At 46.5% G+C, this 444,153-nt stretch overlaps 5 protein-coding genes and 3 long non-coding RNA genes across 21 annotated transcripts; 3 read left to right on the top strand and 5 right to left on the bottom strand.

Moving 5' to 3' along the window:
• Nucleotides 1–879: 879 nt before the first annotated feature.
• LOC126539327 (metal cation symporter ZIP14) lies at nt 880–180,680 on the bottom strand. 6 transcript variants are annotated; one of them, XR_008614318.2, is made up of 11 exons: nt 180,056–180,680; nt 162,909–163,034; nt 153,361–153,532; nt 148,306–148,475; nt 121,486–121,611; nt 104,528–104,659; nt 93,200–93,389; nt 54,801–54,988; nt 44,089–44,145; nt 7,607–10,697; nt 880–6,745 (listed from the first exon to the last, which is right to left on the bottom strand). XR_008614318.2 is itself a non-coding variant. In XM_055075577.2 (10 exons), the coding sequence occupies exons 1-10, from the start codon at nt 180,515–180,517 to the stop codon at nt 10,506–10,508; spliced, it is 1,815 nt and encodes a 604-aa protein (XP_054931552.1). In that variant the 5' UTR covers nt 180,518–180,680; the 3' UTR covers nt 880–10,505. The 6 variants fall into 6 exon arrangements, 3 of the variants coding, with proteins under 3 accessions (XP_054931552.1, XP_050042084.1, XP_072141746.1); XR_008614317.2 differs by having other exon boundaries at nt 880–8,130; nt 10,317–10,697; XR_008614319.2 differs by having other exon boundaries at nt 880–7,692; nt 10,317–10,697.
• Nucleotides 180,681–181,111: 431 nt separating this feature from the next.
• On the top strand, nt 181,112–198,033 carry LOC129386969 (uncharacterized). Its single transcript, XR_008614315.1, has 3 exons — nt 181,112–182,652; nt 194,807–194,909; nt 197,876–198,033. It is a non-coding gene; the product is annotated as an uncharacterized lncRNA (long non-coding RNA).
• Nucleotides 182,654–187,259, bottom strand: LOC129386970 (uncharacterized). Its single transcript, XR_011891131.1, has 2 exons — nt 186,721–187,259; nt 182,654–185,937 (listed from the first exon to the last, which is right to left on the bottom strand). It is a non-coding gene; the product is annotated as an uncharacterized lncRNA (long non-coding RNA).
• An 8,287-nt stretch (nt 198,034–206,320) lies between the features above and the next one.
• Nucleotides 206,321–210,097, top strand: LOC126539642 (uncharacterized). Its single transcript, XM_050186527.2, has 2 exons — nt 206,321–206,337; nt 208,724–210,097. The coding sequence occupies exons 1-2, from the start codon at nt 206,321–206,323 to the stop codon at nt 209,670–209,672; spliced, it is 966 nt and encodes a 321-aa protein (XP_050042484.2). The 3' UTR covers nt 209,673–210,097.
• Nucleotides 210,098–210,753: 656 nt separating this feature from the next.
• LOC126539344 (guanine nucleotide-binding protein G(q) subunit alpha-like) lies at nt 210,754–219,138 on the bottom strand. The gene is made up of 2 exons (XM_050186165.3): nt 213,083–219,138; nt 210,754–212,318 (listed from the first exon to the last, which is right to left on the bottom strand). The coding sequence occupies exon 1, from the start codon at nt 219,012–219,014 to the stop codon at nt 217,917–217,919; it is 1,098 nt and encodes a 365-aa protein (XP_050042122.1). The 5' UTR covers nt 219,015–219,138; the 3' UTR covers nt 210,754–212,318; nt 213,083–217,916.
• Nucleotides 219,139–221,591: 2,453 nt separating this feature from the next.
• Nucleotides 221,592–252,273, top strand: LOC126539364 (NADH dehydrogenase [ubiquinone] 1 alpha subcomplex assembly factor 2). 4 transcript variants are annotated; one of them, XM_050186199.3, is made up of 6 exons: nt 221,611–221,904; nt 221,979–222,068; nt 222,140–222,180; nt 232,074–232,148; nt 239,477–239,522; nt 251,917–252,273. In XM_050186199.3, the coding sequence occupies exons 1-6, from the start codon at nt 221,772–221,774 to the stop codon at nt 252,006–252,008; spliced, it is 477 nt and encodes a 158-aa protein (XP_050042156.1). In that variant the 5' UTR covers nt 221,611–221,771; the 3' UTR covers nt 252,009–252,273. The 4 variants fall into 4 exon arrangements, with proteins under 4 accessions (XP_054931543.1, XP_072141672.1, XP_054931542.1 ...); XM_055075568.2 differs by lacking the exons at nt 232,074–232,148; nt 239,477–239,522; nt 251,917–252,273 and adding exons at nt 227,119–227,279; nt 229,389–229,462 and having other exon boundaries at nt 221,592–221,904; XM_072285571.1 differs by lacking the exons at nt 232,074–232,148; nt 239,477–239,522; nt 251,917–252,273 and adding exons at nt 227,119–227,279; nt 229,369–229,385 and having other exon boundaries at nt 221,592–221,904.
• LOC140214208 (uncharacterized) lies at nt 240,491–264,270 on the bottom strand. The gene is made up of 2 exons (XR_011891130.1): nt 260,322–264,270; nt 240,491–242,713 (listed from the first exon to the last, which is right to left on the bottom strand). It is a non-coding gene; the product is annotated as an uncharacterized lncRNA (long non-coding RNA).
• Nucleotides 264,271–267,892: 3,622 nt separating this feature from the next.
• On the bottom strand, nt 267,893–434,368 carry Snp (Snipper). Of its 6 annotated transcripts, none has more exons than XM_055075564.1 (7): nt 434,092–434,266; nt 433,869–434,019; nt 423,180–423,296; nt 414,860–415,005; nt 404,156–404,228; nt 398,896–398,992; nt 267,893–268,746 (listed from the first exon to the last, which is right to left on the bottom strand). In XM_055075564.1, the coding sequence occupies exons 1-7, from the start codon at nt 434,175–434,177 to the stop codon at nt 268,520–268,522; spliced, it is 897 nt and encodes a 298-aa protein (XP_054931539.1). In that variant the 5' UTR covers nt 434,178–434,266; the 3' UTR covers nt 267,893–268,519. The 6 variants fall into 6 exon arrangements, with proteins under 6 accessions (XP_054931539.1, XP_054931540.1, XP_054931541.1 ...); XM_050186185.2 differs by lacking the exon at nt 267,893–268,746 and adding an exon at nt 353,742–353,892; XM_055075565.1 differs by lacking the exon at nt 404,156–404,228.
• Between the last annotated feature and the right edge of the window lie 9,785 nt (nt 434,369–444,153).

Below are 444,153 nucleotides of genomic sequence, written 5' to 3'. Positions count from 1 at the left end.
CGGTTTCGTGCTGACTGTGTGCAACGTGGTACTTCGGAAAAGAATGTTTTGGTTGCATAAAAAGACAATATTTCATTGGTGCACCCCCTCTTCAGGAAGCGATCAGGTAGTGGGGGAAAGGTGTTTGCCGCATACCACCACCGAGCCGAATGAGGAGACGCTACAAGGTTGTAAGTCCTATACCTGCAGACGCCATCCATGCATCACGACCATAACCTAATATAAGATATCCAAGGTTGCATAACTACACCAGGTTAACCATTGCCACCCAGAAATTCAGAACTGAGAAGAAGCAAAAAGAAGACAGGAAACAGATTGACGAGGCGGACAGCAAAAGGTGACTGCCAATTTCCTCCAGGTGGTCAGTCCGGAGGCACCGTCTATGTGAAGCAGAGGCCAAAGAGGTATGTTGCCCCCGCCGGGGGCAACAGACCTCTTAGATTAAATTGAGCGGGAAAACCTGTAGTAGGAGGTAGCATGTTCCAGAAGGAAATGGACGAAGAATAGACACTCCGCTTACCATAACTGGTGTGTCTCTTAGGAAAAATGAATTTATTGTTTAACGAAGTCGCATAAGATTAGTATTCGTTAGACAAGATCTAGGTATCAGACTGTAGCGGTAACAGTTATCTAGTTGTCAATATAAAAATGTGCGAAGATTCTTGAAGGCTAAGCACTGTCAAGACAAGTAAAATATGTATTTTTTTCATAAAAGAATATACTCGTATGCTCCAAAAGTTGTGCCCGAAATAACTGATATCAATGTTTTCTGTCTATTTATTAAGTAAAGAAAATATCACACAAACTTTAGAACTATATCAGTTTCAAACCAGCAAAGCAGCGCATGCCACTGGCATTAAAAATGTAAAGGCCATGAAATGAACAAGTTGAGGACAAATACTTTAATGAAACTTTGTCATTTAGGAGATAGCATGTTCCAGAAGGAAATGGACGAAGAATAGACACTCTGCTTACCATAATTGGCATGTAACTTGAGAAAAATGAATTTATTGTTTAACGAACTTGCATAAGATTAGTATTCGTTAGACAAGATCTACGTATCAGACTGTTGCGGTAACAGTTCGTAGCTACGTAGTGCGCTACATGTGCAATTTTTTGCAGGACTGTACACACGTGGTAGGCAGTTGGTGTGGCATGCAGTTTGAACATAAATCAGCCCTAAGTCTCAAGAAACTAAAGTTATGCAACTGTTCACACACTTGACAAGCCACACATCCTCACACTGCACAAGTACAGGCTAGTCGTTAGCACTGGCACAATCTAGTTGCCCAAGTTCAAAGTGCACATTACGTCCTTATACAACTGGCAAGGGACAAGGTTGACTGGTGTAACCATTTTATTGCCGAGTGGCCACAAGCATTTACTTTGTGGCTAATGTATGATATGTCCTCGTCCCTATAAAATCCTGTCACGTGTGCAGGAGAAGCTGGAAACACCTACAGGCGCAGTGAAAACAGCACCATAGCCACACAGTTGCAAAGGAACGAAAAAAAAATAACTGGAATACGAGCGCTAACTCCGATTCCCTGAACTACTGCAAACAGCAGTTCTGAGGGGTCCCTCTCACAGCTTACCCGTCTTGCTCCCACCAAGGGTGTATGCACCCATTGTGCAGAAGTCCCTTTTTTTTCTTTCCTATTATGCATTGGTCAGCACAGCTCACTCACTAATTTGACATGTTGAGCGTTTTTCCAGACCTAAGGCTGATTACACTAGAAGGCAAACATGGAGCAGTAGTTAGAGTGCTCAGTTTGAAGATTAAGTGCAGGTTCAATTCCCAACACTGCCACGCAATATTTTTATGTGGATCAGTAAAACTTTGTCAATTTCTGCAAGTTTCCTAGCTCATAACTGCTGTTCACAGTAAAAACTTGCAAACGCCTAACAGAAACTAAGGCAGCTTGCTACACCACTATTTTTGATAACACTAAATGTAACATGTCTTAGGAGCTACAAGCAATGCAGGTAGTATTTGTGAGCAGAAGTATCTTAAGTTCAACAACATGACTCCCCCACAAATATTGCAAACATTGTGCAAGCACATCTACAGTCGAGATGTATGCGAAAACAAACTGCAGTCGGCTTCCATATAACAGCTATGAGCACAAACAGGCTGACTGAAACCAACACCCTAGATGACAGGTAGTGAAAACAGTTTTCAAACAGGTGCTGGCTACTTCACCTTCAAAAGTCAATAGTAGACAACTGCACTTTTTGCCACCACTTGAATACTCACATACACAGTTTGGTAGTGATGCAAAAAAATATCTAACAAAATCTTCAGCAGGGCATTTCAACATATTAGAATTTAATTGACATAAAAATACATTGCAGAGAAGAAAAAAAGACACTCAAGACCGTTTGGTGAGTTTAGACCACCAGCTGCTCATATTAAACTATCAAATGCAGGCTGTTCGACAGACCTAGGCACAGAGCTGTGTAAGGCACATCCTCAAGTGCTACCACGGGGAACAGCACAATTATGCACAACAGTGGTCATGGAATTGTTTACGTTTCACAGCCTAACACAGTTAGAAGAAAATGCAACTACCATATATGTGTCATTTTAAAGCTACCCAGTTACAAAATCTCTAGGTAACTGCTAAAGCTGCTTCTGGACACATATAGGAAAGAAAACAGAGTAGACTTGTTCTTGTGTCTCCACTGCTCCTAAGAGCTGTCATAGCTGTTCTCATGCCCATTAATGAGGAATGGTAAAGACAGGAGAATTCAAAGACATCCTACAACCATTCATAAAGACAAAAAGACATGAGGTAACAAAGGTGGCACCCCTCTAGGTAGTCACAAACCTGTGTAAAGAGCACAAGATCGGTGACGCCCGACGTTTCATGAACAACCCATGGCTTCACAATATGCAACATGGCAGAGAAGTATCAAATGCGCTGGCCACATCTGCTCTTCCAATTATGCTTTCAGTTCATCAATACCCAGTGCACTATGCCACCTCCATATGGCAGTTCTTCAGCCATGCTCGCTGCAGCAAAGCCAGGTTTAGCAGTTAACTAATGCAGTTTTTAAAACACTGTGTTTACAGCCAAAAAAAAAAATACATGAAATCAACTTCTGGCCAGTATAACCACTGGCACATCTGGATGCACCACATAACACGATGCCACAGAGGAAGAATACACAGACCTGCTTTAACGAAGCGTTGAAACACGGCACTCTATTGGCCATAGTCTCCACTCCTCTCAATAAATGGCGCCATGAGTTAGGAGCCATCAGTTCCAAAATTCAAAATGCAACTCTATGGCACCAGCTCCGAGCTTGTTGAGAAATCAAAAAATGTCAAACTGTGACAATTATGTTTAAACAGACAAGGCCTCAATATGTAAGCACAAATAAAATTTTCCCCTGAATTAAGTTATTATTAGGAACCACAATTACTAACTGCCACCTAAGCTACACGTATACGCCCGCCTTTAGCACTAGCATGAATGTAACATCATGGCAGCGATGTCTGATGTGTAGACTGACATCGCCTGGATTTCAGCATGCCTATTTTCCTCATGAATTATTAGACAAGCAGAAAGCAACTTTGTGGAACAATCGGCATCACAAAATACCAAGATAAATGTAGCCTAGCTGATTTTATGCAGCGCTAAACCAATGATTTTTCACAATTCTGAGACAGTACTCACCACAATCAGGCTAGCAAGCACTCATGCTTGAGCTAAGCTGTGTGCTTGCAAGACACTTGGAGAGTTTTGCGTGGATTTCCATACAACAATGCATCATACTTTTACTTTGCAAATTTCAAATATTCATGACAGCACTAGAAAATGAATGAGAAAAATACTTTCACAGATTTATGCCGATCTTAACTGATACATTAATTTAATTTCCTTTTACTCCCCATGTGCCTTGTCGCAAATCCTCCCTGAAGTAAAAAGCTTGCACATTAAGGAGAGTGAAGCCTTAGGAAGTCTTAAGGGTCTGTTTTGCCATTGACCAACATCTAACCAAGACTTTGCAAATGCTTCAATATACCCGCTGCGATTAAGGCATCTTCCACCTACAAGATGCTGTGACTTTCATTTATTCTGCTAGAGTTGCCGATGCTAGTAGCTAGGGCTTTGAAGAAAATGAAACTGCCTTTGAAATGACCAAGAAATGCTTGTCTGAGTGTTAAATGCCACTCTCTGCCCAGTCCAAAGACCAAGCTTGAGAACGCTCGTGCTGCCATGTCCGAGCACAACCCTAACCTTGTGATAAGCGTTTAGAAGAGTTACGGTATTGCAAGTCTGAATCGTGTCCTTCCAATTTGGTTCCTTCATTCCCGAGGCTGTGTGTTCCAGCACTGCTGTCAGCAGTGCCAGAACATACCCAAGCCTCTTCAGATGCTTCACTGCATGTGAGCTTCATAACCGGCGCCTGCATGCTGCTCTACTGGTGGCGGCCTGCGTGTCCCAACGACCTGGTAGGAGGGCTGCATTGCTGGCTGTTCTTATAATTATGTCTCATCACTGACATCGGCTTGAAGCTGCGTGTTCTCACCTCAGCCATATGGCCATTTCAGACACAGGCTATGTTGCTGGCTGTGTCACTTGTCAACCTTGTCACTGTTTACAATTAAGCGGACACAGCAGTCAGCTGACACAGCATCACAAATTCCCCCGACATAAGCAAATATCCTCAGGACATTCTCACATTGTCCAAACATTCTCATCTTTCTAAGGACCTTTTTAATATGTCCTGGGTACATCCCAAATAAAATATTCACAAGTACACCCTGTAGTATACAGCCTTTAGGATTAAAATTATAGACATACATTTGTGAAATTACCTACAAATGACCACTCGAGAATCTCAGTGTTGCAGCCACGTTTTGTTACAGCTACATTGTGTACATTTATGTAAAGTCCTATAAGCTCAGTGTCTGTTGAAGAGATTTGGGCAGCTGCAACTGGCAGATTAAGATGAAATTGCGTGAAGCATTATAGAATAGAATATATAATACACAGAATTATGGAATATATATATATATATATATATATGTACTAGTCCAATATGTCTGCCTGCCAGAAAATATGGAACCAGCCAAAATTTAAACTTGGTATGTCACAGATGTGCATATAGCAGTCTCGATGCCTTTCATCATTTACACAGCTTTAAAATAATTGTCCATAAATAATTTACAAGGAGTTGACTGGGATTTCAATGTGGTTAATAAGCTATAAAACTCAAATTTTCATACAATTCATAATACATATTTACCATCTGGCTTTGAATAGGATGAATGCCTCATAAGAAACATATTTTTCTAGTTTTTCCAGGTAAGTTGCCGCACTATTAATCTCTAGCATCAGTGTTAAACAAGGAATACCAGATTCAATGTACATCTAATTTTATCCGTAAAAGGTATTGGAACAACATGCAAATAACATTCCCCATACCTGCTCTCAATGGACAATCCTCTCTGGAGACTATTTGGACAAGCTTGGGACATCCTTGGGTATCCGGACAGCCTCGTGCAGACATCTTGGCGACTTCTCTGGATGCATTTGTGCTATCTGAGACACTACATGTTACTTCATGAGGGCTGCGGAGCTAATCATATCCATCGTCTTTTCCTGTGCTTTTGTTAACTATTGGCCTCCTTTCAGCTGTGGTGTTAAGGCCACCTTCTAGCCCTACACCACAGTTCTTATCACATTTTATTAAAAGGAAAAGAGATGCTGGCACAATGATATGTCCAATTCCAGCATGCGATAATGCGTGAGAATGAGGGGCTATACACAGGTGCCAAGCCACATTATCAGGGAAACGAAAGGAAGCGCACCATCACGAGTGCTGCAAGCGTAGCTTGCAAGACAACCTAAGTATGTTGGTTGATACCTTGTCAGCCAATTCTGCTTCGCTTATAACCTCTCAGCATGCCTGCCATTTTGCAGGCAGCTCAAGGTCATTCTGAGAGCTATCCACTTTATCGCTTCTGTGACATTGCCCCTGGTTTTCAAAAACCACTTCAAAACCTGCGAATTTTGTGTACATTTTAGCTAGTGGCAGTTTTGAACTAAACAAAACATTTCAGAGACGCAACAGTATTCTTCTGCTACTGCTTTACACAATAGCAGCGCCTAAAATAGCTTTCAACAAACTGAAACACTCCCAACGAAGGTAGATACACATTTTAAAGCTTTCTTTGCCTACTTCCCCAACTTTAGAAGGATCGTGTGTCTAACTGCAAAAAGAACAAAGGAAAAAGAGACATTCCAGGAGCAGAGGAGCTCCCAGATCGGTTGGCACTGATGTCACCAGCTGGGTCGAACTAAACCAGCACCAGTGTGGAGGGAGGCGACAAGCCGAAGATGGGATGGGACAGGCAAGATATCAACGTTCCAGCTTGTCAGCAGCTTATGCCAAAAAGCTATAGCTCGACATGGACAATCGTCCTCAATGATTTCTGTCTATTTTCAGAGATTCAACTCTTGGGTAAGGCAGAAAAGAAAGTGAGTCAAGTTTCACTACCCAATGACATCATAACTTGATGCACCAAGCTGCAGCTTGTATCACCATGGCCTATGAGATCGGGCTGCACATGACTGCGCGCATCACTCAATCTCGGAGGCCATGATATTAGTATCCTGCCAACTTTGTCACTCACTACCAGATCGTGCCAGTCTGTTCAAAACTTACGCATACAATAGCTCCAGCGATACCTAAACCACAGACAGTGGAGATCCCAACATCTTGTCGTCATCTAGAAGGGGGCAGAGAAAACAAGACTGTTTATGGCACCATCGCAAGATAGTTACATGGCGTCGTTGCCTGAGTGTTCTTCATCTGCGTCTGACACACAGTATCATAATATTCGCAGCAATTTTGTGGACATGCTATAATAACTTCAAAGCAAAATTATTATCCCTGCAAGCACAGCTCCTTTAAAGCACAAATGACAAAGATCTCCTGGAAAAAAGCTAAACTCTGCGAACCAGTAGTTGCACCACACAGCAAAGGCCTTGGAAAAATGATTTTCAGCACTACAAGACATAGCATGGGGCAAACAGCCAAAAAGTAAGGCCAATGAAGAAATACACAATGCTCAGAGTAATGCACATGCATTAGATGTGACATAATGGTCAGTGTAAAGCTAACTTTAGCACTGAGTTGAAAACAAAACAAGAATGTACGCACATGACTACACTGTTACAAAAACAGGCATTATCATAGAACATCAATAGCAATAAGTCTTAATATCAAACAGCATGCTGACAAGTCATGCTTCTTCAGTAACAAGCACATGAACCAATTAACGTGTCTCAAAATAACCACTGCCACCTATGATGTGCAAAAAAGCTGTAATGGAAGAAAGCAAAATTTGCAGCACATGCTGATTGGTTACAGCAGCAGATAAGAAAAAAAAATCATTTTCCTTTTCAGTCAAAATTTCTAAATTCAGACATTTTACATTACTTAACTGTCTCATGCCCTTAGACAGGCAACAGTTGAGCCTCAAGAGAAGCCTGAGCATATTACCAAGCGCAACACATGCAAGCAGCACAAGTTGGCCTTTCCACGAAGAATGGCACAAACTGCACATTTCTGAGAATGGTGGACTCACAGTGTATTGAAGAGCTGCTACACTGGGCATTCGGAGACATTTCTCTAACCTCCTTGAGAACAGCAAATCATCACACCAGGTCCGAACTTGACCAAGTAAAAAACAGCACAATAAACGCATGCCACCTGTTGCTACCTTAACTGTTAAGTACAACCAATAAACAGATAAATACTGGTATAAATTAGTAATATCTGGACCCAGGGTAGGGTTGTCAGTGATCGCATTACACTAAGAATGATGAAGAGAAGTGAAAATGGCAAGGCTGTTTCTTGACTAGCTAAGTTTACTGTCTCTTCACATCTTCAGTTTATAGACAGACATTTTCACAGCTTATAAACTTTCTGAAATTTCTGTACAGTGAAAAAAAAAAGTATATGTGTGTCTGTTTACAATGCAATAATAAAAGCAGTGAGTAATACTGAAAGTGACACGATTGTGTCAAAGCATTCAGTCAGCATTCCAAGTGAGGCACCACATGCAGATGGCCGAAGAGGTGCAGAAAGCTCCGCAAGGCCAGAGATGCCCTGAAATCAGGAGCATCCTGATGTAGGCTGGTTGGTTTGACATGCTTTAAGAAGGTAACAGGCCCCCACAATAGCACAGCCACTACCTCAAAGTACACAAATTGGTCTGTTACTTTCTGCCAAAAAGCAGGAGTTTTCAGTCGTGGCTGCAGTTTTTTTTCGGGAGGGGACATTAGCAGTATGGGACAGCCTCCATGGGGCCATGCTGTGGAACATGTTCTGGTGCTCAAGATAACACTGTTTACACATGATTTTACAAAAGCAATCGGGAAACTAAAACTATAGGAAGCATTGTACAAGTGGTGAGCAGGGCACAATCAACTTACTATGCACATCATCAACCACAAAAGTTTGAACATTATCGTGCGACACAAAGCTTTTGGGAAGTGTTGCACAGTCAACCACACATACGGTTTGGTTTTGGCTCCATGACAAATTTCAAGGGGCGGTCACAGTGAATATGACACCTCAGAAGCACTCTGTGTTCTTCCAATACAGTGCGAGTCTAATTTACATAAAGCATGGATGCACAAAATTATCACAGAATAAACAGCAAAGATTTTAAGTACTAGAAAATAATGATTCAGCTACATAAATTTCCATGAGACAAACATTCCTGTCCTGCCTACAGATAGTCACACATGTCAATATTCCCAATATGTTTAGAAAAAGCGGGGTCACCTAAGTCGGCTATAATGAAGGCAAGAAAATATGTATTATGTGGTACAAGCAAGCTGCAGCTTGTTAGTGTCACTCCTCTTTCCTAACCAGATATGACAGTGTGCACACCCAAAGGTTCTTCCACATAACACTTGCATAAAAAGAGGGGTGCACATTGTCTCACAAGACCCCAAAGCATTTTAGACGATGGAAGCATGCAAAGATTGCTTTCACATAATTTTCACCTACTGGAATCTTGAGCAGCACCCATTTCATGTCACAGGATGCTGCCGGTGACAGTACTAGTGGCATTTGGTTACTGTTCTTGCACATGAAATGTACCTTATAAAACTGAATGAAGTGGCTTTGATGCTGACAACCAAAAGGAGATAAAACCTGGACAGCAGGTTTGCATTTAGTAGGCATGTACTCTTGACAGGTTTTATTTGTATTTTTGTAGACAGTTCAATTTTGCCCTTAATGCATGGTTACAGCAACATCTAAGAAGCAGTTTTTCTTTTTGCTTGAAGCCAAGAATTGCAACTTATTTGCACTAGCACTAAGTAATTACACACTAATGTGCTGGTGAAGGAAAAAACTTGCTTGTTTTTATCAATATGAAGCACTATCATCTAAAATGCAACATAATCTCACTTGCCAGTCCCTTTGATAAGTGCCTTATTGTTCACACAACAGGCACATAGACGAAAAACAGTAGCACAGTAATGCAGCCATCCCCAGCTGATGCCCTGGCACGGTCAACACTCAGTGGCTGTGCAGGTAAGACCAGCCGAGTGTGAGCCCTTATGGTGCGCTTTAGCAAAATTATGCAATCAGCAGTGTAAGCAGCAGCTGATGTACTCCACAGTACAACTATGTCACAAGATGTTTTTAAAAGCACATATCGGCATACACTTCCAAGGTAGGTAAACTTTCCATGCAGTTATTCCATGTTCACTAATGCCAGTTTTAATGGTAGTATAATATGGCCATGAAAATCACAAATCTATGTGAAATTGAACTCGTATGTAGTGAAAATGTCAGTAAACAGACTCGTATAAGTAAAGGTGGTTATTTGTATTAACTTTTCACGACATTCAAAAATGCAAATGTAGAAGCATATTCTGTGCTTCCATGTAATTTTGCAGTGTAGAATCTCAAGAATTGAACATGCCATGCCCATGTTTCAAGTGCGAGCACTTGTGATATAGAAAAACTCAGCCTGTCAGAAAATTCAGAGAAAAGGCGTCATGTAAAAGCACAAAGCAAATGCACAAATGCAACAGCACAGCTGGTTCGTGGATGCTTACTGCAGTACTGCTTGACCTGCCACAGATCAGGTAAACACCACGCGGCCATATTCAAACATTTTGAAGCCTCTTCCATGTTGCCTGCAGTTATGGAACTTTCTTATTTTAAGCTTACTGGCGAGCTTTTCTCATTATTAAGCCTTAAATCAGCAAGAACTTCAACAATGCAAAAGTGCCAACATGCAAAAGGTGACACTGTAGGTCATGTCAACTTACCTAATTAATGTCCAAGTAGGAAGTGGGCTCCCCAAATAAGCTAACCGCACTCGAAGAAAATTGTTGCCGAGCTGGTTTGTACATTGTGAGCCATGCAGGAAATTTACACATCTTTGTCACCTCTCTATTTCCCTTTTTGCCCAGCTGGACGGTGTTGTGTCGAGGCACAGTCCAAGTGGTGCCTGCGGCTCACATGCCTAGGCCCCCAAAGACAGCCCTGGCATCATCGTGTGCTCCCCCAAACGAGGCTGCAGCCACACTCACTCCGGGTGGCAGACTCGAGAAGTATTCAAAGTTGATCTTCTCGCTATACTTGGCCATCAGGAAGAGCAGTGCCACCCCCATGCCAATCCCCACATTCTGGAGCAGGAACAGCTTCACCTGAAACACAGGGAGAAAGCAGGCACCTCGTTTCCACTGTGTCCATCAACATTTCAACACCTGAGTTGATGCACCTCTCACTTGAAATGATAAAACTCATACTGCATAATGCAATGGAGTCAAGAACCTGTGTCTAAACATATCTAGGCAACAGCAAGTCTGCCTAATATATAATTGTTGCGAGGCAAAAACAAGCACAAGTGCTGTTTATGAATGCAGGCACGAACACAGATGGCTGAAGCCGACATCTTACAACATGGCAACCAAAGTACTTGTAGCAATAACACACACTTCAGCCTCATTGTCGTTGGTTTGCCCGTCCTAGTCCTCTTTCTCGTGGCACTAATTATATGTGAAGGTGACATATGGCAGAACAATGTCCCAGTTCCAATGGTCTGCAGAAATGTGCATGACCAACATATCAGTAAGCGATCAATTAAGTCGTTCTGTAAGTCGTTCTGTTCTGTCATTCTGTTTGTGGATGATGAGCTGTGGCTACTTGATGCTCAGTAGAGCATGAGCAGAGGATGTCATCATGGGCCTTAGACCAGAAACAATGTCTGCAATACACGATGAGCTGTCATAGAGCGTCATGGTGTAAGAGGACGTTGTGCAGGAGAAATGTTCACTATGTCTGTGGCATGACTGGCCTGCAGGGCTCGAGTAATGGCATAGCATATGGTGTGGCAACAGCAATCCATTTGTAGTCAGTTGTTCACATCTGGAAAGGGCCAAACAGGTCGAGGCCCATGCAAAATAAAGGTTCTGTAAGAATATCAAGGGGATAAAGAAGCCCTGCCGAAGACAGCAAGTTGTATCTATTGTCACGAAAAAGACATTTGAAGATGTACCCGGCGTCGGCGAGACAGACAGTTGTCCAAGATGGCGTACACAAAACTCAAGCTGGCGTCCTCAGTCTCTGCTTCTTCTTCTTCAGCGCCCACCTCTTGCCGAGCGTGCATTCAAGTCACTTCTTTTTCAGCGCTGGCGCGTGACACCTCGCGGCATTATCCCCCCGCCAAAAGAAAAGCATCGACCCGATGCTTACAAAGCTACAAGCTACAAACTAAAAGAAAGTGGAAGTGTGGAAGTCGTATGAGATAAGGTTGGCGCCGCCTTAACGCGCGAAATACGGTTTGAGGCGAACAACATGCACTATCTCTGAGTGGTGCTGTCGACGCCGAGGCGACGCGGCACCGTCGGGAATGACCTCATAGTTCACTTCACTAACGCGGCGTATCACTTTGTAGGGTCCAAAGTATTTACTCAGCAGCTTCTCAGACGACCCCTGGCGACGAATTGGAGTCCACACCCAGACTTGGTCACCTGGCTGGTACTCGACTTGCCGATGTCGAAGGTTGTAGCGTCGCGCGTCTGCACTCTGCTGCGTCGTGATGTGTATGCGCACGAGTTGACGAGCTTCCTCTGCGTGTTGAGTAAGTTGCTCGGCGTCGGAAGTAAGTGATGCGTCGGTGTCGTGCGGGAGCATTGCGTCTAGCGTGGTCTGGACCTCGCGCCCGTAGACAAGACGGAACGGTGTGAAGCGTGTTGTTTCCTGAATGGCGGTGTTGTACGCGAATGTAACGTACGGCAGGACTTGATCCCATGTTTTATGGTGGACGTCTACATACATAGACAGCATGTCAGCAATGGTTTTGTTTAGCCGTTCCGTCAGTCCGTTGGTCTGCGGATGATAGGCAGTGGCCTTGCGATGCTGCGTGCAGCTCAGCTCGAATATGTCCTCTATCAGTTGGACCGTAAAGGCAGTTCCTCTGTCGGTGATGACATGTGATGGGGCACCATGTCTTAGGACTATATGATCGATGAAGAACTGGGCAACTTCGTAGGCGGTGGCACGTTGTACAGCTTTCGTCTCGGCGTAGCGTGTTAGATAGTCTGTGGCGACTATAATCCACTTGTTTCCACTGGCTGACAAGGGAAAGTGTCCCAGAAGATCCATACCGATTTGATCAAACGGTGCGCTGGGTGGTGCGATGGGTTGCAGTAACCCCCCGGGCTTCAAAGACGGCGATTTCCTGCGTTGACACTCATGGCAGCTTTGCACGTAACGCTTCACTGTGGTAGAAAGTCTGGGCCAGTAGTACGTCTGGCGTACTCTTGCAAGAGTGCGTGAAAATCCCAAGTGTCCAGACGTGGGCTCATCATGGCAGGTTAGGAGAAAGTCATCACGGAGGGTGGCAGGTACGACCAATAGATACTCTTTGTCGCTGGCACTCGAGTTTTTATAGTAGAGGATACCCTTTCGGAGGCAGAAGGTCGAGAGACTGCGAGAAATGTGTCGTGGAATTGTAACATTCTTGCCTTCTAGGTGATAGATGAGAGGGCGTATTTCGGCGTCCTCGCGCTGTCGTGTGATCAGGTCAGATGCGGTGAGGGCCCCAAGGAATGCGCCGTCTTCGTCCATGTCCTTATCGCAAGTTTTGACGGGAGCACGCTACAACGTGTCCGCATCTTCGTGTTTGCGGCCTGATTTGTAGACGATGGTAACATCGAACTCCTGCAGACGGAGACTCCATCGAGCAAGTCGCCCGGATGGGTCTCGTAGGTTGGCTAGCCAACACAAAGAATGGTGGTCTGTCACCACCTTGAAAGGGCGACCGTAGAGATAAGGCCGAAATTTCATGATGGCCCACACAACCGCTAGACACTCTTTCTCGGAAGTGGAGTAGTTAATTTTGGCACGTGATAGGGTGCGACTGGCGTAAGCGATCACTCACTCGACGCCTTCCTGGTGTTGAACGAGAACAGCGCCAAGACCGATGTTGCTTGCGTCGGTATGCACCTCGGTGTCAGCGTCCTCGTCAAAGTGAGCGAGAACGGGTGATTCCTGCAGGCGCTGCCGTAACTCGGTGAAAGCTGCATCCTGCTCGTCCGTCCAAACGAAGGGTGTGTCTTCTCGCGTGAGGCGTACGAGTGGTTCGGCGATCCGGGAGAAATATGCGATGAAGCGACGATAGTACGCACACAGACCGAGAAAGCGGCGTACTGCTTTCTTGTAACGAGGAGTCAGAAAAACAGCAACAGCAGATGTTTTGTCTGGGTCAGGCTGGACACCGTCGGCGTTCACGACATGACCGAGAAACTTCAACTCTTCGTAACCGAAGTGACACTTTTCTGGCTTTAGTGTGAGATTAGTGGAGCGGAGCGCCTCAAGTACCGCCTCTAAACGCTTCAGATGTTCTTCAAAGGTCGCCGCAAACACGACGACGTCATCTAAGTATACTAAACAACTGTGCCACTTCAGACCCGTAAGAACAGTGTCCATCATTCTCTGGAATGTGGCCGGTGCAGAACACAGGCCGAATGGAAGTACTTTAAATTCATACAGCCCATCCGGGGTACCAAAGGCAGTTTTTTCGCGATCTCGTTCGTCAACTTCGATTTGCCAATATCCACTCTTCAAATCTATTGATGAAAAATACTTGGTTCGCCGCAGCCGATCTAACGAATCATCGATCAGCGGAAGCGGATAAAAGTCTTTTTTTGTGACGTTATTCAACTTTTTATAGTCAACACAGAACCTAAGTGTTCCGTCTTTCTTTTTGACAAGGACCATCGGCTACTACCAAGGGCTTTGGGTGGTTGTATGACGTCATCGTCAAGCATTTCTTTCACTTGTGCATTAATCACGTTGCGCTCTTTCGCCGATACGCGATAAGGCAGTTGTCGTTTGGGACGAGAATCGTCATACGTGATTATTCGGTGTCTCGTGATGGGTGTCTGGCGTACCTTACAAGTAGATGCGAAGCATTCCTTGAACCGAAGTAGCAACTCGCGCAGCGCTTTTTGCTTTTCCTCCGAAAGGTCTGAATTGATGTCGATGTTGCTGAGTGTCTGAGCTAGGTTGTCCTTTGTCATACACGCAAAGCATTCAGCAACGTCTGCTATGGGCTCAGCAAAAGCGATAGTAGTACAACGAAACAGGTGCCGATGTTCCTGGCTGAAGTTCGTCACGAGGAGCGCAGAATGTCCACCTCGAAGCATAATGAGACTGCGGGCTGCACATACACCGTGAGTCAGCATAAGGGAGGAATTGCCCTCTGCAACAGCTTCGCCGTCACGCAGATCGTCGCATACGACCGCTACCAGGACACTTGCGCGTGGTGGTAAAGTTACACTGTCGGCGTAAACCCGAAGCACGTTACGTCGGCAATTGTCGCGGCTGTTCGCTGCTCTTTCTGTCGAAAAAGTCACTGTGCGTGCCCGGAGGTCTATAACGGCACCATACTCTCGCAGAAAGTCGACGCCCAAGATGAGGTCCTGAGAACAATCGCGGAGTATAAGGCAGCTGGCTGGAAACGTGGACCCACGAATTTGTACTCTGACCGTGCACATGCCCAACGGTGTTACGGTATGCCCGCCAGTAGTACGAATTTGCGTTCCAGACCAAGGCGTGATAACTTTTCTAAGTTCCGTCGCTAGTTTTCTGCACAAGATCGAGTAGTCGGCATCCGTATCCAATAACGCACTAACGTGGCGGCCGTCGAGCACAACAGGTATGTCTAGCGAGAGTCTGTCGCTGAGTTCGGCTGCTGTCGTCGCTGAATCGTGCTGAATAGACCGTGCTTGCGTCGATGGGAGGTCTTCGGAAGGGCAATTATCAGCGGCCTCGCCCCCGAAGGTCGCTGTTCTTAGTTTTCCCGGCGAGGGCTTGGCGATCGTCCCTGCGCTGCCATTGGAGGGCTTCTAGGAGCTGGGGAAGATCGCCTGGGGGACGGCGAGCGCGACTGCCGCTGCGGGAACAGTGGCATACCCTGCTTGTTCAAGTACTCTTCAATCGCCCTAGGCCTTTCGCCATATCTGGGCCTTGGTGAATCCGCGGCGAAACCTTGCAGTCCAAGGCGGCGGTGGTATGGGCATTCGCGGTATACGTGACCGGCTTCTCCACAGTGATAGCACAGAGGCCTTCTGTCCGGGGTACGCCAGACGTCAGATTTCCTTTCGAGCGGGCGCCGATCCTCCATACGTTGGATCGGTTGCACTGATGGGAGCGGCGGGACGTATGACGCGGCGTAAGACGTGGCGGGGATGAAATGGGTCGGAGCGCGGACAGGGACTCGCCCCAAAACTTCCACATACGACGGCCGCTGCAACTGTGCTGTCACAGGCGGCGCATTGTTGCTTGCGACGGGACCTTGGATCGCTTGCTGCACTTCACTTCTCACGAGGGCAGAAATGGAACCCAGCGTGGGCTGAGGCGGGCAGCTGAGCCGTTGAAGCTCCTCACGAACCACAGAGCGGATAAGGTCTCGGAGAACGTCCGGGTTTCCAAAGGCAACCGCGTCAGTCAGTGAAGCAGCATTCGCGTGTCTGTCATACGTAGTTGAGCGCTGGTCCGAAGGTGAAGTAGCGTTCATTTGCCTTTCATAGAAAGCTGAGCGATGGTGCAGCATCTTTTCCATCGTGGTGGCTTCGGTTAAGAATTCACCCACGGTCTTCGGCGGGCTTCGAACCAGGCCAGCAAATAGCTGTTCTTTAACTCCCCGCATTAGATGGCGCAGCTTCTTTTCCTCTGACATGGTAGGGTCCACCCGACGGAAGAGGCGCGTCATATCCTCTACGTACGACGTCACGCTCTCATTCGGCAGATGAATGCGGGATTGGAGCGCCCGTTCGGCTCGTTCGCGGCGATCAGCATTGGTGTATGTCTCCAGCAAGGCACGGCAGAACTCGAGCCACGATTTCAGGAGCCCTTCTCGGTTCTCGTACCAAGTGCGAGCACCGTCCTCCAAGCTGAAGTACACGTTTCTCAGCTTCGCTGCATCGCTCCATTCATTTATCTCAGCAACGCGCTCAAATTGGGCTAACCAGTCTTCAACATCCTCGAAGACATCCCCGTGGAACACTTTCGACACTCTGAGATTCTGGAGCAGGTACTGAGTTGCCGTTGTGGCCATACCTTGCATAATGGTCGATGGAGACGTCGATGTTCCTTCCATACTGGTCTGTGGGGGCGTCGATGTTGTTGCGGAGATGTGATCAAGCTCCGGAGGTAATCCTCGGATTCTCCTGCTGGCCCGGTGAACAGGGGTGTCCACTAGTACAGGGCTGGTACTCCTGCTACCAGGAGGAGTTTGTGGCATCGGATGAACCGTACCCCGCACCTCCACCAGTTTTGTCACGAAAAAGACAATTGAAGATGTACCCGGCGTCGGCGAGACAGACAGTTGTCCAAGATGGCGTACACAAAACTCAAGCTGGTGTCCTCAGCCTCTGCTTCTTCTTCTTCAGCGCCCACCTCTTGCCGAGCGCGCGTTCAAGTCACTTCTTTTTCAGCGCTGGCGCGTGACACCTCGCGGCACTATAAAAGGCTCCATCAAGAATACAGAATAGGCAAAGGGAAGGATCAGGAGTAACCGTTCCTAAACAATCAATTAGAGTGCGCAGAACAGGATCACAGCACTGTTTGTCGGCAATGTGAAGGAACTTGGAGATACCTTTGCAATTTTTTAATAATCATGCAACTGTTGAGCGCACAGCATGCCAGCAGCCTTATAGAAGGGAGGGGCACTCTTGAAGTGAATGTCGCAGCCAAATACATGCGAACTAGAAGATGCTTTGCGTGGCTGTGCATACTGTCATTGACTCCGCCGACCCTCACCGCTACAAGGCCGTGGACAGACACACCATGCAGTCGACGCTCATGTGATGTCATAAAAAAATTGCATGGGTGGACATGATGCAGAGGTCAGAGTCAATGGCTGCGGTGTCCGGAGGGTTCACAGGATGGCGGGACATGCAGTCAGCTTCCTGATGCAGAGATGGAAGTGGCCAAGGAAGTTTTGGAGCAGCTCGGGGAGCAGCAAATTTGGCACTTTGGAGCATGTACATAGCATGAATTATCTGCTTTGAAGCAGTAAATATGAGTTTTGGAGTATCTTGGCAAAGGTGAACATGAGTGAAATACAGGCAGATGAAGGAACGGTGTTCTTTGACTTTGCAGAACACTGTAAGGTTACGACAGATCAGTTCCGCAAAAGCCTGCAAGGCGAGCAAAATTCATGACAGGAAAAAATTGTCATCCACCAGACTGTAGCATGAAGCTACAAAGGGAACCAATACGAGTTTCTTAGGAACCCCTATTAAGTTACGTACTGGATGTGGCAACTAAATGTGGCCAAGAAATAAGTAGCCAAGGGCTATCTGCAAACAGTGCCCTTTCTATGTTAGTGACCTTTTGTTAATGCTAGTAGAGTTTCTTTTTCCCTTATTAACAAGCTTAATTAACAAGTTTAATGAGCTAACATTTATTACCTTACTTGATCAATAAGGTGCCAATGCAAAGGTTGAGGAATACGCTGAGAAATCACTGATAGCAGCATATATAGAAACCTGGGACTTGTGTGGTCCTTTTTTACGATAAGAACAAAAGCAAGCAACAAACAAGAAAAAGCTTTAGAAATTTTGTAAACATCCATGTGACAACACATCCCCACACCAGTAATATAGGCGGTCTCAGACGTAAACGTCATCGCCTAGGACATTAGGTTGTCGGGCCTCGGGTGCTCGCGGTGGTGCGATGCCGTTCCATTGCGTCGCATTCCTGAGGGCTCCATGTCCCTCTCCTCCCTGCCTGGACAGGATGGCAGCGGGTCATAAAACACTTAGATTCCTCTGATGCGGAGCAGAATCAAACCCACGTCACAAGGGTTTCTCAAGCACAGAGCAACCCGATGCATTTGCAGGCTGTGCCATGAATACACTGGGTATGTTCCACCCTTCAATGAACGTCCCGCAAAATTGGGTCACTAAGTATGTACCAGTGAGTGTGCGGCAGGCAAGGAAACAATTCCCATCATTCGCAGGCACCGGCATGCCACGCTGCTTGTCCTGGAGGCCACTCGTGGACTTCTTGACAGTGCCACCAAATGGCAATGCGTGTCCAGAAAGAAAGTGTTCTGTTTATCAGAAATTTCATTTAAGTGAACGGCAAAAAAAAATATCAAAAGCAATCATTTATTTGAAAAGCTTCAAGTGTTTTGATTCTGTTGCAATGAACAAACCGACATTCTTATGCTGTGCTTCGAATATCATTTCTGAGCATGGTCATGAATCGGCCTTAACGGTTCGTTACTTACCCCACGCAGCATGCATACTCCCCTGATGTTTGCTTTTAGCCGAGAATTGCTGTGCCAGACTATCTACATAATGTGTTACAGGCCATCTCGGTAGCCTCTTGCTGATCATGGCAGGGGACGTTGAGCTGAACCATGGACCCAATAGCACCCAAGATGAACCCACTACGTAGGATACCATTTTAAACACATTATCCCATCTGGAATTCTTTTACACTCTAACTTTGCAAGTGGAATTACTGGAAAAAGTTGTATAACAGCAACAAATCACGAGACCCACCCTTAGTTTCATCTGCTAAAACCTAGATTGCAAAGCTGTCTGCGAGCTCAAAGCACTCACCGAAAAATGCGTTAATACAGAAAACCACATGTGCTGATCAAACCTTTTTTTTTTTTTTTGCATAACCAATGATCTGCACAACCAAAGATCTGCACAGTGAGACATAAGCTCAATTTGAAGCACGAATAGCTTCCTTTTGCTCACAGCATCTTGGAATTACAATTGAGTATGTGAACATACAACGAGAGCACAGGTTCGGTGGATACAAAGTCACTAAGAAACTGCCTGTTATTGTAAAGCTCGCATTATTTAAAGACGAAAAACAGAGATGGAAGCGGCCAAGGGAGTTTTGGAGCAGCTCTGAGAGAAGCAAATTTGGCACATCGGAGCAGGATTGCAGCAGGAATTGTTAGTTTTGGAGCATACTAGTTAAGGCACAATATGAGTGAAATACAGAAAAATAAAGAAAAGTTATTTACATATATTCTATTGTTATATGTCTTTATGTGACTTTGCAGAACACTATTAGGTTACGGTAAATAAGTTCTGCGGAAGCCCGCAAGATGGAGGAAAGCTCACTAAAGGAAAAAAAAAATGTCATACACCCGAAAAAGGAAACCAATTTGCATTCCTTGGAAACCACTATTAGGTTACATACCGGACGTGCCAACTAAATGTGGCCAAGAAAAGAAAAATAGCCAAGAGATTTACGCGAACAGCACCTATCATATAAGTTGATAGGCTTTTGTTAACGCTAGTCAATAGTTCTTTTTTCTTCATTGCGCACAGTCAACTATTATTTAAGTTTAATTAGCTAACATTAATTACCTCTGTAATGACGAAGATAGCACAAGCGTTACTGCGGCCACATGGTTCCTGAAGTGAGGAAGACAAATACCAAAGGGTCGGTGTCACTGCTTTTGCTTGTGCTGGTGCTTGGCTGGGACTGCTCGGCAGCTCTCTGCACTGGACCAGACATGACTGGGATTCCCGCTAACCGTCAATAAACCTCACAGCATTTGGTGGAAGTGCGGTCCTATAATGTCTCACCCTGGAACTCCGGAGCTGTACTCTGCCCACTGCTACTGCCAAGACCATGCCAGACGATGCCAGTGAGCAATCCACTTCGTTTACTGGACCAGTCACTTGCGGTGCCATTCGTCAACGAGACCCAGCTGTGTTCAGTGGCACTGCTGCTACTGATATCAATGACTGGCTTACGTCGTACGAATGGGTGAGCAACCCCAACAAATGGAACGATCCGGGAAAGCTCACCAATGTTATTTTTTATCATGTTTTTTTATGTTGCGGATGTTGCCAACCTCTGGTTCCAAAACCATGAGGCCACTATCACGACACGGAATTACTTTAAGACTGCTTTCATGGAGGTATTTGGCCATCCGGCCATGCGAAGGATTCACGCTGAACAACACCTCCACCAACGAGCACAATGGCCAGGCGAGAATTTCACTAGTTATATCAAGGACGTCATTGATCTCCGCAACCGAATAAGCCAAACGATGACTGAGGAAGAGAAGATTAAACAAATTCTCAAGGGCATTGAAGACGACACTTTTCAAATGCTCCTGGCTAAGAATCCGACTACATGTACCGCTGCAGCCGTAGTCACCTACTGCCAAAGCTTCGCCGAATTACGCCGGCAACGAGCGCTTGCCTGCCAAACTGTTCCTCACACATCCTCCCTTTCCACTTTGGCAACAGCTCCCAGACAGACTGGTAACAGGTGTCTGCTGCCTCAAATCAAAGCCTTCGTTCGTGAAGAAGTAGCCCGCCAGCTCTTGCTGCTCCCTCTCACCCAAGAGCCTGTCCAACCTTTGTCCTTGGCCATGCAGCAGGCCATCCGCGAGCAGGTTGCAGAAGTTTTTCCGCCAGCCCACCAGCACGCTCTGATTGCTGCACCACTGACGTACGCTGAAGTTGTGCCGCATCCTAGATGAATGACGCTGCCCTATCTGATGACGCCACTGCTCCCAACACTTCTCCCTGTGCCTCAAATGCCCCCTCAGTAATTCCAGCCACAAGATCCACGTGCACACGTGACAATTAGCCAATATGCTTCTTCTGCAGTCTCGCAGGACATGTGGCCCGCTTTTGTTTCCGCCACCTGCCGCATCCGGATGTCGTCGTTGATCGACGTGCACTTGCAGCCCACTAAGATGCTGATTCAAACACGTCACCGAACTTCTGGACCAGTCGTCAGAACTTCAGCAGCCGTTGTTCACCATCACCACGTCGCCGTTTGATATCGCCGATGCATCGTCGCCCACCTTCCAAGGAGGGAAACTACGTGCTGCAGCTTCGGAGGCAACAGCTGCACACTTGTCGAAATGCCCAAGACCTCTGCTATTGCCACAAAACATTATAGTAGAAACAAAAGTTGAAGGAGTCGCTACATTCGCACTTGTTGACATGGGCGCTGCCTTTTCCGTCATACATGAGACGCTTTGCCGTAAGATCAGGAAGTTCACCACATCCCTTTCTGGCCTTCTACTTCATACTGCCACCACGGAGCCCATCGAACCTTCAGCCGCATGCACTGCTAGGATCGTTATTCAGGACATACTTTACACGATTGAATTCCTTGTGCTACTTTCCTGCTCTCATGATGTAATCCTGGGATGGGACTTTCTCTCACGCCAATGCCGTCGTTGACTGCACCTGTGTCAAAGTTGCTATGTCTGTACTTAACACTTTGCCGACCAACTCTTCTGCCCCCTTAAAGGTTATTGTTGCCGTCAATAATGAGCGGCTGCCAAGCACTTCAACACCGGTCCCTTTGTTTTGTCCATCAGCGCTCAATGCCCAGGTGCTGTTCCCGCCCTCATCTACTTTTCTTCACTGCAAACCTCTACAATTCCATTTGCCGTTCTTGACATAGCCGCTGGTACAACAGTTATGCTAGAGCACAACCTGTTCGCATACCTGCTCACTCTCCTTCGTGACGAGTCCCTAGGCTGTGTCGAACCCACTGACACATCTGAGTGTTTGGACCCCCCCCCCATGCCAGGCTCCTCTTCTGGACTTTCGCTCGACGCCATGTCACCATTTCCGAAGAGCTCCTAATTGGCTACCGAGGTCTTTGATTCATGCGTTGACATCAACCTTTCCCTCGAACACTGCGAACAACTTCTGTCTCTCCTAGATAGTTTCTGCTCTTCCTTTGACTGCACGAAACACGCCTTGGGTCGTACGGACAGTGTTCCCACTACATCAACACTGGGTCCCAGCCTGCCCTCAGACAATGCCCTTATCATGTCTCAGCAGCAGAGCGTCGTGTAATCAACGACCAAATGAATGACATGCTCGAGCATGGCGTCATTCAACCATACCAAAGTCCATGGTCTTCTCCAGAGGTGCTAGTGGGTAAAAAGGATGGTTCCGTTCGATTTTGTGTCGATTACCACCGTCTCAACAAAGTAACACTAAAGGACGTCGACCCCTTGCCCCGAATTGATAATGCACTAGATTGTTTACAAGGTGCCGAGTACTTCTCGTCATTGGACCTGCGATATGGTTACTGGCAAGTTCCCATGGTCGCATGCGATCATCCTAAGACCGCATTTGTCACCCCTGATGGGCTACATGAATTTAACATCATGCCATTCGGACTCTGCAATGCGCCCACAACTTTCGAGCACATGATGGATAACACACTTTGTGGTCTCAAATGAAACCTCTGTCTGTGCTACCTTGATGACATTTTCGTGTTTTCTTCAGATTTCTCGAGGCACCTCTTTCATCTCCACCAAGTTTTGAAATGTCTTACAAACCCTGGTCTCCAGTTGAATATCAAAAGGTTTTGCTTTGCAGCACGCACCTTGACAATCTTGGGTCACGTTGTATCAAAAGATGGCGTCCTCCCTGATCCTGCGAAACTTCGAGCTGTCACCGAATTTCCTAAACCGACGTCACTGAAGACCTTCCGGAGCTTAATCGGCCTTTGCTCTTATTTTCGTTGCTTTGTGCACAATTTCACGACCATTATTGCTCCTTTGACATGCCTTCTCACCGTTGGCACCAACATGTCTAACTGGTCTCCTGAATGTGATGACGCATTCCAGACACTACGCCAGCTGCTCACATCTCCTCCGAAACTCCGGCACTATGATCCCTGGGCACCTACGGAGGTACACACGAACACAAGTGGTGTGGGCCTTGGTGCAGTGCTCGCGCAACGCAAGCCTGGCTAAAACAAGTATGTTGTTGCCTATGCGAGCCTAACGCTTACCAAGGCCGAGACCAACTATTCAACCACTGAGAAAGAGTGCCTGGCTATAGTCTGGGCTCTTGGGAAGTTTCGACCCTACCTTTATGGACAACCCTTTTACGTCGTCACGGACCACCACACTCTTTGCTGGTTGTTGACTTTGAAAGACCCCGCAGGTTCCCTCGGTCGCTGGGTCCTGAGACTGCAAGAGTATGATATCCAAGTAGTGTACAGGTCTGGCCGCAAGCACTCTATCATGGACGCCCTTTCTCGCCTCTATTGGGAACTTCGTTCTTTTACGCCTCCGTTGTTTGTTGTCTCATATTCTTCTTCCACCAATCTTCTAGTCGCCTCTTGCAAATCTTTATTGCGGACATGTTTACTTTTCCCCTGCTCTCGCTGAACCCAAAGGCTTCAAGGAGGCCAGTGGTGCCTAAATCAACCGCTGGGCAGATGTCTTCACATTCTAATAAAGCATGCTCCATAGTTTCCCTAGCTTTACCGCAGCAAGTACATGCTTCTTCTTCCTTCTCATATCTCGCTTTATAGGTATGTGTTCTAAGGCATCCCGATCTCGCTTTGAAAATTAATGAACTTCCCTTTGAGTTATCATAAATTGTTTCTTTCCTGATTTCGTTTTTTCCTCCCAAGTAGTTACTCATGGCAGGTTTCTTTTCCACTGCCGCCACCCATGAGATTGTTTCGGCCTCTCTGACTTTCCGCTTGACGTTCTTTGTTGCTGTCTTGCCCACCCTACAGGCCGCACATACTTACTGGTAAGCTTCCTAGTCCTTTTCCTCCACTGTGAATCAATGTTTTTCCTGTACAGATACCTGAACACTCTCCCAGCCCATTTACTTTCTTCCATATTCCTCCCTCGTTCTTCATAATCAATTTTACTCTGAACTTCCCTGACTTCAAAACAAGTCCAGCCAATATCACCCTGCACAGCTTCGTTTGTAGTCTTCCCGTGAGCGCCCAATGCGAGGCGTCCCACTGACCTTTGGTTCCCATCGAGTCCTGATCGTGCTTCTGATTTCAAGCAAACAACCGCATTTCCAAAAGTAAGTCCTGGAACCATTACACCTTTCCACATGCCTCGAAGCACCTCATACCCATTGTATCCCCATAGCACTCAGTGCTTCCTTATGGCTGCATTTCTCTTCCCCTTCACTCTTATTGTTTTTTCCTGTGTTTCCATATATCTATTGCCTTCATTTATCCATATACCAAGGTATTTATATTCTTTTACCCGAGGTATTTCCTGGCCCTGTATCGCCACTGTGTGTTCCCTGTTTTCATTGAATACCATAACACCTGATTTTCTAATGCTAAATTTCAAACCTAAATTGTTGCCTTCCTGTCCACAGATATTAGCCAGACGTTGCAAATCACTTTGCTTGTTAGCTAGCAACACAATATCGTCCGCATAAAATAAACCTGGAAGCTGCTGCTCTACTACTGTACCCACCTTTTTGTATGAGAGATTAAAACCGATATTACTTCCTTCTAGCGCCCTCTCCATCCTCACCATGTACATCATAAACAGCAGCGGGGATAAAGGGAACCCCTGCCTCAGTCCCTTGTTGATATGAACTTTCTCCTCGCTCCTCATCCATTCCCATTCAACGCAAACGGTATTTTCTAGATAAATCTCTCTCAAAATCTGTAGACAATCTTCACGTAAGCCTTCCCCTTCCAGAATATCCAACAAAATGTTGCGTTCGACGTTGTCATAGGCTCCTGTAATGTCTAAAAAGGCCACATATAACGGTCTGCTTTCTACTTTTGATATTTCAATACACTGAGTAAGAACAAATAAGTTATCATCTAAACGCCTACCTATTCTGAAGCCATTCTGAAGTTCTCCCAAGATTGGCCGGATGTGACGCCCGCCGCGCTCGCTGCAGGAACTAGAACGCTCTAAAATGCACTCTCGAAACGCATCACAACCTGCTATGACGTTGGTCTCCATTGTACTTTCGTAGATGCACCGGCTGCATGCTGTCGAGTTTCACTATACGCATAGGCGACATCCAAACACGTATCCAAGCAATGCTTTGCTTTGAGTAACAGCCGCGAATCTCAAAGGCTATGCTTTTTGGTACTGCAAGTGCCGATAAACGTCACGGTTGCTGTGCTATAGTCATTACTTGGTGCCGCTTCTCGGCGGAACACCTCGTAAATAAAGAGCGTAGCCTCCAAGATGTGACATTAAAAAAGAAAGGAAAGAAATAAAGACGCAGTTTTGCCCGAAAGGCGAAGCATCGATTGCGATAACAAATTAGCAGACAGCGGTACGAAGCAACGATGGAACTTTTATCGGCCATATCAACTTGTAAATATTTGCTTGCTAACTAAAATACTAAGCATGGCGTCAGCGCGCACAGCAAGCATGAACACATGACACCCGATTACTACGGACACTCGCTGTCAAAACGCCGGCGTGAGGAAATGCGGCAACAGCAGCGAGCGAAGTGACATTCGTGCTGTCTATCGCTTCAACGCAAAGTAAGCGGCCAGAACACACAGAACGCATAAAGCTACGAGCCGCCGACGCAACTGGATTCTGCCCCATGGTGGCTGGTACTGTGCCCCAATGCAGTTCACTCTCAAGATACGGCCGCGCGACTATGCGCAACTGCGCGCAGCCGCCACATGAGCAGCCATTAGAGAACGACCCCCCAGCCCTTCCTCTCCCTGGCGCCTCGCAACGCTGGGCGCGTCACGTGCGAGAGAAGACAGCGTGCTTCCTCTTCGCATTCGTCCCTTTCGCCCAGGCAAGATTGAGCCGCGATCGTCGGCTCCCTCGGCTTTCCTCACATGCTTTTACTCGCACATACAGCGTAGGACGCGTGGCAATGGTGACGCCGACGGCAGAAATGCGCTTGGAGTGTCCACATAATTGCTATCGCAATTAAAAAATAAATAAATAAATAAAAAATGCAGTGCCGTGTTCGCGTTTTTACTTTGAAGGTCTTGAGACAGGGAGAGAGCCAGCCTGCAACAGACGGTTGCAGATGGAAAGAGCAAAGCTGCCCGGCGACAATCGTCGCCAACGTGCTGCCGCACACCAGCATTCTCCCCATTTACGATGGCGCGGAGTTCGAATTATTGGTGACGGTGTTGATTTCAGTATGAGTTAGCGGGATGTGTTACATATTGCTTTCAATACATAGTTGAACAGACGGCGGCGACTACTTCAAATTATCCAAAATGTTTAATTAATGAGTTGTGAATTAACAAGCTTTTACTGTACCATTCATTATAATTACAAGTGAAGGACTTGTCAAGGTAATAGAAAACCTCAAGACATCACGTGCACCCGGTCCAGATAACATACCTACTAAGATTCTAAAACACACAAAGAAGTATCCAGTCAATTCCTGCAGTTCATTTTTGATCAGTCCATAGAAACGTCTTAATTCCAAATGACTGTAAATAGGTAATGTCATCTCAGTGCACAAATCAGGTAATCGGTCAGATAGACCAAACTACCGCCCAATATCCCTAAAGGGTGTAACCTGTGAACAACCAGAGCACATACTTTACTTACAGGTAGCTTAGTATCTTGACAACATCTTTTTTTCATAAAGAACATGGCTTCTAGAGTTCCATTTCATGTGAGACACAATTGTATGAATTTACTACTGAGCTTAACTTAGAGCTGGATTCCTTTTTTCAAACCAATATCATATATATGGACTTTGCAAACGCATTTGACCGCATTTAGCATCAGCACCTAATGGCTAAAGTTTCATGCCTTTCCCTTGACCTATACATATGTTCCTGAATTGTTTTCTAACCAATCGCCTTCAGTCTACGGCTATTAGAAACCCCCATTCGACAACCAGCAAGGTAATTTCAGGAGTTGCACAGGGCTTCATTCTTGCCCCTATAATATTATATGTTGCAGAAAGGAAGCAAGCCCATGAGTGTAAAATAATGTAGTATAGTTACAACTGAGGTATATGACGTTCAGGCAACTGCCAGACTTCGTCTTCCTCTAGTCTAATTCAACTTCTTCCTTCCCTTCACTGTAACATCACCCTCCCGGCAAAGTAGCTCCATCCCAGTGCAAGTTATAGAGCCTCACTTAATGGGGGGGGGGGGGGCATAGGGCTTGAGCCTGGCGACGTGAACAACATCTCTGGTGACGTTGGGAGGCACTGAAGGCCGACCAACTGGGGCGATCTTGTTTGTCACGTTAGACAGCTGACGTAAGATCTGGTACGGACCAGAATAACTGGAAAATAGTTTCTCCGACAAGCCTACGAGACGTGACGGCGTCCAGAGAAGGACAAGGGAACCAGGTGAAAAACGGTGGTCTCGGTGCTGAAGGGTGTAGCATCACTTTTTAGAAGCTTGAGAGACTGTGAGACGATGACGGGCGAAGTCTCGGGCCTGGGCGGCTAAGGCAATAGCATCGCGAGTGTAACCAGTGCTGGGTGATTGTACTGCGGAAGGCAGCAACGTGTCGAAGGGCAAGGTGGGGTCGCGGCCATACAAAAGTTAAAATGGTGAAAATCCTGCAGTGTCGTGACGCGACGGGTTGTATGCGAAAGTGATGTATGGTAAAGCGACGTCTCAGTCACGATGAGCGTCGGCAACGTGCATGGCCAGCATTTCAATTAGGGTGCGGTTGAGTCGCTCGGTGAGGCCGTTCGTTTGAGGGTGGTACGCGGCAGCAAGCTGGTGTTCTGTAGAAGATGTGGGGATGCGCAACTCTCACACGTCCCCTGATATGTTGTTTTTTCGCATAGCTCTTGTTTCCTGTAATGCAGCTTTGCCACGTGGCCTGGTGCCCGCGACAGTCGGTATGGTTGAAGCGCAGTACGAGAAATGGCGCAAGTGTTGCGCTGCTAACGCCACCTAATGGCGGGGTTGCTTGACCACAAAAAGAAGGCTCTTTCTGTTTGGCTCTGCGTCGGCAAGCGGCGCGGATGTACCACGCGTGTGCCGATCTATGCTTTTGCGAGACCGTCTCGCGAGGCCTCGTTCGGACGCGCCAGCGTTCGCGTGACCGTACACACGAACGACCAGGCATTGGTGTCTAGCATGGGGCAAAAATATTTGCTCATTATCCGGTCGCAGTGAGTCGGTCTTCCGCGATTTGTCACGTGCCCATCGGCATGTTTTGTGGATAGCAACTCGGCTAGCAGGCATTAGTCTATGAAAGGTGCAATAAATGCCCTTGTGATTGTTTGCACTATTGTGTTGTCGTTTCTTTGTCCCAAGAGCACGGGTGAGAATCCCACAAACAGGAGCGGAGCAGATCATCGACGACCTTCGATAGGAAGTAGGGGCCGCGATCCATGAGTAACTGGCGAGGGGCGCCATGCTGCAGGATGACGTCGTATAGTAAGAAGTCGGCGACATCTGTAGCACACCTGGTTGGCATCGCTCGTGTGATGGCATAGCTCATGGCATAATCTGTTGCTACAGCAATCCATTTGTTTCCTTTAATGGAAATAGATAGGAAAGGGGCCATGGAGGTCGAGGCCCACATGGAAGAAGGGCTCAGTAGGGATATCAATTGGTTGCAGCAAACCAGCAGTAGGCATAGCAGGCGTCCTCTGGCACTGACACAGGTCGCAAGAAGCGACATTACGGCACACAGAGTGATAAATGCGGGGCCAGAAGCGGTGCCGCAGGTGGTCATAAAAACGAGTGATGCCGAGATGTCCAGCAGTAGGTGCTTGGGAACAACTAGGAGGAGCTCCGGGCCATCAGGACGAACGCTACGACAGTATAAAATTCCATCACGCAAAGTGAACATCGGGAGGGACGGGTCATTGGGCGAGGAGCTTAGACGTTCCATAAGTGTTCGAAGAACAGGATCTTGGCGTTGCTCGTCGCCAATATAGAGGAAGCCAGAGAGGGACAGAATACTGATGTGAGAGTCTGCATCGGTATCGTCCGGTTGATCCACAGGATTGCGGGACAGGCAGGCAGCGTCCTTATGCAGGCCACCCTGACTTATACATAATGGAAAATATATATTCTTGTAGACGCAATGCCCAGGGTTCAAGTCCTCCAGTTGGGTCCTTCAAAGAAGAGAGCCAGCAGAATGCATGACGATCAGTTACAACGCAGAAGCTCCGACCGAAAAAGTACGGTCAAAATTTAGCGATCGCCCATACGAGCGCGAGACATTGCCTCTCATTAATGGAGTAATGGCGGACAAGCCACCATTGGAATATGAACTTGGCAACGTTTAACGCTAGAACGTTATCTGGTGAGGCGAGTCTAGCTGTGCTATTGGAGGAATTAGAGGGCAGTAAATGGGATATAATAGGGCTAGGTGAAGTTAGGAGGCCAAAAGAAGCATATACAGTTCTAAAAAGCGGGCACGTCCTGTGCTACTGGGGCTTAGCGGAGAGACGAGAACTAGGAGTCGGATCCCTGATTAATAAGAATATAGCTGGTAACATACAGGAATTCTATAGCATTAACGAGACGGTGGCAGGTCTTTTTGTGGAACTTAATAAGAGGTACAAAATGAAGGTTGTACAGGTCTATGCCCCTACATCCAGTCATGATGACCAGGAAGTCGAAAGCTTGTATGAAGACGTGGAATCTGCGATTGGTAGAGTGAAAACAAAATACACTATACTGATGGGTGACTTCAATGACAAGGTAGGCAAGAAGCAGGCTGGAGACAAGGCAGTGGGGGAATATGGCATAGGTACTAGGAATAGCAGGGGAGAGTTATTAGTAGAGTTTGCGGAACAGAATAATATGCGGATAATGAATACCTTCTTCCGCAAGCAGGATAGCTGGAAGTGGACGTGGAGGAGCCCGAACGGCAAGACTAGAAATGAAATAGATTTCATACTCTGCGCTAACCCTGGCATCATACAAGATGTGGACGTGCTCAGCAAAGTGCGCTGCAGTGACCATAAGATGGTAAGAACTCGAATTAGCCTAGACCTGAGGAGGGAATGGAAGAAACTGGTACATAAGAAGCTGATCAATGAGTTAGCGGCAAGAGGGAAAATAGAGGAATTCCAGATCAAGCTACAGACCAGGTATTCGGCTTTAACTCAGGAAGAGGACCTTAGTGTTGAAGCAATGAACGACAATCTTATGGGCATCATCAAGGAGTGTGCAATAGAAGTCGGTGGTAACTCCGTTAGACAGGATACCAGTAAGCTATCGCGGGAGACGAAAGATCTGATGAAGAAACGCCAATGTATGAAAGCCTCTAACCCTACAGCTAGAATAGAACTGGCAGAACTTTCCAAGTTAATGAACAAGCGTAAGACAGCCGACATAAGGAAGTATAATATGGATAGAATTGAACATGCTCTCAGGAACGGAGGAAGCCTAAAACCAGTGAAGAAACTAGGAATTGGCAAGAATCAGATGTATGCGTTAAGAGACAAAGCTGGCAATATCATTACTAATATGGATGAGGTAGTTCAAGTAGCTGAGGAGTTCTATAGAGATTTATACAGTACCAGTGGCACCCACGACTATAATGGAAGAGAGAATAGTCTAGAAGAATTCGAAATCCCACAGGTAATGCCGGAAGAAGTAAAGAAAGCCTTAGGAGCTATGCAAAGGGGGAAGGCAGCTGGGGAGGATCAGGTAACAGCAGATTTGTTGAAGGATGGTGGTCAGATTGTTCTAGAGAAACTGGCCACCCTGTATACGCAATGCTTCAAGACCTCGAGCGTACCGGAATCTTGGAAGAACGCTAACATAATCCTAATCCATAAGAAAGGGGATGCCAAAGACTTGAAAAATTATAGACCGATCAGCTTACTGTCAGTTGCCTACAAAGTATTTACTAAGGTAATCGCAAATAGAATCAGGAACACCTTAGACTTCTGTCAAGCAAAGGACCAGGCAGGATTCCGTAAAGGCTACTCAACAATAGACCATATTCACATGATCAATTAGGTGATAGAGAAATGTGCGGAATATAACCAACCCTTATATATAGCTTTCATTGATTACGAGAAAGCGTTTGATTCTGTCGAAACCTCAGCAGTCATGGAGGCATTACGGAATCAGGGTGTAGACGAGCCGTATGTAAAGATACTTAAAGATATCTATAGCGACTCCACAGCCACCTTAGTCCTCCATAAAGAAAGCAACAAAATCCCAATAAAGAAAGGCGTCAGGCAGGGAGATACGATCTCTCCAATGCTATTCACAGCGTGTGTACAGGAGGTATTCAGAGACCTGGATTGGCAAGATATTGGGGATAAAAGTTAATGGAGAATACCTTAGTAACTTGCAATTCGCTGATGATATTGCCTTGCTTAGTAACTCAGGGGACCAATTGCAATGCATGCTCACTGACCTGGAGAGGCAAAGCAGAAGAGTGGGTCTAAAAATTAATCTGCAGAAAACTAAAGTAATGTTTAACAGTCTCGGAAGAGAACAGCAATTTACAATAGGTAGCGAGGCACTGGAAGTGGTAAGGGAATACATCTACTTAGGGCAGGTAGTGACGGCGGATCCGGATCATGAGACGGAAATAATCAGAACAATAAGAATGGGCTCGGGTGCGTTTGGCAGGCATTCTCAGATCATGAACAGCAGGTTGCCATTATCCCTCAAGAGAAAAGTGTATAATAGCTGTGTCTTACCAGTACTCACCTACGGGGCAGAAACCTGGAGGCTTACGAAAAGGGTTCTACTTAAATTGAGGACGACGCAACGAGCTATGGAAAGAAGAATGATGGGTGTAACGTTAAGGGATAAGAAAAGAGCAGATTGGGTGAGGGAACAAACGCGAGTTAATGACATCTTAGTTGAAATGAAGAAAAAGAAATGGACATGGGCAGGACATGTAATGAGGAGGGAAGATAACCGATGGTCATTAAGGGTTACGGACTGGATTCCAAGGGAAGGGAAGCGTAGCAGGGGGCGGCAGAAAGTTAGGTGGGCGGATTAGATTAAGAAGTTTGCAGGGACGACATAACCACAATTAGTACATGACCGGGGTTGTTGGAGAAGTATGGGAGAGGCCTTTGCCCTGCAGTGGGCGTAACCAGGCTGATGATGATGATGATGAATGGAGTAATTTCATTCGGGCATGGAAAGAAGGCAGCTGGCATAAGCGATGACATGGTCTTGGCCCTGTTGACGCTAAGCGAGGACAGCACTGATGCCATGACCACTTGCATCAGTTTATACTTCAGTGGGCGCAGAAGGGTCAAAGTGTGACAGAATCGGGGAAGTTGTAAGCCGGTCAATCAGGGTAGAGAAGGCTTTCTCCCGGAGTGGTTTTTCAAAGTTTTTCACAAATCGCCGGAAATAAGAGCATAAGCCCAGAAAACTGTGGACATCATTTGTTGAACAAGGTACAGAAAAATTTCACACGGCGTGAACTTTCTGTGGATCAGGTTCGATTCCGCCGGTGTTTACGAGATGGCCGAGCATTTTAATTTCACGGCGACCGAAATGGCACTTGGAGGTGTTTAGCTGAAAGCCAGCCCTGTGAAACACGGAGAGTATGGTCGTGAGGCACCGCAAGTGGTTCTCAAAGTTTGGCGAATGTAGCTGGCGCATTGCATAATCCAAAGGACATAACTTTACATTGGTACAGACCGTCCGGTTTGACAAAGGCGGTTTTCTGGCGGTCCATCTCATCGATGCTAATCTGCCAATAGCCAGAGAAGAGGTCAACTGATGAAAAGTATTGGAATCCGTGAAGGCAGTCAAGAGAGTCATCAATGCGAGGTAGAGGATAAACATCTTCCTTTGTTCTTTGTTTCTTCCTGTTGAGGTGACAGTAGTCAACACAGAAGCGCCACGAGTTGTCTTTTTTCTTTACTAAAACAAACGGTGATGCCCACGGGCTACTGGAAGGTTCAATGATGTCCTTGTCCATCATTCTGTCTACCTCATTCTGTATGATACCCCTTTCTGTTGAGGTGACACAATATGGCCGCCTATGAATGGGGCTGGCGTCACCGGTGTTGATGCGATGCGTGACAACAGATGTGTGGCCCAGTGGGCGGCCGTCCAAATCAGATATCCCGATAAGAAGACAGGAGGCGACGAAGAGCTGTTGTTTGCTTGGAAGGAAGGTCAGGGGCGATGATCTTACAAACATCGTCTGCAGGCATTGGGCACGAAGGAGTGGAGCGAGGAGAAGGAGGGTTTGTTGTCATCGAGAAGGGCATCTTTAACGAGAAAGCGTTGCAGGCTGTGCTAAAAAACTTTGTTCCTATTAAGAAATGTGCAGTTAGGATAAAAACAAAGTTTGTTGACTTTTGTAAAAAACTGGAATTGATGCCGCTTGCAAAAAGCATAGAGAACAGTAGAGGCAGGTGCCTATCAGTATTTTTTAAGGCTATGACCCACAAGCCGGATTCACCATTTAGGACCATTATTAGTGAATCTGGTTGTTGGCAGAAGAATGTTAGCCAATCCCTGCAAAAGAACTTAAAGTTATTAGCAGTGAACGACCCTTTCCGAACAAAGAATTCGAATGACGTGGTGCAGTTCTTGCTTGGGAATAAGGATGTAGGTTATGGTTTTTCTGTTGATGTTGAAGATTTATTTTATTCAGTTCCACAGCGTGAACTCCTGTCTTCGGTACATAAATGTATTGAGTATAGTGGTACGATCCCGTTCCAGAATCATGCCGAACTTTCAGTGGGTAATTTTTTAAGTCTTTTAGAATATTACCTTCGAGCTACTTTTATTGTTTTTAATGACCAACCGTATTTACAACAAAATGGTATCTGTATTGGATCATGTGTTGCTCCCGTCCTTGTGGATATTTTTTTGTCTAGTGTGGATCATTCTTTAGAGCATGCTTTTATTGAGCGGAAAGTTTTAAATGTTTTTAGGTATGTCTATGATTTTTTTTTATTTTTAACGCTTGACTCGTCCTACCAGGATACGATCAATAAGGTTTTAGAGGATTTTAAGGTACGTGGACAAGGTCTTGTGTTTACCCATGAGAGTCCACAAAACAATGTATTGCAGTTCTTGGAACTGAAGCTTGAATTCTGTGAACGCCATGTGTGTTGGGCGTATCAACCCCTTGCCAAAAAGGAACTGTTGTCCTTCAGGTCTGTGCACTCGAAGATTGTGAAAAGAGGTATTGCGTCGTCATGTATAGAATTGGCTCTTAAGAGTTCGTGTGTGCACAAGATGCAAGAAAGTTTTGATAATCAGATCAGCCGACTTTTAGCAGCTGGGTTCCCTGTGTCGCTTTTGACTGCCATGGTTGAAGCTCTGATCCAGAGAAGAAGAACCACAAAAGGGCCGGCTGCCGAACGTGAAACGCGAAGGCCTGCGGTGGTCCCTTATATGCATAAGGTGACCCATCAACTCAAGAAAGTTGCTTGCAGGCATGGTGTTCCTTTGGCAATTTCTGCGCCAAACAAGCTTTCAAAGCTATATTCCCGCACCTGCGGAGAGAGCAGAGGAGGATGCCAAATTCGGCATGGTGCTTCATACGTGTCGTGCGCTGTCGGCGTGGTTTATGGCATTCCACTCTCATGTGATAAGACATACGTTGGCCAGACAGGGCGTTGAGTCAATGAGCGACTCAGGGAACATGCGCGAAAAGTAAACAAAAATGTAGATAAAGGAGCGCACCTTGTTACGCATATAAATTCTTGCAGCAATTGTGAGGTGCGACTTGATCGGACGTTAATTCTTGGGAAAAGCAAGAACGAACATGCGCGGCTTGCCTTAGATGCCTACCACATAAAAAGACAAGGCAATAATTGCATTAGTGACACATCTTTGTCCCTGCACCCATCAGAATTTGAATTCCTACGTTTGCGTATACGATAAATTGGCAGATGTCAGTAATGTATTCTCTGCGCTTGTGCGGTTATGTGGCCTAGGTATATACATGCATCGACGAAGAAAGGAAAAAAAGTTGTTAGTCAGCGCCAGTGTGTGTCGTGTCTTTCTTTTTGTGCATCATCTTAGATGTTTGCACTGTAACGTTAAGTTCAGAATTATGTACCAACTAGGCCCAAATGAAGTGTTACAAAGGAGTGGGTGACAAAGGTCCGTTGGTACTGAGGAAGGATTCAGAGGTCAAAGAAGAGATCTCAAATTCTTCCAAAGGAGTGATATGCACTGTGGCAATAACGTGACAGCACATGCGCCGAAAATACAAAATTGAGGATGGGCACGTGAGTGCAGTTTTCGCAGATCCGGATTAAAGTGCTCGGTAGGGCAATATTGCACGGCAAAACCATGTCAGTAAGCGGCGACATGACGTACTCGCCATCAGATAATCAGGTACGGGAGGACAGAGTGTCAGGAGGACATTTGTAGCAGCCTGTGGAGACAGCCTTGCAAACTCAGCAGAACATAAGCGGTGTGAAGCACAAGCTGTTGCGTCAGCAGGAAGCGGCAGATCTAACTGTACAACACCTGCGGAGCAGTCAATTTGGGCAGAGTGTTTCGAAAGGAAGTCGAGGCCGAGAATCAGGTCGTGCGGACAGTGCTCAAGGACGATAAATAAAACAACGGTATAATGGCCCACAATGATCACATGTGCTATGCACATTCCAAGAACAGGTGAAGTACTCTCATCGGCGACTTGCACAGTGCACGGTACGGTGGGCGTCAGAACCTTTTTGAGCCTTCAACGGAGAGCAGCGCTCATAACTGAAAGCTGCGCTCCTGTGTTAACGAGCGATATAACAGGAAACCATCAACTTCAATGTCCAGTAGGTTTCCACGTGTAGGCAGGGTCAACAGAGGATTCGTGGGCCGGGTCGGAGTTACAGCTTCACCTCCAGGAACTGCACCACCTAGTTTCTTAAAGTGAAGCGACCAATTGCAGAAGGGGACGAAGAGCGGTGAACGAGAGGTGAACGGGACCTATGACCTTGCGGAGACGGGAAGCGGCTGGATCTGGAAGCGGCGATTAGGAACATCAGCACTGTCGGCGTTGATGTTCCTAATTGGCGTATAGGGCGAGAAAGTACGATTGTCTGGCACTTGGTGGTAGTGACTCGGAGACGACCAGTGGTTGCGGCAATGACGGGCGATGTGTCCAATACCGGAACAATTAAAACAGATCGGTCTATCATCCGCTGTGCACCAGTCAGCTGGGTTGCAACGTAGTGGCGGAAAGCTTTGCATCTGGGAGCGAGCAGCTGGAGAAATCTGGTAGGTGTTTGTATGGCGGACCGAGCAGAGAGACAGAATGCCCAAACTTGCTACTTCCTCCCGAACGACCACTTGTATAAGAGAAATAGCAGGCACGCTTCCCTGACAGACGGAATGAACTGGAGCCGGGGCCATGGCCTCAAGCTCACGGCAAATGATACACGTTGTATCTTCCAGCCCTGTCGGTTGAACGAACCGTAGCGGGTCTTCGCAAGAAGATGTTGCGACGGTATTGGGCAACCTGTCAAAAGTGTGAGCAACGCGGCGGCCCTTCGCATGGTTGAAACGCCCGAACTTCTTTATAATTGCATCCACAGTGGCACAATCCTTACACATCAAGAGATTGAAGGCATCATCTGCAATACCTCTTAGTATGTAACCAATCTTGTCCGGTCATGCTGTTATCAGCCTTGTGACAGAGGGCCAGCACATCCTGTATGTACACGACGTAGCATTCTGTGGACGTCAGAATGCTGCATGCAAGTTCTGTTTTTTTGCTGCCCGTTGACGACTGACAGGCCTGCCAAACTGGTCTCGCATTTTGTCTTTGCAGACATCCCAGCTCGTTAGGTCAGCTTCATTTGTATCGTACCATTGCTTCACAGTTCCTCTCAGATAAAATATCAGGTTTGCTACCATCATTGTTGGATCCTACCTGTTGTCGCACACTCGTACATCGTAAGCCAGCCCTCGATGTCGGCATTGTCCTTAGTGATGTGTGTAGTGTGCGACACAGTGCGGTGGTTGGAAAGGACAAGAAGCAGACGACAAGTAGTGCGCGCGACGAGGCAAATTCCATGCTGGATGGAAAATGACAACGCCAAAGAGCGTCCGGCACGTGAACATGTGGCGCAAGAAAAGAAACTAAAAGAAAAAAGCCAACCCAATCAGGAGAAACCACGGAGCGTCAAACAACCAAAGAGAAAATAACGAATCGGCCAGAGCGGGAGAAAAAGCGAAGCGCGCTGGCAGAAGCGTGGAGATGCAGGGAGAGTTCCAGGAAGCGACGCCACGAGAAGGTCGGCCACCAGGTCTTCACCCGACCGGGGCCTCCTGCCAACCCGTTCCTGTGCGGCGCCACTCTACCCGATCGTGAACTGCTGCCCAAGGCCGGCGAGCTTCTGCACCCATGGGCGGGACAAGAGCAGTCGGGCTGCGGGCCCGAGTTCCATGTCCAGCTGCCTGGCCAGAAAGCTGCCGTCATCTGCTCGTGCCACCAAGCCGCCTGCCTTCCCTCACCAAGACAGAGCTGCCGCGCTCTGTGCGTCGCCACTCTACTCAATCGTGCCGTCTGTTGCCCAAGGCCGGCGATCTAGCTTCTGTGCCCGTGGGCAGAATGAGAGCAGTCGGGCTATGGGCCCAAGTTCTGCGCCCAGCTGCCTGGCCAGAAAGCCACCACCATCTACTCGTGCCGCCAGGCCTTCCCTCTCCAAGCCAGAGCTGCCGCGCTCTGGTCGCCCGGTCAACGGTCCAACACCCTGACCTTTGGTGAGACCGGCACAACTTCTCTCATCATTTTGTCACAGCTTCTCCACGTCTAGACTTTTATGCGCCCTTGCAGTCGCGGTCAGCCCGGACTCGCATACGGTTAATGCCATCTTAGCCCTAAGTGTGTTTCTTGCCGTGATGTCTGTTTGAGTGTTTATTTTATGTTTTATCCTCCTTCTAGTTTCATTAAAAGTTTGTGTGTGTGTTTTTGAAACAAACGGCTTTGTCCTCAATTGGGTTCTCGGAGGCTCCGCCTCAGAGAACCGTCAGAATCTTTGAACACAAGAACCTGCATCACACCGTACCACAAAATGTCCCCGGGTCCCACGGATGAGTGAGGATGACCGTTGGCACAGGCTGCTGAGGCGTTATCGCTTGATTTGCCATTGTGGCAGCAGGTAGATGACATCTGCTGCGAAGTTCCGTGATTGTACCCCGCACCTCCACCAAAATGTTGCAGGAAGAAAGCAGGCCCACGAGTGTAAAATAATGTATATTTACAACTGGTGTATATGGCGTTCAGGCATCAGCCAGTCTTCGTCTTCCTCTAGTTCAAGTCACCTTCTTCTTTCCCTTCACCGTAACATCATTAAAAAAAGAAGAGGCTCAAGCAGTGAACCTTGCGGAACACCAGATTTTACAGCGCTAAGTCCTGAATTAGTATTGTTAGCTGAAACAAACTGAGAATGATTATATAAAAAACACTCAATCTAGGTTAGGAGTTTAGGATCAATATTAAATAGACTATACTTATAGCTTATATGTATAGCCTATATATATAGCTTATAAATAGCCTATAAATAGCCTATATAAAGCTTATACAAAAGTAGTTCATGTAAAAGTTTATCGAAGGCTTTCAAGTAGTAAAGGAGGATGCAGTCGGCTAAAAGAGAGTTATCTGGAATAACAATTTATGTAAAAAGAGACTAGTTGTGTTTCACAGGAGCAGGTTTCATTAAAGCCATGTTGCAATGATTAAAAAAATTTGAATTATGGTGTTTTACGTGTCAAAACCATTTTCTGATTATGAGGCATGCCGTAGTGGGGGACTCCGGAAATTTGGACCACCTGGGATTCCTTAACGTGCACCTAAATTTAAGTACACAGGGTGTTTTCGCATTTCGCCCCCATCGAAATGCGGAGGCCCCGGCCAGGATTCAATCCCGTGACCTCGTGCTGAGCAACTCAACACCATAGCCACTGAGCAACTACGGCGGGCGAATTGTTGCGATGATGCAAAAAAAAAAATGTGTTAGACTGAAGGAAGTTCATAATATGCGAGAACAGGATATGTTCAAGAATTTTGCACGGTATGCTAGTAAGGGAGATGGGCCAGTAGCAAGGGGGGGAATGCCTGTTACCAGATTTATAGAGTGTAATTACCTTCCCAATTTTCCAGTTAGATGGAAGAGAACCAGTATCAAGAGTCTGTTTAAAGATCATAGTTAATAAGACAAATGAATAGGCGGTTGTACCTTTTTTTAAATTTTGGTTCGATTTGATCAGATCCTGGCGTGGAAAATGACTTTAGTGACCTAATTAGTTTTGTAACACCATTGAAGTTGATTACTACAGGAAACATGGCTGTGTAGCTGTAAGTATGCAAGGGTGGTACTGATGGATTTGTGTTTGAGGAAAAATTACTCGAGAAGACCTCATTAAGAACTTGACAGCACGCGTTTTCGAGAATAGTGGAGCCTGAACTATCAATAAGGGTGGTGCAATGATCTTTGCTTGGCTTTATCGTGCCCCATAATTTCCTTGGTTTGCTTGCGAGCATAGATGGCAGAATTATGTTTGAAAAGTTATCCCTAGCTTCTTTTACTGCTTTCATGTATTGGTTAATTGCTGTCAAATAATCTGTCCAGCAATCATTCACAGACAAGTTCTTAGCAGACCTAAAAGGACGTTTCTTCTTGTTCGATAGACGCTTTAGGTGATTGTTGTACCATGGAGCATTCGAATCCATGCTTATGGTAACAACTGGAACGTATTTATTTGTTAATTCATTCATTTTTATGACAAACATACTCCAATTTGTCTCAATGTTACAACTGTCAAAATCGATCATTAAATGATAAAGAAAGGCAGCAAGCTCTTTGTTTATTGCATCGAAGTTAGCATTTTTGTAATCTTTAATGTTTTTCTTTTGTTTAGAAAGCCTGGGTCGGACTTTGTTCATTTCAAACAAAAGTAGAGAATGACTGCTAAGACCGGGCAAGTATATAATGTCAGAAACAAGGTCGGCAGGAGATGTAAGAACGAGGTCCAGGGTGTTCGCAACTGACTGTGTTATTCAAGTTGGTTGCTTAACAAGCTGGGTTAATGAGAAAAGCGAACATAAATCTTGGAAATCTTTAGCCAGAAAACAAAATGGATGAATGCTGGGAAGATAGCAGGACCATTTTATGTTAGGTATGTTAAAATCATGGAGTAATAGGATAGGAAGATTGTAGTGGTTTGAAGTGACAAAATTTAATACATGCATTTCACTGATGAAACACTGTGTTAGATTAGGAGGACCCTTGCATACACCTAGAATTATTTTCTGATACGCTATTTGGGTTACCACCCAGACAGTATCTAAACTACTTGCTACTTGTATAACGTGAGAAGTTAGGTCGTTGCATATGCCTAATAAACACCGCCACCCTGACGTTTATTACAATCATGAGGAAATATTAAAAAATGACGTGCTGTGGAAAAGATTTCACAGTCTAAAATTTCGGGATGAAGCCATGTTTCAGTTAGTCAGCATTAGATGTGTCAATTGCAGATGATAAAAGTTCTCTCTTGTTAAGGATGATACAAATGTTACAAAAGAAAAAAGTCACATTTCGCTGCGCAGGCCTGCTTCCCCTCACTGGTTCCTATGTCACATCTTGTGATGCAGAGGAAGACTGATCCTTATTCTCTGAGCTTGACACCCTTACCATTAATCCAATCATACCGATGCCTTCGCACATAAAATGGCCAGCTGGGCTCATTGGACTAGGGCAATTTCCTGGCGCATGCTAGTGATGAGTAGTCAAAAGATTTTATGGCTGCGATACTGCGAAATGGGTCGTAAATTGACATGCTAAACTAGGCAGTGTGATTCTGAATTGATTCAAGGGAGTTAAGCATTTTTGACGCGGGTTTGAAATAGATGATGGCTATTCTGGCATAGTGTGGATTGAAGTCTCGTCAAATAGTTTCCTGACAGATATACAGGACAGAAAGAAAGGGATCGCTTGATGCAACCAAGTGAGCTGTTAGTGTCAGCACCGAGCTGTCAAATATGATCAGCCTGCGACAGATCACTCATAAATACAAAACATCCCTGCACTCTAAATCTTTTACATCATCTACTTTGGTACCTAGCATGAGCGCTTTGTGCTCTCGCTTATTGACTGGCACCATGACGAGGCACGGAACATAAGAACTCTAAAATGTGACCGCAGCCATTGTTGCCACAGCAACAGCTGATGGATTGGACACTCTTGACTGCCTAAGAGGAAGGTTTAGCTTGGGCCTAACTCCGATGTGGCCTTTTCAAATACATTTAAAAAGCAAAACGCCTTTCTGCAATAAACCCTGGACTGATTTTAATGAAATTTGTTGCATTTGAGAGAGGAAGTTAAATTCTAGTGACTGTTGGAAGCGGAATTTCGATTTATGGCCTGAATATTGTGAAAAGGATCAACAATTAGAATGTTAAAAAAGGTAGACACACAAAGTTTATAAATTAATAGCTCTGCATTAAAAAACAGATATTGCGGTTCTGTAAACGGCATCCATTAGATCATTCAAAGCAGAAAAATTTAATATGTCAATTTATATCTTACGTGAATTCGGTACGTTGTGTACAAGGGTTCTGCAAAAGCTGCATTTTCATATTACTGAATTTTTTTAGATTCATGTGTAACATATCAACTTTGTCCGCTTTAGATGTACTATCAGAAGCAATTCACAGAATTGTGATATTATTTTTCCTTGCTAAGTTAGAGAATTCTAAAGTTGATAGTTTTTCTTTCATAAATTATTTTATATTTGTCAATTTTTAATTAAAAAATTGACGATCTATATCAAAAATTGGAAACCAACAGTCACTGGATATTAAATTTTTCTTTTATATGCAACAAGCTTCGTCAAATTTGGTGCAGTGGTTGCTGAGAAAAATGATTTCTCCTTTGACATGTATTTAGATAGGAGCACCCGAGCTAAAGCTTCCTGTTAGTGTCACCATTTTACATCGTTGTCGGATTGGTTATATTTTGTATGCGGTGTAATGGCCCATGAAGTACGTGGTAGCTTCAGTTCCAGTTCTATTGACAGGGAGTTCACAAAAAAAGGCATTCTGTTTCAGTCACGTTTGTTAACATTGCACCTATGGGCAACCAACCAAAGTTAGTATCCTTGTTCCGTTAGTCAGAGATTTCCGTTTAAGCGAGTTTCCATTTACCATATTTATCCGATTCTAACGTGCTCCGGAATCTATCTCACACCCAATTTACGAGGGTCTAAAGTAAGAAAGTAAAAGTACACCTGAAAGTGACAGGCTGCTGATTCATAAAAGAAAAATATAGCATGCACCCAACATTTGCGATCAGACATAACGACACGTTACCAGAACTTATCTTCGTAGACTACGAGATAACGAGAAAGCATTTGATTGAGTTGAACCTCAGCAATCATGGATGCATTACGGAATCAGGGTGTAGACAAGCCGTATGTAAAAATACTGAAAGATACCTATAGCGGCTCCACAGCCACCGTAGTCCTCCATAAAGAAAGCAACAAAATCCCAATAAAGAAAGGCATCAGGCAGGGAGATACCTCTCCAATGCTATTCACAGCGTGTTTACAGGAGGTGTTCAGAGACCTGGATTGGGAAGAATTGGGGATAAGAGTTAATGGAGAATACCTTAGTAACTTGCGATTCGCTGATGATATTGCCTTGCTTAGTAACTCAGGGGACCAATTGCAATGAATGCTCACTGACCTGGAGAGGCAAAGCAGAAGGGTGGGTCTAAAAATTAACCTGCAGAAAACTAAAGTAATGTTTAACAGTCTTGGAAGAGAACAGCAGTTTACGATAGGTAGCGAGGCACTGGAAGTGGTAAGAGATTAGAGAATACATCTACTTAGGGCAGGTATTGACCATGGATCCGGATCGTGAGACTGAAATAATCAGAAGAATTAAAAATGGGCTGGGGTGCATTTGGCAGGCATTCTCAGATCATGAACTGCAGGTTGTCATTATCCCTCAAGAGAAAAGTGTATAACAGCTGTGTCTTACCAGTACTCACGTACGGGGCAGAAACCTGGAGGCTTACGAAAAGGGTTCTACTTAAATTGAGGACGACGCAACGACCTATGGAAGGAAGAATGATGGGCGTAACGTTAAGGGATAAGAAAAGAGCAGATTGGATGAGGAAACAAACCATCGGCCGGCTTCGGGTGCGACACTACAGAATGGCGATGCACTTCAGTGGTCGCAAATATTAAGCGCACAGGGGCGGTATGCTCGAGTGATCACATTCGTGAAACTCTGCATTGAAATAGTCAAAGTATGCAGCTGACAGCGCACCTGGAACTGTGCGTAGATAGCAAGCTTGACATGGCATCATAAATGCTGGCGGCCGATCACACCAACGCATTTGGTGTCAAGTCGAGCAGAACCTCATGAAAGTGATGCTATCTCCGCAAGTTATATGCCAAGAATACCGTTCTAGATCATAGTCCAGCACAAAATGAATCAGCAGCAACATTTCCAAAACATGCTCTGTCGCCATTTTCCGATGGCAATAATGCTGCATCTGACAGCACTGACAGTATGCTGTTGCCAACACTGGGAAAGCAGTTTTGGTTTTATATCCGATTGTAACGTGCTGCCAATTTTCTTACCCATTTTCTTTAAAAAAAGGTGCACTTTAGATTTGGGTAAATGCAGTATGTGAAGTCCACTGTATTTCAGAGAATGAGAGACGGCATATCAATGAGATTACTCAGTCACCCGAGTGATGTCACTCATTGTACATAGCCTTTTGTCAAGAATAACGTTCACAGAGTCTCATTAGGATTGCCAGAGAGCAACATGCAGAAAGAGAAGTTAATCAGTCCATTAGCCCAAAACACACACACAGCCGCAACCACACAGCTTAAGCGGCTGCACTAAACTGGAGATATTGCATAGGAACTTACAGAGGCCACAAGGCCCTCCTTGCTGGCTGCATCCAGAGCTTCGTTGAGCTCACCCATCTGCGAAAAAGGAGAAGGAAGAGAGTTAACTTTCATTCAGCTTAAGCTCACAACAACAACTGTCCCAAGGAAAGTATTATAGATGCACGCCTCTTTTGTAAAGTGAAAGGCACCAGTGGAAAACAAACCCGGAACTTGCTGCTTTTTCCCGATTACAAACAAATGCACATGAATAGAGTTTCAGCTTGTCCGGTACTCTGGTCGACGCCAATGCACTGGGCGTTTCTCTGGAGTAGCGCAGGCAATAACGTGAGCAGCCCAAGGGCTGGTGCCAGCTGCCTGGTGGCGCAGAGCTCAACCAGACAAACAAAGAGCTAATATATTGCAGTAACCAAGTGTATTCTTTTTCTTTGCTGGTCTAAATTTTCGCAGGCACAATTGTGTGAATATTTGCCTCTGCCGAAAATTTACATCAGCAGTGAAGTAGAATATAGTTGGTTGATGCAATGTTAGCTCTGTGTTTGTGGGGTTCAGCTCTCTCCACAAGCTGACAGCACCTGTCAAGCTGTGCACGTTTACGACTCCCGCCCATCTGGTAAAATGCCCAGTCCACCTGTGTTTACCGTAAAGACAGACAAGCTAAAGCGCTCTAATAATCTCCCTCTGTAAATAAATATCTTTACTTTGAATCCCTGAACTCTGACAGCAAGACTACTGAAGTGAAACAGCCTGTACCTAAACAATGCTGTTACCCGCCATGGTTGCTCTAATAGAGGCCATGGTGTCGGATTGCTAAGTTGGAGTAGTAGCTGAAAAGCAAATGACTACAACAAAATTATGCAGAACCCATCTGTGTTGTCTATCCATGTAAGGTAAGTTTTCTTAGATTTGGAGAATTGTGCATTGAAACACAACACATGGTATGCACAATGTGCAAGTCTCTTTATTTGCTCTCTCTCGGTTTTCGTTGCATGGTTTGTTTTAGAGCTAGTTTGCTCCCACGCGTCTATATACTACCGCTCACGCATTGGTGCGCGCGCGGGCGGGCGGCGGTTTCGGCTTCTTGCATTTGCAAAACTGATGGCTATCTCGTTACTAATCGCGCAATGGGCGAGCGCTTGTTTCTCGCTCATTTAGTGCTCACAGGAGTAAGCATAGGAAGGATGCCGCTGTGCATGGTTTCTGTTTCTTTTTTTTTTCTTTTTTTAGACTTGCGAAAACTAAATGCCTCTGGTTGGTGATAAGATGAAGATTAACAGAAGTTTGTCGCACGTTTTAATTTTTTGGCAGGCACACAACCACACAGTTTTCGTGAGTGAGTGCACCTCTGCAGTTCCATTACGCTATGGATGTACATATTAGTGTAAGAGCAGGAGCATTTGAGTCTTGCGAAATATTCTCATATGCGCATTTTCAAAGCCTTGAACTATGTGTATAACAATGCATCAAATTTTTAATTCTTATAAGTTTATTTCCTTTTTTATTGTTGTTATTCATGAAAGAAGAGTACGTATGTACCAACGCAAAATATTTTTTTCTCACTTTACGGTCACCCTAGAAAAATTAGGGTAAATTTTGTTCGAAATAAGTCCCTAAGAATAATTGGAATCTGCAATTAAAAAAATCAACCCTTGGCGGTCGCATATGGCAAAAAAATATCGATTTTCAAAGGGTTAAAAAGGCTGCCGACGTCTTGGTACATGTCAGTGACGAAGGCTGCCCCCTCACCCAATATGTTTGACAGTAAAAAAGAATGTGTTTTCATGTGTGTCCTGTTTATTCTTTTGCGCTATACCAACGGAGCTAGTGTGCTTTTCTCGCCACCACAACTATACATATATACAGTGTAAGATCTTGTTAACTTGAAGCTGTAAAAACCAAAAAAGAAATTCGAGATAAGCGGAGTTTCGAGAGCAAAATCAGAAAAATATATGCCCGCGGACCACGCATGTACCACATGGAGACTTAACAAAATGTCGCCAATAATATTCTCGGTCACTCTCACATGTATCAGCAATGGAAACGTAGGCATCAACCTGCAACGGCGTCACTAGCATTGTGCCAACACACTGTGCTGGGCACAGAGTCAAGAGGATTGATCCTAGTATTCAAAGCCAGTCATCCGGGCAGAACCAGCTCCAGACATACAAAAAAGCTGGCGCTGCTACTTTCTGCATTGAAATAAATTCCGGATGATTTCACTTTGAAAGCTGAAACTGAACCACGGAAGAGCACAACTGCCATTGGCAGATGCCCACGTGTGACACTGTATTTATGCCTCACTAACACGCGAGCATGAATCAGGCATTGATAAGAATGCCTGCTTCTTGCTGAATGCCACAATCTCCCAGAAAGACTATGGCCTTACTCACATGGTGGCTTCTTTTTGGGTGCAGCGTGGGGGCTAATGACACCTTCTCAAAAGTGCCAATCACCGTGCTCAAGGTCACGATTAATATGCTGCGACTACATTGACGCGTCACTGAGTGTGTTCGAAATGAAGGGGGTGGGGGAACTTCAACTCCCAGCTACCCGCTTCTACGTGAGGCCACAACAAAGTGGCAGCAAAGGAAGTGCGTGCGAGTGGTGATATACAGAAAGAAGGGGGAAAGAAGCAGCCAGCACAGACAATGTGATGCAAGAAACTTTTCAAGAGGTGAAAAACACATGGGCTGACACCGCGACTGGAAAAAAAACTCATCCGATATTTTTAGATACCTGATTTCGAGCTAATTCGGTCGGTCGGTCGGTCTCTGTGCGTGCATGTGTGTGTTTGTCTTGTGGAACTATTTCCATGAGTTGCGTGGGCATGGCATTTTGATGTCTGTGCATGCCTGTGCCAGTCGATAGCAGTTAGGTACTTCCAAACTATAGGAAGACACTAAAAAAAAGCTTCCCTTAAAAAAAAAGAAACAGGCAAGCAGCAGGCTCACAAAACAACCTCACAGTGATACTTGTCAAAATGGTGAACTAAAGTTATGCTAGGGCAGCTTGCTTGTAATTTCTTTATAGGGCCCCTTACCAGGCCCCATAGCAAATTTTGGTTATATGCTGGAAGTTGTTACGTGTCCTCTAGGGAGCGTTCTGCTGAAAAAATTTTCAAATCGGCTCATTAATAGCCAAGATAGAAATATTTCGGTGCCATGAATCCATGATTTCAGCAGGCGGGCTCCACTGCCAAGCAAGACGCTCTCTCCACTTGCCCCGTCTAGCCTACGCAAGTGAAATTCCTTCCCTGCACTCTCCCATACCGGACCTCGCAGATCGCGTGATGCATACGTCGCAGGCCCCGCCTTCTTTTTTTCTCTCTCTCTCTCTCTTTTTTTTTACCGTTGTTATGCACTTTCGCCGACGGCGTCGTGCACGAGCTGTTGTCTTGTTCGCACAGCGCATGATTTTGCGTGCTGTGCAAAAGGAACATGACTAGCGGTATAATTCAGCGCTACACGAATACTGAGGCAGAACAAGCGGATCGCAGAGCATGATCGCGCGCTGGACTACGGGAGAAAATGGCACAGTTTCGTTACCTGTGCATGTGACCACACGACTGTAGGAACAAGCAGACAAAGCGGAAGTACATCTCTCTTGGTTCGGTGTGAAGTAAAACAAAAAACATGCAGACATTTCGTTTGTGTGTTTTATTATTTCTCTAAACTTCAATTCGTCAATTCAAGTAACAGATCGCATAGATAACAGATGTTGTCTTGAATAATTCTCGAAGTCACGTGCCACCATGAGCAACGTCACACTGCGGACATGACTACGTAGGCACAGGGGCACGACTACGTCACCATCCGGTTTGCAGCGCGGTGGCCGTGAGAAGAATGGCATTCGGTTTGAAATTTCAGACCTTTCTGCGGCACGTAGCGATGTAATACTTTGCAGGCAAGATCGTTATCGCAAAATGTATGCTCTGCACTTGTCAGCTCAAAATGGCCAGACCTGGTGAGGGGCCCTTTAAAAGGCCCCTCACCATGCCACATAGCGAATTTTGGCTGTACGCTGAAAGTTGTTACGTGTCCTCTGTGCTGCCGCAAGAATTTTTCAAATCAGTTCATTAATAGCCGAGATAGAAAAATTTCAGTGCCGCGAACCCATGTCTTCCGGAGGCGAGCTTCACTGCAAACAAAGACGATCTCTCCACTCGCCCCGTCTAGCGTTTGCAAGTGAAATTCCTTCCGTGCATTCTCTCATACCAGACCTCGAAGATTGTGTGACCCATACGCCACGGGCGCCGTCTTCATTTTCTTTCTCCTCGCTTTTTGCTGCGTGGTGCACTTCTGCCGATGGTATTGCGCGCAAGCTGTTGCGTTTGTCTCGTTTTGTTCAGCACACGATTTTGCATGCTGCGCACGAGAACGCCTGACTAGCGGTATAAGCCAGTGCTACGTGAATACTGAGGAAGACAAAGAAAGGCTAAAAAGGTAAGACAAGAAAGAGTGACACTGTGGCGTCACTTTGTTATCCTGCCTTTTTTGCATTATCCCCCTTCAAAAAACTTTATATGTTATTGTGAAGTAAACAAGGAAGATCTGCAATGTTTTCAGCACTAGACTGCATCACAAATGCTATCTATGAACAAAACAGAGCAGTTAGGGGGTGTTAGAGAGTCTTGATATATAGGGTAATCTCGCTATCATGCACCAAGTTTTAAAAAAAAGCAAAGCCTTCTCATATGAAATCAACTGCATGTTGTTAGCAGCAACGTGAAGTGCCCACAATTTTTGTACTCCTCACAATTAATTTGTTTTTAATGATTCATTAACTTTTTCATTATTGGACTTACAATTTATATATGTACGTCAACACTATTGGGGGCAAGCGCCACCACTATAAAAGCTGGCACCACTGTCGGCATGACGTGGCAGGAGGGATCACGTGGACACAGCGGCCGCGTCGGCTGCTTCGGAAGCGCCGAAGCGAGCTGGAAACGAATGTTTAAAGTCCTACCTTCGCTGCGGTTCTGATTAAGCGGTGAGGCTTTCCCGCCTTGGGTGTCTGCTCGACAACATTTGAAAACACTATAATAGGTAGTGGCTGCCTTTGCAGGCGTCCAGCATGGTAGGCTACTGTTCGGTGCCGCAGTGCCGGACGTATGCAACAGAGCCTGGTGTCAGCCTTATTCCCACGTAGCCGCAGGATAAAAAGCTGCGTGAAGCTTGGCTCGTGAAACTTAGAACCGGCAAACAGCCATCGGCTACAACTCGGGTATGCAGCAAACAGACGCGAGGAAGGTTTCGGTTATGGCGTCGAGACTGTGATGTTCAGTGAGTAGCAGAAAACGTGCACTGAGATGTTCGCTCACGCCCGCTGGCCGGCTAATGTCATGACGCTTTATTTCGACTATGGACTTGTTGATGCTAGATACTGGCAAGTTCCCTGGAGTGGAAAGGGTGGGGTAAGAAGCACATTAAAGAAAGGCATGGCATATGGTCATGTTTGTGTTATGAATTAACGCATTGGATTGAGAAAAGGAAACAGCGGGAAATCGCATGCTGAGAATACCGATAAACATACAGTGCGACGCAACTTCAGAAATTATATTGAAGCATCCAAGAATTTAGAAAAAAAGATTGAATCGTCGCGACGACACATCACAGTCGCCGTAGCCATCAAAGTGTCTATAAAGAAATTATTTTCGAACAGCTCCGATAGCGTCCACGCAACAATGGTTGCTTGTGTACTGTCAAATGCTTATATTCTGTGGCCTAAAGCTCATGGCACAGTGCGAAAATGCGCTCGCAGCGAAAGCAAAACATTGTGCGCAGACATGCATGCAGACACGCAGTCGGTCGCTGCGGACCCGTGCGATCGCTGCATTGAGGCTTCATTATATTATGCTCCATTCGGTTATACAGACAGCCCACTATAAGAAGATATTTCACATAGTTTGCTGTCAGCGTTTGCCTACCTTTCACGCAAGAAGCCGGTTCGGGAGACTCCATCGTGGCGACCGTGCGCAGTGGCGTTCACTGTACGTATTCGGTAAACACATAAAATCTTTAAACGATTCTGTGCTTTCAGTTTGCCCAAGATTATTATTTCAACAGTAAGAAACTTCCCTCGTTTTGAGAGTACTTACAGAAATGAGACTACTTACAGAAACTTACTCCGTAAGTCCTCGCCCCCAATATTACGCATGGCACTGTTGTAGAAATGACCACTTTTACAGCCATACAGTGACTCAACAAAAGCTACAAAGGTTTCGAGGAGGTTCTACAAGAGTAGGCGCCATCTCTCCAACTCTCCACTCCAACTTCAACTTTTATTTTGATGTGTGCATTATTGATTATTTGTTCCCCTCCCCACCTTCCTGGTCTTCAGTGACAACAGTATTTCCTAAATAAATAAAATAGACTGATTACTCTGAGCAACCTGAGAGAGCATAGAATTGAAAGGATTTCTGGAAAACAGACAAACGAAGCTAAATCTCGTCGCCACAGTGAAGCAAAGAAAGCCCGCTTGGAGAAGAATGCCTACTGAGGGTAGACAACATAAAAGACAGTCATGGAACATCTCAAAGAAATGCAAAGATGACATTTGGAACTCATACAGATTCCTTGCTCACATTGTCCAGAAACACTACGGCAGTAATCGTTGTCAAGCGTTGGACGGCAATACGTCTCTCGTCAGGAAATATGCTAGACAGAATAATCAACCATGTCAAAAAATGTAAAGATGTGTACAAGGAAACCGTAGGGATTCCGAAATGTCATATTTGCATTTTTTAATGTGGTCAGTGACTGCATTTTATTTTGTCTAACATGTTTCCTGCCCAGACGGATTTCCGTTTAATGCTTGACTACAGTTATTGCCAGTACTGCCTACGCAGCATAAGAATTTTTAAGTTTTACACTTCTTCTAGAAAGACTCGATTGCATTCTGGTCAAATTTTATGCAAATTGATCAACTGCAACAGTAATAAGCCTGTTTACAAACTTTCAATTTCTTTCTTCTCTGTTTTCAATTTTGTGCATTTTCACTGCTTGTGGACAAAAATAATTGTGCTTAATCTGATTCAATCTCAGCTGAATTTTGCATGCACATGCATATGCACAAGGGCATGTAGAATGCAAATATTTTGAATGTAAAATAATTTGCAGCAATTCTTGTCATGTGCATGTTAGAAAACAAATAATGATATTACTCAATAATGATACTTATCCGTAATGATAGTTGAGATTAAACATTTTGTCTTTAAATAACAAGGTAGGAAAATTATTTTAGAGCTTATTTTCAATTTGTTGTCAATGTAAGCTATTTCACAACACTTTCCTAGTTCTGGTACGAAGCCCAAACATTGCCCAACAGACCATATTTCACATGTGTCACACCATTGCATGGAAATGTTCAAAGCATGTTAATGTGTTGTCAAGCAAGGAAATATCCCATGCTGTCAGACTGCTAAATAATTTCACAAGGTCAGCCAACACCACATTCTTGATTTCTCACACAGATACTTGCAGGTCAGTGCTCGAACGAATGCTCTGAGCATCTCCAAAGAGTACCTCAGCTCCGTACAGCCAGCATTCGTAAACCACCAACACAATCTGTCAGAGTGCCTCTTTAATTGCCTATCCTACACAATCGTGCCTGGTCACAAGCAACAGCTAATTGAATACATAACTGTGTGCTACAGCATAGACTGCTTATAATGTAAGTCACCGGAGTCATGAATATTCACACTATAATCGGTACCGCACGATATAACCAAAACAATATTTTTCAAAGGCTGCATACGTGCAAAATATATAGACCAAGCAGCCGTGCTTATTTGAATATCAAGGCATGTGATGGGGATGTTTGCATCCATTTAAATTTACAAACGTTGAAAGGTTAACGTGTGATAACCCGTGGTCTTCACATGAAGCAGACAAATGAGCACAGAAAAATTACACGGAAACCATCGACAATAATTTTCAAGTAAACGAATAGCCAGAACGAACGACCGAGCGACAGTCCCCAACTCCTCCTCCTTCTGGTCTCTCTTCGCAACTTGCTTGCCAGAGAGTAGGCACTCTTTCCTTGACCTTTCCACGAAAGAATGAGCAACTGAGCTAATGAGTGACAGTGCCCCCTCCCATCTTTCCCATTTCCCTATCAACTAAGTGAGACCTCACGCACAACGGTCTCCCTCTCCTCTTTTGCACCCCTCTTCATAATTTGGCTGCCCATGAGCAGGCGTCTTTTCCTTCAGTGCATTTCCTTGCCCTCCCTCACCCAAGTCTGACCACTGTCCACAAACTACCATTGTGCCTACCACAAAAATGGATGAAATGACCAAAAGCAATCCCCCTTTTGCGATGCATTGTGGCGCTATCGCGGGGTGGCCATGAGGAACAATTTGGCAGGTGCCGTTGTGCGCCGCAACAGCCACCCCACGCAAGACTAGTGATCAAACAAGCAGTGTGTGAGACAAGACCGAAACGATGTGCATGCGCAGTCATATTTTGTCATCATCAGCTAACCATGGAGCCCGCTGGTGGAAGCTTTGTACCCGGAGGTTTCTTCGGCGTGACGAACTGCTGGAAGAAGCACTTCGGCAGCGCTTTACAAGCTCCTCCTTAACCTGAAACCACTGCACCGGTGGTGTAAAGTGAATAAGTAATAAAACAGTATAAGAAAGCACGAAAATGCACGACTCGAATAGGGTATGAGGTGTAGTTCTTAGGGCAAATATCACGTTTCACCACTGCATATCTTGCTTTATGGTGTGTCATAGTGCTAGACGTACATACATACACAGGCAGTGGGCAGGCCAACAGAATTCCAATTTGCATACGTTATTTACCCACATAAAGTGTGTGTACATTTACAACAATGCCAAAAAATGGTCAGAATGCCCATTATCGGTGATACCTCCTGTTTGTAGGGCAACTGTCTTCCTCTTAGAATGCGCCACGGTACGAACATAACAGTCAACCTCGTCCTTTTTTTTTTTTTTTAGCTGGTCCGTGTACACAAACAGTATCGGTATGAATCCAGATATGTCTGGGCAACAGCGAAGGCGCCCCAGAAATGTGTCAGTTACACAATAAGACGAGCCACTCGACTCCAGAAGACACCGCACTGAAAAATTAGCCTTAGTACATAAGGTACTGCATCACAATTCGCTAAACGAACATAAGCCTTCTGCAAGTAAATGTTACTTAGTGCTGACAAGAATGACTAAACGACAACTAGCAACGATTGCTAACTAGCACCATCAGCTACTTCCACAGTGCACGCAGTTTCCCACATCAGGCCGGCATTGCAGGCGTGCTTGGCTCCAACAGATAACTAGTACATCGACATCACAAGCGATCGCCGAGAGATTATAAAGCCCAAGTCGTTGTGAAGTTGCGAAATGATGGCGTTCTAGCGGTAGCCGCACAGAGACGATAGCAAAATAAGAAGACCACACACACACACACACTTCACGTTTCACTCAGCCAGCTCACGCGAGCTCAGAGATTGTTTGTTTCGCTAGCTCAAACATACATTTGCATCTTTGTTGAGATTATTCATATGAGTCAGTAACGACAAAAACTGAGGGGTAAACTACATATGTGTATACATACCTGTCATAAAGTGCTTCCCGCACAGTCGAGATGCTGCTGACCCTTGCGCATCTTGCCGCTTCACGGCACTGCCGATCACGTTTTATCAACAGAAATCGTAAAAACCGTACTGTCCTGCTGGGACAATCACAGGAGGTGGAGCCATAAGCGAAACAGGAGATTGGCATCGCACCAACTTTTGATGGCAATAATGTTCGAAAGGCGTTCCGCGAGCGCGGCAGCGAGAATGGCAAGGCTTACAAGCAAGTGAAAGAACTTTATTGGAGGTCCGGTGAGGATGCGAACTCGTAGTGCACCCGGCGAGTCCCACGTCGGGACCAGCAGGTCTAGCCCACCGGCTCAGTGCTGGGCATGCCGGACAGTCAGGATTTGTTTGTCTAGAGTGGGGCCACGCAGAAACAGGTCCCACTCTTCCTTGCTAAACTTCAGGTATCTCGACCGCCATTCCCAGAGCATGTGTGCTAGAGTGGAGGTTTGCCCGCAGGACGGGCAGGCATTGTCGCTATACACATCGAGATAAACTTGTGTAGAACGGCCAGACACAGACACGTGCCAGTCTGTAAGAGTCTAAGAGAAACAGCTGCTTGTGCCCTATTCAACTGAGAAGTGCAGATCTGCCATGGCCAGACTTTACTCACTCGGAGAAGAGAGTCCGGCTGTGCGCCTGCCAAATCGCCTCAGTCCTCAGCCACTAGGGCGCTGCGCATGCGCAGTTCGGCATCGCAAAAGATGGATTCGCATCAAAATCTGCATTTGCTTACTGCACACAAACTGAACAGCCAGAGAGCATCGGATGCATTTGGTGAGGAGCTGACAGTTGGCTAGAGCAAAGGCTTCTCGGTCCCCTAGGCAAGATGCACCTTGTTGAGAAGCGCACTTGCTGCCTCAAGATATCTATGGGATTTTCCAGCAGCCACATTATAACTGGTATTTCATCTCGCACGGCTACACTATAAGCAGTAAGCATATACATGGAGTTCTGTGGAAGGGTATACCAAAGTCAGATAAGAGTGCGTAATAGCTGGCCCTGCAGCACTATAAGCAGTTAAATTATAAGTGGTCCGAGCTGCAGATGAAATTTTGTGGATGGTACATTGCAGAAAGTTTTTTGTTCTATATTTAAGAAACTTTTTTTTAACAAAGTTTGGCCCTTACCATGGCAACGAGGGAAATGTAGAGGAACATGCCAGCAGCCAGGGCAAAGATGTGGGGAGCCCCCTCAGTGAGGTCGCCCACCAGGATGCCAACGCCTAGGCCTAAGAAGCAGGTCAGCGCCGACAAGAAGTTGTACACCACAGCCTGGCGGGTGCTCATGCCCGCACTCAGCAACACTGCAAAGTCCCCTGTATTCAGAGTGACCATAGTGCAACTCAGTGACATTGATGGCCTATTCTCTGGACATGAAAACAACCTATGGGAATACCACAGCCAAAACTTCATTTTAAGATGCTTTACTAGCAGCTAAAAACTTCCTTCAATCCATTTTATCATAGCTACTGTTATTTAGCCACACATGCCCAATATAATAGTTGTTTCATTGGTTAACATGTCAAGAATCAGCACTTCCTCAATTTTCAGTGACAATGTAATAATAACTCTGCTGACTATGATGGAATTTAAAAGTTTGGGTTACGATATGAGCAGTCGTGAGAATCCCAGTTTTCACACGAAACATGCAGAAACTCTGCAGCAACTGAGTTTGTCACCACTAATGAAAAGGGGGCACCTATCCCAGAAGGCTACATAACAGTCCCAACTCTACAGTGCCTCGCACCATTTTGCACAAGGCAAAGAGCTCCTTGGGGATCCAACAAATTTAGCCCAGTGGCGTCATGTAAGTAGCACAAGGCTACATCACGGAGGCACATTTGAGGCACAATGGCTGCATGTTTGGGATCTGTTTATCTGGTAATGATCCGAAGCAATATTTCCAGCAGTCACATATTGTTCATACTATTCACTTGCTGTTTTAAGGCCAAACCACACATACGCTTGCCTTCACGTGCAAGCTTGCGCCAGCGCGCTTACACATGCGCAGATGGTGCGGGACAGATAGTATGCGCCCAAGTACAGTACAAGCACGAATATCTGTTCCAGAAAAATATCGGTGCTCTGGCTGCCCCATGTTTCTGGAATGCGAGAATGTTCTCTTTTCTTACTTAATAGTTACTGACAAGCTAGTTGGTTATTCATGACTTGGAAAAAAGATGTTCACACAAACACGAATTATGAGAACAAACACAGGCACCACTCAGCACCTGTGTATTATGAGGTCTTAGGGTCTCACAGGAGTACCAACCACTGCGGGCTCGAGCTTAGCGAGCCACAGGGCTGCATCAGCAGTCGCCTCTAGTGCACCTCTGCCTAAGTGCTCAGACCTCCAGGGGCTACCTAGCGCTAAGCACGCAAGAGAATACAGTAATGCCCCGAGATGGCGGAAACCGTTTATTGTCTCCAGTGGCACCCAACACTCCACTAACGACCGGTCCCGAGGGTTCGCGGGAACCAAAGGGCTCCCACGCCAAGGGCACCTATAGCATGTCATTGTTAGAGCAAAGGCTCCTACTGGGACATTACGCTAGGAAAAGTCCTGGAGGCTACGCTATTTGCTCTCGCAATAACCAAGGGGCAAACTCGTGACAGCTCAGGCAATCTCCTTTGGCTTGGGCCTCCGATAAGTGCGGCTCAGCGTGGTACAACCTCGTGCGAGCACTAGGCACCACTCTTCGGCTAAGTGTGCGGAAAGGATCAACACAAAGCATGTGCTCACTGCATAGGCAAAGCCACCGTGCGTGAGCTCAAATCCTAGACACAAAGGTGTCAGCGGACAAGAAGAAAGCATGTACCTACTCGGTGCTGCCCTAGAGGTGAAGACCCCCACTCCCGCCGTGCACAGCCGACAGTGGCTAGCCTACGACATGAGCACCCCCACCGCAAACCATTGTAAGTAGAACGCCACCGCCAACAACCGTTGCAAGTGGAAAGGGGGAGAGATGTAGGGTTGGCAGAACAAGTGAATGCCCGCGCTATGGCGCTGGCGCATTCCTCAATCCCCACATGATCCAAGTGCACTGCTTCACCTATTTCTTTACTTTCCCCCCCAATATAACGACTAAAAATAAAACAATCGCATTTATCTATATTTCAGCATTTTGAAGCACTGTCAGTAACAAAGTAAGAAACAATGTCTGCAAAAAGTCTATGTGTGAGCCAAGTGGGCGCAGATCTCTTGTGGATGCAAATCACCATTCCTTGCACGGTGCGGCAAACACAAGGCACGCGTCGGCAAGTGTAAATGCGGCCTGGGCTTTATGCCACTATTTTATTTGTTTGATATAATGTCATACAATTTATGCAGATCAATGCCTATGTGAAGCGGTTAATTCAACACAGATCCAATGCCTAAGTAAAGTTGTTAATTAAATGCCTTACAACTAATGGTGACGCATACATTTTTGTTTACTTTCATCCTATGTAACAAGCGATATCATGGAATGTTTTTGTTTATCCGCCTTAAAGGTCCCAACTGTATTGTCAATCAATATGTTTATGCACTACATCGTTCACAAGCTATACCAAAATGCTAAATGACTCCAATTCACATGAATGCACAGTGTGAAACGTACAAAGGGAGACCCAAAAATAACCAAACTATTTCAAGATGAAAATTTTTATTCACTGTTAAAGAAAAAACAAATTAGTCCCCTTCAACGTAACCTCCTTGAGCTGCAATGCACTTGTCAATTCATCTTTCCCACTGTTCGATGCATTCTAGGAACTCTTCACTTGTGATGCTGTTAAGGGGCGGGGCACCTGCAAAGTTGTGTTTACGACCAGTACATCATCGAAATGCTGTCCCTTCAAATTTTTTTTGTCTCACTTGCAATTCCTCAGACGGAACTCATCATACACTCTAACTAATGCCTGTGTTGTCTAATAACTAATCAATTGTAATTTGGTGATCTTGGTTGATTGTTTCACAAGTCAAATCAGCATTTTTGTCTTTCCGACTGGTTGAAGAGCAATCTGGACGAGGTCCATCTTGAATGCTCATTCTGCCATCCTTGTATTGACGATACCAGTCGTAGACTTGCGTACAGTTCAAGGCTTGTTTTTTGTAGGCTTCTTGAAGCATTCCACAAGTTTTCGTGAACATGCTTTCCAAAATAAAACAAAATTTGATCCAACCACACTGCTCCTTACGATCGCACGTGATGGTTTCGCAGATGAGTAGTGCTTAACTTTAAAAAAAATTGACATGCAGAACGCCTCTACAATTGGTTCTGTCAAGGCACTGATATCGGAGGACTATAGCTAGCTACCCCTAGTGGCGGTACATGGGAGCACACCTATGGGAGCACACCCATGAGAGGCATGAAAACGAAAGTTGGGTTTTTTTTTAGGTCCCCCCTTGTACATGCAGCAATGTCACAAGGGTTGTCACAAGTCACCATTCTTCCCTTACTGAGGGAAGAAAGGTGATCAGAGGTGTACGCACAGGAAAAGCAACATTCAGAGATTCTGTACCTGTCCTGTCACAGTGGAACATGACGACTCTGGAGGATTGGCCAAGAATGGGCACATTCCCAATGACACACAGCAAATGGCTAAATAAAATGAAATATAATTCATCATTCTATTAACAGATCGGTGTGCTTTAACGATGCCTGGGAGCCAACATGAAATGTTTATGTAGGAATCAAAGTGGCACATGCCCATTCAGGAGGATTGGTGAAGAACAGGCATATGAACATCCAGAGTGGCTAAATTAAAGGAAATGATGTAAATCCAAGCATCCTTTAAGTATAATTCACCATTACATTAACAGATCGGAGTACTTTAGAGGTGCCTGCGAGCCGACATTATATGTTCCAAGTGTTATGCAGGAAGTTAATATTATAATAAATATAATTATTCTCCGCATACTTGGTCAGCGTACAAAGGTCATATAAGTCACTTCGTTGGTAGTTTCACATAACCTTTGCATATACATCCACAAATATACCTACCAACATAGCGACCGACCCAACAGCACACAGCAGCCAGACAGCCACACAAAACCCAGTAAAGTAGGCAAAGAAAGGCTTTAATATTCCTTTATACTTATGTGGCACCATGGTTTGTTTATTCCAAACATCCTTCATTAGGTCACAGAGAAGTGTGTTCATGGCAATGAAACTCACTTGTCATTGATGCTGTTTTGAATGCAGAGTTGTGGTAGCATACAATTTTCTTTTACACATTTTACTGGCGTTCATAGTCAATATCTTGCACCTAATCTTTCGTACCCCACAACAATATGATTAACATAAACGTTAATTACCGCATTTCAGTTTTTCTAGGATGTTCTAAATGAGATAAACACCAACTGATCTACTACATTTTTTTTTTTTTTCATTAAAGAACTTTTCGCACATATTTGTGTACATCTGGAACGTCGAATTCCTCCACCTGGACACTCAACACTATTTTACAGTGCATCCTCTACAGTGCCAAAATAAATATAAATGCTCTTTACTTAAATATGAAGAGTACAGAGATGCACTCTGTCGAGCGAGTGAATGACACAGCAGCCAACTCTCTAGGCGGGCAAGTTCCCAACAGGGTTAATTCTGCCCTTATCTAGTCGTGGATGCTGTGCTGCCATCCAGTGGTACTGCCGTACACTACATCCTCCCTTCGGTAAAACCAAACAACAAAACAGAGGAACTCTTACTCCGAAAGAAAACATTCACAGGTCGAGCCTTCTCGGCCTGCAGATCCTTCTGCAAAACCTTGAGACGCGTGGCGTAGAACTGCGGGTTGCTTCTTCAGTAGAGGTGCTCTCCCAAGGCGATGCGGTTCTGTGGTTTTGGGCTGCTCGAGCAGCTCCAGGCATTGTTGTGGACATGGTGCTCTGTGCCGCCGCGGGAGTTCCAGGTGGGCTGGTAGTGCATTCCGCAGGATGTCCCGTCGTTGGAATCAGGTGCATCTGGTTATGCTGGAGTACACCCATTGGAGTCTCCACCTCATAGGAGCGGGGGTGTTGAGCTGGCCCCATCACAGTCGCGAGGGAGTTGACGTCCCATACCCTGACCCACACCCCAGTCTGAAGAGACTGCAGTGTGCAAGCTGCATGTCTTCTGTTCATTAAAACTTCTTTCTGGGCGAGTTGGTGCATACTTGACATAAAAATTGTAACAGCGCAAACACATGCAACTACAAAGTAGCAAGGACGAGACACAAGTGCTGACTGTCAACTAAAGTTTATTGACGAAATACGGATATCTTACATAAGGGGAAAGGCAGAAGTGAAGGGGGGAGGGAGTGATACAATCGGAGAAAATGACATTGCGCATCGATGAACAAACGTGCCGGCAGACAATGGAATCAGGCGCAGGAAAACAAGAAAACTAGAAAAAAGTAAAAAGTTGAAAAAAAAGCGATGGATACTAACATACAATCAAATGAGTAAGCGGTCGCTTCCAAAAACTGAAGCTCTGCAGCAAAAAGCGATACAGAGGGGGTGCTTACGCACTTGCTGCCATATTTCTGTATGTGAAATGCTTCCAAACTGACCCGCGCCGTCGGGTCTGCACTCTTATCGAGAATCTTAGTCTCTCCCAATCGAGCCTCGCAACCTGTGCGTGCAATTACGTGCGCAACCAAATGTGCGTACTTGTCTAAGTTACTTAAATTTCAGGCATGTTCCCCCAAGCGTTCATATTAGCGACTGGTTTGGCCGACATAAGCCTTTCCACACTTCAAGGAAATGGCGTATACCACTCCTGCGGAACACTTGATGAATGGCTTCTCATGTTTTAGCTGACAACCTCCTTCTTTCGAGTTGCAGATGCGTGGGCATAACTGTGCCAGCTTGTTGGGTGCCGAAAAAACAATGGACACCCCATGCCTGTTGGCTACCTTCTTGAGACTGTGTGAAGTCTTGTGCAGGTACGGCACAACCAAAGGCTTGTCGGTCTTCCGACGGTCATCTTTTCTTCGTATTCCTAGTTTTAGCTTCTGAAGGAGGGTCTCAGACACAGCAATCAAGACCAAATAGGGGAACCCCGCCGCCAAAAGTCGGCTGGCCTGATTCTCAAAACTTTTCTGCATTAGGTGCGGGCACGACTTCTGAAGAGACTATTCCAAACAGTGCGACGCTATAGCTCTCTTTACAGTTTTGGAATGCACTGAATCATGTGGTAACAGATCTTTTTTTGCGTGAGGGAAATAGCCCCAGCAAACGTGCTTTTCATGAAAGGTTAGTCTACGGTCTAAAAACTGTAAAACATCTGCGTCAGGTAGTTCATGGGTAAAATTGAGCCCAAGTCCATGCTTGTCAAATGCATTTAAAACTTCACCTACTGTAGAGAGGTAGGTGAAGGCCGTCTGCTTTTTTAAAAGCACTAAAAAATCATCGACGTACCTAAAAACCTTTAAAACAACCCCCCCCCCCCCCCCCCCCGAAAAAGACATATCTAAAAGTTTATCTACTTTTGCTAAAAATTGTGGGAGATATGGGGTTCTCCTCCCGTGCTCTTGGGACAAAGGAACGACAACACAGTAGTGCAAACAATCACAAGGGCATTTATTGCACCTTTTATAGATCAATGCCTGCTAGCCGAGTTGCTATCCACAAAACATGCCGATGGACGCGCGACAAATCTAGAAGTCCGACTTACCGCGCCCTGATAGCGAGCGAATATGTTCGCCCCATGCTGGATCTCAACGCCTGGTCGTTCGCGTGTACGGTCACGCGGACGGTGGCGCGTTCCAAGGTGGCCACGCGAGGCGGTCTCGCAGTAGCATGGGTCGGCGGTGCGCGGGACGTCCACGCTGTTCCCCGACCCGCCGGGAAAGAGGAAGCGCCTTGTCTCCCGGCGCCCAAGTAACCCCGCCGCAGCGCGACACTCTCGCCATCTCTCGCACCGCGCTTGTACCACTCCGACCGCCGCGGGCGCCAGGCCACGCGGCGAAGCCGCACTACAGGAGGCGCGCTATGCGGGAAAATCATCAGGGGACGTGCGAGAGTCGCGCATCCCCACAAAATATATCACAAAGAATTGGGGCCACGCAGGACCCAATGCAGATACCGTTGCGCTGCAAAAAAGGCAGGTTGTCATAAACAATAAAAGTAGATCTCAGGTAAAACTGCAATAACGATATAAAATTATCTACTGACAAGCCTGTTGAATTCCGAAATGACACTTCGCCGTTTGCTTCTATGCATTCACTAACAGCCAACAAAAGCTGATCTTGAGGCACAGAATAAAACAAGTCTTGTACATCTACGGAGAAACCAAAGTCAATGTTATCTGTGCTCTCAAGAAACAGCGCGACATCCGTAGATTTCTTTGTTAGGAACGGATCATGCGAAGCAAGCGCTTTGAGATGCTTTTGCAAAAACTGACTAACATTTATTTGCCACGAACCTTCTTCACTAACGATAGTCCGGAAAGGAATATCTGGTTTGTGGGTCCTGGCAGTAAAAAATGCGTTTAGGCTGCTATCTCTGCTATTACCAATATCCCTCGCAAGTTTGTCAAGATTTAATTCCTTACAGAAGTTAATAAACTTGGTCTTGACCCTAACGGCACTTTTCTTAACAGGCTCAAAATTCTTATTGATGGCCAGTTGCGCTTTTTCATTGTACATTCCCTTTGGTAGAACAACAAACCCAGTCTCTTTGTCTGCTTGAACAAGCATAAGGTTGTTTCTTTTAAACAAAGAAACCACGCCACTTAACAGTCTTCTTTGATCCAGCGTGTCAAGAACGTTTGGTGAGCACTTGCGTAGACAGTCTACACCCTCAAGAAGGCAGCGGTCCCGGTCCTCTTCATTTCTTGCTTTCATGGCCAATTTCCTGTGCGTTGCAATCAGCTCATGGGCTGAGACACCAGGCTCCAATCCATATTTTGGGCCCTTCTGCAGGAGACAGAAGGGCCCCTGCCTGAGAATGTAATATGTCTCCTACGGCAAGTAGCGCGGCATTTCCACGCTGCTTGCCGTCCCCGAACCAAAGAGGAAGATTATAAAATATGAAGACGCCAAATAAACCGACACACACAAGAGAAAAGAACGGGACAGGGCGCCACTCGCAACTGTTTTTGCGAGTGGCACCCTGTCCCGTTCTCTTCTATTGTGTGTGTAGGTTTATTTGGCGTCTTCATATTTTATAATGAACAGCCACCAACTAGCCCAACAAGAAGTGCTTCAAAGAAGAAGAGCTTTCCCCTCTTAGCGCCCAAGTAACCCCCCGCCTGTAGGCGGCGTTAGCAGCGCAACACTCGTGCCATCTCTCGTACTGCGCTTCAATCACGCCGACCGCCGCGGGCCCCAGGCCACGTGGCGAAGCCACATTGCAGGAGACGGGAGCTATGCGGGAAAACAAGATATCAGGGGACGCGTGAGAGTCACGCATCCCCACAAGTTGCAGGACACTCTGAGAGCCGGACAGTCGGCGCGAGGGTGTGATGCGTGACGTCAGAATGGGCACAGCTGCTGGGTTGTCTTATCAGCTGGCACTAGCTTTCCCTTGCAAAGGCGAGCGGCGTCGATGGCGAGCGACGATGAATCAGCTGAGTCACAAGCCTTGCGCTCATTATCAGCGTCTTTGTGTTGGCGAATGTGCGTGAGCAATTCGTGCAACATCATTCTTGAGTTCCGACAAAGCTGGTCCGAGAGCTTGTGGTCAAGCAAGCCCACGAGAAAACGGTCTCCAACGAGCCACTCTTTGATGTCAGGCAAGGAGTAGTTGTAGCGCTTGGCCATCGTCCGGAGCGCAGTGAAAAACGCGTCGGCAGTCTCACCCGGTTGCTGCATATAGCAATGAAAGCGCGCCGACTTGTACAGCCCATTCGGTGGGTGGATGAAGTAGTCAGTGAACGCCTTCTTCATGGCGGCAACGTCCTTCGGGTCCGCCTCTCACTCTTGGGAGCCGCTGGACTTCCGCTCACACAAGCAGGGTGTTTTCACCGTAGGCCTTGCCTCGAAAAGCAGGGCCTTAGAGGCCACCAACCCAGACGTCGATGGGCCCTCCTTCAGGAACAGCGCAGCAGCGCTGGCTGCTGACGCCAAGGGGGCTGGTGGCATGGCCGCGACCACACCCTTTGTGGGCCGGGCCGGTACTGGAGTCTGCTGCGACGTCGCCCCCTGGCGCGCCACATCGGCATACCCCGAGGTATGGAAAAAGGAAACATGTTTCCGCGGTTCTTGAAATGAGATGTTCTCCTTGATTTTCGTTGTGATTATATCTTTTTCTTTTTTCCATATGGGGCAAGTTCGAGCGTATGCTGTGTGTCCACCGTCACAGTTGGGACAGTGGAGTGTGCCACTACAGTTGTTGGGTTCGTGTTTGTGTTCGCCACATTTTGCACAGGTCAGTCGGCCAGGGCAGCTTTGTGAACCATGGCCATATGTCTGACACTTGAAGCATCTTCAGGGATTTGAGATGTAAGGCCTGACTCAAATATTGGTATATCCCGTCTCTAGGGTTTCTGGTAGCATGCTCGATGCAAAGGTGAGGATGAGATGCTTAGTTGGAATATCTTGGTTGTCTCACTTGATCTTTATTCTTTGCACTTGAATCATGTTGTGTTCTTTCCAGCCCTCCAGGAGCTCTCCTTCGCTCAGGCTCAAGAGATCTTCATCAGAGATGACTCCTTTACACATGTTCAGTGATCGATAGGGGGTAACAGTGATTGCCACATTATGGAATGCTAAGAGATTGGAGAGTTTGCCATGCTGTTGAGTGTCGCAAACCTCAAGAAGAAGGTTGCCACTGCTCATTTTCGTCACTTTGTAGCCAGCACCCAGTGTGTCGGTAAGACATTTAGCTAAGATGAAAGGTGAAATAGTTCTGACTGTCTTTTCGGGATCTTGACTGTGTATCACATGGAAGCGGGGAAAAGTTTCTTTGTGCTGGCTGAATGGCTGGAAAGTTTCTTCAGTGCGCCCTCTTTTTGAAAGAGGACGATCGGAAAGAGGGGGGATTGAGGTCCTAGCCATGCAGAATTAATTTAATTTTGATAGCTACGCCAGCCACCTACCACCGAGCCCAACAAGGGGACACCATGAGTCCGGGAGGAAACCCAGATGCCAGCTGTACGTAGCTACTATAACCTATTATGCAAAAAAGAGGTGAGGCATGCAGACAGGACACAAGAGTAGAGAAGTGGACAACACGAACTCCGACTATCAACTGAAGGGAGCACAGGGGCGAAAAAAGAAAGAAGACACAAAACTCATCTGCGTAAGCTCAGAAATGGTAACACCACATGTCAGTCGGGTACACGTGCCAGTCTACGCGAGAGATAACTGTTAAGGCACTTACTCTCTTCCTTATGTAAAGTAATCGAAGGCTGACTCATGCATGCACTTCCACCATTATAGATATGCCATGCCTCTACCATAAGACGCGTATCTTCATTCTTATGCCTGTACAATATCGCGCATTGATCTAACTCTGGCGTGCAGTTACAATCTTGGCAATGTAGGGAAAGATTAGAAGGCGATCCACCGGTTAACAACCTTTTATGTTCCATTAGCCTCTGATTGATACACCGTCCCGTTTGCCCTATGTAGAACTGGCCACAGCTAAGGGGAATTTTATAAACCACACCCATACGACAGTTATGCTTCACTGGACAAATATCTGTTCGTTTTTTGCCTTTTACCTGCTCCTTTTTCCTCTGTACGGCAGCGAATATCTTACCTAGCTTATTGGGAGCAGTGAAAGCAACATTAACATCATATCTACTTGCAACTTTTTAAGCCTGTGCGACACTGAATGAATATACGGAATAGCCACTACTCTTTTTTTGCTATTACTGCTTTCTGTAATCACGTCCGTCCCCCACGAAACCGACTTTTTTAGGCGCTCAGCCACAGTGGCCACTGCTATACTAGGATAACCTGCTTCTAATAGGTGCCGGACCTGCGCATTAAAACTAGCGCTCATTTAATGCATGCAGGATCTGGTGAGAGAAGACTTAAGAGGAAGCTTTAGCTCGGGCCCAACTCCGACGCGGCCTATTCAAATACATGTAAAACGCAAAAACGCTTTTCTGAGATAACCCCTGGGCCGATTTTAATGAAATTTGTTGCATTAGAAAGAGCAAGTTCAATTCTAGTGACTGTTGGAAGCGGAATTTCGATTTAGGGCTTAACTTTTCTGTAAAAAATTTTCAAATATTTGACCGTTTGAAAAAAATAGAAGCACGAAGTTTACAAATTCATAGCTCTGCATAAAGAACTGATATCACGGTTCTGTAAACGGCATCCATTAGATCATTCAAAGCGGACAAATTCGATATGTAATTTTACATCTTACGTGAATTTGTTACGTTGGTTACAAGGGTTCTGCAAAAGTTGTATTTCCCTATTACTAAATTTTTTATATACCTGTGTAACACATCAATTTTGTCCGCTTTATATGTACTATTAGATACAATTTACATAATTGTATTATCGTTTTTCGTTGTTGAGTGACAGAGTTGTAAACTTGATAGTTTCGTCTTTTGAAAATTTTCGATTTCTGCCAATTTTTAATAAAAGATTGACGACCTAACTCGAAAATTGGAAACCAACAATCACTAGATTTTAAGTTTTTCTTTTAAATGCAACAAACCTCGTCAAATTTGGTGCAGTGGTTGCCGAGAAAAACGAATTCTCCTTTTACATGTATTTAGATAGGAGCACCCGAGCTAAAGCTTCCTCTTAAGGCACGACATGGCAATTCCGTTTTTTACTACTTTGGAATGCTTGGATTGAAAGTTTAGCAATGGCTTCGAAGATCTTGGGGAGTACTGCCAACAAACATGATTTTGTTCGAAGACCAAAGAAATGTCAAGAAACTGAATTACACGTACGTCACTGAGGAAATTCTTTGGCAAACTTTAATCCTCCTCCATAAAGTTTAAATTGCTCAGCTACTGAGGTAGCAGCGGAGTCGAATTCTTCCCTATTGCAGAAAATCAGGTAATCATCAACGTAACGAGTAATCATCAACGTAACGTAGCGTTTTTCTGCAGAAATCAGGCATTTGTATTGGCTCGAAGGTTGCCCCTATTCTTAGCAATATCTACCTGAGTAAGGTTGACAACTGCTCAGAGAAAGCCTTAGGTGATAGTGTTATCAAGATATTTCGTTACGTTGATGATTACCTGATTTTCTGCAATAGGGAATCGTCAGCCTTCGATTACTTTACATAAGGAAGAGATGAAGTGCCTTAACAGTTATCTCTCACGTAGACTGGCACGTGTACCCGATTGACACATGGTGTTACCATTCCTGAGCTTGCGCAGATGAGTTTTGTGTCTTCTTTCTTTTTTCGCCCCTGTGCTCCTTTCAGTTGATAGTCGGCGTTCGTGTTGTCCACTTCTCTACTCTTGTGTCCTGTCTGCACGCCTCACCACTTTTTTGCATAATGAATCCTTACCAACTAGCTCAGCTTTCTGTCATACTATAACCTAATGTAATATACCCAAGGTTGGATACATACACCAGGTTAATCCTTGCCGCCTAGAAATTCGGAAGTGAGAAGAAGTGATGAGAAGACAGGAAAGAAGAAACAGCGAGGGAGAAAGCAAAAGATTGAATAGAGGGATAGGAAAAGGCAACTGCCATTCCTCCAGGTGGGTCAGTCTGGAGGTGCTGTCTATGCGAAGCAGAAGCCGAAGAGGTGTGTTGCCTCCGCCGGGGGGCCTTGAAGGTCCAAACTGCCAGCATCGGCTCAACCCCTAGGATCCCCCTTTCCCCAGACACAGCTAAGCCGCGCACGGCTACACGTGGGAGGGTCCACCCTCGTGTGCTCGGGTACGTGGTATCACAACACACCAAACGCCTGCTGACGCAGACGCCCCTGCGGAGGACACCAAGAGGGACAAGCTCTGCTTACGCAGAAAATTAGCTCTGGCACACTAGTCACATCCACCATGTTGCCACTGCAGCGGCGGTTCCCGGAGATTGGGCTAAGCAACACGAACAAGCTGGGAGATGAGGGGTGGGAAGGCCCCTCAATCCCCACAAGTTACATCGGATACAAGATGGCCCTCTTCAAGCCATTGCTGTAAAAAAAAACAGAGTTGGCCTACTTGGACTACCCTATCTACCCTGTTGTAGACCATGACTAAACATGTCTAGGCTCATGGATGAACTTTCTTTCTTCAGTCATAGTGACTACACTTTCAGACTGTTCTGCAATATCTGTGTTGGACCCTATCCAAATGTTTGTATTGTCATACCATAAGTGTACGACTATGGCAGTGTCATTTTTCCATTGATAGATAGAAGATCGCTGCCATTTCAATTTCTGGCATTTGTTGTTCTTAATTTATTTTTATTTTGCACAACAAGACATGCTGTATCACAATTGTGAGTTCTGGGATATAAAAGGGTTGACATCCAGGCCAGTTGGTACATAGTTGAAGGAAAAAACCAATCACACAAGACAAAGGACAAGAAGAGATGTTCACACTACAACGACTGGAGTATCAACTGAGCTTTATTAGAAGCGGCATAGTCCCAGCAAGGCCAGCAGAGCATGTGCAACAGCAGCATCGCTAATCACAGAGCACTGAAAAGACCAGATATCACATCTATCGTATGGGCATCTATCGGTAGAGGCATGGGCAAAGAAAAGCGAGAAATCCTGGAAGTGTACTACATCAGGTTATTAGGTGACAACTGCATTAGGACAACTTCAGTGCGCTTACTTGAAAAAGAATTAGCTATTTTAGGACGGTCACGATAGACGTGATATATTGTCTTTTCAATGCTCTGTGATTTGCGATGCTGCTGTTGCGCATGCTCTGCTGGCCTTGCTGGGACTAGGCCATTTCTAATAAAGCTCGGTTGATAGTCCAGTCATTGTGGTGTGAACATCTCTTCTTGTCCTTTGTCTTGTGCGACTGGTTTTTCCCTTCAATTCTGCGATACGCTGAGCTTCCTAGCGGCATCATATCTTTGCCCTCCTTGGTTCAGTAAGCTACAAAAAAAACTGCTGCCACACATTTATCTTGCAGTGCAAAAGCATCCTTGAAAGCTACTTTCTTGGAGAAATGGGCACAGTAGACAAACATTTGTTGAATGAGTGAAAAGTAAGAAGAAAAAAATTTCATCAGGCTGGGATATGAGTTTCATGGCAGATTCCCCCCACCCCGGGATTCACGACACGTCTCTAGGCTCTCCCATGTATATGAGCTTTATCAAAGCGCCAATGTAGCAAGAGCTGTGGTACAGCACTTGGTTATGCCAACATATGTTGTTCATGGGATACAAAGGATTTACTATGACAGGAATATTATTCCCATAATGTGATGACAGAACAGTACTTCTAACAAGAGTTTTGCAATGACAACACATGCAGGCAGCCAGCAGGTCAGATTGGGCAAGCAAAATGAGCAGGCAAGCTTAGTTGCCCCCCACTCGAAGGAGCAGTGGGAGGTGCCGCTAGCCAGCTCCCACCTCTCATATCAGATCATGTTGATTGCAAGGACAGTTGTAAACAAGGCTGTTTCCCATGAACAACTCCGGCAAAACCACCCTTTTGCTTTCTTTCAGCTGCCAAGTGGAGAAGGTAGTATTGCCTGTACCTAAAGCCCCTTAAACTTCATAAGGTAGCGCCACGCTTTGAAGAATTCCGCCCCCTCCTCGCGCACTCTGGTCGAGGCCGAAGCCGCATCGCCATTGGACTAATGGCATCACGTGGGCCTTCGGGTTTGCTTCGTTTGTTTAGTCGTGCTTCAGCGCCATTTTCGCTTGACAAGTGTCTACGGATTGGCGAGGAGCACATGTTGGTGCCGTTGCTCTGCTGTGTTGTTTTGGTTTGTGATTGCCTTAAACTTTTGTGGCAAGTGCAACGTCACTTCATGGCATTTTCTATCATCATAACCTGCTGCGTCTTCATATGCCAAAATAGTTTCAGCAAAGACAAGAAGCTCTTCTCGATACCATCCGGTAAGCGCTACGGGTTAGGAAGAAAGACATGGATTCATCGAATTGGGAGAGAGAATTTCAGACCAACATTCTCCACACGACTATATGAGGTGGTTACCAGCCTCTCATAGTATAGTCCCACGCGACATGTACTTTGTTTATATTATTACGATATCATTGAGCGATGCTCAAGGGACGAGCCGCCGCGAGGATGACGACGAAGTGGGTCTGTGCCCTTGGCGCGAGCGAGTGTCGGCCTGGCGATCTGTCTCCAGTGTAAATAGCCTGTATATAGCCTCTTTAATCTGTGTCTTTCCACACGTAACATTCTGGTGGAGGTCGGCAATCCCCGTCCTCACCCCGGAACTCCGGAGTGGTCGGTACATCGAGCTTGTCACCATGCCTCCCGATGACGAGACCGCCTTCGACTTCGGCTTGTCCGACTGCTCCAATCATCACGGTTGCCCAACATCACGACCCTGGTGCGTTCTCTGGCCTGGAGGGAGAGGACGTTGACGAATGGATCAAGCTCTATGAACACGCCAGTGCTAATAACAGGTGGGACCGAACGATCACGCTCGCCAATGCCATCTTTTATCTCGGCGGCACCCCACGCGTGTGGCACCAAACGCATGACGACGAGATAAACAGTTGGGACAGTTTCAAAGAAAAGCTCAGGGAACTGTTCGGCGACCCCATTTGGCGCAAGGCTGCCGCGAGAAAGGCTCTTGCATCTCGTGTTCAGACATCTACAGAGCCATACGTTTCATACATCCTCGACGTCTTGGCGCTCTGCCGCAAAGCTGACGATACTATGTCTGAAGCAGATAAAGTGTCGCATGTGCTAAAAGGCATCGCCGACGATGCTTTCAATTTCCTTGTTTTCGGCCACGTCTCGACTATCGACACCATCATCAAAGAATGCCGTCGCCTTGAACAAGCTAAGAGCCGCCGTATCACACATCACATCACGCGGCTGCCCAACACTGCTGCTATACATGTGAGGGTCGACCGCGTCAGACCACCCCCTGTGACGACGTAACTCGTATTGTTCGCCGCGAGCTCGAGGCTGCCTGTTTGCCAGCTTTCTCCGCGATGCCTCCCGATCCACCAGCAACCACGATTGCGCTGATTCAGGCCGTCGTCAGACAGGAATTTGAGAACATGGGTCTCAACTCCGTGTGTTCATCGTCTACACCCACGGTTCCCCAGTTCTCTAGCAGCCCGCCTCGTCCCCTGCACTCCTTTTCTCACACATCTCGCCACAACCCAGCCGAATGGCGTACCCCTGATGACAGGCCGATCTGTTTTCACTGCTGTCGCATCGGCCACGTCGCTCGTCACTGCCGCAACCGATGGCCACCACCTCCTCGGACATACACCACCGCTCATTCCCGCCCCTTTGAACCTTCTGTTCCCTATGCCACCCGCCATGAACCCATTGCCGCTGATGCTCCTGCCCCGAACCTTCGCTACAGCCGCTCGCCCTCACCTCAACGCCATCAGTCTCGTTCGCCCCAACCCCGTCGCTTCTCTCCGTCGCCTATCGCCTCCCGGATCCAGCCGGAAAACTAGGCACTGCAGCTTCTGGAGGTGAAGCTGCGTTGTCCACCCTGCCCTCAAATCCTCTGCTCACGTTACACACGAACCAAAACCTTCTTTATGTTGACGTTGATGGCTATCCTGTCACGGCACTCATTGATACAGGTGCACATCTTTCTATTATGAGTGCTGCCTTCCGACGACGACTGAACAAGCTCCTCACCCCAGCGTCGGCACGCGTCGTCCGCGTTGCGGATGGTGGTACTGTGCCTATCATCGGCATGTGTACGGCACGTGTTAGCATCGCCGGCTGAAACACTCCTGTCCTCTTCACCGTGATTGCTCATTGCCCCCACGACCTTATTCTCGGCCTCGATTTTCTCTCCACGCATTCTGCTCTTATTGACTGCTCTGCTAGTACCCTTCGCCTTGAGTTGCCGATTCTCGCAGAACCTTCTGACGCACCCCAGTGCCGCCTACGCCCCACCGGCTTTATTCGCCTGCCACCAAAATCAATAGCCTATATTGAACTCTTGTCTTCCCCACCAGTCCCTGATGGCAAGTACCTCGTCACTCCTCTGCCCGACATTCCACTACAGTATGACGTTACCGTGCCTCACAGTATACTTACTATTAATGCGAACCGCACTTTCATGCCTATCTTTAACTTTGGATTAGCAAAGCAAATTCTACCGCAAGGTATTTGCCTTGCCACCGTTGATTGTCTCGGCGACCAGCACGTGGCAACTTTATCGACCGATGCTTCTTGCGAGCTTAGCAGGCCCATCGTGCCAGCCTCGGCCGCCGACCCCAGGATACAGAAAATGGTTGCGACGGACCTGTCCTCTGTGCAGGCTGAAGACCTTTACCAAGTATTATCGTCCTACAGAGATATTTTCGACTTCGACGATCGCCCTTTAGGCCAGACGCTCGCGTTCAAGCATCGGATTCTTACTGGCGATGCTACTCCTATTCACCGACGACCGTATAGAGTTTCTGCGTCAGAACGCCAAGTAATTCAAAGTGAAGTCAACAAAATGCTGGACAAAAACATCATTGAGCCGTCTTCGAGTCCCTGGGCGTCACCTGTAGTGTTGGTTAAGAAGGATGGCTCGTGGCACTTCTGTGTAGACTACTGCCATATGAACAACATTACTAAGAAGGACGTCTACCCGCTCCCACGTATAGACGACGCCCTTGACTGCCTCCACGGTTCCAGCTATTTCTCTTCCATTGATCTTCGTTCTGGATACTGGCAGATTGCTGTTGACGAAATGGACAGAGAAAAAACCGCATTCATCACACCTGATGGCCCATACCAATTTAAAGTAATGCCGTTTGGATTATGCAACGCCCCTACCACCTTTGAGTGTATGATGGACTCCTTGCTCCGTCGTTTCAAATGGTCCACATGTCTCTGCTACCTCGACGACGTCATCGTCTTCTCGCCCACGTTCGACACTCACCTTGAGCGTCTAACAGCTATACTTGATGTATTTCGAAAGGCGAAGCTGCAACTTAACTCGTCCAAATGTCGTTTCGGCCGCCACCAAATTACTGTTCTGGGCCACCTTATTGTCGCTTCCGGAGTACAGCCTGATCCCGACAAAACTCGCGCTGTCCGAGACTTTCCGGTTCCGAAGACAGCCGCAGAAGTTCGAAGTTTTGTCGGGCTATGCTCGTACTTTCGTCATTTTGTTCAAGATCTTGCGGCAATTGCTAGACTACTCACAGATCTTTTGAAGAAAGGCGTACAATCCTCGTGGGGTACTGCGGAAGCCGCCGTCTTCTCTCGTCTCGTCACTCTTCTCTCCTCACCACCCATTCTCGCCCACTTCGACCCTGATGCCCCTACAGAATTGCGTACAGATGCCAGCGGTCATGGCGTAGGTGCATCTTAGCCCAGCGTCAGCGTGGCCAGGATCACGTTATCGCTTATGCGAGCCGCCTCCTCACACCATTGGAGCGCAACTATTCCATTACGGAACGAGAATGCCTTGCTGTAGTCTGGGCGGTTGCGAAGTTCCGTCCTTACCTTTACGGTCGCCCTTTTTCCGTAGTCACTGACCATCATGCTCTCTGCTGGCTCTCGTCGCTAAAGGATCCTACAGGCCGGCTTGGTCGATGGGCTTTGAGGCTACAAGAATTTTCATATTCCGTGGTCTACAAGTCTGGCCGCCTGCACCAAGACGCTGACAGCTTGTCGCGTTACCCTGTTGACGACCCTGATTCCTCCAATATTACCAGTGCTGCCTGTGTATTCTCTGTGTCGCAGCTGCTTCATTTCGCCGACGAGCAATGTCGTGATGCCTACATCAGAGCATTCATCGACCGTTTTGAACTCTCCGGCTGACGCCACTCTACGCCTCTTCGTCCTCCGCGACGGTACTCTGTACCGTCGTAACCTTCATCCGGACGGCTCCGAGTTCCTACTTGTCATACCTAAACACTTCCGCTCAACCGTTCTACAAGAGCTTCATGACGCACCAACAGCGGGACACCTCGGCGTATCTCGAACCTGTGACCGTGTACATCGCCGTTTTTTCTGGCCGGGCCTTGCCCGTTCCGTACGACGTTACGTCGCCGCTTGCGAACTTTGCCAACGACGCAAGAAGCCTTCCCAGCTCCCCGCTGGTTACTTACAGCCGCTTGACATCCCTGCCGAGCCCTTCCATCGTGTCGGCTTAGACCTTCTCGGCCGATTTGCGAAATCTACATCAGGAAACAAGTGGGTTGCAGTCCCGGTGGACTATGCGACCCGCTATGCCGTAACCCGCGCTCTTCCGACCAGTTGCGCAACTGATGTTGCGGACTTCCTCCTGCATGATATTGTTTTGATTCATGGTGCTCCGCGTCAATTGCTAACAGACCGTGGCCGTACATTCTTAGCCAAAGTCATTGACGACATCATGCGTGCCTGCTCAATACAGCATAAGTTTACCACCTCCTACCACCCTCAAACGAACGGCCTCACTGAGCGTTTGAACCGCACCCTTACAGGCATGCTATCCAAATACGTTTCAGACGACCACCGTGACTGGGACCAGGCTCTACCTTACATTACATTTGCGTATAACTCTTCCCGTCTCAAAACTGCTGGCTTTTCGCCTTTTTACTTCTTGTATGACCGTGAACCGACGCTACCACTGGACACTGTGCTTCCGTCCACCACAACTTCAACTAGCGCTTATGCCCGTTACGCTATTGCCCATGCTGACCATGCTCGCCAACTTGCGCGCACTCGTCTACAAGTCTCTCAAGGCACACAAAAGCAACGCTACGACCTCCGTCACCGTGATGTCCATTTTGTGCCCGGCACCCTCGTGTTGCTTTGGTCACCATCGCGTAAAGGTGGCCTTTGTGAAAAACTGCTTTCCTGCTACACAGGCCCATATCGCGTGCTTCGCCAAGTAACCGATGTCACCTACGAAATCGCTCTAGCCACGCCCACTACGTTCTCCGCTGTGACAACCAGTGACATTGTCCACGTCGCCCGACTCAAACCCTACAACTGTCCACGTGCCTTGGATATTTAACAGCACCATGACGGCGCTTTTGCCGCCGGGGGGTAGTATTACGATATCATCGAGCGATGCTCAAGGAACGAGCCGCCGCAAGGACGACGACGAAGTGGGTCTGTGCCCTTGGCGCGAGCGAGTGTCGGCCTGGCGATCTGTCTCCAGTGTAAATAGCCTGTATATAGCCGATTTAATCTGTGTCTTTCCACACGTAACAATATAAATAGTATGGTCATATTTGGTGCGCTTAATCATATTGTATGCCAACAGGCTTGAATTCGCGGGCACACTAGGCTGCGCGCAAGAACAATATTACGAACTTTTAGGATTCTGCGCATTCCTTTTGACAAAATTTGAGGCTCAAGCGTGAAAACTCATCTTAGGAAAGCAACTCTATGCATTTTGTGGTTACTAACTAGCCTTCTTTAGAGCGAATAGTTTTGTTTGCCTCTTTTGTTCGTGTTCATTCGCGATCGCCTGGTGGATTTGCGATACAAAGGAAAAGTGTGTGTGCTCTCCCGAAACCACGTTCGTCACCAAACGACAGCATCGCAAGTCTTTGAGACGTACATATTGTTACGCCCACAAAAGGCGTTGCTTTGAAGCCGGGTAGAGTTAGAAGCGATGGCCTTGGTCAACTGAGCGCCTGTCAAGATTCAGCCAGCCAGCCACACGTCGTCGTCCTCGTTCACTACCCCCCGGTGCCCCCGCATAGTGTTTGTTGAGGCGTGAACCCACTATGCACCTAAGCGCGTCACATTCGTGAACCCACTATGCACCTAAGAGCGTCACATTTCCCTCCGCACAGACGAAGCCCGCCGGGCAAGTCAAACAGGCTGTCGAGAATTAAAGGGATTTAAACGGGCGACATGCGAAAGTTCAGTCTTTGCTGACCGTCGGCCATTTGATGTGAGACGTGCATGCTATGCGGTAGGTTAATTCGCTGATGCGCTCCGTAATAACATAGGGTCCAACATAGTGGGCCAGCAGTTTTTCACATAGTCCACGTTTCCTGGTTGGTTTCCAGAGCAACACTAAATCACCAGGGTCATATATCACGTGTCGGCGTCGGCGGTCGCAGCGTGCCTTCGAGCGGTCTTGTGAAACAAGAGTGCGTAACGAAGCAAGTCGTCGGGCTTCTTCAGCAAGACAGACTGTCTCTGATATACAAAGATTATCGTGGCTGGAAAACGGGAAGATAGTGTCTAGTGTATAACGAGGCGGACGAGCGTAGAGAAGAAAGAAGGGACTGTAGCCCGTAACTTCATGCTTTGAGGTGTTAAATGCGTACGTAATGAAAGGTAGCACGCTGTCCCAGTTATGATCTGACTCGACATACATGGACAGCATGTTAGTAAGAGTTCTGTTCGTGCGTTCCGTAAGGCCATTTGTTTGGGGATGATACGGGGTGGAATGTCGAAACCTTGAAGCACATAGACGAAGCATCTCTTCGACCACGTCTGCAGTGAACTGCCGCCCACGATCGCTGATGATGACTCTGGGAGGTCCATGTCGGAGAATGACAAAACGCAGCAGAAAAATACACACTTCGGTTGCAGTAGCCGATGGTATTGCAGCTGTCTCACAGTAGCGTGTCAAGTGATCGGCACACACGATAATCCAGCGATTCCCATCGGATGAACGCGGGAAAGGACCGAGGAGGTCGATGCCAACTTGCTCAAAGGGAGAGCTGGGGGGTGGCACTCGCTGCAGCTGGACACATACTGGGCGGTCGTCTGGCGCATTTTAGGCCAGTAGAACCTTTCTTGGAGGCGGTAGAGAGTTCGCGCAGAACCCAAATGTCCAGATGTTGGATCGTCATGCATAGCGCGCAAGACGGAGACACGGAGACTCTCCGGGACCACCAGAAGATATCGTGGGCCTGTAGTAGAATAGTTCTTTTTGTAAATAACCCCATCACGAACATAGAAACGAGTGGATGGTGCTGATTGCCTTGCAGTAATGAGCAGTGGTTCTAAAGTTCTGTCTTTTTGTTTCTCGACCTTGAAGGTATTTATATCAGGAAATCCCGGCTCCAGTGATGCGATATAGCAGTCAAAGTTGTCCGCGTCGCAGTCCGTCGTTGGAAGCGGCATGCACGAGAGGCAGTCAGCGTCGGCATGTCGGCGGCCGCTTTTATAAGAAACGGTAAAGTTATATTCCTGTAAACGGAGCGTCCAACGCGCAAGCCGGCCCGACGGATAACGGAGATTAACCAGCCAGCAGAGAGAATGATGGTCTGTCACCACAGTGAAGGGGCGCCCGTACAGGTACAACCAGAAGCGCTGTACTGCGAAAATAACTGCAAGACATTCTTGCTCTGTAACGGTGTAGTTACGCTCGGACTTACTTAAAGAACGACTCGCATAGGCGACGACGTGTTCTTTGGTGTCGACGCGTTGAATAAGGACGGCGCCGATGCCAATACCGCTAGCGTCCGTATGAACTTCTGTGGGAGCCGCATGGTCGAAGTGTCGGAGAATGGGATGAGACGTCAGACGAGACTTCAGCTCACGAAAACTAGCTTCACATTCAGGAGTCCATTCAAAGGGAACGCCCTTCTGGAGGAGGCATGTCAGCGGATACGCGATGTTGGCAAATCCACGAATAAACCGGCGGAAGTACGAGCAAAGCCCTAGGAAACTGCGTAGCTCTTTTACATGGCGAGGTTGCTTGAAGGCTTCCACCGTAGCAGTCTTCGCTGGATCAGGCCGTATACCGTCCTTATCCACTAGGTGTCCCAGAACGAGTGTTTGGCGCTCTCCAAAATGACACTTCTTCGAGTTGAGCACCAAACCCGCTTTGTCCAAGCACTCTAGCACAAGATCGAGACGTGCGTTGTGCTCACTGAACGTGCGCCCGAAAATCACTACATCATCTAGATAGCACATGCATACTTCCCACTTCAAACCACGCAGGATGTTGTCCATGAAGCGCTCGAAAATTGCAGGCGCATTACAGAGCCCGAACGGCATCACATTAAATTCAAAAAGTCCATCTGGTGTTACAAATGCCGTTTTCTCCTTGTCTGCCTCGTGCATAGGAATCTGCCAGTACCCCGACCTCAAGTCAACAGACGAAAAGTAAGACGCTGATGAGAGGCAGTCGATAGCATCATCAATACGCGGAAGAGGATATACGTCCTTTTTAGTGATGGTGTTGAGGCGGCGGTAGTCAACACAAAATCGCCATGTACCATCTTTCTTTCTAACCAGGATCACTGGCGCTGCCCACGGACTACAGGATTCTTGGATTACATTCTTATTTAGCATTTCGTGGACTTGGTCATTGATCACCTTGCGTTCCGACGGTGAGACTCTGTATGGTTTCTGTCGCAGCGGTTGGGCAGATCCCGTATCCATGCGATGATGTATACGAGAAGGAGGAAACAATGGTGGTCCCTCTTGCTGGAAGAAGTCAAACAGTCGGGCATGTTTTAGCAGAATATTCGCCACTTCGTGACGCTGCTTAGTGCTGAGCAACTTGTTTACCATAGTCAGAAATGAGGAGTGCGCCGCAGGGCAGACATTAGCGAAATGGCGCTCATCCGCAGAATCAAGGGCCTCTGTAAGAATGGCGAGCGATAGCACGTGATCTTCATGGTAGGCGGCAAGTTTCAGACCCTGTGGTAGTATTGCAGGTTCACTCGAACAGTTTACGGCCCATAAGTTGGTGCGTCCCTGAACAACTGACAGCGTGCAATACGGTATCAGTACATTCCTCTTGATGCAACTCAGGTGAACGGGCTCCACGGTAGCGTCAAACGTTCCGTCGGTGGTGGGGAAACAGGCAACTGAAACACACGTTGCGGATAACGGAGGCACAACTGTATCCCGGGATACACAAAGCACACTTTCACGATACGGTGGGGCTTCCATAAACGCCGCAGCAAAGCTCGTACCTACACTGATTTCACCCGTTTTGTAGTCGACGGTGGCACCACACAGTTTCAAAAAATCAAGACCCAGGATTACGTCATGCGTAGAATGAGGTAGAACAGCGAACTCCGCGTTAAATATTTGACCACCCAAGGTAACGTCTACATTACACACGCCCACAGGATACAACAACTCCCCACTCACTCCGCGAAACGTATCGGCACGGTCCCAGCGAAACATCACCTTTCGTCCTAGGAGGCTTTTAAACGCAAGAGTCATCACTGAAACGGTTGCTCCTGTGTCCACTAAGGCCATGGATGAAACCCCGTCAATTAATACAAACACCTTATTCTTAAACATACAAATGGTTGGAGGTATCTCTGTCAATATCGAAGATTGTCCAGCGACCTCACCTCCAACGGCCGCGCTGGCTAGTTTTCCGGAAGTGGCAACGGGTATCGACGCCGCGGCGAGGGCGAATGGCTTACACGAGGAGTGGGTGGTGGTGTCAAGCTGCGATCGGATGCTGGAGAACGGTTCCGTAGCGGCTCCGGGTGCTGGTGAGGCAAGCTTTCTAAATATGTGTGCGAGGGCGAATATGTTTCGGCCAGAGGAGCGCGGTACCGCCTAGACATCATCGATCGGTCGAACCTCGGTGGTTGGCGGCGATTGCAGTACCTGGCAATGTGACCCAAGTCGCCACAGCTATAGCACACAGGTAAACGACGATCGATGAACTGCCCTTCAAAGCGCTCAGCCGTGGGGGGTCGTGTAGCAGAGCGGAGCGGCTGAGCCTGCTGCACAGGAGGAACGGTCGGTCTGCGTGCAAACCTGCTGGGGCGAGGGTGTTCTGCTGGTCGGTGTTCGGGCGTAAATGTGTCCTCACGTGGCCATGGAGCACCTCTGTGGTTGACGTCTGTGACACATACCGCCGGTTGCCAGGAAGCGCAGGGTGTGGCAGGCGCCATGTGTTGCGGGTAATAAGCATCAGGTTGTCGTATGACGTCGCGCGCAAGTTCCTGGTGCCGCAGCAGTTCTTCACGCACGATCTGCCGTATAGTAGACGAAAGATCGGCAGACGGGCTCTCATCGACGCTGGCAATGGTTGTCACATTCGCCAGGCGTCCAAACTTTGGCACAATGCGACGTGTTTTCAACGTCTCAAACGTACGGCAATGACGCACGACATCTGAGACAGAATCAACGTGTTCCCGACTTATGAGGAAATTGTATACATCTTCTGCAATTCCTTTGAGGAGATGTCCGACTCGGTCTTCCTTGGACATCTGCGGATTTACGATTTTGCACAGCTTGAGGATTTCCTCTATGTATATAGTGCATGTTTCTCCAGGAGCTTGAGCTCTATGAGCAAGTGTTCTCTCGGCGCGTTTCTGTTTGGCGTGGGTGTCGCCAAAACACTTCTTAATTTCCTCGACAAAGTGCTCCCACGTTGTTAGGGAGTCTTCGTGGTTTTCATACCACAGCAGCGCTGTCTCACTCAGAAAGAGTGCAACATATTCAAGCTGAGTGACAGAATCCCAACGGTTGTAGCGGCTCACCCTTGCGTAGTGCATCAGCCACTCGTCGACGTCTTCGCCCACTTTTCCCGCAAACGAGCGTGGTTCCATGTAGTGCCGCAAAGGTCCAACTGGCGCTGACCTTTGAGAAGGTGAAACTATAGCTGGCATTTGTCCACCTCCGTCCTGAGCCATAGGGAAGGTCGTTGGCAAGAGACCGACAAGACGACGGCTCCGGCGAAGTTCTAGATGTTGCGACTCCGTGGTACGTTCTGTCATACCCCGCACCTCCACCACTCTGTTACGCCCACAAAAGGCGTTGCTTTGAAGCCGGGTAGAGTTAGAAGCGATGGCCTTGGTCAACTGAGCGCCTGTCGAGATTCAGCCAGCCAGCCACACGTCGTCGTCCTCGTTCACTACCCCCCGGTGCCCCCGCATACTGTTTGTTGAGGCGTGAACCCACTATGCACCTAAGCGCGTCACATTCGTGAACCCACTATGCACCTAAGAGCGTCTATGCACCTATGCACCACCTATGCACCTAATTCGTGTGAGCTTTAAAGCGTGTGTAGGCTAAGATGCAGAGGTGGAGCACTCGCAAACAAAACGTGCGGTCGCCCGCTCGTTCACTGGCTGGTTTAGTCGTAGTTTGCTCAATCGTTTGCTCAATCGTTTAGTCCTTCGCTTACTCGTTTGTTCAACTATTAGCTCGTTCTACCACTATGTCTCAGAGACACACGTAATGAGACAACAAATGGTGCCTCAATTGAACGACTGCATAATTGCACTTACCACAATTTCGGCCGCGTCATAGCGCGGCAATTCTTTGCACGAGCATCACTTCACTAAAGTCGTATCTCGCAAATGCAATTTCGGAATGAGTGCAACCGTCCTCAATGCATGCACCTTAGTGCAACTCAGTTTGCAACAAGTAAGTCATTTTGTGAACGGACGAGCTGACGCACGATGAAATGTAATTCGTGATGATTCACTAACCTGAAAAAAATAATGCACTTGTTTAAGCCTGAATGAAGCACTGTTATTGCATTACCGCTTCGCGAATGAATACTCAAAAACGGATTTCATTTTCCATATACGCAGAATCCCGACTCGATGATCAACTGCGCACATTTCTGTCGACTTTGAGGCACGAGAAACATAATAGCACCATCGCCCACCTCTGAGCCTTTGCGCTTGCTTAGAAGATTGGCAAGCACACGCGTTGGTGGCGCTGTAGTTTGTAATACTCTTTCAAACCTTCAGAGCAGCGATCGTTCATGCCCTTTGTCGGCCTTTGTACGTCATAGCTCGTATGTACCGTGAATTCACATGGTAAGAATGTCACGGATTATTTAGGCTACTGAGGGCTTGCTGGAGATCAGGATGTTGGCATTCGATCGTAAATGTGCTATTTAGAACCATTTGAAACAGCATCTTGCGACACTCACTAGACAAATATTGCGTACCTAATTGCAGCGCATGCGATACATTCGGAGTCGTCATGGCACAGCATTAGCACTCATTCAGACACTTTTCAAAAATTAATTATCACAACAGGGAAAAAAAGCTGCCGTCACTGAATTTGTATAACCGTCCGTATAGAAATTATATGCTGTACACGAAGTTACTTGGAGCTAGAAAGCCAACGCGAATGCTAAAAGAGCACTACCTTGCTATGCGTGCATTCACTCTGCAAAAGGTTGTCCGCTATGCTTGAGCTTGAGGCGGTGACACGGTCGGGGAGGGAGCGTGAAAGAGAGGAGAAACGAGAATGAGTGAAGGCGGAAGAGGAGAGTGTCGCTACTTTACAAAGTTTAAGGGGCTTTACCTGTACCACATCAGTAAGCTGACAGTGCTGTGTAAAATTAAGCTGTCAAATAAAAAATAATAAGGCCAGTGCAATTGACTCATGGTTCACTGCACCAACTGCACTGTACTAACCAATAACACCTGAACCGAATGCTCAGCTAGATCAAGGTTGGTCACATCAAGTGCAGCTGAAATCAAAGTGCATAGTGAGCCTTCCTCATGTTCTTGTTTATCTTTGCTCGCGACACTGCGTAGGAAAGCAAAACAACATAAATAATCAGCAGGTTGCAGCGATTCAGCTAGTTCTGAACTCATTTACTGTGAACACAGCAGGCTCTCACAGTTGTGGCCTCAGAACATAGTCGTACTCATCATGAGTAACCACCCAGAAAGAGGTATAACACACTCGCATAGAAAGAAAGAAGGAAGTAAACGCTAGGAGACACAAAGTGCATAGAATGTGCAGCACGAAAAGAGCACACCACAATCGGCACCCCTAACAGCAGAACCTTTGCATGAATGTGAACTTGTGGGGTGCTGACAGAATGCACTGACAACCAACTGAAACGCAACAAACAACAAGGTGCTGACATGATAAATGTTGGAGGCATATTACATAAGAAGAAAGAAAGATATCTGTATTAGCATTACGTCTGTGGTGTCGCACATGGCCAAGTTTGAATTTTTTAGATGCTTTCTAAACTAGCACGTCTTGGAATTGACCGATCTACGGTGGTATTATGCACAGAACCTTGTCACATACGTGTGGCTGGCTATATATTAGGCTGTTTTCTGAGAATAAAGAATAGTTACCCCTTCCTTTTTCCTGTTCTTTCCTTGGTATTTCGCGTCTTTTTGGTGTATAAAGCATGCGCCAACTAGCCCAACAACAAGTTTTATTAAAACAACAAGAGGTTGGAGGTCAATAAAGTAAAGCCTAGTTGTGATGGAAAATTGATTTTGCAACGGAAGAAGCGGCAGCAGGAGAGCGAGTAATCATCAACTCTAGCTAAGAACAACCTCTTTTCAATGCACACATTGTCTTCGTTCAGTGCAGTATCGTCCCCGTGGCCTCCAAAATACACATGCACAGACACCATCACTCTCAGAGAACCCAACACAAATTTGCGTGGGGTCTTGTGCCAAAATTGTGCGATGTGGCTCCCAAGAGCATACTGCTACAAGGCCATGATTTTTTCACTACACAGTGACAATGGTTCCCACCGCTGCTGTGGAGATGCTGCACAGTGGGCTTCTGAGAGAGGCCACAGTGGAGGGTTCCCACTGTACGCTGCACAAGGTTCTTTAATGCACAAAAAGAAAAACATGGCATTCCCACCCCATTGAAAGCGGCCACCAAAAGTTGACGCTGACAACAGAGAAGATGGACAGACCTACATGGCAGCTTGTAGCTTCAACTGTTGCCACGGTAAAAGAAACTTGGCAATAATCAGTGAATAAGAACAAAGCAATTGCTCATTTAAACGCGCCATAAATTCAGTGAAGCATAGAAAAGTCAACTAAACAAATGCCATCATGAAGGAAGGAAGGAACACAGACAGAAAAAAAGACAAGGTATAATAAAGAAGTGCATGAAATCCTGTACAGGAAAAAAGATAACACAAGGCAAATTATACACATATGCAAAACTGCAATATTCAATACCTTCCACAAAGCTGCTGCATCCCTACTTTTTTATTCGTGTTGCATTAAAGAAAATTTGCAAACCTATTGTCGCATGTAATTTATGTCATATGTTTGGTAAGGTCACTCAGTTCATAGATAAACTGGAAATTGAAGAAACAAAAAGCCGTAATAGGTTAAGTGAATGCTAAGTGAGCTTAGTTATTGTAATTAATATTATACATAAATGCTTGGCAGGTGTGATAAGTGCTTCTGTGTATACCTTGAAAGGTTTTGGTTTATCATATCAAAAATATTCATCATCATCATCATCATCATCATCATCATCATCATCATCATCATCATCATCATCATATTTTATGTCCACTGCATGACGAAGAGCTCTCCCTGCGATCTCCAATTACCCCTGTCCTGCGCCAACCGATTCCAACTACCACTCGCAGATTTCCTAATTTCGTCGCACCAACTAGTCTTCTGCCGTCCTCTACTGCGCTTCCCTTCTTTTGGTACCCAATCTGTCATCCTACTGGTCCAACGATTATCTAATCTGTGCATTACATGACTTGCCCAACACCATTTCTTTCTCTTAATGTCAATTAGAACATTGTCTATACTTGTTTGCTCTCTGATCCAAACCGCCCTCTTTCTGTCTCTTAACGTTATGCCTAGCAATCTTCGTTGCATCGCTTTTTGCGTGGTCCTTAACTTGTTCTCAAGCTTCTTTGTCAGTCTCCAAGTTTCTGCCCCATATGTCAGCACTGGTAAAATGCACTGATTGTACAGCTTCCTTTTCAATGATAATGGTGTAATGGATGTGCTGAACAGTTCCGAGAGTAATGTCTGTTCGTAGCCGAGAAGGCAGGTGACGCAGAGCAGCAACAGCTGGTTGCCCGAACGGCTCACACTCGTGCTAGGCACTGGCGATCCGGCTGGCCCACTGGTTGCACAGCAGGCATGAAAGAGACGATCTGGCTGGCCTTGTTCTTGTGCTCTTCTTCTTCATTACAATTACCCCCGGTGCAAAAGCGAAGCCATCCTGGCGACTTACAATGTGGAAACGAGCGGGTCATAAAATTGTTTCAGGCTGCGAACATGAACAACATCCCGTCCATGGCGGTGCTTGTCGGATGTTGATGTAAGCGGCTCTATGACATAGTTGACCAGAGAGGTGCGTTCGACGATGCGGTATGGTCCATCATACTGCGAGAGAAGTTTTGTCAAAAGTCCAGGCGTGGTAGAAGGCACGGACAACAAGACAAGTGTGCCGGGAGCGAAGTTCGGATTCATAGCGTCGCCATCACGATTGGCTTTTTGTCGTTGTTGGTCGGGGGAGGTGAACTTTCGGGCTAATTGACAGCATTCCTCGGCATATTGGGTGACGGCTGAAACGGGAGCACACTCTGACGTGTCTGGTGTATAAGGCAAAACCGCATCGATGGTATGGGAAGGATCGCGACCGTAAAGAATAAAGTATGGAGAAAATCCTGTAGTAATTTGTGTAGCCGTATTATATGCGTACGTGACAAATGGGAGGATGATGTCCCAGTTTGTATGCTCCGATGAAACGTACATGGCGAGCATATCACCAAGGGTGCGATTGAAACGCTCTATAAGCCCGTTAGTTTGAGGATGGTACACTGTGGTGGTCGGGTGCACTATGCGGCATTGAGCAAGCAGAGCTTCAATCACCTGCGACAAAAACACACGGCCTCTATCACTCAGCAGCTCCCGAGGTGGGCCATGACGAAGAATGAAACGATGGAGCAGAAAGGATGCAACGTCACTGGCGGTTGCTGCAGGCAGAGCAGCGGTTTCAGCATAGCGTGTAAGGTGATCAACTGCGACAATAATCCATCATTTTCCAGCGGGTGTTAGCGGTAGCAGCCCGTACAGGTCAATTCCCACACGGTTGAAGGCACGAGCAGGGCACAGAAGCAGCTGTAATAAACCATGGGCCGGATGAGGCAGAGATTTGCGGCGTTGGCACTGCGGGCACGAGCGGACAAACTTTTGGACAAAAGCAAACATTCCTCGCCAGTAGTAACGTTGCCGCAGGCGCTCATACGTCTTCAAAACGCCTGCGTGTGCACATTGTGGGTCAGTATGGAAAGACGCGCACATGTCGGAACACAAAGTCCTAGGGATAACCAGGAGCCACTTGCGACCATCGGGCTGGTAGTTGCGTCGATACAAGAGGTTTTCCCAGACAGCAAAATGGACAGCCTGGCGACGCAGGGAGCGCGAGATGGGAGATGCAGGTGAGCCAGAAAAGAGATACAAAAGTTAGGCCACCCAAGGACCCTTGCGCTGTTCTGATGCGAAGGTGTCGATGTCGACCGAGGATACCGCCTTAATGGTGGAGAGGGAGGCCGTGTCAGCTGGTAGCGGAGAGCAGGACAGAGCGTCAGCGTCAGTGTGCTTGCAACCTGAGCGGTATATGACGTGTATGTCATATTCTTTAATGTGCAGAGCCCAGCGGGCAAGGCGTCCAGACGGGTCTTTTAAAGAGGATAACCAACAAAGGGCGTGATGGTAAGTAACCACATTGAAAGGCCTACCGTATAAATAAGGGCGAAACTTCCCGAGTGCCCAAACAGTGGCCAGGCATTCTTTTTCTGTGATGCTGTAATTACGCTCCGCTTTCGTCAGCGCACGACTGGCGTAAGCAACGACATACTCGGAGTAGCCAGACTTACGCTGCGCAAGGACAGCACCAAGGCCAATACCACTGGCATCGGTATGCACTTCAGTTGGGGCGGTGGGGTCGTAGTGTCGCAGTATAGGCGGACACGTCAGGAGACGGCGTAAAATCACGAATGCGGTGTCGCATGCAGGAGACCAGGAGGATAGGTCGTTGGCGCCACTCAAGAGTTATGTCAGAGGTGATATTATCGAGGCGAAATTGCGAACAAAGCGTCTGAAGTAAGAACAGAGGCCGATGAAGGCGCGGAGTTCTTTGGGTGTCTTAGGTTTCGGAAACTCTGCCACAGTGCGAAGTTTTTATGGGTCGGGGCGAATGCCGTCTTGCGATACGATGTGACCTAGAATCATGAGCTTGTGCGCGCCAAACTGGCACTTTTTCAGGTTCAGTTGCAGGCCTGCGTTGGTCAAGGACGTCAACACTTGCCTAAGGCAAAGATGCATGCTGAAATCAGGGGCGAACACAACGATGTCGTCAAGGTAGCACAAACACGTGCTCCATTTTAGGCCGCGCAAGATATTGTCCATCATTCGTTCAAATGTAGCAGGCACATTGCATAGGCCAAATGGCATCGCATTAAACTGCAGCGCTTAGTTTTCCTCTTGCGTGGGTGAAGGGTGCCAACGCATGGAGGACAACGCACGGCGACGTGGGGAAGGTGAACGACGTGTAAGAACTGGGCGCTCGGCTGGTGGCCTGTTTGACTGCCGACTAAAATAAATGTCGTGGAAAGGCTGCACGTCGGCGTAGGGAGGCGACTGCACAAACTCATCAGAGTGCAGCATGCGGCGGCGGCAGAGTCGTGCAACATGGCCGGGAATACCGCAGGCATAACATATGGACCTGTTGTCTTGCGTGCGCCAAGGATTAGTAAAGGCAGGAACAGGTCGATGAACGGGTGGTAGCGGCCGAGGATGTAGCGCAACGAGTGGTTGACGAGGAGGCTGCGCGGCAACGGATGCGTAAGTAAGTGGCGCGGCGACAGGGTACTGCTGATGCTGCATTGGTAGAGCCTCAGCAACTTGGTCTTCAATAACCCACCGGAGCGTAGGAGCGAGCTGTGTAGGAGGCTGTTGCGGCAGTGGCTGCTGTTGGGGTAGCTCAGCGAAGGGTAGCAGAGAAAGCTGACGTGCAACTTCCTCCCGCACGAAAGCTTGAATTTGTGTGAGCAAGGGGGAACGATCAGAGAAGGCTGTCATGGAAGAGAGGGCCTCATCAGCCACTGAGGGGCGCCTGATCAACTTGCGCTGCCTCCTCAACTCGTCGTAGCTTTGGCACAAGTTTATGAGCTCTGCTATGGTGCGCAGACTCTTGGCGATGCCCTTCAAAATGTGCTTCAATTTGTCATTTTCGGGCATAGAGGCATCCATACGTTTGCATAGGTCTTAGAACCTCTTCGATATAACAGATGAATGCTTCACCGGGTTGTTGCGCTCGCTCTCGTAACCGCTGCTCGGCGCGCAACTTGTGGATGGCAGGGCGACCGAAAACTGCAGCGAAACTCAGTCTTGAACACGGACCAGGACTGAAAGTCAGTTTCGTGATTTTTAAGCCACAGGTGAGCCACTCCCGCAAGGTAGAATATGACGCATTTAACTTGGCGGCATCATCCCATCGATTGTGCAAGCTCCCCCGTTCGTACGTAGGCGACCAGTCATTGACGTCCTGTTCATCCGTACCGCTGAAAACCGCTGGATGGCGTTGCGGGACAGCACCAGAGCAGGCAACGGGGGGTGGCGGCGACGTCGGCTGGGGAGAGTCAGGCATGACGGGAGGCAGAGTCCGAGACCGGAGTTCCAGGGTGTAAATGTTCTTGAATACCCCGCACCTCCACCAATTGTAATGGGTGTACTGAACAGTTCCGAGAGTAATGTCTGTTCGTAGCCGAGAAGGCAGGTGACGCAGAGAAGGAACAGCTGGTTGCCCGAACGGCTCACACTCGTGCTAGGCACTGGCGATCCGGCTGGCCCACTGGTTGCACAGCACAACGTTACTAGACTAGCTCCAGTTGTAAAACTCCCCGCCCGCGCACTTACAGCCGCTGTCGCCACTTCTGTGACAGCCGCCAGGTGGCAACGCTGTTCCATCGGGCTCCACTGCAGACGCCTCGGCACAGCCTTGAGCTCGTGCGGACGGGCAGTTTGTGCGTGTTTCACGCTCGCTGGCGTTCTCCCTTGTCCGAATTAGTGATACCACGAGAAAGCGGTATCCACCTACAGCAATAAGATTTATCGCGCCAGTTCGTTAATACTGAAAGAAGGGTAAACTGTACGAAAGGAAGAAACGCATACAGCGAAGCGCAGAAGCTGCGTTTCTAAATGTCATGTGTTTCTTCCTGTCGTCTTAACATTTGGCGCAGTTTAGGCTCACGAGCCTGAATATCTGGCCAAAGTGCGTGATTGTAGGATGATCTTCATCCCCACCGAAGCTTCTCACCACGCCAAAGAAGCGCTACAAAAAGAAAGATGAGGTCGGCCTTTGTGCACACAAGCCACAACAAATAAAAAAAATAAAGAAGTCGGATTTTTCATTCCGGGAAGATGCTTAATCAGCGAAGCTGAAACGTGCGGCCCCTGTGTTTATCACTAGGTTAATCCCGAGGGTTCATTAAAGTATTTCTCAGTTATGAGGTTGCACACACACAATTGGCTGCGACGGAGAGAATGCCGTCACTGACGGTATGCCTACAGTCCGCAGTTGTCGTTTGCGTTCGATGTCTCGAGTTTGCTCGGCGGCGTGGTTAGCAGCCTCCTGCGATTTGCCGCTTGTGATTCTTCGAAATTAAATTTCTTCAAAAGGAAATCTTTCCGTTCCGTAAGACCATGAGTGGCTCATACTCCCTTAAGCAATGGCTCATACCCCCGTAAACGCGGCCTCCCCATTACGACGACCGAAGTGAAGTGAAATTTGGCGCGGGCGGGTGGCGGTTCCACGCAACGGCGCCGAGTTTTAAAACTGAAGCTAGTCTAGTAACGTTGGCACAGCAGGCATGGAAGAGACAATCTGGCTGGCCTTGTTCTTGTGCTCTTCTTCTTCATTACAATGGTAAGCTTCCAGTCAGGAGCTCACAATGTCTGCCGTGTGCAATCCAACACATTTTTATTCTTCTATGAATTTCCTTCTCATGGTAAGTGTTGAGGTAAACGTATTCCTTCACAGATTCTACAGGCTGACTGGCGATCCTGAACTCTTGTTCCCTTGCCCGGCTTTCATCATTATCTTTGTCTTCTGCATATTAATCTTCAACCCCACTCTTACACTCTGTTAAGGTCCTCAATAATTTTTTGTAACTGTTCTGCATTGTTGCTATATAGAACAATGTCATCGGCAAACCGAAGGTTGCTGAGATATTCGCCGTCGATCCTTACTAAGTCTTCCCAGTTTAATAGCTTGAATACTTCTTCTAAGCACACAGTGAATAGCATTGGAGAGATTGTGTCTCCCTGTCTGACTCAGAAGGGTTTGGGTGCGAGCTAGTTGCTACGGAGCTAGTTGGTGTCTCCCTGTCTGACCCCTTTCTTTATAGGTATCTTCCTACTTTTCTAGTGTAGAATTAAGGTGGCTGTGGAATCTCGGTAGATATTTTCCAGGGTATTTACATAAGCGGTCTGTACTCCTTCATTACGCAATGCCTCTATGACTGCTGGTATTTCTACTGAATCAAATGCTTTTTCGTAATTTATGAAAGCCATATAGAGAGGCTTATTGTACTATGCGGATTTCTCGATAATCTGATTAATGGCATGGATGTGATCCATTGTAGAGTATCCTTCCTGAAACCAGCCTGCCCCCTTGGTTGACTAAAGTCCAATGTTGCCCTTAATCTATTGGAGATTATTTTGGTAAATATTTTATATAATACTGGGAGTAAACTAATGGGCCTATAATTTTTCAGTTCTTTAACGTCTCCCTTTTCTTGGAATAGTATAATGTTTGCATTCTTCCAGTATTCTGGGACCTTTGTAGTCGATAGACACTTTGTATAGAGAGCAGCCAGTTTTTCTAGCATTATGTCTCCTCCATCCTTGATTAAATGGACTGTTTTTCCATCTTCTCCTGTCGCTTTTCCCCGTTTCATGTTTTGCAAGGCCCTTCTGACCTCATCTCTAGTTATAGGAGGAGTTTCTGTATACTGTTCATTACTGTTTCGAATGGAGTATTCCCGAGTCTTCTGGGTACTGTACAGGTCAGTATAGAATTATTCCGCTACTTTTATAATACCTTCGAGATTGCTGATGATATTACTCTGCTTATCTTTCAGTGCATACATCTTAGTTTGTCCTATGCCAAGTTTCCTTTTCACTGTTTTCAGGCTGCATCCATTTTTACGGCTTCTTCAGTCTTTCTCACATTATAGTTTCAAATATCACTTATTTTCGCCTTGTTTATCAGTTTTGACAATTCCGCAAATTCTATCTTATGTTTAGTAGACTAGTTTGCTGGGCCAGCTGGTGCATGGTGATTGTATAATGGTTTCCAGCAAGTACGGACGCGAGCACAAGAAGTAGAAATAGACAGGACAACGCTGGACTTACAACTGAAGTTTATTGTGAAAGCATTCCACAAATCTCCGTCACGCATGTGCATACAACCAAGAACAATAACAAGGTTTGTAGTCAATTATCAGCAAAAGCTCTACACGTACACAAAAGCGTAGTCACACCCCTTCTCGACAAAGGCAACAACACGTAGATTAACATGATAAATTTAGAAATTGCAGTTCTTTATCAATGATATGAACCGATGGTTCCCTCACACATGTATGCGCGCCCAACTTTTTCATGTGGAACGCTTCGCTAATTTCTCTTTCCAGTTTGCTGCGCTCTCTCCCCACTATCGATACACTATCAAAAACTGGTCGGCATTCGTGCTTTTTGCAATGCAATGGCAAGTTCCCTCCTGTACCTGTAGGTAGCAAATAGAGATGCTCACGCATGCGGTCATTAATGCAACAACTTGTCTGGCCGATATAGGACAGTCCGCATGAGAGAGGTATGCGATACACAACTGAAGATGCACAGTTTTTGTGAAAAAAAGTGGTGTGCTTTTTTCCACAGCCACTAGTCGCACCTTTCTTCTCTCCTGTGATGCTTTTGCACAGCCTAACCAGTTTGCTCGGCGCCGAAAACACGAGTGTGACGCCATTCCTAGTGGCCACCCTCTTAAGATTATGAGACAAGCCATGCAAATACGGCCTCACTACGACCTTTTTTTTCTTTTGAAGAATCACTGTCGTCCACGGTTTCCACGGTTTTCCTTTTTGTGTACTTTTTAAACAAGGATTCTGACACAGCCATCAAAAGTGAGACCGGGTACCCTGCCGACATTAATCTCGCCTTCTGGGCTTCAAAACTCTGCTGCATTGAGTGGGTGAAACTCTTGTTTAGAGCATTTGTCAAGCACAAGTAGACTATGCCACGTTTTATTAATTTGGAGTGGGACGACTTGGGAGATTTGTGGAATGTTTTCACAATAAACTTCAGTTGTAAGTCCAGCATTATCCTGTTTGTTTCTACTTCTTGTGCTCGCGTCCGTACTTGCTGGAAACCATTATACATTCTATCTTATTTTCTGAGTTGGACACTTTCACTCTTTGTCATTTCTTTACTAGATCCTTTGATACTTGGGAGAGCTTGCCTACTGGTTGCCTTGGTGCCTTGCCTCCCACTTCAATTGCTGCCTCTGAAGCCAGCCTCGTTACGGTTTCATTCATTAGCTCTATGTCATCATCATCATCTATTTGTTTTAAGGCTGCATATTTGTTTGTGAGTACCAGACTAAATTTGTCTGCTTTTACCCTTACTGCCTATAAGCTGACCTGTTTCTTCTTGACCAATTTTACTCTTTCTCTGTTCAAATTGAGGTGAATCCTAGCTCTCACTAACCTATGATCACTGCACTTTACCCTACCTATCACTTCTACATCCTGCACTATGCAGGGATCGGCAGAAAGTATGAAATCAATTTCATTTCTTGTTTCACCATTAGGGCTTTTCCAGGTCCACTTTCTGTTGCTACATTTCCTGAAAACGGTGTTCATTATTCTCAGCTTATTCCTTTCTGCGAATTCTACCAGCATCTTTCCTCTAGCGTTTCAAGAATAAATGCCGTAGTTGCCAATTGCCTGTTCACCCACCTGCTTTTTCCTCACTTTTGCACTGAAGTCACTTGTTGCTACTGTATATCGAGTTTGCACTTTTCTCATCGCTAATTCAATGTCTTCATAAAACTTATCTACTTCCTCATCATCGTGACTGGATGTTGGAGCGTAGGCTTGCACTACCTTTAATCTATACCTCTTATTAATTTTCATTGCGACTACAGCTACCCTCTCATTAATGCTGTAGAATTCGTCAATGTTGCCCGCTATGTCCTTATGAAGTAGGAACCCTATCCCATATTGCTTCTTATCAGGGAGACCTCTATAGCAGAGGGCATGGCTGTTATTCTAATATTCTAATCTCACTAAGGCCAATAATATACCAAACAACGTCTGATAGTTCCTCAAAGAATTCCTCAAAATTTTATGTGGCACTTTTTATCTTGTCCACAATGGTATATGACAAATGTCACTCATATCTGTAATATATGCTTAAGTACCACGAATAATTTTCTACAATACATTGGGCCCTCTTGTTTTGCAAGGAATGCAATTTGCTAATAAGGTGAAAAGGACAAGTTTAAAGCATAATATGGAACCCAATAAGATATAGCAGTGGGTGCAGTAGGCAGCGATAATATCAGCAGTGGCCACAGGGTCTTACAACTACAGCCATGAAGACACGCTGAACATGGCTGCACGGATACAGAGGAGGCAAATAGAACAATGGAATGCCCAGCTGTTTAACTGCTCGCTATAAACAGAATGGCCTGCATTCTGCAAGCCATCTGAACAGTAATAATGGCACGTAGTGCCATGATGTGCCACGTTGATATGCAACAGTTCAGCTTAGCTGTGCAACAGTGGCACAGCTAAGCTTAACTCGGCTGTGCCAGAGTTGTCAGTGGCATAAGTACCAGCACATACCCAGTTCATGTGGAAACTCCTCGCACACCACGGCAACTGAAATACTGGCTCCAGCCAGAAGGCTCTCGGAGAATGCTGCCCCGATGGAAAGGCCGTCGATGAAGTTGTGCATGCCGTCGCCAAAGATGATCATCCAGGCAACAGCTGCAATGCCGTCGCCTGCCTTGATTCCATGTTCATGGTTGTGGGCCTGTGACGCAGAAAATGGTAATTAAATTCTGGGGTTTTACATGCCAAAACCACAATTTGATTATGAGGCACAGTGCAGTGAGACTCCCAATTAATTTAGACCACTTCAACATGCACCCTGTGCACGGTACACGGGCATCTTTGCATTCAACCCCCAACGAAATGCGGCCACAGTGGCCAGGATTCGATCCTGCACCCCCGGGCTTAGTAGCACAATGCCATAGCCACTACGCCACCATGGCAGGTGGCATACTTTTCAATGACACATTCAAACATATGCAATTGGGTGGATAGTAATATACCATCTACTGAAGGAGGGAGAAGTAGCTTGCGACTGGTCCCATTTTGACTATGGACCTTGTTTAGCTCTGCAATTCATAATAATCTACTTATGCAAATTTGTTGTTGGAAGAGAGAACCAAAAATACTTAAGCAGTTATACCATTTTCTAGATTTATATTTAGAAGGAAGCTTTGCAGCATTACAAACGATGCTGCCAATGGACAAGGGTCTAATATAAAGTATTATTTCAAAAAACTATTTTCATCCATTTGGTAGAAAGGGGATATTTATTAGTGGGGAAAATAAAGGCCAAACAAGACATTCTTGAATTTTGGGCAAATATCTTTATGCTGGTACATAAGTGAGGCATCATACATTTCAAAGCACTCAAAGCCATTAGGGTGCCAGGAGATTTTTACATTATATTCTGCAAACTAGCCAATACCTTTGTTCCTTTAAATTTAAGGGTGTGCGAATATCAAAATTTTCAAATACAAATCGAATACGAATACTTAAGAGTTGAATATCGAAGTGAATATCGGATAATGATATGCACGTGGATTTATAAGCAAGTTGGTTTATTCTAACTTGTTGTGATAGTGCAATTACATTGTCATTCGTAAAGAAAATTGAAGTAGTAAGCCGTTATACTAAAATATTGTGCATTTGGTTCATGTTAGCTTTGGAAAACTTAATCATTTCTGCTATTGTAGGATACAACTTAAAAAAACAGCAGTTGGCAACCAAGGCCCACAAACCATGCAGGGTTGTGTTAGTCCACCAGCCAATCACAGAAGCAAACAAAGTCATTGCCATGCAACAGCGTCTGCTTTTCAGTCTTTTCATCGGCGGAAGCGATGAGGTGTGCAGCAGACATGGACAAAATGTATGGAGTCTGAGCATTTCACTCTTCAAAAGTCCGTGGTACAGTCCATTTTATTGCTGAGCCCATTTTACTCATGAAACTTTACTGCCAACTGAAGTGAAACGTGATAATAAATCATTGCAGCGAAGCAAGCGTGTTATTCCAGTTCAATAAAAAATTAGACTTTCACCATTCCTCTATAATATACAAGTGAAAACGTATAAAATTACGTGCTAATAATTTTATTTTTGTGGTTAATGCGTTATTTAGGTAACAGGGCAAGTTTGAAGTACGAACTATTTGCAGCCTCGCAGAGGTACACTGGCTGGTGGTTATGAGGGCATGGGCGGGGCTTCACTACATACTTAAGTTGTATCCGACTATAGTTGTCTGTTTTAGCCAACCTGTGCTTTATTATACCACATTATGGACATTTCCCATAAATGCAAGAAGCATTTGACCCTGTACCAGTCATCACCCATCGCATTTGCTGTCAAGCAATAAGCTCAGGAGTGGGGGGCAGAACCTGCAAAAGCATTTCACAAATCCGTGCCCCTTGCTGCACAGCTTACACATCCAGTGTCTAAGCCTGCTTTTTAGGCAAAATTTTGCCAGCAGCATGAAATTATCATGAAATTCAGCACAATATCAGACACTTTCTTAGATTGGGTAGAACTAAATGCTAAGAACCATGTTTGCTCCCGCACAGCCAGCAATATATTCAATTTGTTTCAAATATTCATATCTAATTTGCTCCCGCACAGCCAGCAATATATTCTATTTGTTTCAAATATTCATATCCAATTGAATATTTGAAAGTTCTCGAATACCTGTTTTTCGAATCGAAAATATTAAAAACATAATATTCAATAATATTCGAAATGTTCTAATATTCGCACACCCCTATTTAAATTTAGTTAATTCGGGTTTAATGGCGCAATAGTGATTAAGGCCATGCTGCACCAGCCACAAGATATTAAGAAATCTGATGTTAAAGCAGCGAAAGCTATATTACTTTGTAGTCTTTGCAAAAAACCAGTTTCTTCTAAAATGTTCAGCAAGTCAGTGAAAGGCACTAGCAGATCATCTCCCAGTATTGAGGCAGGATGCAAAGGTATGTGTAAGTAATAGAGATTCTGTAAAAGCTTCCGCCTCTATGTTTCAGCATGTGGACATGTCATAATAATGTGCATTATTGTAAGTGGTTCATGGCACTTCTCACAAGTTGGCGGGTTTTCGTTTTGAAGTAGAAAACTGTGTGTCAGGTGTGTATGCCCTATTCGAAGTCGACATAGGATCACCACATAGAAGCGTGGCTGGTGATGCACGATTTCCACTCGCCAAGAAGGGGTTTTGTTGAGTGTAACTTGTTATTTATACAAGAGTCCCATTCTAGTTGCCACTTTGATGCCAAGGCCTTATGAATCGCTCGGGTACTGTCTTTGGATGGAAGTGTTGTGTGCGTTATGCCTTTGTGCACTGCCATGAACGCGCATCTATCTGCTACTTCATTTCCTGGTATCCCAACATGGCTTGAGACCCAGCAGAATCGTATGGTTCTTCCATATTTATTATAGGCCAACAAGCTTAGGATATCGCCAAGCAGAGGTTCACACGTGGAGTTTTTAAGTTTAGAGCTCTAAGCGCACTTAACGAGTCAGTATAAATGATAGCATTCTTCTGTTTGTCGGTGGTAACTTTTTTACTGCCATCCATATCGCATAAACTTCAGCAGTAAAGACTGAAGAAAAAAAATTATCCGAATGCTATTTCCCAATTTTTCGTTATGATTCCGATACCCACGTATTCTTGTGTTTTAGAGCTGTCAGTGTAAAAATTGCGTGTATCTTTATATTTTTCTTGAATAGTTCGAAACTCTTGTATTATGCGTTCTTGTGGAATGTCTTTTTTCTTTAGGTGTGTTAGTGTCCAGTCATATAGCTGTTTAAAATTACACCATGGGGGCAACCTTGGTGGCCTTTCAGCAGCTTGCAGGACCTCATGAGGAATATCATAAGTCTGACAGTATTCCTCGTGTCGTAAGATAAGTGGCCAAATCATGTTAGGTTTATTTGTGTAGTGTACCCGTGATTTGCCTTGCGTTACAATGTTGTAGCATATATGTTGTGGTGATGACCGAATTCTCAGTACATAGGAAAGTGTATATAGTGCTCAGCAGTGCTGTAAAGAAGGCTCATTGCAGTAAACGTATAAACTTTGGACAGGCGATGTTCTGTAGGCACCGCTTGCCAGTTGTAGGGCGAGATCGTGAATTGGATCAAGTCGTTTAATGTAAGATTGCCTAGCTGCACCCATTTTTGTCAGCCATTTTGCGAGATTTATTTATCGTTATTTGTAGTTGTCTTTCGCAGGTGGGTGGATTTGAGGCACGGCAGTCCACTTGCAAATCGTCAACGTTGGGTGCATAACAGAGGATGGAATGATTTATTAAGAGACTTCATTTTGACAATGAATATTGTCGTGTTCAGAATGCAACCTTGTGGAACGCCATTTTCTTGTGTAAATGTGCGTGAAAGTATTGTGCCGAGACGTACTTGAAATTTTCTATTTGACATGAAATCAGATAGACAGCGTAGCATTCTGCCATGAATTCCCCGGTCAGCCAGGTCTCTCAAAATTCCATAACGCCACGTGGCATTGTCACGTTCGCCTACAATTCCTTGCGCCACAACACAGCTGGCTATTCACCCTTCTATCTCCTCTTCGGCCGTGAGCCGACTTTGCCTTTCGAGACTCTTCTTTCGACCACACTCTACTAGCCAACAGAGTGCACTCGGGATGTTATAGCCACAGCGACCCAAGCACGCCAGATTGCCCGCATTCATCTTTCTACTTCACGGACAGGCCAGAAGTGCCATTACAACCAGCGCCATCACGACGTGGACTACAAACCAGGTACACCTTTTCACCTTTTCTAAATACGCCTTTTCTAAATCGAAGATAACCGCGAGACAGTGTTTGTGAAGAAACATGTCACATATTTCATGTTCTAGTCGCACGAGATGGTCAGTGATGGAGCAGCCCTTTCTGTAACCACACTGGTACATGTCTATTATGCTTCTTGATTCAAGGATGAATGTGAGTGTTTTGTTTATGATGCTCCCATAAGATTTGGCTCAACAGTGTAGTGGGTCTGTAGCTGCTTGGGGATGTTACGGGTTTACAGAAAAGGCACTACTACTGCATTTTTCCAAGACTCCCATATCTTGTTGAAAAATTTAAGAAGTGCCTCTACCGATGCTTGAGATAGATGTGCCAGCATTGTGTAGTGGACACAGTCAAGACATGTTGCCGTTTTTTTACCAACAGAAAGAACTATGTTCAATTCTTGTATTGCGAGGACGTTATTATAAAGTTCATTTGAAGCCCTACTGGTGGGCAGTCTGTTTCTCCACCGACTCTTTATATTTTAAGAATGTATTTGAGTAGATTGCTGAGCTGGAGATACTGTAAAAGTGTTCACTTAATAAGTTGGCCTGGTTCTGCAGTGTTGTTGTTGTGCGTAATAGTTGGAATGCTAGTTAATTCGTTTCTATAAAAGAGAAAGTAACAAAAAGTGCATGCACAAGGATATTTTACCACTGCACTCAAGACTTCCTGCACACAGCAAGTGCCGTATGCTTGTGTTACAACGTGCTCAGTGTTGACAAGAGCTCCACGGTCAGTGTTGGTCTCAATCTTTCTTTTCGAGAACACTAAGGTTTGCCCAGGTCACATTGTGGGCTGCAAACTAGCAATATATCAAGCTGGGACATTGTGCCCCTCTGCAAGGCAGCAGACCAGCAGAGTGGCTGCAGCGCATCGGACTGTCAGTACCCAATGGGTGCCAGGATTTGTGCATTTGCGGCCGTCACTTTACACCGGAGGATTACTACCACATTAGTGTTTTGTCCAGTATTCACATGAGTGAATACTGGACAGTATTCAGGTCAACATAATCACAAGCGGACTGGGCCTGGTCGTATTGTGTATGATGAGTACTCTCCTTTAAATTTTTTCACCTCGTCCCACATTCGTTTTGATGTGGATATTGAAGATTGATTGAGGATATGTATTTTTGCCATGATGATTTCTCCGCCTTTATTCGAATAAATCATGCTTTGACTTTCGCCTGTTTGAAATTTAAGAGAGGTTGCTATTAGTGGGATACTTCCGTAGGGTTCCCCAGGCCTTATTTTGTTTTTTGGCTTCAGTACACTCGTTTGTCCACCAGAGATTTACCTTTTTGCACACCATACTGGATGACTGGGGTATTGCCTTTCTGCCGCTGTGATTATGACCTCAGCGATTTTTTTGTTAAGTTCATCAACGCTCAGTTCTGGCAAAAAGACAGCTTCCAGTTTAGCATTCTCCATAAAAACCGGCCAGTCAGCAAACTGTAATTTCCACCGGCGTGGCCTCGTGACTAAGGTTGGTGGTGATAAGAGTTTGATAACTGCGGCCAAGTGACCACTACCATATGACGTGTCGAGGGCTTCCCATTTAAGATCATTAAAAAGAGATGGTGAGCGAAAAGCTAAATCTAAACAACTAAAAGTGCGCGAAGTCAGTGAAAAGTAGCTCGGTGCACTTGAATTTAAAAGGCAGATATCATTGGACAGAATAAAATCTTCAACCAGCTGCCCTCTTTGGTCAGTTGTGACACTGCCCCAAAGAGCGCAATGAGCATTAAAATCCCCCACTAAAACAAATGGCTCCAGTAAGTGATCTGTTACATTTTTCTAAGTGTTTAGTAGTAAAATGGGTGTGGGGTGGAATATACAGTGAGCAAATGGTGATGGTTTTGCGAGACAGAATGGTGATGGCTACGGCCTCAAAAGATGCACTCAATTGGACATTTCGTGTACGAGTGCCGCCCTGCACAAGCATAGCAACTCCTCCTGACAAGCAGCTGGAACATTCACGGTCTTTTCAGACAACGGTGAAACCTTCGAGAATTTGACTATTTTTCGGACCGAGATTCAGTTCCTGAAGGAAGACACACTGCAACTGGCAAAAGGATGTTGATGATGTCACCTACATTTGTGTGAGACCTCTGCAATTCCAGTGTACAACGAAAGCCATGTTTGTGAGATGGAAAATGTACTGATGTCTGTGAACTTAAAAATTAAAGGTGACATGCAATAGGGGACAATATACGTTTGATCAACGGTAACCATTCAGGTTACCTGTCCCTTTTTTGGCGCAATTAGAAGGAGCTTGTCCTTCTTAGACCATATTCACACAACAGCCACAACAGACCATATTAACGCTATCAATCAGGTGATAAAAGAAATGTGCGGAATATAACCAACCCTTACATATAGCTTTCAATGATTACGAGAAAGCGTTTGATTCAGTCGAAACCTCAGCAGTCATGCAGACATTACAGAATCAGGGTGTAGACGAGCCGTATGTAAAAATACTGACAGATATCTATAGCAGCTCCACAGCCACCGTAGTCCCCCATAAAGAAAGCAACAAAATCCCAATAAAGAAAGGCGTCAGGCAAGGAGATATGATCTCTCCAATGCTATGCACAGCGTGTTTACAGGAGGTGTTCAGAGAGCTGGATTGGGAAGAATTGGGGATAAGAGTTAATGGAGAATACTTTGGTAACTTGCGATTCGCTGATGATATTGCCTTGCTTAGTAACTCAGCGGACCAATTGCAATGCATGCTCACTGACCTGGAGAGGCAAAGCAGAAGGGTGGGTCTAAAAATTAACCTGCAGAAAACTAAAGTAATGTTTAACAGTCTTGGAAGAGAACAGCAGTTTACGATAGGTAGCGAGGCACTGGAAGTGGTAAGGGAATACATCTACTTAGGGCAGGTATTGACCATGGATCCGGATCGTGAGACTGAAATAATCAGAAGAATAAGAATGGGCTGGGGTGCGCTTGGCAGGCATTCTCAGATCATGAACTGCAGGTTGCCATTATCCCTCAAGAGAAAAGTGTATAACAGCTGTGTCTTACCAGTACTCACGTACGGGGCAGGAACCCGGAGGCTTACGAAAAGGGTTCTACTCAAATTAAGGATGTCGCAACGAGCTATGGAAAGACGAATGATGGGTGTATAATTAAGGGATAAGAAAAGAGCAGATTGGGTGAGGAAACAAACGGGAGTTAATGACATCCTAGTTGAAATCAAGAAAAAGAAATGGGTATGGGCAGGACAATCTAATGAGGAGGGAAGATAACCGATGGTCATTAAGGGTTACAGACTGGATTTCAAGGGAAGGGAAGCGTAGCAGGGGGCGGCAGAAAGTTAGGTGGGCAGATGAGATTTAAGAAGTTTGCAGGGACAAGATGGCCACAATTAGTACATGACTGGGGTAGTTGGAGAAGTATGGGAGAGGCCTTTGCCCTGCAGTGGGCGTAACCAGGCTGATTACGATGATTATGTGATGCTGTCCTTCTTAGAGCACTCAGAAGAATGCTGTTCCTCTGGCGTCGATGACGCCGGGGTTTCGGCATCGACCTCCATCGCCTCCTCTGAGGCGCTGGATGATCGTGAGCCAGGCGCCGAGACACACGTCTCGGGTCTTGGCATTCGCTTTAGTCGTGGAACCTGTGGAACAGCTGCCTGCAGGGCCGTCTTGTATGACGGTGGAGCAGCACTAGCTGCTTCCACCAAGGGGGCGGATGGAGTTGCTACGGGACCACTGACTGTGATCCCCATAGACTCCTGAGACTGATGTGGTGCTGTCCCCTGCCGCGCCACATTGGCATAACTTGTTTGAGGTAAGAATGAAAGCCTCTTCCTCGCTTCGAAAAATTAAATCTTCTCTTTTACTGTTAGGGCAATCAGCTCCTTCTCCATCCTCCAACAGGGACATGATTGTGAATAGGCTGGATGATCCTCTTTGCAGTTTACACAGCGTGGGGGAGCGTTATAGTTTTCAGACAGATGGTTGTTGGCACTGCACTTCACATATGTTTCTTTGCCTCTACATGACTGTGATGCATTGCCAAACCTCTGGCACTTGAAGCACCACCTCAGGTTCGGTATGTATGGTCTCACGTTGATTTTCAGATATCCTGCATCAAGTGAACTAGGCACAGTACTCGTACCAAACGTGAGTATCATGTGTTTCGTAGGGATCTGTTGGTCATTTTGCCAGAGTGTTATTCTTTGTACCTTAATGACGTTTTGTTCTTGCAACCCTTCAAGGAGCTCTTCATCACTAAGGTTCAGGAAATCTTCTTGAGATTACTCTCCTGCTTGTGTTGAGCGAGCGACGTGCAGAGATTGTCATGTTAATGTCATCGATGCTGGTGAGTTCAGCGAGCTTTTCAAGTTGATCTTTCTTTGTCGTTTCGAGGAGGAGGTCTCCGCTTGCCATCTTTGAGGCTTTGTAGTTAGGTCCACTCGTGTTTACTAGGCCTTTGGATACTTGGAAAGGCGACAATTTTCTAACAGTTGTGTTGCCTTCACTGTGAAGACGTGGTACTTTGGGAAGATCTCATCGTTTTGCTTCAAAAAGAACTGGAATGTTTGGTGCGCCTTCTTTTCAGAGGGTGATCTTGAAGGAAGGGAAAAGCGTTTGCCATCTAATCAATGGAAAGTTCAGCGGCAATGGTGGCCACCCACGACCGAGCCCAACAAGGGGAAGCTACAAGGTTGAAAAAATACCTGCAGATGCCAGCCATGCATCGCTGCTGTAACATAATATATATATGTACCCAAGACTGGATATATTCCAATCGGTTAACCCTTGGCGCCAGAAAATTCGGAAGTAATGAGAAGTGAAAACAAGACAGGCAAGATGTAAAGTGAGATGAAGACGAAGGTTGGAGGGAGACAGAGAAACAGGTAAAGGCAACTACCGATTTCCCCCGGGTGGGTCAGTCCGGGGGGTGCTATCTACGTGAAGCCGAGGCCAAAGGTTTGTGCTGACGCTGCCGAGGGGCCATAAAGGTCCCCGAACACCCGGCACTGGCTCAACCCCCAGGAACACCTTTTCCCCAGACATGGCTAAGCCACTCACAGTTAGAAGCGGGAGGGTCCAACCCTCGTGTGCTCAGGCACGTGGTGTCGCAACACACCAAACACCTGCTGACACAGATGCCCTGGCAGGGCACCCCTATTTAAAGTACAACGCAATTCCTCTTTACCAATAAATAAATGTCTGAAAATATTCTTGAGACTGAATAAATTGAATTAAAATTCAAACTGCAAACAAACAAATTCTGTCAATAGGCTATGTGCGAAAATCAAGGCAGCATCGCTGACCAGATGTTTGCATTTTTCCTGGCTCCCCAAGTATCCTCTCACGGCAAGAGTTGTTTTGCTATTGCACAAGCATAATGTACTAATATATTACACAATTTCAGATTCTTCGTTAGTGTCGCTTAAAAGGGACCCTGAAATGATTTTGACGATTTTGTACAAACATACCGAGTCATTAGGGTAGGTCCTTCTGATCATCAATTCACACATCTAAATGATCTGCTTAAAGCATTTAATTTATTATAAGGTTTTAAAACTGTACATCACTACCGATTGCAGCACGCTACTCGGCTGAGTTTTCAGCCGCCCCTGATCAGGTTACGCAAGGTGACCATATGACGCCTGTATGGCGAGCAATCCGATTCACTGCCCAGGACACGTCATTAATAATTTTGCCAACTTTATGGCGAACAAATGTTGTTCGTAGTAGTTGAAATGCTAGTTAATTTGTTTCCACAAAAAAGAAAGTAACAAAAAGAGCATGCACGAGGTTATTTTATCCCTGCACTCGAGACTTCCAGCACACAGCAAGTGCCATATGCTTGTTACCAAGTGCTCAGTGTTGACGAGGGCTCCGCGGTCAGCGTTGGTCTCAATTTTTCTATTCGAGAGCACTGTGGTTCACCCATGTCACATTGTATGCTGCAAACATAGCAACTGGCAATATGTCTGCTGTCTGTCCCTCTGAAAGACAGCAGACGAGTGGAGTGGCTGCTGAGCATCGGATTGTCAGTATCCAATGGGTGCCAGGACTTGCGCATTTACGTCCGTCAATTTACGCCGGAGGGTTACTACCACACAAGTGTTTCGCGTGTTCAGTACTCGGGTAAACACAAGCACAAGTGGACTGCGCCTGGTCGTTTTATCGTACCGTTTTATGGGATGAGCAGAGGCGCAAACATTAATGGTCTGCATGGTGCAGCCCCCTGGTGGCACAGAGCTCAACCAAACACAGAACTAATACAGCAGTAACGAAGTGTATTCTACTTTACTGCTAATGTAAATTTTTGGCAGGAGTGCAATCATGAACATGTAGTTTTTCTAAATGTTTAAAATGTTTTACACTTGGTTAGAGCAATATTAGCTGTACGTATGGCTGGTTAAGCTCTGCGCCACCAGGTGGCTAGACTGTGCAGACCGATCAAGCCACTCACATATGTCTACGCTAAAGCTCCTTCATCAAAGCAATAGTAGTATAGAGGGGCTTTATTTTACGCCTCCACCCATCCGTCGAAGTGCCCAGCTCGCCTGCGGTTACAGAATACCGGACACGCTCGGCGCTGCGACAGAATGCTCGCAACGCACACTGCTTCGACAGCTCTCGCTTAGGATCGACTGACAGGCAGCTGGCGGAGAAGTTTGAGAGGCTTTGCGCACTGGCTCCAAGACAACCGGAAGTAGATGACAGGACGTCCCATCGTGACGCAGAGCCAGTGAAGGCAGAGCTTAGCCCCAATTGCTAGGCGAACGAGTTCAGGAGAAAATGCATGGCTATGAAGGAGGGTAACTTGTAATCGTCCGAAGCACTCTTAATATGAGACAGTTCACACGAATTGTGGTGCGAATGATTTGCTGTAGCTGTACGCTACACGTCTACAAAATTAGTTGATACTGTTTCAGTGACCCTTTAAGGATATGCCAAGGTGTCACGTTCAAGCAAACAAAACTGCCACCACCAAGTTCACTGGAATGCTTTTTTTTTTCTAAGCACAACACTTTCAAGATATAAGGCTGCGCACTGCGCAGAGCAGCCCTACCTGCAGAGGCTGCGGCTCAGCTGTGGCAAGGGTGTTCTTTCGAACGGGCGAGTCTCCTGAAGACAGCTCAAGGACACCGCCATTGGCCAGCGCACACCCGAATGATGTCTCCAATTTCTCATCACTCCTTCTCTGTTGAAGGAAAACATAATAGCACATACTCTGAGCTGTTGAAACAGAGATCATTTTAAGCCTCAACGATCAGCATGGAGTAAAATTTGCAAGTGAAATGAGCAAGTGAAAAAGGTCCTGACTGGAAATGTTTCGTTTTACTTACTATGCACTGACAGAACTTTACTGCAGTGCTGCCGCTGGTGACTAATTTGTTGAATTTGGTGACTAATTGTTTGGTGCCTAAAATTTGAGGTTGGCTGCCTCAGCCTCCCTGGTTACTTTTTGCCTAATTTTGACTAACATATTGGTTCATTTTATTGCTAATTCTTCATCTGCGTATGAAATCATGCATGGATTTAGAAGGAAGCTTTGCAGAATTACAAAACTATAGTGCCAGTGGACTAGTATTCTTTCAAAACTCTATCTTCGTTTGTCTGGTAGAAAGGGGATAACTATCAGAGAGGAAAATAAAGGCCAAGAAACATTCTTGAACTTAGTTTACCAACACTGTCTTCCTGATCTTTCACCTACTGTCACCTCCACTCTGCTATTGTCACATGCTAGACTTTTTGCTTTTATTTACTATCGTACTGAAAGCATGCGGCTTGTTCATAATTTTGTGCTGCATTTGCAGGTTAAGGAACAGGACTGATTGGCTGAAGCACACCCAGCCTGGTTGCGTACAGCGTGTCATCAGTCAAAAATAAAACTACCGTTAACTGCAACTACTGGAACTGCAAGATTTGTCCACATTTTGGGAACTTGCTCAAGCACGCCGAAACTAAGAAGACCACAAATTCATAATTATTCCACCTTTGCAACAGGAACTGCGACAGCTTTGTCTGCCACACCACCGAACTATGGTGGTTTGCCAGGGTTCGCCAATTAAGAATCACCCTGTGTGTTGCCATCCTCATCATCATCAGCCTATTTATGTCCACTGCAGGACGAAGGCCTCTCCCTGTGATCTCCAATTACCCCTGTCCTGCGCCAACCAATTCCAACTAGCACCCGCAAATTTCCTAATTTCATCGCACCACCTAATCTTCTGCCGTCCTCTACTGTGCTTCCCTTCTGTTGGTACCCATTCTGTCACCATAATAATCCATACATCTATAAAACCCGTTGAGACCCGCCTCGGTTGCTTACTGGCTATGGTGTTGGGCTGCTAAGCACGAGGTCACAGGATCGAATCCCGCCCACAGCGGCCGCATTTCGATGGGGGCGAAATGCGAAAACATGTTTGCACTTAGAATTAGGTGCACATTATAGAACCCCAGGTGGTCAAAATTTCCGGAGCCCCCACTACGGTGTGCCTCATAATCAGATCATGGTTTTGGCATGTAAAACCCCATAATTTCTAATAAAACCCATTGACGAACTTGGTGGATTCTGCAAGCTGAACAGGTGGATTTCCAGCTGCACAGAATGAGATGCAAAGCTATTGTCAACAACATTCTCTCTCCGTATTTCCCGAAGAGGACAGATAAAGAACTCAAGGCCTGCGCTTATTCTCTTACAGTTGACAAATCCACTGATTTAAGACACGGACAAAACTGCAACTTTTCTTGATATTGTGTCCAACGGTTAAAGCGAAACATGCTGCTATTACTGAAGAAACTGTACGAACATGACCCCTCAATTAAAAAGCTGGCGGATTTTGCAGACGGGGCCATGGGCAGACATTATTCTCTTTTCAGTCAACTTTTTGGATACAACAAAAATTTTTCATATGTTAAATGTTTGCACCACAGCCTCTAACATGTAGCATCTAAGTCGATGGATGCAATTCCCCCTTCATTCAATAGTTGGTTCAAGAGACCTATAACTGCTTTGGCCACACAAGCTCATGATAGGAGGCCTACGCAAAAAGCTGAAGATGTCTTCAGGGAGCGAGAGCATAGCATTGCCACCAAAAATCTTGTCACATTCACAAACTATACATGGCTTTCAATTGTAGACTACAATAGGAAACATTGGCACAGTTTCAGGCTTTGATACAGTTATTTGACAAAGCAGAAGTCTGCAACTACAACACCTGCATCATGCATAAGATGTACCATAAAAGATGCCGTAAGGTACGTAAAAAAAATGTTCGAGAGCAATATTACTGATATTTTGTCACTACTTCAAGAGGTAGAAAATTTATACTTGGAAAACTTTAGACAAATTTTGAACCCATAGTCTGAGGGCGCAACACATTGACAAGCTTGATGCCATTGGATTTGTTCAATATGGTGCCGATCCTCTTGAGCTCAGAAGCAAAAGACCTAGGAGATGTCTACAGCACTAAAGTAATCAGCCTGTTGCTGAAATAGTTGCCAATTACTCATGATATGACAGCATTTATGTCTTTGTATATACCCATGATTTTAGACTATTTATCTCTTTTATTTTACGATGGCGACAAATCTGGCATGAAAATAAAGAAGCTTGGACACTTTTGGCTACATTTGACTTCAGTTTTGGCCCCTTTCCAGTATACCCAACGGCAACACTACTTTATTGTCTTGTTACATTGCACAAACAAGTGACAGTGGTGAGAATGCCCTTGACAGTTTGGATCATTTACCACAGTGTTTGGAGCAGGTGAAAGGTTTTCAAGAAAGTGCACACAGAAAAACAAAAGGTAGTTCAGTGTTCTTTTTAGCTTACATAATCATTTCGTCAGGAGAACTAGGAGCAAAATAAGTGATTCATCACAGCACACCATGATGGCAGCGGCAAGCCACCACTAACAATGAACACACATGCTACCAGCAACACTGCGCAAAGTCGCACAAGCAACATTAATGGGACAATATAAAGAGAAACACTAAACCAGGAGTCTGAAACATTCTTTCAAACCAATTTTCTTTAATCTTGCGGTAATAAGTACATTAGAAGTGAAAATGAAGGTAGCAGTTCCTCTTATTAAATTTTGCGCCAATACACCACCGTGATGTCAAGGATCTTAAAATACTTTTTTTTGTATTTGGGCCATTGAGGGCAGGTAGAAGTTTATGAAATTTGCTCAGTACAGTCTTCCATTCTTCTGCAAATGGAATCTAGTACAAATTGATCTATGTACAGTTAACTAGGCCCGAGAAGTTGCAGTAAAAAAATATGACGTCACGGCAAGCTGGTGCAGAAACTCCAAGCGGCGTCGCCACCAGTCTTTCGTTTTTGCATCTTTTCCCAGTAAGTGGGCCTCTTTTGTTGCTGAGATAGGTAATTTACTAGTGCAGCTGAAATTATTCTCGCATGAAATTATTCATGCACTAGCATTTTTAGGGGCACTTCATGCACTTTCGAAGGGCTAGCTAGCTAGACACTAGACGCTAGTGTGTGTGTGTCTCTGTGTCTCTCTCTGTGTGTGTGTGTGTCTCCGGCCGGCCGGCCGTCTGTCTGTCTGTCACTAACCACTTTCCCACCTACCTGGGTCACTGGGTAGTCAGTGGTCAAATGGGTAGTGCATCAAGATGCTGTGCTGAACCAACCATTGGACCAACTTTGGTAACAGAGTTTGTGGCAAAGTGCACATACGTGCCGCGCTTGAATGAACCTTTTTCACGTGAACATGAGTCACTGTAGACATGCGATCGGGTAGGTACCGCTGTCCGAAGAAACTCTTTGACACCGACTCATGGTATTGCGTATGTGCCACACGGTCTGTCCTGGTCCCCAATAAACCCCTTTGATGTGAAATTTGGTCACTGGGTATTTGCCAGTAGGGGTGTGCTGCTCTTCAATGAACGTCTTTGACACCCACTTGGGTAACTAAGTATGTGCCACTGAGAATGTGCCACTCTACAATGACGGAAAAGATCCCTTAAATTTCTCCACTGCTAAGCAGAATTGAAAATGCCTCCCAAGGGTTCCTCGAGGACAGCAACCTAACAATTAGCAGCCTGTGCCACAAATGCACTGGGTATGTTCCACTTTTCAATGAACGCCTTTTACACCAACAATTTAGCGAGCTGTCCCATGAATGCATTGGGTGTGTGCCACTCTTCCAAAGAACCTCTCGCCTACTTGGGTCACTGAATATGTGCCAGAGGGTGCGGCCAAGCGAGGGAACAATTCTCAGCATTCATAGGCACCGGCGCACAACACTTGTTGCCTTAGAGGCCACATGCAGACTTCTCGGCAAGTGCCACTGGATGGCACATCATGTTCAGAAAGAAGCGTGAGAGAGTAACTCAGTTGCTCCATGACGTCTTTCTGAGCGTTCACACGCACTGGCATGCCATGCATTTCAGAGGCCACATGCAGGCTTTGTGGCAGAGGTGCCAGATGGAGTCGAGTTTTCTTAGGGAAGTGAAATAGAGAAGTCCTGCTTCAGTACACACCACACATCATAACTCGTTTCAACAGTGGCAATACGCTCTGTCACCATATTGATTCATTGCTAATGCATTACCGTCAACAGCAATCAGGAGATGGGTTCTGCCACAATCATTTTTTTTCCTTTTAGTGTGCCTTTATTGAAGGACCACTTCACAAACTTGATATTCTGCACTTTACAATTTTGTTTCATGAACCTTAGTCAGGGGTGCCAGCTCACAATGTTCTTTATTCCACCACTGATTTGCACTCACAGAACAAGGCGTATATTGTTAGGCCACTTGCTTGTTTGCGTTCAACTTTTTTACCCTGAGCTTTACCAAAGGCACGTGCATTACCGAAGACATAGTTGATATCAGGACGTGGTTGTCAATGAACAGGAACTGCAATGTAGAATGTAGTATACGATCGCCGTGCATGTGGTTATAATGCCCGATGATAAATTCAACGACCTATAGTTCTCCTGAAAGAAAGGAATATGGTGCAACAAATTGCGTTGCAAGTCGGCAAAATGAATACGAACGGTTGACACTGATTACCTTCTTGTCTACAGAGAGTCACCACGCATCAGCCATCAATGCATAAAACTAGTCCGTTAATCATGCAGTCACAAAGCCAGCATGGCCACCCAAGTCATTGCAGCCTCATGCATGCCTCACAGTTGACGCATAAAAACAGGAATAAATTCGATTCTGCTGGCTGTCAAAACAGCAGTCTCGCTACCATAACGCCCTGAACAAATGCAGCCGATGAATGCAGCAGCGCCATGCTTTGTATTGTATGTGTCGTATAGCTTCCCAATTTTCACACCACCAAAACTACATCGTGACACAGCAGTGGCGCAAGTTAGGCAAAAAAGACCCTTCTGGAGCTGTGTGGAGCAACAAATTTCAGTCAGAGCAAATTGGCACAATTGGCCCAGCATTCCCACCAGTCAAGGAAACTGACTTGTTTAGTTTACTCGCTCCTTCCAAGGGCACAAGTGGGTTCAAAAGAGCAAGGTGATGGTTCGAATGGAGTGAGGAGTACTACAGGAGTGACAAAAATAATTCTGCACAGATCCCTGTCAATGAAAGAACCAATGTTTATGCAAAGTGTTGGCTAATGATGACACGGCGCATTGTTTTTGTGTCACTGCACTACCTGTTGACACCAAATTTCACATCTTTGTGCCAAATGGAGTGGGCAACGCAGCAGCGAAATGGGCAACATGCTCAGGGGCACTTTTTTCTACGTATTCCAGGTTGCAGCTCTCCTGGCAAAGTTCGAGCTTTTGTTGGGCTGCCGCTCTGCAACTGCCTCGTGGAATCACGATATAGGACGGCTTCGCATCCCGTTATCGAATCCTGGTGACATGTGCCACGTCAACAAGATATCGAGCCCTGGCATCACATCGTACACACGGGATCAGCCATGGATGACATCGACTCACGTGGCCCTGCAGGAGGACTTAAAAGTGAAGTGCTACTCCAGTGGGCAACGCAGCAGCGAAATGGGCAACATGCTCAGGAGCACTTTTTTCTACGTATTCCAGGTCAGTAAATATTTGCCGACGGCCTGCTATCGTAGCGATAATAGGTTTTTACTGCTGCTGCCTTGCCCACTGTGTCTTGAATGCCTTCTTGCTCGACTTAAAAATATTCCGGTAAATATTTTGCTTTGTGGCGACGTTGAGGCCAACCCTGGCCCTACCGAGAAGGAAATATTGATGGAACTTCATGCCGGTCAAAATTCATTGAAAACAGCTATACATGATGTACAGGCATCTCAGAAAGAGATTGGCAAGCAAGTCAGTTCATTAACTGATCATGCTGATGGTTTAGAGCGCCAACTGAGGAACCTAAGTGTAGTTACTAAGCGGGTCGAGGATATGGAGACTGCGATGTCTACGGTTAGAACAGATCTAGCCTCCACTGTATCGTAGTAGAAAATCGTAGTCGCAGAAACAACTTAGTCATTTACGGTCTTGACGAACCAAGCAAAGAATCTTCTCGGGATCTTGAAGAGAGAGTAAAAGATTTGTTTCACAGCAAACTTGGTATCTCTGTGGCGAATATAGAAAAATGCCATAGGATTGGAAACAGAAATGCTGGCCATACACGACCGGTCATGCTTGGGTTTCTGGACCATCGGGAAAAAATGTCAATTTTGAAGGCTGCATACAAATTGAAGGGTACAGCTGTTTCAATATCGCAAGATTTCTCACGCAGAGTTCGAGAAATTAGAAAGAAACTCTGGAACAGTTCTACTCTAGAAAGAAATAATGGCTCGAAAGTCAAACTTGTACACAATAAACTGAGCATAGACGGCATAATCTTTGGCTGGGACGAAAAGAAAGGTACACATGTTCAACAAAAGAAAAATCAAAATTGACGTTTTGTACAAAAGCCTCAGGAGCTTAATATACTTAACGTGAACTGCCGGAGTGTGGTTAACAAAGTCACAGTACTTGAGGGAATCTTGGTGGCCCATAACCCTGAAATAATTATTCTCACAGAAACATGGTTAAATGATTCTATAAAAGATAACGAATTTGTTCCTCGTGGGTACAATGTGCACAGGAAAGATCGAGGGAGCAAAGGTGGGGGTGTGGCTTTGCTGTTCAAGGAGCATTTAGTATTTTGAGAATGCCAGATATACCGAACATTGAGAGAATATTCTGTAAAGCCTATCATGGCGCAATTAGATATGTATTGGGAGCACTTTACCGACCACCTAATTCCTCTCCTGATTTCTTTGCTCATTTGCAAAGTTACCTGATTGCTCATGTGAAGCCTGGTGATCGATTAATTCTGGGCAGAGACTTCAATATGCCAAACGTGGATTGGTCAACCTTCACACTAAACGTTTCTAATGAGAGGCTACAAGAAGGGTTGTTTGATATGATTTTTTCTTTTGATCTACGGCAAGTAGTTGACAGTTACACTAGAATACAAGGTAACTGCTGCTCCATCCTTGATCTGTCTTTCTTAAGTGGATCTATTACGGGGCAAGCAAAGTGCGAAGTACTGCCTGGAATTTCCAATCACTCTGCTGTGTTGTTGACCCTTTCGGGCGTCTCTGTGAAGAAATCTGTTGATGTCACTTCCATGCTCAACTTCTCGCACGCAGATGATGTCGCCATATTGGATATGCTTTCGTTTAGTTTTGACTCATTTCAAGGCAGCAGCGCAGACATTCATACACTGTGGAATCAATTTAAAGATCTTTTAAATGATTGCATCAAACGCTTTGTCCCTTGCATGCTAAAGAAAAGGAAAGGCAAATCTCCTTGGATTTCACGAGACACATTGCAATTAAGAAGACGATTAAAGCGCCTGAAGACAAAAAGACGTACCGCAAGAGACTTGGACGCTTTGCTTACTAAAATTTCCGAACTCTCCTCCGAGCTAAAAATGAAAGTTTCTTCAGATAAGCAACGGTACTTTGGGGAGAAACTTCCTAAATTTATTTCAACATCTCCTGAAAAGTTCTGGAGGCTAATTTCTCCCAGTAAGCAAATTAACCCTTTGAAGGTTTTTGCCGTACATGTACGGCGGCGGTTTTCTGTCCCGCAAGGTCTTTGCCGTACGGGTACGGTTCCGACCCTCCGTTTGAAATTTCGCGCCATAATGACGATGAGCGCTCATCGGGAGGTGCTGCCACCTCTTAGCACTCACAAGATGCGTTTGAAATTGGTGCTACCTTCTTGGGGAGATAAACAGAGCTGATTGCTAGCTTCAGCGCGTCGCTCAGACTGCGGCAACGCCCCTTTGGCGGTTTCGGTTTCGCCGGGTGATCGCAACGGAGGCGCGCGAAACGTCATTTTTTTCTTTGTCGGCACTCTCTTGCAGGGCGATGGAAGTTGATTTCTATCTTGATTGGCGCTGCTCTTAGCTTGCTTATAGCGGCGTTCGCGAGGTATTCCCGCTCTCAGTGGCAACGCGCTTTCGCGGTTTCGGTTCCGCCGCGTGATCGCAACGGAGGCGCGCGAAACGTTGTTTTTCTCTTTGTCGGCACGCTCTCGCAGGGGCGGCGGAAGTTGATTTCTATCTTGATTGGCACTTCTCTTAGCTTAGTTATCACCACTTGCTTATCAGCGCCGTTCGCGAGGTATTCTCGCTCTCCGCGGCAACGCGCTTACGCGAGAGGGTGCCTCAGACCTCTGCCCAAGGCAGCCGCACGCAGAGATTGCATGTGTGCGCCAACACAACTCCTCGCTTCAAGAGAACAGACACGCATTTTAGGTGTGCAGACTGCGATAAGGCGCTGTGCGTAGACCCGTGTTACAAGGAGTACCACGCTCGGAAATACAATTGAACATTCTGCAGTTCTGAGTGATGCCGACACCAAAATACTGTTCCTAATTATTTTTGACTATTTATTCCCGACTTAATACATTTTGGACATTCAAGATCCGCAAAAAAATAATTTGACCACCTGGGAAAGTTTTTTTCAAAATAATTCGACCCTCAAAGGGTTAATGGTGCTTTCGTCGTAAATGGTGTTTTGAGTAATGATAGTGCAAATATAGCAGATGCATTTAACTTACATTTTAGATCTGTGTTTACGCAAGACAATGGTTCATTGCCATACTTTCATGCTTCATACCCCCCTATGTCTGACGTTACTATTAATGAGAATGGAATACTTAACATGCTCCTTAACCTTGATATTAAGAAATCACCCGGTCCTGATGGTTTGCCAAATGAATTCTTAAAGCGTTATGCGCCATGGGTCTCTAAATATCTGAGTGTGCTCTTTCCTAAATCACTAAATGAAGGCGAGATTCCAATCGACTGGAGAACGGCAGCAGTGAAACCTATCTTCAAAAATGGTAATAAGCAGCACGTCTTGAACTATCGTCCTATTTCTTTGATTTCAACATCATGTAAACTTCTGGAGCATATAATACATAAACATCTTAATGAGTTCCTTTCAAAGAATAAAATATTATCATGCCATCAGCATGGCTTCAGAAAGTGTTTCTCTACATGCACACAATTAGTAACTACTGTACACGATTTCGCTAAGGCAATAAATTTAGGTAAGCAGGTCAATGCAATCTCCATGGACTTTGCGAAAGCCTTTGACAAGGTTTCCCACAAAAAACTCCTCCACAAACTTGATGTTACTCTGGGTAATGCCAAAATTGCTACTTGGCTTTCTGCATATCTTTCAAACCGATATCAATATGTTTCATTCAAAAACCATGCCTCTCGGAGGCTTCCCGTTGAGTTTGGTGTTCCACAGGGTTCGGTGCTCGGACCACTGTTGTTTCTAGTTTTTAATGGTATCGTTAATGACATTTCCGTAAACATTAGATTATATGCAGATGATTGTGTAATGTATTCAGAAATAGATAGCGTCAGTGACCAACTACGACTAAATAAAGCCTGTGAAAAAGTTGTAAAATGGTGTAGTGACTGGCAAATGGCTATCAATTTTGACAAAACTGTATTTATGGAAATTTTGCGCAAACTTAGAAATCTGCACTTCCAGTACTCGGCGTGTAATGTCTTGCTATCTGAGGTTGAGCACATAAAATATCTTGGTATTTGGATTTCTAAAGATCTTAGATGGAGCAAACATATCAACACTGTATGCGATTCCGCCAATCAAAGGCTTTTCTTTCTCAGGAGGGCCTTGAGACTGACAACACCTGAAGTTTGCCTTCTTGCATTTAACACAATTGTGCTGCCACTTTTAGATTACCGATCCATAATATGGTATCCTTTCACTAAAAAAGATAATAAAGTAGAAGGTATCCAAAAGCGGGCCGTTCGTTATATATATAACAGCTTTGGGCGCACGTCGATGACAGCCTTGCTAAGCAGAGCCAATCTGCCAACTCTAACCCAAAGGAATCGTGCTCTCAGATTAAAATTTTTGTTTCAGCTCATTAAGGGATACTACAGCATAGATATTTCTGAGATTATTTCCTTTTCAACAGGTTATGCTACAAGGCAACGGCATGCACTAACAATTACCCCCCTCACTAGCCGCAAAAATTACTTTAAAATACTCATTTTTTCGTAAGGTCGTAACTGAATGGAATCAGCTGTCCAACGATGTGGTGTTGCAGCCATCCCTGAATTTGTTTATGTCCCATATTGTGTAATTTTCTTATTTTCGCTCTGTTACATTTGCACTTGCAGTAGATGCATTGATTCAGTTGTACTCGAAGCGTATCTTTTATTTCATATCTGTATTGTCTTTTTACTAGTCCATGTAATTTTTCTTTTGTTTGCCCTGCTAATCATGTCATAATGATGTATCCCCATCCTGCAAAAATCCCGTAACGGGATTGCAGTATTTGTAAATAAATGAATAAATAAATCAGTGTCACCCTCTAGCACTGCTTTCTTAAGCCGGTCTTCAAAACATCATTTTGTGTGGTTGTCGCACATCTGCATCTTGCTGTCCAGTTCAGCATGAAAGCCAAGACGTGTGAATTTGCAAGTATGTGTATCACTTCTGTCATGTAGTAATTACACAACATCGCCAGGCCACAGAGAAAATTTTGATTATACACTGGAAGTTGTTCCATGCCTCCTAGGGAACATTCTACTGCAAGAATTTTTCAAATATGTTATTTATTAGCAGAGATAGAATACCGAAATATTTGATGTGTCGCCAACCAACAATTTCAGGAGGCAACCTTCCCTGCCGCTCTCGCTACTTGCCCCGGCTAACCTCTGCAAGCAGAATTCCTTCCCTACATCCTCCCATATCAGAGCCGGAGTATCGCGTCACATACATGTCAATATTCCCACGAAGGACAACAAGGACGAGCACTGAACATCAACACCTTCCAAGGCACAGCGCGTCTCGAAAGGTGTTAACAGTCATTATCTAATATTTGACTTTGCACAACACTATTAATTTACGAAAAATCAGTCCTGCGGAAGCCCACAAGGTGGAGGAAGGCTCATAAAAAGGAAAAAAATTCTTATTCACCCGACTGTAGCATGGAGCTACAAAAGAAACCCACAAGGCTTTCTCAGAAACACCTATTAGGTTACACATCAGATGTACTCAGCTAAATATGGCCAAGAAAAAAAAATTACTGAGGGCTTTACTTGAACACCATCCATTGTTTGTTGATAGGCTTTTGTTAATGCTGGCCGAGATATTTTTTTCCATTGTGCAAGAACAATTAATGCTATGTTTAATTAGCTAACACTTATTAACATACTATTCAATAAGGTGCCAATACAAAGGTTGTGGAGGACGTCGAGAAATGACTGATAAGAGCATATAAAGCAACTTATAGGTCTTGTGTCATCCTTCTTCCCGAAAAAAAAAAGTTCCACAATTTTTAAATATTATATGTGACAATGCATCCCTGTGCCAGCAACATCAATGTTCTCAGACGTAAAGGCTGTCGTCTAGTATGTTGTGTACACTATGCATGTGTGAACCAAATGTGCAGTCTTATACAGGTTTGGAAAGTGAACCGTTACACAAGATTGTACTACTTCGCATTAGACGTTCACTCACGGCAAAAGCTGCTGATGCATCAAGAGCACAGCCACTCACTCACAGTGCCCATATTTGTTGAGGTTTCCATAAAAGACATCAGCGATCTGAGGTGCACCGAAGCATTGTCACATTCACAGCTTATATATCTTTTTAAAATATTGCAGGTATTCTTCTTTGTTAGAAAAAGGTATGCACAAGTTCTAGGTCACTTTAACTTGCCACAAAGCCCAAACGCCTTTTGACATCAAAGAAAATTAAAATAACATGTTCACATTCATTTCAGGTATGGACAGTATATTTGTACAAAAAGACAATGTGAAATGGTAATTAATTAGCACTAATTAGTTTGCTAGTCAATTAACCCTTTCGCTGTCGGACCTTTCTGGTCGTGACGCACCCCCAGTGTCGGCTTGGTTTCAGGGAACGAGCATAACAGGGAATGAACATAGCAATTCATTTTTGATTATGATTGGTATACAAATAACGTAGTCAATGCTATATGCACATTTCAGTGTTCTGCAGCTGCTGTTAGTAAACATCATCATCATCATCAGCCTGACTATAAAATCCGTTCAACATCCGAATCTGACGATGCGGAACCCTCTTCCTCGCATGCGACTCTGTCCGAGTCCGAATCCGAGCTCGGCTCGTATTCTAAATCGGAATTGAGCCACCGCACCAATGAGCAGACGAAGCTTTCTCGCGCGCTCAGCCATCCGAAAGTAACCACGCGCTGGGAGGATGCGCTTTCAGTCGCCCGCACAACGGAGAGAAATGGGACCTTGCGTGATCAAGAAGACAGAGGGAGATGGAAAAAGGCTAAACAAAGTTCGAAGGGCTTTACGTTTACTGCTGCAAGTCGGAAGCGAGGGTTCAGCGAGAGAGCGAAAGCAGCAATCGAGTCACTCTTTTCGGAGAGGCAACGGCACGTGCGCCAGAACTTGATGCGGCGTAGCAGACACACCAACAGAAGAAAAATAAAAACCTTCAAACCAGCGGAGATGGCAGAACAACCCTTGAACCCATAACCACACACGCGTGACGCATGATCCAGCGAACGCCGAGCCACCGCGCCACTTGGCAAAGAGAAAGTAGGGAGTGGCAGTCGCACCGTACTCTTCAATACATGGGTTAACACAGGTCGGGGAGAATATACGAACTTGTAGAAAGAGTCAACAGATGGCGTGGCCAATTCAGGAGCACCAGCTTTGCGCTCAGGCGCGAAATTTTGAACGCACGATAGAGAACGTACCGGTACGTCAGTGACACCGTGGGGGGGAAGCGCGATGACGTACCGGTATGTCCGTGACAGCGAAAGGGTTAAATAGTAAATATTTTCATGACGTATCCACAACTGAAAACCCCCTACAGCATATAAAAAAGCACTAATATGGGCTCTACATTGGTTATCCACACTTAAATCAAGAGTTTTTAGTCATCAAATTAAGCCAATCAAAAATGATATGTTGGGCTTTGTGCTGTTAGATATTGTTATCAGCCATTTTTCAATATCCTCCACAACTTTTTCATTGACATCTCAAAGATCAGATAAGTTTATGAAGTTAGCTAATTAGAAGTATTTGTGCATAATGAACAAGAAATACTGACAGTGACCACCATGAACAACCCCAATCAACATATCGTGAATGCTGTTAGCGATGCCCTCTGTGAATTTTTCATTCTTGGCGACATTCAGTTGAGATACCATTGAAGAAAAGTGAGGTTACCACCCTGGTCATGTTCGCCAATATTTCACATCACCGGCCAAGAAAAAAGAAAACTGATATTTTTGAAACTAATAAGGAGATAAAAATGTTCACTGACTTTCCAATCTGCATCATTGACCAATATTTTACACAAGCTCAATTATTCAGTCTTCTTCGCAGCTCCACCACAGGCCCCACAAAGCCAATGTAACACTGTGACCGATATTTTGGACACTGAACGATGGTGTATTAAAATTTTCACTCACTCTGCACAAATCGCATCATGAACATTGATGCTGTAAACACAACTTTGCATTTTCGCTGAACTTTGATGGCTGCCATTTGGCCACAATTTGTCAACTTCATTTGAAATTAGTGTTTTGGCACAGGCTGGTGCAGCACTTCCATCCCTGTGGGATGTAGAAGTATCAGTGATTGACTGTAGCATGACTTGATAACCACACTACTATTTTCCATTGCACAGTTCAGATACAATGTGTCCCACATACCGTATTTATTCCAATCTAGGCCAATAGTTTTCTTTTTTTTCAAATAATCATTTACCAAACTCTAGGGTTAGCTTAGATTCAAGGATTTTAAAAATAGGCCAGTTTGTAATTGAAAATTATAACTGTGGTGCATAGCCTGCGCCATTTAGAAAAGTCAGTATCGCAGCCGCTACTAGGCGCGCCAGTATCCAACTGATGTACACGAGTGACGCCGCCATTTTGACCCGTGTCGTATAAGTGTGCGGCACGGCGTTATCGTAGTGGCACCAAGCAGGCAATGCCACTGCAGTGCTACTTTCAATCGAAAAGTTGTGCTAGTCGCACAGGCATCATCAAACGTTTGAGCTGGGCGGGACTTCAGCATTGATGAGAAAAACATCCGTCGTTGGAGAAGGCAATGGGAGATGCCTTTTGCATTTGCCGCAACGAGGAGATGACAGCGATAAGGAAGACAAGAGCACAATAACAGAGAAGAGTTGTTCACCAAGATCGCACCGCATTTCGATGCGTAAGAGCCGTGCAACACTGTCTACGCATGCGTGGGCATGCAGACACGAGTTATCACACGTCCACAAGCGTACGAGGCTAGCAGCGACGATGACGCAGAGTAAGCTTGGCACATTTATATTAAATACATGCTGTTTTCATTTTGTGAACGCTGCCCTCACTTTTCTGTTCGGCCTATATTTGAGGCAAGTTTTTTTTTATTTTTTCCAGCTTTGGACATTCAGAGGTCGGCTTAGAATCGGGGTCAGCCTAGGTTAGATTCAAGTAAATACAGTGACTTGTGCCAAAATTTTAAAATATGCAAATGCCACATAGATAAGACAGCTACGATCTGCATAGCGGGCTCCTACACAGATCACATATTCCAAGACCAAGGTGTTGTTTCCTGCCGTCACTTGGAGCAAGTCAGACAATTTCTTTTTTGTATTTTGCCTAATTACATATTTATTATTTATTAACTTCTCAAATACAGCTAAACCTCAATATAATGAACTGCAATGTAACACAATTTTCAAGATAACAAAGCCTGTTTATACACAATTTCAATATAACAAAATTTTCACTGGCGCAGCGAAGGAATACCGAGAAAATAAATGGAAACTTTCGAAGATCCAGGTGGTCAAATGGTTGAACTGCAAGAGCCTGGTTGGAAACGCACCTATGAAATCTCATGACCAAGAGTAACCGTCAAAGCGCAGCAGCGTCATAATCCGTATAAAGTCCAGGTGCAATAAGATCCTATCACACCCCACACACTGTATTCTTTGGGCGCGAGAGTCAGCCAAGAAGGATGGCGGCTTGATGAGTGCTCAAGCAAGGGGAAAGGGAGGAGGAGTGTCAGCGTGCAGTAACGTGATCAAGTGCACCTGATGGGGGAGGGAAGGGGGGGCAGTTGTTCTCTTTCTTCTAGTGGGGGCCACGGCAATGCATGGCTGTCGGCCCAGATGCGCACATATGGAGCCCGCAGGCCAGGCATTAGATGTAAGTTGCTGCATGTGCATGCCAAGATGCATGCCAAGATGGCTTGGCATCATGTGCGCTGTCTTCAGTGCACTGGAGGTTGCGTAACATCAACTTTCGTAGATGCGTTGAAGGGAGAGGTGGACAAAGCACTCGCTACCCACTGCCAGCACTTTTCATGATAGCGTCGTCCCACTGCGGACAACACTGTTAGCTGCAGGGGCGGAGTGGACGCGAAAGCATGAATGGGTTCACTTTGTATTGGCAATGTGAAGATATCGCCAACATGACATGAAAACGTATCTTTCTCTCGCCAACTCTCAGGTTCAACAAAATGATTTTAAATGTGTCAGCATTTCTATGCTTACCCAACAAGAAAACCATCCTCCGTTCGTCCCGCAAGACGGCCGCTTTTCAGATAGTGCCCGCAGCAGTGAGCAGATTCGCCTTCGTGTAGCCCCTCGCTTTAACGCCAATGAAGCAGCAGGAACACAGCGCTTACAGAGCTCTCAGCACGTGCCTCACTCTGCCACTTTCACAGATCGCTTTCAACATATCGGCCTGCACGTCTCTCTTCAACACCAAGCAAGCAACGAGAAAACAGCATGAGGAGTTATCAGCAATCGGCACTCTTTGCAGCATCGCAGACTGCTTTCAAGGTGCGACCTGTGCGGCAGTGCCATATGAAACCACCACCCAAGTACGTTTGGTCAACACTTCAACACGGATGAATAAGGTGCTAAAGAGCAATATTTATTTCTCGTTTAAATTTGCTTTTTCCAATTTCCCAATAATTAGGAATATTGTGGCCCCTTCCTAGCAGGAAAGAATTCATCAGTCACTGCACTTATTTGCATAAATGATCGAATTTCAATATAACGAAAATTTGAGGGTAATGAAGCAAATTGCTAATTTTACTGACTTCATTATATTGAAGTTTAAGTGTATTATATTAAGAGCAAAAATGTCAACGAGAAAATTGTAGACCATACTGAAATACGTTCGGTCCAGCTTTTTGTTGTTCAATACGTGCTACATAAAACCTTTTTCCAAGCCTGGAAGAAAACCCACCAGACATGAAAAAGTGCTGCTTGGCTAGTCACGTGGGTTCTCTTTACAGTTAGTGATAACCAATTTACTAGACCCGAGTTCCACGACATCACAGTGAGCTGGTGCAAGAACCCTGGCGCAACATCAGCCCTATTCACCTCTTTTCTGGCCTCATATTATGGTAAAGGCGGCCACTTAGCAATGCATCTTAATATTCCTATACTCCTTGAGGAATTGTTATGGTCAATAATGCAAAGCATGTCTGCAAGTTCAAGAACAGACTAGGCCAACAACTGCGCAAACACAACTGAGGACTGCTCACCTGGCGATAGTCAGCAATGAATCGCATCACTTTGTCACTGAGGTAGAACAGGTACACGCCCAAGAACACTATGAGGGATTTCCACAAGTAGTCGTGCTCTTGGTCTTGGCCAAGCAGATTGAACGCCTGTAATGTGGCCAAGGCTCTCATTAAGGGTCCCATAAGAAACAAACCAAATCAGAGTGAAGAGGAGAGCATGGCGAGTGCAAAAATAGTTCTTAAATTTAAGGACCAAACAACACAGTGTGCAAAGAGAAACTTCAACTTTGTTGACACGAAATTCCATATCTGCTCAAATATTACGTTAGACATTTTAATAAAGTTACCATTATGAAAAAGCAACTCATGTGACATTCAGAGCTATAACATCAATTCAGGCTATGATGAGAGATTTTGATTTCCTTTTCACCCTTAAACCACCAGAAAAGCAAGTTTTGCAGAAAGGTTATGCAACTTCTGACTGCTCTGCACAGTCGAAAACTTTGACTTTCCCAGTCACTCCCGCATCCTTGCAGGAACACCTGTCGCACACACGCATGCTAGTGTCTCATTATGCTATTGAGAGGCTGGCTTTCCTGCATAGCCTGGTCATTTAGGGATTTAGCTCACAGAGTTTTGGAGATTTAAAGAAAGAAGCAGAAAAGAAAAATAATTATGAAATGCAATTTGCTAATTTTCAGTGCATGGTCCTGAACATATCGCAATGTGCCTCCTGAGCTGGAAATTATGAAGATTATTGTTATATTCGTGGAAAAATGAAATGTTTTTGCCATTACGGGGATGCAAATTTGACACATCGATGGTCATGAATGACCAAGACAGATGTTTCAAACTTGCATTCTGCATCACGCCTGCTAATTGAAGCCATCTGCGTTTTCAAGGTGGCATCGCAAAATGGTCAAAAGTGGCCTACATGCCCTGTTCATCTGTTACAGGTTGTGCAAGTCCTGAGCACCTGCAACAGAATGCATGTAGTAATGATGCATCTCTAATTTTAACCAGGCTGCAAAGCACAGTTCTACTAGATCTTGCAAACAAAAAGCTATCACAGCACGTATGTATACTTAGAAGAAAAACAAGCCTTCTAGTGCAGAACCTGTTTGCTTGAAGGCGCACCTATAAAGGTTTGTTCAGATAAGAACAGTCGCAGGGAATGTTCCAGCTGTTCTTTGATTTCAACAAAGTGTTTAAGTAACACAGTACTACCGCTCCATACATTGGAAAACAAACCTTATCTGCCAGTGCATGCCTTGTTTCAGCTTTAAAAAATCTTAACTGACACAAGGTGCAAAATGTGGCTTATGCAATTACACAACATTCCCACTATGAAAGAATGCAAAAAATATTAAACATTTCCTGCAAAGCCACCATACTTTTTATACTGTAAGTGGAGACTTGTAATTCAACATAAAACGAATTCAGCTTATTGCACAGACCGACAGCACAAACAAGAAATGACATATTTGGCTTTTCAGAAAGACACCCGGAATGGGCCGTTTTTAAGGATTATAATATTACTCCTCAGAGTAATAACATTCCCTAGGAATATTGCATGTGCACACTTGATTGCATTCTGAATGCAAAGCAATATACCATATTTCATCTCACTTATGCACTGCTGTTATAAAGCCTGGCGACAGAACTTGAAGATGAAAAAAACTAAACATTAGAAATGATAGTTTTTTTTTGCAGAAATTAAAAACAATCTCTAATTTCAATGCAATGTTCCCAGGTTCATTTGTAATTGGCTGCTTGTTTTCTTCAAAAGAATGTTGCATAGATTTGTTTAGACCAGGAGAGAAACTGAATATGTTTTACTTTGTGTTCAGAAAGCCACAAAGTATGCCATTGCAGAATCTGAAGTGAAAAAATCATTGATATTGTGAGGAAGAACATCGGCACGCTGAAAAGCCCCATTGCCCCACCATGTAGCTCTTACCCAGTTCGCTCTCTGGCTGCGCCCTACCTGCTGGCGCTGTGTTTGTTGCTGCTACTCTATGACCTGAATAAGCCCCCTTTGCAATAAGCGGAGCTGCAGGGTATAACAGGAAATCAGGAATTTCGCAATTGGACACAACAGCCAGCCTTCATTATGCCGGAAGAAGGGCCACGACAATGGCAACCCGCTGTCCAAGTGGTCACCATGGTTTTCCCTGGCCCCTTGCGTCAACGCAACCCACTCATCGTCAGCAATAGAGAAGACCATGACGTATAAGACTGGGTCGCTGACGACCGGTTGAGCATCTACAACCTCTGGGACGACACCAAAAAACCGAATTACGTGTCCTTTTATTTGAGCGGTGTCGCCAATGTGTGGAGCCGAAACCACAAACGTGATCTTATGAGGTGGGTGGCCTTCAAAACTAACATGACGGAAGTATTTGGGCGTCCTATCGTTTGCAAGCTTCATGCCAAGCAACATTTGTGTAGTCGTGTGCAACATTCTTGTTGCACCTTGCACCGATGCATCTTGTCTTGTTTCTTTGATTTCTTTGACGTGATCCACTTGATTCTGTTGCTTGGTCGTGACGTTGAGGAAAACGCAGGCCCAAGCACGATCGAAGAAATATTAGAACATGCTAAGAAAATTAAAAGTTCACAGAAAACTTCATATTGTTTAATCTCAGCCAGTGGAAATTGAAACCTCTTTCACATCTTTCAAACAACAGTGAAAAGTTGATGAAGTGTCAAGAAAAAGTGAATGTTGAGTGTGAACAAATGGAACATCTGAATAACAAACTCGACAGGCTATAAAATAGAAGCCACCATAATAATATTGTCATTTATGGGGTGACGGAACAAGTTGATGAAATCACTACTCATTGAGGCAGGTAGTCGTTAACGACATTCTAAAAGGTAAGATTGGTGCAGACATTCGATCAATTGAGCGTGTTCACCGTACACATAAGATAACGAAACCCCGAGTTCGACCTGTCGCTGTGCGCTTTTATAGCTTCACTGAGAAAATTTCCATGCTTCAAAACTGTTTCAAACTGAAAGGCAGTGCTTTATCTATTGTCACGTGGTCGTGACGCTGAATAACACAGTGGCAGTACTGTGAACGACAAAACTAACTTTTATTGGGCGAACCTGTGCCCACAAAACAGGCTACACTTATAGCACAACGATAGCGGCGAACACGCTCGGCGATCGTCGAAAATCTGATCAGCGGGTCAAGCGCGTCGGCTTTTATAGATCAGTCGTCGAATGTTCCAGATTAACTGATGGGACCCGCGTGTCTTCCACAAAGTTCGACACCATTCGTGTCACGCGATGAAATCTGATAACACAAGGTTCGGCGACAACAGACACGCGGATAGAAGCGTCGATAACTTTCCAGAAACGTCGGATACATGCAGGCGCGTCCCTCGCTGTGTGATTACAGTTAAGCGGCGAAACGTAGTTGCCCGATAAAGATAAGTACACGTGTCATTACCCCCCTCTTAAAAAGCATCGACCCGATGCTGCTAACAAACGAAAGTAACAAAGAAAAGCACTCGTAGCAAAGAAAACAACAAACTAAGGAAGTTCATCAGCGTCCGTAAAATGGCTTAAGGCGCACCACGTGGACCACTTCAGATCGTGCGCGGCGCCGCTGCGAGTGCGAAATGCCGTCTGGCACGACCTCGTAGTCTAGTGCGCCAATACGTCGGATGACCTTGTAGGGTCCGAAATAGCGTCGCAGCAGCTTCTCACTGAGTCCTCGCCGGCGTATCGGGGTCCATACCCAAACACGGTCGCCGGGCTGGTACTCGACGAAGCGTCGTCGGAGGTTGTAGTGTCGGCTGTGGGTACGCTGCTGGGTCTTGATTCGTAGGCGGGCGAGCTGTCGGGCTTCTTCGGCGCGCTGGAGATAGGTAGCGACGTCAAGATTCTCCTCGTCAGTGACGTGCGGCAGCATGGCGTCGAGCGTCGTCGTCGGGTTCCTGCCGTAAACCAACTTGAATGGCGTGATCTGTGTTGTTTCTTGCACCGCCGTGTTGTAGGCGAAGGTGACATACGGCAGGACCGCGTCCCACGTCTTGTGCTCGACGTCGACGTACATCGCTAGCATGTCGGCGAGGGTCTTATTCAGCCGCTCCGTAAGACCATTCGTCTGCGGATGGTAGGCCGTTGTCCTCCTGTGCCTTGTCTGACTGTAGTTCAGAATGGCTTGAGTGAGCTCCGCTGTAAAGGCCGTTCCTCTGTCGGTGATGAGGACTTCTGGAGCACCATGTCGCAACAGGATGTTCTCGACGAAAAATTTAGCCACTTCGGCTGCGCTGCCTTTCGGTAGAGCTTTAGTTTCAGCGAAGCGGGTGAGATAGTCCGTCGCCACGACAATCCACCTATTTCCGGAAGCTGATGTCGGAAACGGTCCCAACAAGTCCATCCCAATCTGCTGAAAAGGTCGGTAAGGAGGCTGGATCGGCTGTAGTAATCCCGCTGGTCTTGTCGGTGGTGTCTTGCGTCGCTGACAGTCGCGGCATGTCTTGACGTAACGGGCGACATCGGTGGTTAGGCGCGGCCAGTAATACCTTTCTTGTATCCTCGATAGCGTCCGGGAGAAACCGAGGTGCCCAGCGGTCGGATCGTCATGTAGGGCGTGCAGTACTTCTGGACGTAGCGCCGACGGAACAACAAGAAGGTAGTTGGCGCGGACTGGTGAGAAGTTCTTCTTCACGAGTAGGTTGTTTTGAAGCGTGAACGAAGATAATCCACGCTTAAATGCCCTTGGGACAACGTCGGTGTGCCCTTCCAAATACTCGATTAGGGCTTTTAGCTCCGAGTCTCCTCGTTGCTGTTCGGCGAAGTCTTCCGCGCTTATTATTCCAAGGAAGGCGTCGTCATCCTCGTCATCTTGCGGCGGCGGGTCAATGGGGGCGCGGGATAGGCAATCGGCATCTGAGTGTTTTCGTCCGGACTTGTAGGTTACAGTGATGTCGTATTCTTGTAGCCTGAGGCTCCACCGTGCCAGCCGTCCTGAGGGGTCTTTTAGGTTAGCTAGCCAACACAACGCGTGATGATCGCTGACCACCTTGAATGGCCTGCCATATAGGTAAGGGCGAAATTTCGCTGTGGCCCAAACGATGGCGAGGCATTCCTTTTCGGTTGTAGAATAATTACCTTCTGCTTTTGACAATGATCGGCTAGCGTAAGCTATCACGTGTTCATGTCCATCTTTTCTCTGGACTAGGACGGCACCGAGGCCTAGGCTACTGGCGTCAGTGTGTATTTCGGTATCGGCGTGCTCGTCGAAGTGCGCAAGTACGGGCGGCGACTGCATGCGTCGTTTGAGTTCTTGAAATGCGTCGCCCTGTGGCGTTTCCCACTTGAACTCGACGTCACATTTAGTTAGCTGTGTCAGCGGCTCAGCGATGCGTGAAAAGTTCTTGACAAATCGCCTGTAGTAGGCACACATGCCAAGAAATCTACGCACTGCCTTCTTGTCGGTGGGCTGCGGGAACTTTGCGATGGCAGCTGTTTTCTGCGGGTCGGGGCGTACTCCGGATTTGCTGATGACGTGGCCTAGGAATAGAAGCTCATCGTAAGCGAAGCGGCACTTTTCTGGCTTCAGAGTGAGCCCTGATGACTTGATGGCCTCTAGTACTGTGGCAAGCCGCCTAAGGTGATCGTCAAAATTTTTGGCGAATACAACGACGTCATCCAAGTAAACGAGACAGGTCTGCCACTTCAATCCTGCTAAAACCGTGTCCATCACGCGCTGGAACGTTGCAGGCGCCGAGCACAGTCCAAATGGCATAACCTTGAACTCGTAGAGGCCATCTGGGGTGATGAAGGCGGTCTTTTCACGATCTCTTTCGTCGACTTCTATTTGCCAATAGCCAGACTTGAGGTCCATCGAGGAGAAGTATTTAGCGTTGCAGAGCCGATCCAATGCGTCGTCTATCCGTGGGAGAGGGTATACGTCCTTCTTCGTGATCTTGTTCAGACGACGATAATCGACGCAGAAACGAAGGGTTCCGTCCTTTTTCTTCACCAGCACAACAGGAGATGCCCACGGGCTTTTCGACGGCTGGATGATGTCGTCGCGCAGCATTTCGTCGACTTGTTCTCTTATAGCTTCACGTTCTCGCGGCGAAACTCGGTAAGGGCTCTGGCGAAGTGGTCGAGCGTACTCCTCGGTGATTATGCGATGCTTGGCGACTGGTGTTTGTCGAATCCTCGATGACGTCGAAAAGCAGCCTTTGTATCGCCGGAGCAGACTTCTGAGCTGCTGTTGCTTAATCACGGGGAGACTTGGATTAATGTCGTAGTCTGGTTCGGCAACCATGGTCGTCGGGGTAGATGCGGCGGAATCCGAGAGGACAAACGCATTGCTGTTTTCCAGAATTTCCTCGATGTATGCGATCGTCGTGCCCTTGTTGATGTGCTTGTACTCCTGGCTGAAGTTTGTCAGCAACACTTTCGTGTTTCCTCCGTGCAGTCGAGCGATCCCTCTTGCGACGCAAATTTCACGGTCTAGCAGTAGACGTTGGTCGCCTTCGATGACACCTTCTAAGTCAGCGGGTGTTTCGGTGCCGACCGAAATAACAATGCTGGAGCGAGGCGGGATGCTCACCTGATCTTCGAGCACAATCATGGCGTGGTGACTACGAGGGTTCTCCGACGGTATCGCATGGTCTTCCGACAGAGTTATTGACTTCGACTTCAGGTCGATGACTGCGCCGTGTTGGTTGAGGAAGTCCATGCCGAGAATGACGTCTCGTGAACACTGTTGGAGGATAACGAAGGTGACAGGGTAAGTCCGGTCGTGAATGGTAATTCTTGCCGTGCACATTCCAGTCGGCGTTATGAGGTGTCCTCCGGCGGTACGAATTTGAGGGCCTTCCCACGTAGTCTTAACTTTCTTCAACTGGGCGGCGATGTGTCCACTCATGACGGAGTAATCAGCCCCTGTGTCGACTAAGGCGGTGACTGCGTGGCCGTCGAGAAGCACGTCGAGGTCGGTGGCTCTTTGTCTTGCATTACAGTTCGGTCTTGGCGTCGGATCACGACTGCGTCGCGTTGACTTGTGGCTGGTATGTGACGTCGTCAGGTCGTCTTTCGTCGTCGCATTCTTTCCTTCCAGACTTCGTCGGGACGGCGGCGTGTCGTTATGTCGTCGAGGTAGTTTCTTCGGCGTCTTCGTCGGCGGCGGAGGATCTTCGACAGTGCGACGGACAGCAACCGCACCTCCATCGGTTGCTGCTTTTAGTTTTCCGGATATGGGCTCGCTGACCGGCCCCGAGCTGGGCCAGTGTATGGTCGGCGCTGCGGCGACAGGTAGCGGCCTGGTGATGGTGAACGCGACGGTCGTCGAGAACTCCACTGAGTAGCCGCGAGGTAGTCAGCGATATCGCGAGGGCGTTCACCTTGCTGCGGGCGCGGAGCGTTGACGGCGAAACCTCGCAGTCCCATTTCCCGGTATGGACATCGTCGGTAGACGTGACCCGCTTCCCCGCAGTGGTAGCAGAGCGGGCGGTGGTCAGGAGCGCGCCAAACGTCGGTCTTCCTCGGGTAGCTCCGCTGGGCGACGGGTGGGCGCGCTGTCGGCGGCGGCGGCGCTGGTCGACGGAATTGCGGCGTTACAGGGCCCTGGCGCGGTCGCTGAGGAGGGCCTTGACGGCGTACGACGGCGGCGTAGGTCATCGCTTCGGGTTGGGGTTGCGGTAATTGAGGTTGCACCTCCGGAACTCCAAGCGACCGCTGAACCTCATCTTTGACGATGTCAGCGATCGAGGCCACTTGAGGCTGCGACGACGGGAAGATCTTCTGGAGCTCCTCTCGTACGACTGCCCTGATAGCCTCGCGCAGGTCTTCGGAGGCCAGTGATTGAACTCCGGCGTAGTTTGTAGCGTTGGTGCGGCGGTCGAATTGCCGGTTTCGCATCTCGAGTGTCTTCTCGATGCTAGTGGCCTCGCGAAGAAACTCGTCGACAGTCTTCGGTGGGTTTCGTACCATACCGGCGAAAAGTTCCTCCTTAACACCACGCATTAGTAGCCGGACTTTCTTTTCCTCGGACATTTCCGGGTCGGCGTGGCGGAATAGGCGGCTCATTTCTTCTGTAAAAATCGCGGTGGTCTCGTTGGGCAGCTGCACTCGGGTTTCCAGTAGTGCTTGGGCTCGTTCTCGGCGTACGACGCTTGTGAATGTCTGCAGGAAGCCACTTCGGAAAAGGTCCCAGGTCGTTAACGTGGCTTCTCTGTTCTCGAACCACGTCCTGGCAGCGTCTTCCAATGCGAAGAAGACATGTCGCAGTTTGTCGTCGCTGTTCCAGCTGTTAAATGCAGCGACCCTCTCGTACGTCTCGAGCCAGGTTTCCGGGTCCTCGAATGTTGAACCGCGGAACGTGGGGGGCTCCCTGGGCTGCTGCAGCACGACGGGGGATGCTGGGGCTGCCATTGGGGAGGACTTGGTGGCAATCTTCCTGCACGTCTCAGGTAGGAGTCCGTGCTCTGGGGGCAGTCCTTGCAGCCGGCGGCTAGCTCGCTGGTCTTGGGCGACGTTGGTTTTGTCCTCGGGCTTCGGGCTTGGATCGCGGCTTTGCGGGGGCGTTCGGTACATGAACGCACAAGCACCTCCACCAGATGTCACGTGGTCGTGACGCTGAATAACACAGTGGCAGTACTGTGAACGACAAAACTAACTTTTATTGGGCGAACCTGTGCCCACAAAACAGGCTACACTTATAGCACAACGATAGCGGCGAACACGCTCGGCGATCGTCGAAAATCTGATCAGCGGGTCAAGCGCGTCGGCTTTTATAGATCAGTCGTCGAATGTTCCAGATTAACTGATGGGACCCGCGTGTCTTCCACAAAGTTCGACACCATTCGTGTCACGCGATGAAATCTGATAACACAAGGTTCGGCGACAACAGACACGCGGATAGAAGCGTCGATAACTTTCCAGAAACGTCGGATACATGCAGGCGCGTCCCTCGCTGTGTGATTACAGTTAAGCGGCGAAACGTAGTTGCCCGATAAAGATAAGTACACGTGTCACTATTTTGGAGGAGGATTTCTCCTGTTCGCGCTATATGCAGTAAGCTTTGGCAGTCATGCAAAGCCAAAAAGGAAATGGAGATAAGGTTACCCTTGTCTACAACAAACTTAAAGTAAACAACAAGTTGTACGACAAGTTGTATATTTGGGATGAGACAAAAAATTTAAGAGTACTGCTCAAAGAAATCTATCAAGCAGATGCCGGGAAACCTAAAGCTTGACGAACGTGACAATGTAAAGGTGCCCATTCACTGTCCTTGATATATTTTAATGTGTGCAGCATAGTCAGCAAAACTGAAAAAATTTAACCAACTAATGCTCTTGTACTCTCCTGAATTTATCGTCATTACTGAAGTGTCGCTACATTTCAGTACTCACGATTTTGAACAAATCCCTCCAAGTTACTCGATATTACAATATGATTGCAATAGTTGCGGGGGTGGCATGGCAATTGCAAACCACGAAAGTGTTTGGTGTATTATAACAGAACAAGACAACAATACAGTGAAACCTCGTTACAACGAACACCACATTAATGAACTTTTCAGATTAACAAAGTTTTCAGAAACCCTCTGCTGACTTCTCATAGTTTCAATGTAAAAATATTTCAGTACTACGAACTTCAGAATACCGAACTTTTCAGAATAATGATTGTTATTCAGTTTCCCTGTAATGTTAACCCTTTGAGGGTCGATTTTTCTCATCATATGCAACTGCCCAGGGTTGATTTTCTTTTATTGCAAATTCCAATTCTTCTTAGGGAATTATTTCGAAAAAAATTTACCGTAATTTTTCTAGGGTGACCGTAAAGTGAGAAAAGAAATATGTTGCGTTGGTATATATGTACTTTTCATTCATGAATAACAACAATAGAAAAGGAAATAAACTTTAAAAATTTGGTGCATTGTTATACAAATAGTTCAAGGCTTTGAAAATGCGCACACGAGAATATTTCGCAAGACTCAAATGTTTCATTTATTTTTATGTATTTATACTGCAGCCCCTTTATGGGGCTATTGCAGGAGTGGGTTAGACAAAAAGAAGTCATACAAGAAACAAGTAAACAATAACATATTAAAAATTCAAAAGAAATAAGGCAGATGACACAATGAAACTCAAAATAACAGCAACACTGAGAGTCAGTACAAAACAAGAATGAGTCAATACACTGTAACAACAAGAAAATACATAAAATCCGGTGTAGTTAACTTTTAACATGAAATCGTTTAGTGGCAGTGACCTAAGTGTTCCGGGAATTAAGTTCCGCAATTCAATAGTACGTGGCTGTTCCTGCTCTTACAATAATATGTACATCCATAGCGTAATCGAACTGCGTAGGTGCACTCACCCAAGAAAACTGTGTGGTTGTGTGCCCGTCAAAGAAAGCAAAATGTGTGACAAACTTCCGCTAATCATCTTATTGCCAATCAGAGGCAATTAGTTTTCATGAGTCTCTGCCCCCCCCTCAAAGAAAGCAACAGAAAGCATGCACGGTGGCATCCTTCCAATGCGCACCCCTGTGAGCACTGAACGAGTGAGAAACAAGCGGTCGCCCTTTGAGCGATTAGTAATGAGATAGTCATCAGTTTTGCAAGTGCAAGAAGCCGAAACCACCTGCGGAGCAAAGCCCAAACTGCCGCCCGCCCGCCCGCCCGCCCGCCCGCCCGCCCGCGCACCAATGCGGAAGCGGTAGTATATAGACACGCAGGAGCAAACTAGCTCTAAAACAAACCATGCAACTAAAACCTAGAGAGGAAGGCGTGCAAAAAAAATTCCCTGTATTCCCACATAGTGGCAGCACATCACAGAAAAGTTAGGAAATTGGCGCGCTTTTTAAACGTACACAGGGTGCCATAAATATACAGCATCGGCCATTTTGAACTTTTTGAACACTTAATGGGTTAAGGGTTAATGATTTCATACAGGACACGATCGCAGCCTGGCACCGAGTTGTTGCAGCAAATGAGAGAAGCTATAAGTTCAGCTAGGCTGAATCGGCGCTTCATTTCGTGTTCATTTCGTGCACATTTTCAATTAAGGGGCTGTTGCTTTACGTGTTCTTTGAACATCAGGAATGTTTGTGTGTAATGGGACACAATGAAGATATATTGAACCTGCTCGATCAGACAATCTGCCTGATCTTCCAGGCTCTCACCTTGAGTACTTACTAAGAGTAATGGGTGTACCTCCAGGCCTTTTAATTTATTTACTCTATTCCACACTTTCGCCTTATTCGTGTGAAAATTTATACCAGAGATGTACTTCTCCCAACTCTCTCCCTTAGCACGTCGACGGGTTCCCCTCTGTTCTCTCTTCTGTCCCCTCTGATGTCCTTTCGCTGTTAATCAAACTTTAAATCATGTTTTACCAAAAAGCCCAATTTTGCACCTTTATACTTTAGGCCTTTACTTGTTTAAAATTAATCAAGTTTTCGGCAGTTGGAGAGTTGCAAATTCGCCCCCAAGCTTTGCTAAGATTTTTCCACGCTTTTTGACATTCTTCTTACCACCACGTGATAAGACGTTTATTCACCAGTCTGTAAGTTTGACAGATGCATTTTGTGGCAGCCTCAATCATAAAGCCTGCTGTATGTGCCCCAGCATTGTCTATATTAAAAGAGGCAATATCATCACGGCTTAAATATGTTTGTTCTCGAAGAAAGTTCCCAGTTAACTGAGTCAACTTTCCATTGGGGAAGGTGTGGGGAGCATTCATCCTGTTTTGTTTGTCTCAAGATTATCAGGAAATGGTCACTTCTGTAGGGATCATCAATGATACTCCACTCTTGGTATGGCATGAGTTGCTAGACACTTTGCTGAGGTCTATGGAAGAGTATGTTTTGTGTGCAGCACTATAGAATGTAGGCTGCTTCTTATTAAGAAGGCATGTACAGGAGGAAAATAGATAATTTTCTATTGGGCGACCTCTCATATCGCTGCGAGAGTCTCCCCACAGAGTGCTATGTGCATTGAGATCTCCAATAACTATATAGGGTTGGGGAGAAAGGGGGTTAACCGAGGGGCCCGATTTTTATTAGTCATATCATAAGAAGCCAACCAGCACCGACACCAAGGTCAACATAGGGGAAGTTACTTGTGCTTAATAAATGAAATAAAGAAACGATAAATTAATGGAAAATGAAAGTGGATGAAAAAACTACCTGCCCCAGCTGGGCAACGATCCAACAACCCACAATAAAAATCGGGCCCCTCGGTTAACCCTCTTTCTTGTCGCCTATTACATAACGAGGGTCTCGAATCAGGCAACATTGATGCCTTCAGGTAGCATGTGTGGATTTATTGACCGGTTGCCTTCACCCAAAAAGATCACGTTCTCGTGACGTCTGAGGCAGAAAGGATGTTCCACATCCCCCGCCAAGGTCTGTGATTGGTGGCGCTGGCTAACACTCCCAGGGTTTTACTAGGAAATATAAATACCCAAGAAAGTGGATGGGAAAATGGCACCACGGTAGCTCAATTGGTAAAGCATCGCACGCGAAATGCGAAGGTTGTGGGACCGTTCCCCACCTGCGGCAAGTAGTGTTTTAATCCACTTTCATTTTCCATTAATTTATTGTTTCTTTATTAATTTATCAAGCACAAGTAATTTCCCCTATGTTGTCCTTGGTGTCAGTGTTTGTTGGCTTCTTGTGATGTTCCAGGAGAATAAAATATATGTATTTACAATATTTCCAGTTACGAGGTTGTAGCTCAGTAGTCAGGGTACCAGCATCTACAGATTGTCAAGTGTCACTGATCTCGGGGCCGTGCGGATGTTGGGAGAGATGGAGTCTGGAGACACAGGCGAGCACAGCAAACAGATTTTAATTTACCCAAACTCGAAATAGAAAAGTCAAAACTCAATTGGCAAAAAATAAAACTCCACACTTGCATAGCCAAAATAATGTCCTTATCCTCGCCTACGTGCGTCCTTAGCACGTTTCGCGCAAGAGTCCGGCAACCCTGACCTATGGCTGCACGCTACCAAAAAGGAACGCTCTTACAAAGTTCCGTTGTCGCACGTAACTCTAAGTCTGAGGTGCATCCAGAGCCTCGCCAGGGAGCCAGGTCCAGGTCCAGGGAGCCTCGCTCGAACGTCGCCAAGGTCGACAGCCACACCCTGGGTCGCCAGCGTCACGGGCCAGTCCGAATATCCATGGCTCCCGTCGCCAGTGCGAAGCTGACGCTCCAACCTTCTTGGCCCAGAGCCACGTCGATAATCCCAGCTTGGCACCGCTTCTCCTCCGATCGCACCTCGGGTCACGCGCCTCGAGGGCTCGTGCAGTTCGGACCAATTGGCGCACATCGGCCTCTTCTTTTCTTTTTGTGTCCCATGCCTCTTACATATGACATTGAGACACTTCAACTTCCTCTTCACCTCACGTCCTTTCGTCCACAGCGGCACAAACTCGTACGTGACATTAACCCCAGTGGCAGAAGCATCGTCTCGATGCTTCCTAGGGTGTCGAATCAGTGTGCGGAGTATAGGGCTTTAGTCGCGAAACGTGCACGATATCAGTTATCGGCGGGGGAGGGGTAGAAGACGTCAAAGTCACAGGTGATACCTCATATGTGAGGCTGGTGACTTGACGAAGAACTCGGTATGGCCCGACGTATCGCGGTAGCAGTTTTTCGCAAAAGCCGACGCTACGGGAGGACAAAGCAGGACAAGTGACCTAGGGCTGAAATGAACGTCCCAATGATGACTGTCGTAACGGTGCTTTTGGCTAGTCCGAGACGCCAGAAGACGGTTACAGGCAATGCGATATGCTGTGGCCGCGCAAACAATGGCGTTGTGAGCATAGAATGTGGTAGTGGTAGTATCGGAAGAGAGCAGCTAGTCAAGAGGCAGGAGTGGGTCACGGCCATATACTAGATAGAACGGAGAGCAACCTGTAATATCGTGACACGATGAATCGTACGCAAACGTCACAAAGGGTAAGGTGCAGTCCCAATCCCGGAGATCATCCGACACGTACATGGAAAGTATGTCTGTGACTGTACGGTTGAGACGCTCGGTAAGTTCGTTTGTCTGTGGGTGGTAGGCCGTCGTGAACTTGTGGGACGTGGAGCAAGAGCCAAGAAGGTCGTCGACAACCTTAGAAAGAAAACAGCGGCTCCTATCAGTGAGTAGCTGACGTGGGGCACCATGGAGTAGGATCACCTCATGATGGAGAAAATCAGCCACATCAGTTGTGGAGCTCGTAGGGAGGGCCCGGGTTGTGGCATAATGCATGGTATAGTCCCTCGCAACGGCCACCCACTTGTTCCCCGAGGATGAAGTTGGAAATGGGCCAAGGAGGTCCAGGCCGCCGCGGTAAAATGGCTCACTGGAGATATCTATAGGCTGAAGGTGCCCAGCGGGAGACAATGGAGGCTTCTTGCGGCGTTGGCAAAGTTCGCAGGCTGCGAAGTAACTTCGAACAGAGCGATATAGCCCAGGCCAGAAAAATCGCCTGCGAACACGGTCGTACGTATGGGAGACACCCAAATGACCGGCAGTGGGCACATCATGCAACTGCGAGAGAATCGTTGATCGCAAGTGCTCGGGAACGACGAGAAGCAGTTCAGCACCATGTGAACTCATATTGCGTCGGTATAAGGTCCCGTCCTGGAGAACAAACATACGGAGGGAAACATCCTGTTGCTCCGAGGTAATGCGTTCGATGATGGATCGCGAATATGGGTCACGACGCTGCTCGTCGGCGATGCGTGAGAAGTTGGAGATCGACAAAACGGAGGTATGTGTATCGGTTTCGGTGCCATCGGGAGGGTCGACAGGGTAGCAGGAGAGGCAGTCGGCGTCCTTATGTAGCCGCCCAGATTTGTAGGACACGGAAAAGGTGTACTCTTGCAGGCTTAAAGCCCAGCAGCCAAGACAACCTGTCGGATCCCTGAGTGACGATAGCCAACATAAGGCACGATGATCTGTCACGACGATCTGTCACGACGATGACATGCCGACCAAACAAGTAAGGGCAGAACTTAGCAATGGACCAAACAAGGGCCAAGCATTCACGTTCTGTCATGGAGTAGTTGCGCTCTGGTGCTGACAGAAGACGGCTAGCATACGCGATCACACGATTGGTGTCCCACTGTCGTTGGGACAAGATAGCGCCAATGCCATGGGCGCTTGCATCAGTGCGAACTTCTGTGTAGGCATGCGGATCAAAATGACCCAGCCTGGTCGGATCCCCAACAAAAAGTGATGTCCTTTTTGAGGAGGTCTGTGAGAGGACGAGTGATTTCGGTGAAGTTCTGGATAAATCGCCGAAAGTAGGAACACAGCCCTAGGAAACTTTGGACATCGGTAGAAGAACGTGGAAGTGGAAACTCACCAACAGCACGGACTTTATCAGGATCAGGATGGACGCCAGCAGTGTCAACCAAGTGACCAAGTACTCGTATTTGGTGGTGACCGAAATGGCACTTTGCAGAATTGATTTGTAGGCCAGCTCGTCGACAAAAAGCAAGGATAGCTGAGAGTCGGTGGAGGTGGCTCTCAAACGTCGGTGAAAAAACAATGATGTCATCAAGGTAGCAGAGGCATGTAGGCCATTTGAATCCGTGCTGAAGAGAGTCAATCATGCGCTCGAAGGTAGCAGGGGCATTGCAGAGTCCGAAAGGCGTCACTTTAAATTGGTAGAGACCATCTGGGGTGACGAAGGTGGTCTTTTCGCAATCTCGTTCATCCACTGCGATTTGGCAGTAGCCAGAGCGCAAATAAATCAACGAAAAATAACTGGCACCGTGTAAGCAGTCCAACGCGTCATCAATACGCGAAAGCGGATACACATCCTTTTTGGTAATCTTATTAAGGTGATGGTAATCAATACAATATCTCCAGGTGTTGCCCTTCTTTTTAACCAGAACGACAGGTGAGGCCCACGGACTGCAGGAAGGCTCGATAATATCTTTGGAGAGCATTTCGTCCACCTCCATTTGGATCACCTGGCATTCAGGCGCAGACACACGGTAGCGCCGCCGGTGTATAGGAGGAACGTTACCAGTGTGGATTGGATGGGTGACGACACGGGTTCGACCTAGCGGGCGATTGCCAAAATCAAAGATGTCTTCATAGGGCATCAGAATGTGGAGAAGAGCGTCAGCATAAGCAGGTCGTAAGTCAATAGCTATCATTGGTGTAAACTTGTCATTGCGTGAAGTAGGAGGGGCAGAAGCTGCAGCAGTGTCGAATAGTGGTTCGGGCATAAGAGCAGCTACTCCACAGTCTTCCAAAGGGGACAGCACAGTGAGAGATACACCTTCAGGAAGCACTTGCAGAAACGAGCCAAAGTTCAGAAGAGGCAGCCATGCTTGATTATTGACGAGAGTTACAATTGAGCTTGGTAGCGCTATTTGACGGGCCAGGAGAACATCGCAAAGCGGGGACACCACGTAAGGACCATCTCAAAGTGGTGGAGAAGGCGACATGAGGACGTAAGTCGCAGCAGCAGGTCGCAGTCAAACAAATTCAGTAGAACGAAGTCAGGACTTGTGGTCGTCCGTCAGGTCAGGAGAGTAATGGGGCAGTTCAAGGCGAAGGGTGCCGGTTGCACAGTCAATAAGTGCTGAATGGGCACTCGGAAAGTCAATTCTAAGAATCACTTTGTGGGGACACTCGGCCAATACGGTGAACAGGACTAACACTGGACGGCCGGCAATGGTAACACAGGCGGTGCACATTCTCATCACGGCTGTTGTACTTCCATTAGCTACTCGGATGGCAGGCAATTCGGCAGGTATCAGGACTTTACAGAGACGGCCACGAAGGTCTGATCGCATAGCCGACACCTGAGCACCAGTATCGATAAGGGCTTGAACGGGTACATCATCAACAAAAATTTCAACAAGGTTTGGTCGATCAGTAGGGGTCAGCAGAGGTTTTGCAGTCCGAGTCATCAATGCAGCCACACCTTCGGGGGCTGCATTGCTTAGTTTCCCGAGAAGCGGCCCATGTAGGACGGGGACGATGGACGACGAGGTGTGGGCGAACAGGACTTACGGCGTTTCGGCAAGGGTGAGCGACTAGTGGTGTTTCCCCGAGGTGATATGGTTCAGAGAGGGGCGACAGATGCCAAGGGTCTCGGTCGAAGCGGTGATCAGCTTATGGTCGAGGCGAGGAGTACCAGCGGCTACTAGGGCAGTGGCCGGAGATGTGACCGACCCGAGAGCAAGTAAAGAAAATTGGCCTGTCATCCAGCGTTAGCCACTCAGAAAGGGTTCCAATAGTGATTGGGGAACGACTGTCGAGGTGCAGCAGAGGCAATGACAGGAGCGGTAGGGGTGGGACGTGGGCGGATGGCAGACTGGATGTCCATGTTTGCAATTTCTTGGCGGACAACAGCTTGAATAAGCGAGATGGTCATGATGTCATGCTTATGGGGGCAGTGAGAACTTGGAGCCATAGCCTCAAGTTCGCAGTGGATGACCTGCGTCAAGCTTGGCGTTGTAGGCTAATGTGACGCCGGAGGGTCATTGCAGGAGAAAGTGGCAGCCATATTCGAAAGTCAGTCGAAGCGTTGTACGATGCGTTTGCTCTTCGCTTGCTCGAAATTCCGGCATTCCTTAATGATGGACTCAACCGTTGAGCAGTTTCTGCAAAGCAGGAGGTTGAACGCATCTTCCGCGATGCCCTTCAAGATATGTCAGACCTTATCGGCCTCCAGCATGTCCGTGTCCACTTTACGGCAGAGAGCCAGAACGTCTTGAATATACGCGATGTACGATTCGGTTGATGTCTGGGCACGAGACGCCAGCTCTTGCTTGGCCTCCATTTGACGTCCCACAGGTCTTCCGAAAAAATTGCGTAGCTTTTCCTTGCAGGAGTCCCAGCTTTTAATGTCGGCTTCATGCGTCTCGAACCATACCTTCGTGGTTCCTCCCAAGTAAAAGGTCACGTTGGCCAGCAAAAGTGTGGCATCCCACTTGTGCTTACCGATGCGTGCATACGACGTCAGCCAGCCTTCGACGTCGACCTTGCCAGTGCCAATGAATATTCCCGGGTGACGTAGCTGGGTTAGCACCACTTCCGCTGGTGTCTGAGCGGCGGAGGCAGCGTCAACAGCGGAGGCAGCGTCAGTAGCCATAACAGCGGAACCGATGTGATGCCCACTGCGAAGAACCAGGGCCGGCTTGTGGCGAGAGTACCCAGCACCTCCACCAAAATGTTACAGGAGAATAAAATATATGTATTTACAATATATACAGTTAGGAGGTTGTAGCTCAGTACTCAGGGTACCACCATCTACAGATCGTTGAGACACTTCAACTTCCTCTTCACCTCACAACGTCCTTTCGTCCACAGCGGCACAAACTCCTACGTGACAATATGACTAATAAATATCGAGCCCCTCGGTTAACCCCCTTTCTTCTCGTTTATTACATAATGAGGGTCTTGAATTCGGCAACATCCGGAGTGGCTGCAGCGCATCGGCATGTCACTATCCGATCGGCACCAGGATTTGCGCAATTGCGGCCATCACTTTACACCAGAGGACTACTGCCACAATAGCGTTTCGCAAATCCGGTATTCAGGTAAACGCAAGCGCAAGGGGACCGAGCCTGGCCATTTTGATCGTGCCATTTCACGGGATGAGCAGAAGCGCAAACGTGAATGGTCTGCACGGTGCTGCGACCTGGTGGCACAGAGCTCAACCAAACACAGTACCAGTAACGAAGTCTATTCTTCTTTGCTGCTGGTGTAAATTTTTCGCAGGACTGTAATTGTTAACACATTGTTTTTGTAAATGTTTAACATGTTTTACACTTGGTTAGAGCAATATTAGCTCTTTGTTTGGCTGGTTAAGCTCTGTGCCACCAGGTGGCTGGACCTTGCAGATTGATCAGGCCGCTCACGTACATCAACACTAAAGTTCCTTCACCAGCTTGAGTTTATGTCTCCACCCATCCGTCGAAACACCCAGGTCGCCTATGGTTACCAGGAATACCAGGCACGTCCAGTGTTGCAACAGAATGCTCGCAACACACGCTGCTTCGATAGCTTCTCACTTGGGGTCAACTGCCGGGCAGCTCGTGGAGAGGTTGGAGACAACCGGAAGTGGACGACACGACACGCCATCATGACACAGAGCCAGTGAAGGCGGAGTTTAGCCTCAATCAGTCGGCAAACGAGTTGAGGAGAAAATGCATGGCTATGAAGGAGGGTAATTTGTAATCGTCCCTAACTCTCTTAATATGAGACGCTTCACACAAATTGTGGTGCAAATGATTAGCCGTAGCTGTACCTTATGCGTCTACAAAATTAGTCCGAACCGTTTCAGGGGCCCTTTAAGGAAATGAAATTTAGGTCACAGAGCTCTTGTTCGGCTCTGTGATGTGAGATATTTCTTTTTTGAAGAGACAGCGAGAATCTCGCTGCTCCTTAGGCACTGGTGGCACCGTTTGGCTGGCAGTCCATCACCTCCTGCAGGGCGCAGGACACCTGCTCTTGTGAGCAGTTTGTTTGACGAGAGGGCCTCTTCTCAAGGGACAAGACCCTTGAGGCCACCAACTCGGAGGTCAATGGCCCCTTCTTCTGGGATGGCAGAGCAGCACTAGCCGCAGCCACCAAGGCGACAAATGGCATCAGCGCCGGCTCACAGTGTGTGAGCCGGACAGCAGCTGGGGGCCATTGTGGCTCTGGCCCTTGACGCGTCACTTCAGCAAAGCTTTTATTCTGCAGTTTAGACACCCTCCTTCATCCTTCCTTGTATGAAACTGTTACGATGGGGCGCATTTATTTACAGATGAATTGATGAAAAGGGGCTGCGCCGACACCGAGCCGCTGCAAGGACAAGCGCACCTTGTTCTCCTCTTCCTCCGTTCTTCCTGTAGCTTTAGCGTAACACAGATGAAGCTTCCCAGATTTAGCTTCACAGATGAAGCCCGCTGGGCGAGTAACTGTTACGTCCACTCGGAGTCACATGGATGACAGTGTTTCCAGCGGGTGACGTGAACAAGCTGCGTTTTCTTAGACTTCTTAGACGAGCAGTCAAATAGGTCATCATTTAGGCAATTGTTGATGACGAAAGGCCTGGTGTAATGAGAAACTTCTGGCACAGGCCGTGCTAGTGGAGTGGTGTCCAAAGCCCTACTACGTCCCCTTTATCGTATGACACATTCTTATGGCGTGAATCGCAGCTGATCTTGGAGCGGTCCTGAGATGCCAACGCACGGAGCTGAGCTATGTGGTGTACTTCCTCAGCTCGGCAGAGTCTGGGTAATAGAAGAGTCCGCATGAGGAGTAAAAGATAGAATGGTGTCAAGGAAGCTGTGGGGTGGTCTGACACAAAGAAGATAGAAAGGACTGTAGCCAGTAGTTTCATGCTTTGCAGTGTTGTAGACGTATGTGATAAAAGGCAAGATATCATCCCACTTTTTGTGCCTGGAATCAACGTACATCAAAAGCATGTTGGTCAAAGTTCTGTTAGTGCGCTCGACGAGACCATTTGTCTGCGGGTGAAAGGGGGTCGCGTGGCGAAACTGGCAAGCGCAGAGACGCAACAGCTCTTCGACTGCATCGGCCATGAACTGGCGACCACGATCGCTCACAATAACATGAGGGGGTCCATGACGCAGTATAATGGAAGACAGGAGGAAGCTCGAAACATCAAGAGCCGTGGCCATTGGCATCGCTGCGGTTTCAGCATAACGCGTCAGATGGTCGACGCAGACTATAATCCAACAGTTGTCTCTTGTTGAGCACGGGAATGGACCGAGAAGGTCCACTCCAACCACTTCGAAAGGAGATGATGGTGGTGCCACACGGTGAAGAAGCCCGATCGGAGCAGTATTAAGGTGCTTGAATTGCTGGCACTTGTTAGAACTGGCCACATACTTTTCTATATCCCGTCACATACTAGCCCAGCAGAATCGGCCCTGAATGCAGTGGTATATCTGGTGAAACCTAGGTGCCCAGCGGTCGAGTCGTTGTGCATAGAACGGAGCACGTGGGTTCTCAAATTCTTAGGGACAACTAAGAATATGTTCCCTTTAACTTTAACTGTTATGATCTCTTGCTCCTTCTTCCATGATGTGCAGGACTGCGAGTACACGGCTCGCTCCCCATCACAATTCACACAGTGTGGAGCATTCTTGTAAGGTTTGGACGGATAGTCATAGGCATATTTGGCACAGGTTAGTCAGGCTCGGCAGTTATAAGAACTGCGGCCAAACCTCTGGCATTTGAGACAGCAAAGGGGATTCAGGATATAAGGCTTGACTCGGATCTTTACATAGCCTGTCTCAATAATATTGTTACGTAGGAAGACGCAGACGAAGAGCTATGTACAAGTATATTTATAAGAAAATACGCTGCGCTTGGCCAAGAGGCAACAGCCCGCGCTAGCATCTCATCGTCGTCGTCATCTTCGCACTGCTCGCCTTTTCGTGATCGCACATATTGTTGCGTAGCACTACCCCCAGCTGCAAAAGCGCCGTTCCGGAACGACTAAAGATCGGACTCGGAAGCAGTGTAGTAGGCCTTGAGCCTACTGACATGCACGACATCACTTGATGCCAGAAGAGAGGACGAGGTTGAACCCACAGGAGCAATTTCGTAAGTCACAGGCGTCACCTGGCGTAGCACGCGGTAGGGCCCTGTGTATCGCGAAAGGAGCTTCTCTGAAAGTCCGACGTGATGGGAGGGCAACCACAGGAGCACGAGCGCACCAGGCGAAAACTGTACGTCACGATGGCGGGCATTGTAATGACACTGCTGAGTGGCTTGTGAGGCCGTCAGTCGAGCACGGGCAAGCTGGCGTGCATGGTCGGCGAGGGCGATGGCGTCGCGCGCATACTCGCTTGTTGAGATCGCAGCAGGAGGAAGTGCCGTGTCTAGGGGCAAGGTAGGTTCGCGACCGTACAGTAGATAAAATGGAGAAAATCCGGCGGTGTCGTGCCGGGAAGAATTGTACGCAAATGTTACGTAAGGAAGGGCAATGTCCCAGTTGTGGTGGTCTTTGGAAACGTACTTAGACAGCATATCGGTAAGAGTACGGTTTAACCGCTCTGTCAGGCCATTGGTTTGAGGATGGTATGAGGTAGTCAGTTTGTGTTGAATGGAGCAGGAACGCACAATGTCAGCGATAACTTTCGAGAGGAAGTTTCGACCACGGTCAGTAAGCAGCCTTCGCGGGGCGCCATGAAGCAAGATAATGTCACGCAAGAGAAAGTCCGCGACGTCAGTGGCGCAACTGGTAGGGAGAGCCCGAGTGATAGCGTATCGGGTGGCGTAATCAGTCGCGATGGCTACCCATTTGTTCCCAGAGGATGACGTGGGAAAGGGGCCGAGCAGGTCTAATCCAACACGAAAGAACGGTTCTACAGGGACGGTGATCGGCTGGAGATGACCGGCAGGTAGCACCTGAGGTGTTTTCCGACGCTGGCAGGGATCACAGGCAGCAACATAGCGTCGAATGGAGCGAGCGAGACCAGGCCAATAGAAGCGGCGGTGGACACGGTCGTACGTGCGGGTTACCTCAAGATGTATTGCAGTGGGTGCGTCATGCATCTCAAAGAGCACAGTCTGTCGTAGCTGTTTTGGCACGACAAGAAGATCAGAGCCGTCAGGGAGGAAGTTCCTTCGATACAGAATGCCACCCTGGAGGACATATCAGCGAACGGATGCGTCGGTAGGTGTACAGCGCAGACGCTCGATAAGTGCTCGCAGCGATAGGTCTCGGTACTGCTCATTGGCGATGTTAGCGAAGGCAGACACAGAGAAAATGTCAATGGCGCTACTACTGTCCGCGTCGTCAGGCTCGTCGACCGGGTAGCGAGACAGGCAGTCAGCATCCTTGTGTAGACGGCCAGATTTATAGGTGACAGTATACGAATATTCTTAGAGGCGTAAGGCCCAGCGACAAAGTCTTCCTGTAGGATCTTTCAGTGAGCATAACCAGAAAAGCGCGTGATGGTCTGCGACAACGGAAAAGGGTCAGCCATATAAGTATGGGCGGAATTTCGCAACCGCCCAAACTAGGGCCAGACACTCACGCTCAGTGATGGAATAGTTGCGCTCCGCGGGTGAGAGGAGCCTGCTGGGGTAAGCGATAACATGGCCGTGGCCATGCTGGCGTTGTGCCGGTACTGCGCCAATTCCGTGACCGCTGGCATCAGTACGGACTTCGGTAGGCGCAGAAGGATCGAAATGGGCCAGAACGAGAGGCGTTGTGAGAATGTCGATTAGATGTGAGAATGCAGAGGCCTCGTTATCGCCCCACTGGAAAGGGGCGTCTTTTTTCAAAAGCTCGGTCAGTGGTCGTGCTATGGCGGCGAAATTTCTCACGAAACGGCGGAAGTACGAACAAAGGCCGACGAAGCTGCGCACATCCTTGACACACTTCAGAACAGGGAAGTGCGCAACAGCATGGATCTTGCCTGGGTCCGGTTGCACTCCGTTCGCGTCAACGAGATGTCCAAGGACGGTAATCTGGCGACGGCCGAATTGACACTTAGATGCGTTGAGTTGCAGACCGGCTCGACGAAAAACGTCCAGGACTGCTGAGAGGCGCTCGAGGTGCGTAGCGAACGTTGGGGAGAATATGATAACGTCATCCAAGTAGCACAGGCACGTGGACCATTTGAAACCGTGAAGAAGGGAGTCCATCATGCATTCAAAAGTGGCAGGGGCGTTACATAGACCGAACGGCATCACTTTGAATTGATAAAGACCGTCCGGAGTTACAAAAGCAGTCTTCTCGCGGTCGAGATCGTCCACAGCAATCTGCCAGTAGCCGGAGCGAAGGTCAATAGAGAAGAAATAGCGAGCACCGTGGAGGCAATCAAGGGCGTCATCAATCCGAGGTAGGGGATACACGTCCTTTTTGGTAACCCTGTTAAGGTGCCGATAGTCCACGCAACAGCGCCATGAGCCATCCTTCTTTTTGATCAGTACAACAGGTGACGCCCATGGACTATATGATGGTTCAATAATGTTCTTGGCAAGCATGTTGCGAACTTCTGCGTGAATAACTTGACGCTCAGCTGGTGACACTCGATACGGGCGGCGATGAATAGGACGGGCATCACCGATATTAATGCGATGTTTGACAGCTGTAGTTTGGGCCAAAGGATGATCGTTAAAGTCAAAAATATCGTGGTAGGAAAACAGAACGCGGTAGAGTTTACGAGCGTGCTCGGACGGCAAGTCAGGCGCAATCATTTTCTGTAAGTCAGCGATGGTACTATTTGCCGACTGCGATGGTAGAGGAGCATCGGATGAAGTGTCGTCTACTGCAATGGATGCTACTGAGTGATCCGCGAATGAGCAAAGCTGGGCCAGAGACATCCCGCGTGGCAGCACTTGTGTCGTCAAGCCAAAGTTGACCACTGGCAGGCAGACGCAATTCGCCGTAATAGATAAAACTGTATGAGGTACTGTGATCCCGCGTGTAAGGAGGACGTCTTGCATAGGAGCCGCGATGTAGTGACCGTCGGGGACTGGTGGGGAAGACACTAGGTCAACGTAGGTCAGTGCCGAAGGTGGCAAACGAACGAAGTTGACGGAACTGAGGCGACTGGGGTGTGGTTCAGCAGGATCCAGAACAGGCAGGTCAAGGCGGAGAGTACTGGCGGAACAATCGATGAGAGCAGAATGTGCGGAGAGGAAGTCTAAGCCGAGGATGATGTCATGGGGACAGTGGGCGATGACTGTGAATAGCACGATTGTTGAGCAATCGGTGAAGGAGACGCGGACGGTACACATACCAATTACGGGGGCTGTTCCGCCATCGGCGACACGGACAACAGGCGTCGTGGCGGGCGTGATAATTTTCTTGAGCCAGTTACGAAGGTCAGCGCTCATTACGGACAAATGCGCCCCAGTGTCTATGAGTGCAGACAAAGAACCACCGTCGACTTGCACGTCAAGAAGGTTCAGATGAGTGGGCAACGTCAGTAGAGGGTTTGGCGGCGTAGGGAGCAATGCAGCGTCACCTCGAGGCGCTGTGCCTCCACCAGATATGTTACGTAGGAAGACGCAGACGAAGAGCTATGTACAAGTATATTTACAAGTAAATACGCTGCGCTTGGCCAAGAGGCAACAGCCCGCGCTAGCTTCTCATCGTCGTCGTCGTCTTCGCACTGCTCACCTTTTCGTGATCGCACATATTGTTCCGTAGCAATATCGTGCAGCACACTTGAGCCGAATGTTAGAATTAGGTGCTTGGTATGAATCTCTTTTCCATCATGCCTCATTTTTATTCTTTTGACATTGACAACATTTTGGTCCCTCCAGCCTTCTAATAGTTCAGTCTCACTTAGCTCCACCAAATCATCATTCGAAATTACACCACAGCTGCTGGTCATATTGGGGTGTAAGTCACTGTGACAGGAAAGTCTCCAACTGACACTAGGGTCTGCAGTTTCTCATGTTGCTTCACATCTCGGAGTTCATGAAGAAGGTCATTGCTAGCCAACTTCGTAGCTTTATAGCCAGCTCCTATTGTCTCTGTCAAACACTTTGCAACATGAAAGGGAGAGGTGGCTCTCACTACCTTTGCTGGTTTTACACCGTGAATGACTTGGTAGCGGGGAAACACTTTTTTGCAGCGACCAAAAAATTGAAAAACTTCTTCGGTGTGCCCCCTTTTCTGGGGGCGATCGGGTAACGCAGGGAAAAAACACGCCATCAAAATAACATTGTTTAGGCAGGAGTGCCAGCCACCCACCATGGAGCCCAACAAGGGGACACTCTAGTACCTGTAAACACAAGCCCTACAAACGCCAGCTGTATATTCCCACTATAACCAAATATATATAACCAAGGCTGGTTATGACACACAAGGTTAACCACACAAGGAAAATTGGAAATAAATAAAAAAGAAAACAGGAAAGATTAAAAGTGAGGGTGAAAAATGAAGATTGAAGAGAAGGATAGGAAAAGGCAACTGCCAATTTCTCTCAGGTGAGTCAGTCTGAAGGAGCTGTTTATGTTTGTCTGGAGGCACTGTCACAATTGCATCCCGTGACACGACACAACTCATCTGTGAAATAACTGAAGCGCAGGTGATTGCAAAATTGGGTGATAAGTGTGTTAGCTTCCCTTCACTGGCTCTCACAGAAAAAGAACTAAGTTTCTTGGAGGCGGCATCACATGACTCATAACTATGTTACATGAATGTGCAGTTTTCTTCATGTAAGCGCATGCGCAGTCTATACTGCTTCACATATATAAACCGATTCAGTGGCACAATAAATTTAGTTTAAAGTTTGCGCTTAGTGTGTGTTTGTCTTCTCTTACGTCCATGTATTTTTTTTGTTGCGCAATAATACTTTAGCACCAATCAAGCGCCAGCATGGCTATGCAGCAATCGGGCTTAGCTTCCCAGTGGGCCAGATTGCAGTTTGTATTATATCACTGCGCCTATTGCCAACCAATCAGCCAAATATACATTGCTGCCCAATGAGATGATGCAAGCACACAAGTCTTGAATAGCGCGCTATGCCTCCAACCATAAACACTAACGTGACTAAAGTTTATTTGGGTTATCTGCAGCAAGAGCGAATGCAATGACAGCAGCCAAGTGCCTTCTCAAGAAAATGCTGCAATGTGCGTGTTTAGGGTTCATGCCTACAGTGGCCATGGAGTTAAACCATAGACCTCCAAAGGCACAGCTGGCAGGTGAAATGTCACATGGACCCATTCTGGAACAACGCCCAAAATGCATACATCAATGCTTATTGGCTTAAAGTAGCAACTTGGACAGTCCAAGATGACAAACCCAAGAAACCTTTCATTTGCTTGAGCGGCAAGTGATGCCATATCACAGGTCAATCTGACAAAAGTGCCCAGCTTGTATGAAAACTGAGTCACAAGGAGTGCAGCTCACCTGAGGGATGAGGTGGAAGACGGCACTGCCCAGCAGGGAGCCCACAGCCAGGCCCTCAAACACCATGAGCAGCCGGTGGTAGAGGACATGGCTCAGGAAAGGCACAATCACTAGGCCCGCCAGTGAGCAGCAGCTGATGACAAACACGGCCAGCATGCCAAAGCCCCACACTGCACAGCGAGGGCAGTGCAATCCAGCTTCAGAGGCCCATTCAATGAGGTACAACAATATGGTCCTGGCTTTACAAGGGAGTGCTTGGTCTGTTGTGTACAGCCACATGCTCTCCCACCGATACCACACCTCATTTTACTCCACAAAAGAGTAAGAGAGAGAAGGACGGGGGCAAGAGGCCACTGTTATTGTAATCCTACTCACAAGACCACAAAAATGAAATTTACTCAATTCAAGGACACAATAACAGTGGTAGTGCCACAAAAACAACACGTTTGATCACACTGCAAACATGTGATAATCAACCAAGCAATTATTATATTTAAAAAAATTCAGAACTAAACACATGAGCAAGGTACTTCATGAGCAGTTTAAATTCAGATAAAAATATATAGAAAGGGTGTTATACCAGCAATCATCAAGGCCCGCTCTAAAATCACTATTATTTGCGGTCATGATCATCTCTTCAATGCATGCAACTTACACAGCCTTATTCCAGAAAGCTCATTCATGCTAAACAACAAGTTCAGTAGCAACACAACAGCCCTCTTAGGCTGCTGCAGTCAGTTAATCTGCGCAAGACAGCAGCAAAGGAGCAGCATGCTATACTGTTGGCAGTTTTCCTTCATTGGCAGCTGAAAAGCATGGCTCAATAAAACAGCACAGTCACAAAAGAGGGCACAATGACATATCAAAATAAGCCTATGTTGCTGTGAGCCTGTTCCTTTAACGGTCACAACCTTGAACCATGTCACAGTAGTATTGACAAATTCTTGGGGTCTGTAACATATCCCAGTCACACCACAAGGCGACAAGAAATGGCAGTGGGCTTGGCAACGCAACTGCGATGGGCTTCGCTCTAACTCATCGCCTTTTTGCCGTGCAGGTAGTCAACCTTGCCCTGGCCTGTTTTTCGTCTACCTACGCCTTAACCGGACCCGAAGTACCAAGAATTCACCGTTCATTTCCCTTGGACTTACCCCCTCTCCCGTCTGATCCGTCACCAGCAGAACAATTGCCCGCGCCCTTGTACAGCAGTCCTGTAGTGTGTTCTTCAGAGCATCCAGTCTGCGCACCGGACGGGCCTCTTGGATCACAAGCCAACAGATCGCCAACAGCACCAAGCGAAGATGATAAAAGGCGCAACGCAACTATGATGGGCTTCGCTCTAACTCATCGCCTTTTTGCCGTGCAGGTGACGAATTGCTACTCTTTATACGCCCCCCGTACTCGCTAACCTGCGCTCTTAGCGTCGCCGAGCCCACGCTTTTGTTTATCCATTGCATATGACTGCGCCGAGGTTGTTCTATCGCTGTTAGTTCTGTCGGGCGATGTCGAACTGAACCCAGGACCTACTCTTCATTCCGCATCCAGTCAAACAATTGGTAATGAAGCAGTTGGCGAAATATTGACCGCGCTTGAAGAACTGAAGTCAGGACAGTCATCGTTACTTAATGAAATAAAACATATCCACGCCAAGTTGTCGCAAAATGACAAAGCGTTTGAAGAAATTCGGAACCACCTCCTAAAAATTGAGCAGGATTGTTCATCCGTTCCCGCACTGAAAGAAAAGTTAGATGACGTTGAAGCTGTCGCAAATGAAAACGCAGATAAGCTTTCCCAATTTTCGTCAAAAATGGATGCCTACGAAGATAATGCCCGCAGATCAAACCTTCTATTTTATGGCATAACCGACAACCCGGATGAAACTTGGAACAAAGCCGAGGGTTTGGTGATTGAACTCTGCAAAACGAAGCTCAGCGTTGATTTGCAGCCAGTTGACATTGAGCACGCTCACAGGATTGGCTCTTTCGATGTAAACAAAACAAGACCTATAATTGCCAAGTTCGCGCACTTCAAAGTTAAAGAGAGCATTCTGGCAAACTCGGGTAAACTGAAAGATACTGATTTCAGTGTATCACCAGACTATTCACCAAACACGCGGCTCGCACGCAAAAAACTTGTTGCATTTGCAAAACCTCAAGGCAAACATTATAAGCTTCGTAACAACAGGTTAATGATGGACAGCTCCACCTATGTATATGATCATTCTACGGACAAAGTAATCAAACTACCATCATAGCTAAAAAATGATCCTGGTGAACAACAAAGAAAATGCCTTCTTTCGATTTTATATACCAACATTAGAAGCTTTCTGCCAAAGCTCAACTCTGTTTCTAACCTTATTTCCACCACAGATAGCAACGTTCTTATTCTAACTGAAACTTGGCTAAACACAACCATTGACAACACCGAAATTCAGATTGCCTTAACCGACTTCGATATATTCCGTTGCGATCGTGATGTGAGGCGAGGAGGAGGAGTGTTAATAGCCACTAACCGCAACCTTCATTGTTTCAAAATTGATATCTCCTCTCCATTGGAAATACTGTTTGTGTGCACTAAAAATTCTCACCCACCCTTAATATTCGGATCTTGCTACCATCCTCCTGATGCCGATTCAAGCTTTGTTGCATGCTTCCATGAGGCACTTTGCACTCTGGCACATTCTTTTCCTAACGCGCCAATCATTCTGTTCGACGATTTCAACTTTCCAGCAATAGTATGGTCTGACATAGCCCAAACATTATCGAAGCGCAATGCAGAAAGTGAATTTCTTGACACGTGTCTTACTTGGCTTATCTCAGCTCATCTTCAATCCAACAAGGCATATAAATCAATCGTCCAGCTTGCTCGACCTCTTGTTTGCCATGCATCCTGACAACTTTTCTGAGATAACATTTTTGCCCGGGCTTAGTGATCATGCTGTAATTCACGCTACTTATCAATTTCATATAGCATATCCCCCCAAAATAAGAAAGATCATAACGCTCTACGACAGAGGGGATTATGTCGCGTTCAATGAAAAGTTAACTCAGTTCAGTTACTCCTTTCTTGAAACGTTCACTCGTCGTTCCGTTGAAGATAACTGGTTAATGTTTAAATCCAAAATGCAAGAACTAACGAAAGCCCATATTCTTACCATCACTGTAACTGAACGGCCCTCATTCTCTTGGTTTAATAACACATTAAAACGCCTGAACAATAAAAAGAAAAGGCTTTATCGTATCGTCAAGCAATCTAACATGTCACGCACATGGGAAAAGTACCGCTGCATTGACAAAATGTTTCAGACACAAGCTAACAAAACTAAGCGATCATTCTTTTCAACCTCACTTCCTGATATGCTACGTAATAACCCTCGTCAATTCTGGAAGGTTGTCAATCCATGCCCAAAGAAATCGATAAATATACTTGACCAAAATGGCGTCCCTATCCCTGATACTGAACTTGCAACAACACTTAATTCAACATTCTGTTCAGTTTTTACAAAAGAATCTGAAGGCAATCTTCCTTATTTCCCTAACCCTCAATATCCTGTCATGCCAGCCATCACATTTGAACTTCATGGCATTTGCAGACTAATAGAATCTTTGAAGCTAACTTCATCGGCTGGCATTGACGAAATTTACGTAAAAGTACTTAAGAATACAAAAGATGTCACTAGTCTCATCTTATCACACATTTTTCAACAGTCACTCTCGTGAGTGGTGCCGCAGGACTGGAAGACAGGTAAGATCATTCCAGTCCCCAAAAAAGTTTCTTCAATGTCATGTCTTGACTACCGGCCAATTTCCATTACCAGCATTCGTTCCAAACTGATGGAGCATGTAACCTTTTCCCACATCATGAGATTTCTAATTTCTAACTACTTTTTTCATCAAAGTCAGCACAGATTTCTTAAGAATTTATCTTGCGATACTCAACTTGCACTCTTTATAAATGACATCAGTTCCCAATTAGACCTTAATGTACCCGTAGACTCATTGTTTTTAGACTTCGAGAAAGCTTTTGATAAGGTACCCCACAACCGTCTTTTCTTGAAACTTTCAGTCCTGAATCTCAATCCCCTAATTTATAATTGGCTGCGCAGCTTTCTGACCGGCCGGCAACAGTTCGTTTTTGTAAATAACTTTTCATCCCCTCTGTCTCCTGTACTTTCTGGGGTTCCTCAAGGTTCTGTTCTTGGCCCCCTCCTCTTTTTAATCTACATTAATGACCTTCCTAATGACATATCTTCTAACATACGCCTATTTGCGGACTGTGTTATTTACCGACCCATTAACAATAGCTCAGATATCCCTGTCCTACAGCGTGACTTACAAACAGTTGAAAAATGGTGTAAGACATGGTTAATGTCATTAAATGTAAATAAAACCTCATTAATCTCTTTCAATCGTAGGCATTCTTATGTAGCACCCTCATATCTCTTAGGTAATTCAATAATATCATCTGTGACCTGTTATAAATACTTGGGGCTTATCTTAACTCAAGATCTTTCATGGTCCTCTCACATCGCTACAATAACTAACGAGGCTAACCGCACCTTAGGCTTTCTCCGGCGACATCTGAAATTTGCCCCTCCTCCAGTAAAAACTCTTGCCTACAAATCTGTGGTAAGGCCCAAACTTGAATACGCATGCTCAATTTGGGACCCTCATCATACTAATCTTTCTAACATGCTTGAATTTGTCCAAAACCGCGCAGCCCGATTTATCTTCCATGACTATTCTTCATATACAAGTGTCACAGCACTAAAATCTAATGCGAATCTTCCTAGACTAGAAGCGAGACGTCAAGTGTCCAGGCTCATTCTATGTACCCCCCGCATGCGCGCACATCATCCCATCTTCATTCGTTTTTTCCACGTACAGCGAGAGACTGGAATGATCTGCCTGAAGAAGCAGCGGACCACTCCAGTGCGACTGCATTCAGGACTGCCATCGAACGCATTTTCCTTTGAAGCAGCCCACCCCTCATGTAAAACCCCTCTCCAGGGGCATTTGAGGAATAAATAAATAAATAAATAAATAAATGTCTCACCCTGAGCTGGGGTGGGTCGTGTTTTGCCTCGCGATGCGATTGATGGGGTAAAATCACATGATCGGTGCTGCATCTGGAAAATCAGTACGGGACAGAGACGGACCAGCGCCTCGCCCACGCTCCTCTCAGCTGCTTCTGGGAACAGCTGCAGCAGATCGCCCACCGAAAGACACTGCGCACAGTGGTGAGAGAGGCACCTGACTGACATGACTTGCACTGCAGTACCCAACAAACACACATACAAAAGAAAACATATGCTGCACCCTCATGACAATGCCTGTCAAGAACATGCTCTCCACTCCTGCGCCAGAGTGAACACTGCATGCATATATAGGTGGCGATCTCGGCACACATTGTTTTGGATACCAGGAAATGGACGCACGAATATAGAATTGCTGCACTAGAAGTCAATGTTAGATAGGTTCATAAAACAGCATATGTTTGGCCAAACAAGATAGCACATGCACAAGAAGCTTGCCTAACATCTAGCGCACTAATCCAATTTGTCGTTATGAGCATATGTCATGCTTACATTGCATGTACAGCAAATTGCAAACACCCATCACACATTTGTTTTTGAATACAGGTCCGAACAGGTCAACATGCACAGGCAACAATGCAGTCCAGAAGAAAAGATGCTGAACTGCAAATAAAGCACCAAATCCCTTTCAAAGCACTGAGTGAGTCAAGCAATCAATTCACCAAAGACCCGCTGTCGTATTGAGAAGGTTGCATGAAGAATACAATACAAAACGCCCTCGAAAAGAAGAAATAACAACTGCCTCTCCAGCCATGAGGCACTAGCATACCAAGGAAAAGGCACACACTTGCCTTACTTACACTTGCTGCACGAAAGAAGCCACTGCATTAGATGCCAGCAAGTGACTTTGATGCATCTGTGTAAAGCTCCAGGCAAGAATATTTCGACTGACACTATAGAAAGTGCATTCGAATATGCATCTCAGGAGCATGCTTAATGACTTCAACGAACAATGTGTCATTTTCCACAAGCTGCCACTGCCACAGTGGCAGCATCACTGGAACCATTTCATTCCATTCGAGTAGTGGGTAACTCATTTCTTCACCACGTTTACTCACCCGCAGTGAGAAGGGTTCTAGTGCTGAAAGTTGGTTTTGAAAGAGTACAGCATGTGAGGTATTGTTTATGATAGAATATGAAGGATGTGAACAATTCAAATTTACTTTCAGAAAGTATGTAAAACTCTGCATAGAGGCTCACTATAGGAGTTGTCCTAAAGGCACCTGTGGCTAGCCAGGTACCTATGTGGTGAACAGGATCAAGCACCTTTAAGTCACTTCGTGTAGCAAACTGATACTCTATAACGCCATAGTCAAAATGTGTGCATATGAGGCTCTTGTCCAAGTTCATTAAGCATTTCCTATCACTGCCCCATGTTGTGTAATAAAATTTTGAGAACGTTCATTATTTTTAAACATTTATGTTTGAGATGTGTTATAAGCGGAGTAAAGGTTAGTTTCGAGTCTATGACGCCTAAAAATTTTAGTTGTGTAGTCAGAGATAACTGTTGTCCATAAAGCTTTGCACTGGGATCCCGGAGCAGGCCTTTTTATCGTGTAAACAGAACACAGAAGCTTTTACTTGGATTCAGCTTAAATCCATCCTCCTTAGCCTACTTTGACACATGGTTCAGACCAAGCTGAACCTGTCTCTCGCAGATGGCGAGGTTGCACGACTGAAAAACTGTACATCATCTACTTAGGCACAGTAAAACACCGTAGGTGGGAAGGAGATGCGCAGAGAATCCATTTTAACCACAAGGAGGGTGCAGCACTGTACACTTCCTTGTGGCACACCAGTCTCCTGAATAATGTCCAGGAGAGAGTATTGCCAATTGTTAAAGAAATGTTCGATTTGACAGGTAGCTCTCAATTGCGTTTAACATGTTTCCCCGGATCCCCATGGCTGACAAATCTTGCAGCATTGCATAGCACCATGTCGTATCACAGGCCTTTTCCAAGTCTAAAAGCACCAAAGGGAAAAATTGTTTGTTTACAAATGCGTCTCTAATCTTGACTCAATAGGCACAAGATGGTCTGTTAAGCACCTAACTTCCCTATAACCACACTGGTAAGGATCTAATAAGTTATTTATTTCTAAGAAATGAATTGAGCGTCTGTTTATCATCTTTTCAAAGACCTTACAGGGACGGCTGAGCAGTGGTGTTGGTATGTAGCTGCTCAACAAGGATGAGACCTTTCCCTCCTTAAGAATGGGAATTATAATCACTTCCCTCCATGAGGGGGGAAATTATGCAGATGCCCAAATAACATTGTTACGGGGAGTATTCACTCAACAGTAAACGGCTAGCACTTGGCTAGTCAAGACTGCACAGAGCACACAGGTTTTAGCAGCTCTTTCAGTCCGACAGGAGAGACTCTGACCCAGCCCCACTACGATGACTTTGTCTTTACCACTGTTCGTGGCATTATTCTCGACTAGTGAAGCACCGTCCCAGTGCTGGTTGTGTTCAAAATGGGTTGTCACAGTTGTAACGCTTGAAGCGGGAAACATGTACGATGCCACTTCATGATGTGGCCATCGATGAAGTGGATGCCATGGGAGTTATCTCATAAGTGACAAGAGTCACCTGGCGCAGCACACGGTATGGCCCAACGTACCACGACATTAACTTTTCACAGCGGCCGACATAACGAGATGGGAGCCAGAGAAGGACGAGAGAGCCCGGTGGAAAAGCAGTATCCCGGTGCCAATGATTATAAATGGACTTTTGTGTGCTCTGCAATGACGAGAGCCAAGTGCGGGCTACTGTGCATGCGGCAAGCGCAAGCGTGATGGCATCTTGTGCATAGGAAGTCGTGGACGTGGACGCCGGATCAGAAGGGAGCAAGTTATCAAAGGATAATAAGGGATAACCAATATATTATTAAAACCGGTATTGTTGTAAGTGGGTTCAACTGTATACTGATTTACGACAATTGCTATGATGCCAGGCACCATGATAGCATCATCGCAGTCTTTACGGAAAATAACATATTGTCGGAGAAAATTTCTATGCCTACATTTCAAGTGTGTTTTTTGTACACACAACGACTTTGGATTGAATTCACGAAGTTCTTGAACATCATCAAGGTTATGAGTAGATCTCTGATGTTCCACTGAATTATCAGTGTATCCACTCTAAGATAAATCTTGTGCTGCGTTTATCAAACTGAAGAAAGTCGGTTTAGCTTGCGGGCTCGTTTAGGACCCTGTGATTTGGGGTTTGCCTTTCTTTTGGAGCAGTTGATGCAATCGCACTGTGCCTTAGGCACCAGCTGCGCCGTCTGACTGTGTGTTGTGTCCATCGCCTCCAGCGAGGCACTGGACACACGCTCTTGCGAGTGATGTGCATGCAATGGACATGCGTGCTTGCAAGCCCAGGAAGATAAAGAAAGTGGCAAAAAGAGGAGTAGACAGGAGACATTGTAGAAAGAAGATAGGAATGTGAAATGTAGGAGAAAAGATAAGAAAAGGCGACCGACTGATTTCCTACAGGTGGGTCAGTTCGGGGGTGCCGCCTACATGAAGCCGAGGGCAAAGAGGTGTGTTACCTACGCCAAAGGGTCTCAAAGGTTCGAACACTTGGCATAGGCTCAACCCCCTGGATCCCCCTTTCCCCAGACATGGCTAAGCCATGCATAGTGAAGTGCGGGAGGGTCCGACGCCCATGTGTTCGGGTCCATGGTGTCGCAACATACCAAATGCATGCTGACGCAGACGCCCCTACAGAGAAAACGATGCCCAATGCTGTAGGATTTCATTTTGCTCCTTCAGCATCTGCTGACGTGCTGTTCCTGCATGTAATTAGATATTGTCACGACACACGTTTTAGTTTCTCATTACCAAGCTCCTCAGTTGACTCCTCAAGCTCCTCGGTTGAGTCCAGCTGTGGATGGCATAACATATATAAAGTCATGTAAATAAGTTATCGCCTTTCTTCTTTTTTTACTAAAGTAAACAGTATGCACGGAAACATTTACTTTGTTTAGAAATGTGAAAATATTTGTTAACTGACTCAATATTTGGAGATGGTTTATTTCGAATATTCATATGCGATTGGAAAATGTCACTATCTGAACACCTCTAATTTTAATGCATCTACTTTGAAGTGTAGTGAGGCTTCAGACTTGAAACAGAGCTCCTTATTGCATCATGACAGTAATTGTGCTGTAGACTAAGCTGGTCATGTTTGCTGTCACAGACTGGCCATTCTTTTCTTCCTCCACATTAACACAAGATAGGCCTGGTCCACTACTGTCACTTGTCTAGAAGTGCAGAGCACATCTCTCCTCTAGTGTCCCATCATATCCTGTGCTTAATCATAATCCATGCACATTTTTCCTAAAGAAGGGACTTTAAGACTTGATGTGGCCTACAACCTCTGCACTAACATGTCAGCGGTTTAAAATACCATGTAATCGTACCCTCCCAGTTTTCATGACGTAACAAGGGGTCCTGCTTCAAGTCTGTGTACTTTTTGAACTTACTGCATTCAAACATGGCGGAATAGAGGCCCTACGCCATAAATATGGAGTCAGCAGCTACTCAACAAAGAAAAAAAATGTGTTTGACTTTTGTGTTAGTACTCCTTTAGCTTGTATAGTGTTCACAAAAGTACTTTGCAGAAGTGACTCTATATCTTAAAAAATTTAATCACGGGGTTTTACGTGCCAAAACCACTTTCTGATTATGAGACACGCGGTAGTGGAGGACTCCGGAAATTTTGACCACCTGGGGTTCTTTAACGTGCACCTATATCTAAGTACACGGGTTCTTTCACATTTCGCCTCCATCGAAATGTGGCCGCCGAAGCCGGGATTCGATCCCGCGACCTCGTGCTCAGCAGCCCAACACCATAGCCACTGAGCAACCACAGCGGGTGAAGTGACTCTATATATATATAGAGAGAGAGCGTCAGTATGCCTTTTCCCCAACTTGAAGATGACCGTCATGTCGAACTCTTGCAGCCTGATGCTCCAGCACGCTAGCCGCCCGGAAAGATCTTCCAGGTTTGTCAGCCAGCATAGTGAATGATGATCACTGATAACTTTAAAAGTGCGATGGTACATATATGTGCCAAAATTCATAACCGCTGATACCACATCAGGGCATTCCTTCTCAGTTGGTGAGTAATTGGCTTCTGGGCGGAAGAGGATCCTGCTTGCATAGGCAATCACCCTTTCAGCGTCGACCTGCAACTGCACGAGCACTGGTCCCAGACCAACATTGCCGGCATTAGTGTAAAGCATCATAGGGGCTGCTTCTTCAGAGTAGGCAAGCACTGGAAGGGTTTGTAGGCGCTGCCTCAGCCCATTAAATGCAGTTTTCTGTGCTTCGCCCTACACAAATGCCATGTCATCTCTCGCGAGGCGAGTTAATGGTGACACAATGCGTGCAAAATCTGCGATAAACCAACAATATTATGCACAGAGGCCCAGAAAGCGCCTGACCACTTTTTTATAAGACGGTATGGCGAACTGTGCGGTGGCGCAATTTTTTCATTATCAGGATGAACAATAGAGTAACTGACGACTGGATGGCTTGCAGAACCATTCTGAGTCATTGCAAGTGCTTGTCAGATGTTGCAGAAAACACAATGGCCTTGTCGAGACAGACCAAGCAGGCTTTCCACTTCAGCCCCGATAGCCCAGTACCCATGAGTGTTTGAAAAGTTAGAGGCGCAGAGCACGAACCGAAAAGCAAAACTTTAATTTCACACAGTCCATCTGGCGTCACAAAAGCAGTTTTCTTACGGTCTCTCAGGTCTACCTCGATTTGCCAATATCCACTTTTCAAGATGCTTCTTCAATATAATAAGGGCAACACTGGAATTTAGTCAACCAAGGGAACAGGCAGGTTTCAGGAAGGGATACTCCATAATGGATCACATTCTTGTCATCAAGCAGGTAATTGAGAAATCCGCAGAGTACAATCAGCCTCTCTATAGGGCTTTCATAGATTACGAAAAGGCATTTGATTCAGTAGAGATACCAGCAGTTATAGAGGCATTACTTAAACAAGGAGTACCGGCCGCTTACGTAAATATCTTGGAAAATATCTACAGAGATTCCACAGCCACCTTAATTCTACGCAGGAAAAGTAGGAAGATACCTATAACGAAAGGGGTCAGATAAGGAGACACACTCTCTCCAATACTATCCACTGCGTGCTTGGAAGAAGTATTCAAGCTCTTAAACTGGGAAGGCTTAAGAGTAAGGATCGACCGCGAATATCTGAGCAGCTTTCGGTTTGCCGATGACATTGTTCTGTTCAGAAACACTGGAGATGAGTCACAACAAATTATTGAGGACCTTAACAGAGAGAGTGCAAGAGTGGGGTTGAAGATTAATATGCAGAAAACAAAGATAATGATGAACAACCGGGCAAGGGAACAAGAGTTCAGGATCGCAAGTCAGCCTCTAGAGTGTGCGAAGGAGTATGTTTACCTAGGTCAATTATTAACAGGGAACCCTGATCATGAAAAGGGAATTCACAGAAGACTAAAAATGGGTTGGAGCTCATACGGCAGACATTGTGAGCTCCTGACTGGAAGCTTACCATTATCATTCAAAAGGAAGGTGTACAATTAGTGCATTTTACCAGTGCTGACATATGGGGCAGAATCTTGGAGATTGACAAAGAAGCTTGAGAACAAGTTAAGGACCGCGTAGAGAGCGATGGAACGAAGAATGCTAGGCATAACATTAAAAGACAGAAAAAGAGTGGTTTGGATCAGAGAGCAAACGGGTATAGCCGATATTCTAATTGACATTAATTAAGAGAAAGAAATGGAGCTGGGCAGGTCATGTAATGCGCAGGGTTAGATAACCGTTCGACCATTAGGGTTACCGAATGGGTACCAAGAGAAGGGAAGCCCAGTTAAGGATGGCAGAAGACTAGGTGGGGTGATGAAATTAGGAAATTCGCGGGTGCTAGTTGGAATCGGTTGCCGCAGGCCAGGGGTTAATGGAAATCGCAGGTAGAGGCCTTCGTCCTGCAGTGGACATAAAACGGGCTGATAATGGTGGTGGTAGTGGTGTTGGTGGTTGTGGTGATGATGAGACGACTTTTCAAGTCTATTGAGGAGAAGTAACAAGAGTGTTGAAGCCGGTCAAGGGTGTCATCTATACATGGGAGTGGGTAGACAGCTTTCTTTGTAACCTGATTTAGCTTGTGGTAGCCGACACAAAAATGCAAGCTACCATGCTTCTTCTTGACTAAAACTACAGGCAATGCCCAGGGGCTCTTTGACAGTTGAGTTATGTAGTCTTCGAGCATACTAGTTACTTGGTCCTGTATCGCCTCACATTCATTTAAAGCCGCACAATAAGGGTTCTGGTGAATTGGTCTGGCCATATCTTCAGTGATTATTCGGTGCTTGGTTAAGGGCGTACGACCGACTCCTGATGTCGACACAAAGCAATCCTGGAACTCTGCTAGTAATGCGAGTTTTTGTCATTCTTCCTCCGGCAAGGTAGTGCTGACGTCAGGGACGGGAACCAGATCTTGTGCAGATGCTTCTTCAAGCATTGAAAAGCAGCCTTGAACATCTGCAACACCGTTGAAATAGGCCGAAGCCGTGCCCCCTTGGAAGGTGCCGATGCTCCATGCTAAAATTTGTCAGAAACAAATCCTTATGCCCATTAATGACACAGACTCATGCAACCGAAGTATTGTGAGTAAATAACAGTGGGGTTATTTGGTCTGCAACTCCTTCCCCGTCGAATGGCAAGTCGCATGCCACAGGAACAAGGGTGCGTGACCGAGGTGGAATGACATCGTCATCACCACTAAGGTGTAATGAGTTGCCTGGTGGTTCTAAGCACTCAACTGGCTCAGGGTTATGGTAAAATGTTACTAAACGGTCAGGGATATTGATGACCGCACCATACTCCCTCAGTCCATTCTGATAATCAAATCTTTACAGCATGAGGTGAGAATGACGAAAGTGGCGATGAAAGATGCACCTCCTATGTTGACTCTCACCGTACATCGTCCGGCAGGCATTAGTAACTGGCCTACTGCAGTCGTTATATGGGGCCCTGTCCACGGCGTCCTTACTTTCTTGAGATGAACTGTGGGGTCTCAACTTATTATGGAGAAGTCAGCACCAATGTCGACCAAAGCTGTCACTTGCTGCCCGTCAACAAAAATAATAAGGTTTGCGCTTACAACTGTGTCACTGTTATGGCTCATTGGCTTCATAGCATCCTGAAGTGGAAGCAACGGGGGCTTTTCATCGTCATGACAGCTCACAACCTTACCGTCGGAGGTCGCCGCCTTTAGTTTCCCCAGCGTGGGTAACATGACCTCCTGCCCCTGAGGTCAGTAAGAGTAACGAGTATTGGTGCAGGTGAATGCGTAGGAGATGGACAGCACGACCGGTAGCCAATGTTGGCCTGGTGATTCGGAAGCAACTGCTTGTCATTGGCTCGGCAATCATCAAAATGACAGCAGGTGGCTGGAGGCCCTTGAAAAGGAGCTTGGTGGTGTAGCGACTAGTCGTCACTGGCATGTCCACCGTCAAATTATGGGTGGAGAGGGCGAAATGGTACGTCGTGATGCCAGCAATGGAAGGGAAATGTGGCCGACATCACTGCAGCTGAAACAGAGTGAGCGCTGATCTGCAGTCCGCCATACGTTTGTTTTCCGAAACTGCAGACGTCGCGGAGGCTCTTCCTGAGGTGACCAAGGTGCAGCAGTCGACGGCTGGTGGTACGGCGGTATCGACATAACAGTTGGTGAGCAGGTGTACGACATCGGGTAGCGGCGTCATAGTTCATGGGATGCGGTTCAGGACTAAGGTTCGGAGACAAGAACACTTGGCTGATTTCGTTACGTACAACTTTCGCGACACATGCCACTGCTTATTCCTGTTGCCCGACTCGCAAGCTTCTGAATTTCTTTGTGAACGATCTCCCTAATCAGATCGCACAGAGCTCTGAGGGTCAAAAGTTATCGTGGCAGCGTTCACCTCATTGCTGCTGGACAAGCGATTGTACTGCCTGCACCATTGATAAAGTGCTCGCTCAATAGCAGTAGCTTCCTTGATAAAATCAGCCATGGTACTTGGTGGATTGCACAACAGTCTGGCAAACAACTGCTCTTTCATGCCACGCATGAGGTAGCATAAGTTCTTATCTGTCATGTTTGGGTCGGCTCTGTGACACAGATGAGTCATGTCATCGGCGAACATTGCGATGGTTTTGTTGGGTTTCTGAACCCACAACTCAATTAGCTGCTGGGCACGGTCCCGTCGGTCGACACCCGCAAAAGTGTCAAGGAGCTGCTGGCAGAAGTCACTCCATGTTTACAGACTGCCTTCTCAGTTTTCCTACCACGTACGGGCGCTACTGCCAAGAGAAAAATAGACATTGGTGAGCTTTTGTTTAGAACTCCACTCATGGATCTTGGCAAAGCCCTCAAACTGGTCAAGCCAGGCTTTGACGTCTTTAAAGGCACCACTGTGAAAGCGATCCAGAATCCGTGGTTGAAGAAGGGTTACCTGTGGTGGGCTGGATGAATGGACGCTTTCAGGATCACGTGGCGGGTTGGCATTGGCCATGGGCAGCGCGTGGACGAAGGTTCCTACAGGGGGATGAGCTCCAGAGCAAGGCCTTGCAACCAACGACTGAAACAATGCAGAAGCGTTGCAATGGGCAACAGTGTGTCCTGGCTGGATGAACAGTTCCCAGGAGGGGTCCGAAGCATCGTGTTGTCATATCCCGCACCTCCACCAATGTCACGGTGCAACAAAGACAGGAGACAAGGACACATATAACAAAACAGCTTGTTTTAGTAGTCAAGCGTAGAGACGACTTCTTCGTCTTCTAATCTCCAGTAGGCCGAGAGACGAGATTAAGCCTACTAAAGCTCCCACCGCTGTCTTTATCATTGACATAGAAGAGAAGTGGCATATATAATTTTTTTTTTTCCAAATACTGCCACCCTATTTAGAGCTGTAGTAGGCGAGGGTACAAGTGAAATACAAGTACAAAAGAAAAGAGATGCAGAAGAAATAGCCTTAAAATTGGTTAGGTATGTTATAGTGGGATACACAATATCACTGACGTGCCTCTAAAAACACAAAGCGCTCACACACAGAGCTCCCACCATGGCCATCCCAGATGCCATGCCAACAACGAAACTTGTAGCAGCTATGTGACCAGAAGTCAGTCAAGTCTTGGACGCACTTCTAAGATGAAAGTGACAACACCTCCAAGTGCCCTGACCTGGATGGAGTGCAGTGCCCTGAATGGACTAGGAGAATTTGTTCCAAGAACTCAATTTTGACCAGCCAAATGCAAGAATGCACCATAAGAGCACTCTATAGTGCTAGAAAGCGACCAGACGAATGTACAGAAAAAAACATATACCAATGGTATATTCAGCAAAACATATATTACTTTGATGGCCTTTCCTCCCTATTCCTTTCTATAATTTTCTGTGTCCTATTCATGCATTGACTCTCACGCTGAAAGGCCCCACAAGCTAACAGCTGTCAAGCAATATAAAAAGTAAGAATAATAATTGTTCAAATGTACCTGTCCCCTCTTTTACACATGCTCAACTGTCTTGAGTAACATGGAGTGCTTGCTTTTTTCAGAAGCAAATAAAGCATTCAGGAATGTGTCCTTGTCTATCTACAGTAAATGTACACATTCATATGCTGCTGAACAGTCTATGGTAGGAACATATACCAGAATTCACTGTGCACTTCACAGAGGTGACATGCAAAAAAGAAATATTCTGCTGTCCTTCACTACACAAGCTTGACGTGAGCGGATGCCTATTCTGACACGTCACAGCAATGGCATTTTCTTCTTTTGCATGCAAGCTCACTCTAGCATTGTTAGTTCAGCTCTTTTCAACCAACAGGAAACCTGAACTGATGCTTGGAGCACAAAGCAAGTGTCAAATAACTGCACCAAGACAGGCTGGCACAAAGCATCACTTAAAGGGGCCCCGGACCACCCCTCGGGCATGGTGAAAAAACACAGTCTGCGGATAGCACACGCTGCTGTGAACATCACAGCCAAATTTTGCAGTTGTGCGTGGCGTGTAAATCTCGCAAGTGAAGCGCAAAGTCACCTTTCTCTCAAACACTCTCTTTTCAATAGAAGCCTGCTCCCCACTCTTTTCCGGATGCTTTGTTTCGTAATGTAGCAGATTCCAATACGCAGCTGGTATTGGCTAATAGCAGACACCAATCAAGAAGGATGTTTGGATCAGTGCACTTCTTCCTACTGTTAGTGTGCATATTTATTGACAGAGTTTATAAACAGGCTGAAGTAAGCAAATATTTGCTTCCGAATTAGTATAATAATTATGTGCTTCCGAAAGAAGCAGACTGTCGTCTGCTCACGTTCGGCCACGGCCACCCATGTAGGAATTAAAACTTTGGCACCCTGTTTATCGGTTTTCATACGTTTTTCATACGGTTTTCATAATGTTTCATACAATGAAAGTTATGTGAACCAATGCTCGAAGCTTCATGCCGAAAAAAGAAACACTGGAAACGATCATCACGGATGGTGACACTGACATTGTTGTTATCACAGTCTTGGCTAAACTCTGATATCGAGGACCACGAACTTCTGAACAACCCATCATATACCGTTTATAGGCAAGATAGGATCGGTCGTCGGGGGGGGAGGGGGTATTGGTATTTGTCAAACAATGGCTGGTCTCTTCTCGCTTATCTACTGAAAGTCACCACGAGACCCTTTGTCTCAAGATAGTACTGCCGACAAGCACGACCATACTGATTTCTTGTTACCGTCCCCCTGATTCTGACATTACATTTACAAACGAGCTTAATTCCATCATATCCAATCTAATCTCCCGTTTTCCTCGTGCTAATCTCGTGCTATGCGGCGACTTCAACTTTCTGGATATTGACTGGGAAAACTGCATCGCTTCAACCCCCGCGTCCAAAGGTTTCCTAGAAGCAGTTCTTATGTACAATCTTAGCCAAGTAGTTACCAGACCTACTCACAGTAATAACATTCTTGATTTAGTACTTACTACCAATAATGAACTAATAAATTCATTACAATATGTTAGAGGTGTTAGCAATCACAACATTTTGTTTTTTAACATAGCTATAGAACTTCCTACCCGCCAGCCGTCTACTAAATACATCCGAGATTACAATAAATCAAATTTTGCAGAAATTAACAATCAGCTAGAATCGTTTTTTGTAGACTTCCATCAATCAGCCCCTTCCAGAACAGTTGAGCAAAACTGGTTACTATATAAACATAAACTTTTGTCTCTTCTTGATGCTCACGTTCCTCTTGTACGAATTCGCAGGGATGCCAGCAGACTCAGGTATTCGAACAACCTTAAAAAACTATCTAGGAAAAAAAAGCACATTTTCTGCGAACTCAAACGACGCAACAATCCGCAAAAATGGGGAAAATACTTTACAGTATTGCGGAAATACACACATTTGCTGAGACAATCTAAACGCAAATATTTCCACCAGGACCTGCTGAGCATTCTGCGTGTCAACCCTCGCAAATTCTGGAACTCATTATCACTTAAACGTACTTCATGTCATAGTATCGCATTAATCAACTCGGATGGGTCTCCTGTTTCAGTGAATCAGCGTCCCGATGTCATGATCTCTTATTTTTGCTCGGTTTTCACTAATGAACCTCCCACTGATATTCCTACGTTGCCATCTACTCACTTTTCGGAAATGCCGGCTGTTACTATAAATACTCAAGGAATCTCCAATTTAATCGATAACCTTAAACTTTCCAGTGTGCCAGGCCCAGACGGCATAACGGCCAAAGCTTTAAAGGGCACCAAATCTCACTCTAGCCGCTTCTTGAAATTGATTTTCACTCAATCTATTGCCTCTTCCGCTATTCCGAATGATTGGAAAATTAGCAGTATTGTACCTGTGCACAAATCCAGTAGTCGTTCCAGTCCATGTAATTACCACCCTATATCCCTAACTTACATACCTTGTAAAATACTAGAGCATATATTGTACTCCAGCATTGCATCTCATTTAGACAAGCACTCTTTTTTTTTTCCCAATCAACATGGATTTAGACGAGGCCACTCATGTGAAACGCAGCTGTTCGAATTCACCACAGACCTTCACCTCCACCTTGACTCCCGTTTCCAAACCGATGTTATCTATCCTGACTTTGCAAAGGCGTTTGATCGTGTCGCCCATTTACGTCTTAACGCAAAACTTGCTTGTCTTAATCTCGACCCACTTGTATTGTCCTGGATAGAATGTTTTCTCACAAATCGCTCACAACACACTGTCATCGATAACCTAAAGTCGTCAAGTAGTCCAGTCTTGTCAGGTGTACCACAGGGCTCTGTGCTCGCACCTCTTTTGTTTCTAATTTTTATAAATGACCTCCCTAATAGCATTCTTTCATCAATTCGGTTATTCGCTGATGACTGCGTCTTGTATCGATGCATATCCTCCCATAATGACCACCTAATACGCCAGGAAGACCTAAGCAAAATAGCAAATTGGTGCTCTGCTTGGCTCATGTCCCTCAACGTTTCCAAGTGCAAGTACATGTGTAACTCGCAAGCGGGACATCATTAACCATCAGTACTTTCTTAATTCCACAGCCCTGACTAAAGTTGACTCTTACCGTTATCTAGGCGTTACTATCACTAATCAGCTTACGTGGTCTGCACACATAACAACTTATTAACGACTGTTTTAAATCACTTGGCCTACTCAAACGATCTATTTTTCTGTCTCCTGTTCCCGTATGCAAGCTCGCCTATGAAACATTCATTCGGACTAAACTTGAGTATGCCTCAGCAATTTGGAACCCTCACCAGTCTTATCTTATTAACTCGCCCGAAGCAATGCAGAATCGCGCAGCTTGTTTTATCGCTTCAAACTATGACTGGCATACAAGTATTTATGCAAATTTCTCGGAAGTGCTCTAATTTAACTTATCCTTACTCTTTATTTTCTAAGGACCCATTGTAGGTTGTATCTTATCGTTACCTTGGCATCAAAATCAATAGCAAATTAACTTGGGTTGATCATATCACTAAAATCACGGCCGACGCTTCACATACACTTGGTTTTATCAGAAGATCACTTCCCACTTCCCCTGCTAACATACGAAAACTGGCATATGAAACTTTTGTCCGCAGTAGGCTTGAATATGCATCCGCGATTTGGAGTCATCAGTCCTACCTAATTAACATGCTTGAATCCGTCCAGAACCGTGCAGCATGCTTCATATCGTCGACATACGACTTTCATTCCAGCGTAAGCTTCATTAAACTATCACTTGGTCTCTCTTCCTTAGCTCTCAGACGAAAAGTTGTGCGCCTGTGTTTATTCCATAGGTTATATTTCAATTTTCCCTATTTGCGTGGTTCCCTTATATCTCCTCCCGTTCGTACATCGCGCCGCCTATTCAATTCAAATAGCGTCCAACGACTTCATGGCTCCACTAATGCTTTTAACAAGTCCTTCTTCCCGACCGCAATTGAAGACTGGAACCTGTTGCCCGATTCACTAACTAATGAGTACAGGTTTAAGGCGATGTTGTTAAATCATCTGGGTTGACATGTTTCTTTTTGCTCCAATTTGGGCTCATATGTAATTTTATCCCTTTTTCTGTATTGAGATTTTTCCCCCTGTAACCATTGTGTACTCGCCCTGCTGCCCTAACCATTCACCGACGTGTGTGGCGCTTGTGGCATAAAGCCAACATTGACAAGGACTATTTTAACTATCGCGTTCTTTGCCTTATTTTATGTCCCTGTGTTGCAGTGTTATATTTTTATGATGTTTGTTTTTATTATCTACCCTGTATACGCTCCCACCTTATGTAATACCCCAACAGGGGCCTTTAAGGGACAATAAATGATGATGATGATGATGCTATTGAATTGTGGAACGCTCTACCCAACAGCATAGTGAATGAAAGTAATCCAGATAAATTTAGACACCTATTGTCATGTTTTTAAACCCTTAACCTACCACTTCTACCATTTCTACTGCCGGTTCGTACCTTACTTTCTTTTTTCATTTTTCTTGCCCATCGTCTCCTAGCATGTACACTAAGTTTTGTTTACCGTTGTACAAATGAGTTAACCATTGCATAATAATGACCACAGTGTTTCTTGATGCTTTTGCCCCCCCCCTTATGTAATACCCTGAAAGGAGTCCTTAAGGGACAATAAATGATGATGATGATGATGTGTCATATTCAGCAGGGGACTCACGACTCACAAATTTTGACTAGTTTTGAATTGTTCACATGTTGACTGGTGACATGTTGCCCGCTCCTGGAACATGCGGCAAACCCTCACAAAAATGCTGCTTTCTGCACCTGCCAGCAAGAGACGACATAAGTTTATGCCTGCAACACTGCGGCAGCAGCTCAAATCTCCATATGCAAATTTGCACTTTTTCCTAAAAACCAGGCAATTAACTGTGGCCACTGCTGCACTGAACGATGTAGACTCCAAAATTCCATCTTTCTGCAAAATTTAAGAGCAAAATCGTTTTTGCACTTAATCATTAGGCAATATCGTTAAGCAAAATATGCAGGACCCTATATTTGAATATTTTTTCTTGTAGTATTCAATTCAAATTTGCTTTGTTTCTTTTTTTGCATTTTCACAAAACACAAATTTTGGGCTTCGTGCAATCTTTCAGGAGTGACGTTATGGCCATCAGGACACCTATAATCAAATATTTACAGCATGTAGCTAAATGCATAATGCACACGGGGGTAGGGGCAGATTCTCCCTTTTCTTTTTCTTGGCTGTACATGAGTAATGAGCTTGTTACACTTTCAACACGAGGCTTTGTAGTACTGTATAAGCGTTAATGCTTTGTTACACCAAAAAAGTATTCCTACCATAATGAACCTTTTGCTTCCTGGTATCGAGCTGTGTGCCTATAGGAATATTTCAGTGTGTAGTCATCGCTACACTGCTCCTGGAAACAATAATAATTTACTTCGAATTAGCTTTAGAACTAGTTAGCCTATTATAGAAATGATTGCATATGTGTAATCAGCACCAAAAAACCAACAATATAGTGCAGTTTTATTAAATTTGCTAAAGGAGGCTTTAAAGAATGCTTTAAAACCAACTTCCCTTCTTAAGCCCTTTTTTAGCATAAAAGTGACAGTTTAAAATAAGGTGGGAGGTGAAGTTTACTGTTACAATGCCTCTCCAATCAAACCATCAATCAAACTTCTACTCTGGTAGTAACTGCGTAGTTTGCACAACGGATCGCCGTATCTTGAAAGCAATCTGCAGACACAATGACTTCGGAGTAGGTCGACTCGTGGTCAGCCTGCTACCGCTTGTGTTGCTGCTCTGTCCTTCTTGCATGGCGCTCGGCAACTAGGTCACGAGAAGAACCCAGTACCTCCATAGTGCACACATAACCGTTAGCAACTGCCAGAGGTCAACCCAATGCGCTTCGCGTGACCATAGCATCCAATCAGATTTTGACAGCAGTTCTTTTTGGGAAAAAAAACGTATATAAGTCGCACCATTCTATAAGATGCACCAACGAAAAATTCAGAAGAAGATTGACTTATACACAAGAAAATATGATATATGGCACACGAAAAGAGCTAAGAAAAAAGGAAAAGAACAGATTGCCGAGCTGGTGGGGGCGAGCTAACCTTGAAAGGGTGAAGACTTTTTTTTCGGATGGTCACTGAGGGTATCTTCAAGAAGGCATAATGACTTGCACCAATGTGAGGCTCTACTGGATGTGCACTGTGATGTATGCCTTCCACCCGCTAACCTGCCGTTCAGGTGTTGCAGCGCACCACGATCATCAGCAGCTGCAGAGGCCGATGACCTAACTCAACACCTCCAACTTTGTCATGCACTATCAAGGTTTACCAGGAAGCCTACAGTCCACAAATACTCTGCCGGCGACATCATTTGTTATGTTGACCACCATTGCCCGTCTGCAATACACCATGTGATGGCCAGATTTTTTCTACTTTGACATCCTAGGTTTAGCATGACCTTCATGTGTAGTTGTAAACTCATGGTTCTTGTAATTTGCCATTCTTGCTAACTACTTTCGTATTTCCTATAAACTCTTGTTCATTACTGCTGATCTGTCCCCACATCCCTCCACGGAACACTGCAAAATGTGACACCATGTAAAGTGGTTGCTCAAAGATGCTATGTTAACAGCGAGAAAATATTGAGCTTGGATGAGACAGAATCTGCCCGTGTAGTATTCAAGACTTTGCTGCCAGCAAGACTGCAGTGATGAGCTAAATGGCAGAAACAGCTGCCCAGAATGTGTCCTCAAACATGTGTTGTCAAAGAAATACGCGGGCCCTACCTCCAAGCTGGAGAAACTATTCCCCAAGTTTGGACACACACAGATAAGCACAAAAGATCAGAACTGAGTTGGGGCAGGTTTCATTTGGCATGCAGATGACGTAGGCAATATTTCATACAGCTGCATGCGTGCCCATGCACGGGCTGCTCATTCAGGCTGCACTGATCGTCGACCACCCAGCGTATCAACGGTCTTGTAGTGGCTAGGGACGGAGGGATCGGTAACAGTATGAGCATGTGCGCAAGGTAATTTCCAGTTTGACTTAATTCTGCAGCGCTGTTCACTTCAGGAGTGCTTCTTGCTGCTACAAGGCCGCTGACACAGTGTGCAGTCAACACTCGCAATATTACTAAATAATTGCAAAGGTGTACATACTATATCATTATTAATATATACCAACAAATCCTGGCTCACCATGTAGTGCTAGAAACCACTCAATAACAAACTGAGCACCATAACTTCTCACGTATGTTCAAATGGGACACACAATGACCAATATCTTCAATGTACGCCTGTCAAGCTATTGAATCTAGTAGCTTCTATTGGCTGCTCCTTCCTTTCCTGTAAAAAAAAAACACTGTGAATACGATTGCTTTACTCTTATGAAGCCTACAAATTTGTCGCCATTTAAACAATTCAATTGATTAGTTGAGCAGTGTGACCATGCTTGTATTCCATTGAAACAATGTACAGCTCTGTAGCACCACTTATCTCCTAAAATGAGCACACCAAACTATGTTCATCTGGCAACGAACAGGGCTGCTACTTTGCAGCGATGCCTTTTTCTATGCTTATGCCTAAGGCTTTTGCACTTTTTGCATTCATGAGCGGTCAGAGCGATGCTTGGCGTCGAATGTGGGAACTCAGGTGCACAAAAAGGCATCGCTATAAAATAGCAGCCATGCCCCCTTGTTCCATTACTGTCATTGTCACGGTGCATAGGTAACTGAAAGTGATCGCTTCTTTTTTTGCAAACTCCACAAAGGGACCGGATGTCCAGTAGTAAACAGCACTGTACGCATATATCAAATAATTTAGGCTAGCCTTTTTTTACTAAATGGGCTCCACGCAAGCTTAATACCTCACCTTGTATAAAAATTGAAGAATATGCAATGCTTTATTCAATGTTAGAAGATCATATTTCTAAAATATTTGTATTCAATTAACAAATATCACTATTCTAACACCCTCACTTTTTTGCAATGGCCCATGTCTTCGTCTGCTACAGTACTACCTGCTGTAGTGTCCAAAACACCTGCACAGACGCTACTACCCTCGAAGTCTGCGTGGTACACAAGGCACCACACAAATTAGCACGTGCAAGTGATGCACGATAGCCCAGTGGTGAGCAGATCCAGCTCACCACTGCATATTGCCACCTAGGCAGGAGTTTGATCTCCAGAGACAGTGGCAGGCAAAGTTTTGTTTTTCTTTGTCGCACAGTCGGGGGGAGGCCTGAAGATAAGGAACTGATGACACTGTGATGACAGTGTAACAGAAAGGACACAAACAAGCAGACTCTGTTTCGAGCTGTCAACTACCATCACAGCAGCAATGGTGCCTGGACTTATGGCACACAAGATATAAAAGCTGGCAAGTTCTATTAGAAATAAAAATTTTCAGTTTACGCAAATGCAAGGCCACACAACGAGCGATGGAATGAAAAATGATAGCTCTAACATTATGAGGAAGAAAGACAGCAGTGTGGCTTAGTGAGCAAACATGGGATAGTCTAGCTCAAATCTAAGAGAAAGAAATGGAGTTGGGCAAATCATGTAAAACAAGTGGCCTATCAAACTGAGAGCTTAGTGAAGGGAAACACAGAGACAACAGTGGATTAGCATTGAGATTAGGAAATCTGTAGGCAGATACAGTAAGATGGAATGCACTGACTCATATATGGGTAATTGGAGGTAGCTAGCAGAAGCATCTGTACTGCAGACGATGAAGGTTTGGTCATATGATGCTGAGACAGGGTTGTGCATGAAAGAAAAAAAGAGGTACTTTAGAAATATTTACGAAATGCTGCAATGAGAAGAATTGCTTAGTTTCTAGAAATGCAACATTCAGTATAAATGATGTGCCCATGGATTTTACAGGGGTACTAGTTGAAGAAATAGATATGACTGGATAATTGTTGACAGAAATTACAGAGCATAATTCAAGTCCACTATGGGACAAGCTCTCTGCTACAAGTACAAAAGTCAAGAACTGTGTCGCTGGCACAATGTCACTTATCAGGAGCCATGGACACAGGGGTGTGCCTTCCCTGCCCATAGCTGATAGCAGCGTCTGCGTAAACTCAACACATCATCTATACTAGTGCCACCTGAAAACAAAGATAAGGGCCTCTCGTGATTTTGCAAACAGAATGGAGATTAGGAAACCACTTAGCCAGCCATAATCAATGTGGAAACACTGCTGCAGATGCCTACAAAGGGGCAGACAAACTAAAAACTAATGACATTTTACGGTCCCTACATTTTGAGGAATTCGGAATCAATTATCAGCAATACTCAGTTATAAAGTGCATAAAATGTCAATGTGTTACACTTTTGCATTGAAATAATATTTTGCAAAACATGAGGTGCCAGCTAGCATAAATTAAGTTTATTCAAAGATACAAAATTGCTTTTTTAGTGACTTAAATTTACAAAATGCAGGCTGCACAAGTACGTAATACACGATGTGCAATTTTACACCAAAGGCATAACCAAAAAAATATTTCATTTACATGTCTTACACGTTCTGCTTTTTTTTTTTTTTCAGGAATGTACGTCCTTTAGCAGTAAAATTCCAGGGACATTCCAGGATTATTACTGGTCAACCATCACTACTTGCTAGCACACGCCGAACAAGTGCGATATTCATGAGGAACATGAAAGCAACATCGCTCAGTAAAGCCAGCTCTAAAAATAAGCCCCCAGAGAAAGCCGAGCCTGCGCGGTCTCGTCGCCGCGGCTCAGAAACAGGAAACAAACAACGCAACATGAAGCAGCACGAAACCATTTCCTTTGTCACGGGAGCAAGCTACACGTCAATGATGATGATATGATGATATGTGGTGTTTAATGGCGCAAGGGCCAGGTGTGGCCAAAGAGCGCCATGACAAGTGGTGATGTTGACGATGTATTATGGAGATGTGACTTGGCTGTAAACTGGCCTAAAAATTGTCGCTGTAAAGTGCGTAAAATCTACGTGCTATAAAATTATGGCGATGACTCATGACGAATACTTTGAACATTAAAATCCATCGTAAAAGAATGATGCAGAATAAAAGATATATGAGATAGTAAAATTACCTGGAGCACTGCTGCCTCACCGGAGCCCTTGAAACACAAGGGCCTAGAGGCGCGTGCTATACGAAAGAGCTATCACAGCGGCATCCTCTGAAGAGAGGACCCGCTACGAACACGTGGGGCTAAAAACATGCAAGACAACATCTTTCAGAAAACTTAGGACTGTGTTGGTGTCAAATAAAGGTTCTGGACCGAGTAGCATTACGGGATGTAGGGGGATGTGCTGCCGGTATGCTAGGGAAAAATGTTTTCTTCTTTCAGATTCGGCTGCCCGACACTCCAGGAGGACGTGGAGGACGGTCAGCCTCTCCCCGCATCTACCGCAGGTTGGAGGATCATTTTCAGTGAGTAGAAAGTTATGCGTGCCAAATGTGTGTCCTATTCTCAGGCGACAGAATAGGACATCTGTTCGCCGTGATTTTGTTACGGGGGGCCAAGAACCTAACTGTGGTTTTATCACGTGCAGTTTGTTATTTACTTCTGCGTCCCACATACGTTGCCAGTGGTTTCGCAGTTTTCTTCTTAAGAAAGGTTTCAGATCTGTGACAGGGACCGAAGCAGTAGGACTAACTGCATGCAATGAAATGGATGTGGCCATCTGGTCCGCTAGAACGTTACCCTCAATGCCCCTATGTCCGGGCACCCAGCATATAATGACATGCTGGTTAGACATATACGCTCTACAGAGAATGGAATAGAGCTCAGTTATTACGGGGTTTCTGTGTTTACAGTGTGACTTCAAGGCTTTTACGACACTTAGGGAGTCTGTAAATAAAATTGTCTTTTGAATATTTGATTTTCTGATATGTTTCACAGCCAACAATAGTGCATGCGCCTCAGCCGTAAATATACTTGTTTCAGGGTGCAGTACACCGGATTCCGAGAAGGATGGACCAATGGCTGCGTAGGACACCCCGGCATGCGACTTAGAAGCGTCTGTGTAAAACTCTGCGCACGAGTACTTGTGCTGGAGCTCCAAGAAATGCATTTTGATATGTGGCTCTGGCGCATGTTTAGTAACCTCTATAAAGGATGTGTCACACTCTATCAGCTGCCACTCCCAGGGTGGTACTAGCTTAGCTGGAGGCATTAAGCGTTGCTCGAGAACTGGGACATCCATTTCCGTGCAAAGTTCTCTTGCACGCAGTGAGAAAGGAAGTCTCATAGAGGGTCTGTTATGAAAAAGTGTTTCACACGTCAAGTCGTTAGCGGTTGTGAAGCACGGATGTTCCTTATTAGAGCGAACCTTGAGAAAATATGTTAAGCTGATGTTTGTTCTTTGAAGATGGAGTGGCCACTCATCTGACTCTACATATAGGCTTTCAACAGGGCTTGTCCTAAATGCGCCAGTGGCCAAACGGATACCCAGATGGTGAACGGGGTCTAACATCTTAAGTGCGCTCGGTGCGGCAGAGTGATATGCTACGGCACCATAATCTAACCGTGATCGAACAAGGCTCTTGTAAATATTCAACAAACACTGTCTGTCGCTACCCCACGTTGTGTGGGATAGGATTTTAAGTAAGTTCATTGTTCTAAGACATTTTTCTTTCAGATGTTTTATGTGCGGAATGAAAGTAAGCCTGGAGTCAAGTATAACACCAAGAAATTTGTGATCTTTGTTTACAGGAATTTGTTGTCCGCCCAGTTCTACACAAGGATCTGGGACCAGGCCTCTCTTTCTTGTGAAGAGAACACAAGAACTTTTGTGGGGGTTGACTTTGAATCCGTTTTGGTCTGCCCACTTAGAAACCTTGTTCAAGCCTTGCTGTACCTGTCTTTCGCATACTGTGAGGTTGCAGGATTTGAAGCCTATTTGTATATCGTCTACGTATACGGAATAAAAAATGGCAGGTGGTAGTGAAGCACGTAGGGTGTTCATCTTAACGATAAAGAGAGTGCAGCTGAGCACGCCTCCCTGGGGTACACCAGTTTCCTGGGTAAAGGGACGTGACAGTGCATTGCCAACTTTTACACGGAAGGTACGATTGGACAAATAGCTTTCAATTATTTTCAACATATTTCCACAGATGCCCATTCCCGACAAATCTCGCAGGATCCCGTAACGCCATGTTGTATCATATGCCTTCTCCATATCAAGGAATATGGAGAGGAAGTACTGTTTGTGTACAAAGGCATCGCGAATATATCCTTCAATGCGCACAAGATGATCTGTTGTTGACCGCCCTTGCCTGAAGCCACACTGATAGGGATCGAGTATATTGTTGAATTCAAGGAAGTGTATGAGTCTGTGATTAATCATTTTTTCGAAGAGCTTACACAAACAATTCGTAAGAGCTATTGGACGATAACTTGCTGTCAAGGAGGGGTCTTTTCCTTGCCCCAGGACAGGAACGACAATCGCCTCTTTCCATGTAGATGGGAGGTATCCCGTAGCTAAAATAGTGTTGTAAAGTGTGAGTAGTGTAACTTGTGTGTCAGCATGTAAGCTTCTGATCATATCATACATGACTCCGTCAGGTCCCGGTGCAGTGCTTTTGCATGTGTTCAACGCAGCTCTCAACTCGGCAATACTGAAAGGCCGGTTATAGGGTTCATTCTGCCTGGAGTTTCTAATTATTGGCTTACATTCTTCTATCTGTTTATATTTGAGAAAGGACTGAGAATAATGGGTTGAGCTCGAGACGCCCTCAAAGTGCTCCCCAAGTGAGTCTGCCTGAGCTTGCAGGGTATCGCCTCGTGTGTTTACCAGAGGGAGTGATTGTGCTTGTCGCCCTATTATCCTAATAACCCTGCTCCAGACTTTGGCCTCATCTGTGTACGAGTTGATGCCCGATAAAAACTTCCGCCAGCTTTCTCTTCTGGCCTGTCGGCGGGTTCGCCTGCCTTCGGATTTCACTTTCTTAAAGTTGATAAGATTTTCTGCAGTGGGAGAAGCGCGTAGCAAACCCCACGCTTTGTTCTGTTTTCTACGTGCGATCCTACAATCGTCGGTCCACCACGGGACGCGCCGTTTGCACGAGAGGCCATTTGCTTGTGATATGCATTTAGATGCGGCATCTATTATAAAGGCTGTAAAATACTCCACAGCTGCATCAATTTCTAACGAGGAGATGTCATGCCATGAGATACCAGTAAGAGTTCGAAATTTGTCCCAATCAGCTGTCTCAATCTTCCACCGAGGTGTCTGTGGTGGATATTCGTTTTCTTGAGGTGTTCGTAGTAGTATGGGGAAGTGATCGCTTCCGTAAGGGTTCTTTGTAACTTCCCATTCGAGTTCGGGCAGAATAGAAGGAGAGACTATGCTGAGATCGATTGAAGAAAAGGTTCTGTTTGCTAGAGAGTAATATGTGGGTTCCTTCTTATTCAGAAGGCACGCACCACAAGAAAAAAGGAACTGTTCAACAAGACGACCTCGCGCATCTATACGAGAGTCGCCCCACAGGGAGCTGTGCGCATTGAAATCCCCAAGTACAACGTAAGGTTCTGGCAACTCGTTTATGAAGGACTGAAATTCATGTTTGCTTAGTTTGTAGTGTGGGGGTATATAAATGGAACATATGGTGACGAGTTTATTTAAAAGAACAGCTCGAACCGCCACTGCCTCAAGGGGCGTTTGTAGCTGTAAACGCTGACAGGAAATATTTTTATGAACCAAAATGGCAACACCGCCTGATGATACGACAGCATCATCGCGATCTTTGCGGAACGTGACATACGGTCGGAGAAAGTTTGTGTGTTGTGGTTTTAAGTGTGTTTCCTGTAGACACAGCACTTTTGGATTGTGTTTTTGGATAAGCTCTTGCACGTCATCAAGGTTCCTGAGAAGTCCTCTGACGTTCCATTGAATTATTGGTGTATCCATATTGGTAGTAAATAAGTGCTGTGTATACGGAAACAGAAGTATTAATTACAGAGATTTCAGAGCTTAGGTTCCAGAGCTCTTTCGAGGCCCTGTAACCGGGGTTTTACTCTTTTTGAAGCGTTCGAGGGAACCTCGACGCTCCTTAGGCGCTTGGTGCGCCTTGAGGATGGGTGTAGTGTCCATTGCCTCTTGTGAGGCGCCGGACACGTGCTCTTGCGAGCGAGATGTTTCCCGAGAGAGTCCCGCCTTGGAGGGCAAGACCCCTGCGCCCACCAGCCCGGAGGTCGATGGGGCTCCCTGAGGGATCTGGCTGCGCCGGCTGTTGCCAGCGCTGGAAGGGGCCGGGGATGTTGGGACAGCCTCGGCGGCGGCCACCTTCGGGGTCGGTGGTGCCTCATTCTGGGTCGACGGAGCAGCGCTAGCTGCAACCGCCGCGGGGGCAGATGGCGTAACTGCCGACTCACTGCCTGTGGGTCGGACAGCCGCCGGAGGCCGTTGTGACGCTGCCCCCTGACGCGCCACATCGGCAAAGGTTTTCTTGGGCAGGTACGATACCCGCCTGCGTGCCTCCTTGAAACTTATATTTTCCTTTACTTTAACTGTTACAATTTCCTTTTCTTTTTTCCAGGATGGGCACGCCCGCGAGTACGCGGCGTGCTCCCCATCACAGTTTACACAGTGGAGAGCATTCTCACAAGCTTCAGATGTGTGTTCGTGGGCACTGCATTTTGCACATGTTTGGCGGCCTCGGCAGCTCTGCGAGCTGTGGCCGAAGCGCTGGCATTTGAAACATCGGAGTGGGTTTGGCACGTACGGCCTGACACGGAGCTTGATGTACCCGGCCTCGATTGATTCGGGCAAGATACTTGATCCAAATGTAATTATTAGGTGCTTTGTCTGAATCTCTTTACCATCCCGCCTCATCTTAATTCTTCTGACATTGATCACATTTTGTTCGCTGAAGCCCTCCAGTAGTTCCGCTTCAGTCAGCTCAAGCAAATCATCATCTGACACAACACCACGGGTGGTGTTCATTGTGCGGTGCGGGGTTACTGTTATGGGGGTCACTCCAAATGACACTAGTTGCGGTAGTTTCTCATACTGTTTTGCATCGCGGAGCTCCAAGAGGAGGTCGCCGCTTGCCATCCTCGACACTTTGTAACCTGGACCAAAAATATCAGTTAGGGACTTTGAAACAAGGAATGGTGAGATGTTTCGCACTGCTTTGTTTGGCTTTTCGGAATGAATAACATGGAAGCGGGGAAAGTTCTGGGTTTGGCGTCCAAAAAACTTGAAGACATCTTCGGTGCGCCCTCGTTTCTGAGGGCGATCAGTAAGGGAGGGGAAAGAAGTTTCCATGAAAAATGTATGCATTCGGCAACAGCGCCGACCGCCCACCACGGAGCCCAACGAGGGGACGCGGCAGAGCTTGCGTACAAGTCTGCACGACGCCAGTCGTACGCCGTCACTATAACCGAATATGGTGTACCCAAGGTTGGATAGCCACACAGGGTTAACCCTTGCCGCCAGGAGAAAGGAAGTAAAAAGAAGAGAGAAGGAGACAGGAAAGGTCAAAAAGTGAGAGATAAAGACGAAGATTCGAGGAGGGAGAGACAGGAAAAGGCGACTGCCGATGTCCTCCAGGTGGGTCAGCCTGGAGGTGCCGTCTATGTGAAGCCGAGGCCGAAGAGGTGTGTTGCCTCCGCCGGGGGGCCTTAAAGGTCCAAGCACCCAGCTTCGGCTCAACCCCCAGGATCCCCTTTTCCTCAGACACGGCTAAGCCGCGCACGGCTACACGCGGGAGGGTCCAACCCTCGTGTGCTCGGGTCCGTGGTGTCGCAACACACCAAACGCCTGCTTGCGCAGACGCCCCTGCGGGGAAGCTACACGTCAATGTTCATTCAGTGCATTGGCTTGCATTCAGGCAGCTTGCTGCGCTAGCTACGGGAACCGAAACAGGTCGCAGTTATGTTGCTCAAGCAAAAGGAAGTCAAGCTTCTGTCACTTGTATTCCACTTTGCAAACAACGAACACTGTGACACAAAGCATCCACGGCATCATAGCGCGCACACCCACAGAGCACACTTATTGTAGGCAGTCAGCCCGTCACTTATAGGCACATCAGCGATTGAAGGGTATACTCATGCGAGCGGCAAGACCAGCCGCGGGTCATCAGACAAACTCACCTCGGCACCCTCTTTGCAAAGAGCACTACCGTTGAAAGGAGGCGAGCAGTTTACCGCTTCCAAGCGGTGCGACAGTCTCGACGATCGCAGACTGCTCAGCAACGACACCAGCGTCTCGCTAACATTTCCAGTGAGCTTAAAAGACGGTTCGTACCGCCGTAAGGCGAGCTCGGCAAGTTTTGCGATATCCTTGAGTTCGGAGGCAGCACGGGCAGGCTGAAGGCTGCACAACACCAGCAGCAGCGCAAATGGCACACACTGTAGGCGTCCTCGATTGCTCGTGGCGCGGTGACAATCGGCTGAAAGAAGCAGGCGCAAATCCCTACGGCGGGGTCGTAGTAGAAAACACGGCGAGGCCGCCGATGTCCAAGACGCACCGTCACGCAGGAGCATCGAGCTTCGAGTCTGTCTGCGCGCACATAAATCCGCAATCAACGGCGACCACGACGGGGACGAATGCATACCGACCTTTGAAAGCCGCCTGCGCCTCCGTGCCGACGCGCGCTCATGAACGGAAACCACCCGCGCCGCCGCACGTCACCACCGCCACACGCATTCGCGTGGCAACGGAATACACACCACTCTACGCATATTAACCCTACGCCCTGCCACCGCTTTAGGGAAACTGTACCTTCCGCCGTGGTTCGAAAATAAGCAGCGGCAGCGCATGGAACTTACTTTGGGAGACGCCAGATGACGCTGCTCAAACCAGAAGCGGAAGTGCACATTTTTTTTTTTAGAGCGAAATTCAATATGGCCGTTTTTTGCCGGTCGCGTTAGAGAAGGGAAACTGTACCTTCCACAGTGCTACGGAAATAAGCATAGCGGTGGCGTCGTAAACTAAAAGTATGCGACCACAGGTGGCGCTGTACAACAGGAAACGGAAACGGGGTTTTGCACACGCTTTACCAGGTGTTCTGTGGCTTTACTGGGTTTCTGGCTGCTGCGCCTCGATCGTGCCCCCGCCAGTTTGGTTGCTGTGCGGCAAACATAGCGCCTATGTAGGCGCTACGTTTGCCACACAGCAACCAAACTGGCGGGAGCACGATCGAGGCGCAGCAGAATACATGTAGCGCTGAGTCATATCGTGTTAAGGCACACTCTAAACTGACTTTTAAGGGCATCCCGAGCGGTTTTTCGTTTATTACGCCGCCGTTACCCTAAGTTAAATTGTGCCGCCGCGCTCCAGCTGTTGCATTTCGTGTAGGGCTACTGACAGAATGCGGTTTCCAGGTGGCACGATGGCCTCTACTGAAATAAACGCACACGACACCAAAGATATGAGTAAGCCTGAAAATATTTTATTTGCATTTTACAAGTACAACAAAAAGCACACGTCTACGCATCCACACAAACGCGGTTACATGGTCAAGAACATAGTCAAGAAATGGCTCATTAATAAGGGTAGCACAAACGCACAAGAAAGAAGACCTAAGCTACAAAACGTACGGTCGGCTGCTAAGTATAATAATTTCCCTGTCACCGCGTGTCACTTTCATACAGCATCTTTACAGCACTACCAGGCCGGGTAGTTTGGCGGAAAGAACGCAACAGCTTATACGGCCGTCAGCTGCCTCTTCCTTACGGGTGTCATAATTATCCTAATCTCCGCATCAACGTCGTGCAAGTTCGCATACAGGTATCTGTATCTGAACCATATGTGCCAGCTTAATACACGTGTAGTGAAATTATGATAACCACTGCGTCTTATCAAACGTATTGGTTTTGCAAATGCGCATTACAGCTGACGGAACGACATACTGTAAGTGAAGCACAAGAGAGCAAGGACAAAAGGAGGATACAACACTTGAAGAAATGAAGAATTAGTAGGCATACAGCAAACAAGCGATGACGGAGAACACACAATGATGCATCGGGTGTTCTGTGACATCGGTTTGCGTACTTGCGGTGTTATGGAGATCAACGGCATAAAAACGTACCTTCAAGCGTGCTCCCTCAACCTCCGCCGCATTCATTATGATAATCAACGCCTAAACAAAATGAGGCACTATTCTTTGCCAAGAGTAGACCTTTTTACAGCAAGTCTATGTAATGACTCGCAGACGAAACCAGCATGCTTTCGGAAATGTTTTACCGCCGTAGTATTCGAACGCCAACGGCCAGGAAACACATCGATACCAATAGGCTGTCGGCTGTCGGTGGTTAATCGAGCACAAAAACCTTGACGCTATGACTAAAAAGCAGCTTCAACAATCAAATTTTAAAGAAATCAACTGCCTATTTGCCTGAGGTAAAAAAGCATCCTTAGACACCTCGATTGTTCATGTCAATGGTTTGTGTAAATTAAAAAATTCAGCATGTTTAGCGCCCCTAGCAGAGAAAGCACGAATTAAAGTATTCGACCAAATTACAGTAGCTCCACTTGCGCGCTTACGCTGAAACGCGCCTCGATTGATTTTTCGCCCTCTGTGGCCATTTGTTGAACTTGAGAGTGTGCGGGGCCTGGTCGCGTACGCTGGTACGCGCCGTGCTTGCCCTGCAGGCTATGCGGCATGCCTCAATGCCTTCGCTGCCGCGTAGGTGGTGCGTTCTAATTGCCAAGAGCCTCTACTGACGCCCATACAAACAAGCCACAAGTGAGTGAACAGAACGCGCGACTTTATTGGCAGAAGACAAGCAGTGTACATTCTCGTGCAATAGCAGAAATAAAGTTTGCATGTCGAGATACGCTGGAATCATTGACGCGAGCTCGTAAACGGCTCACCGTCGTCGTCGCACGTGGTGGTCAGGTTAACGAGCAACAACCAGCAGCGGAAACATATTGGACAGAGTGTGCCACTTGTTTGCAGCGACAGTCGCCGTTAAAAATGCCCAAATTGCATTGCGAAGCAATCGGGAGACGCAGGCATCTGCTACCGCAGCCTACACGGCGACATGGGCTACCCCAGATTTTAGCCATTCACTCCTTTCCAACCTGCACGTTTCTTTTCTTTCGGGGGCCGCTAATGTGTGGCTCACACTTGCTGTCTCACATTGTCTCACTATGGACAAGTCGCTTTCGTGGGCATCGCCTCCATCAGCTACTTTTGCGGGCCTTTCCAACCATCTGGCTATCAACTTCATACGCATCAGACTATGTAAGCACGTATGCTGGTCTCCGTTCATGCCTAATCGCGGCCGAGAAAGGCCAGAGGCACAATATGCCCATTGCTGCAGCAGGAAAGCGCGAACGGGGAGCACGAATCACGGTGCATGAAAATTGGGAGTCTATGTCGCTGTGCAGGCTGCAGGAGCGAATGCTTACTTCGAGAGACTGCTTCCCAGTGCAACCGACCAGGCCGCAATATTCTAAAAACATAACACTGCGACCATAACCAAGTGACATAACAGCAAAATTAAACAGCAATCAGTCACCGCATGAGGTTCAGACAATACATTATACATTGGCGACGAACTATATGGCAACAGTGAGCATTCACATACACGGGTCTCTTAGGGTACATTGAGCTGCCCACCTACAGGCGTAGTGCCTGCCTTCGTCGCACGTGGTGGTCTACTAACGAGCAACAACCAGCAGCAGAAACAGATTGGACAGAGTGTCCCACCTGTTTGCGGCGACAGTCGCTGTTAAAGATGAGCAACTTGCAGTGCAAAGCAATCAAGTGACGCAGGCATCTGCTGCCGCAGCCTACACAGCGACATGGACTACCCATCATTTTAGCATTGACTCCTTTCCAGCCTGCATGTTTCTTTTCTTTTGGAGGCCGCTAATGTGTGGCTCACACTTGGTGTCCCACATTGTCTCAATATGGACAAGTCGCTTTCGTGGGCATCACCTTCATCAGCCACTTTTACGGGCCTTTCCACCCAACTTCATACACGTCCGACCATGTAAGCACTTATGCTGGTCTCCGTTCATGCCTAATCGCGGCCGAGAAAGGCCAGAGACACAATTTGCCCATGGCTGCAGCAGGAAAGGGTGAACGGGGAGCACGAATCACGGTGTGCGCAAATTGGGAGTCTATGTCGCTGTGCAGACTGCAGGATCAAATGCTTACTACGAGAGGCTGCTTCCCAGTGCAACCGACCAGGCCGCAATATTCGAAAAACATAAAACTGCGACCGTAACCAAGTGGCATAACACCAAGACTAAACAGCAATCAGTCACCGCATGAGGTTCAGACAATACATTATACATTGGCTACGAACCATCTTACGGCATAATGCTTGCCTTTGTCACATGTGGTGGTCTGGTAACGAGCGACAACCTGCGGTACAAACAGATTGGACAGAGTCTCGCACCTGTTTGAACCAACAGTTGCCGTTGAAGATGAGCAACTTCCATTGCGAAGCAATCAGGTGACGCAGGCATCTGCTGCCGCAACCAACACAGCGACATGGACTACCCGGCATTTTAGCGTTAACTCCTTTCCAACGTGCACATTTATTTTCTTTCGGGGGCTGCTATGTGTGGCTCACACTTTGTCGCAATGTGGACAAGTCGCTTTTGTGGGCATCACCTTCGGCAGCCATTCTTGCGGGCCTTTCCACCCATACGGCTATCAACTTCATACACTTCGAACCATGTGAGCACATATGCTGGTCTCCGTTTTGAGCAAATCATGGCCGAGGTAAGCCACAAGCACAATTTGCCTATTACTGCAGCAGGCCAGAACGAACGGGGCGCACCAGTTACGGTGTGTGTATACTGGGAGTCTATGTCGCTTTGCGGACTGCAGGAGCAAATGCTTACCTCGAGGGACTGCTTACCAATGCAACTGACCAGGCCCCCACATCTGAGAAACGTAACACAGTTACCACAGCCAAGTGTGGCAGCAAAACCAGATTCTGCAATCAATCACTTCACTGTAGCTTGCACAAAGACCCAGGTTATCAAGGAAGAGGAGCAATCATCAACGAGACTAGGAATATGGAAAATGAGAAAGCTTGCATTCAAGAGAGAAGCCACTCTGCTCTGCAAGCATTGAAGGCTAAAAACATCAAGAAAAGTAAAATGGTGCATAGCACATGTGCATAGGTTAATGCAAGACGCATGCCGATGCTGCATCAGCTATTTCAGGAGAGGAATTGCGCATGACAACATACACTAGAAGATACTGCTACAGATATGTTAGGCTGCTAGACAGTGACTGGTATTAAGTATCAGCGAAGAATCGGTTGACCTTTATATTTGGATGAGGATGAATGACCTCTAACAAAAATGGGCAATGAGAAAGCTTGCATTTATAGAAGAAAAATTACACTTGGCACAAACGGAATTAACATGGCTAGGAAGCGGATTAAGGGCAAACTGATGGAACTCAATCTTTTGGCCAGCGTCGTCCGTGCTTGGTCAGATGTTGCAGGTGCACCTGAAGACGAAGAATTTCTAGAAAGTCCTTTTTGAGTTACCTGGATGACTCAACCAAATGTCCGTGCTGGTGGAATGGTGGCTGAAGCTCTTTTCAGCCTTGACACAGTCCTCTGCAGACTTGATATCTCATTCATATTCTTCTGCATGTGCTTCTTTGTTCTTGGTGTAAAAGCCTTGCAAATTCGGCTCCAGCCCCTTCCTGTTGGCGCAGATAGGAGCTCCTGTGATGACCAAGATGCGCTTGGCATAGACTCTGTTGAGGCAAAACGGTGACACATGAGATACAGCACAGATTAGCCAAATTTATGTGTGTTTTATATGTTCGAACCAATTATACTGAACCATAAATATGAACAAACATTCATATCTACTGCAAACAGCAAGCCAATACAGCATATATCAAACATATTTATTTCTGAACCATGTGTTGTTTACCTTGTAGTAGTAGCCAATGTCCACACAATGACCTTGTTGTAGCAGGCAGCAGCTTCTGTTTAGTGCGTGGAGTGTGTTGCTTTATACTGGTGCCGTCTTCATTACTGCATGTCTGGAACAGAAATTTTGACTGAATCAGAAATTGAAAAAGCAAAGCTTTAAAATGCAAAAAGGTGTGACCTATATGTTGTAATGATTTGCGACTACAAATGTACACTGTCTGTTCTAGGGTGCTTAAGCAGCATGTTAAATAAATATTGCTATTGTCCATAAAATTGATGTCTGCCTAACTACAATGCATGTCAACAGCGCAAGTACTATTAAGATCACAAATGAGAACATTTGTGGGTTCATTTATACACTAGAAGTGATCACACTGCTAGTTCCACAAGCAAATGCATGAAAGTCATGAAGCTATTAGAACTGATGCATTATTTTTCTGCACGAACGTGATGCACCGCTTCACTACTGCAAAAATAAATGCCCTACGGTAAACCAATCTGAACAGCAAGAACAGTTGGAACCAACAAGTACGAAATATGGGTGAATTATCATGCTTGCAACTGTTTAATACATTAAATTCTGCACTTTCACTTTATTTTACCAAAGGATTATTCGGTTTTGTGGACGAAAGACGTTGCCGGCCGACTCGAAAAAGATGTTTAATATGTATATTGATAAGGCTACTCAGTCACCTACAACCACGGCTACAATAACATGAAAAATGAGACGCGCGTTCCGATATCGCTCTTTCTTTCCTGGTTGTGTGTGTAAACCAAACGACAGCCTCGCAAGTAAAGGTTTATTTAGGAAACAGCAACTGAGATCCTCACTGCCCATATGTAATGACACGGATATTATATAACGATTCAAGCAGCGGTGTTAAACGACTCACCGTTATTGCCGTTGTCAGCCGCAGCAAAATCCAGCTCCCGTTTCGATGCAGACCTGTTCCGAATGGCTCACGACCGAAACCCAACTGCCGGGCTTACATGTCCGCTTGCAAACACGTAACTTCACCCCAAGTTAAATAACGCGAGACATCGAAGCGCAAGAAACTAGTTTTAGAAACAAAGCAGTCTTGAGTGTACGAACGAATGAATCCGTGCCGCCGTGCACTCGGAAATACCGGTAAAAATTTTAAATCCAGGCCAGAGGTCACGTGAAAGATCGATGATGCTGAACGCTATTTGCGTTTATAATGGCGAAGAAACAATAAACTTACTAACAAAGAGCACAATATCTAATTAGCAATGATAATTTTGCGCTGTTTTTATGTAAAAGAAAATGCTTCGGTAATTGTAAGAGAAAGTTTGTAAAATAAAATTGCGCTTATTACGACGCCTCTACCGGGAAATGTTGGAACTAACGAACGAATCCCGAAAGTGATGCTACTACGTCGGCTTTGTTAGCAGCGGCGCGCGGTCGATTTTTTCGCCCTCTGTGGCCATTTCTTGAACTTGAGAGTGTGCGGGCCGGACCGCCGGACTGCCGGACTAGACTCTCTCCACCGCGCTCCCTTACGGCCATAGAGTTTCTAAATAAATACCCTAGAGGGAAATGTGGCGCTAGTGTCTGCAGGGCATAGAGCACAGAGTTTTTTTAGGGAAATCTGGCGCTGCGATCGTTCAACCATCATGGGAATGATAGAAAGTACAGGCTTCGGATTGACTTTCTATTGACTGGCGAACAAGTTTACAAGTATTTTTTTGGTAGTTTGGGTTTCGCTCCAAGCGCAATTGCTATAACCTGCAGTGAGATAGTGCAACGCAAAGCTCTCTGCCTTTGTTATGTTGCTCGAAGTGGTGATAGCGCGCTGGGCCATCGACAGGGAAGATGTTTGTGTCGCGGTGTGGCGTCGAAGCCCTGACGAGAAAGCGACAGCATTGTAAACGTTGAAAGCACATGTTTTGAGCGTTTGGACCTTGGTTTGTTAAGTGTGTTAGGTTGGCACTGTAGCGTTACGTGCTTTATGAAACTTCAGAATAAGACAAAGAAGGCACTACTGATACAAGACATATACAGTTGTACTTCTAGTGGCTTGACAATCAAATTTTATTGAGGGCTTCATTATGCATTGCTCGTTTATGTGCTCATTGAAATGCGCGTTTTAGGACTTTGAGAGCACAAATTTGTGGTAGGAAAGGTTGCTGCTTCCTGGCTGTAGTCTAGTGTCGCAATATGGGCAAGTGCAAAGCCACACCATAACGCTTCGGAAGCGGTACGTAAATATTGTGAGTATTATATTACCCCTTCATCTTCTTCATCTGTATATATATTCATCATCATGGCCAGCGTCAGTCTTCAGCGCGTGACCTGCGCAATAAACCGTTGCAAGGCTTAACAGCTGTCTCGCAAGTGGTGGAGGCTGCTTTCGATTCCTTGGTCCTCTACGCCTTCCAGTTTCCCTGGAGCTTCGTTTAGGCCACCGCTCGCTCCACGAGGAGGATCTTCTTGGGCCACGATGCCCCAAGAAGATCCTCCAGGAGCCTCCGGCGTCACCGTCTCTGCCCCACCGGTCGTTCCTGCATGGACCGTCAGCACGCGGCAGCGCGATCCGACCATGTTCGCTGGCCTTCGTAGTGACGACGTTGATGACTGGCTGGACAATTATGACCGCGTGAGTGAGTCTAACCGGTGGGATGACATGCACAAGCTTCGCAACGTCGCATTCTACCTCACTGACGTTGCCAGAACTTGGTTTCTCAACCACGATAGCACCTTGCCTGACCGGGCGGCATTCAAACACCAGCTTCGGCAGATTTTTGGCGCTCCCAACGTACGCTCTGAGGTCGCCAAAAAAAAGCTTGACGGACGCACGCAAGATATGATGACGAAATACTCGTAGGAGGCCACTAGCGTCCTAGCTAGCACTGCATCAGATGTGCTTAAAAGTACTTGAAGACGTTCAGCAATCGTGACAGCAGACGCAGCCTTTCGAAAGAGTGAGAGAGTTCGCAAGTGCCTGTCGTCTGCGAGAAAAGTCTCGCGTTTGCAGCGAGCAGGCGTCGTAGCAGACGACACTTGTAGCATTGCGCTGAAGGGCGCAACGCTTTGTCACAACATTTTTATTTACAGAAATACTTGATGAGTATTTTTATATAAGTACATGCACGGTTCTTCTGCTGTTGCAAAAATGAATAAATAATTATTCTTTGGCGTTAAATCGGGAACAGAATCGCACAAGTATGCATACCCTGGTTTGTCCTGGTGACAAACCATAGTAACTCATACTTCCATCTCAAAGTCATACAAAGTTTATGTAGCATGTTGTACATTATATAACATACTGCAGAAATAGCATTAGATTTTACGCGATAATATTTGAGTATAGCTTTGTTTACTGCGCAAGAAGCAAACGCCACTAGTCTAAAGACCGAAGTCAATCCGAAGCCTGTACTTCCCATCATTCCCATGTAGGTTGAGGCAACGCTCATGAGAACCCCCGTAGACACTAGCGCCACATTTCCCTCTAGGGTATTTATTTAGAAACTCTATGACAGGGAAGAAACCTCCCCAATCAGGTGACACACTAGGTATTCAGTGGCCCCATAGGGACAGTTGGAAACCAACTTAGGGAACCAACATCCGGGAACGCAGGGTCACGTGGATGCTGCCTTCTATTGTTCACCGGCCTCAGCCGGCCTGCGGGGAGACGCATGTGATTTTCTCGGTGCGAGACGGGGCAACGGAAAACCGCTCCAACACGGTGCGCTTCCGGTGATCGAGGATGGTCGGTGCGCACCGGTGCGGTTAATCGAGAATGATGGATGGATGGATGGATGTTATGAGCGTCCCCTTTGGAACGGGGCGGTGGCTTGCGCCACCAAGCTCTTGCTACTATGCTGCTTAATATCCTACCTAGGTTAACCAATGAAAAAACAAAAAAACCCCACTATGAACTACCACGTCCAAATTTTCTGATACCCTATTGCGAACTGTGCTTTTGTACGTCTCCGTCTTTTGTCGTTTCCCTACTTTTCTTCCACCAATCCTCCAATCGCCTCTTACTGATGTCTATTGCGGACCTGTTTGCTTTACCACTGCTCCCGCTGAACCCAAGGGCTTCAAGGAGGCCAGTGCCTAAATCGACCGCTGGATAGACGTCTTCACATTCTAATAAAATATGCTCCGTCGTTTCCCTAGCTTTACCGCAGCAAGCACATGCTTCTTCTTCCTTCTTATATCTCGCTTTATAGGTGCGTGTTCTAAGGCATCCCGATCTCGCTTCGAAAAGTAATGAGCTTCCCTTTGAGTTATCATAAATGGTTTCTTTCCTAATTTCGTTTTTTCCCCTTAAGTAGTTACTCAGGGCAGGTTTCTTTTCCATTGCCGCCACCCATGAGATTAATTCAGCCTCTCTGACTTTCCGCTTGACCTTTGTTGCTGTGTTGCCCACCCCACAGGCCACATACTTGCTGGTAAGCTTCCTAGTTCTTTTCCTCCACTGTGAATCAATGTTTTGCCTGTACAGATACCTGAACACTCTCCCAGCCCATTTACTTTCCTCCATATTCCTCAGCCGTTCTTCATACTCAATTTTACTGCGAGCTTCCCTCACTTCAAAACTAGTCCAGCCCATATCCCCCTGCACAGCTTCATTTGTAGTCTTCCCGTGCGCGCCCAATGCGAGGCGACCCACTGACCTTTGGTTCCCGTCGAGTCCTGATTGTACCCCTGATTTAAAGCAAACAACCGCATTTCCAAAAGTAAGTCCTGGAACCATTACCCCTTTCCACATACCTCGGAGGACCTCGTACCTATTGTATCCCCATAGCGCTCTGTGCTTCATTATGGCTGCATTTCTCTTCCCCTTGACTGTTATGGTTTTTTCCTGTGTTTCCATATATCCGTTGCCTTCGTTTATCCATATACCAAGGTATTTATATTCTGTTACTCGAGGCATTTCTTGGCCCTGTATCTCCACTGTCTGTTCACTGTTTTCATTGAATACAATAACACCTGATTTTCTAACACTAAATTTCAAACCTAAATTGTTGCCTTCCTGTCCACAGATATTAGCCAGACGTTGCAAATCACTTTGCTTGTTTGCGAGCAGCACAATGTCGTCCGCATAAAATAAACCTGGGAGTTGCTGCTCTATTACTGTACCTGCCTGTTTGTATGAGAGATTAAACCCGATATTACTTCCTTCTAGCGCCCTCTCCATCCTCACCATGTACATCATAAACAGCAGCGGGGATAAAGGGCACCCCTGCCTCAGTCCCTTGTTGATATGAACTTTCTCCGCGCTCCTCATCCCTTCCCATTCAACGCAAACAGTATTTTCTAGGTAAATCTCTCTCAAAAGCTGTATACAATCGTTACCTAAGCCTTCCCCTTCCAGAATATCCCACAAAATGCTGCGGTCTACGTTGTCGTATGCTCCTGTAATGTCCAAAAAGGCCACATACAACGGTCTGCTTTCTGCTTTTGATATTTCAATACACAAAGAGCGCACCAAGGCGCCCCGGTGCGGGTGTTCGAGGATGCCACGGAGGATGCTATGCTCCGTAGACGATCCGACGATCCCACACAGAATCGACTTCTGCAACGCACGAAAGTGACGTCGCAAAAGACAACGTCGCATGCATGTGTATTTCCGGTTTTTTGAGGGCGCGTGGTTTGATACCTTGTTCGTACGTGATATTCAGTACGCATCCCGTCAGCCGCGCTTGCGGGTCATGTTTTTCTGCTGCATGCGCGAAAGCTGCTTTGCAGAGTTATTTTATATTTGCTAGCGTTATTTGTATCTATTCTAATAAGTATTTTGATTGTTTGTCGCGTATTTGCCGATCTTGCTGTCTTTGTTCGCGACCGCTTGCTTTGTTCAACACTAGCGCGGACTTCTCGGATTCAAAGGTAGCCTCCTTTCATTTGTGAAAAAGCTCAGATTTATTTTCTCGCAGTCTTGTTTTTTTTTTTTTCCTTCTTCTGCTAGGTGTCATTTTAGATTGCACTGTTTGCAACATGACACGTATTTTGGTTGCCGGCGACTCGGTGGTGAAATACACGGACCAGTATTTCCCATCGCGTCGTAGTTCGTCAGTCATTGTTGCCGCGCATAGAGGAGTAGGGATTGAGCATTTGCTGTCAATGATTGCTGACAAGCTAGCTGGTTTTTATGTCATTGTGCACGTTGGCACTAACAACACTGTTGACAGTGTCAGCGTGTGCATGGACAAGTATCGCCAGCTCGCTCAGGGGATCATTGAAAGAAATCACATGGTGCATGTAGCTTTTTCTGCCATTCTTCCTCGGGGGCAGAATCAGTGCAGCTCATGGGAAGCTCAGTCCTCTTGGTTGCATGACCTGAATTATAACTACATAAAGGCATCATCATCATCATCAGTACTACATCAGGGCAGTACTGCCCTGATGCAGTAATGCCACGAGTGCGGCTTCACATTCCTGGGTGGTCTCGTGGACAACTGGCCCAGTTGCCCGAGCAGAGATGGTGTCCACCCGAGCCGCTTTGGTAACAATGTGCTGGCAGACTTCCTGTACCAGGGGGCCTGCACCCTGTCCATCCATCTGGAGAGAAGCCGCATCCAGCAATCCTACAAGGAGACCCAGACACCTTCTTCATGGACTGGTTGGACTCGACAGGACAGCATCCCTGCCATCTCCGAGGCTGACTTTTGCTGACTTTTCCCCGATTGGTTTGCATATTTTCATTTCTTCTCAAGCAGCAAGTGCACCTTCCACAGCACCAGCTCCTGTCTGGAAGTCAGCACTGCTCCCTTGCAGAGGCACGGCACCAACCAACCCACCAGAACCCTTCAAGGTGCTGGATTTTCACTTTTTGGAGGTGTCCGTGTCCGTTACAAGAGAAGCAAGGCTTGGTTCACCTGGGACAGCCTGCCTTCCCCCATTTTCCATGGCACAAGTGTACCAAATAGGGGAAAACTGAGGGGAGGTCTGCTGAGCCAATGATCCCTGGTCGAGGTGCAAGCATCACTTCTGTCAGGAGAACTAGGAAAGCCACACAAAAGCATGAGAGTGCTCCTGTTGTGTGCTCACCTGTGGGGGAAGGAGAGGCCAGTGCTCGAGAAGCAGCTGTGCCAGAGGCTGTCTCCTACCGTGGCGACAGGGAGTGGAAACTGGTAGTATCAAAGAGGCAGCGGAAGGCTGCAGCACTGCACAAGCAAGAATGGAGCTGTGACCGGGCTGCAGACAGAGAAGACAAACTTCATGCTGTGACAGCTGCCAAGTTCTTGAATACTTTGTTTAGCGCAAAACGACAGAGACAAGAAAAACGACAGGACAAGGCGCTTGTCCTGTCGTCTTTCTTGTCTCTGTCGTTTTGCGCTAAACAAAGTATTCATGGATTCGCACCAACTAGCCCGCCAACGCATTGTGCTGAAGTTCTTGAAGTTCGCTTCACCTTTCAGAGCAGTTGTAAGCCAGAAACAGACATGCATTGACAGTGGAAAGCCTGAGTCTGCTCCTTCTGGTGTCTCTGGTAGCAAGCTTGAAGGACAAGGCAATGTCTCTCATGACACCAATTGTGATAGTTTGGCAAGGTGCAGCATGTGGCTAGCAGGCAGAATAAAAACTGCTTGGTAGTTGCTATGGCCGAGTGCAGGCCTGTCATAAATGGTGTTCCAAATGAGGTCACTGTCTGCAAATGCTGTAGGCCAGAAACAATACAAGATGGAGGGCAGATGACGAGCAATCCTGGCAGAGAGGCTGGTGACTTTAACAAAGCTGCGTGCATTGCTCCCATGCGACGTAGGTGTTGTGAGGCTGCTTTGACATCCAGCTGCAGGCCTGCCAGCTCTGATGCCCAGGCTGTTTGTGAAAGAGCTGGTGCTAACACAACCAGAGTTCCTAACACTGTCACTTTAATGCATGGTGGAGGCAGCAAAGTTTATTTAGATGCAACATTTGATAATTTTATTTCTTTTAGGCAAAGCTTTGATGAATGGTGCAGGGAAGGCAAGCACATAGTCACAATAAATAGGTCTCACAGAAGTCCATTTGCAACAGAATCTAGAGTTTGAGTATATTAAGATTTCATATAGCTGTGTTCACGGTTGTGCTATAATACCAAGAGGCACAGGAAAGCGACCCAAGCAAGCATACAATGGTACCGGTTGTAGAATGGCAGTTTCAGTAAGCCTTTGCCTACTATTCACTACAAAATAACCAAGCTGCTAACTAAGCATAATCACGTCACGAAGTATTATGACTTGTATCCTCAAAGCAGACTTCTGAACGATGCAGAGAAGGTAGAATCCTTTGATTTTGCCAAATGTAATATTGGCCCAAAGTATTTTAAAAATTTGGTCGAACAGAAAACGGGCAAGAAATTAACTACGAAAGACGTTAACAATTACAAGCAAAGGTTTTCTATTCCTATTTGCAACGAGCACGCTCACGGAGAAATGGTTTTAGGAAAAATAGACACCTTGTTAGCAAATAATCCAAACTGGGTCATTCACTATGAAAAGAATCAAAGTAATAACCTGCAATTTGTGCTACTTCAGACAATGCACATGCGTGAGATTTTGGAAAAGTATCCAGGGATTTTATTTATTGACGGAACATATAAAGTAAACATAGAAGGCTATATCTTGTACTCTATATTGGTTGAAGATGGTGGAAGTCGTTGGAGACCTGTGTGTTATGCCTTTTTGCGAAATGAAACGACTGAAATTGTGCAGGCTATGTTCACCAAGTTTGCAGAGTTTAACCCGTTCATTGTGTCTGCTTGCAGAGTAGTCATGATAGATAAAGACATGAACGAGCTACGCATTTCGACCAAGATTCTTCCTTATTCTGAAATTTTGTTGTGTACATGGCATGTGCTGCAGTGCTTTCAGCAAAAAGTCAATGAGAAAGCTAGACTGCAGCGTGATCAGTTACTCCCTCTCTTAAAAAAATTTTTTTATTCCTTCACTGTGCAGGACTACTTAGACAGGCTTGCTGAGCTCGAAGCTATGGCTTCTAAAGATTTTATTTCTTATTACATGCAGAACTGGCACTCCTGTAAAGAAATGTGGTCCAGTGAATACATTGTTGCGCCAAAAAAATCCAACCCAACCAACTCGCCCAGCAACAAGTTCTACTCAAAGAAATGTGGGTACATGCATATCGGCAAAAACTTCCTACATTTGGTAATAACACGAATAATCGCATTGAGTGTCACAATCAAATGATTAAAAGTTATCTCACTTCAAGCATGCATTTGGTTCAAGCCATAGAAGCATTAGTAAGTTATATTGAGAAGGATTTCTTATCTCTAAAATTTTCCAAGTTTAAGGAAATGAAGCTGAACCTAAATGTAAATGATGTCCGTGAGCCATTTCAACTAGACTTGGCCCGTAATTGCACTTCTGAGGCCACAAGTAAAGTACTTGAGCAGTATGAACGGTTTAAAGAAGTAGGTTATCTGGTTACTTCCACTGCTAGTTCTTATGTAGTGGCTTCAGCAAGTTCTGAGCACAGTGTTTCATTATGCCTGACGCGTTGCATGTGTGCTTTTTATAATCAGTACAGTTTGCCTTGTGCACACTACACACATTACAGCAGCTCGACCTTTTTGACATAGCATGCATACCGAACAGGTGGTGTAAGGATCATTTCCTGAGTGACAGCTGCATGGCCTCAAGTGCCACACCAGTGGTGACAAGCAGCATTCAGCTGCTGCCATCTGTGAAGCTCGACACTGCTCAAGAAAAGTATTCTTACACCTACAAGAGGCTTTGTGACATGTCCAAGACTGTGGCTAATGTATTATCTAATTGTGGTGAGAAGGGGCTAATGGAAAAACTTGCATCATGCGAGGCATTCTTCAGAAACTTAACCACCTTTCCTAGTAATCAAATTACAGTTAGCTTACAAGGTACACCAGCTCCATTACCCCAAATGACTATTACAAGCAGTTGCAGGCATTCGAATAGTACAAAACTTGTACCTTTGGTAAAAGCAAGAAGAGGATGGCCAAAGAAAGTCAGAGCTGTTAAGCGCAAGTTTTTGCAATCGCAAAAGGAAATGGTAAGCCTTGCAATGGTGACAGCAGACATGTTAAATGTCTGCAAACACTACTCTTTTTCAGATGCCGATTTAAATGCTTTAGTACAGAGCACCTCAATATCAGACAGCGTGATTAACGTAGCACAATACTTGATTCATGAAAAGTTTCCTCACTGGGATGGCTTTCAAGATGTGCTACTTGGCCATTGTTTACTATATGCTAAAGTAAAAAGCCCTTTTATTCAAATCTTGCATGTCCGAAACCCCAATCACTGGCTTACGGTAACCAATGTTGATGCTGATGAAAACAGTCTTTGTATATGACTCAATTGACCAAGGTACTCCTTCTGATGCCATCAGGCAAATCTGTCGCATGCTAAAATTGCAGTCAACAACGCTGACCATTTGCACTAAAGGGGCACAAAACCAGTGCAACACACTTGACTTTGGCTTGTTTGCAATTGCAAATATGACTAAATACATCAGATAGGAGACCAGAAAATTTAAACCTTAATCAGAGTATGCTGCGCAGACATTTGCTGAAATATACAAAAAGGCAGCATGGAATATTTTCCACTCACAAGCTTCCCCACTATTCATGTGCGGCCAAAAGATTGTATTTACAAGTTGCATTGTGTATGCAGGCAACCGCTGTACGGCAGAAAAGTACTGGACATTTCTTGTGCATATTGTTCAAAAACCTTTCACAGGGCATGCCTTCACCTTTTACCAGATAATATGGATAAAAAAGTAATTTGTGCTCTAAGTCATGTTTGGCTACTGCCAAGGAAAAAATCCACACTTGTACATAGCATTTTTTCTATTTGTACAGCTTTAGACAAACCTGACTATAACAAACCAGCATAAAGTGAATTATCCTGTATATTGCACATACAAAAATTCCTGGCTGATACTCATGTAAAACACTCGCTTATAACAGAGGCATTTTTCTTTCATACTTTTTTTTTAAATTGTGCCTAAATGTGAGAATACTCGGAAACATACCAGTAGTGTACTTCAAGCAAGCTCCTATCGAGAGTCTATTTTTAGTGACTGGCAAGCTGAAGCTGGCTAAAGTAAAGATTGCCGTCTACTATCCATGGTTTTCTTTACAAAAATTCAGGTAACTCTGACTTAATTTTTCCGCTGAGGACAACAAATTCGTGTAGAACAAACACAATACAAAAGTTTGTTTCCTTTCATTATAGGTGCGTTTGGATTCAAAGAATTACCTGATATAATGAACCTATTTTTAGTCCATAGGCCAGTTTGTTTAATCAGGTTTCAGTGTATCTACAAGCTACCAGTAAACACTGACACAAACCGGTAATGTAAAACTTTTATTGTTCCAGAGCCCCATTAGCAATATGCCTGTACACTTCAATGCTGTTAAGAGGTTTATTTGTTCATTATCGATGCATTAACTTAGATCCATTGGCAGCTGTGCAACTGCTTCATGGTTGCCTGCGGCATCAGGATTGCTAAGGCCCAACCACAAGGGACAAGTTTCCAACATATTTTTGGCTGACTATTTGATTTCACGTGGGCTTAATTCAGCATCTAGAGCATCAACCCTAGCATGTCATCGTTCTTGACGACACCAGCTGGCGTCGACAATCCATCAGGAACATGTTTCTTGTGGTTGAAGCTTTAATGTGGGCAGGTACACTTTGTATTATTTAATTTGAAAACCTGATCAATCTGCTTCTAAGTAGTAGCAAGTATTTCGGATATTCAACTGTGTTACAAAATTTGCTTGCCATCGGTCTGGTACGGCTTTAGCAACCAAAATCTGTACTGACATTGCCCCATTACCTTCCCGTTGCCGCAAGTCTCTCGGCAGAGCCTGACCGCTACAGAGCGCGTTCTCGGATGGCGGATAGAGAAAACTCTTGTCATGAACCTGTGCTTCATGCGAGACAGGCACTTGTGCCCGCAGACCAACAGGCTAAGAAAATGCTAAACAGCAGCACTCAGGTTGTCACAGTGACATGTTCATCTCAGAGTGCAAGTTGCAGATTCTTTTTAATCCTTTGTACGTCACCTGCGTTTTTTTCCCCCTTGTACAGGTCCACTAGATGTACCAGCTGCATGCATTCACACTACCATCAAGTCATCAGGAGCCTCTGTACCTCTATCTAAATACATTATTGTCTAAGATGGAAAATCAGACTTGTATATTTTGCTGTAATGGTTCTGCCAATAAAAGACTGATTATACATATTTATTTTCTTGCAAAGCTGGCATTGTATATGTAACAGGCTAGTGCAGCATATAAACTGTAACTTTTCTTACTTTTTTTTTTTTTTTGCAGGTGCATAACACTCACCTGCTATGAAACCAACTTGCACTGCATAGTTCATACAAAACACAGAAGATGATTATGCACCATCTTGAGTGCCTTGGCATTTTTATTTAGGAGTATTTTGTATCAGCTTGGCTTCCATGTTCAAGAACAAACTAGCCTACACACAAGTTTCTTTTTGCATTAACTATGTTACGTATGTGCCAATTAAGTCCTAGGCAAGTCTTTTTAAATGTTCCTCTTTGATCAGGTGCTTGTCACTGTCAAAATTGAGGCAAGGTATAGCTACGTCTACAATTTTTATTGGCCATGAACACAAATGAACAGAGACGACAGCATTAAAAAATTCATGCTAAAGGGCAGCACTCTATAACAACCCAACACTCAAGTCCAGATTACACTGTTTTGCAATGAACTCGCTTGAAAAGCAAAACACACATTTACTGTTTGATTGTCTTTCACTGTTGCATGGGTGATCAAGTGTTGGGCCCCTGTACCTAATCTGAGCATACTTTAAAGAATTGTAACACAATTCAGTCATCCAGATCACATTTTTGCATGCACTATACATCCATTGCTTTTTTTTTTTTTCTAGAACATTTTCTGGGTATCCGATAGACATTACGCTGCAAGACTTGTGCATATTACATGGATGTTCAGTGAACGTCTAGAAAAGGGCATTTGAATGTTACCTGAAAACGGCCTCAATATTAATTCAAAGTTATTCCTATTTTGTTTGACTAAAAGAATACAGCATATTTTTATGGTGTACTACAGTGTAGCCCATATATATTGACACGTGTGCTTATCTTTATCGGCCGACCACGTTTCGCCGCTTAACAACTGTAATCGCACAGCGAGGGACGCGCCTGCATGTATCCGACGTTTCTGGAAAGTTATCGATGCTTCTACCCGGCTGTCTGTTGTCGCCGAACCTTGTGTTATCTGATTTCATCGCGTGACTCGAATGTTGTAGAACTTTGTGGAAGGCATGCGGGTCCCAGCGATTAGTCTGGAACATTCGATGGCTGCTGTATAAAAACCGACGCGCTTGACCCGCTGATCAGATTTTCGACGATCGCCGACAGTGTTCGCCGCTATCGTTGTGCTATAAGTGTAGCCTGTTTTTGTGGGCATAGGTTCGCCCAATAAAAGTTAGGTTTGTCTTTCACAGTATTGCTACTGTGTTCTTCAACGTCACCACCACGTGACATCTGGTGGAGGTGCTTTTCGTTCATGTACCGGACGCCCCCGACAAGCCGTGATCCAAGCCCGGACCGCAAAGAGAACACCAACGTAGTTCCGGAGCATCGAGCAAGCCGCCGTCTTCAACAGCTGCCCCCGGAGCACGGACTTCTACCTGAGAAGACCAAGAAGATTGTGGACAAGGCAACCCCAATGGCAGCCCCAGCGTCCCCCATCGTGCTGCAGCAGCCCAGGGAACCTCCGACGTTCCGCGGATCAACATTCGAGGACCCGGAAACCTGGCTCGAAACGTATGAGAGGGTCGCTAAGTTTAACAGTTGGGACAGCGACGACAAGCTGCGGCATGTCTATTTCGCATTGGAAGACGCCGCCAGGACGTGGTTCGAGAATCGGGAAGCCACCTTAACGACGTGGGACCTTTTCCGAAGCGGCTTCTTGCACACGTTTACAAGCGTCGTGCGAAAAGAGCGAGCCCAAGCACTACTAGAAACCAGAGTGCAGCTGCCAAACGAGACGATCGCGATCTTCACGGAAGAGATGGCCCGTCTTTCCCGGCACGCCGACCCGGAAATGTCAGAAGAGAAAAAAGTCCGCTTCCTGATGCGGGGCGTCAAGCAAGAACTTTTCGCGGGACTTATTCGTAACCCGCCGAAGACCGTAGCTGAGTTTTCGGCAGAGGCATCGACGATCGAGAAAACTCTGGAGATGCGCACTCGGCAATATAACCGCCAGGGGCTCACGCCGCAGTACGCCATCCAAGGACTGGATTCCGGCGATCTTCAGGAGACCATCAGGGCCATTGTGCGCGAAGAACTGCGCAAGGTCCTGCCTTCGTCGCAGCCCCAAGTGGCTTCGATCGCCGACATCGTCAAAGAGGTGCACCGATCGCTTGGAGTTCCCGAGCTGCAACCACAATTACCGCAGCCCCAGCCAGAAGCGATGACATACGCCGCCGTCGCACGCCGTCAAGGTCCCCCTCCGCGACCACGCCAGGGCCCTGCAACGACGCAATTCCGTCGTCCGCCGCCGCCGCCGCCAGCACGCGCACCCGTCGCCCAGCGTACCTACGCGAGGAAGACGGACATTTGGCGCGCCCCCGACCACCGCCCGCTCTGCTATCACTGCGGAGAAGCCGGCCATGTGTATCGCCGATGCCCATACCGGGAGATGGGACTGCGAGGCTTCGCCGTCAACGCACAGCGCCCGAGGGAAGGTGAACGCCCTCGTGACATCGCCGACTACCTCGCCGCTACTAAGTGGAGCCCTCGACGACCGTCCCGTTCGCCGTCACCAGGCCGCTACCTGTCGCCGCAGCGCCGACCACACACTGGCCCAGCCCGGGGCCGGTCAGCGAGCCCGTATCCGGAAAACTAAAGGCAGCAACCGATGGAGGTGCGGTTGCTGTTCGTCGAACTGACGAAGATCCTCCGCCGCCGACGAAGACGACGAAGAAACCATCTCGACGACCTAATGACGACACGCCGCCGTCCCGACGAAGTCAGGAAGCCAAGACTACACCGACGAAAGACGACTTGACGACGCGACGTTCCAGCTTCAGTTCAACACGACGCAGCCGTGATCCGACGCCGAGACCTAACTGTAACGCAAGACAAAGAACCACCGACCTCGACGGGCTTCTCGACGGCCACGCAGTCACCGCCTTAGTAGACACAGGAGCCGATTACTCCGTCATGAGTGGACCCATCGCCGCCCAGTTGCGGAAAGTTAAGACTGCATGGGAAGGCCCTCAAATACGCACCGCTGGAGGACACCTGATTACGCCGACTGGGATCTGCACGGCAAGAATTACCGTTCATGACCGGACTTACCCTGCCACCTTCGTTGTCCTCCAACAGTGTTCACGAGACGTCATTCTCGGCATGGACTTCCTGAATCAACATGGCGCAGTCATCGACCTGAAGTCGAAATCGATAACGCTGTCACAAGATCAAGCGATACCGCCGGAGAGCTGTCGTAGTCACCACGCCTTGAGTGTGCTCGAAGATCAAGTGAGCATCCCGCCGCGCGCCAGCATTATTATTTCCGTCGGCACTGAAACACCCGCTGACGTAGAAGGCGTCATCGAGGGCGACCAACATCTACTGCTCGACCGTGAAATTTGCGTCGCAAGAGGAATCGCTCGACTTCACGGAGGACAAGTGGAAGTTATGCTAACCAACTTCAGCCAAGAGTTCAAGCACATCAACAAGGGCACGACAATCGCATACATCGAGGAAATTGTGGAAACCAGCAATGCCTTTGTCCTCTCGGATTCAGCCGCATCTACACCGATGAGCATTGTCCCCGAACCAGACTTCGACGTGAATCCAAGTCTTCCTGTGAGAAGCAGCAACAGATCAGAAGTCTTCTCCGACGATACAAAGACTGCTTTTCGACGTCATCGAGGATTCGACAAACACCAGTTGCAAAGCATCGCATAATAACCGAAAACAGCGCTCGACCACTCCGCCAGAGCCCTTACAGAGTTTCGACGCGAGAACGTGAAGCTATTAGGCAACAAGTCGACGAAATGCTGCGCGACGACATCATCCAGCCGTCGAAAAGCCCGTGGGCCTCTCCTGTAGTCCTGGTAAAGAAAAAGGACGGAACCCTACGCTTCTGCGTCGACTATCGTCGACTGAACAAGATCACGAAGAAGGATGTGTACCCCCTTCCACGGATAGACGACGCATTGGATCGGCTCTGCAACGCTAAATACTTCTCGTCGATGGACCTCAAGTCTGGCTACTGGCAAATAGAAGTCGACGAGAGAGATCGCGAAAAGACTGCCTTCATCACGCCGGACGGCCTCTACCAGTTCAAGGTCATGCCATTCGGACTGTGCTCGGCGCCTACAACGTTTCAGCGCGTCATGGACACGGTGTTAGCCGGACTGAAGTGGCAGACGTGCCTTGTTTACCTGGATGACGTCGTTGTCTTCGCCGGAAATTTCGACGATCACCTTAGGCGGCTTGCGAGTGTTAGAAGTCATCAGGGCTCACTCTGAAGCCGGAAAAGTGCCGCTTCGCTTACGATGAGCTTTTGTTCCTAGGCCACGTGATCAGCAAATCAGGAGTACGCCCCGACCCACAGAAGACAGCTGCCATCGCAAAGTTCCCGCAGCCAACCGACAAGAAGGCAGTGCGCAGATTCCTTGGCATGTGTGCCTACTATAGGCGCTTTGTCAAGGACTTCTCACGCATCGCGGAGCCGCTAACACATCTAACCAAATGTGATGTCGCGTTCAAGTGGGACACGCCGCAGGCCAAGGCATTTCAAGAACTCAAACAACGCATGCAGTCGCCGCCGGTACTTGCACACTTCGACGAGGACGCCGATACCGAAATCCACACTGACGCCAGTAGCCTAGGCCTCGGTCCCGTCCTAGTCCAGAGGAAAGAAGGACTTGAAAGGGTGATATCGTATGCTAGCCGGTCGCTGTCAAAAGCGGAAAGCAACTATTCTACGACTGAAAAGGAATGCCTCGCCATCATTTGGGCTATAGCTAAATTCCGCCCTTACCTCTATGGCAGGCCATTCAAAGTCGTCAGTGACCATCATGCATTGTGTTGGCTAGCTAACTTAAAGGACCCTTCAGGACGGCTGGCGCGGTGGAGCCTCAGACTACAAGAATATGACGTCACGGTAATATACAAGTCCGGAAGAAAACACTCCGACGCCGACTGCTTATCGCGCGCCCCCATCGATCCCCCGCCGCAAGACGACGAGGACGACGACGCCTTCCTTGGGATAATAAGCGCGGAAGACTTCACTAAACAGCAACGAGCTGACCCGGAGCTAAAAGGCCTCGTCGAGTATTTGGAAGGAAACACCGACGTTGCCCCTAGGGCATTTAAGCGCGGGTTGTCGTCGTTCACGCTACAAAACAACCTGCTCGTGAAGAACTTCTCACCAGTCCGCGCCAGCTACCTTCTTGTTGTACCGTCAGCGCTGCGTCCAGAAATACTGCATGCCCTACACGACGATCCAACCGCTGGGCACCTCGGATTCTCCCGGACGCTGTCGAGAATACAGGAAAGGTATTACTGGCCGCGTCTGACCGCCGACGTCGCCCGTTACGTCAAGACATGCCGAGACTGCCAACGACGCAAGACACCACCGACAAGGCCAGCAGGATTACTACAGCCGATCGAACCTCCTCGCCGACCATTCCAGCAGATTGGGATGGATTTGTTGGGGCCATTTCCGATGTCAACATCCGGGAATAAGTGGATCGTCGTGGCGACGGACTATCTCACCCGCTTTGCTGAAACTAAAGCTCTACCAAAAGGCAGCGCAGCCGAAGTGGCGAAATTTTTCGTCGAGAACATCCTGCTGCGACATGGTGCCCCAGAAGTCCTCATCACCGACAGAGGAACGGCTTTTACAGCAGAGCTCACCCAAGCCATTCTGCAGTACAGCCAGACAAGCCACAGGAGGACAACTGCCTACCATCCGCAGACGAATGGTCTCACGGAGCGCCTGAACAAGACCCTCGCCGACATGCTAGCAATGTACGTCGACGTCGAACACAAGACGTGGGACGCGATCCTGCCGTACGTAACCTTTGCGTACAACACGGCGGTGCAAGAAACAACACAGATCACGCCGTTTAAGCTGGTTTACGGCAGGAACCCGACAACGACGCTCGACGCCATGCTGCCCCACGTCACTGACGAAGAGAATGTTGACGTCGCTAGCTATCTCCAGCGCGCCGAAGAAGCCCGACAGCTCGCCCGCCTGCGAATCAAGAGCCAGCAGAGGACCGACAGCCGACACTACAACCTCCGACGACGCTTCGTCGAGTACCAGCCTGGCGACCGTGTTTGGGTCTGGACCCCGATACGCCGACGAGGACTCAGTGAGAAACTACTCCGACGCTATTTCGGACCCTACAAGGTCATCCGACGTATTGGCGCTCTGGACTATGAGGTCGTGCCAGACGGCATTTCGCATTCACAGCGGCGCCGCGCACGATCTGAAGTGGTCCACGTCGTGCGCCTTAAACCCTTTTACGGACGCTGACGAACTTTGTTATTTTATTTGTTCTTTTCTTTGCTACGAGTGCTTTTGTTTATTAACTTCGTTTGTTTGCAGCATCGGCGGCATCGGGTCGATGCTTTTTAAGAGGGGGGTATTGACACGTGTGCTTATCTTTATCGGCCGACCACGTTTCGCCGCTTAACAACTGTAATCGCACAGCGAGGGACGCGCCTGCATGTATCCGACGTTTCTGGAAAGTTATCGATGCTTCTACCCGGCTGTCTGTTGTCGCCGAACCTTGTGTTATCTGATTTCATCGCGTGACTCGAATGTTGTAGAACTTTGTGGAAGGCATGCGGGTCCCAACGATTAGTCTGGAACATTCGATGACTGCTCTATAAAAGCCGACGCGCTTGACCCGCTGATCAGATTTTCGACGATCGCCGACAGTGTTCGCCGCTATCGTTGTGCTATAAGTGTAGCCTGTTTTTGTGGGCACAGGTTCGCCCAATAAAAGTTAGGTTTGTTCTTCACAGTATTGCTACTGTGTTCTTGAACGTCACCACCACGTGACAATATGTTACTTTAATGTAGCAGAGAAATATGTATGCTCATTAAAAGAGCTATATAAAGGTAGCCTGCTTCACTACATGAAATGGGTATGAAAAGGTGACATATCTGGGGGATAAAAATAATTCCAAGTTCACAATAATTGGTAAAACTTGGTGTAGAGCATTCACCTAAAGCACCTAAATAAACCTTTTCATGCCTTGTTCACATACTGACTTCCACTACACTATAACACTGTTGAGCATGCAACAATTTTCAATTAAATAAGTAGTAACGTGAAAGCTCATTTGTATCATTAAACATCTAGAGGAAAAGCTACAAATTAAATGTGGTGTGGAGAAAACACGTAAACGTGCACAACTTCAACATTTCATGATTAAGCTACTAGGAATTTATGGCTTTTTATTATTTCGCTGCAGGCCGAGCTAACCAATAAAAACTACGACTTACACAGCATGCTTTGCCACATTGAAATTCATATCACCCTGTTGTTTGGATACTTCAGGTCACGAGTAGCTGTTCTAGGTACTTTAATGCTTCCACCATAAAGTGAACCCGTATCACTTGAAGTGCCTTTTCTCTGCACCAAGAAAGAAATGTAAATAATCATAAGAAAGTTACTACACATTTCTTTCTTTGGCATTTCAGAGTTGGTAGAGCACACTAAACATACATGTAGCGCAAAAATTTATTCGTTGACTGCACCACTAAACATCCTACCATGCTACGGTGAAGCTATCTACTTGACCCACCCCCTTTTCCCCGTGCCTAACCGCATAGGTCATGTGCAGAGTGTCGCAGAATTCTGTTTCGAGGATTCTTTGCATGTGTGAATGTTTCTCCAGCCATTGAGCGTAAGTAAATTAAGAAAACTAGACTAAAACATAGCACTGCTAACTGTCTAAGTATGCAATACGTTGTGATGATTGTGACACCTATATGCATGTGCAATCTTGCACATACTCATTTATCAAAGTGACGTTCCTATAACTTGTACCTCTCACAAACTTGTGATTTCATGCACACTGTGACACAATCGTACACACTGATCAACCCACCTCCAATGTGGGTGAAGTACACCAATAAGGCTATAAAGCAGTGTGTTACTGTTGGTGAGATTGAATCTGTCTTCCAGCAAAGCAGCCCAATGTTCTAACCATTAAAGCATAATTGCACATATACTTCTCTTGTGACAGAGTCACTCTTTGAAACATCTGGTGCGTGCAAAACGTGCCAGTTTCTTGCATTCTTCCCTCTTGACAGCTAGTACTTTGAGATGCTGTGTTAGACTGCACTGCCTTTGGGATCAGGCTACATCTTCTGCTAGATCATTCAAAGTGGTTGAAGTTCACCTATAATGCTATCACATTCAAAGTAATAAACTAACAGTGTCCCAATAAAATCCCATTAGTGGGTCCTTGCAGCTGTTAATATTATGTGTTAATGTGTCATGCTACTGTTCCACCTGTAAGTATGTCATGCTATCTCTTAATGTGTCAAGCACCTAGAAGCGACACCACTATGTTCTTTAAGTCCAACCTTTCACCTGTCAACCAATCATGTATGTCGGCATTATGAGCAGAGAAGAAATCAAGCCCACTCTACTGGCGCACCAAGCTTAGCCTGCTCAAGCTTGATGGAGCAAGGTCTTGTTAATTCATCAATGTATTAAAAACTCCTTCAACAAAATGTGTTCACACTAAATCAGGTGTCAACTTTCAGAATGGATGGCAGGGTGCGAAGTGGAAGATTGGTAGTAGACAGTCACGATACCACTTTGCTTGAGCAAAGTTTCAGTAGAGCTAAAACCGAGTTCAAGCATGTCTAGTACATCAATTAATGCAGCTTTCATTGGGAAAGACATGACAGGGTGCTGAGTGCAAGCAGAACAGAGAAATGAGTTGCTGCATCATGTTATATGAAATGGTGCCACTGTGGGCAGGAGGAAGTGGCTTGATACAGAAGAAAACGGTTCAACGAAGGATTACTCGGTTGCATGGTGATGGTGCAAAAACAGCGGCCGAGTGCACCCGCGTCTAAGGCAAGCTGCCTCGGTGTTCTCCGGTTACGCATACAAAGAGCTGAACACGTTGCACCATCTGGGGGGTATGCCCCATACTATGAAAGAACTCAGCCATCAGCAAGAGCATGGAGTTTCCTACTAAACTGAGTACAGGGACTTCCCTTACACCACACATCGGCACAAATTTCAATGCGAACACCCAACGCGTGTAAATTCGATGTTAGTTTGTGGTGGCGGCGCTGTGCACTCATTGCTTGGGAGCAGCAATAACTATTCGTTAATACATAATAAGCGCAAATTTTCTCGGACGCAGTACCAAATCACGCACAAGAAATACTGTTAGCAAAACGCGCTACTTGTCCATCCAGACGTGGAACAGTTATAGCAAGCCGAAAGCAGACGCACTTGTTTAGATACAAACATTGTAAAACTCGTCGTAACCGCATCATAAAACTCACCGTCAGACTCATCATTGTTGAAAAGCATTAAGAAGCGATTCTCACGCTTGAAATTCAAACAACGCGCATAAGAGACGCGAATTCACGAACACTACCACACACTACGATTCGCTAGCACATAAGAGGATTGGATTGACTTGCAATGCTTGCCTGCATCTCTTTCGTACCTTAACAATGTGGGTGTTACCTCTGGTTTCAGCATTTCATTTGTTTATTACTATGCGCCCGTTCTACTAGAAGCTGTGTCAAGCGAAAGTTCTGCGAAATCGCTACCCGATTTGCATATCCAATGCTCGGTCAGCTACGTACGATGCACCGCGCCAACATCATACATTACGTTCCCTTTAGGTCAGTCATTGTTCACGGCTCTTCAACTCACATGTCTGCTAAACGCTTTTCCTGTTAGAGAATCACACTCAAGTATTATGTGAAGCGTAAACGCGAACGTACAGGCTCAATTCGCAGAAACATAATAACACATTCGAAAAAGCGCCGGCAATGGCTGATGACTGCCGCTGCAAGCTTCACAGCATGACTACCATTCATGCTGTAAAGAGCACTCATTCATTCATTAAAAAAATAAAAAACCTGCATATCATTATCATTGATCAAAAATAAAAATAGCCTATGCCTGTGAAGCTGCGAGCTCAGTATGAAGTTTCATTGCCTCTCCACACATAATTAAACGCTTTAGTGCATGAAATTCTATCAGGCCATGCGATGTTATTAGAATTTATGAAGCTTCACAGCCCTACACAAGCGTTGAGGTAAAGCCCTCGACAGACGCAAACACATCGTGGAATCGAACGAATGACTCCACAGTGCGCTTGTGCTTAACGTGAATGTAACCATTTGCTGCCGCTCCGCTCAAGATTCAGGCTCAAAAAAAAAATTAAATTATGGGGCTTTACGTGCCAAAACCACTTTCTGATTATGAGGCACGCCGTAGTGGGGGACTCCGGAAATTTCGACCAGACCACCTGGGGTTCTTTAAACGTGCACGTAAATCTAAGTACACGGGTATTTTCGCATTTCGCCCCCCATCGAAAAGCGGCCGCCGTGGCCGGGATTCGATCCCGCGACCTCGTGCTCAGCAGCCTAACACCATAGCCACTGAGCAACCACGGCGGGTGGATTCAGGCTCGAGGCGTGAAATTCGGTGATATCGTGCGACACAATTACAAACTTGTCGAACTTCACCGCAGTGCCAAGCGTTGCGGTAAAACCCACGGCAGAAGTAGGGTTGCATGAACGCACAGGTGGCGCTTTGCGCGTGATGTGAAGATAGTCGATAAAGAGATAGTCGGTAACATAGAGTTTCTCACTGCATTATGTGTTATAGTGAGAAACTCTATGGTCTGTAATTAAATAGAGATCTGGAGATATTCGATAAATACAAGTACCTTGGGGTGTGGATAAATAATGGCATTGAGTATCGGACAGAGTATGAAAAATATCTAACGACTAAAGGTAACAGAAGTGCAGCGATTATGAAGTGTAGGGCACTGTGGAACTACAATAGGTACGAGGTAGTACGAGGGATATGGAAGGGGGTAATGGTTCCAGGCCTGACTTTTGACAATGCAGTGCTATGTATGAGAGCAGAGACCCGGCAACAGTTGGAAACTAGGCAACATGGTGTGGGTAGGCTCACTCTGGGAGCACATGGCAAGACACCAAATCTTGGGGTGCAGGGGCATCTGCAATGGTCTTCTTTCGATGGCAGAGAGGCTAGTAGCAAGGTAGCATTTGAAGAGCGAATGAGAAAAATGGGAGAATTGTGGTGGGCTAGGAAGGTTTTCACTTACTTATACACGAGGAATGTTGACACGAGGTGGAGGAAGCGAACTAGAAAATTGACAAGCAAATACTTGGGCAGTAGCGGGAGGACAAGTAAGCAATCATCTGTCAAGAAAAAGGTTAAGGAGACAGAGAGGGGTATGTGGAGTACAGAGATGCAAACCAAATCGGCATTGGAGACATACAGGACGTTTAAGCAAGAAATAGCCAAAGAAAATATTTACGATAACTCTAAGGGAAGCTCATTGTTGTTTGAAGCCAGGACAGGTGTACTGCGGACTAAAACGTACCGAGCCAGATACCAGGAGATAGATTTGGTGTGCGAGGCGTGTGGAGAGGAGGAGGAAACGGCTGAACACCTGATACTTGCTTGTAAACAACTTCACCCTGCAGTTGAATTTAACGGGGAACTATTCAAAGCTTTGGGTTTTAAAGACAGTGAAAGTAGAATAGACTTTGAACAGGTAGAAATAACTAAACGGAGACTATCTGATTGGTGGATAATATCAACGCAAAAGTAAAGGACTAAATACATAGGTATGCATGCATATAGAACCATTAAAGGCTAGGTGGCGCGCACCGCCGCAGCCCGATTCAAAGGGTTGAGCCTCAATCATCCATCCATCCGAAGTGAAAACATTTTGTGCCACTCTGCACAAGTTTGCATCTCAATGTGTCTTTTTTAGGCAGACGAGGTGATGTCGTTACAACTCCGTCAAGCTTAACAAGACTACACAAGCGTTGCCATAAATCTTGCAGTAGAGGTAGCTGAGGTATTAGTAAATTTAATTAATACATGGGCAACGCTAAGCGCCGACGGTGAATGCAAACATTCATTCTCTCATTGCAGAAATGTCTGTGCATAGCTGCTTGAAATGAAGGAAGTGCTGTGCAGTGCAATATTAGTTACATCAACATTTACACACGTCACTGCAAAACTTAAGGATTCTACGGCTTGTGTGCTTAGTAAAAATACAAAAATAGTGAATCAATAAAAAGTGTTTTTATTCATGAGATGAACTGTGCCATCATCCCATCGATTACCCTGAGCAGAAGAGAAACGGCCTAGCTGGAAAATGCTGGATTGCGCATGCAATGATTTCTACTTGTTTTGTTAGTATAAGTACCATGCTCTTCCGAAATAAAATTGGTTGATAGTTAGCACATCTCCTGTCTTTCTCATCCGTGTGAACAGAAATGCGACCTCAATTAATTCCCAACGCTGATCCACTTTGATCAGAGTATTTTTCATTGTTGCGGCACAGAGAAAATCAACGGCCGTGGAGGCCATAGGGGCCAAGTGGTTATTGTGTAGCCCACATATAGTGATTGTACGCAACGATTTGGCCATAAGCTGTGCACTGACATAAAACAATGCAGGATATGAGCCACAGAGACAATTTTTTTATCTGTTTGTGCCAATAATTTCTTTTTTTTGCCTGTTAAGGTGCAACCGGGAAAACATTGCACAATATGAATGATGAGGAGCAAAACTATCGATCGATACTCCTTGTTCAGAACAAATATGACTGAACTAGCCCTTAAAATATATACTTGTTTCTGTCCACATGCAATGCAAGATAAATGAGTGGGGAAACCATCCACAATTAAACTTGTTTTATTATACATGAGAAACAGTTAGACTCGTGAGTGCGACAGACAGACAACATTGTGGTGGTTTGGTATAGTTCAATACAGCACTCGAGTAACGCTGTCGATTTGCCTGCTTGGCATAACAGGCACAATATATATAGACATCCACCAATCTCTGCTACTACATTTCGTTCAGGGATGCACCGACCAGTGTGACCACCATCCCTTGTTATTCGGAAATGGTGACGTACCAGTCGATGGAAACGCTTCTCCCATCAGCTTGTGCGCGTCATACGATGAGGTGGATTCATATGGTTACGGCCAAAACTAAACCACAGAAGCAGTTTCATTCATTCGAATTGCTTAACATTCAGTTCCAGTGGCACACGTAGCCAGAAACATCTTCCAAGCGGGGGGGGGGGGGGGGGGGGGGGGCAGGCATGTGGCCATTGCCTGGTGTGCCGCCCACTGGCTATGCCACTGTTCAGTTCAAGCCAGCTAGCAGCTAGCAGGCGTACGAACTACTCGGCCGGCTCAAGCGAATACAAGTAGGGTCGTCGAGTGGCGATGTTTTTGCTCAGCAACCAATCGCAAAACCAAGGTTTGTTGGTGATGGCGGCATGAAAGCCTGTCACGCAGGCTGTGATGACTCGTGGGTCACGTCGTCATGCAGCAACATAAGAGAGTTATAGCGTGTCTGGTACCCGGGTAAAAACAAGTGGACTGGGCATTTTACTCGTTTTACCAGGTGAGTGGAGATGCAAACATGAATGGCCTACATGGTGCCGCGACCTGGTGGTGCAGAGCCACTGCCGAAAACATATGTACACCACAGTGAAAATTGATAAACGCTCCCTCAACACATTTGTTACACACATACCTACCAGCTCAGAACAACAAGCATGGAATCACTATATATATAACAAACCTACAAGAACAGGCCAGTCCTTATAGGTTATTTCAACTGCCACATAACTGAGCTAGATGGCTACGAAAAGAATTCAACTTGCCTCTGCAAGCTAGTTATAAACAGTGCAACCTACACATAGTCAATCTGCACCCCACTTGCAACGGAACATACACATGGTCATGTAGTTAAGCAAGTCCAATATTAACTATGTTCTGTACAATGACAAGGCAACACAACAACACATGCAAACACATAGATGAAGAAAAATAACTGTGGAAGTGACCGTAATAGAATTATAACACACTTAAAGGGGAATCAACCTCATAAGGACACTGTGACTATGCCCACCAAAACACAATGAAAAGTGAAGATGATGAGCAAAACGAGAACAAGGTGAAAGCAGGAGCCAATGTTTCGACAAGTGGACTTGTCTTCTTCAAGGTGACATATGGTTTCCTCGCCACTGTATATATAGGTGGGGTTCTTCTAAAGGGGAGAGGGCGTAAGGCGGGCTGGTGCGGCGACGAGCGAAGGTGTGTTAGCGGCGAGGGTGTCAAATTGAGAATTGAGGGCTGTGCACAAGGCCAGGGACACGGCCATCTGTCAATCATGTGTCAACGGCCATGTCAGCCGGCATGTCTGGTGGTCATGGGTTATCACGTCTCTGGAAAAAAAAAAAAAAAAGAAAATATTGAAATGGAATTATTAAATAAAAGAAAAGAAAGGAGAAGAAACACCGAAAAAAAAAAGGAAAGAAACAATATACCAGTGAAACAGGAGAATCAACAAATGCCAGATTAAACGGACATTGCGCGGACACAGCTAAAAAGCTTGACAAAGCCATCGCCGAGCATTGCAACCAAGCAGGTCATAACTTTGATGAACTTAAACTCTACATGTTACAGACAAATTTCCATTTTGAACGAGAAAGAAAATACAGAGAATCGTACCTTATCCATAAGTTCAAGACATTGCAACCAATAGGCATAAATGTTTCAAAGGGAGCTTTAGAATCTATTCGCTATGCTAAATTTCAAGCTATAAGCAACAACACTTAGTTTGGTTGCTTAGTGCTTTTTACTTTTGTTTTTTTCATTTATCTATTTATTCTATTTCAATATTTTCTTTTAAATTTCTTCTTTTCCGTTTTTTTTTCTTTTTACGAGCACCGGTTTCCGCCACTCCTTCTATTATCTCTTTTAGAGACACGATAGACACGATAGAGACACGGCAGCTGACACACGGCCATTGACACATGATTGACAGACGGCCGTGTCCCTGGTCTTGTGCCCAGCACTCCTTTATTCTCAATTCGTCACCCTCGCCGCTAATACACCTTCGCTCGTTGCCGCACCTACCCGCTTTATGCCCTCTCCCCTTCAGAAGAACCCCACCTATATATACTGTGGCGAGGAAAGCATATGTCACCTTGAAGAAGACAAGTCCACTTGTCGAAATGGCTCCTGCTTTCACCTTATTCTCGTTTTGCTAATGGTGCTGAATTTCCATCTCCCACCTTCCCCTGTTTTCAATGGAAAGTGAAAGAAGACCAACACCTTGAAGCATTTGCTAGATATTTGGAGCTACCAATAGAAGCATCACTGACTTATAAAGAATTCACAGAAATGTGTGCATCAATAGCTCATGAAATCATTAGAAGAATGACTGGAAGGAAATGATCTAGGACGTCACCGCGGTTCGACAAGGAGCTGAAAACTGTGATATAAAACTAAAAGGCACTCTCCAGACAACATTGCCAAACACCCAAAAGAGCACGACCTTAAAAGATGGCATCTGGGAACAATATCAGACACAAAAAGAACGAGTCAAAATATTGGCTACAAAAAGCATGGACAAAGTATTTAAGCAGCAAGAACATGTAACAAAGGGGTGACAACACTACAGCCAGTAGTTCTGGGCCTATATACAGATCCTGTAACCATGGGATGACCTACACAAGGCTGTTACATTCATGACAAGTGAGGGATGTACTTTCCACATAAAAGAAGATATATAACAATACATAACGCACCACTCTGAAACCATACAAGCCAACTACATGACATCACTGCACCAGCCCGCAAACAACACAATGAAACACGCCACCACTAAGTGAGATTATATGCTGGGAGAATTCAATGGCAGAATTAAAACAACGCATCGGAGACTTATAGAACCAGAAAGCATCAGCACCCCCCCCCCCCCCCCCCCCGTGATATTCCATTTCAATTTCTCAAAGCTTTACAAGCAAAAGTAAGAGAAATGCTACTCAACTGTTTGAATGACATCCTTGCAATACGTGATATACCAGAAGCATGGAAAGATACCCAAATACAACTAATTCACAAAGGCAAAGCAGAAAATGATATCAATGCTTATCACCCAATAGGTGTGCTCAGCAACATCTTAAAGCTCTTCAATACAATTAAACCACAGATGACAAAACTATTGTGAAAAAAAATATTATACAGCGAATCATAAAGTGGTTTCTGCCCACAAAGAAGGAGAAGTGATCACATTTTTACTCTCACCCAAACAATCGAGAAGAAGTACAAAGAAAAATCGCAACTCAATCTGGCCTTCCTAGATCTAGAAAAAGCCTACGACTCTATACCATATCCCAAGCTATGGGAAGAGCTTCAAAACATGAAATTGCACCAGGAATTTCTTCGATTACTGAAAGCACTTTATAAAGAATGCACAGCAGTATATGAAGTCCGCGGACTTAAATCTCGAAAAGTGAACCTAGAAGCTGGATTGAAACAGGGATGTCCTTTATCATTGACCTTATCTGATATCTATCTATCTAACTAAACGACAAAGGGCCTGGATTGAGACTCGCCACCATAACAACAGACCATCAAGAGGTGTACACAAAAATCTCGTGCTTCGCATTCGCAGACAATGCTGTGCTTTTGGCTGAATCGGCAGCAGACTTATAGGACCTTGTAGATATCTGTTCCCTGAGTTGTGGCTGAGGACTATGTGGTATCCGTAACTTCTGGTTTCGGCTTTTTACATCAGGGCGCCACTCAGCGCCAAACGCTGTAAGTTGCCTCCTCAGAAATAAAGATTCATTCTTTGTTTGGTCCCCGAGTGAAGCAGTCCGGCTCTTTCTTGCGGCACTGCGCGCCCCGGCCGTTTAGGCCTCAGGCCGTAACCCTTTCGTCCGGCCGCCCCGTCGAAGCTACAACAAACTGGCGACGAGGATGGGATTCGAACCCACGCGGGCAGGGCATTTTACACTATGGAGTGTAAAGTGCTTTTATGCACAATGCCAATCCACGACAGCCACAAAGACTGTCTCGAGTCAGGCTCAGGGCAAATGAGCCACCCATCTGTGCTGTCCCAGGGGGCACACAGATGTTTGTTACTGTATACTTCTGTACTTTATGAATTTTCTATGTGTTATCTGTGTGTGCAAGGCTGCATCTCATCGTCCTCCCAAGACGGGTACTGGAACTGCAGAACTGGAGTGCAATAACTCATATTCAGTGTTCATGTGCGTTTTCTTTAAATGGGGAAGCCAGAGGTATCATTTTCTATTGTGTAAAGATGTATCACTAATCATGTGTGTTACAGTGCTAACATGTGTTCTTTGACTCGTGACTTACTTTTGTTGCGAGGAGAGCGAGTAGGGCATTTTTCCTTTCAAGGGAGAGGTGATGTGGTATCCGCAACTTCTGGTTTCGGTTTTGGGTTTTTACATCAGGGCGCTACTCAGCGCCAAACGCTGTAAGTTGCCTCCTCAGGAATAAAGATTCATTCTTTGTCTGGTCCCCGACTGAAGCAGTCCGGCTCTTTCTTGCGGCACTGCGCGCCCCGGCCGTTTAGGCCTCATGCCGTAACCCTTTCGTCCGGCCGCCTTGTCGAAGCTACAACAGACTACCTAAGTTCAACACAGAAAAAAAAAAACATAATGGTTGAGCCTAAACACAAAATGTGACACTAGATAATTCTATAACAAAGACAGCAAATTATAAATACCTTGTGATTGAAATATCACACAGAAAAGACCATTTTCATAAACAAACCGAATCGATGACCAAAAAATATTGAACCATCTAAAACGTTGAGTATGGCACCTATATCCTGATGTTCGTACAACCCTTATTCAATGAGTCGCACACTGTGGGAAACACTCGCAGAGACCAAAGCTTGCTCGCAGGATACGAGATGCGAAGATAATGCAATAATGCTGCTCAGTTTATAGACATTCATACAACAATTATGTTATTTAGTATATTGTATATCATATAATAAGAAGCCAACAAACAAAGACACCAAGGACAACATAGGGGAAATTACTTGTACTTACTAATTGAATTAAAGAAATGATAAATTAATGGCAATGAAAGTGGATGAATAAACAACTTGCCGCAGGTGGGGAACGATCCCATGTCTTCGCATTACGCATGCGAACATCGCACGCATAATGATATATCAAAAATAATGATATGATTAACAAAAATCAGGCCCCTTGGTTAACCCCCTTTCTTCTTGTTTATGAAACTCTATGGCTCAGTTAGTGACACCAAACTTGGCTTGGCTAGTCCTGGCACAGCGTTTCTTGCATAACTACGGTGTACAGTCTAGTGGAACCGGGTGCTCTTTTTGCGTAACTGTGGTGAAACTCGACGGTGCATGAACAGAAAGCCAACATGAACTGTGTGAGACAGCAAAAAACTATATGCATTTGACTGTGGCGTTGAAACACCTGCCCTGTGTTAAAAGAGACTAGGAACTTCACACTTACTAACCAGACAAACACAGCTAATAATACAGTATTTAGGAGGAAGCTTTAGCTCGGGTGCTCCTTAGTACATGTAAAAGGAGAATTCGTTTTCTCGGCAACCACTGCACCAAATCTGACGAGGTTTGGTGCATTTAAAAGAACAACTTAATATCTAGTGACTGTTGGTTTCGAATATTTTATTTAGGTCGTCAATGTTTTGCTATAAATTGGCAAAAATCGAAAATTTTTAGAAAATGACACTATCAAGTTTATAAATCCATAATTCATGAAAAATGATATCGCAATTATGTGAATTGCATTGATAGTACACTAAAGCGGACAAAATGGATATGTTACACATGAGTCTGAAAAAATTTAGTGATATGGAAATACAGCTTTTGCAAAAAAACCCTTGTAAACAACATAACGAATTCACGTAAGGTATCAATTGACATATCGAATTTGTCCGCTTTGAATAATCTAATGGGTGCCGTTTACATAACCGCGATCTGTTCTTGATGCAGAGCTGTTCTTGATACGTGCTTCTATTTTGTTTGAACTTTCATATATTTGAAAGTTATTTTCAGGCCCTAAATTAAAATTCTGCAACCAACAGTCACTAGAATTTAACTTTCTCTCTCAAATGCAATACATTTCATTAAAATTGCTCCAGGGGTTATCTCTGAAAGGCATTTCTGTGTTTTACATGTATTTGAATAGGCCGCATCGGAGTTGGGCTTGAGATATGCTACTGGAATAAACTTTCAATGGCACTCGCCCGTCCTTTTGGACAGCAACACAAGGTGCTGGCAACACACACACAGTGGCCATGCCAGTGGCACAGCAGGGCACACATTCTACAGTAGGATCACAAGCCAAATAAATAAATTAAACATGCAAAAACTGTCTCAAGATAAATCGTAGCACACAAAAAATTTTACATCGGTAGTGTCTATGCCAGAAATATGGTACGTCAAAAGTGATATCAGTTGAAGGGCACGTGCATTCTGGTGTTTAGGCGTTGGAGAAGACAACATAAACACGCCGGACAAGTTAAAGAACACATTTAGGTTGATCACTCAAGACATTGACATATCCTACATCAAAACAATGCGGCAGATGACAGACGGCCTTTACTAATCAACGTGGCAGATGAAACTGAGAGATGAGAAAGATTTCACAGCTGGCGTTCTCAGCTTCCCTCAAAAAGCGCCACAACCTAATCAAGTGTTGAAAATCATGGAGATGGGCGCGGAACGCACTAAACATTCACTGCGTCTTTATGACGCAGTGAATGTCTAGTGCACACTGTTGGTTGTAACGAGAAACAGGAAAACATAAATCACAAGGTTGTCGTCGTTTTTCTAAGCACAGTGCACTCTCAGGAAGACCGCCGACGCGGCCGCGTGTCGAAACACGCCGTGACGCCCTCGATTATGAGCGCCGTGAACGAGCGCATTCCTGAACGGTCGATCCTTCCACTGGCGCGCTGAATCAAGCCGGTGATGACTCCAGGGAGGGCTCTTGTCAGGCGGGCAACTGGAAAGCGGCGGTTGCCGCCGCGTTGCTGGCCGTGGACGCGTCCGATGGCTGCCGGCCCCTCGTGGGGCATGAGCGAAGGCAGGCGATCTCGCGCAGCGTGGGCAACACGTACTTGACGTCGTCCGTGTCGATCGCGCACGTGAAAAAGTAGTAGACCGGCCGCTCGGGCTTGAGCTCGGCGAACGAGCGGCGCAGGAACTCGCGCGCCGCCTTGGCGTCGCCCGGTGGGCCCCGGTAAGCCGAGAAATAGGCGCCCAGCGGCGAGCGCCTGATCTTCTGCTCGAGTAAGTCCTTCTTATTCAGCAGCAGCAGAAGATGCGACTCGGCGAACCACGGGCTGGACGCGATCGTGCTGAAGAGAGCGCGCGCGCGGTTCATCTTGTCCGGGTCATCGTAGTCAGACAGTGGGGCCACGAATATCACGGCACTCACATCCTCGAAGCAGTGGATCCACTTCTTGGGCTCTGAGCGCTGCTCTCCCACATCGACCAGCCGCACGGGGTGATCGTCCAGCTGGAACGCGTACTCGAGCACCCCGCGCGACGGTGCGCGCACGCGCAGGTAGTCTTCGAGCGACGGCACGTAACCAGGTCGCGTGACGCGCTGCACGTCTGGCAGGAACGGAGGCAGGCCACCGTACTCGGCACGGCGCGCGTAACACTCGCGCACACCTGCATCCTCCCAGAGGCGCCTCAGCGCCTCCGACACGGGCTCCGTGAGCGGCGGCTCGAGCGTCTCGCAGCGCACGCTGGCCAACATCATGGCGCTCTCGGCGTTCGACGGGTTACTGTACGCGATTCCCAGCGCGTCCATGGCGCGCACGATGCGCTGCATGGCGCCTAGCAGAGCCTGGTAGACGCTACGCACGTGCTCGGCGCGGTCCTCTCGCGCATCTCCCTCCTGTATGAGGCGGATCTGCTTGAGAAACGTCGTCTTTCCCGCCTCTTCGGGCCCTAGCAGTAGGAATTTGGATTCGCGGCCGGCCTCGAAGCGTTCGCGGCTCAGCTGCCGCTCGATCTCTTCGTTCACCCGCCGCTGGAGCTTGGCCTCCTCGCTGAGACAGCAGGACACAGGAGGAGCCATGGCTGCGATCAACAAGTGCTCCGAGGCCCATGGGTCGATCACCCGACTTCCCCAAAATATCCCTATGGTTGTGTAAACACACCCGGGGGCTAGCGGTGGGAGCCTTTCGAAAAAGAGATTTTGCGCTTACCGCTGCACTGTTCTTGCTGAAGTTTTGCAGAAGGATCGCATTTTGGAGTCTTCGCCGTTCAGTGTAACAGTGATCATAGTTAATTGCCTGGTTTTTTTTAAGAAAGAAAGTGTTAATTTGCCTTCACTTATGGGGATGCGAGCTGTTTCCGCGACCATAGAATTTCTCACTCTATGGCTATAACACCTAGAGGCATATGCCTAGAGGGAAATCTGGCGCCACCGTCTATAGATGGATGCATAGAGTTTCTCACTACATTTATGGTGAGAAACTTCCAACTTTAGCGGCCCGCTGATACTTTTTACGTAACATGTAGTCGTACACAATAACAAGTTCTCATAGTTAAACAAAACATGTTTTCGCGTAATAATAAAGCTAAGACAGCTTTTCACGTGCTTTAATGAATGGATGGACGGGCGAGAGCGGAGAGGTGCACAAATTTGCGATGAAAGATGGCGGTCCCAGTAGATGGCGCTGGCTGCGCGACAGGTGCCAGCGGCGCTGGGCGGTTTCGCGTTGGGGCTCATGTTTCTACTCTCCACCATGTTTCCAATCCCGTCCGTGTTAACAGGACATGAACTAGTCATTTTGTTAGTTAGACTGTTAAACGTGCAATTGCCACTATGTGCCTCGAATCCGCCCTGAAAAAAGCGTGCTGTCATAAGGCACAAGCAAGCTTTGATGACCAGATTTTGAAGTTGAGGAATGCTGGCTTTCCTTGCTTAGTTTTAAGCGCAGTTTCGGAGGCGTTACTGAAAAAGGTGAAAAAAGAAAGAAAAAAAAAGTGGAGAAGGTCAAAGAGTCGAAACAAAAGCTAAACCAGTGGTGATACTATATTCTCATAAATTAAGTGGCGCATAATCTTAAACACGTCGCCGTGAAATACAAAATTCCTGTGGTTTTTCTACGCCCCGAAAACTTGCTACTTTGTGCCGCCTGATTGGTTCGGATGACTCTTAAAAAAGTAGGGTGTTATATTAAACATACGAACCCTTTTGTTAAGTGTGAAGAAGGCCGTTGAAGTGTGGGAAAGAGTATATCGGCCAAATTGGCCGATGTATTAATGAACGCCTGCGGGAACGTAACCTTTCATTGAAAAATGGCTATGGTTCAAACTTGCCGCTTCATTGCAAGACCTGCGGAAATGAGAATTAACAAGTGTGTGAAGCAAGGCTTCATGATACAACAATCATGTTTAAAAGTAAAGATTCTGTGGCGTGTGAATTGTGTGACATGGCAGGGGACACCTGTGTCAGCATAGAGTCTCTGAATATTTACACGAAGGAAAGCATGTTTTTTAGATAAGTTTTAGATTCAGATTAAACGTGATTCCCTTCGTATATATCTTCAGTGTTCTCGCACGTGCGCATTCACATAGTCAGCGTTCCTCTTTTTTCGTTCCCTTCTTCTCATGGCTATATATAATCAGCCACCTTTAATTGACTTCAATAAACAGTTGCAAGTAGAGCCTTGTCCTGTCTGTATTCCTTCCTGTGTGCCGTCACTACTGGCGCTTCATCTATTGAAAGCGATAGATTGCAATTTTTACAAGCACTGGTTCAAGAGGGCAAATGTAATCGGCAAACGGATGCCTCAGGAGAGCACTTGAGGTTATAATAAAGCAGGCGGCGCGGGATATTCAGCTAGGGCACCCAAGGGGTAGCGGGCCGGCGTATCAAAGCTGGAAGCAGGGCGGCGGAGGCCGAAGCGTGCCAGGGGATGTTCGGATAAAATATTGGCTGTCCGCGACAGTGGACAGCCGATATTATAAGCCCCTGGCACGCGCAGGCCTCTGCGAGCCCCAACCCACGGACCACTCCGGGTTCTAGCTTTGGTGTCCCCGTTGCCCGCTTTGGTGTCCTGGAGGCGCCGCCAATAATGTGAAATGACACGTTGTTACAATTAGTAAAAGGCACGATTCAGTAAATATAATTAGGTCCAGCCGCCAACTTGTGACGCTAAGTTCAACACTAACACGCCCCACAACTTCTGCAACACCAGTAAGAACTTTGCCTCTGAAGGTACGTCGGACAGAACTTCTCGCGTCTGCGACTGTACTGGGTCAGTCATAGTCACCGGCGGCCTTTCAGCAACTTGCGTTCAACCACGGTTGCTAAGGCGCTCTGCCTTCTAGATTTTCAATATATGCTGCCCGGGCTCCACTACGGTCGTTACTGCTCCCACAGAAACATCTGTGATGTTATTTACAAGGTACATCGCCGTAACGCGCGAGAAAGCTACGATCCGCCACGACCCGCTGCTTCACCTACTTTATCGCGCCGGCAGCCAGCGTCAGAGGGTAAACAAACTTGACTCCACTCCGCAATGCCGGCACGCCTAGGGACACACGCACTTCCTTCGTAGTACCATAGTTAGTACCTAGGCAGGGTCATATTCAAGAAGCAAAAGCCCCCAGATTTTCCCTCTCGCGCCCGCTCTTACTCGCGCCTGCGCACTAACGACTGGTGATCCCTCAAATGAACGTCTCGTTAAATAGTGACGTTGCTCGTCATGGCGTTCTCATTTCAATTTCGCTTTCTCTAGAATTCACGTTCACCGACTGCGGTGCCGCAGCTGATACGCGATTTGTTTCCTTTGAGCCCGTGTACTCTTGAGTTGCGCACACCATGTCCAGCGGAGGCAGAGGTATCATCGTGCGGATCTGGAATAATTTCCTGTCATCCATTACAACCAAACAGAGTCCGCACCGAGAAGTCGGTCGTGATCATTTCGGCAACAAATACTTTGAAATTGCGGCCGGTAAGCTAGTTTTCTGTTATGCTTCAGTAAATAGTTGCACGAGCCACGGCTATAGGCGCGCATTGACGTTTCAGATCCCAGCAGAGGCAAGCGAAAGCCAAGGCGGTGGTTTGAGCCGCGCATTAAGGACAACTTCAGCGCGGATATGCCCCCCGAGTGGGAAGGTGAGCCGAGCTAGCGTAGAGTACCAGTCGGCGTCTCCTGGTTTCTTTATGGCTGGTTCGTTTCTTTCTAGCTTGGCTGCGGGCTCGGCGTGCCTTCCCTCCAACTCAAGAGGTGCGTATAACTTGTAGTTGATGGACATTTATCGGTATTCATTTACACCTGAAAATTACGCTTTTTATTTTTACCTTACCGTTTTTTCCCTCCCGTGTCGGATATCTAGTTCATTGATAGTTGCATGCACGGGGCACTTTCGATCGCGACTGGGTCCTTTGCGCAAGCTGAGGGTGGGACCCTCAGCTTGCGCAAGGGAGCCAATCGCGATCGAAAATGCCCCGGTTATGCCGGTAAGAATTGAAAAAATGTGTGCTCCTTGAATCCCTTAAAAACTGTGCTTGGGGGCAACTTTTGAACATTCAAAGTAACAAACAAAGGGCTATGCCACGAACGCTGTCTACTGGCAAACAATCCTTGATATTTTCTTTTGAGAATGCCGCTAAATGATAGCAATGTGGCGTGTCCACACGACCAACGACACGCTTGTGTTACCGTTGCCACCATGGAGCTAAGCAAAGTCAGATGAAGCAACCATCTGTGCCGCTATATTTTGTTTTGCTGGTTGGTCCACACTGCAGGCATCATGGCTCCATTTTTGAGCTCTAGGCTTTGGAAGTGCTGGGCAGAAAGTAAGTTTCCTTCATTTGGCTTTAACATGGCCAGTCTCTCTGGCTGAAGTTGAACACTACTCACAATCATTCCAGAAAGCGATTGGCATAAATACAGTGGGAAAGTTAACTTAAAAAAGTGGCTTGAAGGGCTTGAAGCGTGTGTCCAACTCGGCAGATGCTTAGCTGCAAGAAAAAGGAGATCTTACTACTATTCAGTGTATGTGTGCGAACAAAGTTTGTTATTGACTCCTTAAATTTTGGCCTTCAGTATCCTGGAATTTTCCTCAAATTTGGGTCAGATGTTCTGTACAAACCTTGATAATGTATCTTTGGTATGGAACTATCTCGTGGTTGTAGCCTGAGCTGTATCCACAATGTCGCCAGTAACTGAAATATCAGCCAGGCAACTGCAGCAAGTCATTCAAATCACTGCCACGGTAGAAAGCAAGACACTCGTGTGTAGCTTTGGGTGCTGTAGGTGCTGGGCGTCGTGGCCTCGGACTCTGGCGTCACACAGAGAATTGCTCTCTAGCCTACGCCGCCGGTGCGTCTTAAAACGGCTAGCTGGCCTACGCTACCAGGGTGTCGCATGGAGGCTAGGTGGGCCCATGACATCATCCAAGTTTCCTTGATGAAGGTTGCTTCATTCATGAAGATTGCGAGGTCTAGAGGATGAGGAACGGAGCAGAGGGTTTATTTACACTGGAATTGCAAACTTATTTACGTAGAACAAGGGGTATTGTACTGGCCAGAGCACGGTGCGCAGTTGTTCATTCTTGTAGCATGAGCTACGGGTCAGAAGGCTACACCTTTCTGGCGAGCACACATCGGAGCACACCCGCACACACTTCAGCAGTCCGCTTAAATCCCTTTGGTCCTCCATAGATCCCTAGGTCAGGGAAATCTGCAGTCACACCTTCCTCCAACTAGAGCGTCCAGAGTCGCCAATGGCTCCACCTTGAGACCGAGGGTGCGCATAAGAACTATGGCACTTTTGTTCTCTGAACACGAAGAAAGGAGGGGAGCTTCGTAAACAGGGATTTTCATGGTTGACCCACACTGGCGCATCTTGGTTGACCGTGACAGCTACAGGAGTCCATGAGGGAATGGCATAGAACACCCTTTTTCAGGAGTTTCTTGCTCCCATCATCGGTGACGGTGACCAGTGAACCATCAATCAACACTCGATCCGCCAAACATGTCTCTCCTTGTCGCCGTAGGTCTGTCCGAAAGGACGCATTGGTAGCTTCACAAAGTGATTCGTTGCAGCAATGCAGGAGAGGCTAGAAGGTCACTGCCCCCGCTGGCCACTCATACCAGTTCCTCCACGGCCCGGAAAATCTCGAGTGGCCAGTGCTGACAACCGCTGGTCAGGATGAGAATGGCTGAGGAGCAAGAAAATGGCTTGGCTCTCTGCAACAACTGCAAACTTTGGATGCCTCCAACCATCTCACAACAAACGGCACGGAAGAGTCGATCCTGGCAACATACCACCCAGCCTGCGAATGTCCGGGTCAGCTGTCAACCCACCAGGCTTTACATCAAAATTTTAATATAAGCTGCTCAACTGGGAATCGCAAATTTCGATCCCGAAATTTTGTACGGCCAAAGCGAGTGTTCACGTTCCTTTTGAGTTCAACCAAACCCGAACTGTCACGCTGCGTGAGAGCCAAGGTATACGTACAACTAAACCGAAGGCTCTAAATAACCAATGCTTCAAAACACATTATGCAGCCTCACTTCACGAACAGCCTGTTGATGCTCTATCACAGTGGACTACATATCGCCCGTACTGTGCCACTGAAGAGCCTCGTCAACTATAGGGGTACGTAATCAGAATCGCACTAGCTTTGTGGTCACAACTCAACGCATACTTGCGTCTCATGCACACGTTTCCTAATGCTTACTGATGTTTCTTCCTCTAGTCGTCCCCGCGGGACACGTACCTTAAAAGAACTAAACTTGTGTAACTTACACACTCACAAGAACTAAAAAAAAAGTGTCTTCTATTAACTAGTTCCATGCACGCTTGCTAGAAAAGTCAAAACACTGCCGCCCTCAACATACACAAGCAACCCATTCAGAAACATTCTGTTTCCTTTCGTTCACACAGGACACACTCTAATGGAGCTAACAACGCTTCTCAGTGCAAATTATGCACTTACTGAAAACCTGCATGCTTAACCTTAAAATAAAAACTTCAATAACCCTTTAAAAAGTTAAATAATACACACGTGCGTTACCATAGGCCTGTAACAAATAAGCTTGATGCTTCAGGTGACTCACGAAAAAAAAAGAAACCCCAACCACTCATTAACAGCCACTTCGCAAAACTAAAATTTTACGTAAAACAAGTCTTTCATACCTCGGAGCTTCTCAAACTAAAACCTAAACAAAGCTCATACCTCACTTACTGAAAGAAACTAGTCTATAAATGTGAAAATTCTGAAATGCTCAAAAATAAACACACAAAGCTGATGCCTCAACAGAGCCAGTCTTTTTGCCATTTGTTCCGAGAATGCCACAAAAAGACTATTCTTGAGCCGTACTTGGGGTGGTCATGGTTCGAAAGCTATTCTGACTATCCAGGAACAATAAAAAGCCCGACATTCTGTCAGCTCTTTCAAGATGTTACAATCTCTTGCCAGTTTGCGTCCTGGTGACAGGCTTTCATCATAACCTCATCTGACTGCATTGCAAATGCCTACCACCTCGTCTCATCCTGCCACCTTTCACACTGCATGATGCACCTCGAGAAGGATGATGGAATGACAAGGAACATAATTGCCCCGTGCCCTTTGTCCGCATTCACACAGAACATGCTTGTCGGTCCCTTATCGACTGGCGACTCGAATGTGCTTGATACGCAAACATCGTAAACGACGACTGCACCTTTTCTTTCTTTGCGCCCTGCCTTTTTGCGTCTGCCACCATCTTTGGCTGCTCTACATTATTCACCGCATGCCGACCTTTGCAACGCTTCTTCCAGCGCTTCTTCCTAGTGTTCACTTTTGAACCATGTGCTCGCACCTCGTGCTTACCGTTACACATCGTGGTCTGGATCATGGTGAACAGACATCAGAGCACACCCACACACACTTCAACAGTCCGCTGAAATCCTTTTGGTCCTACCTAGATCCTTGGGTCAGGGAAATCTGCCGTCACACCTTCCTCCAACTGGAGTGTCCAGAGTCACCGATGGCTCTGCCTTGAGACCAAGGGTGCGCATAAACACTCCTGCACATTTTTTTCCCTGAACACGAAGAAAGGAGGGGAGCTTCGTAGACAGGGATTGTCACGCTTGACTCAAACTGGCGCGTTCTGGTTGACCGTAGCGGCTACCGGAGTCCATGAGGGAATGGCGTAGAACACCCTTTTCCAGGAGTTTCTTGCTCCTATTGTCGGTGATGGCGACAGTGAACCATCAATGAAAACTCGATCTACAAGATGTGTCGTACCTTGTTGTCAATGCAGGTCTATCCAAGGGGACACATAGTTAGCTTCAAGAAGTGATTCATCATCGTGGTGCAGGAGAGGCTAGAAGGTCACTGCCCCTGCTGGCTGAACATAACAATTATTCCACTTGTTCAAAAATAATCCCATCTGTCTCTCTCATTTCATTTATTTACTTCCAGGGATGTATATGTACACGCATTTTTTGCTTTGGGACAATAGATTCCATCAATTAAATCGGTGTACAACAGCACAAAAAATACATATTGACCTAAGGCTGGAAAGCTTTGCTGACTGCTTCCATTTAAGAGATTATGTACCCATATTTCATACTTATTACTTCCATCCATATTATAATTAAGTTGTAATCATCATTTTGGGAAAAGCACATTGTTGAAGTAGACACCAAAGTGAATAAACATCATTTAGATGTAATAGACGCAAATGGCCACCTGACAATATGTTTTGCCTTTTGTACTGCATTGCTACTGCACTCTGATATTGAATTCCTTGGCTTTTCTAAACTTGGCCTTACTGCGCTTTTTGAGTCATGGCAGCGGCGTGCTTGGTTGGTGTGTGGAGTTGTGTGTGCTGTGAGCTGCTGTCTTTGGCACCTGTCGATCTTGACTGGTGCCTGCATAAAAGATGTGCGGAAAGAAGGTGCAGCATGTTTTTCGTGGTACAGCCTCCTGCATTCTTGAAGCTGGGATGGTGGGATGGTCACATCTGTCTCCACTCTAGCACTGATGGATACCATGACATCCTCGCCTAATTCTCTGTGTGGACATGGCCACCCTGCCATGATGATGACGCCTCATATACCTTCGTATGTGTGGGTCTACGCAAAGATCCTGCTTCTTGTGTCGGGCACACCATTGGCTATGGAAAATGACGGACGCTATGTTTCCCATCCGAAATCGGCACACTGCAGTGGCAGCATCCTGGATTAACTATCAACGCCACCAAATACGCCCCTTACCTGACATATCAGCACCTCGTGCACAACATCTTCTACAGCCAACATCGTCGAGCTTCAGTAGACACGGCAACCCTGCCGTGATGATGATGCCTCATATACCTTAGTACGTGCAGGTTAGTGATAAAAGACACAGATTTTATGGTGACTACCTATGTATTGTAGTGTTGCTGTGTCCACATATACTGCTGAAGTGTTTTCAATGGCATGCCTGTTGCTTTCGGGAGATGTTGAGGAAAATCCAGGACCCCTAACGGAAACAGTGCTAAACGAAATTCTTCAAACCCAGAAAGATATCTTGGAAAAAATTACTCTAATACTACAAAAAAATAACAGACATCGTCTGAGGCGGGTATGTTGCAAATGCAGACCAGGTTGGCAGCCATTGAAAAGAAGCTTGAGGTCTTAGATGAAGCTCAGATAAGGCTTTCAAAGACTGAAACTTCTGTGAATGACTACGAGTCAGAAATTGTTACGCTGTCTAAACAACTCGATAATTTGGAAAATCAGTCCCAGCGTAACAATCTGATCGTACGAGGAATACAGGAAGAATAAAGTGGAAATAATAGAATTTCTTCAAGAAAGGTCAACAATGATATTTTTAGGGCAGTGCTGGGACAGAAAATAATGATAGGAAGAATACACCGCCTAGGTAAGAAGTCTCACGATAAAGATTGCCCACTTACCATTAAGATTGGAGGCTTCAGGGAGAAAATGAGTATCTTGGAAAATTGCTTCAAATTGAAAGGACAGGAAATCAGTATTTCAGAGGATTACTCTAAAGGAGTGCTTCAAATATGGAAACACCTCTGAAATTCAACAGAACAGACGAAAGACAAGGGGCAGTGAAGGTGAAGCTTGTGCTTGATAAGCTGAAGATGAATAATGTCATGTATGCCTGGAATGGAACTACTAATGCAAGTTACAGGTGCCATGCCTATTCTGAGAAAATCTAATTACTTGAAAAACCCTCTTCTCAACAATTTAAGATTATAAACGTGAATGTCAGAAGTATACTAAATAAATTGGTTGAGTTAGAAAGCATAGTCTTAGAATACGAACCTGACATATTGGTATTCACTGAAACGTGGCTTCATAAGGATATTTTATATACCGAAATTACTCCTCCCAACTATAAAATAGTCAGAAAAGATCGAGAAGATAAAGGTGGAGGACTTTGTGATTATAATAAAATATAACCTAGTATTGTCTACTTTGCCAGGCGTATATGGCACTAAAGTACTGTGGATTAAGACAAAGTTATATAACCACTAAGTTTTTATTGGGGCTGCCTACAGAGCCCCAAAATCACCGGTGGACATACTGGCAAAGTTGCGATGTTTTATAGATGCGCATCTACCTCATGACAGTAAGATTATCCTGCTTGGGGATTTTAATCTGCCTGGGATTGACTGGCCTTCAAAATTGCCTGGCACACGAGAGGTGCCTAGTTGCGAACAGTTGCTAGATCTTGCCTTTCATCAGAAGTTATGTCACATTGTAACCGACTACACAAGGATATGTCCTACGACATCATCCATTCTCGATTTGATCTTTGTATCTGAGTGCCTAAAGTCATCCATCCGCGTGTGCGAAATTAGACGGATTGTAGGATCACATAATGGTTTTGTTGTCATTGGACGCATCACCAGAAATAAAGAATAATACTCGTTCCCTCACAACTTTCCCTAATTTTAGAGCTGCTGATGATGTTGTGGTAATAGACTGTCTTAAGTACTCGCTCTCTGGTTTTATGCAGCTTTACGACTCTGGTGCAAGTACAGACCAATTATGGAACTTTTTTTCTGAACTGACAGCACAGTGCATTAACCAGTTTATTCCAAAAAAACTAAACATATTAATAAATGAAGTCCTTGGATCACTGGAGATATACTTCATGTTAAACGGAGACTAAAACGTAAAAGGAAGGTGCCTTCACTAAACCCTGATCCTGAAAAGAAAATTTGCATTGCCCGTATGAGCACGGAATTGAAGCTACAGGAATCCAAGGGAAAGGTTTTCTAACGTAACACTAACAAAGTTCCTTCGTGAGTCCCCTGCTAAATATTGGTGTTACATTAATCCGTCAACTGTTATGCACTTTGCTGGAGAAGAATAACCTGCTGAAAATGTTATCTCTTATTTTTCATCTGTGTTCACACATGACAATGGTGTATTACCACCTTTTGTTGATTAAAATCCAAGACTGCCTATCCCCGATTTAGAAATTGATGAACAAGGTGTTCTGAACCTATGTTGACATCAAAAAGAGCCCAGGACTGGACGGCATCCCAAACAAGTTTTTGTACAGGTACGCTGAATGGGTTTCTAAATATCTGATAAAAATATTTCAGTCATCTATTAGTAGTGGATGTTTTGCTGGTGCTTGGAAGCAAGCAAAAGTCATACCTGTTCACAAAAGTAGGAAAAAATCTGTTAACAATTACAGACCAATTTCCCTCACCAGTCAAACTTCTAAGTTAATTACTACAACACATCATATCAAAACATCTGCACTACCTGGATCAACATAACCTTCTTTACTGTCATCAACATGGATTTCGAAAGGGGCTTTCTGCAGTTACCCAACCTTTAGAAATAGTTTACGATCTTTCTGAAACAATAACTTCACGTGGTCAAACCGACATTATATACCTGGATCTCGCAAAAGCATTTGATAAGGTGTCGCACCCGAAACTGGTACATAAGTTTAATACTGTCTTCAAAAAATCAAAATCTTACAAAATGGTTCTCCTCGTACATTTCTTTTCGTGAACAATATGTAGATTTCGGGGGTTACCAGTTTAGCACTCTACCCGTCGTCTCTGGGGTACCACAAGGTAGTGTTCTAGGTCCGCTTTTATTTTTGATCTTTATTAATGATACACAAAAAACTATTTCTGTGACATTAAGACTCTTCACGGATGACTGCGTGATCTACAATAAAATAAATTCAATCCAAGATCAGATTGAATTAAATACTAACCTCCAAAAATAATGAAATGGTGTGAGGAATGGAAAAAGTCGGTGTTCATGACCATAATAGGAAGACAAATATTCTTAATTATAATTATCAAATTAATGGGCATACACTTGAACGAGTGAATCAATATAAATATCTGAGTAATATTTACATCAGACCTATGATGGAATAACCATATAGATACGGTAGTCTCCAAAGCTTCCAAATCACTGTGGTGCTTGAGACGCACCATGCACAGTGCTACTCCCGATGTAAAGAGGCTCGCATACAAATCTCTTGTAAGGCCAGTAATAGAATATGCAAAAATAGTATGGGACCCTTACACAGCTATTAACTGCCTCAAGCTTGAAAAGATTCAACGCCTTGCCTCAAGATTTATATTCAATAAATATCGCCACATCTATTCCCCAACCCAGCTGTGCGAACAAGCTCAACTACCAGCTCTTGAAGCAAGAAGCAGGTGTGAAAGATTGAAATTTCTTTATCCTATTATCTACAACTACATCAAGATAGACAAATCGGAGTATTTCGAAATCAAAACTAACGAAACATCCAGACATCGCCACAGTAAATTTATTCCATTACTGGTTTTAAGAACTGACTACTTTAAGTTCAGTTATTTTCCCTGCAACCTTGGAAAGATTAGAACACTCTCCCAGACTCCACTGTTTCATCTTCCACCCGCCGTGGTTGCTCAGTGGCTATGGTGTTAGGCTGCTGAGCACGATGTCGCGGGATCGAATCCCGGCCACGGCGGCCGCATTTCGATGGGGGCGAAATGCGAAAGCACCCGTGTACTTAGATTTAGGTGCACGTTAAAGAACCACAGGTGGTCGAAATTTCCGGAGTCCCCCACTACGGCGTGCCTCATAATCGGAAAGTGGTTTTGGCACGTAAAACCCTATAATTTAATTTAATTTTAATTTTTGTTTCATCTTCCACATTGACCAAATACCTTCGTAATATTGAGAATATTGTGTTTGCTACTGAGACTGAGCATTAGGACTGTATTGCCTGTATGAACTGACATTTTTTAGCCTTTATGATGTTCTTTTGTTTTGTGCCTAGATATTGTACTTTCCAACGTCTGTACGTACATTTATTTTCAGTTGAATATCTGCCTATCTTTGCATTTTGTACTTTGTATTATGTTCAAATTTGTCCTCTCCCACTCCTGTTGTAATCCCTCTGGGACTGACAGTATCAATGAATGAAATGAAATGAAATAAATGCGTTAGACCCTCAACCATGTTTGTGCATTCTTTGATGGAACTACCGTATACAAGGTACTGTATACAAGGTGTCCAGCTATCACATACCAAAATGTAAAAATATGCAAATGCTTATGTAGCAGGAAAGAACCAATGTAATGTCTGCCGTCACTTGGAGATACACAGATAATTTTTGCATTCCACGTAATTACATAATTAGTCTTAAATAATTAGCATGCATGTCACATTTTAAGCTTATGCCTTAGCATTTCTTTCAACATGCAGATTCGTTTATCTGTATCGATTCGTTCAGTGTGCTTGTGAGCTTGAAAAAAACAGTGAAAAAATTTTTCTGAAGTAGTCACTTTGCCTTTAGATCTTCCTCGTGTATAAGTAGTGGAGAATGCTTTTGTTCTTCATATGTTCTGCCTTTAAATTGAGACTAGAGAGTTTAAAGAAGTTATGCCTAGCTGTGTAGGTACAATTTTAACCAGCCTCTGCTGTAGCCAGTGTTCATCTATACGAGATGCAGTTGCATGGAAAACACTAAAGCATGGAAGCTCATTATCACTTCGGATACTCGTGCGAGTGGATCAAGACTAGCATAGTGAGTGATGGTCGTCGTTTCCTCTATTTCTAAGGGTACCCCTTGCTGGCTTTAAGTAAGACCAACATCTTCACTAATGTGTACTGACCAGAACCATTTTTTTTTTCAGGAAATTGCCCACAACGAAGCCATTAAGAAATCAAAGCAACGAAAAGGTGAACTTCTTGAAAGGACAGCCAGAGAGGTGAAGTCTGCAATACCTCTTTTACTTACGAAACTTACGACATTTAGATAATACTTTTATTAAGCATAAACAGCTGCTGTCATTAATCTTACTTAAGCGTGAAGGCTGTCAAATAATACCAGGCAAGTCGAGCATGCATACTTGGAAGCATTGGCATGCTATGGTGTACTCCCCAACATATTGCCTGGGATAGCTGGAGAAGACTTTATTTTAAAGGGCCCCATGTTGATTCAACTACAACACAGAACATGTATGAAATGGGAATGCTTGGTATATGGACTTCGATAAGGCTGCCAGCCAATGACACCACCTAGGTACCACGCAGTGGTGTGTGACAGTTGGGATCCATCAGTGAGGATGGTGTATTGCCTCATTGTTTTCCTTGTACATGCAAGGGCAGCACATTTTGCCATTAACATGTTGCAGGCCTTGTTGCTGCAAGTATTTTGATGTTAAAGTATGAGCACACTGTAGTCTTACATGTATTTGCAGACACATTACCTCAAATGGCCGATATGGTGTACATGCTCAAAAGGCCATCACTAAGCATTCTTTTGAAGGAAGTGAAAAGAACAAACTTCACACAATTTTGCATTCTGTATCACAAGTGAAGGATATGTAGAGGTTGTAAGTGGCTCTAACATCATATAGTGTAGCGAAGAGTGTAAGTAGCGTTGTCAGCTCACCCTGTGAAGCTGGAGCTGGAGGCATACTCAGAGCCATGGAACGGAGGCTGATGCTGCTTCCTTCCACACTGAGCCGCATTCCTCCTGAAAGAAGGTAGTCGGCTCCTAAAATTATGTCTGCGGGCAGGTCTTTGAAGACAGGCACCGAGTCTAAGAACTTGGTGCTGGCTTCAGTTTGGAGCTGGAGGTTCAGGGCACCGACCGGTAGTACGTCACCACTGAAGCCCCTTAGGGGAGCCTCAGTCCAAGGCTGGAGAGTTTCTGGGGTGTGGCGTCGAAGCAGCGCCGTACGCTGTGCTCCAGTATCGACAAGCGTCGTCAGTTCTCCGATGCCGTGGACGTGGACCATGAGTGTTGGAAGCGGGCGTGTTTGATATTGCATGGATGGATGTTGGTGTTGGGGGCAGTTATATTGTGGGAATTTATATGCTATTCTTTGTCATCTGTACATGATCATCATCATGTGGGGTTCATATGGGGTTCTTCTTCATCATCGCTTGTGGGGCTGGCTCTCGAGTGTGATCCGTGCTGTGGGCGTGGTCGGTTCGCCAAATTTTTGACGCGGAATAAACGTCGTGAGAACTGCTGCGTCACAAGTGGTGGAGTGTGCTCTTTGGTCCTTCGTCCTCTGACTCCCCGCTCAACCTCCTGGAGCTTCGATCGGGTCGCCGATTGTGCCAGCTGTCCGCCAGCATGTCGCAAGACGAGCCAACAGGCACTTCTACTTCCACCATCTCGGCCTCGGCTACCCCAGCCTCTCCGTATTGGGTTGTCAGTGGGCACCAGCGTGATCCCCATCTGTTTGCTGGACTTCACAGTGAAGACGTCGAGGATTGGCTGGACGACTATGACCGTGTGAGTTCGGCTAAACGTTGGGACGATGCGTCCAAGCTACGTCACGTCGCCTTTTATCTGACAGGAGTAGCGAAGACTTGGTTTTTCAACCATGAGGTTGATTTCACGAACTGGGGCGCTTTCAAACAGCAGCTACGCCAAATCTTCGGCACACCGGCTGTTCGTTCTGCCCTCGCAAAAAAGAAGCTCGACACTCGCAAGCAACAACCCGGTGAATCTTATACGTCGTACATCGAGGATGTGCATGCTCTTTGTCGACGCGTGAACACGGCCATGACCGAATCAGACAGGGTTCGCCACATCCTCAAAGGCATCGGAGCTATTGCTTTCAATGCTTTAGCCATCCAGAACCCCGTTACCGTCGCTGATATCGTCGCTACTTGCCAGCGCCTTGACGAACTCGAATCAGTACGGTTGCAGCCAGACACCACTGCAAACACTACCGCCGCCGACCCTACATTACGAGCAATGATACGCGCAATAATTCGAGAAGAGCTCCAGTATCTTGGCTTAGCCGCAGGGCCCACGCCTTCTCATGCCTCCGATACCAATCTGCGAGACGTCATCAAGGAGGAATTGGTGTCCATGGTTGGTGCAGCGTACACGGACCCTCTAACCCCTAGGGCCCCATCAACGTACGCACAAGTAGCCGCAGCTACTCCAGTCATCGTTCCACTGATGCCTCCAAAACCAACACCGGCCCACATCGCTTCCATGACTACCAGCGCACCTACCCAAACCAGCTATCCGCAGTGGCGTCCTCCTCGTCCCATCTGCTACTACTGCGGCTATCGTGGCCACATAGCACGTTTTTGCAGCAAGCGCCAGCAAGACGAGCGTCACGGATATGACGTATACGAACGGGATGACTTTTCACCCAGAGCTACTTTCCAACGTCTAGGGAGCTTCCATGACCAACGCCGTCCTTATGGCCCACCGCGCGGATGCTCTCCATCGCCTACTGTAGCATCTGAGACGGCTCAGACGTACCGTCCTGCGAGACGCCGCTCTACGTCCCCACTGAGACCTGCTTCTCAGTTTGCCGAGCGTCGTCCGGAAAACTGAATTATGTAGCTTTTGGAGGAAAAGCTGCATCGAACGACAGGACAGAAATTCCTCCATCGCGTCCGTGCAATGTGATATTGGTTGTAGTAGAAGGTGTACAAGTCGAAGCTTTAATAGACACTGGTGCTAGTGTTTCAGTCATTCATCGTGAATTGTGTTCGCGACTTCGGAAAGTTACGACCCCCTATGATGGACCTACGCTACTCGCTGCTCAAGGGGCTGCCATTCAACCTATCGCCATGTGCACAGTTCATATTTCCATCGATGGACTTCTCCATTATGTACAATTTGCAGTGCTAAGTTCGTGTGCCCAGCAGCTCATATTGGGATGGGATTTTCTTTCTACGGCCTCCGCCTCCATCTGCTGTGGGCAACTCGTTCTCCATATGATCGACACAACCTATTCACTTCATGCAGATGACGCACGCCTTCACTTGCTTGCTGCAGAAGATACCGCACTACCTCCTCGCCATCAAAGCATCGTTACCATCACGTCTGACGTCATTGACTGCGGCGACGTGCTCGTATTACCATCTGCACGCTGTCTCGCAAGAGGGATAGCCTTTGCATCAGGGCTCGTTCGGTTTGATCATGGCTCTGCACTTCTCTACGCTACAAACCCTACATCCGAAAAGATTCTCGTCCCTAAAGGCACTACATTGGCTTGCGCCACTGAATCGGAGTCTATATCTGTTGTTTCCTTTAAACCAGCTTCCTCTGAAGTTCCTTGTACCGGACGGGCCGCATCTCCTTCAGCTCTTGCAGCTGCCATCAGTTCCGATCTGACACCTTCGCAGTCACAACAATTGCTTGCTTTGCTCCAAAAACATGAAGCTTCCTTTGACGCGCATTCAGCTTTGTTGGGAAGGACTTCGATCACGACGCATCGGATAGAGTCAGATGGCACATCCATCGTGCGCCGTAGACCGTATCGCGTATCGCTAGCCGAGAGGAAAGTCATTGACGAGAGCGTCACCGACATGCTCCAACGAAACATAATACGCCCCTCTGCTAGCCCTTGGTCTTCCCCCGTTGTTTTGGTTCGGAAAAAAGACTGCTCTGTTCGATTTTGTGTCGACTACCGAGCACTTAACAAGATCACATGCAAGGATGTATACCCTATGCCGCGAATAGACGATGCCTTGGATTCCCTGCAGGGTGCCGAGTACTTCTCCAGCATCGATCTGCGTTCCGGCTACTGGCAGATACCTATGCATGAGGATGATAAGGAGAAAACTGAGTTTTCAATACCAGATGGGCTCTACGAGTTTAATGTCATGCCATTCGACCTCTGCAATGCGCCCGCAACGTTCGAGCGCATGATTGACACTGTTCTTCGTGGCCTGAAGTGGAAGACTTGCCTGTGCTATCTGGACGATATTGTTGTTTTCTCGTCAACCTTCTCTCAGCACCTGCAACGTCTGGATGAAGTTCTCACGTGCCTTGCCAATGCTGGACTTCAGCTAAACACCAAGAAATGCCATTTTGCGAGCAAGACGATCAAAGTACTAGGTCACATCGTGAGCAAAGATGGCATTCGTCCTGATCCTGACAAGGTTTCGGCAGTTCAGCACTTCCCTCGTCCCGAAAAGACCAAAGATTTGCGTAGTTTCCTAGGCCTCACTTCCTATTTTCGCCGATTCATACGAGGCTTCGTCTCAATAGCGTCACCTCTGCACAAATTACTGGGTTCTAATGTTCCCTTTGTGTGGTCTCCCGAATGTGAATCTGCGTTCGCCCATCTGAAGCGCGCTCTCACATCTGAACCAGTACTACGCCATATTGATGAAGCTGCTCCTACCCTCCTCCATACGGATGCTAGTGGTCACGGAATTGGTGGCATTCTCCTACAGCTAGACGACACTTTAGGTGAGAGGGTCGTCGCATACGCAAGTCGCGCTCTGACAAAGGCCGAAAAGAATTACACCATCACGGAGCAGGAATGCCTAGCTATCATTTGGTCTGTGGAGAAGTTTCGACCTTATCTTCACGGCCACCACTTTACGATCGTTACAGACCATCATGCATTATGCTGGCTTTCAACACTGAAGAACTTGTCTGGAGGACTTCGTCGGTGGATTCTTCATCTGCAAAAATACGACTTTACTATTACCTACAAGTGCGGAAAAAAACACCAAGATGCAGACGCACTTTCTCGCTGTCCGCTTCCTCTGACACCATGCAATGGACCTCCAACTACCATCCGTGACAAGCTTTCGCACGATCCCTCCTCACATGCTTTCTTGGCCACTGTCGACGAGATGCCTCCACACGACAACAAATCCTTCCAATTTCATCAACTTGCAGACTCTTACTGTCGGCGCATCATAGACCACCTTCAAGGAGCTTCGCGCCCGCCTAACGCCCGCCTTCGTCGGCAGCTGATGCAATTTAAGATTGACAACCACGTCCTATACCCTGACGTCTATCACCCTGACGGTCAACGCTGGGTTCCTGTCCTGCCACGCTCTCTACGTGCTCATGTCCTGCAGGCTTCTCATGACGACATGACTGCTGGTCACCTTGGTTTCAAGAAAACCTATGACCGCATCAAAGGTCGCTTCTACTGGCCTGGATTGTCCGCCAGTGTAGCGGGGTATGTCGCTTCCTGCGCCCTATGTCAGTGTCGAAAGCTCCCTACATCAGCTCCAAGCGGACAACTGCAACCGGTTCCTTGTCCGTCGCAACCATTTGAGGTCGTTGGCGTTGACCTGTATGGTCCTCTTCCTGTGACTCTCACCGGTAAACGATGGATTGTGACAGCCGTTGATCACTTGACACGCTACGTCCTCCTGAGCGACCGTGGAAAAGCATTCCTCTCGCAACTACTAGACGAAGTACTCAGAGCCTCCGGAACCACCTACAAGACTACCTCCAGTTACCATCCGCAAACCAATGGCCTCACAGAGCGATTTCATCGCACGCTGTCAGACATGCTAGCCATGTACATCGACCCGGATCACAGAAACTGGGACGCAATTTTGCCATTCGTGACTTTTGCATACAATACCGCAGTTCAACGCACGACCAGTTACTCGCCATTCTACCTTGTCTATGGTCGTTCGCCCTCTTCCTGTCTTGACGTCTCTTTCTTCGTGCCAACTGTCCATCAATGTCCTTCCACCTGCGAAGAATATGTGTCCCGCATTCTGCGATGTCGCCAGCTCGCCCGCATCAACACCAAAGCACGGCAACAGGACCGCAAGCAGCATTACGATGCCTCTCATCGCGTCGTCTGCTTCCGCCCTGGCGAGGAAGTCCTACTCCGGACACCAGTTCGTACTCCTGGCTTGTGTGACAAGCTTCAGCTTCGGTTCATCGGCCCCTACAAAGTCTTGGAGCAGACTTCTCCGGTTAACTATCGCGTGGAACCAGTTATTGTTCTAAGTGACCGCCACTGCCGCGCCACTGAGATCGTCCACGTTTCCCGTATGAAGCCTTTCACGAGACGTTCACCGCCCCTTTGAATTGCGGCCAGGATGGCCGCTCTCGCGCGAGGGGACATTAGTGTGGGAATTTATATGCTATTCTTTGTCATCTGTACATGATCATCATCATATGGGGTTCTTCTTCATCATCGCTTGTGGGGTTGGCTCACGAGTGTGATCCGTGCTGTGGGCGTGGTCGGTTTGTCAAATCTTTGACACGGAATAAACGTCGTGAGAACTGCTGCGTCACAATATCCATGGCCAGATTGCCCACACGTATAGCAGCCATATCTCGGTGTAGCCATCTCCTGTGACGAGTGGCGAATAGAAGTGTCTTGCAACTCCACGGCCTGGAGTACAAAAGTGGAGAGGTAGGCGTGGTGTGTGTGCAGGGACAGGACTGCCGCATGCATCGAGTCATGTATCCTATCGATAATGTACTGCCTGGCTGGCAGGGAGGACCAGGTTATGTCACAAGCTTGTAATAGGGACAGCTTGTTGTAAATGTAGGTTGCAATGCCCTCACTGGAGCCTTGACGGTGTGACCACATTGTCATGAAACGCGCGTCATAAGCGCTCGGAAGCGGAGCAAATGCGGCCGTCAGGGCCGCGCTGCTAATCAGCCATGTGGTATATGTGCTGCCTTGGAATTGTTGCCATGCTAGGGCAAATCCTCGAAGACGGCCATCGCCAACGGATTTTTTAATAGTCTCTGCCTAGGAGTGCTTGAGAGCAACCGAGTTGACAATAGTGAGCCATGTGGTTGGGTCATCTGTAAGACCATGAGAACATGGAATTTTGTTCTCAGAGAGCAATGTGAGTGTGGTGCACCCAAATCCGGATGTTTTGAGCCGTTGAGTCAGCAGGGACAAGGCTTGTGAAATGGCGATGCTGCAGTCCTGCCGCGGAGCCGTTGTGGAGGCTTGGATGCCGTGGATGGCTGTGGCGGTGAGTCTGAGAGTACGCTTCCACTTCGGAGTGTCATGGACGCAGGGCTGCTGGGGTTTTCTACGAGGTTGGGGTTTAGCAGCTGCGCCACACACACACACACACACACACACACACAACAATGTGCTCTAATATAGCAGATGTGATATCAAACTTCTTGTCTCTCTTATGCTACTCAGAGCCATATTTTTGCTATATGGAAATGCATATGTAAGGCATAAGTCCACCTACAACAATATTGTTCTCATTCAAGCAGTGTTCACCATCTTGTGTGCCAGTGTAGCCCCTGTCATGCCAGTTTGGCATGTTTTGTTTTATTAAACATTTTGGCATGTTTGGACTGCAGGACTGTGAAAGGAGACAGGGTGGTATCATCAGCCCACAATTACCCAGTGAGTATGGCTTCAATTTCAACTGAATATAGCCAGAACTTGGCACTCATTGCACACATTTCCTAAATTGACTGGCATTGAGTAATTATAACAGCATACATATACAGATGCAAAGTGCTAGAATAATTTAATATCAACCACACATTTCAAGTTTATGAAATGCACCTTTCAAGAGGAAACGGAAATATCAGATGCACCATTCAAGCATTCCTCAAAAGAGCTGTGGTGGGCATGTAGGCATTGCCCATGATGTCCTCTCAAGAGTTGTAGAAACTGTTCACCCTGTTCACCAAATGGTATACGTAAATGTGATCTTTACAGGTGTATCAACAAGGACTGTGTACTGATGCTTTCTATGGATAACTTCATTGCAACATCCACTTTTTACAAAATTTCTTCCCTTACGCTATCTGCTTATTCTTTTTCCACACTGAAGTGTGTTAAGTGCTGCCAAGAAAAGCTGTTGTTGTCCTTGTCAAAACATCTCCCGAGACATCCCTCATTCAACCACTGTTTAACTTTTTAGACAAATATTTCCTAGAATTGGGGTATTTGTATAAACGTCATGCTTTGTTTTGTTTTGTAACCAGTTTTCAGTAATTTTCATTTGAGACCTAGATCCGGAGGATCTAGGTCTCAAATGCCTAGCCGGAGGACCTGAAATGTAATAGCTGGCCTCTACTACCGGGGTGTCGCACTAAGCTGACTAAGTGGACCCCCATCATCATCCAGCTCTGTCACCAAGAGTTACTTGGTGGTGAGGAGATGAGTTCAGGAGGTTTAAGTTGAGAAACGGGTTTAGTTACACATTTACAGCTGGCATTACAGCACACTAAATCCATTATGTCTAAGCAGTCCACATGACTGAATCGAAGCACACTACATGTTGTAGCACACCCTAAACACACAAGATGTCTGCTTAAATACCATCTCTCTTCCCTAGACAAGGAAATATGATGACCCACTCAGAGTGTTGAACTTTGTGCCATGCTCCACTTATATTGTTGCATCTTCTCACAGAAATCCACCCATTATGGCTCACCTTCACACCTGCCTTCAATGCAATTGCGAGGCAATCGGGAAACGGGTCAACACTGTTCCTATTGAAGTCATCAGACATTGGCTTCTTGTAGTAATTACTGGCTCTCCATGATGGTCAGCTTTGGCTGCTTGCGGCGATTGCTGTTTCAGATGAACATCACCACTTAAAAGCCGCTCAGCAAACCCATAGTTGTATGAACAGAGGCTCTTGACCGCTTCACAGAGTTGACGCGCCCTCCCACTGGAATGCTTGGCCTGTCAGCAGTTCCGTTACCCTGGCCTGCAGTCGTAGCAGAACACATGGTTGGCCTTAACCTAAAGTTTCTTCATAAGAAATAATGTACTGCAGCCAGGAAGATGAAAATCAACAGAGAGCTCAGTGTAGTCATATGCAACAAGACACACAAAAGCAGTAATTAGGTGTGTTTTATACTATGCCTTAAATACTAATGGAGATTTTATATGCCTCTAATCCTGGCTGCAAATTTTTTCTTGAGCCCCAAGTATTGCTCCTACCATTTAGAATCAAGGAAAGCTTAGGGTCGATGAAGAGTTTTTTTTTAGTTGTAACATACTTATATGACAGTTAAATTTCTGATGAATTTCATATTCTTAATAAAAGAGAAGACAAATGAAAGTGGAAGAAAAAGTAACTGACCACCGGTAGGCACCAACTGAGCTAGGGCAGTGGCTGTCCCTCTGTCTTTGGGCATTTGTGTGGATGATTAAACATAGTGCCATTCAAGGTGGTGGAGAAAATGGTGAGCACAAACACAAGACTTGGGGTTTGCTGCCACAGTTGCTCCCCGCTTGGCACATTGGTGGGCTGTTAAGCAAAGCAAAGCAACAACATGGTTTTGTATGTTAGTGAAATTGCAATTGAACTTGAGCTAAAACTGCCTCTTAGAAATGTTTTCCACAAAACCATGTGTTGAGACCGTTGAGGACAGCGAGACACACATTACATTGCAAAGATGCTACTACGAAGAAGAGAGAGGGAATGTGCCATGTGGTCACAGTGAGTGCCGAGGGGGACGCCTCACAAAACCGTTCGAACAAGGGAATTCCACTGCGCCTCCATGTTGCCAACCCAACAGTAGCCACTACTCCCTCTGTTAGTGCCGGTCTCACGCCTCTTATTATTTATACTTCTCTCTTCCCACTTTGCTTTCCCCACTCTAGTCGCTTACTGCACAATAAACCAATCTCGAAACGAATCCCAAAGAGTCAAGTTCTTTCCTTCGTGGCTCGTGCACATGCGGCCTACATGGTCCTGCTTAGTTAATGCACTATGAGAAGTTAGCAGTTGTCCAAGAGTGGCTGTAATTAGAGTCAGCATAATGATGTGAGTAATCATTCACATCATGATTACATTTGGCGAGATAAATTTTTAGAAAAACATTTCGCCGATCTCACGCACTGTGGGAATCGACGTTATGCGAAGCATTTTGCAGGCGGCAGCTGGCTGTGTAGCATCGTCTAGCATTTCGCAAAGCGTTACCAGGTTGATCAATGTGTTTGTGTAAATCCATTATATGTGTGTGTGATGTGAGTACAGTGAACTAGAATTAATGCGAGAATGCATGTGTGTGACGACAGCAGCAAGACGACAGTAATGACAATTGCTTCATTTCTACAAACGATCATATTGACGTAAATGAGTGGCATGGAGGTGCCAAGATGTGTAAGAAATGCAGAAAATAAATGCTTAGTGATGACAGCATGTGGTATCACTTCAAAGACAAACTGGTGACTTATCGTCATTACTACTGCACAACTTAAAGCTTGTGTCCTTTTATACCCATTCGCATTAGCGGCTTGGTACAGCTGCTCGTCTTGGCCAGCCGTGATTACGCTGCCATAGCGGAATTCGATGCATTGTTGTCATACTTGAATACTATGTGCACCAGGAAAGAGGTACCGAGGAAAAGGGCTGTGAAAGTCTGGTACGAGCTTTGGGAGGAATGAGGAGGTGGAGTGTTGCCATCCGGCGCTCGGAAATCAATGTCCTTGGGAAGCTTGCTTGCAATCGCTGTTTGAGCGGATCCAACCACCACACGGTGTTCTGCTGCCAAGATCTTCTTATGCGTGTCGCCTGTCTCGAGCACAGATGGCACGCGAAAATCAGAGGCGAGGGTCAGGTTACAAAACTAGAATGACAAAGCAACGAATCACAGCATCACAAACACGAGCATGTAGTCATCTCCCTCAAATTAGTAAACAACTTGGTCTTCTGGGTCAACATAGCTCTTGTCATGGTAATGTTATGTCGTGCATGTCATCACATTCATTTGTTTTTATACATTCATGGGAATCATGTAATGGCTTGACATACAGACCATGGCATTTGTGCCAATCATATTATGACATACATGGCATGACATGTCATCATAATGTCTCGCATGCATGTCATGTCATTAAATCTATAATTCTTATCTCATTTATGTCATAACATGCATGGCTTGTCATTTATGTCATGACGTGACTGTCATTCATGTCAGTTCCATTTTCTAACAAGAAGGTATTTTCAGATCAGTATAGACTAAGGCGGGTCCCGACTATTTTTAGTTTGCAGCAAAATATTTATATGAGGTGGGAAAATGTCTCTGTAGAAAGTAATCAACCTTCGTTTTGAAAAATGTAGCACAGATTTGATGAAAAAAAATACTTATTTCACTAAACATGGAAAAGAGTGTTTTATTGCGGATTTGACAGATTGAAAGGCCTATCACTCTGAAATTAACACATTGTTCCCCAACAAAGTTTTTTCAGTAAATCTAGACCACAACTACCATTGGCTCACGGGAAGGTAAATTTATGTCACGCACCATTAGTTTTTGAAAAATTGCCAAACTTTGGTTTTTGAGCAACTGCATCTGACTGATCCCAAATTCAATGGTCTTTTGGGATCATTTTAGCTATGGCGATAAAGCTGAGGAATATTTCTGACAAATCTTCAAAAGATTTCTCGCAAACCAAGAAAAAGAAGTGTGCAACTGCACCACATATTTACTTTGTTATAAAATCCCAAAAATGCCAGAATTGCAAAAATAGCGAGAATTGGAAGATTTTGGAAATTCAGTACAAATATAGAAGTTCAACTTGGAACACGGATGAAGAAAGAGGACAGGACAAACACTGTCCTCTTCCTACGCCAGTGTTCCAATTTGTGCTCCATCATATTTAGTGAATATGCATCAACAAGGCCAGCTACAAGTATGTACTGCTAAATTTTAGAAATTTTCACAATGTTAATCATGGCTGACTTTTATGAAACTTTTATAGAATATACTCACCCAGGACAGCTAAATATAGTACTGCAAAAACATTGCATTACTATAAGTGAGAAAATTGAGCCTATAGTAAGATGGTCATCCCACTGATGTGTCTCATTCTAATAATAAAATAAAAATCACACTCGTATTCAATTCCGAACTCATTCTTCTTGTTGTAGTAAAGAAGAGCAACTCGGATTCTGTCTTTCTTTCTCCTCTTAGCCATAAAATGAGCCGAGCTTGAGTTTTCAGGGCTCCTGCATCTGTATTGCTACTACAGTGCATTGAGGTGGCGAGTACATGGAAGTGCGTACAGCAAGTTTTTTAAGACTAGTCGAGGGAACCTATTTCTGGCATTGATCCATAATTACATCCGCTCTCTGAAATGCTCGTCGTGTACATGAACAATGGACCAGCCTAGCGGGAAAGCACGATGACACCACTGTAGTAGATGAATCAGCTGGGTATGTTCAAATGAGGACAGCTGCAAAACGGGTGCCAAATATTTTTAATTTAAATATTCATATTAGGCATAAAAATCCTTCCTCACCGCGGAACTGTGCACACTAGTCCAGTGCACATTTCTTTTTCACAAACAAGAAATCTTAACTGAGACAAGGTGCAAAAATCTCGTTATCGAGTTGCAATACATTGCAAATTTTAAAGCATGTGGTATGTAGAAGACAGTTTTCTACATGTTAGCTCTTTTACTCCACATCTATACCACCCCTCAATGTGAATTAAGGCAAACATAATTTAATTAATTTTCTCCTGACAATATGCAAAAAACATGGAGGCTTACTTGCACATATTTTAAAGGCGCCTTGGATTAAGGGTACAACTTGAAGTTTTCTTTGCTCTGTTGTTTGCTAAGTGCTACACAGTTTACAAGATAGTGTGTTCACCAACTTCTTGCTTTAGCTTGAAATTGGATGGCAAATTAGAAAAAGGGAGTATAAAAAGTAAGGTTTGCACCTTTTTATATATATAAGATAAAGAAAGAAAGAAAGAAATTTCCAACTTCTGTAAAATTACTTGAGGACGATGTCTTGATAAACTTCCTGCAAAAATGTGTTGCTATATTCTATTAATAATAAAAGTATTTAATGTAGACTAGGAATTTGATCCGCTTCACTGTTAAAAGGTGTATGTAATTATCATGGTCAATGGCGTTCTTATCCTGAATTTGTTTATAAAGCAACAAACTTCACGGTGGCTGTACTACATTACAGTAATGGACAGACAGACCAAGCGTTATTGTAATACAGAATTATTTAGAAGCTATCGCGAGGCTCATAGAGGTTGGCTAATTTATCATTTGCGACATGGGTTGAAATGGAGTGTGTGAGGAAGTCATATCAAATTGCAAGAACCACAGGTTCAGGTTTAGGATTTCTGAAAGAGTTTGCATTATTCATAACCGGCAATAATCAGCTGGGCAAACGTGTTTTGCAAACTGCAGATTCACAGCTTCTTCCATTCTACGATTGCGGACAACATTAAGTACGAGGAATTTCCTCGGTCAGATTTTACGTTCTTCCACTTGGGGGTCATCTGAATTCCTTGCACCAACCTGGCACCTTTGCGCTCTTCATTCTTCCATTCTCTCAAGGCTCTTTATGTGCTGTAAGAAATCGTTTTTAGGTTTACCAGCTACAATGTTCACAAAATCATTTGCCCACTGAATGACCTCTGTGGCTGGCGATCACAAGCTATGTAGTGTGGCTTGGTGTTTGACAAGACCACCGACACGGTCGCAGGCATTTTTCTCCGTACCCTGTAGCCGTGAAAAGCCACTTGGTTGTCTTAGGCTCACTGTGCTGCAACTCGTGCAGTTGGAAGCAATTCTTAAAATGGGCGACTGCTCCATCGCTCATGTCTAAATTGGAGCATAATCCTCAATTGTGCCTTGATTTTTCTGAGCCAAGCAAGCATGTGCATAGTCGTGGCAGACGTTGCAAAGCAAGGTGCAGTTCCATGTTGGCTTTCTTATCGTAGTGCTATGGCAGTGTGTCTCATTTGATGTGCCGAAAAATGCTCTCACAAATGCACGAATGACAAGCATCATTGTTTTCTTGTTGATCTTAAGCTAAAATGTAGTTTTTATTTATGTTGCTGGGATCACCTAAGGCACGTAGGTGCCTTAGGTGTCCTGTCCAGAGAAGCCGTATTGTCAGACCCAATTCATACAAGCTCGTAAAATACTTAGAGTTGCATCTTGATTCTTAAGCTACCATCAAAATTCGTTTTAAAACCCAAAATTTTTTTCTGCCCTGTCTTTTAAAGAAGAACATTCGGTGCTTTTTCTGCACCATGCTAAGACTTAAAAGTTCAAATTGCCGTAATTCCATGTGAGAGGTGGTATAGATGTGGAGTAAAAGAATTAGCATGTAAAAAACTGTTCTTTTTACCACGCGCTTTTAAAGTTTGCGACATTTTGCAACTCGATAACAAGATTTTTGCACCTTGTCTCAGCTAAAATTTCTTGTGTAAAAAAAAACACGTGTGTGTTGGTAAAGTGGTCGCAGTTCCGCAATGTGGAAAAATTTTTATGCCTAATTTAAGAAAGTTAAGTGAAAGTGAAAAACATTCGGGACCCATTTTGCGACTGTCCTCATCTGAGCATGCCAGCTGGCTCATCCACTGCAGTGGCGTCATAGTATTTCCCTCTAGGCTGGTGCATCCTTCATGCACATAGGGAGGATTTTAGCAGATGTAATTAGAGATTGTGGGGATGCTTGACTCTCACGCGTCCCCTGATGTTGTTTTCCCCCACATGGCTCTCGCGTCTCCTGTAATCTGGCTTCTCCTTGTAGCTAAGCATCAGTGGCAGTCGACGTGGTTGCAGCATCTTACAAGAGATGGTGCAAGTGTTGTGCTGCTAACACCACCTAATGGCGAGGTTACTCGGGCACGACAGGGAGTAGGCTCTTCCTCTGACTTGGGGTCGGTGAGCAACATGGACGCTCTGCGCGTGCACCCACACTTTGTGGGACATTTCCGAGAAAGGCTTAGGAACACAACACCGGAATAGATGAGCACGATCGTTCGGACGCGCCATCGCTCGTGTGACTATACGTGACCGATTAGGCATTGGTGTTCAGCATGGGAGCGAACATATTTGCTCGCTATCCAGTCGAGGTGAATCGGACTTCCTCGATTTGTCACGTGCCCATCGGCATGTTCTGTGGATTGTAAATTGGCTAGCAGGCACTAGTGTATGCAAGGTGCAGTAAATGCCCTTGTGATTGTTTGCACTGGTGTGTCATCGTTCCTGTGTCTCAAGAGCACGTGTGAGACCTCACAAGATCAATGCCAAAAATTGGTTCTCCGATTAGTCTTAAGAAACTTGCTGTCTGCACTCTCGCATGCTTGCTACCTAAATGTACTGTAGTAGGAATACATATGCGGGAGCCCTGAACACTCAAGCTCAACTCATTTCATGGCTAAAAACAGGCAAGAAAGCCACAATCTGAGTCACTCTTCTTCACTACAACAAAAAGAATGAGTTCAGAATTCAATGAGTGTGATTTTTATTTTATTATTAAAACAAGACATTGTTGGGATGACCTTGCATGGGTCTTTAAATAGGCTCAGTTTTCTCACTTAAAATAAAATAATGCAACATGTTTTTGCAATATTAGATTTACCAGTCCTGGGTGGATATTCTGTAAGGTTCTCATAAAGATCGGCAATGACAATTTAAAAAAATTTTTTTTAAATGTGCCAATTACCACTATTTTGAAATTTGGGAAATTTATAACAAAATAAATATGCACTGTAGTTGCATACTTCTTTAATTTGCGAGAAACCTTTTGAAGATTTGTCAGAAGTATTTTCCAGCTTCATTGTCTTAGCTGAAATGGCCCAAGAAAACCCCTGATTTTAGAGCTAGTCGGAGGCAGTAGCTCAAAAAAGTTTGGCAATTTTTCAAGAGCACACTGTGGCCGACATAAATTTAACTTGCCGTGAAACAGTAGCACTTCTGGTATAGATTTACCACAAAGGATTTGGCTGGGTACAATGTGTTAATTTTAGTGTGACAGGCCTTCAAATTTGTAAAATCTGTATGGCATTAAAATGTCCTTTTTTTCACCTTTAGTGAAATAAGAATTTTTGTCAAGAAATCCATCCTAAGTTTCACAAAACGAAGGTTGATTCCTTTCTACAGAAACATTTTCCCGCTCATATAAACATTCCGCTGAAAAGTCAAGATGGTCTGGAGCCCCTTTAGTCTTTGCTTATCTGAACATGCCCAAGGTATGTGCCAGGATATCCATGACGTGAATGAAAAATGCATCTCATGAGACTATGGGGTCATGGTTATGTCTTTAGCTGGATATGTAACAGGATATGTGCATGACATGACAAGAATGATGACATGACCATGTATGCCTTGTCATTAATGTCACATAATGCAAATCAAGGCATTTATGTCATGACACACATGATGACATGTATGTCAGGTCATGCACGCACGTTATGTCATTCATATTCAGATATATATCAAGTTAAATGAACATGACAGCATCATGTCATTCATACCATTTATGTCATGACATACATGCCATGACAAGCACGAGATGCCGTTAATGACCTGACAGGAAATCCATGACTTTATGGCCTGTCATCCATATCAGGTCATAAATGCATTTCTTTCATATCCTGATATATACAGTAAAACCTGATTAATTCGAAGTCATCGGGACTGCAAAAAATCTTCGAATTAAGCAGGTTTTCGAATGAACTGACCACACAAAAAAATGCAACCCAGGCAAAAAATTTCGCTGCAGGAATGCGCTACCTCTATTCGGCGACCTTTCGATTACACAAAGTAATCAGAGATGCTGGTTTGCTGCGTCCTGTAGTTCGAGGCTCCAAGGGTTATGTTTTCTAGTTGGCCAACTACGTGCGATATTTGAGAATTTCCAGCATGGCACTCAACAAAACTGCGGATAACGTTTAGCGATCCGATAACTTCCCCGAGAGCGGGTGCTCGGGAGTGCTCGTTAGCGTCGTTGTCATCGTTGTCATTGCACATGGACGCATCAGTGGTAGCTTCACTCTCCAAGTCTGAGTAGCACGTTTGTTGATCATTTTCAAAGTTCAGATACTTGGCAAAGCCTACTGCACCGGATTCGCTATCCTCTGCGCAGAGTGCATTGATGCGGTCGCAATACTCGGCTCCTTCTTCATCAAGTGCACATGAATAGTCAGCATCAGCATTGACGGTGCTTTCCTTCGAGAAGCCAGCATGTTCAAAACACCGCATGATTAAAGTGGGTTCCACTTGCTTCCATGTATACAAAATAAGACATATGGCCCCGAGGAGGTCGATGGAGTACTCCTTGTCGTTGTCGTAGCATGCGCTTGAGCAGGTGGTGGCAGTAAATCGTCCTCGTGTTGTGAATGACACCTTGGTCCATTGGCTGCAGGATCGAGGTGGTGTTCGGAAGAATAAATACCATCCTGATAGCTTTCAGTTGTGGGATGTCACCATGCGCCGGGTAGTTAACAACAAAGAGTACATTCCTGCCTGTGACCGCGAACTTGCGGTGAAGCTGCCGAACGTAATCTTCAAATATTGTGCCTGTGGCACAGGCTTTCTTGTTGTGCTGGTAGATAAGCTCATCCCTTGACAGCAGCCATGCATTTTTAAAGCAGCGAGGCTTCCCACTCTTTCCAACTAAGAGTAGTGGGAGCTTGTGTTTACCGCACATGTTAGCGCCGAACAGAGCGGTAATTCTTTTCTTGTCCTGCTTTCAACCCTTGACCGCAGTGTCCTTCGCTGTGAATGTTTTTGTGGGCAGCATCTTGTAAAAAAGAGCTGCCTCGTCAAGGTTGTATGCATCATTTGCACTGTACTCGCTAAGCAACGGAGCGAACGTGTTTCTTCCAGTCGTCGACGATGCTCTCTTTTGCGCTGCCGCTTTCGCCACAGACGGCTACGAAGGTCAAATTATTGCTCTGTTTAAAATGGCTGAACCATCCATTGCTACTTAACTCTTCATGCCCAAGTTGTAGAGCCAAGCCGTTGGCCTTCTCCCGCAGTATCGTTCCATTGATGGGAAGGTGGACTGTGTTTGCTTTCTGCAGCCAGTGAAGTAAAGCTGATTCCACATTTTGGTACGCGGGAGCCTGTACTCGCGACCGCTTCGAAGAATATGCCTTGCTGTAGGCCACTAGTACCTTCGACTTGTTCTTCAATATTGTGGACAATGTCGAGAGGGGCATGCTGTGCCTTTTAGCCAACTCGATCTTGGAACACATGTTTTTACCCGCTTCTTGGATCAAGCAGAACTTCTGCTGCAGCGTTAAACTTTTATACTTTGGCATCTTCGCTTACTGGCACTTCTGCACAGTTCAGAAAAAAAAAAAAGAACACCACGCTAGCTGCAACACCCCTAACCACCACGCACAAAGAAACGGCGCAGACCGGCGTTGCGTGCACACACGTCGCCGCAGGTGCGGAGAGAGAATGGGCGAACGGCAGCCAGTGGCAGCGGCACGGAACACGCTGAAACTGCTGCGACTGCGAAAAGCATGCGAAGTGGGGCACGAGAGCATGTGACAAAAACCGGTATGCCCACTGCGTTGCAGTGAAGCACTTCTCTGCAGGCGCGCGTTTCGGCGGTGCGCGGGGCATACCGTGGACTGATTTTTGTGCTAGCAGTACTACGGGTTGGGTACTTCGTCTATAAATAATTGCGATTGCTATGTGGCGTCGCCTCGCGGCTCTGAATGGCTGTCATTTCGTCGGGTTTGCGGTGAAATGGGGATTGGGAAATGCTGCATAGCACCCCATATCTTCAAATTAACCGGGTTGGCCTAGGTCGCCGGTTCGAATTATCTGGTCAAATTTAGATTGGAAAATACAGGACCGCAGAAAACCTTAGAATTATCTGGGATTTCGAATGAACCAAGTTTGAATTAACGAGGTTTTACTGTATATTGAGTTAAAGGAATGACCACGACGGCATCATGTCATTCATACCATTTGCCATGACATTATTCATGTTACGTACGCATGCATGACATGCCGCCCCGTGCCTATTGTAGTATATATCTGGTTGAAAAAATCACCACGGCAGCATCCCGACGTAGGAGGCTAGGTGGATAGATAGGTATAGATAGAGATAGACAGATAGATACACTCAAATTGTGTGGCGTTTACAACGAATGCTTCACATTAAAATCACCGATGAGCATGGAGGAAGGAAAGCTTAGGAGAGGCCCTGGCGAGCTCCACTGCATTGGAGAAAGTGTGGTGGGAGTCGTGTCTTTTTTTACAAAGGAGCACTGCCACTGGTGGTCTAAACAGCAGTGTTGTCATAGCAACTGCATGCCGTGTTTTCGATCATTGGCAGCTGTTCGCACATCTGCATTTCCGCCTCTTGCACCACACTGGCACGTGTGGCACTGGCAGCGTTCGCCGCACTTCACATAACTTTTCCTTTGATACTGTGTCCTCCAACCATTTTAATGCGACTTTGGTTGCACAGCAAGCCAACGCCGCGGAGAAACAAGATTGGGCGAGGACTGGGAGAACTGAGAGCAAGGGAAAACAGAGGATGAGGAGGAGCATGGCACACCAGTGTGGCAGAGCGTTCATATCTGGGTGGTATCAGGGCCTGTCCTACATTGTTTCCTTCCTCCATGCATAAGAGCTCATGCGTAGTCATCGACGCACAGCCTGGTGCGATTGAAGAAGCCGTATGTCATACAGCGTGTTTTAGAGCACTGGAAAACCACTTGGCAGGTGACCATGTTTCTCCGTGCATTTGTGTGTGGACAAAGTTGTTGAAGCATGCCATAGCAACAAAACAAGAATGACAACGCACAATCCATAACGGCGTGGATTATTGCTTAGAGCGCCATGGTTATCATGGTCTAGGCTCACTTTGTTTTTGCTAGCTGGGCACATTTGAAGGAGCCAAGGCACCTAACTTTTTTCTATATATTTATTTTAAATATGCTACAGGCCCATTTAAGGGTATAATTGGTTGTAGAAGCTATTTGTCATGGCACATGTTATACTCGCTGTGCAGTACAGCTGATGCTGGCTCTCATGCTTGCAGCTGGCTTCCCCACATACGACGACTACAAGAAGTTCGACACAGAAGGAACTCCTGGCTCCGAGGAACCCCTTGGGAGAATCCCACCCAAGTAACCCAACTTGCGGTGCATGCAGGCGCACTTAAATATACCCCTTGTTCTCTCACTGTGTTACAATAGTGTAGGAAGAGAATGTGCTGCTAGAGGACATCTGGAAGATGATCTAAAATTTTTTAATAGTGCACAGATATTTTATTTTACTTGCATTTAATATTAAGAGTGCACGGTTAAGCAAATATTGTTTGTAATTAATGTGGATGCAACTGAAATATTTATTTGAATACATGAATAAAGCATAAATGCTCTCATTGGGGAAAGGATTCACTGGCTTGGTGACAATGTGTTGCATTTAGAAGTTACAGCATCAAATGTTCATAATAAGAGCATGCATGAAAATTACGTAAACTGCGCATGTTAAGAACAGATACAGCTCTCACTGCGTTGTGCAGTTGTGAGCTTGGAATCCAGCTATCTCTGCAACAACATTCTTGAATACCTTGGCAATGTCGAATAAGGAGAGCGAAAGCTTTGTCTGCCTCTTGCTCCAATGGGTTGCCAAAACTCGAGATTACACAACCTCCAATACTAAACGTGCGGTAAGACAGCTTACATGATGCCATGCTGTTTCAGCATGCCCACCCTTTGCACAGGAGGCAGATTACTTCTAAATCAGGGTGCAGGGATGCGTACGCTCTCAGCCACGCTTATAGCCCTGCATGCGCAGCCACGACTGAGACGCACGCTCGATCGCGTTACCACAAGTTTGCTCCCCTCCCCATCTTTCCCTTTGCTCGCACGGGGAGGTGGCACTCTAGAAGCCACCATCTTTCTTGTCTCACCCTCGCACACTTTTACTCGCACCTAAAGCACAAAGTGCACGGGGCGCGATAGGATCTTATCGCACTTGGCCTTTATACAGAACATGATGCGGGTCCACTTTGACGATGGTTCTTGTCGCGCTGTACGTGACTTTAGAGGTTCGCTTGCAAACAGCCGCTTATAATTCAACCATTTGGCCATCTGTGTCCACAGAAATTCCCATTCATTGTCTTAGCATTCCTTTGCGGCAGCGGCGGCGAAATTTCGTTATATTGAAATTGAAAACACACCTCATTAAATTGAGGTTCTAAATACATCGTGTTCTATAAACAAGAGGTTATGAAACATTATATACTTCATTATATAACATGTGGGCCTTGTAGCAGCAGTGGTAACATCATGCTAAAAACCCCATTTTGATTTATGCTTCAGGTGACAGCTATTCTTCTGGGCCATGTTCTTCCATCAATGCTCTGCTTCCGAGAAGGACCGCTTTTCGGGTTGCTGCACAGTTTCGAGCCGCACATCGATGTATGTGGACTGCTCCTGGATATCGATCGGTTGAATGATTCCTTTGTCACTGCACCGACTTGCAGACCGACGTCGGTGATATCATTCCACGTGGCTGAGGGAGCCTGCATAAAAGGAGCCGCCGGAGCGTGCTTCAACAGTGGGCCTTGCAGCAGTAGTGGTGGCATCATGCTGAAAAACCCATTTTGATTTATGCTTCAGGTGACAGCCATTCCTTCTGGGCCATGTTCTTCCATCAATGCTCTGCTTCTGAGGAGGACCGCATTTCGGGCTGCCACGCAGTTTCGAGATGCACATCGATGCACGTGGACCGATTTATGCTTCAGGTTGGTCTTTATCTTCCTGATAACTGCTAGTGTAGCGATGACCACTTTCTGCTGCTGCTGCCCTGCCCACTGTGTATCAGGTGCTTTCTTAGTTGCGCGAGTGAGTTGAAGAAAAATCTTCTAATTTGCGGAGACAAGTCAAATCCAAGCCCTACAGAAAAGGAAATGTTGCGTGACTTGCTTGCAGGCCAAAGTAAAATGCAGTCTGCTATTGATTTGATCACGGTCTCCCAAACAGACATTGAGTGAAAAATATCTCCTTTAAAGATCAAATTGATGGCATCAAAACCACGCTGACAAGCAGTGACTACGCTGACAAGCACAATAAAAGAAATTGAGGCAACTAAAGCAAAGTTGACAAAACAGCTTACATCACTTGCAGAAAAAAATGGACAATCTTGAAAACAGAGGACGAAGGAGTAACTTAATAATATACGGTCTAACAGAGTGACGCACCGAGACTACGGAAATGCCTGCAAGGATAGTAAGCGATAAAGTATTTCAACACAAATTGGGCGTATATCAGCAAAATGTGTTGAAAGGATTCACAGACTGGGTCAAAAGACTGAATATAAAGTGCAACCTATTAGAATAAAATTTTTGGACCATTGAGAAAAATTATCTGTTCTGAAGGCCACCTATAAACTGAAGAACACTGACCTATCTATATCTGAGGACTTTTAAAGTGAATTCGAAATATTAGAAGGCAATTGTGGCAAATGTCAACTACGGAAAAGGCCAAAGGCGTGAAAGTCAAGCACTCGTTTGACAAACTAATCATATATGGAATCGTGTACATGTGGAATCAAACCAATGCATCCCCGTTGCCGCATTAGGAACAAAAAGAGGGATTGACAAAACAAGCCACTCTATTCCTCACTGAAGATCCTCAGTATCAATTGTCGAAGCGTTGTAAATAAGGCTGTTGAATTGCAGGGGCTTCTACTGTCACAGAATCCTGATATAGCTGTCCTGACAGAGACGTTAACAGATTCAATCTATAACAGCGAAGTCGTTCCAGCTGGCTTCAGTGCGTATAGAAAAGACCACAGCTCAAAGGGAGGCGGCGTGTCTATTCTGTTTAAGAAAACAATAAACCTAATAAAAATGCCCGATGTGCCTAACGCTGAATGCATCTTTTGCAAGGTCAACCATGATAACATAAGATATGTTTTGGGAACTATGTACAAACTTCCTGGTTCATCCGTCGATATAATTGATTTATTGAAAAATTAAATGGCAACAGATGTGAAGCCGAGTGATCGGATTATACTCGCAGGAGACTTTAATCTGCCAACTGTTAATTGGTCAATGATGTGGCACATTAGTCAGTGTGATGCTTCTGTAGAAGCGATGATAGACGTAGCTTTTCAGTACGACCTATCACAGGCAGTCGAAAGTTACAGCAAGGATCCTGGGCAGTTCCAAATCAATTCTAGATCTCTTTTTTATTTCATGAAATATTACACATAAATGTTTTTGTGACGTGGTCCCCAGTACTTTCGATCACTTTGCTGTTCTGTCAACCCTATCAGACGTTTCTGTCAATGAAAAACCCAAAGTGTCTACTTTTCGTTACTTTTCTATAGCTGATGACGAATCAATACTTGATACGCTTTCTTTTAATTTCTTTTACTTTTTAATCAGTGCTAATAGCACTGATAGTGCGTCTGTTCTGTGGACCAAGTTTAAAGTTATTGTAAATGAAAGCATTGCATGTTTTGTGCCAACTGTATTTAAGAAACCTAAAACTAAGAACTCATGGATATCTAGAGACACATTAAAATAGAGAAGGCAGGTGAAAAGGTTAAAAAAGAAAAGGAAGACTTGTTCTACTGATTAGTTATCAAGAAAAAATTTAAAAATTAACATCTCAAATTAAAATGCAGGTGACTTCAGACAAACGCCATTACTTTGGTGAGTCATTACCCAATTTCATAACTACCTCACCAGACAAGTTTTGGAGAATGATTTCCCCAAAGTCCATTGAATGTGAAATCTTTGATGATAATGGTAAAGAGATCAGTGATCCAGAGTCCATTGTGAACCTTTTTAATGAACACTTTAAATCTGCAATGGTACCTTGCCAATTCTCAGTGTCTCCATACCCTCTATGTCAGATGTTATCTCAGAGATCAACATATTAAACATGTTACTAAAACTTGATACAAAAAAATTGCCTGGGCCTGATGGCATCCTTAATGCGTTTTCAAAAAGATATGCAGAATGGGCCTTTAATTATTTGTGTTTTATTTCATAAATTATTATGCGAGAGTGAACTCTGCCACACAATGACTGCCAGAATTAAACTGGTGACTGCCAGAATTAAACCAATACATAAAAAAGGAAACAAAAACCATGTTGCGAATTACAGACTAATTTCATTAACTTTGACATCTTGCAAAATAATGGAACTTATAATACACAACCATATCCTTGAATTTCTTGATGAACACCACTTCCTAACTAGGTATCAACACGGATTCATAAAAGGTTTTTCAATCTGAACACAGCTTGTTAACCATACATGATTTTGCAATATCCATTAACCATGGCAAACAAATACATGCTACATTTATGCACTTCCCCAGAGCCTTTGATAAAGTCTCGCACAAAAATTACTCTTCAATTTAGACAAGGTGGTTAACAATAAAATGTTGATGGGTTGGCTTTCTTCATACCTAACTAAAGTAGAAAAATTTATTTCTTTTCGTGATTGTTATTCAAAACACGTGAAGGTTGATTCTGGTGTTCCCCAGAGCTCAGTACTTGGTCCTTTGATGTTTCTTTTGTTTATTAATGATATCAAGACACAAATTCCTGTTAAGGTCAAGCTTTATGCAGATGATTCTATTTTATACTCTGAATAGTACATCCAATCAGTTGCTGTTGAATCAGGCATTTAAAGGTAGCCTCCTGGTGCGAAGAATGGCAAATGGTTATTAATTTTGATAAAACTGTCTTCATGAAGATTATTCATAAGAAAATTCCTTTGCATTTTAGGTACAACGTTAAAGATATATTCCTTTCTGAAGTAACTAATTATAAGTACCTCGGGCTTTATATGCCAAATGATCCGTGCTGGAACAAGCACATAACAACAAATGCAAATTGTAAACTTTTTTTCTTTGGCGTGCTCTCAAGTTTTCAACTCCTTCTGTCCGCCTTTTGGCGTACAAATCAATTGTATTACCAATCTTAGATTACGCCGCGATCATATAGGACCCTTTTACTATAATTAATATTAACAAACTAGAAAAAATGCAAAGATGAGCGGCGTGTTTTATATACAACACTTTTTCAAGGACCTCAGTTACAGACCTTTTAAACAGAGCTCAACTTGCACCCTTACTTTTAAGGTACCGTTGTTCAAGGCTTAAGTTCTTATATCAGTTGATTAATAGCCATTATAAAATTAAATAGCTGATATTTTTTCATTTTCTTCTGGCTACTCAACTAGGCAAAAACATGACCTTACTGTAACCCCTTTTCACATGCACAATAATTGCTTTAAGTATTCAATTTCTCCACGCACCATAGTCGACTGGAATAAGCTAACTAATGCAGTTGTTTTAGCACCATCATTGTCATTGTTTTCCTCACAGTTAGAATATTAACTTGCTAATTGTGTCGAAGTGAACTGTACCTACTTATATCCTATTGTCATTAGTTTCCTCTGAACAAAGGTGTCAGGTACCTCAGAACGGACCCCTCATAATGTAAATATTAATGCTTTTATTGTATCGATATTTCTTGTGTCCTTGGTAACTTGTATCTATTGTATAACCTGTATCTACTATATGTTCATGTATGCACCATTTTTTTTTCTTTTTAATAATATCATTATATACCACCTTGCTAAATTCACCGAAAGGTGATTGCAGTATGTCTAAATAAATAAATAGAACATCGAGAATTTCGTTATATTGACGTTCATTATATCGAGGTTTCATAAAAAAGCGCTGAAGACGAAGTCGAAGGAACACATACGACAGTCCTGTCGTATGTGTTCCTTCGATTTTGTCTTCGTCTTTAGTGCTTTCTTATGAAAACTGTCAAGATGAACCAACTCGCCCAAATCAAGGTATTGTTGTGGCATGTACTTGCTCTGTAGCCTGTTTCTTGTAGCATGCAGTAGCCCCAGTGCGTACGTTCTGGAGTTTGAATTAAGTTATCTTTACAAATGCAGGTGAAGCTCGAAACAAGAAGCCACATTTGAGTAGTTTAAGAATTGTTCACTGATGGTGCATAGAGTTCAGTTTATTTTTATAGCACCTCTGGTAAATACAGTTGTACCTCGTTATAACAATGTTACATTCAACATGAAAATACCTTCGTTATATCTAATATTCATTACATTCTGATATCAATAAATTTTAAGATTTACTTCGGTCATACCCAATAATTTGTTAGATGTGTGTTCGTTATATTGAGCTTCAACTGTGTTAAAACACAAACTACACAAGATAAACATTCAAAATACTACTTCACCTTTTTTAAATTGACGCTTTACAAATTAGTTTATTTAGTTCAGCACGAAAATTAGGTAGTGTGTGATGACAATCATATAAAAAAAATAGATAACCGTTAACTAAGCCCTCATTAATATGAAAATAAGATAAATCAGGCTTGCTCTGCAGTCCCAACATGTACAGTTAAACCTCGATACAATGAAGTATGTAAAACCGGCAATTTGCTTCGTTATGTCGAAATTTCGTTGTATTGAAATTTGACCTTTTATGCAAATAAGTATCGTCGCCGATCGATTTTTCTTAGACAGAAAGGGGCCGCAGAATTTTCCGAATTATCAGGCAATCGAAAAAAGCACGTTTGAGAAAACAATTCATTTTGATGAATTTGGGAGTTGGCGACGAATTATAGGTTTTTATACCACATTGACAATTTCTTCACATAGGCGGTACGAATTAAGCGAAGCCAGCCACGCTTTCGTGTCCACTCCGCCCTTGTGGCTGATTCGTCCGCAATGGGATGACGCTATCATGAAAAGCACCGGCAGCGGGGAGCGAATGCTTCGTCTGCCTCTTGCTCCAACGGGTCACTGAAACTCGGAGATTATGCGCCCTTCAATACTAAACGCGTGGGAAGACAGCTGGCATGATGCCACGCTATCTTGGCACGCCCACTCTTTGCACACACGGCAGATTAGCTCTAAAGTAAGGTGCGCGACTGTGTATGCGCGCAACCGTGCTTACAGCCATGTGCAGCCACGGCCGCCGCGACAGACACGTGCCAGAAATTACGACACGGGCCAACTTACCCCCCCCCCTCTCTCCTCGCACGCGTTTATTGTGTTACAACCAGCTCGCTCCTCTCCCCCTCTTTCTCTTTGCTCACACGGGGAGGCGGCATTTTAGAAGCCACCATCTTTCTTTCTTGTCTCACCCTCGCACACTTTCACTCGCACCTAAAGTACAAAGTGCACAGGGCGCGATAGGATCTTATTGCACTTGGACTTTATACGGAACATGTTGTTTTGCACAACTCTTGTTGTGCAAAACAAGAATATTTCTATGATTAGAATATGGTTGCTGACGCTGTCACAAGATGTCACTACCAGCACTGCAGTTTGTGTATATATCTCCTTGTATGTGTAATGTCAGCACTGAGCACAGCAACCAGAGACTATGCATATGGTATCAGCACAGTGATTATCTCTTGAAGGCTACTGTGTACTTTACAAGTTCATCTGTCTTGTGAATGTCTGTAACTGGCTGAGCCGTGTCTCCTACGCAGACTTCAAGTGCAGCATTAGAACAAGTAATCGAACACCACTATCAAGTATGGAAATTTCTGCATACAAGATCGAGCACCGAGACCTTGGGCTCACTGATCAACAGGATCAGTCACCCGAAACTACCTTCATGACACAACTTGACCTTCCGACGCCACTGCTTGTGTGGAGGGTGTGTCACTCAAGCCCATGGCCTCTAAACGTGGCAGGACCACAGGTGTGGCTCAGCTTGTGGAAATGCATGCTGTAGAGCATGTAGACATTGCCAATGTGGTATCATTCCTGTAAGGCAAATGGCAAGGCTCACCACCTCTAGGAATGGGCATGGTTTGTCACAATTATCTCTACAATAGTTTCCACACAAGTACAAAGGTTAGGCCTATGTACGGCATGTCTTTTCCACCATTGAAACGACAAGTTTGCCCTGTCCAAGTTAAGAACAAATGCGGTTGCCTTCTTCCCATACCTCATGCAACACTGCTGCACACTCATCCCCTGTGGCATTTCCAGCTTCAGCTGTTTGACCTTGGCCCATCTACTTTATTTTCACACTGTCTTTACCTAAACTTATTGACCCCTGGACTTGAAAACAAGTGCACTGTGGGCTTTTATGTACCAAAACTGCTATATCATTATGAGGCACACCGTACTGGAGGACTTAGGAATAATTTTGCCCACCATGGCGTCTTTATTGTGCACCCAGTGCATATTACACGGGCATTTTTGCATTTTGCCCCCAATGAAATGCACCCGCTGAGGCTAGGATCTGTGCTTTTCGGCTTAGCACTGCAATGCCAAAGCCATTATACCACCACAGTGATTGTCCCTGGACTTGCTGCTTAGCGGTACACAGCTGCATAAGTGCTCCTTGACTGTGGCAACGTTATCTGCTACAGCATCAACACAGAGACAGCCGTGTGAGTGCAGCATGCAGTGATACCTTGCTTGCGATAGAACAGCTCCAGCAGCACCTGACCTGGGCTGTAGTCGATGTCAACATCATGTGTGGTTGGTCCGAATATTGGCCACAAAAGCTCCTTCTGCAACCTGCATGGTCCACCTCCACAATGCAGATAACATCAAAAGTCAGTACGATCAAATGTCTCTACTCAAAATAATTGTCCATGCCCTTTGGACTCTTAGATAATGGATGATGTAATTTGGCTGAGCCCTTCGTAAAAGACATACAGATTTGGGAATGATCTAGCGGCCTAGGTAATGGAAAAAATAGTAAAATTATGTAGCTCTCAGTTGCTCTGGGGATTGATGTTATGCGAAGCATTTTCCAGGTAGCTGGCTATGGCATCAACCCTGTGGTAGGGCATCATGGTTGGCTCTTTGACTGTCTCGGTGACTCATTGTGGAGCTTGGTTGGACATGATGAGTGTCAGAAAGAATGTGGACTTGCTTAGCTGCTCGATCATTGTGAACACGTTCCCCTTCCTCTGCGCTCAGTAGTACCCCTGTAGTGCACCATCCTCGAGCTGCTCAAGTAAACCTCTGAGGAACTCTTTGTCTGAGTTGACGCATTTCTTGATGAAGCTGGGGTCATCCAAGAGCTTCTCTGTGAGTGTCAGGAGCAGCCGGTTGGCATGCATGGAGTGGGAAACTCGCTTCTGAATCGCTGTATGTACGGAGACAACCACCACCCGGTGTTCCACAGCCAACACACTGGGATCTCGCGCCAGCTGTCTCAGTGAACACAAGAATCAGAGATGAGAGTCGGATGGCAGAGCTCGAATGACAACAATGCCGTGACCACGCTGGCAACTCGAACATGAGCATATACCCAGCAGCTCAAGTTGGTAGGCACTGCCAGCCCCACCAGTGTAGAAGGCTGGACAGATACACACACTCAAAATGCCCAAAGTTCACGAAGAATGCATTAAAGGAACTAGCACATACACTAGAAAAGAAACATTAAAATACTCATCCATCCACAGTGTGTGCACTACCAATGTTCAACCAATGCAAACTGCACTGCACCAGTCACAGTAGTGCCATCCATCTTCGTTTTGCATACCACCATGGCGCTAGCCTTCACATTTTTTGTACAGATCACTGTGGAAACCTCTATGTTGGTGGCAGCATTCTATTGCATATTCACATCTGCAAACACTACTGCTAGCGGTAGTGTGGTGCCCTCTTCTTGGCGGGGGCTCAAGCTCTCGCAGTGGAGCACGGCCAGGCTGTGAACACATGTGCATTGCTCCAGTTCTGCCATGAGTGGAGCACAATGTAGCCAATGCTCTCCTCCTCCTAAGTGTACACCTGGTAGTCATGACATCCGATGAACACTCAACTTGGCAGCAAAACAGAAGTGTATGCAGTGCTCCTGCGCAGCCCTCAAACAACAACCTACTGCTGAAGCTGTTGTCATACAGGCATTACACGATGCTGGAATACTTAGTGCAGTTAACAAAAACGGTGCGTCATCGTGTTGTACCACTACGGTCTTTTCCTTGTACACCTGGGCTTGTACTGCACCCATTTGCACATGTGCCTTACCATTCAGAACAGGTACTGTTGCAAAAAAAAACATATTTTGGCAAAGTGTATTTGCGCCCTCCACTTCGCTGTTGTGCTGGAATTATGTTGGTATACCTGCTCACACCCACTTCATGTATGTCATTCAATCAAGCTTGCTTGAAAAGCTTCATAAGTGGGCAAGTCTGTCTCCCTGAATAGCTTCAATGGCTTCTTACCAAAAATAGCCCACTTCAGGCTCTCACTCTAGCCAGTGTCTAGTTTTTGCTGTCAGATGACTGCATTTGCAAACATAAGGCTGGAGACAAGCACATACCTCCATATGTTGTGAATAAGCAGGAAGCTGTTGCATCCCCACAGGCTCTTGTGGCCAAGCATACTCACTGCCCTAGGAGATGTCAGTCATTCTCATTCTCCTTATGCATTACAAGCACATGACATGCTCAATACTACTTTGAGGTATTGATATATCCAGTTTCCTGTGACATACCTGCTCACCTCCTGGCAGTGGCACTTACATGCAAGTGCCTGGTCCTGAAATCACCAGCATAGCTGATTTACTGGCATTGAAGTTAAGTCCAAATTGCTGTAGGTTGTTCAGATACAATGCAACAAGGTAATGGAGGTCCTCTGGATCCGCTATCAGGACAATATTGTCTGTGCATGCCAGCCCAGGCAGCTTTCATTTTACCTGTATTCCACTACATGTGTGCAAAAAAGAAAAATGTCTAGAAGTGTATACAGCATGCAAAGCAGTGGCAACCTAGGTAAATTGGGCATTGCCATTGCAAGCCACAATCGTATTTCTCATAGAAAGCTTATGCAAAAATCCTATCAAGACCGCGAGCATTCCCATGTGTTGCAAGATGAAACAATGGGACATGTGGCACAAAATAGTCAACTGCTTCGGCAACAATGGGAGAGCAGCAGTACAGACCTCTGGATTCTCTGCATTGGTGTTGGTGCTAACAGACCGTCTTTGAGGTGCCAATTACTGCCATGCCAAAACCATTCTGCAGCTCCATCAGAACACAGACTTGCTTGACAACTTTCACAACCTCTGCAAAGACTTGGCACAGCACACTTCTCACTGTGAGCACTCTAGCCTCACAAGAGCCCTGTATCTCCGTCTCTCTTGAGAGCTAGGCTAATCATTTCACATATCCAATCTGCAGAGATCAGCTCAACCGACACCATGTGCCTCCAAAATATTGGCAATATTAATCATTTAACTTTTCTGTTGTATCTAATACTTAAATGCTTTGTACCCTAACCCAAAAGGAAAAACTGTTCTAGGCCAATCTGGGCTAGGTGTATTGTGGCCAACCAAGGCATGGGAAAACAACTTCGGCAATGACCTCAGCCTTATGTTCACCATTAGGGCATTATGGTGACTACATCATCATCATCATCATCATCATCATCATAATCTATTTCCCCTTAAAGACCCTGATGGGGCATTACATAGGGGGGGAGAGGTGGCAGCAGGAAACATTACAGGGCATGTTATGACATAAAAGATGCAGTGAACAAGAAATAAAGACCGAATTAAAGACCAACTATATATAACAAGAACCACATAGAGAAAAGATATTGTTAAGGGGTGACGGGGGAAAGATTTCTCTCCCGACGTTCATTGACTGGTGATTCAATAAAGTTGTCTCTTCGTTCCTGAGAGAAAGACAAAAAGCACAAGAAAACATTGAAGTAATAAAAAGGGTCGTAAGGCTATCTTTTAATTTTAAGGGATTTCTCTCATTAACAACAGACTCGGGAAGTTTGTTCCAGTCTTCAATGGTGCATGGTAGAAAAGATTGATTAAAGGATTTGGTAGATCCGTGGAGTCATTGTAAACTACAAGAACTGAAAATACGGCGGGAAGTGCGATTAGGAGGCAGCAGGAGAACACCATGAATATCCGGAAAATTATAGTATATTTTGTGGAGAAGAGAAAGACGAGTGATCCTGCGGCGCACTGCTAAAAATGGAAGACCTAGGGATGATTTGATATTGGTAATACTAATATTCCTGTCATATTTGGAAGTGATAAACCATGAGGCTTGGCTCCGAATTACTTCTAACGTGTCGATTAAATAAGCTTGATGGGGACTCTAGATGGAGGATGCATACTCATGCCTGGTGCGGCTAAAAGTTTTGCAGGCTAGCCGCAAATGAAAGGGGGAGAAAGAGTGAGGGATCATCTGATGAAGCCGAGAGTCTTGGAGGTATCAGCAGCGAGCTTGAGTATGTGTTCTGACCAGGATAAGTTGTTAGTGATTGTTACTCCAAGATAGCGATAAGAATCAAAAAGCACTTCTTGTTGGACTAGTTGGTAGCTGTTCATTATAAAATATGAAGACGCCAAATAAACAGACACACACAAGAGAAGAGAACGGGACAGGGCGCCACTCGCAACTGTTTCAGTTACAGAACGCAGACAGTTGCAAGTGGCGCCCTGTCCCGTTCTCTTCTCTTGTGTGTGTCTGTTTATTTGGCGTCTTCATATTTTATAATGATAAGAACCAACTTGCTCAATACTAACTGAATTGAGGGAATAAGGATAGATATAGTTAACCCTTTTCCGAAAAATGTGCATAAATTTACATTTAGAAATGTTTAATTTCTGTTCTCAATTTTATGCAAGTTAGGCTGAAGTCTAGACTGATCACTGCTGAAAGCAATTTTTCGATAAAGAACGCAGTCATCTGCTAAAAGTCGTATAGTAGAGGAGAGATTATTTGGAAGATCATTTATAAATATGATGCTGACTATTGGCCAATGTTGTGCCGTCCATGGCTTGACAAATTCTTGGGCAGGTCTGGTTTGTCCGTAATCAAAAGAAATGTGCTAGACATCTTATTTTGATAGGCATTTAGTCCTAGCATGGGCACGAAACACCACGACATACATTTATTTTTTGTGTGGCACTTTTACAGCAGATAACCATAGCATTTTAATTGAACTCCATGCTCTAGCTGACACCTCAAGAGGAACAGAAACATATATGTATGTTGATCATAGGAGTACAATTATACATATTATTTAACTGCCACGTGTCCCCAGTGTTGAATTGTGATAAATCAAGGTTTGCGATGGCTAAAATCAATTGCACAAGATGTTGTGGACGCTTGAGTTGTAGAGCTGGTAGTGCATTGTCATAATTTGAATATTTCAGAAAACATATTTTCCCTCATACAAAAACTGCCATTCTGAACCCTGTGTGTACTGTGATAACCATACTACTTCTGCCAAGACTGCATTTTTCAACTCTTTTTGCACCACAGTACTCAGCCACCAATTGTGGTTCAACATAAGGCTGGCTAATGCAAGCACTACTTGCCCCTATTGCATCATTAGCATTGTCTGTGGCAATGACACAACATACAGGGCACACCATAATTACTGTCACACACTTCAATGGTTTATTATGCCTTCTAAATATTTCTCCACATCATTCTTCAAACATATTTTCAATCTTTCTTCTGTATTTTTACCACGTTTCAGGCTGGTTTCATTATTTTTAGGAAAATGGCACACCTTAGACCACACCAACCCGTAATCTTGACACTGAGCGAGGCCGAACACACTCCTTACGAGTTCATGAAAACTGTAAAAAGTTCTCGCTAGATTGTCCACTAAGCTCCCAAGCTTGCATACTTAAGAACTTTCTCCACAACAGTCATCCTGTCTCTGTGGTCACTTTAAGAAAATTGTGAGGGAATAAAATTCCAGCCATGGAGGAGTGTCAGAAGGCTGGCCTTGGAGCTGAATGTGTTAGCGGCAACAATGCCTGTGAAGGCCTTTTGAAGGGACCTAAAGATGTTCCCCCACAACCCACAAGCTCTATAGAAGACTGACTCATGGAGGTGCATGGAAAGGGAAGGTAGGAAAAATTCCGGCTAATATTGACGTGCTCTGCGATGGGGGAACACTTGGCAACTGTCCTCACTGATGGGACAGGTTTCACAGTAGAAGCCCCTCTCAACCTCTGGAGCTCTCATGTGCTTGCTCCGACATGTGCTTGCTTATGCAGCTAGTTAAAGTTTTTCAAAACTCCCTTCTGGCGTCTGCCGTGGTCTGGAGCTGGGGCAACCATCACGGGCCAGATTCCTCGTTTTTGTGCCAAAAGGTGCAAAGACCAACACTGACATACCTTAAACATATTTTATATCCTCATTCCCTGGCCCTGGTCCCAGTCCTACTTTGGCGAGCTGCTTTGGACTTTGCAGCAGGATGGCGCCCAGCCAAACAATAAAAAAGCAAATTGACTCCTCAGCACTGGTATCATGCTCTAACGCCCGACTTCATTTAAACCGAAGAGTGGCCAGCAAACTCCCCTGACCCAGTGGACTTCTGTGTGTAGGCTATTCTTGAAGAGAAGGCCCGTGCCTATCAGCACAACCTAAAGAAACATTGCTGGAGTGAGCATGGTGACAGATTCCCCTGGGAACACCTTGCGGGCCATGATTGAAGCATATCCAGAACATTTAAAGGCCATGATCAGGGCCAAGAGCATAGTCAATAAAACATGTTGCGTTGCATTCACAATATCTTGAGTAATTGCCTCACAAGAGATATATTTCCAGAGGTTTTTTTATCCTCAACCAAAATATTACGCATAACCCTTGCAACAGTATTTATGGTACACCCTGTATTTGCAGAAACAGAGTGGTGGTGCCATATGCCATTGTTGAGGCGAAATATGTCTCTCTATAAAAGTTGTTTTGTGTCAGTTGATTTCTGATGTTGGTCATAATTAAAGTGGCTATAAAACTTCATGGCTTTTGCACACTACACGCAATGCCACATGTACACAGTCAGCACACTAGATTCTTATCCAATCATAATAGCAGCACAGAGTGGTAATGTGAATGCATGAAACTGCTGCATTGCGACAGTGCTATCAGTGCCACTTAAGCAGCATTCTGAAATGCAGTGCAGGGCCCCTTCAAAAACCAAAGCCTTGAGGCAAGCATTTGTTTATCGCTGGACTGTAGCATTCTTCTCACTCATGCCACCACAAGTCTTACTTGAAGGGTTGAACTGCCATAGGAATGCTAAGGGCAGATCCATAATGGAGACGTGTCATGCTTCTGCATTGTGCAGAGCACATTATATTGCAATAGCATTTATGCAGACACTTAAGGCACGTTCATGCCACTGCTGTTGTGCTGTCATGGTTTGACAGCACATGCATGGCTCACGCGTTAGAAGGTCTGCAGAGATACGAGCAATGTGCAGCAGTGCATTTCGCTACAAGAAATTATAAAGTCATGTGGATGCGCCGATCAGCCCTGTGTTGGAGCCAAGGCAGCATTCTGCCTTCCACTGGTGGCACGAGTGTTGTGCACACTACAGTTCTTGCTCAACAGCTGAGTGCACACCACACCATCGAGTGCATACAGGTGGTCTAAATGGAATCAAGAATAAACTTCAGGCTACAAACACTTGTGGTATTCTTCATTCTCATCTCGTGCTTTATCAAGGTACAATGCCGCTGGCAGTGGTCCTCATCAATCTGAAATACCAGAAGCTTGATATGGGCGAGTTGGTTTTGCATACTTGAAGAAACGGGCACTACGAAGACGTGGACTAAAAGAGGAACATATATGACGGACAAGGCGCCACGGACAAGCGCCTTGTCTGTCTTACACGTTCCTCTTTTAGTCCGCGTCTTCGTACCGCTCTTCAAGTCCTCATCAAGCCAGCATTTAGATGCCTGGAAGATGCTGGGTGCTGTTTCTGCTATGCAGCAGCACTTGCACCGTGTATTGTTAAAAGCAATCTGAGGAGCTTCAACGCACAATGCTAAACCTTGCTATTGCAGGCAAAACCACTAAATTTTTGCATTAGCCTTGTGTGTATATGTGCTTGCAGTTCACGTAAGGCCTGCATTCCAGCACAAATACCAGTTCTTCCTTTAAGGTAAAGGCTTTTCATGAAATTCTGGGCACTAAATACTCTCTGCTGTTTGCACTTGATTATTAAACGATCAGCAGATGAAAAGACCAAGCAAAGCACATATGGAACTGCACTTTCAAGTTTATTTTAGACATGAGCTTTAACGCAAGTGCCACTTAGTTTTATATTTTTCTTGTGTTCTTTTGCTGATTTATGTTAGCACAGTTCAAAGGAACCTTGAAATGAAATATGTAGGTGCACTTGCATAATTCAAACAGTTCGGAGCCTGCAGAGCAGACAGACAGATGGTGTAACACTTTGCCGGAATACTCCTCTCAAGCACATGCTCGATGTGGAGACCACAAACAAAAAAGCCAGAAATGCATAAAGACTTGGATATACCTATAGTTGTAAAACATAGCAGCTGTACAGTGTTCTTTGTGTGCTCACTGCAACCTGCAGCTTAAATTTGATGGTCTGGTTCTCCACCTTGGACCTTGGCAAGATGGAGCATGGTCAATTTCAAGCTTTTATAAAGCCACTGCATGTGCTTCTGGCTTTGTCCATGAAAAAAAGGGGCAATGGTCTGCACAGTTGCTGTTATCACTGCAGCCTGTGGTAGGCTGCCTTTGGCCCTTTTCGTGGCACCAGTAAGGTAACTTCGCCTTCAAACTTTGGGAGTGAAATGTTGATGCCTTTATGCAACCCACTGGCTGTGATCATATAATTGCAAGAAGTGACAAAATGCCATCAGTCAGTCTTGGTACGCCTCGTCTCGGCCACATTGGCTTTCTTCTTGGACCTCTGCTTTTTGCGTTTCTCCTCGGCCTCAATGTGCTTAGCAAGTTTCCAGGAAAGGAACGCACTAATGAGGAAGAACGGGGACAGACAGAGAAGCACATAGTAGATGAATTCACCAGGGCTCTTGGCGGCCCACTCGACAATAGAGTCAGCCCAGGCCTTGATGTCCACCATGTCTGCAACATACAAAATCAGAGCTGTTTGAAGTGGGCATAGCATCATCGGCAACAAAGCTACTTGCTCTTAACCCTTTATGTGCCATATCTTGTATGGGTACCTTGCTGTGTTACAAATTCAGCTCACTCCCTGCCTTAACTGACATCATAGAACCTTCGTGTACTGGTTGTGCCATCTACACAAAAGTTGGTTAAACAGAAATTGCGTGGCAGCTATAGTTTGTAAGTGGCAGGTCTATTGGTGCTGCTGTCGTCCATCTTGGAGCTCTCGTTTCTTGTTTTTCGATTTGGTGGACTGGCGCTAAAAAACAATGTTTCTGAATGATGCGCAAGTTCAGGAAGTTTTTATGAACTCCAATTGAAAGGACTAAGATATTAACTATGAAGCGTTTTTGCATGACAGTCACAACCATGAAGATGGCAAATTATTAATTCCATAGCATATTCCTTCATTTTTGCTTGAATACTCAGTTCAATGAAGTGTCTAGGTTCAGCAAGATATTGCTCAAAAATGCCGTTTGAACGACACTTAATGCTTGCTAATGCATTATTTAGACAGAACATTACTACAACACACTTTTGAAAAATAAATTTTCAGTTCCACCAAGAAAGCTAATCATTGATAGTGGTAGAAAGGTGTTGGGATATTACACAAAGTAACACTGGCAGTTTTATGGGCACTATAAATTGTAGTAGGCATTTGCTTGCCAACAAAACAGATGCGGTCAAGGAAACTAAGAAGCATGACACCATGCAACCACCCATGATGCAGACCACTTTACCATTTCACTTTGCCATGCCTCCGAAACCCAGCAGATCATGCGACCTCCTACACATTGAATGCAGCAAGAGCATAAGAGAGTGTGAATGCAACTCTCCCTCTTTCCTAACCTCCAACTTCAGCTGCCCTCTGGGCCGCTGTGCTTGGCTGAATGCTCAAGAACACCATAGCCTGAGGCAGGCTTAAGGTGGTGGGAAGTGAGGGGACAGCATGTGCATGCATTTGTGCATATACTGACTGTCACAACTAAACATCACCAAGGATCAAACAAATAATAGAGAACTTTTTGTTAAAGGGGCCCTGAAACACATTTTGAACAAAGTAAGAAAATGTTGCCGATCTGTCGTAGAGGCTGCTGTGAAAATGTGAGCCAAATATTGCTGCACTGCATGAAGGAGGGAATTTACAATATAATGTCTGCAATAGCAAAAAATTCCTTTCTCTCGCTTCTGTAATGCCATCAAGCTGCGTCAGTGAAAGCAGCTTGCCCACCAATGCTACTGGCTGATTTTGTGATCGCGAGAGCATTCTCAATAATGTATAATTGCTAATTTTGAGGTAAATAAATGAAGATTATATATGTCTGCGATCTCAAAAAGACAGGAAAATCATCTCATCTTTGCACTGTACGTAGGTGCAATTGCTGTGCATAGCCTCCGAAATGGCAGTGGTGTGTTGCATAGTGTAGATTACTGCAGCCAACACAGGGTGCCACCGTGACACGCAACGTTCGGTCGGAGCATTGCCCTCATGGCTTCCACTACGTAGCTTTCAGCGCACTAGCGAATACAAAAGAAAGGGGAAGTCAGGTATTGGTGCGATAACTCGAAAAATTTTTGCAGCACGAGATCTGTGAGAGGACATACTTTAATAGTGAGGTCATTCTATGATTAGAAAAGTTTTCTGGGCCCCTTCACAATGCCCACTTTTTGTTGATGGTAATTGATTGTGCTAGTCATAAGTCTTTTTTTTATTGGACACAAATAGTTAAGTTTAACTAACTTACGTTATCTAATTGATAACATGTTGTAAAAGCTGTGGAGGATGTAAAGAAATGAGTGCTGAGAACATTTGTGTGTCATTTTTTCCCTCTTGCAAAAAGAAGGCACATAAAGAAACCAAAACTTGCAGGCAGAACAGTTACGAGTGTAACACGAATGCAAGCATTAGCTGTGGTGTGGGCTAGGCATTCTTGCTCCTGATCTCAGGCTCGCCGAATTGATTAGGAGTCTGAGGGTTCTTCTACCTTCAGGACAAGTCAGTGTAAAGGATGTTTTACAGCATTCTGGTTTTAACTTCTACACTTCTTCTAACGCTCGAGTGCTCGCCAGCATTAGAAGCAGACACTGGTATAACAGGGCACACAGCAGCACAATGAGCAAGCCACTGCCACCAGCATTCCCTTGAACGCCATCTAGTAAATGCAACGCAGCCGCAAACAACTGCACCGCCACAGACTCATGAAAAGAAAGTCAATGCATGACTTCTTTGTGACAAAAATTGCACAGTACTGTGGGCACAGTCGGAGCGTTCCACTGCCCATTATACATGGAAGGCAACACCATCTGGTCGTGTTGCAGGAAACCAAGCTTTGCATCACGTGACGGAACTCTCCTCTCTCATTGGTAGAAGCACACATCCCATGTGCACTTCTACCAATAAAAGCAACTTCTGCGCGCTGCCAAGGTCTGCAGTGCAGGCAGCTACGCCTATGCCGACAGCGTGAAACTGAGGAATGAGCGAAGAAAAGCTAACATTTAAAAAAAGAAAAACACGTGGCGCTGCATTTGCATGCCAGTGATTGTAGTGGTCTCAAACATAAATCTCATCGCATACAAGAATAGCTTATCACCCTGGTAACATATGGCTGTGCTGTTTCCCCATCACGTCGGCAACTTTCAGTATGCATCTTTGATGCTCATAAAACACAAAGGCTTGGCTTCAAATATGCACAGTGTGCTAAATGACAAGGTTTGTTTATGTTCAAGACTGCTGCAGTGCGATCACTGGTGTGTGGATGCATTGTCATATGCTGCTTTTCGTCAAAAAAAGAAAAAGACCACACAGGACCTAAGTCGCTTTATATGCTGTTATTGGTCATTTATAAGCTAACTAAAGATTAGCTCATTATACTCAAGCAATTATTCATGCACAATGAAAAACGCACACAACTAGCGTGCACAATGTAAAGCCCTCGATTATTTTTAAAGGGGTTCGGAACCACTCATTGGTGAGAAAACGGTCGCCACATAGCATACGCAGCTGTGAACATCTCAGCTAAATTTTGCAGTCATGCACACCACGTGGAGCTCACAAGCGGAACGTGAAGTTACCTTTCTCTCAAGCGCTCTCTTTTCACAACAGAAGCCTGCTCCTCAGGCTTTTCTGAACACTTTATTTCATAATATAGCAGATTCCCGTAAGCACCTGCTATTGGCCAATAGCTAACATCAGTTAAGAAAGGGGTTTGATCAGGGTGCTTCTTCCTGCTGTTACTGTCTATATTTATTGATGCAGTTTAATAAACAGGCTGAAGAAAGCTAATATCTGCTTTCGAATTTCAATCATAATTATATACTTCTGAAATAATCTGACTTGTCTGCTGACGCTTGGCCACGCCCGCCCGTGTACGACATAAACTTTGGCCACCCTGCTTATCTTTGTTGTATGCATCAGGCTGGCTTGCTTTGAACACTCAACTAGCCTCAAACCAACCGAAACTTAATGTCAAGACCACATGCACGCTTGCCAGCACGCGCTCACTCATGGCCGCTCCTGGTTAGACACCTTGGCAGACTTCGCTTCTTAATGAGCTTGTTGATGGCTATTCAAAATGCAGAAGTTGGATGTGGCTACTGTAAGCCAGTCTGTACCTTGTAGCATGCATGACCAGACTGGAGCATATGAGCGCGAGCGCACACTCAAGCCCCGTCGTGCACAAAGCAAACGCTGTGCATACATACTACAGTTACATGTAGCTGCGGTCTGCTACATAGTGTCACGTGGTGGTGACGTAGAAGAACACAGTAGCAATACTGTGAACGAGAAAACTAACTTTTATTGGGCGAACTTGTGCCCACAAAACAGGCTACACTTATAGCACAACGAAAGCGGCGAACACAGTCGGCGATCGTCGGAAATCTGATCAGCGGGTCAAGTGCGTCGGCTTTTATAGAGCAGTCATCGAATGTTCCAGACTAATCGTTGGGACCCGCGTGCCTTCCACATAGTTCTACATCATTCGCGTCAGGCGATGAAATCAGATAACACAAGGTTCGTCGACAACAGACCGCGGATAGAAGCATCGATAACTTTCTAGAAACTTCGGATACATGCAGGTGCGTCCCGCGCTGTGTGATAGCATTTGTTAGGCGGCGAAGCGTGGTCGCCCGATAAAGATAAGTACACGTGTCAATACCCCCCTCTTAAAAAAAAGCATCGACCCGATGCTGCAAACAAACGAAAGTAATACACAAAAGCACTCGTAGCAAAGAAAACAACAAAAATAACGAAGTTCGTCAGCGTCCGTAAAAGGGTTTAAGGCGCACCACGTGGACCACTTCAGATCGTGCACGGCGCCGCTGTGAATGCGAAATGCCGTCTGGCACGACCTCATAGTCCAGAGCGCCAATACGTCGGATGACCTTGTAGGGTCCGAAATAGCGTCGCAGTAGCTTCTCACTGAGTCCTCGTCGGCGTATTGGGGTCCATACCCAAACACGGTCGCCGGGCTGGTACTCGACGAAGCGTCGTCGGAGGTTGTAGTGTCGGCTGTCGGTCCTCTGTTGGTTCTTGATCCGGAGGCGGGCGAGCTGTCGGGCTTCTTCGGCGCGCTGGAGATAGCTAGCGACGTCAACATTCTCTTCGTCAATGACGTGGGGCAGCATGGCGTCGAGCGTCGTCGTCGGGTTCCTGCCGTAAACCAGCTTAAACGGCGTGATCTGTGTTGTTTCTTGCACCGCCGTGTTGTAAGCGAAGGTTACATACGGCAGGACCGCGTCCCACGTCTTGTGCTCAACGTCGACATACATCGCTAGCATGTCGGCGAGGGTCTTATTCAGGCGCTCCGTGAGACCATTAGTTTGCGGATGGTAGGCAGTTGTCCTCCTGTGGCTTGTCTGGCTATATTGCAGAATGGCTTGGGTGAGCTCTGCTGTAAAAGCCGTTCCTCTGTCGGTGATGAGGACTTCTGGGGCGCCATGTCGCAGCAGGATGTTCTCGACGAAAAATTTCGCCACCTCGGCTGCGCTGCCTTTCGGTAGAGCTTTTGTTTCAGCGAAGCGGGTGAGATAGTCCGTCGCCACGACGATCCACTTATTCCCGGATGTTGACGTCGGAAACGGCCCCAACAAATCCATCCCAATCTGCTCGAATGGTCGACGAGGAGGTTCGATCGGCTGTAGTAACCCTGCTGGCCTTATCGGTGGTGTCTTGCGTCGTTGACAGTCTCGGCATGTCTTGACGTAACGGGCGACGTCGGCGGTAAGACGCGGCCAGTAATACCTTTCATGTATCCTCGACAGCGTCCGGGAGAATCCGAGGTGCCCAGCAGTGGGATCGTCGTGTAAGGCGTGCAGTACTTCTGGACGCAGCACCGACGGAACAACAAGAAGGTAGTTGGCGCGGACTGGTGAAAAGTTTTTCTTCACGAGTACGTTGTTTTGAAGCGTGAACGAAGATAATCCACGCTTAAATGCCCTAGGGACAACGTCGGTGTGCCCTTCCAAATACTCGACAAGGGCTTTTAGCTCCGGGTCCCCTCGTTGTTGATCAGCGAATTCTTCCGCGCTTATTATTCCAAGGAAGGCGTCGTCATCCTCGTTATCTTTCGGCGGCGGGTCAATGGGGGCGCGTGATAGGCAATCGGCATCTGAGTGTTTTCGACCGGACTTGTATGTTACAGTAATGTCGTATTCTTGTAGTCTGAGGCTCCACCGTGCCAGCCGTCCTGAAGGGTCCTTTAAGTTAGCTAGCCAACACAACGCGTGATGGTCGCTGACCACTCTGAATGGCCTGCCATATAGGTAGGGGCGAAATTTCGCTGTAGCCCAAACGATGGCGAGGCATTCCTTTTCCGTTGTGGAATAATTGCCTTCCGCTTTTGACAACGACCGGCTAGCGTAAGCTATCACGTGTTCATGTCCATCTTTTCTCTGGACTAGGACGGCACCGAGGCCTAGGCTACTGGCGTCAGTGTGGATTTCGGTATCGGCGAGCTCGTCGAAGTGCGCAAGTACGGGCGGCGACTGCATGCGTCGTTTGAGTTCTTCAAATGCGTCGGCCTGCTGCGTTTCCCACTTGAACTCGATGTCACATTTAGTTAGCTGTGTCAGCGGCTCAGCGATGCGTGAAAAGTCCTTGACAAATCGCCTGTAGTAGGCACACATGCCAAGAAATCTACGCACTGCCTTCTTGTCGGTGGGCTGCGGAAACTTTGCGATGGCAGCTGTCTTCTGCGGGTCGGGGCGGACTCCAGACTTGCTGATGACGTGGCCTAGGAACAGAAGCTCATCGTAGGCGAAGCGGCACTTTTCTGGCTTCAGAGTGAGCCCTGATGACTTGATGGCCTCGAGTACTGTTGCGAGCCGCCTAAGGTGATCGTCGAAATTTTCGGCGAAGACAACGACGTCATCTAAGTAAACGAGACATGTCTGCCACTTCAATCCTGCTAAAACCGTGTCCATCACGCGCTGGAACGTTGCAGGCGCCGAGCACAGTCCAAATGGCATAACCTTGAACTCGTAGAGGCCGTCTGGGGTGATGAAGGCGGTCTTTTCACGATCTCTTTCGTCGACTTCAATTTGCCAATAGCCAGACTTGAGGTCCATCGACGAGAAGTATTTAGCGTTGCAGAGCCGATCTAATGCGTCGTCTATCCGTGGGAGGGGGTATACATCCTTCTTCGTGATCTTGTTCAGTCGACGATAATCGACACAGAAACGTAGGGTTCCGTCCTTTTTCTTTACCAGGACAACAGGGGATGCCCACGGGCTTTTCGACGGCTGGATGATGTCGTCGCGCAGCATTTCGTCGACTTGTTCTCTTATAGCTTCACGTTCCCGCGTCGAAACTCGGTAAGGGCTCTGGCGTAGTGGTCGAGCGCATTCTTCGGTTATTATGCGATGCTTTGCGACTGGTGTTTGTCAAATCCTCGATGACGTCGAAAAGCAGCCTTTGTATCGTCGAAGCAGACTTCTGAGCTGTTGCTGCTTAATCACGGGGAGACTTGGACTTATGTCGAAGTCTGGCTCGGGAACTACGGTTGTCGGGGTAGATGCGATAGAATCCGAGAGGACAAAGGCATCGCTGGTTTCCACAATTTCCTCGATGTATGCGATCGTCGTGCCCTTGTTGATGTGCTTGAACTCCTTGCTGAAGTTTGTCAGCAACACTTTCGTGTTTCCTCTGTGCAGTCGAGCGATCCCTCTTGCGACGCAAATTTCACGGTCGAGCAGTAGACGTTGATCGCCTTCGATGACGTCAGCGGGTGTTTCGGTGCCGACCAAAATAACAATGCTGGAGCGAGGCGGGATGCTCACTTGATCTTCAAGCACACTCAAGGCGTGGTGACTACGAGGGCTCTCCGGCGGTATTGCTCTATCTTCCGACAGCGTTATTGACTGTGACTTCAGGTCGATGATTGCGCCGTGTTGGTTCAGGAAGTCCATACCGAGAATGACGTCTCGTGAACACTGTTGGAGGATAACGAAAGTGGCAGGGTAAGTCCGGTCGTGAATGGTTATTCTTGCCATGCAGATTCCAGTCGGCGTGATGAGGTGTCCTCCTGCGGTGCGAATTTGAGGGCCCTCCCATGCAGTCTTAACCTTCTTCAACTGGGCGGCGATGTGTCCACTCATTACGGAGTAATCGGCCCCTGTGTCGACTAAGGCAGTGACTGCGTAGCCGTCGAGAAGCACGTCGAGGTCGGTGGTTCTTTGTCTGGCGTTGCAGTTGGGTCTTGGCGTCGGATCACGGCTGCGTCGTGTTGACCTGAAGCTGGAACGTCGCGTCGTCAAGTTGTCTTTCGTCGGTGTAGTCTTGGCTTCCAGACTTCTTCGGGACGGCGGCGTCTCGTCATTAAGTCGTCGAGATGGTTTTTTCGTCATCTTCGTCGGCGGCGGAGGATCTTCGTCAGTTCGACGAACAGCAACCGCACCTCCATCGGTTGCTGCTTTTAGTTTTCCGGATATGGGCTGACGGACCGACCCCGGGCTGGGCCGGTGTATGGTCGGCGCTGCGGCGACAGGTAGCGGCCTGGTGACGGCGAACGGGAAGCTCGTCGAGGGCTCCACTGAGTGGCGGCGAGGTAGTCGGCGATATCGCGAGGTCGTTCGCCAATCTGTGGCCGCGGCGCGTTAACGGCGAAACCTCGCAGTCCCATCTCCCGGTATGGGCATCGGCGGTAGATGTGCCCCGCTTCTCCGCAGTGGTAGCAGAGCGGGCGGTGGTCAGGAGCGCGCCAAATGTCCGTCTTCCTCGCGTAGGTCCGCTGGGCGACGGGTGGTCGTGCTGGCGCTGGCGGCGGCGGACGACGGAACTGCGGCGTGACAGGGCCCTGGCGCGGTCGCGGAGGGGGACCTTGACGGCGTGCGACGGCGGCGTAGGTCATCGCTTGCGGCTCAGGCTGGGGCGATACAGGGGCTACTCCAAGTTGTTGGAGCTCTTCACGCACGGCGTCGGCAATCGAAGCCACTTGAGGCTGTGATGGTGGGAACAGCTTTTGTAGCTCCTCCCGCACGACCGCTCGGATAGCCTCGCGCAGGTCGTCGGTGGCCAGTGATTGAACTCCGGCGTAGTTCGTCGAGTTTGTGCGGCGGTCGAATTGCCTGTTTCGGATCTCGAGTGTCTTCTCGATGCTGGTGGCCTCGCGAAGAAACTCGTCCACGGTCTTCGGTGGGCTTCGTACCATTCCGGCAAAAAGTTCCTCCTTCACACCACGCATCAGCAGGCGGACTTTCTTCTCCTCGGGCATTTCAGGGTCGGCGTGGCGAAAGAGACGGCTCATTTCTTCCGTGTAGATCGCGGTCGTCTCATTAGGCAGCTGCACCCGGGTTTCTAATAGCGCTTGGGCTCGTTCTCGGCGTACGACGCTTGCGAACGTCTGCAGGAAGCCGCTTCGGAAAAGTTCCCAGGTCGTTAAGGTGGCTTCTCGGTTCTCGAACCACGTCCTGGCCGCGTCTTCCAAAGCGAAGAAGACATATCGCAGTTTGTCGTCGCTGTTCCAGTTGTTAAAGGTAGCGACTCTCTCGTACGTCTCGAGCCAGCTTTCCGGGTCCTCGAAAGTTGAACCGCGGAACGTCGGAGGCTCCCTGGGCTGCTGCAGCACGACGGGTGACGCTGGGGCTGCCATTGGGGTGGACGTGGTGGCCATCTTCCTAGTCGTCTCAGGCAAAAGTCCGTGCTCCGGGGGCAGTCCTTGCAGCCTGCGGCTACCTCGCTGGTTCTTGGCGACGTTGGTGTCTTCCGAGTGAGGGCTTGGGTCACGGCTTTGTGGGGGCGTCCGGTACATGAACTACCCAGCACCTCCACCAGATGTCACGTGGTGGTGACGTAGAAGAACACAGTAGCAATACTGTGAACGAGAAAACTAACTTTTATTGGGCGAACTTGTGCCCACAAAACAGGCTACACTTATAGCACAACGAAAGCGGCGAACACAGTCGGCGATCGTCGGAAATCTGATCAGCGGGTCAAGCGCGTCGGCTTTTATAGAGCAGTCATCGAATGTTCCAGACTAATCGTTGGGACCCGCGTGCCTTCCACATAGTTCTACATCATTCGCGTCAGGCGATGAAATCAGATAACACAAGGTTCGTCGACAACAGACCGCGGATAGAAGCATCGATAACTTTCTAGAAACTTCGGATACATGCAGGTGCGTCCCGCGCTGTGTGATAGCATTTGTTAGGCGGCGAAGCGTGGTCGCCCGATAAAGATAAGTACACGTGTCAATAGCGTAGATACCATGACGGCCACAGGGTGCCACGACGAGTCTGCTGGCTTAGCGCACGGCTAGGGACTATAGCACTGCAGCTCGCTTAGGACAACTGCATCTGGCGCATCATAGGTGCCAAATTCAAATTTGAACTGCGCACCACAGCGACGTTTAGTAGGCAAAGTGTTGTGGGGACGCCTTGCTCCACCGTAGCTTTCACAGTGCAAGTCATTGAATGAGCGGTGCAAGCACCGTATAGGGGATGTTTGATTGCCAATAACTCCTCTTCTGCTGAACGCATTTAAGTACTTTCTGCGGCAAGGCATCTCTGAAATAGTCTGTTTTAACTTCAAACATATTTCTCAACTTCGATAAAAAGTGGTTCAGGGCCCCTCTGATTACTGACTTAAAATTTTGTGTTTTTATTTCTTCATCAAATTGCTGTCAACCTAGTTATTACGCTGTAGAGCCTCTATTTCTTTTGAGTGCAAGTAATTACACCGCCTCTTAATGTAACCAGTTGAAAGTGCGCACCAAGGGCCAGCATGGCTTCTGGCACGAAAAAGGAGACTCATCATGTCACTGAAACCTGTTGTGCTGGTCTCGTGGTACCAGACACCACTGACACACACAGCGTTGTGTCACACGTTATGACCGCGCTCCTGAAAGCGAAGTCTATTCAACATTCCTCGGGACAAGAGGGGAGAGCAGGATCCCCCTTGCGTTTCCAAGAGAAGCGCAGACGTGGAAGGGTCAACTTGGCAGCTTTCAGTCGCGCAGTCAGTGAATGGACGTCAATCACTGCACTGGGATAACTGGTGTGCTCTGGAGTGGTTTGTGATATCATGTAACTCATGTTTGTGATATCGTGTAACAAAGTCTCCATTTTCATGTCTGCAGCTGCACTGCACTTGGCTAACACCAAGTGCAGTGCAGATTTGGACGTGAAAATGGGACGTTTTTAATGGGATGCATAAGAGGTGCATAACTATCTGTTGCACTCTCGAAGAATTAAATCTTTATACCGTAATTTATTGAGTCAACAACTAACTAGAAAGTTCTAGCAAAACTCATCTCACAATAAATGCCAACATTAATGCAATTATCAGCAATGTAGCGATGCAACGTACTGCCACCCCTGAAATTTGTTGCATACTATGAGGCATGTACTGCAGCCGTGCTCCTCTTTTGCGCATCCCTCTGGACGCGCACCATCTCGTGGCCTCCAAGACGCATGGCATCTCGATGTGCATGACGATGTGATGGTGTTGTGTTGCTAAAATATTGGGCTGCTATTCTTGAGGAATCCATGTGGCACGGGTTTGATTCTCCCTACCCCAAATAAATTTTAAAGGATCTTTGTTTTTTTCATTGAAGAACGGTGTGAAAGTTTATATTGACCCCTTTCACGGCAATACCGTGGGTGCTGCCATGTTTGATGACGTCCATTGCTTGCCTCAGCTGCCTCTGTTGTGGCTTTGCAAACCTGTTTTGGCAGATATCGTAGACGGTGACTGGGTGGACAACACGCGAAGCTTTGGCTACAGCCTCAAAGGAAATGTAAGCACTTTTGGAGCTTATTACGCTGTCCAAATAGCGTGAGCAGCCAATGTGGAGCTTGTGATAAAAGCGGAGCTAAAAAGGTATTCCAAGCTATCCTGACTTTCCGCTTTGGCATTGTTGATGTTAAGCAAGTCAGATGATTCTACTGAGGCTGTCTGGGTGCAACTTCGTTTGAAAAATGGAAAATCGCTGGCGGTCTGTTTCTTTTACAGGCCTCCTGGCAGTAAGGTACAGGTTTTAACTAATCTAGTGGAAGATGTAGAAGTGAGAAATTATGACTCATTAGTAATCGGTGGTGATTTCAATTTACCCGAAATTAACTGAACGCAAAAGGCCACAATACCGTATAGTATAGGAATTGATCAAATTGTACAACTCATTTACGCTATCGCAGTTGGTATGCCAACCCACGCGTAGAAATAATGTGTTAGACTTACTTTTTACTAATTCGCCTGTGCATACGGAACCTGTGCTCATCTTGCTAGGCATAAGTGACCATAACGCTGTTTTGTGCAAACTAAAATTGGAGTACATTAAAGTTGCTAATAGCGCAGGTAAACGAACATACAGCTACCGAAAGGCTCAAGTCAATGAAATTTTTTTGATACCTGACTCGTATTACGACGTATTTGAAACATTGTCAGAGTCGCTGAATGTAGACGAAGTGTGGCGTTTACTTAAAAATAAGATTTTTGAGTTGGGTGACCAATTCCCTGTCATGGATAATGACGGCAAGGCGGGGTAGAAGTAAGCCATGGTTCACGAAGGAAGTTCGTAGGGTACTGGGAAAAAGAAATTGAGTATACACGGCGTACAGAAAGGAACCGACACCCTAGAAAAAAGCAACAATTGCAACAAGCTTCAAATGACGCGAAGTCCGCAATATCGCACGCGAAAGGTATATTTTACGCTTTTTTTCATTCTAGGTTAAAAAGTAACCCTAGGGAATTCTGGCAATTTATCCAGAGGAATGGAAAAGACGAAGTGTCATTTCCTGTGCTCGAACACAATGGGTCTCCTGTTCTTGATAGCCTCGATAAGCCAGAATGTTTTAGCTCCTTCTTCAGTTCTGTTATTTCTGCGCGCACAACTAACGCTGATCCAATGTTTCACTACGGGCTTATAGGAAAGGAACCCATGAATAACATTGTCTTTTATAGGAGGGGCATTTAATTACAACTTGAGCATTTAAGTACCGCTAGTGCCAGTAGTCCCGATGACTTGCCAAACTTTCTGCTTTCCGCTTGTACAGGCCCTTGTCTAAATAACTTTATGTGCTCTTTACTGAGTCCTTGACATGCAGAATATTGCCTGCAGACTGGAAAATTGCTAATGTGGTTCCTATTCCGAAGTCAGGACCACAAAAATCTGCTTTTAATTATCGGCCAGTGTCCTTGACTAGTGCACTTTGCAATATATTTGAGCATGTACTTTTTAGCAACGTCATGAGCCACTTAAATTTGTTTTCCTTATTGATCCCTCAGCAACACGGATTTCGAAGTGGTTTTTCTTGTATTACTCAGCTTACAGAAGTAATGCACAACTTAGCATCCGCCCTTGACAAAGGGGGTTGTGTAGATTGCATCTTTTTAGATTTAAGGAAGGCTTTTGATGTAGTTCCCCACTCTTTACTGCTTGAAAAATTGTCGTGGTACAACATAAATAAAATGGTTGTTGAATGGATAAAATACTTAAATTGTAGGACACCACGCGTAGTCGTTGGCGGTAAACGGTCGCATGGTGTTGATGTGTCATCGGGCGTGCCTCAAGGTTCGGTTTTGGGTCCATTATTGTTCTTGTTATACATGAATGACATTGCCATTGGCATATCTTTTATCCGCTTGTTTGAGGTTGACTGCATTTTGTATCGTGTTATGAAAGGTCCCGATGATTACAATGAACTACAGAAGGATTTAGACAAGGTTGCAGAGTGGTGTGGTAAATGGGGCATGGGTATAAATCTTCATAAAACTGTGCAGATGTGCTTTACGAGACAAAGGTCACCACACGTATATGCGTATAGCATTAACGAGACAAATCTTGCATCCGTGTGCAAATACGAATACCTTGGTGTGTACTTGACCCCTCAACTATATTGGCACCGTCATGTTAACTATATAATTGCTAAGGCGTGTAAGCCCTTGGTATGTTACGTATAAATGCGAAATGCTTGCCTTTAGAAACAAGGAACTTACTTTATAAGGCTAACATAAGGCCAACACTGCAATATGCTTGTACTATTTAGGACCCCTGGACTGTGACAGACATAATGAAACTAGAAAGAGTACAAAGCTTAGCAGCCCGTATTGTGGTTCAAAATTATGCTCAGTATTTTAGCGCATCCCAAACAAAGGAAAACTTAGACTGGAATTCACTTCAAAATCGTAGGAAGACATTCAGATTAAAATTTTTTCACAATATATTGTCACCCAGCTATTACAACCAAAACTGTTTAGCACCGACAGATTGGCAAAAAGACGTCTGCCTTTAGCAATGGCTGGTCCTTGGAGAGCGCGCGCGCAACCACGAACTTTGTCGTTCTCGCCTTAAGGGTCCCGTGTCATCACGTGCAAACTTATTTCGTGTCATTGCTCCCCTCTCAAAAGCGATCGGCCTGGTCGCTCCAAGGGCAGCGGGCGCGCACTATGGGCAAGAGTGCCAACATGAAAAGACAAAAAAAAAAAAAAACATACAGGAATGTACACAATGCTGAAGCGGTTTGTGAGGGTTGCTTATCCCTCGCGTGCGTAGTACAGCTTCATCTGTACTACGCGGACGACTTCAGCACGGGGATGGCGTCGGTTCGAACCAGGATCAGAGCTTTGAGGCACCACCTCGTAGTTCACATCACTGAGGCGGCGTACAACTTCATAGGGGCTGAAATAGCGGCGCAACAATTTCTCTGAGAGCCCACGGTGTCGGATAGGTGTCCACACCCACACGCAGTTGCCTAGTAAGTACGGGACATTCTGTAGGGTCCGGTTGTAACACTAAGCGTTGGTATTCTGCTGGGTGCGGATGCAATTCCGAGCAAGCTGGCGAGCTTCCTCGGCTTTCTCGACGTAATTTTCAGTGGTGTCATTCCTTGTGGTTCCGTGGTCTACCGGGAGCATGGCGTCTAAGGGGGTTTTAATGCGACGTCCATAAACAAGCTCGAATGGTGTAAACTCGGTGGTCTCCTGCACAGCGGTATTGTAAGCAAACGTGACGTATGGGAAAATTTCATCCTATGTTTTGTGTTCCACATCAATGTACATGGAGAGCGTGTCGGCTAATGTTCTGTTTAGGCACTCTGTTAAGCCGTTAGTTTGGGGATGATAGGCTGTGGTCTTTTGGTGGTCAGTGTGCGTCAGTGTGACGACTTGTTGCTAACTCCGCTGTAAACGCTGCACCGCGGTCAGTAATGAGTACAGCGGGTGCACCGTGGCGAAGCACGATGTTATGGACGAAGAAGCTGGCGACTTCAGCAGCAGTTCCCCGTGGCACAGCTTTCGTCTCCGCAAAGTGAGATAAATAGTCAGTTGCCACGATTATCCACTAATTTTGCAAAGATGACGTGGGGAACGGCCCAAGAAGGTCCATTCCCACTTGCTGGGACGGCGCTGGAGGCGGATCCAAAGGCTGAAGGAGGCCGGCAGGCTTGACGGGTGGAACTTTACGCCTCTGACAGTCACGGCACGTTCGCACATAGCGCTGAACTGACGAAAATAGGTGTGGCCAATAGTATTTTTGGCGTATGCGCGCTAATGTCCTCGCGAAGCCTAAGTGGCCGGCACAGGGATCGTCGTGACACGCCTGTAAAACTTTCTCACGCAGTGCCGTCGGAACGTCGAGAAGGAACGTTTCCTGGCTGTTCTCGAAATTTGTCTTGTACAGGACATCGTTTCGCAGGCAGTACGGCGTCAATCCTCGTGAAAGTGGGCGTGGGACAACAACGTCAGCTCCCTCGAGATATTGGATGACTGGAAGCAGCTCAGAGTCTGCACATTGATAGTCAGCCATGCGCACCACGTCGACGACACCAAGAAATGGCAAATCTAACTCCAAGTCGGAGGATGTCAAGGGAATAGGAGAACGTGACAAGCAGTCAGCATTGCTATGCTTATGGCCGGATCTGTAGACAACAGTTATGTCATATTTCTGGAGGCGGAGGCTCCAACGAGCGAGGTGACCTGACGAGTCACGTAGGTTAGCAAGCCAGCAGAACGAGTGGTGATCGCTGATCGCTCGAAATGGCCGGCCGTATAAGTAGGGTCGGAACTTGCTGATGACCCACACGACTGCTAAGCATTCTTTTTCAGTCGTTGAATAATTAGCTTCTGCTTTTGTCAGACTACGACTCGCGTACGCAATTACACATTCTGCGCCATCTTGCCATTGAACCAGAATGGCCTCGAGTCCTGTGTTGCTGGTGTCGGTGTGTATTTCAGTTGCCGCGGTGTCATCAAAATGCGCCAGCACTGTAGCGGATTGAAGCCGTTTACGCAATTCGGTGAAGGCCTGCTCTTGGTCTTCTGTCCACGCAAAGGGCACATCTTGTCGCGTCAGTCTCGTGAGCGGTTCAGCAATCCTTCAGAAGCCTTCAACGAAACGACGGTAGTAAGCGCAGAGGCCCAGGAACAGCTGAACAACCTTTTTGTCTTTAGGACGAGGAAACTCGGCAACGGCAGTGAGTTTTTCTGGGTCTGGTCGTACTCCTTGGGAGCTGACCACATGGCCTAGAAACTTGAGTTCCTGGAAGCCAAAGTAACATTTCTCAGGCTTGATGGTGAGGTTGGCCTTGCGTATTGCGGTAAGGACACTTTGTAGCCGGGCGAGATGTTCATCGAACGTGCTGGAAAACACAACAATGTCGTCTAGGTACACTAGACACGTCTGCCACTTTAGTCCAGCGAGTACAGTGTCCATCATTCGTTGGAACGTAGCAGGAGCGGAACAGAGACCGAAAAGCAGCACTTTAAATTCGTACAGCCCATCGGGAGTCACGAAGGCGGTTTTTTCACGGTCACGCTCATCCACTTCGATTTGCCAGGAGCCTGACTTTAGGTCTAACGAAGTAAAGAACTGAGCATGACCCAGACGGTCCAAAGCGTCATCGATCCGTGGCAGGGGATAAACGTCGCGTTTGGTGACTCAGTTAAGCCGTCTGTAGTCAATGCAGAAGCGGAGTGTGTTGTCTTTCTTCTTTTACTAGTACGACAGGTGATGCCCACGGACTTGTTGACGGCTGGATGACGTCATCATTTAGCATTTCTTGAACTTGACGCTTAATCGCCTTGCGCTCCATAGGTGACACGCGATACGGATGCTGACGAACAGGCCGCGCCAACTCCCCTGTAACGATCCGGCGTTGCGTAACGGAAGTGCGCTGGACTTTGGATTCCGTGGAAAAACAGCCGGAGAATTCTGTCAGTAGGCCCAGCAGCTGATCCTTCTGTACATCTGCTTAGTCAGCATTAATGTGGATGCGGGTATTCAGGCTGGCGTGAGTTGTTGCATCCGGTGAAGTCACTTGTAACGTGCCGATGTCGGAGAAGTCAGCAATGTCGTTCAGGAATGCCACAGCTGTACCTTGAGGGACGTGCTGATACTCATGGCTGAAGTTTGTCAACGAAACTTGCGAGCACTTATGCTGTATTCGAACAAGGCCCCGGGCAATGCAGATGTGTCTTTCGAGCAGCAGCGGGATATTTGCCTCGGCAATACCCTCATAGCCGTCGAATGCGTCGCAGGTGACGAGGGTCACTACGCTGCTCCTTGGCGGCACCGTGATGTTCTTGTCAACAATCCTCAAGGCGTTGACATACGTGTCGTCAGTGCTGCTCCCTGCTAAGGCCTGCGCCGTCGAAAACGTTACCCGCGACTTTTGTAAGTTAATCACAGCTCCATTAGCCAGCAGAAAGTCCATTCCCAGAATTAGGTCCCTCGAACAGCTTGGGAGGATAACGAAATTTCCGAGGTACATAAACCCACGAATGCTCACTCGCGCTGTGCATCTTCCTACCGAGGTTAGCAGATGGCCTCCTGCAATGCGAATCTGCTACCCAGTCCACTCGGTAGAAACTTTCTTCAGCTTGCAGGCAAAGTCCACCCTCATAACTGAGGTGTCCGCTCCAGTGTCGATTAACGCCGTTATTTCTTCGTCGTCTATGGTGACGGGAATGTTCGACGTTACTACTTCTCGTAAAGTGTTTGACTCCGTCTGTACGTCTGCGTCGTTCTGTTTTCGTCGTTGTCGTCGTAGTGGAGGATCTTGCGTACGGTCGTCGTCAGCGGCCTCACCTCCGGAGGTCGCTGAACTCAGTTTTCCCGACCCGCCGGGCTAGGCGAGCAGCGTCTCAGAGCGCCGCGAGTAAAGGCTTGGCTTGGTGATGGTGACCTGTAATGAGCAGGAGACGACGAACGGGGCTCCTGCCATCGCTGATTAACATTGCGACGATTCACGACGAAACTCTCCATTTCCGGCGGCCGCTCACCAGGTCGTGGACGAGGTGCATTCGGCGAGAATCCATGGAGCCCCACATGACGATAAGGACACATTCTGTAGATGTGCCCGGCTTTGCCACAATGAAAACAAAGGGGCTTGTAGTCTGTGGTGCGCCAGACGTCGCTCTTCCTAGCTCTTGCTTCGGCAATGTGTGGCGGGCTGCGAGGCGGCCTGAAGCTTACGTCCTTTTGTTGAGTGGGGTGTACCATGCTGCACGCACTTGAGGGTGGCGGACGGCGTACTGCTTCAGCGTAACTCATTTCGGCGTGCAATCCCTGCTGTGGTGCCTCGTACTGTCCAGGAATATGGACGTCCTGTCGGACCTCGGCGCACACCATTTCCGCAATGGAAAGTTGTCCCACAGGGGTAGTGGTCGTCTGCATCTTCTGCAGTTCCTCCTTGATGACAGCCCTGATGAGTTCTCGCAAGGCGCCAACGTCGTTACCGAGGGTAACGGCAGAGAGCTCCCTTGAAATCATGGCGTCGCGGTTGTTTTGCCTGGCCCGCTGTTGAAGGGCCTTTTCCAAAGTAGTGGCTTCGTCATGGAGGTCATGGAAGTGTCGTCGTCGGATTTCGAATGAGGCCAGCAAAGATTTCCTCTTGACGCCGCGCGTGAGATGGCACACCTTCTTTGTTTGTCATACAAGGGTCTGCACGTCTGAAAAGCCAATTCATGTCTTCTACGTACGCCGTCACTCGCTCATTTGGGCCTTGCATTCTTGCCTCCAATGCTAACTCTGCCCTCTCCTTCCTGTCCGCCCTGGCGAAGGCATTGAGGAACTGCCTACGAAATTCTTCCCATGACGTCAGTGTCGCCTCGTGGTTCTCAAACCATGTTTTCGCTGAATCCGCAAGAGCGAAGTACACGTAGCGTAGCTTACGCTCGTGGTTCCAGTCGTTGAGGTTGGCAACCCGGTCAAAATGGTCAAGCCAGTCGTCGGCGTCCTCTGAAGCACTTCCGTAGAACAGATTCGGCGTCCGGATGTGATTGACGACAACATGCGATGCTGCAGGAGTGGCAGGAGGTGGTTGGTTCGTCATTCTAGTTCGTTCAGGTAGCAGACCGTGCTGTGGCTGGAGTCCCTGGAGATGTCGGCTGGCACGTACGTGCACAGGGGTAAGCTCAGCTGAACTACTCGCTGGGCTTAGGTCTGGGGTATGCTCCGGAGATCTTAACATCGACCATACCCCGCACGTCCACCAGAAATGTCACCCAGCTATTACAACTAAAACAGTTTACCACCGACAAATTGGCAAAAAAACGTCTGCCTTTAGCGATGGCTGGTCCTCAGAGCGCGCGCGTGCAACCACGAACTTCGTCGTTCTCGCCTTAAGGGTCCCGTGTCATCACGTGCAAACTTATTTCGCGTCAATATATCATTCTAAAACCGGCCTCAATCGCGATAGCTACAAAAGGCACCAGAGTACACTTCTGCAAGGCGCGATTACCCACTTAAGATTAAAGAGTATAGATGTAGAACAGAGCTTTTTAAGATGTCTTTTTTTGATAAGACGGTCGGTGAATGAAACAGGTTGCCTTGTGATGTATCATTATTTTCAAGTGATGCCTTTGCTTCAGCCGTTTTATTTGCATTTCCTTTCTGTACTTTGTGCTTGCGTCACCAGAACCGCTCGTTTTGCTTCGCACATGTACGATTATGCTCTGCTTATCTTTTTTTGAGTCGGCGATCCGCCCTGAATTGTAATTTTTCTCTTCATGTGTTCCATATTAACTGCTTTTATTTGTCAATGACATATGTACTTCCCTCCCACTGTAATGCCAAACTGGTGCTGTGGGTACTGTGGTAAATAAATAAATAAATAAATAAATGAACCAGTATCACGGTGTTTACGTCTTCATTCTTTACTTAGCAAATATTTTTAAGTAGTGACTTGTCACATTTCTGACTCAGTAATGTTCCCCGGCCGGTCATTAAATGATTATTTTCTGCCTGATCGCTCATGGATGTGCTCAGTTGCAATAGATTTGTTTTTGCTGGGCACAGGGCTTGTAATGTAGATGTTCTGTATGTTGTAATAGCGCGTCGCAAATATGTGCCATCGTTAGTCACTCTCTTACTGTGTGGATTGTTACTAGACATTCAGCTTCAAACATTAGTGGGCTGTTGGTGTAGTCGCCATCACCCATGCTTCGATGCATTGATTCAAGTATGCGCCTGTTCACTTCGTCTTGATAGGCTGGCCATAGGGTTCACGTAAACTTGCGTGTGAGTTGGTTTAAATGTGTGTAGAGAATGTGCGAAGAACTTACTACATGCCAAGAAGAGGCGCTACTCCTTTTGTCACCGTATATCAAGCGGTACTCACTCGTGGAGACGTTCCGGGGTTGAAGTCCTTAAAGGTTAGCCCTACAACACTGGTGGATGAGTGAATTCTTAATGCGAAAGCATTATGTGCCCCATTACACAAAAATCTCGTGTTGTTGACGGCAGTGTGACCGAAAGATAGAACCAAAAATGGCCGACGGCGCAAAGGGTAAGAACACGTAAAAAAATGTTCAGATTGACATCAAATTTATCCGGTTTCTGTAAACAAAGTAAATTATTGCCTTCGAAAAGAAAATTGGGTCTGGATGGGAATCGAACCCGGGCCTCCGGAGTGCGGGACGAGCACGCTTCCCTGACGCCATGGTGGCTCCATGGCTATGGTTGACTGAAGTTGTGCCTAGTGCGTGCGTCATTGTACACGTCATGTCGCTGCCTCCCACGTATCACTTGCTCTTTGGATTGCATCGGTGCTGTGTCTACTGTGATGCACTCCAAAGCATCTACCTCAGCGGCAGCTGTGAAATGTGGTTGCTGCCCCTCGGCAGCATGCCTCAGAAGACGAAGCAAGGGAACACAAAAGAAGACAACATAGTCACGACAGATCTACCACTAGGCATAAAATAAAATTCAATCGTTCTGCAGCAAAATGGCCCAAATGTTTCCAGCCTGTGGCCAACGTATATGCAAACACATGTACCGATTCACGATAAAGAACTTTAATGCATGTCGAAAACATCAATCAAAAACATTTCAACTAAGTGATTACAATGCTTTTACATTCCCAAACGTAAGCGCTCTTAAACGTCTCTGCTGAACTCTATCCTCAAGAGAAGCCATGCCTCTCAAAAAGCCGGCAGCACATGCAGTCCTTATGTAGCAGCAGTCCGTGAACTTGGACACACAGATTCATTCCATTCCTTAATATGCGAGTCACAATTTTTGCAGCCAACTACTGCACATTTCTTCACTCCACTGCTCCATATTTTGCAGCATGAATGGAGCACAGTGCGTTAGCGAAAACCCAGTTGCATTTCCGACAGCTGAGCGAACAGAAGCAGGGCAGAAGAGGTAATAGTTTCGTATTCGTGTGCTTTCGCTGAGGAAATGTGCAGCACACCGCCGAAAGCGCCACCTTGTTTCTCTAGAACAAACTGCTTCGCAAAAAGGGCCAATACTTCCAACCCCCCCACACCACTTAATTTAGGTGAATGGATTTTATTTTGAGATAGGGCATGTAATTCATAACCAAAGTTATGAATTAAAAGTTATTCATTCAATCATTCCTAAGTTATTCATTCAAAGTCAAAAAGAAAGCAGGGCCAGTTTAATCAATGTAAGAATTTCTTTCACTAGATTTTATCATCCACTGCTCACAAACAGACAATCATGGTGAGAACAAAGTCATGTTGGGGAAGCAAAAAAAGGCGAAGAGTTGGAATATAGATTCACTACATTATCTCAGCCCAGTTGTGCAAGCATATTGCTTGCCAAATCTGCCTAGTCAACCTTCTTCAATGATCTATCTTGACGCTTCTCTCTCTCTCTCTCTCTCTCTCTCTCTCTCTCTCTCTCGTTTATTGATCAAGGGAATGCAAAGAGTGGACATCATCAAGCATTTAATGCCTTTTTATTTCGCCGCAAAGTACAAGGGGGCATTCTGTAAGTGTCCACATAATGGACTGTCCATTCAAGCCCTCACCGTTTGGCTGCAGCTGTATGAGTGAAGAGGAAGCAGGCCTCGTTCTCATACATACCCCAGCCCAGCCAATCTGGACTTCAGCAGCAGCTGAAACGGACAATCCACTAGGTAGAAACTTACTTACAGAATGCCCCCCAGTACACAATTCTTTAACTACATTGTTTGCTGGCATGAATGCAAACTGTATACTTTGTACTTTTCATCTTCACTTCATACCGGTAACTATGCTGTGGTCTTTCATGTGACACTCAACTAGCTTTATTTTTTCATGATCTAAGTATGATCTAAGATCTAAGTAACGTATCTGTACATGCCTTTTTCTTAGAGTTTGAAAAGGCATTTGACAAGGTTCCACACCAACGGCTACTCCAACTTTCCCGTCTCAACATTAATCCATTTGAACTAGACTGGATACACAGCTTTCTCACTATCTAGCAGCAGTTTGTATTTGCTAACACACACTCATCAAAACGATCGCCCATACTATCGGGCATACCCCAAGGCACAGTTCTCGGACCACTACTTTTTCTAATTTACATTAATGACCTTCCTATTAAGATATCTTTTAAATATACGATTGTTCACAGACTGTGTAATTCATCGACGAGTAACTAGCAGTTCAGATATGCACTTGCTTCAAAATGACTAAAAACACATTGAATTATGCTGTAATGAATGGCTGGTGACATTAAATACTAAAAAAAAACAAGTTTTTTTCCACCGCAGACAGCATCACGAACCAGGGAAATAGACCATATACGGTTCCGAAATAGCTCCCACTGAATAATAAACATCTTGGCATAACCTTTTCAACTACCCTAAATAAGTCGCATCATGTCTTTAACATAGCCAATGCCGCAAAACGAACTCTAAGTTTTCTATGCCGGAACCTAAGACTCGCTCCCCCATCAGTAAAATTCTTAGCTTACACCACATGTCCGCCCTAAGTTAGAATATGCATGCTCTGTCTGGGATCCTCATCAACATAACCTATCTAATACACTTGAATCAGTCCAAAACCGTGCAGCCCAGTTTATTTACTCTTAGTAGTCTTATCATGCAAGCATTTCTGAACTAAAGACCCATGCCGGTCTTGCTAATCTAGAATCACAACATCATATTTCCAGACTGTGTCTTTTTCATAAATTTTATCATGCTAAAAATTAAATTATGGGGTTTTACGTGCCAAAACCACTTTCTGATTATGAGGCACGCCGTAGTGGTGTCTTCCTCCTTTCTACAGCTTTGGACATTGATTATACTAGAGATAATGACAAGGAGGGAAGGGGGGGGAGGTACCTGACTTCGTATTTTTTCTGGGAACGCAGCGAGCCTAAGCACTAGGGATACGGGAGTTGTATGCCTCATTTAACCTACAGTGGTGCCTTCTTCGACCAGACAAGGCCGACCAATCTGAGCTCGGTTAAACTGCACACATAGCACTCGACTGGAGAAATCGGGTAGTTTATGACCTGCACGTTAGTGGCCATAAATAAGAGAGGAAAAAAATTACAACTGTTTCAAAAATTTTAAGAGGGTCCCCGTGCAGACGGTCGTGGCGAAGATATGTAATTCCCTATTATAATGATTAAAAATTAAATTATGGGGTTTTACATGACAAAACCACTTTCTGATCATGAGGCACGCCGTAGTGGACGACTCCGGAAATTTCGACCACCTGGGGTTCTTTAACGTGCACTTAAATCTAAGTACACGGGTGTTTTCGCATTTCGCCCCCATCGAAATGCGGCCGCCGTGGCCGGGATTCGATCCCGCGACCTCGTGCTCAGCAGCCTAACACCATAGCCACTGAGCAACCATGGCGGGTAAATGTTCTCACACCACTACCTATGCTACAAAAGTTATCTGATAATTGAAGAACCTATAACTGCATTCTCCAAATATCCTGCAGAGTCGTAATAATCTCAACCACCATGCTGGCTTGCCAATGTGCCACCTATGGGCACTGTCCAGATGGCATTGCAGCTGCTTCAGCTTCCTAACAGATCTGCTGACACCAGCTGCTTCGGCCATAATGGAAACAAGACGCTAATGGAATGGCAAGACATATACGAGTATTACTTGCTTCAACCCAAAAAGCGAAGCAGTGACGATCCACAACAGTGTTCGAACACATACAGCATGCAAAGTTATGCTATATGTACATAGTACGTGAAAACGCTTGCCTTGGGACGAACACTGGCTACAGGGCATAATGAATGCGCAACGTTTCCTGCAAGATCTGATTTCTCTGCTCACTATGATATGTGATCTCGGCTGCGAAGAATATGAAAAGCTTGAGCCTGTAGACCTTTCTATCAGGGGGTACAGAAAGAGTCGTCTATGGACTGTTGTGCAGAAGAACAAGGGCGCATCCTGTAGCTTCTGCAGGGTTTTAGAGTGGGGCTCGGGTGTGTTCACAAAAGTGCGATACCCAGGGAGCTCCCATTGGCATCACTGTGCAGATTACGGAAGCGGGTCGCTCGTAATTGAAATTGTGCCTATACTGGGAAACCTTTGCCGACGCATAGGTTTCGACGCAAATCGTATGTGTCAGCCCCTACCCTACGACATATTCAGGTGGCAGAATTGCACGGCCTTCTTTGGCAACGATCTCTGTTGCAGAGAACGAGGCAGAGAATCTGACAGCAACTGCTAAGTTGGTGTCCATGTGGCGCACATGCGTTGGCTCTCAGGCACTGCTGTAGAACTCAAACGCCACTTTCATTGCTACACAGCACACCGCTTGGGCATTTTCGCGCGCCGAATAGTCGGTGTACCAAAATGTGGGTGCTGCGCCGTCTTCTGGACAGCAAACGGGCTTCTGTTCGTACCCGAAATGCGATCAAATACTCCTCTGCAGATGCGGACATAAACCGAGCACAGAATTTTTCAAATACACACGAGGTGAAGAGACCATCGGCACCAGTGATGCTCCGTCCTACCCCCTTATCTCGCGGAAAACGCCAAAAATTATGATAACACGGGCGTCTAGCGCTGTCACTTTTCGGATATTCACTAACGCCACAAAAGTGACGCCCGCTCCAACTGTTGTGCAAGTCATCGTCGGCGAGACGTGTAGAATAACTTTATTTGTTAAAGAGAATAATATGAACATACAACATGCTCATGCTCTCATAAAGGATAAGCAGCAACACTACCTTGACAGCTTGGGCGGCAACAGCAACCAGTCAAGACGACGATCGCGGCTTGCGGCAACGTCACAGTGTCGCACAGTGTTGCTAATGGCAGCGCTGCCGAAAGCACGTGCAAAGTCACGAGACGTTCATTTGAGGGATCGCCAGCCGTTTGTGCGCAGGCGCGAGCAAAAGCGGGCGCGAGAGAGAATTTTTTTTTTTTTTTTGCCATAGAGTTTCCCACTATAGAGTTTCTAAATAAATACCAATATGATATGAAATTAACTCTATGACATTACCTAGAGGGAAATCTGGCGCTGCTGCGCTGTGGTATGAAGTTAAAGGGCCCCTGAAACGGTTCGGACAAATTTTGTAGACGCGTAGGGTACAGCTTAAGTAGAACATTCGCACCACAATTTAAGTGAGGCGTTACGTATTAATGGAGCTACACGCGATTAGAAGTTACCCTCCTCCCCAGCCATCCTTTTCCTCCTCAACTCGTTCGCCGAGCGAGTGGGGCTAAGCTCCGCCTTCACTGGTCCTGCGTCACGATGCGACGTCACATCGTCAACTTCCGGTTATTTTGAAGCCCGCCCCCGCCCGCGCGAAACCTCTGCGCTAGCCCCTTGGCTGTCGACCCCAAGCGAGAGCTATCGAAGCAGCGTGCGTTGCGAGCATTCTGTCGTAGCGCCGAACGTGTCTGGTATTCCGTTAGCCACAGGCAAGCTGGTCATATCGGCAAATGACTGGAGGCATAAACTCAAGCTGATGAAGGAACTTTGGCGCAGACGTACGTGAGCGGCCTGATCGGTCTGCACGGTCCAGACACTTGTTGGCGCAGCGCTTAACCAGCCAAACAAAGCGCTAATATTGCTCTAGCCAAGTGTAAAACATTTTAAACATATATAAAAACAACGTGTTGATGATTACACTCCTGCGAAAAATACGCACGAGCAGCAAAAAAGAATACGCTTCGTTGCTGCTACTGTGTATGGTTGAGCTCTATGCCACCAGGTGGCTGCACCATGCAGACCATTCACCTTTGCCCTTCTGCTCATCCCGTTACGGCACAGTCAAGCGGCCAGACCCTGTCCCCTTGCGCTTACGTTTGCCTTAATACGGGACTCGCGAAACGCTAGTGCGTTAGTAATCTTCCGGTGTAAAGTGACGGCTACAAACGTGCAAATCCTGACGCCGATCGGATAGCGGCAGTCCGATGCGCAGCAGCCAGTTCGCTCGTACGCTGCCCTGCAGAGGGACACGATGTCACAGCTTGACATATTGCCAGTCGCTACGTTTGCAGTCCACAAGGCAACAAAGTCGAATCATAGTGCTCGCGAAAAGACTGAGACCAACTCTGACCGCGGAGCTCTCGTCAAAATGGAGTACATTGTAACACAAGCAGACGACACTTGCTGTGTGCCGGAAGTGCTTAAGTGTACTGAAAAATTGTTCTTGTGCATTCTCTTTCTGCTACTTTCTCTTTATAAAAACAAATTAACTAACATTCCAACTATTACGAAGATAATTTGTTTACCATAAAGTTGGAAAAATTATCGATCACGCGCCTTGGTCAGCCAATCGGATAGCTCGCCCCACTGACGTCATATGGGTTATTTCGGTCATATGGGTAGGGGCGGCTTAAAATTCCGCCGAGTAGTGCGCTGCGATCGGCAGCGATGTGCATTTTTAAAACCTTATAATAAATTACACGCTTTACGCAGAGCACTTAGATGTGTCAGTTAATGATCAGAAGGACCTACTCTAACGACTCAGTACGCTTGTAGAAAATCGTCAAAAGCGTTTCAGGGTCCCTTTAAGAAGTAAAAGGAATAAACCGCTGGAGAGGAAAGGGCAAGCCACGAAGTTGGTGGAATAAGGAAATTAGAGAGGCCATCCATCGAACAACGACGGTTGGCATCACGGGAACACATAGAAGCAAAGAGGGCGCAGTTATCTGCAGAGGAAATGGGCCAGAAATGGGAATCTTATCGACAAAAGAAACAAGTGCATGTCCTCGTCCAGGCTAAAATAAAGCAGTCCTCTGATCGCTGGCTGGCTTAAGTTCGCGATGCAACTAAAGGTGGGTCAAGAAAATTCTGGAACCATATAAGCTGGCTGGGTAAAGCGAATCACAGAAAGCAGGAACAGATTCACGATGCCGAGCGAAATTGTTTAGAGGGAGATGACGCTGTGAACTACATTGGTTCAGTTACAGCAGAGTCATTTAGGAAAGACGATAGGGTAAGCGCCCCAAATGAGGCAGCAACATAGGATAGCATAATAGAAAACAGCTTAGAATTGACCAATCTTAACTGGAAAAAGGCGGAAGCAAATGTTCCAAAATGCACGTCCGCAGGGATAGACGAAATTCCAATCAAGTTAATTAATGAACTTGGCCCAAGAAGTAAGGAAACGCTGATAAAAGCATTGGAGGCAGTCATAACAAATAAGCAAATTCCGCGCAGTTGGAAACAGAGTAGAATGAATTTGATTTATAAAGGGAGAGGTGATAAGAAGAACATAAAATCCTTCCGACCAATTACGATAACATCAGTTATATATAGGCTGCAGCGATGCAGGCGGTGAAATTAAAAATGAAGTCATGGGTAGAAAGTAATAGAATACTCGGAGAACTTCAGAACGGGTTCAGAAGTGGCAGGCGCTTAGATGATAGCCTGTTCGTGCTTTCCCAGTGCATAGAAATAGCTAAGGCGGAAAATAGACCTCTGTATTTAGCCTTCCTGGACTTAAGAGGTGCATACGATAACGTGAACAGGGAATTCCTGTGGAACATATTAAAAGATGAAGGTATCGGTCATGAGGTAATCGATTTTCTACAGGAAATACATCGAGAAAATAATGTTGAAATAACATGGGAAGGAATTAAGAGTACCACAACTGTCGAGGTACACAAAGGATTAAGGCGTGGTCTGTGAAGTGACGAGCCACAGCCAGGGCTCAATTCTGCTCAATACTACCCAAGCCGGTACTACCCAGATAACGTTTCGCGCGCCGCTACTACGCCTCAAACTCCAGCGCAAGGCGCCCATATGAAACTCCATCGTGGAAAGAAACGGAGGAGATGCCCTGCTAGCCCTACCCCCCCTCCGCGCTAGGAGAAAAATGTGGAGAAAATGACGTTGTAGGTTCTCTTTTTTGCTTTTTTTATTTCTTTGCTGTAGCGGCCACGCCTTTCGTTCCACAATGCACAATGGCGGCTTTGTTATTGTTCTGTGTGCTCACACGTGTTGCTCCGTAGGTTTCGTACCGTGGCAAAGGCGCCGTGCGGGCAGGTTTGCGTTGGTCTCCGTGTTTTGTTGCGCTGCGTTATCTGGACCGTGCTCTACCGGATGTTGCTGTGGCCAGGTGGGACAGGAGGAACTAAAGCAACTAAAGTTCGTGAAATGAACGCGCATGCAACGCTGTACGCAATGTACGGTGCCACGGCAATGGCAACGGACGAAGGAATATCCACGGGAAACGTTGCCCTCTTTGGCGGAATCATGCTAACGTGATTGTTTAGTATTGGTGCGGAACGCGCGGGTCTGAGCAGCACGGTTGCGCGCAGCGCGGCGTGGTTTCGCGAGAAATGTAAACAAGATAGGAGAGCTGGCCCGATAGGCGGAGCAACGCCAACTTCCGGCTTCACTTTCGCTTCACAAAGAGTGACGTCAGGGCCTCTCCTGAGTTTCCTTCCTCCGTGATGAACGCGTATGCAACGCTGGATATATGGATGGATGGATGTTATGAGCGTCCCCTTTGGAACGGGTCGGTGGGTTGCGCCACCAAGCTCTTCCTATTATACTGCTTAATGCCCTACCTATGGAAGGGATGAGGAGCGAGGAGAAAGTTCATATCAACAAGGGACTGAGGCAGGGGTGCCCTTTATCCCCGCTGCTGTTTGTGATGTAGTACATGGTGAGGATGGAGATAACGCTAGAAGGATGTAATATCGGGTTTAATCTCTCATACAAACAGGCGGTAACAGTAGTGGAGCAGCAGCTCCCAGGTTTATTTTATGCGGACGACATTGCGCTGCTAGCTAACAAGCAAAGTGATTTGCAACGTCTGGCTAATATCTGCGGACAGGAAGGCAACCATTTAGGTTTGAAATTTAGTGTTAGAAAATAAGGTGTTATGATATTCAATGAAAACAGTGAACAGACAGTGGAGATACAGGGCCAGGAAATACCTCGGGTAACAGAATATAAATACCTTGGTATATGGATAAACGAAGGCAATAGATATTTGGAAACACAGGAAAAAACAATAACAGTGAAGGGGAAGAGAAATTCAGCCATAATGAAGCACAGGGCGCTATGGGGATACAATAGGTACGAGGTCCTCCGAGGTATGTGGAAAGGTCTAATGGTTCCAGGACTTACTTTTGGAAATACGGTTGTTTGCTTCAAATCAGGGGTACAATCAGGACTCGGCGGGAACCAAAGGTCAGTGGGTCGCCTTGCATTGGGCGCTCAAGAGAAGACTACAAATGAAGCTGTGCAGGGTGATATGGGCTGGACTAGTTTTGAAGTGAGGGAAGCTCGCAGTAAAAGTGAGTATGAAGAACGACTGAGAAATGTGGAAGACAGTAAATGAGCTGGGAGAGTGTTCAGGTATCTGTACAGGGAAAATATTGATTCACAGTGGAGGAAAAGAACTAGGAAGCTTACCAGCAAGTATGCGGCCTGTAGGGTGGGCAACACAGCAACAAAGAAGGTCAAGCGGAAAGTCAGAGAGGCTGAAATAATCTCATGGGTGGCGGCAATGGAGAAGAAACCTGCCATGAGTAACTACTTACTCGAGGAAAAAACGAAATTAGGAAAGAAACCATTTATGAAAGCTCAAAGGGAAGCTCATTACTTTTCGAAGCGAGATCTGGATGCCTTAGAACACGCATCTAAAAAGCGAGATATAATAAGGAAAAAGAAGCATGTGCTTGCTACGGTAAAGCTAGGGAAACTATGGAGCATGTTTTATTAGAATGTGAAGACGTCTACCCAGCGGTCGATTTAGGCACCACTGGCCTCCTTGAAGCCTTTCGGTTCAGCGGGAGCAGTGGTAAAGTGAACATGTCCGCAATAGGCATTAGTAGGAGGCGATTGGAGGATTGGTGGAAGAAAAGTAGGGAAAGGACAGAAGACGGAGACGTACAAAAGCACAGTTCGCAATAGGGGATCAGAAAATTTGGGTGTGGTAGTTCATAGCGTTTTTAAAATCTTTTTTTATTGTTTAACCTAGGCATTTGATGACATTAGGCAGTATAATAGCAAGAGCTTGGTGGCGCAATCCACCGCCCCGTTCCAAAGGGGATGCTCATAACATCCATCCATCCATCCATTCGTGCTCCAGCACCCCCGGCCGTCATCGCAAAAAAGAGGCACGTTTTCGCCGCCGGACGGCACACCACCCTATTCCAGTACACCATAAGCGCGCGGCGACGTCCACCTGTTTTTCTCTGAATGTAAGCGACGCCAGCGAACCATCGGCGTAGTCCCGCCGCGTCATTCGTGGCGGGCGAAAATCGCCATGAAAGTTCGCACCATGTATCCCGGGCTTAGAAGTAAGGACGGACGTCAAATATCTCAGCAACCTTCGGTTTGCAGATGAATATTGTCCTGTTCAGCAACACTGTGGACGAGTTGCAACAAATGATTGAGGACCTTAACTCAGAGAGTGTAAGAGTGTGGCTAAATATTAATATGCAGAAGACAAAGATAACAGCCCGGCAAGGAAACAAGAGTTCAGGATCGCCAGTCAGCCTCTAGAATCTCTGAAGGAGTACGTTTACCTAGGTCAATTAATCACAAGAAACCCTGTTCATGAGACGGAAATTCATAGAAGAATATAAATGGGTTGGATCGCATACGGCAGACATTGCCAGCTCCTGACTGGAAGCTTACCACTATCATTGAAAATAAAGGTGTACAATCAGTGCCTTTTACCGTATGCTGATATATGATGCAGGAACTTGGAGACTGATAAAGAAGCTCGAGAACAAGTTAAGGACCGCGCAAAGAGCGATGGAACGAAGAATGTTAGGCGTGGACGTTAAGAGACAGAAAGAGAGCGGTGTTGATCAGAGAGCAAACGGGCATAGACGATATTCTAATTGACATTAAGAGAAAAAAAATGGAGCTGGGCAGGTCATGCAATGCGTAGGTTATATAACCGGTGGACCATTAGGGGTACAGAATGAGTGCCAAGGGAAGCGCAGTCAAGGACGAAGAAGACTATCTGGGGCGCTGAAAGTAGGAAATTCGCGGGTGCTAGTTGGAATCGGTTGGCACAGGACAGGGGTAAATAGAAATTGCAGGGAGAGGTCTTCGTCCTGTAGTGGACATAAAATAGGTTGATGATTATTATGATGATATGGTACTTTGGAGACGTTGTCGCCTTTAATAGGCGCCGGCAACTGTTTTTCACATAGAGATATGAACAAAAATTAAACGCATTAAAACTACAAATGAACTCCAAATCGCAATAGCACAAAGTCCAGTCACATAAGCACACCAATGTTACACACGAAAACTTAAATGTCAACTCAGAAACACAACAACGCAAAGTCCGGTTCAGTGAGCCTCCTTGATGTAAACATATGTATGGTCACTGCGTCTGCGCCGCTCTTAAAAAGAATTTCTCTGACGCCAGCCTAGCATTAAAAATTAATTTATGGGGTTTTATGTGCCAAAACCAAGATCTGATTATGAGGCATGCCGTAGTGGGGGACTCCGGATTAATTTAGACCACCTGGGGTTCTTTAACGTGCACCTAAATCTAAGTACACGTGTGTTATCGCATTTCGCCCCCATTGAAACGCGGCCGATGCGGCCGGGATTCGATCCCACGACCTCGTGCTCAGCAGTCCAACACCATATAGCCACTAAGCAACCACGGCGGGTGCCAGCCTAGCATGTCCGATAAGGTTGACAAAGATCAGATCGATTTCGATAAGATTGATAACGATCGATAAATGTTGATAAGGGTCGTACCGAGTTCAATAAGGGTTGATGATGGTGTGTTTCAGTTCGATATTGTTTATAACGACTGATACGGCTCGATAATTGTTTATAATGGTCGGTTCACGTTTGATAAGATTCATAATTAACCGGGCTGCGTGGAGATGAATAAGCGGCACAATGCTTACGCATACTTAGACAACTGGATTACAGAAAAGCATTTGATCTTGTTTGTCACCGTAAACTTATTGAGAAGTTCGAAATCATAAAACTGCCGCCATACTTAATTAGCTGGATATCTGCATACTTAACTAAGCGCACACAATTCGTCAGCATATGCGAATGCCCTTCAGATGAAGTGCCAGTTACTTCTGGTGTTCCTCAAGGCAGCGTGCTAGGCCCCTTGTTATTTTTAATATATATTAATGATATTGTAGAAGTAATCGCTCATCCCGTTCAATTACGATTGTTTGCTGATGATTGTGTTTTATGTCATGAAATTAAATGCCACGAAGATCAAGTCCTCTTAAATTCTACCCTTCATAGCATTCATTCCTGGTACCAGCAATGGAACATAGAGCTCAACATTAATAAAACAGTTTCTACGAGAATTACTAAAAAAAAGCGCCCTTTACCGTTTACTTATGATCTTGCATCTCAACCGTTATCCAAAGTCGAGGAATATAGGTACCTGGGGGTTATCATAACGCATGATCTTTCCTGGAACAAACATATCTCTACTACATGTGCTTCAGCTTTAAGAAAACTTGGTCTGCTCAGGCATAAATTAAAAATGGCACCTCCGGAAACCAAGCTGTTGGCTTACAACTGTATTACAAGACCTACACTAGAATATGCGGCAATTAATTGTTTGGCACCCGTACACGTAACGTAACATCGACGCATTAGAAAAAAATCTGCGAGAAGCTGTACGCTTTATATTTTCTAAATACCGTCCAAGTGAATCTTCCTCAAACTTCATGAAAATGAATAGTATACAAACACTAAAATTGCGAAGGAAAATTCAGAGGATTAAGTTCCTCTATCTGCTTCAGAGTGATCAACTATCTCTTAATCCGTAGCAATACATACAATCACTAACAGGGCGATTAACAAGGCACCGGCATGTCAAGTCATTAACTCCGTATTTTGCCAGGACCTACACCTCGCACAATAACCGAACGGAATGACTTGCCCGTATCGCTTCTTATTAGCACTGAAAGCATTGAATGCGGTGACAGCTGAACATGCGACAGTTGAAAAATGTTGGTTGCTTCTTTTTTATCTTGTTTTGTTGCAGTGTTCCTGAAATTGTTATTTTTATTTTCCTGCAATCATTCCGATGTAATTAATTGTGATTTCTGTTTTGCTACTCACGTACTCTTGCGTTTCCTTGTTGTTGTTTTTTCCTTTCTGCCCCTCCTGCAAGGGCCACTACAAGGCCTGCAGTATTTTCTAAATAAATAAAATAAATAAACTCCCGTGGAGTATCTGCGTGAATTTTTTACAGCGAAACTGCATGGTTCTACCTCCCAATGGGGCTGTCGTGTCAGTAGGCAAAAACTCAACCAATCAGCGGAAGGCGAGCGCCGCTTGGTTCCTTGCAGCCCCAGATGGCGCTCGCCTCCGCAGTAGCGGCGGCGCTGGCTGTATGGAGGAAAGAAAACCCAGAAAGCTCGTCCCTGCGGGTAGCATTCGCCGCAAGCGTTTGCCGGTAAAGATTACGGTTGCTTAAGCTGCAGTTGCTGGGAAGTGGCAACTGTAGCATACGAAGCAGGGCGTGACGTTACTACACTTTCGTATGTAAAAGAACCCGCCTAGCAACTGATTTGTGTTGTGACAGTGCTACGGGAAGACTACGTATAGTGAGGACTCCTGAAGAACAGCGTACATTCGAAGCGCGGCGAAATTGCGATTAAGTGCATTTCTCTTTGGTTCACTTTGTGTAGGTGCACGAAGTAGCGGCGCAAGCCAAGTTGCAGGCCGTTTAAACGTGTTAGAATAATAATAATAATAATAATAATAATAATAATAATAATAATAATAATAATAATAATAATAATAATAATAATAATAATAATAATAATTTGGTCAAGTGGATGTGAATGTCGCCATGTGAATAATTTCACGTTACGTCGACATAGGTAATCATTATAGGCGTCGTTTATAGCTTATCACCTTCACAGCGTGGATTGGAGACTTTTTTTTTCTGGAGAAACCGAACGTATCTAAGTTCGCATGCACATCAGCATGACATGCCCCCGTCCCCCCTCTAGAATGTTTACCAAATACGATTTCGGTGGCAGCTAATACCGTTTCTACGCTTAACGCGCACTTGTAGAACGCATTTGGTAGCAGACGCTGCAGCAGCGTTGCTCGCTGCGTCAGTCTCGCACGCAACACTGACCCACAAAGCAACGCGGGATCCGAGCCAGATTCCTCGGGGGTCGAGCACCGTGGGTCCGATGCCAGAGGCAAGGCCGCCGCGCGTCTCGAAATAGGCGCCGTGCGCAGCGAAGAGTGACACACACACACACACACACGCTGAAGCACCATGGGGGTGTATGCAGGTATGCGTTGCTGCTGCTGCATGTCTACAACAGCCGTGAGTACGCCCTCGGAGTGTAGCACTCATGTGTTGAACCTAATCGTCGCATACTCCATCTGACTAGCAGAAAACAGCGCTAAACGCCAGGACGCAGAGAGGGAACACAGACCACAGCGCTGCCAGCGTTTTTCTCGTCAGCGCTGCTATTCCCCACACATACCTGCGCATTTATTCGTACGGGTGAGCGAAGGACGTGTCTAGGAAGTTTCTTGACCGGCCGCGTGAGCTTTGCCACAGGTCTCATTGAGTTCGCTGCGGTGTTCTGACACACGCATGTCGTGCATAACAAGGCGAAAATAAGCGATATTCGAAACTATAACGTGAGAAAGACTGCAGCCGTAAAAAAATGGACGCAGCCTGAAATCAGTGAGAAAAAAACTTGGCATAGGACAAACCAAGATGTATGCACTAAAATATAAGCAGGGTAATATCATCAGCAATCTCGAAGATATAGTAAAAGCAGCGGAAGAATTCTATACTGACCTGTACAGTACCCAGAGGAGTCAGGATACCTCAAGTGGAAACAGTAATGAACAGTATACAGAAACTCCTTCTATAACTAGAGATGAGGTCAGAAGGGCCTTGCAAGACACGAAACGAGGAAGAGCGGCAGGAGAATATTGAATAACAGTCGATTTAATCAAAGACGGAGAAGACATAATGCTAGAAAAACTGGCGGCTCTCTATACAAAGTGTCTATCGACTGCAAAGGTCCCAGAAAACTGGAAGAATGCAAACATTATACTATTCCAAAAAAAGGGAGGCGTTAAAGAGCTGAAAAATTATAGGCCCATTAGTTTACTCCCGGTATTATATAAAATATTTACCAAAATAATATCCGATAGATTAAGGGCAACACTGGACTTTAGTCAACCAAGGGGACAGGCTGGTTTCAGGAAGGATACTCTACAATGGATCACATCCATGCCATTAATCAGGTTATCGAGAAATCCGCAGAGTACAATAAGCCTCTCTATATGCATTTCATAGATTACGAAAAAGCATTTGATTCAGCAGAGATACCAACTGTCATAGCGGCATTACGCAATCAAGGAGTACAGAACGCTTACTTATATACCATGGAAAATATCTACAGAGGTTCTACAGCTACCTTCATTCTACACAAGAAAAGCAGGAAGATACCTATAAAGAAAGGGATCAGACAGGGAGACACAGTCTCTCCAATGCTATTCACTGCGTGCTTGGAAGACGTATAAACTGGGAAGGCTTAGGCGTAAAGATCAACGGCGAATATCTCAGCAACCTTTGGTTTGCCGATGACGTTGTTCTATTCAGCAACAATGCAGACGAGTTACAACAAATCGGGAGAGTAACAGGGAGAGTGTAAGAGTGCGATTGAAGATTAATATGCAGAAGACAAAGATAATGACAAATAGCCGGGCAGAAGAACAAGAGTTCAGGATCGCCAGTCGGCCTCTAGAGTCTGTGAAAGAATACGTTTACCTAGGTCAATTAATCACAGGGAACCCTGACCACGAGAAGGAAATTCACAGAAGAATAAAAATATGTTTGATTGCATACGGCAGACATTGTCAGCTCTTGACTGGAAGCTTACCATTATCATTGAAAAGAAAGGTGTAGAATCAGTGCCTTTTACCCTATGCTGATATATGAGGCAGAAACTTGCCGAGACTGATAACGAAGCTCGAGAATAAGTTAAGGACCGCGCAAAGAGCGATGGAACGAAGTATGTTAGGCGTGGACGTTAAGAGTCAGAAAGAGAGCGGTTCGGATCAGAGAGCAAACGGGTATAGACGATATTCTAATTGACATTAACAGAAAAAAAATGGAGCTGGTCAGGTCATGTAATGCGCAGGTTAGATAACCGTTAGACCATTAGGGTTACAGAATAGGTACCAAGAAAAAGGAAACGCAATCGAGGACGACAGAATACTATATAGGTGGAGCGATGAAATTAGGAAATTCGCGGGCGCTAGTTGGAATCGGTTGGCGTAGGTCAGGGGTAATTGGAGATTGCAGGGAGAAGCCTTCGCCCTGCAGTGGACATAAAACAGGCTGCTGTTGCTGATGATGATATCGTGTTCACTGCATAACATGTCCCTGCAAACGCAAGCTTGTTTCCACGCTCAGGATAGGTATAGGATGTATTTTAGAATGTTCCCGCGTGAACGAATGCGTCGTTGCAGCTCATGACGGCGCTGTAGGTCGTGTGCGAAAAATGGATAACTATCCATGTGTGCGCAGTACCCATTCCTCCTCTTAGGGCGCTATTCTCGACAAGCATGGCGGCTGCACGGCGGCCATTATCCGCCATGTTGACTCTCTGATTGGCTGTGGAGAGCTCACGTGCCTTGGAATTTGATATGAATGATATGATATATGATATGAATAATACGATATGACCGACAGGAAATGCATGATAGCATTTCCTGTCGGCAATGCTATCATGTTGATAACGCGCGTGCCGTACGTTACTGGAAAGTACCGGGCTCGATCGCAGCGTTAAAGAAAGGAAACGCATCAAGGCAGATGACGATTATCGTTGTGTGGCAGAAGGGGCACTCCAAAGGGTGTAAACTGTTCTTAGAGTGAACGGTCCGCTTGTACACTCTCAGACAATGTTACACCCTTTGGAGTGCATCTCTGCCACACAACGATAATCGTCATCTGCCTTGCTTGCGTTTCCTTTCTTGAAAACGCCGCGCCCGCTACTTTCCTGTTGGGAATGTTATCATGTTGATAACGCGCATGTCGTTCGTTACTGGAAAGTACCGGGCTCGCAGCGTTAAAGAAAGGAAACGCATCAAGGCAGATTAAGATTATTGTTGTGTGGCAGAAGGGGCACTCCAAAGGGTGTAACTTTGCCTAAGAGTCCATACAAACAAGCCACAAGTGAGTGAACAGAACGTGCGGCTTTATTGGCAGAAGACAAGCAGTGCACATTCTCGTGCAAGAGCAGAAATAAAATTTGCATGTCAAGATATGCTGGAATCATTGACGCGAGCTCGTAAACGGCTCACCGTCGTCGTCGCACATGGCGGTCTGGTAACGAGCGCCAACCAGCTGAGCAAGCAGATTGGACAGTGTGTCCCACCTGTCAGCAGCGACAGTCGCCGTTAAAGATGAGCAACTTGCATTGCGAAGCAATCGGATGACGCGGGCACTTGCTGCTGCAGCCTACAGTGACATGGACTACCCGGAATTTAAGCGTTGACTCCTTTCCAACCTGCACATTTCTTCTCTTTCGGGGACCGCTAGCGTGTGGCTCACACTTGGTGTCCCACCTTGTCTGAATATGGACAAGTCACTTTAGTGGGCATCATTTTCACCAGCCACTTTTGCGGGCCTTTCCACCCATGTGGCTATCAACTACATACACATCGGACCGTGTAAGCACGTATGCTGGTCTCCGTTCATGCTTAATCGCGGCCGAGAAAGGCCACAGGCACAATTTGCCCATGGCTGCAGCAGGAAATGGTGAACGGGGAGCACGAATCACGGTGTGTGTAAATTGGGAGTCTATGTCGCTGTGCAGACTGCAGGAGCAAATGCTTACTTCGAGAGACTGCTTCCCAATGCGACTGCATGACCAGGCCGCCATATTCGAGAAACATAACACGGCGACTGTAACCAAGTGGGATAACAGTGAAATTAAACAGCAATCAATAACCACATGAGGTTCAGACAATACATTATGCATTGGCTACGAACCATATGGCAACAGTGGGCATTCACGTACACGGGTCTCATACGATACATTCAGCCGCGTACTTACAAGCATATTGCTTGCCTTCATCACACGTGGTGGTCTGGTAACGAACGACAACCAGCAGTGCAAATAGATTGGACAGAGCGTCGCACCTGTTTGAACCGACAGTTGCCGTTGAAGATGAGCAACTTCCATTGCGAAGCAGTCAGGTGACGCAGGCATCTGCTGCCACAACCTACACAGCCACATGGACACCCGGTATTTTAGTATTAACTCCTTTCCAACCTGTACGTTTCTTTCCTTTTGGGGGCCACTAACGTGTGGCTCGCACTTGGTGGCCCACTTAGTCTCAGTATGGACAAATTGGTTCCGTGGGCATCACCTTCGGCAGCCAATTTTGTGGGCCTTTTCACGCATGTGGCTATCAACTTCATACACTTCGAACCATGTAAGTACATATGCTGGTCTCCATTCTCAGCAAATCATGGCCGAGGAAGACCACAAGCACAATTTGCCCATGACTGCAGCAGGAAAGAATGAACGGGGAGCACCAGTTACAGTGCGTGTATACTGGGAGTCTATGTCGCTGTGCGGACTGCAGGAGCAAATGCTTACCTCGAAAGACTGCTTACCCATGCAACTGACCAGGCCCCCACATCCGAGAAACATAACACGGCGACCACAGCCAAGTGGGGCAGGAAAACCAGATTCTGCAATCAATCACTTCAGTGTAGCTTGCGCAAAGACTCGGGCTATCGAGGAAGAAGAGCAATCATCAATGAGACTAGGAATATGGAAAATGAGAAAGCTTGCATTCAAGAAAGAAGCCACTCTGCTCTGCAAGCATTGAAGGCTAAAAACATTAAGAAAAGTAAAATGGTGCATAGCACACGGTGGGTAGGTTAATGCAAGACACATGCCGATGCTGCATCAGCTACTCAGGAGAGGAATTGCGCATGACAACATACAGTAGAAGATACTGGGCAAGGGCATATCCTGTAGCTTCTGCAGGGTTTTAGACTGGGGCTCGGGTGTGTTCACGAAAGTGCGATACCCAGGGAGCTCTCATTGGAATCACTGTGCGGATTACGGAAGCGGGTCGCTCGTAATTGAAATTGTGCCTATACTGGGAAACCTTTGCCGACGCAAAGGTTTCGACGCAAATCGTATGTGTCAGCCCCTACCCTACGACATATTCAGGTGGCAGAATTGCACGGCCCTCTTTGGCAACGATCTCTGTTGCAGAGAACGAGGCAGAGAATCTGACAGCAACTGCTAAGTTGGTGTCCATGTGGCGCACATGCGTTGGCTCTCAGGCACTGCTGTAGAACTCAAACGCCACTTTCATTGCTACACAGCACACCGCTTGGGCATTTTCGCGCGCCGAATAGTCGGTGTACCAAAATGTGGGTGCTGCGCCGTCCTCTGGACAGCAAACGGGCTTCTGTTCGTACCCGAAATGCGATCAAATACTCCTCTGCAGATGCGCACATAAACCGAGCGCAGAATTCTTCAAATACACACGAGGTGAAGAGACCATCGGCACCAGTGATGCTCCGTCCTACCCCCTTATCTCGCGGAAAACGCCAAAAATTATGATAACACGGGCGTCTAGCGCTGTCACTTTTCGGATATTCACTAACGCCACAAAAGTGACGCCCGCTCCAACTGTTGTGCAAGTCATCGTCGGCGAGACGTGTAGAATAACTTTATTTGTTAAAGAGAATAATATGAACACACAACATGCTCATGCTCTCATAAAGGATAAGCAGCAACACTACCTTGACAGCTTGGGCGGCAACGGCAACCAGTCAAGACGACGCTCGCGGCTTGCGGCAACGTCACAGTGTCGCACAGTGTTGCTAGTGGCAGCGCTGCCGAAAGCACGTGCAAAGTCACGAGACGTTCATTTGAGGGATCGCCAGCCGTTTGTGCGCAGGCGCGAGTAAGAGCGGGCGCGAGAGAGAAATTTTTTTTTGCCATAGAGTTTCTCACTATATTACCTCATAAGAGTTTCTAAATAATTACCAATATGATATGAAATTAACTCTATGACATTATCTAGAGGGAAATCTGGCGCTGCTGCGCTGTGGTATGAAGTTAAGAAGTAAAAGGAATAAACCGCTGGAGAGGAAAGAGGAAGCCACGAAGTTGGTGGAATAAGGAAATTAGAGAGGCCATCCATCGAACAACGACGGTTGGCATCACGGGAACACAGAGAAGCAAAGAGGGCGCAGTTATCTGCAGAGGAAATGGGCCAGAAATGGGAATCTTATCGACAAAAGAAACAAGTGCATGTCCTCGTCCAGGCTAAAATAAAGCAGTCCTCTGATCGCTGGCTGGCTTAAGTTCGCGATGCAACTAAAGGGGGGTCAAGAAAATTCTGGAACCATATAAGCTGGCTGGGTAAAGCGAATCACAGAAAGCAGGAACAGATTCACGATGCCGAGGGAAATTGTTTAGAGGGAGATGACGCTGTGAACTACATTGGTTCAGTTACAGCAGAGTCATTTAGGAAAGACGATAGGGTAATCGCCCCAAATGAGGCAGCAACATAGGATAGCATAATAGAAAACAGCTTAGAACTGACCAATCTTAACTGGAAAAAGGCGGAAGCAAATGTTCCAAAATGCACGTCCGCAGGGATAGACGAAATTCCAATCAAGTTAATTAATGAACTTGGCCCAAGAAGCAAGGAAACGCTGATAAAAGCATTGGAGGCAGTCATAACAAATAAGCAAATTCCGCGCAGCTGGAAACAGAGTAGAATCAATTTGATTTATAAAGGGAGAGGTGATAAGAAGAACATAAGATCCTTCCGACCAATTACGATAACATCAGTTATATATAGGCTGGCGATGCAGGCGGTGAAATTAAAAATGAAGTCATGGGTAGAAAGTAAAAGAATACTCAGAGAACTTCAGAACGGGTTCAGAAGTGGCAGGCGCTTAGATGATAGCCTGTTCGTGTTTTCCCAGTGCATAGAAATAGCTAAGGCGGAAAATAGACCTCTGTATTTAGCCTTCCTGGACTTAAGCGGTGCATACGACAACGTGAACAGGGAATTCCTGTGGAACATATTAAAAGATGAAGGTATCGGTCATGAGGTAATCGATTTTCTACAGGAAATACATCGAGAAAATAATGTTGAAATAACATGGGAAGGAATTAAGAGTACCACAACTGTCGAGGTACACAAAGGATTAAGGCGTGGTCTGTGAGAAGTGACGAGCCTTTTCGCACTCGCAACAGGGCAGAAGAAAGTGCGAATCGACGCAAAACTCGGGCTAGAAACGTGCTTCGCCACAGCCAGGGCTCAATACTGCTCAATACTATCCAAGCCGGTACTACCCAGATAACGTTTCGCGCGCCGCCACCAGGCGCCGCTACTACGCCTCAAACTCCAGCGCAAGGCGCCCATATGAAACTCCATGGTGGAAGGAAACGGAGGAGAGGCCCTGCTAGCCATAGAGTTTCTCACTATAACACCTAGAGGGTAATCTGGCGCCACCGCCTATGGGAGTTTCTTAAGGGGGCACTGTGCCGTCATGGGATTGACGGTATATGTGTCTGCGAGGCTCGTGTTGGCTGGTGTTGTAGGAGGCTTCGTCTAAAACGTGGATATAGCTTTGCAAATAACGCGTTCTCAAAGTAAAATCTTCATAAAATGTGTCCATTCACGCATGTTACATCGTTACTCACCGACGATGCATGACCAAGCGAATAAAAGCAAGACAGACGACTAACTGTTTCAAAGTGAGCGCGAACCATGTCTGTCCTCCAACTTTAGCGGCCCGCTGATACTTTTTACGTAACATGTAGTCGTACACACAATAACAAGTTCTCATAGTTAAACAAAACATGTTTTCGCGTAATAATAAAGCTAAAACAGCTTTTCACGTGCTGTTCTAGTACAAAATGAATCATTGTGACAGACGGAACGGTAAGCGCGTCTTCAAGGTGTCCTGTCTCTACGAGAACGATGCCAATCCGAATCCCCAATATACCGGCATTCCCATGCATACCACAGCGCAGCAGCGCCAGATTTCCCTCTAGGTATTGTAGTGAGAAACTCTATGCTGCTAGCCCTACCCTCCCCCCCCCCCGCCCCCTCCGCGCGCTAGGAGAAAAATGTGGAGGAAATGACGTTGTAGGTTCTCTTTTTTGCTTTTTTTTATTTCTTTGCTGTAGCGGCCACGCCTTTCGGGCCACAATGGTGGCTTTGCGTGTTGCTCCGTAGGTTTCGTACCGTGGCAAAGGCGCCGAGCGGGCAGGTTTGCATTGGTCTCCGTGTTTTGTTGCGCTGCGTTATCTGGACCGTGCTCTACCGGATGTTGCTGTGGCCAGGTGGGACAGGAGGAACTAAAGCAACTAAAGTTCGTGCAATGAACGCGCATGCAACGCTGTACGAAATGTACCGCGCCACGGCAATGGCAACGGACGAATGAATATCCGCGGGAAACGTTCCCCTCTATGGCGGAATCATGCTAACGTGCTAACGATTGTTTAGTATTGCTGCGGAACGCGCGGGTCCGAGCAGCACGGTTGCGCGCAGCGCGGCGTGGTTTCGCGAGAAATGTAAACAAGAGAGGAGAGCTGGCCCGATAGGCGGAGCAACGCCAACTTCCGGCTTCACTTTCGCTTCACAAAGAGTGACGTCAGGGCCTCTCCTGAGTTTCTTTCCTCCGTGATGAACGCGCATGCAACGCTGGATATATGAATGGATGGATGTCATGAGCGTCCCCTTTGGAACGGGTCGGTGGGTTGCGCCACCAAGCTCTTCCTATTATAGTGCACACTATACTTCCTATTATACTGCTTAATGTTTTTGCTTAAACGTTTTTGCTTAAAACGTTTTTGCGTTTGACATGTATTTGAATAGGCCGCGCCTCTCTCATGGCGCGACGGCGCATGCGCCCTGCCCTAGCGGATTTGTCGCGAAACGTTTTGGAAGGGTCGCACGCGTGGCCGCGCGCCGGGAAGTCCTCTGAAAAAAAAAAAAAAAAGCGCTCGGACGCGCGCTGCTGCAAACACTCGTGCCGTGTACCGCGTTGAAACTCTACTGGTAGCTCGACGTCGGTGCGGTGCCGAAAACATGCGTAGCGTAAGACTGCAACCCTAAAAGATAAAGCGGCCAGGGCATCGTCCGAGTTGTCCGGACTGCACCGTGAGCCAGGTAATTGGTGGCTAGCAAAGCGTCGGTCCTCGCTTGCTGGTGATGGCAGCGCGTGCCTGGCTGTACGTACTCGTAAGGCGCGGCAACACTGGGTCGATACGAGACCGATAGAGACTCCCAGCACTGGGGGAAAAAACGTGGGCGGGAAAAGTGTACAAGTATCTGTACAGGAAAAGTTTGAACACAAAGTGGACACTTAGAACTAGGAAGCTGAGGATTAGATACCTACAGCCGAGGGAGGGGGTTCAACGTGGTTCTTGTGTGAGAAAGGAGGTGAAAGAGACGGAAATAAAAATGTGGGTAGAAAGAATGCTCGGAAAGCCAGCGCTATCTATGTATAGGACACAAAAACAGGAGATAAAGAGAGAGCTCTTATTTGATAACTCGCGGGGCAGCTCACAATTATTCGAAGCTGGGACGGGGGTTTTGCGAACGAAAACACACAGGGCTAAATTTGAAGACGTGGACCTTTTGTGCACAGCTTGCGGAGCCGAAATTCAGACCACATAGCATATAGTGCTGAGATGCACTATATGCAGATATAGTGAAAAAAATGCAGATCCCACGCACTGTGAAAATCGACGTAAGCAGTGGCGTAGCAACGAGGGGGGCCGGGGGGCCGTGGGCCCCGGGTGCAAGGGGCCAGCGGGGGGGGGGGGGGGGGTCATATACGGCATACGTCTGATCACACCCCTCTCTCCGCCGGCTACACCCGGGGAGGGGGGGTGCCAGAAGACCTATGGGCCCCGGGTGCCAGACGACCTAGCTACGCCACTGGACGTAAGTGAAGCTTTCTGTGCTGTTTGCATTTATCGATGATAATTAGCGGCGATACTGACGGCGAATGTTCAATTCCTTCAGCGTTTGGCGAGTTGATTGTACATGTTACCGTGCGTGCGTTACCGCTGTTTGTCTGCGCAGTACAGAACACACAGCAAAACATGTTTGCTTGAGGCATTGTTGTGCACCATTGTTAATAACCCACGAAAGGTTAGTATTGTCATTGCCTCATACTGCATCGTGACCGAAGTGTTAAACATTACTTGAATTATGCGATTTTACGTGCCAAAACCACTGCCGGATTATGAGGCACGCCGTAGCGGTGGACTCCAGATTAACTTTGACCCCTGGGGTTCTCTAACAACACGTAAACTTAAGTAAACGAGTGTTTTTGTTTTATGCCACCGTCGATATGTGGTTGCCGCGGTTGCGATAGAACCCGCGACATCAAGCAATGCCATAGCGGCGAATCTACCACTTCGGGCACAGAAGTGTTGAAGTGCGACCTCTACAGTGCTACAATGTCGCCTAAATGCTACGGCGCTGTAGAGGGACACTAAAGGTTAATATTAAGCCAACGTGGACTGTTGAAATACCATCCCAGAAACCTTGAAACGCTTGTTTCATGCGAAGAAGAGACTTATTCTAAGAGAAAATGCGTTCTGGAGCGTCCGCGTACCTCTAGCGCAGTTCAAATCGCCCGCCCTCCGATCGAGGAGTGGTGACGTCATGGTCTCATAGTGACGTTCCGCCGTCGGTGAGTAAAACGGCGCCCGCAGACGGCGCTACGGCTTTTCTGCGCAAAACGCAAACGCGCGGCCAGAAAGCGGAACTATGGTACGTGGCTAGCGGAAGGGAAAGCGCGCGACGATAACCTGGTTCTTTATTTTATGACGCCAATTTTGACGCTTGTTGCAATGGACGACACTGACAACGACACATTGGCTCGCGATGCTGGGCTCGACTTCAGCGATTTAAGCACTGATGAACGTGACCTGCTGCTGAGGGCTCGCGCTGCCGGCGTCGTTGCGTACTACTACGACGGCAACTGTATGTCATGGCCGTTGAGATTCGCACATTTGTAGCTTTTTCTTCGTGAAAACCAAATGGCGCACTCACCGCCCCGTCTTCGACCTGCAGTTGTTCTTACGCTTCGGAGAATGCAAGCAAGGCCGACGGAACAGCGATACGGGAAGGCATTGCTTTGAAAGGCACTCCACACGACTTCAGTAAGTCGGCGTTGAACTCGTAATCATATGGACGAAAGTGCAGTGAGCTCACTATGCGATTTTTCGGCTCTTTGCCAAGGCGCTGAGGCAGAGGTACGGTAGTTAACCACTTCGAACGGAGATGTTCACTCCTTGGCACACGGTGATAAGTAACGTTGGATTCGCCGCTCCAACTGCCCTTGGCCAAGTTCCGCGGACCATTCGCGCATCCCACGACATCACATGGACGTGGCATTCTCACTGCTTGTGCCAAATGCAAGTTTCGCGAGCCAGCAGAACCAGCGCAGCATGACGCGATAACGAAACAATTGAAACTCCAAAGCGCGCGCGGCGTCGAGCGAAAACGAAACCTTTCGACCACCCATACTATTGAAGGGTAACGTCAACATGTTTTTTCTTAGAATCGAACAGAAGTAAACGAGTTGCATTTTCTTCCGTCTTATACCCTAATGAAGTGATCTTTTTAATACGAGTAGTTGAGTACTAGTGACATAAATTATGATGAGGAGTGCCTTCATCGGGCTAGTACCGGAATGTCACTGAGGGGTCTCAAATCGTGTCATGCATTTACCTCAATTTCTCGGTTACTAAAGCTCTGTTCGCGATTATATTGACGCCTTAGACGTTCCAGAGCATTGCTTTATCACTTTGACTTGACTTCATAGTAACCTTTAGTGTCCCTTTAATACGGCCTTGAGTCTGCACACCGTGCGTCAGTTGTCCGTATAGCGTTCATTTTTCAGAAATATCAAAAACGTACCGTGCCTTGAAGTTAAGTTTACTCAGTTTGTCCGACCCCACTGTCGTGCCTAATTATAAGTAGCTGGGGTGCCTCGGGTGCGTGGCGTGCATCGAGGGACCCTAGCAGTAGCGTTCCTCGCCTCCCATGTATGCGAGTTGCGAGCGAAACAATTCTCTGCCGCCTCTCTTCCATCGTTCCTACTTCCCCTCTGGACGGTTGCACATCAGTAGAAAGGTAAGCGCTGCAGTTTCTGCAATGCTGTTGCGGGGGAGTCACTGATAATTACAGCCGTCAAGAGGCTGTTGTGGTGATGCCTAAAGGAGCTCCAGAGGGCATTGTGCACATTCGACGCTGTGCAAAGGTCCAAACGAGTTTCTCGCGTCGCCTTTCCTCTCTGCCAAGCTTTTGCCATATATATACACAGTCTTCTTGACAGCAAACAAACATTCGCCAATGTTTGAAAAAAAAAGAGTTTATGACATTTCAAGTACCGTACAGGTCTCTCCTTCACATAAAAACAAGAAGAGTTGGGCGGTGCCTTATATACGTAGTAGATGGCGCAGCGATCTGGTGTATATTTCTGGTAGATTTCCATGCGTCTGATTCAGTGTAAGAGGCCTCGAATGGAATAATGTTGACGGCGAATGTTTAATTTCTTAAATGTTTAGTCCAACACAAGAGTGGCGAGTTGATGTTAAATGTTACCTTACGCGCACCACTGCTGTTTGTCTATGTAGTACACAGAACACACATTGAGAGGTGTTTGCGTGGCGTTTTTTAGAGCCATGCTTCATAACCTCTGAGAGTGCTGAACATATTCATTGCCTCACATGACACATTGCATCCTGACAGAAGTATTAATCTTTAAGTATGGGGCTGTACGTGCCAAATCCACAATCGGATTATGGGCATGCCGTAGTGGCGGACTCCGGGTTAATTTTGACACCGTGGTGCTTTTTAACATGTCCCTAAATCTAAGCGCACTAGAGTTTTTTATTTCGCCCCCGTCGAAATGTGGCTGCCGCAGTTGGGATCAAGCCTGCGACCTCAAGCAGTGCCATAGCTGCAAAGCTACCGTGGCGGGCACGGAAGTGTTGATGTATGACCCCTTCCATAGTGTCGCCTTGGCACTGCAGTGCGCTTTAATGCGGGCCTGTTTCTGCACGGCCTGCATACGTTATCCGTTTGACAAACTTGTATGGTGTTTATTTTTCAGAAATAGCAGGAAAGTACCGTACCGTACCTTCAACTTCAATTTGTCCGTTGTGCCCACAACCACTACATGTCACACAGTAGTAGCGTTTGCCTTCTCACGTCACTTATTCCGCATCACCCCTTCACCCCCATTGTATAGGAACTGCGAGCGAAGAGTGGCAAGGCTGTGTTCAATTGTTATGCACCAGTTCTACCCATTCTCTGCCTTCACTCCCCCCTCCTCTCTACCATTTTATCTGGCGCCCCTCTGGAATTGCACGTTAGCAGAATGGCAAGCACTGCAATTTCTGCAATGCTTTTGCGGGGAGTCACGGATAATTACAGCTGTCAAGAATTAATAAAGGGAAATTCAGACATCCACCCGTTCGTAGCAATTTCTACAAAGGAAACCCATACCGGTTCCTCGAAAGAAAAGCCTCAGAGTTGAATTGAATTTCCCTTGAATTTTCCTTTATTAATTACTTCTCTCCACCTTGCGGGTTTCCGCAGAACAGCTGTCAAGAGGTTATGTGGCGACGCCCAGGGAGCTCTAGAGGGCACATTGCACATTCGATGCAGTGCAAAGGTACAAATGAGTACCTCAAGTCGCCTTTACTCTCTGCTGCACTCCTGTCATATATATACACATATGCTTCGAACCACCCCCCGACGCAGTGTGCCAGACAGCAGCAGCAGCAGCAGCAGTGGTGGTGGTAAAGTCGAAGGAAGAGATAACGAAAGCTTCGCTGTAAAGAAACAGCGTCGAGAATCCAGCTCGCCGGCACCAGCTCTGTGGACGGAATGTTAGAGAACGTCATACTCCAGCTGCGGTGTCACTGGCTATGGCGAAACGACGGTGCGGTTGTTGGACGCGCCGGACGATGCAAACCTGTCCAGTTTGTCGCATGCACAGTCTGATCCGGCAATTCGGCATGGCAAAGCACCTCGGTTCTGGCTGCCATTCTGGCGCGTCGGACACCGAATCGCACCGTGTGTCTCCTGCTTTAAGCGGAATCCCATGGCGACGCTGGTGGAAATTCTCCTGAAGTATCCGCAATAAAGAAATGCTTAAGAAATTCTGAGAATTGTCTACCAATGCACAAGCATTCTTTGGCTCGGCTGTTACTTCACTTTTGCTTACTTGCTTTTCCTAGCTTATGCATGTCTACCCATCCCTTTTCTGGCACCAAAGACATGAAATCCGTGTACTGAACAATCTGGAGATGAGTTTCTGGGAAGCTGCGTTGCCCCTTCAAAGCGACTGCATCAATTGAACCGGAACGCTGTAAACAGGTCTTACTGCAGCTGTTTTCTCCCCTTCTTTTCCCCTCTTTTGTTGCGACCTTGACACGGCGACGTCACCAGTTTTATTATTATTATTATTATTATTACACGTACCAATCAGTTATTCCTGCCTCCTGTCAGAAGACATCATCGAGCTAGCCATAGGACTTACACCGTAGGTGTCCCCTGTGGTTATAGTGCCTAAACCGCATCAGCCTGATGAAATTCGAATCTGCATTGACATGCGTGTTGTGAACACTGCCATTCAACGTGAACGACATTTGTGCCCAACAGTGGATGACATCATTGTTGCCTTAAATGGAGCAACAATGTTCTCTAATCTTGACTTAAAGAATGAATATCATCAGTTGGAACTTGACCCTTCCTCAAGGCAACTCACCACGTTCTCAACACATGTTGGCTTGTTTCGCTACAAACGACTGAACTTCGGCATCAGCAGTGCAGCGGAAATCTTTCAGAACACCATACGCCGAGTGCTCAACGGCATCCCCAATGTCCTGAATGTTAGTGATGATATTCTTGTTTTGGGGCAAACAAAACAGGCGCACGACTTGTCCTTGGAAGCCGTTCTGCAGCGACTCCAAGAAGCTGGATTGACACTGAATGAAAAGAAGGGCCACTTTCATCAATGTGAACTGAACTTCTTTGGACTTAATTTTTCAGCTGATGGCATTCGTCCTCATCCCAAGAAGATAGCAGCCTTCCTACAGATTAAAACACCGGAATCACCACAAGAACTGAAGAGCCTGCTAGGAATGATCAACTATTCAGGCAGATTTCTGAGAAATCCTGCTGACCTCACACAGCCTTTATGTGAACTGACACTGAAGGATGTTGTATGAGAGTGAACGGAACGACAGCAAAATGCTCTTGAGAGCCTAAAGCAAGCCATGTCCGATGCCTCCACCCTTGCTTACTTTGACCCATCCAAACCGCCAGAATTGGTGGTAGATGCAAGTCCACACGGACTGGGTGCTATCCTCACACAGCGTGACAGTGAAGACATTGTAGTGATAGCTTATGCAAGTAGAGCGCTAACACCAGTTGAAAGTCCCAAATTGAACGTGAGATGCTCGCAGCTGTATGGGCCATGGAGCACTTCCGTCTTTACCTTTGTGCAGTCAACTTCCTTTTGCTGACTGATCACAAGCCTTTAGTGAGCATACTGGGAAACCCAAGATCATCACCATCTGCCCGCATTGAGCGCTTGCTCTACGCATTCAACAGTACAAGTTTGTTGCACAACGCACTGCAGGAAGTAGTAACCCTTCTGATTACCTTTTCAGGCATCCAGTTACTGAAACGAAAATGTGTGCCCACATCGACAAAGTACCTAATGAGTATGTCAACTTTATCCAGTGCCACAACATCCCGAAGGCCTTTTCGGCTCAAGAAGTCGCTGATGCAACGAAAGCTCCTACTGAAGTTCCTACTGTATATTAATGATATCACAACTGATGTACATCCTATGATGGAAGTGCGGTTGTTTGCCGATGACTGCCTCTTGTTTTGCCGCGTTAAGAGTGTTTCTGATCAAGAATGACTAAATGATGCTTTATGTCGAATTTATAATTGGTGTGAAAAATGGCATATACAAATCAATTTTGATAAGTCTGTTTGCATGACAGTTACGAATAAGAAAACTCCATTGATGTTTTCGTACGCTGTAAATAATAATGTAATTGAGCGTTCCACAAAGCTGAAATATCTTGGCGTAACAATCACTAGTAACCTCAACTGGAATGAACACATCGAAAACATTTGTGGATCAGCCCAGCGCAAGCTTGGTTTGTTACGGCGTAAATTGAGAGATGCTGCACCAGATAATTAAACTTAAGGCATACACCACCATCGTTAGACCAAATTTAGAGTATGCTTGTATAATTTGGGACCCTCATCAACAATACATAACAGATCAATTAGAGCGCATTCAGCGAATGGCAGTTGGGTTTATTTTTTCTGATTATGACAAAACGCACTCGGTAACCTCCATGCTCGCTAGGGCTGGTCTCACTACGTTGGCTGTGCGCAGGAAAATCGCACGCCTTAAGTTTTTATATCAACTCTATCATAATAAGCTGAACCTGAATTCCAGTTTGTATTTGATGCCTCCTGGAAGGGTTTCACCACGAACTAACCACAATTACGCTATAATGCCTTATGTGAGAAGAGTTGATGTCTTTAAGCACTCTTTCATTGTCAAGGCAATTGTTGAGTGGAATAACTTGAATTCTTGTGTGTTTCCGAGCAACAACATGGTTGACTCTTTTGAAAAAAACTTGACTGCGTTCTTTGTGTGAACTTTGTGCTCTGTATTCCCACCCTGTAACAGCCCGGCAGGGCTCACAGTATTGGAAATAAATTAATAAATGTAGACCAGCAGCTACAGTCACTTATCAGTGCTATTCGGCACCCCACACTCACCAGCTGGGTCTCAGTTGAACTGAAGCCATTTGCATCTATAAAAACAGAACTAACAACAACGCCCGATGGCATCCTCCTTCGAGGAACACGCCTAGTTCTTCCCGCTACCCTGCAGAAACAAGCAGTGCTGCTTGCCCACAAGGGCCATCAAGGGATTGTGAAAACAAAACAAATGTTAAGAGAAAAAGTGTGGTTCCCAGGCATGGATAAGCTCGTGCACACTTTGATTAAAAGCTGTCTACCATGTCAAGCAGTTGTTCCCCAAGCAAAGCAAGAACCACTTGCCATGACGGAACTACCCAGTGGTCCTTGGGAAGAAGTATCAGTCGACTTTTGTGGTCCCTTCCCAGATGGAAAGTACGCTATGGTGGTGTTAGATGACTTCTCACGATACCCAGTGGTACAAGTCATACACTCCACAAATGCAAACAATGTGCTTCCCTCCCTGCGACAAGTGTTTTGCCAGTTTGGAATGCCTGCACAGGTAAAAAGTGACAATGGGCCACCATTCCAAGGCAAAGAGTTTGCTACATTCGCAAAAGAATTAGGATTTCGGCATCATCGGATCACACCTTTGTGGCCTCAAGCTAATGGCGAAGCTGAGCGGTTCATGAGAACATTGAAAAAGCATGTTCACGCTAGTCAGCTTGAGAACACAGATTGGAAAGTAGAGTTCGCGCTTTCCTGATGTCATACAGGTCTTCAAAACACGACTACAGGAAGATCAGCGCATGAACTGCTGTTTGGCAGACCGATGAGAAATCTTCTGCCTTGCTATGTGTGATGTGTGGTGCGCGACGTGGTGCGGTGCTCGGGACGGTCGAGAGCAGACGACGCTGAGTGCACGCGCGCCGAGGTGGAAGAAGGAAAACAACGACGACGAAGAGCGTCCGGCACGAGAACGCGCGGCGCAGGAAAGACAACAAAAAGAAAAAAAGCAACCAATCAAGAAAGACCACGGAGCGTCGGGCAGCCAATCCGAAAATGCCAAATCGGCCAGACCAAAAGAAAGAGCGTGGTGCGCTGGCAGAACGGGGCGACACGCAAGAGGACACGCAGGGAGACGCCAGGAGAGTCCCAGGAGAGTCCCAGGAAACGACGGCAGGAGGAGGTCAACCACCGGAGCGGGCGTTGAAGACGGGCCGTCGGGTTCCGGACCCGAGCCCACCAGGACTTCACCCGCCCGGGGCCTCCTGCCAACCTGTTCCTGTGCGTCGCCCGTCTACCCGAGCGTGCAGTCAGCTCCTCAACGCCGGTGAGCTTCTGCGCCAGTGAGCAGGACGAGAACAGTCGGGCTTCGGGTCCGAGTTCTACGCCAGCTGCCCGGCCAGAACGCCACCCCCGTCTGCCGTGCCGCCTGCTGCCCGAGGCCGGCGTTCGAGCTTCCGCGCCGTGGGCGAGAGGGGAGCAGTCGGGCTACGGGCCCGAGCTCTCTGCCCGGCCAGAACGCCGCCGCCGTCCACTCCTGCCACCCAGCCGCCAGCGCTGGCGCGCTCCCGGCGCCCGGTCGGTCAGCTTACGCCGCGTCCTTTGGTGAGACCGGCGCCACTCCTTCTGCCAGCTTCTCACCGCGTTGCCGCGTCGAGACTGCGACGCGTCCCCGCCCTCGTGGCAAGCCCGGACTTGCGCCCTCGTTAAAGCCCTAAGTGTGTTCCTTACCGCAATGTCTTCTTGAATGTTTATTTTATGCATGCTTTCTGTTTCTTTCAATTTGCTTTATGCCTTTGTTAGTTTGATTAAAAGTCTTTGTGTGTGTGCTTCAAACCAACGGCTTCGTCCTCAATTGGGTTCTCGGAGGCTCCGCCTAAGAGAACCGTTAAAACATTGAGAACACGAACCTTTGCCCCCATAAGTGGGTCATCACAGCTCTTCGTCGTCGTTGTTTTCCTTCTTCCACCTCGGCGCGCGTGCACTCAGCGTCGTCTGCTCTCGACCGTCCCGAGCACCGCACCACGTCGCGCACCACACATCACACTATGTTAAAGCTGCTTCAGAAACGGAAGATGTAACAAAGTTGAAAACAACTGTGCTCGAGAAAAGGGCATACAACAAACAACATGCTGATGCACGAAGGCACGCTCAACCACATCGCTTCTGTGTCGGTCAGCGAGTCTTGTGCAAGCAAGACAGACACGACAAGTTCACTTCGTACTATGATCCAGACCCTTATACCATTGTCAGCGTTCATGGATCACAAATGAAGGCATCGAGAGGAAATAGAGTAATAACGTGCAACTTAAAAAGAAAGAAAAACTACCTAATTAATAGTAAGTAGTGCAAAGAAAAACAAAGGGAGGTGTTAGTGAAATGCATAGCAAATAAAATACCTACGAAAAAAAGCTAACACCCATTGCAAATCAACTAGAACATTATAAAGTATAAATAAAAAGGAGATGCATGCACAAGAAAATATTTTCAATACGAGCTATTTCTATCAATTGATAGCAAGCTCATTAGTATGAGGCCAGAACTTTCTCACAAGTAATATTCTCTCTCACAACAGCTGTTAAGTAAACCTCAACTGTTCTCACATACTCACATTTTGGTTTGCACGAAGGAAACTTGCATCGTGGCATCAGCCAACACTTCTTTTTTTGCGATCTCAAGCTTCTTCAAAGAAGCAGTGTCACGCTTCCCTTCCCGTTCATTCCTCAGCGCGTAGGTCCTTTCTGTTCTCGTCTTCCTTCTACCACGCGTTTGCCCCACAGACCATTTGACGCATCCTCTTGGTCACTTGTCCAGTCAACGTCCAGTTTCTCGGACTCCCTAGGGGCCACGAAAACGTCCCAAAAATAGGGCAGTTGGAATATATGAATGCATGTATATTACTGCCCTTATAGGGCTCCTCACCAGGCCCCATAACAAATTTTGATTATATGCTGGAAGTTGTTACGTGTCCTGTCGGGAGCGTTCTGCCGCAAAAAAAAAAAAAAAATCATACGGGCTCATTAATAGCCGAAATAAAAATATTTTAGCGCCGCCAACCCATGATTTCAGGAGGTGAGCTACACTGCCAAGTGAGACACTCTCTCCAATCACCCGGTTTAGCTGCCGCAATCGAAATTCCTTCCCTGCGTTCTCCCATACGTCATGAGCCCCGCTTCCGTTTATCTTTTGCCTCGCTTTTCCTTTATTTGCGACGCTGCACACTTGTGCTGACGGCGTCGCGCGTGAGCTGTTCTGATTGTCTCGTCTCGCGCAGTGCACGATTTTGAACACTGTGCATGAGGACACCTGATTAGCGGCATAAGTCAGTGCTACACGAATACTGAGGCATACACAAGCAGATCACAGAGCATGATCCCGCATTGGACCACGATAGAAAATGACATAGTTTCGGTGTCTGCGTGGGCGATTGCACGACGTGTGGGAACAACCATATGAAACGGAAGTGCCTCTCTCTTGACGTGGTGCGAAGTAAAACAAAAACATGCAGACATTCGGTTTATGTGTTTCATTATTTCTCTAAGCTTTACTTCATCTATTCAAGCAACATATTACACAAATAACAGACGTGGCCTTGAATAATTATCGAAGTCGCGTGTCACCACGAGCGACGTCACAGTGCAAACACGTGTACGTAGGCGCACTAGCACGTGTACGTCATCCGCCGGCATGGAGCGCGGAGGCCGCAAGGAGAAGGAAAAACGGCGTTCGGTTTGTAATTCCCGGCCTTTCCGCGGTGCGTAGCGATGTATCCCACCACCCGGGGGTCCTGTTACGGAAGGATGAACGAAGAAAGGAAGATCGCGAGACGCTGGCTGCTGCGGGTTGTTGGTGGTTAGCCATTTTAACTACTCGAACTCATTTTGTATATATATATATATATATATATATATATATATATATATATATATATATATATATATATATATATATATATATATATATATATTGTAAATATAATCTTCTACACTCCTAACATCCCTATAACAATACTTTCCAGACACGACCGTTATCACGCAATGTATGCTCTGCGCTTGTCAGCTCAAAATGGCCCGACCTGGTGAGAGGCCCTTTAGGACTCAAATCGCCACAGGCACACCCGAAAAAGCACTTAATGCCTGCCAGTACACTTATTAGGCACATCGGTGCTCCTACTGACAGGAGATGGCAGGTTACGCGTGTATAATTAAGAAATACATACTGTGTCCCGTGACAATTGCCCCTTTCAACACTTGTTATGCTTCACCGCAGTATTTTGGCTTATGCTTCACCGCGTATCACAGCTGTCCTAAGGCGAAGCTGAATTTCGGAAACTGGAAATAGGCAACGCGTCGTTAGGCAACGCGCCAGCGGATGTTCGGGCGAGAGCGCGGGTTCGAGGCGGCGAGGTAATCAAAATGGCGGCGGTGGTGGCTTTGATTATTGCGATTTGGGACCTGCAGTCTCGGCAAAAAGCTCGGAAAATCGGACGGCGAAGGGTTCTTGCGCCCTGAATTTCAGATGTTCTTATACACTGACTCTACTGGGTAGGTGATGGTGCCGCGAAGTTGTCCGAATTATCGGGCATCGGGAAAGTCGGTCGTTGACTGTACACCGCGGCAACTCCTCCAGTCGACGACACGGCGTCAAAGTAGATTCTTTACGATTCCCCTCTGTTCGTCGAGCCAGTAGTACATCGACTTTCGTTCACTTTCAAAAAAAGTACACCTAATTTTCCCTGATAGAAGCCAAATTCCCTGAGTATTTCCAGACTATTCAAAATCCCTGAGAATTCCCGGTTTTCCCAGTTGGGAGACACCCTGGTTATGCTCTTACTTCAAATCAGTTGGTTTCCAAGAAATGCACAGCTGTGTTATATAACCGACTGCTTGCAATAAATAAATAAATAAAAGTTGTGTTGTAGGTTTACTTTCATAGATGGCAAAGTGGTTTTAATCCGTCACATTGCACAGCTTCAGAAAATATGAAATGCTTTCCTGATCGAACGTAAAGTGGGAAGTTTTGCGAAATAAGCAAATGTTATATTGTTAATTTAAAACAAGCATAGACAGCCACGCATTGCGTTGAATGCGGCTGCGAATCACTCTTTAAGGATTGCACCATTGTGTAAAACTACCATGATGATCCCGCGACTGATATCAGACGCCTTCCACGTAAAAAAAAAAAAGAGTGGTCACTCCTTCCAAATAAAATACTATTTCTGTTGGAGTTTGTCCCATAACGCCCATGCACGCATTTTTATTTCTTTCTTTTGACATGCTGCTGCTTGCAAGAATAAACATTTGGTTGTTAGTCAGCGTGTGCCGCTGTCGGTTGCTTATTTTTCCCGCCATGCGTGCTCGACGAACTGGATTTTGGTTATACTGGTACATGTTTCATGCAATCAGAAACTCAAAACTGAGTGGTACGAACGAGGCTAACGATATCACAGTCATGTTCAGTTACTCGGAATATTTCACGAAGTACGACTGCTAGCCAATTTTATTTATTTATTGGTTTACTTATTTATATTGCTCCACAGGCCCCAAAGGAGCATCAAATAGGGGGGAAGGGGGGGGGGGGGTATGAAAAGTAACAACATCGTTAACAACAACGACCGAGGGTCCCGTTGCAGTTTTTGACTTTGGGACCCTCGTCTGTATATTGTATCTTTCCAATGCATTGTACTTAAAGAATAATAAACTGAAACAATGAAGGGCTGCCCTCCCCCCATAAAAAATAACGAACATATAAAAATACTGGAAGTGCAAAAATCCTTCACACAAACAAAGAAACAAACTATACACTGGAAGAAAAAAAAACGGTACGCGAGTGGCTGAACAAGTAAAAAGGAAATAAGCATTGTTACACAAAATCAAAACAACATATGAACTTGCAATTTTCAAGGAAATTTAGGAGCTAGGATCGACGCAATATAGCTAGGAAGATTATCTCATAGTGATCAATAAGTTCACACACAGCTACAAAGAGTTCATCATGGGGAATGCTGTAGAAGAGGTCTTCAATGTCAACTGAAAAGGCCATGTTGGCACCAGGGATCCCACTATTAAGGACCTCTACCACCGCTGCCGAGCTAGCCCCGCTGAATGGAGTCAGATGCGATTCAGGAGGCGATGAGATGAAGGGAACTGGAAAGGCGTAGGAGTGGGCAGGTTGGTCAGCTCGAGGAAGACATGAGCGACGTCTACAGAGGCATGCCACTTGGCCAGGGATGCCACAGTATAAACATACTGGGCAATTGTCGGCCGTGCACCATGGTCCAGTGTTGACTGGTAACCTGGTGGGAAACGCGGGAGGAAGTTGACTTGATGGTACAGTGGGCAGCAGGGGTGGCGAGAACGACGGCGTCAAGGTCGGTGATACAACTTCGAAGTAGGAGATATGTGCAGGGACCGGTGGCGGTGCACGCGGGGATGGAATAGCCTCAGATACGTGCTCCTGTATTAGTTGTTGCAGGGTTGGAGTCAACGGTGGCGTAGGGCTTGGAACGGCAGTGAGTAGAGACAGCTGCCAGGTGTCATCAGCTCAAATGAACTCTTTGATCTTGCAGAGCAGGGGCCACAGTCGGGAACTGAAGCTCAAAATCGAGGCATCCTGGGTGGAAGAACACCGGCTCAGGAGATGTCTGCCGGGTTCATCATAACTCTGACAAAGGTCAGCGACTTTGACAGCGGTTTGTGGGTTTTTCGAGAGAGCATTTGAAAGACGTCGTCTTCAATACCCTTAAGATATCAGGAGCTTTTTCGGCTTCCACCATTGATGTATTGATGCGCTTACAAAGGTCGACGAGGTCTTTTACGTATGGTTGGTTAAGTTCTCACCGGGATGTCAGGATCGGTTGCCAAGCACTCTTAAGCACGAAGCTTTGCGCATCGCGGGGCGACCGAAAACTTCCACAATGCTCGTCTTGAAGACGGACGAGGCACGAAGGTGAGATTCGTGATTATGAAACCACACCTTCACGACACCCGTGAAGTAGAAGACCACGTTGTTCAGTTTATGCGTATCATCCCATTGGTTGTGGGCACTCAAACACTTGTAGGATGAGAGCCAATCTTCGACGTAGTTGTCGTCGGAGCCGCTGAAGATTGCTGGATCCCGTTGATGCAGCAAGCCGGAACACAGAAGGGTGGGCAATGCCGGCGGTGGTATCTGGCACGCGTTGTCAGGAATGATGGGCGGCAACTTCCCACTACGGAGTTCCGGGTGGGGGAAAGCTTAGCAACCCCCACCAAATATACATAACATGGCCTAATTACAAAGCCTGGATGATAAACAGGCAGTTCTGTTGGTCCAGCGTCAGCCAATGAGCGCGAGCTCTACCCTCGAGCAAGGCGTTGACGATACGCCTTTCTTCGCTACTATATATATATATATATATATATATATATATATATATATATATATATATATATATATAGTCATATCATAAGAAGCCAAAGAACAATGACACCAAGGACAACATAGCGGAAATTACTTGTACTTACTAATTTAATTAAAGAAATGATAAATTGATGGAAATTAAAGTGGATGAAAAAACAACTTGCCGCAGGTGGGGAACGATCCCAGGTCTTCGCATTACGCGTGCGGTGCTCTACCAATCGAGCTATACATATATATTGAGCTACATATGCCCACTTTCTTTTCCATTAATTCATCATTTCTTTAATTAAATTATTAAGTACAAGTAATTTTCCCTATTGTCGAGTAGCCTTTACAGAACCCTGCCTGGTCCTCTGGTTGACAGAAGTCTAAGGTGTTACTGATTCTATTTGCGATTACCTTAGTAAACACTTTGTAGGCAACTGATGTTGTCCTTGGTGTCATTGTTTGTTGGCTTCTTATGATATTTTATATATATATATATATATATATATATATATACCACCCCTCAGAAGGATCCACCGGTATTTGCTGGGCTTCCAGGTGACGACGTTGAAGACTGGTTGGAGCTATACGAGCGCGTGAGTGACTTTAACCACTGGAACGAATCAGCAAAACTTGCTCACGTCGCCTTCTACCTAACCGGAGTTGCGAAAACGTGGTTTTCCAATCATGAGCTCGATTTGGTCAACTGGAGCATCTTTAAACACCATCTACGCCAGATTTTCGCGAACTCGTCTGTCCGCTCCGATATCGCTAAGAAGAAGCTTGCTGAGCGTGTACAGCACTCAGGCGAGTCCTACACTTCGTACATAGAGGACGTCCTCGCCCTCTGCCGCCGCGTGAACACCTCGATGACAGAGAGTGACCGTGTACGCCACCTGCTCAAGGGTATTGGGACTGCGGCATTCAATGCTCTTGTAGTGCTGAATCCCACTACCGTCGCCGACATCATCACTACGTGTCAGCGTCTCGATGATCTTCATATGCTCCGCTTACGCCCTGACACATCTGATTTCCAGGCGTCCAACGACAGCGAGCTACGTGCTTTGATTCGCTCCATCGTCCGTGAGGAACTGCACGCCCAAGCTTCGTCAAACCGTCCTGAGGTCCATCTGACGCCCCCTGGTGGCGGCCTACGCCATATCGTGAGGGAAGAGATAGCTGCCGTGACATGCCCGCAAATCACGAGCCCGCACCCTATCCATACACCAACGTACGCTCAGGTTGCCTCTATAGCGCCACCCTCCCAACAGCCACCACAACAGGCACCTGCACCGCACATGTCCCTGAATCCTATCACTGCAAGACCATCGCCTGTTCCGTCTTATAACGCATGGAGCCCACCTCGACCGGTTTGTTACTACTGCGGCATCCGTGGCCACATTTCCAGGTTTTGCCGACGCCGACAGCAAGATGAAAGACGTGGCTATGACGGCTTTGAAAGGGATCAGTTTTCTGGCCCTGTACCACGACGTCGGCGTTCTGACTACGATTATTATCCACGACGTTCCCCATCTCCACAGGACTTCAACACTGCCGGTTTATTGCGTTTCCCGCGTCGTCGCTCTCCATCACCGATGCGGCGCTCTTCTTCCCCTCTACGACCGGCTACTTCGTCCCCCGATCACCGCCCGGAAAACTAAATGGTGCAGCTTCAGGAGGGAAAGCTGCATCTTTTGGACAACGTGAAACTCCTCCGGAGCGCCCGTCAAATGTACTTCTGGTGTGTGTTGAAGGTGTCCGAATCGAAGCCTTGGTTGACACAGGTGCATCGCTTTCCGTTATTAGTGCTGACTTGTGTTCTCGATTGCGAAAAGTGAAGACACCGTATAATGGCCCTCCCCTTCGTTGTGCTAATGCCGTTCTTGTTCAGCCCTCCAGTGTTTGCACTGCGCGCGTTTTCATTGATGGCATCCTCCACCACATTCAGTTCGTCGTGCTATCTTCGTGCACTTACGCGATGATTTTGGGATGGGACTTCCTGTCCTCCGCCTCAGCTTTCATCTCTTGCCGTCAGCGAACTATTCATATGACAGACACTGAATCTTCATCCGCTGTCAATGATCATAGCCTGCGTTTTGTCACGTCTACCGACTGTTTCATTCCCGCGGGCAATGAGCATATTCTGACGCTGACTTCCGACACTATTATTAATGGTGATGTGTTCCTTGCACCGAGCGGTTACTGCATTTCTGGTGGGCTTAGCCTTACTCCTAGCCTAGTTCGGTTTCAGGGCGGTAGAGCGTTAGTCGCTGTTCATAACCCTACTTCTTCGCCAGTTGTGCTCTCCCAGGGCTCTACTGTGACATGCTTTACTGACACCGAACCTCTTTCGCTGGTACCGCTTCACACCGCATCACCACCTTTGTCTACCACAACTGATTATCACACTGCTGCCGCTGCTTTAACGGCCGCGATAAATCCCGATTTGACCGCTGCGCAGAAAGAAGACCTTCTGGCACTCCTGCACAAACACAGAGCCTTATTTGACGTCCACTCCAAGCTTCTGGGGCGCACTTCCGTTGCAGTACATCGCATCGAAACAGAAGGCAGTTCGGTTGTCCGCCGCCGCCCGTATCGCGTGTCTTCCGCAGAACGGAAAATCATTGCGGATAACGTTGACGACATGCTAAAAAGAGACATCATTCGGCCATCCTCCAGTTCTTGGTCGTCTCCTGTCGTGCTGGTTCGCAAGAAAGACGGCTCTGTACGATTCTGCGTCGATTATCGAGCCCTTAATAAGATCACGCGCAAAGACGTATATCCGATGCCAAGAATTGACGATGCCATTGACTCCCTCCAGGGTGCAGAATATTTCTCTAGTCTAGACCTCCGATCCGGATACTGGCAAATCCCCATGCACGAAGCGGACAAGGACAAGACAGCGTTTGCAACACCAGACGGACTTTACGAGTTCAACGTCATGCCATTCGGTTTATGTAATGCCCCTGCAACATTTGAACGCATGATCGACACAGTTTTACGTGGCCTTAAGTGGAAGACCTGTCTGTGCTATTTAGACGACATCGTTATTTTTTCTACAACTTTTCGTCAGCACCTTGAGCGCTTGGACGAAGTTTTCACGTGCATTTCCAACGCTGGACTCCAACTCAACACAAAGAAATGCCATTTTGCCAGAAAGAACATCAAAGTGTTGGGCCATCTTATCAGCAAAGATGGCGTTCGACCAGATCCCGAAAAGGTTGCTGCCGTGCTTCGCTTCCCTCGCCCTGAAAATCAAAAGCAGTTAAGAAGTTTCTTGGGCCTGGCATCCTACTTCCGCCGCTTCATCAGTCATTTTGCGGCCGTGGCGTCGCCGCTCCAAAAGTTGCTCACGTCGGGCACTGCTTTCCCTTGGACAGATGAATGCGAACTTTCTTTTCAAGCCCTCAAGCAGGCATTAACCACCGACCCTGTCCTCTGTCACTTCGATGAGAACGCACCAACTTGCTTGCACACCGACGCTAGTGGCCATGGGATCGGTGCTGTACTTTTACAGCGCGATACCACCTCACGAGAGAGAGTTGTTGCCTATGCCAGTCGCGCACTAACACCTGCCGAAAAGAATTACTCGATCACAGAACAGGAATGTCTCGCAGTAGTTTGGGCGATCCAAAAATTTCGACCATATCTTTACGGACGCCATTTCACGGTCATAACTGACCACCACGCCTTATGCTGGTTGTCGTCAATCAAAAATTTGTCCGGACGACTTGGTCGCTGGGTGGTACGCTTACAAGAGTACGATTTTGACGTTGTCTACTAGTCTGGGAAAAAGCATCAAGATGCCGACGCTCTCTCTCGCTGCCCGCTGCCACTATTAGCTTCGAGTACACCTCCCCATTGCTCGCCACTTGATGATGAGACTAAGTCGTCACTCCCGTTATTACCGTTATTACCTCTATCGGTTACTGACACGTTATCTTCCAATCGCGTCACTCACCTCGCCTCGTGTCAACGTTCTGACCCCTACTGCAACAGCATCATCCAACGCCTGTGCGGAACTACATCTGCACCAAATGCCAGATTACGTCGACAACTGCGACTATTTAAGCTTGACAACGATGTGCTGTACCGCTACATATACAACTCCGACGGACACCGCTGGGTACCTATTCTTCCACGTTCAATGCGCACACAAGTCCTTGAAGCCTTGCACGACGACCCATCTGCTGGCCATTTGGGATTCCACAAAACATACCACCGCGTTAGGAGCCGTTTCTTTTGGCCAGACATGTCTACCTTTGTGGCCAAGTACGTCGCTTCTTGCTTTCAGTGTCAACGGCGGAAACGACCGACTTCGCCTCCTGCTGGGCTTTTACAGCCCATTCCATGTCCCGAGACACCGTTTGCCATCGTTGGGATAGACCTAGTCGGCCCTCTGCCCATAACGCCAGCGGGTCATCGATGGGTCGTGACAGCTGTTGACCAGCTCACACGTTACGCAGAGACCGCTTCTCTACGCTCTAGTTCGGCCTCCGACGTTGCCACCTTCTTTCTAGATGCCATTGTGCTGCGCCATGGTGCACCTCGTGTACTGTTAAGCGACCGCGGCAAGACTTTCATGTCAACAATGCTAGCAGAAGTACTCGGAGCTTGTGGCACAGCTCATAAGACAACATCCGCATATCACCCACAAACAAATGGCTTAACCGAGCGATTTCATCGCACACTAATAGATATGATATCAATGTATATCGGGCCAAACCACGACAATTGGGACAAACTTTTACCTTTCGTGACTTTTGCTCACAACACCGCTATCCAACGAACTACGGGATACTCACCTTTCTACCTAGTTTACGGCCGTTCACCGACATTCACCATCGACGCCGCTTTCTTCAATGCCCCAACCAGCACCTCGGCCAGTATACCCGAACAGTTCGTCTCGAGACTTGAGGAATGCCGTCAACGTGCTCGCTTCAACACAGAAGTCAGTCAGCTAGATCGCAAGCAACGTTACGACATCTCTCGTCGCGACGTCTCCTTTCGTCCTGGAGAGGAAGTGCTCCTTTGGACGCCCATTCGTACACCCGGTTTGTGCGAGAAGTTTGAATCCCGCTTTCTTGGACCCTATATTATTAACGAACAAACATCCCCCGTGAACTATCGCGTTACTCCCGTAGACGTTTCTTCCGACCATCGTTGTCGTGGTTCGGAGATCGTTCACGTTTCGCGCCTAAAACGCTTCGTTCGGCGTTCCCCTCCTGGCTAAGTCGCGGCCTGGCTGGCCGCTTGCGCGTGCCGGGAAATTAGTGTGAGCATTATTCATACGCTTCATATTCTCACCTGTACATACTCATCATCACCGTTTTGGGGCCTGGTGGTGGGGCTCTCACTCGAGAGAATAAAGAAGAGACTGGCTGCCCAAACCTCGTCTCACAATATATATATATATATATATCTTGTGACGTAGCAGTTGTCACTACGTTTATTCCGAGTCGAAGATTCGGTGAACCGATCACGCCACAGCACGGATCACACTCGAGAGCCAGCCCCACAAGCGATGATGAAGAACCCAACATGAACCCCACATGATGATAATCATGTACAGATGACAAAGAATAGCTTATAAATGGCCACACTAATGTCCCCTCGTGCGAGAGCGGCCATCCTGGCCACAATTCGAAGCGGCGGCGAACGCCTCGTGAAAGGCTTCATACGGGAAACGTGGACAACCTCAGTGGCGCGGCAGCTTCGGTCATTTGGAACAATAACTGGTACCACGCGATAGTTAACCGGAGAAGTGTGCTCCAAGACTTTGTAGGGGCCGATGAACCGAAGTTGAAACTTGTCACACAAGCCAGGAGTACGAACTGGTGTCCGGAGTAGCACTTCGTCGCCAGGGGGGAAGCACACGATGCGATGAGAGGTGTCGTAATGCTGCTTGCGGTCCTGTTGCCGTGCTCCGGTGTTGATGCGGGCGAGCTGGCGACAACGCAGAATGCGCGACACATATTCTTCACAGGAAGATGGACACTGATTGACAGTTGGCGCGAAGAAAGGGACGTCAAGACAGGAACTGGGCGAACGACCACAGACAAGGTAGAATGGCGAGTAACTGGTCATGCGTTGAACGGCGGTATTATACGCAAAAGTCACGAATGGCAAAATTGCGTCCCAGTTTCTGTGATCCAGTTCGATGTACATGGCTAGCATGTCTGACAGCGTGTGATGAAATCGCTCTGCGAGGCCGTTAGTTTGCGGATGGTAACTGGAGGTAGTCTTGTGGGTGGTTCCAGAGGCTCTGAGTACTTCGTCTACTAGTTGCGAGAGGAATGCTTTTCCACAGTCGCTCAGGAGGACGCGAGGAGCACCGTGGCACAGTATTAAGGATTGAAGTATGAATGCAGCAACTTCAGAGGCTGAGGCAGAACTCACACAAGTTGTTTCAGCGTAGCGTGTCAAGTGATCAACAGCTGTCACAATCCATCATTTACCGGTGAGAGTCACAGGAAGAAGACCATACAGGTCAATGCCAACGATTTCAAATGGTTGTGACGGACAAGGAACCGGTTGCAGTTGTCCGCTTGGAGCTGATGTAGGGAGCTTTCGACGCTCACATAGGGTGCAGGAAGCGACATACCTCGCTACACTGGCGGACAATCCAGGCCAGTAGAAGCGACCTTTGATGCGGTCATAGGTTTCCTGGAAACCAAGGTGACCAGCAGTCATGTCATCGTGAGAAGCCTGCAGGACATGAGCACGTAGAGAGCGTGGCAGGACAGGAACCCAGCGTTGACCGTCAGGGTGATAGACATGACGGTACACAATGCGGTTGTCAATCTTAAAGTGCATTAGCTGTCGACGAAGGCGGGCGTTAGGCGGGCGCGAAGCTCCTTGAAGGTGGTCTATGATGCGCCGACAGTAAGAGTCCGCAAATTGATGAGATTGGAAGATTCTGTTGTCGTGTTTAAGCATCTCGTCTACAGTGGCCAACAAGAAAGCATGTGAAGAGGGGTCGTGCGAAAGCTTGTCACGGATGGTAGTTGGAGGTCCATTGCATGGTGTCGTAGGAAGCGGACAGCGAGAAAGCGCGTCTGCATCCTGGTGTTTTTTTCCGCACTTGTAGGTAATAGTAAAGTCGTATTCTTGTAGACGAAGGATCCACCGACCAAGCCGTCCAGACAAGTTCTTCAGCATCGAAAGCCAGCATAATGCATGATGGTCTGTAACGATGGTGAAATGGCGGCCGTGCAGATAAGGTCGAAACTTCTGTACAGACCAAACGATAGCTAGGCATTCCTGCTCAGTGATGGTGTAATTCTTTTCTGCGTTTGTCAGAACGTGACTTGCGTATGCGACGACCCTCTCCCCTAAAGTGTCGTCTCGCTGTAGGAGAATGCCACCAATGCTGTGACGACTAGCATCCGTATGCAGGAGGGTAGGAGCAGCTTCATCAAAATGGCGTAGTACTGGTTCAGATGTGAAAGCGCGCTTCAGATGGGCGAACGCAGATTCACATTCGGGAGACCACACAAAGGGAACATTAGAACCCAGTAATTTGTGCAGAGGTGATGCTATTGAGGCGAAGCCTCGTATGAATCGGTGAAAATAGGAGGTGAGGCCTAGGAAACTGCGCAAATCTTTGGTCTTTTCGGGACAAGGGAAGTGCCGAACTGCCGAAACCTTGTCAGGATAAGGACGAATGCCATCTTTGCTCACAATGTGACCTAGTACCTTGATCGTCTTGCTCGCAAAATGGCATTTCTTGGTGTTTAGCTGAAATCCAGCGTTGGCAAGGCATGTGAGAACTTCATCCAGACGTTGCAGGTGCTGAGAGAAGGCTGACGAGAAAACAACAATATCGTCCAAATAGCACAGGCAAGTCTTCCACTTTAGGCCACGAAGAACGGCGTCAATCATGCGCTCGAACGTTGCGGGTGCATTGCAGAGGCTGAACGGCATGACATTAAACTCAAAGAGCCCATCAGGTGTTGAAAACGCTGTTTTCTCTTTATTGTCCTCATGCATCGATGCTGGCGAAGTACTCGGCACCCTGCAGGGAATCCAAGGCATCGTCTATTCGCGGCATAGGGCATTCATCCTTGCGTGTGATCTTGTTAAGTGCTCGGTAGTCGACACAAAATCGAACAGAGCCGTCTTTTTTCCGAACCAAAACAACGGGGGAAGACCAAGGGCTAGCAGAAGGGCGTATTATATTCCGATGGAGCATGTCGGTGATGTTCTCGTCAATGACTTTCCTCTCTGCTAGCGATACGCAATATGGTCTACGGTGCACGATGGATGTACCATCTGTCTCAATCCGATGCGTCGTAATTGAAGTCTTTCCCAACGAAGCTGAATGCGCGTCAAAATGAAGCTTCATGTTTTTGGAGCAAAGCAAGCAATTGTTGTGACTGCGAAGGTGTCAGGTTGGAACTGATGGCAGCTGCAATAGCTGAAGGAGATGCGGCCAGATGCGGCCCGTCCGGTACAAGGAACTTCAGAGGAAGCTGGTTTAAAGGAAACAACAGATATAGACTCCGATTCGGTGGCGGAAGCCAATGTAGTGCCTTTAGGGATGAGAATTTTTTCGGATGTCGGGTATGTAGTGTAGAGAAGTGCAGAGCCATGATCAAACCTAACCAGCCCTGATGCAAAGGCAATCCCTCTTGTGAGCCAGCGTGCAGATGGTAATACGAGCACGTCGCCGCAGTCAATCACATCAGACGTGATAGTCACAATGCTTTGATGGCGAGGAGATAGCGCGGTATCTTCTGCAGCAAGAAAGTGAAGTGGTGCGTCATCTGCATGAAGTGAATAGGTCGTGTCGGTCATGTGGAGAACGCGTTGCCCACAGCAGATGGAGGCGGAGGCCGTAGAAAGAAAATCCCATCCCAATATGAGCTGCTGGGCACACGAACTTAGCACTGCAAATTGTACGTAATGCAGAAGTCCATCGATGGAAATACGAACTGTACTCATGGCAGGTGGGCGGATGAGATTAAGAAGTTTGCAGGGACGGCATGGCCGCAATTAGTACATGACCGGGGTTGTTGGAGAAGTATGGGAGAGGCCTTTGCCCTGCAGTGGGCGTAACCAGGCTGATGATGATGATGATGATGACAATGGCAGCCCCTTGAGCAGCGAGTAGCGTAGGTCCATCATAGGGGGTCGTAACTTTCCGAAGTCGCGAACACAATTCACAGTGAATGACTGAAACACTAGCACCAGTGTCTATTAAAGCTTCTACTTGTACACCTTCTATTACAACCAATATCACATTGCACGGACGCGGTGGAGAAATTTCTGTCCTGTCGTTCAATGCAGCTTTTCCTTCAAAAGCTGCATAATTTAGTTTTCCGGATGACGCTCGGCGAATTGAGAAGCAGGTCTCAGTGGGGACGTAGAGCGGCGAAAGGGTGACGGCGAGCGGCGTCTCGCAGGACGGTACGTCTGAGCCATCTCGGATGCTACAGTAGGCGATGGAGAGCGTCCGCGCGGTGGACCATAAGGACCGCGTTGGTCATGGAAGCTCCCTAGACGTTGGAAAGTAGCTCCGGGCGAAAAGTCATCCCGTTCGTATACGTCACATCTGCGACGCTCGTCTTGCTGGCGCTTGCGGCAAAAACGTGCTATGTGGCCACGATAGCCGCAGTAGTAGCAGATGGGACGAGGAGGACGCCACTGCGGATAGCTGGTTTGGGTAGGTGCGCTGGTAGTCATGGACGCGATGGGGGCCGGTGTTGGTTTTGGAGGCATCGGTGGAATGATGACTGGAGTAGCTGCGGCTGCTTGTGCGTACGTGGATGGGGCCCTAGGGCTTAGAGGGTTCGTGTACGCTGCACCAGCCATGGACGCCAATTCCTCCTTGATAACGTCTCGCAGATTGGTATCGGAGGCATGAGAAGGCGTGGGCCCTGCGGCTAAGCCAAGATACTGGAGCTCTTCTCGAATTATTGCGCGTATCATTGCTCGTAATGTAGGGTCGGCGGCGGTAGTGTTTGCAGTGGTGTCTGGCTGCAACCGTACTGATTCGAGTTCGTCAAGGCGCTGGCAAGTAGCGACGATATCAGCGACGGTAACGGGGTTCTGGATGGCTAAAGCATTGAAAGCAATAGCTCCGATGCCTTTGAGGATGTGGCGAACCCTGTCTGATTCGGTCATGGCCGTGTTCACGCGTCGACAAAGAGCATGCACATCCTCGATGTACGACGTATAAGATTCACCGGGTTGTTGCTTGCGAGTGTCGAGCTTCTTTTTTGCGAGGGCAGAACGAACAGCCGGTGTGCCGAAGATTTGGCGTAGCTGCTGTTTGAAAGCGCCCCAGTTCGTGAAATCAACCTCATGGTTGAAAAACCAAGTCTTCGCTACTCCTGTCAGATAAAAGGCGACATGACGTAGCTTGGACGCATCGTCCCAACGGTTAGCCGAACTCACTCGGTCGTAGTCGTCTAGCCATTCCTCGACGTCTTCCCCGCGAAGTCCAGCAAACAGATGGGGATCACGCTGGTGTCCACTGACAACCCAATACAGGGAGGCTGGGGTAGCCGAGGCCGAGATGGTGGAAGTAGAAGTGCCTGTTGGCTCGTCCTGCGACATGCTAGCGGACAGCTGGCACAATCGGCGACCCGATCGAAGCTCCAGGAGGTTGAGCGGGGAGTCAGAGGACGGAGGACCGAAAAGCACACTCCACCACTTGTGACGTAGCAGTTGTCACTACGTTTATTCCGAGTCAAAGATGCGGTGAACCGATCACGCCCACAGCACGGATCACACTCGAGAGCCAGCCCCACAAGCGATGATGAAGAAGAACCCCATATGAACCCCACATGATGATGATCATGTACAGATGACAAAGAATAGCTTATAAATGGCCACAATACACACACACACACACACACAGTCAAACCTCGATATATCGAACACGGATATATCAAATTATTGCGTATATTCAACACTTTCTCATATCACCTGGGAAATCGCATGCATTTAAATTTTTTTATTTCGAACGGGGTCGGACGTAAAATGGATATATCGAACTCCGGCACCGCAGACCACGTACGCTCTGTTGACAGGCGGTGACCTTTACCACAACACCCTCGAAGATAGCAGTGGCGCGATGGGCATTCCAGACTACTGCGTACTATAGCTGCGCACTATAGCTGCGCACATCTATTGCGGCGAGGATGCCATTTGAACATAGTGGCGTATGCACGTGGCGGCTTGGCTAGTTCAACCGTTCAATGTCAGCGATGTATTGCATTCTTTGCACCGACTCCTCCTCAGTGCCACGCTCTGCGCCTGCTGTACCTCGCGAGGACTGGTGGTTTGCACCCACAAAGACGCGCGACAGCCCATGCTCACTGGGCTCTCTCATAGACGCCTTGGCAGACGCCACTTAATACTTTGTTACTGACAGTGTTTCGAAATGCTTCGATTGAACAGACGTGGAGATCGTGCCAGAAGTAGCAGCCAAACAAAGGCGCTGCCGAGGTTGATCCCGCAAGTGCTGATGTTGCCCCGCTCCCGACTTCATTTGAGGCTGTAGCTGCTTTGGCCCTTCTACGCAGCTACTGTGGTGCAATAGAGGGCACCGACTAGTCTACCGCTTGTGGATCGTTTAGACTATGTTGAGTACTCCGTGTTTAAGCACGCGGCTGCCAATAAGAAGCAGGCTACACTGCTGCAGTGCTTTCACCGCAGTTGCACCGCTCGCGATTGGCCTAAGCCGCGCCGACTTCGCGTCGCTGACGAGGTCGCCGTAGCCAAAGCTAATTGCATGCGGCGCAATCAATTGTACGCTCACAGCTGAAGTAGTTGGCGTGGCCTAGGCCAATTGCGCGCGGCCAAAGTTAATGCACCCTCCGAACGATCCCCGATCGCGTCCTTGGTTCATTGATTGATTTCCAGAAATGTGTGTGTGTGTGTGTGTGTGTGTGTGTGTGTGTGTGTGTGTGTGTGTGTGTGTGTGTGTGTGTGTGTGTGTGTGTGTGTGTGTGTGTGTGTGTGTGTGTGTGTGTGTGTGTGTGTGTGTGTGTGTGTGTGTGTGTGTGTGTGTGTGTGTGTGTGTGTGTGTGTGTGTGTGTGTGTGTGTGTGTGTGTGTGTGTGTGTGTGTGTGTGTGTGTGTGTGTGTGTGTGTGTGTGTGTGTGTGTGTGTGTGTGTGTGTGTGTGTGTGTGTGTGTGTGTGTGTGTGTGTGTGTGTGTGTGTGTGTGTGTGTGTGTGTGTGTGTGTGTGTGTGTGTGTGTGTGTGTGTGTGTGTGTGTGTGTGTGTGTGTGTGTGTGTGTGTGTGTGTGTGTGTGTGTGTGTGTGTGTGTGTGTGTGTGTGTGTGTGTGTGTGTGTGTGTGTGTGTGTGTGTGTGTGTGTGTGTGTGTGTGTGTGTGTGTGTGTGTGTGTGTGTGTGTGTGTGTGTGTGTGTGTGTGTGTGTGTGTGTGTGTGTGTGTGTGTGTGTGTGTGTGTGTGTGTGTGTGTGTGTGTGTGTGTGTGTGTGTGTGTGTGTGTGTGTGTGTGTGTGTGTGTGTGTGTGTGTGTGTGTGTGTGTGTGTGTGTGTGTGTGTGTGTGTGTGTGTGTGTGTGTGTGTGTGTGTGTGTGTGTGTGTGTGTGTGTGTGTGTGTGTGTGTGTGTGTGTGTGTGTGTGTGTGTGTGTGTGTGTGTGTGTGTGTGTGTGTGTGTGTGTGTGTGTGTGTGTTGTAATGTTTGGGGTCGGGCATGAAACAGATGGTAGCTGGCCCATGCTGTCGTCCAACTTATCCACGTTGAGGAAGTTGTTGAAGGGAAGGACTGCTTCTCATCGAGAACGAGGAATATGGGATTAATTTATACGAGAATGTTACACGAGAACGTTACAGTTCATCAGTCTAACATGACTGAAAGAGGAATGCACCCTGAGGAGCCGCCAACGGCTCCATAAATAAACTCTGTCATCCCTATATCTCTAGGTGAGGGAAAACAGCCCTTCGACCAAACGGAGCGTCCAAAGTCATCGTAGCCGACCCACCTTTGAGGGGGAGGGTTTACGCACTCACTTCCGCACAGGTTTCACTGACCGATCCGAGAAGAGAGGGTTCTCGCAGACACGGGTCCTGCCCCGAGCAGGCGCCTCTTCATCCCAGTGTTGACTATGCAGACAATGGCCGCCATGTCTGTCTATGATGTCTAAGCCCTGTGAGATGGCTGCAAGACATCATCTCCCAGGATTTCGGCCGCTTCTAACAAGCCGTGACGGCGACGGCGAATCCACTAACAATACTTGGTCCGCTGACCACGTTTAGTCATAGCGGCGCCAAGGGGGTGTTGATGCGGCACTTCGTCACCCCTACAATACGAGTCGCCGCCGCAGGTGGGGAAGGGTTCCTTGGTCGCTTTTCGGAAGCTCGCCACCTCCACAGCTGCAGCTGGCTGGGAAAATATTGTAGGTCGGTACCCTTGCAGGCCGTTCGTAAGAGCTCCTCCATGGCCCGGAAAATCTCGACTGGCCAGTGCCAATAACCGCTCGGCAGGAAGATAATGGCTAGTGGCAAGGGGGTATAGTTTGGCTTGCAGCGACCAGCTGTGAAATGAAGACACCGCCCAAACATCCAACAAGGACAGGCAATTGACTGCAAAGCGAACCCCACAACACGGCTCTGCGCCGAGATGACATATCTTGGATCTCACTTTAGACCCGCTAGGCTTCAAAGAAAACATAAGTGCAGAAACAAAAAATGCTGCATTTCGCTACGCCAATTTTTGAAGCAATTTCGTGCTGACAAATTAAGCAATCATGGATGGAGTCCTGCTAAATGAGAGGGGATCTTCTTGGCTTAACAAAATTAACAACAACAACTCCAAAATTTAGGCAGGACCCTTAAACGCAGAATTCAAATTAGCCTGCTCAGACCATCCGCACTTCTCTGCAACTTTCCCTTCTTATATCTAACGGAGAAGTTGTACTCTTGGAGAGTGAGGCTTCATCGGAGGAAGCGGCCATTTTTGTGTTACATTTGATTGAACCACGTCAGAGGACAGTGGTCGGTCTCGAAGATGAACATCGCTCCGTACAAGTAACACGACAACTTCTGGGCGGCCCAAACTAAACAAGCGCATTCCTTCTCTGAAGCGCTGTAGGCTTCCTCTCTTATAGTTTGTTTACGGCTGGCATAGAGGATAGAATGCTCCTCGTTATCGTCGCCGACCTGACTAAGTACCACGCCCATACCTCTGTCGCTTGCGTCGCATTGAACTATGAATTCCTTTGTGTAGTCTGGCGCGCGAAGCACAGGACGAGAAACCAATAGCGTTTTCAAACTTTGGAAAGCGTTCTCTTTGTCCTTATCCCAGTGTACGCTGCACGGTGCTCCCTTTCGGAGGGCGTCCGTTAAAGGACTTGGCATTTGCGAGTAATTCAGAATGTACCGTCGATAGTAGCCCACAAGTCCCAATATGAATGAATGTCTGTTTTCGTGCCCAGCTGAGGAAATTCTACAATCGTAGCTATTTTCAGCTCGGCGGGCCGTCTCGTGCCCTGACCGACAACATGGCCCAGATAAGTAACCTGCGAACAACCAAATCTACACTTTTCCGCTTTGATCATTAAGCCGGCTTCTTTCAACCGTGAGAACACCTGTTTGAGGTGCGATACGTGCTGTTCCCAGCTGTCCAAAAGAATTCCTATATCATCAAGATATGGCAAGGCGAACTCCTGCAAGTCCTTTAGGACAATATCCTTTAACTTAGAGAAGCTAAACAGCACGTTCTTCAGCCCGAAGCTGAGGGCGAGAGGGTGAAAAGTGCCTACAGGTGAGAGAAATGCAACATAGTGGCTGGTACTTTCTGAAAGGGGAACTTAGCAGTATCCTCGCACGAGATCTATAGTTGAAATGTATTTACCAGCGCTAACTTTTTCGATTCGTTCCTCAATGTTTCGTATCGGGTACAGCTGATCCCTAGTGATGGCATTTAACTTCCTGTAGTCCACACACGGGCGAGGGTCCTTATTAGGGGTTTCTACAAGTATTAGCGGTGACATGTAGTCACTCTCAGCAGGTTCAATAACTCCCAACTCTAGCATGCGCTGTATCTCTGCCTCCATAATTTCTCTCTGTCGTGGAGACACCCTGTAAGGCTTTGATCTTATGGGTTCGGTTGATGTCAGCTCTATTTCATATGTTATTAGTTCGGTTCTACCTGGCCGATCGCTGAATCTGTCGAGATATTCCTCTAACATCCCCTTTAGCTCACCTAGCTGCTCGGGTCTAAGAGCGTGCAAGCTTAACGAATTTTTTACTACTTCTTTTAGGCTGATTTCAGAGGAGTCACCTTATACTCATTATCATTAAACTTGGTACTAGTGTCATCCTGCTCTTTGATGGTACAGTTAACGACTCCGCTCTGCTCTACATACGGCTTCATCAAATTGCAGTGGTATATCCTCACCTCCTTCCTGTGACCGGGCATTTTCAGAGCATAGTTAGTATCTGAATGTTTGTGCAACACTTTAGCGGGTCGGTCCCCGTGAACTTCAAGCTTGTTCTTTCTCGAAGGTTTGAGGATCGTTACCTGGTCTCCAGGGTTAAACGTACGAAGCCTCGCATTCTTGTCATAATAGAATTTGGCGTTCTTTTGAGCTACTCCCTTGTTCTTTTCGACTAGTTCGTGGGTTGCGCTTAGCCGTTCCAGCAGATTTAGCACGTATTCAACCACTGTTGGACTCTCTCCTCTTTCCTCCCACATCTCTCTTAACATTCTCAGTGGAGAACGGAGTGTCCTGCCATACGCTAGTTCTGCTGGCGAGAACCCTGTAGCCTCATGAGGAACCGTTCGCAAAGCAAACAAAGTGGCCGAAAGGCAATTGCCCAGTCCTCCTTGTGCTTGTAACAGAGTGCCCGCAAAACTCGCTTAAGCACTAATGCCACCTCTCTACACTATTTGACTGAGGGTGATAGGCGGAACTGTGTATCAACTTTACCCCGCACTTTTGTAAGAATGTGGAAGTCAGTGCGCTGGTAAATACTGACCCTTGATCCGCCCGAATTTCGGCTCAAAACCCAACTCATGCGAATACTGTCAAAAGCGCCTCTACTACTTCGGTGGAGCTAACTACTTCGGTGGAGCTGAGCTATTTCAGAGGGATCGCTTCTGCAAACTTTGTGGCCGGACAAAGCATGGTAAACAAGTACCTGTAACCTGACTGTCTTTGGTAGAGGCCCTAGCATGTCTATCACAAGTCGTCTGAAAGGTTCTGTTACTAAGGGCACTACCTTTAGTGGAGCTTTCCAGGTTTCTCCTGGTTTACCCGAGTGCTGGCAGGCGTCGCATGAACTTACAAAGTTTTCTACGTCTTTGAAACAGCCAGGCCAGTAGTATTCCATAAGCAATCTTTCCTTTGATTTGTTTATGTCTAGGTGGACAGACCACCCATTTCCATGACAGAGACTCAAAAGGTCCTCCCTGTACTTAGTAGGTACAACTAACTGATCTAGAATCCTACCCTTTCGGTCTCTGTAGTGCCGATACAACAATCCTCCTCTCTCTTGTATCGTCAGATTGTGCCTAGCAATGCCTTCTTTAGCTCTGTGATGCAATTTAGCTAAGCTGTCATCATTCTTTTGCTCGGCTGCCAGTGACTCTCTGTCCACACGTAAGAGCCGATCAAAGTTCTTTGAGGCCGGTGATAGTAACGACTCTGCCTCACTTGCGAGTGCGTCAGCCGGCTCTTCCTGCAGGCGTGAACTTTGACACCCTAGTGATCCCCTCTCAATGAGCTGGTCAGCTGGAAGGCTTTCCTCAACCGTTTTTTTTTTTGTCCCTCGAGCCTAGCTCGGATTCGGTTGCTGAAGTTACCTTTTTTTGCTACTTCTGCTGGAGCAGCTTTTGCCTTTTCAGCTGAAAGCGACATGATTTTATGAGCTTGGCCTTGCGTCAACTCCTGTACTACCCCTCTCCCAGTTTGAGCCCTTTGTCACGCAGTAACTGATCCGACCGATTTGAAAAAATGTAAGGGTACTGCAGCGACAAGAATTTGGAAACTGCAGCTTCGATCACTATATAGCTCCCCGGACGGTCCACTGATTCTAACTTTGGTCATGGGCAGACACACGCTGCGTTTTTCTACAACCTGTTTAATCCATGCTACTTCTCCAGTGAAGTCATCTACCGTCCTGTAAGGCGGATGGACAATGTCCGTCGGGACGGCACTGTCTCGCAGCACACTGCATGGTTTGCCATCAACTTGCAGGTCGTGAAGATATGGGCTTAAAAGTTGCATATTCTCGTTTTTTTCCTCCACGTAAGAGGAAACTATGCTAGGTTTCCCATAGTTTACAGCTATATGTCCAAGCTTGTGGCACTCGTAGCAGCGGATTGGTCTAAAAAAATCGAATTTTCTTTTCTGCTCTTTTTGTACGGTTTCCCCGTTTGACTTCTCCTCGCTCTTTTCTGGGGGCTTTTCCTCCACACCTACAGGCTCCGGTCGTCTCGTCTGTGAACCTCTTTTTGAACGGAAATGGTTTCCGCGGTTCATTTCGACCGTCCAAATTTCCATCCTCGGTGTTCTGCTTTCTACGTGTTGCGTACTCTTCGGCTAATTCAGCCGCCCTTTCCACAGTGTTTACATTTCCTCTGTATTGCACCCACAGCTTCAAAGATTGAGGCATGCTTTTGTAAAACTGCTCTAGACACATGCATTCAACAATCATGTCTCTGCTCTCGTACGCTTCCGTGCTTTTCAACCATTTGACTAGGGTGACCTTTAAGCTATATGCAAACTCCGGATATCCCTCGCTATCCTTCTTGCCTGTGCTTCTAAACCTCTGCCGAAAAGCTTTGGCTGAAAGGCGGTACTTTTTCAAACGACTAGCCTTAACCTTTGCATAATCATATGCATCCTGCGCACCGAGTCTGGCTATTACATCCGCAGCCTCACACGGTAACATAGACAGCAACCGCTGTGGCCATCTACTCAGACCGAAGTTCATCTTCTCGCAAGTCTTTTTAAAATTTCCTAGGAACAAGCCTATGTCGTTCCCGACCTCAAATGGCTTTAACAGCCTGTCCATGCGGTATGATTCTGCCTCACTTGATCATCCCAGAGCCCCTTCACTTCCTTGAGAAAACTCCAAATGTTTGCTTTCAAGTTTAAGTTAAATTTTTCTTAACTCGCGATCTTCCTCGCATTTCTCTCTGTCCCGTTTTCCTTCTCTCTCTGTCCCGTTTTTCTCTCTTTTTAAGAAGTTCCAACCCCATTTCAATGTCCTCATCACTGGCCTGTTCGGAAATCGGCTGCAAAATTCCGATTTGAGCATTTCCTTGCGTACCTCTCGGCCCGGTTCCTCACCAACAATCAACAATTCGTCTCTGAGCAGTGCCCTTAACTCCATGATTCCTGCTTTACTGCCTTCATCCTGCTCGCTAACCTACCCGGGAAAACACAACCTAGCTAACAATCAACAATCTAGCTTCCCTACTGTTCTAAACAGAACAACCACAAAATGAAGCCTAGAGAGTCAAAGCAAGAACCAAGCACTCACCGCAAACACAGCACCACGTCGCAAAATCAGTCTCACTGCTGTCAGCCAGTTGTAATTTTTGGAGTCGGGCATGAAATAGATGGTAGCTGGCCCATGCTGTCGTCCAACTTATCAACGCTGAGGACGTTGTTGAAGGGAGAGACTTGTTTTCATCGAGAACGAAGAATGTGGGATTTATTTACAGTATCTACATGAGAACGTTACAGTTCATGAGTCTAACATGACTGAAAGAGGAATGCACACTGAGCAGCCGCACAACAGCTACTTATAAACACTATGTCCTCCCTAGATCCCTAGATGAGGGAAAAACGGCCGTTCAACCTGCTACCAATTCGGAGCGTTCAAAGTTATTGTAGCCGAGCCGTCTTTGAGGAGGAGCGGTAACACACACTTCCGCGCAGGTTTCACTGACCACGCCGAGGTGAACGGGTTCTCGCAGACACGTGTCTTGCCCCGAGCAGGCGCCTCTTCATCCCAATGTTGACTCCGCAGACAATGGCCGCCGTGGCCGTCCACTGTCCGGCGTCTTCAAAGGCCTGCGAGAAGGCACCGCAAAGCATCTCCTTCCAGGAATTCCCCTTGCTTCAGTCAAATTGTGAAGGCGTTGGCGATTTCACTAACAATACTTGGTCCACCGACCACGCTTAGTCATAGCGGCGCCGAGGGGGTGTTGTGGGGCACACCGTCGTCCCTACAAAACGAGTCGCCGCGGCAGGTGGGGAAGGCTTCCATGGTTGCTTCTGGGAAGCTCGCCACCCTTACAGCTGCGGCTGGCTGGGAAGGCAGTTCGTAAAAGCGTGCATGCGTGCACGTGTGTGTGTCGAGAGGCTGTCGAATTTTATTGTGTAATCACCACTTACCCTATATATGTTGGTGAGAACGACCCTCAGGAATGTCGGCAGTTGGGCGGGTTGGTGACCAGCCATTTTCGCAGTGGTTGTCCTGTGCAGTCTTTCTGCTTTCTTCTGTCATGTTTTTGTTTTTTGCTTTAAATGTTCAGAAGAAAACAACACTGTGCAATGTGGACAACCATTACAATACAGCTGCTACACTGCTTTAAATTTTTTCTATTGGCATGTGTCACTTCCGACATTGTCTGTCCATTTTATTTTCAGGCTGTTTCAACATAAGAGTTACACTAGCACACATTCCCTCGCAGAAACAAAAGAAAATGTATATATATTTTGAGGAAATGGAGGCCGTTTTCTAGGTGGCATATATTGAAAGTTTGAGCAGTGTAGGTTACTTATGCGCTTTGAAAATATTTTCTATATACCTACTTTTCCCCAACCCTTATAAATGACACAAGGCATTTAGCTGCTTTTCCCGGTTTCCTCAATAAACTATGCCAGGCATGATGTTTATATTTCGTTGAAGTAGGAACCATGTCCTGAGTGACAAGTGATAAATGTTTAATCTATGTGGGTCTATTGCAGCCTTTGTAAAAAGTTACGTATACAAGTGTTTCAAGGTGTCATACTGTAGTTATTCAATATGCTTCCCATACTCCTAAAGCAACTGCACGAAATACGAGCTTCAAGCTCCGTGCAATAAGGAGACTTTTTATTGTGATGCATTGCGAAACTATCACGTCCTTGGTTTAACTGTAACGTAAATAATAACTGAACCCTAGCTTTTTCCCTATTTTTGTTCGTCATATACAAGGCTCGCAGTTTCCTTCCTCTGTGAACTAAACAAGGCACCTTGTTCATATTTGGGGAAAATTAGGGGTACGGTATGTGTAATGTGTAGGAACATTCCAAATAGGTAGGTTAAGTATGCCTATTTACATATGCAAGTGGTTTAACACGTTATCGGTGTGTTTTACGACCAGTGTAAAACTCGATCATACTGCTGCCCCGGCATAATTACAATTTCAACCAAGGTCAAATTCTGCGAACATAGAGGGAGCACTACACCGAGTTTGTGTGCGATGTTAAATGCGCATTGATCAAATATAGTTCTTGCAAACGATTAAAAAAATTTTTGAAGATCTTAAGCAAGCGTTCAAAAGTGTCAAGCTGCCCTTATCAGCTAGGTATCCAAAATTTTTAAGAGAGCTCTGTACTTTACAAACTTTATACTTAGTTGGAATGGATGCAGCTTAATTGCAATTTGTCATGCCGCTTTAATGTTTCTGGCTTATATATAAAAAGTTACTTATAATCATGAACCATCGTTTTCTTTAGGGCTGATACGTATATTAGATTTGCCTGGTGTCCTCAGTGAACTAAACGAGGCAGCTTGTTTATGTTTCCTGACAGTAAAGTCAAAGTAATGGGTGATGTGAAAGGAAAGTTCAAAGTGGGTAGGTAATTGTGGCTGTGGCAATAAATTGCGCATACAAGCGCTCTGCAGAGTTATGAGTGTGTCTACCAAACGGGGCAAAATTAGGCCATTGCCCTGGCCGAAGTACACATGCCACCGAAATAAACTTTAGTAAAACTGGAGGGAACATTATGAAAAACCTCTGAGTGAAGGTAAACGAGTTGGATCAAACAGAGCCTAATTTTGTTAAAAAAAATGTCTTAGCCAAGTTTTAGAACGTCTCACACTGCTGCCATCAGCTGCTTCCCATTTCACCTACATAGTCGTAGGTTACAACACATCTATATTTTGTGGAAATGGGAGAGGTGGTCATCAGCTGCTTCCCATTTCACCTACATAGTCGTAGGTTACAACACATCTATATATTGTGGAAATGGGAGAGGTGGTCATGGTAAGTGCAATGTCTGAGAAATTTTCACATTCCTGGTTCAGTTATAACCATTGCAAATAATTACTGAGCCCTCGTTTCCCGCCCTGCCCCATTTTTATTTTCATGCGAAATAGGACATGCGTAGTTGGTGTCTCCAAGGTCTTCGGTGAACTAACCAAGGCACATTGGGCATATTTGGCAAAAATAAGGGGCCCATTACAGGTAATGTGCAGGCTAAGTTCAAATTGAGGGAACAAATTATAACACTGGCAATAAATTACGCATGCAAGTGATCTGGAGCTTTGTCAATATGTTTTACGAACAAAGCAGAATTTAGCTTGTTGCTTTGGGAGAACTGGGAACCAAACCAATGTCAAATCTAGCAAACATAAGTGGGGAGGGGAGGAGATGCTATTTCCGGTCAAGAGGCCCGTACAAAGAACTGATTCCCATTGTGCCTCGTACAGGAATATAGGGTCCCATCCTTCTTTCAACCAAGCGTTGATTCTCTAGAGTCCGTATTAATTAATTGTAAGATGCCACGTAATTCCAAACGTATACTCTTTGTCTAGGCAGCGCTCGTATTGTCGGTCTCCTTGTTTCTCTGCCATCAGGACACCACCTCGTGTTGACAACTCGTGCATACTACCCTTATTGTCCCCGGCGCTAACGTGTGTAAGGCCTGTTACCGCCATGCCTCATACACCGTGCATTTCGTATACACAGCTTTTTAAAGAACGAGAGAGAGAGAGAGAGTGAGAAACCGAGGTTGAAAACAAGAAGACATGAGGAGTCGGTGGCTGAAATAAAGAAAAAAGAAGATAGGAAATAAGAGCGTACGAATAAAAAGAATACAATATGAAAGCAGAAGAAGCGCAAAAGTGCACACGCAGCTACATGGCCAATGGGAGAAGGGACACGTAGTTGAAGGGAGCGGCCCAGCTACGCTTCGGGATGAAGGCAAGGAGAAAGGGCTGGAGGCCGAACAGGACGGGTGGATGGCGGAGACGGCGGCAACCCAGTGGAAGCAGTTCTTCAGCTGCCACAGCCACAACGCGCGAGCTGAGAGGACCTCCCACCGGAAGCCGCAGCTACGGGCTGATGGCGCCGCTTCCCAGATTCCCTGCGGCTATGATCCGCAGCTTGCGGAGTCGACTGGGCGATCCAGGCACCTAGGTCTCTCCACCCTCCTCACCCCCTGACCAAGCCAATCGTGGACCGAACGTCGGACACAGCGATGTCGAGTCTACGAAGTATCGGCGGGCCCAATGATGTGTCGGCGGAAGCAGCAACAACGAAGTGACGTGGCCACGTCGATAGACTTTATGTAAATATTTTCAACTTCATAATACGTCGTGTGCGAGGACTTAAGACAATATTTTCAATTAACTAGCTTTGTATATAGTTTGTCGTATGTTAGGGTTCTGCCATTGGGTTGACAACGTGTGCTTTCTGGATATATGTATTTTTACGCTCATGCCCCATAAAGGCTTTTCCTGACTCAAATGTTCCTTGCATCCTGTTTACCACCCTGAGACCGTGACACATGCGCAATACTAGACCTTTCTATCGCAGTCAATGCTTTGAGCGAAACTGCCCCCCTTTATTTCTTTTTCTTCACACAGGTTTGCGTCACTATTGGCTATTTTCAGCCCTACGTGGCGGCACACAGGGAACACAAATGTTTTCGCCAGCACTCCCCGCAGTGGCACTGCATGTCCAATTCGAACCAGGAGCAGCGACATCTTTTTTTCATACTTACCGAATTTTCTCGGAACGTGGAAGAAAGAACCAGACAAAAAATAACTGTACAGAAGGGCTTCTGAGCCCGCTCCACAACTTTTCAAATATGACTGATGCCCGAAACAAATATTTTTAATTTTGCATAATTAAGCTTATTTAATCATCTAATTACACTTAAAAAAATTGTATGAATAACTCAAGTGGACTGCTTGCTCTCGTCCGCCTAATGTGCACCATTCTGTTTTTAAAGTTTGGTTCAACTATGGACACACAGTATAGTAGTCCCTGCAGCCTGGCTAGGAGACGCTACAGACGCTGCTGAGCCAGCTAAGCAGCACCGCCAGGCAGCGCGGTCACGTAGGCGTGTACGGGCTGAGAGATTCCCGCATCCGCTTAAGCCTGCCGTTCAGTGCCACAACAGCCTCGAAAAAACGAAATGTTGACACCCACCCGTAAAATCCTTATTTCTGAGTGCACCACTGCTGTTGTCGGCAGCATAAAGTGAGTCGCGTTTGTTCGCTTTTGCATGCCAATCTATTTACTGCTTTCGAATGCAAAATTTTTATCCTTGCCGTGCAGTCAGTTGAGGGGGCTCTTGCATGTAAGTGGCATTCATTAATAAAGGGGACACCGAGGCTCGTAGCCTTGGCGGCAGCTTCCAGCACATGCAGTGAGTGACGTGATGTGATGCAATATCACTGCATGTTAAAAACTAAAACAAAGAAAGAGGCAAAGACTTTGCCAAAGAGACCAAAAAAAAAGTGTCAAAAAGCAGGTGTGGAAAGCTACCTCACAAGCACCAAGAGGCAATTTTATCATCGCGTTGCGTGACATGACTGTTACGTTCCTGAGGTGTCTTAACCTATGATGAATTTATACGTCTGTCACTCAGGCACTGTGGAGCGCTGTCGAGTCCTATCCAGATTGGGTTGGACTCGGCACGGGCACTTTCAACTCCGGTTTTTCACGATCCAGATTCAGTATCGTAGGCTGTCGTCTCCACCGTTATGCTAGGTGAGCTCAATCAAGTTGATCCGGATGGTTGGACTATGCAACAGCCACCATTCTTTACCGCAACAAAAAAATTTAAACCGTATTGGGCTTGATCACGATTGAAAGTGCCCATGTTGCACCGGTAGTAAAGAACGACTGAAAACCAAAGCGATTCGAACAGCCATGTTGCACTCCTCTCGCAACACAACTCGCGAAGTAAGGATGCCGTGGAGTAAAGTCTGCATTGTTTTCAGAAATGGGCTACCTAATCGTACGCCTGTGATAAAGCGACTGCTTGTAATTTGCTAATACAGAAATGTTCCTGACCAAGCGCGTGAAGTCAAATAAGCACGAGAAAGCACAATGTGCGTCGCACACGTAAATCAGCCGACACTCAATGCACCCCTCAAAGTTTGTTGAAGTAGAGCTACTACGATATTAGAGAGGTTTAGAATAGGGGCCCCAAACGTTTTGGGGCCCCAAAGAAATAGCGTCGAAGCCACTGCGCATGCGCGAGACGCAAACTGCGTTTGGGTCTTGCGTTGGGAACGCTATTTCGTCGATTTAGCGGGAGCTCAAATAGCGTTCCCAAAAGCTTTGCGTCAACAAACATGGCGGCACCCATCGAAGCGACGGCTCTAACCTAGCACCAAACTGGGTTCGATTCGCGGTAATGCGTGAAGTTCGCAAGCTAGGAGAAGTGACTGCAGTTATCGCTTTCTCTCAACTAGCGTGTGTTATGAAGATTGATTCATTAGACGCCGCTGATTCCGAATTCGAATGTGGATTTTATGGCTCGTAGGCCTAACACGGCTAAGCTTGGCTGGTGAAGGCACGTAATGTTGGTTTTGTTGCTCCAAACTAAGCACAACTAATTGTTTGCTGCTTGAAGAATAACCTCTAAATTGTAATTAAATGCGAATACACGCAAGTCAAAATTACTATTTATATCATAAGATGGTATATTTTATTTAATTATTTTTAATCGTTTTTCTTACACGCCGTAGTGGCGCTATCAGCGCAAGACGCTATCTGCAAACGCAAAGCCCTATTCTAAAACTAATCACTCCTGCGTGCCCCAACGGTAACACCCGCAAAGCTCTTTGGGGCCCCAAAATATTGGGGCCCCTATTCTAAAACTCTCTATTCTTGTCATCATGCCTGAGCAACAAGGCAAGGTAACATTGCTGCCACAAATAATCATAAGTAAAGAACGGCAAACTACCTGGTTCACCAACTACTTAGATCAAAGGACAGCGGTAAGTCATGCCTGCCTGTGTTCTTTTTTCATATCCAAGAAACTGTAGAACTTTACAGGAGGCTGCAGACCTCAGGTGTTCTTGTCACTATTGTGGCAGTTCATCCGACGCGAGAAGCAATATTTTACAAAGGTTGTGGGCATTGCGAGCACCTCACGGTGCTGTTGACCTGATACATAGTGACGCTGCTCTCCGCCAAGGGAAGGACTGGCGCTGGAGTCTGTCGGCAAACTTGAGCTTGGGAGCCCTATACTAAGTGTGGACCATGCTGTTTTAAAAGAACGGGGGGGGGGGCACGACATACGATGATCGCATTGACAGTTATTATTAGCAGTCGTCTTGGGCATGCTGGTGAATTTTTATCATTGATTAGCGAATTAGTCAAAATTACTTAACTAACTTTATAATTACATGCATAATTGATTATGCCCAAATGTCGAATTGTGCATCGCCATTCGAAAACAAATGTATTAAACAGTTTTCAAGTCGCTACATTTTATTCAGTTATTTTTCCGCACTTAGAAGAGGCGAAAAATGCAGAATGCGAAGTGAAGGCGGGTATGTACATCTTGTGCACGTGACAGCATCGCTTTCAGAAGGGCTGGTGTCAAAGGACGAGCACTAACTACTCCACTTAATGGCCGACTTGGTGACTGCGACAGAGCAGGTTCTGACGTTTGTTTGCAGTCGTTTACCGCTTTCTTCGGGTATAATAGGTCGCATCCATGGCCACAAGATGGATGGCAACCTCTCGAAATGCTGAGCAGGCAGTGCAAAGAATCAGGGGTACCGAGGGTCTGTTGGGTACAGTCGTGCCCAAGGCCAAAGCCAGCAGACAATGAGACAAGTGAAAACGTAAGGGAGATAAAGTTTCATTATTGAACTATTATCTAATCTATCGTAGACAATAATTTTATAAAAAATGGAAATCACATTGAAAGTTGCGGAACGCACAACCTCTGCATGGCGTGCGCGGATAGCCGTACCTTCCCCCGCGGGGTCATCCATGTACTTACAACCTCGCCCTGTCCATGATGACAGAATCACGTGCCAAAAAGCACCGACTACAAATGTGCGCAGGAGCGGACGAGGAGGACGAGCTCTGCCGCCTGCTGTGTCCACGCGGCCGCCTCGAGCTGCCACGCGAACCGTACAACGAAGTGTACCCGGGCGTGCTGCTGGGTGACGGCACAACGGCGCTGTGCGTGGGTCTGCTGCGGCGCCTGGGCGTAACGCACGTGTTGAATGCGGCGTGCGGCCGTGATGCCTCGCTCTGCCTGGTGAACACTGGGCCCGCGCTGTACCGGGCAGCTGGCATAGCCTTCCTAGGCATCGAGGCACTGGACATGTCCGTGTTCCGGCTCGACCGCTTCTTCGACGAGGCAGCCGACTTCATCGAGCGTGCGTTGGCCGAGCCTGGGGGCCGCGTGTTCGTTCACTGTCACCAGGGGATCAGCCGCTCGGCGACGCTGGTGCTTGCCTTCCTCATGCTGCGCCGGCGGCTGAGTGCCCGTGAGGCTGTGCGACTGGTGCGCGCGCGGCGAGAGATCGTGCCCAACCGCGGCTTCCTGCGACAGCTCTGCCTCCTCGAACACCGGCTCACGCAAACCGGTGGCCACGGGACGCCAGCCATCCGACCAGCTGTGCCAGGTTGCGGCAGTCATCTGCATTAGATGGTCGCGTATCAGGCACTGACACGCTGCTAACTGGGGAAAAGCACTGAGCAACCTTGCGCAGGTTACAGCAACATTTCCCTCTACGCGTTAAACTTAAAGGGCCCCTCACCAAGACTGGCCATTTTGAGCTGACAAGCGCAGAGCATACATAGCATGATAATGATCGTGTCTGCAAACTATTACATAGCTGCGCGCCACGGAAAGATCTGAAATTTCAAACCGAACACCGTTTTTCCTTCTTCTCGCGGCCGCTGTGCTCCAAGCCAGAGGATGACGTACTCGTGTCCCAGCGCCTACGTAGTCGTGTCCGCAGTGTGACGTCGCTCGTAATGATACATAACTTCGAGAATTGCTCAAGGCACCATCTGTTATTTGTATGATCTGTTGCTTCAATTGACAAATTGAAGTTTATTATTATTATTATTATTATTATTTATTTGTTTTGAACACATATGTACAATTAAAAGGAAAGGGAAAGTGAGGAGCAGGCTGGCAACTGCCACCGGAAGGGGCACAACGCCTGCCTGCTCTTCAGAAGGCAGGTGACTGCAACACAGGAATGGAAGATAGGAAGGAGGGGAGGAAAAAGGAAAGGAAGAGCAATAGGACAAATCTAAAGAATAAAGTAGAACACACAGTACAGATCACACACAGTAGGCCCAGTCACTGAAGGTCATGCTACTACAAAATGTTGAATAGAATAGTTTTGACACTACAAGCGCGAACCTAAGTTAGTTAACTCTAGAAAAGTAAGTAGACCGTGATGAGCCTGACCACATTTAGACACACAACCACCGGGGTACAAACATTTGTCGAGTGTCATACACCGCAGGCCAAGGAGATGATAGTGTCTCACTAGCGACATGCGCTGTGCACTGAAAGCGAGACACTCAAATATAAGGTGCTGAAGTGTCTTGCAGCAGCCACAAGACGTACACTATGGTCTGGCCACACGTCCTTGTCTGTATAAACATTCGTGCGCGCTTACACATCCAACCCTCAGCTTGAGTAGTTGTGCTCTAGCGCAGCGAGGCAAGCCTCGACAGCTAACACGGGGTGGGAATGTTCCGTTCGCGACGCGCTGGTCTGGATGCTGCTTGAGTAGGTGGTGACGAATTAGCAGACGAGCATCATCAAGCTTGCACAAAATTTCTGGGCAGTCACAGATGTTATGAGCGCAAATTTAAGCCAGTCGATCAGCCTCATAATTTCCGTCGATTCCTATGTGTAAAGGTACCCATTGAGCAACGAGAGACACCCCACATGATGAAAAATTTTGCTTGCAGAGTCAGTAATACTGCACACAACTGGGCAATCAGTCTCACTGCATTGTAACCTGCCAAGGGCAGCTCGGGAATCCGTAAAGATGGCAATCTTCGATGTAGTTAACTCCTCTTGCACGTATTGCAGTGCAACATTAATCGCTGCTAGCTCCGCAGTTGTTGATGAAGTTGGATGAGGTATTTGAAAGATACGCCGTACTTGTGTCAAAGGGAAAAAAAAAGCTGCAGAGGCGCCTTGACCGTCACTCTGTACAGATGCATCTGTGAATACTTGAAGATAAATTGAAGTTTAGAGAAATAATAAAACACACAAACGGAATGTCTGCATGTTTTTTGCTTTACTTCGCACCGAAGCAAGAGAGATGTACTTCCACTTCGTCTGCTTGTTCCCACGATTGTGCGGTCACATGCGCAGGTACCGAAACTATGCCACCTTTTACCGTGTTCCAGCGCGTGATCATGCTCTGCAATCCGCTTGTTCTTCCTCAGTATTCGTGTAGCACTGAATTATACCGCTAGTCATGTGCCCTTTGCACAGCGCGCAAAATCGTGCACTGCCCGAAACGATAACAGCTTGTGCACAATGCTGCCAGCGGAAATGCACATTGCCGAAAAAAAAAGGCGAGAAGAAAAAAAAACGTAAAGACAGGGCCCGTGACGTATGTGTCACGCAATCCCTGAGGTCCGGCATGGGAGAATGCTGGGAAAAAATTTCGCTTGCGAAGGCTAGACGGGGCAAGTGGAGAGAGAATGTAGCTATGCAGTGGAGCCTGCCCGCTGAAATCATGGGTTCAAGGCCCTGAAATACTTCTATTCTGGCTATTAATGAGCAGACTTGAAAAATGTTTACGGCAAAACACTTCTAGAGGACACTAACAACTTCCAGCGTATAACCAAAATTTGCTATGGGGCCTGGTGAGGGGCCCTTTAAGAGAAGGTGCAACCGTCTGTTTTAGGACCGCTTTTATTTCTCCTATACATCAATGACATCACCTCGAATATTACATCAAAAATACAGTTATACGCGGATGATTGCATGGTTTATAGGAACATAGAAAGTCACATTGATGCTCTGTCCCTGCAGGGTGACCTTGACCGAATACTTGCTTGGTGCCGTAAATGGAACATGAACTTCAATCCCAGTAAATGTAGTTACATTAACTTTAGCAGAAAGCGGGCTAACATTCTCCACAACTATAATTTAGACGTTTTAATAAAATATGTAGATCACGCAAAATATTTTGGTGTTTTCTTTTCTTCAAAACTGTCGTGGAATAAACATGTGGACTACATCACCTTAAAAGCCGGACGTGTTCTTAATTTCATTAAAAGGAATTTCAAAAAAGCCTCTCAATATTTTAAACATTTTCTGTACTTTTCTAATGTTCAGTCAATTCTAGAATATGCTTCAGTGGTCTGGGACCCGAACACTAAAATTCTTTTGAACAAGTTGGAGGCAATACAGAATCGTGCTGGGCAGTTTGTTACTAACATGTACAGTCATGATGTTAGCGTTACAGGTCTAAAGCACACTGTCTTGTGGGACACTCTAAAACTCCGGCGCACCTTTTCTAGGTGTTTAATTTTTAAACAGATTGTGTGTGAAGAGGTGGAAATAAATCGACATGCGTACCTTCAGCCCCCCACGTACATATCCAGACGAAGGGACAACAGCAAAAAAATTGGCGAATATTAATGCCGTACATCTGCGTTCCAAGCATCATTTTTTCCCCAAACTATTAAACAGTGGAAAGCCCTTCCCGACACTTGTCACCGCCCCTACTGAAATGTTTTATGCTGCGCTCTGACAGCATTTGCGCATGAGTGCAACATGAGTTCAACTGTTTTCACTGAGTGTGCCGCTGTTACCTACTGGTTCCACTGTAATCTGTGTCCACTGCTGTAATCACGCCAAACATTTTTTTATGTCGTGCTTGTAACTTTTTTGCATTTACTCATGTATAATGCCCCCCTACAACAATGCCTTAGGGCGAATGTAGGTATGTTAATAAATAAAATAAATAAACTTGTGTCGGCTATTCCGGTCCAAAGATATTATTATTATTGTTATTCAAAATGAGGGACAGATAAGAAAGGGAAAAAAATACGGCATTTAAACCTTGACTAAACATAGGGTTCAGCGTTTTTGGTTGAAACCAAAAGACCAGAAATATTCTTTCAAGAATTTAGAGCACTAAGGCAGCGATCGCCACGCAGCTGCGAGCCCATAAATATATGCTGCGATGCAAGGAGCCTCATAGGGGCCTGGCGAGATGAAGCTCATGCCCATGGAGTTATTGTTTACTTATGTCTTTCTTAGTTGCTACCATGTTGCCTATTGCTGGTGATGAGAAGCAGCAATGAGAGTGAACACAGGGTCCTCGCAGTCTTCACGCTGCAGCCACAACGGCGGATGAAGTGGGCAAGTTCAGTGAGGCTAATGTGGGATTACACCTATATATTGCCATTTCATTTGCACTTTTCATAGCATTTCTGTGCCGACATGATGTCACAAATAGTCTCATTTTATTTGAGCTCGAACATCAAACGCACTCGTTCAGTTCTTGCATAGTAACACAGCCGTATAGCATCGTACCTTTCCTACAGCTACTTTCCAAAGTCTTTCTTAATCTGTGAATTAGGTGCAACTATAAAGTGTCCAGGAGAAGCATGTGCAGTCATACAACACGTATCAGCATCTAGTGAGCCAGATATTCTAAATACCGTAAGCTCAACCCGAAAAAATTCTACCAAGAATCGTCAATGAAAGCTTGCAAGGTGTCTACCAAGTTGACATTTCCGAATTCCCTGAGTTTTCCAGGTTTTCCCCGAGTGCCTTTGCAACATTCCCTGAGTGATGCAGAACTATGTTTTATGTCAAGACAGGCTGAAACCATACTGCCCGATACTGTCACACTCTAGTAAACATACGAAATTTTTTTTTTAAAAAGACGATTTAATCCCATTTGAATACTAAGGAGTAGTTTTTATGTTATTCAAAAAGAGAATAGAGGGGGAGGGGTTAGTAAAATGCACATCAAATAATATATCTTCGAAAAAATTGCAAATGGAATCGGACACTCAAATACGAATAAAAAGGAGATGCATACAGAAGCAAATATTTTCGGATATGAACTATTTCTATCAACTGATAGCAAGCTCAGTGGTATGAGGCCCGAACTTTGTCACAATTGAGATTCTCTCTCAACCGCTCGTAGTCAACCTCAACTGTCCTGACATATATGTCAGGACAGTTGAGGTATACTCTCAGCCCATGCATGACGCCTCAGTGTTGTGTTTCACTGCTTTAAAGAGTTTATTTTGGTTAGAATGAGGGACACCTTCATCTCGGCATCAGCCAACACTGTTTTTTGAGCTCAAGCTCCTTCAAAATGGTGGCAGGAGGCTTCCTTTCCCATTCATTCCGCAATGCGTAGGTCCTTTCTGTTCTTGTCCTCCTTCCGCCACTCGTTCGCCCCACGGACCATTTGAATCATCTTCTTGGTCAGTTGCACAGTCCAGGTCCGATTTTTCGAACTCCCTAGGGGTCGCGAAAACGTCCGAAAAATCGGCCAATTGGAAAAAATCAACGCATGTCATTTTGTGCCCTTAAGGGTTCAAACCGCCACAGGCAGATTCGAAAACGCTCTGAAGGCCTGTCGGTACGCGTATTAGATATATCAGTGCTCGTACTACCAGAAGAGATACCGGGTGCACACGTGTATAATTAAGGAATACATACTGTGTCCCGTGGCAATAGCCCCTCCCTTCCCACGCTTGTTATGCTTCACTGCAATACGTTTACGTATGCTTTACCAAGTAACATTTCTGTACAAAGGCGAAGCTTACTTTCGGGAACCAACATTATGCAACGCACCGTGCCAATCGCGAGGACCACGAAGGCGGAGTCGGTGCCGTTGCTGACACCAGCGAATTCTTTCAAAGAAAAACACGGCACCCAACCGCAAGAAGCTTAACAGCGAACGTCGAAGCAGCTAGGTCTAGCGTTACCGTAGTGGTCGCTACGGCTGCCAGCGGGTCTGCATGCGAGAGCGCCGGTTCGAGGCAGCGAGGTAATCAAAACGGCAGCGGTGGTGGCTTTGATTAATGCCGTTTCGGAGCTACGGTCACGGCAAAAAGTCAAGAAAATCGGACGGCGAAGAGTTTTTGCGTCCGAAATTTAAGACGTTCTGATACAATGGCTCTGTGGGGTATGTGGTGGTTCCGTGAAGCCGTCCAAATTATCGGGCATCCGGAAAGTCGGCCGTTGACTATACTCTGGCAACTCCTCCAGCCGACGACAGGGCGTCAAAGACGATTCATTACGATTCCTGTCTGTTACTAGAGCCAGCATTACCGCGACTTTCGACCCTTTCAATAAAATTACAGCTAATTTTCCCTGATAGAGGCACAAATTCTCTGAGTTCTCGCTGAGTTTTTCCAGACTACTCAAAATTCCTGAGAATTCCCGGTTTTCCCGGTTGATAGACACTCTGGCTTGCCTATAAATATTTATCCACTGTAAAGAAAACGAGTTCTCAGGTAGAAATTAAAAAGAAATGACAGAATGATGAATTACGAGAAAACAAAAGCCAGAAAATGCTGAACCCTAAAATATTATGCAACAGTAATTATACCATAGGCATAAAATATTTGATGCCTTTTGAATTTTAAACATAACTGGCACCATGGCAGGCCACATCAAATTTTATTGACATGCTACAGTAATTGTGCCCTCAAATGTAGCCGCATGTCCATATATAAAGCTGCAGCGATAGAGTGAGTTGTACTCAAAAATGTCTCATATTTGTATGCTGTTTCAAAAGCCTCAAAAAACAACATTTTCTGATGAAAAAGAAGGAAAAAAAATTTACACTGGTCATTTCATGACATTTATTAGGATATTTATGCTAGCTGCATGCCCTTTGCCAGTAAATGAATTACAATCCGGCTCTGCACTTTGTTTGCGTAATTTACCAACCGTCTGTGTGTTTTCAGTCCTTCGGCATTCATGAAGAAATACATATATATGGACTACAAGCGTCCTGTTGAACAAGTTACGTCACAGGCGCCGACTACAGGGAGGCCGGGCCACATGTTCAGAGCCCGAGCCCCTATGAAGTTTTCCGGGGGCAGAAGGGCAGAGCCCCCCTCCCCCCCACAAGTGTCGTTACCAGAATGGCCATTAATTTATCATTTATTAAGTTCAATTAGTAAGTACAAGTAGCTTCCCCTATGATTTCCTTGGTGTCATTGCTTGTTGGCTTCTCATGATTAATAAAAGCCCAGCCCCACGGTTAACCCCCCTGTTTTTAGTTCTAACATAACGAGGGTCTCGAATCCGGCAACATTGATGCCTTCAGGTAGCATGTGCAGGTTTATTGACCGGCTGCCTTCACCCAGGAAGATCAAGTACTCACATCTTGAAACTGCACAAGCGCACAAACACGAGAAACGAAGAGAGTGGAAAGGACGAATCGCTTACTCACAACTGAAAAATTTTATTGCAAGGAAACAAATATATGTGCACAAAAATGGAGTAGTACGGCTGAGCATGCGTTACAAGGCTCTCGGGTTAAACCATGTACATACACTTACTCATCATGCCTGTGCCAGAAAGGATGTTCCGAATCCGCCGCCAAGGTTTGTGAGTGACGGTGCTGGCTAACACTCCCAAGGCTACTTCTAGTAGCAACACATAAATACCTAAGAGAGTAGATGGGGAAACCACGTCGTGGTAGCTCGTTTGGTTAGAGCATCGCATGCGTAATGTGAAGACGTGGGATCGTTCCCCACCTGCGGCAAGTTGTTTTTTTATCCACTTTCACTGCCATTAATTTATCATTTCTTAAATTCAATTAGTGAATACAAGTAATATCCCCTATGTTTTCCTTGGTGTCTTTGTTTGTTGGCTTCTCATGATATGCATACCAGAGTTCTGTCACCCACATCATTCAAGGTTCCTTCTGAATAGCCTCTACCTTCTCACTTAAAATTCTATTGTGGCTAAAAGCTTACTGAATAATTGTTATAGTGGACATGCATGGCTTTTAATTCATGCTTTCACTTTATTTCTGATAATTCTGACAATAGAAGGACAGGCGCATTAAATGCCCCAGCGGCAGCTCCCGCATTCTTGTTTTTTCACTTTCTTTTTTTTCAGCTTTCACTATAGACACCATGCACAGACACAATATATTAAAATATATACACAGGGCAAGGTTTATTAAATTTTTTTAAGAAAGAAGGAGGGAGCCAACTAACGATAATTTCTAATGGCATGGATATCCTATACCTAGAGAATGAACAGGTTGCTGTATGTTCACCTCACTTTGAATTGCTGTGTGCTTTTTTGACACTGAAAGAAAACCTGCAGACTTCAGTGACCCCTTCGGCAGAGTCTTTCATCAACGTGTGAAATGCAGATGAATATGTGTCTCAGTATTGCTTCTCTTTCCAGTAAGCAATGCTTACAACTCATGAAAAAGAAGTTATAATAAATTACAACTTTATTAGGGATGGAAACATCACCACTTGCATGCCGAGGTCATAAATATATATATTTCACTCAGTAACCCAAGCAGGCTTCACTCAAAATCAGAATCAAAAGGATTCACGCGCAACAACGCTTGTACTCGGGCTAACAGTAATAAAGAAGGCTGCCGAATTGAAGATCCTTGCAATGAATAAACAAGAGAAGAGGGGGGACCGAGGGGCTCGATTTTGTCTGTTGGCTTTATATGGCTTTATATGGCCACGATTATGAAAATCGAGCCCCTTGGTTCTCCTTCTTCTCTCATTTATTCATTGCGAAATCTGGCAGCCTTGATGTCATTAGGTATCATGCAAGGGTTTATTTGCCACGTGCCCACTCTCCTAAGATCACATGTTACATGATGTTATCGGGCAAAAAAGGATGTTCCACATCCAACTACCACCATGGCTCTGAGTGGCGCTGGCTAACACTCCTAGGGCTAGACCTCGTAAGCATAAATACCCAAATTAGTTAGGGGGGGGGGGGGCAGTAGGCTTCGGCATCACAGGGGGGGGGGGGGGGAGGGAGGGTATCCTAAACTCCCCTTCGGGCTTGGAGAAAAAACAATCCGCAGATAGCATACGCTGTTGTGAGCATCCAAATTAAATTTTGCAGTGGTGTGCTATGCGGGGTGCTTTCAAGCGGAGCGTGAAGTCACCTATTTGAGCGCAGCTCTCCGTTCCTGCATTGAATGTCGACGTGCCTCGGCGTCCCTCGTAACAGAGCGAACAAGCACAGCGAAAAACGAAAGTGCAAGTACGGAGGCCGGGGGCTCATGAAAGGCAACGATAGCAAAGCGAGTGTGAGGAGGAGATTACAAAGACGGCGCCGAATACAACAACACACGAAGAAGGGGACACGAGACAAGCACGTAGGTGCACTAACAACTGGGTGTTTTATTTCTTGACATAGTAATATATAGCTGCTGTCAAAGATCAAAACAACAAGAATAAACAGGGCAGTCATCTGCATAGCACAAGGAAGCCAAGATACAGAATAACTTCTAAGTGTCGCTCTCAAGATACGCCAGTTCCTTTGTCGAAAGAGAAACTGAGGCTTCACTGATACAATGAACACCACGCTTTTTGATCTCAAGCGCTTCCAATATCTCCCTTGTCAGTTGATGATCAGCTCTGTTCAGAACACTGGTTCTATCAAAATCTGGGATGCACTTGTGAGCCTTACAATGTGCACTTATATGACCGGAGAGCTGGTTTTCCATCTTATATCTATGCTCATGCAACCTGTCATTCAGACATCTGCCCGTTTGGCCTACATATGTTGAACCACATGACAAGGGAACCAAATAAACTACTTTCTTTACACATCCGACATGTTTCTGCACATGTTTTTTTGCGCACACCTGTTTGTTTTCCCGATTTCCTGCGTTCACTTTGGCACACATCAAACCAAGACGTTTCGGAGCAGGAAATCGGGAAAACAAACAGGTGTGCGCAAAAAAACATGGGCAGAAACATGTCGGATGTGTAAAGAAAGTAGTTTATTTGGTTCCCTTGTCGTGTGGTTCAACATATGTAGGCCAAACGGGCAGATGTCTGAATGACAGATTGCATGAGCATAGATATAAGATGGAAAACCAGCTCTCCGGTCATATAAGTGCACATTGTAAGGCTCACAAGTGCATCCCAGATTTTGATAGAACCAGTGTTCTGAACAGAGCTGATCATCAACTGACAAGGGAGATATTGGAAGTGCTTGAGATCAAAAAGCGTGGTGTTGATTGTATCAGTGAAGCCTCAGTTTCTCTTTCGACAAAGAAACTGGCGTATCTTGAGAGCGACACTTAGAAGTTATTCTGTATCTTGGCTTCCTTGTGCGATGCAGATGACTGCCCTGTTTATTCTTGTTTTGATCTTTGACAGCAGCTATATATTACTATGTCAAGAAATAAAACATTCAGTTGTTAGTGCGCCTACGTGCTTGTCTCGTGTCCCCTCCTTCGTGTGTTGTTGTATTCGGCGCCATCTTTGTAATCATGCTTAACCAACTAGCCCACCAACACATGCTCGGTGAGGAGGAGAGCGGAGGAGGGTGCAGCAGAATCATGATGCGAAAAGCAGACGAAGAGGGTATGGATAGTATGGCAAAAGCGTGAGAAGAAAAGCATAGTGCCACGCAAGACGGCCTCTGTGGCAATGATAGCTACGAGATGGCAACGTAGTAGCAAGTGTCAGACATATGGAAACAAAGCACTGCAAGAGCAGAGGTCTGTCTGCAGCGGCTGCTGTGAATCGCGCCCATGCGTCACCCATGTGCTGCCTCTCACGATCTCTGCTAACTGGGTTTATCAAGAGAAACATAACTCAATAGTGGCAAGGTAGGCAACCGGAGGCATGCTCGCTACGCAATCGGTCTCTGGTACCTCTGGCACACCCGCCTCGCGAGGTTGAAGTAGTGCCTAAACTCGCACAAGAACATGCGCAGGGCGGTGGCTGCCTTCCCTAGAAACTGTGGTATCCCTGGTTGATTGCAGATTATTTAAGAGCACGGGTCTTGCCCTCCGTACGGGTGTAAACTGGTCCCACCAAGTCTAGTCCCGTGACCTCGAACAGCGCTGCCTCGGACACCCTATCTCATAGTAAAGGCGCAACTGGCTCAGTAGCACTTCTCTGTAGCACTACACAGCTCTTAAAACAGCTTTTTCGCTGTTATTATCACTGGGCTCAGAAGACCAAGTGGGTCCAAAGTTCTTGCCGATGCCTGTAGCAAGCCTGTAGGATGAATCGCTTCGTGTTTTGGTTTATGGTGAGCAACTCCTAAACAGTTTTTGAGCGGTACTTGAATTTACCGCTCTCTGTACTGTATTCAAGCCCTAAAACGCACATCACTGCTGATGTCACCCTGATATCAGCACTGAGGTTTACAACGCTGTCAGTGTCAAAGCATCGCTGTTGAATTTCACTGCTGGAACTACATTATCTTAGCTTCATTCCTGGCAAAGGCATCACTTGCTGCTTCTTCTATGTACACCCATCCGGTGATCAAGTATCGTAGAGGCAAATAGACAGCACCCGTGGCATGTCCTGAAATTCCTCGGGCATGTTAGCAAGGTGACGCTTCACCGCGACTGCTAGCATGAAAGGGCTACGTGTGGCACCAAATGGAACTCGTGTCCTGCGCCACAGCTCGAAGTCAGCGTTGTTATGGTCTTCAGTAGATGCATGCACAAACCAAAGGAAACCAATGCATCGTGGTCTTCTCTTTTGACGTCAATCTGGAGGATGGATGGATGGATGGAATAACTTTAATGAAAGGTCCTGCGAGCTACGGGGCGCGAGGCCCCATAGAGCAGGCTACTCCCACGTTGGGACCGGGAGTTGCAACTACCTGGCCACATCGTGGGCTCGCTGGACGGCCCAGAGGTGCTCCGCCAGGTCCGTGCTGCGTAATGCTTCTTGTAGTCTGGCGGAGCCTTGATTCTTGTTTGCGTGGGTCTGACCACACGGCCAGAGCAAGTGATATACGTCTAGTGTGCTATGGCAATTTTCACAATATGATGTTGTGTATAGGTCAGGCATGTAGTGATGCAGTCTGTTCTGTGTGGGGTACATGTGTGTTTGAAGCATTCTGAACGTGAGGGCTTGAGGCCTGGTGAGTTAATTGTGAGGTGTGCTGTATATTCTGCGGTCTTGATAAAAGTGCTTTGTGATCTCTTTATATGTGGAGGGAGGGTCCCGATTCTCGCTGGGATGGTCACGACTAGAATAGGTGGCGTCGCGGAGGGTTATGTCTCGCGCGCTCCTGTGAGCCATCTCATTGAGATTGGGAGAGGCGTCCTCAATCTCTCCAAGGTGTGCCGGGAACCAGCAGATGGTGTGATGCTGCAGCGGTGCGGATCTATTGATTATTTGTAGTGCTTGGCTTGCAGTGGTTCCTTTCTGAAAGGCTTTGACGGCCGAGCGTGAATCGCTGTAGACGTGGGTGGTGGTCGGGTCTGTGAGCGTGAGTGCGATGGCGACCTGTTCTGCTATCTCGGACTTGTGGGTCTTGACTGTGAGAGCCTTTGTGACTCGACCTTGCTTATTGACCGTGATGGCAACGAAGGCCTTCCTGGACGGGTACTGTGCCGCGTCCACGAAACAGGCTAGGATCTTCTTATCACGTATTTCGTGCAGGATGAACGACCCGCGTGCCAGCCTTCTGGGTTGGTGGTGTGCGGGGTTCATGTTCCGCGGGAGTGGGCGAACTGTGTAGGTGTTGCGTGTGTCTGTCGGAACGCTTTGATATAGATTCTCGATTACTGTGGTGTCATGACCTAGTTTGGCTAGGATTTCTCTACCCGGGTTGGTTCCAGAGAGTCTTGTCCATTGAGCCCGTTATTGAGCTTCGGCGATTTCTTCAAGTGTATTGTGTGCACCCAGTTGCAGCAGGAGCTCTGTCTCGGTGTTCTTGGAGATTCCCAGTGCTAGTTTGACTAGCTTCTTCAGTTGTACATTGAGTTTGTCCTTCTCCGCTACCTTCCATCTGTGCATGGCCACCTTGTACGTGAAGTGGCATAGCGCAAAGGAGTGTGTTAGCTTGAGGAGATTTTCTTCCTTAAGGCCGTGTTGTAAATTATGGGGCTTTACGTGCCAAAACCACTTTCTGATTATGAGGCACGCAGTAGTGGAGGACTCCGGAAATTTCGACCACCTGGGGTTCTTTAACGTGCACCTAAATCTAAGTACACGGGTGTTTTCGCATTTCGCCCCCATCGAAATGTGGCAGCCGTAGCCGGGATTCGATCCCGTGACCTCGTGCTCAGCAGCCCAACACCATAGCCACCGAGCAACCATGGCGGGTAAGGCCATGTTGTCTGTTTGCTACGCATCGTATGAGATTCAAGGCATTATTCGACTTTGTCACGATCTTCTCCACTGTCGCGGCGTTAGAGCCATTGCTCTCCATGAGCATCCCGAGGACCCTGATTTTGCTGACGTGTGGAATGGTTTCTCCGTCTTTTGTTCTGAGAGTAATGGCGTGTGTGTCTCTGATTTTGCTCTTTGGCTTGGCACCGCTTCTCGATGGTTTAAGACGAGGAGCTCCGACTTCGCAGGCGAACATCGCAGGCCCGTGGGAGCAAGGTATTCCTCGATCGCGTCGATCGCTTGCTGTAGAGCGTTCTCAATTGATCCTAGGCTACCTCCGGGGATCCAGAGCGTTACGTCATCTGCGTATATGGTGTATTTGCCTAGGCCGGCTAGCGCAAGGTTATAAAGCGTCAAAGAGATGACAACCTTGCGGGGTGCCCTTGCCGCTGAGTCTGTATTTCCGGGACTTGATTTCCCCTAGACGGAGGGTGGCCGTTCTGTCGCTCAGGAACGATTTTGTATAAGCATAGAGTCTCGTGCCGAGGTCGAGGTTGGAGACTGTGTCTAGTATGCAGTCATGTGATAAGTCATCGAAGGCCTTTTCGAGGTCTAGCCCTAAAATTACTCTTGCGTCTCTCGTGTCTGCGTCAATGATCTCATGTTTGAGAAGCTCCATGGCGTCTTGGGTGGACAGCCCGGGTGTAAAGCCGATAATTGTTGCGGGGTAGATATCTTCTTTTTTCGAGATGTCTCGAGAGCCTGTTTAGCACCACGTGCTTGGCCACCTTGCCGACGCAAGACGTCAGCGAGACAGGTCCGAGGTTATTAATATTGGGCGCCTTGCCAGGCTTTGGGATGAGCACAATGAGGGCCGTTTTCCAGTCCTCGGGTAATGCTCCATTCCTCCAGATTTTGTTGATTTCCTCTGTGAGGGTTTCGATGGAGGTTTCGTCTAGGTTTCTAAGTGCCTTGTTAGTTACGCTGTCCGGCCCCGGCACTGACTTGCTGTTTAGGTTCTGAAGCGCCGTGCATATCTCTTCGGTTGAGAAGTCCCAATCTAGCTCTGGTTTGGCTTTGCCACAATATGCTTCGGCGGTCGTGCCTCTAGCATTTTTGGCCAGCGGGAGGTACTTGTCGGGGAGACAGTCAATGAGCTCATTTTCTGTGGTAATCCTGAGTTCCTCGTGCAAGATCCTGTTCAGCATGCGACCCTGGTACGCTTTGGTTCTGGTTCTGTCTAAAAGATGTTTGAGCAGGTGCCACGTCGTCCCGCTGTTGATGCGGCTGTCCACGGCGTCACACACTTTGTTCCATTGCTGGTTAGATAATTGCATGCAATATTCTGCAATCAGCTGGTTGAGGGAAGAAATTCTTTTCCTCAGCCGTCGATTGTGTCTTTGTTCTTTCCATCTCCTGGTGAGCGATTGTTTGGCTTCGAGCATGTGAGCCAGTCGGCTATCCATGCTTTCAACGGGAGATCTGTCTCTATTTCCTTCGTGGCCGCCTTAATGAAAGCCATTAGTTGCGACGTCCATTGTTCCATTGATTCTCTGCCTGTTCGACGTTCGAGTCTGAACTCGCGGAACTTGTCCCAGTTGACGTAGGTCATTTTCCTCGGTTCCTGGATGGGGTGTCAATCGTTGTCTCAACAATGTGATGATCGCTGCCCAGATCCTCGAAGAGGTTGTTCCACTGATAGTTTGGAACGTTGCGGACGAAAGTGAGATCTGGTTGACCGAGTTACCCGTTCTTGCAGGGTATGCGCCGTTCGTGATGAGCGTTAGGCCAACTTCATCGGCGTCGTTTAATAAGTCCTTGCCCTTGACTCTGCTGGTGACGTATCCCCAGGCCGTGTTAGGGGCGTTGAAGTCCCCGGCCATGATATGGGGTTGTCGCCAGCACGGTTGCGGGCGAGCTGGAATATTTGCCTGAATTTTTGTGCTCCGTGCTTGGGGCTGCTGTAAACATTTAGGATGAATATGCTCTTGGCTCTAGGGAAGACTTACGTGAGAATGAATTCACAATTGCTGCTGTCGTAATTAATGGTGTGTGTCATGTGGGCTAGCTTGCTGCTGACCAACGTGGCGATACCTCTGCATTTGTGTTGCGGTGTCATAGCGGCCATGTCATAGCCAGATAGCGAGGGTGTAGCGGTATTTGTCTCTTGTAGGAGAATGACTTGGGGTTTGTTGCAGGGGGGGGCCTTTTTGCGGACGTAGCCCCTACAATTCCATTGCCAAAGGCGAAACAGTTCAGTTTGCACAGCCATCTTTGTTGTTGGCGTTGGGTGGCCTTTGTGAGGCCACGTTGTTGCTTTGTCTATCGACCGATAAAACCCGAGGGAGCTTGGTGATAAGTAGACTGTGACATCACAGACGGGTGGTCTGCCATTTCTAGAGCGTTGAGCTTTGCCCCGTGGCTGGTGATCATTTCCATCATGTGGTTGATTTGTAGTGTTATCATGTCGTAACCTTCTTTGAGGGTCCCTACAGTCGTCGCAAGTTTGTCTTGCCCTTCCTTCAGTGATGCGACGATAGTTGCAAGCCTGCCGAGCAGTTCCTTGATTTCCTTAATGTCCCTGTCCGTGCTCAAGGGATGTGTGTTTGTCAAGGCTTTTCTCTTATGCGGAATGCACATGGTTTCCTCGACCGGTACTTACACTACCATGGGTACTGGTGTGGTTTCGGTGGAGGCGTTTTGAGTTGTCTGATTTCCTTGACAAGTTGTGTGATTGTTTGCCTTAACTCTTTGTTTTCGTGTTCTAGTCTTTTAATCGTATTTCCTATTTCTACTTGCTCTGGCTGTGCCGTCGGACTCACCTGGCTGGCAGCCTGCTGTTGGTGCTGCTGTTCTTGTCGCTCCTGTTGTTGGTGCTGCTGAACTCGTTGGGCCCACGTCAACCGGTCATCACCGCCAACTCGTGGGCTGGGGGCGAATCGTATCCTTGACGTGGATCTCTGGCTTGGGTTCCGGGAGTGTCCTCCGGACCATGACGACGAGCGACCGCGGTTCCTCGATCTCGAGCGCCCCCGCTCGCCAGACAAGCAAGCATCTGCGTTGGTGGCCACGTTGTCTTTGATGGCGCTACAATCGGCGTTCTTGAACGGCGGGAAGCCTTGCTGACTCAGGGCGATTGGTCCTGATCTCGTGGTGCTTTTGCTTTCGTTTGCTGCGATTCTTCTTTCAAACTGCCTTCTTCGAACGACGTAGAGGAGTTGGAAGCAGTTCGTGCATTCCTTGCTGCCCGTGACATGATTTCCCTCGCAGAGCGCACATTTGATTGAGGTGCACACATGGTCTGCGTTAGGGTTAGCTAGTCCACAGCCTTTGCAAATGGCGTCGTCGGGCGAGGGGCATAAGTCGGCATGATGGACGAGTCTGCCGCACACATGGCACATGGCGATCTGCTTGCGGTAAAGAGAACACTTGATCAGGGTGTTGTCGCATCTGACATAGTTCGGGACTCGAAAGCCGTCGAAGGCTATGATGAACGTGCCAGGTTCCTTGATTCTCTTTGCCGCCAGAACGAGTGGGTTGCGTGGGTTGACGATCTTGCGGTTTATGGAGTCCTGCGTCTCATCGAGCGAAACCCCTCTTATAACGCCTTTGCACGTTTCATGCGGCGCCGTCCTATATGCAGTGGTTTCAAACGTTTGTTCTCCTATGGAAATGTTGCAGATCCTGAGGTATTTCGTTGCGTTCGCTTCAGATGGTGTGCTGACCACCATGATGTTTTGCTTCAAAGTGGGGCATATCGTGTCCTCACTTCGCTCGTTAGGTTCGATGCAAGCAGCCATGCAAATTGCTTTGGTGACCGTAAGTTGGCCTACCTTGGCTATGTTGATTCCGCCACGTATGCGAATCATGATCTTGATGTCATCTTGAGGCAGCGCGGGCATCCTGCTTGCTTTGATCACGGAGTTTCTCGCCGTTGAGACGGTTGCATTCACATTTCCTCCCTTTCGCTGGAGGTTAGCAAGGTTGGGCTGGCTCAATGCAGTCTTGATTACAAACGGGCGTGGCGCCACGATAGTCAGCCGGCGTCTGCGGTGAAGTCCTCGGGGCTCATGTCATGGCCTTTGACTTCATATGCCATCGCTGTAGGGTCGTTCTTGGGTGGAAGGCTCGTTTGTTGTGATAGCTGGAGGCGCCCGCAGCCGGGGTGGGCGCGGGAAGGTCTGAGGTTGGCGGCGGCTTGGTAGGAGTCTAGACGGTCGTAAATGGCAGCGGCTGTACTTGTCCTTAGGCTTAGAGCCCGTGGCGGGGCGGCGAGAGATGAAATCACTAGTAAGAAAGTCCAGAGGTCACGCACTTGCCGAAATGTGGTCTCCCTAGGTGTAAAAGAACTTCAAGGATCCGATTCTGAGTAGAAAATGCACAAAACTGGGCAAAAGGCACATTTAAATTGGCGAGAAAGTGAGAGCCGGCATGGATGCATCTGCAGAAAGCACATGCTTCCAATCTGGAGGAATGCCTTTCTCAATATAAGTGCTCAATACAATGGCCAGGCAACGAAAGTTAAAGAGGAGTACCAGCAGATGAGGACTCAGTTTTGGACCCGTTGGCAGAGTGTCGTTGAGCGAAAGAGAACCAGACGCTTTTGCAGATGTACCAAACACTATTCGCATTTTGTTTGTGGCACTGTGTGGTGGAAAAACATCGCGATGCGGCATATAATAGATCCGCGTTGCAGAACTATCGGGCTTATCTTTGGGCACCCTCTCAGTGAAACCATGTTCCAGGTGGTCGTGGAGAAACCATGTTCCAGGTGGAGCAGGATACAACCGTGACTGTTTGTGTGATTGGTTCTTGCAGGGTCCATCTAATGTCTGTCTTCACAGCAACCAAGGATCCCCGCACTTTCTTGAGCTCTTTATTTATAATCTTGCAGTAGTGAGCGCGCCAATAAGAATCTATTCTTATGTGACTAGTCGGGAAGGTGACCTGGTAACGTCCGCCAGCTGCAAACACCAGTCACCTCGTTCATCTGGATCGCAATGTCGGGGAGAGGCAGCTAATCGGTACAGATTTCACCAATTTCGAGGGCCTCCACGCAGTGCTTCCTATGTTCACACTGGCTCCTCAACCACAGTCGGACTCGACGCCACTTGTTTCTCATGATGTTAGTGGCTCCGCCAAATGAGTAGAAGGTCACTTCCTCATCCCCAACAACCTCCAGGTTCAGTTCTCGTGAGAGACGTTCCGTTATGAAGGATCACTGACTGCCACTGTCAAACAGGCAGTGAGTGCGACGCTTTCATTCAGAGCCATCAGCCCAGACTTGTACAGTTTAGAATACCACTGTATTCTTGGTTGCTTAGCGACTGTGAAGTGCAGTTAAGCGATGTCACATGTCAACTGCTTTTTGCCCGAAGCTTCACTACCTATTTGAATTGACCTTGGTGTGTCCTCGTCGTGAACTTATAACTGGGCATACCGCTGCTGCTGATGTTTCTTGTTGGTGAGATCAGCACGTCATTTAAATAGGTATAAAGGATTCTTTTTTAAGTCAATTCAGCTTTGTTTGAAATTTTGTGTTGTCTTGTTTAATTATTTTTCCTGTCTCAAGCATAGAATCATATCAAGCAGGGGAGCAATGAATAACACAATACAAACAAAAGTAACCCTGCTCTCCATGCGTATGCACATGCGTGTCGTCAAAGTCAGCGCAAAATGGTATTCTGAAACTTCTCCTCCAAAAGCGCAATATGGCGCAATGAGAAGAAACAGCGGCCTTGGAACATTGGAATCGCAGCATGAGGGCCGCGCCATGGGCCCTGAAGCTGCGGGTAGAATCGGCAATATGTCTGACAGCGGCATCAACGTGAGAGATGCAACTCGTAGCAAGATAGAAAATTTCTGGACCTGATGTGTTTAAGATGCCGGTTGGAAGTTTTTGCATTATTCTGGCTGTTGCATACAAAGCAGTTTTTCTACAGTTTTTCTACAAAGAAACTGCATGGCGCTGTTTCTTTGTAGCATTCATATAAAAGATTGAATGCAACTGACACCGACAGCTGCAATGAACTATAAAACAGTTTCGACATGCAGGTTAAAAAAGAACTCCTTTTTTTTTTCCCCGGAAATAATTCTGCATCCAAGCAGTGCCTGCATTTCTACTTATCCCCACTTCGTTCATTTGACTCGCTGATGATGAGTTAACAAATTGTGCAAATTTGTTTTCTACTCCATCATAACATGTTTCAGCCGGAACAAAATTTTTTTTTCACTTGCTGCAAAAAAGAGTATTTCGATTCTTTTTTTCCTTCAGGGAAAAAGGGCGTTATAAGAAAAGTTAATAAGCAAAGGGTGATTAATATTCCAAACAAGTTATTTCACTTATTGTCCAGTCAAGAAGGTACGTTATAACATCAGCTGATTGGCTGCCAGCTTAAGGGCTGAACCCAGCAAAAGTTGGTCATGGAAGAGGTCCCTTAACATAAAGCATATTGCATAAACACAATCTCATTCAGAACAAATGGACGCAAGGTTAACATATCTAGAGAGTGTCACAGGCATTGGTGCTGGCTTGGCAATTCTAGAAAAATTCACTGATTATTTGCTGAATGGAAAAATATCTTGTATAAACCAAAGCACAGTAAAAAAGAAAACAATTGCAACTACAACGCAACAGCAAGGCTCTGTATATTCGTGGAAAAAGGAACTTACAAACACACTCAAAATAGACGCTTTTAGATATATGTGCCCATTTTTTTTTATTATGTCAGCTGAAAAGCAAAAGGCTTACAAAATGTTTTGTATTTCTCTTACTTTCAACATCTCTGTATTTGGCCCTCTAAGCCTTTAGTATAAAAAGGCCGTAATTTCAACCAGTTTAGCAAAGAAGGATGTTGCAAAAAGGCTTTTTAAATTTGTAGTTTCAACTTCCATGCCACTGCCAACACAACATGGTTGTGCGCCGCGGCCGACTAGAAGCGACCGCCAAACCGCCGCCAGTTGAAAACGACACGGCGCACACCTCTACCCATAACCACCCTTGCTGATGTCACTGACAATTGGTTCTGAACCACTTTTCGGCTGAGGCTTCGCGACCTATTTGAATAGACCTTGGTGTGTCCTCGTCGTGAGCCCATAACCAGAGTTTCATGCAATAATTACCAGAGGGAACTCTGGCGCTAGTATCTACGGGAGCTGCAATGGGAGTGGTTGTACCAGCATGGGAATTATGGGAAGTACATTGCCTAAACTTCATCCTTCTGGCTTTAAACGGCTTCGTGACTTGGTAAACTTGTCATTTTCAACAATGTACTGCGTAATAAATAATTTAATAAATATTATTAAAATCGTCCGACGGCAGGATTCGAACACAGGTCCTCTAGCACAGAAGTCTGATATTGAAACCACTACACAACGAACGCATGCACCAACAAGCGATGTGAAACGCCCTTATGAACTAATCACATGCATGCCAGTGCCTTGAGATGCTTGGCGCATTTCGATTTGGTCACTCAACAAACTCAATCATTATAATTAGTATAGTAGCAATTGTGCGTGTTCACTGCATCTTCTACACTTCCAGTATAGACTGCTCTGAAATGTACGACAATGAAGGCATATAAAGCGTAAAAACAAAGCCACACGAATGTCTCAACCCACAAGCATGAAGGTCAGACAAATCCAATTCCCATCATTCCCATGGTGGGTCAACTATTGCAGTGCCAAAGTTTCCTCTACTATATTGTAGGAAACTCTATGCGCATAACCGCCCTTGCTGATGTCACTGACAAATGGTTCTGAACCACTTTTCACACGAAGCTTCGCGACCTATTTGAATCGACCTTGTTGTGTCCTGGTCATGAACTCATAACCACGCATACAATTCTGGTGCCACCGTCTACTGGAGTTTCCTAAGGGGCGGTGTGCCATCATGGGAATGACGGTATATGTGTCAGCGGGGCTTGTGTTGGCTGGTGTTGTAAGAGGCTTCGTCTGAAACACGGATATGGCTACAGAAATAACGCATTCTTAAAGTAAGATATTCATAAGAGGTTTCCGTTCACCCATGCTACACCTTCCAATGAAGTTTACTCACCTCATCATAATCATCATCATCCTCAGCCTATTCATTGTCCACTGCAGGACGAAGGCCTCTCCCTGCGATCTCCAATTACCCCTGCCCTGCACCAACTGAATTTCGTCACTCCATCTAGTCTTCTGCCGTCCTCTACTGCACTTCCCTTCTCTTGGCACACATTCTGTTACCCTAATGTTCCACCGGTTATCCAACGGTTATCTAGTCTGCACATTACATGACCTGCCTAGCGTCGTCTATGCCCGTTTGCTCTCTTATCCAAACTACTCTCTTTCTGTCTCTTAAAGTTATGCCTAGCATTCTTTGTTCCATCGCTCTTTGCGCAAACCTTAACTTGTTCTCAAGCTTCTTTGTCAGCCTCCAAGTCTCTGCGCCGTATGTCAGAACTGTTAAAATGCACTGATTGTATACTTTCCCTTTCAATGACAATGATAAGCTCCCATTCAGGAGCTCACAATGTCTGCCATATGCGATCCAACCCATTTTTATTCTCCTGTGAATTTCCTTCTCATGGTCAGGGTTCCCTGTGAATAATTGACCTAGGTAAACGTACTCCTTCACAGACTCTAGAGGCCGACTGGCGATCCTAATTTCTTGTTCTTTTGCCCGGCTATTTGTCATTATCTTTGTCTTCTGCATATTAATCTGCATATTAAGCCAGCCTCGTTACGATTTCATTCATTACCTCTATGTCATCATCATCATCTCACTGTTCTAAGGCTGCATATTTGTTTGCAAGTACCAGCCTAAATTTGTCTGCTTTTACCCTTACTGCCTCCAAGTTGACCTGCTTTTTCTTGATCAATTTTACTCTTTCTCTGTTTAAATTGAGATGGATCCTGGCTCTCACTAACCTATGATCACTAAATTTTACCCTACCTATTACTTGAACATCCTGCACTATGCTGGGATAGGCAGTGTGTATGAAATAAATTTCATTTCTTGTTTCACCATTGGGGCTTTTCCAGGTCCATTTTCAGTTGCTACGTTTCTTGAAAAAAGTGTTCATTATTCTCAGCTTATTCCTTTTTGTGAATTCTACCAGTATCTCACCTCTAGCGTTTCTAGAATTGACACTGTAGTTGCCATTTGCCTGTTCACTCACCTGCTTTTTCCCCATTTTTGCATTGAAGTCCCCCATTACTACTGTATACCGCATTCGCACTTTTCTCATCGCTAATTGAACACCTTCATCAAACTGATCTACTTCCTCATGGTCGTGACTGGACGTTGTAGCGCAGGTTTGTACCATCTTTAAGCTATACCTTTTATTGGATTTGATTACAACTACTGCTATCCTCTCGTTGATGCTGTAGAATTCGTCAATGTTGCCCGCTATGTCTTTATGGATTAGGAATCCTACCCCGTGTTGCTTCTTGTCTGGGAGACTTCTATGGCAAAGGACATAGCTGTTATTCAGCAATGTGTAAGCCTCACCAGGTTGTCTAATCTCAGTACGGCCGATAATATCCCAAACAATGTCTGATAGTTCTTCAAAGAGTCCTGCTAAGCTTGCCTCCCTCGAGAGGGTTCGGGTGTTAACAGTTGCAAGGGTCAGTTTCCATTGGCGGCCTGTCGGGACCCAGATATTCTTAGCACCCTCTGCTGTGTTGCAAGTCTGACCGCCGCCTTAGTCAGGTGCTCCGCAGCCACCAGGGACTGAGGGCCATTTCATTGAGATCATTTCATTAGGGAGGTTGTGGCCAAATACTACACCAAGGAGGCCAATTCCTGTTCTGGTGAGGGACTGTCTTTGTTCAAGCTTAGTGGGCCTTCCTAATTTGGTTGTACCTGGATTAGTATAGCCCCACTCCCTCTCGGCATCTTTCGCCGGTGTGAGGCGCCACTACTAGCCTGCAGATGTAGTGCACTGGAGGATGTCATACCCAGATACACCATCGTTAAGGAAAAAAAGGAAAAAGAAATACGGGGGCGAATTTTAACTTCCGTCTACCGCAACCGAGCATAAGACATAGCTCAGTAAGATAATGCCTCAGGCGGCTAGGCTACCTTGTCGCCGACAAGTACGGCCCAGAGGGCCCTACATGCGTAAGAGATCCCCTAATTTGTCTGCTCTTTGCGTGTTCTTGCTGATCGGTATAGGCGGCACGACATAGTGTCAGTTCTCGGTTGCCCTAGCCTCTTGTTTCCCGCATCTTACGCATGCATGCAGACTTGAGCGCGCCTAGGTACACTATAAATTTTTGCTAAATTTGAACAGCGCTTAACACTTGTGCATAAAAATAAAAAAGGAAAAGATTTTCAGCGCTTACCAAGAGGCCCCGAGTGTCGTATGATCCGCTTGTCGCGCCTGCTTGTCTCTTGTCATCTGAACACTCGTGTTCCCGGGTGGCTATTCAGAATGTTCAATCGCACTACCGTGCTGAGATTTGCACAAAGCAGGTGACCTTGACAGCGGTGGCTCTCAGTGGTGTCTTCCTCCTTTCTACAGCTTTGGACATTGATTATACTAGAAATAATGACAAGGAGGGAAGGGGGGGGGGGGGGGGGGGGGAGGTACCTGACTTCGTATTTTTTCTGGGAACGCAGCGAGCCTAAGCACTAGGGAGACGGGAGTTGTATGCCTCATTTAACCTACAGTGGTGCCTTCTTCGACCAGACAAGGCCAACCAATCCGAGCTCGGTTAAACCGCACACATAGCACTCGACTGGAGAAACCGGGTAGTTTATGGCCTGCACGTTAGTGGCCATAAATAAGAGAGGAAAAAAATTACAACTGTTTCAAAAATTTTAAGAGGGTCCCCGTGCAGACGGTCGTGGCAAAGATATGTAATTCCCTTTCATTGATTACGAGAAAGCGTTTGATTCTGTTGAAACCTCAGCAGTCATGCAGGCATTACGGAATCAGGGTGTAGACGAGCCGTATGTAAAAATACTGAAAGATATCTATAGCGGCTCCACAGCCACCATAGTCCTCCATAAAGAAGGCAACAAAATCCCAATAAAGAAAGGCGTCAGGCAGGGAGATATGATCTCTCCAATGCCATTCACAGCGTGTTTACAGGAGGTATTCAGAGACCTGGATTGGGAAGAATTGGGGATAAAAGTTAATGGAGAATACCTTAGTAACCTGCGATTCGCTGATGATATTGCCTTGCTTAGTAACTCAGGGGACCCATTGCAATGCATGCTCACTGACCTGGAGAGGCAAAGCAGAAGAGTGGGTCTAAAAATTAATCTGCAGAAAACTAAAGTAACGTTTAACAGTCTCGGAAGAGAACAGCAATTTACAATAGGTAGCGAGGCACTGGAAGTAGTAAGGGAATACATCTACTTAGGGCAGGTAGTGACGGCGGATCCGGATCATGAGACGGAAATAATCAGAAGAATAAGAATGGGCTGGGGTGCATTTTGCAGGCATTCTCAGATCATGAACAGCAGGTTGCCATTATCCCTCAAGAGAAAAGTATATAATAGCTGTGTCTTACCAGTACTCACCTACGGGGCGGAAAGCTGGAGGCTTACGAAAAGGGTTCTACTTAAATTGAGGACGACGCAACGAGCTATGGAAAGAAGAATGATGGGTGTAACGTTAAGGGATAAGAAAAGAGCAGATTGGGTGAGGGAACAAACGTGAGTTATTGACATCTTAGTTGAAATCAAGAAAAAGAAATGCGCATGGGCAGTACATGTAATGAGGAGGGAAGATAACCGATGGTCATTAAGGGTTACGGACTGGATTCCAAGGGAAGGGAAGCGTAGCAGGGGGCGGCAGTAAGTTAGGTGGGTGGATAAGATAAAGAAGTTTGCAGGGACGACATGGCCACAATTAGTACATGAGTAGGGTTGTTGGAGAAGTATGGCAGAGGCCTTTGCCCTGCAGTGGGCGTAACCAGGCTGATGATGATGCTTTTTACCTTTAATATAATTGTACATGCAATAACAAGTTCTCATAATTAAAGAAAACAGGTTTTTGTGTAATAATAAAGCTAAAACAACCTTTAAGATGATGTTTTAGTAGGGAGTGAATCATTTTCATAGAAATAACACGCTTGCCAGGCACGTCTTTAAGGTAACGGTTTGGCAACCACCTTCAGTGCAGCCGAAGAACCCTTCGCCCTGGTATGGTCCCTGAATAGCCCTTGGCTAATTGCGAGGATGGCAATGTTGGCTTCCGTCTCCACAGTGTTGTGGTAGCTGCTGCAGGGTTTCCCTTCCTCTTCCATGGACCTTTTCTTGGCTCTGGAGCTCAATTCGAAGAGAATGCAAGATATCCTCAAGGCTTGAAGCACTGAGTGTGTTCTTGTCTGGAATGGGGGCCTTGCAATAGTCAACTGCCCATTTTGCGGGTAGCAGATGAAACTAAGCAGCGCACAACATGGCCGCGTAGTTGTCTGGTTCGACATTTAGTGCCTTCAGTACAGCAATGTTCTCTTGAACGGGGTCATGCATTCGTCGGTCAACATTGACCAAGGCAACTGACTGAGCACTCTCACCTAGGGCAGGTTGATCAGTTGCGTTCTGTGTTCCTGCGCGAGCGTATCTTGTCGACTGAAGCGCTCGTTGAAGGTGTCCACAGCGAAAGTGTAGTTCTGCTCTGTAGCTTGCATGTACGTCAATCAGTGCAGCTGCAGCTTTGCTAGTCAACGCTGTGCGAAGATACAAGAAGTTCCCCATGTTGAACAAGGCTTCGTTTTCCTGGACAGTTTGCCAGAACTGTGAAAACTTCCAGAATGTTTACCATTCCAGCTTGCATCTGCTGAAATTATCAAGTTCGAACTTTCGTATTGTTATGGAAGGATGAAAGAAGAGAGAGGACTAAGAAGATCGGAGACGCTGGCTGCTGCGTGTTGTTGGTGGTCAGCCATCTTAACTACTCTGACTCAGCCTGTATATATATTGTAAATATAGTCTTTCTATACTCGCAACATCCCCGTAACATATTGGTGGAGGTGGGGGGTACCACGGCTGGAAACGGAGCTCCGCAGTGGTGGTCTTGTGACGGCATCGGTGGTCTTGCGACGGTGGTCTTGCATCGGTGGTCTTGCGACGGCGTCGGCATAAGTAAATGGGGCGGTGACCTGAGGCGCTCGCTCCTGTGGAAGGACCTCGGACACTTGTTCTTTTATAACATGTCGTAGGGTCGGACTGAGGGACTAACTTGACTCTGGTGGGCTGGAGATGAGGCAGAGCTGGCGAGCAACATCTTCCCACATGAAAGCCTTGATCAGCAAGAGCAGGGTGGGATCTCGAAACGATGGGGTTAAGCCGGACGATTCCTGATGTGGAATAGGGCGGCGGGTGGCGAGGTGTTGTCGGCGGAGCTCGTCATAGCTTTGGCAAAGCTCAATAACTTGGGCAACTGTAGAGGGGATCTTCAACATCAGTGTCTCAAACGAGTCCTTGTCGATAACCTTCAATATACTGTTACGTAAGGATGAAAAAAGAGAGAGGAAGAAGATCGGAGATGCTGGCTGCTGCGTGTTGTTGGTGGTCAGCCATCTTAACTACCCTGACTCATCCTGTATATATATTGTAAATATAGTTTTCTTAACTTGCAACATCCCCGTAACATATTGGTGAGAGGTGTGGGGTACCACGGCTGGAAACGGAGCTCCGCAGTGGATGTCGCATCACCGTCCGCCCCATGAAGAACGGTGAGCCCGCGGGATCAACGTCGTTGCCACCTCCAACGACACCATCGCCAGCTACATCGCTGTCAGCTTCGGTTATGATTTTGCAACCGAAGGATCCTGGAACTTTCTGCGGCACCGATGGTGCCGACGTCGAAGAGTGGGTGGCTTTGTATGAATGCGCGAGTGGAATCAACAGATGGCACCCTACGCTTATGCTAGCTAACCTGCTGTTCTACCTAAGAGGCACAGCAAAAGTGTGGTACGAAAACCATGAAGAGGAGCTAACCAGCAGGGACCAATGCAATGAGAAATTGACAGAGTTGTTTGGCAAACCAGCCGGCCATAAAATTGCTGCAAAGCAGGAGCTGGCCTCCCGTGCCCAATCCCCCACGGAGTCCTATGTCTCATACATCCAGGACGTGCTGACACTTTGACGTAAAGCCTATCACGACATAACAGAAGCTGAGAAGGTCGGGCATGTGCTTAAGGGCATTGCTGATGATGCCTTTAATCTGCTCATGTGCAAAAGCTGCTCTACAGTTGATACTATTATTAAAGTGTGCCGACAACTCGAGCAGGCCAGAAGCTGACGCGTCTTGCACCCATTCGCCAGACTTCCCAATACTGCCGCAACGTCGACCTGTGAAGATCAACCCGCACAGCAGCATATATCCCCATCAGAGGACGTGGTGCAAATGGAGGACATGAAGTGGACGTGGAGGACGTGAACTGGATGCGATGGTGCCCACAGTTTTCTGTTCGCGTAGCCCTGATGCTACCACTTTTGCCATTCCTCTCGTACAAGCCATTGTTCGCCAGGAACTAGAAAACATTGGTTTACATTCTGTATGTGCTGTCGCCAATTCTAGAGCTAACCAACGCCCTTCTACTATTTTAGATCCACCTCGATGCTTCTCTCCGTGTTATCGCAACCCGACTGAGTGGAGGACTGGGGACGACCAGCCGATCTGTTTCACCTGTCGCTGCATTGATCATGTCGCCCGATACTGTCACAACTCGTGGCCCTCAACACCTCGCACGTCGACTAACCTGAGCCGTTTTCATGCAAATGTCTGCAATGTTTTGCCCACTGCCGAGTCTAACAGTGCCGACAACTCTGCTAGGAACACATGGTACAGTCGCTCACCATCACCGCGCGGACACCAGTCTCGTTCACCGCTAACACGTCGTCCATCTTCCCGTTCGCTGCAGCCACGTCGCCTTTCGTCCCCTGTGGCGTTTGGCCATACCCTTTCGGAAAACTAAGAAATGCAGCCCTCAGAGGTGGTGCTGCATTGCCTTCTAGCGCAGCAAATAATCTGTCTGTGTCCACAAGGAGAACTGTAATAGATGCTAAAATAGACGGCGTACCTGTCCAAGCACTCGTCCACACTGGAGCCTACGTATCTGCGATGAGTGCTAGCCTACGTAGACGTTTAAAGAAGGTCCTCCACCCAGCAGCTGCCCGAGTGCTTCGTGAGGCCGATGGCGGCGGGCTGGTTGTTCTTGAAATGTGTACTGCATATTTAATTATAGCAGGCCGCCCTACTTCCGTTCTCTTTGCTGTGATTGACAACTGTGCTCATGACATTATCCTTGGATTGGGCTTCTTATCCACTCATTCTGCTCTCATCGACAGCGCTACCGGCATTCTTAAGTTGGAAGTGCCGCAACTCACCGATGCTCCGAGCACCGCCCCACCGCACTTGTGCTCGCTTCACGATGTGCGTCTGTCACCCGAGGCAGTTACTTACGTCACTTTCACAGCCCAGGCACAGGTTCCTGACGATGAATATGTGCTTCGCCCCGTCATTGACGTGCTTTTGAATCGGAACGTTGCTGTTCCGCATACGTTGGTCACGGTTACTAATAACGACATTGTTTTACCACTTCTGAATTCCAGCCTGTGCCCTCAAGTGATTCCGGCCGGCATGTTCTTGGCCAGCGCTTCTAGTGGTTCCGAATTTGACATTGAGAGTCTGAATGCCGAGAATGGCTTATTAGCGCCAATTGCAGCTCACAGCTCTGGTTCCCTAACGGATGACTTCGCGAATATGATTGCACCTGACCTCACCTCTACACAGGCCATGGACATACATCACCTGCTTGAATCGTACTGTGACATCTTTGATTTCGGTGACAGGCCCTTAGGCCAAGCATCTGTTGTTTACCACCGTATAAACACTGGAGACACGAATCCTATTCGTCGGCATTCCTATCGGATATCGCATGCTGAACGTCGAGTCATCCAATCAGAATAGACAAAATACTCCGCAAAGGGGTCATCGAACCACCAGCCAGCCCTTGGGCTTCGCCTGTCGACCTTGTGAAAAAGAAGGATGGTACCTGGCATTCTTGCGTCAATTATTGCCACTTAAACAAGATCACGTGAAAAGACGTCTACGTACCCACTCCCACGCATCGATGACGCCTTGGACGGCTTCACCATCACCACCACCATCATCATCATCATCATCATCATCATCATCATCATCATCAGCCTGGTTACGCCCCCTGCAGGGTAAAGGCCTCTACCATGCCGCAGGTCACTGACGAGGAGAACCTTGACGTTGCTACCTAACTCCAGCGTGCCGAAGAAGCCCGACAGCTCGCCCGCCTGCGAATCAAGAACCAGCAGAGGACCAACAGCCAACACTACAACCTCCGACGACGCTTCGTCGAGTACCAGCCCGGCGGCCGTGTTTGGGTATGGACCCGATACGGCGACAAGGACTCAGTGAGAAACTACTGCGACGCTATTTCGGGCCCTACAAGGTCATCCAACGTATTGGCGCACTGGACTATGAGGTCGTGCCAGACGGCATTTCGCATTCACAGCGGCACTGCGCACAATCTGAAGTGGTCCACGTGGTGCGCCTTAAGCCCTTTTATGGACGCTGACGAACTTCCTTATTTTGTTGTTTTCTTTGCTACGAGTGCTTCTTTTTTTTTATTACTTGCGTTTGTTTGCAGCATCAGGTCAATGCTTTTTAAGAGGGGGGTAATGACACGTGTACTTATCTTTATCGGGCGACCACGTTTGGCCGCCTAACAAATGTTATCGCGCAGCGCGGGACGCGCCTGCATGTATCCGAAGTTTCTGGAAAGTTATCGATGATTCTATCCACTGTCTGTTGTCGCCGAAGCTTGTGTTATCTGATTTCATCGCGTGACTCGAATGGTGTAGAACTTTGTGGAAGGCATGCAGGTCCCAACGATTAGTCTGGAACATTCGACGACTGCTGTATAAAAGCCGACGCGCTTGACCCGCTGATCAAATTGTTTGACGATCGCCAACTGTGTTCGCTGCTCTCGTTGTGCTATAAGTGTTGCCTGTTTTGTGGGCACAGGTTCGCCCAATAAAATTTAGTTTTGCCTTTCACAGTATTGCTACTGTGTTCTTAACGTCACCACCATGTGACACTATGGTACAATTGGCACAGAAAGGGACAAATATATAATGCCGCCTCATTACCGATCACAACACGTGGACCATGCGCTAAAGGTATGAGAAGTTCCATGCAAGGCACAACTGAATAAGAATTCATTTTTTCCAAAAACTATACAAGAATGGAATAGGTTAGCTGCCGGTGTCGTCAACGTCGTATCAAATGATCTATTTTTTGCCCTGTTGAAGTGACTCAATTACTCCGTTTATTTTACCTTTTGGTTCAATTGCCCATGTATTACTTACCATTCTGAAACTTCTGTTGAACTTTTGTGTACATTTGTTTTGTAAAACCTCTCCCCCCCCCCCCCCCCCCCCCCCCCCGTAATGCCTTTTGGTGCCTGTGGGTACTGAATAAATAAATAAATAAATAAATAAATAACTGTTTTGTGTCAAGACAGGCTGACACGATGTCATCTGATGCTGTCACTCTCTAGTATGCATATTAAAAATTAAAGAAATCCAGTTTGAATAGTAAGGAGTAGTAGTTATTTTATTTAAAATGAAAACAAAAGGGAGTGGTTAATAAAATGCACAGCGAATCAAATAGCTTCGAAAAAAATAGTAAAGTCCATACCAAACTGAGTCGAACATTTTCAAATATGAATAAAAAGAGATGCATACAGAAGCAAATATTTTTGAATATGAGCTATTTCTATCAACTGATAGCAAGCTCATTGCTATGAGGACTGAACTTTGTCCCAAGAGTTTCACGTAATAGTTCTGCGGAGACCTGCAAGGTGGAGAGAAGTAATTATTGAAAAGAAAATCAAACATCCACCCGTTCGTAGCAATTGCTACAAAGGAAACCCATACAGGTTCCTGAAAAGAAAAGCCTCGCAGTTGAAGAAAAATTCATCCTGGTCCGGGACTCGAACCTGGGACCACCGCCTTTTTGGGGCAGCCACTCTACCATCTGAGCTAATCAGGCTGCTAGCAGATGGCAGGGCAAAGTCGAATTTGTCGACAACTCGAAGCAAAGCCAAGAGTTTGACGTAATAGTTCTGTGGAAACCCACAAGGTGGAGAGAAGTAATTAATAAAGAAAAAATCAGACATCCACCCGTTCGTAGCAATTGCTACAAAGGAAACCCATATGGGTTCCTCAAAAGAAAAGCCTCGCAGTTGAAGAAAAATTCGTACTGGTCCGGGACTCGAACCCAGGACCACCGCCTTTATACCATCTGCTATACCATCTGAGCTAACCAGGTGGTTAGCAGGCAGATGACAGGGCGAAGTTGAATTTGTTGACGACTCGAAGCAAAGGCAAGAGTTTGACATAATAGTTCTGCGGAAACTGTCAAGGTGGAGAGAAGTAATTAATAAAGAGAAAATCAGACATCCACCCGTCTCTCTCAGCAGCTGGAAAGTCAACATCAACTGTCCTGACTGAAATGGGGTTTATTGCAGCTCGTTCGAGGGATCGCAGGTATAGCTCTAGATCACGAGTCCTAGCGCTTCGCATCAACAGCCCGAGCTCGCACTGCAGCGGTGGCAGTCCGCACTGTGCCACATACATATTACCCACTACAACTTCCCCCGCAGCGAAGAGGAGCCATCCTGGTGACCTAAGGTGATGATACGATAAGGGGGTCGTGGTACGGCTTCAGGCGGCTGACGTGAACGGTCTCGTGGCCACGGCGGCGTTTGTCCGAAGATGGCGTCACCGGTTTGACCACATAATTCACAGGTGAAGTACACGCGATGATCCGGTACGGACCTTGATATTTCGGAGCAAGCTTTGGGCTAAGGCATGGAGCTTCGAAGGGCAACCAAAGCCAGACGTGAGAGTCCATGGCGAAGGACTCTGTGGGCTGATCGTTGTCGTGGCGATCTTTGTGGATTCCTTGGGTATCCGACATGAACGAGCGAGCCAGTTGGCGGCACTCTTCAGCATGGCGAGCAACTTCGGAAAGAGGGGTGAATTCAGAGGCATCCGGGTGATATGGTAGTACGGTGTCGAGGGTAGTGGATGGTTCACGTCCATAAAGAAGGAAAAATGGTGAGAAGCCTGTGGTAGCCTGAACGGTGCTATTGTATGCGTACGTCACAAAAAGGAGGACATCATCCTAATTGGAATGATCAGACGCAACATACATGGTGAGCATGTCCCCAAGAGTACGGTTGAATCGTTCCGTTAGACCGTTAGTCTGTGGGTGATACGCCGTAGTGGTGCGATGAATAGTGCGGCACGCGGCGAGTAGCTCATTAATAACTTCGGACAAGAAGACATGGCCTCGGTCACTGAGCAGTTCTCGCGGTGCGCCGTGCCGTAAGACGAAATGCCGTAAGATGAATGCGGCGACGTCGCGAGCAGCAGCCGAAGCAAGTGCAGCAGTTTCAGCATATCTTGTGAGGTGGTATACTGCGACAATTATCCAACGATTTCCGTTAGCACTGCATGGAAGAGGCCCATAAAGGTCAATGCTAACCCGATCAAAAGGACGTGCAGGACACGATAAAGGTTGCAGAGGGCCTGTCGTATGAGAAGATGTCTTGCGTCGCTGACAGGCTGCACATGACCGAATGTATTTCCGGACATAAGAATACCTGCCACGCCAGTAGTACCGCTGGCGAAGCCGCTCGTAGGTTTTCGGGATGCCAGCATGAGCTTGTTGTGGGTCTGCATGAAAATACGTGCATAAGTCGGAACGCAAATGGCGAGGGATGACTAGCAGCCATTTGCGACCGTCTGGCTGATAGTTTCGGCGGTACAAGATGGCGTCCCGTAGCACGAAGTGGGTGGCTTGGCGACGAAGGGCTCGAGGGCATGTAGACGTTGAAGAACTGCTAAGAATCTCAATGAGAGACACAATCCACGGATCTTTTCTCTGTTCAGACGGCATGTCAGTAACAGCAAGCGTAGCAACCGGGCACTCTATGGATGAAGGTGGCGTTTCGTCGGATTGCATGGGCGAACGGGAGAGCGCATCTGCATCAGAATGTTGGCGCCCAGATCGATAAATGACGCAAATGTCAAATTCTTGGAGCCGAAGAGCCCAATGTCCAAGACGCCCCGACGGGTCTTTCAGTGACGCAAGCCAGCAGAGCGTGTGGTGGTCTGTCACAACGTCGAACGGACGGCCATACAAGTAAGGGCGAAATTTGTTTCAGGCCCAAACTATAGCCAAACATTCTTTTTCCGTGACAGAATAATTGGATTCTGCCTTCGTGAGAGCACGACTCGCATATGCAACCACGTATTCTGGAAAGCCAGGCTTCCGTTGTGCAAGGACGGCTCCAAGACCAACGCCGCTGGCGTCGGTATGAACTTCAGTCGGTGCACTCGGGTCGTAGTGGCGTAGAACAGGCGGTGAGGTAAGCCGACGGCGCAAAGTGGTGGAGGCTTGGTCACATGCTGGAGTCCTGTCGCGAAGGTCACCAGCGCCAGCCAGGAGCTTCGTCAAGGGAGCGATGATGCAGGCAAAATTGCGCACAAAGCGTCGAAAATAAGAGCAAAGACCGACAAAACTTCGGAGCTCTTTCACTGTAGTCGGCCGCGGAAATTCTGCGATAGCACGAAGTTTGTCAGGGTCGGGAAGGACGCAGTCTTTGGACACGACATGGCCAAGTATGGTCAGCTGGCGGGCTCCGAAGCGGCACTTCTTCAAGTTAAGTTGAAGGCCGGCGGTGGTAAGGCAAGTAAGGACTTCGCATAGACGAGAGAGGTGAATGGTGAAATCAGGGGAGAAAACTACCACGTCGTCTAAATAACACAAGCACGTCTTCCATTTGAGGCCTCATAGAATATTATCCATCATCCTTTCGAATGTCGCGGGTGCATTGCAGAGGCCGAATGGCATTACTGTAAACTCATACAGGCCATCAGGCGTAATGAAAGCTGTCTTCGAGCGGTCGGATTCATCCACTGGCACTTGCCAATAGCCCGATCGAAAGTCCAAAGAAGAAAAGAATTCGGCACCAAGAAGACAATCCAGGGCGTCATCTATGCGCGGTAGAGGATAGACATCTTTTCGTGTAATCTTGTTGAGGCGACGATAGTCCACACAGAAACGAATCGAGCCATCTTTTTTCTTAATGAGTACTACGGGCCACGACCAAGGGCTGCAGGATGGCTTGATAACACCACGTTCAAGCATGTCTTCAACTTGCTCGGCGATGACACGACACCCGGTGGATGACACGCGGTACGGACGCTGGCATAATGGTGCATGATGTCCTGTATCAATGTGGTGAGAGACGGTACTTGTGCGGCCTAATGATGCTTGGTTGCAGTCAAAAGAGGTGTGAAAATCATTTAAAAGAGTAATAAACCGCCCACGTTGTGTCGGCTTGAGGTCACCGGCAATAGAGCTACAAAAAACATTCGGTGATACTCGGTTAGACGGCACATGGGGTGCCAGTGCTGTTATGTTGGCAGTATCCATGTCGTAGGGAACAGGGAAATGCACAATAACATCAGCGTCCACAGTCTGGATGGTACCAATAGCCTCACCACAGTGCAAAGCCAAAGTGTACGAATTTGGGTTAGAAATCAGTATTTCTGCAGCCCCATGGTGAACCGTGAGGAGGGCGGAAAGCAACAATATAGGCTGGCGGCGAATGAAGACGGCAGAGGGTGAAAACATGACCGTCGCTTCGGCAAGTGATGTGCATGAAAGAGGGACAAACACTGCGCTGTGAGGGGGAAGGTCAGTATCTGAAGCTACACAGATCCTGGTAACATCATGAACTTGAAAGTCGTGAGATGGCAAATCGCACAGAACGGAGAACTGAACCTCAGCACGTGCACAGTCAATGATGGCGTGATGGCGCGACAGAAAATCCCAACCGAGAATCACATCGTGGGAGCAACAAGTTAACACAAAGAAATCAATCGAATACAAAATGTCTCGAATCAGCACCCTGGCAGTGCACATAGCGACTGGCTGAACTTGTGCACTGGCTGTTCTAAGCAATAGTACCGAAGGCATCATGGTCACTTTCCGTAATTCAAGGCAAAGGTTCTCACTAATCACGGATACAGCAGGACCTGTATCGACGAGCGCAAGACATTTGATGCAATTAACGGACACTTCAATAACGTTAGCGGGGGAAAAACGAGGACTTTGAAGTTCCGACGATGACGCAGTTCGTGCCTCAGGAACTGCGAAAATCAGTTTTCCGCCTCAGTAGTACTGGCACTGGGCCTACGACGCATGGGTGAGAGTGAGCGCCGACGAGGGGAAGGCGAGTGACGGGTACTGTAGAGCTGTGACTGCGGTGTGGGTATGTCATCAGCAGCGTAGAGTTCCAGTGGTGGTCGCTGAGGCATACCGAATGGTCGGAAGCCGGAGCTGGGTGGTCGCGCGGTGCCCACGAAGGCCGGAAAGCGCCGGTGGCAGAAGCGCGCTACATGTCCCGGTGTACCGCAGGCATAGCATATTGGGCGGTTGTCAGCAGTGCGCCAAGGATTTGTACCTTGCTGCTGTGCGCTGAAAAAGGGAGCCACCGGCTGGCGAGGCGAAGGCGGATGAGAGAACACCGGCTGGAGAGGCGCTGAAGGTGGAGGAGAGAATCCCGGCAGACGAGGCGCCCGTGCAGCGGTTTCAGCATACGTCAAAGGCGCGGCCACGGGAGCCGGCTGACACGGAGGTGGAAGAGCTTCGGTCACTTGCTCTTGAATTACCTGTCGGATCGCTGGAGCCAAATATTGAGAAGGCTTCTCCGTGGTCGGCAAAATCGAGAGCTGTCGCGCGACGTCCTCGCGCACAAATTCTTTTATTTGCGTCAGCAAAGTTGTGTGGTTGTCGCCAATAACCAATGCTGCTAACGAATCTTCCGTAGGCGGTGGGCGCCGAGCTAAGATGCGTTGTTTCCGTAGCTCGTCAAAACTTTGCCACAAATTGATAACTTCGGCCACGGTAGGCGGATCCTTCGCTAACAACATTTGAAATGCGTCCTCATCAATGCCTTTCATAATGTGTTTTATCTTGTCTTGTTCCGCCATTGACGGATTCACGCGCTTACACAGGTCAATGACATCTTCGATGTAACTTGTGAACGTTTCACCGTGATGTTGCGCGCGCCCCCGTAAGCATTGTTCTGCGCGAATCTTGCGCACAGCGGGGCGCCCGAACACTTCTGTGAAACTTGTCTTGAATCTGCTCCACGTTGTGAAATCGTGTTCGTGGTTTCGGAACCAGAGGTTCGCGACGCTGGTTAAGTAAAACAGCACGTTGTGCAACTTGGGGACGTCGTCCCCCTTGTTATGCTGGCTCACCCGTTCGTAAGATGACAACCAATCCTCCACGTCATGATCATCGGTGCCGCTAAAGATGGCAGGATCATGCTGGCGCAATGCACCAGAAATGATGACCGTCGGAGGCTGTGGTGCATCTGCCTGGGTGGTTTCTTCAGGCATGGTCGCAGCAGTCGGTAGCGTCCGGCTTCGGAGTTCCAGTTTTCAAGGTTACCCCACACCTCCACCAAATGAAATGGGGTTTATTGCAGCTCGTTCTAGGGATCGCAGGTATAGCTCTAGATCACGAGTCCTAGTGCTTCGCATCAACAACCCGAGCTCGGGACTCGCGCCGCAGCGGTGGCAGTCTGCACTGTGCCACATGCATATTACCCACTACATGACATACTATCAGCCCATGCACAACGCCTCAGTGTTGCCTTTCCCTGCTTGATTAAGAAACACCTGTATCTCGGCGTCAGACAACAGTGTTTTTTGACCTCAAGCTCCTGATCTAAAAAGGGCAACTCAACACATCACTGCGACAACAGAGACACCCGACGTGGATCTCCATTTGCTCCATCTCTGGGAGGCCCGTAGAGGCCTGACCCGGCGGTGGCGGCGGCAAAAACATAATCGGAAACTTCGTCTGCATATTGCCCACCTAACTACGGAGGCAGATGACTGCGCGAACACCCTCACTAATAACAATTGGCATAGCCTTTGCGATCGCCTCAGCGGCACCCTAAGCACACCTCGATCCTGGTCGCTACTCCGCGCATTATTAAACCCTACGCAAACCAAAATACACACTAGCAACAGAGTCAGCACCATCCTCCACAAATCAGGCCTCGATGACACTACTCTACTTCACACTCTACAGCAACGCTACATTGCTACAGGCACCCGCCCCACCTACAGAGACTACCCACACATAGACGCCACCTCCCTAGACGCCGATATTACAGAAGCCGAGGTTAGGGCGGCCTTACAGGGTTTTAGGCGCAACACTGCACCCGGGGCTGATGAGATTCAATACACACTCCTACACTACCTAGATGATGGGGCCATTAAAGACTTAACTGCATTCTACAATGACCACTGGAGGAATGGCACGCTTCCACAGGAATGGCGCCATGCGGACATCATGCTAATTCCTAAGCAAGGCAAGCCACTGTCCCTCCAGAATCTCCGACCTATATCCTTAACTTCATGTGTAGGTAAACTCTTCGAGCGCGTTGTACTTTCGCGGCTACAACCCTTCCTCGAAGACAGCCAATTCTTTCCGGATACACTCTTCGGCTACCGCCCTAACCTCACTGCGCAAGACATTTTGCTGCAGCTTAAGGAGGACGTTGTGGATGGCCCCACTACGGCACAAACCAGAGCTATTCTGGCCCTGAACCTCAAAGGGGCTTTCGACAACGTCTCCCACGATCTAATTCTCGACAATCTGGCTTTTTCCCAATGCGGCACACGTACCTATAACTATGTCAGAGCTTTCCTGTCGGACCGCACAGCCACTATTGGCATAGGAGAGCTTCGGTCGGACGTCATCGCACTCACAGGTAGACCTCACCCTCACTCAAACTCAGAAGATGGACGCCCTTCTGCGGAAGGCAGTGAAAGCGGCTCTTGGGCTGCCTCCACATGCTTCCACAAAACGGCTTCTTCAGCTTGGTATCCACAACACCGTAGGCGAGCTTTTGGAGGCTGTTAGATATGGGGCTGTTTCCTGAGCCTACTTCAAATTCCCCAGACCACTTCGAATCGCGCCACTTCTAAGTAAGGGATGCAGAAACACGGATGACACATTCCAGAGGATCGCTCGAGCCAACAAGTTCACGTGCCAACAAGTTCGTACGCCGCCGGTAGCTATTCAATGCTTGAGTTTTCCAGAAAACGAAGGGGTAGCCCGGCATTGTTGCAAGGAAAGTGGGTCCCGAAACAAGACGGCTGCGATGTACCGGGAAGGCCCAAGCGTCCCCCTTCTTCGCCTTTGAAGAAGGCATTTGCCACCACAGCGGGGCCGTACCACCGGGAGCAGGTGAGCCCTCGGACAATGGGGCCCAATCGTCCCCCTTCTCCGCCTTTGAAGAAGCGCATTGCACCACAGCAAGGCAAGACCGCGGGGAGCCGCCGGGTGTGACATCACCGCACGGGTGCCTACCATTGGCCGAAGGTGGCGTCATCGGAGCGGGCTCTCCCATTGGCCGAACATGACGCAACTTCCAGTCCTCGAAGGGTTTAAAAGAAGCATTCCAGAGAGACCTGAGAATTTCCCTGATTCACCTCTCTCGAACTTCTTGCCGCGGGCCGCAGCGTCCGAGTTGCTGGCCCGTAATGACTGTACGACTGTTACTTGACTCTCACCTCTCTGTATATAATGTAAAATAAACCCTCCCAAGTTTGTTTTTCATCCCGAAGTCCGTCCTCCAACCCCTACATCTGGTTGGCTGCGGTGGGATCGCCTCCGAATGCATCAGCTGGTGGCAGCGCTACGGATCAACCTTCGTTGAGAGAGATCCTAAGGAACCGGGAAGAGCGAAGAAGAGAGCCTTCGTCGAAAGAGGTCCGAAGAAACTGGGAGTGCCGAAGAAGAGCGAGCCTTCGACCCAGGGAGTCCGGAGGAACCGGGAACAGCGGACAAATGAACCGGATGGCAGGGTGCTGCAACCGTAAGTGAGCGCGTGGTTTTTTTCCTTTTGATTCGCCAGACTCAAATGTTGTGTGTTCATTTTGATAGTTCTGGGAATCGGGAGTTTGTTGCATTGTGTATTTGCACAAATTAATTAAGGAAAACAGTTCTAACCACCTGTCGGGGCAGCTGCCATGGATCTTAGAAGGTTGACGAGGTTGGACTTGTTGTTGGTGTGCGACGATTTGGGAGTTGAGGCGGACGAACGGATGAAAACGCCAGCTATCATAAAGGCGATTAACGATAGTGGCAATGATGATAAAAGCATTGAGCTTGCTTGGGAGGTGATACAGGAACCACGGGAGCGTGAGCGTCGTGAACGTGAGCGAGAGCGTCGTGAACGTAAGAGTGAGCGTAAGCGTGAAGAACGCGAGAATAAACGGAAGCGTGAGCTTCAAGAACTTACTCTTAAGTGTGAACGTCACGAACGTGAGAATGAACGCGAACGTGAGTATCAGGAACGTAAGCGTGAGCGTGAGCAAAAGTATGAGAAAGAGAAGGCAGCCTTGATCAAAGAGATACAGCATTGTGATCAGTTAATGGCACAGAGACAACGGCTGTCTGAGAATTCTGTAGGTAGTACAGAGCGAAAGAATGAGGCAGCATCGAGCGGATTTTCGCCAAAAGCCGACGAGAAGAGTAGTGCCTGTGAGATTGGCTGCAGATTCATAAGTGAAGGGAAAAGGCTAGCAGCTAACGAAGCCTTAGTGGCAACAGAGGCCGTTAAAGGCCGCAAGGAGAGCGACGAGGTGCTGTGCCAACAGATGACTGTAGAGACAGCTAGGCCAGCTGCCAACAAATTGGCACAGTTACCGCGCGTGTGCGTCGCTGGTAATGTTAGCGAGGTTGCTAGCGAAGAAAAGGGTACTGCTGACCCGACAGACGCGAGCACCCATGTAGAGCCAGATGTGCGTGCAGAAGTGAAGTGCGAACTGGACGATGTAGTTGAGAGTAGTTCTCGGGATGGCGAGCTCCGTAGTTCACGAGAGAACAACTGCATTGTTCAGGGATCGGTGCGGCTCTCCGCCAGTCTAGATAGCCTAGATAGGGATGATTCAGTTAATCATTCAGACTGTGCGCGTGAGACAGCGATCGATACCGACGGACTGTGTGTCGATGCACAGCGTGAGCTGGGCAATGTAGTAGAGGGCAGTTCGCAAGAGTGCGAGTTGTCTAACTCGAGTAAAGCCTGCTGCATTGTTCCAGAGTCGGTTGGGCTGTCCGCCAGTCGAGGCAAAGTGAGAGTAGATTTAAATGTAAATCACTCAGACTGTGCGGGTAAGAGATCGATCCGGGCCGACGATATGTGTACCGGCCAGCACGAGGCACGAGAAGGCGACATGAAAGTGAGTGCGAAGAGAAAGCGCCGTAAAAAGAAGCGCGGTAAAGACCGAAAGACGGTAACTAATATAGCGCCGCCAAAGATGGCGAGAGACCCAAGAGGGCAGGGCACGAGGAAAAATGTGCAGTCGTCACTGACGATGTTGACGCATCGAAAACGTTCGAGCCACCACCGGTCAAAAGGAGACCGAGAAGCATGTTCTGCACGGACGCGGACAAAGGGCACGGGGCTGTTAAACTCCTCGTCGTTCTGTAGTTCTTTTTATACCTCAGCGTGCAGTACGAAGAAGCGCAAGGTGGCAAAACGAGACCAGGTGGGGAGTAGCGACGCGGTCAATCGAGTTTGTGAGGAAAGCGGGGCGCCAGGACGCAAAATGGCAGGAGACCGTAACGTCTTGGGGGAGCTGATAGTGAGTCAGCCCTTTTGTTGTTCCTCGGCAGCCAGAGTAGCTTTCAAACCGCGACCACCTCGGGTATGGCTCAAAGTATGAGTCAGACATAAGCATTTGGAAAGGGAGGCCAGGAGCGCTTCCGTAGAAATGAAGTGTTTTGTTTTTATTTTGAGCATCGGAAAGTTTTCGCGATTTGAGACTAGGATTTCTTTCAATATGTAAGGTTTGAGCTTTGTTTGTGTTTTCGTTTGAGAAGCTCGGAGATTTGAAAGATGAGGTTTGTGTAAACATGTAGTCTCGCGAGTGTTAGTTAATGAGTAAATAGGCTTTCTTTTTTGTGTGTGTGAGTAACCTGAGGGTCAAGGTTATTGTTGAAAGGCCTATCGTAACGCGCGTGTGTGTTATTTAACCTTCTTTCTTTTTGAGTGTTTTTGAATTTTCTAAGGTTAAGCGCGTAGGTTTTCAGTGATTGCATGATTTGCACTGAGAAGCGTTCTTAGTTCCATTAGCGCGTGTCCTGTGTGGACGGAAGGAAGCAGATTTATGACTGGGTTGCTGGTGTGTGTTGAGAGCAGCCGTATTCTGACTTCTTTAGTGAGCGTGCGTGGAAAGAGTTAGTAGAAGACGCATCATTTTAAGAGTTCTGCGGAGTGTGTAAGTCCCGCGAGTTTAATTGTTCGTTTAAGTCACGTGTCCTAGAGGGACTAAAGGAAGAAACGTGAGTAAGCGTAAATGAAAAGTTTGCCTACAACGCAAGTACGCGTTCTGTTTAGTGACCACAAGGCTAGTGCGCTTGTGATTACGTACTTGTGAGGTTGACCAGATTGTTCAGTGGCACCAATACATGCGATAAGTACGCCACTGCGATAGATTGGAAACATGCTGTTCGTGTAGTTAGGCCACTTAAGTAATGTTCGGCTATTTTCATTTGTTGTTTGCATCGTCAACGACCCTTTGTTTTGCAACAATAGTACTCTGGTCTTGTCGGCATTCGAGGAGAAATGGATAGCGGTTTGGAAAGGTGGTTGGAACTGTTTAGTCAAAATTGGGGAAATAAAAGATCAGGGTTCATTTTGACTCAATAATAGCCTGGCGAGTCAGGGGTGAAGAGCCTGCGCTTGCACGTGGTGCAGCGCTGTGTTGTTTTGTTTGTTTGACGTATGTTCTCCAGGGCCCAGGATCCCGAAGTTCGTCAAACGAGGCTCGACACCAATACCCTGCAGGTTCTTTCGGCGTTCCTCATGGCCAGCGAATTGAGTTCACCGGCCATTCAGAACATCCGGGGCGAGGACGAGCTGTTAGATATGGGGCTGTTTCCTGAGCCTACTTCAAATTCCCCAGACCACTTCGAATCGCGCCACTTCTAAGTAAGGGATGCAGAAACACGGATGACACATTCCAGAGGATCGCTCGAGCCAACAAGTTCACGTGCCAACAAGTTCGTACGCCGCCGGTAGCTATTCAATGCTTGAGTTTTTCAGAAAACGAAGGGGTAGCCCGGCATTGTTGCAAGGAAAGTGGGTCCCGAAACAAGACGGCTGCGATGTACCGGGAAGGCCCAAGCGTCCCCCTTCTTCGCCTTTGAAGAAGGCATTTGCCACCACAGCGGGGCCGTACCACCGGGAGCAGGTGAGCCCTCGGACAATGGGGCCCAATCGTCCCCCTTCTCCGCCTTTGAAGAAGCGCATTGCACCACAGCAAGGCAAGACCGCGGGGAGCCGCCGGGTGTGACATCACCGCATGGGTGCCTACCATTGGCCGAAGGTGGCGTCATCGGAGCGGGCTCTCCCATTGGCCGAACATGACGCGACTTCCAGTCCTCGAAGGGTTTAAAAGAAGCATTCCAGAGAGACCTGAGAATTCCCTGATTGACCTCTCTTGCACTTCTTGCCGCGGGCCGCAGCGTCCGAGTTGCTGCCGGCCCGTAATGACTGTACTACTGTTACTTGACTCTCACCTCTCTGTATATAATGTAAAATAAATCCCTCCAAGTTTGTTTTTCATCCCGAAGTCCGTCCCTCAACCCCTACAAGGCTCATCGCAATGGTCAGCTCCAACGTCTCAGACGCAGCCGTCAGGGCTGCGCTATACTTTCTCGCCTTGGCTACCCTGTCCCTGAGACACCCACACACGTCCCACAATATCGCCTCGCTCCTGCTCTACGCGCTAGCATACAAGTAGCTCCAATTCCCCGCAATATGCATCCCGAGCGAAACGCCGGCCGTAGACGCGCCCGAACTCAGGCCCTGGCACGCATTTTGGAGACCGCACCACAACTACACCGGTTTTGTACACGGACGCGGCCCGCTACCCAGAGAGGCGGGCCATGTGTTTAGCTGTAACTGACAATACAGACGCGCTTAGGGTGTGTGCCACAGTTCTAACAACGCACAGCTGCTCAGCAGAGGAAGGGGCAATAGCCCTGGCCATTGTCCATGCCTCGACCCTCTCCGCACAAGACACCCCCATCACCATAGTGACAGACTCTCAGGCTGCCTGCCGGGCCTTCGCGCAAGGACTCGTGACTGCACACACACATCGAATTCTCTCCTCTGTCCCCCCTCCCACGTTACACAGGGTGCGTATCGTCTGGACTCCTGGACACGCCTCTCTCCATGATAATGAACGCGTTAATGCGGCAGCCCGAGGTCTGACTGGCCGGGCACAATCGGAAGAGCTGTCCAACCCAGACGATGCACCGCCAGAGCCCCTACATTACACTGAGATGCTCGAGTACTACCGACAAAGTCGCCATAACTATCCCCCTCCTCATCCTTCGCTTAATAGAGCAGATGCCGCTGTCTGGCGGCAACTGCAGACCAATTCATTTCCTTGTCTCCACATGCTACATATCTTTCATCCCACCCTGTACCCTTCCTATTGTCCCCACTGTGGGGCCAAACCCACGGTGTATCACTCCATATGGGAATGCCCTAACCCTTCAGGTGTTCCTCCTATACCTAACCCTACCCTTTCCTCTTGGGAGTCTGTGCTGCTCAGCACAAGCCAGCAGGAACAGCAATGGCTGATCCAGCGGGCTCGCGAAGTCGCGCATGGCAATGGAGCCCTGGACTGAGGGCCCCACTCATCGAGGAAATTTTCTACTCGCTTTACGAAATAAATGTTTATTCTCTCTTCTCTCTCCTTCAAAGAAGTGGTGGCACACTTCCTTTCCCGTTCCTTGCTCAATGTATCAGTCCTTTCTGTTCTCATCTTCCTTCACCTCACGTTCGCCCCATGGACCATTTGAAGCATCCTCTTGGTCAGTTGTGCAGTCAACGTCCGACTTTTTCAGGCTCTCTAGGGGTCGTGAAAACGTTCTAAAAAATTGATGCATCTTTTTTACTGCCCTTAAGGGCTCAAACTGCCACGAGCACGTCCTAAAGAGCTCCGGAGGCCTGTCAGTACAGTTATTAAGCATATCAATCCTCGTACTGGGACAGGAGATGGCGGGTGCACGCGTGTATAATTAAGGATTACATAATGGGTCCCGTGACAATTGCCCCTTCCCACACTTGTTAAGTTTCACCGCAATACTTCACTGCGTAACACTGCTGTCTTGAGGCAAAGCTTACTTTCAGAAACCAATTTAATGCGTCATGCTTTCTGAACTTTGAAGCCATTGGCAAGGATTACAAAACCCGAGTTGGCATCACTGCTAACTGCAGCGAATTGCTAACAGTAGCAAACGTCGAAGTAGCTAGGCCTAGCGTTGCCGCGGTGGTCACTACGGCTGCCAGTGGATCTGTGTGCGAGAGTGTCGGTTCGAAGCGGAGATAATCAAAAGAGCGGCTGTGGTTCAGACCTGTGGTGACGACAAAAAGTCAAGAAAATCGCATGGCGAAGAGTTCTTGCATCCAAAATTTCATACGTTCTTATGCACTGAATCTATGGGGCACGTAGTAGTGCCTTGAAGCCGTCCGAATTATCGGGCATGTCCCAAAAATCGGGCGCCCGGAAAATCAGTCGTTAACTGACAATGCCTCCAGCCCACGACACAGTGTCAAAGATGATTCGTTACAATTCCTCTTTATTACTTAAGCCAGCATTAGCGCAACTGTCGTTCCCTTTCAATAAATTTACAGCTAATTTTCCCTGATAGAGCACAATTCCCTGTATTTTCAGACTTTTCAAAGCCCCTGAGAATTCCTGGTTTTCCTGGTTGGTAGACACCCAACCTTGTGTGCCAGAGACAGTGCTACTGCAAGTATGCATACAGTGACAGGGACACAGTCTCAGAGGGGAACTGAAGGGTTTGATTTTTGTTAGTCACAACCATATGAAATCAACAGATAATGAAGCCAAGGAAATCATATGGGTATTTATTTTAATTTATTTTAATTGAAGTGTAGAAATGATGAGCTAAAGGGAAATTAAAGCGGCTGAAAAAACAACATTCCACCAATGGGGGCCAAACCCACAACCTCCACATTATGTATGTATTGCACTACCAATTGTGCTATGGCAGCAGCTTGTTCCTAGATTTACATTCTCTGGTATGGTTGAGAAACAGTGGTAAGGGCACAGTAAAGCTAGAGGCTGGATATGCTCCTGAAGCACCCTGATAGACGTGTCCTGTTGGATTTGAAAAGGCAAAAGGCTGCTGTTAAGGAGCCAAGAAGCCCTGCAAAGTACAAACAAGTAGCCACTCACCGATGCCGCTGTGGTGGCGTCCCAAATGAGGCAGCCCACAGAAGTGCAGTGCATCCAGCTGGGTCTTGGGCCAGTGACCCGTGCAATCTGAGAATGCCTGCACCGTTGTTGTATCGCCATGGAAAAGATACTACAGCCATGTACTAGAACAGCACCGCTTTGTGTAGGGCTATGAATCCAACACACACACACACACACACACACACACACACACACACACACACACACACACGCACGCACGCACGCACGCACGCACGCACACACACACACACAGGGGGTTTCTTATATATGTATATAGAGGGTTCAGCCTGCAGGACCCAACGTAACATATGCAGGAAAGAGACGACGAACCTTTTGGAAGACGCATTTACTTACCGCTTTCGGCTGGTGGACCAGCCTTCGTCAGTCTACTGTACTGTACTCTGACGAAGGCTGGTCCACCAGCCGAAAACGTTAAATAAACACATCTTCCAAAGGACTCATCGTCGCTTTCGTGCATTATATATATATATATATATATATATATATATGAACCTCCTATATCAATACAACGATCAAACCCCGGCCCTCAGTCCCCAGCAGCTGCGAAGCAACTGACCCCGGCAGCGGTCAGACCTGTGACGCAGCAGAGGGTGCTAAGAATCTCTGGATCCGGACAGCCCATCAGGAGCTTAGTGTTGAAGCAATGAACGACAATCTTATGGGCAACATTAGGGAGTGTGCAATAGAAGTCGGTGGTAACTTCGCTAGACAAGGTAAACGACAATCTTATGGGCAACATTAAGGAGTGTGCAATAGAAGTCGGTGATCACTTCGCTAGACAAGGTACTGGTAAGCTATCGCAGGAGACGAAGAATCTGATTAAGAAACGCCAATGTATGAAAGCCTCTAACCCGACAGCTAGAATAGAACTGGCAGAACTTTCCAGGTTAATCAACAAGCGTAAGATAGCTGACATAAGGAAGTATAATATGGATAGAATTGAGAATGCTCTCAGGAATGGAGGAAGCCTAAAAGCAGTGAAGAAGAAACTAGTAATATGCAAGAATCACATGTATGCGCTAAGAGACAAAGCCGGCAATATCATTACTAATATGGATAAGATAGTTGAAGTGGCTGAGGAGTTCTACAGAGATTTATACAGTACCAGTGACACCCACGATGATAATGGAAGAGGGAACAGTCTAGAGGAATTTGGCATCCCATTAGTAACGCTGCAAGAAGTAAAGAAAGCCTTGGGAGCTATGCAAAGGGGGAAGGCAGCTGGGAAGGATGAGGAAACAGCAGATTTGTTGAAGGATGGTGGGCAGATTGTTCTAGAAAAACTGGCTACTCTGTACACACAATGCCTCATGACCTCGAGCCTACCGGAAAGAATGCCAACATAATCTTGATCCATAAGAAAGGAGACTCCAAAGACTTGAAAAATTATAGACCGATCAGCTTACTGTCCGTTGCCTACAAAATATTTACTAAGATAATCGAAAATAGAATCAGGAACATCTCAGACTTCTGTCAACCAAAGGACCAGGCAGGATTTCGTAAAGGCTACTCAACAACAGACCATATTCCCACTATCAATCAGGTGATAGAGAAATGTACACAAAATAACAAACCCTTATGTATAGCTTTCATTGATTACGAGAAAGCGTTTGATTCAGTCAAAACCTCAGCAGTCATGCAGGCATTACGGAATCAGGGTGTAGACAAGCCGTATGTAAAAATACTGAAATATATCTATAGCGGCTCCACAGCCACCATAGTCCTCCATAAAGAAAGCAACAAAATCCCAATAAAGAAGGGCATCAGGCAGGGAGATACAATCTCCCCAATGCTACTCACAGCGTGTTTACAGGAGGTATTCAGAGACCTGGATTGGGAAGAATTGGGGATAAGAGTTAATGGAGAATACCTCAGTAACTTGCCATTCGCTGATGATATTGCCTTGCTTAGTAACTCAGGGGACCAATTGCAATGCATGCTCACTGACCTGGAGAGGCAAAGCAGAAGAGTGGGTCTAAATATTAATCTGCAGAAAACTAAAGTAATGTTTAACAGTCTTTAACAGTCACTCTTCCACTTGGAAGCCCAGTGATCGCCCTGCATGGTTCTCTTCTTTTGTCTCATGCAATCTTGAGCTAGCACATTCACCATGCTTCCCCAACAAATCCAGCAGTCGACTCTACGAACAACCAGCTTCTAACTACAAGGCTGACTGCCCTTACATTTGAACAAGGCAATAGATAACCACTTGCAGTAGCCTAGAACAACAAAACAGCAACATCTTGCAGGGCACAAAAAAGGTATTTCCGAGAGGCCGACTTCTCAATGAAGAGTATAGTGCTTCATACTCGCCAAAGAAGACACGATGATAAAGTGCCCATAACTTCTTTGGTGATGCCCCTTACAGCTGAGTGCAACCCGTCAGATTGGCTTTGATTTCGTGCAGAGGAAATTACTCCAATCTTATCAAAACAAAGCGTGGGTTTTTACCCTTCAATGACTATGACGAAGTGACAGGGTTCTGGCACAGAGTTGTTGGCCACACAGCAAGTGAGGTACACAGTGCACTACCACTTGTGCTAGTATTTTCTTGCACTTTCACAAGTACGGAATGATTCATGGGGTTTACCATCCCAAGGCAACACTAAGGCTATGAGAAATGCCCCACAGTGGAGGGCCCCAAATTAATTTCTAGTACAGGGGTTTGTTAACATGCACCTGTCTAAGTGCGTCGAAGTGTTAGTGTTCCAGCTGCTCCACTTTCAACCCCAGTGAAAATACTATGAATAAATGACAAGAATGAGTAATCAAAAACCAACATGCATAAATCATTACGAATCAACTGATATATCTGGACACTTCTGCTATCTTAGATGGGAAAACAGTTGCTGGGAATAAAACATGCAATCTCACTCTCAGCAGCAAAACGTCATCATTGATGTGCTACCACCACAGTTTGTTTTCACTTTGTTGTAGAGCAAGTACAGGGAATAATTTCACTGGGGAGCAGAAAACTACAGACCTACATAAAGGAGACGACACCACAATGTGCTAACTTCAACAACTTGATTTTCAGGAAACACCCTCCTATTTAACTCATGCAGAGTGGTGCCACGTCACCCAAATTTTAACCATCCAACAAAGCAGTCTCGTTATCTAACAAGTAAATCGAAGGGGCACTAAGACACATATCACTATTGCAATAGATAGCCTGAGCCTCAATAATCTCTTGCACATCTTTATCTTTGTGCTTCGCAAGAACCCGGCAGGACCCATACACTGGCGCACAGCTGCATTCCTGACAGTGAATTGACAGATGACCGTATTGCTTATTTCTCACGTTTAGACTTTGTTCTCGTAACCGGTCATGAAACCTTTCAGTCTGTCCGATGTATATTTTCCCACAGGACAGCGGAAGCTCATAAACAACAGCTTCTACACAACCCACTGTTGCTTTATGATGATTCGTGGAGCATCCGACAGCTGGCTTATGGTACACCGGCCGGACCCATACACCGGCTGTGCGCCAGTGTATGGGTCCTGCTGGGTTTTTGCTGCCGGGTACAACTAAAAGGCCATAGCCTTTAATGATTGTTGAAAAGTATAACCTCTGAAAGCGCAGCCCTTACATGAGGTGAATAAACTGTTTACTTAAAGTGAATGATCATCCAAGAACACAATGATTTCATTACTGAAAAAGGCAGCCATTGTCACCGCCACTATATTTAAAACCCAGGAGTACCAAATTACCACTGCACTCCTGCCAACCGAGCCCAGAAAATAAAAGTTGTTTTTTTGTTTTTCTCGAGTAACACAGCATTCACATGAAAATGATACAATGACTGCTACTGATCTGTGGCACTCAGTAAATGAAAGGAAATTAAAGGCCTCCCATGACATGCAGCAGCTCTACAAGGTCACTGGCACTGATCAAGAAAAAGTGGCAGTTCCGCATGAAAGAGAAAGCATCGATAGCAATAGCAAATTAGTCGACAGCTATACGAAGTAAGAATAGTAGTTTAATCGGCCGTACCAACATGTAAATATTTGCATACTAACTAATTAACAGGTATGGTATCACGCATGCACAGGAAAACATGAACGCATCTCACTCGATGAGCACGGACACTTGCTGTCAAGACGCTGGAGTGAGGGAGAGCGGCAGTGGAAGAGCGGCAGCGAATTGGCCTTCGTGCTGCCTCTCGCTTCAATGCAAGCTAAGTGGCAGGAACAAAGCGCATGCAAAGTTATAAGCCATTGGCACATTACTACTACTCATCACAGATCGCTTTGAAGATAGGGGCCACACGGCCGTGCGGCCAATACGCAGTTGCTGTCGGAGTAGAACCTACACCCCCCCGGTACCTTGCGCACTATGGAAGACAACTCGCTTCCTCCCCTGCGTGCATGCGATCAAGCCACCAAACTCAGCTCTCGCATGCATTCACTCGCACCTACTGCATATGGCGCGGGCCAACGATGTTATCGCACTTGGACTTTATGCAGAACATTTCACGGCGATGGCGACAGCAGAAATACACCTGCAGTGTCCATATAATTGCTATCGCAGAGAAGCTATGGCAACTTAGAGAATCCTGCCCAGGACAGGAAATGGACCAAACTAGAGCCCGTATTCTGAAACGTTCGCCTTCCACGTAACTACCGCCTTGGCCACGGCTCCACCAACAGCGCTTGAATTGGCTCTTTTAGCGAAACCGGAAAATAAACAGCGCCATCTAGTGGTTCCGGCCCACGTCATTTTAACGTCATGGAGTCGATGGCTGCTGTCGACATGCACTGAATAGACGAACACGTCTTTTGATGTTCGGTTGGTGGTGGAGTGTAGTAGATATGAGAGGTGGTAGTTTATAGTAGTCTTTTTGGCGGCATCTTACATGCATTGTTTTGCGGCGATATCTGTTGATTCATTTAAAATGTTTCACACTTCCTTTTTAAATTTATTTTACCTAAAGCAGCCGTAGCCAACCATAGTCAGTGCGCAGGCCACCCGCACTGCGGCCCCTACACTTGAAAACAACCAGACGAGCTGATCTGCATTCGCACAGGGCACTCTCTCATGTGATGTGAAGCGTTCGAGAATGCGTGTTGGTAGTGCACGCTGACATCACAGGTAAGCAGCCACTTGATATATTGAATGCGACTATCACGGCGGCAAAACTATCGTGGAAGGCGAATGTTTCAGAATACGGCCCCAGTGGTCCTCAGCCTGAAGTGACAGAATAGCCACTGAGCTCACCTTCTTTAAGTTGATCCACTGAGTCATGTATGGTGGCACTGGTATGCCCAGGTAGGCACACTGCGAGGGAAGCCTGCATATGCCCACCACCAGTCTACTTAATCACATATTCAAAAAGGTTTACAGCTTGAAAAAGTAAGCAGTACAGTTTAAATAAGTAAGACAGGACAGGTTTTAGAATACTGTTGTTTCATGTTGTGTTGTTGTGTAGAATAAGGGTGGGAAAAAAATGTGGACAGAACAGACCCTCACGTACAACTAAAGTTTAAGGAATAGTTTCCAAGAAAGTGGTGGGGCATGCATGCTATGTCAAAAGGCTGATTCACATGGAATACAAAAAGAAAGGACCTAATGTGACTGAGATAACTTATTTTTTTATCTGTCAGCACTACTGGCAGGACACCAATGCACATGGCTGATTGTGCGAATATCTGGCCAACCTCAATAATTTCCCTCAACTGTCTGTCATTAGACTTGCTCACAATCACTGCATTATCAAAGAGCGGGGTGCAACTGCAATCTTTAAGGGAAGACGCTCCTCAAAACGACTTTTTTTTATTACTTGCACTAGAGGTTTCAAAATTCAGCCAATTATATTCAGATTACAAGAACGACACTACTTTTTGTTGAGCTGCTATAGTGTTTGAGTTATGCGATGCCCAATGGCAAAATAGTCATCTTTGCGAGCACTTTTTTACGCAGTAAATTTTCACAAAACGTATTGCGTTGTAGCTTGTTTAGCTCTTTGAAAATCGCAAAGTGTCGATATCTAGCTAGACAGCGTGTATAATTACTGGAACTATGCAAAAAAATTAGAACATTTCAACTAACTTCCTTTTTCTCAATTCTCTGAAAAATAACCTTATACTTTCGCAACTACTGCTCGGAGATATAGCAATTTAAAGTAGGTATTAGCACTGTCCATATCTTCAAAAGTATGTAAGCCAAATTTCGTTAGTATAAGACAATTTCAAGTGTACAAGGTTGTTTTCATGCGATGACCTGACTTGTGTACTACCGAAAACAAGTATTCTTGCAAGTGAAGAGCCCAACGACCAAGGCGGCCTGTAAGGTCTTTAAGCAAAGAAAGCCAACAGAGAGCAAGATGACCAGTTACGACATTATAGGTCTGGCCAAACAGGTAGAGACAACATTTGGCAACAGCCCAGACAAGAGCAAGGCACTCTCATTCTGTGATGGGGTAATTCTTCTCCGGAGCAGACAGGAGGCAGCTAGCGTAAACAATAACACAGTCATGTCTGCCCTGATAGTGAGCGAGGATGGCACTGATTCCATGGCCACTGGCATCTGTGTGAAGTTCTGTCAGTGCAATCGGATCAAAATGCGCTAAAATAGGAGAAGTGAGGGCATTGATAAGTGCCAAAAAGGCAGCAGCTGGAGGCGAGCCCCATGTAAAAGCAACATCCTTTTTTTGAGGTGCACAGTAAGGGGACATGCAATGTTGGCGAAATTACAGATGAAACGGTGGAAATAATAGCACAATCCAGTGAAGCTTCGTAAGGCTTTAGCCGGACAAAGAACAGGAAAATTCTTCACGGTGCAAACTTTTTCAGGATCAGGCTGGGCAGCCGTCACATTGACGAGATGGCCAAGTACTGTTATTTCACGGCATCCAAAATGGCATTTTGAGGCGTTCAGCTGGAGGCCGGCATTGCGGAATACCTCAAGAATCGTGGAGAGGCGCTGAAGATGGCTGTCAAATGTTGGCGAAAAAACAATGACATCGTCAAGGCAGCACAATCAGGTTGACCATTTCAAGCCACAAAGAAGCGAATACATTATGTGCTCGAATGTGGCAGGCGCATTGCAAAGATGGAAAGGCATGACTTTAAAGTGGTAGAAGCCATCTGGAGTTATGAATGCGTTTTTTTTGCGGTCCAATGGGTCATCAGCAACCTGCCAATAACCTGAGCAAAGGTAAATAGAAAAGAAATATTGGGCGACATGAAGACAGTCGAGTGTGTTGTCTATACGGGTCAAGGGATAAACGTCTTTCTTCGTTATCTTGTTGAAGTGTCAATAATCAACACAAATGTGCCAGGTGTTGCCCCTCTTCTTCACCAGCACTACAGGAGCGGCACATGGATTAGAGGACGGTGCAATGACATCTTTGGCCAGCATTTTGTCGCCCTCTTTTTGGATTATGGTGCATTCCGCAGCGGAAACACGATAAGGGCACCAGTGAAACAGTTTAGCATTGCCAGTGTAGATGATGTGCCGAACCACTGATGTTTGGCCTAAAGGGTGATTTGCGAGATCATAGATATTGGCATCTGATAGCAAGACCCAATGAAGCTTGTCTGCCTGCGTAAGCGGCGAGATCTGCAGACATAACTTTTTTGAAATAAACTTCGAGGGCCGTCGACGGCTAACACAGAAATATCGCATTCCTTCAACGACGACACGGTGGCAAGCACGATACCGGCAGGTAGCACATGGGTAGAAAGTCCTAAGTTCAAAAGAGGCAGGCAGGTTTTTGTTTTCGCATACAGTAACCACAGTGCGTGGGAGGATAACAGAGTGCACCAGGACCACATCGAGAATCAGGGAGACAACGTATTCATCATCGCACACAGGAGGAGAGGGATGCAATGGGACGTACCTAGCAGCTTGCGGTGGCACATGAAGGAACTCTACAGAACATAAGCAGCTGGGAGTGTCGGATATTACGTGGGCGTCAAAAGGGAGTTTCAATTGAAGCACACCTGAGGAGCAGTCGATAAGGGCAGAGTGCATCGAGAGGAAGTCTAGGCCGACGATCACGTCGTGAGGACATTGCGCAAGCACGGCAAACAAAACAGTGGTCTGATGGCCAGCAATGCGCACTCGGGAAATGCACATTCCAAGAACAGCAGATGTGCTGCCATCAGCGATCTGTGCTGCGTTCTGAATAGCAGGCATAACTTTGCAGAGCTGACTACGGAGAGCCGCACTCATTATTGAAATCTGCGCTCTGGTGTCTACGAGGGCCGTAAATGTAACATCTTCTACTTGAATGTCCAGAAGGTTTCGGCGCATAGGTACAGTCAACAGAGGATTTTTATACTGGGTCATTGATGCAGCATCACCTCCCGGAGCTGCACAGCTTAGTTTTCCGGAGCGTAGGTGCTGGGTCGTGCAGGGGATGAGGACTGGCATGGTTGTGGCGATAGAGATCGACGGCCTTGTGGGGACAGTGAGCGGCTAAACCTGGAGCATGGAACAGCAGCATCAGAAGCATGTAGGTCAGAGCAAGGGGAAAAACATTGAATGTTGCCTCCAGGACGATGCCAAGATCCAGTGGTCCAGTTTGAAAGCAATGATGAGCTACTGCGGCAGTGACGGGCAATGTGTCCAATGCGCAAGCAGTTGAAGCATAGGGGTCGGTCGTCTGCCGTTCTCCAGTGCGCCGGGTTTCTGTGGCGTGAAGGGTAGACCTGGTTCTGGGTAGTATTTGCAGAAGTATGTTCAGGTGCATGGCTGGAACAAATGGCAGATGATAAACCCAGGTTTGCGAATCCCTGGCGGATGACTGCTTGTATGAGCGACACAGTGGACAGGTTGGCTGAGTGAATGTCTGGAGGGACGGCCGTAGGAGCTATTGCTTTGAGTTTGCAGCAGAGAATGCGAGTTACATCTTCCGACGGTGTAGACTGCGCAGACATTGGTGGGGCCTCGCATGATGTAGCAGAGGTGTTAGGCAGCCGAAGGAACTGGCGGGTGATGCGGCGGCCCTTCACTTGCTCACATCGTTGACATTCCTTAACTATGGCATTGACCGTCATACAGTCCCTGAATACAAGTAGATTTAATTTAAATGCGTCGTCGGCTATTCCCTTCAATATGTGTGAAATCTTGTCAACTTGGGTCATTTTTGTGTCAGCTTTTGGACAAAGGCCCAGTAGGTCCTGTACGTACTAAATGTACGATTAGGTTGTCATCTGGACACAGGATCCCAGCTCCTTTTTAGCGGCCAGCTGACGGCCAAATGGTCTGCCGAACTCATGCAGCGTCACCTTGCAAGCGTCCCAACTTGTAAGATCTTCTTCATGCATCTGGTACTACATGCGTGCCATTCCTTTCAGGTAGAAAATCACGTTGGCTAACATCAGCGTCGGGTCCCACCTGTTGTGGTCACTGATGCGCTCATACATGTCAATCCACTCTTCAATGTCCAAGCCATCCATGCCAGAAAAGGTTCCCGGGTCTCGTTGGTGTAACAGAATCACAGGAGCCTGTGGCTGCTGCGCCGTTGTCACTTCGGTGGTCATCGCAGAGCAACCAAAACAGCAACTGTTTTGAAGGTCCGTGCTTGGTTGACGGAGCCAGTGTGCTGTCAGGTTTACCAAGCACCTCCACCAAAAAGATGCCATGGGGATGTATATTTACAAATTATTATTTTCAAGCAGCGGCGACTGATGCAAGGCTTTTGCGCGTGCCTCTGGCCTTCGTCGCCGTCGCCTTCGTCCGACCAACAGTAACAGCCCGTTCACTGCATCGTGGCAATATGTTTGTGTGTGCATGTGTATGCATGTGTGTGTGTGTGCGTGTGTGTAGTAAAACCTCGTTACCATAAACGCCACATTAAAGAACTTTTCAGAAATCCCCTGCTGACTTCTTATAGTTTCAATGTAAATATATTTCAGTACTATGAATTTCAGAAGACCAAGCTTTTCAGAATAACGATTGTTATTCAGTTTCCCTGTGATGTTAATGCCTCAGTACTAAGAACTAATATTCTGACATCTGGGGATTCTTAGATATCCAAGTATCCTACACGGCAGCCGAAACAGTAGGCTAGCAGACAAGGCATAGAGAGTGGACATCGCAGCGCATGGGTTCGAAAAACCTGAGAGACGGCACCCAAGAAAAAAAGAATGCAGGCAAGTGGAGAAGACAGCGCATCAGGTTTTGCAAGCAGATACTCCACCCAGAAAAGTGTTGCCTAGCAACAGAGGCACATCTCTTCCTTCTTTCACCCTTCTTTCTGTGCACGCCTCTTTCTTTCACACTTCATTAGCGGCCGTGAAGTCTAGCATGCCGTGGCTCCCCAATGTTTCGGCTTGATAACAAGAGCACACACATTTAGAGCGCCGCTCTTACGTGCCCGTTGCTGGGTTGAGTGTCGCTGTCCCTCAGCATAACCACACAAACGCGCTCATGCCACTACTCATGAATTCGTCGTCTTCTTCTTCCACAGCTGGCTATGATGCCGCTCATCATGCCAGTGTTCCCATACTGCCCATCCCTCTGCGAAGGCGAAGTGTGGGAGAGTGAAAAACAAGCACAGAGTGGGGGAGGATGGCTGAGATGGCGCCACTTTTAAACATTGAGGGACTACTAGATGTCATACTAAAGCACAGACAGTAAGCCTTTTAATGCAATATCGTTCAGATCTGTTTAATGCAGGCAGAAACCACAGTTCGTCCATGAACATTATCCAAGAAGCAGAGCCCATGCCACAGGAATGGGATATTGACACATGTACTTGTTTATCTTTTCCGGGTGACCGCTTGTCACCGCCTAACAAATGTTATCGCACAGCGCAGGATCAGTTTCTGGAATGTTATAGACGGTTCCATCCGCTGTCTGTCACAAAACCTTGCGTAATATGATTGCATGTATGCGCGACGTGAATAGTGTAGAACTTTGTGGAAGATACGCGAGTCCCAGCGATTACTCTGGAACATTCGACGCCTGATGTATGAAAGCCAACGCGCTTGACCGCTGATTAAATTTTCACCGATCGCCGACTGTGTTCGCTGCTTTCGTTGAGCTTTGAGTGAAGCCTGTATTTGTGGGCACAGGTTCGCCCAATAAAGTTAGTTTCGCCATTCACAGTTTTGTTGCTCTGTCCTCAACCGTCACTACCATGTGACAATATTTTACCACCTTGCTTCAGTGAATCCCCAGTCCCCTTTTGTTTATCTCAAACTTGTCTACATTACTACTGTCCCCAAATATGGATGCTTCCTGTGCTTGGGGCTTAAGACAATAAGGTACAGCTCATTAAAATATGTTCATTCATTTCCCTGGCTTGCATGCACAGAGTTGAGGTGCCATCCCTTCTGGACTGCATGAAACGGTACCCAAGCCTGCATGCGCGTTACTTGAGAGGACTGATGCTGCAACATACTTCTTCTTACATTCTCATTTAGCCGCACAAATACAAATATGGCATAAGTATATTTGCTGTGAAATTAGGGGATATTTTGAATACATTGATCATCAACACAGTAAACAAAATTATGAAAATATCAATTAATGAAATGCGCGTCATCAACTTGGGTATTACAGCACTTTAGGCAAGCATCAACTGAGTTGCTGACCACCTGCTGTTTCTCAGTGCTTTATAATTAAATTATGAGCTCTGGACCATAGCATAACGGCGTATTGATGAACTATACAACATATGATATACAATGTGCAGTCACTGCTAGTGGGAAAACAAAAGCCCATGCCATAGTAGATTGCCTCGATGCCAGGCTTCTCTATACACGGCGGGAGGTGGCGCTGACATCAAGGCACCCTATGTCATCGCTCTGCAGTCTGCCACGACTGGTGCCTCGTGATGCCTTGCGGCACAGGTGCAATCAAAGCGATTGACGAAAAGGATGGCACGTTAGTACCTTGATTGCACGCACTTGCGGTTCCAACTTATCAATGCTGCATGTAGGCACACAGAATATGGAAGGAACTGTAGCACACAACACGCCAAGTGCTCTGCATATTGCTTTGATTGCACCTGTGGTGGTGCAGAGCGCTTTCACGGGTTCCCTTGTTCCCGCTAGCAGTGGCTGCACCTGCACATCGAAAACCCTTTTAAAGTGCCCTCCCTGATGGGCTGCAACAGCACCAAATAATGGCACTATCTATGCAACACCAACCAATGTCTTCCTACTCAATCTTTTCTGATTAGCACTCCATGATAGGTGCAGAAACTAAATCTGTTACAACAGCTTTCTAGATAGAATAGAGTTTTGAGGGCAAGCCAATATCTGCATTTTTGTGAACTGTTGAATTCACCACACAGTATTCCTTGCCATGTTCATTTTCAGGCAATTTCCCTGAAAATACAATTTTCCCAACTGCATAGCATTTTCCTGAAATTGAAGATTTAAGTTTTCCGGATAATTCAAAAATTTTCATGCTTTCCACATGACCAATGCCCTGAATAAGCTTTGTTTTGCGTTTTGCATATGTCTATGATACATAAATTCCCATACTTTTCAAAAATTTAAGAACTACATAGCTGGTACACAATTCAATATCCAAAGCACCCTCAGTGGCACCCCTTTTTTCTGATATTCATGTTCAATTTAAACAGCAAGCTTTTTATTCCACTATTTGAGCATGCTTAACAAGCCATAAAACTGTGACCATAAGCGGAGAGTTATCATTATATACTATCTTCAAAGCAATCACCGATATTCTTGGTTAAAAATTCTAGAATGTCGTATTTAAATTATTTTGAATACATTTACATTTATCCCAACATTCAAAAAAAGCAATATTTATACTCTAAATTACTGAGCATGTGACATACATTCAACATAACACAAAGGAAGGGCCTTGCCTAAGCCAATTTATTTTACTTAAAACAATCTAAGTGCAAATTCAGCTAGCATTATTTCTGCAAAGGTCATCATTATCAGTGGCATACTTATGGGGAAATGCAACTCAGATATCCATTGTCATGGATACCATGGATATGGATAAAGTCAACTGCATAGAGTTTATGCACAAAATGTGTTTATTACTATTGCAGATGATCAATTTGCATAAAATTACGCCAAAATGCAGACCAGTCTTTCCAAATGTAAAACTTCCGAATTCTCCTACTGCGCAGGTGGTACCCTCAGCACCCTTGTGAGCTTCAACATCCAGTCGGGCATACTTTGCAACGTTGCAATGACAAGACTTAGCTTCAGCAACCTCACTGCTCATAGTCATTAACTTCAGAGTCGTAAGGACGCCTAACTCCTGTAGAATCTCCTCAAAGCCGGCTTCTGTTGAACCATGGTACGGCTATAGAAGTGGCCATCTCCACAACAGTGCATAAAGCAAATCTTCTTTAGGGTGCGGCTACCAAATCTCGCTATTGAGAAACTCAGCTGCCCTGAATACGGTGGAACAACAGCTTTTTCGCTAGCATAGCCTCTGCTTGAGCACTAGTGAAAAGTGGAGAATGAGCTGGGGCTGTTAAGAACGGCCAGCTGCAGTACAAGTTTGCCATCCAGTTGCGACTGTGGAAGCAACATCTTGGGAGCATTGCCGCCAACCTCTAGCCACGGCGTGGTCAAGTCGACTTTGTGTCGATATCAATACGCGCATCCTCCACTCTTCGTCGGTTCAGCTAGGAGCCGTTGTGACGAAATGAGTTTGGCGGGCCAACTATTGTTACCAAACTCCCCAATGCGGACCTGATCTGCTACGGGTGCGCGAGTTGCCGCGGGAACGCCGTTTTGCGCTCCTTCCCACGCCCCGACCAAGGCGCAAGACAACGCGCTACCCGGAACGGCTCCGAGTTTTATGAAATTCGCGTGGTGTCGGTTTTGGACCGTAAACACGTGTGTGTGTGTGTGCATGTGTGTGTGTAAACCGTCCTGCGGAGAGGCGGATAGTTTGCGATGACTAAACGAACGTTCGCATCACCTTGTATTCGCGGGAGGACCGAGTGTTTAAAAACTGCTGTTGCACGGATGCTCGACACACTTCTCTTAAGCAGTCATGTTGGACTGAGACCCTCTCTCAAGCAGTCATGTTAGACTGATATAAATACTGTAAATAAACCCATATTCCTCGTTCTCGATGAGAAGCAGTGCTTCCCTTCATCAACGCCCTCAGCGTAGATAAGTTGGACGATGGCATGGGCCAGCGACCTTCTAATTCATGCCCGACTCCAATCTTGACAACGGATCACGAGCGATGGGATTGAGCCCCCAATCCTGACAACTTGGGGCCAACTCAGCCAGATCCAATGCCTGCTTGTCGTTACACCAGGAAAACTCACCATCTGTGAAAAAGTTGTGAGCCTCATCAAAAAAGAATGAATGGAAAAGTTAATGCCCCATAACTACCCTGCCTTGATTAGAATCATTATTTGCAGGGTCAGAGAAACGGCTGAATTTTTGAGCTCATGAAAGTTGAATTTGAAGTGTAGCTTTGTAAAAAAAATAATAATAATAATTCTTAGTTTTAAAGAAAAATTTGATTTTTGTTTTAATCTGACTGCGGGAATAAGGCGTCCCCCATCAGTCCATCTCACGACTCTATCTAACTGTCAGCTCCCCTAGCTTGCGTTTTTGTTCCCTTGGGACCCTTAGTAAATTCCACATCTAACCTGAAGCAATGAGGCGAATCTTTGAAAAGTGCTAGGGACTTGGCAAAATGCAGATCTTGGTAGAGTGTGAAAAGCATGGCAGTTTGGTAACATAGCAAGAAAGTCACAAAATTTTGCTAATTTTTAGTCACCCTAAAGAACACTAAATAGGAACATTTAATCTGATTAAAGTGATAAAATGTTCGTTGAGAACACTATTTTCATTTATTTAGTGGTACTGGTAGTTGATTACTGGAAGGAAAAAGAAAGGTAGAAGTTCCATTTTGTTAATTTCGCACCGCGTCACCATGATGCCACGAATTTCAAAGTATTTTTTCGTATTACGGTCGCATTGGCTCAGTAAAGGTTTTTAAGTTATATCTTTGGCTTCTTTAGAACACAATGTAGTTCGTTTACAGCGAATAATAATTAACTATTCCTTAGTAGACTGCATTTAAACTCATGACGTCATGGCGACCTGGTGCGGGAACTTCAAGGTGGTGTCGCCACCAGCCTTTCCTTTTTGTGCCTTTTGTGGCTTGCCAAATCTTTTCTCGTGGTAAGAGCAATGTTTCTGTTATTGTAGATCTACTAGCACGGGTGAAATGATTTTTCTCTTTAGAGTCCCTTTAACAATACCATTGCTTTTTTGATGTCTAAGTGACCTTTTATCACTTTCATAGTGACCAAAAATAGGCAACGAGATGCCTTGGTAAATTCCTCGAGACTTTGGTTGATTGCCTTGCCACATTTTATCCAGAGGCAAATATACGTGCACCTCCATTTGTCACAACTTCTAAAGGCTGAAGAGCTTATTTGTGAGCCATGAACGTAGGTCAAAGCTGCTTTGCTAAGCAAACCAACATCTTGAAATCTGATATTTCAGAAAATCTGGGGTCATTTTGACTTATCACATTTCAACTACTGACTTACCACTGCAGGTTATAGTTATAGTAGTTAATAAGATAATAATGAATACATACAGAAACAATAAAAACAAATCAATTACTTAAAATTCAGAGCATCACCATCATCCCTTGACATATCTCACTTAATTTAGAGCGTACTGGGCAGTGACTTGGCAACTTTCTAAAAAAAGAAAGAAAAAAAAGTTACCAACACTGGTAGCCCATTCTGGAAGTGTTAGTTGCTACTGAACCTGCATTCTTGCAATTATGAAGCCATCAGAATTAATTAATTTGGTGTCGCTACGTCTGTCACCTGTATTAATTGAGAAAGCCAACATCAGGTGTGCACTGAAACAAATAAGCTTGGAGAGATTTTGCAATGTCATATAAAAAATTTTGTTGAAATAAAAAAATAATCAGGATCCCCGTGTGAGTCCTTATATGAACACGGCGAGTTGAGCAGTACAGACTCACATTTTCTGCAGGTCCCAATCACCAAAGGTGACAAACACTGTTCGGGCCTGAAGCAAGCCCTGCTCCCGCATCCAAACATCAAACTGGCTCAGCACTTGTTGCAGATGTGGCTGACCATCCACCATGTCTTGCACTATGCCCGTTAGCTGCACATACAAGCAGAATGTGCCATGCAAGCACGCTCTCCCACAAAAAGGCCCAGCAATGCTTTTTAACCAAGTTGCAAAACTTTGACATGAAAACATATCAGGAATTTTATTTGGCAATAATTCTACAGAGTTGTTTTGTAGTTGCAGAACTACAATAACCGGCAAGTATCCATAAAACCTTTCCTTTTCATATTTCATAGTGCAACACACACTGTGAGCACTGCCCGCTAAACACATGCACTGCCCATAATCACTTGACCTAGCCCACACTTTTTTTTTTGCTGCTTATGACTTACTTATTTTGTTTCCATTGCTATGACTCTGTCAACGCTGCTGTTTCACTAAATACTTGCAGCACTACAGCAGCTAAAGCTTCTATAGTGGAACACAAGGAGCTTGTACCAAAAAACCACAGCTAACAGAATTTTTCTTGTGTGCGATCTCCACCTAACACAAGAATGTTGAAGATAAAAAGTATAAGTGTCAGTCATACACAAATTTTTAAGACGGCATGTGTACATGCCCATGGGGAGCAGCAAGGAACTGTATTCAGAACTGCTGTGTCAGCCGATCATTGATGCATGAAAAGCAAATCGAAAGTATGTCTAGAAATTTCAGTGGCAATGAATGCTTTTCATAGAAAAGGTGCATGATTTTTGAGAATAGCTGTACTTTAAAGGGCTTCTCACCATTCCCTGTTGTAAATTTCAGTTACACACTAGAAGTTGTAAAGTGACCATCCAAGAAGTATTCTACCCCCAACAACATTTTAAAAGTTTGAAACTGAAACTTTGTTTTTCCAGAACATCAGAGAATATATGTACAAAGAATATTTGTACAAGAATATATATATATATATATATATATATATATATATATATATATATATATATATATAATACATACACATGAACACATATACAAGTATACCTATAACACGTAAGGAACATATAGTGAGCATAAATCTCAGAGCCATGTCTGTCAACAGACTCGCAAGTTCACAGGTCTTGCAAACACTGAAAAAATGACTTGCATGCTAAGCAAAAATTACGTGCACTTTTTATTTCAAGGGGGATCATGTTCCAAATTTTAGTTCTATTAATCTTTCTCCATAAACGTTACATTTGGGCAGGTTAAAGTTACCGTTTGAAGCATGACGTGTATTGCGTATAGGAACGGAAAAAAGATCAACGGGAAGAGGTGAGTTTCTATTAGTTATTTTATTGATTGAAACAGCAATCTTGTAGTCGGGCAACATCAGAACTGAAGGAACGCACTGCGATTGAAAAATGATACGTATGGGTTGATCGTGGCTTATGACTCTCAACATTCGCTTTTGGAGTCGTTCTAGAGGTTTTAGATAACTAGTGTAAGTGACACCCCATGAATTCAGGCAGTAACTGATGTGACAGTGACATAGTGAAAAGTACAGTGTACGAAGTATAGCCTGTGGAAAATATTCGCGAGTTTTTATTAGAGTATAGCATCCATAGGCTACCTTTGCCCATACATTCTGTACCTGCTCATGCCAGTGCAAGTTCTCATCAAAAATGACCCCTAAGTATTTGAAAGAAGGGACTTGTTGAATAAGAATATTGTTTAATGATAGGTTAAGAATTGCAGTATCAGTATGTTTCCTGCGAGAGTGAAATTCAACATATTTTGTTTTTGCACAGTTGACAGTCAAGTGATTCTTGGCAAACCATACCGAGATGTTTGACAAATCGCTCATCACGTCGTTCTGGAGAGCTGGAAGGAAGTGCCCTGTAAAAATCAAAGCTGTGTCATCCGCGTACACCATACACGGACGGTCATACGCGGAGTTTAAAGGCAATGGTCCGAAGAGGTGAGCTACTATTACTGGAACGCAACACGCTCAAAACGAAAAGACCTCTACCTTTCTCCATATTGCAGCCAGTGTTGCACTTGTGTCATGAGACCTACCTAAGCTTTATATCTCTTGCCAATTTCTGTCTCATTAAGTATGTGCCTAAACAAACAACTCGGCACTGGCCATGCGAAATATTTCTTTTTTATATTGTTACGAAGCACTGCCAGAGGCGAAGGTGAGGACAGTACAGAAGACAATAACGCTCGCTGATGTTGCGCTTCAATCTTGTATGCCAGTGGACGCATAGTAAATATATTTTAAACCTCTATTCTCCCCATAACATTTTGGTGGAGGTTGCGGGCTCTCCCAGATGCACGACAGATTTACGCAGCAGGCGCTCCTTAGCTGCATCAGCAATGCCAGCTCAAGGCGAGAATGCTTCAGGCACGTTGTTACCCATGCCCACCGTCATCCTGGCACAACCGCGCGACCCTGGCACCTTTTACGAAATGGATAACACCGACATTGAAGATTGGCTTCAACTATAAGAACGGGTGAGCGTGAGCAATCCCTGGGACCAGACCGTCATGCTTGCTAACCTGATCTTATACCTTGTGGGAAGAGCACGCATCTGGTTTGAGACCAATGAAGAACTCACCAGCTGGGGCTTGTGCTGACAAAAGCTCACCGATTTGTTTAGCAAGCCTCTTGGCCACCGGCGTGCCGTGCAGAAGGACCTTGCGTGCCGAGTTAAGACTTGCACTGAGTCCTATGTGACAAATATTCAGGTCGTTCTTGTGCTTTGTTGCAAGATTGACGAGAAAATGCTGTTCACGGAAAAGGTTACGCATATCCTTAAAGAAATCGCAGACAACATGTATACGCTCAACTTCAAGAACTCTTCGACAGTGCAAGGCACCATTGCTGAATGCTGCCACTTCAAAGAAGCCAAAAGCCATCGCATTGCCCACCACTTTTCTCCCCTTCCTAACACAGCTACCCGTATACCTGCTAGGACTTCCGTCTCTCACCTGTGCCAGCTGCGTCCGACAGTATTGCGCATGTCGTCCACCAATTGAAGCTGCCTCTCAGGTTCCTCCCCAGGTTTGCGCCATAAACAATTCCCACACATTAATATCCCTCGTCCAGACCATTGTACAGCAAGAATTGGTCAATGTCGCACTCTGGCCAATTTTCCCAGTCAACAGACCCAACTACCACTCACCCGGCGTACCCAATCTATCACGAAGTTCGTATGCTTGTCCTCATTGTTGAAACCCAGAGGAATGGTGCACTTCTGATGACAGGCCTATGTGCTTCTGCTGTGGATGTGTGGGACACATTTCTCACCATTGTCACAGTTTTTGGAACTCGCAGCCTTGGCCGAGCTATTGGAATACTCGGCGCCCACCTGGTAGCCCTCGCCCGCTGCCACATATCAAAGAAGACACCTCTCCAACACTCTGCCCGCACGACCAAACCACTCCCATTCGCCACGCCCACATCTTTCCCGCTCACCTCTGCCTTGTCGCTTTACGTCTCCTCCTTACTCCTGCCGCTCCTTGGAAAACTAATGGGCGCAGCTCCGAGAGGTGAGCCTGCCATGACAACTCAACCCTAAATTCCTCTGCTTAAACTGCCTGGCCATCACAACCTCATTAACATGGATGTGGATGGTATACCTGTAGTAGCACTGATTGACACAGAAGCACACACACACAGGTTATGAACTCGAACCTCCGTATGTGCCTAAAGAAAGTCCCTACTCCTACCCTGCTCACTGTCATCTGCGTTGCCGACGGTAGAACTCCAGCTGTCCATGGGATGTGTGCCATTTATGTAACTGTAGTAATACACCACACTTCTGTTTTGTTTGATGTCTTGGAGCAGTGCCGACGCGAAATCATCTTAGGCCTTGATTTTCTGTTGGCACATTCGGCCGTATTTGACTGCTCCGCGGGTGCTGTCCAATTTGCCCTGCCATATGCCGTTGACCATCCTGATCCTATGCCGAGTCGACTATGTTCCACCGATTGCATTCACCTACCTCACCGAGCCGTGACCTATATTGCCGGATCACCCAATCCGCCTGTCACCGATGGCGATTATGTCGTGTCGCCCAAAGCCACCATCCTCCTGTCTCAGAACGTCGCATTTCCTCACACCGTCTTTCGTGTAAAAGACAATGCCACCAGTCTTCCTGTGGTGAATTTCCGCCTCTGCGCTCAAGTGCTATTTCAGGGCATATCTCTTGCAACCATAGCTCCGGCTTCTGACAGCCATATTTCTGCCTTAACTGGTAGAACTGCATAGCCTACCTCTGCCTGTTTGAGCCCTACAACAAGAGTATTAGAACCTTTCACGACAATGATCGTTCCTGACCTTTCGGTCCACCATATGGACGCACTACATTGCCTTCTCGCCTCGTACAAGGACATTTTCGATCTCAATGACCGACCAGTGGGTCAAACATCCATTGTGAAACATTGGATACACACCGGCAACTCTAGCCTGATTCACCGACAGCCCTATTGTGTCTCCCCTACTGAGCGCCAAGTCATGCAGAACAATGAGCAAAACGAGAACAAGGTAAAAGCAGGAGCCAACGTTTAGACAAGTGGACTTGTCTTGTTCAAGACAACATATGCTTTCTCGGCACAGTACATATAGCTACTGCACCGAGGAAAGCATATGTCACCTTGAAAAAGACTAGTCCACTTGTCGAAGCGTTGGCTCCCGTTTTTATCTTGTTCTTGTTTTGCTCATAGTCTTGAATTTCCATCTTCCACCTTCCCCGTGTTTTCCATGATGTCATACAAAAGGAAGTCGACACAATGCTTGTTTGAGATATCACTGAGCCTTTTTGCAGCCTTTAGGCTTCCCCGGTCGTGCTTGTGAGAAGGAAGGATGACAGCTGGCACTTTGTCTATTATCACTATCTCAACAAAGTAACAAAGAAAGGCCTGTAGCCGCTGCCGTGGACAGATGACTCCGTTGATTGTTTACATGGTGCAAAATATTTTTCCTCTATAGACTTTCGCTCCGGGCACTGGCAGGTTGCAGTTGATGACATGGGCCATGAAAAGACCGCTTTTATTGCACCTGATGGCCTCTACCAGTTTAAAGTGATGCCGTTTGGGTTATGAATGCCCCAGCTACATTTGATTGCATAACGGATGCTCTCCTTCATGGCTTTAAGTGGTCAATCTGCCTGTGCTACATCGATGACATTATTATCTTCTCACCAACTTTTGCCATGCACCTCAAGCATTTTTCGACAATTCTTTCTGCTTTCCACAAGGCTGGGTTTCAGCTCAATTCATCAAACTTCGGCCACCAGCAACTTATCGTGCGCGGACACCTCGTTGATTCTTTCGACGTCCGCACTGATGCCGAGAAAGTTTGCACTATCAAGAATTTTCCCGTGCCAACTTGTGCCAACAACGTCTAAAGCTTTGTGGGCCTCTGCTCATACTTCCGCCAGTTCGTATGCAATCTCACTAACGTTGCAAGTCCTCTCACAGAGCTTCTCAAGAAAGACGCGGTTTTTGCCTGGGGTCCTGAACAAGCTGCTGCGTTAGCCGAGCTTACCGTGTGGCTCACTTCACCACGAGTTCTCGCCCATTTTGATATGACCGCTCTACCAGAAGTTCTAACTTATGCCAGCAGTCATGGAATCAGTGCTGTTTTGGCTCAGCGCCAGCAAGGTTGCGACTGTGTTATTGAGTATACTAGCCATCTTCTGTACCAAGCGAAGCACAATTACTCCATTATTGAATGCGAGTGTCTTGCCCTTGTTTGGGCAGTGGGTAAATTTAGTTTTTACTTGTACGGCCGGCAATGCACAGTTATTACCGACCATCATGCCTTATGCTGGCTTTCATTCCTAAAGAATCCTACTGGATGTCTCGGTTAGTGGGCTCTATGACTCCCAAGAGTTCTCATACAGAGTTGTGCATGAGAGCAGCCGATTGCATGTGATTGCTTGTCGCACCATCCAGTAGACCCAATGGAGCCTCCCGACATACGCAAGCCTACCTGTGTGCTGTCGCTTACTGTGTTTCAGAACATCAGAGATGAGCAATGGCATGACCCCTACTTGCGATACCTCATTCTCTGGCTGACTTCTGAGACACCTTTTCCTTCTCTGCATATGTTTGGGCTGCAGGATGGCATCTTGTACTGCTACAACAAGCACCCTGATGGTCCTGGACTGCTGTTGGTTACAGGTCACCTTGGAGTCTCTCGGACGTATGAAAATGTTTAGCATCACTTCTTTTGGACGGGTATTTACCGTTTCATCGCTTCCTGTGAGCTATGCCAGTGCCACAAGAAAGTAGCAACGCTCACAAATGGCCACCATCAACTCCTTGATGTACTATCAGAGCCATTCTTTAGGACTGGTCTTGACCTTCTTGGCCCTTTCTGACTATCTGCCTGTGGAAATAAGTGGATAGCAGTCGCTACCAACTACACGGCCCAGTACGCAATCACTCTGGCTCTCCCAACCAGCTGTGCAACCAATGTGGCTGATTTCCTCCTCGAAGACATTATACTTTACCATGGCGCTTCTCAAAAGCTTCTCAAAGACAGGGATGTTATTTCATATCAAATGTTGTTCAAGACCTCTTGCACTGCTGTGTGACAAAACACAAGTTGACAATGGGGTACCACCCCCAGACCAATGGTCTCACAGAGCATCTTAATAAAACTATCAAACACATGTTTGCTACGTATGTTCCTGCTGACCATCGTGACTGAGGTGCCGCTCTGCCCTTTGTATCATTTGAACATAATTCCTACCAACATGACTCTGCAGGTTTTTCTCCGTTTTATCTCTTGTACGGCAGAAATCCCCCGCTGCCATTTGACACACTCCTTCCCGCCGTTCTTGACACGTCGTCAGAATACGCTTATGATGCCATCTTCAGAGCTCTAGAGATGCGCCAGATTGCACGTCTGCACCTTACTGCTTCCCAGGAAAAGCAATGATGCTTCTATGATGCTCACCACCGCGATACCCACTTCAACCCTGGTGATACTGTCCTTCTTTGGACGCTGTCACAGCAAGTTGGCCTTTGTGAAAAGTTGATTTCACCTTACTCTGGCTCATACCATGTCTAGTGCCCAAATGACCGACATCACATATGAAATCACGCCTCTCAATTCCACCATGTATTGAACTTCTACCGATGTCGTCCATGTCACCCGCCTCAAGTGATACCACTCGGACAATTTAGCAAACACTGGGCTGGCACCTTTGCCGCCGGGAGTCATGTTACCAAGCACTGCCAGAGACGAAGCTGAGGACAAGTACAGAAGACGATGACGCTCACTGATGTCGCGCAGACTGGCTTTCATCTTGTATGCCCTGTATGCCAGTGGACGCATTGTAAATACCCTGTAAATATATTTTAAACCTCTCTTCTCCCTGTAACAATATGTGCCCATTAATAATATTATACGTGCCCATTAATAACATTATATGTGTCCATTCTTTGCCAATACCCCAGGATGGATATGCCAAAGTCACAACAGAAGTATGTAGCCTTAAATAAGAGCAAAAGTTTCAGTTGCACACAGAACTACATTAAAGTTAATAGCATTAAAGCAACAGCTTTCTTCAGCTACCTTGCCCACTTTGAATGGACATCGCCTGATCTTGCACAATAAAAACCAGAAGGAGTAAAGAGCGGAGAGAGAAAGCGCAGGTGCACAGGCAGAGGAGAGTGAAGCAGCTGATTGGTATGGGCTTTGGCGCTAAGAGATGTCACGTACTAGGGGTAATGGAGGAAGGCGCACTTCAGCTGCAAGTGCCCCATTTACAACAGCCACCTCTACTTCAAGCATGTGAGTACTTGACAGGAAGCCATTGCAAAGAAGTTATAGCCAGGATACTAGAGATTGTGGGGGTTTCTATGGAGTTTCAAATGGGATGTTGTGATTAAAACAAGATGTAATGTTTCGTGGTAAGATTTGGCATTGCAGTTTGCAGCGAGGTTACCCCATTGTGTGTCTGCTGATGTGCCTGTAAGGTTTCGCGATTTACAGATGGCATGGGGATATACATTAGTCTACACAAGAAAGCTATCGCTGACTTTAAAAATCATCTTCGATAGTTTTTGCCACAATGTTTTCCAAATCATGAGCCTGGCAGTCAAGCATAAAACAGTTACTTCCACGTCCTTCTTTGATAAAAAGTCCTTTACAATAAAGCAGGAGCATCCTGCATGTGTAGTAGGATATCAGCATTGAAGGTATACATTTTTCAACAAAAAATGTAGTTCAGTTCCAATCCATAATTTACAAACACGAGAAAGTGGCAGCAGCAAGCGCTTACCTCTATGCAGAATGCAGTCAGCTGAGGGTGTGCCTGTGGCTGGACATATGTGTGGAAAGTGGCTTCTGTCTCAAAGGTGCGGCCATTAACCTTGAGCACTGGAAACTCGATTATTTCCTGCAAGAACGTTAGGGAGATGAAAACCAGAAGCCAGCTGTGCAGAAAAACTTCATTGGAAGCGGGTACATGCAGTAGAAATAAAAAAAAGACCTAGGCATGCATTGTAGCACATTAGCAACAACTGCCTTTGTGATGTCGCAGTTGTGTGCAAGACATACCAGTCATAGCCCACCTCCATGCAGCCATTCTCCAGAAACACTTTTCACGGAGTGCAAGGACTTACCAAACTGTTGACAGTGAGAAAAGTTGTTGGCTCTACAAGAGCATGTGCCTATGTTTTTTCATCTTGCAAATCTCAAAGCAGTTCACTTTTGCTCATTGACTGATTGATTCATTCATTCATAGGTTGATCACAATGCAAAGGTATTTTGAAGGGGCACCATATAGAAAAGCTGGTATTTGATGGCTTGGAGGCCCCTTTGCCAATGGCAGCCTACATACGTCATATAATACAATAAGCTTAATACTTTAGAGTCGCACATACCGATTACAATAAGTTGAAAGAGCTAATTACAGTGACAATGGGTACATGATGATTAATGGGATCTCATGGCACAAGGGCTAGAGAAGGCCAAAGGGTGCCAAAAATGGTATCACGTAGGTGATGGTGTGGTCAAAGTCAAAGGGTATATATGTGACGCGGCTGTATGATGGCCTAAAGACATTCACTGTAAAGTGTGTAAAATATGTATGTGAATAAAGATATGACGATGATACATAGCGTGTTAAATGATAAAAAGATATGCTGCGAAGGGGCGATATACTAAAATGCGAGACTGTAAGTAGCACTGCTGCCTCAACATGGCCCTTCAAAAGCAAAGGGGCCTGGAGGTGTGCGCTATACAAAACGCTACCATCGCAGCAGCAGCCTTTCAAGAGAGGCCATGCAACAAATTGTTTGGGCTGATAACATGTAGTAAGGGGATTTCAATGAAAAAAAGCTAAAAACTGATTTCGTGTAGAATAAAGGTTCCTCACCGAGAAACATTACAGGATGAAGAGGGATACATTGCCGGTAAGCAAGAGAAAAGTGTTTTTTTCCTTTAAACAACTGCTTCACGGCACTCCAGTAATATGTGGATGATGGTCAACCCCTCACTACATTTCCCATAGATCAAAGGTTCATCACCAGTTAAGGAGGAGTAGTGTATGCCATGCTTGTGTTCTATTCTCAATTAAGTCGGCTTCCGGTGATTTCGTTGTCGATGGCCTAACTGTGGTTTAACTAGGTGAAGCTTCTTGGACATTTTAGCCTCGCAAAGTTCTTGCTAATAGCTTCATGGTTTTCTCCAGAGAAAAGGTTTCAAATATATAGCTGCGACAGCCACAGGAGCATTGCGAGTTTTTGCTGCTATGGACGCAATGAGTTTATCAACGAGCACTTACACACTTTGGTAGTGACAATAAAACCTGAGCTTTGCTTAATGAGTCTAAATATAATTGCCTTCTATAATTTTAATTACCCAATATGCTTCACAACGGACAACAGCGCATAGGCCTCTCAGCCGTAAGCATGGTTGTTAATGGAAGCACAATGTTAGATTCCGAGAATGATGGTCCAACAGCTGCACAAGACACGCCTGCGTGCGACTTTTATGTATCCATGCAAAATTCCGGGCACAATTATTTTGCTTGCATTTCTTAAAAGTGAATTCAGATGTGTTCTTGTAGAGCATGCTTCACGACTTCTACAAATTATGTCACATTCAATGATCTCCCAGTGCCACAACAGTAACGACCTTGCTGGGGACTTTAGACGGCGCTCTAGAAGCGAGACACCCATTTCTTCACTGAGCCTCCTATCATGCAGCGGGAAGGGTTCTCTCAATGTGGGGTAATTATGAAACAAGGCAGCACACATCATGTCATTTACATTTGCATAACAAGGATGTTCAGGGTTCGTGTGCACTTTCAGGAAACACGTAAAGCTAGAGTACTATGACCTTTGCAGGATAAGCGACCACTCATTCGATTCCACCTAGAGACTTTGTACAGGACTTTTCCTGAAGGCACCTGTGGCCAGGCAGATGTCTAAATGATGAGCAGGATCCTGCATCTCTAATGCACTCAGTGTGGCAGTGATACACCACAGCGCCATAATCCAAACAGGATTATATAAGGATCTTGTACAGATTTATTAGACACTTCCTATCACTACCCCCTGCTGTGTACAACAAAATCTAAGAATATTCATTGTTTTTAAGCACTTATTCTTAATATATTTGATGTGGGACATGAAGGATAGTTTCGAGTCAAGTATGACACCAAAAAATGTGTGCTCTGTGTGCAGAGGTAAGCACCAAATTGCTAAATGATATAACTGTTCCATAACAGTATGCCTGCCTGCTGTGGCATAAACTGTGTATGTATCTCTCACACTGCAACGAGAACGCCCCATCCTCGGCAGTGCTGGTGTTTGTGTTAACCCACAAGAATGCACGTATATGCCGCTGAGCAACATGAGCACAGTGAGGCGGCTGCTTGGCCTCGCGTAATATACGCTTATCCATGAAGTGTCCATATATCTTGGGCATTGCAGCAGAAGTGCGCCATCCCCAGCAGTCCCTGTCTCAAAGAGCAGCGCAATTGCAAAATAACTCGTGCCTTTGGCTGCAAAAGAATAAACAACCTTTGTGAGTGTCATGCATGTGGCATCTGGGTTTTAATGCAATTGCACTGAGTGCCCGCAAGGCTGATTATGTCAGCGAACTTAACTAGCGTACTTATATTTCCAGAAATGTAAAACAGAAATAAGAAGCTGTCAGAAATAACGAATTGATAGAATGGAGGAAGTTAACACCAGTGAACAGAAGAACACCCATATAATTCATAATTGCTGACCTGTCCTGACTGACCACTAAATTGTACAGCCCCCACTGTATGGTGCAGGCTTGTTAAAAAATAGAAAGAACAATGGATGTCGCTAAGGTGTTTCAACTGTGGTTTCAGTGCACCTAATCAGCCATTAACTACACAGAGAGAACCACAAAGGTACGGGCGAAACCATAACAGGAGAAATTTCTGTCCGCGGCCTGCTTCATGGTGAACTGCGTGTAAAAGGCGGCCCTCTGCTAGTGAAAGTACAGAAGATACGTCAGAACTGTGAACACTTAATTAAATAAATTCTGGAGTTTTACATGTCTAAACAATGTCTCATTATGAGGCTTGCTATAGTGGGAGCCTCCAGATAATTTTGTCCACCTGGCATTCTTTAGTGTGCACCCAATGCACGGTACAGGAGCATTTTTGCATTTCCCCTCCATCAAAATGTGGAAGCTGCAGCCGGGAATTGAACCTGCAATCTTGGGCTTAGCAGTGCAATGTCATAGCTACTAAGCCACCATGGCAGGTAACTGTGAACACATGCGTGTGCGCACACAGGTGCTGTGCCCGTATCACTTCCCTTTAACAGCTTCACCTTTACCACTGCCAAACCCATGCACATTCCTCTACTACGAGAGAATATGGCAGTTGTAAAGGCTAGTGAATGACACAAATTAATTCTTTCTCTGTGGAGAGAACAGGTACAGGAGAATTATGACAACATAAAATTTTTTATGCAATTCTTGGAGTGCCATCATACTTGCGCTTCCTCCCTGGTAGAAATGAAAGAAATGTAGACTGTGGACAAGAATTTTTCATTTAAAAACAGCCTTGCAGGCCAGCTGACTTACAGTCTTTAGCAAGTGGACTATTTGTGACCGTTTCCACAAAGTACGAAAGGAAATGGTACCTGCATGAATGAAGAGCTTGCCACAGAAAAATGCCACATTTTGCTGTCCCACACAACCTCTTTGCAGCTTTCCTAACACTGACATTCCAATGTTCCTGTGGTGGTCGACTTCTAGCAAACAGCCCACAAGCACCCGTTGCTATACACTATGTTTGCAGTACTACTTACACAGTATAAATTATCATGTACAGTAGCCAATCTGGCCTCATTTATATCCATTTATAAATCTGTCTTGTGTGCGTTTGTCTGCCTCTGCTGAACTGTATGCCTACACATTCTTTCAAGGTGAATTATTGTTTTTAAATCAACAGGAAGGCAAAAGTAATTCATGCCCAGTAACACCATTCCATGGACGCATAGAAATATTGTGCGATAGGCCACCCGTCTCAAGAAAACTCATAACAACTTGCAAGGAAAGCTACATTGCCAACACGTGCTGGTGTTTGGTCACCTGCCCAATGCTGAAGACAGCTGCCACCAGCAGTGCTGATCAATGCTGCTCTATGGCACCCCCTATCCACTTCATGGAGCATATAAGTAATAAAACCTAGTGATTCACCACAACTTACTACCATTATATCTGCTCAAGAAGAACTAGTCCGACATTCTAACAAAAATGCATACGTAATCATAATTGGGGCATATTTTTCATGCTGCACAATTTCTTTCAACTTTTAAAGCTGCATTATGCCTCAAAAAGATATGTCCACCCTCCTTTAAGTTACAATCCATAACTTTCACAGAGGGTGCTGGTACCACAGTTTATGAACCAGCAACACTATTATTAGCCTCTGGAGAATGGGTTACCTGCGCGTTTTCAAGCACAGAAAGAAGTGCATGCTATTTGTCTGTCAATGTCGTTTCAAAGTGCAAGATATGAGGGGAAGTCAAAAAGTAAAGGGACTTTTGCAATTTCTCGCACTAGGGTTTGGTAGCACTGCTAGAATCCAGCGCTGAATTAGTGTCGTCTGCAACACTTCTATGGAACGTGTCACTCTTATTCCTGCCTTAGTCGTTAGAGTGTAGCAGACCGTTAAACATGGCAGCTCCATTGCCTTTCTGCACCAAGGAGGAAATGAGGGCGGCAGTGATTTGCTTTTTGTTTGCAGAAGGTGTTAAACCTGTGGAAATTATCTGTCAAATGCAAGCGAAGTATGGTGACAGTTGTTTACTGTGAAGCAAGATCTACGAATGGATAGAGTGTTTCAAACAGGGAAGAGCTTCTTTATGCGACAAGGAAAGATCAGGCAGGCCATCGACATCAACAACTGAGGACAATTTGAAAGTTGTTAAGGGTATGGTGATGGAAAACAGACAAATTGGCAATACTTTACATATGTATCAGTCATGGTTCAGCCTATTCCATCTTAACGACAGGCTAAATTTTTAAGAAGTGTGCGAAAGGTGAGTCCCGAAAAAATTGTCAGTTCAGCATAAGGCACAAAGGTTGGACATCTCTCGTAAACATTTGGCTTGTTATTGTTGCGAGGGAGATGGATTTTTACATCAAATTGTTACTGTAGATGAAACTTGGGTGCATCATCACGAACCTGAAAGTAAGGCTGCGAGCATGGTTCGGAAACACTCATCACCAGAAGTTAGGAAATTTAAATGTCAACCATCAGCTGGTAAGATTATGCTAACACTATTTTGGGACACGGGAGGTGTGGTAGCCGTTCGTTTCACTCCAAGAGGCGAAATTGTGAACAGTGAGAATTATTGTGATGTGTTGCAAACTAAACTGAAACCTGCAATCAGATCCGAATGTCGTGGAAAACTGCGAAAAGGTGTCATCTAGCAGCAAGATAACGCTCGGCCACATTCTGCCAAATGGATGGCCGAAACAATAAAGGTGTTGGGATTCAAATTGCTGGAACACCCACCATACAGTCCAGACTTGGCTCCAAGTGACTTTCATATGTTTGGACCATTGAAGGAAGCGCTTAGGGGAAGAAGACTTGCAACCGATGCAGAAGTCAATGATGCGGCGCAAAATTGGTTACAGGTGCAACCCAAAAACTTTTTTTTCAGACGGAATCAGAAAAACTTGTGAAACGTTGGGAAAAGTGCGTTGAAGTGCAGGGAGGTTATGTAGAAAAATAATGTATGTTTCATTTTCTATTATTAGTTTAGATGTCCCTTTTTCAGAAGTCCTTTTACTTTTTGACTTCCCCTCATATTTAGAAAAAAAGACGTTGGTTTAGCATTAAACTTAAGAAAAAAAAATCTAAGATTGAGTAGGACAAAAAGAAAGCTGCACGTGGCCACCCTTCACAGTGCGGCTCATATATATAGATGCACCATGGAAGGTGTGCATTCAAAATGCCTGTCACATTATTTGGCATTTGAAGTGCAATGAAAATACCCTTCCTAGGAAAAACCCCAGGCACCAGATAACCTGCAGTCACTGTATCCTCACCCTTTTGCCACCCATGACCAGTAACATTTGTTTTCTCCTTGTGTTCTTCAAAGGCAGAAAAAGCAAGATTAAAAAAATAATAATAAATACTTGATCTTATATGACTTTTGTTCACTTCCGGCCAACCTCCTGTCAGTGTTTAGAGTCATTTTTTGATTAAGGGAATGCAACGAAGGTACATCGATGAGGGTTGCTACATAAGCTTGTTGGCATGATAGGGACAAAGTGAAAGGCATATTAGCTCTTTCCCTACCATGGGGAAAAAAGGCATTTTTTGAAGGATACGTCAGCTTGTTTTTTCCTGAAGGAACTACTCTACTCAATGTTTTATGTAATACATAAACAAAAAGCAGAATGAATGCACTTTCTACGCCTGAAAGTTTTATTAACAATATGTATGTCATAAAAAAAGATATAAATTTCCTGAATCAAGCCTGTGGGATAAAATTTAACAAAGTTTGTAAAGACATGCTTGTATCTGTTAATATACATAACAAAAATAATAAGATTTACAAAATGTATTGTCATCTAATAGGCACTATCTCCAAAAAAATCAAATTTTTTCATTCAACAGGTATTCCACTACAAAAATTAAACTGCAAGCACTACAGTTGGGCGTGCTGGACTGCAGCCGTCGATGTTCCAGGTTGGTTTGCGGCGTCATCCCTCTGGGAGTCCGATAAGAAGGCAGCATCCTCACACTCGCTGCTGCTTGATCCATCTATAAAATCAGCTGCAGATGCAGCCGAATCAAGACATCTGCGATCTTTCAAAGCATGCGCGCCACTCCCAGAGGCGGCCATGTTCGCTGCCAACCCAGACTAAAATAAACAGTTATGAGCCACAGCAAGCGCAAAATGACACACTTTATTATGGAAGCTAGATACAGCAACATTTGGTGCCACATGCATCAGTAAACCGTTGATTTCATTATCCATAAAAAGCTCGAATATGTTCATACGCATTTGCCGGATAGCTTCTATAATCAGTGTGGCCTCAAAGTTGTCTGCGTGTGGTTTCTCCAGTTTTGTTTGTCTACCCAGCAGAGTACACATGTCCTACGACATTTTGAGGGCTATAGGCATGGCTATGAAAACTAGAAGTAATACCGTTGTTGGAAGTTAGCACTATGTGTTGTCTAATGTGCCTTTCTGTGTTGTGTCCCTGTCGTTCTGCCTGCACTATAAAAATGTATAAGGCAAATCATCAGCAAACAAATACCAACGCAGTCGCATTTTTGTTTGCTTTTAAAGTGCAAAGCACAATTACTTTACTGGTTTCTTTATTAAATGCGAATTGTACTTTATCTTTTTCTTCATACTTTCACAGTTTTTGATACACTGCTGCAAACCACACCAAGTTCAGCAGCCCTCAACCACCACTCAACTAAATTTTATGCTAACAAAAGCAACAGACTGCTACATATTTATGCAAATATTAAAGGACCCCTCACAAAGCTTGGGCATTGCAAACAAACAAGCGGATCACACTAATCACCCAGTGGTGAGCATGTCTGCAAATTACGAAGTGTGGCACAAGAACGGGTGCAATTTCTAACACAAGGCTGCCTGCCCTTTCTCTCAAAGAAGCTGCACTTCAAACGAGACTCAAACTCACATGCACAAATGCCTCCACACAAGACACACTGCCTGCAACGTCCCCGACCAAGACACGTGACTTTAGTCAATCATCCAATGTGGAATGCGCAATGCCACCACTGGTAATGCGCTGCACAGTAAAAAAGGAGAAGGAAGAAATAGCAGCAGATCCAATGAATTGGAATCTATATCAGTGAAGCTTTGTGCGAGTGCCTAAAGAGTCAAAACCGTTTACACCTACCCACCCATCCACGCTTCGGAAAGGAAGCTCAGCAGGGCGAACTACGTTTACAATATAAAATAAAGTCTCGAGTGTTACTTCGGCGTGCTGCAACTCGCAAGTACAGAGAGCATAAGGTTTGTCAATAGGCATATCAGCATAAAAATCTAAGCATTTCAAATTGGTTCATATTGAATATGTCGTGAACACAAGACTTAAGTATCTCCTATATCTTTATCTATTTTATCGCAATGTTTTGTCTCGCAATTATTTAAAGAGAGTAAATCCTTTCATAGCCTTTTCCAGGGCAGCAAACAGAAAACGTTTTCCCAGGCAGCAAACAGCGTGCGATCATAACGAAAGTAAGCTTCCTACAGTGCCTACGCGCTGCATCTTTCTTTCTCGCAGGAGCTACAGCATCACTCAGTACCTTAATTTGAACTTTTCGCAGACGCTTCGAGCAAGAAGCGCGCACAAATAAATGTAAATAAAGGCAACATTTTTTTTTCACACACGTGCGTTACTTCGCAATTACTCATCCAGTGCTCCTACAGCAACTTTATTGCTCACATTTGAAAAACGCAGTCGAGCAGGCTCAGCACATTGCAAACGTGCTTGTTGTATCGGCGCAGGACATACAAAATACCGAAAGTAGAAATGAGCTCGCGATACAACGATGCTCTAGAACAGGATTTTGAATTCATAAACGAACCAAAATGTTTGGATAAGCTGACCTGCCAAATCTCTCCGTTCCACTTGTTGAGTCAAGCGGAGGCGGACGTCTGTTAAAAGGTGGATATATCGATGGCACATAAGCAGGATGGTTCGCAACGTTGTTTTTTTCTGTTACCAACGAAGTGGCGGCTGCAGATTCTTGAGTTTTCGTTTGGTCACCATGGTCCTCCATCAGGGCTACGCAACACAATTACAGAAGAACAAAATTGTCGCACTTTCTCATGCGAGCCGCTATGTTGTGGGGAATGCAAGTAATCCGATTACCCAACAGGTTAAACGGCCCGTATCCAGAGCTCTTGCCTTTCCCCTTCATACGATCGCGATGGAAATCGGCAAAACTGAACGTTGTTATTCCATCCTTCACGTTCATGGCAATTTACAACACAACAGTAGCGTCGATTGCGCCGTTTCTTCGTAGCGCGCGGAGCTATCGCGGTTGCCGTCGATTCTACCATCAGACTGACGAGTGAGCCAGCAAGCGCTTTATGGCAGTTCGGTGGCGCGTCCGACTAGCGTAGAAATTCATAGCTCTCTGTCTGGGTGTTAAATGCGCAAAACACTCGCAATATGGACCAAAATCTAGTTAAATCGTTGTTTCGCAGTCGCTAGCTGCGTAGGCAACTTAGCAAGGGAGTCGGGCTTCGCACTACTCAATCACTGCCTCTTCGCACCAGCAGGTGGCACTACGCGTCTTGCAAAACTCCAGAGTCTGACGTCCATAGAACTGGTGCCTACAATTATAGGACTGGTGCCTTTTATACAGCTGATGAATATGAAATGTTTACACAAGTAGTATGTACACTATACATGGAGTTCCGCGGGTGATAATCTAGAGTGGCCACTTTCAAAAGGGGGCACAGCAACGAGGCCAATACAAGCACACACAACCACTGCACATGCTTGCATGAGTTTTTCATTGTGTTTGCACAAAGAGGGAGTACACGGTGATGGCGGTAGGCTGCTGAAGGTGGGCCAGTGCGTGTAGTAGTACAAGCCGTACTTGTGCATGGTTACAGCATCCTACCCATGAGCAAAGACGTGGCCAATCACACACCCAATACACGAGACATGATAGCAAACTGTTTGAAAGCATGTTGAGAGATGGATTTCAGCTTGAGGCCGTAGGTCTTCATAAAATATGAGGATGCACATGTTTCTAAAGATTAATGTAAAGATCAGTCGCATCATCTTGCCCGGGTCATTGTCGTAGCACAGAATTGCAATTAATGGGGCAAACTGAACTAAACGCTGCTGTTCCTTGGTTTCCGTTTTTCTGCATGCTTTTCTTTTTCTGAGCAAGTTTCTGCTGAACACTCCCTCCCGAAAGGCAAGGAAAATCATGAAACTGCACAACCTACTACAACTTAATGGCTTGTTTTGCACGTACCTGCTTTTACGACCATTGTTTCTTAACTTTTGTAACCAAGCTCTGGTCTCTACAGACTATGTGCAGAAAGGATACTTATTTTTAATCCAAGAACTTACTATTCGTAATCAGCCACGGACTCACGCTGGTTTACCGCTCGTGTATATATATATACATACAACAACCAACAACCGCCAGCACCAAAAACCTTTACAGAGGGTTCAGTAATGTGGAAAGTTGGGCTAGTTGGTGATTATCATCATACGTTGGTGGTGAAGCAGCGCAGTGACAAGGCGAAGCCAGAAGCGAGTGTCGTGTATATCTTGTGTCTTCACCTTGTTTTTGTCAGTGCGCTGCTTCACCACCACGGTACTCTACAGAGGCTTCTCACCACATTTGCTGACAGTGTTCATGGCGCGATACCGAAAAACCACTAAAAAAGCCTCTGGAAAGGCTTTCTATGGTACCATAGTGCACAGCCAAAGTTATTACGCGCACCTGTGGTGTTGGCACCCCTTTTTCCGCGCTGCAGGTGGCCTCAAAGTCCAGCAACAGGAAGTAATCGAAGGTCTGTTGGGGCAGTGTAGCGCAAGCCGAGAGGTACGTTGGCGATGCCAGACGGGACATTTGACCCTCCGGCAACAGATACCTACGGAATCATACATGACTGTAGTTCCAGTTGGAACAACCGCATCCGGGCGATGAAAAGCGAGGCACTGACCTGCTGCCACCGGACCGCGGGGCTGCATGCACGGTCTTACTAAACAAAAGCGATGCGTAACGGGTGGCAGCGCACCGTAGGGCCATTCACGCTTTCACATACCCCACAGCCACAGCATACCACCATATAGGTGTTCTGTGATACCACCACAGCACCAAAAATGCGTACAAAAATCCCTCACGTGACTTGATCCTAGGTGCCTAAGGACAGGATCGTTTCGGGACTTTTGAGCACGACCTACTGGAACTCCAGACCTGCACGGATATCCGGCTTCTATGGGAGCAGCTTGCGCCCCTTTCGTTCAACCGACGGCCGTAGGTGGCACTTTTATAACCTGTTCCTCTGCTACGCAGTGGGCGGCTGTGCGGCGTTGTAATTAGTACGGCAGCTGTTGTGTTGTGACGACCTGCTTCTCTAGTGGATGATTTTTGCTAACACAGTGACAGTGATGTCACAAGGCTTTGATCGGTCACTTGGCTCCAAAAGTTGACTGCCCGAACCTAAAAAATGTCGGAGCGTGTAGTCCGCTGCTCTCTAAAATAGCATTAAATAGCCGTTCCTATTGCCTTTTTCAAGCAGATTATTATAAATCACAGTACGTGTAGAGTTCGCAACGTACACAACAGTTTCATTGTATACGTTGTAAAATTCGCGTCTGCGCTCTTTAGAAACTTGAAGCCACCGCAATGTTCGACGACAGAACGATTGCCACTCATTTTAATTCTTAAAAGTTGTCCGTGAATGCGTCGCGAGTTCAAAAAGTGAATTACGTACACAGCTTCACTGCGTACGTATCTTAAGCACCACCGTTATGCTGCCGCCGTACCACGCAGAAAAGCTAGCTTTACAGTTTGAAAAGAGTTCCGTGACACGATTTAATTAAGGCCTGCAGTGCAGCACGTTTTAAAGCACTGGGATCGCTTAATTTTTGCAAGCTTTCTACTGAGCTAGACATCCAACGATATTAAAAACAAGATATGCTCACGTTCCCTTGAAACAGAATCGATCAGCCTATTGCAGATATTGGGCGGAGGACTTACTCGTGAATACTTTTACTATACTTTTACCAGATCATCTGCCTTTCACTACGGCACACAGCAGTGAATCCTAAGGTCATCTACGACATAAGGCTGTCAGTAATCAACTAAAAAAAGCTAGATAATCCTATGAATCTTGTTAAACAATTTTTCCAGTCTCTTAAGGAGGCTAGGAAAGGGAAATTTATGCCGTCGATCTAGCATTGCGGCGGCCACCTATGCTCGTTGTTTCCATTTCTTGCACCGCTCCTGCTCTTCTAGTTTCACTATTCAAACGCAAAGCATTCGCAAATGTGTCTTCTTTTGTATATTTGTGAATTTATTCATTTACCGCCAATACAAGCGCTCTGTGCCTGCCGAAATGGCAAGACAAGCGCTGAACAGATCGCAGAAGCAGACGACAGCGAACAGGTTACAACTAGCGCCACTTTGTTCGTACGTTCTCTCCCTAGCGGCAAAAGGGGCAAACTAGACCAGGCGCGCTGGAGGAGGGAGATCTGTGCAGGTCTGGAGTTCAGTAGGTCGTGCTTTTGAGAAGGCGCGATGGTGACGCCAAGTGATGCCGTGGAACACTGAAGCGCCATAGAGTAGAAACTCTATGTTCAGGTTATGGGCCCCGAACCGTGGAGGAAGGAAACTGATAGCGTCCTCGATCACCTTGCCCCGGGGTTGCCCCGAAACCAGAATGGTGCGCTTTGCACCGCCGTGGTGGCGCACTGCGAAGGGTCAACATCGAGGACAAAACTGCACCCCGTGCAGGGTTCTTGCATGCAGCGCTACTTTGCCCCTGGCGAGCAAGACGTGCGCGAACACGCGCGCGCGCACATTTTATTGTTTGCAGGTGCTGAGCATCTGCGGCAAGCGCTCGAACCTTGTCAAACTGCGTGCTCCGACATACCTGGTTGCAAGCAAACACCAATGGATCTCAGAATTAATCCTGACGACCCGTTCAACGAACCTGTCCACTTTCGGCCGCTATTCACCACATTGTTTTTGGACGACGTCGATCAGCATGCCGTCTTCGCTGTCAGATGAACTTGAAAAAAAGCTCATCGATTGCGGCAATTAGCAGCGCTTCCTTTCTCATTGCCGACATCTCCACTGGCTAACTCCGTCCACTCCGTTGCAACCGCAGCTATCGGGCCAGAGCATCCGCGGCAGTGTTGCCACGACACATTAAAGAATAGTAGTAGATTTTTTCGCGAAAAATCAGTAGAAATCAGTAGATTTTTAATTTCAATTTTTGCACTCAGTTTATGAGCCCACGAATTCAGCGCTTATAAGTACTATGTTGAAGTAGTGTAGCTTCCTGGAAATAGTACAAAAATTGACCCCGAGATTCTTAGCGATACTTTTGAAAAACCCGGGGATCCAGAGAGCAATTGTCAAGCACAAATTTAAAAACAGTGAAGCCCTCCGATGGCCTATTCAAAGGCGTCAGATGGTAGTTAGTAACTGAAAGCTTTAGAGTATGGTGTCTTCCAGACAGGGGTAATTGGAGATCGCTGGGGAGGCCTCCATATAGAGGCCTCCGTGCAGCAGTGCACATAAAAATAGGTTGGTCATGATGATGATGGTAATAATGGTGGTTTCATAGTTGTGGGGTTTGGTAGTGCACCACGGAGGAAGGAAACTAAGGAGAGGCCCTGACGTCACTCTTTGTGAAGCAAAAGTGAAGCCGGAATTTGGCGTTGCTCATGGCGATGCTCCGCCTTTTGGGCCACCCTCCTCTCTGGTTTACATCTTTCGCGAAACCACGCCGCGCTGCGCGTGGTGTCGCGCGCTCGCGCAACATCTGGCAGAGCACGGTGCAGGTAACACAGCGCAACAAGACACGGTGACTAACGCAAACCCGCCCACTCAGCGCCTTTGCCACGGCCCGAAACCTACCAGAGCAACACGTGTGAGCGCTCAAAACCATAACAACGCCGCCATTGTGGCCCAAAAGGCGTGGCCATACAACAAAAAAATAAAAAAGCAGCAAAAAAATGAGAACCTACTACGTCATTTCCGCCACACTTTTCTCCAAGCGCGCGGAGGGGGTAGGGCCTGTCCTTAGTTTCCTTCCTCCGTGTAGTGCACCCACTTTCACAAATTCCATCCATCCCCTGTACTGAAAAAGTAGTTGCAGATTTCGCTTTCGTTTCAGTAGAAGAGCTAGAAAATCAGCAGATTCAAGCGCTTTATCACTGAATCAGCAGAAAATTTTAAATATCAGTAGATCTACTGATAAATCAGCAGCTGTGGCATCACTGATCCGCGGTTCTGCAGTCGGCAGTGCGCGCGCGCGTCCCGCAGTGCTTGCTGGGATTGCACCCCGGCGCACCGCCGATTTTCTCGGTGCGAGACGGGGCAATGGAAAACCGCTCCAACAGGGTGCGCTTCCGGTGATCGAGGATGGTCGGTGCGCACCGGTGCGGTTGATCGAGTATGAAAGTGCGCACCAAGGCGCCCCGGTGCAAGTGATCGAGGACGCTATGAGGAGAAGCGTGGGTGAGGCCCTACGCTGCCGCGTGTTTCTTACGCCCAAGCCCAGCGCTCGACCGCTGCGCCACCATGCGCCGCTCGCGTGTACCACGTTTCCAGGTACTTTTTCCCCAAAGCTCCACGGTGAGCGCCTCAGATCCTTGTAGGTACTTGGTGGGACTAGGGAGATGTTATGCCTGGGCGCACAATTTGCTCACCCAGCTGTCGCTAATAGCGTCCTCGATCACCTTGCCCCGGGGTTGCCCCGAAACCAGAATGGTGCGCTTTGCCCCGCCGTGGTGCCGCACTGCGGAGGGTCAACATCGAGGACAAAACTGCACCCTGCGCAGAGTGCTTGCATGCAGCGCTACTTTGCCCCTGGCGCGCAAAACGTGCGCGAACACGCGCACGCGCATATTTGCAGATGCTGAGCATCTGCGGCAAGCGCTCGAACCTTGTCAAACTGCGTGCTCCGACATACCTGGTTGCAAGCAAACACCAATGAATTTTATAATTAATCCTGACGACCCGTTCAATGAACCTGTCCACTTTCGGCCGCTCTTCACCACACTGTTTTTGGACGAGGTCGAGCAGAATGTCGTCTTCGCTGTCAGACGAACTTGAAGAATGCTCATCGATTGCGGCAACTAGCAGCGCTTCCTTTCTCATCGCCGACAAATCCACTAGCTAACTCCGTCAACTCCGTTGCAACGTACCGCAGCTATCGGGCCACAGCGTCCGCGGTTCTGCAGTCGGCAGTACGCGCGCACGTCGCGCGTCCCGCAGTGCTTGCTGGGATTGCACTCCGCGCACCGCCGATTTTCTCGGTGCGAGACGGGGCAACGGAAAACCGCTCCAACAGGGTGCGCTTCCGGTGATCGAGGATGCTCAGTGCGCACCGGTGCGATTGATCGAGGATGAAAGTGCGCACCAAGGCGCCCCGGTGCGCACCGGTGCGGGTGATCGAGGACGCTATAAGAGAAAATAGGTTTTTCAAAACAAGCCGCCTAGGCTGCTTAGAAATAAGAGTTGCGTGCGGAAGCTGACGATTTTTTTCAGTTTGGACAAGGGGATAAAGGGGTGTGATAAGAAGTTGGTCGTGGTATGCGAGGCGCTTCGATCTACAAAAGCTGGGATAATCGTGGGGCATGGTGGGTTTCTCGCACCACCAGCCACATCATCGCTGCGCTCAAGCTTCCTTTCCTTATTGACATCACTATCTCTCTTCCAGCAGAAACAATAGCAATGCACTGGCGCCATACACGACGCATATTAAACGTACAGGTAATAAAAAAAAAATCTCGCAAAAAGTCCTCTGGGAGTTAGACTATGTGTAAGCATTGTGCCACTAGCTTATCTCCGCGCAGCCCGGTGTCATCAACCAATTATGTAACTTGATTAGGCCATTACTAACGGCAGCTCAGTGGCATTGATGACGCAAGCAAAGTACTGCAGGTGGAGACCCGAGGTGCGCTGATGACCGTTCCGATCATTTTATAAGCCGTTATCGCTCTTCAGCGCCTTATTCATCCGCGTGAAACCATTGAAAAATTTTAGTGTGTCCGGTATTCCGCTAAACGGGGTAGTTTGGGCGGATTGCCGGATGGGCGGGAGCAACGTGAGCGGCCGGAGCGATGCAGCCGCCTTGGTGGCGTAGAGCTCAACCAGACAAACACAGAGATAAAATCGCAATAAGCTACTATATTCTGCTTCGCTGCTGGTGCAAATTTTTGGCACTTACATAATTGTCCACACGAATACGCCGCTGTCCAAAATTTACACCAGCGGCTAATTCGTAGAATATAGCAATTGGCTCCGTGTTTGTGTGGTTGAGCTTTGCGCCAACAGCTGGCGCCACCAATCTGGCCGCTCACGTTTACGCCCCCATTCACCCGGCAAACCGCCCGCGCTTGCTGGAATACTGGACGCCCTAAAATTCTCTATTATGTAGCCATGAACGAAGTGACGTGGGCCCGCTTAACTTCAAACCGATCTCCGAAAGTTGCAGAATAAGGCGTTAACGGAGAGCTACGCCAGCCCTGTGTTTTCGCCGCTTCGTTGCCGTTGAAGCGGAAGGCGGCGCAAAGGCAAATTCGCGGTCGTCTTATTACGGGACGGACGAAGGGACGGTTTTCTCTTTGGGTAAGCATACAATTGCTTAAGCATTCAGAATTAAAATTTACCTACACCGCCAAAACTCTGCGAATGCGGGCTGGCCCGAACACACCGCGCGCCCTGGCAAACCAAATACATCTAGGGCGCATGCCATGGCGCTTCGGGGAAAAAGTACCTAGAAATGTACGTGCGGGCGGCGCATGGAGGCGCAGCAATCGAGCGCTGGGCTTGGGAGCAAATAAAAACACGCGGCCAGGTGACGTCAGGAACGGGGGTGGCGGTTGTTTTTATATCACGGCGTTCCAACAGGGCCAATTGAATATATGATTTTAATACCCTGTTAAATCTTTTAACCAAACCATTAGCTTGCGGGTAATACACAGAAGAGTTGTAATATGTGATTCTGCGCTCTGATATTCTTCAAAATTCGCTGAAGAAAATTGTGGTCCATGATCGGATACGATACCACGTGGATATCTTTCTCGTGCAAAAAGTTAAAGTAGGAATTTTCTCACTGCAGACGTGGTCACATCCCGCACGAATGCTCATCTCCTTGCAACCTCTTAATTTTGACTTGTTTGAATAAACAAACCGATATGTTTTTTCAACATGAAACCGTAATCTGCATTTTCCTAGTATCCCTGATTATTAATTGGCCTTATATATTTATTTAGTGTCCTTATTTATTCTCACAATATTTGCAAAGGTCCTTGCAAACACTATTGTTGCAAGCACAACATTCCGCACTTTCCTACAAATACTCCACTTGTGTCGAAGCCTTTCCTGCTGCACCTGAACAATAAATGTGCAGCAGAAATATCAAGAGCCGACAATCATGTCATGAGAAGCCAACAGAGACACCAAGGAAAACATGGTAAATTACTTGTACTTACTAATTATATTTAAAAAATGATAAATTAATGGCAATGAAAGTGGATGAAAAAACAACTTGCAGCACGTGGGAAACAATCCCAAGTCTTCGCGTTACGCATGCGATGTTATAACCAATTGAGTTACCGTGGCGTGGTTTCCCCATCCACTTTCTTGGGTATTTGTGTGTTACGAGTAGAGTGTACTAGAATTAGAGGTGACCGCCGTGTCTGTTTCGACCGGCGGCGGTGTTATGATCGTTTCTAGTCGGCGGCATCATCGGCGCAGCGCCAGGTTATTCATCGGCGGCGGTGGCATGGAAGCCGCAACCACAAATCTAAAGAGCCGTTTCGCTACATCCCTCTTTGCTAAACTGGTTGAAATTCTGGCCTTTTGATAGTAAGGGCTGAGAGGACCGAATACAGAGGTGTTGAAAGTGAGAGAAGTACAAAACATTTTGCAAGTCTTCCGCTCTTCAGCCGACATGTTAAAAAAATTGGGCACATATCTAAGGGCATCTATGTTGAGTGTTTGTATATTCCTTCCTCCATGAATGTGCAGACCGTGGCTGTTGCGTCGTAGTCACAATTATTTTTTCTTTGGCTCAGTTTATATTTTTTTATTGAGCAAGAAGTCAGTGAATTCGTCTAAAATTGCTAAGCCAGCACCCGTGACACACTCTAGATATGTTAGCCTTACTTTCACTTGTTCTGTATGAGATTGTGTTCACACAATATGCTTTATGTAAAAAAAGAACAGACCTCTTCTATGACCAACTTTTGCTGGGTTCAGCCTTTAAGCTGTCAACCAATAAGCAAATGTTATAACGCGCCTTCCCGACTGGACAATAAGTGAAATCACTTGTTCTGAATATTAATCTCCCTTTGCTTATAACGTCCTTATCCCCGAAATAAAAAGAATAAAAAAACTTTTTTGTGCAGCAGGTGAAAAAATTTTTTTTCAGTTGAAACTTGTGGCGAAAAACAAATTTGCTCAATTTGTTAACTCGTCATCACCAGGTTTAATGAACGAAGTGTGAATTAGTAGAAATGCAGGCATTGCTTGGATGCGCTATAAAAAAAAAAGTTCTTTAAAACCTGCACGTCGAAACAGTTTTATATTTCATTGCAGCTATTGCTACCAGTTGCATTCAATTTTTTATATGAATGCTACAAAGAAACAGCACAATGCAGTAGACATGTAACTATGTTTTACACGTAGAAATGTAGAAAGCTCCTTTGTATGCAACGGCCGGAATAATGCGAAAACGTCCAAACGGCGTCTTAAACACATCGGGGACAAAGATTTCTGTCTTGCTACAAGCTTTATGCTGGCCACCCCGTGTTTGTGATGTCGGAGACTACACTGCCACTGTCACTGAAATTGCCGCCGTCTATTTCGTAAACTCTCTAAAAGCTCCCCGTGTCGCCAGGAGACATCATCAGCTTCGCTTCTTTAGTTTTAGCGCCACGTGCACTGCGTGTTTGGCATGCATTCTGCGTGTTTACATTATGGTAGTGCAGGATCTGATCTTATCGACTTACCTTGACGTCACACGAAGCAGCTAGCTGTTTCAGTTTCGGTATCTCGTTTATTGTTTATTTAAAATTATTGCTGAATTTCTAAACAAATTGAACCATGCTACTGGTGACAGGTCTGTCAATGCCATTTGAAAATGACAACATCCTAATATGGCAAAAAAAAAATGCCGGAGTTGCCCTTTAAGCTCTTCCTCGTGGTTGTCATACCACACCTTTGCTGTGCCTTGTAGGTAGAAGACCAAGTTAGCCAACATAACTTGTTGCGGGCACTTAATTATATGCTCAAACGTGGCGATTCAGTCTTCCACGTTGAGGTGGTCGGTGCTGCAGAACGTTCCTGGATCCCGTGGCTGAGCCGGCACAACTGTCGGGGTTGTAGGCACCGATGTGGGCCGCACCATGTCGGGTCCTGCTTCGTCCGTCATGTTGTCCAGTCCGAGGTGACGGCTATTGCGGAGCTCCATTGTTGTTTCTCCACCAATATGTTACATTGCAGAAGTGACATATAACTATGTATTTACAATATTTACGAGAGAGACAACGATGCCTAAACAGGATGGCTGTCGAGACAGATTCTACCTGCACACGTTTAATTGTCGTCTACTGACTGGCGGCATTCTTGGTTGCATTGTAACAATATAATTATTTATATGTCATTTATGCATATTACAAAGGAATATCAGGCACGCACTACGCCATACATGCACAAAACTACTGCCGAAGGAATTTTACGCAGCCGCTCTAAAGATGCAGATGTTCTCAATGCACCTGCGACGGAGCACCGTTTAGATGCAGGTCGCTGTTAAACTGAGCCTCGATGCAAGAGACAGTGTGCGTTGACTGGGGCGCAGTCCAAAGGAGTGCACGAAATAAAACGTGTTTGTAACCTGCAATTGAGCATACTTCCTATAGCCTATAGCTGAATGAAACTTGGAAGGACTAGAGTTTTATTAGAGTGGACAAACATGGGGCTGTCTGTTTCCTTCTCGTAGAGTCCCATGTGTTCATAGCAGATGAGAATTCCACAATGTTTACAATTTCACTGTGACATACGTAATTATGAAAAGTAAACAAAACTCGGCGTAATGCTAGAGTCATCTTAGTGGCTAATTGTCATGAATTTGATTTGGGATGGTTTCGATAAAACAAGAGTTACTGTTGTTTTCTGTAACCATACTTCCTGCAAAGATGCCATTATTTATTGACAGCAGACGGGAATTCTGTAACGTTTACAACTTCACTGTGAATCAACTAATTATAATATGACAAATAAATGAAACTCAGGATAATGATAGTCATCTGAGCAACCAATTTCAGCATGATTAGCATGATTCCAAGATAACTACATTAGTTTGAGAGCTACAGAGCATTCACGAGAAAGGTGGTTTTGCCGCCAGGTGTTTTCTGTTCGCCGCCACAATATTTCCATAGGGTAGCCATAGACAACTCCGCTGTAAAAGCGAACATGTAGCATGAGAAATAGCAGTACATGCTACAAACATAAGTATTCATTATTATCTTATCATAAGGAGTTGCCTTTGCTTTAGCATCCAATCATTGCATGGAGGGTCTCGGTACATGCAACAAACGTAAGCATTCATTATTATCGTGATCATCATCAGGAGTCACCCGTGCTTTAGCATTCTCATTGCATAGAGGGTCTCGGAACTTTGTTGGCAGCCGTTTCCTTTTAGCCTGAAATATAAAATTGTACTTTAGTCTAGAGCAAGGCAATGCTAATCTACAACCATATTTAATGAGAAGGATAATGCTAACATGTCAGTTGCTTGTACGCCAACTTTCCTAAAAACCACCGAGCACGCTAGCAGATTTTGGGACATAGGCACATTTACTGGGGGGGAGGCAATGGAGGCACTTGCCTCTCCACTGTCGAAAGTGGGGGGTAAAGTGTGTCATTTGTCCCCCCCACATGCACATTTTTGAAAGAGGGCAGTTTCTGCTGTGTGCTGGAAAGTTCAACAAAACTATAGCTGAAGCCAAGCTTTCTTTCTTGGAGAGAGGCAACGTAAGCA

The sequence above is a fragment of the Dermacentor andersoni genome, chromosome 11, assembly GCF_023375885.2.
Source record: "Dermacentor andersoni chromosome 11, qqDerAnde1_hic_scaffold, whole genome shotgun sequence".
Lineage (NCBI taxonomy): Eukaryota > Metazoa > Arthropoda > Arachnida > Ixodida > Ixodidae > Dermacentor > Dermacentor andersoni.
This window is presented reverse-complemented; position numbering and strand designations above follow the sequence as displayed.

What these genes read in the sequence shown, in the direction of transcription:
- LOC126539327 (XM_055075577.2), bottom strand. Translation starts at nt 180,517, where the DNA reads ATGCATTCGTCCCCGTCGTGGTCGCCGTTGATTGCGGATTTATGTGCG. An exon ending in ATTCATCCAGCCCACCACAG is followed by an intron (nt 153,533 to 162,908) that starts GTAACCCTTCTT and finishes CACTGTGCGCAG; the next exon opens with TGTCTTTCGGTGGGCGATCT. An exon ending in TCTTCCACCTCATCCCTCAG is followed by an intron (nt 121,612 to 148,305) that starts GTGAGCTGCACT and finishes GCCACATTACAG; the next exon opens with GCGTTCAATCTGCTTGGCCA.
- LOC126539364 (XM_050186199.3), top strand. Translation starts at nt 221,772, where the DNA reads ATGTCCAGCGGAGGCAGAGGTATCATCGTGCGGATCTGGAATAATTTC. An exon ending in TATGCCCCCCGAGTGGGAAG is followed by an intron (nt 222,069 to 222,139) that starts GTGAGCCGAGCT and finishes GTTTCTTTCTAG; the next exon opens with CTTGGCTGCGGGCTCGGCGT. An exon ending in TTGAAAGGACAGCCAGAGAG is followed by an intron (nt 232,149 to 239,476) that starts GTGAAGTCTGCA and finishes TTTGGACTGCAG; the next exon opens with GACTGTGAAAGGAGACAGGG.
- Snp (XM_055075562.2), bottom strand. Translation starts at nt 434,177, where the DNA reads ATGGCCCTACGGTGCGCTGCCACCCGTTACGCATCGCTTTTGTTTAGT. An exon ending in CCGCGGTCCGGTGGCAGCAG is followed by an intron (nt 434,020 to 434,091) that starts GTCAGTGCCTCG and finishes ATGATTCCGTAG; the next exon opens with GTATCTGTTGCCGGAGGGTC. An exon ending in AAGGGGTGCCAACACCACAG is followed by an intron (nt 423,297 to 433,868) that starts GTGCGCGTAATA and finishes ACGTTCTTGCAG; the next exon opens with GAAATAATCGAGTTTCCAGT.
- LOC126539344 (XM_050186165.3), bottom strand. Translation starts at nt 219,014, where the DNA reads ATGGCTCCTCCTGTGTCCTGCTGTCTCAGCGAGGAGGCCAAGCTCCAG.